Genomic DNA, 576,716 nt, shown 5'->3' on the forward strand with positions numbered 1-576,716 from the left:
CACAGAAATAATAATCAGCAGGGGTGAGAAGACCCAACCCTTACAGGCCTTTTAGGTTCCCTTTCATTTTCTAAATCCATAAGATTTTGGGTTATCTACCATTTCTCAAGTTAGTACCCCAAAATAGGAGGAGGTCTACTTTAGCTCACTCGGCTGGTTCCCTGTTGCGTTACTCCGTAGACCTGGGTTCTAGCCCAGGTGCTGCGGTACGAATTGGCGAGGGTACGAGCCCGCGCGGAACCACGACGGTCACATTCACACCCTTGGAAACAACAGACTGTGTTACAATATTCTGTCAGCAGCCATGTACAAGCTAAGCAGGTGAGAGCCTGGTCAGTACCTGAATGGGAGACCTCCTGGGAAAAACTACGGTTACCGCTGGAAAAGATGTGACTGGGGCACCTAGGGGTTGCTCATCCTGAAGACTATGTTGGTCCTAATGCCCCAGTATAGTGACAGGGACATTATACTGTAAAAAGGTGTCATCTTTCGGATTAGATCTAAAACCGAGGTCCTGACTCTCTGTGGTCATTAAAAAAGAGTAGGGGTGTTACCCCAGCGTCCTGGCCAAATTTCCCATTGGCCTTTACCAATCATGGCTTACTAATAATCCCCATCTATGAATTGGCTTCATCACTCTGTTCTCCTCCCCATTGATAGCTGATGTGTGGAGAGCATACTGGCACACCATGGCTCAATGGTCACATCATTGGTGGTGGTGGAGGGGTGTCCACATTACCTGTAAAGTGCTTTGAGTGGAGTGTCCAAAAAATGTAAGAAATTACTATTATTATTATTATTCTGTATTAAAAAGGCTTAGCGTATCTGTGACTATTTCTAGTTATAAATTATTTAAAACAGAATTTCAAACATACAGACCTCAGGCCAGGTTGTTGATTCAATTTGTGTCTTATCGGAGCCTTCATAATCCAGATTTGAATTAAATTTACATGGAGATGTCCTGTAACAATTTAGTTAGTGTGCAATAATCACAGATAATATATATTTAGATAATTATGGTTAATAACAATATGAAAACATTATCAGAGGGTTATGGGTTTTATTAGTTGTCACTTAGTGGATGCAATGGATAATAATTGTATTTCAAGGGTGTTATTTCATACAATAAATTCCAGAAACACAAAAAACTATAAATAGTAAATACTATGTAATTCTTGTGTCTAGGATTTAGAGTTTATGGTATGTGTGGTCCACCTGAAGTACATTTAAATCAAATATAGCACACCTTAGCAAGTTTGACACTCCTGATTTAAATGTGTCCAAATAAGTGATACTCTTTTCACAAATAAGTCACTTGTTCTTTCTGTTTTCATTTCACATAAGACATTATTGTTCTAAATCAATTACTACATGTGAAACCTTCAATGTAATAGGAATTTCTTGCTTTTATTCTACCCACTTTTTAATTGCTTTTTTAAAATTATTATTTAAAAGTTAAACATTGTTTCCAGGTACTAAGTAGGATGGCCTAAAAGGCTTACAAGGCCCTCTGAAGAGGTCTGTGAAGCCCAAAAAATCTCTCCCTCTTCTCCCAAATGCCTTAACAAGATACCTTTTAAAACACTATAATTTCAACTTTGTACTATACATTATTTGAACTCTGTTGAAGCACCAGATGTAATATAGCTATTAATAGTATAAGGTATTTTATATACAGACATTTTATCTGATCTAAATGCAGATATCATTCACACATTTCAATATTTCTGATCCATCAGAAGTTCAAACCTATTTTAAAAACAGGATTATTGTTGGAATAATCAGAGTGCCAGATTCCGCACTCTGCATTCATGACTGATTATTTGTGTGTCAGAAGATGGCCTTTTAACAGAACTTTGTAATGGAAATTCTATACTAAAATGCATTAAAACATAACAGAGGAGTATTAGAACCAATAAAATTTGTCATGTTTTTAATGCCTCTCTATATTTTGCAGCTCAACAAAAAGGACTGAATTGTAGCAATGTAACTATGAATCATTAGAGGTCACTCTATTCTTTTTAGGGTTAAGTGCACTTTATTAGTCTCAAATGAGCATTCCACATACAATAAACTATAACTGAATTAGAAAAAAGGGGCTACAGAAATTTATTTGGCATCCACACAAAGCAATTAAGTGGAACAAAGGATTGCATCTATCACATTGCTTAGGTGTTTTCTCTGAAGTATAAAGCACTTACCTTTAAAGGTCATCACCAAACTCCAATTAATGACCTTAAGCCAATCTCATGCCAAATTAAAGATTACGTTTTTTCAGTCTCTTTATATGCTGGGCCTTGTAGTTCTAGAATTAATAGGGTTGCTCTACTCTGTTCACTTACGAGTGGTTTCACAGACAGTAATTATCACTAATTCAGGAAAACATCATGTTCATTTAAGACAAACACCTGAAGAAAAATCCACAGCTAAAACATGTTTCACTGTTTCTTTTTACTCTTTAGCATAAAATTAAAATAAAAATCATTTATGTTTGATTCTTTGCAGCTTGCAAATGCACACCCACTCTAATTTGTTTAGGTAACCAAGAATAGGAGTTTTACTAATCCGGTCTGCTTATGAATCACTAAGCATTACAATGTATTATGACTTTTGGTTTCCCCTTCCTCTTCAAACTACACTTTGTATACTCCTTACTAAATGGAAGTGTTTCTCTCCCCATGAATGCAATGAATCCATCTCTGAGGTGGTGATTCTTGGATAAATGTAATGCCTGACATCTCTCTCATCAGCTCTTTGGTTTCCTTAATACAACGTTCCTGTCCATTTCTCCCACATAACATTATTATATAAACATGACCTAAGCTTTCTAAGCACTTTATATATTGTAACGCAACGGGGGCTCAGGCGGGCGCCCTTGCCGCATCTGGTCGGCCCCATCCCGACTGGAGGCTCGAACCCGGGACTTCCGCGTCTCACTGCAGCGACCTAGCCCCGTGAGCTAAAGAGAGATCTCTCCACAGCCCAGTAGCTGTGGTCTTGCTATCACAGGGAAGGGCGGTGACGTCACCCGCTCTGGTACGCCGGCTCTTACACAGTGGCTGTCGGCCGTAAGCGTTACACTCTCCCCCGCTTAAATCGCCGTCCCCGGCGAAGGGCTATCCCATCCCACTTCTGACACCAATGTAACGCAACGGGGGCTCAGGCGGGCGCCCTTGCCGCATCTGGTCGGCCCCATCCCGACTGGAGGCTCGAACCCGGGACTTCCGCGTCTCTCTGCAGCGACTTAGCCCTGTGAGCTAAAGAGAGATCTCTCCACAGCCCAGTAGCTGTGGTCCTGCTATCACAGGGAAGGGCGGTGATGTCACCCGCTCTGGTACGCCGGCTCTTACACAGTGCCTGTCGGCCATAAGCATTACAATATTATATTACGGTATTGCAGTGTCATTAAAAATCTAGTACAATGGGTAACACCTGGCTATCGTCAACATTTCCAGCTTCAAAGCAAGGAGATATTTGCTAAGATGTACAGTATGTCTGAGATTCAGTTATGAAAGCAATTGAGAAGTTTACCTTGAATTACCTTAGTTAATTAAGTTCTAAGTAAATGATTAAATGTAAATCAATGGTCTAGGAACAGAGCATAAAGCAGGCAGACAGAAGTGAAAAAATAGGAGGAAGAGAGTAAAGAACGGGACAGGAAAGGCAGAGGACAAAAGCTCCTTGTCTAGATCATCCAGAAAGACCAGATTGGAGCTAAGTGTTTGAAACTTGTTAAGAGAGCCTTCTATTCTGTTGTTAATTTCCAGTTTAATTTCCTGTGTAAAGAATTCCTCAGTTAAAATGTCCTCTCCTGGTTTGTAGGTGTATTTTAGATTCAATTATAGGCCCTATTCTGTTTAGTTTGGAAGACAACTTTATTCCATTTTGTCCTTTGTAATCGTTATATAAGAGTTGAATACCAGGTAGCAGTCTGGGGTTTTTCTGGGTGGTTAGGATGCAGGCATCTTGGATGCCTTGTTTTTAGATTTTTAAATAATGTAGCTTGTTTGTTGTATGTTGTGTGTTGTTTAGTGTGTCATTGTCATTATTAATAAATATTTATCTAAACCCAATGTGAATTATTAATCTTTTCACAAAATCTGTACCACAGAAAAATGAACTCAGGTGCATCCAATTATACTAACCTTGGGTATTTTCTTGGCAAAATAATTTACAATTTGGGGGTTATGATTTTTTTTTAATTTACGTATTGATTAATTCACTTAATATCATTTTCAGATATACACCATTTTTATAAACCCCTATTTTTAATAATCTGAATGATTCAGCATTTTGTTCCTTTTAATAGACTTTAGACTTTTTATAGGTTTTTGGGAATGTACAGATGCAGCCATCTAAAATACGCAATGTGTCCATTGCCATGCTGTGGTACACATCGTACTGTACAGAGGCAATGTGTGACACCTTGTTCTTAATTTTCCCCAATTATCTAATGCAGGACTGTGCCACTCTGTAACACGGCCAGGTGATGTAGTGAAAACTTAACTTTCCCAAACACAGTGCCACTGTACAGTGATGTGCTCTCAGTTGAGGTCAAGTTTAAGTGTAAAAAAATTTCAAACAAAAACAAACAAATAAATAAATTAGTAAAACGAATAAATGCCACTCACAATCTAAATATTCATCAGTAAGTCAAGATCTCTCAATTTAAACCTCAAAAGGGTGTTGAGAATGTTGGCTTTCTTGATCACCAAAATGGGGTGTTTAAAAAGATTTTTTATTTACTTTTGGCTTCTGAGAAAGTGGTGTGTAGTGATATTATCATTTTTAAAAAGTGTGCCATGTGGAAAAAGGTTGAACTGGTCCCTTAAGAGTACACTGTATTCATGTGCAGTGTGTAAACGTGTGTGGTCACCAGACAAATACATACTATGGCAAATCAGAATTTCTGATGAAATGTTTATAACATGTTGTTATGATAAGTGATTTCATCCGCTGATCATATACTAGTGATAAACAAGCAATAGAACAATGTTGTAAATAAACCCCTTTTCAACATTGGAAGCTCTTTGGTTTTTGAAGTCTTAACTTAATAGGTTAATCTAATCTAATTGTTATTGGCAAAAATTTGGCTAAATACAATCAGAAAATTGTATTTCCTTTATGAAGAATTGACTAAAGTAATTCAGATTTACTTTGTATTTCTTTAAAAATGATATTCATTTTCTTGTAAACCATGTAACTGAGAAAAGTAAATGAAAGGCTGGTTCCAAAATAGTTTGAAGCAGAAATGCTACAGATGGCTCATAAGACAAAATTCAGGATTTTGTAAGCTCAAAGAAGGATTTTGAGATATTGTGTAGTGGCAAAAGCAAAACGTCAACCATGATATTCAGCTGCTTGTTCGGAACTGAACAGCTTGCCTGCTCAGTGATAATTCCAGTCATCCTGTGTCCTCACCACTCTAGCCAGGAACCTGGCCATCATCCCTGTGGGAACACCTGCAGATCGATCTGCCCAAAGAGATTCATAGGGCATCTCCACAGAAATGCCACTTGCCAATGTATGATTTGCATTTCAAATGGTTGGTCAGCCTGTGCCAAGGATTAATCACTTCACATAATTCATTGACTAGACTCCCTTTTTGCATGCTGTGACCTGCCATGCATCATTACTGCAGACTGTGTATCACAATGTAAAAGAAAAACATTAAAGTTATTATGTGTATGACTATTTTGTGCATGTTCTTTTTATTTACCCAATTCTTGATCTTGTTTGCAAGCAGCATATTAAAACAAATACCTTGTTTTTAGACTTATTTAGATAAAAAGAGTAATTTCTTTGGAAACATTTCAAGATACAGTGTTTAGTAAGACAATTGGATTAAGAAAATACTTTAAGACAAACACTAGATTTATAGCATAAAAGTCAAACGATTGACCAAAAACTGCAAAATGACTAGCATAGGCAAAATCTGCTTTATGAAGAAATGAAATCAATGAATATAGCAAACATAATTTGGCACTTAATTGTAGTTTCAGATCTTTAAACATAAACAAATATTTATGCTAAAATCTAAAAAATGACCCTGTTTCAGCCCAGAAAAATATTCTGCTTTCTATTTCACATTAAGAATTAAGAAACAAAGAAAGCTGAAGAAAAGGCTGAAATACAAAAATGAATGACTTTCATCTTCTGTATTTTAAAAGGAAATTGCATCTACAGATTTCAACACCTAATAAATCCACCCATGCCACTCATTTTCAATTCTGAGAATAAGACAGAGGCACCATACCTGCAGGCAAAAATACTGGGCGGGGGGTACCCAGCTCTCTATGTCATAGTGACCAAGGATTTTCAGGGAATCTTGCATGGGACAATTTAAAGTAAAACCTCACACCTGAACTTTTCTTAAAAGTATTTGGGAGCTCGGAGGAATCCAGAGCACCCAGAGAAAACCCATGTGAATATTTCCAGGACCCCAGAGCAATGAGGCAGCTTTACCAATCATCACCATCTTCCATCTTCTTGCATCCGTTGCTTGGATCAGCTCTGCAGTCCTGAAGAGGATATAGATGTATAGACATGTTCTTACTGATACCCATAAAGATATATTATGGTAGAATTTTTAAGAGTGTATGCTCATTTATTTAGAGGACATTTAGTATATTTTAGTAATGATTTGTATCTTTTTTAGCCAAGTTTTCAAGTAAATGTTTGTCTTTGAAAGAGTAATTACATATTCAGGTATAGAGAAACCATTAACAGAATTATCTTGTAATCTTGTATGTTCTACTTATTAAAGTATGACAGAACCCATATATTAATTAACTAAATTAATTAATAAAATAACAGCTAGTGGTAAAGCCTTTAGTTACAGGGCCCCTAGCTTATGGAACAGTCTCCCACCCCATATTCAGGATGCTGTCGATCTCAGTATTAAAATCCAGACTGAAGACCTATTACTTCAGCCTAGCCTACTCACACCTTACATTATAGCCTGGTGCAACCATGGCCGCTGGTGCTGCTGTACTGTACATGCCATTTTGTGTCTACGTTGGTCCACCAGGTAGATACATCTGTTCTGACCAAACCACGGGCTGGGCACCATCTGAGTTGGATGCTGCATCACTGCCATGGATCCAAGAGGGACATCGTGGATATACAGTAGCTATCGTTTAGGAGGAATTTACTGGTCTACAGAGATCTACATGGAGTACTAACACACAGAAGACATGATGGATGGATGGATTAATACCCTCATTATTTCCTTTTTTTATTATATAATGTTAGCATGCCCAAAGGGGTTGGGCAACCAGTTGATCTTGGACCCCAAGAGGTTTTTCTCTCGTTACTAAGGAGTTTTTGGTTCCTCTCCTCCTTTGTCTTCTGATCTTCTTTTCTGTATTGACAGAATGTATCATCAATTGCATTGTTAAGCGCCTTGGGGCAACCTTGTTGTGAAAGGCGCTATATAAAAATAAATTGAAATTGAAATATATAGTGATTTATGTATCTGTTAAAAAATTAGATTGTCAAATAAAAATGAATAAAATTTCTCGTTTGTATTTGATCCTTGAAAATTTTTAATTAAGACAATACAAAGTGTTTAGGTGTGAAAGCGAAATATTTTAATTTTTGCAATTCACTACCTGCATTACAATTAAAATCTAGATGTTATTGACTATGCCTAAAACCATATTATTTCAATATAATTCCTATTATAATGGGTTTTAAACAAAACATGAACCATTAAATGTATTATAGAAAAACGGAAAACAATAAATGACTATTAATAAGAAAAAGGTGAACAGAAAATATGTACACATACCTCTATTCAAACAAATTCAATTTATTTGCAGAATGGTCTTAAAACTGGAAAAGTTTTCACAATGTTGAACATCTTAATTGCTCCTTCCAGCCCTAAATCTATCTGTACTGTATGGTTTATGTATTTCACTTTTGTTCTAATAATGTATAATTACTTTTCCAGAAAAGGGATATAAGTGCAATGAAAATGCTAGCTACAGATGATTGCTAGCTACAGTGATAATTTTACAAGATAAACAAAATTTACAAAAATCTCTGTCTATTTTGCTATATAAAATATAGATGACTTAGGCTCCATTCTACTATTAACTACAACATGTGTACCATTACCTTTAATTCTTTAAAGCCCATTTATTGTAAAGGTCTTTGTGTATTTGTTTCAAATTTCATTTTAGAATTTACCTTCTCAATATGGCATATGTCCAATAGAGTTGTTTTTTCTTTTCATTATTAATACATTGTTAATTTGGATGCAAGTTTTAAACACATACTGTATAAGTTAAGTAATGTTGTTTTGTGTTATTTTCCCTTAAATACTAATTGTACCTTAATTTAAACAATTCTGTCAGTACTTAATAAATGTATTCCACAAATGTTGTAAATATGTGTTTTAACACTGCTTCACCTGGTCTAGACAGTTCAGCACAAGCCAAGTAGCCCCTACAGTTTAAAGAAGTAAAGATCAATTGCTGAGGAGATGAGCTGGTTGCTGTGGCAACCAGCAAAGTAGCTCTGTTAGGGCTTGATACATTGTTCCCTGGGACAAAAAAATGACAGCCATTAGCCGTCTAAAGTCACACAGTAGTTCAAATATTTTATGATTTCTTAGACTTTCACTTGATGTGACTGGCAACAGCACTGCATTGCTGTATTGTCTCAGGGTTTTATACTATGACAAATGTGTCTAGTGTGTGTATGAGTAGAAATGTTCTGCCTTAAAATGTAAAGGTGAATCTAGCAAGATTTATGTCCACATCATTGAAAACCTTGTGTTCTATCACTTGGGGGTTTTGAAGATGCTATAGTTATATTTAAAACTGTTTAACATGGAATACATTTAAACAATTTATATACAGTATATAGTGGTATTCAGTAAAACGTATTTCAGTAAAAAGTCAAAAATAAGATTTTCACCCACCAATGTTAAATTATGTGGCTTTATAATCCTAACAGGAGTTTTTCAATGTCATGCTTGATTTTTCAGATTTGAGAATCAGCTCTCTCTAACAAGTTTTATTCTAACATGAGTTCTTTGTCTTCAGGGATGTTTCTCTCCATATATACAGACAGATTATTACAAGACATAAAAGGCAGAAATCCCATTGCTTCTTTTAAACCCAGCCATCTGTAGACAATATTAGTCCCATGACCTCAAACAGAAAAATAATGCCAGAATAACTGGGTAAACAGGTAATTTGGAGATTTTCTGATGCAAATGTCATGTTTTTCTCTCCCTCGCAAACTTCCATTTTCTAGTGCAAAGATGGGTAGGCAGGTCAGAATGTGATGAACCTAAATAATTTATGACACAGCATGTCTAAGTTGTGCAATGCCCCTAAGCAAGCTGTCTGATACAGAACATCTCCACACAACCTGGGAAAGAATGCATATTTTTCTCACGACTGGTCATACTTCCCCATACTCCAATCCAGCTGTGCAAATCATGAACTACAATCTGTTCATAACAATTGTACAAATGATTCCTTATTGTTTCTCCTTATCTGTTTTGCAATATTTTCTGTAAGCCATTGTTGACAACAAATGAAGACAAATTGCTCTAGCTAATGGTATTTCTTGTGTTGTTACAAATTATTTTTGTTCAATATTGACATTCACAAAAGTTTATAAAATCTAAAAGTATATATAATATTTTGAATGTTAAAAGTATACATGAGAGTTATCTCTCTATTTAGCTTATAAAGATTGATATGTGTTTTCTACCGTAAGTCTGTAGCTTTACATTGTTCGTACTGTGAATGATACATGAATTGAGTATAGCTTGTTGTTCATTTTTGTAAAAATGGCATCTAGAAAATGTGGAGTGTGAAAAATGTGTTATATAAATGTTGAACCTAATTGAATAGAATCTATGAGGCCAGGTCATCATTGTAAATAAAAATTCATACTCATTTGACTTATTTTGTGAATTGAAAATAACTTTGACTATATGTACGTACTTACTGGTACCCATGAATTTATTTTAAAGTAGAATTTTAACAGGGGATGCTAATTTAAATAAATAAATTTTAAAAAATCAATTTTGTAAGGTTATATCTGGTTTTAAATGGTAGTAAAATACAAATAAAACTATACTAATATTTTGAAACACACTATTATTATAATTCAAAGTATTGCCATAAATGTTTGAAGAAGTTAAGGTCTTGGAAAAAAAACTTGCTTCCTCTTAGGATTAGATTTAAATTATGTTTTAAGCATTGTGTTTAGGTTTTATGACTGTTGGTGTGTACCTAGAAAAAAAAACATTTATATCACACAAAGTTCATGTTTTACCATTTACAGATAAAAGAAGCCTTAGAGTTAAACCAATAACAGCTCCTATTTAAATGTTAACTACAAGCAGAATAAATATGTGCTATTATTATTTCTGCAGATATTTTTGTTCTTCATGAATACATATTTTGCATAACATTAAATGATTTATTTATCTTTGCCTTTCAGGATTGAAAGGTTCTAGTTGTTGGAATATGTGGTCATGATAATTGAGTCATCTGAGAGCTGAAACAGCAAGATATGGCGAGGCATAATTGGTGCAGTCTTAAACGATTTACAGACTTTAGCCATATTAATTAAACCTAAGTGTCTTGTTTAGCAACTGCAGAGCTTTTCACTTTTGTTTTGGTATTAGCAAATACATGGTCTCCCTTGGGATAAACAAATCCTATTTACATTTTGCCACAGTTATTGGTGTTTTATAAGAATGGGAAATCCTCTTGCAATTTTGCAGAGAGGAAAAAAGGAACAGTGGTCTATCCCAGCCAAATAAATTGATAATAAATTAACAGGCAGGCAGACAAAGCATTGTGTCAATTTTATAAACCCTAACTAAGGATGAAACACAAATAGTATTATACCTTCATCTAAAAAACTACAACAAAAACATTGTGAATGTGGAAAAATGGCAAATTTACATAAAGACTCTAGATATTCAGAAATGGATGCAAAGCTACATAACACAACTCGAGACATTTTCCTTGTAAGTACCTAAGCACAGTCTTCAAAGGTGAGTCAAGCTTGGTAGTCATTTCTGACGTCTGTGTGTTTCTTTAACAAAAAATGCTTTTTTAGTAAATATGGATTCAAGATGCCCAGGGATCTTTAATGACCACTGAGACTCAGGACTTCGGTTTAATGTCTCATCTGAAAGATGGCATGGTTGAGTCTTTCCTTGAAATTCACTACCCGACTGAAGAACTTTCTGAATACTTTGAAAAACACTGTAATCTACAATATAGTATCTCTTATAATATATTTTTGATTATATTTATTATCTATATCTTTGTAGTTCAGGTGGGTAGTGGCATCAGCATGCACAGTCTGCAAAGGAACAAGTCATAGGTTTATTCCATGCTGAAAAGAGAAGAAAGAAAACACAACGTTTCCGCTGTGAAGCCTTCTTCAGGTATGAGAAAGACAGAGCAGACAGCAAAGATTAAAAAGCACAAAAGAACAAAAGATGGGAGAGGGGAGGAGGCAGGAGGGGCAGAGAGGCAGAGAGGCCACTCAGAAAGTGCAAAGTGGAGAAGGGTGAAGAAAGGTGTCAAAAGTCAAAATCAAAACCTGCATGAGAATAGGGAAGATTACACGGAAATAAGTTGGTCATTGAGAGAATGGAGATGGTGTGAACCTAGTTTCAGAATGAGTTTCTTTCTGTTGTTTTTCTGCTGTGGGAGTTGAGAAACCCTTCTTTGAGGACAGAGACGGAGAGATCAGTGTGATCATGGCCATCTGAGGTGAAATGAGAAACTATGGGCTTGGAGAAATCTTTCATCTTCACAGCCCTAACATGTTCTCTGAAGTGGCCTGCTAGTCTCCTTCCAGTTTCCCCAACGTAGATAGCTGGGCATTTTTTGCAGGAGATACAGTAAATGAGGTTGCTGGAGGTGCAGGATTTAATCTGGATGATCCAGAATTAATGAGAGTGATGTTAGATATGTATTTGCAGGTGATGCCGCGAGTTCTGCTGCAGGGGAAGGTGCCTGGTGGGGATGATTGCTGAATGTGGTCAAGGGAGCTGTGAACCAAAAGCTTACGTAGATTGGGTGGTCAGCGGTATGAGATGATTGTGCAGTTAGAAAAAAGGGTACCGATGGAGGGATCGCCCTGTATAACCCAAAGGAATGCAGTTGTGAGACCAGGAGTTCCTGGTCAAGTTGATGATCCCAGGGCTGTTTTTGGCCTGGGTGAGGGCCCTATCGATAACATGGGTGGGGTATCCTCTGTTGATGAAAAAATAATACATTTTGAGTGCTTGGTTCTGGATCCGTGTTGTCAGTGCAGAGTAGAACTAGCCTGAGGAACTGTGAAAAAGGGAGAGAGTTTTTGGTGTGAGTGGGATGAAAAGAGCTGTACAGGAGACAGTGAATTTGTGAATCTGTGGGTTTGTAATAGACGGAGGATGAGAGTCGTGGATGGTTAACAGATAAATTTTTGTCTTGAAATGGAAGTGTGTCTAGAAATATAGACCAAAATCTATATATTTGGTTTGTTTTTGTATGTTTATGATTGAAACAAAAATAATTACCTACTGTACTACCAGGTACTTGGTATGTTGTTACTTAAAACATAAAACAGTAAATGGGGGTTCACCCTCAAAATTACAAAGAGTACAGTGAACAGAGGAGTTTTACCACTGTTAGGTCTTTTCTAATGTCACTACAGCTTTTAGACAATCTTTTTTATTATTACTGTCAACAGCAAAAAAAAAATTAACAAATAATATTTGCAAGTATAGACTTAAACTCTAACTTACTGCAGAGGTAGTTTTATATGCAGACTTATGCTTTAAGTGATTACATTTAATATGCTTTAATTAAGTAATTCATGTCCCACAGTATGACTCCTTATCGTCTATAATAATGCAATGTGACACAAAGAGTCGAAATGCTTCTCTTCTAATGACATTGCATTTCTAAAATCTATAATCATATTTGTATTGATTAAAGATATTGATAAAGATGTTTATTAAAGATTTATTGCATAAAGCCATAATAATAATGTGTGTCATTATGTGATGTAAACAATTGTAAAATTAAATAAAACAGATTGGTAAACCATATTGCAGTTCTTTCGATATTGTTTATAGTTTCCTGTAGAACTTTCAAAAATGTTACTGTCAGTAAAACATTAAAAATAAAAACAATATTTACCTGAAACTTTCCTTATTTCCTAGGAACTCCACAAACCTGGTAGTATTACTAAAAATACAGTACTTTAGTCATAATACACAAGCACAATATTAATTTGAATGTGAGGGGTGTGAAAGTTTATTGTTTTCTGTTGTTTTTTTTTTAAATGAACACTAAGTTAACAGAAGCCTCAAAAGAATTTTACATCTTGGAAAATATAAAAAATGAAAATATAAAATTCCCAGTTCCCTGTCAGTGGATGGAAATTCATTTAAAAGTATCACTTCAGGCACTCTAATTTAGTGAGTGGAATATTAAAAATTTCTTGTAACTCAGAAGTCTGTTTCTTAGGACATGTGTTGTACTGCATACAAAGTGTTTTAAATTAAAGGTTTTAAATTGACACTGGCACAACTATCTCTTTCAAACCTTTTAAGCACAAGTTAATTTTATATTTACTGCATATAAAAGTGAGGAAAATTGTAATGTTAGTCATCTACATCTGTATCATTATCAGATCCTTTTTTTGGAACTGATGGTATCCACCATGCTGTGTTTTCTGTTGCTAATGCTGCTTTCTTCATCTGATAACTTATTCATTTATTCTTTTCATTTTCTCATGAAATTCGTAATGGAATAAAGCACATTTCAGTGCAAGTATGTTGATGCAAATATAGCCGTTATCAGTGATTCATATAGGTCTGATAATATGAATATCTTTTTTCAAACAGCAGTGTTTATGATCTTTCAAACATATGTATGCAACCACATATGCGTGAGAGGATATTTTTCTAATGCCAATTACAGATTTTCAAATAAATCATGTGTTTAACTGCTGATAAGTATCAATGATCATATTGATCTCTTTGAGTATTGTCATATTTCACTTAGAAACAGGGATCTTTGTTGTTCAAAGTTCATAATAGAAGTAATGCAGTAAGAGGGATTTTTATAGTTCTGAGCTTTTTAAATTTCTGACAAATTGCTTATATTTAAATAATAATTGTAAGAAGTATTTTCACAAATAAAGTTTGAGTGGGATTTAAGCATGACTGCTTACTGGGAATTAAAGCTCCAGAGTCCAGCATCTGGGCAAGGAGGGCAGGTCTCCTGGTGCAGGATAATTCAACACTATCCATGTTCCAAAGGAGTGAAAGGAGTGACATCATTTTCTCTAAAAGGCTCAGAGCTAGATGAGACCTGCAACACATTCTGTACATAATGTATATATATATATTTCGTTTTACTGTTGTAACTTTCCATGAGATAATATTATAAGGAACTAATCACAGCATTAAGGGTTAATAAAGCCATTTATTCCAATTCGGTTCAGTCAGTGAACTAAGCAGAAACACTACACTTGAGTCTACTTTACTTGTAGTCAATTTGCCATTTGAGTATAGTGGTGGGTGCTCTCTGGTGAACAGGGTAATCTGAGCTTTTGGTGATAGGGCTGGGAGAACCTTGAAATTACTAAACAAAGTTCCTTAAACTCTCTATTCTATAACGTAAAGATGGATTTTACTTTAACCAACACCATACTACCTCACCAAATATTTATACAGATGCAGCCATTCATTATTTTCCGGTACGCTGTACGCAGTCTACCGCGGGTTACCGGTAAATACCGCGAGTTACCGTAAATTCTCCTATAATACAGCAAGCAAAATAATAGTATCCAGAATTTCCGCAAGGTGGAGCTAATAAAGCTCAACCTCTCATGTTTGAGCTGTCGCCATCAAAGTCTTTAATGAAGATATTACTAATAGTATTAATAATGAATGACCTTGGACAAGCTGTAAGTGTAAACTCTGGTCCACATTCTTTTTTTCATTGACCCTCTTTGTAAAAGTAACACCACAGCATTTCGCAATCACGCATTTGTTTCCAATCATGCAAAGTACAGTAATTTTTGAGAATCGATTCACCATGCCTTTCACATGCTCATAAAAGAGATTGATTTAGGAACATAAACATATTACCGTATGCAAACTGTACTGTATACAGTATGTATATGTATATTTAATATCTTAACTGTGCCCGTTTAAGTATTGAATATTTATATGGAATTTTACCACTGAAGGGAAATCTTAGTGCCTGAGCATAAAAAGAATAGGAGCATACTGCAACGCGTGTGAAGGCCATAAACGATATTAATTTTGGAACTTAAACATACAGTATATGGCTGGTAAGAAAACATACACACCAGTATTCCATTTCTCCCTAAACATTTTAAGCATCGAAGTCTTTAACTAATGTGATACCGGAGTCAACAAGCATACTTTAAGAATTTGATTAAAAGGGAATATAATATGGAATCGCGTATCTCAAGAAATTAATAACGATATGATTATATTCGTGTACTGCGACAGGGCTGTTTAGCCTCTTACTTCATGTGACTTCCCTTGTAGCCCACTGGTCTACGTGCCCGATTACCAACTCACGGGTTGTGTGTTCAAATCCAGCTGGTGCTGGCCTTTTCTTTTAACAAACATTTCTTTGAAAAAATAGAATAGCAATATTATGGACAATCAATTGACTTTTATATTTCAAAATATCACAACATGATCGATTCTAAGTCATTTTTGATAACAATGAATAGTCACCTTCTTCCCTTCTGACAACGGTCCCTGCTTCTGCTTCCTGCTTCTATCGTGTGTGTGTAATAGAGTAAATTTTTATAGAGAAATGGAGGCTGGACAGTATGCGTTACAATATAAACATTTATATTGATTTAAATTGTGTTTTGATTTAAATTGCAAACGCGTGTTTAATTATATGTTTTTTTTAATCATAATCAGACTAATGCAACATAAATTGATACAGTATCTTTGTCTTCTAAGTATCTTAATAAACTTTCAGCATAGCTTTCTACCCATTTAGATTTATTTTTCTTGGGATTTTGGGATCAAACGTGGAAGGATTAGATTGTAATCGTTTTTATTTTTCTAATACGTTTTAGAAAAGTGGAATCTATACCTGCCCAGACTGTACGCCTTCCTAAACCCCGCCCTGACCACTTTCACTCCTGTCCTGCTCTTCCCCGCGCACCCCAGCCGGGCGCTCTTCGGCCTCTGCCCGGGACGAATGTATATTTTGATATTTACACCCGGCACGGCACCGAGGGAGCGTCTGCATTTATAACTTAGTTTTTAAAATTAGTCAAGCAATATGAAGCATCTCCTTTTACTTTTAAGTCCCTTAAATACATTGAGCAAAGCTTTCTCATCACTTAAGATTACTTTTTGATACCATCCTTACACAAAGCAGAAACTTTCCGATGACATACAGTACAAGTGGAAAGATTACAGATTTTAATCATCTTTAATTTTGTTACATTATATGTTTTAGAAACGTTTCATCTAAACAAACACCACAAAACTATTCTCGATTGTATTTCTGAATGTTATGTTACACCTACAGTAGTTCACTGCTTTAAATACATCGAATTAAGAAAGTTAGGTGTAGCACTTTAGATCTTTTTTTCTGAACCAGGGAAAATCTGATCATGTTTCTCTATAACAATAATAAAAAACTTTATTTTACATATCACCTTTAAAAGTGGCATCTCAAAGCAATACAGTAGATGGAAAAATAGTTAAAAGGGACCAAAGTAAATACCAGACAAACGCAAACGCGTTTTTAATAAAATGCTTTTATTCATTCAGCAGAGAGTGAGAGGGACATCCAGCAGAGAGAGACACACACACCGGTTTCCATTGACAAAAGTAATTGTTTTTTTTTCAATTCCTCTTGTCTAACAGGAATGTTTTGTTTGTGGACAGACTGTTAGACTAGAGGAAAAGAGCGCCTCCTTCTATGAAGCATTTCGTTGATCCGATCACGAATTCTTTTCCAGTCGCACGAAGTAAGGGTTGAGAATCTCTAATTCACCATGCTACTAATGGTTCCCCGGAGATTGCAAGGCAAGACACTTTTGCCTCTGGACCCTCTGGATTTATGCTATATTCACATGTACGGCTAGAATGTTCATTGTCTTCCAATGAAAGGCGGGTGCCTTTTGCCGAAGTCGGGAGACATTAGAGGCTTGCCACACCCGGACTGTTAAACCAACGCATTAGCACGTCAAAGCCCATTGAGGACCCGGGCGCAATAGTTGTTTTGTCCCTTGATTTACTGATCTGCATTAATTATGGAAATCGAGTTCCTGCTCTTTGCAGACTACCTGGTCCCGCTGTCGCCCACAGAACAGAGGCTGCGCCAGAACCTGGCACTGCTGGAGCAGCACTGTCAGACCTGGGCGCCGACAGTCAATCTGGACAAGACCAGAGTTATGGTTTTCCAGAAAAAAAGCCAGACCTCAGGGAAACAGGTACAAATTCACACTAAACAACACATTAACACCTAACAACGGGAGCAGGGACGAATTAGGTCAGTACCCACTATTGTTAAACATACAGAAAATAATATTAAAGTATTGAAGTATTGGCTTTAGTATTAGCCATACAGAACATTAAAGTGTCCAATCTTCTGACAGTCGCCGTTGTGAATGTCTGTAGAGTGTATCTTAGTTTTAGTACTATATTTTTGTATTATATTCCCTATTAATCCAACTCTAAGAGTATGTATCGGCTTGTCCCCTCCTCCCGCCCCTCTCTGTGTACAGTAGAGCCTCCTGTCCAGCCAGCACATGTCCACAGACATTCACAACAGCGACATATCATAAAACGTTTGCACATATACAGATGCAGCCATTCAAAGTGAGCGGTACAGACACGTACCGCAGGTAAGATGACACGGGGTACCGCGGTGCGTGATTGGTTGACCGACAGGGGCACTCGTGGTCCGTTGGTCTGTCGTAGAAAGACTTACTGTAAACGTCTTTACTGTGCCCGTTGTAGATATTGAATTTTACCACTGAAGGGAAATCTTAGTAGCTGAGCATAAAAAGAATAGGAGCATACTGTAACGCGTGTGAAGGCCATAAATGATATTAATTTTGGAACGTAAACATACAGTATATGGCTGGTCTCGGTACTTTAAAGAAAAAAATACACACCAGTATTCCATTTCTCCCTAAACATTGTAAGCTTCGAAGTCTTTAACTAACGTGATACCGGAGTCAACAAGCATACTTTTAGAATTTGATTAAAAGGGAATATAATATGGAATCGCGTATCTCAAGAATTTAATAACGGTATGATTATATCCGTGTACTGCGGCAGGGCTGTGTAGGGCTGTTTCGCCTGCCTGTTCATGCAAGCTGTCTTGTAGCCTACTGGTCTAAGTGCGTGACTACCAACTGGCAGGTTGTGTGTTTGAATCCAGCTGGTGCTGGACCTTTCAGTTTTATTTATTTATTTTTTAATCGCGTAACATAAACATATTACCGTATGCAAACTGTACTGTATACAATATGTATATGTATATTTAATGTCTTAACTGTGCCCGTTTAAGTATTGAATATTCATATCTAATTTTACCACTGAAGGGAAATCTTAACATAAACATACAGTATATGGCTGGTCTCGGTACTTTAAAGAAAAAAATACACACCAGTATTCCATTTCTCCCTAAACATTGTAAGCTTCGAAGTCTTTAACTAACGTGATACCGGAGTCAACAAGCATACTTTTAGAATTTGATTAAAAGGGAATATAATATGGAATCGCGTATCTCAAGAAATTAATAACGATATAATTATATTTATGTTGCAAAAGAACTGCAACGGACATAAAAACTCCCTTGCTTTTAACAGAGCGTTCCATAATTTCTAACTACGAAAATGCCAGGTGAAAGGATTTGTAAACATATTTTGTTAAAGCAAGTCAGTTTTTTCCGCAACACATAAAATACATTTTTCCAAGAAAGTTTAGCCTTTGTCACTAATGAAACCACTAAATAAAGACATAAATATAGAAATCTTAAGATTTGTTTTATTTAATGTTGGTAGCAGGATGAACTGTCAGAGTGTATATTTTGTCGCAAAGTTGCTGCAAGATGTTAACAGTGAAAAAGGTATTTAGAAATGAGTTATTTCAAGATGAAAAAGAAAACATACACGAAACATGGTTTCATTACGACCAGAATCGGTCTTGAGATATTTTTAACTTGATTTACAGTATTTGAGAGGTATGTCTTAACACCGATACTACAGTGCTTAAGTACTGCTCACGTATATGTTTCTAGGTTTATATTATGCATTTCATACGGTCAAATTACTTTTGAGCAACTAATAAGAAGCGCGAAACGGTATGCGTTTTAGTTTCGTTTTGTGCTGGAACCCGTGGATTGATTAGAGATATCAAGTACATACAAGTCATTTTTTAAATGTTGTAGTTCGTCTTGAAAAAATGTTACGAGTACATCATCTATCAACAATTACACAGGTTCTGTTTCCATATTGCGGATTTTGGTTAGGTATTATCAAATCCAGTGGCGCTGTGTTTTAGTTTACTGAGTCCCATGTCACATGGTCTGTGATTGAAACCTGTAAAACCGGTTTAATTCGTCACAGCCAGCACTCTTCAGGTGTGAGGGTCTTCTGCTCAGAATGAAACGCTAAAATGTTTGTGTATATTCTAATGGTAGTGGGGGCAGGGTGTGTGGGAACAGGTTTGGTTGAAATTGCATTGGAGATCTATGTTCTTCACACCTGAAACATTTTCTCTGAAAGCATTTTCTTCGCAGTTTAACCGATCTTGTTACAGCATGTTACAGTTTACTATTATTAACCATATTAATTTTAAGTGCTTAATGTAAAATCTTGTAAAAATATATTTTCATTGTTCAAATATACATTAAGTCTGACTATCATATAATAAGTTAAATACAAAACTAAAGAAAAAATAGGGTTAAATATAATTCAAAATATTTTGCTAACAATGTTAACTGTTTATGAATAATAAAATGTATTAACTAAGGAGTAGGATGGCACAGTTGTTAGTATGTTTTTTGTTTTGTTTCTTTTTCATAAATACAACAGTAGTACCTGATGTCTCAGTGGCTTTCAAAATTAAATTATGCATGCAAACCTGTGAACTAGAAAGATAACTAAGATATCCATCCATTTTATTCCATAATATCCATGAAATATATGGCGCTGAAATATGTGTGACGCAGTGGTGGCCTGACACGGTGAGGTGCCCTGGCAGCTGTGTGATGCAGTGGTGGTCGGGTATGTAGAGGTGCACTGGCAGCTGTGTGTTGTGACGCAGTGGTGGCCTGGCACGGTGAGGTGCGCTGGCAGCTGTGTGACGCAGTGGTGGCCTGGTACGGTGAGGTGCGCTGGCAGCTGTGTGGTGTGACGCAGTGGTGGCCTGGTACGGTGAGGTGCGCTGGCAGCTGTGTGGTGTGACGCAGTGGTGGCCTGGCATGGTGAGGTGTGCTGACAGCTGTGTGGTGTGACGCAGTGGTGGCCTGGTATGGTGAGGTGCGCTGGCAGCTGTGTGGTGTGACGCTGTGGTGGCCTGGCACGGTGAGGTGCGCTGGCAGCTGTGTGATGCAGTGGTGGCCTGGCATGGTGAGGTGCGCTGGCAGCTGTGTGGTGTGACGCAGTGGTGGAAATGTTCACCATGTTTCACCATGCTGAAAATGTTTGTACCAGACTTTTTTGAGGCCTGTTTAATTGTGTCTGAAGTCTGATGTTATAAATTTTATTGTTTAAAAGATCCATGAAAATGTCACTACTAAAGTTAGCTGGTACTGTTGGTATTGTAAGTGGCAAGTAGAGCTCATATTTTAGATTTTGTGTAGTTGCTAGCGTTGAACTGTGTGTTGGATGCACATGAATATATTCATTATATGCCAGCGCACCTTACCGTGCCAGGCCACCACTGCGTCACAACACACAGCTGCCAGTGCACCTCTACATACCCGACCACCACTGCATCACACAGCTGCCAGCACACCTCACCGTGCCAGGCCACCACTGCGTCACATAGCTGCAAGCGCACCTCACCATGCCAGGCCACCACTGCATCATACAGCTGCCAGGGCACCTCACCGTGTCAGGCCACCACTGCGTAACACCACATAGCTGCCAGCGCACCTCACAATGCCAGGCCATCACTGCGTCACACCACGCAGCTGCCAGCGCATGTAACCGTGCCAGGCCACCACAGCGTCACACCACACAGCTGCCAGCGCACCTCACCGTACCAGGCCACCACTGCGTCACACCACACAGCTGCCAGCGCACCTCACCGTGCCAGGCCACCACTGCGGCACACCACACAGCTGCCAGCGCACCTCACCGTACCAGGCCACCACTGCGTCACACCACACAGCTGCCAGCGCACCTCACCGTGCCAGGCCACCACTGCGTCACAACACACAGCTGCCAGTGCACCTCTACATACCCGACCACCACTGCATCACACAGCTGCCAGCGCACCTCACCGTGCCAGGCCACCACTGCGTCACATAGCTGCAAGCGCACCTCACCGTGCCAGGCCACCACTGCATCATACAGCTGCCAGGGCACCTCACCGTGTCAGGCCACCACTGCGTAACACCACATAGCTGCCAGCGCACCTCACCATGCCAGGCCATCACTGCGTCACACCACACAGCTGCCAGCGCATGTAACCGTGCCAGGCCACCACAGCATCACACCACACAGCTGCCAGCGCACCTCACCGTACCAGGCCACCACTGCGTCACACCACACAGCTGCCAGCGCACCTCACCGTGCCAGGCCACCACTACGTCACACAGCTGCCAGCGCACCTCACCGTACCAGGCCACCACTGCATCACACAGCTGCCAGCGCACCTCACCGTGCCAGGCCACCACTGCGTCACAACACACAGCTGCCAGTGCACCTCTACATACCCGACCACCACTGCATCACACAGCTGCCAGGGCACCTCACCGTGTCAGGCCACCACTGCGTCACACATATTTCAGCGCCATATATTTCATGGATATTATGGAATATAATGGATGGATATCTTAGTTATCTTTCTAGTTCACAGGTTTGCATGCATAATTTAATTTTGAAAGCCACTGAGACATCAGGTACTACTGTTGTATTTATGAAAAAGAAACAAAACAAAAAACATACTAACAACTGTGCCATCCTACTCCTTAGTTAATACATTTTATTATTCATAAACAGTTAACATTGTTAGCAAAATATTTTGAATTATATTTAACCCTATTTTTTCTTTAGTTTTGTATTTAACTTATTATATGATAGTCAGACTTAATGTATATTTGAACAATGAAAATATATTTTTACAAGATTTTACATTAAGCACTTAAAATTAATATGGTTAATAATAGTAAACTGTAACATGCTGTAACAAGATCGGTTAAACTGCGAAGAAAATGCTTTCAGAGAAAATGTTTCAGGTGTGAAGAACATAGATCTCCAATGCAATTTCAACCAAACCTGTTCCCACACACCCTGCCCCCACTACCATTAGAATATACACAAACATTTTAGCGTTTCATTCTGAGCAGAAGACCCTCACACCTGAAGAGTGCTGGCTGTGACGAATTAAACCGGTTTTACAGGTTTCAATCACAGACCATGTGACATGGGACTCAGTAAACTAAAACACAGCGCCACTGGATTTGATAATACCTAACCAAAATCCGCAATATGGAAACAGAACCTGTGTAATTGTTGATAGATGATGTACTCGTAACATTTTTTCAAGACGAACTACAACATTTAAAAAATGACTTGTATGTACTTGATATCTCTAATCAATCCACGGGTTCCAGCACAAAACGAAACTAAAACGCATACCGTTTCGCGCTTCTTATTAGTTGCTCAAAAGTAATTTGACCGTATGAAATGCATAATATAAACCTAGAAACATATACGTGAGCAGTACTTAAGCACTGTAGTATCGGTGTTAAGACATACCTCTCAAATACTGTAAATCAAGTTAAAAATATCTCAAGACCGATTCTGGTCGTAATGAAACCATGTTTCGTGTATGTTTTCTTTTTCATCTTGAAATAACTCATTTCTAAATACCTTTTTCACTGTTAACATCTTGCAGCAACTTTGCGACAAAATATACACTCTGACAGTTCATCCTGCTACCAACATTAAACAAAACAAATCTTAAGATTTCTATATTTATGTCTTTATTTAGTGGTTTCATTAGTGACAAAGGCTAAACTTTCTTGGAAAAATGTATTTTATGTGTTGCGGAAAAAACTGACTTGCTTTAACAAAATATGTTTACAAATCCTTTCACCTGGCATTTTCGTAGTTAGAAATTATGGAACGCTCTGTTAAAAGCAAGGGAGTTTTTATGTCCGTTGCAGTTCTTTTGCAACATAAATATAATTATATCGTTATTAATTTCTTGAGATACGCGATTCCATATTATATTCCCTTTTAATCAAATTCTAAAAGTATGCTTGTTGACTCCGGTATCACGTTAGTTAAAGACTTCGAAGCTTACAATGTTTAGGGAGAAATGGAATACTGGTGTGTATTTTTTTCTTTAAAGTACCGAGACCAGCCATATACTGTATGTTTATGTTAAGATTTCCCTTCAGTGGTAAAATTAGATATGAATATTCAATACTTAAACGGGCACAGTTAAGACATTAAATATACATATACATATTGTATACAGTACAGTTTGCATACGGTAATATGTTTATGTTACGCGATTAAAAAATAAATAAATAAAACTGAAAGGTCCAGCACCAGCTGGATTCAAACACACAACCTGCCAGTTGGTAGTCACGCACCTAGACCAGTAGGCTACAAGACAGCTCGCATGAACAGGCAGGCGAAACAGCCCTACACAGCCCTGCCGCAGTACATGGATATAATCATACCGTTATTAAATTCTTGAGATATGCGATTCCATATTATATTCCCTTTAAATCAAATTCTAAAAGTATGCTTGTTGACTCCGGTATCACGTTAGTTAAAGACTTCGAAGCTTACAATGTTTAGGGAGAAATGGAATACCGGTGTGTATTTTTCCTTGTGATATTTTAAGCTCTAGTTGAATGATAGGTGTCGCATTTTAAATCATTTTCGTAGCTAGAAATTATGAAACGCCCTGTTAAAAGCAAGGAAATTTTTATGCCCGTTGAAGTAAAACAAAATGCCTGACAAAGTATGGCTTGGACAGATTCCAAGTGCTTGTACAAATGTGCTAAAGAAATTATACTTTGAGGATACAGCTTGTCCAAAGTCATCCATTATTAATACTATTAGTAGTATCTTCAGTAAAGGCTTTGATGCATAAATATTTCTGATAAAGGTAGGTTGTGTACTTTTGTCCAACTGAGCAATCTTGCTTTCATAAAATATACCAACATTTTAATGACTGATGATTAACATGCTGTAATACACAGTTCAAAATTAAAGGCTCAAATGCTGTACATGAGAGGTTAAGCTCCCCCTGGCGGTTTTACAAGGCGACGCCGGATAGTTAGTCACGTGACACACGTGAACTGCGTGATACCCCGGTGGGCGTGTCGCGGTATGCCACGAAATACCTCACCCATTTTGAATGGCTGCATCTGTAGTTAAATTATTAGTTGTTTTTCAGGAAGTTAAAAAAACACTTGAATTACTTATCCAGTCTCTCGAAATAAAGTTATTTTTTAAGCAATGCAACAAACGTCGGGCAATGTGTTTTTTTTTAATCCAACATTGACAGCCACATCTTAAATCTTGTCAGTCAGCTCTTTTTTCTCTATTTGAATTGTGGGTTACACATCGCACGACTTAAAAAGCTAGAAAGACAGGTTTCGATTCACATTAGCTGGCGAGCCTTGTTAACAAAAAAACAGACAATACACAGGGAGGGGGAGGTCAAGCGAGAGAGAGAGTTTTTTACCCTCTGTCTAAAAACCCAAATAACCTGGGGCAGAGACTCTGGGGGGATCATTGCGTGGTACAGAGCGGAGTTCAGTCAATTCTTATGGAATGTGTTTTCTTTCTTCTTTTTTTCAGCATGGAATAAACCTGTTACTTGATTCATATGGATGCCCGGTTCCGCCGGGGATTCAAAACATTTTTTATTTTTTTTTAATCGGGTATCAAAGGGAATAGCAGTATTAATAATGTAACATGCAACTGTTTGTGCATGAACAAAGTTATACTGAGATTTCCTTAGATACGCGATTAAAAAATAAATAAAAAAAATTTTGAATCCCCGGCGGAACACATTCCATAAGAATCAGCGCTTTTACAGTATATATCGCCTTTAAAGGTGGCTTCTCAAAATGCTTTACAGGATAAAAACAACAAGAACAGCAACAACAACAATATTGTATTTCATTGCACTTTGAAAACCAAGTAATAACTTTACTATATGTGCAAACGTTTCATATGACGCTGTTGTGAATGTCTGTGGAGTGTATCTTATATGCCTTACATCCTGGTTATCTCGCTCGCCCTCCCCCCCTCTCTCCCTCAATTCAATTCAATTCAAGTTGTTTTATTAGCATGACAGATGGGTACAATCAGTGTTGGGTATTTACTTTGCTTTGATATTCCACTTTTAAAGGTGATATATAAAATTTTAACTAAAATAAATCAATGAAATCACTTTAACATGCTAATGCGTTGGTGTAAGAGTCCGGGCATGGCAAGCTTCCAATGTCAACTCGACTCGATTGGAAGACAATGAACGTATTCTAGCCCTAAATGAATTAATAGCAAACATGGTTTACATAAAAGACATTTTTCCAAGAAAGTTTATAATAATACGATCTATAGTTGAAATCTGAGCCTAAATATAAAGAAAAAGCATTTTCAGAGAGCAATCACGCTGTGTTTATGTAGAAAAAGCGATTAGGTTTATGAGCAATCTAATTACCTATTCGCTTAAAACGCTATATAAAATAAAGTTTATTTAAAGATGAATGATAAGTGTCGCAGTTTAAATAATTTTCGTAGTAGGGCTCGGACAGATTCCAAGTGCATTTTTGCAATTTACATTGCATTGTCCAATGTGCTGCTGTAATACAGTTTAGAATACAGTAAGTCTAAACTGTATCAGCTTTATTTATGGGTTGCAATTTAGAAAAAGTCAAAAACTGAACTCAAAATGCAATTTTGAGCTTTCTGGCAAGAGGAGACACCCAAATTAATAATGTAACATGCCACTGTTTGTGCATGAACAAAGTTATACTGCAATTTTCCTTAGATACGCGATTAAAAAAAAATGTTTAGAATCCCCGGCGGAACACATTCCATAAGAATCAGCGCTTTTATACAGTATATCGCCTTTAAACACATGTATTTAAACACGCGTTTACAATTTAAATCAAAACCAGATTCAAATCAATATAAATGTTTATTTTGTAACGCATAGGTGACTATTCATTGTTATTAAAAAGACTTAAATTCGATCATGTTGTGATATTTAGAAATATAAATTTGTTTGGTGCGAGTGAGGTTTTATTTAATCTCTGACCAAGGGAAACGTTTCATTTTTTCAAAGAAATGTTTGTTAAAAAATAAAGTCATAGTTACATGGGATTCGATCACAGACCATGTGACATGGGAGTCAGGAACCTAACCCACAGCGCCACCAGCGCAGTCGCATGTGTGCTGAAAAAGCACTACAGAAACATTATCGACAGACAATGTACAGATTTGATAAAGCTATGAAATAATGTAATTAGGCACAAAACAAGTTTACAGCACAGTACAATAATAAATGCTGACCATGACTTTAGAAGCATAAATTACCTTACACTCAATTTAAACACAAGCTGTCTTTAGCCCTCTAAGCTGGTTCATACAGAAATGTAGAGAACCAGGCTCAGAACACAGCTTCATTAGCGAATACACATGCAGGACAACTGGAGAAGACGTTTTACAGTGGATGGATTTTTAGAAACATCCCATCAGTGACATCACTGAAGTCAACTCCTAGGTAACTGTCGTGTGGATAGTTTCACAAGAATCAGACAAAGGTTTAATCATCGCTTGTTCTAGATAAAACTGCAAAAAAAAACAACAACCCATAATGTACTTCTTTGCGGCTCTGTTTGCCCAAATCATATATTCACAACGTGAAATTAGAAAATAATATTACGTAACCAAAATCCGCAATATGGAAACAGAACCTGTGTAATTGTTGACAGATGATGTACTCGTAACATTTTTACAAGACGAACTACAACATTTAAAAAATGACTTGTATGTACATGATATCTCTAATCAATCCACGGCGACATAGTTAAAGCAGAGTCCCAGCACAAAACGAAACTAAAACGCCCGGGGCATACCATTTCGCGCTTCTTATCAGTTGCTCAAAAGTAATTTGACCGTATGAAATGCATAATATAAACCTAGAAACATATACATGAGCAGTATTTACGTAGTATCGGTGTCAAGACATACCTCTCAAATACTTTAAATCAAGTTAAAAATATCTCAAGACCGATTCTGGTCATAATGAAACCATGTTTCGTGTATGTTTTCTTTAAAGTACCGAGACCAGCCATATACTGTATGTTTATGTTCCAAAATTAATATCGTTTATGGCCTTCACACGCGTTGCAGTATCCTCCTATTCTTTTTATGCTCAGGCACTAAGATTTCCCTTCAGTGGTAAAATTCCATATGAATATTCAATACTACAACGGGCACAGTAAAGACGTTTACTGTAAATCTTTCTACGACAGACCAACGGACCACGAGTGCCCCTGTCGGTCAACCAAGCACGTACCGCGGTACCCAGCGTCATCTCGCGTCAAAATGCGCGACGCCGTAGCCAATTACCTCCGGTACGTGTCTGTACCGCGCACTTTGAATGGCTGCATCTGTAGGTGTAGGAATAAGGATCAGCATGTGCACAGACATACCTAGTGAGGCAACTCCTAAATGACAGCATGGGTAGAATTAATCGAGTATAGGACAGCAGGATACGAGAAGCAAGGAACACAATCTCTGGTGTACATGTGAGGATCCTGAGAGCCATACTACTATAACACTAGATCTTCCACAGTACACAAAATGTTAACACGTTCTTTTAAAAACAATTCATTTTAATTACAAATTCAATACAAGTAATAACATAATCCATTAAATCAGGTAGATTATTCCTTTTTACTATGATGAAGAATATACTTAGTAATCAAAATATTAATAGAAGCATTGATTAGATATTTCAAAAATTGTTCATATTATATTATTCCAGGACATTTCGCTAAGCATGAAACCTACTGTAACCATTTTAACTAATGTCCATGGAATTCTGAATTTTCACATTGGACTAAAGAAGAAATGTTAAAGGAATAAAAGGAAAAAACTATGGATTGTACATATGACTATAGAGTTTCTTGTCCTTTCTGTGCACCACTCCCCAGAGATGACAATAAATTCAATAGTATTCCACACTACCTCAGAGGGGATATTCTATAAAATATTAAGCAGTGTACTTGGAAACAGATTGACAAAGACAGTCCACAAAACTTATAATTAAGTAATAAGGATTAGGGCACAAGGAATAAAGATTAATGAGCAGCTGGGAGAGTTGATGGGCCAAACCAAGGGACAAAAATCATTAACCCCTTCTGGTCACTGCTTCTCAGGAATCACGGATGGATGATTGTGTCACAGATAAGTGCTATTAAATGTGATTATAGTGTTTTCTGTCTGCATATTAACATATTCAGTAAGAGACAAAACACTGTGTTTAGCAGGAAAAAAAAAACTTTATTTTGTTGATATGTTCATACAGCACATAAAGATAGAACATAGTAGTGGTCAAGCAACCAAATAAATTAGTAATTTGTATTTTTAACTAATGTTTGGAATTTTGTTGCATATAATAATGAGGATTAATGGCTATGTTCGGCAAAAGACCAGTATTGCAAATAAAAATACTGAAGTGATGCAGCCAGAGGGAAGCTATTTAATATAAAAATATATTAGGTTGTCAAAGCTGAGGTGGTATTTTTTGTTGTTGTAAAATTGACTGTCTGCTCATGATTAATATGTTGGCTTTGATTAACAGAATATGCCTCAAATTCAGTTTGACTCACTTCACCATAATGAAGCTATTTGTAGATATTTAATATTTTTAGCAATATCTTACATTGTTGCATTTTGACATCTAAGCATTATACATGTTTGTGGATAACACTGTCTAACAGTTCAACTAGGGCTTAAAATGATATAAAATGGTTTGTTAAAAGTAGGTTTATGAAAATTAATAAATTGGGTTTAATTGCATTTGAGTCATGTATAATTAATAAACATCTTGAAAAAATGAAAGATGTTTCAGTCACATTTCCAATCAAAAGTCAAAAAGGTTTGAACTGAAGGAAAAAAATAAACTGTTATTGGAATGGCACATATTATGGAAAAATGCCGTACGGAGCCTTTCTAAACAATTTACATATTTCATAAAAAAATTAGAGGTTCAGAAGAATTCATTTCCTCTCATTCTCTACCTAGGTGTATAGAGACTACAGAGGTCTTACGTCTGAGGTATCATTTTTTTACTGATAATGCTTGATTTGCATAGTTTTAATTAATAGATTAATACCATATTTAATTAATTTTGGAACTTGTTCTACATTTGTTCTTTATAAAGGAAATCATCACAGGGAACATAGTAAATTGGATTTTAGCTCCAAAACCGATAGTTTAACAAGGGGAAAAGGAGTCTTATTTAGGGCAGTTAAACCTGATTATTAAGCATTCATTCTCTGAAAATTGTGCCTTTAGTGGCCAAGTGTTCCTCAGCTTGTTAAAAAATAAATAAATTGTCCACAAGCATTAAGTATTGTGTTGGCTGCTTAAAAAAGTACTAGCCTGCAGAGACTTCAACACTCACACTAGGATTTATGATGTGGTTAGTGAAAATCTGTCACTTTCATCAAGGTAAACATAACTGTCAGTGTGTGGTTATATTAAACACTGAAGCCATCTTCTCAAGAGATGTTAAAGGTGGGGGTAGATGTTGGAGCAGGATATTGTTTTCAAGCTCAAGGGGAGTTTGTATGTAAAGTTATGACCTATCTGAAGCATTGACCTTAATCCTGTTGGGAGTCATAAGCTGTGCAAGAGAAAAGGAAATGAAAGGCTGTATGCACCAAAGAATAAAAGCACTGAGACAGCACTACCCATTTAATCTATTATGTGTCATATGCAAGGGTCAGAAACCATGTGCATTTTAAGCTAAAGAGGATTCATTTTTCAGGAGAAAGCTTAGTTTTGATGTCTCACACTCAAAGATGAGTGATACAGCTTAATACCATTCTATTTGTTTCTGAATTACATGTACAAAACATGATTTTGCTATTATTTTAATTCAGATTTACACAATATGTGAGAATCTTCCTGTTAGTCTGTATTCAGAAAATGCTCATTTTGAATTCAGCTGGATGGATTTTGTCTATACATCTAAATTAAGTTGAATTTGCAAAGTTTAGTGAAAACCTGCTAGAAAAAGTCATTTTCAAGGAAACATTTCTGTTATAGCAGATAATAAAAACATATTTCCACATTCTTTCCACTTCTTTTCATCAGTGTTGCAATAATATTGTTTAAATTTAATTATTGTTTTTTATGTGTTTTTTTCACTGTTTCACTGTTGTTTTTGCTGATACTTTTATATTTTATATACTCACATTGGACCACTGTACTGTATATTACAATCTTTGAAGTTCTCTCTCTATAGAGTACAAAAAAGAAAACTTAAAACAAACAGTTGCACAGTGTTCTGGAAACATTGCATTTTTCAAGCACTTCACATCAATTTTGAAAATACAATGTTAGATTTCCAGCTGTATTAAATGCAGCATTCTTAACATAGATGTTGTAAACAAGTTTATTTCACCATGTAAGTTTGCCATCTAGTGTTGAAAAAGAGCAGTACCAGTCGCTTGGCTCTTGATAAGAAACACAAAATTAAGAATTACAGATTAGATATATTTAGTTTGATGTAAAAATACCTTGATAATCCATTTAGATTAATTTTTGTTTGTTTAGCATATTTACTTTTAACTCCTTCCACATATGTCATTTAGACAAATTAGAAATGTTCTGAGCTATTAAATAAAGACACCACTTCTGGTTTCTCACAGCTTGTGGAATGATGTAGGAGTGTCAGCAATCAAGGCCTCTGTCAGCACTCTCCTGGTGTCTGTCTCAGAGCTGTAAGTGGCCATGATGTATTACTAATTGTCCCATTAAGGAAGCAACTAAGTACAATCTCCTGAAGGTAGCAGTAAGTAGACATCCTGAGGTGTGAACTGAAGAACTGATATGTACCTGACACACAGAGGATATAGAATTTCATGTATGAAGATGATGAAGGCTCCCAGGCACTCTCACCTGCACTCTCAAAAATACTGTCAGCAAACCTTAGCAACTGATTCCATAAAAGAGAGCAGAAACCAGAAACCAAAACACTAAAGAATCCCAAAAGATCAATTCTAGTTTTCATTTAAGACTTGAATGTTTATATGTTTTGTTGTCTATGTACTTTTGTTTATCAAGCATTATTTTCAGATCTTACAAGAATTCTAGCTGCTTAATTTCTCTGCATATTAAAATATGTTTTAACACTGAAAGGTTTAGGATAGGGAAGGTGTGGCAATTCAATCTCAGAAATTCTACAAAATAATTGTTGAAAGAACCAGGCTTTGATTGTTTTTCTTTTTGTTTGAGTACGATGTGAGTTTGAATGTATTTGGCATGGAGAAAAAAACAGAAGAGTGGGCTGCTTGCCCACATGCTTTACCATATACCCCACTGCTGACTCATCTGAAATCAATCATGAAGATATTAGAAATGGAGAAATTATCTGTGTGTTTTGGTTTGTCAGAAAAAGAAGTCAATATCTGTAATAGATGCATATGCATTATTCATATTCAGCATAACACTAACTTTTTTACAGGCATTTAATAAATAAACATTTTCTTCTGCAATAGAGTATCATTCTAATATTCTTTTCTCCCCCTTAGGAAACAGTTAGAACAATAAAATTTTAATTTCATGCTAGTGTCTTGCTGTGCATTCTTCCCCCATTTTGAACTTTTGAATATGACTGTGTTTATTATTCAGAGAGGGCTGAATTCTGAATTTTGGATTTCATTTTCTGTGCAAGTATAATTAACTGTAGAGAGCATCACTTATGTTCATAACATTATTTCATTTTTTAATCTGCATTTTTAGCAAGATTAAACCAGTATTAAAGATAATAAATACCAAATCAGGGTAAGAATTAAACCTGATGCTTATATGTTTGGAATAAATATATACAGTATACATTCTGTTTCCAGTGGGAGCATTGTTTGTTTTTCAATGCATCTCCAGTTTTAGGTAAAGCATGGTGTGTCAGTTTTCCACATACCAATTCAGAATGTTAACATGCTTTCACATTGTGGTGTCCCTGAAGCACTTGGTATTGTGGGCTGTTGAGTGGAATGTTAAATGCACTGCTCCTGAAGCATTGCTAAATGCCATGTAAGGCTCCAGGGGAAGCTATAAATATTGCTGCTTTTCCCACATCATAATATTATTGATGATGAACTGAAAGAATTACTAAAACTCTGTGAAACAGTGATACTTTTCCTTGATGGAAGTACATATACAGAAGATATGCAGCATCTGCAGCATCTTTATTTCAAGAAGCAATAAGAAGCCATCTACTCTTCTCCTAAGCTTAAGAATTGCATGAAGTCGGCTATATGAGGTGCAGTAAATGGCCTCATATAGCAAGCTGTATATTATTTTATCTCATGACTGACAGGAAAACTAAAAAAAATAATGTAATGACTTATGTACTATATTTACTATATATAAATAATGTATTGTATTTGTTAGCTTTTGTCATAATCATATTTTTGCTCCAGGATGTATGTTGGTTTTTGGTACTCAGGTCATTCTCTTTGTTTTCCTTGGTATCTGTAGCATATCATCAGCCTGCTCCTGGGAAAATATTCTTTATTTTCTTCCGGTGACTTATTACAAGATCAATTCTAAACAGCATGTAAATATGCAAAGGAACAAATAATAGTTTTATTCAATGCTGAAAAGAGAAGAGAGAAAACACAACACAACGTTTTGGGTGTAGAGCCTGTGGAGTCTCCATTACCTGTAATTACACTTTGAGTGGAGTGTCCAGAAAAGTGAAGTATTATTTGTACTGTATAAGAGTAAAGAGTAATTATTATTAAATTTCACATTCTTTGAAGATATACATAACTGACAGCTTAATGTGCTAAAACTATTTGTTTGAAACATTAAATTTCTAAGATTATTCAGATGCAGTAAATAATAGAGATCATGTTTAGATCAGCCAGCAGCCATATCACCCCTGCAGTTCTCAACTGGCTACCCACTGAAGCTAAGCAGGGTTGAGCCTGGAGAGTACCTGGATGCGAGACCTCCTGGGAAGCCATGGTTGATAAGAGTAGGGAGTTATCCCGTTATCCAGGCCAAATTTCCCCTCTAGGCCTTTACTGTGGCCTCCAAATTGTCTATACATTATATTGTCTATACAATTGTATAATTGGCTTGCACTTGCCCTGTGATGGACTGGCGCCCTGTCCAGGGTGTACCCTGCCTTGCGCTCATTGCTTGCTAGGCTTCGGATTCTCACAACACCATATGGTATAAAGCTGTTTGGCAAATGACATGACCTGACATGTTTAGATCAGGGTCAGCTGGCTGAGAGACCCATGGATCATCACTGTGCCTGCTCTTGCATTGGTGGCAAGATACATGAAATCAAATTGAAATCAAGAGGATACTTGTCAGATCTTCTACTGATACTAAAGTACTTTTTATTTATTTCAGTGGACATTGTAATCTGTCAGGTTCTTATAGTGAATGTCTATTTTGGTCTACATTTTGCCAGCATCCTCTGGAAATCGTGATAGGTGAGAATGAGTGACTGACAGATATCAAGGACGAGTGTGAAAATGACTAATTATCCCAAAAAACTGAATAAACAAATTCAATGAGTAGCCATTAATAATTCCATTAGAAAATGTGCATATTATGGGTGGCATAGTGGTGTGGTGATTAGTGCTACTACATTAAAGTTCCATGGTCCTTGATTTCATTTTGTCTGGCCAGAGTTTGAATGTTCCCTGCATTTCTGTGGGTATTCTCCCATGTTCTGCTTTTAAGACATGTATTTAATGCAATATTTTAAATTGCCCAGTTTTCCATGGACCTCTAATGGACTGGCATCCATCCATAGCAGAGCAGTTATGATGTCCTCTCAGTTCCATCTTGCATTCTGTGCTTCTGGATAGGCTCCAGGTTTCTGTAACCAACAGCAGGAAAAACAGCTTTCTGATAATGGTTGGCTGGAGACAATATTAATATCATCCATTCATTTTCTAACTTCTTCTTCCAGTTCAGAATCGCAAGGAAACTGGAGCCTATCCTGGCAAGCAATGGGCACAAGGCAGGATAAACTCTGGACAGGATTTCAAATCTATCACTGGGCAGACAAACACAAACTAAAAAATACACACTCACACCAGGATCAGTTTTCCCAAAACCCATTTAACCTACCAATACCTGTATGTCTTTGGATTGTGGGAGAAAACCGAAGCACCCATTGGAAACCCACATGAGCAAAGGGAGAACTTACAGACTCTGTGCAGATACAATTAGTCTACAATTGAACCTAGTGCCCCAGTGCCTCAGCTATTCCACTGTGCCACCCCAGTATTAATATTAGTTAAATAGGTATTGGCATGCAATAAACTATGTAAGAATGTGTGTATTTTTTATAAAGAAAACCAAACCTTGTAAGTATAACATATTTAATTTTTTTAGATATAAATATTATGTTTATATGTAGGCCATATGACTCCCATAAAATTTAGTAGATGTAGGTGGTTTTTAGGCTTGAAGCAAACCATGGCCCAAAACCGTTATAGGGTGCCCTTTGAAAACTATTTAAAACTTACCATAATCAGATTCTGTTTCCCAGTTAAAAACAGTTAAACTCAGCTAATTACAAAACAAGTTAAGTAGCTATTTAATTAAAAATCTGATTATTGCCATATTAATCCCTGAAGAAAAGTTTACAGGTGATCACTAATCAGTAATCCCAGAGCCTTTTTAATGTATTATGTCACTCTGGAGAGTTTTTTAAGGCTGCAGGTTTCATTTTGCACTTATCATTGCTGAATTTATTTTGCAACGTGTTGTCTCAATCCATATTTTTTCTAAATTTGTTTGTTCTTCCTTTGTTTGCCACTACTCATATTTTAGCCTCATCAGAAAAGTAACCAGTTTGCTAACTATACCAAAATGTAGACAATTAATGTACAAAAGCATTGGGCTTGAAACAAATTTCTGTGGCATACCACTGCTCACATCTGCCCTTTTAAAGGTTATGCCCCTTAAAATAGCACGCTGTTTTCTGCTTGTTTAACAGTTCTTGATCCATGTACATACATTACCTTTTAGTCCTGTGGCTTTTAATTTGAGAATCATCCTTTTATGGCAGATGACAAATGCTTTCAGGAATTCTAAATATACCGATGGAAAAAAGAAACAAAACATTTTCTGGAATGAGAATACTACAGTTCTAGCTTATGCACTTTTACAAAAAGTTGTCAATTTGTTTTAAGCCCTCTGTCCAGCAATACAGCTTGGGCAGTGAGGCATTGCAACTTGCCAATCACATGAAAACTCGTTAGGTGTGCTTTTACCCAACAAGGTCCAAGTGGAACAATTCCTGATCTTGTCACCTTTAAAAGGGTCTTAATTCAAAGCTTAGGTCACTGCAAGAAAAAGGTCATATTTAGTCAGCTTTCTGTGCATTACATAATGCCTCGAAAGTCACCAGAAGCAAGGGAGATAGCCATTGGCATACTGCAGGCAGGCATGTCATGTGCCAGTGTAGTATCCTCTCACGAGGCACCAGTAATGTAGGGGTTTGTGCATTTACTGGGACAATTCTCAATTGTAGCAATAAGTCACAAAATGATTCTTTTCATAGTATTAGAATCCAGCCTTGCGGGATAACTCAAACAACGCACACACACAAGTACTAATACACAAGATACATTTATTAATACATAAAATGTGCATATAAACATAACAGATCTAATCATGAGGGTTAGCAGAATACAAAAGGCAGAATACAGAATACAGAGGGACATACATTCAGTATATCATTCATTTAGACCGTTTCGTAAATGAACTTGGTTACAACTTCTACACTAGATACTCAAAACAAGTACATAACTCTTAGGAATTAACTTGATATCAACTGGGGTTGAGGTAACAATTGAATTCTCGAGCGGTAATGCAGAATGTTGAATACTCATCCAACCTGTGGGGATTCAGATCTCCTGCTCGACACAAAGAAGTGTAGCGGCGAGGCTTATTAATAAGAAAGAATTAAGTGTTTCTGAGCTTTCCCAAATTAGGCCTCATTTCTCTGTTAATCTCTGTGGTGCAGCCACAGAGAAACTATTCATGCAGGCTGATTTAAGGTTCCTTTGATAAAAGACAGCTCCCAAAGGGGGATGCACTTAGCTAAGCCTGGCTATCATGATCAATGGTCATCCATTGGCGCCTATCTGTCTAGGGAGTGCCAGATGGACATCTGGACTGCATTCCTAAGTGTCAGGAGTAAGTGACTCATATCTCACCTTGATCAACCAATCAGAGACTGGTAGGGCCTTTGTTCTAAGAGTCTAGAGCGGAGGTTGCCAGAGAGTAACCAGAGGATCCACCCGAGGTTAGCACCAGCAGCAGGCCTCGTGAACAGGTCAGAACTGTGGACAGCTGAATCACTATTCAGAACTAGCTCTTCATCAGGAACGAACCGGTCCTCTTCCTGACTTGCTGGGACCCACAGTCATCTTTTCTCCTGTGCACAAAATTTGCTAGTTAAAGCCAACACTAACTAGCCGGTCAGTGAGCATCTGCAGCGCACCGTCGCAAGCCGCACAGCACAGCCTGGCACGGAGCCAGAGAGCGCGGATTGGACAGCAACAGCCTGCAACTGTTTCTTTGTGCCCGCAGGAGATCTGAATCCCCAGAGATTGGATGAGTATTCAACTTCAATGCATTACTGCTCGAGAATTCAATTGTTATCCCAACCAGTTGATATCAATTTAATTCCTAAGAGTTATGTACTTGTTTTGAGTATCTAATGTAGAAGTTATAACCAAGTTTATTTACGAAACGGTCTAAATGAATGATATACTGAACGTATGTCCTCTTGATATGTGTAACACTTTGTAACTGATTGAATATATATCTTTTGTATTCTGATAACCCTCTCGATAAGATCTGTTAGGTTTACATGCATATTCTATGTATTAATAAATGTATCCTCGTGTATTAGTACCTGTGTGTGTGCGTTGTTTGAGTTATGTCGCATGGTTGGATTCTAAAGCCATCAAAAGAATCAACTTTGTGATTTACTGCTACAATTAATAATTGTCTCAGTAAATGCCCAAACCCTACAGAACTGGTGCCTTCAGAGAGCCACTACAGTTACATTTTGGCTATGGCTACGTTACAGAAGCAAAGGCAGGCTTGTTGTTGTCCAATCCGCGCTCTCTGGCTCGGTGCCAAGCAGTGCTGTTGCGGCTGGAGAGAAGTGGCTGCGATGCTCACTGAAGACTGGCTAGTTAGTGTTGGCTGAAACTAGCAAGAGTTTGTGCACAGGAGAAAAATGACTGCGGGTCCCAGCAGGTCAGGAAGAAGACCGGTTCGTTCCTGATGAAGCGCTAGTTCTGAATAGTGATTCAGCTGTCCACAGTTCTGACCTGTTCACGAGGCTTGCTGCTGGTGCTAACCTTGGGTGGATCCTTTGGTTATGCGCTGGCAACCTCTGTCCTCGACTCTTAGAACAAAGGAAAGTCCTGCACTCGGACACAGTGGCCGTTACGTGGTGGTCTGGGCTGAGTCTGAGGATGTTCAGGTAGAGACCTGAGGCTGAATGTCCAGGAGACGCGCGGCGAGAATGTCCTAAGCTTGGGAACTGTGTTCTCTTGGGAACTGTTCTGCTCTTCGGAACTGTCCTGCCCTGCGCACCGTACTGTGTTGCTTGTTTTTACCTAGAGGAACTGCAGGTTGTTTATTGGTTGATAGTTTCATGGGCATCAGAGACCCACGTGGGGTTAACCTGCCCTACCAATTCCTGATTGACTGGTGATGAGTAACCATGCCCTCTGATCTTAGGGTCATAAACCAACTTTGAATCAGACTCTCCCTTGGAATCTCAGACTTTAAGGCGTTAGATAACCATTTGTTAAGGTTGCTGGAGAATCTCATGAATTGGGAGTTGCTCCTTATCAGGACACTCTATCAGCTAGAAAAACATTAATTGTGAGCCAAATGGAATGGCTTCTCTGACAAGCACCAATGAGATGAAGGAGAGAGGGACTGGCAAGAGAACAGAAAGCTTAATTCCTGTATTTTAATAAGCCTCGCCGCTGCACCAGCATTACAAGACACTATGGAGTAAGCCTCTCCACTGTGTCCCGACTGTTTCAGCAGACTGATAGGACAGATGACTGTCCAAGACCCGGTCGCCCTCGAGTGACCACACCAGAGCAGGACTGACACATTAGACTGGTCCATCTGAGAGATCGATTCAGTTCTGCCACCCGTACTCAATGTCCGCATCAGTTACAGGACAGTGAGGAAACATGCTCCTGGCCTTAGAGCAAGGTGACCTGTCAGAGGCCCTCTGCTCACACTTCCTAGATATCACTCCTGGCTTGGGCCAGACAGAGGCCCAGACAGACAGAGGCTGCGATGGACTCGTCAGCAGTGGCATCAGGTCCTCTTCACGAATTAGTCACTCTTCAGCCTGTTCCGTGCAGACAGGAGGTGGAGGTGTTGTGTTTCTTTTTTCTATCAGTATATGTATACATGTAATGTCATATGCCTATCTAGATACTGTAAGATAAGATCATTTTATTGGCCACATACAATTTCTTGTATTAGGAATTTGTTTTTTCGCATACCCCAACTTGCTCTCCATGAGACACACAGACAGGAAGAGAAGCTTGGGGTCAGGGTTCAGGGTCAGCCATTTATACTGTCCCCCTGGAGCAGTTGGGGTTAAGGGCTTTGCTCAGGGGCTCAACGGAGTAGGATTCCTTTGCCATTTGTGGGATATGAATCATTTGCTCCATTCAAAGTGAGAGTTGAAATATTCTCTAAAAGAACTATTAAGAAATATATAACATTCCTTATTTCCTTAGATATGTCTGGGAAAATACCATCATACCTGTCATGATTTTAATCCCTCCCCCTTAAGGGCGCTCCGTCTCTTTTGTATTTTACCTGATCTCCTGCACCTGCCTCTTATTCCAGTCTCCCCTTTAAAAGCCAGATGCTCCCTCTATTCCGGGCTCAGCTTTGGAAGATGGATGCCATAAGGCTTGCCTACTTTCCGAGTTGTCTGAAGGCAAGCCTTTTCCGCGGCATCCTGACCATCTGGGTTTGGGGCTTGGAACCCCTGGCCCCATTACCTTTTTTTATTCCCCCAACCCTTCGCCAGATCCCGCTCTGGCTTTTAACTTTGTTTGTCTTTGTCATGGATGGACCACATGGCTCAGGACATTTTCCTCCCTACAGATTTCTCTTTGATCACTTTTTTGTCTGGACCACGCCCCACCGAGTACTGAGCACCTTCGTCTAGCCCCACTGTTTGTCTACCAGCCCAGTTCCTTGTCTCCTCCCCTTGTCTGTTCACTCCCTTCTGGATTGTGCTGTCTGCATAGGGTCCTGAAAGATGCATTATGACAATACCCCAGTGATTCATTTGTTTTTAACCATTCTTTTCCCTTAAAATTATCCAATACTGCTGTAATGTGATCTATACCATGTGTGTTATTGATGTCTTCTGTTGCAAACATTTCATATATTAACTATTTCTATATAGTCTTTTATTCTAAATATTCAATTATCTTGCAACACATTTACTCCCACTAAGTAAGAATGGTAAACAGTTCTAAAATAAAAACTTAAAGACCCTTATATTTTACCTGTTAATTTCAATTAAAATACTTTTTGTTTCTAATATTAAAAGTGCATATGCCCTTTTCTTAGCTTTTTTAAAGAAAATGCATTTTGTCATCTGTTTTAATAACACATGTGAATCCAGAGATTTGAGTGTGGGTTAAGTCATTAGCTGACTGTGACAAGGATTCTCTGTAGGGCAGCTACCAATTTGAGTGCCACCTGTGTTGGCTGGGCTTATGCCATCCAGGGTGTCTTTACCTCTTCATGTACAAATGACCCCTGTGTAATGCCAAACATTCAGGAATCTGTACAGATATTGCTGTGAGCAGCATCCACCTGCCCTTTGAAGCCTTAAGTCTGCTGTGCTATTACTAACAGTACACTTATTGGTGTATGTTATTTTCATCTCACCTGTACACAAGTACAGAGGCAAAACAAGAAGTGGTGATTCAATAGCAGGATGAGAGAGACTTAAAATAATAAAAAAGATGATTGGTGATTCTAAAAAACTAAAAACAACACAGAATGTGGAATTATTTGAAGATAATTTGGTGTGGTAAACAGTAAAAGCAAAGTAATGACCCAATAAAAAAAAAATTAATAAAGTGAACTTATGGCAGCAAGTTTTTTATTGGATGTGTATGAAGTGTTGGGAAAATACAGCCTTGATCAAAATGCCTGTGGAAATTCTTTTCAGACTTGTAAAAGCCTCATTTAATTTAGTCGAGGATTAGTTGGAAGGATGAAGGAATCAAAAGTATTAAAATGCAAATTAGAAATACAGAGCAGTAGTGCTTTTTCAAAGTGTGTGCCATTTCTTCCCTCTTAATTGGGACCATTCTCGCCTTTCTTATTTAGAGTGCTGAATATAAGATGTGTTGATCTGCAAAAACAAATTCATAGGAATGACTCTCTCAATTTACTTGCAACACATGTTGTAAATTGGTTTTTTATAAATGCCTTATAGGCCCACCATCCCCTTGGCAAACGGTGAAGGTTTTGGTGCAATGCCAGTATGCCAATGAGAAGGACAGATTATGACAGACTGAACCTTGGCAATGGAGAGAGGCTCTCAGCATCTGGAGTGTAACTTGTCCAGCAGGGAAGGAGACAGCACTGGTAGAAAGGTCCTGGCTGGATATACAGTATTCTGTATCTCTTCCACATACAGTAGAGCTGGCTCTGGATCCACACTTCTAATTAAGGATGGTCTCTGTCTTACTTTAGAGTAGCTCTGGACAGATGTAGGGTTGCTCATAAATCTCTGACTCGGTACTGTACAGCTGAGGTTTGTCCTAGTGGATTCCTTTGAATTGAGGGTAATCAGCTGGGATGATTCAGGCACATAGTAAGGAACCTGAAAGGACACCTTGAGGCTGTCCCAGGAAAGCTGCATCTCTTGGTTGGCAGGGGAATGCTTGGGACTCACCTAGGGGGAGCGATAATCTGTGACATGCTACTGCTGCAACCCTCATCGAGAAAGGCAGAATGAATTAAATATTAATTACATCATAAATTCTAATATCCTCTTAAGGAACTGAGGAAGTGTTTTGTGAAAATATCTTGGTGTTTTGCTGTCAGATAAACAAGATAAAGTCTTCATAAATTCACCATTGTTTACCTGGTGTCACGACCACCAGCCAGCGGGATCATCTCGCAAAAGAACTAACCAGTACCAGCAGCAGGTTAATAATAACAAGCGCCGCCACACGTGTTAATCCATCAGCACACGCTCTACTGTGCGGCAAGCAGCACTATTTAAATCATCCTAACCCGCTTCCCGCTGCTCCGTATTGAGTTTACTCCCTGAGAGCTCTACCTGGCGATTACTAAACCTTGTCACTCTGGATTTTGGACTACACCTTTTTTGCCCTTTGACTTCATACCTCGCCTCTCGACTCGGATTGTTTGCCACCTGTGTTTGTCCTGGATTGTAACCTACCTTACTCCCTTTGACCACGATCTCACCTCTTGACTTGGATTGTTTGCCACCGGTGTCTGTCCTGGATTTTGACCTTCCTTACTCCCATTGACCATGATCTCGCCTCTCGATTTGGATTGTTTGTTGCCATGTCTACCGGCTACTCCAGTGGCTGCACAGGATCCATATCTCCTCATTAGGGTATCCTTACACCTGGATGTCCCCTGAAATGTTGTTTCAGGGTTAAAAACTACATGGACGCAAATCATTTACAAACTAGCTCTTTTTAAGGAAATTTAAAAAAGAGTTGACCATTCACCTGCCAATCCTACTGTTTGTTTCATTTAAATTAATAGGCTTGGGTATCAAAAAGGATGTGAATTCACTTCCCAATTTCATTGCTGTAAGTGATGGGATATAGCCACTGAAAAGTGCTTTGAATGCAATCATTCATTTGTAATGATTCCAAGCAAAAATTATGATTTATTATATGGATTTAATTGTTCTTCAATGAACCAGACTGTTACCTCATTTGTCAGCAGGAAGCCACCAATGAGTGTATCATTAACCTAGTTACAGTGACATAGCAATAAATCTTTTATTACCCGTACAATTTATATCCCTCTTAGTTTTATGACACAAAAGAAAATGCAATTAATGCGTGGAATAAACATGTAAAAGCATATTATGAAATAAGAGAATAATTTATATAACGAGGATAAATTGGGTATAGAGAATTAGGTCTTCATATTGCTCAAAATGGAAAGCAGGTGCTTGGTTGTCATCTGTTACTCAAACAGCTGTAAGAATCAACACCACAGCTGTTCATTATTCATTAATAACAAAACATTCTTAACTAGAATCTGCAAAATTGTGCAAACATTGTTTTCTAGGAATGTATTCTTGATATTTTGACAGGTTTAGTGTCTATATTTGCTTATGAGCTCAGGCTTATGAGATGGTTTTTTCTAGAACAAGTGTGGTACTCCATAAAAACTAAGTGTTTCACGTGTGAGCTTTCTTCTGTAAAAGAATATTATAGGTGTAATGTAAGAAAACAGATGGATTCTCTTAGGTTTAAAAAAATGCTCAATCTTGATAATTTTAGAAAGAAACAACACGAAATGCTTACTTAGATCTTCATAGTCATGATACAGTAGGTTTATAAATAACTACAAGCAATGTGATTCTTTCCATCACCACACATGAAAAATCCACATAATTTTATTATGGGTTTCTTATTTTATTCACAAAGTAAAACATGCAATACATAAAAGTGAGTCAGTTTTGACTGTAGTCTTTGGAGATTGTTGTGCCAACAAAGTAATTATCAGATATTTAACTTTCATTTTAACTGAAAGTAACTAAGTAACTTTCATTTTCTTTTGCTTTGATTTGTAACCTCTTAAATGGAAGCAAGAATCTCTTAAAAAACTTGACCTTTACTACTTTTTGAATCTCATACAATAAGATAAAAAAGGAGTTGTCCTCATTAACTGAGCACAGACTACCATGGACATAAAGTATCCTTGTCATTTTTGTTGTATCTCATCTCCTTTATAAACCAAAGCCTGATGGCTCAAAGGTGTACTAAAAACAGCTCAGTTCATTTAAAAGCACTGTGTTGAAAATATAGAATAGTCTTAATAAATTATCAATTGCAATTCCAAAACAGAATCTGCATCAATTCTATATTTTACAATCATGGCCAGATAAACCTGACAGCACAAATAATGGAAACAATTACTGATAGTTAATTCTCCAGCAAATGACCTTTGTTATTATTATAATTATTTCATCTGCCAACTGTTTTCTTCTTCAATTGCTGGCATGGCATCTGGAAATAAAGCCTGGACTGCAGTTATAGATAACACCCCAAGGGCATTTTACCAATTATGTTAGAAAAAACAGAAAAAAACTGATGTGGGAACATAAATTAAGCTACATTTCATAAACACTGCTCATTTTTAAGTAGACTTAAAATCAAATCAAAACACTGCCATGGAAGCTGTGAAATCAAACATATTTCTACAACATTTCAACAAACTCATTTTCATAGTTCTTGTTCTCTTGTTTTGTTGTTCCTGTGGTTGAAAAATAAAAAAAACTGGTTTTATTTTTTTGTGTTAATATGAATTGTCAGCATCAATTTATGTCTGGAAGCAACTATCACTTGAATATAGCACACAGATTGACTCTGAATATGGTGTTATTATCTACTTTTTTCATCATTTCAATATTTTTTTTCATGACATATTAATTGACAAGTGACTGCTTTTTATAACATAGCATAGTACTTCATTGTATTTGTTATGCCATGGTTACAACACTTTTCAGACATTTAGAGTGTGTTGGTCATGCACTATTACAGGCAGTAATTACCAATAGATAATTGTCCAAAGGGATCATTTTGTGAACACAACTAAATTTGTAGGCATCTTACAGGTGACAAGATGAATAATCACGTTTTAAAAAACTGCTGGGAAGAAGAAAATACATTTATATACATGTTATATGTTAATTTTATCACAAGTACAATGAAAAACTTTGATAGAATTTTTAGATGACATTTAAAGTTAGCAATTTACTGTAGCTAGTGAGGAGACTAAAATTTATTCTACTGTTGTGTTTATCATAAATTATGTTATTTTGTACAGTTAAAGACAATAGTACTCACAGTTGGAGTGACTGTCAAGAACACAGTTGTAGATCAAAACATACTGTGTTGCAATTGAGTTGAAAAATTGAATTTAGCTTGGGTTTAAACATTTTAGACATAATTTTGATCATGTGACAGCTGTAATTTTCTTCAACTTTGCTGCAAGTTTCAAAAGCACACTTGTTGTAATTCTTGATATCATATTAAGCCAGATCAGTTAATAAGTTTGAACCACTTTTCTTTTCATTGAGTAACTCTGTAAATTGTTGGTTTCTATATTTTGTATCTTGTGCAACAACTTATGTTGCAGTTTACAAAATGTGGAAAAATCCTCTGTGGTTAATTTTCCACTACTTAAACAACACTTAAGTAGATAGTGATCTGTATCAAAACACTATAAAAGAAATTAGCTCCAAGAGAAGGGTGTCTAATCAGACAGTTGAGCTAGACCAATAAAGTCACATGGTACAACCTTAAATTGTGAGTGACATCAATCATTCTTGTTTATTATTGTTCTCTACTCAGCTCAGACATACAGTGGGTATAGAAAGTCACCACCCCCTTTCAAAATTTGTACCTTTTGTTGTATGACACTCAGAAAATAAAAACAAATTAAATTAGGCTAGCTCCATTTTTATTTACACAGAGTAACCCACATTAGCCAAGTGAAAATAAAATTCCAAAACATTCTAAAAATTAATTAATGTAACCAATCACCTTACAGATCACACAACAAACTAATTGGCTCCCACCTGTGACCAAATGTGGTGATTTTTATTAGTTCAGAATAAAAACAGCTGTTTCTGGAGGATTCCACTGCTTGGAAGTGCATTTCAAAGCAAAGAATCCACCATGGGCTGAAAGGTTTCAAAAGAACTTCGAGATAAAGTTGTGGAAAGGCACAAGTCGGGAGATGGGTATAGAAAGATTTCAAAGGCTTTAAGTATCCCATGGAGCACAGTCAAGACCATCATTAAGAAGTAGACACCACCCAGATCTTGCCTGTATCAGGCTGTCCCACCAAACTGGATAACCAAGCTGTTTCGCATTCCACTCGCGTATCTGCCCCTTCTTGCATTCCTACGTGCACACCCTTTAACAAACGCTCATGCCACAAGTAATATGCCAATCACCGTTCACTCCCGTCCCTATTTTAGTTCTCCTTTTTCCTCATTTCCCTGCTAACTATTGCAGATTCTCATCGAGCTCCCAAGTGCGCATTATTCTCTTGCTTTACTTCGGTATTTGATCTCCTTGCCAGCTTCTCGTTTTCGACTTCGCCTTGTGATTTGGATTGTTGCTTCCTCATTGTCTCTCCGTGTTCTGACCTACTCGCCTGCTTCCTGGATTCATTCTTTGCCTTGTGATTTGGATTGTTGCTTCCTTGTTGTCTCTCCATGTTCTGACCTACTCATCTGCTTCCTGGTTTTCGTTTTTGCTTGGCGATTCGTCTTCGTGTTTTTCTCTGTCTCCTGAGTCCTGCACAGGATCCATTCACCCTATCAGCCCCATTCTGACATAAGCAAGAAGGAGACTGATCAGAGAGGCTACCAAGAGGCCGATTGCAACATTGAATGAGCTTCAGGCCCTTATTGCTTCATTGCCTTTATTTATGTGCATGTGACTACAGTATCACAAGCGCTCTAGAAATCTGGCCTGTATGGGAGGGTGGCAAGAAAAAAGCCACTCCTTAAAAAAAGCCATATCAAGTCTCATTTATGTTTTGCTAAAAAGCACCTTAAGGATTCTGTGGCCAAGTGGCAAAAGGTGCTATGGACAGATGAGACCAAAATCAAACTTTTTGGTTGGAATGCAAAACAGTACATCTGACAAAAACCCAATACATCTTACCATCCAAAGAACATCATTGCTACAGTAAAGTACAATGGTGGCAGCATCCTGTTGTGGGGGTGTTTCTCTTCAGCTTGGACTGGGGCACTTGTCATGATATAATGGAAGATGAATGGTGAAAAATACAGGCAAAGTCTTGAGGATAACCTGCAGCCCTCACCCAGGAAGTTGAAAATGGAAGATGGTTCACCTTTCAACATAACAATGACCCAAAGCCATCACCTAAGCAACCGTACAGTGGCTGAAGGACAGGAAGGTGAATGTCCCTGAGTGGCCTAGTCAGAGCCCCGACCTAAATCCCATCGTGACTTGAAGAGGGCAGTCCATCAATGGTCACCACGCAGTTTGACTGAGCCTGACCAGTTCTGTAAGGAGGAATGGGCAAATATTCCTCCCTCTGGGTGTGCAAAGTTGTTAGAGATGTATCCAGGTGGATGCTGCACATTGGTGGTGGTGGAGGGGATTCCCATTACCTGTAAAGCGCTTTGAGTGGAGTGTCCAGAAAATCGTTATATAAGTGTAAGCAATTATTATTATTATTATTATCCAAACAGACTCAAGGCTGTAATTCAAGCAAAAGGTTCTTCCACTCAGTATCAGGGGGGTGTTCTCTTATCCAACCCAGTTATTCTACTTTTTTATTTATTTATTTTCAGATTTTTTTTTCTTTCTTTTTTCACTTGGATGTCTCAGGGTACAATAAGGTACAATTAAAAGAAATGGAAAAGTCTGATTTTATTTGTCTTCTTTTTGGGCTTTTGGGCAACAAAAGGTGAACATTTTGAAAGGGGGTGGTGACTTTCTATACCCACTTTAAGAAAAAGATTACCTTCATCTTTTGTTTACGATATATATGTAACAATAAATAGTGTGTGCAAAAAATGACTACTTAGTAACACATTACGGAAGAAGTGGTGTGCCCTGATTACAATCATTTCAAAACACAGAGGCAGAGGTACTTTTTGTAATACTATTGCAAAATTGTTGCAAAAAAATCAGAAATTTAAACAAAAATTCAACAGGAGGCCAAACCCTAAGCTTGAATACTTTACCCTACCAACATACTGTATAAATATTTTTTTTCTTACTCGTGTTTCTCATTTTCTCTTTCTAAAGAGATAAAAACAAATGGAAGGTTACAAAGAAGAGGTCATTTGGCACATCTACTCTATTTGGTAGTAGTTAATTGATCCAAGAATCTCTTCAGGCCATTCTGAAGATCATCAGGTTTCTTCATTTACAAATTTCCTCTCACCTTTTATTTCTGGAATGTCTTTCTCTAATTGATGTTCTCTCACCTCCCATTCACTATAGCTCTACCAATGTTGACAAAGTTTTTTATTCTAGAAATCGTCTGTGTCTGTTTGTCATACAATAACTTTTAAATATAGTAATAACAGTTGGTGATTGGCTGTGATGTCACCCCCCCCCCCTCCCTGTTGGATCATTCAATGAGGTTCCCTATTGGTTGGTCACCTTTGGATGATTATAGCTGACCTCCAGCTAGCGCTCCTTCTAGATGGGCTAGAAGATGGGAAGATGTTGCAGACAAAGAGACACAGCGTGCTGGGCATGCCATTACTAGAGATCTCACAGTGGCTCCAGTTTACAATTTCCTGGTTTGTATTGGAGTCAGGAATTGTTGCTTATGACAGAGATGTCATAAGAGAGGCTTTAATCAGCAGACCTAAGATAAGCCAGGTTTTTGGTCCATTCGAATTAATAGTAAGATTTTTACCAAATTGTCTTACCATCTAATTCTTAGTAATAAACTTTGATGTGATGCTTCTGTGCAGTTATGGAGTTTATAATAAATATTAACCCCATCCTTCTTTGGTTTTTTTTTTGTCTTGTTCTAACAAAGCTTATTTTATTGGGCATTAACAGAATGGCTGTGAAACATTATAAAACAGGATGTTTTTTTTTTTTTCCGTGGAATAATGCACCAGGCATGCATTATGTGAAAGACAAAGCAAACAATACAGCTATTCAAAAACAGAGAGTAGAGTTTCCCTTTAAGACAGAGTAAAAGGGAATACCATGTCCTTTCATAACTTAAATTAGGGATGGTTAAATTGCATTTGTATATTTGTATACTGTCACACAGACATAGAAAGGAGAATATTTGACCATTGAATCAGGCTGACAGAGATATGAAAGTCATACCATTCTTCCAAAAAAAATGCAAATCCAATTAAGCTGCAGATACAGTGGTCCACCAGCCTATCCATCTGCTAGAGGAAAAAAATACTCCATATTAAGAGATCCCCGAGAAGATCAGTGGATTAGTTCCACTGATGTGCAAATGTATTTATGAAACATTTCTTTTGAAACTGGCCATAAAAGAAATTTGCATTCATGAGATGACATCTTGAAGAGCAAAAGCATTTATCCAACATCACTGTGAGAGGGATAAAAAACAAGGAAAGACAAAATGCTACTAGCAGCCACAGTGTCTGTAAGTAGTGCATGTCTAATCACCAGCACTTTAAGTATTTAGCTTAAAATATTCTAATGAAAGACAAGCTACAGATTTTACATTTTAAAATTGATTATGCTTATTGAGTACTTAAAAGCTTATAGGTTAATAACTGCATTCTAAGATTCTACTCCATCCAGAAAAGCACCAACTTGTAAATGTTGTAAACCATTATTTTCCCAGAATTTAGAATTATTAAAACTTATAGATGAACCAGACTAAAGACACTATGCATAATTAACACACTTTTGGCTTTTTAAAATTATTCTCTTTCTTCATTAGAAAGCAGTGATATGTATGCATCAATCCAATAAAGTAATGTAATGTGATTTTTCTGTTCAAGATTTGTTCAATTCACATAAGTATAAATAAAAAAACTGCTACATCTTCCATATGATGGATCAAATATTCAATAGTAGAAATTGTTATAGTACAAAAGCTTTATACTGCAGTTATATGGTAGAATAGTTGTATTTAACTCAAGTATTAGAGATTTAGTATTAGTATCAAGGAACTTTGAAAAAACAAAATTAAAATTAAAAATTAAAATGTTATGCTCCAAGCAATTTTCAGTAAAAGTAATCTACCAATGATCATTCCTGTAGTAGCTGGTAAAGTCAGTTTTGCATTACCTTTTTATTAAGAATCTCAGAACCTTTTTCATAAACCTGGAGCCAAGGATTGTTAACTGAGCATTACATCAATCTAACCTGAATAGGATAAAAGCATAAGCCATTCTGTCAGCTTAAGGCAAAGTGACCAAAGACCTTAACTGAAGTATGTTTTGCAGCAAGAAAAAAAATGGCCAGGCATATTTTCTTGTATTTCAGGTCCAGCAGGAAGGCCGACTATGACAGTTTGCACTCCACAATTGAGACAGAGGAATAACTCCTGCTTCTTTGCAAAGATACTTTACATTGGAGAGTGGAGGGAATTAAAGAAATAACTCCAAAATTACAAGAATAAACACACTCCCTAAAAATGGCTGTTAAGACAGAATGAGGTAGACTTTGGAAAGCAAATGATATACTTGTCTGTTATGCAAATCTATTAAGTATTGTGCTGAAAAAAATAAATCAGAAAATTTGTATTGAAGTGTTTATTTTTCAGATCTATTAGTTTTAGCATCCTCACTTTAGAAATCCTCACTTGGAGGTATATTATAGTGTGCAATTTTTAGTTAACAGCAAAAAAATATTGGTAACATCCAATGTTAATTTTAGAGGTGTGCTGTGTAACATTTTCAAAACACTTTTGACTTGAGACAGTTTGACTTGTCTCCAGTGTTTTGCTAGGATTTGTTGGTATTATGAACCTTTTTGATGTAAGGTGAAATGTATGCCATTTTGAAGGTCATTTTACCAAGGAACTTCTGTTTTTTTTATGTGAGTGAACATATGCCCAAAGAATAATTATATGAAAGATACTGACCCAATTCATAACTCCTGTGTACAGTAAAGATAAACAGAGAATTGGGGCACCATAATACTTCAGAACAATAACTGAATATGAAGTCTATTAAGAATGTCTAAATTATCCATGCAAAATCGCCCCCAATAAACCAAAATCACAAGAATCCTTCATGATTATTCTGTGCATTATTCTGTGTTTGAAAACCAGAAAAGAATGTTATCTCTATTTTACAATAGATATCCTTTGATGCTTAAACTAGTCAGCACTTCAAGTCAGCACTTTGCTTTCCACATTCCTGTATTGACAGTGAGGAGCAGGGGGTTGTTACAGGTAATGTGGATTAATTGCATTTCAAATTAAAATTATTCAAAATGTAGCAAACCAAAAAATATAGACTGTAAATTTGTAGAATATTTATTGCTTTAATCTTAAATTCCTTTTCAAAGTCAGTTCTAGGATCTGAAACTTCTGTGTATACAGCCTGAATTTAAGGAAAAATATATTTGTTTAACCCTTATTTATTAACATTTAGATTGACAGAAAACAAAATATTAGCAACTGATGCAAACAACATAATCAACACAGGACACTTTCAGGGGAAAAAAAAGTATTTGTTTACCTTCATCTGGTCTGAGCCATTGTGTTAAACTCTGTATTTACTGTATGTTTAATAAAAAAGCAGAAGATGGGTCAGCTAAATCATTGCACTTTTTTATAAAGACAAGTAATAATGTAGAAAGTTTACATGTTGAATAATCATGTAGAGAGCTCTTTGAAATCTATTATAGAAAGGCTCCAAGGAGTGTGTCTGCCTTAAAGTGGCATGTTAAGAGCTTTGATTTGTTTTCTGACAGGAAAAAAAACATTGGTATTTCATTACAAAGTCAAAAGCAATGAAGCACTGTAATTGAGAGGAGGAGGTAATCACAGCATATAGTATAATAGCCCTTGTGCAGCATGAGTTTCAAATCTGTAGGTGAATAATATACCATTGAAGTCAAGTTATAGGATTTACTTTTCAATTTGCTGTTTTTTTAACTTGCCAACAAACAGGTGGGTTGTTTTTAATTTAACACAAAGGGATATATCTGTTAACAACAAATATTATTCAGAAACAGGAAATCATTTACTGTAAGAGAGAAGTGTAATTGGAAAGTTGCTAAAAATTGAATTGAGTCAAAATACAGTGATCATATTTCTGAAATGATTATTATCAAAATCCCTTTGTTTGTTCAACATTCTAAAAATGTGGCTTCTAAAGTGTTAACTTGTAATGTGTTGATTTTTTAATTTGAAGGACTAATTATTGTCAAAATAGAAGTATTTTTATCAGCTAAATAAATTAGCATTTGATATCTAAAAGATTAATTTTGCTTAAATTTGCTGTTGGTATTAGGTGTCTCTTGGGATGCCTTAGATGGAACATTTAAATAATTATACAGTTCAGTCTCCAGATAAATATGCCCTCCAGGCAAACCTATTTTCTAGCAGTTCACTGCAGATTCATTTTATTGTAACATTTGAAAGTCAATCAATTGCTTGGGAATGGAAAAGTTACAGCATAGACAGAATCACTGATATTTTCTCTGAATCATTTTACATGACTCCATCTCATTTAGAAGGTCAAAAGAGAATAATCAGAGTTTCCTTAGGTTTAACATAAACATGATTTGTTTTGTACCTTTACAAAGGTTGAATTTCTTTAAGACCTACCATTACTATATAAGTGCTTAACAATATTTAACAACTAAAGACAAGACATACAAAATACATACTAGATGCTGAACTTTGTGAACAAATGAATGATAGAAATGAAAAAAATAACATTTCAATAACATTGTGTTTTTACAATATTTTTAAATAACAATTGTAAAATTTGTAATTGTAAATTGTCAATGAGATTCAGGCCCTTGGACAGTTCAGCATTGCGAACGGTCATGTGTACTTGCATAAAAAAGAGAATTTGTTCCTTTTGTTCCTAAGTGTCACTTCTGTCAGCTCTACAGTTGTGCTCAATTGCTGCGCTCTCACAGAAACATAGACTTCTGAAATGTATATCATATCATGGATAACAAAATCTAGGAGGTGAAATGTGTAGACTCTCCAAGACAGTCCAAAGTGCATAACATAATGATCAAATTGTGTTTAAACGACAGAAGCTCTTAGAATAAAGATCACCTCGCACTGCATATAAGTGTGTCTTGAAAGCTTTTAAAACAGTGCTTTTACCTATTCATGAGTTATAAAATCATACAAATGGCCTTAAAAGTCAATTCTAGATGGGAAAATTATTAAAATTACTAAAGCAAATCCTAGAGTGAATACAATAGGAATGTGAAAAGGGAATGTGTTGTTTTCAAAGGGGAAAAATAACAATTTGATAAAACTGTTGTAGCGGCGAGGCTTATTAATAAGAAAGAATTCAGTGTTCTGAGCCTTCCCAAATGAGGCCCCATTTCTCTGTTCATCTCTGTGGTGCAGCCACAGAGAAACTATTCATGCAGGCTGATTTAAGGTTCCTTTGATAAGGACAGCTCCCAAAGGGGGATGCACTTAGTTAAGCCTGGCTATCATGATCAATGGTCATCCATTGACGCCTATCTGTCTAGGGAGTGCCAGATGGACATCTGGACTGCATTCCTAAGTGTCAGGAGTAAGTGACTCATATCTCACCTTGATCAACCAATCAGGGACTGGTAGGGCCGAGTAACCCACGTGGGACTCTGATGCCCATGGAACTTTCAGCCAATCAAGGAGCTGAAGTTCCTCCAGGTAAAAACAGGCAACACAGAGAGCCTGTGAGATTCAGTAAGATTCAGAAGGGAAGATTCAGAGATTCTGTGGACTTTTCTAAAGGGAATTCAAAGGAGAATTCCAGGGCAGGACGGCCCAGGAGCAGAAGGCTCCCAAGGGCAGGACATTCTCGCAGCGCGCCTCCTGACCATCCTGAGACTCAGCCCGGACAACCACGGAACGGCCAGTGTGTCCGAGTGCCAGAACTTTCCTTTGTTCTAAGAGTCTAGAGCGGAGGTTGCCAGAGAGTAACCAGAGGATCCACCCGAGGTTAGCACCAGCAGCAAGCCTCGTGAACAGGTCGGGACTGTGGACAGCTGAATCACTATTCAGAACTAGCGCTTCATCAGGAACGAACCGGTCCTCTTCCTGACTTGCTGGGACCCACAGTCATCTTTTCTCCTGTGCAAACTTTGCTAGTTAAAGCCAACACTAACTAGCCGGTCAGTGAGCATCTGCAGCGCACCGGCGCAAGCCGCACAGCACAGCCTGGCACACAGCCAGAGAGTGCGGATTGGACAGCAACAGCCTGCAACTGTTTCTTTGAGCCCGCAGGAGATCTGAATCCCCAGAGATTGGATGAGTATTCAACTTCACTGCATTACAGCTCGAGAATTCAATTGTTATCCCAATCAATTTAATTCCTAAGAGTTATGTACTTGTTTTGAGTATCTAATGTAGAAGTTGTAATCAAGTTCATTTATGAAACGGTCTTAATGAATGATATACTGAACGTATGTCCTCTTGATATGTGTAACACTTTGTAACTGACTGAATATACCTTTTGTATTCTGATAACCCTCTCGATAAGATCTGTTAGGTTTACATGCATATTCTATGTAGTAATAAATGTATCCTCGTGTATTAGTACCTGTGTGTGTGCGTTGTTTGAGTTATGTCGCATGGTTGGATTCTAAAGCCATCAAAAGAATCAATTTTGTGATTTACTGCTACAATTAATAATTGTCTCAGTAAATGCCCAAACCCTACAGAACTGGTGCCTTCAGAGAGCCACTACGTTACATTTTGGCTATGGCAACATTACACTGTCATGCAAACTCTTGTAAAACATACCAGTAAGATAAAACCAAAAGGTTGCCATAGGTGCACAGAAACATGCAAACATATTTTAATATTTTTTTCAGACTTGCTGAGATATATGGAATGGTTACAAAGAAGGGTCATAAAGCAGACAGCAAGGCATACAGTATATGAGGGGTAACTGAGAAAGAGGGTTGGCAAGACATATCTGAAATGGATTTTTAAGGGCAACATGGCAACAAACTCAGCTTCCCTCATACAGTAGCTGGATTAATATGGGTCACCCTGACTGAGAAGCCAGGGGTTGTAAACTCAAACTTTGTTCCCACCTACATAGACAGTCTCCCAGTAGTGCAAGTGCACTGACATCATCACTGGTGAGGGGGGATGCAACCTGGATGGGATGCTAGTCCATTGCATGCACACACAGACACACACACACTCACACCAGGGCCAATTTCACAGAAGCCAGTTAGTCTACTAGTATGTCTTTGGACTGTGGGAGGAAACCAGAGCATGCTGCAAAAACCCATGCAAACACAGGGATCACATACAAACCCCATGCAGATAGCACACCAGGTCTGGAACTGAACCAAGGGTCCCAGTGCTGCAATACTAACCACTGTGACACTTTAACACCCAAATAAAAACATATTTTCCATTAAATTAACTGGATGTTATTAAAATGTTTTTAAAATGATCTATTGTGATGTAAAGAAGAATTAATCTAAAAAACATGGTATCTGAAATTTTTCAAAGTTACATGCAGTTGGAGGTAAGCTCCACTGTAAATTTTAATGGCACTAATGCAGACTTAGAGCAATTACTTTTACATCCTAAAGAGAACACAAAAATAAAAAAGCTAGCCGATAAGGCAGTTGAGTTGAGAGACATAATATATAAAAACAGACATAAAATATCATTATTTCAGCTATATAGAGAACCATACAATATTGAGTATTATCAGTAATAGGGATAGAAGCAACTGATTGATGAACAGCTTGAGCTAGAGGATCCTTAATATACATCCCTAGATGCAGCAATCTTGGAAAACCACTTGTTTTCTGACATAATCATTACTAAAGGGTTACTATAAAAAATGAAACCATAATACAGGAAATTGATCCTAAGCCTTATAAGAAAACAAAAAGAATTAAAGATATGTTCACTCACACTAATTAAAATGATAGAATGGTAGGGGGAGACAGTGTCTATGGTAACTTGTATAATGTATAGAAGTTTAAAATCTAAACTGGTAGTTTAGATTTTAACAAAATGTAATTATAGGATATGATGCAGTTCTTTATTATGATGCTGTATTGATGCAGTATATTATGATATGATGCAGTAAGTTTATTTATATAGAGCCTTTAAAGGTGGCTTCTCAAAGCACCTTGCAGAATGACAACAACAATAAAAAATGTAGTAGTTCAGTTGGGTAGCTGCGTCAGCATGCGTAGGCTGCAATGGAACAAGTAATAGGTTTTTTCCATGCTAAAAAGAGAAGAAAGAAAGCACAATGTTTCGGCCGTGGAGCCTTCTTCATTCGTGAGGATCCACGGCTGAAACATTGTGTTTTCTTTCTTCTCTTTTTAGCATGGAATAAACCTATTACTTGTTCCTTTGCAACAATAAAAAATTCACAGGTTGTGCACAATAAAAATGCACAATGATAGGAGACAATACATGAGTGTACTGAACATGATAGGAACAGACGGGTAAATAACAGAACCAGTTAGGTATAGGCCCTTCTAAAGAAGAAGGCTTTGAGGCTAGATTTGAAGGAGTTTAGAGAAGGTAACTCTCTGATATCCTTGGGGAGAGAGTTTCAGAGCTTTGGGGAATAACAGGAGAAGGCCCTGTCACCCATAGAGTATAAATGGAGTCAAAATGAAACCTGACAGGAAGCCAGTGCAAGGACTCCGGGAGTAATGTGTTCACTTGCACTAGATTTGGTCAAGATTCTGGTTGCCAAATTTTGGACATACTGGAGTTTGTTCAATGTGGATTTAGAAACCCCAGCGAGTAAAGCGTTACAGTAGTTAATTCAGGAGGAGACAAATGTGTTAATATGCTTTTCAACAATAGTTAACAATGACAAAGACATAGTCTGGCAATATTTCAATTTGGACTGAAGCTCAAGTACAGTTCCATCCACAGATCAGGTTACAGCACTGGCTCTACAAAGTTGATGGGCGGTGCCAATAATCATGACTTCAGTTTTGTTACAGTGAAGGAAATTTTGAGTCATCCATGTTATTATGTTGGAACTGCAATTAGAGACAGCCACATCAGTGTTTAGTTTGGTATGAAGGTAGATTTGAGTATCATTAGCCTAGAAGTGATAGATAAGGCCATGTGATCATGAAAGCTAATCAGGTGGAAACATGTAAAGTGACAGAGATCAGTGAGATAAGACTTGAACCATTTAAGAGCAGTGTCAAAAACTCCAAACACAGTCTCAAGATGAGAAAGTAAGATATCTTGGTTGACAGTGTCGAAAGCAGCACTGACATCAAGAAGAATGAGGATGTAAAGAGAATCAAAATCAGAAGCTAATTAGAAGATCAATTAGTGACTTTGACCAGGGCAGTTTCTGTGCTGGACATACTGGAGTTTGTTTGGACATACTGGAGTTTGTTCAATGTGGATTTAGAAACCCTAGTGAGTAGAGCATTACAGTAGTCAATTTGGGAGAAGACAAATTGAGAGCTACATTTTCACTTGGGTTTAATTTAGAATGTTTGGCATATAATATGACTCATGGCAGTTGCTGGTGTTGCGTTGGTGTACAGCAAGTTATGGTTTGGTATACAAACAATTAGGCTTAATTAGGCTCTGGTGCACAATATTTTTCTCATCCTTTGTGGTTTTCACGTGGTGGGCCTCACATGGGACACATGGCAGAGAAATGTTCTGAATGTATTTGTTTTTTAATTTAAAATAGATATACTGTATAGTGTCCAGTTAATTGTAAAGGTTCATTGGTTCAGTATTGCATCACTGGGCTGAGTTAAAAAATTTAAGGACTATTTGGGATGATTGTAACTATAACTATGTTTGTTAATATATTCTAAATCTAGTTGCCTGTGATGAATTTGTGTATCACTCTCTCCCTTCTGTTAGTGAATCTTGACAGCTCTGTGAGGTTAATGCTGGCTGGGATTCTGCTTTGTATGTTTTTTGCCTCTAGATGATGTATCTGCCACAATAACTGCTTTGTGGTACATGGAATAGCCACATGACACATACAACTACATAGGTAACTAAAATGGGCTGAATGCCCCTCTGCCCTCTCATTTGGAACACACAGATCTTTACAGAAGGTTATTTCAGTAATATTCAGATCTTACACTGCTAATAGTCTATGTCACAGACCTGTTGCTCCCTTCATTGTCTGAGTTACCTTACACTTAGACACACATCAGATACTGCTGAGTCAGTTGTATGACATAATAGAATCTGCTAGTCTTTTCTAATTGTAGCTAAGTACTGTTCCAAGAAAATACCTAAACTTAAACCAAAATACAATGATTAAGAACTGTCAACTTCCATAGTAACGCTGTGTTTTGCTATTCAGACCTTGATCCGGTCTCAAATATTCCTAACCAAGGTTATTACAATAAGCTACTAACTAAAAGCTATCTGTTGTTTCAGACTGTTATGGCTCTAACATCACCCCATTTTTTTCTACTAACATTTAACTTGTGTGCTATGTGAGCATTTTGAATTTTTTTTTGAATGACATACAAATAATTAAACAAGTATCTTTTCAAATATCTCTTGGACCATCTCTTAAAACTGAATTTCTGTTATAATGAGGTTCTCCTGCTTTCACTTTAGATTTATGCTGTCAGAGAGGAAAAGAAACCCAAGATGTGTTTTCTTCTGAAGACCTGATTGTAACTCAATAAAGATGTCCATGAAAATTATAGCAAAGCAAATGAGGAAAACAAATAATTTAACTGAAATAAAAATAATATTATTAATTTGCTTATTTACTGTATATGAGGGGATGGCCTTAAATTCTTATTTGCCACTAAACTAAAATATTAAGATGATACACAAAAATGTGGTGCCCAAAACCTGTTCTGTGAATTAAGGTCATTTTATATTATCTCTCTATTTTAGTGAGACAATGGGGCTTTTCTGATGTTCACAAATGGTAAATATTGCTTGGACATGTAAGAGCTTCTGTGTAATATAAAAATGCATGAAACATTTCTGACTGCTGCATAAGGCTTTGATGCCATTTTACATTTCTCTTTTTTTAGCTTCACAACCATCTAAGGCTCTTCTGAATGTTCGTCTTGTACACTGCTTCAAGTATTAACAACTGAATGTAAGCCTTCGTATAGATTCTCCTGAATACTGTAAATGCTTGAGCAAGTATTTGTTATCTGTGTGGGAACATGTATCTTCTGCGCCATGGCTGGAGCAGTAAACAATAGGACCCATTTTCCATACTCTCTTTATTGGCTTCCTAAGAAGTGAAGAAATGTGAAATGTGAGGATTGCTTTAAATTTCCCTTAATGAATGTTTTCTCCAAAAGCCAGATGTGGTGTTATGATATCTGTTTGCCACAGAGTGTTTTCTCTCTAGGCACTATAATTTTTGCACTGCATGGATACAGCTCCCTGGTGTTCAGTGACTTTAAAATGCCTTCTTGCTCTGTGATAATCTGTGTTTGTATGACAAATCAAAGACGTTCTGAATGATTAATATAAATAGAAATACAGAATATTATTTTTTTGTACTTATGTATCATCCTGTGTATGCAAATACATAATGGAGCCAAAGTAAAAATGACTAACAAATAGGATGGAAATCAAACGTCCTTCAAAGTATAAATCATAAAGCCACTGTATATTATGTAGTATTTTCAAATAAAATGATTTATGAACACATGGATGTTAATGCTCAATTCACCCATAGGAATTAATTCAGTGCAGTATAGTATTACCTTTATTTAAAGATTTTAGTTATCCTGGATTTTTCCATCAAGGAACTAACAGGTCTTACACGTAGGGTTTAATCAAATTGTAGAACTGCAGTTGCTGTTCAATAAGAAAACTGAACAGCATTTTCATTTGTATCCAATATAAGCATGATTATGTAAAAAGGTAATATAAAAGCTGATTAAAAATAAATATAAAATATAAAAGCATTTTTACGTTTTTCTCCTTTTGGAAGTATTTTAAAAATACATTAGGAATTACATTCCTACTTGACATTTGACTGATTGCACAGCTTATTGCTCTTCATTTCTGAGCAAAACAGACCACAAAAACCTTTTTGACATAATGCATAAAATATTCCAGAAGCTTTGAGTGTTCTACAAAATCTATGTCTTTCATGGTATAGAATAAAATCAGTTTTAGCAATGCATGAACTATTTTTTTCTCTTTTTTTGTTTACTAACCACAAAAACATATAAATTGTACCTGCCTGATATAACATTGCTTCCTATTGATTTAATTGTAATTTACTGTAGTCAGTGAGTCAAATGTCTTACAGGACAGAAACTAATAGTGTTATCTTTTATCTTTTTTTTAATGGACCTAATCTCCTCTTATTGTTTGTACATTTTCTTATGTTCTTATACTAGTAAAAGCTGGATTTTTAGCTTATTTGTAAAATGTAATAGTTACCTTGATTTTTTTGCTGTTTTGCTGAAAGTAACGAAAGAGCACAGCTGAAACGAAAACAAGAAGGCAGTGGGCTAAAAGGACTAGGACTGAGAAATCGTATATCATATACTGTATAAAAAGGCGTGCATCTTAGTAATAGTCCTGTATGTTCATTACATACAGTAAGTAATATTAAGGGCACCATTGTGGCACAGTGGTTTGCATTGCTCCCTTGTTGTGCTGGGTCTCTGGGTGTTATCTGTGTGGAGTGTGCATTTTCTCTCCAGGTTTGCGTGCGTTTCTTTTGGGTGCTCCAGTTTTCTCCCACAGTCCAAAGGCATACAAATAGGTTAATGGGCTTCTGTAAAAATTGGTCCTGGTGTGAGTGTGTGCATGTTTGTGTCTGTGTGTGTACTGTGATGGGCTGGCTTCCATTCCAGGGTATATCTGACATTGTTTCCTGGGAAAAACTCTGGGCCAATGTGACCCTGAATTGCACTGGTTATCGCAAGTGGTTATTGAAAGTGATGTGATGATGTGAAATTATAAAAATGGTTCCTTGCATTTGTGCTTTTCATCTGAAAGGATTGCAAAGCACTTTACATATAGGAGGGTACCCACTTGATCTAATGCTGAAGTGCAGCACCTACTTGGTGATATGTACAGTACAGTAGAAGCATTCATGTGTCAACACCCCCTATCACTATCTTTGAATAATGAAAGCAAAGACAAACACACGAAAATTAAATATTTTGGATAAAAACAAAAAGTGCATAGCTTTATGTAATGTCCAACAATTATTTATTTATATCTGTAGCTTATCAGTATGCTAAGGAACAAGTAATAGGTTTATGCTGAAAAGGTGACACCTGGAGAAGGCTCCACAGCAGAAATGTGTTTTCTCTCTTCTCTTTTCAGCATGGAAAAAACCTATTACCTGTTCCTTTGTAGACTACGCATACTGATGCAGCTGCCCACCTTATCAGTATGGTGTTGCTCTTTGCTATTCAAATACTTTGTTGTTTGACTCATGCAGCTCAAATTAGTTTGTTTCTTGTTGGACTATTTCAATTGATTTTCTATGAGTACTGTGTTTGAACTTTCATTTTTATATGAATTTCCATCTAAACATTCCATGAAAAAAACAGCAAATAGGACTACTACAGTTTAACAGATATAAGTCACACGTCTTTTAGAAAAAGTAAGAAAATAAGACACTCCTTTAAATCACAAGTATACTGCTTTACTTTGAAATCTTTCAATTTAGTTGTTATAAACTACACCCAAAAAAACGTCTATCAATCAATGTTTAAGACAACATGTAACAGTATTTTCAGATTATATCTAGTTCTTTCATACCATTTTATATAGTTTTAATTTTATTTCACAGAGGCTCACATATCATAAGAGCTTTGTTGGAGACCATTGCTAAATATCATTTACAGTAGCTACTGCTGCTTGGCTTTTAACTGATAGCTACTGCAAAGGTTTCTCTAAGGTAATATATAAGCTACTAGAGAATTCATTGAATTTGTAATACAATTGATCCCAAAGAAGCACAAGGGTTTTAATGTGAAAGACAATGGCCCTGTCAAGGGACACAGATTGAAAATAATGGCAAAAAGTCTCAGCTTGAATAGATTAAACAAGGCTGTTTCCTTTTAAATGAATGCCAGCTATGTAAAAAATCTTATAGGGGTATCTTAAAATAAAAATGTTAGGAAGTCTCAAAATGGGAAATGTCAAATTAGTAGACATTTCACTTCTCTTTAATCCATTTCAGGGTAACACAGGAATAGTATGGATACAAGCAAAATGTGATGCATGAAAACCCAATTGTTAATGAAAATCTTTGTTATAATTGGTAGGTATTATTATGCAGTAACTCACTTTTCCAGTTTTATAAATTTAACTCAAGAACATAATGATCATGTCTCCCTTTCAAGATTTGTAATGCATTCATAATGAAGGTAATGATTTTATTAAATGTTGGATGTAATGAACATTTTCACATTTTCACAAGTTATGCTGATTGGCTCTGTTTATTAACTCTGTAAACCTTACTACTGATGACTATTGATGGGCCTTACACTAGAGTACCTATCTATAGATTGCAGAATAGCAAATTATTATGCTAATCTTTAAGATTTTGAATGGCTTGGTTACTGACTAGATTGGTGAACTGTTAATTTTCTATACACCTGCATGTCATTTGCCGTCATTGGCTTCTTAATTTATTTAACTTCCAGGAACTGTGTTCTGAAAACTAGGAGACTATGCTTTTTGTTCTGTAACTTCAAAACAATACAATGATTTACCAGCCCATCGTAGATCTTGCAAGCCAGTCTGTCTTTTCAATTCCTTAATGCTAAAATCTTAAAACTAGATTATATTATTATAAAGCACCTTGGCCATTTCTTGAGCCAGGCTTAAACCATATATTGTAGCTTGGTAGTTTGTTCCATACTTCCAGAACCCTTTGCATAAAATGTGCATCCCTTTCTTAGTTTAAATATTCACTATTGATTTTGAGGAAATCCACTGATTTGACTTTGTCAATGCCTTTGAAGATTTTAAGTACTTGAACTAGGTCTGTTTATAGTCTTCTCTGTTCGAGACTAAGACTCACTACTTTTACCTTGTAAGTGTTGGATATATATTCCGGCACTCTATTTCCCCTTTTCAGTGCTAGTCTACAGTGTCTGGAGGTTAAAAATAATGTGTTTACATAAAACTAAACATTTTTATAAATACTTTCTTCAAGGTCAGTGTCCATATTAAATGGCATCTGTAGGTGTTTATCCAGTCTTGTATATGGTCTGTGTCTCATTGGATTTCTTTTGCAGCTTCTTCAGTGTTTGTTGATCATCCTAGTTTTGGCATCATCTGTGAACTTCACTAATTTGCTAGATATACCACAACTGCAATCATTGATATTTATAAGGAAGAGCAGTAATCCTAACCCACATTTAACAATATTACTAATATTATTATCCATTTTAACTTAAAACAAAATTATTATATATATTTGAAGTTAAGGCTGCAATTAATAGGTAGTTTAAAAAACAATTAATTATCCTTATACATAATTGCGTAATTAGTCTGATGACAGGATATTATATTGAGAAACAATAATTCTTTCTTTTCAAACACTTTTTTTTCTCAGATAGGCTATTGAATTCCTTCCTGTAATGTGTGTAAAACATTGTATTTTACAAAGAGATGTTTTTTGTTGTCATTAAGCCAAAACATACAGTACTTGTTGTAAAGTTTGACATTCTTTGTTTTTATGTTAATCATTACTTTATTTTTCCAGTATCTACTCGAACACATTTAGAATGTGGTTAAGATATACTGTGTTTCAATGTCCTCTAAAATATATGAAGGTGTATTTCAGGGATATATCAAAATGGTACATCCTAGATAAGCTTTAAATTTACATAGACCTTCTGAAAATTAATTTAATAAAACTCTGACATTCACATTTCATCAGCATACTCTTGAATTTTTTTCAGAATAATAACGTATAACGCATAACACTTCAACATGAAATAGCAGACTAGCTGTCAGTAATTTCTTGCAGTGAGCACTTATAGTGAAGATTTACTTTCTTATTTTTATGTACCTACGTCCCCCTCTGCTGGTCAATTCTGAAATTCATATTTTCTAAAGATTAAGTCCTACCATTCTAGGCATTTAAATATATCTTAGTTTATGTACAGTATATCAGAATTCCAAGATTGAAATTTATTGCATTTATTAAATTTGTAATCTTCCCCAAAAGATGTATATTTTCTCATGTGCTTACCTGGGCATCAAATCTTTTTACAAGATAAAAGAGATTCTACCATCAATTGTCCATGCCACAGTAATAAATCTTCATGGACAACTTGGAAAATCTTACCCATCAATTATCTGAATTAATATCTCTGGATCTCATAAACAGTATATCCTGATTGGATGTTTTTGTGGATGAACACAGGATCTCCATTCTTGGAATTGTTGATGACAGCACACTGTGTTATAGTTTAAAATGACAAAACATTGTATTGTTTCTGAATTGTATTGTTTCTCTATTTTAAACTTTTCAATTGCATTTTAGGTGCAAAGGTGGTTCTCAAAGCATGTGAAATGTGAACCTTGAATTTTAGCAGAAGTATTTCAAAATCAGCTCAAAACCTAAATGGAAACCAGTGCATGGACTACAAGACAGAAGTAATGTAATCTCTTTACAAGATGTAGTAAATATTCTAGTTGATGAATTCTGAACAATTTGTAAACTTTACATTTAGTTTTAAAAATTACACATTTCTTTGTACTGTAACTTTTTTTTACTTGACTGTCTGCAGAACATGTGATGTAGAACATCACAATAATCAATTATTGAAAAAAAAAATCAGTATTCCAGTGAAGGTACAGTATGTACTGTAGCCTGTTGACATTTATAAAGCAGAATCACTGAATAACAGTGGTGTAGTGGTTAGCATTGCTGCCTTGCAGTGATAGAGCCCTGGGTTCAATTCCTCAGGTGCAATCTATGTGGTGGATGGTTGGGTTTCAATATGGGTTTAATGTAATAGGTGGGAGAAATACAATAACATTACTTAACATTTTTCACAGGTAAGTTTAAAAAATCTAGCATCTAAGCTTTATATCAGAAATGCAAGCTTTAAACCACTTAAGGGGCAGTAACAGAGGTGTCAAACTCTAACAAAGTACAACATCATGATTTACAGTATTGAATGCAGCAGTGAGATCTAAGAGAAATAAGATGGTGCACCTGAACCAGCTGCCATGACTCGATCTTTAGCAGCTTTATTAAGCGTAGTTTCAGCCTTATTGATTTAGAAAGTTAGAAAAGTTTATTTGTAGTAAGATGACTGCCGTATTTAGTTGAATTGCAGCAGCACATTTTACTATTTTCAAATATATAGTAAGTAGAATATAATAGATAGCCATATCATATCTTATATTATATTATTATATTATATATTATTATTATTATATTATTACAATATACATAGATCCAAAGTCATATAGGTTCTTTTAATGTTTTGCATGGGTAACAACAGCAGTTTTAAAGGTTGTTGGTAACTTTTACAGACTACCAAGATATACACATTCACATTCATGCAAGTCTGCATGTTTGAAGAATCCTGTTTACCTGTTTACCTTATTTACTTTAAATTTGAAATTGTTAAAAATAACTGCTTATTTTATTCTGGTAAAGTACATTAGTTCCATTAATCACTATCCTTTAACAAAAAATATACATATAAAAATGTAATATGTAAATAAACAAGTAATAGATTTATTCCATAATGGAAAGAGAAGAAAGAAAACACAACGTTTTGGCTGTGGAACCTTCTTCGGGTGTGAAGAAGCTTCTTCAAGCCTACTTCTTCTTCTTCTTCTTCAACCCAAAGAAGTCTCTTTTCTTCTCTTTTCAGCATGAAATAAACCTATTACTTGTTCCTTTGCAGCCTATGCATACAGACGCAGGTACCCACATTAACAAATATGTAAATATAGTATTTATAATCACATTTAGATACACAAAATTCACATAAATACTCATGATGAAAAGGAAAACATTTTCTATTGTTAGTATTATAAGCCTTTTTTATCCAAGGCAACTTACACTTTTAAACTAAAACAATACACGATTATTTTGTCAATCATACAATGAGCATGTAATAAACTAATGTTCAGCTTTAAGGAACTTTGAATATGGTCACAGGCAAGAATGTAAAATAGCAGATATAGTTTTAGACCAGAGGGTCATGTGTTTAAAGCTCAGGCGGGACTTTGCTGTTGTACCCTTGAGCAAGTACTTCACTTACATTACTCCAGTAATTGTTCTATAAAAGGTTCATTAGGTTCTCATTGCAGATGAAAAATTGCACTCAATTGACTTAACCTGTTAAAAATGGTGGCACTTAACATAATGCAAAAAAATTAAATAAAACAGGAACAACTAATTATCTTGTGTAGCTCCTCCATGTTAAGATCACATGCATAAGGGATAAGGTTAAGGAAAGGGTTAGAACTCTCACAATTACCCATCATTTCTTTTCATACTAAAAGTGCTATTCAACTTACATGTTTTATGCACTGCCATCCTGCCTCTTTCCAGCTTCAACAAAAGGTGACAGCTTTAATTTAATTGAATTTTTTACTGTTGTTACCAAAATGTTTAGAATCACTTAGAGTATCTTTTTAGTAATACTAATGGAGTCCTCTTGAATTGTAGGTAAAAAAAAATTAAGTAGTTCAGGTGGGTAGCTGCGTCAGCATGCAAAGGCTGCAAAGGAACAAGTTATAGGTTTATTCCATGCTGAAAAAAAGAAGAAAGAGAACACAACGTTCCGGCCGTGGAGCCTTCTTCAGGTGTGAGAGAGGGAAGGCAGTAGGCAAAGGTAATGTAGCAGGAAAACAAAGGCTGGGAGAGAGGAAGAGTGAGAGGCGGGAGCAGGGGACAGAAAGAGACCCCAATCAAGAGGTGTGAAGTCAGAATAGGTGTAGAGAGGTGTAAAATGAAACTTCCAATGAATGGGGAAAATTTAGAAGAAGAGTAGTCTATCGTTAAGAGAAGGGGGAAGGTGTCATCCTAGCTGCAGGATAAGTTTGGTTTTCGGTAGTCTTTCTGATGTATGAGTTCAGAAAACCGTCTTTGAGAACACAGACAGAGAGATTAGAGTGGTCGTGGCTGTCAGAGGTGAAATGAGAAACAATGGGCTTGGAGAGATCTTTAATCTTCACAGCCCTGACATGTTCTCTGAAGTCTCCTTCCTGTTTCTCCAATGTAAATGGCTGGGCATTTACAGTACTGCAAGAGATACAGTAAATAAGGTTGCTGGAGGTACAAGATGTCATCTGGGTGAGCCGGAATTGTCCTGAGGGGCCTTGAATGAGTATGGTGTTAGATGTGTACTTGCAGGTGATACAGCGAGCTCTGTTGCAAGGGAAGGTGCCTGGTGTGGATGGTTGCCGAGGGCGGTCAAGGGAGCTGTGGACAAGAAGGTTGCGCAGATTAGGTGATCGGCAATATGAGATGATGGGGAGGTCAGAAAAGAGGGCCCCAATGGAGGGATCATCCTGTAGGATGGAAAAGTTGTCGTTAATAGTCCTGGGGATAGGAAGTGTGTTGGGGTGGTAGGGAAGCACCAAAGGAATCCGGTTGTTGTGGTGGGAGTTCCTGATTGGGTTGATGGTCTGAGGGGTGTTTTTGGCTCGGGCAAGGGCCCTGTCAATAACACTGCTGGGGTATCCTCTGTTGATCAAAAAGGAGTACATTTTGAGGGCTTGGTTCTTGAAGTCGATGTCTTCGCTGCATAGTCGTCATAGCTGAAGGAACCGTGAAAAAAGGAGAGAGTTTTTAGTGTGTTTGGGGTGAAATGAGCTATACAGGAGACACCTGTGTGAATCCGTGGGTTTGTAATAAACTGAAGTGGAGAGTCGGGGGTAGTTGTTGGAGAAGTTGATGTCTAGAAACGGAAGAGTAGTGGAAGATATGTTAACCATATATTTGAGGGACGGGTGGAAGTTGGTGAAATGGTGCAGGAAGCACTCAAGATGGTCGTTGGAGCATGTGGCTGCACCGACGCAGTCATCAATATATCGCTTATAGAGGTCAGGGACATAGCCAGTGTAGGAAGCGAAGAAGCATTCTTCTACACAGCTGACAAAAATATTGGCATAATAATAATAATTGCTTACACTTATATAGCGCTTTTCTGGACACTCCACTCAAAGCGCTTTACAGGTAATGGGGACTCCCCTTCACCACCACCAATGTGCAGCATCCACCTGGATGATGCGACGGCAGCTATAGTGCGCCAGAACGCTCACCACACATCAGCGATCAGTGGGGAGGAGAGCAGAGTAATGAAGCCATTACTTGGGGTTGTTAGGAGGCCATGATTGATAAAGAGCGATGGGAAATTTGGCCAGGATGCCGGGGTACACCCCTACTCTTTTCGAGAAACACCCTGGGATTTTTAATGACCACAGAGAGTCAGGACCTCGGTTTTACGTCTCATCCGAAGGACGGCGCCTGTTTACAGTATAGTGTCCCCGTCACTACACTGGGGCATTAGGACCCACAGGAGCCGCAGGGTGAGCGCCCCCTGCTGGCCCCACTAACACCTCTTCCAGCAGCAACCTTAGTTTTTCCCAGGAGGTCTCCCATCCAGGTACTGACCAGGCTCACACCTGTTTAGCGTCAGTGGGTTGCCAGTTGTGAGTTGCAGGGTGATATGGCTGCTGATTCTGGTGCCCATGGCAACTCCACTCACCTGTTGGTAAAAAAGGTTATTGAAAGAGAATGCGTTCAGTGTGAGGACCAATTCTGCAAGGCATACCAGGGTGTGGGTGGGTGGATCAAGCACTGTGCATTTGTCCAGCGTGTGCTCGAGGGCTGTAAGGCTGTCATTATGGGGAATGAGGGTGTAAAGAGATGTGATGTCCATGGTAAAAATGTAGCATTCGGTGCCCTGAAATTGGAAATCATTAAAAAGTTGGAGCACGTGGTTGGTGTCTTTGATGTATGAGGGAAGACCTTCAACCAGCGGTCTCATGAGGCTGTCAAGAAAGGCTGAGATGTAAGTAGTCGGACAGTTACATGCAGATACGATGGAGTGTCCAGGGGTGTACGGTTTGTGGATTTTGGAGAGGAGGTAAAATTTTAATGCAAGGTAGAATGGAGTCTGAAGAACATAAGCATTTTCCCTGAAGAATGTTTATCATCTGTTGATCAAATGGTTGCCAAGGTTCTAAAAAAATCCATAATCTCTTTATGCTCAACAAATAAAATGTAGATATACTGTATATTATTTAATATGAAAAACACTGTGGTAGATATCTCTTGGTTAGCTCAAAAGTAAGCCTTAAGAAAGAAAAGGCTGTTAATTAATTGCACTGAATTAAACAAAGATGAATTAATCAAGAATGTATATCTGTGTTAAAACAATTTAGAATATAATAACAATAGTTTGTGAGACAACTATTTTTACAGTATTGTTATTTGTTTACCTTATTTTTTTGTTACCTGTTTTGACCAAGACATATAAATAAACAAACGTGAAATAAAACTGCCTTAAAAACAAGCTGGTTGGAATAACTAAATGGTTAAATGATTAAGGATGATGACAACCCTAATAATAAACATTCCAAACATTCTAGTGTTTAGGTTCTATATCTCCACCTCTATAATATAGTATCATGTGGTGTGGTGTAAATCAGATCACAAAGTCAATATGTTGTGTGGTCACCATTATCCATGAAGACTACAAAGCATCTGTGACTCATAGTGGCTGTCGCACTAGTGTGTTCTGGCTGCTGCAGCTGCCGTCTGAAAGTAGTTATGGAGGTGCATGACCCTGATCCATCTGTCTTGTGCTGGTTTTGTTACACATAAATGTACTGCACATGCCCCATCATTGACATTATGATTGGTATTGTAACATCCCAGAAGTACACTAATGGTGTTTCTGTGACATCTGAAGCAGTTTGCAACAGCCTGTTGGGTCATTCCAGCTTGAAGGAAATCCAGTGCTTGATTACACCCATCATTGGATAATTGTAGCATTACTGTGTATGGAATACAGACTTACATGTAATGAATTTTTGATTGCTCAGACAATGATATGAAATGTTGTGCTGTTGCACATGTGTTCCAATGAATACACTTTCCATGTACAAGTCAAATAATTTGTTACTTTTTATGCTTTTAATGTTTGGGTAAAATACATGTAATGTGTGAATCACATAAATTAACTGGATGTTATGTTTATTAATTCACAATATTTGCTGTGACACCAAATAGTACATTTACTATAATGAATCCAGAACAAGTCATAAATCATGTATCTTGTCCTGGGATGTCAAATTGTATAAATGTAATACCAGCTTACTGTATTTTCAAGTGTTAAACCTTATACATAATTAAATAAATCACCAGTTCACTACATCTGTTGCAATGACATCAGTATCAGTATACCCAGAAGAAAAATATACAGTATGTTTGGGGTTTTCAAGCATTTCTTGAACAATATGATTTGTATGCTCATAGGAAAAAAGCATAGATATTGTCAAATACTGTATCATTTGCATGTCTTAAAATATACATAAATGTGGTGTCTGTATTAGTTTTACAAATAATTACTTTTTCCCAAGTTTTTTCCAAGTTTTGAAAAAAATATGAAGAACATCTGAATACCTATTAACTATTTTATCACTCTTTAAAGAACTTTTGTCCTTTTTACTTTAAAGTGCAAATTTATGAAAACTAGAAATTATCACTTAATTAGATTCTGCTGCAATATTAGAAAAACGTGTTAGTTTTAGTTTATTTCTAAAGATTTTATGATTGAGTGTCCAAAGTTAATTGGATTTTGTTCTGACTGTCTGGATTGAATTGCTCAGTAAAAACATTTTTAAAGAAAAACTTTTCAGTCTTTTCTGCAGTAAAATAATTATTGCATTATTTAAGGAGCCAATGAAACTTACTTTCATACAGAATTCACAGGTTACCTATAGTACTTAAAACATAAGTACAAAGAAGCAATCACATTTATAATATCTGAGGTATATTATACAAAAAAAAAGTTTAAATATAGTGGCGACAATTTATACTAGCAAAATCCCCAAATCCTGTAAGCATATTGTCTATTATGTATGTCTAACACCAAGTTAGAAGCCCTGTCCGTAATTTTACTAAGGCAGAAATATACATTGCATTTTATTTTGTTTCTCCTGTATTACACTAAAAAAGCAAGGAATATAATTCAGGAATATAATTAAATAGTGCTGTATTACCAATGGTATTAAGCTCTGCAAAAAAAAGGTACTTAGATGATCTATAGAGATTCTGAAACAGTGTGAATTACAACATCTCAGTACACCAAAAGGTCTATGGCCACAAAAGTGTTAATAAATGGCATTTTACCTGATGTTGTCTATTGTCTAAAAGTCTATTGTATGTGAGAATACCACCAATGATCCTGTTAAAGGAGAAGTCCTCAATCCAAACCTAAATGCTTTATGTGTCAGGCTAGACATCCAAGAGACACTATATATTTAGAAATTTATGGAAAAACCAGAAACTAAGTGAAATTATTTGACCTTCAGAGAATCATCCACTGATTGATTCCACACTATGTGGTTAAGCAAACTAATATGTCAGGAAAATGGATAACCTGCAAAATTATTTAAAATGGACTGCATTAAGCAACCTCTGAGCACTGGGTTGTGGTTTTAAATGAGGCCATGGGATTGGAAAGAAGATTAGTACATTAACTTACTTCATCAGACAACTAAGCAGAGATAGCAAATGGTCCATAAGCACTTAAAGTAAAAATAAAGGAAGAAACTGTTGTAAGAAAAAAAAAACTTGCAACTCACTCTTTAGGAGCCAGCTCAATTGAAGCTGAGAAGCATTTTCCCTGTTGCACTACAGTGCAGCAAATTCCCAGCTGAACACATCATTCAGGTTTACACAATCATCAGTCAATAATTACAGTAACAAAGTATTGTGTAGTCAACCTTTAAAAAAAATAAGTGTATATAATTAATCATTGCTATATCACAGCAAACTTAACATTAACAATAAGGGCTCGATTGCATATAACCACCTAAATGCTGCTTGTCTTTTCACAAGTGTGTTGGTCTTTCAAAATGCAAAAAGAAAAAATAATTAATAATTAATTAACAGATAATTAATATGAAATCAAAATGGAATAGTCATATGTATTTGGACTTTTTCTGTGACAAGACTAAATAGATTTAGATGCAACAAATTACTTTAAAAAGCCACATAATTAGTTGAGGTCTCTGTTTGTGTGTGAAGGCTCGAGTTTAGGTCAGCCCACACAAAGACACCAGAGGCAGCAGAGTGGAGTGGATCAGCTTTATTGCAGTACTGAAAGACCACCCTCTCACTGTATGTCAACAAAGAGTTACAAGGCTTTATAAGGACACCCTTGCAGGGGTGTGTACAGTTATTTAGTTAGTTATGATCGGCAAATTGTAGATGAATATATACAGTAGCTTCTTGCTTCATACATAATTCTAATTTAATGAGTTGAATTAGAATAATCAACATACAGTAAATATATTTTTCAACTCTTTGAGGGTTACACTTGTATTTTGTTCAATTTGGCACTGGTTTGTCTTATAATCTTCTGACTTTTTAATTCAAAATAAGTAAAATAATGATCATTTGGGAACAGCATTCTAGTGGATAATCAACAAGTATTTAGAAAGATTTAAATATTCTGTGAACAAGCAACACTAACTGAGCATATACAGTAATATTGTACATTTTCAAGAACTATTGATAAGGAAGGCCCTTTTTAAAGACTAATTCCCAAAACACTGAAGACAAGCATTCAGGGTAATTTATTACTTGGATTAAAAACTGGTAAATGTACAGAACACAGAAGTACATATAAGAAATTAATACTCAAATTGAGGTGATTATATTTGCAGAATTGAACATGGATTTGTTTAAAGAACACTGCATATCCTCATTTATATCAGTTACCTAGTTTCTGGTATGCTGAATTAATCACTTGCATTTGCAGATGATACCAAAGTAAGAGGTTTAGAAAAAAATCACCGAACCTCACAAATATTTAGTTAGACTTCAAGACTGAGCAAACATCTGGCAAGTGGAGAGTGTTGAATTCAGGTAGTCAAAATCCATCAATCCATCAATCCATCTTCTAACTTATTTATCCAATCAAGGTGGTAGGGGAGCTGGAACTCAGCAAGTGAGTTACAAATATAGAATCTGAAAAGCTGAACTTGAAGAAGCAACATGTGAAAATGACTTAGATGTTTATCGTCACACATGATTTTTATCTTCTGTACAATGTGGCAAAGCAATAAAAATGACAAAAAATGTTAGAATATACAGTTAAAAGTATATAATTTAATTAATTGAAATTAAATTTAAACTTGTACAATGTACTAGTAAAAGCTCCTTTATAATACTGTATATATTTTTGGTCACCATGTAAAAAAAAGATATTTCTGCTCTCAAATCTTTTTTAACACAAAACATTTAAGTATATTTCTAGGTGTAAAGAAATATCCTGATGGAACAGAAGAACTAAACCTTGAATGGAGAACACTTTGAGGACATCTAATTCAAGTAACACATTGACAACGTCTCGACAGTGAACATCTTCAGAATCAATAGTGAAACCGAAACCAAAACAAACGTGGAAACTATGTGGAAGTTCTCGTTTAAAACAGAAAATAGTATATACTTCTTCATGCAGGGGGGTGGGGATTATGAAATAAGATACCCAGTCATGTTATTGAAGTCAATACTCTGACTTCTTTCAAGAAACAGCGAACTAAGCTCCTCAACTCAATTAACTACTAGTAATGAAACAGAATGTCCCCCAGCCTTTGCAAACCTTCTTATGTTCTTGAAGCATACTGAATTTTAAAAAGCTCAACTGAATGGGTGTTCCTGGTGTAAAACATCCTTTTAACACTGTATGACCAACCTTGCAGTGGTTATTGTACATCCTTAAAAAGGAAGAAGAGACCACAATATGACAGCTACATTCAGCTAGGCAAAGAAAATTAATTTCTGTGGCTTTTCAGGGGATATGTGTGGTAATCTTGCAAAATATGTAAAAAATTGCTTCAGGCCTGCAAAAAGCATATCATAAAAAGAGAAGGAAATACAAAGCATGCCAGAAAATTAAAAGATACTTACATCTGTTTTCTGCTCAAGATTCATTTGACTCTCAATTTAAAAAGAGGCTTTCTCACTAGTGGCAGTAAGTACAAAGCAGTGTGGAGAGACTGACAGAAACTAGATTTTGCCCTATTTAATTTTCTCACATATCTGTAATGTGTCTCGTGGTTTAATTTGATGGCACTGTAGTTTCAAAGTCTAGAAGCACAACAATATGAATTTAATTGATACAGTAACTAATTTTAAATCTCCCAACATATGGAAATGTAGAATTTATCAAATTAAATGCTTTAGCTTTGATCTACAAAGGTACAAAACAGTCAGGAAACAAATACATGCCACTCTAAAACATATGTCTATATTTATTGACAGCTCTTAGATAACAAGTTATCTTGTTGTACTAAAGAAGGCTACAGCAATTACTTTTGAATTCATCTAGGATTTAAAGGGTTGGTCATTAGCTTGGGAACAGTAACCAATACAAGTAAAAAAAAGTTATAAATATCAAACAAATCACTGACAATTTAAATAATAAAAGTCTAATACTTAGAGAATCTACAAGCCAGGTGAAGAAGACCTTTTTCTGTGGTAAGAAATTGTCAGATAGCAATTACTATAGTCAGTTCTATAGTCCTACTGTATATAGTCTATAGTCATTTTTCCATCCATCCATTTTCTAACTGCTTTATCCAATACAGAGTCACAGGGAAGCCTATCAAGGCAAGCAACCGGGTGCAAGGATGGGACGCCAGCTCATTGTAGGGTACACACAGGCACAAACGCGCACACACTCACACTAGAGTCAATTTTTTCAGAAGCCAGATACCTTAAAAGTACAGTATATATTTGGACTGTGGGAGGAAACTGTACCCAAAGGAAACCCACACATCTACCTTTTTCAATATTTAATTAGCATTTTCCAGAACTAAAAGAAAATTTCCATGTTGAGATGTAAAAACACATTTTCAACCGTGGAGCCTTCTCTAGGTGTGACATAACTCCAACCAACTGTGACACTTTTGAACATTTTCAGAGTGGAATTAATTTAACATCTCTCTACTTTTAATGTTGTAGCATCTTTATGAACAAGCAAGACAGTTGACTGTTAGCGACTAGTTTGCAGGCCAAAGTGTCACAGGTAAAGTTATGTTCTAACTAGATTTGTTATGATGATGACCACAAGGAGTGTAATTATATTATTAATAAGTGTTTGGACACAGCTTACACAGCTTATCTTCATAACTGATCCTCCCATTAGAGATGGAACTAAACTGTGTTGTTAAAGAATTATCGTTTACTTTTCTTGTATCTTTTTCTTATGTGGAATAATCATGCTGTGATAAATAACGGTCTAAACAGATAAAGGTCCCAGAATTAGCTTAGCTTAGGGTATTGAATTTAGTGGGTCACGGTTCTTAAAAAATGTTCCATGTTAGGGTATGATATACTTTTCTGTCTCCTTTAGGGATTTTATCAAATTACCAAATACCAATTCTTTTGTACATTCTAAGAATGTTTTCACCCTCTGGTATGACAAAATTATGCTTAGTGGGAATCAGAGCCCACTTTATACGATCATTACAGAAATCTGAAGAACCCTATTATATATAGTACACTCATTCATCATGTTTAACTGAAAAATTACTTTTTTATTTCTGGCCAGTTTGTGGTGAACTGTATGAATCCCTGTATGAATTTCAAATTAGAAATTAATAAGATTAATTAGTGACCAGCAGTTATTATATGGTGCTTGTAATATATGTGTCACGGACGTCCAAAGGGACTAACCGTGGAGAGGCAGGAGAGCGGAAAAAGACCCATATGCGTAGCGGCGAGACGTGAAAAAGGCCCGGGCTCGTTAGTGCAAAGAGTTCAGGAGTGCCGTATAGAAACCTATGCCCTCAGGTAGCGGACGTGGGGCGACCTGATGCTAGGCGGGTCTCAGGACATCCGAACGTCAATGCTGAGCGAGGGCAGAGTGCAAGACCCAGAAATATATAGCCCAAGGGAAAGAGAGGGACCGGAAGGACGGCAGGCAGGAAACTAGGGACAGGACAGAGAAGGAGCGCCCTCTGGCTGCAGAGGGTGTGACAATATGGTGCTAGTCATATGTTTCCATTAATTATCAAAAATGAAAAAAATGTTTTGCATACACATGAAAATGCTTCACATAGCAAGAATATAAAATTCAAATATTAATTTACACATTTTTAACATCAAAACATTTTACATATACTTTAATGGAAAGGACCTAGTTCATCTATCACTCAATGCAGTATCCACCCTATTAAAAGCAGATCAGGCAAGTGAGAATGAATGCACCCATTGATTGAATTAAGGGGGAATTTTAAAGATGCCATATTTGTGCAAGCCCAGGCGTAATTTAATTAGTACACTGGACTTAACATACCTGCTCTTATGGACAAAGTAGTCAGGATCATGGTTTAAAATTTGTACATCGCACAGTGTTGTTTTTGACCATGGAAGTACATTTAGCATCGAATTGGTTTAAACATTTTGATGCAGAAATGACTCCCCTTTGTGAAATTTAGAGTAGACATTAAGGTTCTTCATACAGTGTCTTATTCATCTCATCATTCCTAAAAAGAAGTTATGTTATCACGTCTAGGTAGCTTGTTTCCTACTAACCCTTCTGGTACCTCTCGTTCTCAGTACCAAATGCATTTCCACATGAACTTGTGTTCATTCTGAAGAATTCTTTTGAGGATTTTGAATGCTTTAAAGTACCCTTGCTTTTGTGATATCAGTCATTATACAATTTTTACCATTACATTCTGTGATTTAAAGTCTTTGTTTTAACTATATTTGTTGTTTGCCTTTTTAATCGCTTTCCCCTGTTCCCCTGTATGTGATTTCCAAATATATGATTTCTCTATTTAATTGGAATAGATGTATCTACTGTAAATTACAAGGTTCAGTTTTGTTACCCCTCTTATGGATGGACACCACATTAGCATTTTTTAAGTCCACAGGTAATACCCCTGTCTTGAGCAATTGTTGGAAGAGTTGCCAATGGCATCTGGATAATATCTCTTGTTTTCTTGAGTGCAATAGGTAAGATAACATCTGGCCTTTGGGATTTATTAATCTTAATAAATCTCTTTTATGCTAATACTTTTTAATACAGACATTTTTCCTTCTGCTTGACATGACTTTTTAGAGAACACTTTAATGAAAATTTTAATTTCGATAAGATAAGACTTTATTGATCCTGAAGGGAAATTGAGGTGTTACAGCAGTCCAGCCCAAGACAAGCAAAAACAGACATCAGAATAGACAAAAAATTAAAATACATACAGCAATGCAAAATAAATATAAAATAAATACATAGTTAAGTGTGTGCAAAACATGCTCATAGTCACTGTAAAACAATAAAATATGTGCAAAATGTGCATAGGTATATACAGATTGAGTGTCCAAAAAGTACAATAGTGCAACATGCTGTCCATAGATGAGCCGATGAAGGGCTAGCAGTCTTAGCCAGTGTTATACACCCTGACAGCCACCGTGAGGAAGGACCTGCAGAAATGTTCCCTTGAACACCGTAGCTGGAGCAGTCTGATGCTAAAAGTGCTCCGTTGTCTAATAACAGTCCCATGTAGCGGATGAGAGGCGTTGTTCATGATGCCCGTGAACTTGGCCAGCATTCTCCTCTCTGCCACCACCTCCAGGGGGTCAAGGCTCAGCCCCAACGCAGAGCCAGCCTTCTTGATGAGTTACATTCAATCATTCTGATGAGTTACATTCTGATTTACAATAAGTCATTTCATTGTCTAGAAATCTCCAATTATTGTTCACAGACATTTCTATTATTACCTTTTTGCATGAGCATAGTCATACATACTATGACATCCATCCATCCATCCATCCATATAACCATTTTCTAACTGCTTTATCCAATACAAGGCTGCAGGGGAGCCTATCTATCTATACCTATCTACCTATCTATCTCAGTACGCCACAGGCACAAGGGGGGATATACCCTGTATGGGATGCCAGACTATCACAGGGCATACACAGGCACGAATACAGAGACAGACATGCACACACTCACACCAGAGCAAATTTTTGTAGAAGCCAATTAACCTACCAGTATGTCTTTGGACTGTGGGAGGAAACTGAAGTGCCCGGAGGAAACCCAAGCGAACATGGAGAGAACACACAAACTCCATGTAGATAGTGTAATGGGAACCGGCCTAGGATCCCACGAAGCGTAGTTCAGGACCCTATGCAGACGGTATAATCCGGAAGTACAGTAAGTGGAGAAGGACATCAGGGGAAGGTACAGCAGGATAGGATGGGCTGACAGACCGGGGGGCGTGATGATGGTGATCCTGTGCTTGGTGGGCGTGGCAAGGGCAAACAAATCCAGACAGTCCAAAAGGGGGAATCCGGGGCGCAGTCCAAAGTCCAAAACCAGGGGATCCATCCAAGACGAGACAAACAAGGTTAAAAACTGGAATGGGATCCAGAATAGGGACAGGGAATAAAACAAAGGTAATAAGGCCAGGCACTTCGAGCCCGGACTCAGATGGTCAGGAGGCCGTGATGAAGCCTATGTCGTCGGGTCTCTCCTGGACCCGCTGGTAGGCGGGCTTCCGGGCGTCCATCTCCCAATGCTGACCCAGGCATAGCGGCAGCGCCCGCCTTACTGTAAATAAAGACGGACAAACAGGGGGCAGGTGCATGTAATCAATTAAAATATGAAAGGGCCGGAGCGCCCTTAAGAGGAGGGATTACGATCATGACAGATAGTGCCCCAAGTCTGGAAATGACCCAGGGTCCCAGCACTCAAGACAGCAATGTTAACTTCTGCACCACCATGACGGCCATATAGTATGACATATATTCATATACTGTATCTCCTAATCGTCGAACCTTCTCCCATTGCCAAAAATTATGCACCAAATAATGAGCAGTAGAGCTGTCTTGTGTCCATGTCTGTGGTTTTAATCCTTTACATACTCTAACCTGCCTGATGTGTTTTTTCACCACAACTTTAGTATAATTTAGATGTTACATGTGTGTACAGCACTTTGAGTTTCTCCATAAATGCTCATAACTAAATTTTATTATCACAGAGAAAACACAAGGTAAAATTAAAGAAAAATGATAATAAAAGGTTGTATTATTCTTATAAAGTTTATAAATGATTCCATTTGAGATACATGTCTTTATATAATCTCTATATAAAGAGTGAGATGGATGCAGTTTTTAGATGAGAGTAAGAGATTTTCAATACCACTCTAATACATTTCAGAACTGCAGATGTATTTTTTGTCTCTGACCACCAGGTGGCACTTAAAGCTCAGCTAAAATAAGGATGAAAAGTTATGCAATCTAGTTTTTGACGTTATTTTGTTATAATATCACAAGTTACAGACTTGTGTATTTGTGTGTATCATATTAGTATTTCCATGATATTAATAGTATTTACAACTTAATCCAGTTATAATCCAGTTATTCTTTTACAAATCCCTGCAATTCAGATTATGCATTGTTTGTATGCATCGCTCCTAATTTATCTGCAGTAATCACGTTGTTGAGTTCCAACTATTCCGTTGTAATGTTCCACGTATTGATTTTGATTATGCTTTTCTGAATTTTGATTAATCATATCTTAGATAATAGTTCAAAACAAATTAAATTAACAATTCATTTTTGATTACCTATATGTATGGTATATTTTTGAGAACAGAAGTTATACAGTTACTCCTTCTTAGTTATGAATTGCATAGCTTATATCTCTTGACTTAAATTATACAGTTTTCTGTATATAATTGAATATTTCAATATTTTATGACTTCTCTGCATTACATACTGTAGCTAAGCATGATTACAACTCAATTAAATACCTTAATCCTATTCATAGTTTCAATGACATCTGTGGTGTTAAGCTCAAATGTGTGTGTTCCCTTAAGGTTGAACAGTTGTTGGTGATAGTGGGTCAGAGGTTAAGGTGCTGTGGTGGGGTTTGAGAGTAGTGGACAGCTCCTGTAGACAAATTAAACAAAAGGAAATTAAGCCACACCAATTTGAATCAGTAGTGTGTGACAGTTCATTTAATCTGTATGAACCAATAATGTTACATGGTGTCTGCTTTAGCCTTTGCCTGCATTAACAGAGACAAGTTTGTGGACTTCATATAATACTAGTTTGGAGAAAAAAATAGAATGGACAGGACCATGGCAGCCAGTAGGTGCCAAACCGAACTGAGAGCAGCAGCTGTGTGTGTGACGTTCATTATCCTGAAATTTTTTAATCTCCAAACCACAAGAGTGGATGAAATGAATTTGAAGATTGAACATTTTAGTCAGGCATGCAACTTGATTTTGTCCTGAGAGGAAAACCAGGTGAATACATTAACCTATTGTATGGGGATGAAGCAGACAATATTATTTGTGGGCTGCCCTAAAATGAGCAGGGGCAGAAAGTTTATAGTGCTGTGAAAGACGGCTTTGATGGAAATTTTATTGTGAAATTATTATTTCAAAAGAGTAGTATACATGTTTGTCACTGCACTGTATGTGCTGACCGAACATTGTAATTATGGGCTGCTTCATGACACGCTCATTTGAGACAGATTAGTTGTTGAACTGTAAGATGTCCATTGGTCTGAGAAAATGTGTCTGGACAAAAAAATAATTTTCAAGAAAGCAGTACATATGCTTTTATTGCTTTTTCCAATTTCTGAAGAAATTAAAAAGAAACAACAAACTGATCTCAGGGAAGATTCCTGACACCGCCCAGGAATTGTGTTTGGTAGATGGTGTTACTTTCAGACAAAAGATTTGTAAACCTGAACGCCAGAACAGTAAGCTCAAGCACCAAAGCAGGTTTACTCAACATGCAGCACAGCACAAGCATGACGGAAAACTACAGTATGTCAGCAATGCAGCAAAATGCCTGCACATCCCAGGTGGCAGTGCCCAGATAATGACATGATATGCTGCATATGTGGGAAAAAAGGTCCCTTTGGGAAGGTCTATAGGTCCCAGAAAGCAGTACACATGGTACAAGAGGATGACATTTTCATAGGTGCAATTGAAAGTGGAGATGACCCATGCACACTACAATAAAAATTTATGTTAAGAGCATGCAGTTCAAAATTGACACAAGAGCTGATGTTACAGTAATATTGGAAGACACTACCTAGTTTGATACGAGCCAAGAAACATTTGCTAGGACCAGGCTACAGTGCCTTGCGAAAGTATTCGGCCCCCTTGAACTTTTCAACCTTTTGCCACATTTCAGGCTTCAAACATAAAGATATAAATGTTTTATTTTATGTGAAGAATCACCAACAAGTGGGACACGATTGTGAAGTGGAACGAAATCTATTGGATTTTTGAAACTTTTTTAACTAATAAAAAAAATGAAAAGTGGGGCGTGCAAAATTATTCGGCCCCCTTGCGTTAATACTTTGTAGAGCCACCTTTTGCTGCGATTACAGCTGCAAGTCGCTTGGGGTATGTCTCTATCAGTTTTGCACATCGAGAGACTGAAATTCTTGCCCATTCTTCCTTGCAAAACAGCTCGAGCTCAGTGAGGTTGGATGGAGAGCGTTTGTGAACAGCAGTTTTCAGCTCTTTCCACAGATTCTCGATTGGATTCAGGTCTGGACTTTGACTTGGCCATTCAAACACCTGGATACGTTTATTTGTGAACCATTCCTTTGTAGATTTTGCTGTATGTTTGGGATCATTGTCTTGTTGGAAGATAAATCTCCGTCCCAGTTTCAGGTCTTTTGCAGACTCCAACAGGTTTTCATCCAGAATGGTCCTGTATTTGGCTGCATCCATCTTCCCCTCAATTTTAACCATCTTCCCTGTCCCTGCTGAAGAAAAGCAGGCCCAAACCATGATGCTGCCACCACCATGTTTGACAGTGGGGATGGTGTGTTGAGGGTGATGAGCTGTGTTGCTTTTACGCCAAACATATCGTTTTGCATTGTGGCCAAAAAGTTCGATTTTGGTTTCATCTGACCAGAGCACCTTCTTCCACATGTTTGGGGTGTCTCCCAGGTGGCTTGTGGCAAACTTTAGACGAGACTTTTTATGGATATCTTTGAGAAATGGCTTTCTTCTTGCCACTCTTCCATAAAGGCCAGATTTGTGCAGTGTAAGACTGATTGTTGTCCTATGGACAGACTCTCCCACCTCAGCTGTAGTTCTCTGCAGTTCATCCAGAGTGATCATGGGCCTCTTGGCTGCATCTCTGATCAGTCTTCTCCTTGTCTGAGCTGAAAGTTTAGAGGGACGGCCAGGTCTTGGTAGATTTTCAGTGGTCTGATACTCCTTCCATTTCAAGATGATCGCTTGCACAGTGCTCCTTGGGATGTTTGAAGCTTGGGAAATCTTTTTGTATCCAAATCCGGCTTTAAACTTCTCCACAACAGTATTACGGACCTGCCTGGTGTGTTCCTTGGTCTTCATGATGCTCTCTGCGCTTTCAACAGAACCTTGAGACTATCACAGAGCAGGTGCATTTATACAGAGACTTGATTACACACAGGTGGATTCTATTTATCACCATCAGTCATTTAGGACAACATTGGATCATTCAGAGATCCTCGCTGAACTTCTGGAGTGAGTTTGCTGCACTGAAAGTAAAGGGGCCGAATAATTTTGCACGCCCCACTTTTCATTTTTTTATTAGTTAAAAAAGTTTCAAAAATCCAATAGATTTCGTTCCACTTCACAATTGTGTCCCACTTGTTGGTGATTCTTCACATAAAATAAAAAATTTATATCTTTATGTTTGAAGCCTGAAATGTGGCAAAAGGTTGAAAAGTTCAAGGGGGCCGAATACTTTCGCAAGGCACTGTATATGCCACTGGATGTGCTGGGAATGTTTAGTGACACACTAAAGAGTTTGCTACAAGATTGCTACAAAGAATCCATATGTTCGAAAAATCTGCACACAACATTTATTTGGCAGACCAGCTACTGTATAATAAGCCTGGTCGCGTGGTGTGATAGTATCCTAAGCTGTTCAGTGGACTAGAGAACAACCTATATGAAATAAGCCTCAAACCAGACACCATATCTTTCTCGCTTAAGACTCCCTGACACATTCTACTTCTACTGCCCAAGAACTCAAGAAATGTTCACATTTGCCTGGATCTCAAAAGGCAAAATTCTTCAGTGTGTTAGGAAAGATACTTTCTGCCATCAGTTCAACATACTCTAGGCATGCTTGTAGAAGCAACGTTTTTTTAGCTAGTTGAATGCAAACAAAGGGTTTTGGCAGATCTCATGAATGAAAGAGTCTGCCAAATATACAACTTTCATCTCACCATTTGGAAGATAGATGGATACCATTTGGCATAGCATCTGCAGTGGAACACTTCGAGAATATATGAAGTAGAACACTTCATCTACATGCTGCAAAGGGCCTACTCACACCTGGACAGGGCTGGCAACACTGTAAGGATCATGTTTTTCGACTTCTCCAGTGCCTTCAATACCATCCAGCCCTTACTTCTAAGGAGGAAGCTGGAGGAGATGCAAGTCGATGCCTCCATGACCTCGTGGATCACTGACTACCTGACGGGCAGACCACAGTCTGTGAGACTTCAGAACTGCGTGTCTGAACTGGTAGTGAGTAACACAGGGGCACCTCAAGGGACAGTTCTTTCTCCATTCCTCTTCACCCTCTATACTTCGGACTTTAAGTACAACTCAAAGTCATGCCACCTGCAAAAGTTCTCAGATGACTCTGCAATTGTGGGATGTATCAAGGGTGAGCAGGAGGAGGAGTACAGAGGACTGGTCAGCAGCTTTGTGGAGTGGTGTGGGGTGAACCACTTGGAACTGAATGTTACAAAGACAAAGGAACTGGTGGTAGATTTCAGGAGGAAAAAGGTCAAAAACCTACTCCTGTCTACATCCATGGGAGTGGCGTGGAGATGGTGGACTCGTACAAGTACCTGGGAGTGCACATCGACGATAGACTGGAATGGTCTAAGAACATCGAGGCCATCTATAAGAACGGACAGAGCCGACTTTACTTCTTGAGGAGGCTCAGGTCCTTCAATGTGTGTAGTAAGATGCTACACATGTTTTATCAGTCGGTGGTAGCGAGTGCCATTTTCTACGCAGTGGTGTGCTGGGGCTCTGGGATTAGAGCAGTAGATTCCAAAAGGCTGAACAAGCTCATCAGGAGAGCGAGCTCTGTCATTGGGTCTGACCTGGACCCCTTGGAGGTAGTGGCTGAGAGGAGAATGATGTCCAAACTGGAGGCCATCATGGACAACTTCTCCCATCCCCTCTATGACAGGCTTGCAGGAATGAAGAGCACGTTCAGCAATAGACTGATTCACCCACGGTGCGACAGGGAGCGCTACAGGAGGTCATTCTTGCCGTCTGCCATAAGACTGTACAACGCATCCACCTTGCGTCTTGGCAGAGGCAACAGCGACAGTGACCTGTTTCTGGACTAAACGCATATACACATATACTGCTACATTTGTTCTCTTTCTTTTTCTTTTTCTTTTTCCCGTTTACAACCACTTTTGTGCAATATATGCCAGGGACCTGTGCAATACATTTATATTTATATTTATATCTATGGTTACATCTATATTTATATTCATACGTGTGATACGATTTTCTGTGTACTGTTCTGTTCTAGTTTCCTCTTGTGTGTCCGGACTGTGAGTAACTCTTGTATTGTATTGTATGTATTGTACTATTAGTATATAATTCGTTACACTGTGGCTGTGTTGTGTGTGTTAAGCTGCTGTTGCACTGCAATTTCCCTCACGGGATCAATAAAGTATCTATCTATCTAATAGGATGATGGAAGTAACAGAAGGACTCAATGAGGTAGTGTTTCACATGGATGGTGTAATTGTATGGGGCAAAACACAGGGGGAACATGATTCTCATGTTTATACAGTGCTCAGGAAGATGCAAGATGCCAGTTTTACTCTCAACCTTGAGAGGTATAAATTTAGAAATACCTAAGTTAAGTTCATAGGCCAATTTCTTTCAGGTGCAAGCATTCAGCCAGACAGAGAAGACAGCAGCAACTGTTGGAATGCAAGAACCATCAAATGTCAGTGAGCCTAGAAGTGTTTTAGGTATGGTCAACCAACTTGGAAAATTTATTCCATTGCATGATTTGCGTTACAAAAAAGAACCACTGGTGCTGGGGAGCTGACCAAATAAAACCCTTTGAAATGCTGAAACAGAAGCTTTCATCTGCATCATTGTAAACCCAGTATAATCCAAAAAAGGAAATAAAATGTTAGAGGATGTTTCATTCTTTGTATTTTAGCTGTGTTGCTTTAAAGACAGTGTGACCATTGTGTTTGTGTAGCATACATATCTTGATCTCTTACACCTACTGAACTTAATTTGGAACTTAAGAATTAGATTTGCTTCCACCAAGGATATAGCGATTTAGAATAATAATAATAATAATAATTGCTTACACTTATATAGCGCTTATCTGTACACTCCACTCAAAGCGCTTTACAGGTAATGGGGACTCCCCTCCACCACCACCACCAATGTGCAGCATCCACCTGGATGATGCGACGGCAGCCATAGTGCGCCAGAACGCTCACCACACACCAGCTATCAGTGGGGAGGAGAGCAGAGTAATGAAGCCAATTCATAGATGGGGATTATTAGGAGGCCATGATTGGTAAGGGCCAATGGGAATTTTGGCCAGGACGTCGGGGTTACACCCCTACTCTTTCCGAGAAACGCCCAGGGATTTTTAATGACCACAGAGAGTCAGGACCTCGGTTTTACGTCTCATCTGAAGTACAGCGCCTGTTTACAGTATAGTGTCCCTGTCGCTATACTGGGGCATTAGGACCCACATAGACCGCAGGGTGAGCACCCCCCGCTGGCCCCACTAAAACCTCTTCCAGCAGCAACCTTAGTTTTTCCCAGGAGGTCCCCCATCCAGGTACTGACCAGGCTCACACCTGCTTAGCTGCAGTGGGTTGTCAGTTGTGAGTTGCAGGGTGATATGACTATGTCATACTCATATTCAATGCCAGGAAAGACTCTGCTCTCTGCAAATGCACACGTACCCCTCAAAATCCAAGCATCTCATCTCACAAAGAGCTTTTGGAGGACACCAATGTGTAAGTATGGTTAGATATTGTTATGGGACACCTTCCTGTGACCAAAACGAACTTCAAAGAACTCAGAGAACACCTGAAAATGGACTGGGTGTGTTTAGAAGTAAAGATATTTTGCACACAGGAAAAGCCAAACCAACAAAGACTTGCAGTAGTATTAAAGTTGTGTTGGACAGAGCATGCTTGTCTCTGTGCTGAAAGGCACTCAACTTGTCAATTCTGCAGCACGGAGAAGCGATGTCCTTGCCAAAATACACAAGGAACACCAAGATGTTACTAAATTCAGAGCATATGCGCAGCAAACCATATGGTGACCAAGTCTTAGTCAGCAGCTTAACAAACTACTTCTAAAGAGCAAAACTTGCATTAAAGAATGCTCTAATCCAGCGGAACATCTAATTCCATCAAACTTGCCTGCACGGTCTTGGCAGAAAATAGGAGCAGACCTATTCATGCTCCACTATTAATCCTACCTCCTGGCAGTAGATTATTTCTCTGTATATACTTTATAGAGATAGCACAACTCTCTCCATCAAAGTCATCTAAAGTACATTTTTGCATGTCAGGTTGTTGCAGAGATGTCTGTGACATATAATGGGCCACAGTTCTCTGGCCAAAGCTTCATGACATTCATGTTGGAGTATGGATTTTGAAATGTGACCAGCAGCCCAAAATTTCCACAGAGCAAAGGGGAAGCTGAAAGAGCTGTATAAACAATCAGAAGGCAACACACTTATCGGGCACTATTGGCCTACCATTCCACACTACTGCATAATGGCTACAACCCTGCTCAATTCTTGATGTGTCATCATATTCATACCACGTTACCAATTTTTCCTTCTTTGCTTAAATCTCGCTTACCTGTGGACTCTGCCATTCAGTGTAAGGAAAGGAAGAAAAGGGCAGCAGATGGATATCATTCTAAGAGGTGTCACTGAATTCAGAGTCTGGGGCAGACTAATCCCTGAAGGCATTGTTGAGGCAGAGGTAGTCTACACTTTCTTCTCAAGAAAGGGAGATATGGTGTTAGATTAAAATGTGTGTGTGTTCCTTTGAGGTTTTACTGTTGTTGTTGACATGGGGTCAGAGGTTAAGGCACTGTGGCAGGGTTTGAGAGTAGTGAAGAGAACATTCCTGTAAACAGATTAAACAAAAGGAAATAAAGACACCCACATTTGAGTCGGTATGTGACAGTTATTAAATCCATACAAAATGATAATGTGACACTATCTAAATGTCTGTAGTTTTCACTACTTGCATAAAACACTTCATGTTTGTTTGTTTTACATTTCTCTTCCTACAAGCCTTCACAGTATTGAATATTTGCATAAGTCTTTTGCGCTTTTGGCTGCTTTTGTACTGTCTATAGCCTTCCCTTTTTATATAATATGTAAATTGAATCAATGTAATAAGTATGCTAGTGTCTAGTTCACTGACAGAAATTAAGAAGTGTAGTATATCTAATCTGGAGCCTTGTGACATTACTAATTATGCCACCTTGAGTTGGCTCCTTTTATTATTTTTTTCTGCAAACAAATTATTTCTCAATCCTCCTGCTTTGCTAGAATTTTGTGGGTAAAAACATTCAATGTGCTATATAACCTGCTTTTGTGCATTTTTCCAATATTGTATTACTCATTGAGATTTAACCCAGTAAAACTATAATGTCAGACATCTATAGCTATAAACCATCATGATAATTAGTTAATAAGAAAGAAATGTACCTTACCTTGCCACGCTATATTAATAAGCTTCTGTTACCTTCCAAGCAATGATCAGTTTGTAGCTTTAACTATAAACAAACGTTTAAACTACAATTGATAGCTAGATGAATGTAGCAACCAATCAAAAAATGATTAGGCTCTATTCACAATACAAGCATTTGTGACACACCATCATAACTAAAGAGTAGGTGTTCTCAGGGTTGTCTTATTTCTCCTTGAAATGAGCACCATACAATCTATGGCTTATGGAGCATACACTTACCCTTATTGCATGTGATTTGTTTCTTATAATATATAGTGAAGATATTGCAATGTATTCATTACAATAGCCAGAGATTACTAGGTAAGTGATATATAAAGATGTTACATTGAAAGCAGTTCATTTTTTGATTGCATATTTCCTTCTGAAGTGTGTTTTGAATTTTTCAAGAGAAGACAGAAATCAAGGTTTACAAATTGAGGCATTTTGTCTACATGCTACCATAAAATGGATCACAAAACTAGAATATCTTTTTCACATGAAGTGAATTTGTTGACGTAATATTTCTTCTGAAAATGATGCTTCAGAAGTAAACTGAAGCTCATTTGTGCTATTAAAATTATTCAGAACAGTACAGGTGCCAAAATTAAATATTTACATTTGATATTGAATATTTTTAATATTTGTTATGAGTAAGAAAAAGAAGATGATATAGTGGTATTCATCTAAAAGACAATCCATAGCCTTAGTTATTTTGGTGTCTTGTTCATTTTCAATTAAATGTTGAAATTGCAAAATCGCAACTGTAAATCTTAAAAGATAACAATCAGGCTTAAAGGTAACAGCTAATAGCAGGAAGAAGAAAAATATATAATCAAAATGTAGTGCTGTTAAGCCATTTAAGACCTACTGGGATGATGAAGTATTTACTTCCTGCTGTTTAAAATTTGAGGATTTGAATGAATATTCCAAGAACAAAATGCTACTATATATATTCTGTTGTGAAATGGTGGGGTTATTTATCCGTGCTGGGAACAAAATTCCCAATGATAGGGATATAACCAGCATGGGCATACACAAGAAAAATAACTTTGGAGAAGATCACAAATATATATTTTTTTATTTATGTGTAGTATATCTGAAATGATCTCATATAATTGTAATTATAACAAATATATGAGCATTTTATTAATCAAAAAACCTAAACAAAGCAAAATATCAGGAAATGAAAAATATTGCAAATGGAATGTTATTTTTTTCAGGTGGCATCATAGCATTAGGGCTTGAAATGTTAAGATATTGTAACAAGCATTTTTCTGATGTATTGAAAACAAAAATAATCACTTGGGAGCTGTCCCCAACTATTGAGGATACTTATGTGGTATTCTGTATGTATTACACCAAACATTGTGGATACAGTAGTTCTGGTGGGTAGCTGTGTCAGCATGCGTAGGCTGCAAAGGAACAAGTAATAGGTTTATTCCATGCTGAAAAGAGAATAAAGAAAACACAACGTTTCGGCCATGGATCCTTCTTCAGAGAAGGCTCCACGGCCGAAACATTGTGTTTTCTTTCATTGTGGATGTATGGTATATAGTATATAGTACTACACCTTACTCCAGTGATTTTATGTGTATGACTTAATGTGGACAAAAAGGTAAGATATGTGAGACATTTGGTGATACAAACACCCCCCCCCCCTAGACCCCATGCAGAGAGGTACAGTAGTAACAACCAGCCTGCTTAACACTAATGATGTCACAAAATAACAAAGTCATCACAATAGTATATAAAACCATTATGTACATTATTGTCCAGTGCATTTGTCAGTAATGATCTTTTGGGCTTTGCATCAACAATTTAGAAAATATAAAATCTATATAGGGCAGAACTGTGGTGCCAAGTTTAGCATTGCTGCCTCGCAACGCTGGAGCCCTGGTTCAGTTCCTGGGGTTCTATCTGCATGGAGTTTGTATGTTCCCATGATGAGAACATGTGGGTTTCCTCCCACAGTCCAAAGATATACTAGTAGGTTAATTGGCTTCTGTAAAATGTGCCCTGGTGTGAGTGAGTGCATGTCTGTGTGTGCCCTGCAATGGACTGGCATCCTGTCCAGGGTGTATTCTGCCTTCTGGCCTTTGCTTGGCAGTATAGGCTCCAGCTGCCCCCCCACCCCCGCTACCTTGTTGTGGATAAAGAAGTTTAGAAAATGAAAATGATGAAAAACTATCTATATTCATCATGATTGTAACAATAGACATAATAAAAAATATCAAAATCCTAAAAATCTAAAAACAAGTATTTACATGGCAAAGATTACTGTAAGTGCTTAGTATTTTATGTTAGTTTGTCTTTGATTAATTTTAAGTTTCAGATGTAATGGAGTGGAGTGTAAGTTATTTTAAAGCATCAAAAGAAATGTATTATTATATGTATATTTTTATAAAAATAAAATATATACAGATGATTCTCCCAAAAGGCACAATGAGCCAACCCTGGATATAGAAGATGCTGTACAGATTTCTAATTCCAACAACTTATAAAGTTCTAGATAGACTCAAATTACTATCAGATGTAATGGAATGGAGTGTCATTATTTTTTAAGTATCAAAAGAAACTTAATACTTTAATAATATTAAAATATACACAGATTATTCTCATTAAGGGCACTTTTTTGGATATTAAATGTGGCATTCAGGATTCACTATGATACAATGCAGTTACTTTGAGTGGTTCATAAGCATTAAATCACCTTACTTACTAGAGTTTATTTGGCACATGTGATGAGGTGATTTAATTTGCTGAATGTCAAGCAACATTTAACACTCAAATGATCACCTTCGTGGCGTTTTTATGTGGAAGGCTGGGTATCAGTTAAGTCAGCACAATGTCATTTACCATCAAAGCAGGCTATTCATAGCCTGGCAAGATGTTATAGCCACAGATTCTGTCAATGACAGGCCACGATTGGGGAGACCACAAGCTGTGACACCTTTTCAAGCTAGACACATCATCGTGCTCCATTTTAATGATTATGTTTGTACTGTTCCACAAGTTCCAATACACCGTAAACAGCTGGTCAAAACAATTTGCACATCAGTATACAGATTGATTGCAGGCCAGGTGACTACACAGGTCCCAGTGCTCATCAATGTTCAGCAATGGAACATAATGAGGCAATAAGAGGGACACCTAGGGCATACATGCCTCTCCAGTTACCAGCACTGGAGTCATGTCCTCTCTAGTGATGAGTCAAGGTCTTGTGCAGACCACTGTGATGGATGCCAGTGAGTGTGGCACAGATCTGCAGAACTGTTGTGCTAATTATTGTGTACAACAGACCTATCAATTTCTTAGTCCAAGTGTCTAGCCCAGAGTGACTAGTCACTTCAGAGATCCACTTGTAGTAACTGATGACAGCCCAATAGCATTATTAGTGAGGGTGCAACTTGGTTCATCCCTGCAAACCTGTGCCTGCTCAGAGATTCAGCAGACCATGACTAGTCCGGACTTGTGATGTCTTGTTTGTGTTGAGAGACCCAAAAACCTGATAATTTGAATTAATTTAATTAGACTTCCTGAAAAGTAACTAGAAGCCTGCTTGGAAAGATTGTTCACCCACTTTTGAAACTTCTGATGTTTGGAGACAGGGGTGCTTGGGAACTTCATACTAGACTAAATTCATACTGACGTGGCCAGTCATATAGGCAAACTTGAAAGCCAAGCTAAACAGGGCACAAAGTTTGAAGTGAAAAAAATAAGCTTTAAACTAATGTAAAAAATATAAATAAAATAATGAAGATATAATTGTTTTAATTAATGTATGCACATGGAAAGAATATGAATTATAATTAAATTCTATATATTTCTGAAAATGTACTAATACATTAAATACAGGAGCAAGACACAGTAACATTTCAATCTTGTGCTGTTTGTTATATTGTTATTGCATTGCCATCTGTTATTGCCATAGAGCAAAGATATCACCAGTTAATAACTGTCAATGACTGATAAACAGTCATTTTGACACCAGGTTACACGTAGATGGTTAAAAATCAAGCAAATATTGTGAAAAACTATGATTCTTTGTACCGAAGAATAAAGAATAATATCTTTCAGCATTATAAATCCTGTACTATAAATCCCAATTTGAATATTTTTAAGCATTATTAAACCTACTGTATATAGAATTTTACAAGTATGAACTTTTATTTCCAGTTAGTTATGAACTAACTGGTTTACATCGTAAGAAATATGATACTAATAAAGTAATATTACTAATAAAGTTACTAATAAAAAGTAATTAAAAAGTTCTTTTTTGTTTTTAAGCCATTCCAATGTGGCTTTGGTTGTTTGTTTTGGATCATTGTCCTGATGGAAAACTAATCTTGTCCCATGTTTCAGGTCTCTTACATTTTGCAGCAAGTTCTCCGGAATCCTCCAGGATTTCTCTGTACTCTCTGTACTTTGCTGCATCCATTTTTCCTTCTGCCTTCACGTGTCTTCCAGGCCCTGACACAGTAAAACATCCCCATAGCATAATGCTACCACTACAGTATGTAGTACAGTAGGGATGGTGTTCTCAGGGTTATGTGCTGTTATGTTTGCAGCAAACATAGCACTTACTGTAGAGGCCAAAGAGGTTAATTTAGGCCTCACCAACACTTTTGGTCTCAGAGTCTCCCACATACCTTCTGTTGTTGGGATTTTATCTAAGTTTTCAACAATGGCATTCAATTTTACACTTTTCCATGTAGCCCAGATTTGTGAATCACCCAGTTATGCTGACATCACACTACATGACTTTTCCTATGATTTTCAGTCGTAGCTTTCATTTACATAATCATAAGAAAATCACAGCGAGTTGTAGAGAGTTGCAGCGCACGCACGCCCGTTACCGTCAGTTGTGTAGTGTAGTGACACCCCCAGTGACTCAGTCATAGCGCTCTTAATAGCCCCTACGACTCTCTGCAACTCGCTATGATAAAATCAAACTGGTTTGGTTTTCTCGTAGAGAATCGCAATTTGTAGGGGTGGGCAGTGAGCCAGATGTGTACCTGTGAGATAATGGGCCCATTATATTACACATTATAGTGCAATACTAATTTGTTTACAATATTTATTTTGAAGTTGTTTTATATTTTTAACTGTGTTTTATTTAGTAAATTTGTTCTATATTTACAAAAAAAAGAATTATATTTTTGAAAATGTTTATTTGTGGAAAACAATGCCTGTGTTACATTTTTCAAGATGTTGATGTGCTTGATCTCCATGTTGTTTGTTTACTTTCGTGTGGTGCTCCTCCTCTTATTCCGGTATGCTCCATGTTGATTGGCTGCCAAAATGAGGCAACCTCGCGGTACTTTCGCGGCACAATACGAGATTTGGAACTGTGATAAAAAGTTGTGAGGAAATCATGTATTTACTCACCCCCTGCGATTCCTAGTCGTATAATTTGACACCCTCTAGGAAATAAAAGGCAGCAGGATTCAGCAACTGCAGTTGTTAAATTTGATATGCTCTCTGACTAGAAGTCGTGTCGACTCCGGTAGTGTGATGCCGGCTTTAATTATGTATGCACAGTTTCTCCCATGATCTCAGCTGCAGAAGACAGGTATTCTTTTAACATTGTCATAAGCATCTTGGTGGCCGTTCTACACAGATTTACAGTTCTTCATGTTGGACTTTACTGTGCTTTGGTGGATAGTCAATGCCTTGAAATTCCCTTATATACTTCCCCTGATCGGTGCTTTTCAATAACTCTGTTTGCTTTGTATGTTCCTTTGTCTTAATGATGTAGTTTTCATTGGGAGCTGTACTAATTCAACTGTGGGACCTACAAGAAATAGATGTATTTAACCTGACCTTATGTGAAACACCTTATTTGCACACAGATGCACTCCATTCAATTGTTAGCGGCAGAGCCTACTTAGGTTTGTCATACCAAAGTGGATGAATACCTATGCAATCAGCTTTTTATGTCTTATATTTATAATTAATTTATGAGAATCTGTAGAATTTAGTTTTCACTTTCAGCTTGCAGAGTGTTTTCTGTCAATTAATGACAAAAAATCCTTTATGCTTCCATATTGTAACACTTTAGTACAAAATATCAAAAAAGTCCAAGGGGGGCGAATATTTCTGATAGTCAAGGTATTGCAGGGTCATCCCTCACTACACATGTACTGTATACTGGCACAGACAAGCCATTAGATTTGTGGCAAAATCTAGTCATTACAGAGCTGCACTTGTAGCAGTTGATTGCAATCTCTTTACATTGTATTAAATTAATCAGGTCCTGGGACCACACTAGCTGCTATTGTATCCAGGGCTCATCCTGAAATGATAACAGTCCAGAAGGACAAGGCACATCCACATCCATATGCTGCTTGAAATACAGCAAGCCAATACTCTGGTTTCTTTGAAAAAATGGCTAAATGAGATCCTTGAATCAATTAGAGACTGAAATTTTGACTACCATTGCTGTACTGGATAAAAATATAAGTCTCTTTCCTCCATTTTCATAGTCATGCCTTTGCCTATCTTCATTTTTGGCATCTCTTGCATTTTAAGATAAAAAATGCATATTTTATATTTCTTCAAAGAATTTTGTTTTTGTGAAAAAAAGACTACAGTGTTACTAAATATGTTACAATACTTCTTCTATGTGTCAGTGTAAATTATTCAGCTATAAAGAATATATAGTATATATCAGTTACGACTATCACTTAAGTGGCATGCATTAATCTCAGCATGCTAGTTTTTTTCTTTCTAATGTACTGTGTGAAATTAATCTTGTGGCATACGTTTGACAAGCCCACAATGACACAACACCACAGACCTCCGTTACTGCCTGTTTTTCATGTCTTACATTATTACACAATAACAGACTGTTCTAGAAGTGTACTGGGTTTTCAGCTCCTACCTAAGATCTACGCTGGATAATTCTGGTGATCTCTTATCTATCGTCTCATAAATCAAGGCTCATGGAACCTTCATCTGCCAGTCATGACTCATGTCAACTAAGTGTTCACCTGCAACAGATCTGTGGAAACAACTTGGAGAACAGAATGGTTCCTATTTCTTTTTCCAATGTTGGTATGTTTTCTCATGTCCTAGTTAAAACAGGAGCTATATATTATAAAGAAATCTATTAACAAATATCCATTGGCATTACTAATCACTTTCCTGGAGTCACAAAGCTTTTGTCTGTGTCTGTGAATTGATTAGGAAACCATACTGAGTTCAGAAAGACATGCAAAATTGACTTTACTGCAATATTTGTCAGTTAATTACTTGTGGTGGCAAGACTATGTAAATGTTTATTTCAATGCTTTATTTGCGAATGGGTTACTGTGAAGGTAACAGTGGTGTCATTGTCCATAATAATTATGGTTAATTATTTGAATTAATATCAATTTAGACCTCATCCAGAGCAATGTACAGTACAGCTGCTTACAATTAGCACAATAAGGGCTATAAATTCAAAGTAGAAACATAAATTAAAAGTAGAAATAGAAAGCTCAGATGTAGCAATAGGGTAGTTACAATGCATGTCTAGAAGAATACAAATAAGTACATACTGTATACAGGGTGATTATAACTTAGAAATGCTGAACACCATATACTGCATTTGGAAAAGAAATTGAATACTAATAACTTGCCTATGAAATATACTGTTGAACTGCCCTGTAAATTACATTAATTAAACCCCTTATAAATTATTTTTAGCATTTTAATCCAAACTTTAGACCAATATCATCTACGATTGCAATGTTAAAAAGTCTAATTCTTTTATCAAAGAATGTTTCCAAATAGTAGATTTTATATTTGAATAATCTAAATCAAAATTACACCAGTTATTTATCAATACGCAAAACTGAGAAGAATATTTACATGTACACACAATAAAAAAAAACTATTCTGAAATATAGTTTCACTATAGGAAAGAGTTAGAGAACAGAACAATTTTGAGTAGTTATCCAATAAACTAGAATTAGACAAGAGACAAGAATTAGACAATTAGACCTATTTTAAACAGCAAAAGCCACAAAATTGTACTTAGAGTACACAACTACGATTAATGTAATTCAATTTAGTAACTGAATTAAAACAACTTAGTTTCATATACATTTTGTAACAATTCATGTAAGGATGGAGACTGGCAAGTAGTATAAACATCAAAAACTTGAATTCTTAATTTAAACATTGTGATTGTAAAATATACTATATATAAAATATACCTTACATTATAAACCAGTTTTGATAAGGTGCAAGCCAAATTACACCAAGGTCAAAGCATTTTAGTTCTCATGCACTTCATGTTCTTAAAGTAATATCACTGATATACAAATAGCTATTTCACAATATGTCTTGATTCATTGATTAGTAATTGAGTTAAGAAACTTGTAAAATGTTTGCTTTCATTTTCGAAGAAACTTCAAGAGAAACAGTATAACGCTATCTACAGTATGTGATAGAGCTCCTCATATTTTGTGCATTTTAGCAGTTATTTCCAGTGCTCGATGTCTTGTGGGTGGCACAGTGATGGAGTGGTTAGCACTGAAGCCTCACATCGCTGGGGCCCTGGGTTTAATTCCTGGGGTGCTATTGTATATGCATGGAGTTTATATATTCTCCCTGTGTTTATGTAGGTTTCATCTGGGTGCTCTAATTTTCTCCCATGTCCAGAGACATGGGAATTCATTGCAAACAGTTCTTAATAATATGTGTTACCTGAAACACTCTATAAATGACAGCAGAGAGTGTGCTTGGTGATTTAGTTACATGTCTATTAAAAGCTGCCTTTCATTTTTATTTTTTCATTGCAGCATCATTAATCTACATAGGTATTATTTGTCAGTCATACTCAAATACAAACTTGTCCTGAAGATTTTCACAAAATTTGCTCATTAAATGTTTGGTTAATTTTCTGGTAGGGCTATATTTTTATATATTGGTGGTACAATTTTTTATATATGATCGCAATCCTTTTATATACAGTACAGTAATATGCAAAGAAATCTGTGTATACACTCATGCAGATTCATTGTGTTGGTGTTCTAACATTTTTCAAAAAACAAAGTACTGATAAGGGAGACAAATGCTCAAATTGTGGGGATACAATTAGTGAAGTACCACATGAATCTGTATTTTTTACTGTACTCTTCACCTCCTACTTTACGTAGATGATATACTGTAGATTTTGATCAAATCAGTATATTTGTCAAATGTGCGATAATATCAAAATAGAATATTCAGCAAATTCTGTACAAACAGCATAAAGAAAGCACAAATAATTAATATTAAAAAAACATCCAAAACAAGGCAAATATTGCAAGATGATGACTTTTAACGCAGGCTAGTAAAGTGTGTACATGCAGGTAACAAGGACATAAACTACAGATAAAAGATGCTAAAACTAATATTTTGTACAATGTTGGTCACCATATCACAAAAACAAATTGCTGCTCTTGAATTAGTTTAGAGAAATACAGCCACGTGTAATCTTGGTTTTGAATGAATGTCCTACACTGAAATGCTAAAAGAGCTGAATATTTTTAGTCTTTAGAACTTTTAGAAAGAACATTTTCAGGTACTCTTGAAATCTTTTGTAATGTTGCCTGTTAAAATATATTCTGTTATAAAGATGTATTGTGGTTTTAAACACACTGTTGATACTTTATATTTGTAAAACATAATATTTCAACAGCAACATTTCATTTTCTTTAAAACAAGTTTAACATTTCAATATGAGATAAAGTTATTTTATACAGTCTTATTCAATAATAAACAATAAAAATGTAATATATTACACTGTACAGTCCAAAGTAGATGTGTGTATTTTAGATAAGAAACAATCAAGTTAATTTTTCTTTATACAGTACTTTTAAAGGTTTATCTTCAGGCTGTTCCCAGAGTTCATAGAGTCTTCCATCTAATGTTACTCTTCCCATACGCAATTTCACAGATGGATGGACTGTGGCAGAAAGAGGTGGACAGTTCTGACCTTAGGTCACATAGCAAGACAATTGTCCTCCCTTTAAAAAAATACAAAAATTCTATTGGCCCCACAGTGGGAGGAGTCTAAGTAACTGCTGTTTGCAAAGCATTGCAATGAAGACAGTTTCACCTCCAATGATCAAAACCTGATGAAGATCTGAAATATTTTTTCACTCTAATTTGTGATACAATTTTCAAAGATTCTGATTTATACTAAATCAATCTTATTAAGCATTTCCGAGTTTTATAAATCAAATGCATTCTCTAAGCTTTGTTTTTTTTTCAAAAAGTCTTGATTATTCCTGCTGCCTATTTATTGGTGCTGTAGCTGTTAAATACAGTACATTTATCTTAGCTGATGAATGCTAAGAATGGCTATGCACCACAAAATGCACCAATATATTTTGTATTGATAAGACTAATTGTATTTCTGAAACACCTAAATCAAGAGTCCATCCCACTACCCACATTTGACCCCTCACAATGTGTGAGGCGCACTATGACATTCAAATAGCAAGGGCCCTGTAAGCAGCAGAGCAAACTGATTTATTGAAGCTGCATTTACTAATTTAATTTGTAATCATTGTCTAGCTTTTAGTGGGCTTTTAGTTCACAGGTTTTAAGTTATGTGTGTAATTCATATTTTTGTGACAAAAATATATTTTTTCAGCTTGAAGTGGGAATTTATATATTTTATTAATTTATTTTGCAATTATTAAAGAATTTGAAGGTAATAAATATAACCCTGTACTTCAAACATTGCATTAATGTAATATAATCTAAATATAAATAAATCCAATTAATTTGATTTCATTTTGCTATAAGGGCATTCAGTTAATTCTTTAAGTATAGTGCATCTCTAAATTGCCATTTATTTTGACCAAGAAAATCCTTGAAGTATTAATGTAACTCTAACGACAGTTATGGATAAAGCTTTTCTATAATAAAGACACTTTGCTTTTAACAATTATATTGGTAAAGAAAACTTTGATTCACACCTGTACAAAAATGCCACAATTGCATTATATTGTATATTGCAAAATAAGAATTATACAATAAATTTGAATAAAACACATAATGTAATTATTGAATAAAAACACACATACCAATAGAAACTACATGATAACTGAAAACATATAAGAAATGATGCTGTGTCACCTATTGGTATGCACAAATGACTCAGAAATCTGCCAATTGTGTTCGGTTTTTGAGTTTATTTCCAAGGAGATGAAGGACATGTCTGATAATGTCTCAATAATAAGTTTCTTTAATTGTAAAGGCTATATTGATTGATGTACATCAACAACCAAATGCATGTGTACACAACAAAAAGTAATTTACATGCTTACATGTATGTACATTTATTTTATGGCTGTATATAATTACAGCCATATAATAATAAATTAAAATTATAAAACTAAGAAATTAAAAGGTAAGCTGTGTGAATTAATCTTTAATGTAATATACTTTGAAAAAAGTAATACTGTATTTCAACATTCTGAATTTCTGTATTTCATAAATACATTCCATTTTTAAAGTGTATTTAGTGATTATGAAAGAAAAATATAAACACCAATTATAAACAACGGTAAAAAAGAGTTCAGAGGATATAAGACAGTCATTTTCACTTTAAGTGTATCAATGTCCATTTTAAACTGATTTTAATCACTTTATACCACTTCCATTATAACATGCATTTGTCAATGGTGTAATGAACTAAATCTGTTTAGTATTTTCAGTGTTATGTTTTAGGTTTTCATGTTTTGAATATGGTTTTGATTACCGTATCTATAATTCAGATTTATATTTAAATGTCTCCAAAACATAATTATCTCATGCACTCAGTGTTAAATTTGTTTTGTCATTGAAAACAAAAACAGCAACTTTGTAACCAATTGAAAGGAAATTTAGCTTAAAGTTAAAAATTCATTGTAACACACACCTGAAGAAAGTACCCTACCTGAAATATGTTTTTCTTTTTACTTTTGAGAATGGAATTAATTTTTACTTGTTCTTCTACATGAGTATCATCTAGCCCTACTTCAGAAAAGATGACAGAAATTATTTAACTTTTTCACATGTAAATTACAAAAAACTGCAGTTTTAAATTTTTTAACCTTTGATGCAACTTTTCAAAACACAATAAGTCTTGAATAATGTATTAGCTAGCAGTATCTGATATTGCTTAATTCTTATTTTATCAAACGTTGTATATTTAAAATAGAGAAAAGACTTATGAGAAATATTTTAAATTACATTCAATAAAGCAGTTAAAGTGTAAGTTTTAAAAACTTATTTTTTACAGCATTTCAAACTTTCAAAAAACTGTCCATCTTATTTTGAGTCTTCAGCCCCTCCTCCATCCCTCCACCACACATACAAGATGTAAATTGGTGTGCAGCCTGAGAAATAAGGTCCAGTATTTTCCTTGAATACTTATATATAATGATTCCTGTAGAAGGTTAAAAATATATACCTTATAATCTTATTATTCTAATTGTAACACCAGAATTAAATTAAGCAAAGTTCATTTTTATTAATATTATATAAGCTACATGTATACCTAAAATTGATGTTTTAAATTCCAATTACTATTATCTATACAAATAAATAGCACATTCAAATAACATACATTACAATGAATTCTTGCTTTGTTTTTCCAATGATAATAAGTATTACTGTGACTGAGAACTGGCTTTGCTGCTTTATACCGATATTATAATTTTTGGTTCAAGTTGTGATAAGGAATCGTTAAATATTACCATAAAAAATGCATCGTTACATTTACAACACAGAAAAACGACTCGTTGTATTTTGTGCGTTTTTATTCGTTTCCAAACTTTTAGAACTACTAAAACCATTTACTATTATATTTTAAATCTGATACTAGATTAGCAGACATGTGGTGGATACATGTGGGAAGGGTATCGATTTTAACACTTCTTGTAATTCACGCAAACTACGGTTTAATGCGAATTAGAATTTACAGCGTTTCAAAAGAAATGATGTACTTTTACTGTTTAGTAATTACAAACCATTCGGATGCTTTAAAGAAAATAAAAGATAACCTTGATCCCCAAGTGAGGACGACAGAATGGGCCGTGAAATGGGGCTTTTTACATTCTATCAACTCTTTTTTTGGATTGGTGGACTGGGGTTAAGATCGGAAGTAGTTTATTTATGCTAATGAAGGAGTTGAGGTTGTAGATATTTACGTTCAACGGGAGCCGCCCTTCATTCACCCACATGGTTACAACTGGGGTGCATTCGCGCCACTTTCACGGTTTTTTTTAACTCTAAACTGATACTAAAGCAAAAGACTTAAGATTGTGCGAGAAAGCTTAGTGATCCAGTTAAGCTATAAAGCGAGTTAAAGTTTAGGGTTTAGTTTCTTAAATCTGCCTGGAGCAGTGACAGTAAACGGTAAGTCTGTGTGCAAGTGAGTGAAGATGGTGGATTTCACTGGTGAGTGTCTTACTACGCGCATGTTATTGACAAGGGACCTGTTGTTAGCTGTTCCCTGAAATGGGAGAGTGCATAATGAACGTTTTTATTTGAAAAAGTTTGATAAGGCTCTTTTTAGACGTTTATTTTTAGGCGATCGTTTTTAAATAAACAGTTTAGCAATAAAAACAATGTAGTACAGAGGCGCATGGCAGCCCTATCCTCCATAGTTATTAGAATGAGGGAGATTTGAAAAGCGTGCTGCTGCTGCCGTTTCTCTGCAGTGTCCCTCTGAACTCTGCCGGTCTAAACGTGAGCTCTAATTTTTCGTACAAATAAATTGGGAATGAGATGATATCGGGAAAGCAGCGGGAATTTTCGTAACTTGGCTGAAAAAAGTTAGTTTTCTTCGGTCTGCTCTATGTGCAGTGGTGTGTGAGTTAAAGTGCCTCCAGAACAAAGCAGCAGCACATGGGGCAGCTGCAGGCCGCGCTATACAACAAACTGGATCACAGGGAAATTATTTCGTAGAACATTCCCAATCGTCCTGGTATTCTACACACAGTGGAACAATTAAGATAACTTTTATTTTTCATTTTTTGATTAAATCTGATGTTGCTTAAATTGGGGGGGGGGGGGGGGGGAAATACGGACAATGCGCAATAGAAGGCCGGTAGTTTAGTATGGGTTTTGAGTGATATTTAGCTGAAATGCATGTTTCTTTTTCATGTATTGTAACTTATTGTATTAAACAAAAAATGTAATACGCCGTGGAAATGTGTTTAATATTTAATCGGTAGTAAGAGCTTGCTTTATACGACTGAAATGGGGATACAGAATGCGCGTGGATAATCTTTGGTTTAAATGTATGCATTCCATCTTGTACTTCAAAGTTGGGAGAAGCAGTAATCACACACGTATTTATTTATTTGAGAGCTACTGCTTTATAAAACTGCTTTTTGGTACGAAATGCTCAGGTTTACGGACTAAGCGGCGCCATGTTAGTGCAGAGTGGGGGAGGGGTGAATTATAGGGAATGTTTCATGGCAGTGCGCATGCGTGTTGGGTCGTACTGACAACGCGGGCCGCAAGCTGCGCATTTCATTCAAAATTTAAACCTAAACCACTTCGACTGCGTGCGCGAACCGCATCTATTTTATCGTTGAAGACTAAAATGTTTAATTAATGTTATTTATATAAATTTGACTAGAAAGCTCAATTAATGCGTCACGTTTTGACCGGGCAGTGACCCGCTGAGTTAGGCGAGTTCGAGCGCCCCTTAGCGTTTGAAAGAATTAGAACGTGATCCCCACGTAGCATGTGGTGCACCATGAGGCTCTGTTACTACTGTTTACTGGTGGATTCAGCAAAATACTGTATATAACCACGTTTGTTATTAATACTGGAATGAGATGGAGAAGTACGGCACACGATAGGTCAAATGCAGTGAGCACTTTTCAGAAACATGAGCGGAGAGTCATTCTTGTATGTTTAATACATATGACTATGGCATTTCTTTTTTCTTCTTTAAGGCAAGAAAATTAAGAAGATCACATAAGGTAAGTTCAGCAGATCTGAGATTAGAATAAAGTTTACATACCCCATAGTGCGTTTGATGATTTCTTACACTTTCATTAAAATGTTGGGCAATTATTAAACTCTAAACACGCATTCTTAATGTGTATACTGAAGCAGAAATGCATAAATACACCAAATTGTCAAGTTATTGATTTATTTTGTTAATCTTTTTAAATTTTACAAGTTAAAAGTATAGAATGTGTATGTATAACCTATGTGGCTTTCTGAGGATTTACCCAAGAAAAAAGGTTTCTGTTGATTGCATTTTTCTAAAGGTGTCAATAATAATGATCATTGCTGACTACAACATTAATACTAAAATGTGGGGTTTAACAACTTTTTTTTAAAGCAGTTTCAGTGTTAAGGAGAGTCCTTCTGTTTCTTGCCCTTTGTGTGGGATATGATGTAAGATTGACCATGTGCAGCTTCCTTTCTTTTTATCCAGTGAGAAGACGGAAAAAGAAGAATGTTGCTTAAGTCACGGTAATGTCAAAGTGCTTACAGTGCAGGTAGTACTATGGGATATCTACTGCAGTGGAGGCACTTCTAGCATTACAGTGACCAAAGCATCAAGCTATCACTTAGCACTGTGTGAGTGCTGGCTTGTCCTACTGCTTGTGCTAAGGTGCATCTAGTGCAGATAGTGAAGTAGATTAGCACCTACTGCCCTAAGTGCTCCTTCTGGCATAAGGGGCTGTGATCTGCATCTGGCATGAGGAAAACTTAGTTTTATGGGGTTTTTTTTGCAGATCTCTGCTAGTTTTGCATAGTTGCACTACAAGAAAAATTGAGTTGTGCAAAACTATGCAAAACTGATGGTGGCCTGCTTTATCTCCACCTGTTACATGTTGAACCAGGGGGATTCCTTTGTTTGAGAATGTTGCTGCTACAGATTTAACGGAAGTCATTAAATTTCAACTGAATGGACACTCGGTTTGCCCCATGGATGATATGTGATGCGACGAGTTTCAGCAGTATTAAAGTGCTTATAGTGCAGGTAGTTTTTAGTGACCTACTGCAGTATGAGCACTTGAAGTACTTCTAGCTAAGTGCGTCGGACTTAAATTTGTTGCTTTAATTTCCACTGGTCTCTGGTTAGTTTTGCTGGTTTGCATTCAGCTGTAACACCACTGTTGCTGTGCAAATCCATGCAAAACTGACTATAGCAGTGAATATCGTGAAAGTATTGCAGTGGTTCAGGGGTCCCTTTCTGTGCAGGTTGGGATCAGTTGCAGTGCTGTTTATTTGTAAGGTATTGCACTTGTCCCGGCCTGTTGAGGACTAAGGGAATTAAGCCACAATTTTTTTTGCTGTTCCATAAACTGCTGTTAAAAATGGTAAAAACCAATTGAATAGACGTCCTGGAATCTTTTAGAGGTTCATACATAGGAGCCATGCATTTTACTTATTTTCTCTGAATTTTGTTTACATGTTGTAAAATTGAGATTCATTAAAGTGTAAGATTTTAAAACTTTGTGCAATGACATTTTTTCCTTTACTTGTTTTTATAGATTCAGAATTCTTTTTTTACAAACCCTCAGATTCAAGACAACCTCTAAATAAAAATCAGGTTGGGGAGTTTGGCAGTCTGCTGGAAAAGTGGGCCTGATTGGTAAATGCCTTATGGAAGTTAATGTAGCACTAAAGCCACTTTGTGATGGTGGGTGGTTTGACTAATTTTCACTTTTTGTTTTTCTGAGGACGGTGAAAAGGAATATATTTGTCTGCTGGTGTAGTTAGTTTCAGTTAGAAAAAGCCACTGAATTTCATCCTGCGCCCCATTTTTTACATGGTGTTTTGGGAGTGTCACTCAAAATGTCAACCTTGTTCATCTAGTCATGCCAGTATTTTAGTTTTAGCTATTAATTGTATTTAATGAAATACCACTTCCATTTTGTCATGTCATTGGTGTTTACTTGTAATTTCAGATTTTGAGCGTAATAGTAAATGCTTATATCAGTGCCTGGATCATACAGGTGTGTGTTTTTTTTGGAGAAACCAAGAATTAGTGTTTTGAATCCAGTCGTGTGCAGTCTGTCTGTTTGGAAGTTGCATTCTATGTTAGATTGCTGCTTTTTAAATTACTAGTCTGCTTAAGCATTGATAAATTTAGACGTAGGCACAATTATATGACAACCTTCATGAGTAAATGCCAGTAATTTCAGTATATAGATAGCAGGATTTAGGGTAATGAGAACCATATAAAATATTTCCCATTTTATGAGTTGATCACTTTCTTATGACACTTGTCTTAATTATAAATTAATAATACAATTATTCAGCTACAGAGTGGGAAAATTGAATGAAGTTAGGTTAAATTATGACTTGCAGACAGTGAAACCACCCTATCTGAATAATGGATAGGTCAGAAATATTGTACATCTTCATAAAGCATTATCCTGTTCAGACCATCTTAGTGATAAACTAGTGTTCATATTTTGAAAATGGTATCTGAAACTTAAGCTTTCTAGATAAATGTGGGTATTGTGTGTGTGTGAGAGAGAGAGACTGTTTACCTCTACATTTTAAGAGGTGCTTTCACAGATCCTGTTTAATATGAATTCTATAATTTCCCAAATTTGCTTTTGAGAAATAATGCCATGTGACTATTGGGTTACCCAATGTTACTGTTGGATTGGTGATGCAGAATGACTAGTATGAAGTGAAATTTTAAATACGTTTTTAATGTGAGGTAGTTTTGGTTTTAAGTAGCAATGTAATATTCTGATCAGTTTTTTTTTAATCTAAAAGGGGAAAATGTTATTGCTGAGTGCATTGTTTTTCATTTTATGAACTGGTGCAAGTCTGCTCAAAATAAAAACATTGATTGTATTTAGAGTTTATAGTAGAAAATATATTTAGTTAAGTGAAGCACTTAGTTAATGAAATCAAAAGGTATGTGTTGAGCAAAAAGTTTAAGGACTTGATAAAAGGGTGCTTGGTAAAATCTTTTTTTCCTATGTTTACTCAAAGTAAGTGAAGAAATTTACACTTCACCGCGAAACTAAAATTGATGAGGTATCTTGGTTTGTCAAGTCAGATGCAGCACTAAGCAAATAAAATCAAATATAATCCGATATTGAACATTTTAATTTTTTTATTAAAGAGTACTTGATTAAAAAAAAATGGAATTAAGGTGCTTTTTCTGGCAGGGACAGACTTAGATGCACCCAATCAGATTTGTTTTTAATCCTAGTGTGAATTCTCTGGTTTAAGGTATTCAGTCTTAAATACCTGCAGTTTTATCCCTGCATTGAAAGTTTTGGGGGAATTTTTGAGGCCTTTTCTCAGAAATTCTGATGCAGACGATTTAGTTAGTAAGTTCCATGATGGAATTTATTAATATGTGATAATATAAAGGGGATATTGCATGCAGTTGGGAAAGTGCACTATATAAAAAAAAATCCAGCTTATGTCCATAATGTAAATGTGAAGAATGACATGACAGCTGCTTTCAAAATATTTTAAGCACATCTCGACATTAATTTATTATATACTTTTCATGCTTGAAACATTTTTAAGATTTAAATTGCCTTTATGATTAAATATTGTATTTCTCAATGTGTTTGTCTTAATTTTAAAACGTACCTGCAGTACCATATGGTGGTGGTGGGGGGGGGTATTTAACCTAATGTATGTATAGGAAGATCACTTAATTGTGTGTATGCATTTTGATCATATCTGTCCATTAACTGGATACTGAAATTCTGCAGAGCCATGGAAGTATTTCCTGCGCACATTAATATCAGGTATATGTTCGTTTTCAAATAATTGTGTGTAGCAGTTATGCTTTTGTCTCCACCATCTTTGAAGAAAAGATGACCATGGTTTTCTGCGTGGTTGTGCCCTATATTTTGGTGCTAGGGTGGCTACAACTGTTTCTAAGAGGTTACAAACTATGAGCTACAATTCCCAGAAAAGCTGAAAAGTTCAGGGTAAAAATAAAATTCTGGGATTGCTGAATTTCTGCTGTTGCTGAAACAAATGCAGAATTCTTAGGCTACTGCTAGTTACTTAATAAATTCATTAGTATTAGGACCTTTTTTTCTTTACTGTTTTTCTTGCATGTTCTATGTTAAATATAACCATTAGTTTAATACTAAAATTAAGTACTTTTATAATCAAAATTTAATTTGGAACACAAGACAAAGATGTGTAGTAGATGCAGTGAACAGACATCACACACTAAAAACAGATGTGGCCAAATTTTGTAGTTTTAAAAGGTACAGTTGGATTTAGCCTTTTATTTCATTCAAATCCTATGCTCCTCATGCACAGCCCAGTGTTTCCAGTAGTTTGTGTACTGAGTTGCAGTCACCAACTCTGAATAAAGTTTTTTTTTTTTAGTTATTCTTTCAGAGTATGTTGCTATGAATGAGAAAAATTAGTTGTGTTATGTAAGGTTTAAATAATTTAAAAATAATTTGTTTCTGGACCTTTTTGGACAAAAGTTCAGCTGGTTCCAAAAAATGTTGCCACAGTGCAATAAACATTTTAAACAATGCATTAAACTTGTTTACTGTACTGTGGTTCCATATCTTTCTAACCAGCTAAAAAAATGTATTTCCCCTGAAAGGCCCTGAAACAATTTTTTAAAATAATTTAAACTTCATATATATAACAGCTTTTTTCTGTCTTACAATTTATACTGTATATGTATACCGGTTATTTTGTAAAATGACTACAGTTGTCTCATTTATTCAGAAAAGCAATGAGTGAGAGGCCATTTGTTCCATAAAGCTTATCTGGTCCTATTTTCTTTAGTCCCTGGTTAATGGGGAACAAATCTCCCAAGTATGAAATTCTATTGACAATCTCCCTAACCCTCCAGAAAAGGAATCCTTTAGAGTACACAACTCAAATCTGTCTTTGGGAAGTGGATGGAAAGCACCGCAACTGGAGACAACCCACAAAATGGTGCACAAGCCTGGAATTTGATCCACTACTGTGGAGTTGAGACAGATCTGCACAGCACTGCCAGCAGTTAAAATCTCATAAATGTAATTTTTGCAAAATGATTGCTTCTATGCCCAGTCTATGTATTTTATTATCGGTTAATTTAAAGTATGATAACCTGTACTTTTTTTGTGCTGAGGCCGATTACATGAATTTGTAAAATGTTTGATTATTTTTTTACATTACATTTGGTAAATAAGACAAGTAAAGGTGGATTATGCATTAAAATGTGAGATGTTTCTTTCATTATGAGGTTGAATAGCCAGACATTTATAATCCCAAACAGATTGGGGTAGATGTTCAAATATTCAAGATTTTGTACTGAGGAACATAAATTCCTAAAGTATTTTCTATTTTATATACAGAAGCACACTTGCATTTGACATATCAATTCCAAATGTTCCTGTTAATTGCAAGGAGTAATGAGTCTTAAATGCAGTTATGGGACTTAATTTTAATAGATCAGTTTAAAAAAAATGGTAATCTGTTCTTGTGTATGAGTGAGGTAACGGGAGAAAATAATCTGCTGCGAATTAACACGCAAAAGTACTTGTGTACTAAAAGCATCTACAGATATTCAGTGTTTAAAAAAGTATTTGGGTGTATTTCAACTTCTTTGGAAAGGTATTAGACCCAGGACTGATCCCAGTTTAAACTAACCACTTCTTACACCATTTGTAATTTTAAAAAGTAGTTTGTAAATGAGCATGTTCCTGCACATAACACATTTTCTGAAATATTTCATTTTATATAATGTACTGAGAAGACTGATAGTATTGTGTTCTTTAACTTTGTGAATACTTAAGTGTAAGATATAGTTATTGTATGTCATGTAGAATTCATTTAAACTGCAGAGGCATCCCCTCAAAAAGCTTTATTAACAATGCGAAGATATTTTATGATTTAAACATTTTAATTTTCAAATGGATTTCATGCCTTTATAAACTGTGTAATACAATTATCCTGTTTGTGTGCGACACCTGTTATCATTGACATTGCAATTAATGCTTTCCTTATAACACTTTCCTTAGAACGTGCAAAAACGCTTCAATACCTAAAGATCCAGCTAACGTATGAATCATATAATGGTTGTCCCCACCCCACCCCACAGCTTTTTAGAACAAATAGGTTAAAATATCCTTAATGAGCATGGAAAAGGAGAAACTGCAGTTTTGCCTTGAAAAGTCACACTAAGGTAAGAAACCATCTCTCCATGGCTTGAATGTGGTCTTTAAGGTTACTTGGGGAAAACATTGATTCTCTGTTCTTTTTTTAGTGATAAGTCAGTTTTTTTTTAACTGTCTTATTAACTGGTTTTAGGCTTCAGTTTGAATGTTTTTTAAAGGTGCCCAAAAAGCATGACTTGGTCAGTATTTTGAAATATGATTTAGAGAGGATGTTTATAAAGGTACCATGGATTAGATAGACATTTCATGTAATATCAATTTCTGTGACTATTAACCCACTATTTTAAAATATTCATCTCAATGTTGTTTGCCTGTTTTAGTGTTATTGGAACAGTCACAGAACAGAAGTAGGTATTGGGCCCATGGACCTGGAGTTTAAAACTGAATAACCCTATTTCAAAAACCCTGAAACATTTTGGTGCTTCACAATGAGTGCACAACCTTGCTTATAACATGCACATGCATATGATCTTTTGATCCCTATGAAATACTTATGTGAATTTAAAGTTGTTTCTTTACCACAGTTCATAGGATCATATTGTCAGATGGGTATCAAAAGAATCCTCATTTGTTTTGATGCACTTTGATGGAAATATTTCAGAGTGCTCATGCTTAAGAGCAGAAGGAATAACTTCAGAAATATTATTTTGGAGTAAGTTGTATTTGGGGAAACATCTTGTTGCAATACTAAACTAATTTCTGTTGATTGTTTTGTTAGTCCTTGTATAAATCTACAAGATACACCAGCTTGGAGCATTGTAAGAGGGGAAAATGTTATTGAAAATTAAGTTTTAAATTTAAAAGAACTCATTTATGGAAGGAAGTTAACGAGAAGTTCTAATATCTGAAACCCCTACTTTATGGAAAAAATGTAACAATTTAAACATTCCATAAGTGAAGTGATACCAAAAGCTATTCTTATTCAGAAAAAAAGGCTAAGCCAGTCACACTTTAAGGTACCATTCATAGAATCAAAATTAGGTGAAATAAGACTACCATGTCGGTATTGGTTATATTTCCTTTTCTCCAATTGTAGTGGTTTATAACTTTAATCTGTTTCAGAATTGATAAGGAGTTTGCAATCTAGACAAACTCTTTGGCTTTGTTTATATAATGTAGCCAACAGTCGAGACATCCGTCTGTAGTAAATCATAATGGTGTAAAACGGTCATGTGTGTAAGCTGGCAGAGGATGGTGATGTAAGGATTTTCCTGCATTATCACTACCCAAACCTTTAGCTATTTCTTGCTATTACTGGGCGATTGTGAGTAAAGTTATCTTTAGTATATGACTATGGCTGACAACAATGAAGTGCAATGTTGATTTTAATACTGTTTTCAGTTTAGGCATAGTAAATTAGATACTGATTATATGGATTCAGTTTTTTAAATGCTTAAAGGGTTATACCTTCATGGGATTGTTGTGCATTGGCATTTGATTATAAGCATATTCTCTTGTTTGTTTAAAACAAACCCTTGATGAAAATTTGAAACTGGTTCCCTTGCACTTTTCTGTAAACTTTTTCTGAACTGTATGTTGTTCAGCGTTCTTTAATGAAGCTCTGGGAAAGTCTTAAGCTTTTGTTAGACAAAACTGAAGCTGTGCATTTGTTTTTCAACCATTGTTGGTGCTAAATACAGTATAAAAGATTTTATGATTACCTTAAGACAAATCATTCAGTCTTATCTAGAATCTAGAAATATTTTTAGTCTTCAAAATAAGGCCTGGAAAGGTATGAAATTCAGAATACAAATTATCTGTGCCAGTGTGCAAAGTTAAATGTTCTCTTTATGGTCGTGCATCATTAAGAAATTGTCTCAATTTATATATTGCGTAGTTGTTACTATTGTTAAAAAATAAAGCAGGAAATTAGGTGAGAGCTATTTTAATGTTACATTATTTTTGAAGTTCTGTGTGGATGCCAGGCACTGGTTGAGTTGTATGCTTTGGATAATGTTTGGTGCTCATTCGCATGAATCATCTAGATAATGAGAAGTAACAAGCCCAAATATATACGAAAACCTTGTCATATAATAAATGACTTTATGTAATCCCACATAATTGCTTTTGAACATCATTAAATCGCAGGCAACATTTTTTAATATGCCATCAGACTAAAAATAATTGAAAATACAATTAGTAACATAGATACCCTATTTAATAAAGAACAAGAAAAGTTTTTTATGCACGTTGTTTTCCATCATGAATTTATGAATGTATCTGAAATTATTTAGAAAATTGTGGTTGCAACCGCCATCACTCTAATCTGCTGACGGAAAAACATAAAACATGTATATCCTGAGTGATGCAGCACAATTTTCAGGTTGACTTTGGTGGGTTTTTCCAAAAATAGGCATGCATGTAGAATAAATGCATGTATGGTTTAAACCTCTTTTTTGCAAAAAACAAAAAGGTCTGTTAGTTGTATTACTTAATCAAAAACTCATTAAGGTGGTTTGCAAAGTTTTTTTTCTCATTTATTCATCTTATGTTGTTTGTTATTTAGATCAATGACAGAATAGCTGAACATAAATATAAACACATTTACAGTAGTTAAATTTGGTTTATGTGCCATTATTTTTTTCTTAGAAGATAAAAACATACAGTTGGATGTTTTCAGTTTGTAGATGCTTCTCACATGTTTAAGTTTCTGAACTAACACCTAATAAATAATACCTTTAGTTGCCACAATATTGATTAAATTCTATTGCAAGATAAATTTAACATTTGGTTAATTTTCTTTAGATTTTTGCAATTCCTATTTCAAAATTGAGAATAACAATTTAGATTCCAGTTAAAGATGTGAGAATGTTTTCCTAATTTTCTAGTTTGGCATATTATTTACCAATGGTTCTCCAAACTAAGTATAGATTACCTAGCAGATATTACTGTTGCATATGGAATGTTTACATTGTTTTCTTCAGGGCGTCCAATGATCCAAAACTTGTAGCTTTGTCTTTTTCCGGAACTGTTTCTATATTTCAGATGGAATTAAAGAAGTTGTTATTGTTTATTAGTTACCATTATAAGACTATGAAGATATATATTTTTAAATCACTAGAACAAATAGCAATATCAGTTGACCTAAAACATCTATTGCCTACTCTCCTAATTCAGGATTGTGGGGAACTAGAACCTTTCCTGGCAAACTGACCTAAAACACTGGTACTTCAATACAAATTGATAGATCTTTCCTGTGAATTTTAGCATTTTTCCTCAGAATCTAAGAATAAGAATGTACTATAAGGTAGACAAGTGGCACAGTGCTTAGTTACAGGTTAGGCTAACTCTAGGTACCCCTGAAACCCTGTACTGGATATGCAGTTTAGAAATTGGGAGGGTAGATATGAGGTAGGCATGCTATTATTTTTGAGAGTTTGATGTATATTTGATTAGAGAAAGTATGCATGTACAAATATTTAAATATTTTTTTTACTTTTAAAATCGATCTTACTGTATATCCATAGCATTTTAGATTTTCATTTGGTCTTTGGGCTCTGTACACCATATAACATGCTTTCATCTTACCCTTTGATCTCCAGGATGAGGCATATTCTGATAATGACTTTTCCAGGGGTACTATTAATAACTGTTCAGTGGCACATCTGAAAATATGAAGGTCCATTATGAAAAATCAACTCATTAAATTCAAATATTTCAATTTTAAGACATGCCAGTGAGGCTAGACTTACTAAATGCTGAACCTTTTTTGTCACCTTTTAAGTCAATCTACAGGCATGTTGTTTTATAGAAGATCAGACGTGTGGTTTGTTAACAGATTTTAAAATGACTTTTTCAATTGGAGAAAACTTCAGTCTGAAATAGAAATGTTCATTATATGCACATACAGTAAGTACAAAATAGATGTGATACAGGAAGTGTTCTGGAGAGCACCACAAAACTGACGATTGCTAATGTGGCCTTCAGAGCATAAAATCATAGTTCCTCAGTAAACCTATATGGTCTAATACTATGTTCAGTTTCTTATATGGTACATCTGCATAAAAATTAACCATTAAACCATCATTTCTAAAATATTAAGATGCTGTGTTCTGAGTGCAATTGAGTGTAAAAACAATGTTATACACTATTATGCAGTGTAACAATGCTATAAACATTGAAAAGTACATGCAAACCTAATTTTGTCACCAATATTTGTTTATAGCTGTTTAGTACTGATATTGCGGTGGTGGTCATAATAGCACTACTCACACGCTCAGTAAGACCGCCTTTAACCAATAGATGGCGCTATCATACCACTTTGAAATTATTTTTCTTAATCGGGCACGTGATCTTGAGACTTCAGAGATTAAAACATGATTTTGAGCACGTTTTCCGCTCCTTGATATCATTTTCTGATTTTCTATTGTTAATCATTTATTTGCAGACGACTTCAACAATAAAATCTTGGTACAAAATAAAATAGTTTCTCTAAATGTATAAATGTAGATTACGCATTAACTAGTGAATACATAGTTGTAAAAAATGTTACAATTAGACATTTCGATATTCTTACCCGAAATAATACTAGTGTTTTGCGCGCTCCGTATTAAAACATGCATGCTAATTATTATTGTTTTATAGGTTTTGGGTGCGTTTTTACAAACCAGCAAAACCGGGGATTTGAATACATCGTTTAAGTCTTTCCATATATAATATAGTATAATTCTGTTTAAAATACATTCATTGTTTGACCAGTAAAATTCATGTCCAACTACGTATTCGAAACAACAACATCGAAGGCTATTTTCACAACCAATTTTATAGTGAGACAAACGTAATAAAACACAAACGCCGGTCATTCGTCAAATGAAAAGGGACTATCTAGTGAATATACGAAATGTTAATCCTGAAAATGTGTCCGCCTGGTGGCTCTGATCTCCAAAATCGGAAAAGCGAGTAGAGGTACATAGTAAAGATTCCGCCCTTTCTTCACTGACGCCAACTCTTCTGTATAGCAACGAAAGAGAGCACGCCGTCTTTGAAAGAACTGTTTGACTCGGGCCCTTCTCAAACAAATCTGAACTCAGTGCAAGAATATACATCAACGCAGTGACGCTAGAGACTAGTGGGAACCTTTAGGCGATCTCTTTTTCTTTTCAATTCCAGATGCTGACAAGAATAAAGAAATAACACCTTGTTAATGAAATATTGAAAAGAAGACAGGAAAGCTGAAGGGTTACCTGCCGAAACTTTTGGTTTTATGATACTCATGCGTTAATGTAGGACTTGATCCTTCTATAGTAACAAAATGGGACCGAGAAGGTTGTTTTGCTGTCTGGTGCTGGCTGTTTTTTTTGGACTCAGTCTGGAAAGTCCAACCAGCTGCGATGAAGTTCGAAAAGTTTTTGAACTTAGACAGATAGGACCCGTGAAATCGCTGCCAGAATTCCCAATTACAGGTAAATGTTTAAAATAATAATGCAGTGAAATCTATTGTCCTACTAATAATCTTACCTTTTATATTATTGACGTTAAAATAGTTATTTAAACAGGTTTATTTTTTTAAAAAAAGTATGTTAAGCACTTCAGCACTGGTTTCTCTGCATACCAAAAGAATTTCATAGAATTTTGCAGCATGCGTATATTTGTAGGCGTAGATTTGTCACTAGATTTTTAAACTAGTTTCTGATTTATTAAGGGTATTTTTGTCAATTGACCAACATGAGCCTAATGTAGTTCTTTTACTTATGACTTTAAATTGCTTGATGTGCTTGGTGAAATGTCAGTGATTGTAGACAGATAGAAATGCATTACAGAGAAACTAAAATATACATTAGTGTCATTTGGTGGTACTGATTAGTCTGCTCATGACCGCAGCGCGCGTAACACAATTAAAGGCTGCCGGGTACTTTAATCTTGTTGGTTAGGATTACTGCACTAAAAATTGTATTTAGCAGTTCATAAACCCATATAATTCCGGTTGTCCTAAGAGCATTTAAAGAAACTGGTGATTTCGTTTATAAATGCTTGACGTTGAATAAAGGTTTACAATGGTGTTTGCACAAATGTACTTTTAATACTTTACAATACGCATAATCAGAAGAATCCAGAGTAGTTCTTAAGGCTCTTAAGAATTTCAGTTAAATTACCCTAAATAGCTCTAAATACGTGGGCGATGAAGACATTTCTCTTGAAACGATCTGATCACTGTTGCGGTTTGTAGATATAGAATTTCGAGGGGCACCTTTAGTCGGCTGAACGCAAGTTGTGTAAACAGAATTAAGAAGTTCTCGAAGCAAAGTTGATGATTTCAGGTCAGAAGGTTGTGACAAGCACAGGTGCTCAGCTACTTTTCCAGGTTGACCAGGTGTTTATTTAATTTTATGGCAACCGTTGAACGCAGTAAATTCAGATTATAAAAGACCAGTTGCTGTGACGATGGAAAAAAAAAATCAGTTTTGAAAATTTCCGTACATTAATAAAGTGCTATAGTGATGTCCGACTATACGAGGAAAGTAGCGCCCTTCCAAATGGAGAGACTGGTGATTTAATTGATTTCAGAAATTATACTTTTTCTTACAGTGAATGCCCAGATTATTTATTCTTTTGTGAAGTGGGGTAGCCCATCACGATTTCTCTGTTCCTTGGGAATGCACAGTGTCGTTTTTTCCCTTTGTGATTAAACCTACAGTACAGAATATTGCTTATATTTGCTAAAATAAAAACAAGAAGCAAACGTTAAAATGTTTCACATTGTTTTGCTTAAATCTGGGGAAACATTTTAATAAACAACAAACGTGGTTTCTCTTTTCTCAGCACAGATATGTACATCCAGTCGTGTTTCTAAGAACAATCACATTGGTGCTGTTGAAGCATAAGGCTTTGTTTTACTGAACATTACATTGTTGGATATAGAGAGAAAAGTAGCTATAAAGTTTTCTCATTTATGAATGCTTGTTCTTGATAATATTGATGTCCAGAAGAGTGGTACTTTAAATATCTTGGGAGTCATGGGGATCCTAAAAGTCAGACTTCAGAAACACAGTAGATAATACTGTAGCTATAAACCTTTTCATCCATGGTTTGTGTGACAGTATATTCATAAAACACATATTGACAGGAGTTTGTGCTATTTCTGATCTCATTAGCTGAAACGTTATGTATGTGACCTACTAGAAGCATACATACAGTATCACACCTGAAGAAGGCTCCACGGCCGAAATGTTGTGTTCTCTTTCTTCTTTTTTTCAGCATGGAATAAACCTATTACTTGTTCCTTTGCAGCCTACGCATGCTGACGCAGCTACCCACCTGAACTAATACAGTACGGGATGTTGGTCACTAACATGAGTGCAAAAGTTGGGGAGCCCAACTATGAAGTTCACAGTTCAGCAGTTCAGGCAAAGCTAGAGTCCTGCAGTTGCATTTTAAAATCCATCCCTGGGAGGCTCTTTTGCAGTCTAAATTGTGGGTATTGATAGCTGTAACAGAACCCCTTTCAGAATTTAGACAAAACTAAATATTAAACATACAGTATAACATATTTACAGTGTATGTGTACAGTTATGGCCCAGTAGCCTACATATGTTTAGGTGTCATAAATAGATATTTGGCAGTTGTTTCATTCTTAGTTTGTAGAGAAAATATGAAAGGAGGTATTTAATGGAGAAAAAGAGGCGATAATTTGTTTAAGGGTGTCAACCAATGTTTCTTTTTATAATTGTTTTGAGAGGAAACATACATTAGTAGGACATACTGTATAAGTGAGCTTCCCACAGAAAGGAATACTAAAACTAGATGTGACAATTAAGATACACAACAACCTGTGAATGAGTCGGACAGTGAGGGTGGGGGAAGAACTGAACTGTACAAACAGCACCACATCAAAGTAGAGAATCTTTAATGTATGACCCATTTTAAAAATGTTTTTATTTGTTTAAAGTACAATGCATTTCTGTGTAGCAAATTACTGTACATTGCAATAAGAGGAATTCAGTGGAGTAAGTGCATCTGTGCTGTGCTCCGACTAAATCAGCACTGTAATTAAATATAATGATTTATACCAATGGGCTGTTTTGTCTAACAGTATATAATTTTAGTTAGCTGTGGAAATAAAGACACTCTGTCCAATATGGACAAGCTGAGAGTTATTACATTTCAATAGCAGTCGCAGACTTTTGAAAATTCCATTATTATATTTATTTTCCCTGTTCAAAGGAAGAGAAACAACACATCTTTTAAAAATGAAACACAGCGTTATAGAATTCAGCAGATGAAAACTTCACTTAAGCAACATAATAACTTAGGCATTCCAGGCTCATTCATTAAAAATATAGTAGACAACATATTTGACTTGAATATGTATTACCTGTATTTAGCTGTACAATAATAGTAATGTTAGCACAGCTGCTGCAGAACAGTGAAAAGTTTTTTTTTTGCTCTGCTTAGATTGTGGCCACTACACGTCATTTACCACTGCTTAGAGTATTCTATTGATGGTTAAAAGCTTCCATAAGAGTATTATTTCCATCTTTATGAAAGAAGCTTGATGCTACAGCTTGAAAGAAATGTTTTGGTTAAACAACATGCTACAGTGGCTGAATAAAGGCAAATAGCATTAAAATGGCCTTTTAGACAAGGCAATTCTAATTGATAGCCAAAGACAGAAGAAGCTTAATTATATAATTAAAATAATGCATCCAATATTCCATCATAAGCTGTATATTGCAATTATATTTTTAACTGTTGTCTTGGAAAGGTCTCTGTCAATGAATAAATAATTATAACTTCCATGTACAGTATATTTTTGTATGTAAGAGAAAAACAAAGCCATTTACCTTAATTATAAGTCATTAAATGGACTATTTCATAGAGAACAAAAATTATCAGTTTTAATTAAAATAAATGGATAATGTCCATCTTTAAGTGATGTTAGTAGGTGGACCTGTTCTGTAAGAAGTGTATTTGTTTGGATAAGATGATGAATTGAGGATTTGACTGCTTGGTCCCATGGCACTTGTTCATAAAATTAGGGTACTGGCGAAATGTCGCTTTCTCTCTGGACTAGCTAAATTTTAAATTTCCCCCTTAATTCAATTGGTAGAGTAATTTCTCATTTCTCTACCTGATCTGCTATGTAGTGGGATTGCTGGTGCATAGTGGCTTCTATGAGTCGTGTAGGTATGTATTGTACTACACTTCAGTGGGAGATAAACTAGGACTCTTCCTACAGTATACTGTATGTAAAGTACTTTTGGCTTCTTATATATATAAAACATTATATAGATTATTTTATTCAATATAATGTATCAGCGTTGGCACAATGGTGCAGTGTTTAGCATTGCTGCCTTGTACTGGGGCCCAAGGCTCAATTCCTGGCATACTATCTGCATGGAGTCTGTATGTACTCCCTTTGTTCATGTACTTTCCCCCTGGGGGCTCCGGTTTCCTCCTACAGTCCTAAGACATACTGGTAAGTTAATTGGCTTCTCAGAAAATTAGCCCTGGTGTGAGTGTGTGCGTGTTTGTGTCTGTGTGTGCCCTCCAATGGACTGACATCCCATCCATAGTGTATCTCGCCTTGTGTCGGATGGAGTTAGGTTTTGGCTGCCTCCTTAACCCTGTATAGGATAAAGGGGTTAGAAAGTTGATGGATGGATAATTTATTCCTTATTAACATTATTATTATTTTGTTTAATTAATTTATTTTCTTCTTCTTATTTAATAATAATAAAATCGCCAGCAGCCGTTTCACCCTGCAACTCACAACTGGCAACCCACTGAAGCTAAGCAGGTGTGAGACCTCCTGGGAAAAACTAAGGTTGCTGCTGGAATAGGTGTTAGTGGGGCCAGCAGGGGGCGCTCACCCTGCGGTCCATGTGAGTCCTAATGCCCCAGTATAGTGACGGGGACACTATACTGTAAACAGGCGCCGTCCTTCGGATGAGACGTAAAACCGAGGTCCTGACTCTCTGTGGTCATTAAAAATCCCAGGGCGTTTCTCGAAAAGAGTAGGGGTGTAACCCCGGCATCCTGGCCAAATTTCCCCATTGGCCTTTACCAATCATGGCCTCCTAATAATCCCCATCTATGAATTGGCTACATTACTCTGCTCTCCTCCCCACTGATAGCTGATGTTTGGTGTGCGTTCTGGCGCACTATGGCTGCTGTCGCATCATCCAGGTGGATGCTGCACATTGGTAGTGGTGGAGGGGAGTCCCCATTACCTGTAAAGCGGTTTGAGTGGAGTGTCCAGAAAAGCGCTATATAAGTGTAAGCAATTATTAATTATTATTAAATTAATGTCTTTAAGAATTCTAGTTGATTAAATACATTAAATAGTGGGACAGGACCTGGTATTTATACACAGCCAGTTCACAGTTCTCTAGCTCACGATATTGCTGAAGTTGTTTCTGTTTTAACTGTTCAAATCTCATTTATAAAGTGGCAGATTAAACAGGCTTTAAAAGGAGTTTTCTGTTTATATCAAACTGCTTTTGTGGTAAGCTGTGCTTAATACGGTAATAGTTTTGCTTTAAAGAGTTATGATGCTATTGAGAAGGACTAAATTATTAGCAAAAGTCCAGTTCAGTCAGTGTTTTGCTGAATGGGAACTCTGTTATAAGTGTTATAATATGGCAGTGACCCCACAGGCCCTGGAAAGTGTCTTGAGGAATCGTAATCTTCTAGTTTAATAATATATGGTTTTGTTTTAGTTGAGGAAGCAGAGGATAACAGTGATGAATGTGCTGTTCAGATTTCTGTCAAAGAGCAGCTATATAGCTTTTAAGATTGCTGTCCAAGAAGGTGATGATCTCTAATACTTTACATTGCTAATGCACATGTTTGACCTGTATTCAGTGTCATGCTACCTGTGAATGCTGTTAGATTTGTTTATCTTTTCCCAGCAGACCAATCTTTCCCAGTGATCGTGCTTGGGATATATTACATGTTCAAGTTATTTTCCATCTTAGCTCCTGATTACTTATTTTGAAGTATTTATTTTTTATAAAAGCTGTTAGTTTCAAGCTACATATAAACTATTTTAAAAACAACATTTTGAAGCTAATTTTGACATCAGGTATTTGTAGGTATTGATCACTGACTTGACCAAGTTTTACAGAATAGCATGAAAAGATTTATTTTATCTTGATTGGAAAAGCTGTATCAATTAAATGCAGAACCAAAACAGCATGTTATTTTATTTTCCAGCAATATCACTACCAAAAATGAGAACATTTCTGTGACATTTTCTAAGTAGTTTGAAAAGTGATGTTTTCTTAAAAGGTGAGATGAAATATACTTTAGTAAAAGAAAAACAATACGATTGTTTGCCATGATTCTTAATGCTGTAGCATGAATAGATTTGTTCTCAACAGACTGAGAAAACTTGTTTTACTACTAAATATTTAAGAAATTGAATGGCAAAAAAGATTGCATAACACCCTTCATGGAACCTTGTAGGGACCTTCGTGTTAATTAATGGTTATTAAACAGACACGTTTAAAGTTCAAAGCTATAATTGGACGATTCTCCACAGACACAGATGAGTTGTGTATGTTTTGGAGATCTTTTTGAGTAGATATTTGTATAGAATGTCTCAAGTATAGGAAAACTTTCCTTTTCTATTGTTCTTATAAATTCTTATTTATATTCTTATTTATAAATTGTTGTAAATTAATATTGCTGCCTTCCAACTCCTAGGCTTCTTTAACATTAATTACTGTGAGCTGACTCCAGATATTCTCATCATGGGATCAACTGACCCATTTCTCAAATGTCACTATAAATATTTTCTATGTGAGTGATGTTACAGTATTTTGAGTAAATTTACAAACCACAATACATAGCAATTAAAAATCTAGTTGTTAATGTTTTAGCTCACACATTTTGCACTTTATGCTACAGTAGGTGATGAAAATCTCTGTTAGTGCATTATATGGCAATACCAGATAGGACTGCTTATTTTGGGATGTTATCCTTTAACATCATTGCACCCACGGTAACACTACATACAAGAGAGTATTTATTTTTAGGTACTGGAGAGTTTTATGGTGATTTATACGCACTGAATTGAGAAATAGTGCTTATTTATAATCAGAATATGACTTAAAGGATCAATAATCTCAAAATCATTTATCGTCGATTTCTGTTTTAGAGAATGATTAATTTGAAATTAATTCTGACCTTGTCTACATCTTTTTAATGTAAAATAAATTAAAATACTGTATATGTCAGAGGATTCTTTTAAGTGCTCAGCATTCTCCAACATTCCTAAATACTTAAACAATGTGCTGCTAAAATGCCTCCTCATTAAAAGGACAAATATATCAACAAGTATATCACAGTATGGGTTATATCTGACATGTTTATTGTGTAAGTTGGTGTTTTAGGATATGTTATCCAGCTCTGTTTAGTTTTTTTAAAGGTATGTAAAATGGAAAAAGCAAACATCTGTGACTTAATTAAAACCTTATATGTAATTATGTGTTTATTACAGCTGGATTGAGACTAGACCACTCTATAAATATAGCTGAAATATGGGCTCTGCTTGACCGCTCTTCCTGCAAGCAAATGCCATGTGAACCACACAGCTCAGGAGTCTGACACAGCTGTGGCTCAATGCTTTATTTTCCTCACAACATTGTCTTGTCTGTCTAAATTTGGCAGTTTACGAGTAGGCTTTTTTTAAGCCTAATATTTTGTGTAAAAAAGTTATGATTCTACACATATGATTATTTTTCTGCTTGAAGTTCCAGTGGCAGTGTTACAGATGATTCTTTAGCCAGGTACAAGTCTTTATAGGTCCAAATATTCTAGGATTTTCATCAGTAAATCAATAAATAAATCAATAAATTTTCCAGTGTGTTCATAAATATGGAAATACCAATGTAAAGTTACTTAATAGATTATTGGACCCAATAGGCTGCCAGTATAACCTATAGTATGTGCGCTATGGCATACAGTAGTTTACTAGCATCTGTAATTCTGCTGAGGCGATCTGGTACTGTTATTCCATGAGAAAGTCAATCAACTTAGGTCCCAGGCATTATTCCTTAATATCCCATAAATGCTTAATTAGGTTCAGATCTAGTAACTGATAAGTCTGGAAGACACCTTTCATTGCAGGAAAGAAAAGATTTTCTAACTCTTCTTCTGGTCTTCTAAGAGAACCACCAGAGCCCTTTATTATTGGAACTGAGAGTGGCCTATAGAGTTCTTTAGGTTGGCATCACATGCTGTATGCAGTATTCCATTGGCTGAGAACATGGTGAAGGATGATTCATCTGACCATTTCATGTTCTTCAATGCTTGGTAGTTCCTTGTCTATGCTGTTTGTACCACTTGGACTCGCAAATGTAGTTTGCCAGTTGTGGTGAGTGGTTTTGGCACTGCAGCACAGCTATGATATCCTGCTCTGTAGCGGTCTTGGCAAATTTTTTTTGATGAAACTGGTTAGTTTCCTAACAGGTTGAAATTTCTAATCAGTTGAGCTGCAGCTGTTTGCCAGTTTTGCCGTGCACTTCCAATTAATGCATGGGTATCAAGATTTTGGAGTCGGACGTCCATGCACTTTTGCCCTTTGCTGATGGTGTCTTTCCCTCACAGTTCTGTGTGGACATCACCTTAGGTACAGTTGCTTGTGAAACATTGGCAAGCTGAGCTGTCTTGGTCACTGAAGATTCTGCCCTCTTTCAGACTCACTGAGATCTCTTCCTGGAGACTTGCTAGCCGTAATTTCAGGAAACCAGGCCTGTCCAACATTTTTTAACATAACCCTAAGCATGCTTGAATGTTATTTGTCATCAATTTCCCTACGGGATTAATAAAGTATTATCTATCTATTTGTTGAAAACGTGAGCCACGCAATTTGATTAGAACACCATTTTTTTAAAAAAACAACGACAATTGTTTGCTTTTTTAGTATTAGGCTTGTGCACACTGCCAACAGAATTTGGGCTAATCCTCATGTTTGGTCTTCTGTCATTGTTAAGCCTCAGTTCTAAGTAATTCTACGGTATGTAACTTACAGTATGTACAGTGCCTTGCGAAAGTATTCGGCCCCCTTGAACTTTTCAACCTTTTGCCACATTTCAGGCTTCAAACATAAAGATATAAATTTTTTATTTTATGTGAAGAATCACCAACAAGTGGGACACAATTGTGAAGTGGAACGAAATCTATTGGATTTTTGAAACTTTTTTAACTAATAAAAAAATGAAAAGTGGGGCGTGCAAAATTATTCGGCCCCTTTACTTTCAGTGCAGCAAACTCACTCCAGAAGTTCAGCGAGGATCTCTGAATGATCCAATGTTGTCCTAAATGACTGATGGTGATAAATAGAATCCACCTGTGTGTAATCAAGTCTCTGTATAAATGCACCTGCTCTGTGATAGTCTCAAGGTTCTGTTGAAAGCGCAGAGAGCATCATGAAGACCAAGGAACACACCAGGCAGGTCCGTAATACTGTTGTGGAGAAGTTTAAAGCCGGATTTGGATACAAAAAGATTTCCCAAGCTTCAAACATCCCAAGGAGCACTGTGCAAGCGATCATCTTGAAATGGAAGGAGTATCAGACCACTGCAAATCTACCAAGACCTGGCCGTCCCTCTAAACTTTCAGCTCAGACAAGGAGAAGACTGATCAGAGATGCAGCCAAGAGGCCCATGATCACTCTGGATGAACTGCAGAGAACTACAGCTGAGGTGGGAGAGTCTGTCCATAGGACAACAATCAGTCTTACACTGCACAAATCTGGCCTTTATGGAAGAGTGGCAAGAAGAAAGCCATTTCTCAAAGATATCCATAAAAAGTCTCGTCTAAAGTTTGCCACAAGCCACCTGGGAGACACCCCAAACATGTGGAAGAAGGTGCTCTGGTCAGATGAAACCAAAATCGAACTTTTTGGCCACAATGCAAAACGATATGTTTGGCGTAAAAGCAACACAGCTCATCACCCTCAACACACCATCCCCACTGTCAAACATGGTGGTGGCAGCATCATGGTTTGGGCCTGCTTTTCTTCAGCAGGGACAGGGAAGATGGTTAAAATTGTGGGGAAGATGGATGCAGCCAAATACAGGACCATTCTGGATGAAAACCTGTTGGAGTCTGCAAAAGACCTGAAACTGGGACGGAGATTTATCTTCCAACAAGACAATGATCCCAAACATACAGCAAAATCTACAAAGGAATGGTTCACAAATAAACGTATCCAGGTGTTTGAATGGCCAAGTCAAAGTCCAGACCTGAATCCAATCGAGAATCTGTGGAAAGAGCTGAAAACTGCTGTTCACAAACGCTCTCCATCCAACCTCACTGAGCTCAAGCTGTTTTGCAAGGAAGAATGGGCAAGAATTTCAGTCTCTCGATGTGCAAAACTGATAGAGACATACCCCAAGCGACTTGCAGCTGTAATCGCAGCAAAAGGTGGCTCTACAAAGTATTAACGCAAGGGGGCCGAATAATTTTGCACGCCCCACTTTTCATTTTTTTATTAGTTAAAAAAGTTTCAAAAATCCAATAGATTTCGTTCCACTTCACAATTGTGTCCCACTTGTTGGTGATTCTTCACATAAAATAAAAAATTTATATCTTTATGTTTGAAGCCTGAAATGTGGCAAAAGGTTGAAAAGTTCAAGGGGGCCGAATACTTTCGCAAGGCACTGTACTGTAGCATTTTACCACTAGTGACTATATTTTAACTTACAGTATAGACTACCTCTACAGATTTCTTTACCAATTATTGCGAACTCTGACTTAAGAAATATCTGACTTAAAGTTATAATGGAGTAATCTGGAAAGTTTTAACTTCTTTTAAAATGAACACAAAATATTACAGGTGGGTAATGCGCCAGCATGCGTCGGCTGCAAAGGAACAAGTAAGAACAGATTAGGTATGATTAGGTATTATATAATATCCAAAAAGACAAATAAAAACAGACTAATCAATAGGTTAATAATGAATTAATCAATGTTAAATAAATATTGTGTTTGTGACCATTTAATGTAAAGATGACTACTTATGCAATAATGTATTTTCCATTTTTCTTTCACATTATTTTCTTTTTCCTTTTTGCTTTGAATGTGTAGTGTAGATTTTGTATATAGCAGATTCTAATTGCTACTTCAAAGTGTCATGACTGCAAGCTTTAATGCAGCAAAATGTGAAAATTGTGCTAGGGTCTGAAATGTTTTGCCAGGCACTGCAAGCGCAAATGTTGGACAGATCGTTACTACTGTTGGTTGTGAAGGACTTAATAGGACTTTAGATTTAATGAATCGGTCTTTCAGTGTGGTCCTTCATGGTTTAGATTAAATCAATTTAGTGAGGAATTTTGAGAGAAGATCACATTTAATTCTGCCCACTCTGTACTTCAAGTTGCTAGTTGAGTGTCGGCCATGCATAACCATCCAAAAATCTAGTACTTTAAACAGTAAAATAGGGATTTTGATAATGTATTAGGCAACACTTCATAATCACCTTTGCCTTAGCTTGTCTGTAAGTTTTTAGTGTCCATTGCATAGTACTCTTGTCTGGTAGGTGTTTTTGAATGGTTGAAAGGTTTGAGTAGGAAATCTAGTGTATCTTTGCAGAAGTGAAAAGAATGCTGATTAACAGAACAATATAAAGAGACATACATGTTGGTACATGACAGCCAGTGTACAAATAGACAAAACAAGCAGTATAAACAGAATTAGAGTTTTCCCAAAAAACAGTTTATCTGCAGTACTTTCTGATAAATAATGGACTTTTACCTTTCCTTTTTGTTTAGTTCTCTGTGCATAACTGAAGCAGTGTAATTCAGTAATTTATGGACAATATAGATAAAAACATACATTTAGTTACTAATGCTTTTGCTTAAAGCATGATGACCTTTATTTCTATTCATCATTGTTAGAATTCAGAATTAGGTTAGAATTTAGGGACAAATCATGGCTGTGTTATATCAATATGCACATAAATACACAGCTGTACTGCACAATTTGTGATTTTGTTACTTATTGTGTATTTCTGACAGGATAATTTCCTTTTTTTCTGTAGGCTCAGATCTTCAGGTATGTACTTCAAGGAACGTAACATGCTGTACCAAAAAGATGGAAGAGAAATACCAGGTAGCAGCCAGACATGATATCCAGCATTTGTTGCAGACATCCAGCTCAAGTTTAAAGTTTTTAATTTCACGGAATGTAGCTGCATTTCAAGGTAGGTTTTATGGTAAAAATTCCATATTGAAAGTGGGTTGCCTGATGTAAAAACAATGGTTTGCCAAAAAAGTGCTCTTTTCATATCTTCTTCACTAATCTTAAATTTGGTTCAAACTGACAGTGAATATTTTAAGGAATATAAATTTGTAGTTATGAATTAATTTTTATTTGAGGAACCTGTTAATTAGAGATGTAAATTGATAATAAAATAAAGTGGTGTTAATCATGGTATTTTTGTTTTGTTTTTGCCATTTCATTTTTAATTATATGCCTGTGTCAATATATCTTTTTTCTCTTTTTTGTATTAACTGAAAAATTGTTATATACTTAGAAGAAACTAGCTTGCTTTGGAATATTTGTATATTATGGAAATTACAAATTTATGTGATTAACCTTCTGTAGGTGATGATAGATAAAATAGAGAGATAAAATGTATTTTTTTCTGTGAATCAGTCATCACATAGATCAGTTGAAATTTAGGGTAAGTTTCCAGTCCATTAATTCATAAATTGTATTAAAAGTGATTGAGGAGCCTTCTGAGTGGCTTAACCAGTAAATGCTTTTGTTCGCACAAAGATTAAGGTCTGTGATTATGGGTACGAGTTAGGGATGGGCGGTATAACTTGTAAAGACGGTATACCAGTAGAAATATGTGCCACGATATGGATTTGGATATATCCTTTATACCGCTGGAGAATTAATTTTGATGTTTACATAGATTGCGCCGCCAGCATCGTTGCAAAACAAGGTTTGGAAATTTTTGCTATTGATCTTGTCATAGTTCTGCCATATTTTAGCTCCAATATCTCCTCCAGCATGAGCCTGTGTTGTGTTAAAAGACAAGTGGCTTGAAGTTTGTGGAATTGTGCCTACACTTCACTTCCTCATTCTCTCCCATAACAGGTCGCAGAGACTGTAGCACTGATCCAAGACAAGAAAAACGCAATTGGCTATTTCAAAAGAGCTTTTTATAACAAGAAAGGGATTCATATTAAAATAGAAGCCATCAATATTGCCTTTATTTAGACAAACATTAACTTACAAAGACATATATAAAATTATAAAATATAACCTCTGTTTTATAGGATTTGCAATGCTCATGTTAAATGATAACTGTGAAAATAAGGTATTCTTTATATAAATCATTCTCGCCCATGCCCTTTGAACATTGAACCTAGTATACAGGTTGGAGACACAGATCACCACTCTGCAGGTTATGTGTTTTTTGGATGTCATGGAGGTAGTTTTATGCATAAATGAAGATTTTACAGGCATTAAATTTTTCTAGCAGGTTAGTGTTTGTTCTTTTGAGTCCTTTCTTTTACTTCATGATATGTGGTTGGTATAGCATGATAACATTATTAAATTACTAAAGTTAATTGAAACCATGCCTTTGCTAATATCATTAAACTGATTTTTTCCCAATGATCACTCTTGGTTTGATGTATTCCAGTTTGGTCATTTTTAGAAATGGCATACATAACCTTTCGAAAGTTTATTGGGAAATTCATTTGGTATTATGTTTATTTCCTGCATTTATTTTTTGCTTTTATACTGCACTACTTAAGTACACTGGAACAGGGGAGTGTGAAGGGGCACTGCAGCATTTCTTTGAAACATTACAGAAGTGATGTCACCACTCTCTGAAATGTCTTCTGTGGCAGAAGTCCGGTCTGTTGGCGAGGCGAAGGTACCCACTGTCAAGTGAATGGCATAGTGTAATCTTGGAGCCCGCAGGTTATCGGGATCAGACCTTGACAGCTGTAGTTTTCTTACATCTTTATAAAATGTATTTAAAAAATATTCTATTCTTAGAGCACAAACTTGTAATGTTAATGGTAAGATAGATTTATCTTTCAGTACTGTTTATATTATTAAAGCTAAAGGATGATTTACGTTCTTTGTGCTTTTTGTGCAGGGAAGCTGTAGAACTGTAAATAATTGTAATTATTGTAGACATGAACAAACATTTGCTTTGCAGATCATTTCTTTTTGGTATTTGCCTCAATTGAACTTGAAAGCTCAATGCAAACATTTGTAAGGGTAAGACAAGTTATAGTAAATATCAGCAAAAACTAAAGAGAGAAAAACTGAAATATGTTAACTGCATAACTCTTCAGGCTTGTGAAATTAATATTTGGTGGAAGTTGTTTAGCAGCAATTATAGTGGCAAGTCTTTTTGGGCAAGTCCCACCCACATTTTCATACCAGCATTTCAGACCAGTCTTCTTGAAAGGCTTACTCAAGCTCTCTCAAGTTGCTTTATGATTACTTATGCACAGCAGTTTTTAGTCTTCTGAACAGGATTCAATTCGGGACTTCAAATAGGTACTGTGCCATTCAAGAACAGCTTCTTATTTTAAGCCTTTCCAGTGCAGCTTTGGACTCCTATTTTGGATAATTGTCATACTATAAGGTTCAGTTTTTGGTCAATTTTCCCAGTTTTACGTCTAAAGAAGATTTTCTTGTATGGTTTGCCAGTACTTTGTTCTGTCGATGTTTCGGACAGCCTTGACAAGCTTCCAACTACTACTCCATGGGAGAGGCAGGATAGTAGAGATGATGTTGACTGAATGATGCATTATGTTGGGTCTGTATCAGATGTAACACAAAGAGTTCCAACTTTATCTTCTCTGACCACAAAACTTTTGGCCATGTGTTTGAAGTGTCGATTTGTAGAATCTGAGATGTGTTTTTTTCAGTTCCATACAAGCCCTCTTTGCGGAGTTACTATGATATTGTTGATCTATTGACATTTTCTCTCATCTCAGTCACTTGACTTTCAAACTCACCATTGGACCTTCAGTGGTATCCCTCAACAGTTTTGGCTTGGCTCAGCTGCTCAGTTTGGAGAGAAACTTGATTTGGGTATTGTCTGTGTGCCTCTAAATAGTTTTGGAAGCTTCTTTGTCTTCATAGTTGAATCTTTGTTTCACTGCCTTTCTTCGCACCTTACGGTATTGTCAGATTATCTAAACCACTTTTGCTAGACACAGACAGAGGCCACTGAACAAATTTTGGTACTTGTAATATAGTTTTGGGCACCTAAATAAATTAGTTGTGCCACAGCAAAGGGTTTAAATACTTATGCAATTGTGACTTGTCCATATTTCATATTACTTATCTATTTACTTCTTTCTTTTTGTTTTTTGAGTAAGTTTTGTATATGACAAATATTACTACTTCAAAACGTCATGGCTACAAGCTTTAAAGCAACAAAATGTGAATACATTTGTAAAGCACTTTGTGTGTGTTAACTTGCCTGCCAAAGTTATGGGAACAGATGTAGCACAGAAAATATCTACTAAATGATATTCTCTTAATCTGTTCTTAATTTATAATGTATTGTACAAAAGGTAGTTCATTTAAATTCCAGCCGTTTAAGACAGATCAATCAGCTCTAAAAGAAAAAAAAAGAAAATAGCTACTTTTGTTTAAAATGCACTATTAAATTTACCTCTTCAAAAAACTAATTGTAGAAAATGCTCTTCAGTAACAGGTATAATTGACAAAAAAGAGTAAACTAGAACTAGCCTCAAGAATACTACACTAATATTCTTGTCAAAGCATTTTACTTTGAGATTACTATAAACAGGATTTTAGAATACAACATTTTGAATGCAACCACACTTCAGTTCTTTTTTCGTAACCTGGCAGTCCCTTTCAATAAAATTAGTATGAGAGGTATGATAAAGTAGTTTTGGATCCTTTGGGATCTAAACGATTTTATAGATTCTTTCATTCAAAGCAATTTACTCAGAGGTGCTGCAGTCACACAACGGCTAGCACTGCTGACTTGCAGCTCTGGGGCTCCTTGTTGAGTTCTGGGCCAGAGGTGCTATCTGCATGGAGTTTATATGTTTCCTCCCACAGTCCAAAGACATACTGGTAGGTTAATTGGCTCCTTAGAAATTAGCTTTAGGTGTGAGTGTGGGTGTGTTTGCCCTGTGATTTCAGAAATTCAGATGAATCCAAAATCATCTGTCATGCAATTCACTGCTTATCAGACCAGGGTTAAAAGGTTGCAGGATTCTATATTCTTTCATTTCATTGCATTGAACAGAAAGGCTCAAGGGATTCTGCTCTATATTCTTTTACGGCACTGAATTTGTAAACAGCAGGCAGAAATGTTATGCTTTATTATATAACAAATTCCATCGCAAAATTACTTTCAAAAGGTTCTGGATTAGTATAGTTTGTATATGGCTTTACTCAAATGCAGTCAAATCTTCACCCAGGTACATATAATATATAGGTACATATAATATTGATTATATATAATATTGATTGACTACCATCTTTCTTTTGTAGGTAATGATGTAAAAAAATTAAATCAAAAGTACTGAATTATAGACAACTATGAGAAAATGTATAATTTCTCATGGATATAAATATATTTTACTTGTGCATAAATTTACAACAGAGAATGATTTAAAAGTAATAAATACAATAAAAAATAATTTTAATATATTATTTTTAAGGCATTTTGATTGTAAGTGATAAATCTCACATTTGGTATGTATGCAGCAAATTACAGTACATTACAAAGAGAAAAGATATGAAGGCACAGCATAATGATGACAAGTGATGATGTATATGTCCTGTGCAGCATTTTAAAATGCAATTTGCCTGATAACATGGAGAGGGATACTGCTGATGACTGGGGATGAGGGGAATCATGATGCCTGAGGTCCAATGTGTGATTTTGATAGTTTAAAATTAATAAAAACTTGTTTACAAAAAATGCTTAACTTCTAAAAATGCTGCACTTGCATTCTATAACAAAATATATGACATTTTATGGACATGGTATGTTTTTGGCAAACACAGGGAACAATAGATAACAGATTTAAACTGTAGTGTAAAATCTCATTTTCATTTTAGAGTCGATGCACTCATCTAGGGAGGATAAAGTAAATTTAATTTAAGTTCTAGAGCGAACACATGCAATATAAAAAATAAAGACCTTTTCAATTTCTCATTCAAATGAGTCAAGATGTTTGCATAACAGTTTTCTCTTCTGTCTTAAATTATAGTCACCACAATGAATTGTCTAATGGTTTATCTTTTTCTCTCCTATAGTGAACACGGATAGCAAATTAATAAGCAGTATGAATGTAAGAGTGTGTATGTCGGAAAGTTGTGGTAGCCTCCGGGTTCCCATTATTATGTCTAGAACCTTCTTGTGTTAGTCAGGAGATCTTTTTCATCAGCATTTCTTTATATCACTGTCATGCCTGTATTACTTTCAGTATGTTTTATATGCCTCCTGCTAATTTATACTACATCTTGGGCTGAGGATCAGGCTCAAACCCAGTGGGATACCGAACTGTCTCAGGCTGGTTGCCATGGGTTATGGATAAACCTTAAATAAAACAACTGAGAACTTTTAATCAGTAGGGTACCTATTTGGGTATTCCCAATGGATCATCAGCAACATCTTTACAACAACTAATGAAACAAATACTTTGAAAGGGTGAGAGCCTCAGCAGAGAACATAAATATTGAGTTTTGCAGTTTGTGAAAGCCTTTGCTTAGGTTGAAACTCTTGAAGTAAGTACTGTTTATGTTGCTGGACCTATGGTCATAACACTTCTGGAGTTCATTGCATTTACATGTTTGTGTAGGCTTTAATGTTTCCTTAAAGAGCTCTTCACTGAGCAGAGTCAGTGAGCAATCTGTTTATCACAGTTGCAGAAATAGTGCTGTATGGAGTTTGTGACCATCTGTATTAAATAAAGAAAAGTAATTTTAGACCTTGTGCATTACAAATGGGTATATTAGGATTCTCTTTTAAGTCTTGTGAACATAGTCTTAATCCATAATGTCCTGCAGCTGGCTCTTTTCAAATTAATCCAGTACTCATCAATTTTAACAGATTCTAATTTACCAACACTACACTGACCTTAAAACTGCAGTTCACCCATCTTCAGTTTCCTATTTATATTATATATGTATCTATTGGGTCCTGATGAAACCATCAACTTTCATAATGTCTGGAAAGGATAGGTTGACAATGAAACACCTTAGAGATTGTAATGATGACAGACTGAGAGTGTGAATGGATATCTTTGTTTCTAGGCAACAAACTGGTAGAAGATTACACAGTATGAGAATTTTTGTTTTTGATAAGTGTTGTCAAACAAATGAGGATAATCTATAGGGTGGAACAGGTGTGCATGTTTTTAATGTTTTAAAGTGTTACAATACATTTTAATTAAGCTTGAGGGAATGTTTCTCTGAATAATATTGTGTGAGGGTGTTAGCATACCACATTTCCAGACAGCCAGTACCCTTTTTTAGGTTCAGCTATACACTGGCCTGCATTATTGGCTAATCATCAGTTGTGATCATTAGCCCTAATTATTCCTCCCATATATACATACTATACATATTTACAGCGCCCTATCATTAGAATAGGAATATCTCAAATTAAACATTGCAAGTTTTCATACATTTTAATAAATAGTAGCACTTACTCTAAAACTGCCTAAAACTAGTGCTAGCATTTGCTATATTGAGTTGAATGTACTATATACAGAATACATAATATCTTTGTCTTATCATACAATATATAGGCTTTATAGCGACCTGACAAGAGGCATGGCAGGTAGACCACATGCTTCTGCTGCACTGAAGACAACAGTCCTGAGTAATGTGATAATTCAGGCAGTCTTAATAGTTTACAGACAGAGGTTGACAGATAGAGAAATCCCCCACAGGAAGTAATGTTCAGGCCACAAGATGCTTCTGAACACACTGTCCACAATTAACGAAGTGAGTGTTCAGCTACTGTTGGCTAAATGGAGTCATAGACCTCCGTGAAATGCGTTTTTGAGATGCGACTTTCTCAAAGCCTTCACAAAACTGACCTGTATGGATGTGTGGCAAGACGAAAACTTTAAACCTTTAAAGAAACCCTTATAGGAAAAGCTGCATATACAGTACATATAATTGAATATAAGTGACGTCTGCTTATTGAGTGCGCTACAGTTAAGAAAAACAATATAACTTTCAAGTATTATATTTAAAAGGAGCAAACATTTTAAAGCAACTATTTGTGAGGCAGTTAGCATTATAGCAGAATTTTTGGCATGTTGACATTTTGGTGGTAGTTCTTAATTCCAAGTTTTAGCTGTCTGATAAATGTTTGTGTCTGGAAAGTTATCCTTTAAGGAGAACTGGAAATTAAAAAGAAAACAAGCTAAAAAAACACTACTGGGGAAAGGAATGCACAGCTACAGACGTGGGCAGTGGAAAAAAGCAGTGTCATCAAATTAATTCATCATCATCAAGCACTGAAGAATGATGATAAGCATGTTTTATACATGATTTGTGTTTTTATTTCACAGACTGATGCCGTTACAGTATATTGTTTTTGGATTTAAGAAACATAAGCATTTTCCATATATGTATTATATCAAATTATGCTTTTATCAAAAAATAATGGGATTATTTTTAATAAACGTACTGCAGTACACAAAATCCCTTTTTCCTCAATGCTGGAAAGGCTTTTTGACAAAATTCTTGGCACAACCATAGAGATGGAATGGCATAACCATGTAACATTTTTAATCTGAAGACAGAACATGTCATCTTCAGATATATTTCTCTTTCCTAAAAAGACCAAAAAAAATCAGAAGCTAAGTTTAAATATAGATTTTAAATTTAACTGGAATGGTAAGGTATTATTCATTGGTAAGAAAATGTCTCCATTCTTAATAGCCTTTTTACTGGAATATGTGAAGGTAGTTAAATTAACTGTTAGCTGGATTTTTCATCATTATCCCAATGAAACAGTATATGAGGTGGATCTCCAGAATACTTTCAGAATACGTTCATGGTTCCTCACCAGAGTCCTTGCTTGAGGTGTTGATACCTCATATAATTAATCTTCTCATTGACCCCAGTCCTGCAGATCTTGAAGTCCTGCACTATAGAGACACTGATACTGACCTGCACAAAATGCACAAAAATACATGCATGTCTGTGGGGAAGGTGTGGGATTTGCAGGCAGGCAAAGAGGTTGGGTGAAAAATATCGGCACTAACTAAAAAAAACTATCAAGGTCACAACACTCATTTTAACGGCAATGCCATCAACTACGTTTTGAGTTCTGGCTATGAATGTATAATGCACGTCAGTGAGATATGAAGATGGCACATTTGTATGTTATGTTGCATTGTGTGGCTATATTTAAGGCCTTTACATAAACATTTAAGACTTTCATCTATACACTTTCAGTACTGCACACTATACACACTAGTCTGATGTACAATGAACTGATGCTTGCTAACAAATGTTATCTGACAGAAATTAAGTTCTTTGATTAAAAATAGTGTGCAGTTTTGTTTTGTAAGCGGCACTTTGCTTAAAGTTCTTTTTAACTGGGAGTTCCCTTTGATTTTTCACATAAGTATAAACATTGACATTAGAGCATTCCGTAAGACACACCACATTTCAGCTTCTGTTAGCACATGGTAATTAAGATTTCTTTATGTTAGCATAGTTGGAGAAAAGACCGTCTTTCAAAGTACACTGCTGGCGTTACTGTAGTTTTTGGAGGAAGGAAACATATAATTCCACATTTTATTTGCCTCTCCTGATTGGATGCTGCTATTTGATGGGGAAAAAAAAATATCATAATGGGAATATCATGTTGATACTTGCCATGGATGAACTAAGGCTAGATAGATTAACAGCTGTATTTTGCTGTGGTAGTATTTCACCATTCTTCATTTTCTTAGATGTATCTTAGATAATTCACCATTCTTGGATTTTCTTATTCCAGTCCTTTTGGTGCTGAACACAGAAAGAGCACAGTTGTGTCAGCTGTTACTAGTGTTTTATACTTCTGAATCAAAAGTTAATGTTACTGTATATTGTTCAAAACGTCTTTCTGTAGCTACTTCAATCTTAATCAGAGAATTAGCCAATTTGGTCTGATGTATAAATACAAATCAGTTCTGGAAATATTCCAAATAACAAATGCACTGTTTTCTCAAAATGCTATTTAATAGGCTTATTTGGCTAGGGTTGAAAATGCTAAACAACATATCTTGACATACTTTACAAATTCTTAATGAATATCAGCAAATGTTTGATGAAAAAAAAAAACTCCATAATTAAAATCATTGCATTTCATTATAAATTAAATCAAGTTTAAATATTGACACCACTTCATCAGTGGTCATCAGTTATAAACAGTGTTATACGTTATTTTGAAAGTAGTAAAAAATGCACAAATACTTATCAAATTATGCATTATTTTTCAATGAAAACTTTTAATCCATTGATCATTATTTTTTTTTCTTTTTCACTCACACTTACATGTAATCCCAAAAACATATTTTTTCACTTTTACTGTGAATGTTTGTCACATACTGTATTTGTCATGTAAGATTTTTAGGATACACACCTGTTTCAATGTAAAACTTGACTGGTGAAATCATTCTTTGATTTATGTTTTATAAAAATGTGGAAATTAATTTATTATCAGAGTGCACTGATTGTTGAAAATGCATGACATATTTGACATGGGCAGAAACTGGTTTTGAATAGGCTATTGATAGTAGATTTTTGGATTAGCTTGATTGTACTCCTGCTACAATGTAAACATGGTCTGTTGTTGATTCTTATCATCCTTTGAATATTCTACTCTTTGATTTTTAAACAATATTTTGTCTCTGTACCGTCTTGTTTCTCCAGTAAAACACCTTTCTGATTTCTGTCATGCCATTTCAACATGAGTTGGCATATAAATATGCTGGCCAGAGTAGTAACTATTTTCTCACTTTTAGTTCACAATGTTAGTAAATACATTTAGATGTATCAAATGTCTGCTACTGTACTTAGCATTCTGTATGCATAGTTGTAAAGCATTGTCTTTAATAACAGTATCATGGATCAAACACATTCAGATGTGGTCATCTTGTGTTGCTATATTTTAAGGGAAAATCTGTAATGTAAAAAGTAGATATGATTGTGGTTTTATAAATTGTTTAAAACACTATGGCAAGGAAATTTTACTACTATTATAGTCTGATAGACTATTACTCTTAATATGTTTTATCACTGATACTAATATAAGGAATTAACATATTCAAACAAATTCATTAAGTAATCTGTTTAAACTGTAATTTATTTTTTTCACATATTTTTCTTGAATTCTGACTCCATATATGAAAGTTGGGTAAAAAAGTTAATATCAAAGCCTCTTTCAAGTGTTTGTCAGACACTCTTTTGCTGTCTGAATTTGCATTCAACAAAATCTAGAACTCTTTGATTTTATAAGCAAATAAGCTGATTTTAAGAATTAAGTAATGCTTATTTTTGTAATGTTCATGGGAAACTCTAGAAAACTCTCTGTGGTCATTAAAAATCCCAGGCCGTTTCTCGAAAAGAGTAGGGGTGTAACCCCGGCATCCTGGCCAAAATTCCCATTGGCCTTTACAAATCATGGCCTCCTAATAATCCCCGTCTATGTATTGGCTTCATTACTCTGCTCTCCTCCCCACTGATAGCTGATGTGTGGTGAGCGTTCTGGCGCACTATGGCTGCCGTCGCATCATCCAGGTGGATGCTGCATATTGATGGTGGTAGAGGGAAGTCCCCATTACCTGTAAAGTGCTTTGAGTAGAGTGTCCAGAAAAGCGCTATATAAGTGTAAGCAATTATTATTATTATTAAACATGTTAGTGTCTAAAAAACTTACTTTAGGGTTTCAGAGGGGGATTTAAATAATTCACTTGACAGTATTCAACATCCCTTTCACCAGTTCACAATTTCAAACATTTTTTGTTTGAACTCTCAATGATTTTGGCTGTTCCATGGAATAACTGTAATTACTATGTGTTTCAGGATGATGAACAGGGTCTTGCAAATTCTTATGTGTTAGTAATGTTTAGTAACTTATGTTTAGTTCTAATTTTTATTCATTTGCTGATAAGGACAGTTTCTACTGCTTTTGTGAGACTAATCCTCTTTTATGTTGCAAAAGAGTATATTGTTTGGTTGATGGCTGACAGCCACATGAGTCCATGTAAACTGTATGTAATATACCCATAGGTATAATGTTCTATATTTGAAAGATTTTCAGTGTTACATGGTAACAGTTATACCTTATTAACAGATCAGCAACAAATATGTAAAAATATGATAAAGGAGCACAAATATATATGTATACAAATTGCAGTTATTAACTTTTTTTAAAATCCGTGAGCTTAAAGACAGTGCATTTTCTTAATTTACACTACTTTTTTAATCTAGTATCTTACAGTAAAAGTGTACATAACTCAAAATGAAGGAAATTACTTTTGTTTGGTTGCTAAAAGTGGAAACGTTAATTATTTTGGAGCTAAACATTTCAATGAGAGAAAACTGCAACTTTCCTGCAATTTGGTGTACCTCAGTGATCCTTTTGCAAAGCAGACTTTAGTAAATGAGACAATTAATTCCAAGTAATATATTGTTAAAAAACTTGCTAGAGCTTTCATTTTTAGTAAAGATTAGATGTGGTCATGACTCAGTTACTCAAAGTGCATTAAAATTGGCAGTATGCTGCATATTGGCTTTTTTAGTTTTGTCTGATTTTTGTATTAGAAAATTTCCACATGTAAGTCCAGAGACTTATGAAAATTTATTAGAAAACCCTGTCCTTTTTATCGTATTTCTGAAAATAATTGAATTTGCCTTGAAAGTATATCTGTAATTCCAGAGACAGTCCAATGCTGTCAGACACATACTGTAAGACATACAGTAGCATCTGTGCTTACAAAAGATACAGTATAGTGGATTATTATGCCTTGTGCAAGTGAAAAATAAATAAAGTGTAAAAAAATCCACATTATTATAGTTTAGTAATAGTTGAAGCTGAAAAATAAGCAATTGTCAAATAGTGGTTAGGTTTAGTCTGTAGGTGCATAGGTTTAGCATCATGAGATAGGTGCTTCACATTAGATTAAATTAAATAAACTTCTGAACTGTATAAATAGGTAAAAATGCTTATGAAACTTACTTGATACTTTGTTTTTTTAACAGCAGTAATGGCTTCAAGTAGAGCATTTGATGTGATATAAATATATATGGATTTTCAGAAGGCTTTTCTAAGTTTTTGGATAAAGTTCATCATTTAAGGTAATCCACATACTTGGATTAAGAACTGGGTGATGGATTGGAAACAGAAAGTACAAATTTCTGGAGAATTTTATTATATTATAAGTGTTATTAATGTTTACCACAGAGATCTGTATTAAGACCATGTTTCATAATTTATATTAATGATCTCGCTCCAGGATCCTCAACCTGAGGTTCCTCCAATGCACTACATTACAGAATTTTACTACAACCAGATTCTTAATTATTTAGAATCAGAATCACTTTTATTCGCCAGTATAATTTGGAACCTTTGGAACCATTTGGAAAATCACACATTTACAAGGAACATTTACATTGCTCACATAATTACATTGGACAATTTGCAAAAGATGGGGAGACACAAAAACACAGTCACAATATGTGCTCACAGAATTATACACCTTTATGTTCTTTAATATAAGTCACATTGAATAAATGTGTCTGCCAAATAAATTATTTGAATTTAACCGGTATATTAGGATAAATTAATAGCAAAATATGAATGAACAATTTATAATAGAAAGACAATGCACATAAAAGATGTGCTCAATATTTAACACTAATAATTGACTCTAGTGTTTTACTATAGATATTACATTTACAATAGTAATAATGGAACTTCCAAACACATTTTAATATCTTATTTTAATTTTCTATGCTGCTTATTTTTTATAATGCACATATGCCTCTTGGAAGTATTTTGTTGTGTAGGACAAATTAAATATATTCAAAACAAACAAGGATGAAGTAATGAAAAAAATATAAGATGTTTCCATACCAAATTCTTTCACTATAAATCACTGCTGTATATTTCTCTAACTAGAAACAAACCATGTTGTTCATTTTACATCTTAGTCACTTAAATCCAGCAATTCAGCCTGTCTCTTATTAAGTATGCAAGGTTATCTTCATGAATATTCTTTGTAACTCTTACACAAAAGATGCATAGTTTTATTTTTATCACATGCTGAAATTAGAAATAATTATCTAATACTTAACCCACATTTCATTATGAGATGTTTCTTCTTTCATACATATTCACCCGACTTGTGGCTGCTAGATTCCTTTTTCAAAAGTATTTCTCCCATTTCCTGTGACATTCAAGACCTACACAGTAACAATACACATGATTATAAAGTAATGTGCTGTGGAGCATAAAAATGATTGAAATGTTTTGTAGTATAAAGGTTTCTGCTGATTGTTGGTTAAATACAGATTCATATATTAAGTAAAATAACAAAGGTATTTGCGAATCCATCTTTCTTTGGGACAAAAAAAGCATAGAATGGAATTGGAGCATAAGAAAGATGCTATGAAAATGTTCAACACTTGGTTTCAGGATTTACCTGTATGTTTTAACTTAGAGATTACAGCTCATGCTACTTAAAAATCACAGTAAACTGAAGCAGTTTACCATGCTTAGTTGATGTCACTTAGTAATTCAGAAAGAATATCATAGAATTACAGTCTTGATCTAGGAAATTAGTAAAATTATAATTTTTCTCCAGTCATACATTGGTGATGCTTCATGTGATTCATTACGTTACTTGTTTCCTTTGCATTCGAATTCTTGTTTTTTTTTAATTTCTTGAATAATTTCCAGATTTTTTAAAGCAAGAAAAAAAATCTGACAAGAAACTCAGAAATGTTTAAATGTTTTATTTCGGAGAATTAGCATATCCTGTTTTGTGTTCTTTGCATTTGCTGTTTATGTTTTCTGAAGATGCTGGAACACGATAATCTTTCCACTTACAGATTCTGCTACTCAGATGCTGCTCAAAATTTACTTTCTCAAAACTGAGAAACAAGTTGTGTATGGTGGATAAAAAAAAGGCTCTTGCATGTCTAATTTCTGAAACAACCAACTTTCAGCAAATACAAAATTAAACAAACAGAATGGGATAGTAATGTGACCTTACTGTTTATAGATAAAGGTATTGTTTTGTGCTTAACTATGTTTTCTTTTAAAAATATAATGGGCACCAGCCTCTACTGCATTTATTTACCTGGATTCCTTTGAACGTTATCAAAGAGTAATCTGAAGTGCAAAAATGTAAAAAGAAAGATGTATAGAGTTGAGTTATATATAATATAAAGAAGACAAAAATTAAGTAGAAACTAAAGAAAAGTTCATTTAAGCACTTCTTTATTAATAAGGGTGATGAAGCCAGTCATGTTAATGAAGGTGATAACCCTGTTATCTTTCAAGAAATAACTGTTCCTCAGATCAGTTAGCTCCATAGCAACCAAAGCCAGAAATAGATTGGACAAATGACTTTCCTTTATTTGTAATTTTCCAGATTTTAAGGGTGTATTGTGCAATTGGATAGTTCAATAGTATCACTCATTTGTTTATCTACCAAATATCCCAGAATTTGCATTTGCTAATTTTTTCCAGGTTTTGTCATCAAGCTGAAATCTAAATGTTTATTCAGTATTCCTGAACCCTTATATTAAAGTCACATTATCTGTATTTTAGAACTTCGTGCAGTATTGTTTTCATTAAAATCTTTGTAAATTTCAGATATTCTGCATGAAGACATCTCTTACTGAAGAGTTTCAGTTTAGAATGAAAAGAAGCAGAGTACAATAATTTTAAAGAATAAACTTACCTTGTCTTATGAAATTTGATTTTTTTCTTTTAGTAATTCCAACATATTAGTACCAATTATGTTTTTCTTTTATTGTTATTTGGAAGGTAAACTTAGATTTTGCTTTACTAACATAGCTAAACATACAGTTTTTACATATAAAATATTTTTTCCAAATTAAAAGTTGTATTTTGTATGATACTTTTTGTAAGAATACAGTATATTAAAATCTTATCTGAATCTGTATTCTAGATTAAATAGATTATGCAGTAGTGTATTCAATACTTTAATACTTCAATGTATTGTTTAAGAACTTGAGAACAATTCTTATCTGAGACAGCAATATGTATATGAAGAGAAGGGTGATGTTGAATAATTTGAATAATTAAAATTTCTGATTGTATTCAACCTTTTAAAAGTGAAACAATGAGATTTCTTTCATAACATTTGATCTTCAGAGTAATTTTAAAAAGCTTGTAAATTTCTTACAGGTTTAATCATTTGCAAGTTTATATTAATTTGTATTTTTCATGGATTTAAGTTACACAAACTCATTTAAATGCCACACCTTCTTTTTTCATTCCAATTTTACCATTTTGAAATAGCTGAATGCTTCTATGTAAAGTGGATTTTTTGTCCCAGTTTTAGGTGTGAAGCAGACTAAATCAGTGCCTATAGAAAGTGCACACACCCTTTCAGATAATATGTGGTAAAATAAATCAGAATTTATTTTATCTTTATTTACATATTGTTGTACTCACAACCTCCAAGTGAGTAATTACAAATTTAACAAGAAAAATTGATTGGATAAGTGTATACACCCATGAGTTAGTACTTGATAGAAGCACCTTTTGCTTGAATTACTGTACAACCATAATTCTGTTTGGATAGGTCTGTATCAACTTAGCATGCCTAGATTTGGCAATGTCTCCCCATTTCTCCTTACAAAACTGTTCAAGCTCAGTCAGATTGTATGGCGACCATTGATAGACTGCAATCTTCAAGTCATTCCAGAGATTTTCAATTACATTGAAATCAGGGCTCAGACTGGGCCACTCAAGGACATTTACCATTTTGTTCTTTCGCAGCTCCACTGTTGCATTGGCGGTGTGCTTAGGGTCATTGTCATGTTGAAAGGTAAACTTCTCCTTCTTCTCAATTGAAACTTTCTTGCAGAGGGCAGCAGGTTTTTTTTCAAGGATCCATCTGTATTTTTCTCCTTCTAGTTTCCCTTCTATCCTGGCCAGAGCCCCAGTGTGAAGAAACACCCCCATAACAGAATGCTGCCTCCGCCATGCTTTACAGTAGGGATGGTGTTCTGTGTGTGATGTGCTGTATTGGATTTTCATTAAATGTAATGTTTTGCATTTAGCCCAAAAGAAATATATCTTGGTTTTATCAGACCACAAAACTTCCAGAACTTTTTCCACATGGCTTCAAAATCTCCACACTGTTGTTTTGCATACCTCAAATGACAGTCACTGTGGGCTTTTTTGAATAGTAGTTTTCTTTTTGCCAACCTCTCATATAGCCTGCCTGTGGAGGGCTTGGAGTATTGTTGTGACATGAACCCACTGACCCGTCTTTTACATAAAGGCCTGCAAGTCTTTCAAAGTTGTCATTGGATTCTTGGTGGGCCTTCAGATCAATCTCCTCCTTGCTTGGACATCTATTTTGGAGGGATGACCTGATTTACGAAAGCACTTAGTAATGATATACACCTTCCATTTCTTAACGATGGTCTTGTCTGTGTTCCAAGGGACTTTTCAGGTTTTTGAAATCTTTTTATATCCATCTCCTGCTCTGACTCATTACACTACCCAGCAGAGAAAACCTACAGGAACATCTGATTTAAGAGGTTGTGTGTTACAATGTGTAAATAAAATAAATTCTGATTTAATGTGTCTTGATTTCAGACCCCAAAATGTATTGCTTTGGAAAGGTGAGTAGACTTTCTATAGATGCTGTATGTTCCTGTCAGTCTTGACAATGAAGTCAGTAACTCCCTGCTGATGAAAAGCAGAACTATAATATACAGTAATGCTGTCACCACCATCTTTGAAAGTAGGGATGGTGTTGGGTTTGCATCAGATGTAACACTTTACACTTAGACTAAAAATTTACCAATTTTATCTAACCACAAAACACACATTACACACACAGACACGTTACCACACATTTGCATTATCATTTTTTTAAAACAGAGATTTTAGATTTTTTTTTACATTTCTATGTAAGCCTTCAAGATCAAGATCAAAAGTGATCATTATATACTGTAATTGGCCCTTGGGTATTTGCTTTCCTCTCAGTCACTGAACTCACAGTGGTATCTCTAACCATTTTTTCCTGGGGGTTTGGAATACAGTTGGGAAGCAAAGGGGCAGACAAAGAACAAGTTAAATAAAAGCCCTTCTAAGAAAGAAAAAGTTTTTAGTAGGGACAGACTGATCAATCTGTTTTGCTAAGTTCAAAGAGATATTCTTTGAGTGTTTGAAATGTTTTTTTTATATCCTTCTTTCTCCTGACATGTGCCTTTACACAACTTTATCCCAGAGCAGTTTTGAAAGCTCCTTGGCTGAACCTTTGTTACAACTATTATTACACACAAACAGAGGACATCAAACTAATTGTGTAGCTCATTATGGTAATTTAAACATAAATTAATTTAGGTTTGCCAACAGCAAGGAGTTTGAATACTTATGCAGTCATGACTTTGACATTTGTCTGTCATTTTATCTATTAACTTCTTTTTTATTTTTCTTGTGTGGACTAGGTTATGTATGTAACAAATATTAATTGCTACTTCTAAGTGTCAGACTGCAAACTGTAAAGCAACAAAAGTGAGAACTGTGCAAGGGTCTAAACACTTTGAAAGGCACTCCAGCCTTGATGACAGAAAGGGGATGTTGGAGTCTTAGAGTCCTACAGGTTTTGCAAGCAAAGCCTCATCGCAAGGGGCTTCTGTTTTGTTTGTGGGGCCTTGATTTGAAGTGAGACAGAGAGTGTTTTTGATTTTCCACTGTGTTTGTCACAAAGTAAAATCAGTCAGTTTCATAAAAGATTGGGAAAAATATTAAAAATGACATCACCAAAAAAAGCAATCCAGGCTAACATATTCCACAATAATATTATCCCCCAAAATATTGCATTTATTGTCTATGTGGAAATTGAAGCCTTTTTGTGGACATTGTTACCATACAGTAGTCATGAATTAAAATAAGTCATTCATAATACTATTGTTAAACATTATTCAATGCTTTAGAATGTTACAGAAACCTTTGTGTTAAGAACTTCAAAAATGAACGTATTTCTTGCTTACTTAGGACTTCTCTGTTTCTTTAGAATTCTTTTAGTATAAAATAGAATTGACTACAGTATATACAAACCTTAGTTATGTATAGCTAAGATGTGGATGTGTGGCTGGATTTTAATGTATTATGAAAGAAATAATGGAAGTTTCTTTTTTTACTTTCGAGAGACAATAATCACATTGCAACATACAGATATTTTCTTTATTAGTTCTAAGATGTTGGTGGCATGGTAACACAATGGTTAGCATTGCTGTCTTGCAGTGCTGGTGCCCTGGGTTCATTTCTGGACATGGAATGCTAGCTGTGTAGAGTTTGTATGTTCTTCCTATATTCCCATGGGTTCCCACTGGGTCCTCCCATTTCCTCTGACAGTCCAAAAACATACTAGTAGGTTAATTGGCTTCTGAGGAAAATGGGCCCTAAGGAGTAAGTCTGTGCGTGCCTGTGTGTCTGCTCTGGGGTGGACTTATGTGCTCTCCAGGGTGTTCCTTGCCTTGTGCCCATTGTTTGCTGTGACCCTGAATGGGAAGAAGAGATTAGAAAATGTATAAAGGATAATTTTAATATGTTTATGAATAAAGTAGTGGCTTGGAAATAGTTGCAGAAAGATAGTAAACCACTTCATTCACAGAATAGTAAGATATTGTCACCCAGGTAAATTTGTATTCCTAAAAGGCTGTAATATCTGAAGCTCTAATTTGGTAAAAATGTCTACATTAGAACATAAAGCGTCTTTTCCATTTGTTTACTGTTTTAGTAAATGCATGACTGGGCAATGTTTTACCTTGCAAGTGGTATTTCAAGTTTGAATAAAAATTAGGCATGGACATTTTTATTTTTTTATATTGTTACTCTAGAAAATCTTGGGTCTTGTCAAGATATAACAAAAAAATGTATGATTTTCTGCTTTGTTTGGACTGTTTCATGCTGCTTAGTTAAAATGCTTTTAGTTAAAATAAGTTCAGTTAAAATACACAACTGTAAACTACTCTCGTAGTACACCTTATCATAAGGGTCATAATCACAAAGGTGTATTTTTCAGTTAACAACATTTTTCATTAATATAAAACGTTTAATGGATATGTATGCAAATATATAATATATAAGTAGACAAAAGTATTGGCACCTTATATATTGAAACTGTTATTCACTAATTTGTTTAGTGTACTGTATACTGCTTTAAATATATATATATACTTTTAAATGTATACTTTTTAATATACTGTTTTTAAGCTATACTATTTTTTGATTATATTTTCTCAATTATGATCCAAGTTGTAAGCTTGCAGGTTAATGATGAATTTATGCGGGGGGTATATCTCTGTACACATTCTTTTTTTTAGAAGTGCCAGCTGTTTTTGTCATGCTCATCAGATTTGGAATAGCCAGTTGTGTGTTTTTCCCCCCTCATCTCACAGCCATGAACCCTGCAACCTAAAAAATAAGAGAATGAAGAAGAATAGACAGAATCCTCAAACCTGCCCAATTTTTATCCACTCTGCTCTGGCAACTAAGCCCCAGAGGTGAAGCTCAACACCAATTGGAGACGAGGTGCATCTTTCACCAACAGCATGTTGCAATGCCTGCAAACACCTGGGTATCAGCAGGTATCAGCAGGAAGTGCTGTATAGCCGAGAGCTATGAAAGGCTTGGCTGACCAGTCCCACCCTGTCAGCCAATGGTACATTGCTGTTGCTTGGCAATTCCAAGTCATAGTCAGCTTAATGGTATGACTTAAGCTTTGACTCTTGACCTTGTTCCTGGAGCTTAGCCTGCACCTGCACTAGTGAACTTGTTGAGCCACTTAGAAAGCAGCTCAACAAGTTAATGTTCAAGTAGAGAGCTATGTCAGCATGCATTGACTGCAAACTGCAAACAAGTAAAAGTTAATTCCTCTCTGAAAAATAAACAGAAACTTTTCCTTTTCCTTTCTGTTTTTTCAGCTCACCATCACAAACCCCACAGTCTCACACAAAAGACAATGAGGAGGAGTAGCCACACTCTTCTCTTCCTTATTTCTCTTTACTAGAGATCCTTTACCTGTCTCCATAGTGAAGGTTCTCTGTAAACTAGGATGCAGTTTTTCCCCATCAGCAACTAAAGTTTATTTAAATGTATTGTTTTCTAAATTATTCTCTTTATTTGAAGTATCTTATTGGTTGTGCTGATATTTTTTGTAAGAACAGTATCACTTATATAAGTACTGTACTTGATGTACTAATAAATTCAGCATTGTGATATTTTGACTCAACTTAGTTTGCTATACCAACTAAATCACCTTAAACACTCAGAATTTTGAATACTGGGCTACTTATGTTTTTTTATTGTGCATTGGCCTTTAAACTTTAAAAAACTTTTAATTATCATCTTTTACTTCCAAATTGTAAAATGCATGGGGAAAAAGTTAAATAAATTGGGAATCCAAATTAGAAAAATAATTCCTCTAAGTTCTTGAATTAGCCTCCCATTGCATCTTGACAATGTCTGACACCATGACAAGTCAGTAAATACAGGAGTTAAACCAACAAAATACTTCTGATTTGTCTCTATTTGGAAGTTATCTCAGTGAATGAAAAAAAGGCCAAAAGCATAATGTAGAATCTTTAATACAGAGCAGAGGGGAATGGAATAAAGAACCAACCCTATTGATTGTGTTTCAGTGTCTATCAGTCAGTTTCATAAAAGTAAATAATTAAATATACTTTGCTGTGGAATTTTAAAACAAGTATCATTGCTGGACCCATTTTATGTCTCATCAGTATTCAGTAAACGTATTGCCTCTGTAAAGTACTTTTCTGAATATAGTTGAGTGATATTAAAAGAAAATGTCCGCATTTTGTTCTGCAATGTTAATTAACCTCTCAGATTGCTGCTCATATATGAAAACTTTGTATATAATTAACTTTAATAGAACCAATGAAGTATTTTATAACATTTTACTTTTACATTAATAAAATCAATACATACAGTAACACTAGCAGACTAGTCCCGAGAAGCCAGAAAACTACTCTGTAAGAGATTGAGCACATTCTGTACAGCATAGAGCCACCAAACTGGCCTAGGAGCAGGACCAGGACCTCTCTAATCCAGCTCTATGATTATTTTCACACTGAAATGGGTACAGCACAAGAAATCTTAGGCAAAATTAACACATCTCCAGTAACTGTCCCTGATTATCAGCACAAAAATAAGTTGCATGCTTTGGAAATCATTTAGGAGGAACGTTGATAATTGAGAGAACATCTGTGGTCAAGTTTTCCAATGCTATTAAACAGGTACAACTATGACCAGCTACCTTTTCCAAGTAGCTGCAGATACAGAGGAATAGTGACAACATCCCACAGTGGTCTATCCACTAATCAGGTCAATGTGTCAAAACTGTAAAGGGTTGTAGTAAAGCTGGGGAAGTCCATACTGATGTCAGGCTTAATACTACAAATATTTTATAGATTTGTCATCTTACTTTTATTAATGTTTTCTTATATTTTGTCTAGATATTTATGTTTGAAATTATGTTAAAATTTAAATAAAACACTATGAGTTCAAGTTCAGACTTTTTGATTTTACAATGCGGTGTGTGGTTGCTCCTATTTCTCTTGATCAGTTTACAAGAAGTGAATTGCAGGTAGAGTAGATCAAGAAGCCCATTCTATTTTCCTTATTTTTCAAGTAAAAGGTACAGTTTTAACATAAAAGTTAGATGTACTCAATCCAAGTTTCTGTTTTAAAATTTGGAAGAATGTTGTTTTTATTGCTATGGATATTATTGTTGTTCTACTTGGTATTCCATTATTTAACACTCTTTAAAAACTGAAAACTAAAAAGCTTTGTTTCTATCTTATCTGTGCACTGCATACCATATGAGGAGCAACATTCTGAAATCCTTAGGGCATTTAAGTTTTGTTGTGGTGTTTAGGAGGTGTAAAACAACCAGTGAAAGAAATCCTTGGGAAACTGCCAGTTTCTGCTTTCAAAGTCATCACTGTCCCACTGTTTGAAGTGTTGGAGGATGCATATGGAATATATGGTGGCACTGCCAGCTGCTTTCTAGTTGACATTTGCAAATTATACATCCTGTAACATATATTTTTTGTACTTTAAAGTAGTAATCTTTTAAGTTGTCAATAAAAAAAAAAACAATAGAATAGAAGTCCAGTTGGATTGTTAACTTGTTATAAGTACAAACACTGAAAGCTACAAATAATAATCCCTGTCCCATCCATGAATTATCAAAAAGCTGCTTATTTATGAGATGGGCTGCAGGATGGATGCCAGTACAGGGCACACACAGAGAGGGACAATTTAGAGACACCAGTTAATCTAGCCAGCATCTTTTTGGAAGGTGGAAAGAGAAAACCCAAGCAGGAAAATTTCTGATGCCACATAGAAGTCATTCCCACCCAGAACTGAAAGCAGGACCCAGGAGGTATGGGGACCAGTGCTAAACACCACGCTGCCCTAAATCCTGTCCATTTAACCTAGATCTTTAGTAAGGTTCAGAGGTGAATCCTATAAATACAGCATCTTTCATTTATTTAAATTGCTAAGTATGCTTTTTGATATTTGAGGAGCACTTCTTTTTTGTTTTCTCAATGTGTGCTTTAGACAATAAATCAAGAATTTAAGGCACAGCTTAATTTGTACAATTTCAGTTATATTGTAGGGTAAGAAATCTGCAAACACTAAAATAAATAATAAAAATACTAAACAAATGGTTGGTACGATAGCTCAGTGGTTAGCATTGGTGCTTCTTAGTGTAGGGGCTCTGTGTTCAGTTCTGGACCTGGGGTTCTACTGTACCTCTGTATTTTGTATGTTCTGAGTTTGTGTTGGTTTCCTCTGGGTGCTCTGGTTTCCTCCCACACTCCAAATACATACTTGTACAGTATATTAATTGGCTTCTGGCATTGTTGTGTGTGTGTAATTCAGATAAAGTAGTTAGAAAATTGATTATTATATTAAACAAAAAAAAATAGTGACTAACAACAGCAAACAACGTTGGATGTTTAGTATGAAAATATAACAGTATTCTAGTGGAGAACTGTTTTTTTTAAATTATTTTTAATAAATGGAGTGTGATTTTCTTACAGGTATCCATTTACTGATAAAATCTATTTTAATAAACTCCCTAGATACATTGGCATTGTCTGTACAGATCACGTACTGTACCATTCAGCTTCCTTTGTGGTCTTCTCAATTTGAAGGACCTCTTATCACAACAGTATGTTCCTGTAATTTCAAAAGTTTTTTAGTAGCACTTAAAAAAAGAATTAATTGCATATAGCAATCATCGTTGATTTTACTTGTGAACTCAATTATCAACACCCACCTCTTTTTCTTTGTCATAAATCATAATGGCCTTATCTAAAAGTAGGGTTTCTGTGCATAGTTTGTCAGTCTTGGGGCAGTAATAAATTACTGCAGAATTGTCAAATAGACAAAAAAGATCTGGTTGGTGGTAAATTGCTTTTGCTTGAAAATGAAAATGTTCATTTCCAAAGTGAGTTGTCTTTTGAGATTTTTCTCTTGTCTGTGTTGTGCAAATAATGTGTTTTAAACACACTGAAAGCCCCTTCTTCTTGCAAGTCTTTCGTATTTTAGTCTCTGCAGTCATATCACAGTCTTAGGTTTTGTCATATAACATTAGCTGATGGTCAAACAGATTATTAAATAACCAAAGGAAGGATTCAAGTTTCAAGAACCTTTTATAGTAATGTATAATACACCATGTAAAATGAACAACTTTATTAAAGCCCTTTATTTTCTTTTTCAAAACAATGCTTGTTATTTTTCAGAGGGCATAGACTTATATCTGATGTTTGTGATCAAAACAAATAATAGATGTTCTTTCTGTTGCAGTACCCAATTGAATAGATAAAATACTGTACTTTGAGTATTGAAATTGATGTAACTTATGCAGTAATTATACTTGTTAAACTCGGTTGTTTGATACTGGGTAATTAAACATCTCTTGGATATTTTTTAGGGCAGTATTGAATCATTCGTTGCAGCTAAAATGAATAATCTTAATTAATGTTTATTTAGAATGTTGATATATTGCTTTAGATTTATATAATACTTTCAACTCAGTATTTCTGTATCAACTTGAATCATAATGAATTCCATATATAAATGGTGGGAATTCCTCTGCTTTATGTTTCGCTGAATTGTGATTTCAGATCAGCTGAATATTGTAATCAATTAGTGTCTTCACTTGAGTGGAGTGTTTAAGAAACTTTAATATAAATGTTGATTTTGTCACGATTGCTACTCCTCCTCTTAAGGGCGCTCCAGCTCTTCCTCGTTTGCCTTATTCCCCGCACCTGTCCTTTGTTCCAGCCTCCTTCCTGTCCCCCTTTAAAAGCCAGACCCAGTCACCAATCGAGGCTCTGCATCTGATTTCCGCATCGTGTGAGCCCGGGAGCTGGATTCATCTGGCTCGTTATGCTTTTAACTTTCTGCTCCTGTTCCTGTTCCCCCCGCCGGTCCCGACCCAGTACCTGTTTTTAATCTCTTGTTTTGGATGGATCACCCAGCCATGGACTTTTGCTCAGTTTTGGATTCTCCTTTGGACTTCTTCTTGGATTGTTTGCCTCGGCTACACCTCCCCTGATCAACAGCACTCTATGAAAACCCCCCCCCCATCTTTATTCCCGTCTCCTGCATGACTTTTCCCCCCGTGTTTTCTCACTATTCCGGATTGTGTCGTCCGCATAGGGTCCAAAAAGAATGTTTTTGTGACAAATTTCTTGTACATTCTGTACTTATATAATACAGGGACATTAAACATGACTTACAGATGGTAAAAGTACCGATCAGGAGTATCTAGTGCTGTCAAGGATTGCCAATGTGTCTGTAGGTTTTCATTCCAGCTCAACCTTTAACATCCTAAATCAGCTTCTACTGTCTTCATAGAACCAATTTACCAAGCCTTTCAAGTGAAGATACTTTAAAGAGACCTAGAAAACCTGCATGCCAGCCCTTCATGAGCAATTCTGGACACCTCTTTTACAGATGGGCTGGAGCCTAGATCTTGAACTATGGCATTTAAAAGGATTAGGATTCAAATACAAAACATTAAGCATCAAATGAACAGGAAAAAATACTAAAGGTAACATATGCATCTCTGTTTCCAAATGAGAGCTTTACATGCTGTAGAAATTTTGTAGAAACATTAGCAGGTTTACAGTTGGTCTTCTCTTAAAGAGTTCTCCAGCTGAGCGGGACTCCAGCTGGATTAAATGCTGCACAGAGAGTCAGATTTGCCGCAGCTAGAGGCTAATACAGTGGCTATACAATACATACTTTATCAAAATGTTTCCCCTTGCTGAGGAAGAAAACAGAAGATTCCCTTGTCAAAGGAAACACATTTCACACAGTCATTAAAGGTGTGACTTGATACAACCAACAGTAAGGCACCAAAAATCTGATCTGTAATTTACTTATACTTCCTGTCTGAGCACTACAGGGTAACCATGGAAATGTATGTCTGCCTTCACCATTAGGTGGTTGACTGTAGGCTGATTCTTCAGATGTGTCTTATATTCTATTGTGTTTGATGTAAGCAGTAGGCACTTTTTTCTGTTTTGGATGTACTGTTTAATTTGCTATGTGTTTGTTCCTCATGTAAATTCATGCATTAGGGAAATTTGATTTAATGGAATGGTAAGCATGGAGAATTAACCATAAATCAGCTCTTAATTCTTGTGCACCATCCAGTATAATTTATTTTTAGAGCATGTTTTGAGTTAATTTTAATGATATCCAGTTCTTTGTATCTAGAATTAATTAAAATTAACGCAGATGAAGAAGTTATGAATTGGACAGAATTGGAAAAAAAGTTTAGGTGAAGGTATAGGACTTTTTTGTTCTTATATAGAGGATCTACAGAATCTTACAAATATTGGCAAATGGCAAGACACTTGCAGATTTGTTGTGGTATTTTGGACATGGCAGAAGAATAAAAAAAAGTGCAGAAAGTCTATTGCGGCTAACTGAGTTTTCTTCTTTTGTTTTAAATTGTGAGACATGGTGTGTTCATGTTTTCCTTATCACAGAGGTTCCTGTCTGGATTTTGTAGTCAATGAATTCATTCATGCTTGGTAATAGGGTTTGTAATACAACAAGTACTGTCAGCTGACTATTAAACTAGAGGGGCCGTATGTCCTCCTCTCATTTCTGGCCTTTCTGACGTTATGAGTAAATTATAGGAAATGCCCATGAGCATATGTTTACTTGTCAGCTGCATGTAAGCTTAAAAAAGATTTTTTATTTGTAAAAAAATAACAGGTTTACTAGTAGTTTATTCTAAGGTTTCCTTAAGCAGTACTTTTGTATTAAGGAATTATAGATTGTGTATTACTATATATTAAAAAGATTTGACTGCTTCATACTTTGGTCCTCTTAATCTAATATTATTTTTATTTCACACATTTGTTAATAAATCAACGACATGTAAATTGCCGGGTCATATGAATAGATTTCCATTATATTTTTCAAACAATATTAAAACAACACAAAGTTCACCAGTGAATTGGAATGACCTGACTAGTAGTTCTGGCTAGTCTTAATCCTGTCTTAATGGATTTGCCATATGCACTTAAATTAAACTGATCTAAAGAACTGTTACATTATTAATGCATCAGCTAATTAGAAAATATTATTTAATGCTGAAGAACAGTTTGTCCATTCTACAGGTGCTTTGTTTAGAAACAAATCTTATTTTAAACAGACCATTATTTGGTATAAAAAGAGTAAAGGCAAGCATTATTTTCTTTCTCTTAAAATACAAATAACACAGAAAAGCTGACAATAGATGAGGAATACATTTTTTTTTCAACAGCAGTAATTTTCTGTGGCAAAATCCCATTAAAAATCATAACATGAAAGACTCATTACTCATATACATGTAGAAAAAAGTGGAAGTCATTGGGTGGAGAATTAATGTGCCTGTTACATGAAAGGAATATCACAGAATGCACCTGTGCACCAGTTATAGCAAAGCCACAGAGTAACCCTTCTGGTTTTAGTTAACCGTAAGGATGAATAAATACAAACTGCAGCTGTGCCTTTCAAAAGCAAAAGCATACAGGTCTTCATAAATAGTAAAGTATTTACCTGACAAGTAAAACAAATGGGCAAAATAACAGCATATTCTTAGTTTATATTTGTTTTAAAACAATTCTGAGGTAATAGAATGCTGGCATAGCAACTCCTGTGTGAAAAATTATGTGGTACGGAGATTAATTTGCATTATAACTGCGTCCGTTTTCTGCTCCAGGTTTGCCAAGAAGTTAGTATTGTACTGGCTTCCTGTTCTTGGAAGGCTGACATGCATTGCTGTTAAAGAATTTGGCTACATCTCAGTTAATTAGCAAACTTGCTATTGTGTAGCAAACACAGAAGTCCAAGGGGGTGGGAAGGGCTCAAGAACAGTTTTTATTTTTGTACTGTTTAGCTTATACTGTACCCTGTGCCCCACTTATGCCATCTCCAATCTTTGAAAAACTCACTATACAGACATAAATGGAGGAAATGTAATGGTGGTCACTAATGGTGCCTAAACCATTCTGACCCTGAGGTTTTTTTAGGACAGTTTGTTCAGGAACAAATACAATTTTAGAAAACCATTCCTAGATCATGCTGAAAACAGCAGATGAAGCTACTTCCACCTTAATAAACAAAGTTCAGTATCCCATCCTTTGAATTTACGTCTATACTTGAATTAGAGGTGATAAAATGCAATTATTATTTGGTGATGTTCACAATTAAATTAATTTGTATTATGGAAATTTATTTTTAGTGGCTGTGTACATAAAGCTCATTTTTTATTGGTTTGTGGTGGGCAGTCCTACAAATCCAGTACCATTCTTTTAATTTGTTCATATCTGCAGCTGTGAACTTTATGCTATGACAGGATATCTGTGCTGTTACTGGAACAGTAAAGGGGAGAGGACATGGAATTGCTCTATGATCACCTGGATAACTTTTGTTTTGGTTTAATTTGAGATGAGAAAAGAGTTGGTAACTTATTTGTGGTGCTTAATCTCTACAAATGACTTTTTTGTGGTCATTATGGTGGTTTGTTGACTATACAGTGTCACAAAAATGTGTTGAGTTTATGTCAGTTTCATTAGAAAGCTAGAATAGCACCAGTATTAGATTATTTTAAAAACATTCCTTTACTTTGTGAATGATATATTGTTAATGATTTGAGTATTAGAAATACACACATTAATTTCTGTTACTCACTATGCGCTCAGAATAAGTGGTAAAAATGACTGAGAATTAAATTGTTCTTTTATAGTACCCACCTGCCACATACTTTACGGTGATCCCTAAGGCTTTCTGTAAGGGTGGAAAAGTTTGCTTTTGGAGACCTGGTCTGAGATTTATTGAAGGTTTATTTTAATTTGTAAACAGTTGTTTATTTGAGTTTTTGGTTTGCAATAACAGTGTGTGTGTATTTGTCCGTCCTGAATAGTTAACATTCAGTATTAATTGATGGAAGTTTTAAGTATATTTTATACATTTTTTTTATTCAGGTCATAAGCAGCATCTGAGAATTTGTTCTTTCTGTACTCTGAGGATCAGAGCACTTCGAAGTGCAACATTGAGGCCATACAAAATTCTAAAATATTGATCTAAAATCTCTAGAACATGAGGGAAAATGTAACATGCATTATTTTTCCCTCATGTTCTAGTGTAACTAGTTCTAGTTAGGTCAGCTTCATCCCATTGAATTAAATGCATATAATTTGTAATTCCATCTCAGTCTTGTGTACATGTCCCCCCCATTTGGAGCACACTCTTTAACAGCTTAATCAGTAAATTCACAGTTAACAACTCAATACTTTTAAAATGGAAAAGAACAAGAAACAGACTGCTCCTAACATGTTCCTTCTTGCACTAGTGATGTTTTTCTGTTTCAGCTTATCTATTTACTCATATCCTAAGTTGTGCTTTAGAAAGGTTTAGAGTACTTTACTTTCCAATTCTGAAAATATATGTGAGAGAAGTATTTGACAAAAGTGAAATTAATCTTTACCACAAAAACATTTTTTAATACTGTCTGTACATTAACAACAAAACATTGGCTTTTGGCTTACCTTTTCCCTGCAATGTTACTTGGATTTGCTGTACAAAAACCTGATTATTAACATTAAAACAAGGATATAAATTATGTGACCACAAATAACATGAATTCAGAGGTTCCAGAATAGCCTTTTGTTAAATTGCTGAATACGGTAATCACATACTGTAGTAAATATACCATGTGGAGAATTAATGATGCAGTCATTTTGCTTAAAATGGCATTAGAAGAAGTTTCTATTTATTAACATACTACCTTCTTTTCTATGTATAAACATACACATACCTCCTTCTTTCAGTATATTGTAAATATTTTCAATATATTGTACAGTGCCATGAGAAATCAGATCTAATTTCATGTCGGGGAGGGATAAAAATATCCATTTTAACAGTTTAATTAAAGAGACTCTGGCACAAAAGATATTTGAAAGAGTGAGACTACAAATGAAAGTGAGTAAGGGCTAAATAAAAGTTTGTAATATAGAAACAAGAAGACCTTGTACGTTAGTCTGTATGCAATTACACTATAATGCAGTTTTGCTTTATAGAACAATTAGGCATGAGTTTTTATATCAGGCCTTTTCAACTTTGTTGTGTTGATGTACTTGAATGATGCCAGGGAGCAACAAAAAAGAAAATAAATGTAACATTATCTGTATGAAAATTCAAGATGCTCTGTTCTGCTTCCAACTTCCTTCATGTTTATACAAAAATAGTGTTTTATTAAATTGAAAAATGTGACCATGAAATAATACCATTCAAATCTCTTTTAAAAACTCTTTCAAATTGATCGGAAGGTCTTGGTTTTCCAGTGTTTATTGATATTTTTGGCAATTGAAGAGGAAAAGCTGGCAAATTTCATTGATGTTATGAAAATATTGATGATATGTGATATGGAACTAAAGTGCCTCTGTTTCAGGCTTCATATTCATCCTCATCCTCTACCACAATACTGTTAGTTTAGTTTTTGGCTTACAGAGGCCACAATAAGGCCTTTCACTTACATTAGGCAGTCATTCTCTTGAGCAGTTTTGACAGTGTTTCTGTTGAAGGTTCATTCATTCCATGTGTTGCTCTGTGTTAACTGAAAGCTGTCACTGAACAAGGTATGCTTTTACAACTTTGTTACTTTCAGTGGCTCCCAAAATGTTGGTATTATTTTTTTTATTTGAAATAATCCCAGTTCTTTTAAAAGCTTTTTTTAACTGATGTAATATTTAGATTCACACATTTATTATAACAGACATTGAAAACTACAGACTGCTTGGAATGAATGTAGTGGCAGCAGACAAATGAAGGACATATTTTTTCAAACAGATCTTGTTGCAGTAAGAAAATGCCAGTATGTTACAGTGCAGCAGAGCATTACTCTTTTTGTTATTGTCCCCTTTTTCTGCCTTTTTTCTTCATCAGGTTGCTTTTTTCATTCACCATTTATTTAGAATTGTACCACAAAAGATCCATGGCTATCACTAATTTTGTTTATGAATGAAAAAAAGCCTCTAAACTGTGAAATAAAGAGATGTTAGTGAGGAAGTGCATAAAAATATTCTTTTAAGTATTGCCTTTAAAACCCAATATTTTAATTACATTTAAACAACTGACTTTCATATATTTAAAATGCGGTTTGTACTTGCTTAATTTAATAAATAATCGCTGAGTCTTTCTACCTAAAACTAAAATTTACATAAAATGGATTGCGTTGTTTTCCCTTAATAAAAATATTTTAATATACATATATTGTATACAGTATCCGCATACAGTAGGCTTTCACATAGGTGTGGTTCATGTCCTAATGCATTTAATACATAGCATTCCAACATATATATTCTTAGTCAATCACTTCAAAGACAGCTTGAGAATGATCTAAAATTACTTTTATAACCACACAATTATATTTCTCACTAAAAATCTGTCTTCAAATATATTCTTTTTACTTTCCATTGTAGTTGTTTGTAACTATTTTTATCATAAAAGGACCAAAGGAAGACCCAAACCTGCTAATATATTTGTTTGCCACTCAGAAACTTTGCCAAAGCTAATGAAAAAAGCTATAAAAAGAAAGCTAATTATTGTAATTTATAGTTACAGAAAGAGCAGTATCATTTATGTACGATAATGCTATTGCTCATTTTGTAAGATTGTGGAAAGGAAATAATTTTGCATGTAGATGCATACAGGAAATCTTTTGTTTGCAACTCAGAAGGATACTGGAAGCCAATATTGTTTAACTATTCCAAAAAGTATAGCAGTCGAAAAGTTGTTTTTGGAATTTAAAAAACAATTTTTATATTGATTTTTTCAGTATTCATTTTTTTCTGTATTCTGTATTTTTGTTCCTCAGGAATAACTACTATTTTTGACTATATAAATGCATATTACATATATATTTGACTATAATGGAACACTCGATGATTCAGAATCTTGCTATTCAGATTCTAAATTCTAAATGTCTTAACATTGGATTTCTTAGAATTCACAAAATATGTTCAGTATAATCACCATTTGCTCATGTTAGAAAGTTGAACCACGTCCTTAGCACAAATGTCATCTATCATATACTGTATATACTGTAATATTCTATATGTATCGTATTTATATGACTAATGAGTTAAATTACGGGGATGTCTGAATTTTTTAGGTTTACGGGCTTTACAATGGTTTTATTATCCTAAATGTCAGACTGTTGTAAAGCAGTAAACAGATTTTAGGATGACTCATGTGTGACTTGATTCTTGTTGATTGAATCATACTGTACAGTATATTGTAAGGGTTGTGGGAATCTGGAAGAAGTTACTTTGCCAAAGCTGATACCCTGGTTTCTTTTAGAAAATGGCTGTATAATGTATGTTATTTATCCAGATTCTTACATAGTGCATTAGTGACGTTTGTAGACAATGCCAAAATTGGTGGATTAGTGAACACTGAAAGAGCAGTAAATGTAACTCAGAAAGACTGAATAGAATTCAGGACTCTGCAAACCTGGCTGACTTGTAATGTAGATAAGTATATAGGATTACATGCAGGCAGCAGAAACATAAACTATAGATACAAAATGGGAAATGAAGAAGCTAGTTATGAAAAATACTTTTACGTCTGCTACAGAATGTGGGGAAGCAATAAAAAGTTAAATAGAATGTTAAACAGGATGTTAAAGATATATACTGTAGTTAGAAGCATAGAATTTAACTCAAGGGAAGTTATGCTAAAATTGAACAATGGAGTTTGTTTAAAAGATTGTGTACAATTGTGGTCACAATGTTACAAAAATATATTGCTCTGGAATCAGTTCAGAGAAGATCAGCAAGATACAGTAAATTCTGGGGCTTAAATGAATGTCCTACTTTTACAGGCTAACAGAACTAAATCTTAATAGTCTAAAACAAGAAGGACTCATAAGGACTTATTTAAACATAACTTTTCTCTATGAACTTTTTCATAATCAGTTGTGAAACTCAAACTAGAGGGCACAAGTAGAAATTACATAGACGCACATTCAAAACTCAGATCAGGAAGCAATATTCATACAGAAGTCTGGGGGTTTGTGGAACAAGCTACCCAGATGCCTTTGTTGAAGCTGATACCCTGGCTTCTTCCAGGAAACTGATGGATGAGAATTTTGGATCAAAAACCAAATGTTCCTCTTGTTATAGTTATATAACACAATATAACACATATATTTTAAGCTCAGAACCTCTCTTATATTTTTATGTTTATTAAGGATAAACTCCTTGCTTGAATCAATCACCTACTAGCAACCAATTGAGCTAGATGAGCCAAGTAGCCCCCTGCTACTTTTAAACTTTTGAATATTTTCTGTATGTCTTGTGTGACATTCCTCAATTTAAATATACTACAAATAATCTTAAATATTTGTTATTGTAAAAGATTAATAAAGCATATTTGTAATTTTCAGATTAAAAAAATATTTAATTTATTTTAAAGTATTTTACCCATTTAGGATGTATGTGAAAAGAAATTAGAACATTTGTGGTATGAAATAAAAGGACACTTAGAGTCATTATCTGTTAGAACTTTTTCTCACTAGTTTGGATATCCAGTTTGCACTCTAAGTACCTCAAGGATTTCAAAACTACTTCCTAAACTGCAAAAATACTGTATGTCTTCCACATGGTTTTAAAGAGATAAAATGGAGGTGTCAATCTTGTAGTTGTTTGGTGTGTGTTTTTTGGGTATTCCCATTTTTAAGCAATGTTTAGTTAGTTCAGTTCGCAATGCTGGCAAAAAATCCTCTTTTTATTTTGAAGAAGTAGAACCAACTACAAATATCTGGGCTTGATGCCAAGCTGCTTCTAAAGCAGCTTGTACTTAACAAGGAAAACTGTTTGCTAACAGTAACCCTTGACCGCACTGAAAGCACTCATCTAGGGGTTTATAGTCAGAAAACTTGATGTCTGTCTGTATTTCACTATTTATTTCTCTATTTGTGTATTTTAGGAGCCAATTTCATAGGAAGACCAGCATTTCACTTGAAGAGTAAAAAAATACTTGTTGTTACCATATGAGACTGTAATTCATTGCTATGATTTATATCTGTTCTCATTTAAATATGGTTCCTATGTTTTATAAGTTTACATTTTCATTCTTTTCATGTCAACTTTAGAACACAGTGTCATTAAAAACTCAACCCTGTGTGATGACTCATTAAAGCATTTTATCAGAATTTGCGGGGGGGGGGGGGGGGGTTGTCTTGTTCTGTTGTTCATGTAGAAGAGTAGTTTATGTGAAAACACAATCTCAGTACAATTATGAACATATGAATGTGTTCAAAATATTTATGTTTCTAATTTATAAAACACAATGAACAGAGAAAAATATGGTATCTCATTTTCAGTGTATTAGGTAATGGCATAATTGCACTTAGAGGGAAGGTTTAACTGCAACCCTGGAAATAGTGTTTCAGGAAATATTTATTGATATGTTGGAGCTTATTTTAATTAACATCAATGTGGAAAATTAAATCATTCATTTTCATTCTCCCCGATACATTGTTGAGCTAAGAGAATGTAATACAGAAGTTAAGTGGCCCCCTCTAGTGGTCTAAATAGTAAACAAGCAAAGTTTTCTGAATCCCTTATTCTTGAATTAAAAATAATTTTGATATAATAATATTGATATTATTACAGTATGTAATGTTTAATGAATGTGACTACATTCATTACAATATTTTAAACTAGAAATAGAATTATGTAGCTCTATTTAAATATTTGCAGGGTATACCTTTGTAATATTTGAGTTTAAGATCTCAGAAACAATTACTTCTTCATTTTAAGGATCAAGGGATTCAGATATACCTTCCCTGAAGTGGCCAAGAAGTGCAGTTAAGATTTCATATTTTGTCAATCTCTTGACAAAAAATTCACCCGATATAAAAATATGTGAAGCATTAAATTGTTGTACTCTCTAGTGGTGTTTAAGCAGTGGTATGTATATTTAAGTATCTTGGATAATGTACTGTATTTCAGCCTTTGTTATCATGTATTGCACTGAAATGCACTTCTAGTGACATTTTGCCACACATCTTAAAACTGAATTCGGGACCCATTCAGTATTGCTCTATCATTGTACTATAATGCCTTCAGCATAAAATACATTTTATATTTTAGACTGAAAGTTATAGAACCATCCTGATGATCTTATTGAGAAGAAATTCTTATTTGTAATGATCGCCTGGCCAGGAGACTCACATCACTGCACAGAAGTTGTGTAGAAAACAAATTGTAAAAGAATAAACAAAACATACAGTATATAAAACATGGCTTAGAAAATAATTATTTATGTAACACATTCTATTACTGTCTGATTTCTACTGAAATAATTAATGACTCTGGGCAACAGAAGTAAAAAAACATTTAATTAGTTTAACAGGTATTAAAATAACATAGTAAATACAATAGTTGTAAAATGGTTGGCAAATTAAAAGGTGGTCTCTAATGATCTGCAATAATCTGCTTTGCATTTTCATAACCCAAAAGCAAAGGTGATGTTTGACCTCCAATCCTAACATAATCTGTTTCAAAAGAAGAAAATTCTGAGTCATATGAAGAAAAGACTGAATTGTATAGTTATATTCTGTAAGTATGATATACTGATCATACTTTAAAGCATACTTCTTTACTTCTTTACATACCATCTAGACTGCTACAGAGGACGGTATCAGAGATATAAAGAACAGGGGAACAAATTACAAAGTAGATGCAAAAGAGTGTCCAAACAAAGGGAGATCTGGGGGTGAGGTGTGAAAAGCTGAAATCTGTAAATGAATGGAGAGGTTTTTAAAAGAAATTAGTCAATTAACATTGAGAGAAGGGGGAAGGTGAGATCCAAGTTTTGTTATAATCTTCCAGTGTCTTTCTGGAGTAGGAGTCCTGAAATTCCTTTAAAGGGACGTAAACAGAAAGGTCTGTGAAATTATGGCTGGGAGAGGTGAAAGGCGAAGGTACTGGCTTGAAGAGATCTTTGATCCTCACTCCTCTGGAGTGTTGTTTGAAATGGTCAGCCAGTCTTCTTCCCATCTTGCCAATTTAAAAGTAAATACGTGCTTCATTATCTTGAAATTATATCACAATTTCCTGGCATAAAAAAACTTTATTTCTTTGATATTCCTATGATTTGGATTAATGTGAAAATGTTTATATCAGATGTCTCATCACTCTGATAATGTAGTTTTGAATGCTTTTTTGTTTGTTTTAGGTTAGTGTGGAATATATTTTTACATTTACTGCAGTTTTAAAGTAAAGTACAATATTTACTTCCCAACATCTTATCCCTTATACTGAAGTATTTTTCTTTGTATTTTACAGAAAATGATAATTAGATAAAAGGAATGGAAAATGCTAAAATCATAAGCTACATCTGGTTTAACTACATCTATTACAATTTGTTTGTAGGGTTATGACATGGTGTTTTGCAAGGAAATCATTTTAAGGCAAAAATGGATGACCAGAATAGAACATCTAGACTCATATTACTTATTAACTTAGTTCTGATTTACTGTACATCTGTTTAACTAAAACTAATTTATCATTTGTATTCTACATTTCAGTTTTATCTCTTTGACTTTTCACTAACAAAGCCCTGTGATGCAACATTATTATTTGTTTATGAAAGGCAAATGGTGACTCTTAACATGGTCAGATAAAAAAGGACAGGACAACATAACTTTCATCACTAACCATTGTACAGACACATATAATAGCATTGAACAATTGCTGAATACTCATGTTGTTTACCATGACATCTGTTGCTTTTCATCTTGGTAAACCTTGAATCTTGTGGAAATATTGACAGATGAGTTAGGTAATACTTATGGCTCTGCAGATTAACTTTCTTTTTACTGAACAGTGTTATAATATTAGAACAATGTATACTGTTCAACTGTTTTGCATATTTAAGAATCTTAAATTCTTAAATCTTGAGCATGCAAGGTGCATGTGAGGCCTGTTTATGTCAATCATTACATTTTCCTTCTGTACCTAGGTATTGTCTGCACACTTGAATCTTGGCATCTACTTGAAGAAAGCTTGGTCCATATAAGTGGTCAATTCTGAACAGGGCTAATTCTAAACTTTATCCTGAAGTACTTCTTGGACATTGTAGAGTAGATTTTAGTAGAAAGATGCATAAATTCACTGAAGGAACAAGTAAAGGTTTATTCCATGCTAAAAAGAAAAGAGATACAACATTTCGGCTGTGGAGCCTTCTTCAGGTGTGTTCCTTTCCAGCCTATGCATGCTGACGCAGCTGCCTACTTGAACTAAATTCACTGAAGACATGGAATGCATATTTTGCCACTTTCCATAATCAGAAACACCTAACACGTAATTGCCCTTACTGTTTTTACATTGAAGTCACAAAAGTATTCATATTCTAAAAGATAGTTACATCCAGGACTTGCAATTGCAATATGAGCTTCCAGGCTTCTTTTTCTTTTTGTATATATGGCTTCATCTTGCAATATAAGCCTAAAGCATCACCTGGGAGTCAAGGTTGTATAAGCACCTAGTGCATAATATGTTTAACCTCATGGGCAAAAATGATGTTTCATTTCAAGTCAAAGAGCCATTTCTTGGAAAAATCTTTAAAATATTTGCATTGATACAAATTCTACTTACAAAAATCCTAAACACTGAACAGTTCACTTAAATTTCCTTCATAAAGAGATCCCTTGTAGAGATTAACATGTAAAGTTATTTCCCTGTCCTCTGTGTGTGTTCTTTCCAGGGTGGGAGTTGGTGGTTTTTACACATTTTGGGAGTGTTTGGAAGTGGTACATTCTTAACAGGTCTCTTTCTTTTTGTTCTTTATTTGTAATAATTTCCAGTCCAAACTTTGTACTATTGCTAGTTGATGGTCCTAAGCTGGGCCTGTCACAACAGAATTGGATCTTGCTGGCTGCATTGTTGGGACTGTGTTGTCAGCCTCCCCAGTCCCTCTCCTGGCATCACTGGATCCTGGCCTTTCTTGATTTTTGGTGCCAATCCATGGCTTGTAGTGTTTCTGCTGATGCAATCGAAGCCAATTAAATTTCTGATCTATTGTAGCTGTTTCATCATATTTTGGGGGTCATTAGTCAAGTGAGTGCTACTGAGGTGGGTGGAGATGGATTAAGAAAAAAAAATTCTGTTCTTCTTGTTATATTCTGAAAAATTTATAAATCAAACAAATCTAGATCATCAATCTCCTAACAAACTACACAGATACATGTACTGTATACACAGTCGTCAACAAAAGTTTATAGAACCCAAATGAGATCTATAATTTTAAGAAAATTCTATAAAAATAGGAAAAGTTTTTTTTATTTTTTATTTATTCTAAGATTATTCACATCAAAGCTAGATATTTTTTGGATTTTTTCTACAGTTAACATCTAAAGATATTGCCATGACACCAAAAGGCATTGCCTTTTGTGATTTCTGGGGTTTATTGAGCTTTACAAAATAAATTACTATGAATAACTGTGGAAATGTATTTCTCCATAGCTGAAAAATTTATTTAACTCTTTCTATTTACTTTTCAGAGGGGAATTAATCACTGCTTGGTGCTCATTATACCACTACAGGCATCTTACATTTAGTATAATTTCAGTAGGATTTTTAGTAGCCAGCAAGAATGAAGGCTCTTTTCATCCAATTTAAAGGCTTGGTGGCCAAACTGGATACCTGACACTGGCTTTTTTTACTTCCTTTACTCACCCTTTGTGCCCTTAACATTAATTTGTGCCAAAGCCTGCTACTGTTTGACTCCAAAGAAAGCTAATGATGAAAGACCTGTGTTCCTTTGGGATTACTTGTTTAATGTTTAAGTGTTTTGTTTTGCAATGAGTGCCTTATTTCTCCTCTGCAAACAGAAACATTCTTCTTCATTTTTGTGAGCCGTGTTAAAGCATAAGCTCAACAATTCCAAAAAATGTACGAGAAACTAAATGATGAAAATAAATGTCTCATTTGAAGTTTAAGGGGAGATTAAGTACTATAACTACTGTTTTTTTTACTACTTTGCAAGTAATAATAAGGGTTAAACTTCCAAGTACTGTATATACCTATTTGGTAGATACTTTCAACAGGACAGGAGTACCTTATATCATGTTCAAAGGAACTACAGATCATTTTCACATATATTCATGTGCAGGACTCTTAAATCCTAGGAAGGTGACATTGAATTTTATTTCAAAATGCAGATACAGTAGTTGTGCAATCTTGGATTTTCAGGTTAAAATTAGTTTAGTTGTTGAATAAAATGTCAAATGCAAGATTACACTTTGTGTTGTTGGAAGTGAAAAGATCAAATTTATCTTGGAATGTAAATTACTTATGGAAAATATCACTTTTTAAGACCAACTGCACAGTGATAGGCAATAAACAATCCATGAAAGGAAACAGCTGGCATACTCTAACTGCTCACTAACATAATCTTTGGAATAAATCAGATTGACACAAGTATAATATGGTGCTTTTCTGGAAACATTTCCCATTACCAGAGCACTCATGTCCTGCCTCAATTATTCCTACCCTAGCAAATGTTCCATAAATCAATTTGTTTTATTCTTTATTCCCTAGATAAATGTAAAATTTTCTTAAGTTTAGGAAATATTTCAGAACAAATATATCAAACATGAGGAGATATTTAAACATCTTAAACTATACCTCTCATCGTACTGCTACAGTAAATTCATTGTTGCTTGACTAGTTAACTCTCATATGCCCATTCATAACCACTTTATATTTCAAATAATTATGTTCATTTTCTCTATTATTGTTTCATATTGGATCATTGCTCAAAGCAATTTTGAGGTGTTGATGATATCCTGTACATACATTATCTAAATATTGCGGTGATTATTTTAAATATTTTTTCTTTTTGAATGAGACTTAGAGACTTCAATTTTTTCTTTGTTATTACTTAAGTGCTTAATACATTTTAAGAAGAAATTTATTTTTGAAAATTTCTTTATATGCAATAAGAAGAGAAGAAAGAGAAGAAAACTAAAATTAGAACTGTAAATCAAAGAGTAGCTTTCTGTAAAATAATAAAAAACAATACAGACTGCTACCTAAGCTACCTAATACTTCATTTAATGAAGTGCTCACGGTAACCTGATTTTGTCTGTCAAGACATTCAAGACATACATAAATCCCATGAAATTATAGAATGCTAGCATGAGTTAATTTATTGCATATTGATTAACGTCTCACACAAACTGTGGTTTCACAAACGACAATTTATACTGAACTACTGCTTCAGTTTCAAAAGGCATACACTATCATGATTGCAGCTGATGAAAGAATTAAGCATTTTGTCTGAAAATGACAATCTATTGCAATTGAGCATTTTAATCATTGGGAAATGATACTGATTTTAATAATGGACGGTCTAGAGTTTGTACTATTAAAATAATACAGGGTCTCAGGGGAGCTTGACCCTAACCCAGCAAGCACTGGTAGGATACACCAGGGCAGTACGCCAATCCATTGCAGGGCTCACACAGACACAAACATGCAGACACTTGCACCAGGGACAATTTTCCCAGAAGCCAATTAACCTACCTGTATGTCTTTAGACTGTGGGAAGAAACCATAGCACCCATTTTAAACCCACATGAACATACATGTAGGGAGAACATGCAAACTCCATGAAGAAATTATCTTAAGTCAAGAATTGAATCCAGGGTCCCAAGGCCACAAGGCATCAATGTTTACTACTGTGCCACCGTGCTGCTTGATATAGCTGAGAAATACAAAAATATTTTAGAAGTTGTCTACTTTTCAAAGGTCACTGAGAATTGAAATCAGTTGTTAGTTTTATATGTGATATCATAGATGTCAAAATGTCCTAGCTAAGTGGGTTTAAAGTATGATCTGTGAATATGACATACAGTACTATCACCAGGTATTTTATATTTATTTGATTTTGTCTTTGATATTTACCATAAAACAAAAAGAGACATTTTTATTTAAAAAAAAAACAACACAACAAAGCAGCAACAATAAGTCTTTAAACCTATTTTCTAGTTGTCTGAGGTAACATAAAGACAAAGTTTAATACCAGGATTGTACAATAATGTCATCTTGTACTTTGATAGGACTGGAAGGAATTCACATTCACTCCGTGAGTAATTGTGATTCTCACTGTCCTGCTTTTTTCACTGTAGGTTAAACTGTTTCTTGGTATTTCAGATTCACATTAATGATTCTTAAGAATATATTTATAGTAAATTATAAGATGTCTCATTTAATTGAGAATAAATTAAAGTAAAAAAAAAGTAAAATTCTCAAAATCGTCACCTGCTAGGCCTTGGTTTCTGTCAGAATTATTATCTTTTAAATACAAATATATTCCCACTTTAATTAAATCCTAGTAGCTCTGTTCTAATCTTGAAATTTTCAGGCCAAACTGAATAATAGAAGGTGTAGCTGGTAAAGGAAATAAATCAGTTTTCCACTTACACCTTTTGTGTACTAGCAACAAAAGTTTGGAATTGTTTTGAGGCAGAATATAAGAAGCAGTGATATTGCAGTGCTTTTTAAATGTCCAGTATCTGCATTTCAAACATAGCATCTTATTTGAGATGGCTATTGTTCATTTAATTTCCTTTCATATCCATAGGAAGACATTTGCTTCGTTATTTTGGCTGAAGATCAATCAGAGCAGTTCCCAGAGATGTAGAGGATCTTTTGCATTCATTTCCTGTATGCATTTCTTACATAAAACAATATTATACAACTTTCTATGTCAAGCACTCTAAATCATACCAAATTTGTTTTGCTCTTTTATTATTTGTGCCTATCCTGAAGCAAAATGTTAAAAAGCTTTTGGAAAAGATTCTGAAAGCATATTTGTGTATGTTAGTTTTGCAAGAGGTGCAAAGAAGAGAACGCTTTTTTAAGTTGGACCCTTTAAAATATAAGCCACTTTTCTATTCTTTCTGCATACAGAAATACAAAATCTTAAGTCTGAATTCTCAGACATACAGTACAGTACTTGAACAGTGTGACATAGCTGTCAGGAAGTGTAGAAGGTTAATGATTTTCTGGTGGACTCGAACAAGTTACAAAAAAGTTACAGAAAACCTGCTTTGAACTTCCAGCACTGTACAACCGCACCTCCGAAAATATCCACAGAACATTTGATTCTGGCAAGAGAAGTAACAAAGAAATAAAGCAGAAATGGTGGATTGGAGTTCCTGTGATCAGGAAAAAAACAAATAATATAACAAATGATGTTTATCCAAACTTCACTGAAATCAATGAAAAAAATGAAATAATGTTCATTTAATTTAAAAAAACATAGTGTAATATTTTATTAATGTCTTTGATTAGGATATGATTTAAAATAAATGCAACCTTTCCCTTCCCACACAGCTCTTTCAGATCCAATATTCCTTGACAGTTTTCTGGTTTAATCTTAATCTAAAAAGTGTGAATATGTAAATCTATTTGAGTACAAATGAGCCCAATCAATAGCACTAAGTAAAATAAAGAATTCCATGGAACTAGCAGAGAACTTATTATTTACTATTTATTTTTCTCACAAAAAATTGTAGTTTGAGGAGAAATTAACGATACTTTAGATACCAGGCAAAAACAGTTTTAATGAATTTAACGGCGGCAAAGGAAAAATAGCTAGTATTTAAAAGTGTTATTACAAATGTGTTTCAAGTGACCCTGGATTCAGGAAAGAAAAATAAACACATAGACTCTCACACTCATATGCCATACCAAGTGAAGCTTTGATGAATTCCTGCTCTGTTTCTGAGTAGATCATTGCTTTCAAAGCCAAATGTAAACAGTGGCTCTGAAAAGCAGTGCAACTAGCACTTATATTAGACACTCCTTTGATAAAAAGTCTGTAGCATGACAATTTCAAGAATTCCTTGCTGTCTGAATTAAAAAAATACTGATGCCACCTGGAAAAAATAACACCACCACTCAAAGCCTGGTTATAGTACTTGTTTTGCACAGCTCAGATTTAAAACTAACAGACTAAGAGGGCTAATCACAAGTTTTGGATTAGTCAGTCAGGAGTGCTGCTGTCCTTGTATTTTCATGTCCACGTGGCAAGACCAACACTGTCTGATTGGCATACTTGAAACTGTTATAACCCGTCTAACACCAAAACCATATAACACCAAAAGCTTGCATTGGTTAAATAGAAAATATAATCCAAACATTATTAACTAAAAACGTTTGCTTATATATCATGTCATTACAATGTAGACTGGGAAAAGTAGTATAAGAGTAACCCACCATGGCTTATGTAATTATGATCACTACCTTGCAAATGTAAAATTGTGCTAACTCTGCTGTACCTGTGATGGACTGGATTCCTGTTGTTTGTTGAGATAGGCTTCAGCTCCCCTGTGACCCTGAGTTGGTTAGAAAATGGGTGGATGGATATGTTGTACTTCAGTTTGAGACATATAAATAAGAGATGTGTGTGAATTTCACATTAACTGTGCATTTCATACTACCCAAACTAAGCTTATTTGGGCTAATTCTGATTGAATGATTCCATTGCTCCTGATAATAACTAGTAGTCAGCTGAAAATGACCATGTCGCCACATGATGTACCATTTGTTTGCCTCAAAAAAGAAGCTGTAGCTTCTATGTATGTTCTGTGCTATCAGCATTTTTGGGATGCATGAGGATATTGTAAAAAGGCTGATGGGCATTATAGCTCGGCACTTCCAACAGACAATATTTACTAATGTGATATATTTATTACCCAGACAGGCTATTCCTGAAATGGCCTGTGGTGCAGTTCCAGAGCTCAGTATTAAAGCTGGATATACAGTGTCTTGCAAAAGTGCTCACCTCCTTCAAATGCTGTCCCGTTTTGTTGAATTAGAAATGATGTACTGTATATGTTTAAAGTGAATATTTTAATCAAAATCTGAATGACTGAATTTTTATTGATTAATTTTTATGACTGAAAGAAATTAAATCTGCCAAGAAAAATAAAAAAAGAAAATCTCCCTGCATACTGAAATTAGTCCAAGAGCATAAAATTACTTTAACAAAGATTTTGTCATGCTATGTTTTTTGAGAAAACTAGTATTCAAGCCTTTTCTTTTGACTAGGGACAAAGAAATAACTGTTTATTTGATGTTTTTATGTGCTGAGATTTATGGAGCTTTTTAGCCAGTCATTTTGTTGGAAGACGTTTTTAATTGGTAAGATTAATTACATGGAACAGTTACCGCCCAAACATAGATGAAACGTAGATGAAAGTGATGCAGTGCATTATTTTATCATATTATCTTAATGCTGCTCGAGTAATTAATAGAGTATTATGTGTGAAAGGCATGACTCCTTGACAGCAGTCGACAGAGAATGACAAATACACAGCCAGTGAATATATAGTAGTGCAAGTATATAGTATATATTTAAGAAGGAATCTGAAACTGAGTGGGTACTTTGCTTTTTAGCCAAGGTGTCAAGACTGAGGTCTACTCATAGTTCACAGCTGCTCAACATCAAATGTATAAAGTTGTCGAGTTTGGTGTTGTTGATGTTAGTGAAATCAAACTTCTGGTGGACTTAACAAAATTGTGAAACGTTTCACCCAGTGTTGTCATTTGTAGTTAATGTAAGAATATAACAAGGATATCTTACACCTGCATAACAAGGTGTAAGATACACCTTAATCCTTTTTCTCTGGCTTATGTTGAAATATTCATAGACAGTAATTCACTTAAATACTTTAGTACCAAGTACTAAGGTTATAAATAGACTTCTGCAGCTCTTGTGCTAATTCTGTAGGTCTTGTGCTAAGTAAAGCTACACTGCATCGGCAATGTTGGAATACTTGTTCTATGTACAGTAAATTATACTGACTCCCTGTGAAATATAGAGGTTCTTCTACTCACAGGTGATGGTAAAGATTTATTTTATGGATTGATTGTATAAGCATACTGGAGAATACTGTATGATTCAAGCCCTCAGTTTCCCTTTGCAGATTAGGTGTTTCCCTCTAGATTCCATGCTTACATCATCTTAGAAACCATTGCTTCTAAAACATCAGCAAGGTCACTGAAGTTTCTACCAAATTCGTCATAACAGGCACCCTTTTTTCAATGCCACTGTGGTTTCTTTCTAGTCATAGGCACCAGGCCTGTCCAACATTTTTTTTTATTCCTAAACATGCTGGGTTGATATTTGCTTAAATAATATGAGGAAAACTTGTGTGGAAGCCCTTCCTTTCAAAATATTTGTTGTCCATCATTTATTCAGGTAGTTCCATTTTTTTTACCATTACAGGTACATATTAGACGTTTGTAGACCCCAGATCATGTGCTTTGAGACTGGTGAAGTGATATAGTTTTTTTTTCATCTCCACTAATTGGCAGATACATAACTCATTACAGGAGGATCTTTATCCAAGGTCATGAAAAGTCTGAGAGGATTAACTTCAGTTCATGACTATCTGAATTACTCTCACTGGGAACAGTCACTGAGACTATTTTGCCATCTGAAATGTTGCACAGCTGAAACTGATTAAAAGTCAGCCAAGAGTGTACATTGTTCCAGTTCTCTTTGGCCAGTTTCTGTTGTAATTAATGCTTTGTATTTTAATTGACCCTATAGTAATTAACAGTTACACCTGACTGCAAGATGAATTAATATTTTCAGTATTTTGTGAGGTACAGTACAAACATGCAAAGTCATATTCTAATCTGGAGTTGTAAATAGTACAAATTAAACTTGGTACATTTTTTTCAAAGAAGGATTTTTATACAGTATTAACATTAGGCTATACGTGTTGATTGAAAATAAAATAAAATCTACTGAACAAGTGTCTTATGAATGACATACTATATGTTAGTTTGCAGATAGTACAGATAAGCTAACTGGGCATTTTAACATCTGAAATTATTCATGAACCAACATTAAATTACATTTCTATTACATATTCCTTTCTATATATTCTATATTTTTGTATCTGGATTTTGCAACATTTTTCTATTGAGCCAGTTCTATAAAGTAATTATTTTCATTAAAATGTGTTTAAAAAGTCTTGTTACTTCCCAGATTGGCTGCACCCAGTAGCAGTTGGCATGGTGATATCTTTACATTTTTTTAAAGATGGTGTTCAGACTTAAGCAATTGCAACTGGTGTAGTTATAGTAAACGTTTCTGTAAATGTAAATATCTTTTTTTTCTAGCAAGTTAAATCAAACCTCAAAACTCATATTAACTTCAAAGGGAGAGTGCTCTTTACAACAAGGAAAACAAAGATTGCTTCTGAAATCTTTTTCTGACTTAATATTTTATTCTTTCAGCTTTATCTCTTGAGACAACTATCTGTTTAGATGTAAACAATTTCATCGAATATAAGTATTTTAACTGGAAAGGATGTGTATTTTTCATTCATCATTCATTTATATAATTAATTTGTTGTATATGTCTTTGCATGCTAAAATTAAAATCCGAAAATTTTCAGTTTGTGTACATGAAGTGTGGCCTTCAAGTGTTCAGAATTGTTTAAAATGTTGAATTAAAGATAAACTTGGAGCTTTATAAAGTACAAGCTTGAACTCTTAATTGTTTTATTTATTAAAAGCTGTATATTGTCAGATTCATATGACAAATTAGAAGTCATTGTTAGTACATGAAGTTAAAATATATATATTTTTTAGAAAACCTATTTTACATGTTTGTACACTTGCTAATAAAAAGTAATTAAATAATTTGCATGCTTGATATGAGATCTATTTAAAATCATTCCTTCTTTTCTGCTGTTTGTAGAGGATATAAAATGGGAGTCAGAGATCATTATGTGGGAATGCTAATCAGATATACTTGGATACAACAAAGATAAAAATTAGATAAAGCATTTTAAGGGAGAGTTAGTTTTGCAATTTATTTAGGATCTTGAATCACTAGAATTAACTTCCAGACTGTTGTAACATGTCTGATTACAAAAAGTAAAAACAATTCATATGTACAGTACATACAGTACATGTTATATATAGAGGTGGAAATCAACACTACATCACGAGTTACTAAGTAGTATATATATTGTACATAATATAAGAATAATATGTAGTAATATGAAGTATCTTCTTTACCATATCACTGGCTGGAGACTACATTATTTTAAACGGTTCTCACATTCTTAACAGGCCTTCACATTAAGGTAATGCTTATAAGTACTCACATGCTCAGAGAGACAAATTATGCAATTCAGTTTCACTGGGCTTGATGCAACTTGATGCCCTAGAATATATTGAATGCCAAAATTTAAATCATTCTGTTTAAGGACATCTGTTTCAGAAGGTGATTTAACATGTTTTGCATTTTAAGAATAATACTTGGGTTTTTCTTTAGCTTGTTTTTCAATGCAAAACTGAAAATATATTGTGGGCAGACATTTTTTCATAAGGTGCAAAAAAAGTTAAGAAATCGCACAAGAAGTACAACAAGTTCTTACTTTGAGAAACTCCACATTTCTTTGGAATATATCTACTTAAAAGAAAAGTAATTTCACAAAGTGAAATGCACTTCCACAAGTTTTGCATAGTTTCTTGACTGTTGAGCTTTAGAATACTCAAGTTGTGTAATGAATATTGTTTTAAAAACATGTGCTCTCACTTTTCAAAACACCTAATAGAAGTCTTCTTTTTTTCAGAAACATTTGAAACACTCATCCGGCATGCTGAGAACCACACAAATACATTGTTTCGCACAACATACAGAAACATGGCTGCGGATGCTGCTGGATCTGTTAAGGAACTCTTTACAGATGTAGGACTTTTTGTGTTGGGCTCTGAGGTCAGCGTTGAGGATTTTGTCAACAGATTTTTCGATAGCCTGTTCCCTTTGGTTTACAACCACCTCATAAACCCTGGCTTGACAGATATAACGATTAACTATGCTGAATGCATACGGATGACAAGAAGGGACCTGAATCCCTTTGGAACCTTTCCCAAGTTGGCAGTTGGACAAATAGGAAGATCTATGCTACCAGGACGTGTTTTCTTACAGGCCTTGAACTTGGGAATTGAAGTTATTAACACCACAGACCACTTGCAATACACAAAGGAGTGCAAAAGAGCACTACTCAAGATGCAGTACTGCCCCCATTGCCAAGGGCTGACACAAAGCAAACCTTGTATGGGATACTGTCTAAATGTGATCAGAGGATGCCTGGCCAACATGGCAGAGATTGACAGTCACTGGAGGGAGTATGTAAGGTCTTTGGAGGAAGTGTCAAATAGCATGCATGGAAGTTATGACGTTGAACAAGTACTGCTTAACTTGCATTCACTTGTGAATGATGCTATAATCCATGCTCAAATAAATGGACCAAAGCTGTCAGTTCAGGTAAGAACATAAGCTCTAAATACAAAACCACCCATTCATACAGTATATTAAAAACACAATGGTGTAGGATATCACTTTAATATTAATTATTTATGATAGAAATATCATAGAGGTATGATATTAATTAATGATTATGATAGAAAATGATTATTTTCTTCAATTGCATTATTATATATTTATATATTATACTGTGACTTCATTGGGCATTATTGTAACATGTTGTATATTATATATTGAAAAGGATAAAGTGGCTTATTCATTTTTTTGGGTGAATAAACATCACATAGGTGCAGAACCTCCAAATTATTTGCTAACCCAAACACATCAAATATAAAAAATATAAAGGAATAATCTAGTTTAATGTTTATAGCCATTTTAATTTTTTTTTTTTGGTGAGGTTAGACTAGATATATTGCATTTTCTGGCTTCTTAATAAAAATACACGATAAAACAACCATTTAATAAAATACAAGTCAAGGTTAATTCAATGCTAAAAAGCAGATCAGAAGAGTAAAAACCAACAACATTGTAGAGTCTCTGGAGCCTTCATTAACTGTGTAATCGGCAATGTATACGCCTGAAGAAGTCTTCAAAACCAAAACATGACATTACCTCCACCATGCCTCACAGATGAGGTGTTGTTCTTGAGAGTATCTGCAATTCCTCTCTCCACCCTATACCCTTTTCCATCACTTTTGTAAAGTTGTATCATGCTCATCTGTCTATAAAACTTTATCATAACTCTCCTGGTTCACTTTTGTGCATCTGAGCAAATTCTAATCTGTTTTTTCTGTTCTCAGGGATGATGAGAGGTTTACATCTTGCAGTGTAATATTTGTAATTCTGCTCTTCAATTCTGTGAATTGTGGATTTTGATACCTTCACCCTGCACATTGGAGGTTGTCAGTAGATTCACTGGCAGTTGTTTTAAGATTTTCCCCTAAAATGTTGCTTTTAGGGGAAAATCCTAAACCTTTGATTTTTCTGTCATCAACTGATGTCAGTCAGACACACATGCCACCATTATAAAAACTATATATACGACAACAATAACTAGACAAAGTGATTCCTAATTGTTTTGCAAGCCTCTGTTCATTAATGCATTGAACACAAATATTCAGATTAGAGGAAAACTTGAAAATGCACATAGAGCAATGCAATGAAAGATAAGAAATACTAGAATGTCATTATTGACTGCAAAAGAAGCATGGACCAATCTCCATGCTTCTACTGGCAAAATCAAAAGATCACAAAAATGGCAAAAACATGAATGAGCTTGGAACAACTCTGGTACAATCTGAAATACCTGGGAATGACAGAAAATCAAGTTATTATTTAGAAGCTGTGAAAAAAAAAGTATCTGGTGGAAGCTGAACTCCACTCATTTTAAATTACTTGGATATCTAGCACTTTTAAGCATTCTAAAATTCCAAAACACATTACATTCATAAATTATACACATGTACTGTAGGTACCTGCTGCTGAACTCGACGAGAAATGCTTTTTTAAATGAAAACATCTTAATTAGAATAGCATCCCAAAGTCCAAAGCAACTGTTAAACCAAGGTTTGGGATTTTCCTAGGGTTGTACTACAAATTTCAGAAGAGCACTGTAAGACTTCACATTCACCACAGATCTCAATTACAACAAATCTGGTAACAGGTAGTTTTGAAACAAATTCTGATTGTTTTCCCAAGTTAGAATTAAAGAAGTTTCCCCCAGGGAATGCATGCAGTAAATTATCTCCAAGTTCTCCATAAAATCAACAGAATTTACCTGGGTCTTAAATAAGTCAGAAGAACTCAGGAAGAATGTGGATGCCCAATGTAGTACCATGCACACAAAGTCTTTAAAAGACAGTGCTTGTCAGATATCCCAATTGGGATATCTACTGAGAAGGTTGAGGAATAAATATTTTTCAGTGTAATTTTCAACAGTTGCAACAGAAAATTTGCTTAATATTTTCTGGAATAAAGTTGAAAGGTGCAGATCTCACAAGAATGTTAGACTAGTAAAAAGGATTGAGGGATTTGCTATACAAATGTTATTACCTATGTCTAAAAGAGAGTACTATATACAGTGCTATAAAAGGTCAGAAACTGACTGTTCTGGAGCACAATATCTCCATCTGCTGGACCACTTTGGCTAACACAGGACTTACTGCTGACTCAACTGAATTATTGTGTATTGGATTTTGTCAAGAGAGGTGGCTCAAGGAATAAACAAGCAGATTTAAACTGAAGTATATTTCATTTGAACTAAACAAGGAAATTTGCTTGCAAAAGCATGAAAGCAATTTTTTTGGTCAATATATCGATTTCTATTTTTTTAAATTACTGTATATAGGATGCACATATAACCCACTATCTTGTATGAAATTAATCATTTCTAACCATGAATCGCAGGTGTGCTGTTGCCTGTTAATACATAATAACAGTTTTATAATTATTTTTTGCTAATATATAATACATTGTTGCGGTTACCTTCTTGTATTTTTCCATAATTTGCATAGTTTAGCCAGGAAGCTGAATTCCCTTCTGCATATACAGTATCTATATTTTCTGGTACATTCTGGTGTCTAGGAGGTACCTTAAAATGAAAAAAATATTAACCGAAGATGAGAATGGATTGTGAAAACTCACAAGTATGCTATGCTATGTTCTGTGTCTCTTACTATACAGAAAATCACGAGAAAGAGACATAATAAATACCAGCACAGTATCTCCATTTATTTGGAGTCTCCATAAGATGCATTTGCAATATTCTGTAAATTTCAGATATTCAGCTTGACGTAAGAACATTTACAGATTATATCAATTTATTTTTCTTGCTTGGTCTTTTTTAGAGAAGATTAAAAGGGAATTTTAGTGAGCTTTAGTGTAGATAGTATATGGATCATTTCAATACATGAAACATTTATAATGTGTGATACTTCTTTCTTATGTAGGTACACAAGATGTGCGGACATCCGAACAGAAAATCAGCACAGTCATCAGGCTCTCCACTTGAGAATGCCAAAGATTTGGTCTCTCTGAAGGTTCCTCCTAGAAATACAGAAGAATCTCTTGCCAGCAGACGAAAGTAAGATTGTTTTGTTTTAAGCAAATCATAATACAGCATATGGATACCTAGCATACATTTGAATGTGTATTGAAAAACAGTTTCTAAGATTTACTAAAACATTATTAAAGGCTTATTTTTACCTCCTTTTCCATATTCCAGTAATTCTAACCTGTTGGACCACTTACACCGGATTTACGTACTATAATCAAATCCTATCAAAACATTTTTTTGTTAGAGTTTTTTTTTATCCAAGATGGTGGGTAAAGTTCCTTTTACTTTTTGGGTATACCGTAGAGTAGAAAAAATAGAATATAAAATGAGCTTTTTGTTTATTTGTATATTTAATTTCAGAGAGTTCATTAATAGTCTGCGGCTGTACCAGACATTTTATGCTGGACTTGCAGATCATCTGTGTGTGAGTGATCTGGCTTCATCTGATGGGCTCTCATGCTGGAATGGAGCAGATGTGGTAAAAAGGTAGGCATGCAACCATGTTTTGTTAAAGTAATTACTGTCTTGCCTATGAAAACCTGCATTTTTCTAATTATATTCAGAAATTATCAAGGATTTTGGACAGATTTTATGTTTTGATTGTATTTACAAAAGCAATTAGAGCATATGTATCTCTCTCTATATATATTGTTCTTTAAATGTACTTTTGAGGAAGTGATATTTTAAATTGCTTACATTGTTATTTTATTCACATTTACTTTCTGGAAAAGTAAGCACTACTGGAAATGCATGCCATTCAGTAAGCAGTTTTTATCATTTTTTGACAGTCCTCTAGTTTGGATGGCAGTCAAAGATTCTTGTGTTTTACATTTCATCAAATACAGTAGACATACGCTGATGGCACACTTCATGTTTTGAGAAACATCCTTTACTTTATCTGTATGCACTTGCCAGGATGTCACTATATAGGCTTGTATTTTACATGACAGCCTGCCAGTTCCTGATTCAATACTGTATCCTTACATGGGATATACCATTTATATAGACGAGTTTCCATTACTTTATTGCTTCTTTTGCCCCATTTCACTTATTCTGTTATCTTCTAAGACCTTGCATAAATTGTCTTGCATTCGTACTGTGCTGTTATTTTATTTCTTTGCTGTCATTATTTAAAACAGTAATAAATAATACAGAGGAGTGTGTTTAAACTGTGTCTGCTTCTTGTAAAATCTCAGAGAAGTGAGTTAATTTCTGGGAGTTAATCTTTTTCTGGGTTCTGAGCTGACTCAGTGACAATAATTGAAGTGGTATATCAGCCAAGCCCACCTAGTGAACATGTTTGAAACTAACATTTAAAGAACTTTTACATTTTATACTCTTGCTCAGCCAGAAGGGAAGAAGGATTAAGAGATAAATCAGCATCAGTAGAAGCATAATAATGACTTCTGATGCAAAAAGCAGAGAAAAAAGTACAATGACTCTGTGTTCAGTTCCTGAGCTGGGGTGTTATCTGCGTGGAGCTTGTATATTTTTCCCATATTTGCTTCGGCTTCCCCTGGGTATTCAGATTTCCTTCCACAGTCCAAAGACATACTGGTAGGTTAATTGGCTTCTGTTGTGAGTGTGAATATACTGTAAATGTCAAGGGCAAAAGCTGATGTCTAGCAAATCTAGTTTCTACTAGACAAATCTAGTTTAGTCAAGGTCTTCTGGTCATAATGCAAAGTTACTACTATTTCTAAAGTTGCTGATAGGGTGAGAGTTCCTGTACCATTGCTCCTTTGGACTCCAGTGAGTGCAGATAAAAATGGTAACATTATGATTCTTCCAAACAATTTTTGGAAAAATTACACGTCTGAATAATTTAGATTGGTCAGACAACTGGAATTCTCCAATAACATAAACACTCTTTAGAATATAAAAGTTGTAAATTACTTTTTTTATGGATTATACATTGCACAATGTTGCACAAATATCTACCCCCCTTTATCTAAATCATGCTTCTTTTATAAAAGGAAAGATAGGAAAGGTAAATGATAAAATGTGAATCACTGAAGTTAAAACACCATTCATTCAAGTCTTTGTTACTGTCATGAGAAAAGTGTTTAAGTAAAATTATGAACCAACATTACCAGTCTTGCTTTGTATTGACAAGAACGTAATTATCTGGAGATCTTAGGCACTACATTTACTGTACATTCTGCAGGGAAAAGAACTAGTGATGAATTGCTAAATTGTGTTGTTGCTGGACTTCAGGGAAAATAAACAGCTTTCCTAGATAATAAAGCCTAATTTACAATGGACTTGTTGACCTGAAGTGCACAGATGTTTAGCTTATATTTTCTTTCTGTTGTTTTCTGGAAAGTAGTTGTAGAATTTGTAGTATCCCCCTGACTTCATTAAACTGCATTCCATTTTTCATACAGTACATGCTTCACTGAAAATATCGAACGAATGATTAAACCTTAACTTCATGTCGACTGCATATATAAAAAATTGTAAAAAGGTCATACATTATATTGTATATGCCTTGCACTGGAATGTATTAAACTGTGACTGTTAAGGGTAATCCTGTCTGTACTCTCTTGCATTTGTCACAGTTTTGAGAATGTTCTATAGTATGGATGTAACATAATCAAAGATTATGTGTTGGAGATGGAGTTCCATATAATTATTTACTCCTGTGTATGTTATTTTGCACTTTGCACATGTTCCTGTTTCCTCTGCTTACTTTGAGAGCTTGTTCTTCAAGAATTTTTCCCATCCCTGCAGATCTGGAAGGCTGCTCACCAGTGATAAAAGGGTATGCATTCCTTCAGCAACCAAGACATGGGAGCAAAAACAAATATGCACAGGCACAATAAACACGATCTAAACAATGTAATTGCAAAATAAGAAAAAACAACAGAGTTTTTGGAGGGTCTACAGGGTCTACAATCTTTCATTTAATCCATGGTTAAATGTCACATTATTCTTGACTAATCCTAGCAATTAACTCATTCAATTAAGCATTAGATCACTTTGACAGAATACAAAATGTATCTTGGTTTAGAGTTTGAGACTTTCAGACTGAACAGTGATTCAAATGTTTTGGTTGATTCAAATCAAGATCAGCGTAGTAAATTACACTGTCACTTTAACCAGATCAACTTTAATACCCCTTAAAGGATTTGTACTGTATGTGTGGTTATGTGATCGTCACGGTTCCGCGAGGTGTCGTGCCCCCCGCCACCCGTTCCGTCCCGCATACGTGGGGCGCGAACCCGGGTCTCCGGCGTAACGCAATAGGGAACCAACCGCGTGTGCTAAAGGAGACCTCCCCCAGCCCAGGCAGCTGAGGTCCCTGCTACGTGCAGTGAGGGCGCTGACGTCACCGCACTACCTCCGCTACAGTTACTTACACATCATTGAACAAAAAAGAAAATGAAGTATGATATACACAAAACAACAACTTTCAATTTTATGAGCCTTGTTTGTATTGTTTTGGCAACTAGCAGCATACTATATATACTTGTTTGGGTCATACAGTGCTGCACTACATGATAATGGGCAGTGTAGAATATTCAGTCTCTGGACTCATAACTGGTGGGTTGTGGGTCCTCACTGCAGACACTCTTTGTTGTTCTTTGTTCATGTGTTCTCTGCTTGCTTCATGTTCAGAAACCAGTATAAGCTCTGCCCCAATGAACCATACCTAGCACTTGTTAATCATCTACCATTTGTAAATGTACTACTTAATTATATAAATATTAACAGTGGCACAGAATCTGTCTGATCTTCTTCATGAGAAGAACCATGCTGCTACCATTTTATGGCCAGTTTCAACTGGAATCAAATTTAACCACTGGGTTTGATTCTGATTAGTAGAGACATTGTAATTCCATCCAATTATACTTATTGTACATATCATTTTTAAGTAATGCAGAGGTGCACAAACATAATCTACTGATTTTAAAGGTCTCATTATTCCAGTGCTTGGCAAAGATCAGGCAAAGGTGATGATAATGACCTTTTCTTGTAAATAATTAGATAAATTAAGAACTCAGCCAATTGAAGCACTGTGACCCTCTGATGTCTGTATTGTGTGCAGTCAGTAGTTACTAAACACACACTCACATGTATGCATACTGTACATATATAACTTATATGGTTGATAAGGGTACAGTATTTTCCCTAGGACAGGGTACAGTGTCAGAGCATGACATGGACAATGTGCTTGACAAAGGCTGGAGCTATTGTATCCTCTCAATGAGCAGAAGGAATCATTTTAAAAATACTTCTGAAATAATTGGTAAATACTTCATTTTTTATTAAATTTAATTTTGTGTTTACAATGTGCAGGTAAATGCTTGAAATGATTAGCACAATTCTGGTTTACTTACATACTCTACTGTATGAAACTAATTGCTTAAGCTAATTAACTAATTTAACTAATACATAAGCCATGTTTTCTAATTCATAGTAATTTATACTCAGTCCTGGACATACCTGTTTTGTTAAATATAAAAAAATCTAAATCATTTACAAACACATCAATAGCTGAGGCAAGCATTCAACTAAAATGTGATTGGTTCACTGGAGGGATTTTGTTATTACAAAGAAGTCCTTTCAAAATGATTTTATTGTTTATATTGACTTTTGTGCTATGTGCTTAATTTTGAATCTTGCTAATAACTGTGTTGATAACAAATTTGAAACTGTGACATCTAAGAATTAGCTAAGAGAGGTACTGGGGGAGAACACAATTCCTTGTATCCATAGAGACAGCTTAACAAGTGAATACCTTTCCTGCATTTCAATGGTAACTATTTCTAAACAGGCTCTTCAAGACTGCATTGTATAATACAGGCCCTCTATGTACTTGTGTATGCATTTATCATATTTTCATATTCTTTAATATTATCTTTTTAGAATATTTTTTAAATGTAAGTATTAATGTGATGGCATTCAAATGAGTCCTCTTTTGAGTAGGGAAGCTGCACAGCTGGGGTGAGTGTGTTAATTCCCTGATAAATCATTTTTCGGTAAATATTTTATCTTGTCTATAAATATTTATTTTGTGTAATTATAGAAATATTCTTATAAAAGGTATATGTTTGTACTACACAACTTACGGGAAGTTCTAATGTAAGCTTTCAGAAAGACCGATAGCATGCAATTTAAGCTAGGGTATACCTGTATCTGGGTGACATGCAATGTAATCAATCAGACCTACCTCCCTGGTACTTGTAATTTTAAATTTGATTTTGGCTTGAACTGGGTTTAAATGTGTATTATTATGTATTCAGCCAGCAAACATCTTCTTAACTGGGTAAACCTCATTTATATTTAAAGTTATTGTTGAAAATATTGTCCTCTATAAAAAACATCAGAAACTAAATATATTTTTATATATTTTAATTGAAGCATAATATACATTGTTCTGGCATTATTCCTGTGGGGCAGATAAACCTGAATTATGCACTATCCTTTGAGTATCATTGATTAGTTGAAAAAGTCTTGATCCATTACTGGGTGATAAGAGACCTTAAATTACACAGTAGTACATTATGATGTAATTCAAGATCCATTATCACAACAATTGCTACCTTATGAGATCTGTTTCCAATGTATAATAAACAAAGGAACTGTCTTCACATGTTGACTTTCTGCTATTCCCTGTACATACGTTTTTCCCACGTGCTCTTTGGAAGGTTCAAAATGTAAGCTGTCCAAAAGATTGGTAAATTAGTCAACAGAAGACATGCTTTTGCAAGCATGCTATTGATGATGTTTCAGCATGTTAAGGAGTTTTTTGTATTCTTTGAATTGATTATAATATTTTAATTAGTTCACGTGCCAAGGCTTTCTGGTGGAAGATATACCAGCTTATATCTACATGCTGTTATTTAAAACACAAATCATTTGCTGTTCATGGTGTTTTATTTTTATCAGGTTCTCTTTAGAAAATCAAATAAGTGCACCTCTGTGATTCCTTGGTGTATTTATATTGCTGACAGAAATAGGGAATCAACTAATATTGGAGAACCCAACATACCATAAATATTTATGTGATGAACTTGAATCCTCTGACTTTGAGTGAAATGCTTGGACATTTTCATTTAATATTGGACAATATTATTTTCTAACAATTAGCATTCAACAGTGAAGGTACATTTCTGGTACTGGTAAAGTGTTGATATTTTTCTCTGGAGGTGGTTATAAATTATATGTTCACAGTGAGATCAAGCATTTGTTATTTTAGACAACTGAACGAGCAGCATGACAGCAAGCAAAAACATAGTATAAAACTTGATGGTGTAGTAGACGTATGTACAGTAGGAAGGATACAACACTGAAAATATTTTTTGGGTCATTGTGATATCACCTGATATTGAACCATTACAGGAGGTGATAACTTTCTCACAGTGGATGATCAATGTAATCCCAGATTTGCAGAATTCAGGTGATTTCTCTTTGTGTTGAAACATAGATTTCTTTTTTCTGCAGCATTTGTTGTTGTCATTACTGTGTTGGATTTTACAATGTTGTCTTGCCGTATCCTAGTGATTGACATCCAGTCCAGGTGCCATGTGTTGTACCTCAGATACACAGTAAAGGGTTAATCAGCAATATGTTTTTTAGAATTAGGACAGTAAGCTACTAATGTTTGAATGAAACATTTACTTCTGGATTCTGTCATTAACTTTGATCTGAAGACATCCCTAAATTCACATCTATTTTCATCCTATAATCACATCTCGTAAATTTGGCTTTGTATTTCATTTACGCATCAACACATCAGCACATGAGGGTCCTCTGAATTCTAGTAAAAGGTAGGATCAAAATGATTTTCTGATAAAGCCTAATTTTGTGTTTCATTTGATACTCAAAGAACACAAATATACAAAACTGTCCTTGGAGGGTTTATTTTTTGAGGCAGTTTTGGCAGTGTTGGAATTGTGTGGTGTGTTATTTATGCAATTCAGGAGTTTGTTGTTGTTCTGTATGTGATAATCTCTGTCCATAGAATTACAGTGATCACGGTATTGAGACTTGGTCTTCTCTAGTTACCACAGTAACACCAAAATTAATGTAATCCCTTAACCCAGTGGTTCTCAAACTTTTTGGACCAAGTACCACCCCTAATCCAACCAAAGCATCCAAGTACCACCTACAAGTCATCATCTCATAGGAACCCCAGAAAGTCTCAATGACCAACATGAGCGCATGTGCACACACACTCACACATACATATATAAATATTATACTAATAAGCTTTGTTTGATATATTAAAATGTGGCTTCTCAAAGTGTTTTACAGAAAAAAAACAACAACAAATAAAAATAAAAAAGCACCATTTCAGTGAGAGGGGTGAGCCTGTTTAGTCGAGCAAAGCAGATGTGAATTAATTTTTCGAGCCTTGATACAATTCACAACAGTCTTAACAGATTTTAAATCGTCAGGCATTTTCTTGACGGCAAAGGTCTCACGCTGGATGTTGCAATGAAACCATTAATTTCTGGGGCAACCTCTCTAATTCGTGCAACTACACCGCTGTGTCGGCTTGTCATTGCTCTAGCACATTTCTGATCAGGTTCTGTGTCAGTCTTGATTATCAAGGCTGTCACTGGAAAGCTTTGCTGTAAAATAAAGAATCTTCTTTAATGATGGGGACATTTTATCATCTAAAATACATGTGGCGATGTCTTTCCTGATTAATAGCTTTGGTTTTGATCTCACATTTATTAGTTATAATTAAAGTTCAGTGTGGGAAAAAATGGAAAAGGGAAAATGTATATTTCATATATATCATTTAATTACTATATACTAAGACTTAAGTGAGGTGACAGCTATTAAATGGTGGTAATAGAAATCTTTGAAAAAACAATAAAATCTTAATTTTCTCCTTGTGGTCAGTTTTGCCTGTATGAAATAATTTCTAATTAAATGACTGATTCTTTGTGGTATTGATATTCCCCTGTGGTGAATACATTTCTGTAAAATAAAGGTAGACAAGGTTGTATGTGAGCATGGGAGTACATCATAAGCATTTACCATATTTTGAGTGAAATATTCTAGATATTAAAGAGATTTGTTTCCAATCGGAGACTTTGGCTAAAGCCTTGCCTCATATATACAGTAGTATGTTATTTTAAATATTCCTCAATGTGTTAACACATTTAGGGTTATTGAGAGGCTAGTCCTGTTGTTTGTATTCAGTACATAAACCCCTGCGGATGTGCAAAAAAGACAATTTCATGTTAACAACAGGGAGATTAATCCCCTTTCCAGAAATTTTCTGAGCTTAACTATCGGTTAATTTGTGTTTACATATCTGTTGCATATTTAGAACAGCTTGGCTTGTACCACCATCATAGATTTAGCAGTAGAAGGTTTGTGTTTGTCTGCATAATCTTGGGCATGTGAAGAAACTAACATTCAGTGGCGATTATGTTCTAATTTCTTTACCGTTGTAACAAATAAATACGGTTTCATTGATCTGCATTATGTTATTTTTTTTCCTTCCAACTCCCAGTTCAGAATTTAGAAGTCTTTTTTTACAGAGGGCGGTTTACACTCAGCAGTTCACTGACTGGTTAATTGTAAATTTTCTCCAAAAGGGAGCAATTTAAAAGACTTTTGAGAGGCAACACTTTATTTATCGCTGAGAATTGCATGTAGGGCATCAGATATCCTGTTTTGATATGAAAACCCTCCTTTTTATGAGTTTTAACCTCTGGTTCATCAATTGTTGTGCACAGCAATTGTGGAGCTGCTATGTTATTTTTTTTCCTTACACAAATGGGCTTTCCAGGTAAACTGTCTATGTGACATTCTGTAAATTGCATTCTTATCAAATTGGTAAAAGTACTTCACCTTTCTAAATATTCTTTTAAAAACGATATATATATAGTATGTCCTTACACTAATTTAATTGAAAATAAATGTTAAATACAAGTCCATACAATTTTTTTAACCAAAATTAGCTGACATTTGTGTTTTCAAATATGTGCACTTAATGTTATGCTTATCATGGAAATTCCGTGGATTTTGTGTATTGAGCATCATGGTTCAAAGTAAATTTAACTGGAATTGCTCTAATAATGTTTTGTGCGCATTTACATCCAGATTGGGGATCTAGTGCTTTCGAACATGAAAATATTGTGTATATTACAGTAATCATAGTTTTCCAATATCTTCAACTACCGTAACAAAATAATGTATTGTTGTAATAGATGAGTAGTTCATCTGAATTTTAATATGTTGATACATTTACTCAGAATTATATTAGGATAGTGGAACCTATAGATCCCTCTTGTTGAATTTTTGGCTAGATATTAAACATTGCCTATTATCATCATCATTAGTCTGAAGTTTTTCTGTCATAATATCGATCTTTAAACAGCAGAGGGGGCTAAATGCATCTTGTATGAAATAAGTTTGACATTTGGAAGAGTGACATACCACAAGCCATCTGTATAAATTTTATTAGTGTGTTGATTGTCAACATTAAAAAGTCTTTCATCGCCAGATTGAAGACTCTTTTTTTCTTTATTGATTTATTTATTTAAAAATAAATATGAATGCATTAATTACTTATACTCTTAGTACTCAACTAATATATATTCTAATTAAAATGAGAGGAACAGGAATCAAATTGAACATTAAAAAGATCTTTTTAACCTATATGATTGATTTTTTTACAGTGCTTCTTAACTCAATACCTGTACACTAGACATGTTAACATTAAGAAGAGTTGACATCAAGCAGTACAATTCCATTGATTTTAAATGATAAATTATACTGAAACAACATAAGAAATCTATTAAAATACATTCCTGACAGCTAGGCTGAAAGGAACAGAAATATGTGGTCAGAATCTGAAAAGATAAATTAAATGTTTATTTAGACTGATTAAAGTGCACTTTTTAAATTTGTGCGTTAATTTGTGCTCAGAGGTCTTTCTAACATAATCTTTGTATGAATATGGATGTTTGTTTTAATTGCATCATTTTTTGGTGTGCAGATTTCTATGAGATCTTCACAGTATGCCTGCTATGGTCTACCTTTTTTACTATGCTCTGTTTTATTTTTTTGCCCACTCAAGCCTATGTTTTCAAGAAAAAGAAACCATAGCTAATTCCTGAGAATATTTTTTTTTCCATAGATTTAAAAAGTGATTGAGGTTAGGCAGGATTTATCCCTTCAGATTTAGCATGGAAACTTAAAAATTAAATTAAACATTTTTTTTTTTTGCTCCAGAGTTAATTTGTATACAATTTCCAACCTCAGCAGTATATATGGATAGGGCAGAGTGGTGGCACTGCGGCTAAGGATCTGTGGCTGTGAGTGGAAGGTTGCCTGTTCAAATCCTGTGACCAGCAGAGCAATTCTACTCTGAGCAAGGCCCTTAACCCCAACTGCTACAAGGGTGCTGTATAAATGGCTGACCCTGTGCTCTGACCCCAAGCTTCTCTCTCCCCACCTGTGTGTCTCATGGAGAGCAGGTTGGGGTATGTGAAAAGTCAAATTCCTAATGCAAGAAATTGTATATAGCTAAAAACGTGATCTTATACTGTACATCAGTTTTATTATTTCATATATTGAATTGTGTTAATGTTTATTAAGAGAGGACACATCATTGACAGTAACTTTAGTTTTTGTTTTTGCTTTTCTCTTATCTCCAGTACACATGTTCCATAATTTATCTACACATTTATTTTTAGTGCCTCTATTTACCTCATACTAAACACAAAACAGGCACCTTTTTGAATGCTTCATATGAACTTGCAAGTGAATTAATTTAAGTGAAAGCCTTGTTTTCCAGATGGTGACGTTCGTGCTTTTAGTCTGGAGTGTGACATGGGCAAAGTCATTCCAATGCATGATGTACATTTAAGAATAAAAATGAATTAAAAGGAAAATTAGGGTAAAATATTGATTATGGAGCATCATAGAATGGCAATAAAAACTTGCTTTGAGTGACGTACTGTAGATAATGCTCTTAGATATTCTTAGAAAATCTGAGAAAGATTTTTTTAATATTCATGATTTTCACATCTACATAACTGTTTACAATGCATAATCTATTATATCCTTTATGTCACATGTGGGTCTGAGACTGTCCACTTCATGGTGCAGTACACAAATCCAGTGCATTGAATGCCAAATCTGTTTTGAGGCATTGCCGTATTAGAAATAAAATAATATTTCTAATTTCTAAAGTATTATAATCTTGTGTACGATAAACTTTACAGTTTATTGTACACAAGATTATAATACTTTATATAGCTTTGTACAGCTTTTCTTTTTACATCACAAGGATCTTCTTTGATCTTTATTTCATATTACTGTCTTTAAGACCTTAATATGTTAAAACCTAGATCTATTTTCTTATGGATCTTTATTTATTTGTAATTGCTGTCCACATAAAACTAAAATTTAATATCTAAATTTAAATAATACAAGATCAGGGGAACAAACTCCATGCAGATAGCACCCCATGTCTGGAATTGAGCCTAGGGCCCCAGTGCTTCGAGACAGCAATGCTAACTACTGCACCAGGCCCCACTGTGCCACCCTTAAACTAAGAGTACTATGTTATTATGTAGATGGCAAATCACTGTAAAATGTAGATTGATTATTACAGTTTCAAGTGTTTTCCTGAATTAAGGGGTCATCTATGAAATCTCTACCTGGATATTAAAAATACTGACATTATAACAGTATACATTCCCATAATGATATCACCATTCATTATTCAGTAGAAACTTTTCTAAGAAATTTTAATGAACAGATTCATCAAATGATACAAGTGGAATGGCACTAGAATAGCAGCATAGAGCACATTGTTCATTGCTGTGCCTGTAGTACTGTTCCCTGTTTTCATCAGCAGTTATGTTTTTCATAACAATCCATCTCTGCCTCGCATTGTCTTACTTAATTTGAATATGAAGTTCATTTTGTAATGTACACTTAAAAAAGTTAATTTACTGTGTAATTTAAGATGGTACAAATAGCTACTTGGATCCATTTTCATTTTCAGTCCATTCAGCACTATTTTGTCAATTGTGTAAAACTGAATTCAATTAGCAGAGAAATGTAAAATTCAGTCAGTTAAGCAACTGCCATAGTTGCGGTTTTGAAAGTGCTGAAGTGATTTAGGCACAGTCAGAAGATCTTAGATTGGAAAAATAAAACTGCACCTATGAATGCTGCAAATATGTTTGAAAAATCGTGAACTCTGATTTTGTTAAATGGTTAAGGATGTTCTGAGTTCAAGACTTTCATCACTATTTGAATGCATTGTTGGCTGTTACCATGGTGACATGGCTGACCTATTTAGAAACGTTTCACCTTCTACAGCTCTGCCCTTTACCTGACAGCCAAGATAAATGACTGTGATCCAGAAAGGACATGAACACAAACATGCATTTCTGGTTGTCAAGTTCTGCTGATTGCTTACGGCAACTCTTATTTACTTTAACGTGAAATAAATATAATGCAGACTTCCACTGGCTCAGTAAGAAAGAGAGGCCTTCTAATGAAAATTCTGCAACAGGTTTTAGAAATCAGTTAGATAAACAATGAATGTAACAATGGATGCTGAATGTAATAACTTTCAGCTATAAGAAAGGTAAGTCTGAAAGGTTAAAAATACAGTGCCTATAGAAAGTTTACACTCCCCTTGGACTTTTTCACATTTTCTTGTGTTACAGAATTGAATCATGATGTATTTAACTGAGATGGTTTGCCACTCATCAACACAAAGTACTTTATGATGCTCAAGTAAAAAAAAACACATTTTACAACAAAAAAAAAACAGAAAATAATTGAATGAATAAATATTCACCCTCCAGAGTTAATACTTGGTAAGACCACCTTTGGCAGCAGTTACAGCTGTGAATCTCTTTGGGTAAGTCTCTATCGGTGTTGCACATGACACTTGACACTGGACTTTTTGCCAATTCTTCTTGGCAAAATTGCTCAAGATCTTCAACTTGGATGGGGACCGTTTGAGAACAGCAATTTTTAAGTCATTCCACAGATGCTCAATTGGATTTAGCTCTGGGCTTTGACTGGGCCACTCCAGGACATTAACCTTTATGGTTTTAAGCCATTCCAGTGTGGCTTTTGCTTTATGTTTCAGGTCATTGTCCTGTTGGAAGATGAGTCGTCCTCCAAGTCCCAGTGCTCTTGCGGATTGCAGCATGACTGTACTTAGCTCCATCCATTTTTCCTTCTATCTTTATGAGTTTTCCAATCCCTGCCGAGAGAAGCACCCCCAAAGCATGATACTACCACCACCTTGCTTCACTGTAGGGATGGTTTTCTCAGTGTGATGTGCTGTGTTAGGTTTGCGCCAAACAAAGTTCAATTTTGGACTCATCAGACCATAAATCTTCCTCCAAATTATTGAGTCTCTCACATGCCTTTGGGCAAACTCCAGTCAAGATGTGATATTAGTTTTTTCCAACAAAGGCTTTCTTCTTGCCACCTTTCCGTACAAGCCAGATTTCTGAAGTGTGCGTGCTATTGTTGTCTCATGCACAGTTTCTCCCATGTCTGTCATGGAGGACTGTAACTCCTTTAAAGTTGCCACAGGCCTCTTGGTGGCCTCCCTTACTATGGCTCTTCTTGCCCGGACACTCAGTTTTGGGGGGCGGCTAGTTCTGGGCAGATTCACAGTTGTTCAATATTTTCTCACCTTTTTATTATGATGGACTTCACTGTGCTTCGAGGTATATTCAGTGCCTTGGAAATTTTCTTCTATCCTTGCACTGGCTGGTATTTTTCTTGTCTTGGATCTGCTTTAAATGTTCCTTGGTCTTCATGGTGTAGTGTTTCCTTGGAAATACACTAAGTGGGAAAGCTCCCAGACACAGGTGTATTTATTCTGAAATCATCTGAAACACCTCAACTGCACACAGGTGGACTCCAGTCAGGTAATTATGTGACTTGGAGAAGAGAGTTGGTTACTTCAGAGGTAATTTAGGTGTGTCAAAACAAGGGGGTGAATACTTATGCATTCAATTATTTTCTGTTTTTTTATTTTTAATTAATTTAGTAAAATGTCTGGATTTGTTTTTTACTTTGACATTATAGAGTACTTTGTGTTGATGAGTGACAAAAATTCTTAGTTAAATACATCATGGTTCCATAAAATGTGAAAAGGTCCAAGGGGGGTGTAGACTTTCTATAGGCACTGTATGAGCCAATTCCATGCATTTAAAAAATGACAATACCATTATTTCCAATGAACAGTTTTATGCAAGTCAGTCTTCCTTTGTAGCAAGTCAGCTTTCTGAAGATAATTTATTTAAAACAATGATCCTAATTATTTTGTTGTAATACACTGCATCCCACAGTTCTTTTTCAAAACAAATTACATTTTATTTGCAATTAAAACACTTTTTTTTATTTCAACAAATATTAGTCATGTCTAGTTAATTTGGAAAATATCAATTTATCCAGCTCTTTTGTAAATTGGTCCTTCAACATTTAAGACATACTGTATATCAACCAAAGTATAATGAGAATAGAAGAAAAAGACAAAAACACTTAACAAGTAAAATTCTCATGAATACATTCTCTTCATCAAGCCAATAGGATTTGTACATTTTTCATGAAGAACTGAGTTTGAGAATCATGAAAAATTAAAACCCGTTGGACTGGTTTCATGTCCTGCAGGCCTGTTTCCAGTAAGCTGTTTTTAAAAGGAAGCAAATATATAATGGCACATTTGTTTATTGCTGTTTTAAATAGATAGATAGTTGCATTAATTTACAGGTAAATAAGAAGCCTTTCTGAATGTACTCCTAGGGCTTTATGGGGACATGATTTCACAATAATGTGAAGAAATTAATAAATATAATTAAAATGAGTAACTTTTTTGCTTTAAGAATGAGCATGCATTGCAGAATGACTGTAGTTTTAATAACTTTATTAACGGCTCAAATATTTTATTGGAAGAGTTTTCTATTGAAATTATCTTTTGATTTTGAGTACATGAAAATGAATAATTCCACTGACTTCTGGTTCAGAATGAAACTTCCTTCAAAGTGTACCTAAAAGGTAGTTTTACAAAACCTCTGACTTCAGTTTCACTTTAATATACTGTACAGTAGATAAAGTGACAAATACCCATCAAACAGATATCTATGTGGCAAAGATACAGTGAAATTCAAGCCTTGGGCCATCAAGAATAAGGCAAGTGTCTTGAACAAGTTACCAAACCCAGTTAAACCACATGTCAAGACCATATTTCTACAAAAAACTTAATGAAGATAAATACTTCACAATACATTTACAGATGTCATATTATTAAACTACTGTATATGAATCTAATTTCATTTAATTAAATAATTAAAAACAAACCAAAAAAAACATTTCACTAAATACAGAAGATATTTAGGTGTCATATCAGGTTTTATCAAGTCTTGCTTGCTGGCAACTTACAACCAAATGTTTTAATGTAATGTCTGAACATTTTGACCTTTCATTTCTGAACTAAAAAGTTTTGCATCTACATCAAAGTGACTAAAATCACTCTGATCTTGATTTCAACCTACTTAATTTAGAATGTTTTTTTCCTGCCCAGAGTCACACATTTTCAGACATGCAACAATTACAGTTGCAGTAATTAGCTCTCACCATGCACTTGCTGGAAGAAAAGCATCTATATTAACACATGAAGATTGTTAAGGAATTCGTTGTTTTTACCATTTTCTGCACCACAATGCTATGTTGAATTTTAATCAGCACATTATTGCCACGAAGACGGACTGAAATCCGTGTCAGATCTTGTAAAAGACCCTATGCGATGCGGTAAGAGCAGGAGGCGTGGTAAAAGGGAACACACAGGTGTTTAATAGTGCACAAAATAATAGTGACAGTCCGTGAGACAGTGTACGGGGAAGACAAAACGGCATCCAAATCCAAATGGGTCCAAGGGCAGGTCAAAGCACAGTCAGAGAGTCCATAAACTAGAAATCCATCCTGGGACGCGACAAAGTTAAAGTCCCTGGGAGGGGGGAGCACACGGACAAACGAAACATGGAGGTCCAAGGGTGACCCCGGGCTCAGGAAGTGGGAGGTGTCGGGGATGAGGCCTATGCCCTCAGGAGACGGACGTAGGGTTTCCTGCTGCTAGGTGGGCCTCGCGACATCTTACCCTAATGATGAGCCCCGAGGACTGGAGGAGCTGGTCTTTAAATAATAACACTAAAAGGGTACACCTGGAGAGCTTAATCACACGAACAATAATGGGAGCAGTGGAGTGCCCTCTAGGGAGGGATGTCGGGCATGACAATTATTGCCAATATTTGTACACTTTAGTGTGCATTAAGATTAGTAAAGTAGATATTAAATGAAAGTAGTACAATAGTGCTAAAAGCAATTTTTTCAAGGTTATGTTTATTGAAATATTTATTTTATCAACTTAATAGTATATTATTTATTGTATAGGCTGTACTGTACCAACAGAAAAAAAATCTAGAATCCAGAATCTAGAATCAAATTTCATAGGCAGTTATTGCTCATTTTTGGATACTATTTTTATGTTTCTGATATTTTCTCATATATCCTTTTCACAAGGTTTAGGAAAGACTTATTAAAGAACCTCATCTAGTGCTTAAATGTTTCTGCATCACATCCCAGCTACCACAACTGCTACCACAGTTAGCACTGCATTTAACAGAAGGATTAGATCACCTAAAGGCATGAAAGTAAGTCGACCTTTTGTTATATAATTGATAATAATACCTCAAGTAGAACTTTAAATACATTAATAATGCACAACTAACAGCTTTATGTAGAGATGGTACTATATTACTAGTGCTTATTTCTAAAACATGAGACTGCTATTTAAATCCTCATAAAGCTCTTAAGTTTGATGCATTCTTAAACAATTTTATCCCAAGATCATATGATTAAATAATCAAGAGTAACGTAATCCTTCAATGGAAAAAAGGTGGCTTATCCATGTATATGGCTTTAGATTTCTTAAGATCTCAAGCTTAGCCTTAAGTATCATAGCCACAGGAATTCTGCTGGGAACTGTCATCTCTGCAGACAGAAGAAAGGGGATGTCTGTTTGACAGGGTCATCACTATATGTCTTCTTAGAAAAATGGATTTCTGCTTCAGGGCGAAAGAAATATTAAAAAATCCTAAATCAAGATGCAGCACCCTATGAATCATGTCATAGATTGAATGGAAAAATAATCTAGCCATCTGTAAGAGCGTATGAATAGGGAATTGTACCACACCACAGTAGATACACTAGATAGAAAAAATCCCAAAATTTGAAAAGATGTGATTTCTCCTTAAGTTCTGTCCAGCTATTGTTATTATAAATGTAACAATCTGTAGAATCCTCACTGTAAAAACAAAATATATTGATCTTCCTGTTATGGCATTCATTCAAGTAAGGTCAGATGACTCTGAAATAATAAAAGTTCAGCTCTCATCAAGTCTATAATGGACTAGATGGGTATGCTAGTTAAAGAAAGATGGAAGACCACATTACAAAGTTGGGTCATCTGTTTTGCTTCCTGCATAACCCAAAAGATTTTCACACTATCTGAGTTTAAGATCTCTATCACAAGAAGTGTTTAAAATCAATTTAGATTGAAGTTAGATTTGAAGAGTAAAGAGGATTTGTGATCCCTGCAACTACCATGGTTGACAAGACCAATTCTGAACATTTCTGTTTCTCAGTGTTACTTCATAAAAATGTTATTAAAGCACAAGTAAAAAACAACCTAGTTAGATTTGATTGGCCTGCATTATTTTACTGTGGCAAGGACTCACTTTATATACTGTATGAGATATATAGGTACAAGTAGTTTGTACCTATGTACTACTCCATCCATCTATTTTATAACCGCTTTCTCTAATACAGGGTCATGGGAAAATTGCAGCCTGTCTAGCCAAGCAATGTCCTGCAAGGGACGGTACACTCTGGACAGGACATCAGTCCAATGCAGGGCACACACAGACACAAACACACTCATACCAGGGCCAGTTTTTCCCAAAAGCTAATTATCCTAAGTATGTTTTTGGACCATGGGGGGAAACTGGAGCAACTGGAGGAAGCCAATGTGAACAATGGGAGAACATACAAACTCCATGCAGATAGCACCCAAGTCCTAGATTAAACCCGGGATCCTAGTGCTGCAAGGCAGCAAAGCTAATCACAGCTAATCCATGCTTCCCCTGGTAGTAATTTATATCAAACAAAAAACACCAGATCTTCTGTCTTTAAATTATTGACTGCTGAGTGCTATGCAAATATCTGTACAAATCTGTGGTTAAACCTTTGTATGAAGCTTCTGAAATAATATAGATTGGATTCAAAAATCATACAGGAATTTCAGTCTTTGGCTGAGAGTTGTCTTATGCTTAGACGCTAAGGTTAATTTTTACATCTTCTATTTCCACATACAGTATCTTTTCATTACTGTGTTTGCAAAGGTGTTGTGCCCTTCTTTGTAACATTCCTTATTTAGTTTTTTTGTTTTGTGTTGCCACTTGTTCTTTTGAGTGACATTTATTAGCGAGCACTTCCCCTTTCATCTTTCATAAAAAAATACATGAAGGAGGCAATTTTAATTTATTCCACCTTTGTATAATAACTTTGTCACTCTCAGTCATCAGTGTGAAACTTTCATGAATTACCCTTTTACTGAATGACAAACTTCACAGAATTCCATCTATATCATAGTGACAGATCTTCACAGGTCATTTCACCCTCTGTGCGTCCACATCCACAGGGATCATAATTAAGATTTTCCCTTGAATGAATAAATGTGTCTGATAGTTAATTCATTTTCTGTGGACTTGATTTTAAACTACAGATATATTAATTTTCCTTTTTGTCTCTGATCTGTGTTTTGTCAAACCAGTTACCTTTGGAATTTTTGCAACTTGTTTGTGTCTCAATCCTAAACCACAACACTTAATATTTAAAACAAAATTTAAAAACAATTTTGATGCTGCCTGCAAGATGGTTGCAGTTTGCATATTACTGTCAGGTCACAATCCGCCAGGACACCAAATTCTTGGCTATTGTCATTCCTAGTGCACGTCATTTAAAATTATACACTGTACCCAAGTTATTAAACTCTTACAGCCAAATATTTGAACAGTTTAACTTTCACACTTACATAAACTGTTATATAAGTAATTCCAATAATGCTGCTCTCTAAATTGTCTATGTTGTTTGATTGACGTGCTTTTTTCTTGTTTGGAAGAATTTAGCTGAACTCTTGGAGTATTTGCAGCATTCCTTTAGTTTTTTTTTCAGACACCCTTGTTTGCTAATTGAGGATTGACAGTCATTTCTGATGGAGAACACTTGTATTACTTTGTTACTGTGGTAATGTGATGTCCCTGAAATCACTCATGTTCAATTGGCTGCTTGAAATCATATAGTGGAGATGTAATGCAAGAAACACTCATACATATAAACTGTATGTCTGTGGGTAACTGTGATTTGAAATTCACGGGACATACTGTACAGAAGGGATTGTGGGCAAGTTAAAATCTTTGGGGAAATGATGGTAATATATTCATTAATGTAAGCTGTATAAGTAATACATTTGCATATTGGTTATCATGCTTACTGCTTTGAGTCTACAGAATGAAGCATTTCACTCAAGCAGAAAACTTCTTTCAGCCTAGTAGGACTGTTGCCTCAGTACTGAGAAACTTCTGCTGCCAAAGAATCCTATTCTGCGTTCTTATAATCTGTTGGCTGTTTGCTGTCTCTCCAAGAAATTTGAGGAGAAGGGAAGCAATCCACAGGAGCTGATAGTAATATGAAATGTGGCATGCATTATACACTGCAAAAGAACAAGTAATAGGTTTATTCCATGCATGTTTTATCTTGGCAACTTATTAACATTCACAAAGTCATTAAGCAGTAAAGATTCAAAAAGAAAAATGTGGACCCTTTCAAATCTGGAATTGCTAATACTAACACTGTTAGAAGATAGATTGAAAGAAGAGCCATAACAAATCAACTATGCTTAATTATTATTCTGAAGAATAACAGCATTTAAAAAATCCTGTTTTGTACCATGTACAGTGCCTTGCAAAAATATTTACCACCTTCCCATGAAGTTTCATTTTGTTGAATTACAAATGATGAAAGCAGATTATTTTTTTTTATTTTTAATAGCTTCTTAATTCCAGTTACACTTTAATTCTTAATGTAATGGGTAGAAACACTATATTTAATTTGAGATTTTCACAAAGTATTTATTTTTTTACTGGTGCGGAATGGCAATAAGAACATAATAAAGGTTATAAACAAGAGGAGAGCATTTGGCGATTAGTAGTTAATCAAGCTAAGGATCTTTCCAGTTGTTTCTTGAAATTGCATACTCCCACAACCCTTTGGGTAAAGAAGTGCAAATCGTTCTCATTTTAAGTGCACTACAATGTAGTTTCCACTTGTATCGTGATCTGTGATCTATGATGTGGTTCATGATTCACTGTTCATTCTGAAGAAGTCTGCTTGGTTGTTTTTGTCACTGCCTTTGAGGATTTTGAATACTCATAGTCTTTTCTGTTCAAGACTAAAAAGGTTCAGTTCTTTTTGCCTGTCATTGTAGGTGACATGTATCTGGTTGCTTTTCTCTGGACTGATTCCAGAGCAGCACTTTATTTGATTAATTATTAACATAATGACCAAAAATGCATGTCATATTCCAAATAAGACCTTACAATTTGAACATGACATCCCTTAATTTAAATTTAAAATTAAAACTTCAATTTGTTTTTTTACTGCTAAACAAAATGTTAGGATTAACCTTAACTTGTTCAAAGTGATTAATTTAGGCATTGGATTGTTAAAGTAATGCAAATAACATTAGCAAATATTAAGCAGCCACAGCACAGAACTGCAATAGCTTAACAATTTTAGTGCGTTGGCACACTGGTTTGATGAACATTTTGGAGTCAATGTCTGGTCAGGTTCTCCAACTGGCTAACCAGTATTTGAGTCCAGGAAAAATAACCCACAGCAGTGGCCACAGGCAAAATAATCATAGTTCCCTCTGTGACTATTTTCAGCATGGTACCAATAAAGATCTTATTTTGAAGTTGAAAAGATTTTTTCTGGGTTGTCCGAAGGCAGGCCTTTTCCCGGCGCCCTGACCACCTGGGTCCGGGATTCAGAGTGCCTGATCCCGTTATGTTTTTAGTTCCTGTTCCTCTGCCTGGTCCAACCCAGTTCCCGTTTTTAACTGTTTGTCTTGGATGAATCTCCCGGCTCTTAGATTACGGACTGCGCCCCGACTTTCCTTTTTGGATTTCCTTGGACTTGGTTGCTTCCTCATTTTCCCCGTGCACCTGTTCAATACAGTCAACCCATCCTAACTCTGTTGTACCTTTCACCGTTGTCTCTTACAGATTTTACCATCTGCATAGGGTCTTTATTAACGCACTCCACGGAAGTCAGAACAGGCCCCCGTGACAGTAGTGCTAGATAAAAAAAACTAATACAGGACACATTTTTCCTTACAAATTATTTATAGCAGTCAGTATTACCATGTAAAGTTTTGGCTTTTCTAAGACAAGCTTTTTTGTTTTTGTTCTTTATAAGGTATTGTAACATTTCAAGAAAATACAAAATAAAGTTAAAATAGTAGGATACTAAATGAAAACATACAGCACAATTAAATCATTTTCAGAGACCAGTGATTAGTAATGTCATGTCTAGTGTGATTGATACATGTTAAGTGGTGTTTCACAGATACTGTAAAACCTAAGATCTCAGATTATCTCAAGTACAGTAGCTAACATTACAGAAATACTGTATGTCATGTACCCTTCATCACTTAGCTGAGCCCATTTACTGAATTTTAATCAAGCTTTGATTTTTTCTGGCATGTCTCTTAGCTTTTTAGTGATCTAATGTGGTTTTTTGTCCACCAAGCCAGTATCACTTAACAAGTGGACATCACAACTGACTCAACACAGTCTTTCTCTTATCTGATAGTTAGGCAATCTGTCTCTCAGGATACATTTACCTGACAGAGTATTGTTTTTTTTAAAAACATGATTGCGAACCTAACAACAATATATATATATATTAACAGGGAACATTATAGTTCTCATAATAACTTTTTTTTGCTGTGTAAAACCAAGTGTAACCAAGCAGTTTTAGGTCTGTATTGAAATTATTTCTCAGCTTGTGTGGTTGCTTAGAGAAATAATATGTAACAGATTTATTCTCGTATACAGTACATGTGGATAGTAGTATTATTGAATAATACAACTGCTTTGGAATGGTTTGACTATTCATTCAGACTAGTAACTAATATGGTTTGGGTTACAGAATAAGCCCATCACAGACTTGAATGAATTAGCACAAATCTTACATGCTGTTGATAGGGATTTATAATAATGTTATTTCATTCTGTTGCTGATGTTTTTTGCCAGGAAAGTAGCCTGAGACTGGCAAGAAGAATGTACTGTGCAGAGATGCTTGACAGATGCTGGCATTGCTGAATCACCACAGACTAATTTTTATTTGATTCAACCAGCTTACCAGCATGTGTTTCATTGCTTTTATGTCACCTTTTATGTATCATTTTACCCACTGTCAAATCTTCATTTACATACAAATGTGTATGTGGAGATAACGTTTACAAACAAGCAGATGTCATGATAGCAGTGGTCAGGATGTCAGATACTCATTATTGTCAATAGTATCAGTATGAAGAACAACCATTATAGTCTCACATAAAGCACTGAGTAAAACAAGCTGGCCTGCAATCTGTCAACAAGTGGAAGGTCTTAACTAACATTAAGGCAGAGAAGGATAACAACAAAAGCCAGTTTCACCAAACTGTTCTAAATCACAATCATTACAGACTTTTGCTATATGTATATCTCTTGCACACAGCTCTCCTCATATTTTTGTCCTGCCTCCACCCCATCTCTATCCTCATCTTGGACCCCACTGCTTCTGATGCCATCTCTTGGCCCCAGGTCTGTCTGGCATCCTACCTCCAGTTCAGTCAGCAGGCATCCTAGAGCTTTTAATGCCTACCTTTTCTTTTTAAACTAATGTCCACACGTCCATACTGTGCCTGTCTGTTCATTTTTTGGGGTTCTGAACCTTCTCCTCCTATGGCCAGGAGGCTACCTCAAAACCGAGCAGGTTAAGCCAAATGCATACCTATATACTCAGTAAACATTCTGAAAACATCTGATTCCTCTATTGTGTTATTCCTTATGAATTGGAGTTATTTATCTTATGTTTGGAAAGGATAATGGCAGATAACATCAATTTCACTCAGATGTTTAAAATCACAATCATTACCAGCTTTTACTATATACTGTACATCTTGTATACAACTTTTCTTACTTTTTTTGTTGCATTTGTGTCAAGATATTAGTTCCCCCTCCTTAAGGGTGTTCCAGCCCTATCACTCAAGACTTTATTCCATGCACCTGCTCCCTATTCCCTGCCCACCTTAAAAGCCAGGCGCTGACGCTCTTCCGGGCTCTGCATCTGATTTCCATATTGTGCGAGTCCGGGACCTGGAAGCGCCTGGTCCCGTTAAGGTTTAAACCCCTGTTCCTGTTCCTTGTCTGCCGGTTCCGACCCGGCCTTCGTGGTTTTAATTCCTTCCTCTGATGGATCTCCTGGTTTTGGACTTACCCTTGCGTTTTGGATTTTCCCTAAGGATTACTCTTGGATTGTTCGCCTCGGCCACACCTCCCCCGTGCACCAGCGCACCTTGGACACGCCCCCTTGTCTTCAGCCCCGTTTTCCTGCATGACGTTTCCCTAGTGTTTCCCCACTCCGTCGGACTGTGTCGTCTGCATAGGGTCCGGAAAGAACTGTTCGTTACAATTTGCCCCATCTCAATAAACATTCACAAAGCATCTGGTTCTTGAATGTCATTACTACTTGTGAACCTATAATTATATAAGCCTTTAGGTCGTCTGGCATATTCTGATGAGTTGCCTCACAATTAATGTTGTTGCAGCATGTAAATATCATATGAGGCAACGTCATTATTTACAGAAAAACTGTTAATTTATAATATGGCATTTTAATTATTTATCCACCTCTTCTATTGTTTCTATAATTTTCCCAAGAATGTAGAAATGCTAAATAGAGAATTTCAATTAAAAGTAAATATTATTTTTAAGTGGTTATCTTGTAGCAATATTAAACAAAATTCAGTATTACATTTTGCAACTTGAATGACTGAAATTGTTATACACATAGCTCTCACTCCCAAGGCTCTAATTTCAACACAACTCATAGAGGCTTTGTAAAAATTTGTTTGGAACGTGTTCTGAAATCAACTATGAAAAAGAAAAGCAAATAGTAAAATAAAACAATGTACAGATCTGTATATTAAGAATTGCTACTTGAAATAATTATCAGTCTTTCTCAAGCATTGAACTCATAAAGACTCAAAATGACTAAGGATATCAGAATCAATCCACAGAAACACATTAATCTAACTCTAAATGTATAAAGTAATAAAACATTGGGTAGTACAACATAAAAGTAAAGTAATGAATCATATCTTATTCATTTGTGTTTATTTGTCTAATCCTTTTGTAATATCTCAATTGTATTAACGACTTTCTTTTCTATTCACTATAATTTGTACATATCTTAGACAGGAATTGTTTTGTGGAAATAATAACATAACATAACATCAATTTATTAACCCTATGCAATTTCTTGCATTAGGAATTTGTCTTTTCGCATACCCCAGCTTGCTCTTCATGAGACACACAGACACACAGATAGGGAGAGAGCCTGGGGTCAGAACGCAGGGTCAGCCATTGTACAGCGCCCCTGGAGCAGTTGGGGTTAAGGGCCTTGCTCAGGGGCCCAACGGAGTAGGATGTGTGTCTGAGTTTTAGATACCAGACAGAAAATTCTAAAATTCTTGTTGTAAGAAATATAGAACCCATTTGGACCACAATAATTCATTTTATTAACACTTAAAAGGAACAAAATATTGGCTGTCTGCCATGTTCAGAGAATACAGAGGCATCTTTGACATTATTCTGATAGAAGTGTTGTTTTTTTACGTACTTTTATCACCATTGAAGGACAGACCAGGACAACTGGTGAGTGACCTTAACACCCCTAACATATCTGTGATGAAAGTCAGTGATCTGCAGATTTATTAACCTTTTTCTTTTGTACAATATGTCACAGTCTCCTCCTTGCAAAGTTTGAGAGGCGTATATAGAAGATAACAAAAACGATGGCACAGCCACAATTGCAAAGATGTGCAATGGTGTTTATTGTGAGGAACTATGTTCCCAAAGTCCACACCCAAAAAAACAACAAAGTGAAGACTACAAACTAACCAGAAAAAAAAAGAAAAACAAAACAAAGCTATTGTACAAAAATATATACATTACTTACTATACAAAAAAAATACTAGATTGTTGTAGGCAGCTCCAATTCTACCCCACAATCCACCTTCTCCTAACTCAAAGAGCTCCTTTTCTAGGTTAAACAATGTTTACACTTTCATTCTCATGAGACTGATAAAACAATATCACCCATTTTAAACCTTGAATGAAACTGCTTTATTCATTTTATTTCTGGTCAATTATAGTGCTTCTTTAAAAAAATCAATTTTAAGCAAAGTAAAGTAATTATTGGTATTTTGGCATATGCTAAAAATGTATATTTGTGTACAATATAGAGTATCGGCTCATAAAAAATATTTTGGAAAGTATTTAAATGCACTTCTAAATTACATGCAATGTATGTGATTTTAATAGAATTTTCAGATGAATCTAGCTAGTTAGTAAGCCTCTCTCTGCACCCTACCCAAGTACATGGCACATCTCTACATGCTCTCGTTTTTGTAGTGTAACAAAGAGCTCCTGATTCTGTGTTGGCAACAGGGGAATGATAGGCTGAGCTCACTAGAGCCATGTGACGATTAGATGTGTTCTTCTGCTTCTCATGCATAAGTTTATTACAGTGTTGACCTACTGGAGATTATTCCCTTTATTAATTTCTTCTCTGACAGCCCTCTACCACCTCGACCCGCTACCTCCCTACCCTCACTCCTGACAGTCCTCACACAGTTTTGGTAGTCTTTCCCTCTGATTGTCAGCCTGCCTGCCTGCTCATCTCGTCACCAACCATCTTCTGGAAAGTAGAAAGTCCTGCATTTGGGTTTCAGCCTGTCAGCTTGCTACACTGCTGCTCAGCAGCACCTGCTGTATAACATTTGAATGTACAGTAGGTGGCTACATTCAAGCATTAAAAAAAAGAGCAGACACAATGACTGCTTTAGTTGTTCTTGTGTGAAAGTGCATGCTGTGACTATAACAAAGCAAATGATTGCTGTGGTATTCACTTTTAAACAAAGATTTCATCCGGGTGAACTGGGTTTCTTTCATACTTAAGGCCAAAAAAAAACATTCTCTTTATTGAATCCAGATCTCTGCTATTAGTGAGCTATTTAAGTTTAGCTTTTTTTTTAAATGTCTGACTTGGTTTACTTGTACTTATTTTTTTTAAAGAGACTGCAGTAAGTATTGTCATGATCTTTACCTTTTTTCCAGTTTGCATTTCCCATGAAATGTGTCATTTTATAAGACCTGTAGTTCAGTTTTGTTGCCAGTCTTTCTCTAGATTCTTTCTCTGTAAAACGTTATTCCTTCTGTGTTTTATACTGTGGCAAGTTCCTTTTAATTTGAGCTCATCAAGCAGAACAAATTAGACAAAATTTCCTCTTTTCCCATGGTGGTACCACTCTTGAAATTACAAGTCAATGGATCCCAAAGCTAAAATTTGGCTGCTGTGATAGAAGCACCATTAAATCTGATTTTAGCTGTGTCAGCAGTAGCACTCAAGTTATTATTGTTGTTACTAGTACTTTGCTGATTTGCATTACAGAGAATCTTATCTAGAGTAAATTACAATGGATACAAGAAGAGGTACTATACAGGAAATGCAGAAACCATGATACTTGTGTGGTGGTGTTGTGTCATAAAGTTCTCCAGTATTTATTCAACTGTTCAGTTAGGTGTAAATAAAAAGAATGACCTTCTTTAATAATTAAAAGTGACCTCAGACTCAAAAAGTACAGAATATGAGTAGACTCAAAAAGTACACTTAGTGCCATTACTGTTTTATTTTTAATTTAGAGCAAATGCACAGAGTGATGTTCTGTTACTGGCTATAGACTTGTTTGTTAAGTAGAGCCACCTTCCTCCAAGTGTACATTTACTTTTGAAGTTTGATGTTAATTAGCACTTTTTTAGGAAGAAATCACACACAATCACAAGTCCCAATTATTGATTGCTAATCATAAGTCCTTCTTCAATTCTGTAGTTTGGTCCAAATCAAATTACTGTGAGTCAGGGTGATGAGTACTGTATAAAGGGATAGTGTACTTAATATTTTAGTCATGTCATGTGATTTACCAAACTGCTTTATACCCTACAGTGTCGCGAGAAGTTGGTGCCTACCTGGCAAGCAACAAGTGCAAGGCAGGGTACATGGGTTGCCAGTCCATAGCAGGGCAAATGCAAGCCAGTCACACATGGGGACAATTTGGAGGCCGCTGTAAAGGCAGAGTAGGGAAATTTGGCTCGGACACTGGGCTAACTCCCTACTCTTTGAGAAATGCCAGGGGGATCTTTAATGATGACTGAGAGTCAGGACCTCGGTTTAACGTCTCATCCCAAAGACAGCACCCACTACAGTATAGTGTCCCTGCTGCTATACTGGGACATTAGGACCTACACAGACCGCAGGGTGCGTGTCCCCTACTGGTCCCACTAATACTACTTCCAGCACCAACCATAGCTTCCCAGGAAGTCTCTCATCCAGGAACTGAAAAGGCTCAACCATGCTTAGCTTCAGTGGGTAGCCAGTTGAGAGCTGGAGGGTGATATAGCTGCTGGCTAATATTTTAGTATTTGGAACTAATATGCATGGGTGAGGAAATGACAGCCTTGGCATCAAAATTGGACTGCAAGTATCTCCAAAAACGATTAAAGGAACCCTGAAAACACACAGATTACTTCAGTGATGGAGCTATTAGTACTTCAACTTTGTTTGCAAGGTTTCAGAGGAACACTTATTGAATATTGAAGCATGAAAACTCTTTGTGGTTCAAAGTGAATGAGCACCATGTACAGTATTATACTGATAATGGAATGCAAGTGAACAAAGACCCAACAAACCAAATATTGGAATTCTGTGGTGAGCAACATAATGTGGAGACACTGCAGCGATCAGCTCAATTAGAGTTACTATCTTCTGAAGTTTGCTACAACTGAATTAATTAGAACAGAACTTCCAAAAGAAAAACAAATAAAACTGAAGTGATGGGCTTGAGAACAATTGTACTTGACAGGCCATGGTTAGAAGCTCCTGAGGGGTGGAAGTGAGGGCAGACATAGCAAAAACTAGATACCAGCAGAGGGAGATAAAGGGGAATGGAACGTGCTGCCATCATTCCAGGCTGTGAGTGGGGCATAGGCACCAGGGATGGTGAGGATTTTTTAAGAAAGTGGGAGCCCGGATCTATTGCAGATGTTTGCATTATATCAGTACCCTTTATGCCTTTATGTTTCCATTGCATTCTATCTAAATATATTAAATTTTTTGTTGTGTAAAAGCAGCATGAATTAAACAAATAGTTTTTATGTCATGACTGCCATTACTTTTGTTACTTTTATGACTGCCATGGAAAATTAATTTAAATAAGTAAGAAAGAAAACACCGCAGTCATTTACTTGATTGAAAAGGGATATTTACCCCTAAATAAATACATACAAGCACAAGCACACATAAGTTCCTCTGGGGAAGTATCAAAGCGTTTGGTTCACTGCAGACTGTGTTTCCCCGAAAGGCATGCTGAAGTCTTTTAATCTGTATGCATGGAAGCATCATCTGCTCCTGTGGTAAATAGCTTTATCATACTTGAGGAGACTGTTGTAGCATACAACATAACTCACAAATTAGACTATTTCAATTATTCGTTGGTCTGCACGTCAGACCTGTTGGATAATACTACAAGTCCAACCTGACACAAATCAATAAGTGTTCATGCCTGAAAGGTTCTCATTGATTGGAACATACTGGTAGCAGCTTAATTTGTAGTTAACCTAGCACAAGGTTTACAATCCAGACAGGTTACTTGAATTGTATAGAACAGGATTTTGCAATCTCTAGTGTTTGCTTAATTACATTCATGCCTTTTTTATTTTACCATTTATTTATTTTTATAACTGACTCTACAGAATTGTTTCTTAAGATGAAAAGTGTATATTTTGAGTGATGTGTATGTGGCCCTAGACAGTCACTGGCAAAATAATTACGGCATGTTCTGAATTTTTGCATACTAGATAAAATGTCAAGGAAGTTTTTAATCGAAAATAAAAACTTCATTTATTTTTATAGGTCTTTATTTTGCTAATTATATTTTGTTATTATGTGAATTTTCTGTGATATTTTTTATAATATTTTTCACAAAAAGAATCAGGAAAGAGAATTTGAGAAGCAATAGACAATAACAATACTACTAAAACAAGAACCATGGAATTTACAGTTCTTGGTCTGAATATGTAATGACAGATGTTTTAGATATATTTCTGTAAGATAAAAAAAAACAAAATTTCTGCTTATTGAGCATAGGTTGAAAACAAGAAGAATGATTATTAATGTTATAATTGATATATCTCTTAAGCAACAGAAGGGAGCGGAAAGGTATTTTTTAGAATATTTGAAACCTGAAAAATATGAGCTTCCTGACATCTTTAAAGAGTACCGTAGTTTTAAGTGTGCACGTCTTATTCTCCTATAGGGAATGGGAAAAAATCCTTCTAAAGAGAAAATATTTACTACATATGCACCTGTTTCTTCTATTGGTGTACAATACCATCACTTCATTTAGAAAAATGTTAACTGAAACACTGGAGAACGGAGAGGATGTTGTACTATACTATGAGAATGGCATCTTCTGTTTGGCTGTGGGAATATGTGCCTTTGTATTATCTGTGAAAAAAAGGTATGAAAATCATGCTTCATTATAGTGAGTGTTGAATGTACAAATGTCAATAAAGTAAAATTTGCATCGTCCAGGTGGGTGCTACACAATGGTGGTGATAGTGAATAGTCCTCATTGCCTGTAATGGGCTTTGAATGGAGTGTCCAGAAAAGTGTAATATAAGTATTAAAATTATTAATTATTGTTATTAAACTTTAATGGTTTTATAGACCTGTAAATCAAAGACAAAATTGGAAGACAGAAACACAAGATGCTTTAACTCATATTGCCTTAATTGGAATTAAGAATATCTTCTGCATAAGAAGTGTTGATTAAAGAATTTAGTCTGCCATAGAGACCATGTTTTACTCATGATATTTTGGCAGCTGCTGCCCACACTGCCTATTATGACGGGAATCCTAGCATTTGGGAAGAGTTTGGAGGGGCCACGGAGAATGGCTGTCAGACAGCAAGATAATCTGGCAAACCATTTGACACCCAGTCTGTTCTCAGCAAGGGGAAATGTTCACATTCCTATGCTGTTTACTTTTCACATTACTTCAGCAATATTCATTTTTGTCATGCCTAAAGGTACAGCATTGTCAACTAAATTGTTATAGATTAGTATGATTTGGGGAAAACATAGTTTGCGGTACAGCTTTTCTCTGTTATTGCATATTCAGTAAGCACATCAAAAACCATGAAAATACTTTTTTTCCTTATTTATTTTAATATTAACCTTTGCTGTTTCCACTGCTGGCAGAGGTCCCCCACGTGTATTTTTTTATTGGCAATCTGTTATGATGCCCAGACTTCCCCTCTGTATTGCGTGGTTTGAACCATGGAGTTGCTGTTGTTGTGGCGCGAGAGGTACAAGAGAGATGCACCAGGGGAAGTCCTTGTAGGCGAGTGGAAGTATGGATCTATCCTTATTGATGAATTTGTAGTATAACTTTCTTACAATTCCATTTCAGTAGGTGCTGTTTTCTTGTTTTTCTTCCAGTTTCCAGCTGTGCCGTATGAGCCAGCTCCGACAATGTAATCATTGTGTTTGTACTGATTGCCTTGGTATCTAGTCAAGTTTGGAGGGTGACAGGGAGAGAGCCACCATTAAGCAGGTAGCCATACTAGCTAGTTGGAGACTAGAAGAGTTGCTGGCTTGGAAGACTAGCCATATCCAGAGTTCAGAAGAGAGCTGCTGCTTGCAGAATTTAGCGAGATAGGAGTGACTTTCTAGCTGAATTCTCCAGAAATGGAGGAATATTAGCAACATATGCATAGGAGAAGGAAGACTTGAAGGCCTAGCAAACATGGATACCAGCAAAGGAGGGGTGAATGGTGGAGAGAACACATCGCTGTAGATGCCTAGGCCCAAGTGCTAGAGCAGGTATGAAGGTTGTTCAGTGGGAGGGAGTGGGAGGAGCTATGGCGAGCACCGGTTAAAAGTCAATGACCCACCTGTGGGAAGAAAGCACCAGTGTGAGGTACAGTAAGTGAAAAATGAAAATAACACAAAAAGGGGGGAAAACAAGGAAACTGAAAAACAAAATGTGCCATTGTGCACCACAGCAACCACGCTGGACATTCCCTATCTAACAGGGTCCAGCCTGGAAGAGGAGGGAGTGAGAGGCCAAAATAAAATAAAAACTCAACCTGTGTAAAAAGGGTCATCCTGACCCGGTGGAGATGAATGGCAGGACAGGCAACAAGAAAAATACAATGAAGGGAAAACGATGGCCTTACGCTTGGTCACAGTCCCCTCTGGGACTATTGGTGGAATGCTCCTCCCCTTGCGGGGGTCTGCTTGTCCCTCCAGGAGGATTTCAATGTGTTCTTAAAGAGCCCTCCACAGCTGTGGCTTGTCATTAATTAGCCAAAACAGCTGTGGTTGCAAAGGCATTGTGTTGCCTTTAATCCAGGGCTCTGCGTCCACACTGAACATGCACCTGCATAATGCCACAGGATGAACGAGGAAATCCGGGTCTGATGCATAATGCATATGTCCACAGCTACAAGTCAGAGTGGGAGGCAGTGACCATGGACTCCTGTGGTGGACAGAGAAAAGAAAGATGGAGGAGAGACTAGAGACAAAACAACATATGGGGGCATAGGTGCAGTAGGTTTGAGGTTTCACAACATATGGGGTCATAGGTGCAGTAGGTTTCACTAGAAATGGACAGAGAGGAGGGGAATGAAGAGAATGGTTTGGGAGCAGCTTCTGGGAGATTCTGGAGACCTGTTGACATCAGGAGACCTGGAAGAAAAATGCAGACGGTATGGAAGGCTCAAAGCTGCTGTCTTTTGAGTGAAGCATTGAGGCTGAAGACACAAGGGGGACTCCAGTTCTGGATGAATGCAATGGTCTTTGAAACGCTGAATGCGAGACAGATCTGTATGCAACAAAGCAAGAAGCAGAATGCTCATACAAGAGAGATGCGATACATGAGTTCCCGGTGGAAAGACTTTTATATGCAGGCCAGTGGAAGTGGGTGAGATAAGGATTTACCTTTCCTCCTGGATTTCTGACATAACCTTGTTATAATTCCATTCAACTTGTGGAATAAAGCAGACTTCAGTTGCCTTTTGTAGGTGTTTGACAATTACAATGAGGCTGTGATGCAGCATAACATTAATTATTGTGAGTGACTAATATAAACTGATTTTCTGTTTTTTGTGAGTGGAAAATGAATAAAGGAATGCTTAAAATGTATCCTCTAGGTCCAGGAGGCACATATGTAAAGGGTGTAATTATGATTATGTGTTAATAATTAGATAGATAGATACTTTATCGATCCCATGAAGGAAATTGGAGTGCAACAGCAGCTTAACACAGACAACACAGACACAGTGTAACTAATGATACAATAATAATAATACAATACAATCAGTACAGTGAGAAGTGCACTAAGAAGAGTTACTGACAGTCCAGAACACACAAAGAACAAACCAGAACAGAGCAGTACACAAAAAGTCGTATGTTTTGTGGTATATTCAGTTCATTTTGTGATTGTAACAAACAGTTCTTTCCGGACCCTATGCGGACGACACAATCCAAAGAAGTGGGGAAACACTGGGGAAACGTCATGCAGGAATACGGGGCTGAAGAGAGGGGGGCGTGTCCAAGGTGCGCTGGTGCACGGGGGAGGTGTGGCCGAGGCGAACAATCCAAAAGAGTAGTCCTTAGAGAGAATCCAAACAAATGGGTAAGTCCAAAACCAGGAGATCCATCAGAACAAGGAATTAAAACACGAAGGCCGGGTCGGAACTGGCAGACAGGGAACAGGAACGGGAACCGAGATTAAAACCTTAACGGGACCAGGCGCTTCCAGGTCCCGGACTCGCACGGTACGGAAACCAGATGCAGAGCCCGGATGAGCGTCAGCGCCTGGCTTTTAAGGTGGGCTGGGAATAGGAATCAGGTGCACAGAATAAGGTCTCAAGTGAAAGGGCTGGAGCACCCTTAAGGAGTGGGGACTATAATCGTGACAGTGATACTTCGTTCAGGTTTTAGTTTTTAGTAAACCTTGAGCAAGGTTATGTACAAAAATGTTAATTACAGCATTGTTTGCCAATATTATTTAAATTGTAGGATTATGAGACAGGTACAAATCAAGTATCTGAAGTTTGGATCAAGAGTAAAGTTGTCATATATGATCAAATGATCCAAAACGTATACTGCTATACCTTCATGTGAATTCTTGGCTTCCTAATTTGGGATGCTGTTCTTCAGTTGTGCCATTATATGGTCTTGACAGATAATGATTGATGGAATACATTTTTATTATTTAAAGTGCATATGTGAACCTGTGGGTCATCTCCGTTATGATCCATGTTTGCATTGATGTATTAACAAATAGCTAAAAAATATTTTTATTGAATTAAAACAAGTTTAATTTAATCCTTATAAATAAGGTAGCAAAAACTACAGATACAGTAACACTTACAACCTACACTGTTCAACTTCAGTTTATTCAATGTGCATAAGTACTAGCTTTATACAGGTAGAGTCTGTTGATTTACTTTCAATGTGGTGTACTCTGTTATTTAACATTTTTTACTGTAAAGAGGCCAATGAGATGTTGGGTTATGTGTTAATATTCTATCCCTTAGGGGCTTTTTAATGCCAATAACAGACAAGAAAAGGTTGCCTCTGTCAGTGTATGTGCTGAGATTGCAGTTTGTACTTGGCATAACACATTGTATAAGGTCAATTCCTTTATTTGACCTTTGTGTGCAGAACGACCTTTTTGTCCATGACTTGCAGTGCTTTGCAAGTTTATTATGTTATTTCAATGCAAACCACATAATGGAGCTGTCAATTTCTGCTAATTTTCCATAAATTAACCATGAAACAATTCGTCAGATGATAAAGAATTGATTTAGAGGAGGCACCAGAAGGACACACATTGCATTTAGCCCTTGGACAAGCAGTGTTACACTGTGTGAAATATGTATAGTCAAATTATAAGGTAATCTCATATTTTCACAGACCACCTTCATGTGTGGATGAGTTACATCTTTGGAATGAATATGAAATGCCAGGAAAATGCCTCTGAGGAATTGTGAATTAAATAGCATTCTAGCATATAACCACTTTTTTCCCCTTCATGTTATGTTATTTTTATAAAGGTAGGTATTTAGTGATCTGACAATAGCTGTTTATTTGTGAGTGGTACTGAGATATTGCTGTTTGATTCAGATTGGTTTTGGCAGTTTCAAATTATCTAAGGCTCTGTTTGTTTCCCATTGGGTATCTGTGTTATGCTTTTTTATGATAAATAGCAGCAGAAAATTTCCTTTTCACTGTTTCAATGTAGTGCAGTAATTACAGAAAGCTTTTTTTTTTAAATGTATCTAACTTTGGAATGAAGCATGATGTGTGTTTGGTATTACAATACAATATTCAATAAATCAAGAAGCTCTGAAGCAAACCATTCAGTCCTTGACAATGGCTGTGCTGAAGCTGAACTTTTCATGTTGCTCTTTTAAGCATGAAACACATAATTATAAAGAAATAATTTGTGAATAAACTAACTCCACAGTGTGGTCCTTTATTCTTTAGAGATAGGAACATTGGCACTAATGCGTGGGAGCTATTGGGCCCTGGCTTAGCTTTGGCTCTGAGTCCCAAAAATAACACTTTGACTATTTTACATAGTTTTTTTTGGTGAAGTTTCACACCTTTTGTGTAAAAAATATTTTTTTATAAAAAAACACCATTTTGTTAAGGTGGTGAAAAATTGTGCACAATAGTATGGCCAGTGACCATTTCTATGGTTACCCCTGAAAGCACATATAACATTATTTTTTTACATGTTTTGTATAAGGAGGAGAGCATTTGTAATTAAAAAAATTATACTGTCAATACATGATTAAAGTGGTGTTGGAGGAAAAGCACATGGTTTTTGTTTTACTTTGATGGACATGTAGCCCTCATTTTACATAACAAATTATGGTGATGTATTTTTTTTCTTGCACAGAAAAAAGTAAATACAGTATTACAGAGGCACAAACTACACCTCCACCAAGCAGATCAGGTAATTGGAATTCTCAAAGAAAGAATAATATTGCTTTATTAAGGTTTCCCAAAACATGGGATATTTACAATTTGAGCTGAAAGGCGCATTTGGAAAATTCCAGTGTTTTGATGCTGAGAAAAGGTTAATGTTGCCTCGATAATAGAGCATCAATAGAGTATTCATGTTTTTACAGATAGAGATCATCCTGATTTTCAACATCAAGTGTACAGTCTGAGATATTATGAATAGTAGATTGTGTTTCTAACTCTCAGTGCAATGGATTTAGTTCTTCATTGGTCTCACATGGGAGAAATTGAGCAATTTGTAATCGGAAAGGGTGAATGTGAGAATATTTCCCAAATTTACTGAAGTAATATGAACAGGAACAGACTGCATTTACACCGCAATATTATATTTCTCGATATTACACAACACTATAGTGTTCACCTTTGCTTACAGCGGGGGTTCCCAATCTTTGTCCTGGAGGCCCAGACACCTGCTGTTTTTCATTCCATCCCACCTAAATTAGATAATTGAAGGCTTAATTGATCTAATTTCTTCATTGGAATATTGGCATTTTGTTTCTAGCCTTGAGTTTTATTTTAAATTATTTTATATTTGAAATGTTATTCCATTTACAAAATATAACGGTTAAAGCTCCAACATGTTTAAGGGCCAGGAACAAACAGTTCAAATTAATTATATTATGATTCAGTCAATTAACAGTTTAATTATGTAACCAAGGGTTTGACTGGAACAAAAACCAACAGGTATATTGGTCACCAGAACCAGGATTGGGAACCTCTGCCTTACAGGATGCTGTGAATATCTTAAGTAATGAGAAAAAAGACTACCTCAGAAAACAGCTATCAGAACTGACAAAGTTTAGCAATTTGCAATCCAATTAGCAATTAGAGTATTTGTCACATCAGATCTTTTTCAACTTTTTAAAAAGACATGCATGTATTAAAAAAGTTGAAACACTTGTATAAATTGTATAAATGGGGGAAACAAAGTACTGTATTTTGGAAGCACAGGTTTCCACACAGGTGTTGCTCATGCCTTAATTAAGCAAATAGCATCTCAGCATGCTTGGAGTCTTGAATAAAAAACATGGACATGCCTAGCTGCCTATAATTATGACTAGTATGGCTGCAAAAGGAAATGTCATTTTTTGAAAGGGAGGTGATTGTTGGGGCACCTTTGGCATGTTTCATGAACAATGGAGTCTAAGGTGAATTCAGCATGGAACACATCTCATCAGCAAAGGCAAGAGTGGGCTTGAAGCACATATTTTTTTGTTAAAAACTCTCTGTCTAAGTATTTGGTGACAAATTTAATGCATTCATTAATTAAAAGTGCAAGGCAAAACAGAAAAGCAACTACAGATCATTTGACTGCACATTTACAACTGCTCAAACCTGGGGTGCAAGCAGCCAGATTAATCAAGAATGGTCTGCCGATAATTCTGTTGAGTGTGATACCATAAATTGGGTTGCAGTGCACAAACTGCTTATTTCACCTGGCAACACTTGTTTTTGAGTCCAGTGATTCAAAGAGAACAGGAAATGGACTATTGAGCAGAGTAGAAATGTGACATGATCCTTCACCATGTTTTGAACAAACAAATTTACACACTTTATTTATGGCACATTTATTGCCAACTTAAAGACCTCTACAGCCCTTAGTACTTGGTTCCAGTAGTGAATAGTTCTGGTGAATTTGTAATGTTGTGGGGCACATTGTATTGGCAAGGTTTTGGTGCATTCATTCAATTAGAAGGTAAGTCAATGCGAATTACTTTTTATGGGATATCATGGCACAATGCCTGAGACGGCCCTATGCGCTATTACCCTATGCGCTTTACCTCGGTGTTTCCATTTTTTTGTCCACTACCTGAAATTGTAATCAACAGGACAAGACTGAACTGTGTATCTGTATTGCATGGCACCTTGCAAAAAGGACTAATCTTAATATTGCGGCTAAAGTGTTCATGAAGCAGACAGCTTCAAGGTACAGTATGGAACCTTCCATGATAACAAAGATTAAGACCGGTGAGGATTTTTTAAATTTTGGTTAAAATCAGTGCAACTGGATCTTACACATTGATGCAGAAATTTAGTCCTTATTTTTTGGTTTTAGTTTATTAAGGAAATGCAACAATCTAGTTTAGCTTTTCTTTTAACTTAAAAGGAGAGTGTGCATGGACACTAAGCATACCAGCTCCCTGTTCAAAATTACTATAGATGAAATATTTATCCATTTGATTCCTAGAAAAACAAGTTCTTACAAAATTCCTTTATTGTTGTTTGGAATTTGTCAAACTGATCATCTCTTCCTGTAATTTATAAATGAAGTATTAAAAATGAACCAGAGTATCAAGAACACCAGCCTGTGGGAAACTGAACACTACCAATGCTTGTCAGATCATTATCTGTCTGACTACTTTTTTTGTTAAAAACGAAAAGCTATTAAGATTTTCTGTTTAAAAAAAATCAAACTCCAAAATACAAGCCAATGTATATTTACCACTTCATTTGTCCTGTTTCTGGATAAGTATAATATATGTCATGATTCATTTCAGAAATGACAACTTTCTTATATGATTTAATGGCTCTCTGTCTAAGACTTTGGTGACAAATTTGAAGCTGACAATGACACAACCAACAGAGAGTGATGGTGACTAATACAAAATTATGCAGGATTCCAAAGAGGCAGGAAAGAAGAGGTAGAGTTGTAACACTATATACCAGAAAGATAATTTAGTCATAGAATCTGTAGATGAATGAAGTGTCAAAGAATCTACACTGCATCAGACATAATAAAGTCAAAGGACAGTGTTAGGGTTATACTACAGACCTCCAAATTCAGTTATCAATTATAATACTTATTTTTGAAATCCGGGATTTATGTGTAAAATAAGAAATTATTATCATATGAGATTTTAACCTTGGGAAATATTGGGAAAAACTTCCAAGGATATCAGACACAAAACTAAACGGTAGGCTTGGATAGTCATTGCTTCCCTACTCAGTTTGTTGGAAGACCTAGGAAAGAGCCTGTAGATATTTTTTTTTCAATTCAGATCAAGATAAAATGAGGAGTTACAGGGGTGAGAAGAATATTTGGAAGCAAGGGTTCACAATGTTATAAAATCGAACTATGAAGGAATGATACATACAGTACAGTGACTACAAAAAATAGAAAGGCATAGAATTAATGTAGATTCAGTAGAGAATAGATGTAAACAGTTTAAACAGATTCTGTTTAACTCACATATCATATTTGAGCAAGCAAATCAAATGGTAGAAAACTAATTCAGAAGGGTTTATAAATTAATTATTAAATTTTAAGGACAAAGAACACTCTATGTAAACAAAGAAAGACCAGGAAGTAGTTTATCAGTATAATAAGCCACAAGCACAAGTTAATAAGGGAGAGTAGAAGGATTTTTTATTACAGAATTGTAATAAATACAAAAAAATTTTTCCAGTATTACATAAGTAAAAGAATAGTAAAGCTTGAACTACACTGTATCAGAGATAACATGGGAATGTTTAGTGAAATAATAGTTAAAAAATTAAAATGTCTGCTTAGAAACACAAGCAAGTAAATCACACAGCCTAGAGCTATAATATGAGTAAGTTCTGAAAGAACAGCTTTACAGACAGTCCAGCCTTTTCTTCAAAAACCTACCAACATCCCACCTGAATGTACTGGGAAGTAGACATAAATCTTTTAAAGGCAAAATAGCGGTGTTTACAATTAATAACTGCCTGGGGGAGAACCTGTCTTCTAAATTGATGCTGAAAGAAAACAACTTTTGGTCCCTAGCAAAAATGTATCTAAATAACACTGAGGGACAAACTTTGTTATACAATAGATTTATAAAAGGAAACTTAAGTATTTCTGCAAATATGTGTCTTCAGGCACATCAAATTGTCATGTTGCTTACTAGTCATCTCTTGAATGTTCTAAAAATTTCCAGTCTGATTTTGTTAAACACACAGGTGATAGAAAATAATTGATGTGTAATGTGAGGTGTTGTTAAGTGCCAATTGGCTAATTAGGATACTGCCATAGTTATGACATATCAACACAACTATGAGACCAATAAAACATTAGGAAGATTATTCTTGACATTTGCATAATGTGTTTACAGCAAGAACACATGTCCCTAATTAATTTAATTGTTTTGTGTATTTTTTATTTTTGTTATTAATTTACTTTAATGTCATGTTTGTAATTGCCTTTAATCATCAAAATTGATTCATGACTTCTGTCCTATTACTGAACAAAGAGATAGAGACAGTAGACCCACAGTGAAGTGCATCAACAAATCATCTTTTTTGCACTTTAATATTAGAATATGAATAATAGAATCATGTTGCTTGACTGGAGATTTTGTTGATTTATTATTTCAGACATATGGGGAAATGAATGATGTGGTGCAGAATAAATCTGGAAATTAATAATTGAATAAAATGGTTCAGACTAATGGTTAGTACTTTGCTATTTTATGTTTAATTTCAAAATGTTATTATCTGGATGAAATATTCACTAGACTAAAGTCAGTAAATTATTACATTGTAATTACAGTATGCATTCCTACAGGTTCACTTCAGAATTGTAAAACATAAACCTGTGTGCAAAAACCATTAAGAATATCTTTTACAATATTACCACTTTAGTCCTAATAGATGCGTTACAGTATACTTCCATATTTGGAGTATGTATTCAAAGTTTAAATAACAGACACATAATATATATATTTTTTTTAAAGTAGGAACTGGAAAATATTAATGTACTTAATTAATGTTTTTCAAAGACAAAAATGTCATATTTATGTTATTAAAGTGGAAGGAAAGTACGTCTCGCTAGAGAAAATAAAAAGTGCAATCGTGATGTTGTTTTGTATATTTCAAATATGAATAAAAATGCATTATTAATGTGTGCATTCTGCTTTTACTGGGTATTGCTTCTTGTGATGTCACTTGTTGAAACACTTGCATTGCAATAGATATCAATATGAACAATATAGGCTGTAATAGAATTGGATAACTTAAGCAATGATAATTCCGTAACTGACACTGATAACTCATAAAACACCAGGTTCCAAATTTTCCTTGCACAAAAAGGGTAAACTGATAATTAGCTAGTTTGTATATCCCAAGAACATTTTTTTTAAATATATATATATACTGTATATAGAGTGATTTTTGTTCATTTGTAGTGATTAATATAATTCATTTTGTGTTTGGGTGTGACCTGCTTTACAAATTACCTAGTGTTTACACTCATGCTCAACTAGACCATCTATGAATCAGTAATGAATAATTTGCAGATTAGTTTTGATAAAACTCAGTAGGCTTTCTGGTAGCTGCATTTTCTGATAAAGTATGATAAAATTACATTTATGCTATTCAATGTAAAAACAATCTGAACTGCTCTCAGACTAATGGTCACAAAATATTAAAGACATATTTGGTGCAAACCATATCAATGCATCTGAAAGGATAATGTTTAATTTCCTAAACTTGTATTAATAAATTACAGACTATTATGTTATTAAAAAAATACATGACATGTATATATGTCAGCTCTATGCTTTGCATTCCTTATCACAATATACAGTATATTGGTTTATACCAGTTCCAAAGTCTATAATCTCGTTCATTGATACTGTGTATGGTGGTGTTGTTTACAGAATGCCTTATAAAATTGTTCTTGTAAACTTAATGCTTTATACCATTCCACACAATTGATCACTGGTGTCCCCATGGTCACTCATCATTGTGATCATTATACTTTGATTGATCCTTTGCATCCCAGATGACCACTTCACTGGCTTAATCTAAATTATAACTCTTTAACTGGCAAAACACCTTTGTATCTTCATAATTCTTTGCAGTTACCTGCATCCATTTTTCTCAACTAGAATCGCCAAAGCTGTTGTTTTTTTCAGTACTTTGTGTGATTGAATGTAGTTGTACCAAGTAAATGTTTTTGTTTTTTTTTTAAACTGGAGAATAAGCCAATCACAAAGTATAGAAATGGCAGATGACTACTGTGTATCAACAGTATTATTGATTTTAAAAAGTAACTTAGAATGCTAACATTCACCAGTATAAAAAAGAGCAACAGAGTTTTTAAGTCTTTTGTGTCTCTGATATGCTGATTATTTTTAATGATCTTTAGTAATGATAATTATGCTGCATTGTGGTATACTTGCACCTGTTGAAAGACCCAGGGACTTTGTCTATCCCTGGGTTAAGCCCAAGTAAAAAGAAAATAAATAAAACTGAGTGGATATTTCACTGCAACCTTTTTCTTTGGACATGATGATGTTCATGTTGTGTTGTTATGAGCCATGTGATACTGTGAAGAACATAAGATACTGTACTTTTGTGGGTATTAATAGCATCTCCATAAGCATGCAGATTAGAACCAATGGCATAGAGTAGGACAATTATTAAATCCTGAAATACCGTATTCCCATTGGTTGCTATTGTGGTTACAGCAAGTCTATGTGTCTTCTGATTTCAGTCTTGTCTAAACAATATTAATATTTCAGCACTCCTTTATTGTATACAGCAAATAGATCCTTTAAAAAGTGTACAGTAGATGACATTGGAGCGTATGTCTGGGGCACACACAATGTAACCATAGTAGCCCATACTTAGAAATATCATGAAATGTTAAGAGTTGCAAACTGTTCTAAAGGAAAATTATAAACCATCTTATGAATGTAAAATCTATCAATTTTATGTATTTTATCACTATATTATATCATAATTATTTTGTAGAATAGCACTGATTATATTTATGATGGGACACCAGTACATCACAGGGCATACACAGACGCATAAACGCACATAATCACACTAGGGACTATTTCCCAGAAGCCAATTAACCTGCCGGTATATCTTTCTACAGTGGAGGGGAAACTGGAGCAAAGGAGGAAACACACTCAAACATGGGGAGAAGATAAGAAGTCCACAGAAATAGTACCCCAGATTCAGAATTTAACCCATGGCCCAAGTCCTGCAAGGCAGCAACACTAAACACTGTGCAACCACATTCCAGACCACTAAAGCTACATGTATTTTCCAAAAGCTCACTAGACTAGATGTTCTGTTTCCCAAATAATTGATTTACCAGTAAGAGAGTAGAGACTTTATAATTAATTTAACAATAGAACTATTTTAATATGTGGATATTTGCTTGTTATGCCTTCCGGCATGTAGGGGCAGCAACATCCTGGTTTTTTGGGGCAGTAATTACCATTACATTAGTTTTTTACGGGACAAAGTTGTTAGCGTTGTGCCCAACCTCCAACATGGAGGACCTACCGCCTGACATGGGACACAAACCCACTACCCTGAGATTATGAGCCTCATGCTCTACCAACAGAACTAGTCGGGGCCCTTTTTAAATATGTACAATATTTAATATGTTGATGTTAAAATGGTATTAATAGTAAAATTATTAAGACACTATTTTTATCAGGTGTGTGTATTAATAAATCACTAAAAGTAAAGCAACCTTTCATTCTAAGGACAAAATGTTAAAAATGTTAAAGAATTAAATGATCTGTAATTTCTCTATTTAAAGCTGAAGCCCTGCTTCAAAAGCGCTCCATCCTTGTCCTTTTCACCTCCTTTTAGTTCTCACGTCGGCCCTTTTTTCTCCAGTTCCATTTTTATTTTTACTCCGTTCTGTCTATTCCTGATCTCCGGTTCCCTAGGCAGATGCCTCAGCAGGCTCTCCAGGTGGTCATCTCACCCTGGATCCTGAAGCCCATTTGCACCCCAGGCTGTGATTCTTGGTGCCAGGATTCCGTTCTGAAGTCAAATTCCTGTTCTCCCACGGGTCTGGGCATCAGGATTCCATTCCAAGACTGAGATACCCGAGCATCCTCCTTTTTTTCTGGTAGCTCGGCACAGGATTCTGCTCCGTAGCCAAGGCTGCCCAATTCTGTTCATGGGCTGTTTCGAGATCCCTGGACTGGACGCTGACCACCCTGTGGGTAGGCGCTGCGGCAGTCTGCTCAGATTCCAATCCAGAGCACTCCAGTTCCAGGATTGCACTGTGCACCGCATTTGAACTGGACTGCATGGAGACATCAGGTCTCTGCTGGGAATCCTGGACTTTCCTCAGCTGGTCTGCCTTCTCCATGGTTCCTTCCACATCCACATGGCAGCTTCTGTCATCCAGGACCCCAGGGCTCTCTCTGTGCAGTTCTCAACTCTGTTCAAGTTCCTGATGGCATTCTCAGACCTTTGTCCTGGACTGTCTGGATTTTTTCTGAGCTTGCATCTTTTCCAGGAGGCACCTCCCGCCGTCCGGGACCCCAGGGCTCTCCTCATGCAGCCCTGTACCGCTGCTCTAGCTCTGACTGTTCGGTGTCTCCGGGCCTCCACATTGGGATCCCTGGACTCTTCCCCACTGGTCTCCCATCCCTGCAGTTCTGTCACCCCGGGGCTTTGTCCATGCATCCCGTCACATCACCAACAGCCCAGTTTTGGGTCCTGTTCCCTGTCCCTTGCACTTTTTCTTTTCTCTGCCTCCTCTTTGGGGTGGTGTCCTCTCTTAGTCAAGGGCTCTTTTCCTTCCCTCACTCTCCTGTCTCTTGGGCTGTCTGGTTTCTATTTTTTTTTCTCATTTTTTCCCTAGTCTCCTTTCAGTGACCCAGCAGAGGTTTCTATTCCATCCTCGGGAGCCAGTCATCCTGTATCCGCTCTATCTGTTTCTAACAGAAACAGCATTTCTGTAAAATCTTAGGACAGATCCAATGTCTGGGTATCCAATTCTGATCACACCCAGGAGCTTCAGTCAGAGAGTGGACTTGGGAGACTTGGGAGTACGAGCCTGGCCTTGTCTTGAAGGAGACTTCTGGGCCTTCTGACTGGACCACTGTGTGGGGGTTTCTTGCCTTGCCAGCTTGGCGAGACCCCTCCTCTCAGTAAAGCCCCTGGGGACAATTACAGCTATGACTTGAGGAGACTTCTATTTTTCTGTCCCAAGCGTCAGCCTGTGGGCTTGCCGTCCTGCACCCCTAGCCAATTGGAGGGCTGCCTTCCAGATCTTTCTGGCCCCTTTCCTTCTGGGGGTTGGTAGCAGATTCTGTCCCGGAGCCAAGGGTCTCAGATTCCGGTCGGTGGGCTGGGATGAGCAGTCTTTTGCGGCTTGCACTTGGACATCTCAACATCTCTCTTTAGTCGCCAGGAATGCAGACAGCTGGCATCTCCCAGGCTGTTGTGTTTCTCTCTTTGCTGACCAGCTGCGGCTATCCCTGCTCTGCCTGTCAGCTCTGTTTTTTTCTTTTTCTTTTCCATTACTGTCCGGCATGGGCTGATTAAGCCCCGCCTGCCAGTAATTAATTATTCTATGTTTGCTTTTCCCATTTTCCCAGAGCATTCCAGCCCTCAACCAATCGGGTCTCCTTGAGTATTCCACCACTTTCTGGTAACTTGGGCTCTGATGCATCCCCACATTAATGGCAGTAACTGGCCATTGTCACGGATGTCAGAAAGGACGACCCATAGAATGGCAGGAGAGCGAAAAGACCCTATGCATAGCGGCGAGACGGGGGTTTAGCCCAGGCTCAGCTGTTCAGGAAATGCCGAATAGAAACCTATGCCCTCAGGTAGCGGACGTGGTGCGACCTGGTGCTAGGCGGGTCTCGGGACATCCAAACGTCAATGCTGAGCATCGGCAGAATGAAAGACCAAGAAATATATAACCCCAGAGAGAGAGAAACACCGGAAGGACAGCAAAGAACTGGAAATGAGAGACAGGACAGAGAAGGAGCGCCCTCTGGCTGCAGAGGGCGTGACAGCCATAGCGTTACAATGTCACAGTATGAGGTTATTTTTATTAATTATTAAGAAGATAGTGTGTTTTTTGGGTTGCTAAAGTATGTTTTATCTCATCAATATAATTCTTGAAGTATGGATAAAATTCATTCATACACTGTATGTGGAATAATGAAATTTAAATCTCGCCTTAAATCTTATAATTGAAATATACTGTATAACAAGCTCAATTATGTTAACATACCCATTTTACATGATGGGATTAATTGTGCTGAATTAATAAAAAGTTTATTTGCATTGATCATATTGTAGTGATTCATAGCCGTTCAGGGACGCCAAATATGTAACGTTGCCATAGCCAAAATGTAATGTAGTGGCTCTCTGAAGGCACCAGTTCTGTAGGGTTTGGGCATTTACTGAGACAATTATTAATTGTAGCAGTAAATCACAAAGTTGATTCTTTTGATGGCTTTAGAGTCCACCATGCGACATAACTCAAACAACGCACACACACAGGTACTAATACACGAGGATACATTAATACATAGAATATGCATATAAACCTAACAGATCTTATCGAGAGGGTTATCAGAATACAAAAGGTATATATTCAGTCAGTTACAAAGTGTTACACATATCAAGAGGACATACGTTCAGTATATCATTCATTTAGACCGTTTCATAAATGAACTTGGTTATAACTTCTACATTAGATACTCAAAACAAGTACATAACTCTTAGGAATTAAATTGATATCAACTGGTTGGGATAACAATTGAATTCTCGAGCTGTAATGCATTGAAGTTGAATACTCATCCAATCTTTGGGGATTCAGATCTCCTGCGGGCACAAAGAAACAGTTGCAGGCTGTTGCTGTCCAATCCGCGCTCTCTGGCTCGGTGCCAGGCTGTGTGTGCGGCTTGCGACGGTGCGCTGCTGATGCTCACTGTCAGTTAGTGTTGGCTTTAACTAGCAAAGTTTGTGCACAGGAGAAAAGATGACTGTGGGTCCCAGCAAGTCAGGAAGAGGACCAGTTCGTTTATGATGAAGAGCTAGTTCTGAATAGTGATTCAGCTGTCCACAGTTCCGACCTGTTCACGAGGCCTGCTGCTGGTGCTAACCTCGGGTGGATCCTCTGGTTATTCTCTGGCAACCTCCGCTCTAGACTCTTAGAACAAAGGAAAGTTCTGGCACTCGGACACACTGGCCGTTCCGTGGTTGTCCGGGCTGAGTCTCAGGATGGTCAGAAGGCGCTGCGAGAATGTCCTGCCCTTGGGAGCCTTCTGCTCCTGGGCCGTCCTGCCCTGGAATTCTCCTTTGAATTCCCTTTAGAACAGTCCACAGAATCCTCTCCAGAATCTTACTGAATCTCGTTGAATCTCCCTTTCTTGTTGAATCTGAATCTCTCAGGCCCTCTGTGTTGCCTGTTTTTACCTGGAGGAACTTCAGCTCATTGATTGGCTGAAAGTTCCATGGTCATCAGAGTCCCACGTGGGTTACTCGGCCCTACCAGTCCCTGATTGGTTGATCAAGGTGAGATATGAGTCACTTACTCCTGACACTTAGGAATGCAGTCCAGATGTCCATCTGGCACTCCCTAGACAGATAGGCGCCAATGGATGACCATTGATCATGATAGCCAGGCTAAGCTAAGTGCATCCCCCTTTGGGAGCTGTCCTAGGACCTTAAATCACCCTGCACTAATGGTCTCTCTGTGGCTGCACCACAGAGATGAACAGAGGAATGGGGCCTCATTTGGGAAGCTCAGAAACACTTAATTCTGCCTTGTTATTAAGCCTCGCCGCTACAATATTAATCCAGCTTTTTGATTTAAAAATCATTCATTTCTTGTATTGGCTCCTGTGGTAATCATACTAATTGTTATAGACTCAGGCTGCACAAATACCCCAGAGTATTACCACAGTCTGTTATGAAGAGCAACACATCTCTTCGCTTGTTCCTTAGAATCAGTGGCAGACATTAGAGTTTAAAGTAAGCATAGGCAGTTGAGTTGATTAAATGAGTATAAAAAGACTGTACATAGGAACCAAGGAATCTTTCTGAAGATACCAAAATGGTATCATATCATCTTTTATGTTATTTTACTTCTGTTTCTCTATTGCCTTTTGTGATATATTGGCTTGACAATAGGCATTAAAACAAAATGCGTAAAGCTTAATTGTAGATGGGTTTTGATAAAAAGCTCGGTACATGTAGAAGGAGGGAAGATTATTGGGCTGACAGGTGCCTCTTTTACATTTGAAAGATAACTAAAAATATTGAGAAGAACAACATTTGTTGCTCCTCTAGTCAAGATAACACTGATTACCTTGGTGACTTGGTGAATTGTTAGAGAATCTCTTGGTTTCACTGCCTCGTATACACTGTCTATCATTTATTTGTTTAAAAGCACTTTAGCTTCAGTGTTTTTTTTTAGTAGGGCAGCATGGTGGCACAGTGCTAAATCATTGGTGATCATTGCAATTGCTAAATCACAGTGCTGGATTCAATTCCAAGACCCGAGGTGCTATCTGTGTGTAGTTTGTATGTTCGCTAAATGTTTTCATGGGTTTTCTTCAGGGGCTCCGGTTTCTTAGCACAGTTCAAACACACACTAGTAGGTCAATTGGCTTCTGGAAAAACTGGATTTGGTTATGAGTGTTTGAATGTCTGTGTGTCTGCTCTGTGATGTACTGGTGTCCCACCCAGGGTGTAATCTGCCACATTTTTTTTGCTATGATAGGCTCTGTCTCACCTGCGCCCCTGAATTTGACAAAACAGTTAGAAGATGAATGGATGGATATTGCATTAGTATTCCAAATGTCTTGGAGATCATTCAATATCTAATCCATTATGTTGTCTTTCTCTGAGTCCATGTAATCTCTGATTGATTGGAATTACATCCAGGCATCAATTTCAAATTTCCACCTTGCTGTTTCTTAGAGGCATAATTCCTTACTAGTAGTATAGTTTGGATTGTTTCAAGCTGAAAAGTAAATCTTCAACAAATAAATCATTTTCTACATGGTACAGCTGGATGTTAGTATATTGTTATTATTTTTTTATGTTTTGTGGAGACCTTCAGTTTTTATTATTTTCTAAAGCAATTGGAATAATGAATAATGTCCACCTCAACATTTATTGACCCTTCATTTCATAACAGTGTTAGAAGTATGCAAGTTAATTTATATCTCTGCTTTTCTTTTTCAAATACATCGTTTTGTGTTATTGCTAAAAATCTTGATGTTTAGACTAATTTTCTGTGACTTAATTCTACTCAGACATGTCTAATGTGTATCTCTTTTTCAATTTTAAAATACTTTTATCTTTTCCAAGACCTCAGTTCTACTACATAAGTCTCTGTTAGCCCATAACAAACTGGAATTACAGGTGCTATGATTAAAAGTTTAACTTAGGTAATTTAATAAAACCCTGCTTTTTTCATATTTAATTATACTACTTTTTAGACATAATGTTTTCTCAGGGTTCTTGGTTATTTCTCAGTGTTGACTTCATCACATACTGTAGATCTTTTTTGTACTATTACTTTGAATCCTTAGTCCTTGACGTAACATTCTAAATTTCCCTCACTTTATGTTTTTGTGATGTACATTTTAGAATTTTTCATTATGCATCAGATATAACATATTTAATTACATTTTCAATTTCCTGAAGAATTAGTTGGTATTACCAAAAGTTTGAATAGTACTGTATACACCTCTGTATATATGTATATTCATAATTATAGTGGAGGCTGAAGATGTTAATTGTTATCATTTCTTGAGTTTTGTGCACATGAAACAAATAATTAATTGCTTAATCAATATACAGTATTTGTTAATTGTATGTGTGTATACTTTGATTTAAATTAATAGGGCTTCACAAGAGGGTTTACATGAAGAGACATGATGCATTACTGGGTTTCTCAGGGAAAAAAAATAAGAGCAGATGGTTGTTCTTTTTTTACATCGAGATCATATTCATCATGCCGCACTTAACTTAGGACAGTTATTTTTTTAAGAGCTGTAGGCTTGACTTTGAGAAACTCCTAGTTAAAGACTGAGAGACAGAAGATATGATCAAAACATAAAATACAAACTAAAACACAAAATACTGAAGTACAATGCATAGACTTAGTCTCCACATTTGAATACCATCACAATGTTTTGAATTGACTTGATGGCTGCTGCTGCTGGACAAAAATACCTGGCACCTCCCAAATACAGAAAAAAAAACATCTGTAAGCCAGAGAAACCCCAAAGCATGGAAACACTGTATATTGTCCTAAAATAAGGTACTGCACATTTCAAAAGCAGAAAAATCAGATTTTTTTTTGGGGGGGGGGGGGGGTTAACCGTGCAGTAGCTTTTATATGAGGCATGATAGTTGATTGCATGAACTTGATAAACTCATCCTCTGGTGTTTATTTTGTTTGATAGGATTAAGTTATGTCATTGAGGGTAGACAGCAGATTATGGGAGCCTGATACCTGTCAGATACGATAGACCTGAGTGATAATAGGAAGGATAGAAGCAGTGATGATGTTGAATAATTTTGGTGTTAGACCCACAACAAAAATACCATATTTAAAAAAACAGGTACATTCAAACAGAGTAGATCAGGAGTTTCCCACCTTTTTTGTTGAGAGCTACAGGAGATTAATAAAATAAATCCTGAACTACATGTAGTCAAAATGTATTGATTGATGATTGGAAAGTAAACATTTAACAATTATAAAATAATTTAATAATCTGTCTTAAAAATGATGGAGTCCACTGAAGTGTGGAATTCAGCCTGTATGTTGAGAGGGCAAACTATGTGGAATTATTAAGATGCGCATCAGTCAGATGGGTTTGGTATTTTGATTTGTTTGAATTCATGTCAGAAAAGGTCATCAAGGACTCATCAAGATATGTGGGGCAAAATTATACTGCTGTTGTGAGGATGTTACTTGTCTGTATCCACAAGAGTCCAAAATCAGTAACAGTTGTAGATGTACTCTAGATGGATGTCACTTTCCACAAATATGACAAAAAGTGGATATCCATTTCCAATACTACCCAATCCAGGTTACATAGTGATCTTGTTCATAAATAACACTAACATCAATTTCCAAGGTGTTTGAAGTAAACATCATGCACGATTCCAATGCTTAAAATCAAGAAAAACATTAAACATTAAATCTTATCCTGAATATCAGGCCAAGCCTAGTCAGTAGGGTACTGTACAGTAGAGTCTCAACATTCGCAAAAGGTTCGTTGCCGAGCCAAATTTGCCTACCGTATAACTAAGTCCACCCATATTCTGTCACATAGTTATACTACAGTATATATAGTATATATGAGATAACAGTAATCTCAAACTTATTGATCAGCTAAAATAAACAGCACATATCCCTCCACTGCTTCCAGCCTGCACTTTTTCTCTCTGCCTCTGTGAGAAGAACGCCACACTCCAATGAAACTGTCAGTGAGCCTGTAAAATTGTCTCCAGTCTGTCATTCCCCACCATGCTGACACACCCGGGAGCTCATTACAATAAAAAAACTTCATGTTGCGAAGCAGATGCTCTGTAGTACGTACTTTGGCAGGTGGCAGTGAGTGGCTCACCAGCTAGATTCATCTTGCAATCCTAGTCTGTTGCGCAGCTTACGTGGAAGTTCAGCTTGGTTTCTTCCTGTTCTACTCTTCCCATATAGGACCTCATCAGCTAGAACGAAATGCAAATAAGCAAATTTGCAAATGTTAAATCTGCAGATGTTGAGACCCTACTGTCCTTGCATTTTGCCCAGGAGACCTGCCTTGGCTTTGTTTACTACCAGCATTTGAAGCACTGAAGGAAAATGTTGCATTTGTCTTGCATTTGTAATCTAAAGGTTATGATTTTAACTGCATTATGTTTGTAATTGCCATTTATTTCCCTTTTTATTCACAGCTTCGGCTGTTCACTTCTTATGTCACATCTTTCAGACAGTCATTCATTGTCTGTTATTTGTGTGGTACTTTCATTTCTCAGCTGCATGAAAACTTTGTTTTTAGAGACAATGGAAATAAAAACAACACTTAGCCACTGGTCCTCAGTGCGTAGAAAACCATTGTTAAACATGGATTAACATCTCACTGAAAACATATGTATATTGATGATTTTGGAAGACTTTTGCACAATCAAAGCTAATTTTAATAACCAAGAAATGAGGGTAATCAGAGTCTGCTTTGTAATTTTACAATGAAACTTATCATGATGCCTACCCATTACTGGTACCCCATTTGTTGTTTTTGATATAAGCTGCCCAGTTGGCACATTCCTTTTGATAAAATAATTGTTAAGCACATTAAACATTTCTGTTCCCCCACTTATGACTTTCAAAGCAACAGTGTCAAGATTTCCACTTAAACGGTGAAGACTTCAACAATATTTGAAGTAAATAGAAATAACTTGCACATATTCAAAACTCTTTTTAACTGTTCTATTGCATTGGATACCATTCTTGCTGTGCACTCTGTCTCTAACTGTACTTTAGAACATAGAAAAATAATTTCAAACCTGTTGGTGAAGTCTTTAAATTCTTCTAGATTATTGGAAATAAATATCACAGTGTTCTTAACATCTGTAAAATCTGCTTTGTTTTCGGTCTAACAAATAACAGCTTTATTACTACAATAACTTTCTTCACTGGTTTAGTAAATATACAACTGCTGTACTTGTCATGCTGGATTCAGTTCACTTTTTTAACACAGGCTGCATTTATCCCGTAGGAAAGTCTTTTTTTCAGAATTATTGCATTGTGTTGAAAAATGCTTGCGGACAATTCTCTTTGTTCAATGACAGCTTTCACAATGAAGATGAGATAGAAACACTTGTTTTTAACACATAAAAACCCTCCTTAATTAAAATAGAACATATTTTGCTTATTTATTGACAAACCGCCTCTCCATCCATGATACCAATGGTAGCAAATTATGCTCCTTAATATTGATTTGCATTGTTACTGTACATCCCAAAATCCATGGTTAGGTTACTTCTATATTTTTTAAGTGGGGGAATTTTCAAAGCTTAAGGCAAGCTGCTCATTGGAAGAGAGAGCTAGCGGTTGACTGTGACTGAAGTGTTAGTGACCCCTGATCCACACCGTTCACCGTTGATTCATTTGATTATTTATGAGACAGATGTCAATTTAAATCTAGACATGCCCTTCTAAACAATGAAAGATTCAAGGAACATTATTGGTAAATGGTCTGAGATTTCTCTTGCATTGTTTCCTTCAAGGGTTAAGTAAATATTTAATTAAAAACATTAAAAACAATAACAGATTGGTGAATATATTGTACACTGAACATAATGTTTTTGAATGTTAAACTTAATTGAACTGTGTGTCTGTATATTTTCAATCTGACACTGGATCTTTTCTAGCCCCTGGGGAATTTCATATCATATAGCTGATTCTGTCACTCAAGTGACAGAGAACATAAAATAAAGATTATTACTTAAAATGTTTGTTTTTGAAGCAGTACAGTAGTACAGTGGAACGTGTCAAGGAAATGTTTTCAATAAAGGTAGCTGTCATTCTCATTTTTAAAGGTCTGTAGGGTTATGATTTCAGTATCTGAAAACTTGCTGTGCATTAAACATACATTGCCCATCCTGGATTTGTTATTCAAATCAAAAGTGGTTTGGAATCTAGCTTTGAAATAAGTTCTAATACATACAGTTCATGAAGCCTAGTTTTGCAATTAAAATAATAGAATATGGCAAACTTGAAAAGGATAGCCTCAAAACCTTCAATGCATAACACACTCCTACTCTGTATTGTGCTTGATGGAGTTAAAGGATGACACAGGAACTGAATCATTTTATTCACTGGCACGTCGGAATAGAAAAGATAGAACTTACATCATAGGAATTCTGCATTCAAATCCACCTGCTGTCATTGCTTATGCAGAAACATTAAACATAAATCAATGTACAAATGTACATTAAAGATAAACCACAAATTATATTATATATTCAGTTAAAATATGTAACTCACATACTGTACATACTGCATCAAGTTCTCTAATTCACTATGTACTTTTAAAGTAAGACCCCCACTTATATTTCACATCAATATGGAATAAACAACGCTTGCCTATAGTGAAAAATGAAATAATATCAGAGAAATTGCATTATCATCATCATAAATAATAATTAAGATCTAGAAATGACTTTCCTCTATGAGGTCTTCAAGAGAGATATCAAAATGCAAAACCACCATTCATACTACAGTCAGTTTTGCTCTGTACCCAGAGCACAGTATCCTCAGCTTTTATGCAATTCAAATTCATGAACCACATGCATGCCTCACACTCATGTAACCGGATTGCACATATTTTGAGAATAAAATACTCAATGCATAATCCTATTACTTTAAATGCTTTTGTAATATATAGCTTCACATGCATTATTTAACATGTATGATTTGTTATTTAAACAATATTGTTAAAAAAGGGGATGATAAAATTGTAAAGTAAGAAATTATCAAATAAATGCAAACATACGGTCCTGACACCAGTTTGCAAACAAATTACAAAGATTTATGATATGTTTACCCACTAAAATCGGGGAATACTACAGTAGGCATATCAAAGCACAAGACTTCTTTATTCTCTAGCACAGTTATGGGGTAATGACCGGATGGCTTAATAACATTTTTTATTATTTTTAATTACCCCGGCGTCCTGGCCAAATTTCCCATTGGCCCTTACCAGTCGTGGCCTCCTAATAGTCCACATCTATGAATTGGCTTCATTACTCTGCTCTCCTCCCCACTAATAGCTGATGTGTGGTGAGCGTTCTGGCACACTATGGCTTCCGTCGCATCATCCAGGTGGATGCTGCACATTGGTGGTGGAGGGGAGTCCCCATTACCTGTAAAGAACTTTGAGTGGAGTGTCCAGAAAAGTGCTATATAAGTGTAAGCAATTATTATTATTATTATTATTATTATTATTATTATTATTATTATTATAATCACAGAATGTTTCACATTTATTATTTACAGACATTTACAGGTCCTGCCTTCTACAGATATAGAACATTTCTGTGATAAACACCTTAAATAGCAGGGGGAACCTGCTTCATATTAAGCAAAATTATGCAGTTCAAGACTAAATCTCTCTAATTAAACTGATGTTAACAAATTAATGGGAACCAATTTTTCTATTTTAAACAATGCATCATTAACCAAAATGAAATTCTAGCCAGTGAATTTCAAAATATAAGAAACCAGAATTCCCTCTAATAAACAAAATAGCTAAAGAGTATATAAAGAGTACTGTTATCCTATTGTGTTCGGATTACCTAGACATAATCTGCAGAATGTGTTGTTATTATTGCTTTCCTGCAGCGTCTCTCGGCCTCAGGTTACCCTGGGAAACTGGGGCATTCTCATGAGGATTCACTGTTTTCCAGGGCTTGCCACTCAGACCTTTCATCCGATCCATTCTAAATATTATTATCCCAATTATTCAATTCCCCCTTTTCCTTTATAATGCCAAGGCACCTCTGTTGCGGGGCTTCATCATTATTCTATTTTTCCTCTTACCTCCTCCCTGGCAGTATGCCTTCCCACAGCCCATGCTCTTCTGTTCCTTCAGGCTGATCTTTCAATGACTTTCTCGGACTGCTCCTCTGCCTTGGTACTTGGACCATACTCAGTTGGCTCCCACATTCCATTGATTGCCTGATCTCATTTAGGGGGCAGCATCTGCTGTCCCGTAATGAGGATTCCTCAGCAATTGCCCTCACTGAAAAAACCTAACCCGGATTGTGGCCCCTTTCTCCAAATGCCCTCATCGCTCCTGCCTTCTCAGCTTCACTTTGGGGCAGCCTTTTTCTTCCAGCACTTCAGGGCTCTTTTTTTCTCTATCACTTTTCTTTTTTGGGCTGCCTTGGTCACTTTTTCTATTCCCTTCCTAGCTACCAACCAGCGCCCCAGTGAAGTCTTCACCTCTCTTTCCTAGGGAGCCAGGCATTAGGAATCTGCTCCAAAACCGAATAAGCGACACCTCATTAGCCTGAGGTCTCTGAGGATTCGTTTGTTCCCGGGCTCTGACTAGAAGCCTCCCCAGTGGCTATACTGAGATGGGGCTCTGGAAGATGAGAGGGGACTACAGGATGGGACACTTTTGTCCCCTGTTCCTAGCGGATGTCTCCCCTGATTGGTTCAAAGGGCACCTGAGTATCCGATGCTGATTGCACCTGAGAGCTTCTGTCGGAGTAATGATCCTGGGAGACTAAGCTGATAGCGTACACCTAGCCTGGTCTCAAGGAGACCCCCTATTAGCACTTCACTTTCCCTCTCTCCTGGAGTGCTCGATTCCCAACCAATCTGGTCTCTTTGAGTGTTTCCACCACTCTCCGGTTTCTTGCACTTGGGTCAAGTCTAATCACCACTCCTGCGGCTGCAGTCAGCTGAGTTGTGACGTTTCTGGTCTGTTTAAAAGAGGTAAACTCTCCCATGAGTCAATATTCTCTTTCTATGATGATGATTCCTCTCTTTCTCCTTTTTGCTTTTACTGTCTTGCTGCATTCGATCCTCTTTTTAGGCCCATTTCCTATGTATGTGCCATCCCCATGAAGGTTGGTTTAATGGATTTATTAAAAATGCTGTTTTTTGTAAGTTAAAACATACAGGGCTGTTATAATTAGCATATGAGTGACCTAAGAATTAAGAGCATGTGCAACTTTTATAGCTATACTGTAAATCTAGTCCTCTATGTGTGCCATTCAAGGAAACTGTGTATTAGCTAGGATATGTCAAGGATTGTCTGTGTAAATTGACAAAATTGTAGTGTATATGGTGTCAGACATTAAAGGTGACTCCTTTCTGGGTAACCCTCTCACATTTGTCTCTAGGTGGGAATGGAAAATTGCAGTTTTTACACCATCATACCTCACATATCTGTTTTTTGCTTCTGTTTTTATTTGCTTTCTTCATAGTAATTTTACAATACTGGTCTATTTTTATAGTAATAGCAAGTTATATTTGCAGATTATACCTCTTTTTTTGTAGCTCAGTAACAACTTCACATCTTTAGGTGTTTATTTAGATATTTTAGTTGTTTCTTAAATCACTCCAGTTCATGATAGACCACTGCTCTAAAACTGAGTGGACATCTGGCAGTGAAAAATACATCCAAGGAGGGTATAACAACATGTGATACATTAAAAAAATAATTTATTTTTATATAACAGTGAAATAAAAATACTTGTATTATTGTCTGCGCATATTTGTATTAGAAGGAATAAAGTAAACAAAAATGTATTATGCTTATAATTTTGTTTAGCATCCACCAAAACATAGGTTACTAAACTTGTTTTTATTGTTCCTTGTCATACTGGAATCTATAACAAATAAGTAGTACTAGTTTTTCTGTTTTCTTTTCCAGTTACACCCTCCGAGTAGTTGGCAATGGCATTAAAGCTCAGATGGCCAACCCAGAAGTAAAAGTGAAAGGAACCGATCCTTTAATAAACCAGATCATTGATAAACTGAAGCACATCAATCAGGTGAGTGTCATGAACACGGACTGAAATCCGTGTCAGATCTTGTAGAAGACCCTATGCGATGCGGTAAGAGCTGGAGAAAACAGGAGGCGTGGTAAAAGGGAACACACAGGGGTTTAATAGTGCACAAAATAATAGTGACAATCCGTGAGACAGTGTACGGGGAAGACAAACCGGCATCCAAATCCAAACGGGTTCAAGGGCAGGTCAAAGTACAGTCCGAGAGTCCATCAACAAGGAATCCATCCTGGGACGCGACAAAGTTCAAATCCCCGGGAGGGGGGAGTACACGGACAAACAACACATGGAGGTCCAAGGGTGACGGGGCGAGATCCTCCAGACCCTGGGCTCAGGAAGTTGGAGGTGTCGGGGATGAGGCCTATGCCCTCAGGAGACGGACGTAGGGTTTCCTGCTGCTAGTCGGGCCTCGCGACATCTTACCCTAATGATGAGCCCCGAGGATGGGAGGAGCTGGTCTTAAGTAATAACGCTAAAAGGGTACACCTGGAGAGCTTAATCACATGGACAATAATGGGAGCAGTGGAGTGCCCTCTAGGGAGGGATGTCGGGCGTGACAGTGAGGCATTTTATCCACAATATATTAATACCAGAGCAATTCTTTTGACAATGGGAGGTACTGTAAGTAAGGGATAAAATAAGGATGCTCCCTTGTAGTTTGCTTTAAATAGTTGACAGTATATAACCTTATACTGTATAATTCCCCAATCTACTAATCAGACAATGCCTGTTTAAACATCACTTATTCAAATTATTACAATGTTGCCATTAGTTTAGTTTAAAAAAAATATGATTTTTCAGAACTCTATGGAAGCCCGTTTCTGCCAGGAAGTTAAAAAAAAACACGCTATGGTACGTATCTCGCAATTGTGACTCCGTATTTTAGCATTGCGACTTAAAAACTCAGAATTATGACTTAAAAACTCAGAATTTGTGCATAAATTTATGCACAAAAGGATTTTTTATATTTGATGAAAGACTGAGATGCTTTATCTGGTGTAGAGAAATGGTTCTCATAGTTGTGAATCCTTATTAGAGAGATGGTGGAGCAGTGGCACTGTGGCTAAGGATCTCTGCCTGTGGAAGGTTGTTGGTTCAAATCCTGTGCCTGGCAGATGATTCCTACTCTGTTGGCCCCCTGAGCAAGCTGGGGTATGCGAAAAGACAAATTCCTAATTCAAGAAATTACAGTATATTACATACATATTACAGTATATGAAGGGTCTTTTGTTGCATTATTTTCCTATGCTACTATGTCACTTTTGGTTACTGTAAAGTTGGTCCATGAAGGTTTGAAGGAGCAAGTGAGAGTATCTTTGGATACTCTCTAGGTTAAGAGACTCACTGTCTTTATAAATAATTTGTAAATACTAGTTTATGTGTTAATTTATAAGTATGCTTTGTAAGTATTCTTTTTTCTTTTAACTTTGTGCCTCTCAGTATATCAGCGAAACAAAAAAAAGTTATGTGACTCACTTGGTCATTTTTTTTCTGACAATGGGAGGGTTGTCCGATATGTATCAGAGGAATATTTTTACCGTTACACTTATTCAACTATGCCTTTATTTTGTAATACAAATTATTACATCTAATGAATGAAATGAGCCCAAAGGTGACTGATCAGACCAATAAGGAATCAACACACTCTTTGGCAGGTTGAGCAGGTAATTCTCAGGACCACAATATACAGACTTGGTGAGCTATCTTAAAGGTTCCCACATTGCTTTCTCATATTGACACCTTGGAATCACAAAGTGGTGGAATTTTTAGTCAGTACTTTTCCGTTTGTTTTTTTTATTCAAGGGCTATAATCTTCAATGAGTTGATTTTGATGGTGCACATGTTCATGTTTGCCTTTCTCATACAGTATCTTTGAAACCCCCTTTTCTGTGTTCCTCTGGTGTGTCTGCCTTGTAAAGTATAAGCCAGGATAAAAGACCCTTCTTTTCAACCTGGATTCTGACATCCACACAGTATGACCAGCCCTGTGGAACATATGATAGATGATCATGGAATGCTCCAGCTTTGGAGAGAACACTTACAGGGGCGGAACGGTGGATCTGTGGCTGGAAGGTTGCCGGTTCAAATCCTGCAGTCGGCAGAGGAATCCTACTCCATTGGGCTCCTGAGCAAGGCCCTTAACCCCAACTGCTCCAGGGGTGCCGTACAATGGAAGACCCTGTGCTCTGATCCCAGGCTCTATCCCTGTCTGTGTTTCTCATGGAGAGCAAGCTGGGGTATGTGAAAAGATAATTCCTAATGCAAGAAATACCTACTGTATGTATCAATCCCCTACAGTAAGGTAGGGATGATGATTGCACAATAGACCATCAATCTGGTTGCACTTTTGATTTTGTGATTCTGAAACTCTTGCTTTTTCAAGTGACCAATATCTGCATCTGTAGATCTCAGGTGATGCTGGATTTTTTCAGGTATATCAGCCTTCTGTGAAATTTAACTTACAAGATATAGGAAGTGCACTCTTCAGACACTCAAGATCTCCAATTTGCTGACATCTGGGTGTACTATCAAGGCACATACAGAAGCGTTATAAACATACTGAGGTAATTTTAATTTTGGAACAGAGTTGATAGAGATTAAAAATTTTACTCTCCATTTGGTAATTCAGCTCCTCCGGGAAACATATGTGTGAACCAGTGGAGCATGACACTCAGAAATATTGAAAATAGAATTGTGGCAATGACTCTTGTTTTACTCCTATATGAACTTTAAATGACTCCATTACTGCAGATTACTGCATGACTCATCTTGTTTGTCCATTATGCTGAACATGGCTATTTCCTGTTGCTATTACATTGAATGTAATCTGGACCTCTTTAAGGAGCAGAAATGTACAGTATATAGTTGGCCGGTTTAACTGCAATAAAAAAAGTTTTGACACTGTGTTTGAAACGTATACATTCCCTTTGCTAAGATCACTGGAAGTGGTTGTGATATTTTTTAGATTGAGCTTTTGATGTTTAAGATCCATATTGCCAGTGGGTGACTGTGGAGTCTTGGAATGCTGCTACTGACACAGGGGCTTCCATCATAGCTGTTTGTCCATATTTTTGGAGTCCTTAGCTAGAAACATGAAGGTGAGTAAGATTGATCGGGATGGGTGACATTGAGTTTTGTGGGGGTTTTGTGGAACAAATGGACACCCGAACAATAGGTAATAATATTTTATATACGCTCTCGAAGTTTATATGTTTATCCTTCTCATAATAAATACATTTAATTTCAAAGCAGGTCACTCTTTTAACGTCACCTTTGCTAATAACTGCTGGGGTATCTATTATCTCTTCACAATTATTAATTCAAATAAGGTTAAAAGTTAACAATATCAAATAATAATTTGTTTTGCTTCAGATTCATATTTAACTTTGAAATTACTAATAGAAAATTATTTAAACTGAGATATTTATCTCACTATTCTCTTTAATATTAGTAAAATAATAGATTGTATTAGTTTTACATTCTAGTTTACATCCAAGGCTAGTGTTAAACTCCTTTTTTAGTTATTTTATAATTTTGCATGAAGGAAGTTCAAAGGGAAACACACCATTGCTGTTATCAGTTTAAAAATCTTGATCCTTCCCAGGTTTTGGAAAATGATAGTCACACCAGTATCTGTCTATACAATATAAAAGTATAGCTGCCTTTACATTTGGATTTAGAGTAAGAAAACTATTTGGGACCAACTTTGTTTATCATAACCCTATACCAAAGCCTTTCACAAATCAGATAAATAAGGTAAAAGTATTATACAATATTTTAAAAGTAAATAATCTGGCTTTGGTGTTTTTGTTAGAATAATGCCATTGCAAGGGCTTTTTTGTCACTTTAGTTCAATGTAATGTTACAGTAGGTACTAAAACGATCAGCCCAATGTTCTTACGCTTCAATCAATTGCATAATTTGTGTATACATACAGTATATATAGATTTTTTGTCATTATGTTCCTTTGTTCAGTGTTCAATAATTCATTAAGCTTTCAAAGGTAGAAATTCACAATATTGTGTGGTGCATGACCCCAGACAAAATATGTATTTTACCTGGTCACTTTTTTAAATCTGCTGCTATATGTTTATAATTAAAAGGCATATTTAATTTATTTTCTTTAACATAAATCATGCTGTATGTTTGAATATTATTTTTAAAAATACTTTGTTCTTATTATTTCCTTATGTAAATCCCTCTGCAAATAAGTTCTTGTTGCTTCCTATTACATATAAAATTCTCATTCACTTTTTATGTAAGAATAATATTCAATAAGAATATAAAGTATTCTCCAACAATTTTATCTAGGCACAGAATGCTAGCAGTAGAATTCTTGTGATTTGTCCTTGATTGCAGAATAAAAGGAGATAGGGAGACAGGGAGACTGTACTCTCATTTCCAGAAAATTGAGAGGTCAGGCTTGAATATATACATTTTGAATGAGACGAATACCCATCTTTCTGTTGTGGCAGTGTCCATGTATATTTATATAATTAAATATCACTTCCTTGAGTAATAATGCATTGCTGCCATCTACATTCTTGTGGAGTTTTTAACACTTAAAATTCTATCACTGAGAATAATAGTAATAGTCATATAAATAATTATAGTAAGGTATTCAGTAAAAACATTAGAATATCATTCTAATGTTTTTCATCAATGATACATGAAATATACTGTATATATTCTCTTGCAGGTAACTAAATATTCAAATTTACAGTATGGATTTTGTTCTTAATTCATTTTTAAAGCCCCTCGTGGACTCCTGGCTCATAAATTGAATGGAATGCAATGGACTAAATTGGTACAATATCCTACCACAGTAAACTCTTTTGGGGTGGGGGTGGACTATTAACCACATCTGACAAAAATGTTAAATATTCACAGTTTTCTGGAGTCTCAAGATTTACACTTAGTTGTTGAGCACAATAAAGTGTACATACAGTAAAATATTTTTGGAAGAAAGTTAGCCCACACAAATAAACTGCAGGTTTGGTTTCCTCCTTAATGGAATTAAAACTTTTGCATTTGGCTTTGCTGAGACCTTACTTTCATCTCATTCATCCAGTACTGGAGTCCTCAGCCTAAATATTTTCCTCAAAAGAGACTTGCCTTTTTTGTTCCAGATTTTCTGTTGTCAAAGACTGTTGTCCTCCCCTCTCTTTTTCTTTCTTCTTTCTTCTGCTCCATTCTCCTACCCTTCCTCTTCTCTCTCCATTTCTGGTCGAACGTCCAACCTATCACACCTACTGTATGGGTCCAGCTTATTTATGTTGTTTTGTCTCTTCCCTTCTCCAACATTCTTCTTTTCTCTGTCTACCTCAGCATCCCCTGGTCACTGACTTCCACTCTGCCCCATAGGCATGAGTACATGGAATCAGTAACACTGGACCCAGTTTTCCTTGTTCTCCCCCACACTGTCCATAGCACTGGTGCCTAGACTGCTACAGTACATTGATGGGTTCCCTCCACCACCTTTCTTTGGGGGTTTCAGCTTGAAATTCACTACTCTCCAGATAAATTCTGCAAGTGACAGCTTTGTTCTGCGTTCCACATCAGGCTTTCCTTGTGGGACAGCAGCTCCTCTGGTTGACAGCAACATCCGTGGCAACCACAGAATTCCAGTCTCAAACTAGTGTCCTCTTTCTTCCTGTCAAGCTACTCTCCCAGTCACCCAGCACCTTCTGCTGCCCACTGCTTCTGCATAACCTGCTTCCCCACAGGTAGCTCTATGTCAACACGGCAACTGGTAAAAATCATAATGATGCAGTGTTGTATCTCACTGATATGTTATAACTTGAAACTAAAAACCCAAGAAGATAACATCCTGCTCATCTGCAAGTGGACCCTACTGTATTTCACCTGTTCGCTGACCCGCATGCTAGCACCTGCAGCATACATGTTTCTGAAGTATCGCATCTGTATGCACTTACACATACAAGTGGAAGTATGTGTCTTTCCTGTTGTGGCATTTGTTATAGGCACGCATTTGGCTAAAACTCCACTTTGTTCCAGCAAAACTGCAGTAGAACTGACTTGCTCTTTGATCAGTGGTTTAAATTTTGCATCAGTGCTTCTGAGGATTCTCTCTAGGTAACCTTATATTTTCAGGGTGCTTGGCTGAGGCTGCCAAATTTCCTCAGCCAGGCAAGCTATGCCTTATATACTCTGTATATTTGTCTCTCTTTTGGTTTTATTAGTAACTACTTAACAAATTGTTTTATTTACACTATACTTTTTACACTTTGTACTGTAGCTTCTACATTAAATACAGAAAAAGCAAAATACCTGTAATGTAATATACATTTTATAAACATGCATGGTACTGACAAGAAGGCTGTTAACCACTGTCTCTTTATTGTAGAGAGACAGCAATGTAACACAAGTGAGTTTTGAAAAATGCACACTTTAGCATGCACCAGCAAACAAAATGTAGAACACTAAAATTTAAATCTAACACTTATGTTTTACAATATTTATACATGTAACAAGTTGTTCTATTTTCAGTTTATATAAATTACTCCTTTTTTTCCAATCAGTTTGCTGCATACTTCAACTGTTCTTCTTGCACCTCTCACCTCTTTCTTATTTTCAGGTTTTGAGCTGGAGTGTGAATATCTTCTCTTTATCCCTTACTTACTTATTCTCTTTATCCCTTACTTACCTTCTTAAGTTTAACTCACCATAACTGAAGGATGGTTTAAAAATTTAGTGATTAGCTAGCACAAATAAAATAAAAACTTCAGCAAATGCCATGACAATTGTATACATCCAACAGCATCTGGTAGAGGTAGAATTATAAATCTCTCAAGAATGGATACTATCAAAGATTCATCCATCCATTTTCTAGACACTATCCAATACAGGGTCATGGGGAAACCGGAGCCGTTCCCAGCAAGATACAAAAGGCAACGGGCGCAAGACACAATATCCTGGTTGGGATGCCAGTACATCACAGGGCATACACAAACATGCACACGCTCACACCAGCACCAAGCCAGTTAACCAACAGTATCTCTTTGGACTATTGGAGAACACCAGAGGACCCAGAGGAAACCCATGCAAACACAAGGAGAACATATGAACTCCACATACTGTAGATAGCACTCAGCAGTTGAACTGCTGCAATATTAACCTCTGCTTCACCATGCTGCCCTTGCCATCAGAAATGTGCACTGGTTTCTAAATCATCATTTTATTGTGAAAAGTGCAAAAAGGTTTTCCACAGTTTAAACATTTAAACAGTTTGTTTGTAAACACTTAATGTGCTTTTCTGCATAGACTTATGTACAGGCATACACAAGCTGACAAAATGTCAATATTATTATGCCAATATTGTAACAATAATAACAACAACAACAATAACAATAATAATAATAATACAATTCCTTACACTCATATAGCACTTTTCTGGACACACCACTCAAAGCGCTTTACAGATAATGGGGACTCCCCTCCAACACCACCAATGTGCTGCCCCACCTACAGTAGATAATGGCCATAGCAGGCCGGTATGCTCACCACACATCAGCTATCAGTGGTTAGGGGATCTATTCATAGATGGGGATAATTAGAAGGCCATGATTTGGTAAAAGCCAATGGGAAATTTGGCCAGGGACGCCGAGGTAACACCCCTACTCTTTTCGAGAAACCCCCTGTGATTTTTAATGACCACAGAGAGTCAGGACCTCGGTTTTACCTCTCATCCGAAGGACGGCACCTTTTTTACAGTATTAGGCCCTTATCACTATACTGTGGCATATGGACCCACACTGACTGCGGGGTGTGCACTCCCAACTACAGTAACAACACTTCCAGCAGCAACCTTAGTTTTTCCCAGGAGATCTTCCATTCAGGTACTGACCAACCTCACACCTGCTTAGTTTCAGTGGGTTGCCAGCTGTGAGTTGCAGGGTGATAATAATATTATTTATGCAATATAAGTGCTTGAATATGTAATAAAACATACATATGAAACACATTAAACATAGTTTTATGCTTTCCTGAGAGGTTTGAATTATTATGTGATGGTGGAATACAACTGTAGTTCTGGGAGAATGCTTGCCTTTACATGTGATATTGAGCAATTCAGTACAAAGAGTTGGCTTTAATTTACATGTGAAAACATTTGTTGAAGTAGAGTATTATGTTAAAATGCAACAATTATAGGAAAGAGAGAAACGAGACAAGTGAAAATTGTTGCAGCAATCTATATATGATCTGCTGTATCTTTTTTTTGCATTTCAGTAATTACAGATGGCACCTGGCCCCATAATCCCCAGACACTTTGAAGAAGAACAGGATTTTAAAGTTGCCCTGAAACCAAACTAAATTAATGTGTAAATTGAGCTCTAAATCTCCACTAAATTGATATTTCTTAATTACCACATGGAACCTTACATTACCACAGACTTTAATGTTAAAAATACAAAATTTATATGGAGTATATGTAGTATTTATTTTCAGTTTTACAGTAATCTGTTTTTTTAAAAGTTGTGACTTGTCTTGAATAAGGACATAAGTAGTACAAAGAAAAAATACAACAACAATACAATTGTATAACAAAAGAAAGACAGAGACAACAGGCAGTGTGCAAAAACAACAACAGGCGATGTGCAAAACAACAAAAAGGTAACATCAGATGTGCAAAAACATGCATCAACAGAATGAAATAAAGGGATAGAAATTATGGGGAGTGAGCTTTTGACATGTATGGTAGAAGTAGATTTTCAATGTGTGTTTAGGTTTTTGGTAAGAAAGAAGGCACTGTGAGGTTCAGATCATAGGTGAGAGGTGAGGTGAGAGTGAGAGAGGCTGGGAGTTTAATAGTTTGATAGTGCGGGGGTAAAAACTGTTTCTGAGTCTGGTAGTCCGGACCCGAATGCTCCGGTACAGTTTTCCAGATGGTAGCGGAACATACAGTCTGTAGCTGGGGTGTGTGGGGTCTTTGATGATACTTAGAGCTTTCCTCAAGCACTGCCTATCATAAATGTCCTGTATAGATGGGAGGGCATCACTGTAGTGATGGACTGGGCAGTTTTCACCACCCGCTGTAGGGCTTTGCGGTCAGCAGGACTGCAGTTGCCATACCACAACTGGTATGCAGCCTGTCAGTGTGCTTTCTGTAGTGCATCTGTAAAAGTTAGTGAGGATATGGGGACATATCTTAGCCTTCTTCAACCGTCTTAGGAAGTACAGGCGCTGTTGCGCTTTCTTGATCAGACAGGTGGTGATGAGAGACCATGTGAGGTCCTCGGTGATATGGACGCCAAGGAATTTAAAGTTATTGACCCTTTCCACTTCAGTCCCGTTGATGTGGATAGGGGCATGTCCGGTTTGCAGTTTCCTAAAATCAACGATCAGCTCCTTGGTTTTGCTGATGTTGAGGGTGAGGTTTAGACTACCAATTTAACGTATTCATCTGTAAAAAAAACAGTGAACATCTGATTACTTATTTAAACGGCAGCCTGTGCAAATTAGGACAGCAGTAAGAAGAACATGTAAATTTCATAATTTAAGTAAGAATGGCTGCAATGTGTAGATTCAGATAAAACTCAAATATTTTTTAGATTTTTTTTAACATTGATGTACAATTTTGTATTGTCAATATTACAGCATAGTCATTAAGTGCTGTAGTAGTAATGATTTAGTAAAGATTACTGCTCAATTTACATTTTTATTTCACTTTCAGGCAACATTAAAATCATGTTCAGTCTACAAGACGTCAAATGTAAAAAAGCATTTGGAGGAGGAAACAGAGGTGTAGCCTCTTTCCACTTACATCTAGCCACCTGACAATCATTGTTGGTGGACTGGTCAGGTGACAGCAAATAGCAGATCATCCTATACTGTAAGTCTTCGGGGGGATATAGTGGGAACAAGATAATCTTTTCTCTTGTACTATGCATCTGCTGTGCCACAATACTGCAGCTGATCCATAGGATTGCAAAGATGTTTTTTTTTTATTTCATCCACATTATATGCAATTGTTTCTTATTAAAGGACAAGCAATTACTGACATCTGTCAAGAGTGGCTTTGAGACTTACTTGTGGCATTCTGCATTGATGCAGAATTGGGGTTCGGCCAGAGTTTTAGAGCATATAAAAATGTTTGTTTTTTTTATTTGCGCAGGTTGCAGTTTTCAAATTAAGGAAAGTGCAGTAAAAAGTGAGAATAGTAGGCTATTTTACATAAAGGGTTATGAGAGACACAGTAAGGTACCCAAACACATTGGTAAAGCTGAATATCTCTTGTTTTCAATAAATTGGTAGTTGTGATACTCAGCTCAGTTAGCTACTACCAACAATATGGGCTAGATGATCTGAATGGCTGAATTTAATTTGTAATCTTTCTTTTGTTCTTAATGTAATAATGAAAGCACTAAAGCATTACAAAGGATGATATACCCGTACAATTATTTAGAACAGTTACAGTTTGAGTAGGTACAGTAGCTGCGTCAGCATGTGTAGGCTGTAAAGGAACATTGCCTCTTTTCAGCATGGAATAAACCTTTACTTGTTCCTTTAGAACAGTTATTCTTTCCTGTGACTTCTGTCATGTTCCATTTCTAATGCCCTTCTAAAATAAGAATTTTCATTTTAATTTATTGTTGGGAATACCTGTATGTGTGTGGATGAACAGTATATATAAACAAAGTAGATAAGTGGGAACTGTATCAACAAACCAAACGTGCAGTTAACACAAAATATAAATAAACATTTGTCTAAAATAATTTCATATTTTTTGTAGAAATGTTTGGTTTTAATTTGAAAAATAATATAGATAATAAAACATGCAAATTCTCGAAGTTTAGATACGCTGAGATAACAGGCTTTTGATTCAGTCGTGATGTGATGATTTGAAGGAGTGGATGGGGAGGAGTACTGCAAGTGTTGATTCAGAACTTTTGTTAGGGTATGGATTTCCATTTTTTGCCATTGTTCACTTGTTAAAGTAGAAATGGTCCTGTTAGAACCAAGATTAAAGGAGCTTTGAATTATACCAGCTACATTGCATCACTGTGAAGTGATAGAAATGCCAGTACTCATCTTGCATAGCAAATCAATGGCACAGCTGAAGTGCTTCCAGGTCTTTATTGAAATGAGAAGAATTGATTTGTCAGTTCTTTGGATTTACATATAAATGAAGACTGAGGATATTCATTTTGAGCTCGTTTTTTCTCCCCTTGCCTACCTGTTTTGCACTTCATTTCGAGGTCTTTTCAAAAGGAATGTTTTTTGTGTGTTTTTTTCTTAGTTTTCATTGATCTATAACTTGTGAATGATTTCATTAGTGATTTTTTTTCCATGATCTTTTTTCTTTATTTTATACTGGCATAATTAACACAATAAATAATTTTGATGATGGAACAAGACGATAACATAGATAATATCTGTATGGAATCTACCAATACGAGTTAGGGGTATGTCTACACAAATATTTCCAATAAAAAAGTAATATCTATTCCTAAAAATGCAACAAAATGATAATCAGTTCTACTGATGTAAATGTAAAGACATAATTTGTTACAGTCTCTCTCTCATATACTGTATATATTCATGAACACATGACATTTTGGGAACAGTTCTGTGTTGCTACTACCCTGAACAAATCCTAGAATGTCGTTCAGCAACACGAACACCATATCATTGGTTATATCCACAGATAACATAACTGAGGTTGTGTAAGTTCAACATCAATACATCAAGGTCATTTTATGAAGGTGCAGACATTATGTCATCCCTCCCCCACTGCTACGTGACTGAAAGATGAATTTTTAAATGCCATGTGTCCTTGGGTGTATATACTCTATGAGAGAGAGACTGGAACAAATTATTTCTTTACATTTAGAAATCAAAAGGTGTAGATGGATTATTTCTTAATGTTTAGAACCGAAAAGGCAAACAAACACCTTTTATTCAAGTGTTAATCTGTTTAAGCGTGAAGTTCAAGTTTCCCTGTTCATTATTTGCCAGCTGTAAAATAATTCATGCACCACTGTGAACAGCATCAGTTTTACAGTGGTTCATTGAGTCTAACAGTCAATGTTTGGAGTCTATTGGCCCTAAGAGGTTCAAGGATTTCTGTCTGAGGCTGAAGTTAAAAGTCAGCTAAAAAGGCTTGGTATTATCGAAGCTTGCCAGAAACATAAGATCTTATTTTTGTTTTGAATAGTTGCATTGAAGCAATTATTTTCAAGTCTCTAGTGGCCGTAGTTCTGTAATGACAGTAATGCTATCAGATTCCAGATTAATCCATTGCCAAAACAGGAGATAAGAATTTATTTTTTAATTGATAGCCTTTAAATGGGTTGATTATTGGTTACCATAAAATTACAAATATATGAACACATATAACTACAAGCATTTGGATTAAAGAACATTATTAAGATTGCAAAACAGGAAATAGAAGTGTTGGTGTCTTATGTGGACTATTTTATTAAGTTCACTGTTCATATTTAAAATCATATATGGTGTTCTAATAATTACATTTGAAAGGTGCTTTTAATACTACCCCCACAATAAAAAGAAAATCATTCTCAGCACACATGCTGTTGTAAAGTCTATATGCTTAATCAGACCCAGCTTGGTTCTGACCTAAATTGTCTGCCAATTGTTTTAGATGATTGTCCTCAATGGTTCAATTTTTGTCAGATGCTTCCTAAGTAAGCTACTGGGTATGTCATCTGGGAATAAGGAGTGATTTAACGTAGGCCTGTTTGTTATCTGCTGACTAGCAAAGAGGTTTGGCAGGCCTTGGTCAATGAGGTTCTACTGCCAAACACCTGCTGTTCCCACCAGAGGTCACTGTGGACTGAGATAACAACTGTGCCGCTGCTGTCATTTACAATTCATTTTACCCAGGTTGAGAAAATCAGTGAAATTCTTGGGCTTAATGTAAACAATGAGCATGAGGAACCACTTTCTTGTTCCCACTTCTATTAAAGACAAAATAGACTGCCAGAAAAAGCTGGATTGCACTGGCAAACACAGCAGTGCGGCCGATGTTAATGGACTGAAAGTTTGACAGATACTTGACTTATTAGACACAGGAAGACAATTCCATGGATACTATGGGGATCATAATCTCAATTGTAGCATGAAGAGCATGATTCCTGTTTAGACAGAACTCAGTGGGTATTGGACATTTTACAAACATCAATGGCACTGGAATCTTTGTTTGACATAAAGGGATTTTACAGACAAAAAGCAATCTTCTGGATAATACAAAAGCAGGGTTCCTAATGGAGTGACCTCTACCATCAGAAACACACTACATGCAAACACAGACATCCTCACAAATGTTTCAAACTAACACACTGTGCTTACAATACTCATTTGGGTCATTTCACATGACAGCTTTGATGATGGAGGTTAGCTCGTCAAGGGTAAACTGGCACCTAATCTAACCTTTTCCCTGAAGGATGAATACTGATCACAGTGCCTAAAGGTAAATGATGGAGAAGGTCTGTCTCATCAGCAGAGTGGCCCTTTACAAATTTGGTGAAGTCAAAATGCCCTTTATGGTTACACAAGTGTAGAGACACACCTATAGAGTTATTGTGAGAATATGCATATATGAAAAAAATATTATTAAATGCAGGTATTAAAAATGGGTAAATGAAGGACTCCAAGTATATTGAAAACAAAGGGATTCCACAAAGAAGTGGAGCTTGAGTAAATCTGGACAAGTGTGGTTGCCTATAATAATGGCTATCTTGGCTGCAAGAGTAGACCCCCATGACTTTGAAAGAGGGGTGATTGTTGGGGTGCAATTGACAGGAGCTTCAGTCACAAAGACAGCTCAACATGCTGATGGTTCACATTTCATAGTGAAGACAAGTGCAGAGTATCACTGCAGATAGCAACAACATCAACTACAGATATCAAATAGAAAACACTGAGCTACAGTACTTATAAAAAGTCATAATGAAGCCGATAAAGTTTGCATAATTGTGACTGTTAATGTTCATTGTACTGTTTTTGAGTTCTTTGCGCAGTCCAGTTTTGTTCCCTACTGTTTTTTGGATTTATGTTATACACTGTCGACTGTATCCATCTTCCGGAGTTCTTTTGTCTTCATATTTTCTGGATTGCATTCCATCTTAATTTTTTTTTCCCTGTTGACTGAAATTTGGGAGACACAGTGGTGCTATCTGTGTGAAGTTTGTATGTTCTCCCTGTGTTAACGTGGGTTTCCCCCAGGTGTTCTAGTTTCTTCCCACTGTCCAAAGACATACAGGTAGACTAATTGGCTTCTGGGAAATCTGGCTCTGGTGTGAGTGTGTTTTTGTCTGTGTGTGTCCTGGGATAGGCTGGCATCTTGCCCAGGGAGTATCCTGCCTTGCACCTGTTGTTTTCTGAGATAAGCTCCAGCTCCCCCACAACCTTGAACTGGATAAAGCAGATAGAAAATAAATAGATAATTGAAATTTTAAAGTAAAAATTCAATTAGTTCTTGTTATTTGTTTTCATCTGTTTTTGTTCCATGTTAGGTCTTCAGTTAATGCATGTTTTTTTTTTAAATGAAGCATGCTGAAAGTGAATTTAAATGTGTTGCTGTTGCACTTTCCTGTAATTAATGATACAGGTTTCAGGGATGTCATGTTATCATACCTGTGTTTTTTTCTGTTCTTTGATTATTTCACCCAGCAGCCATATCACCCAACAACTCACAAATGGCAACCCACTGAAGCTAAGCAATTATATTATTATTAATATTATTATTATTATTTCCAATATTGCTTAAATAAATATTTTTACTTGTGACCACACAATCTCACTTTTCCTATTCTCTGAGAAAATCACATCAAGATGAAATATCAATTGTTAAATTAGATAATAAGAACCTAATCCAAGCTGAATCTTTATTATAAAAGTGTTAAGGATTATCATTACTGTAATTGAATTATATTTTTATATTTCCCACACGGCCCAACTGTTGGGAATGTATATCTAATTTGTTTTCTTGCCCATAGGGAAACCTGTGGTCTTTGTTTTGTGTTGAATCAAATTTGAGACGTAATAATACCCATGCAGTTTTCACATTTTCTTGCTTTAAAGCTTGCAGTCATGACAGTTCAAAAAGCAGTATTCATTATATACACTACCTAATCAACAAAGAAAAAGATGTAAATAGTAAATTAAATTCAAAGAAAAATGTAAAAGTCATGATTGAATAAATACTCATATCCTTTACTGTGGCCAACGTTAATTGATTTAGGTCCACAAAATTACCCAAACAAGCCACGCAATTAGTTCAGTGCCCTCTGTGTGCAATAATAATAATAATTAATAATAATTGCTTACACTTATATAGCGCTTTTGTGGACACTCCACTCAAAGCACTTTACAGGTAATGGGGACTCCCTTCCACCACCACCAATGTGCAGCATCCACCTGGATGATGCGACGGCACCCATAGTGCGCCAGAACGCTCACTACACATCAGCTATCAGTGGGGAGGAGAGCAGAGTAATGAAGCCAATTCATAGATGTGGATTATTAGGAGGCCATGATTGGTAAGGGCCAATGGGAAATTTGGCCAGGACGCCGGGGTTACACCTCTACTCTTTTCGAGAAACACCCTGGGATTTTTAATGACCACAGAGAGTCAGGACCACGGTTTTACGTCTCATCTGAAGGACAGCGCCTGTTTACAGTATAGCGTCCCCGTCACTATACTGGGGCATTAGGACCCACATGGACCGCAGGGTGAGCGCCCCCTGCTGGCCCCACTAACACCTCTTAGTGGTTCACATTATTTCTCCTTACCCTTATCTTACCCTTAGAAATCTTCAATCTGAGCATACAAGTTTTGAATAAGATATTGTCACAAATATCGGAGTATGAAAATGGCAAGTATCAGGAACTGACCAATCGGATAAATCAATAAGTAAAAAATAATTATAATTCCCAACTTGTAAAGATTTTACTAAAATATACCTGAGCAATTGGAATAGTTCGAGGCATTTGAGTTAATGGTTCTCTCGTGCAGCTTTGATGAAAAGAGTAATAATTCAGCCACATTTAGTTAAATAAATACTTATTAGCAGTGACAATACACAGACTAAACTACACACAACATAACCATAGAATACAAACTCTTATATAAAATGCCCACAAAGCCCAAAAATGAGATAAAATGCCTTCTAAACTAGATAGAATACAACCTGGAGTTAAATCTCTCTCTCTGCAAACCCAAATGCCACCAAATGAATGTGAACCTATCTCCCTATTCTAATAATGTACCCACAAACCAGGAGAGGCTGTTTTTTTTAACCAAGGGATTCTCTACGCAGGAAATCAGAGTTCCTTAAAAAACACAGAATATCTAGCCCTCTTAACAAGGTTCAAATACTTAGCTCCAATGTGGTCTTCGCAGGTGAACTGGAACAAGGAGCTTTCCCCTCCGATATCTTTCTTGTGGTCTTGTCCATTGTCTCCATTTGCTTCTTGTATACTGTAGTGTCATTGTGGACTGTTGACTGACACTTAATCATTTACATGGAACTTAATTAGCTAAGGTAAACCAAGGTATACTTTACGATTACTTTGATCACTGAATCTGAAACCCCTACATCTCAGCCAAAGATCTCTTTCCTTTGAAACTGACAATGTTGACATTAGCCAGATGTAAACCATTGTACAGTATCTAGATTCTTAGTGACACTTCCATAGTCACCTATAGTTGGAACAATATTAAGTTGAAAAATGTGTATGCCTCATGTTTTAATTTCTCAGAATTGGACACTGTAGGAAATTATTGAATACTTTTGCAAGCAATTCAGGGATACACACAACAAATATTTATTTTTCCTAAAAATGATTTTTGTAATTTTTACCATGTTCACCCACTCTGTGGGACTAACTGTAGAAACCATTTAAACTGGAAGTAAAAATCATACAGCAATAGCAGTTTTAAATAATTAAGATATAAGTAGGCTTATTTGCCCATGAAATCCAGATATTAGAAATATAGTCATTAAGAAGTAATGTATATTGAGATTGGTAGCAAAACTACAATGAACTGAAGTTAGGAAATAACTTCATGGTTATATAAATGTCATGTTAAATACAGAAGCACAAGTGAATGTCTGCACTGTGTTGTAGTTTGTCATTTTACATATATACAGCAAATAATACCCAAATAGTAAAATTCAAATAGTAAAATTTTAGTCACTTTATAAAAGATATAATTTAAAGTTTAAATTAAACTTTAATTAAAAATGAAGGAGCAATAATAAACAGATGTTTGCCTTTGGCAGGTAAATAACTTTTGACTTGTGTTCCTTTATACTCTACATACTGCATAGTTAGTTCTTCATTGTAGAGTTATTCTTCATTATAGACTAAATTCTTTCATGAAGTACTGGTTTAATTATGTTCAGTGATGAGTGAGCACTGTCTTTAATAAGGGTTAAAAACACAGCTGGCAATGTTCAGTTAAGCCCTTGATGCACAAATGTGTTTCTTTATAAAAAGAGAACTGAGGAAAACAGACCTCTTGGCAATTAACTCTTAGTTCCATTTGATTTTTTACAATTTCATACCATAGAAATAGTTGAAAATGGCAAATATGAGGAACTGACTATTGATGGTTGATGGTTTTTGTTTTGTACGTTTCATTGAGAACCTGTTATTTACTAAGGAATATTGGAAGTTATTTGCATTTTTTCCTAAACAATCTGAATTCCCCAGGTGCCAGTCCAGACCTGTCAATAAAACTCATGTAAAGATTAAGTATTGTAAGTAAAGCAGAGACATACTATTGCCTGTTTTATTAGTTACTGCTGTTTGCTTCTGTTAGAGTTGTATTTGTGTGTGCATGTTTGATGTGTCTCAGTCAGATATATTTGAATCAAGTTTGACAGGCCCAATACAAGTCTCATCCCAGCATCCAAATCTCAAGTCAAATCTTGAGTCAGTGTAGTAACATGTCAACCCTGAAGCCTACAATATATCATACACAGGTTGATTACAGGAAAGCACAACAGAGATTTAAAATCATTTTCTGCATGCTTTACTTTATGAACAAACATGCAGTGATCGAAGACCTGGCATTGTAACTGACAAGAACCGATTTAAAAAAGTCTCCAAATTAATATCTTAAAATTAAAAACAAAATAAAAAATTCAGCTGGAAACAAAACAAAAAATAATGAGGCCAAAAGGACCCTGAGATGGCTACATTATCCAGGCCATGACATAAATCAAGAAACCACAGGGAACAAAACTGGATTGCTCAAAGAAGTCCAAAACAGTACAAAAGAACATAAGCAGTAAGTTCTGCAAAATATATCAGCTTCATTTCTTCCTTTACGTTTTCTTTATGCAAAATATGCTGTATCAGCTTCATTTCTATTCTTTACATGACTCTTTGTTTTGATTTCTGTTATATTTAAAACAAACATTTCCTGAAATCATTGATTTCAGGAAACTGCAAACCGGACATGCCCCTATCCACATCAACGGGACTGAAGTGGAAAGGGTCAGTAACTTTAAAATCCTTGGTGTCCATATCACCGAGGATTTCACATGGTCTCTCAACACCACCTGTTTGATCAAGAAAGCCCAACAGCGCCTGTACTTCCTAAGACGGTTGAAGAAGGCTAAGATATGTCCCCAGATCCTCACTAACTTTTACAGATGCACTACAGAAAGCACACTGACAGGCTGCATACCAGTTGTGGTATGGCAACTGCAGTCCTGCTGACCGCAAAGCCCTACAGCGGGTGGTGAAAACTGCCCAGTACATCACTACAGTGATGCCCTCCCATCTATACAGGACATTTATGATAGGCAGTGCTTGAGGAAAGCTCTAAGCATAATCAAAGACCCCACACACCCCAGCTACAGGCTTTATGATCTGCTACCATCTGGAAAACGGTACCTGAGCATTCGGGCCCGTCTACCAGACTCAGAAACAGTTTTTACCCCCGCACTATCAAACTGTTAAATTCCCAGCCTCTCTCACTCTCACTCTCACGTCACCTCTCACCTATGATCTGAACCTCACAGTGCCTTCTTCCTTTCTTTCTTACCAAAAACCCAAACACACATTGAAAATCTACCTGTACCATACATGTCAAAAGCTCACTCCCCATAATTTCTATCCCTTTGTTTTATTCTGTTGATGCATATTTTTGCACATAACCTGTTACCTTTTTGTTGTTTTGCACATTGCCTGTTGTTGTTTTTTTGCACATTGCCTGTTGTTTTTTTGCACATCGTCTGTTGTTGTTTTTTGCACACTGCCTGTTGTCTCTGTCTTTCTTTTGCTACACAATTGTATTTTGTTGTTGTTTTCTCTTTGTACTACTTATGTCCGAGAGCTAGCTAAATAGCATTTCGTTATACCATATACCATGTATATGAGTGTAATGACAATAAACTTGAAACTTGAAACTTGGAACTTGAAAAACTGCAACAATATGAGTAACTATTTGAAATACATTATTGTGAGTTTTACATTCTTTTTAATTATTATGTTATTACAGTTCAATAACTCTATAATATGTGCTTTCTATGATAAAAATCTGTCTTCAATAGAGGGTTATTACAGTGCAAGTATCTGCCTCTGACAGCCCAACTTGATTGAGGAGGGTTAAGGAAAAACTTGCTAACTGTCAGTATCTGTCAGTGTTTGAACATATTTTTCCTTTCACTTTTATATTTGTGTTTATACTTGGATTTATGTGTCTGAATGTGTAGAGGTTAAAATGAATAGAAATTGCTTTTAACACCTTTCAAGTCTAAAACCAAATGGCCAAGAGAAAAAACAGGAAGTCAGTAAAGACAGAAAACTAGAAATGCGTTTATATAAGAGTATTTTTATTGAATCCAATGTGTTGTTTACATTTACACATTGCCGAAAACAAATGTTAGTAATTCATGACACATAATAAATGTAGTAAAAGTATAAGCAAACAATAAACACTTTAATATAGTTTCAGTAGAATGCTGGGGTAAACAAACAAGCCAGATACAGGAGAAAACAAGTTCTAATAGAATCACGCTACTGTCTTCCATCTATGCTGTAATAACAGCGTATTGTACCAGCATCAGTATGCAAGCTGTCATCTTCTACTGAGTTTGATGGGCACTACATCTACCAAAAGCCCCTGGGAAGCTTTTACATTTAGTAGTGAGATGAATAGCAGTGGAACAGTGACTGGTCAAGTAACCATGTGCTTCCTGGTAACAAGGGAGAATGATACCATCAACACTAAGGCTGAAAGCTCTAGAATTTAACGTTTTGAAGTAATCTTTATCAATTCCCAAGTCAGGTTTCAAATTAACAAAATAGAGAATGGAATCACAAGTCAACAATTCTTATCTTAATTATGGTGGGTAGCTGCATCAGCATGGGTAGGTTGCAAAGGAACAAGTAATAGGTTTATTCCATGCCGAAAAGAGAAGAAAGAAAACAACATTTTGGCTGTGGAGCCTTCTTTGGGTGTAGGGGAATAGAAATGAAGCCCTTACACCCGAAGAAGGCTCCACAGCTGGAATGTTGTGTTTTCTTTCTTCTCTTTTCAGCATGGAATAAACCTGTTACTTATCTTAAGTATGTTGGTATTTAAATATTAGTCATTTTAATACACAGTTCAAAAATACGTCTTGTAAATGTGTGCAGAATACTAGGTTCTGTCGTTTTAACATTTTTTTATATCATGCAGCCATTCACTATACTGTAATTGAAAGCAATGTACACTAAAACCACATGAGAAAAAATGTAACATGTTTCTAAAGACCAGTAAGTACTTACTTGTAGTAATTAAAGGTCTCATCTTAAAACAAAATGTTAAATACGCCAATTTAACATTAGGCTCCCCATTTATTTTTTTCTGTCTTTTGGCTTAAATATACAGTAATATAATATTCTTAGACACAGTAACACTCCTGTCATAGCTTCTATGTTTTAAAGCTGCACATCAGAATTAACCTCATTACATCTTGTACTTTGATTATCAGCATTAACTCAAATGAAATTTAGATTTCTTATATAAAATAAAGCATGTGTACTGTAGGAAGAAAACAGATTACAACATGTAATCACTAAAGATAATAACCAATAAAAAACAGTGAGTTATGTGAAGGTGAAAGTTGTTTCATTTTTTATGTAATTCATGCTAATCATTGGCAAATTAAATCAAGCTGGTTTTCACTTACAGTACCTATTTATATTAAAAAACATGCTAGGATGTTTATGCATTAAAAGCAATTTTGTGAATTTGATAAACATGTTCTACATGATTAAGTTATGATTTGTGGATTCTCACTTTGGTAGATAAAAATGTAAAACGTAAATTAGTTTTAGTATTTGACTAGATCACCATCTAGTATTTGACTAGATCACCATGAAACAAAACCATGTTTAAAATTTTCAAAGAACATTTTCATTTATAATCAAAGCACAGACCCTTGGATGTAAAATGTAATGGTCATCCTTTCTGTGACTGCAGTGGAAGTTCATTGGTGTGAATGTTTTCTCAAAAACACAGCTGATATTTATTCTCACTAGCTGCTGACATTAACATCAGCAAAATACAATTTTTAATCATGCATCACTATTGAAATGATGGGAAACAGAATGAACCATGAATACTGGAGAATGTTTCCCATCTGTAGCTTATCAGTTTATGCTATGCAGAACAATCCTGAGTAATTTATGGTATTTTTGTCAAGAGTCTCTGAAAAGACCAGTGTTACCTTGCAAGTATTTCTCACAAATACCTGAGACCAGCTAAATGATAGACTTAGAGTACAAGTAGGAATCTTTAGTCTAGGTTGATCAAATATATGCTTTGATTTTTTATCTTTTGCGTGGGGATAGCTCTGCTGAAGACATTACTGGTAATTAGTGGTGTCTTACAATTGATTCGGTTACAATTAAAAGGTGGGTAGCTGCGTCAGCATGTGTAGGCTGCAAAGGAACAAGTAAAAGGTTTATTCCATGCTGGAAAAAAAGGAGAATGAAAACACAACGTTTCAGCCGTGGGGCCTTCTTCGGGTCTTCAGGTTTACAATTAAAAGGTATTGTCAAAGATTTTAATCTAGTTATCTGTGAAGACACTCACTTGTGACATAGTGCATATACTGTACAGTACCCAGTAGAAAGTCTATAATATATTTCTTTGAAGAAATTGGAGGTCTTATTTTTTTTTTACATTCTAGATAACTAGTTGTTTTATATTATCTTTGTGTATGCCAACATGAAAGACACAAAAATATGTTTTTTTCTATATAAACTATATTGAGATAACACATGAAATGGCTAAAACATTTATATCTCAGCCAGACCAAGATTTATAAAAGCAGATGGCTGAAGCTTTTTTGAAAACTTGCAAAAGCAATTATTTTAACTTATTCTGTATTTTACCTTTTGCATCAAAAGTAGTTATTTTCTCTGACCAGTATATTCTGGTTCACTAATTCCTTATTGTTATTTCAATTACTGTACTGTATATTATGATATTGTGCATTTTCCCACAGCACAAAAATGTGTTAACTTTTGGCATGTGGAAACGTGTAAAAAACTTGAATTTTAAGCCATATGAGCACAGCATATGAATAAGCCCTTTTAGATGGAAATACACAATAATGTAAAAATATCAAATTGTAGTTTTTATTTTAATAAATTCTGAGGGACATGCTGCTTGGTTCCTGTGAAACCGTAATCAAACTGACTTGCTCTTAGCTCAGTGTTCAAATCTACTGTATCTCAGCGTTTTGGGGTTTCTTTTGGGGGGATGTGATTACACTGATCTCTGACTTGTACTGTACTGTACTTGTACTGTCATTTCCTTAGCCAGGTGAACTAAAGCCAAAATACTAAATACCTATTTATACTCATCAGGTTGTGACCAAATGTTATGACCCCAAGTGTCTAGGTGTAAAGGGGTGTAACATTTAGGATCATTTTTGGATACAGGTGGGTTCTGGTGAGGGACTTAGGAAGTGTGATAAGTGTTGATACAAAAGAGATTATTTTAAGGTGAATAAGTGACTGGTATGTAATAGGACACAATAACACACAGGGAGAGGGAACTAGAGCGGTGCCTAAGAAAGTGAGGGAAAGCTGACCTAACTACAAAAGAAAACCCGAAACACTCGGTCTTCGGCATCTTCAAACACCCTAGCTAACTTTCACTGACTACCCAAAACCATACAAGACAAAAGGCACTAACTAGTGTGACTAATACAAAAATCAACTATGTGTGCAGAATGTACCCAACAACAAGGATAAACACACAAACAAATGAAAGTACAAGGAGATGAACAGAAATCAACAAAACAACAAAGCCAAAGCTACTGTATCCGAAAACACACAAACAAAGCGAAACAAAGCGAAACGAAAGGTCCCTTCATTCAGGAAACCTCCAACTTATACTGTATACTAAATAAGCTGCACTCTGATTGGCTGAGAAGCTGATTGATGATGACATCACAGGGAAACAATGATGTAATGATGGACCAATGGGGGAGGAAGAACAATCAAGGTCAGGAAGTGTGGAACATAGCAACAAAACACACATGGACCATACACTAGGACGTAACACCGAGTCAAATAGCATTACTGAATAGAAGCTTGGGTGTACTGAAGGTCAAATTCTAATATCACACTTCCGCTTCCCTGCACTTAAATACTCTCTGGCTGAAAACACCTCCCTGGCTTAGCACTGCACTGCTCATATCCTCTCTAGCACCCCTCCCTTCACCCCAATATCACTGTTGTAGCACTCCTGTTTCCCCAATTTCCTGTGTTTTTAATGATAAATTTCTTTATATTGCTTTCCAGTGCAGTATACTTTTCTATGTGCTTACTGTCTTTCTATATGTGATTCTATACTAATACAAAGATTTTCCATAATAATACTTACATGAATTGACTTATACGAATAGAAAACTTAACTTTAAACATTTGTTTTCTAATAAAACATTTCAGAACAGAAAGTATTAGCATAACAGTGTGTGGTACTTTTTATTTCCTGACTTTTATCATTGACATCAATCACTTCTAATACTTGTTCTCAGTTAAAATGTTTGACTGCCCCGAGGCTAGACTCAAAAATCATTGCCTTTAGCTGTGGAATTTGTATTGCTGCTTTGCTTTGAATGCCATTTCTACTGAGGAAAAACTGAAAAGGTAATTTCATTAGGATTTGTATGAGTGCTGGTCAAGAAAGGGGATTTCATTTCTGTTCTTAGAGGCTGTATAGCAGAGGAGATTGAAAGAGTGTAATTTAATAAACTCCACCATGCTAATTGGTGAACAGTCCCTACCTTTTGCCCTTATAATTCTGTTTTAATATATTTTGCCCACTTTCTGGGCTCTGGCATCAGGTAATGAAAGACCACTTAGTTCATATTCTACATGTGACACTTAAGCTCAGCTGTTTCCATCCCATTTCACAGTGTAGCAATATGTTTCTGGTTTTGGTTCCCCACAGTGGTTGTGGGATTGTTATGATGAAACAGATTTCATTCTGTGGTTCTCATCCTTGGTATAAAGATCTTGGGTGAAGCCCACAAGGTTCCAGAAAAAAAGGAAATGTGCCTTTTAATGCATGTGTTTGGCTACAGTATCTCCAGTAAAGGTGTCTCGAAGCTAACACTGATAGTTCTTTGAGGATGAGCAATGAAAACATGTTTTTAACTTTTGTTTTATAAACTAGGTTGCAGTGATATTACAGAAGGTTTTTTTTTTACTCTGCATATATGCACAGATGGATCCCTTCCAGCAATACTAAATTGTGAGGGCTTGACAGGAAAAAAAAATATGTTTGCCTGCAGGAAAATAGAAAATGGAGCCAATGCAAGCATACATAGCAGTGTTTGGCAGCTTGTATGTAGAGTATATACAGTAGAATATGGAATTCCATTTTTATTGGTAAAAAATCAAATGTGGGTGTATTATTGGTGTTTAGTATAAAAATGCTGAAACCAGTATATTCAAGTATTCAGATTTTTATACAAAGTCACTTTTTCTACCCTGGATCATGCAATGTGATGTTGCATTTGAGGAGAGTGTGGGATTTTGAGCTGTAGCATTCCAGCTATTCCCACAAGGATAGAATTATGGATTAATTTCAATTGATAGAATAATCAGATATATTTGAATAAAGATTGATAACCCTAGTGATTACTGGCAATGATTTAGTTGAGTTTTTTAAGTACAGTAATACATCATCTGCATAGAGGCAGATTTTATGTGTAATACTGGTGATATTTTCAGTTTGGCATATTACAGCAACCAAGGGATCAATAAATAATGCAAATAATAATGGAGAAAGTGGGCAGCCTTGTCTGCTCTCTCTGTATAGTGTGAATCTTTGTGATACTATACAACTAGTAGAGACCATAACCTTAGATTAACTATATAATATTTTAATCCAATCCTTTATTGATTCCCCAAAACCAGTTTGTTTCAATATATTGAATAGAAATTTCCAAATCACTTTGACATTTTTAACATTGTTTTTTTAACACTAAACATACAATAATTGTATTAGTATCTTTTTCTCTTTGAGATGTTTATTAAATTAAAGAGACATTGCATGTAATTTGATAAACCTAGTATAGATGATTAAGGTGTGAGATGATAAATTAAATTTGAGTTGATAGTGCTTTGCTACTTATTTTAAGATCTCTGTTGATTAAAGATGGTAGCTTGAGCATTGTGCTGGGTCTTTGGCATTAGTAATTCAGAAATTGAGGCTGTATTCATGTGTGGTGGTATAGATGAAGATTTTATTCCAGATGTCATTCTGAAGAGCAAAGGTCAAATGCTTTGTCAGAAATGTTTGAAGAAATCAGTGGGATATCCATCTGGTCCTGGAGTTTTATTATTTTGCCTTTTTTAAAGTCTTGTATTGCTATTGCTTTATCCATGGTTTCAGCTTGTTCTTTGTTTAATTTATAGAAGTTTACGCCCCCCCAAAAAACAACAACAACAACAACAACAACAACAACAAACAAACAACTTCTTATGGGTTGGTTCTTTGTAAGTTATATACAATTGTGTATAGTAGTTTCCAAAACTACTAAATTCCACCTTTGATTCCTGGTATGATTTTTCTTTATTTCTTTTTTACTAATTTGTTTTGTGATGTTTAATTATATCTAAGCCTTTGCAACAAAAACAGTTTTTTTATTTATAATACTGTTAAGTCAAAACTTGGTTTCCATTAATTTGGATTGAATTTCATCTGTGGGTTTTTCAACATACAGTACGTGCGTTAAAATTGTTTAATTCTTAATTTCAAGTCATTTTCTGTTTTTTTTCTTTTTATCTCAATGGAAGAGTATGAATATTAAGAGTGTTTCGCTCTTAACACTACTTTCGCAGAGTATTGTTGGTGAGATTTCTGGGGATTTCATTTAGTCCCATAAAGCACGTACATTCTCTTTTAAAGTAAATGTCAAAATCACTGTCTTTAAGTAGGGATGTATTGAAATACCATCCAGTATACAGTATGCTTCTGCGAGATGTTTGCCAATAAGATTAAAACTGATTGGTGCATGGTCAGAGGTGATAATTGGATGAATTTTTAGATGACTTACTATGTTTGCCATCATTGAATTATTTGTTAGTTCTAAAGGTGAGAAATAGGTACCTGTATATTCATTTGGTAGAGGATTTTATAGCTTCAAAATATCAGTCCTGATTCATTCATATTCTGTTTTTTTATACTTTTATCATTATTAGTAGCATTAATGATAATATAATACCCTTTGGGGTAAGCTAAGGTAGATTTATTAATCAGTGGCACATTTTCCTCAATAAGTATTGCAACAGTTCTTTGACTTGTATGAGTGTGAAAAAAATCTAAATAAAGAAATGTGTTTATAATTTGTTTAAATCCTGAAATACAGTACAGTATGTGTTTCTGTAACAGATCTATATTTGCTTTTCATTTATTAAATTCTTTCTTCTTTTTGTTGGTGAATTTATGGCAAGCATTTTCCAGCTAAAAAATTTAAGAGATGACAACATTAGGTTTTTAATTCAGTAGGAAGAATTTAATACTAGTAGGCAATTTGTGTGTCAATGTGTATGTCTGTGTGTATATACTGTAAATGACTTTGATTGAAACTAATATAAATGCTTATAATTGTATGACATTATATATGCTTACAATAGTTATATTCCAATAGATCATAATCTTGTGTAGTTTCCATGTAGAATGCTCCTATTAATCTGTAACAGGCTTTTTCCTCTTTGCTTTTGGGATACATCTTGCACATAACCCAGCATACATACAAATGGAAGAAGATTTACACAAACATGCAGAGATACATAGTGAAAGTTGTATATATAAATACGGAGACAGACATATAACATAAAACACATACCACATGAAACACAGAGGAAGCACAGGGGTACTTGCTACAACGGGGGGGCATGCTAGTTTGGGTAAGGAGACTAATCAGGTGTTTTGAATGCTATAAAGTGAGACCTCTGTTTTTATTTTACATGTTTCATGAGCAAAAGGTTCATAAAACCATGGGGTGATATTCCTGTCATGGGAATATTGACCATGAATACAGTATATAATTTATTCACAGTCAGTACAGTTCATCTCATCGGTAGCATCTGTTTTTCTTCTTTCTTGTATCTCTTTTGAGAATTGACCTTTGCTGTAGTTCATTCCTTTCAACTCCCTCCCCTCACTTTTGACCAATTGCTTCTGCTTGTAGTATTCAAACTTTGCAGTGATGGGCCGTGGAGCTTTTCAGTTTGTAATATGTTTGGCTCCAAGTTGGTAGATACGGTCAAAACCTATTTGGTTTATAGTATCAAGAGGAAGTTTCAAAGAAGACTGAATGAACTCTTTGAACTTGTTTTCTGTATCATCAATACCATGTTTTGGAGAGGATAAGATTGTCACTCATGCTGCAACACTGTTTATCCAAAATAATTTCTTTCATTATTTTATTTTCAATAGTGATAAATTCAACCCAATCAGTCAGTGTTTTAACTGTTGCTTGTAGCTTGATATTGACTTACTAGAGTGTCTTAATCTGTGATTGAATCAATTTGAGGCTGGCTTTCTTTTTTTGGGATATTGGTGTAGAAGTTCAAGAATAGAGAGTTTATTGTCAATGGATTTGAGGACACTAACCTCCACAATTGTGGTCTCGTAAGGGTCCTCGGTTTCTGTAGAGCGGTCTCCGGTTGGCCTCTTCATTTGTGGCTTCCTCATTACATTCAATCTATAGAAATACTCACCCACAAATTTATCCAAGCCTTCCACTACTACTAGACTTTACTAGAAGGTGTTCTTGGTTCCATTACCACTTCTGCACCAAGCTAAGTAAAGCTGACCGCAGTGCCACAGTTGCAGGTAACTCAGCATAGCATCTTCCAAAGAAGTGTGGAATCTCATTCTCTACCAATCAAACTCAAGATTGTGTTCTTCCAAAACCTTGCATATCTAATATCCCAAAGCTCACATAGCTACATGCTCTTTAAATTCAGTCTGCATTATGTTATGGGCTCTATTGATCTCTTTGGGGGTCTTCTGGGCCTTGATTTTACGGCGAGGCTACAATTTATCAGCCAGGCGAATTATGCCAAATGTTAATATGCTTTTTGACATCAATATATCCATCCTTCAGATGAGACATTAAACAGAGGTCCTGACTCTTTGTGGTCATTAAAAATCCTGGGGCGTTTCTCGAAAAGAGTAGGGGTGTTGCCATGGTGTTCTGGCCAAATTTACCATTGGTCTTTAGTAATCACACCATTCTTATAATCCCTGACTATGAATTGTCTTAAAAGTGCTATACACTGTAATTTTAAGGAATTAATTATTATTAATATGCTGTCATCTCATTGCAGTAATTTGAATCTGACTGGACTGCTGAAATAATGATGGCCATTTAGTCATTTGTATACTAGTGTATAAATCTTGCATCTGTCTCTAATAAAAATAATAGTAGCTGGAGGGTGTGTGTAATGGGCAATGGACTGGCATCTCAACCAGAGTATAATCCTGCCTTGGACCCTTGGACATCAGATAATGTAACATACTGTATATGTAAAGGCAAAAAAATCCAGCTACAGTATGTGGATTTCACACACTAGAGAAGTTAATGTGAAAACAAAAACCTTTTACATGGCAGCAGCAAATCTTTGGATGGGAATTTTCAAAACAACACCTTTTTATGCATCAAGCATGAAGGATTCAATTTGATGTGATCAAAAGATTATACTGGAAATGCCACACAGGGTTTCCCTTGGGCTTTCACTCTTATCGGGTTATGGAGGAAATTGGCTTATATAGGAAAGATAATTTTTTAACAGTTCTGTGTCCAAGTCATTGAAGGAAATGATGAATATGTATTGAATTGAAATGTCCCAAATGTCCTAAAATCAGCTAGAAAAGACAGCAATTGAATGTTATAAAAATACAGTACACTGTTTTGTAGTATAAATATTTTAAGTGGTAAAAATTGATTTATTTTTTAAGGAGTAATACAAAGGAATATTCCAATGTCAAGTATATTTTGAAGCTTTTTGAGGTCCAAAAATTATATATTTTCATTTTTTCATTTTTATCCTTTACAATTTACTATGAAAATTATTACTCAAACATGAATACACATTGATCTATAGATCTGACATTTTCATATAAAAGTCAAAAATGTATTTATTATGATTCATACAATTGTTTAAATTTTGTTTTAATTTACATCATAAACCTCATACAGTATTAGAAAATGGACACTATAGTTTGAAACTATAGGATATGAGCTTCTCCAGCATTAATAATTTCAATGATTTTGGGAATAATAAATCATCTGTTGCTTTTCGCAATATATTACAGTGCATTACATATGCTTGTGGAACTTTTTAATAATGAGCTGTTTGTAACTGTGTTCTAGTAATTGTTGTTAGCAGATATCTAGAAGAACTAAGTTTAAACTGAACTGATGAATTATTTACCAGTGAAGCTTCAGTACTAAATGGTACTAAATTGCAACCCACAGTCAAATTCACATTTCAGTAATCTGATTAGATCCTAATAAATAAGAGAAATATGCAGAGTAAATTTGATGTTGCTCACCTGGCTAAGGGAATTATACAGCTTCACAGAAAAGGAGGATGCTACTCAGACCCCCTAAAACACAGAGCTCAAAACTCTGAGTTTGCCTGCGGCTTTGCTGGAACTGAGTGGATTATTAGCCAAATGCATGCATATAACAAACGACAGAGCCGGTAAGACGCTGGTTTGCACTTGTATGAGTAAGTGGATTTGGTTGCAGAAATTGAGAAACACAAATGCTACGAGTGCCAGAAAGCAGGTTGGTGAACACATGGAATTGGTACCACTTGCTGATGTGTGCAGGTGATCAAGAAGTTACTGTATTTTCCTGGTGTTTTGTGGTGACTTGGAGCTTCCTGTGTAGAAGCAGGTGATGTGGAAGCGGTGGGTTGCAGAAGGTTTGGGTGACCAGAAGAGTAGTTTGATGGGAAGTAGGATTCAGGTTACTGGTTAGTAGGTAGCACTGCTAGCTAGTTTGAGATTGGAATTCTGTGGCTGTGGCAGAAGGTGCTGTGGACGAGAAGAGCTGCTGGCCCAGAAGAGTAGGATCATACAGAACACAGGTGAGAGCTGCCACATGCAGAATTTAGCTAGCTTCACTGGAGCCAATTGTGAGCTAAAATACAAAAAAACAAAAGCAGTATTAATCTATTTTTTAGTTTTCAAATAATTTGCATGTTATAATCCACCATTGTTTGTTGAAGTGTTACTTTTATAAGGTAATGCTGTAGCAAACTGCATTATGCATTGTTTAGGTCTTAAAAGTAAGTTCAGCTTATCACAGTCTAGTGTCATATAGTTCTAATAGGGCTTTATAAGTACTTTGTCTGAATGCAACATTTACCTGTCGCAAATCCAAAGCTCACCATATATCATTTAATGCTATAACTCAGTATATTCATATTATAGCCTTTAAATGTATTTATAAAAAAAAGACACAGCAAAAGTATCCCAAGATTAAAATTTGATCCATTCCTTGGATACTATTGTATTTTAATTAAGAAATATCAATAACTATCTTTTTGTCTTCCTGAATTATTAATCAGTTTGTGTATTTTGCATGTTAGATAATCCATTTCTTCACATGTCATTCCCACAAATGTGGAAGACCAACTTGGAGAAGATACAGTATGAGCAGGATTCATTGATAGCACTGCAAGCTTGTAGATACCAGGCCAGGCACAAGTCACACCAGTTCATTTCCCATTCATTAATTTTTACCAAATATTTTTTTATAACATTCATCACCATCATCTTTATTTTATATTGTGCCTTTCAACCAAAAAAAAAGGAGGCAAAAAAACAAAAAACAAAAAAATAGATTAATTAAAAGATTCAATATAAAAGTGAGTTTTAAGACAGTAAAACTGTCAGATTATGTGATCTAATATGGGTTTGGGAGTTCATTCCAAGCCTTTAAGCTACCTTGTTTTAGAACAACTTGCACTCTGATGAGTACAAATGACCTGTAACTATTTAGGAGATATGCAGATCCAGTTTTCAGGATCCAGACTGGTTAAGCTCTTAAAGGTGAGCAGTAGTAACTTCAACCATATTCTGAAATACAGAGAGCCAGTGCAAGAAAGGTAAAAGAGATTATAGTTCAAACTATACATGATGGAACTAGTTCAAAATACACTTAGATACTGTAGAAAGTGATGCATTACAATAATCAAGCCAGGAGAAGACAAAAGCAACTTTATAATACTGTCAATATGAGCTTCAAATGTAAAGTTCTAGACACAAATTCAATCAAGAATTCTTATCTAAGTACTTGTACAAATTACAGGAGACCAAACTAAGGTTGACGATTGCGTGAAGTTGGTTAGGATATGCAATCTACATAACTTCGGTTGCGTTATTGTTCAGATCTCTGTTTTGTTACATACTGTACATTCTGTGACATTATCTAAACAGTACAATCAAGCAATTAGAACCTGATTAGCATTAGAAAATGTAAATAAAAGTGACATCAGCATAGAAATGAAAGCTAATGCTATTCCTACATAGAATCCGATGCAATGGTAATTTATAGAACCTAAAAAGAAGTGGACCAAAAACAGAGCCCTGTGCAAACCTAAAATGATTTGACCTAAAATATTTAGCAAGATGGTATGATCAACAGTGTCAAACAGAGTCAGTGTTCAAAAGAAGATCATTAGTAACTCGTACAAGAGCTGTTTCTGCATTGATCTAAACTCACACTGATAAGGCTCTTACAGCTCATTCTAGAATCTTTTTCAAAAACTGTAAGATAGATATTGTCCGATGTCTAAATAAGCCAGAGTCTACGTTTTTTTATGAGTATAGTAATAACTGCAATGTTAAATTCTGAAAGAACAATTCAAGACCTTAGTAATGAATGCAAAACATTAATTATGACAAAGAATTGGGAAATTTGAAAATTGTAGGCAGTGGGAAAAAGACCTAATGAACCTATGGTGTATTACATTTTTATGATCATCTAAGATACTGTAGCTGCTAAGAAAAGACTCCATGTAACTCTGCTAGGAGACATCCACTACGCTTGAGAGAATATTAATTATTTTCAGAAAGTGGAATCACAAGATATAGTCTGATTGTGAATGTTATTTATATTAGTTTAAAGAGAAACAATTGCATAGGACTATAGGTTTTTGTAAAGTATTCCTCTTAACTGGAATTAAGACATGGTGAATTGTGGAGAAAGGGTTCAAGTATTACACTTCCTTTTTACAGTTGTTTAAAAAACGCTGAACTTGTGACGGTGCATTACTTTGGATTACGGGTGTTGCTGGAAGGCAAGTAAATGAACATACAGGACAATAATGTTATAGAACAATAAGACCTAATCCACTCTCTGAGATGGAGAACCATCACATGATGTACAGATCAAAGGCATGCCTAGGAAAGGGACTTGAAATTAGTTTTGCACTTGTTTTTATTTTAATCTTGTTCTGCGGCTAGCTGCACAAACACCAACATTAGACAGCAATACTGTAATCATGTTTTAACCAGAAGTAGTTACAGTGCATGAAGAAGAAACTAGTTGGCTGCTGGTTAGTCCATTTATTCTTCAATTCAACGTGAAAGTACGATTTCTTATTTTGAGAGTAGTATGCTAATTACTTTTTGAAAATAATATATGACAAAATGATACATTAAGCACAAGAGATGATGTTTGTGGTGCTTTTGTCTTGTTTCTAGTAATAAAAATGTAAAAGGACAATTAGGCTTTAATATGTGCTACTTGAGGCAAAAAGGTTGCTGCGGGGGCTGTGCATCAGGTATAAAAAGCAGACTGCAAATGTTGTGCCCTCAGTTCTCTAGCAGAGCATGTGGAAAGAGTCTATAGTTATTGTCTTTCAGAGAAAGCAAAGTGTCTTTACTGTTGCTAAACATTGTATTTGTTTTAGTTACTCTGCAGCCTTTTTGTGAATAAACCACCACTTATTTTGGTAATATATTTCAAGCTAGCAAACAGCTCTGTAACACCTTTTCTGCTCTACACTTCTCAGGAGCTGAAGACCATTTGGATACTTTAGTTGTCTGGCATTTCCTTATATTTAATTAAGTTAATAATAAGCTATCTTTTGAAATATTCAGCTAGCTGCTGTGTGTTTTCTTGTATCTATACCTTTAAACTTTTACAGTTCCTTTCAAGAAGCAAAAGCAAAAGCAAACACTATGTTAGTATTTTCAGTAATGTACAATGTTTCTTACCATTTTCCCTTTGAGAAAATTGATTTAATTTTAAAGTAAAAGAAAAATTGTGTCGAAATATTTAGGGTATGTTGCAATACAAAATGCTTTAACTTTAAGCTTTAAATGCACCTTTTGAAATATTTTGCTGGTTATTAAAACCAAATAACTTATTTGATGTACTAAGATTTGCTTTAGGCAGAAAACAGGAATAGCAGATAATAGGATAATTTAACTATTAATGTTTGTATTGATTTAGTTTATATTTCGTTTTGTATAATCTTCATAACTATATGCATATTGTTTAGTTTCAGTTCCTAGTTTTGTTTCATTGTGAATGTAAAAATAATATTACAGCAAACCGGGTTGTGGTTTTCTTTAGTCCTTTTAATAGGGTTATTGATCATTCTGACATCTGCAGCATTACTGTAAACTAAACAGAGCCCTGCTTGAAACTGTGCTGTGTCAGAAGTGAAATGCATTTAGATTACTTCATTCCCCCAGAGAAGCGTGTGTCTCTTATAAGATAGTAATCTGAAATATGTGTTACCTGAAGAGTTCATAATATTTTCTCCTTGTCAATACTTGCTATCTGGTGGGATTTCTTGATAAGGTGGGCATTACCAGTTACTGTTCTAGAAGGAAACTAATGAAGTCATACATTGGGGTTGTGAACTGTAGATTGTAATTTACTATAAACTTTATATTGGCTTATGCTTGGATTGTTTGCTTGCATTTTAAAAAATTAATATAATGATTCAAAAGTTTATTTTTCTAAAATTTACCTGTTTAACAAACAGTATTTTGCCTTCTAACTAGCAACAAGAAACAAATGTAAGCCTATTGCTGTCATGAAGTACAGTATTTTATATTATTTTATATTTTATATAAAAATATCAGTGATTCAGTTTAATTACTTTTAATGTAAACAGAAATAAACACATTTTTTCTAACTTGTAAAATATGTTCTTTGCTTTAAGAAAACAAAAATAAATAGCTATTTAAAGGTTAAAAAGGATTTACATCAGCAACTGTTTTTATCTATTAAAATGATAATTATTTTCTCATACTATTTAGGTGTTTTTGTATCTTTAAATTATGTAGATATTCCTTTAATGTACTATTTTCATCCTTAGTTGTACTTGGGTAAAGCCTATAGTTTCACTTGTGTTTTCCTGCCTGTTGAAGCTTTATTATCATTAAATATTTTTCAAAACACAATTGCTTTAATGCTCCTTTGTAGGTTACTGAAAAATATAATATTTAAAAATAAATGAGCAGGAACATTTTTTTCCTGATCCATTAGTTTGATTGAATAATTTCAGTCAAACTTACTGCATCATTATTCAGCATTGTAGAAATCCGTGATACTTACTGTATAGTACTTGTTAAGATAAGAAGGGCACCTATAATTGTATTTAAAAAACAACGCTGGCCTTACCTAAGTCAGCTTTACTGAGGATTGGCATTAAGGAAGGGATGTCACATATCATCCCATATTAGTATGGGCTCCATGGCATTTCTGACAAAGGAAACAGTTAAGCTTTGCACTTAAGCTTCTACAAAAAAATATAAAGAATGTTCTTCTATAAAGAACAAAATGAAATAGGTCTTTATAAAGAATACACTATAATATTGTAGAATGACACTACTGATTGATCACATATTTTTTGAATAGCTGTATTGTATTATTATTACTCCTTTAAATCGGTTCTATGAATTTCAGCTTCTGCTACAGATGCAGCCATTCAAAATGCGCGGTAAAAACCCGCGGTACAGTAACCTACCCACAAGCCACCGCGGGGCACCGGAGGGTACCGCAGGGCAAGTGATTGGCTGGCCAAAATGACCGACAGGGGCACTCGTGGTGCATTGGTTGGTAGTGCAAAGATTTAATCATTTAATGTCTTTACTGTGCACATTTTAATCCGCTTAGTTTTGAATATTTATATGGATTTTACCACTAAAGGGAAATTTTAGTAGCTGAGCATAAAAAGAAGAGGAGCATAACGCATCTGAAGTTCATAAACGATATTAATTTAGGAACATAAACATTACTGTATGTATGTAAACTGTACTGTGTATGGCTGGTCTTGGTAGTTTAAAGAAAAAATACACACCAGTCTTCCATTTCTCCCTAAACATTTTAAGCATGAAAGTTTTATGAAACGGTACCCAAATATGCGATTGCTGTATAGAATGAATTTTAATTTAAAAAAATTATTTAACACGAACATTAAGATGTTTACATCTTCCGCCTGAGAACAGTCACCCGTTGCTACCCAACGCAGAATGGTGATTGGCTGACACCATCTGACACCCCTCTGATTGGAGAAAAAAGACGTGCTGGTTTGCTATACATACAGTACTGTACCAGGAAGAGGATTTCTTTCTATTCAAAACGTGTATTTTAAAAGTTTAAGAAGTAAAAACCTTACAGCGTACACAGATTTCTAAACTGATCAGGATCGTTATCTTTGTCTAATGCATAATAATGTTCACCGCTCTGTCCAGCAAATTAATAATAAACTTTATTTTATATAGCTTTTTAAACGAATAAGTAATTAGATTGCTCATAAACCTAATCACTTGCTTTTTCTTTTTATTTAGGCTCAGATTTCAACTATAGATCGTATTATTAATAACCATAATAACAACCAACCAACAAAAACAACCATATAAACATAATACCAACCAAAAACATAGATAACAACCACAATACAAAATCAAATAATCAAACCATTTTACTCTCGCAAAGTCCTCCAATTATCATAATCCCGCCCCTTATGCAAAACCAAACCTTCCTCCCATCCCAGTTTATCCTGTTTATCATAAACAAAATCCACCTCAATTTTCAACATAAAGCATTACACAAAATCAATACCTCAACACTCCATACTCAACAACGATAATTCACAAACAGCCAGAACATGTAACTACACATTCCCAAACAGACCTAATTTCCATAGCCCCGCCCCTTATGCAAAACCAACATCCCTCCCCTGTTCTCTCTCTCCCCTGGCGGTTGTAATTGTTTTTATTTTCAAATAAATTTTAGCAAAGTCATGTATTTTAAAAATCTTAAGATTTTTATATTTATGTCTTTATTTAGTGGTTTCATTAGTGACAAAGGCTAAACTTTCTTGGAAAAATGTCTTTTATGTAAACCATGTTTGCTATTAATTCATTCAGGGCTAAAATATGTTCATTGTCTTCTAATGAAAGAAGGGTTCCTTTCGCCGTAGTCGGGAGCCTAGCCTTTAACTAGTAAGTACTGTATTTACTGGGTTTTTGAGGGGGGGGGGGTGTCTTTCGCTGGAAATCTCGCCTCCTACATTGAAAATACCCGTGAAACCGGTTCAATTCGTCACAGCCAGCACTCCTGCAGAGAGGGGGGTTGTACTTGCAGTGTATACAGTACATGCGTTATGCTCTTCGTTAATGTCTGTGAAGTTTTATTTAATCTCTGAGCCATACTGATTCTTCTGGAAGCCAGTTTCCGCCAGGGAGTAAAAAAAAAAACACACCATGGTATTCTCTCCAATGCAGTGCAGTTAAAAACATACCTCTGATGCTGCTCCTAAATGAATATCGTTTATGACCATCAGAAGCTTTATGCTCCTTTTCTTTTTTCCAGTGGATTGAACAGGGAGAGGCATTTCATGATGTACTTTTCACTGATGAAACAACAGTGGCTCTGGAACAGTTTTCAACCAAGTCGTTTTATAAAAAGGGGAGATATGTACACGTTACTGAAGCAAAAAGTTTAGCCTTTGTCACTAATGTAACCACTAAATAAAGACATATAGAAATCCCTACGTTACAGACTGTATATGGCTGGTATTGGTAGTTTAAAGAAAAAATATACACCAGTATTCCACTTTCTCCCTAAACATTTTAAGCATCAGAGTCTTACATGTGGTTATTTCGAAAACGTTTGTACGTGCTCCTTCTGACCATGTTACTGTTTACTGTTACTGACCATATTAAGTTTAAGTGCCTGTGGGCACTTTTCCTGTCCGTGGGGGGTGGACCGTCTTTCATTAGAAGGTTAGCCTGTTCTACTCTGAGAATGTAGAGGGGGTGGAAAGTGCCCGCGGTCATTTAATTAGTATTAAAATCTTAGTTATCTTTCTAGTTCACAGGTTTGCATGCATAATTTAATTTTGAAAGCCACTGAGACATCAGCTACTACTGTTGTATTTATGAAAAAGAAACAAAACAAAAAACATACTAACAACTGTGCCATCCTACTCCTTAGTTAATACATTTTATTATTCATAAACAGTTAACATTGTTAGCAAAATATTTTGAATTATATTTAACCCTATTTTTTCTTTAGTTTTGTATTTAACTTATTATATGATAGTCAGACTTAATGTATATTAATGTATATTTGAACAATGAAAATATATTTTTACAAGATTTTACATTAAGCACTTAAAATTAATATGGTTAATAATAGTAAACTGTAACATGCTGTAACAAGATCGGTTAAACTGCGAAGAAAATCCTTTCAGAGAAAATGTTTCAGGTGTGAAGAACATAGATCTCCAATGCAATTTCAACCAAACCTGTTCCCACACACCCTGCCCCCACTACCATTAGAATATACACAAACATTTTAGCGTTTCATTCTGAGCAGAAGACCCTCACACCTGAAGAGTGCTGGCTGTGACGAATTAAACCGGTTTTACAGGTTTCAATCACAGACCATGTGACATGGGACTCAGTAAAGTAACACACAGCGCCACTGGATTTGATAATACCTAACCAAAATCCGCAATATGGAAACAGAACCTGTGTAATTGTTGATAGATGATGTACTCGTAACATTTTTTCAAGACGAACTACAACATTTAAAAAATGACTTGTATGTACTTGATATCTCTAATCAATCCACGGGTTCCAGCACAAAACGAAACTAAAACGCATACCGTTTCGCGCTTCTTATTAGTTGCTCAAAAGTAATTTGACCGTATGAAATGCATAATATAAACCTAGAAACATATACGTGAGCAGTACTTAAGCACTGTAGTATCGGTGTTAAGACATACCTCTCAAATACTGTAAATCAAGTTAAAAATATCTCAAGACCGATTCTGGTTGTAATGAAACCATGTTTCGTGTATGTTTTCTTTTTCATCTTGAAATAACTCATTTCTAAATACCCTTTTCACTGTTAACATCTTGCAGCAACTTTGCGACAAAATATACACTCTGACAGTTCATCCTGCTACCAACATTAAATAAAACAAATCTTAAGATTTCTATATTTATGTCTTTATTTAGTGGTTTCATTCGAAGCTTACAATGTTTAGGGAGAAATGGAATACTGGTGTGTATTTTTTTCTTTAAAGTACCGAGACCAGCCATATACTGTATGTTTATGTTAAGATTTCCCTTCAGTGGTAAAATTAGATATGAATATTCAATACTTGGCACAGTTAAGACATTAAATATACATATACATATTGTATACAGTACAGTTTGCATACGGTAATATGTTTATGTTACGCGATTAAAAAATAAATAAATAAAACTGAAAGGTCCAGCACCAGCTGGATTCGAACACACAACCTGCCAGTTGGTAGTCACGCACCTAGACCAGTAGGCTACAAGACAGCTCGCATAAACAGGCAGGCGAAACAGCCCTACACAGCCCTGCCGCAGTACACGGATATAATCATACCGTTATTAAATTCTTGAGATACGCGATTCCATATTATATTCCCTTTTAATCAAATTCTAAAAGTATGCTTGTTGACTCCGGTATCACGTTAGTTAAAGACTTCGAAGCTTACAATGTTTAGGGAGAAATGGAATACTGGTGTGTATTTTTTTCTTTTCATGATAGGTGTCGCATTTTAAATCATTTTCGTAGTTAGAAATTATGAAACGCCCTGTTAAAAGCAAGGAAGGTTTTATGCCCGTTGAAGTAAAACAAAATGCCTGACAAAGTATGGCTTGGACAGATTCCAAGTGCTTGTACAAATGTGCTAAAGAAATTATACTTTGAGTATACAGCTTGTCCAATGTCATCCATTATTAATACTATTAGTAATATCTTCAGTAAAGGCTTTGATGCATAAATATTTCTGATAAAGGTAGGTTGTGTACTTTTGTCCAACTGAGCAATCTTGCTTTCATAAAATATACCAACATTTTAATGACTGATGATTAACATGCTGTAATACACAGTTCAAAATTAAAGGCTCAAATGCTGTACATGAGAGGTTAAGCTCCCCCTGGCGGTTTTACAAGGCGACGCCGGATAGTTAGTCACGTGACACACGTGAACCGCGTGATACCCCGGTGGGCGTGTCGCGGTATGCCGCGAAATACCTCACCCATTTTGAATGGCTACATCTGTACATCACAGCAAAGCACCTATTTTAGATCTTACCTACAGATCGAATGAGCAAAGCCATATTTCTCTCTTTTTATTTTATTAATGATAAAATATTAATAAAAAATATTAATGATATGAATCTCAAATTAGAGAATATGTCCAATTAATGGGAAATCTACTGCAAATAAAAAATGTGAAGTTACAGTAGGAGTCAAACTGAAAATAACATAGATCATCTGCAGTATTTTTCCTTTTCCCAGATCGAGGAGGTATAAATTGCCAATTTCCTAAAGATGGCACATTAAAAAATAAGGATATAATTATAGGGAAGTAAACACATACATGACGTTACAGTAGAATCAGTCTAATGACCCAGAATTGTAAATGCAATTCAACTGAAAAAGTGTCTATTAAGAACAAAGAAGAGGAGGCCATTTGTGCCATCTCGCCCACTTGGTTGTTAGTTGGTAATTGGAACAGGGATCTCATCTTGCTGTTACTTGAAAGTCACCAGATATCAGTTTCAAAAACATTGTTCGTTCCAGATTCTCACCATTCTTTATATAAGGAGGTCCCTCCTGTACTTAGTTTTAAATGCATTTCCACATAGTTTCCAATGGGGTCCTTTGAGATAATTGGTTCCCACACAGCAGGTCTCACAACATCACTACAAATTTGTAAAAGGAAGATAACATTACAAGAACAGCTTAGCCTTTACATAACTGTAACTGTGTAACTGTAGTATGATCCCATGTCATGTTTCCCTCTTCATACATATTTCTCCATCTTCAATGGAGACTTTCCTGTTTTGTCCTTGTTGTCTCTGTCTGTCTACTGTCCTGCTAAAAGCCTTGCTTAAATTTTTCGATATTGTGAACAGATCATCTGAACTTCATGACCCCTTATAATAGCTTTCAGATTATGAGCACATTAGGAAGTGCTCTTATCTCTTGGCTATCAATCGACTATGATGCCTGCAGTACACATTTTAAGGCATCATGTGAACTTTGTGACCAGTCCATATTTTTATACTTTTATCTCTTGAAATATTTACCCTTTTGTGACTGTGTGCATATTTTTGTCTGTGTGTATCCTGTGATGGATTGGCATTCAATCCAGAGTGTATCCTGCCTTGTGCCTGTTGCCTGCCAGGATAGACTCTTGATCCCCTGAAATCCTGTATTAGATAAAATAGTTATAAAATGGATATATGTCATATATTTCAAAATGTGTAATGCAAAAAAGCCTTTTAATTTTATTTTAAAATTAATTTTATATTCATATAATTCTACTTGTTGGTTTATGTTACGTCCCAGTGTGTGTTCTGTGTGTGTTTTTTCTGTTATGTCCACACTGCTGACCCTTGATTGTTCTCTCTTCCCCATTGGCCCACCATTACACTACACTTTCTGTATGATGTCATCATCAATTAGCTCTCAGCCAATCAGAACACATTTTATTCACTATATAACATGGAGGTTTTCAGCAAGAAAAGGCTTTTCGTTTGACTTCGGTCCCGTTTGGTTTTGGTTTTCGCTTCGCTTCGCTTCGCTTCGCTTATGGTTATTGCTTCGGCTTCGTTTGTTGGTTTGGTTTGTTTTGCTTTGTGTGTGTGTATTTTCGTATAGCTTCGGCTTTGTTGTTTTGTTGGTTTTCTGTTAGTTTCTTTGTACTTTCATTTGTTTGTGTGTTCATCCTTGTTTTTCCATTACCTTGCCCCAGTGTTACATGTTCAACTTGTGTGTTCTTTTGTACCCTGCTCCTGTTGATTACTCTTGTTTTCCCTTATTTGTATCCCTGATTCACTTGTGTTTTTGTGTGAACTTTTGTATATAAGGTTAGTTTAGGTTGTTGGGTACACTTTACACACTTAGTTGATTTTGTATTAGTACACTAGTTTAGTACGGGTGAGTGCCATTTGTCTTGTATGGTTTTTTGTAGTCAGTGCAGGTTAGCTAGGGTGTTGAAGACGCCGAAGACCGTGTGTTTCGGGTTTTCTTTTGTAGTCAGATTAGCTTTCCCTCACTGTCCTAGCCAGCTCCATTTTGTTTGTTATTTTCTTTCCTTTGGCACTGTAGTTCCTTACCCTTGTTATCACGCTTCCTAGTCCCTCACCAAAACCCACCTGCTTCCAAAAGAATTATCCTAAATGTTACACCCCTTTACCCCTAGACACTTAGGGTCGTAACATTATTGGGGGCTCGTCCGGGATATCAAATTCCCGTCCTAAGGATTTTTTTTTTGTTGTTGTTGCAGAATTTTGGTGTTGGTACTTTTGTTCGTTTTAGGACTGGTACAGGATTTTTGGATTGTGTTTTGGCAAGGTACTGTAGTTATGGCTACTTTTGATTTGCGAAAGTTTGTGGCGGAACCTTCCTTTGAGCAGCTGGATAAGTGTAGGAAGGATGAATTGCACCAAATTGCTGATCACTTCCTGATCACTTTGAGGTCCTGACTCTCTGTGGTCATTAAAAATCCCAGGGTGTTTCTCGAAAAGAGTAGGGGTGTACCCCGGCGTCCTGGCCAAATTTCCCATTGGCCTTTATCAATCATGGCCTCCTAATAATCCCCCTCTATAAATTGGCTTCATTACTCTGCTCTCCTCCCCACTGATCGCTGATGTGTGGTGAGCGTTCTGGCGCACTATGGCTGCCGTCGCATCATCCAGGTGGATGCTGCACACCAGGTGGTGGTGGAGGGGAGTCCCCATTACCTGTAAAGCGCTTTGAGTGGGCTGTCCAGAAAAGCGCTATATAAGTGTAAGCTATTATTATTATTATTATTATTATTATTATTATTATTATTATTATTACTTCCCTGGTTCAGGTTTCGACGCAAGCTCTTAAAAGGGACGTCAAGAGAGCTGTGATGGATAGGTTGGTGGAGTTAGAGGTCATTGCATTAGTGAGCAAGGACGCCGGTTCTCCTGGGACTGGTGCTAAACCTGCTATGATTGTAGAAGAACAGGACGAGGTGCAGGGGGTGGCTGAAGACTTAGCGGAGGCTGAGGTCAAGGCCACCTTGCCTCCCTTTGAACCGTTCTCTCCAGTCTCCACTGGGTCAAAAAGCGATACTCATCTGAAAGTTCATTTGGCCCGCTTGCACATGGAGGCGCAGGAAAAAGCCCAAGTACGCCAGGCAGAATTTGAATTGCGCCGTGCAATTCACAAGATGGAGATCGAGGCGGAGAAAGAGGTTAAGCTCCGTCAGCTTGAACTAGAATCAAAAAGGAATGCTCCTGCTGCGCAGCTGACCCACTCCAAGGCCTCTAGTGTGTCTCCTTTGCAAGATCCACTCTCTACCACCTTTGATGTAAGTAAGCACATTGCTTTGGTTCCTCTGTTTAGGGACACGGAAGTTGATTCGTACTTTGGTGCATTAGAGCGAATTGACACATTACTCCATTGGCCTAAGGAGGTTTGGTCACTGCTTTTGCAGTGTAGATTAGTGGGCAAAGCTCAGGATGTTTGTTCTACACTTTCTTTAGAAAAGGGTACATTTATTATATCCTTCTTTTTCTCACAGTAAGGTCTAATTTTGGCCAGTTTTCTTTGAGAACACATTTATTTTCTTTCTAAGCAGAATTTGATTTGATTTGCTCACTTACTTAAAGATACTTATTGCTATGCAAATATACTGTATTTGCATAAATATTTTTTTAATGAGTGACAAGGGGCAATTAACTCAAATGTTCATATTCTTGGGCCCTGCCATTGGGTTCAGCTGTTACTGTTGCTGACTGGAATGCAGGCACTGCGATTGTGGGTTAATACAGTTTTTAAATCAAATATTAAAAACACTTGAAATGAAATAAGGGAAATGTTTATAATATACAAAGGTCACGGAAACTTGGATGTCTTTCATTTGGAGCTCCCACATGAGATTGTTATACTGCCATGGCTTACGGAGTACTGTCATCACGTACAGAATTTATCTGGTCTTTTAATATACCCTTAGGAAATCTTATCGACTCATAGAGATTTTCACTGAAAATTGCTTTCCAGTATGTTGTATTGATTAGACCAATTACCACTAAGGAAGCAGACACTCAGTAACAATGTACTCACATAAAGACACAGGAAATATAAGATTTACATAAGTTTAAAATTATGATATTTCATAAAAATATGTAATTAAACCTAGAATGGTCTACAGAAAACATCCTTTTAAATGTTAAAACAACTACTGTAAGCTGAGCCAATTTTTTTATGTCTAAATCCTTGAATTTAAGCTCATTGATGGCTGACCTCCCCATTACATCCAGACATGCTTGCTGTTGCCTGGATTTTCTGAAGAGGCCTGCTATTTTATTTAACATCTGCTGTATGCATTAGGTAAACCTTTTTTTTTCTTTTTGAGGCTTGCAGTTGATGATATGACAAAGCCCTTGAGGCTCCATATGAAAACGAGTGTCAGGCATTGCAGAGTAAGAGATAAGGTAGGAGAATCTCTTGAAGGCACTCATGAGAGCCCTTGTACCCAACATGCTTAAAGGATGGGGAGTATGAGCCCAGCATAATGCCTGAGCATCATGCTGTGCTCGCAGAGATCTGCAATAGATTGAAACTGCAAAAAGGAAGTGAACAGAATAAGTGTGTCTGTGAAAGATCACAAGGTGGTTATTATAAAAGAGATCATAAAATTCTGAAGTAGAATTATAAGAAAAAAAAACAACTGCTCAAAAATCTGCTAATTATTTACATGCTTCATAAATAGCTGCACCAATTAATATGATTATGTTTTGAAAATCCATTGTCTGTATCGAATAAACATTTTGATTTTGATTTAAGGAACAAGAATAAAAGCAGAAAATGGCATTTTATTGTTAGCAATTAACATGTTATCATGAGCATAAGTACTGCAAACCAAAGGAGGCTATTTGGCCAGTTTTTCTCAACCACTTGACTGTGAAGTCTAATCCAGATACCAGCAGTTTTTAGCGTAAAGACACATTTCCTGTTCTTCATTCTAAATTAATTACCTTTTTGTTTTCAGCTTCAACCCCTCATTCTTGTTTCAGTGCATGTGAAATAATCCCAGAGGTTGGCTATAACTACTGTATACCCCTTAGGATTTTAAATACCAAATCATATATCCATTCAGTAAACCTTGTTTTATATTGGAGACATTTAACTACCTTAATTTGTCCCAAAATTCCCCAAGACCAAAATCAGTTTTGCTGCTTGTTTGAAGTCTTTCTAAGGGTATTTTTGTTGCATGTTGACCATGACAAACTGCACTGTAAACCTAATAATATACTGTATACTGTCCCTGCATATAATATAATGTCCCTGAATTTAAATTTCACATTTTTTGCTATATATCCAAACATTCTTCTTGTATTTATATTGTTTGCCCTCATTTTCTTAAAGAGGACAAAAAAAAACTGCATAAACACTCAGATCCCTTTCGTACTGTATGTAGCCTCATGCAGCTCAGAAATACCCACATGATATGAATAGTACCTGTCCCTCATACAGTGTAAAAGGCCATTTGTTATTTGCAGTTGCCACAGTACATTTTCATTTTTTGTAAGTTAATTTTATTCTTAAAATACATTTTCTGACAAATTATGAAGTCCTGTATCAAGTGCTGCTTATTGTACGATCCATATTCTATAATTCAGTTAATTTCTGACTGGTGCTGGTGATTCAGTGGTTAAAAATATAAAAATCCAATAATTTTAGGAGTTTTGAGTGGAAATAATACTTTAGCACATGGAACATAATATTAATTATTGCAGAATGGAATTTCTGAAAGAGTATGCAATGGTCTTTTTGTAAATTCAGTATATTTCCATTATCACTGTAAGACAAAATATGTAGCATAATTTTCCAATTGTTAGTTCTATCTAGCATTGTATTGAAAACTGTATATGAGTTTTAGAAGAAACTTTCAATTTTAGTAATTAGTTTCCCTAACAAACATAGTAATAATAATTCCTTACACTTATATAGTGCTTTTCTGGACACTCCACTCCACCTGGATGATGTGACAGCAGCCATAGTGCGCCAGAACACTCACCACACATCAGCTATTAATTGGGAGGCGAACACAGTGATTAAGCCAATTCATAAATGGGGATTATTAGGAAGCCGTGATTGGTAAAGGCCAATGGGAAATTTGGCTAGGACGACGGGGTAATACCCCTACTCTTTTTGAGAAACACCCTGGGATTTTTCAATGACCGCAGGGAGTCAGGACCTCAGTCTTCCGTCTCATCCGAAGGACAGCGGCTTTTTACAGTATAGTGTCCTGGTCACTATACTGGGGTATAAGGACCCACATACACCGCAGGGTGAGCACCCCCTGCTGGCCCCACTAATACCACCTCTAGCAGCAACCTAAGTTTTTCCCAGGAAGTCTTCAATCCTGGTACTGACCAGGCTCATACTTGCTTAGATTCAGTGGGTTGCCAGTTATGAGTTGCATGGATATACAGATGCAGCCATTCAAAGTGATCGGTACAGACACGTACCGGAGGTAATTGGCTACGGCGTCGCGCATCGTGACGCAAGATGACGCGGGGTACCGCGGTACGTGATTGGTTGACCGACAGGGGCACTCGTGGTCCGTTGGTCTGTCGTAGAAAGACTTACAGTAAACGTCTTTACTGTGCCCGTTGTAGATATTGAATTTTACCACTGAAGGGAAATCTTAGTAGCTGAGCATAAAAAGAATAGGAGCATACTGTAACGTGTGTGAAGGCCATAAACGATATTAATTTTGGAACATAAACATACAGTATATGGCTGGTCTTGGTACTTTAAAGAAAAAATACACACCAGTATTCCATTTCTCCCTAAACATTTTAAGCATCGAAGTCTTTAACTAAAGAGATACCGTAGTCAACAAGCATACTTTTAGAATTTGATTAAAAGGGAATATAATATCTAACGGAATTAATAACGATATAATTATATTCATGTACCGCAACACAAGAATAGTACACGCTGTACATTGTCTGTCGATAATGTTTCTGTAGTGCTTTTTCAGCAGTCTGCATGTGACCTTGCCGGTGGCGCTGTGTGTTAGGTTCCTGACTCCCATGTCACACGGTCTGTGATCAAAGCCCACTAAAACTATGACTCTTTTTTTAACAAACATTTCTTTGAAAAAATGAAACGTTTCCCTTGGTCAGAGATATAAATATATAATATATAAATAAATTAAATTTAACTAGCATGTGAAATAGCGTGTGAAAAAGTGGTAGTTTTAAGCTTTTCTGCTAATATAATATGGAATCGCGTATCTAAAGAATTTAATAACGATATGATTATATTCGTGGACTGCGACAGGGCTGTGTAGGGCTGTTTCACCTCTCTCTTCATGCGACTGTACCAGGAAGAGGATTTCTTTCTATTTGAAATGTGTATTTTAAAAGTTTAAGAAGTAAAAACCTTACAGCGTACACAGATTTCTAAACTGATCAGGATCGTTATCTTTGTCTCATGCATAATAATGTTCACCGATCTGTCCAGCAAATTAATAATAAACTTTATTTTATATAGCGTTTTAAACAAATAAGTAATTAGATTGCTCATAAACCTAATCACTTGCTTTTTCTTTTTATTTAGGCTCAGATTTCAACTATAGATCGTATTATTAATAACCATAATAACAACCAACCAACAAAAACAACCATATAAACATAATACCAACCAAAAACATAGATAACGACCACAATACAAAATCAAATATATCAAACCATTATACTCTCGCAAATTCCTCCAATTATCATAATCCCACCCCTTATGCAAAACCAAACCCTCCTCCCATCCCAGTTTATCCTCTTTATCATAAACAAAATCAACCTCAATTTTCAACATAAAGCATTACACAAAATCAATACCTCAACACTCCATACTCAACAACGATAATTCACAAACAGACCTCATTTCCATAGCCCCACCCCTTATGCAAAACCAACACCCCTCCCCTGTTCTCTCTCTCACCTGGCGTTTGTAATCGTTTTTATTTTCAAATAAATTTTAGCAAAGTCATGTATTTTAAAAATCTTAAGATTTTTATATTTATGTCTTTATTTAGTGGTTTCATTAGTGACAAAGGCTAGTGACCTTTGTTTCATTAGTGACAAAGGCTAAAAGGGCTTTTATGTAAACCATGTTTGCTATTCATTCATTCAGGGCTAAAGTATGTTCATTGTCTTCAAATGAAAGAAGGGTTTCTTTCGCCGTGGTCGGGTTGAAATTAGAAGCTTGCCACGCCCGGACTGTTACACCAATGTATTAGCATGTTAAAGCGATTTAATTGAGGAGCCTCGCCTTTCTTAACTAGTACTGTACTTACTGGGTTTTTGAGGGGGGGAGGAGGTGTCTTTCGCTGGAAATCTCGCCTGCTTCTACTTAACGAGTACAACCCCCTCTCTGCCGGAGTGCTGGCTGTGACGAATTAAACCGGTTTCACAGGTATTTTCAAAGTAGGAAGTACAGTGTTAACTGGTAGCTAGGCTCCTCAATGAAATCGCTTTAACATGCTAATGCGTTGGTGTAACAGTCCGGGAGTGGCAAACTTCCAATGTCAACTCGACTCAATTGGAAGACAATGAACGTATTTTAGCCCTAAATGAATTAATAGCAAACATGGTTTACATAAAATACATTTTTCCAAGAAAGTTTATAATAATATGATCTATAGTTGAAATCTGAGCCTAAATATAAAGGAAAAGCATTTTCAGAGAGCAATCACGCTGTGTTTATGTAGAAAAAGCGATTAGGTTTATGAGCAATCTAATTACCTATTCGCTTAAAAACGCTATATAAAATAAAGTTTATTTAGAGATGAATGATAAGTGTCGCAGTTTAAATAATTTTCGTAGGAGGGCTTGGACAGATTCCAAGTGCATTTTTGCAATTTACGTTGCATTGTCCAATGTGCTGTTGTAATACAGTTTAGAATACAGTTAGTCTAAACTTTATCAGCTTTATTTATGGGTTGCAATTTAGAAAAAGTCAAAAACCACACTCAAAATGCAATGTTGAGCTTTCTGGCAAGAGGAGACACCCAAATTATAATGTAACATGCCACTGTTTGTGCATGAACAAAGTTATACTGCAATTTTCCTTAGATACGTGATTAAAAAAAAATTTTTTTTTGAATCCCCGGCGGAACACATTCCATAAGAATCAGCGCTTTTATACAGTATATCGCCTTTAAACACATATATTTAAACACGCGTTTACGATTTAAATCAAAACGCGATTCAAATCAATATAAATGTTTATTTTGTAACGCCTAGGTGACTATTCATTGTTATTAAAAATACTTAAATTCGATCATGTTGTGATATTTAGAAATATAAATTTGTTTGGTGCGAGTGAGGTTTTATTTAATCTCTGACCAAGGGAAACGTTTCATTTTTTCAAAGAAATTTTTGTTAAAAAATAAAGTCATAGTTCCATGGGATTCAATCACAGACCGTGTGACATGGAAGTCAGGAACCTAACACACAGCGCCACCAGCGCAGTCACATGCTGAGGGCTGAAAAAGCACTACAGAAACATTATCGACAGACAATGTACAGATTTGAAAAAGCTATCAAATAATGTAACTAGGCACAGAACAAGTTTACAGCACAGTACAATAATAAATGCTGACCATGACTTTAGAAGCATAAATTACCTTACACTCAATTTAAACACAAGCTGTCTTTAGCCCTCTAAGCTGGTTCATACAGAAATGTAGAGATCCAGGCTCAGAACATACAGCTTCATTAGCGAATACATATGCAGGACAACTAGAGAAGACGTTTTACAGAGGATGGATTTTTAGAAACATCCCATCAGTGACATCACTGAAGTCAACTCCTAGGTACTGTAACTGTCGTGTGGATAGTTTCACAAGAATCAGACAAGGTTTAAGCATCGCTTGTTCTAGATAAAACTGCAAAAAAAAAACAACAACCCATAATGTACTTCTTTGCGGCTGTTTGCCCAAATCATATATTCACAACGTGAAATTAGAAAATAATATTACGTAACCAAAATCCGCAATATGGAAACAGAACCTGTGTAATTGTTGACAGATGATGTACTCGTAACATTTTTACAAGACGAACTACAACATTTAAAAAATGATTTGTATTTACTTGATATCTCTAATCAATCCACTGCACTGCATTAAAACAAAACGAAAACTAGAACGCCCTGGGCATACCGTTTCGCGCTTCTTATCAGTTGCTCAAAAGTAATTTGGCCGTATGAAATGCATAATATAAACCTAGAAACATATACACGAGCAGTATTTACGTAGTATCGGTGTCAAGACATACCTCTCAAATACTGTAAATCAAGTTAAAAATATCTCAAGACCGATTCTGGTCATAATGAAACCATGTTTCGTGTATGTTTTCTTTAAAGTACCGAGACCAGCCATATACTGTATGTTTATGTTCCAAAATTAATATCGTTTATGGCCTTCACACGCGTTGCAGTATGCTCCTATTCTTTTTATGCTCAGCTACTAAGATTTCCCTTCAGTGGTAAAATTCCATATGGATATTCAATACTTAAACGGGCACAGTTAAGACGTTTACTGTAAATCTTTCTACGACAGACCAACGGACCACGAGTGCCCCTGTCGGTCAACCAATCACGTACCGCGATACCCCGCGTCATCTTGCGTCACGATGCGCGACGCCGTAGCCAATTACCTCCGGTAGGTGTCTGTACCGCGCACTTTGAATGGCTGCATCTGTATGGTTGCTGGCAAAAATGTTATAAGGCTTTCAAACAAACCAAGCAAGGAAATAGAAAAGTGCCTCTGACCAAAGATAATTAAAATTTATCAGTGTTGCAAATCAACCTAACTTTGGTATGAGCATTTGTACAGTGGAAGAAGGATTTGCAAAAATAACTAAAATGTATTAAGTAGTACTATATAATAAAAGGTGTAAAACATTTTATATATTGTAACACAACACGTTATAGTGTTCTGTTGCTTTTAAATGCATTCATTTAAAGATATTTGTATACAGTTGTTTAATATACATTATATTTCTACTATCCTTTGAGCAATATTAACAAACACTTCCTGATTGCTCAAAAAGGTGACATTACTTCTAAGATCTTTTTTTCTTTTCTTTTTTTTTAATATACATTTTTTTGTCCACCATGTCAATTGTAATATAATTTTAGTGACAGATTGTAAGGTAAGGTCCACACTAATTTCTGTAAGTTTCCAATTATTCTCTCCATTAAACATGTTTTAACATGACAGATAATAACAAAACAATGCAGAAATCATTAAAATACTTTAATTCCTAAGTCACATGCTTTGTCTTTTCCCAATATTTTCAATTTGCATGTTTCAGTACCTGATTGGTGAGAAGAAAAGCATCTTCAAACATGCCTGAATCAGATAACTTGGCAGCACATTTTTACAGGTTGCTTATTTTTTTTCTATTTTTTTTTGCAAGTGGTATTTAATTCAATATATGTTGCTATGGAGTAAATTAATTACTTGTCTGTTTTTAATAAATAAAGATTCAATTCCTACAGCCAAAGTAACAGCCTTTCAAGGTATGAATTAAGCTGCTGATTGTAAGGCTTGTCTCCATCAGTAACCATTATTTAAAACATCGCATATTCTGCAAATTAATGTAAAGGAGCAAACCTAATCTTGTAATTAACAAGATGTTAACATGTTTTTTTTCCCTTTCATTTTTATCTGAAAAGCTAGTCAACACATATGTCTTCTTTAGAATTGATTACTACAATGCCCTACTCACTGGGGTATCTAAATCAATACTGAACAAAGTTCAGTTTGTGCACAATTTGGCAGCCAGACTCCTGACCAGGGCACATACAAGTGATTACATTACTTCTGTCCTGGAATCCTTGTACTGGCTTCCTTTAGGTTTTGTGTCAACTTAAAAATCCTTGCGCTCATCTATAAGGCTGTACATGGACTGACACTTCAGTTCCTGTCTGATTTTTTATCTTCCTGCTCCCCACCTCGCAACTCATTTTTCACTCATTTGACTTTGGTCTCCTCCCAAGCTCGTCTACATACTGTGGGTGATAGGGCCTTCTTTTACTGTGCTCCTGAGCTCTGGAATTCTTCTTCAAGGATATCAGGGAGTCACCTTCCTTGAGCACTTTCAAATCCAGACTCAAAACCTTCTTCTTCAGAAAGTCTTTTACTTTATTGATGTCTGTATCTGCCCCTTTGCATCTTCTACCACACTGAAAACCCTTATTTTATAGTAATCTTTTATCTCATATCATTGTTTATTTTCTTACTATAAAGTGCTTTGAGAAGGTACTTTTATAGTTGCTATATACAATAAAGATTCTTCTTATTATTATTTGATAACGGATGAAAAATGACTAAAGCAAGAATTATTCAAAATTGCCTTTAAAGTGACATACTGTATTCTATCCTACCACTGAGTTAAATCATACAATAAAGAATGAAAACTTTTATTTTGTAATGGACACAATACTAATGATCTATTTGCATATGATATGCATTCAGTACTTACTCCTTTATTTTCTCATTCTAGATAATGTTTTCAAAAAGGTCTGAAATAAAAAACAACATTGACAGTTATCTTTATTTCCCTGTACATTTCAGCGTGGAGTGATATTTCTTATGTCCCCCTCTGTGCTGTCTACTCTGCAAATTTTTGTCAAGTACAAAATGTAAGCAAAAATAAAGTATTATCTCAAAACACCTGTTACTATGTATACTAAATTATATGGTGAAAACATTGATTGAATCAAAGAAATAAATATTGCATTAAAACTTCCTGTAAATGCCTTTGGCCAATATTTTTAATATTAATTCATGGTTCAAACTCTTATTAGAGGCAGGCATCTATTTGAGGCTTGCTATTAACATTGTAAAGTAACATGTATCATGTAACAGTTTTGCTTTAATCACAAAGTACCCCTTTTCATGTATTAAATACCTCTGGTTTAAAATAGAAGTGGTAGCATTGTTTTTCAATTGTACACTTTGATAAGCAAGGTGATTCAAGGATTGTCATTATTAATTTCACACATTTTGTGTTTCTAATCTGTTACTTATTTGTTTGCTTTTACCATTCCTTTTAATGATTTTATTTCCTACATCTCCACTTTGTCTGCACTTTAGCTCCTCTCTCACTTTCTTGCCCGTTTCAAAGTCATGTGTCTAACATGGCATTTTCTTTGTCATTCAGCTGCTGTTTTAACTTTAACAGGATATAAAAAGATTACTTTTTTTCAATTTGTTGTGATAATGTTAAATTAAGAATTAAACATTTTATTTTTCAAATATAAACTCTCAATTTGTTAATTTATAAAATGAAATAATTTTATTTTTTAACACTCTCAATTATCACTATGAATTGAGCTCAGAGTCTTGGTATTTAAAATCAGTAATGTTATAAAAAGTTTCAATGCTCATACTGTAACTGTGTGACATGGCAGCGTATAGTAAAAAAAATGCTATCATGAACAATTGTCTGAAATAGGATTAGGCATAAGAGGTCATGTAATTATTATTCTGATATATAATGGGATGACACAATAGCAGTGAAACACTGAGAGAGACGTACGAGGGCCAAGTCAGCTGGCACATTGCCCAGTACAGAGCTGTTGAAATGACACAAACTGGATTAAAGAAGATTTGTACTGTGTTGCCAATTGCAGTGATACAGACTCTCAGTAACTGCCATTAAATTTTACGTTAGTTTAAATGCAGTATACAGTACATGGTTACATTTTCTAAAGATTGTGAACTAAGGGACAGATTATTATTACAGAATTTCTCATCTAATTACAGTCAGTTTGACAAATAAAACCTGAGCTTCTGGAAGTACAAATCAGTGCTTGAAGTGACACTGACACATCTCTGAATTCATCTAACATTGATATAAAGGCTGTGATTCTTTTCAAATTATAGATTTAAAATAGATTTCATACTGAGTATATTTGATTGCGTTCTGGTGTTTGTTTTTATATCTGTGCATGGGAAGATGTACATGAGAATAGTAAGGACAGAAAGAGGAGCAATATTTCTCAGTTGTATGATTGGGCCAATGGAAACTGACACATCCCAAGGCTTGAGGGGTGTTATTTTTCAAGGCTACAGTAAATTACAATTACACAAATTTTAAAACAACATAATGCACCTGTAGACTGTGTAGTGATAATCAATTTAGCAAAGTCTTATTGCATTTACAGAATTGAAGCCAATTGTTTTGCAGGAAATGCAATAAATCACTCTTTGAACATGCTAGGCCTGGCCAAGTGAGCTTTGCCCAAAAGAGTTTATTTTATTATGTATAAAATATCAGCTTATTACTGTGTTTTACCTTATAGTACTAAAGATAAAGGTCCCAATGAATATCTTTTTCTAAACCTAGTGCTTCATTTGCAAATAAATAATTGATTTCACAGTTATCAAAAGCATTTTTAAAAGTACATTAAGAAATGAGATCACACTTACAAAAGGAATAACTATTTGGGATAATTGCCTTTAAAGATGTAACGAAACAGAATGCTATGATAACTGAATAGTAAGAAGCATAGAATTTAAATTGTGATGTTATCATAAAATTGTAATAGTAAGAGCTCCTTTAGAATATTGTGTAGAATTTTGGTCACCGTGTTAAAAAGAAATATATATATATATTTATTTGGGATTCAGAAGAACATGACCATATATATATATTCCCAACTCAAAAGATTACCCAGCACTGACAAACTAGAAGACTACAAGGGTATCTGATTCAAGTATTCATATCCTGAAAAGCATTGACAGTAATCCCATTGGACTCCTCCAGAACCAAAAGTGAAACACAAGGATCCAAGACCATACCAGGGGGAAATGTATTTATAAGTGAGATCAGGTGGCACTTTTGTTTGGGTTTTGGGAATCTTTGATAAGCTATACAACTGTGTTGTCAAATTGGATACCCTGACTTCTTTCAAAAAGTGTCTGGATTAGATTATCATCTGACATTGCTACTAGCATTTATAATATTTCTAGTCTACTTATTTTCTACTTATATTTTCTTAATGTAATTGAGAAAATATAGGGTCTTCTTAATCTGAATACAAATACTATCTCCAAGTGAAGGGGATGTACTATGCTTGTTATTCTAACAAATTATGCCTTACTTACTCAAATACTCACATACCTCTCAAACTTTGGTTTAAGTATTTGGGTTCTATTTTTCTTGGCATTCATGACTTTTATTAAATAAGTACCAACCTAAAAAACAGAAATCAGACAGGGATAAATTGCTTTGTTGCTGAGAGGAAGAACATTGTGTAACTGGATCAACTCACTGCTTGCAAATAACAACACTGTGTAAACATTAAAAAAGCTGGTTAAGTATTGGAAATGATTTTTTGGCACGATGGTTTAAAAGGAACAAGCTCCCCTAACAGGTTTTTAATTGATTTTTTCCTGAACACAGTTAATCTTGTTATTCTGTCCCAAATGCTTACATGGTTAGCAGCTGTCCTCTAGTTTCCAGCTGCATAATGTTTTGATTTGTTTATGAAAAATATAAATTTTACGTCATTTGCACTGGCCTTGCCCATTCATAATTTTAAACAATTGCAAATCATCAAGACATAAAACAAAATAGAAGCATTATTTTGACAATTGCAATATACCAGGGAAAGAAAAAAACCCTTATGCATGTTAAAAAGGAATTTTCACTGTCTTCCTCATTCCATTTGCCAAAACTGCTTGGCACTTCATCTTCATGTCTACAGGACAGGTTAATGCACAGTTTCACTGTAACATAAAGTAAGCATTTTGAAATAGAATGATTGCGTACTAATGGGAAAAAATAATTCATGGGAAAATCAGTCCAGATAAGAATCATGTTTTGTGCCATGGGCGGATTAGAAGATTAAGGTGTTAGATAAGATCTCAGTGTAAGTGTACCAAAAATTCATTGCAATCAAGTTTTTGTTCATCATTTCGTTATTATATTAAAGCGTGTGTAATTTATTTTCTGATTGTTTTGTGTGAAGAAATGATTAATTTGTGTGGACTACATCTAATATCAATGGGAAATACTTTCAGTACAAACAAGTGGGAAATATTTTGCAAAACAGTACCTGGATTATAGTTTAAATTTCAACTTTCTGAGTTGCAATGTAGATTTTAATTATTTTTATTATTAGTTTTATTTTTAACACATTAAAGCCTCATGTTGTAACACTGTATCATTAATCTAGTTTTGTCCATCAGTGGGGAAAACATACTGAAATGGATGAATGGATCTTTCATGCTTGTAACAATAAATTATTTTCTTCTATTTGTCCGTCATCAATAGAATAACTGTTAAAGGTTTTTTTTTTACGTTTGGGAGGAGGTCAAAATCTAATCTTTCCCACTTCTATGCTTCCATGTTTAAATATCATGCCTCCTTAGCATGCATTTTTTCTCACACCCCTTCCTTTACCAGATCTTCTTGCAGCATGAAGCTCACTGGTTTGTTCTTTGCAAAGCTAGGGAGGTCTTGTCACTCTTGGACCTTACAGTCAGGAGGCCATTTCTTCATCAATGCACGTTATGCTACATTTAAGATAAGATAACTTTTCTGGCCATACTGTATGCAATTTCTTGTATTAGGAATTTGTCTTTTCACATACTCCAACACAGACAGGGAGAGAAGCTTGGGGTCAGAGCGCAGGGTCAGCCATTTTTACAGTGCCCCTGGAGCAGTTGGGGTTAAGGGCCTTGCTCAGGGGCCCAGCGGAGTAGGATTCCTCTGCCGTCAGCTGGATACAAACCGGCAACCTTCCAGCCACAGGCAGATCATTACCCACAGAGCCACCACATTGCCCCAATCAATTTAATATGATTTTAAGATTTTAATATGCTGTCCCTATGATTCCTTTGGCTAGTCATTTGAATTAGAGTTTAACCAAACTGATTAATTACAATAAGCAACAAAAAAGGCTAAATACTGCAAGTCTAAGAATGGAACAATATGCTATGTTTTATATTGAGCCATTGAAGGTGAAAATATTTTTTTAGCTTTAATCACTCGATTTAGTGTAATATCATAACTGCTTTTTTGAATCAGAAGCCTCAATGCGAAACCTGAAATCTGACTCGAACTCGGGACATATGTGTAAACTAATAAGAAGTTATTTTTGACATAACTGCAGGTTTTTTGAAGTTGTGGTAATAGCCTGACTTGTATTTGGAATGACGTTGTCACACCCTCTGTAGCCAGAGGGTGCTCCTACTCTGTCCTGTCCCTTGTTTCCTGTGCTTTGCTCTCCTTCCGGTGTCTCTCTCTCTGGGGCTATATATTTCCGGGTCACTTATTCTGCTTTGCTCAGCATTGAGGTTCGGATGTCCTGAAACCCGCCTAGCACCAGGTCACCCCACGTCCGCTACCTGAGGGCATAGGTTTCTGTACAGCATTTCCTGAACAGCTGAACCCGGACTAACCCCCGTCTTGCCGCTATGCATAGGGTCTTTTAAGTCTCCTGCCATTCCACGGTTTGTCCATTCCAATATCTGAGACAGACGCATCATCTAAATATCACTTACTTCTTATGCTCCAAATCATGTGCTGTTTGGGGTATTGATTCTAGTCCAGTTTGAAAGAGAAACAAGAAAGGTTAATGCACTTCAAATCTCCAAGCAGTTTATGTTCCTTTGGTATTTTGTAAACACTGTTTGGTATGGTATAGTTTTGTGTGAATTCAAATGTTATTCTGCTGATATAAACAAAACAGAAAGACAGTGGCTTTTATTTATTTTTTAGTTGGAGCTCCTAGTGGTTGCAATGAGTGATTAAACATCACTTTCATTACAATCAGCTTTATATATTGTATTTTAAGTATAGTCACCCTATAATGCAGTGTTACCGTCTTTATAACACAAAATGTGACGGGCATACATGGGCAAATGTGTTATATGTTATACAGCATGTGCTTTGGTATTTTTGTTCCTGAAATGATTTACAATTATCACTAGTCAAATTAATAACTCTGTTTAAGCTTAAAGTTTATCTTCTAACATTTGATTAAGATTTTGTTAACACATACAAATTATAATGAATATGGAATCTTAAATCATTTATGCACAATTGTAATGATTTATATATGTTTTGTACCATTTGATGACTGTTTTTCCATATTGAAAGAAAATGCAACATAGTTATTACTTTTAGGATAGTTAATCTAATTAAAATATATTAGCAGAAATCCTTTGTATTGGTTTATTGCAATATGTTATATGCTGCAAAAATAAGTATCATAAAATAATATTGATGTCAAAACTCATGATAATAATAAACTGCAAAAGTAACTTTGCAAAAGAACAATTTTCTGTGTCTGGGTTTCATATTGTTTATCTGGGACATTCGAATCATATCACTTTATGTGGGAAATGGGAGCCATGACCCTGTCATGTTATCTCACTATAACGGCTTGTGTTATAACAGCATTGCACTGTAATAATACTAAGTGTTTTCAATGAGTTTTATAACATATGGTTTTTCCTTCTTTGTAACAATCAAAGGTCTGTATAGAACCATTATTGTACCTGTTTATTAATATGGCATATTTACCTGTACCCTCCAGGCTATCTCACTAAGTATCTGGTATAGTTTGAAACATAGTTGCTTCCTTTTTTAGTCTGCCATGGAATATTTAATATCCAACCACACATATCACACTTGCACCAGCAGCATAAATGTACGACAGATTTTATATCTTAATGACATAAAGGTTGTTTTATTCTACTAGGCGTGAGAGCGCAGCTGTGTCTGGACCACATTCCCCAGAAACCTTTTAGGGAATGAGCTACCACTCTCAGTCGATTGTTTAGTTGCTTGAAGATAATTAGTCAGGTGACTTTTAAAAGGAGGAATCAGAAGGTCCTCAGTCAATATCTTCCTCCTGTGAATGGTGCAGAGAGGATCTGGCTTCTACTCTTCAGACATTAGACATCACTCCAATAGACACAGGAGGCCTCTGCTTTCTGCTTTGTAAACAGTCACCTGACCAATTGACTTCAAGCAAATACTCATGCAAGGGAGAGCAACAGCCCATTTCTCCCAAGGTTACTAAAGAATGTGGTTCAGACACAGCTGAGCTCTCACATAGGGCACTATAACTGATAGTGATACAGTATGTACTGAATATGTACAGTAGAAGTTGAGATGTGAGAAACAGATCCAAAATTACAAAATAAATTGTGGTAAACATTTATTTTAATATTAGAAGCAAAGTTAGCCACATTTATTCCAATTGTTTCTTTCCATTTTGATAAACACCCTGGAACAAAACAATACATTGGATATTTGACATGTAAATGTGCATTTTAAAATATAAATATTTTAATGCATATCATACACTTTTAAAGTCAGTATATATTTTATATTGTTATGTTTTGCAGTTATCAGACACATGGTTGGATTGTCTATTGTTTAAGGATTTTCAAATGACAGCAAGAAAAGGCCATAAGAAAAATGTAGAACAAAAGGAGATTCGCAAAATTCCCTTACTTTGGTGACTGTTTAAGATGTGTTATTCATCTGTAGTTAAAGTTAGAAAGTTTGAAATTCCATTTTAAAGTGGAATGGTGTTTGTGGGCTAGTCTCCCCATTGCAATACCATTAAGTGCATAAGTTTATCTTTTGTGTATAGTGATTGCAATTACAATTGGCTTTGTGTTTTATGCAATATTAAAATTCAGTCATTAAATCATTAAAGAAAGAAAATCTATTTCTACTAATGTATTTTTTCTTTGATACGATTTGAGTCTATTAATGTTGGAGTTTTCTTACTCCTCTGTCTTTGATGTGGCATTACATAATCACTTCCATGGTATCTCGTTTACGTTTAATTTTTTATTTTGCTGCCATTATCCAGCTAGAACTTACTCACAACTAATTTCTGGAAAAACCTGAGGGTTCACAGTATGAATACTGATCATTAGCCTTTAGGTTTTTATTCATCTCTTATGTCAAATTATTAATGGTTCAATTTTTACTATCATTAGCTTGAACTGTAAGTTAAGGTTTTATTACTTGTGACTCCAGAAACTTTATGAAATGTGCTGTGAATATTGGCTGAGGTTCTGACCTTGAAGTAGGCTCAAATCTTCTTTTCTCATTTGTGATGTGTTCCCTTCACTTGGTACCACTGATGTGAGATTATACCTCCTGGGATAAGCCTATCTGCAGCATTCTGCCCCACTGTTTTCATTGCTTTACCACAATTCTTTAAACGAAAGCCACACTTCTTTTTTCATACTGTTTCTGACTGGGCTTCTGTTGATGATCAAGTAAAAAATGATGTTGGCAACAGGACTCTAATTTTCTTGTTGTGGTCTCATGGTGTTTCTGCTGTGTAATGAAAAGAAGGAAAGTTTAAGTCTACTTCCATAGCAATGAAAATAATAAACTCAGTATCAGCATAATTCATTTTTAAAGCAAATAATGATTGAATGGTCTCCTAGTGGAGTTATTTTGATTCCACACTGCTGTTCCTTTCTGAAATAATATTTTCCTAAATGTTTGACTGTATTCATTTTTATTAGTTTGCAAAATGTTTGCTTATTTAATACTGATTGTATTTTAGATTTAACATCTGTTAAAGTATAAGAAAATGGCCATATCAAGCAAACAATATCCATGTTTGTGGTTTTGTGTGCTGAGGGTGGGGTAATTTTGATTGATATTGGACTAGATAATGTACACTTCCCAAAATATTAAAAAAACTGAGATTATTTGATGTGACATACTGTATATTGTTAGTTTTCATACAAATATATTATGGAAAAGATTATCAATCACATGCATTTAATAATACCGAGAAGCATAATACATAAGAAAATATCAGGCTTAAGGACAAAAATGTCTACCTTGCACCTTGTCACTGTTTATAAATGATAATCATGAAGAAGCTATTGCAGCATTTACAAGTTCATTTTGATAAGTGTAAACAGCAAACACCCTATTGTACATTCAAGATTGCTATGTTTCTTATGCTTTTTGCTGCTTTTCCTTTATGCCTAACCTTTTGTATATAGATCATAGTGGATGATGAATTTCTAAAAAATCAAGCATTGAGCCCTCATCTGATTTTCAGCAATGGAAACAACAATTGAAAATGCTCTCTAGAGAAAAAAAAATGATTGCAGTACAGTGCTTGTTTTTTTGCATTTTATTTTTCTGCAAGATGCATGTGGAGGAGAACCATAGGGACAAGGGACCAAAAAATCTAAGATATTGTGTCTGAGCTGAGTGCAGATCCTACAACAACAAGCTCTTGTGTTTCCTTTTGTATTAGGCATATAAGTTTTTGAACAAATACTTTAACTGTTACCATGTTACCTCCTTGTGTTATCTGCCTACTTTCCCATGCTTTTAATTCCATTTTCCTCATGACAATAAATTCTAAGAATTTTTGTATGACAAATCCAAGCCATAAGCCTTTCATCTCTGGAAGCACTGTCAAGAAAAATTAAGTGTGAGTTGTTTATATAACAGAATTTTAAGCAAATTCATTTTTGAGTCACAACCAAACATTTGTTTCTCTTTAAACAACATTTTCATTTTATTTCCCTTTGAGGAAAGCATTAGCATTTATTTTAACATTGTTTTAATATTTCTGAAATGACTATGAAATATAAGTCCTATAACTTTTGGCAGCTTTATGCTGGGAAAATATTTTAAGAATTATTTAATGTGATATACTGTAGAGCACAGTCATATATAGAAGTTGGAACAACTATTTTATGATTCATATTTTTTCTGTCGCTGTCATTTGTATTTTGTTTGGATGAACATATAATTCTCAATAAATGATTTGCCCTTTTGGTTTGGGGAAGATGAGCATTTTTAATACACTTGAAGAAATAGCTTGACTACAGGAGATCACTGTTATAAATAAGAATGTACTGTATTATTGTATCAAGTGTTGTGAGAAAACAAGATACAGAAAACTCTTAATAGTTATCACAATTTTTGTGAAAAGTCATTTATGTTTATATTTTAAGCTTTTAAGTTTTTAATTTGTCTCAATGATGTTTTTAAAGTAGTTTGTTGTGACTGTTGTTTTAGAAATGAAGTTCTACCAGGAATATTGGAAGCAAAAAGGAAATCTTGCATCTTTTATGTTGAAAAAAAGTTTGTGAGTATTGGAGACAATATTTATTGGAGCTGAGAACTACACTCTGACCTGTCTCTGCCTCAGTTATTTAGTTAACATCAATAAATTGAACTTTATAAGTTTCTGTCAGATCAATGATGATGCTATGCTGTGATTTGTCATATAATGGAAGGTTTGTTGTTTTCCTGCTACAATAATAGACACATTCTTTTTTAAAGAGTTTACTCTAAATAGATATATCAGTCTGATATAGAGGTTAAGTTGTGTGGAAAATGATGACGCCATTATTTCCTAGGAACAATCGTCAGCTCAACTCATCTTTAGTATACAGCAGACTTCAAAAATCTTAGGGCAGCAAAGTCAAGACTGTTATTTTTGCTGTACAGCCCCTTACTTGTAAACCTTTCTTTCCTGGTTTTATACGATCACCTTACCAATCACATACTGTAGTAGAGTAACTCCAATGTCTTAGTTTTGTACTCTGGGATTGCACTAAAATCATATGGGGAAGCAGATTCTAATTCCTGCTGATCTATTGTGTAGTGGGGCTGCTGGCACAGAATGGCTATAACACATGCAGGTGCTTGCTGTTCTTTAGTAGTGGCTGCATTGCATCCCTTTGAGAAAGATATTTTAATAATTTTTTAACAAATATTTTTGAGCTTTTTCTTTCATACAGAACACCATAGCCTTATTTTTATAATCAGTTAAATTACAACAACATATGAAAATGTTTAATACATGAAATGTCACACATAAAAGTTCTTGCCCACATGGTTTTTAATATAACTTTTAAAATGTTCATTATTATATTGCAAATAAAAGAAAGTACAAATGTAAAATGAAAAGATTGGTGCTTTGAAAGGTTTGATTGATTATTTAATAAGCCACTACTTCTGTAACTAAAAGACGACATGCATTACAAATGGCCTTGTGGTAGATTCTTATTTTATTTTCTGTTTGGCAATACATCATGCTTGGACAATAGTGTTCCTTTTGCTTCAGATAGTTATAAAATGTGAGTGTGCTTTGGTAGGCTTGGAATTAAATCACTTGGATAAATTGCAGTAACAGTTCAATTTTCAAGAGGTGGAAATTCTTGGTGTTACCATAGATCAATGTTCTGTCTTTGGTCTTAAGTTGTCTGTGTTCCCATTTACCAAGGGCAAAGTAAATGACAATCATTCTTAATGGAAAGATGCCTGATTCCTAACACAAATGAGTTCTGCGTTTCACATAAGTGTATACAACAAAGGTAGAAAATAACACTCCCCCAAGTGTCATTCCATGCAACTTAAATAAGTTTTTATGTGAATGTTTTAAACATGGAATACTGGTGTAATTATCAAACAATTATGTCTATATGAATTTCAGATAAATTCATAAGTACGTTTTCCTACAAATGTCATTCTCGTGTATTTTATGTATTTTACTTATTATGTTATTTGATATACTTAATGAGACAGATGCAAACAACACGCCAGGTATTTCTCTTGATGTTGCACTAGCTGTTAATAAGCATGTTTTACATTGCACTACTCATTTACTACATTTCAGGCATTTTACAAGCAGTACCATGACTACTAATAAACTGTACAGCAAAAGCTAAGAATTACATTTTTTTTTCTATACAATATATAATTATTTTTTCATGATCTGTCAAAGTTGTCCCTTCTGCATTGCCAAAAATAATTAAGTAGTTAATATCACCTTTAGTTATTTTACACAAAAGGGCTTCACTAACAGATAATCATACCGTGAAATTATTTCACATTGTTCCTTTCTTTGCAGTCAGTGCAAATTAAGTATATCAATCCACCTCTGTTGTTCTAATGTTAAGATAAAGAGTGACAGTGCTTATGCAAGCTCAGGGTCTGAATTTTACCTTATCTCACAATTGTGAAGTTATTTTTACTTATTTTGTATATAGAATTCTGGTCACAAATTAATAGGTGGAACCAGGTACTGTATAACATACTACAATTCTATGATCTAAGAATATTGTATATACTGTACATCTTTCTGAAAACAAATCAAATGTGATTCTTGCGTTATTGTCCATTTTGATTACTTTATTTAGTTGGACTGCAGATTAGATTGAACATATGTAAGAAATGTAATCACCAGTAGCTTAGTAACATGTTTTGGCACACATTTCACTACATTCCTCGCACATTCCAACACTGTAAGTGGGGTGCTTTAGTTTTTCTCATTTATAGAGGTCTTTTCTGTTTTTTCTAACCCCTCCGGGAGCCTAATATTTATATGTTGTTCCCCTCTCCTCTCTTAGGGAAGTCAGCACTAGCAATGGAGTATTCAATACTTAAACCGAGGTCCTGACTCTGTGGTCAATAAAAATCCAAGGGCATTTCTCTCAAAGGGTCAGGGTGTAACCCCAACATCCTGGCCAAATTTCCCAATGGCCGTTACCAATCATGCCCTCTTAATAATCCCCATCTTTGAATTGGCTTCAATAGTCTGTTCTCCTCCCCACTGATAGCTGATGTGTAGTGAGCATTCTGGTGCTCTATGGCTGCTGTTGCATCATCCAGGATGCTGCACATTGGTGGTGGAGGGACGTCCCCATTATCTGTAAATTCCTAATAAAATAAATTGTCCAGAAAAGCACTATATAAGTGTAAGGGAATATTATTATTCAGTCTTCATCAAGCACCAGATCTTTATTATTAATATCAAAATAATAACCACTAACTTTTTCACCTGACCCTCTTGTGCCAATGACACCACTTGGCAAGTGACACCTGTATACCTGACACAGGGACACAGATTGACCTGCCGATGGTAAGGCACAGGAAGTATGTAGAACTCAACTTAACATCTAGATGCCTCTCCCACAGCTTTGGCTACATTACCTTGGCCAACCTTGGCCAGTAATGCCCTGCAACAGGTCCTGTTCATCAGTTAGTCCTGTTCATCAATGCACTTTATCCTCACTGGGCCTAGCAAAAAAATGCAGCCTGCCTATTCAACACCTGTGATCCCCCTCGGTACAGCCTAAATTTTTTTTTTCTAACCTCACCTGCTAAGTCCCAGAGGTCGGTAATAAATGTCAATAGGACAATAGATGTAATATAGGTACATATAGATACAAATGAAAAAAAAATCACCTTACTGCTGATATGTTATAATATTAAAGTATAAGGTGCATCTCAATTTGGTTAAATTTTATTTATTTTTGTCATTTTTTTAATACAGGGGTAACTGTAAAGGAAGACATGGGATGAAGAAACAATTCAGATTACTGATTCAGACAATGATTCAGACATATGAACGTGAGCAAGTGAAAGAGTTTGCTGTCATACTTTCTAAACTTCCATTTATTTAATTACATACCATATATGTAAAAAGGACAAAAGGGAGCTCTGAAAACATAGTCAAACATTTGCAACAGATATTTATTCTACCTCAAACTGTAAATCAGGATGAGTGAAGGAATTGGGCAACTGGAAGGAAACTCAGATTGTGATTCAGAGGACAATATGGTCATTACATTGATAAGGGAAAATACACATTCACATCTAGTAGGGTTAAAGATAAAAGTGTATATGTGCTGATATTTATGCAGCTTGTTTGACAAGAACCAGATTTTCACTAGAGAGAAATAGATTTACTCAAGTGGAAATAGGAGAATTCTGAATAGGAGGATAGAATTCTGATGGAATGCAGAAAATAATATTATCTCATAAAACATAACACGCAAATTGACTTTTCCCTTTTCTATAAACAGTTTTAATTAATTGCATTTTGTGAACTTACTTTGATTTTCAAATGAGTAACTAAATCCAAATTATAAACAATTCAAAAGAAAATCACTCCTGTCTGGAAAGATGTTCATCAACCTTAGAAGGGTATTGTCTTCTTAACTTAATATGCTAAACTTAGATTTAAACTAATAGTTTTCCCTTAGTTATTTGAAATCCACTGCAGTTGATTTTGGGTTAATTGGTCTAAAAATTAATTTCCATGTTTATGTGGAATATTTAGCCCAGTCTTTACTTCTGCTGACAACAGGATTGTCAGTCACACAGTGTTAAATTTATTATATTTACTGAAGTTCTAGAATTTCTTCTGTGGCCCTCTTCATGTTACATTCTTTTGCAGAGAAAGGTGATACTAGGTTACCAATTCAAAGACCCAAAACTCATTACCTAGCATAGCCTTTGTGTACCAAGAAATGCTTTACTATAAATAATCTACCTTAATTTTCTATTTCGATGCTGCTTTACAACAAATCTTAAAATTAAGAAGGAAATCTGAGCAAGCTTCAGTTTGTTCATAATGTGAGAAAAATCCTAATCCTTACACAAATAATACTATTCTGTAGGTTCCTGTTGTGGCTTACTTATTCAAAAATGTAATAAGCTATATGAAACACACCTGTAGGTATAGGATTTCTGTGATTTTGGGAAGTCCCAAAGCCTACCTCAACCACTCAACTACCCTGGTCAGCCAGCTCTAAAAGTTTAATACAGGCCATATACAGTACCTCGTCAGACCTACAACTATGGCCAAAGACCCTACCATCATGGAAGACAGACAGGAATTCAAATCTGCAATCGTGGGCAATGAGAAACAAATAAAAGCTATAAGCGAAAAACTACAGTCGTGGAACTTCTTTTCTGTAGTGTAATGCTGTTGGGTCCAGGGGGTGGGACTTCCTGTGACGTTTTTATAGATGGGGTACCTGTCATAATTTGACGAGATACATATCCTCCTACTGTTCCCTACTTACCATACTTGTACATTTGTGGGACGAATTGGAACAACATTTGGCATCTAGGGATCACACACATGAACACAAGCTTCTCCAGCCTGTATGAGAGGAAGAAAGCATAATCCAATAAGGCAGCATCTGCAAGATGGTGCAATGCAGGTGTTGCACATGTACAGTTTGTATTGCTTCCAAAGCTGGCTATTAGCCTTTGATCACTATCAGAATAATGAATTTACATATCTAATGATTGTTTAATAAAGAGTTAGTTTTCCATGCTACAAAATGATCATTTCTTTCCTAATAAATACCCTTATGAACTTGTTGCAGTTATAAATTCCTTAGTATATATGACATGACCTTAATCCTTTTTTTCTTATATAATATTGTGCTTTAATTTGCTCTCTTATACTCGCATATAAAGAATACAAATGAATAAAAACAAATATGTGAAAAAGATATATCCCTCGGGAGGGGGATCAGAATACCTCCTGGGTATCCCTGCCTGTCGTAAGAGGTGACTAAAAGGGTTGTGTCAGGAAGGGCATCCGACGTAAAACCATCTTGCCAAAACCATGGTTGCAAAGAACACAAAGCACATACCGGATCGGCCGGGGCCCGGGTTAACAACGTCCGCCATTAGTGCTGTGTCCCAACAGGGTACTAATGGAAATTATGCTACTGTGGGGAAAACTGTAGAGTGGGGGCTACAGAAAAGAAACAAGGTGAAGGGGCCTGGAAAGAATGTTATGTCAATGAGAGTGGGGAGTTGGAATGTTGGCACCATGACAGGGAGAGGGAGAGAATTGGTTGAAACTATGGCAAGGAGAAAAGTGGAGATCTTGTGTGTGCAAGAAACCAAGTGGAAAGGAAACAGCTCAAGACACCTAGGAGAGGGATACAAGATTCTATATGCTGGAAAGAGTACCAAAATGAATGGAGTGGGTGTGATAGTGTGCAAAGACCTAGCAGACAAGATAGTGAGGGTGGTTAGACACTCAGACAGGATTATCAATGTACAGGTGGCTTTTGAGAGTGGGTTATGGAATATCATCTCTGTATATGCACCACAGGTAGGAAGACCACAGGAGGAAAAGGATAGCTTTTTGGAAGATCTCGAAGAAGTGATTAGCAGAATCCCAGGAAATGAAATGGTGGTAATTGGAGGAGACTTCAATGCACATTTAGGAGAGAAATGCCCAGATTATCCAGATGAACATGGTCAGAGAGGGCTAGGAGAGAGAAATGAAGAAGGAGGAAGGCTACTAGAAACACTCCAAGCTCTTGAATTGTTTGCAGTGAACACAGGGTTCACGAAGAATTATGAGCAAAAGGTGACATACAGGAGTGGAGGCCATGATACCCAAATAGATTACATATTAGTGAGAAGAATTGATAGAGCGAAAGTCCAAGATGCTAAAGTCCTGCCCTATGAGGCTGTTACCAGACAACACAGGCTACTGGTGATGGACATCACAATATTGAAGGAGCGAAGAATAAGGCAGAGGAAACACCCAGCACGAACAAAAGTGTGGAAACTGAGAGAAAACAAAGTAGATTTCAACAGGGTGGTGAAAGAAATTAAAAACAACACAGAGGAAACAGAGGAGCCTTCAGTTGAAGAAGAGTGGACTGAGATGAGCCACATCCTAGAAGAGGCTGCTACCAGGGTTTGTGGAAAGACAAGAGGAGGCAGACCGAGGGAAAATGAAGAGTGGTGGTGGGGTATGGAAGTTCAGGAAACACTGAAGGAAAAGAAAAAAGCATACAAGGCACTGAAAGATGGCACTGGAGAATTACAAGAATATAAGAGACTAAAGAAGGTAGCAAAAAGAAGTGTAGCAAGAGCAAAGGAAAGAGCCTGGAAAGAATGGTATGAGAAACTTGAAACAAAGGAAGGAGAGGACCAAATCTACAAGATTGCTAAACATAGAGCGAGACAGAAAAAAGATATTATCCGGGTGGCGGTACTCAAGGATGGAGAAGGCAGAGTCTTGATTAAAGAAGAACAGATCAAGCAAAGATGGCTGGAGTACTTCAAAAATCTGTTAAATGTAGAAAATGAGAGGGAGAACCTAGTGGAGGCAGACGTAGTGTGTGGACCAATCCAAGAAATTTCAGTAAAGGAAGTGACAGAAGCTATCAAAGAGATGAAAGTGGGCAAAGCAACTGGACCATCAGGAATAGCAGCAGAACACTTTAAGAACCTCGATGAAGAGGGGATTCAGTGGCTGACGAGATTGCTAAACAATATTGCAAAGGAAGAGAGAATTCCAGAAGAATGGACTAAAAGCAGTATGGTTACCATCTACAAGGAGAAAGGAGACCCAATGGAGTGTAAAAACTATAGAGGAATAAAACTTCTGGAACATGGATTGAAAATCCTGGAAAAAATTCTGGACAAGAGACTCAGGAAGATAATCAGGATCCACAACTCACAATTTGGATTCTCAGTGGGGAAAAGCACAACAGATGCCATTTTTGTGATGAGACAGTTACAGGAGAAGACACTAGAGAAAGGGAAAAAGCTGTATGTGGCCTTTCTGGACTTGGGGAAGGCATATGACCGTGTGCCCAGAGAGGTGGTGTATTGGTGCTTGAGGAAGAAAGGAGTACCAGAAAGCATGGTGAAGTTAGTTCAAGCAACCTATAGAGATGCAACTACGAAGATTATAACACAACAGGGAGAGACAAAAGAGTTTGAAATCACAGTTGGAGTACACCAAGGATCAGCACTAAGTCATTTCCTTTTCATAAACATTATTGACACACTGACAGAGGAGGTAAGAACAGAAGTGCCTTGGGAACTCATCTTTGCTGATGATGTGGCACTGATGGCAGACTCAGAAGTAGAACTACAGGAGAAAGTGTTCAAATGGCAGAGGAGTCTGGAAAAGGGTGGACTGAAAATGAATGCAGAAAAATCTGAAATAATGGTAATGGAGAGAAGAGGAGATACTATGACCAATGTTGAGGAGACAAATGGAGGAAAACTGAAACAAGTTGATGACTTTAAATACCTTGGATCAAAACTGGTAAAGGGAGGAGAATCACTGGAGGCAGTAAAACAAAGAGTGAAAGCTGGATGGAACAAGTGGAGAGAGATAACTGGAATAATCTGTGACAGGAAAATTCCCAGAAAGTTAAAGTGCAAAATGTACAAGACTGTGATTAGACCTGTACTACTATATGGAGCTGAATGCTTGGCAGTTGGAAAGAGGGAAGAGAACTTGATGAGAAGAACTGAAATGAGGATGTTGAGATGGATTCTGCAGATTTCAATGAAGGATAAGATCAGAAATGAAGAAATCCGTAGACGATGTAGGGTGGTGGATGTGGTTGAGAAGATGCGAGAGGCGAGGTTACGGTGGTATGGACATATCATGAGGAGGGACGTTGAGGAAGTAACAAAGAGGGTAATGGAATTTGAGGTGGAAGGTAACAGAGGAAGAGGCAGGCCTAGAAAGAGATGGATAGATTGTGTGAGAAAAGATATGGAGGTATGTGAAGTGAGTGAGGAAGATGTGCTCAACAGAGACAAATGGAGAAGAGCAACCAAAGCAGCTGACCCCAGGACAGTCTGGGACTAAGGCTGTGAAAAAGAAGAAGAAGAAGAAGATGTGAAAAAGATATATTTCAAAAGACCAAAATATATTTTCATATATTCTGACTGATTTAATTCCCCTCATTTAGCTGAAACGGATACAAAAAATCATGCAGTAGTTAATTTGTATTGGAAGGCTCTCTGTTTTATTAACAGACACTCCGACTCCAACCTGTGTTATATAGTGATATAGACGTGGGTAATGTCATCCCCATTAAACAATGTGCTTATCGCGCAAATCCTGCTAAATTAGAAGAATTGCAGAAAGTGATAAACTGTACATTATTTACTGGAGTGCAGTTAAGTTCAAAGAAGGAAGTCTGTGAAGCCCCCCTGTTTATTGATACCAAACATTGATGAGACTTCACAGTTCTGTACAGATTATAGAAAAGTGAACGCTGAAACTCCACCAGACATCATATGTATTGTTTAACCATAGTCAAGGACCGATGCGCTGTTCCTTCTTGTAACAGGGTTACTCCCTGGAAATAAGACACAAGAAGAGTATTATTAGACAATGTTGTGTGGCTCTGGCAGAATTTCTCTGTAAACTAAAGAGTTATAGAGGAGACACGTTGTGTATCGCCTCTTTTTACACTTTTAAGAATATTCCAATGTTAATGTGACATGGAATATATTATTAATAACCTTTTAAATCTGAAGCTGTTAACTCTACTTCACACCTGCATGTGAAGATCACAGTTTCAAAATTTAAAAAAACATCAAACCTTTGATTGGATGAGAACGTCATGATTGTTTCGCAAGGATGTGAAAGTTTTTTTTTTTAATTTGTGGCTGCTGCAGTTGAAGCCTTTGCAAAGGTTGGATAGTTACCACTTCCAAATTGCTTTATCAGTCTGTCTGTGAGGGGAAGGGGGGGGGGAGCTCTCCTTGACAGCTGACACTCCTCCATACGCTTAAGTGAAAAATTAATACAAACGCCAATGTAAATATCATATTTACAATTTGTTGAAAATAAAAATGGTTGTAAAGTTCTCTAAAGCTTTCTCAGTCAAGAACGAGAATTCACATAGGGAGCTATGTAAACATGCATACAGTAGGCTGCAAAATATCAGCTAAAGAGGGAAGAAAATGATTTCAGAAGAAACAATGTTTCAGGTGTGAAGAATACAGAGCCCCAATTCAAATGCAGCCTAAACGTTTCCCCACACACCCTGCTCCCGCTGCGATTGGAATATACACAAACAAAGCACTGAAAGCTTTACAGTAGATGGCTTTTTTCCTTCCCTCTGGTGCAAGATGATAATGTTCCTCCCATTTTTAATCATTCTGTGTCCAAATCAAAGCGGGTAAGAGAGAGTAAGAAGAGACACAGAAAAAAGTGTATCCTGTCTTAATTTTAAATTGCATTTTACCTTTATTTTTTTACTTATAACTTTGTATTTTACGTATTTTCTGATAGTCAGATTCAACATACTGTATATTTGAACAAATTATTTTAAATTCGAGTTTTTACAAGATGTGGAAGAAGTGCAACAAATTATTACATTGCGAATTTTAATATTATTGATTACTAATAGTTTATGCTAACACCTGACTTTCTTATTTAGGTGTAAATTAAATATTGAACTCAGTGTGACATTCAGAAAAAAACAATTGAGACTAGTCTGTGGCATTTGTATACAGATGCAGCCATTCAAAGTGCGCGGTACAGACACGTACCGCAGGTAATTGGCTGCGGTGTCGCGTATCATGACGCAAGATGACGTTGGGTACCGCGGTTCGTGATTGGTTGACCGACAGGGGCACTCGTGGTCCGTTGGTCTGTCGTAGAAAGACTTACTGTAAACGTCTTTACTGTGCCCGTTGTAGATATTGAATTTTACCACTGAAGGGAAATCTTAGTAGCTGAGCATAAAAAGAATAGGAGCATACTGTAACGCGTGTGAAGGCCATAAACGATATTAATTTTGGAACATAAACATACAGTATATAGCTGGTCTTGGTACTTTAAAGAAAAAAATACACACCAGTATTCCATTTCTCCCTAAACATTTTAAGCTTCGAAGTCTTTAACTAACGTGATACCGGAGTCAACAAGCATACTTTTAGAATTTGATTAATAGGGAATATAATATGGAATCGCGTATCTAAAGAATTTAATAACGGTATGATTATATTCGTGTACTGCGACAGGGCTGTGTAAGGCTGTTTCGCCTCCCTGTTCATGCGAGTTGTCTTGTAGCCTACTGGTCTAGGTGCGTGACTAACAACGCACAGGTTGTGTGTTCGAATCCAGCTGGTGCTGGACTTTTCTTTTAACAAACATTTCTTCGACAAAATAGAATAGTGATATTATGGACAATCAATTGACTTTTATATTTCAAAATATCGCAACATGATCGATTCTAAGTCATTTTTGATAACAATGAATAGTCACCTTCTTCCCTTCTGACAGCGGTTCCTGCTTCTATTGTGTGTGTGTGTGTGCAACAGAGTAAATTTTTATAGAGAAATGGAGGCTGGACAGTATGCGTTACAATATAAACATTTATATTGATTTAAATCGTGTTCTGATTTAAATCGCAAATGCGTGTTTAATTATATGTGTTTTTTAATCATAATCAGGCTAATGCAACATAAATTGATACAGTATCTTTGTCTTCTAAGTATCTTAATAAACTTTCAGCATAGCTTTCTACCCGTCAAGATTTATATTTCTTGGGATTTTGGGATCAAACGTGGTAGGATTAGATTGTAATCGTTTTTATTTGTCAAATACGTGATTGTATTTCTGAATGTTATGTGACACCTACAGTAGTTCACTGCTTTAAATACATCGAATTAAGAAAGTTATGTGTAGCACTTTAGATCTTTTTTCTGAACCAGGGAAAATCTGATCATGTTTCTCTATAACAATAATAAAAAACTTTATTTTACATATCGCCTTTAAAAGTGGCATCTCAAAGCAATACAGTAGATCGAAAAACAGTTAAAAGGGACCAAATAAAATACCAGACAATCGCAAACGCGTTTTCAATAAAATTATTTTATTCATTCAGCAGTTTGTGAGAGGGACATCCAGCAGAGAGAGACACACACACCGGTTTTCATTGACAAAATTGTTTTTTTTCAATTCTTCTTGTCTAACAGGAATGTTTTGTTTGTGGACAGACTGTTAGACTAGAGGAAAAGACCGCCTCCTCCTACGAAGCATTAATCGCGTATCTAAGGAAAATTGCAGTATACCTTTGTTCGTGCACATCATTATACAGTATCTCATTTTGTATTTCGATAAAAAAAATCGTTTGCCCAGCCACTATTGTTGTTATTGTTTTTATCCTGTAAAGCGCTTTGAGGAGCGCCACACCATCCTTACACAAAGCAGAAACTGTATTTTCCGATAACATACAAGTGCAAAGATTACAGATTTTAATCGTCTTTTTTCTGAACCAGGGAAAATCTGATCATGTTTCTCTATAACAATAATAAAAAACTTTATTTTGCATATCAACTTTAAAAGTGGCGTCCCAAAGCAATACTGTAGACCGTAAAAACAGTTAAAAGGGACCAAGGTAAATACCAGACAATCGCAAACGCGTTTTCAATTAAATTATTTTATTCATTCAGCAGTTTGTGAGAGGGACATCCAGCAGAGAGAGACACACACACCGGTTTTCATTGACAAAATTGTTTTTTTTTCAATTCCTCTTGTCTAACAGGAATGTTTTGTTTGTGGACAGACTGTTAGACTAGAGGAAAAGACCGCCTCCTCCTACGAAGCATTTCGTTGATCCGATCACAAATTCTTTTCCAGTCGCACACAGCAAGGGTTGAGAATTTCCGATTCACCATCGTACTAATGGTTTCCAGGAGATTGCAAGGCAAGGCACTTTTGCCTCTGGACCTATCGAAATTTACAGACGTGGTCCACCCCCAGTAAATTTCAAAAGTCACAAGATTTCGAAACACGAGGGCGGCGTAGCGGTCGGCTCTTGCTTTCCCGTCTATGCCGATGCACTGCAAGTACAACCCCCCCTCCATCTCCTGGGTGATGGGTAGCAGTTGGACATCTGGGAGAATTATTCGTCCCACTGGCGTCTGTGAATTCCGCTGTGCTTCCTGGGGGGAGATAGACAGCGGGGACAGCATCAACAGATTCCTGCGCGGTGGTGAACTGAGAGGCCGGGATGGAGTGTCCTGAGGCGGTGTGTGCTCTGCGGGGGGCAGAGCTTCCGCCAGGCATTGCAACCTGCGCGGCGGGGAGAGGCACTTTTCGGGAGACAGCTGCTCAACTGTTTGACTGCTGGAACATACTGTCTCCTTCCTCTGCATTTTCAGGAGTGTCTCTAGCCTCCCAATCCTCCCCAGTAATGCATCGTACTGCTCCCGCTGCTGCCGAAATGTCTCCATACAGGTGCTGCTTCTACAGGTTGGCACCCTGGCCAGTGGCCGAGAGCAGAGACCCACGGCCTGTGGCAAAATAACATAATTCATGTAGTAGTATTCACAGTAGTATTCATCAGTCGCGGAACAGAAGTCAAAATAAACTTTTCTTTTTTTCCGTCTTACCGCTTTCTTTTTTACTGTCCTGGTGGTAGATCGTTTCGCCCGTGCGGTGTTTTCTTGAAGAACAGGCTACGAAGAAATAATTATAATTGAATTTAAAATTCAAAACGGCAATAATACCTTGTAATATGCGCTGTAATCGCGTATTTCAGATGAAGTCTGCTGTATTTGCTTACCCTTCGCTCTTTGGAAGCTGGGGCGGCAGAAGCACCCCGTCTCTTCCCGTAAAAGGTCTTGGTCTCCATACTGTACTATGGTCGCTGTAGTGCAGGTTCGCAGTTTTTTTTTGTGATGGGAGCTCACCCAATCCCTTGGTGTCTTTATGCTATATTCACATATACGTACGGCTAGAGTGTGTTCATTGTCTTCCAATGAAAGGCGGGTGCCTTTTGCCGAAGTCGGGAGACATTAGAGGCTTGCCTCACCCGGACTGTTAAACCAATGCATTAGCACGTCAAAGCCCATTGAGGACCCGGGCGCAATAGTTGTTTTGTCCCTTGATTTACTGATCTGCATTAATTAAATCTTGTCAGTCAGGTCTTTTTTTCTCTATTTCAATTGTCGTTTACACATGCACGACTTTAAAAGCTAGCAAGACAGGTTTCGATTCACATTAGCTGGCGAGCCTTGTTAAAAAAACTAATGATAATGTAACATGCCACTGTTTGTTCATGAACAAAGTTATACTGCGATTTCCTTAGATACGCGATTAAAAAATAAATAAATAAAAATTTGAATCTCCTGCTGAACACATTCCATAAGAATCGGCGGTTTTACAGTATATATCGCCTTTAAAGGTGGCTTCTCAAAACGCTTTACAGGATAAAAACAACCAGAACAGCAGCAACAACAATATTGTATTTCATTGCACTTTGAAAACCAAGTAATAACTTAACTCAGTACGTGCAAACGTTTTGTATGTTGCTGTCTTGAATGCCTGCGTACCCATAAGTATCTTATTTGCCTTGAGGCCTGTCTACAGTATATTTGTCCCCCTATCTCCCTCAATTCAATTCAATTCAAGGTGTTTTATTTGCATGACAGATGGGTACAATTCTTGTTGGGAATGTATACTTTGATATTTACACCCGGCGCGGCACCGAGGGAGCGTCTGCATTTATAACTTAGTTTTTAAAATTAGTCAAGCAATATGAAGCATCTCCTTTTACTTTTAAGTCCCTTAAATACATTGAGCACAGCTTTCTCACCATCCTTACACAAAGCAGAAACTTTCCGATGACTCACAGTACAAGTGGAAAGATTACAGATTTTAATCGTCTTTAATTTTGTCTTTAATTTTGCCTGTGGAGTGTATCTTATTAAGCTCTAAATTGCATTTTGAGCGCGGTTTTTGACTTTTTTTAAATTGCATTTTGGGCGCGGACAGCACATACAAGGGTTGATGAACTGTGCCAAGAAATTTAAAATAGTATTCTTTAGGTGTGAGGGTAGGAGTGGACCGCAGCAGGCATAATCAGCAAACCAGGAAAACAAAGAACAGGACAGGTGAGATGTGTATCCAGAAAGCGAGTGATCAGAAAAAGGAAATGGTGTTACGCCCAGGTTTTCGACCCAATTGTTTTAACTTGCTAATGCATCAGACACATTTCCTGGCGTATTGTGTTTTAAATAAAATAGGAGTGTCTTTCCCTGGCATTAGCTCATCAGTATGGTGTAAGTTTTATCTGTACCATACCATACAGTATATAGGTACAGAATTCAAGCTGCACCACTGTATCGCTTTGGTAAGGGGACGGACAATGACCAAAATCACGAAGACTCTCTCACACCAAATAATGAAGATGAAAAGAAACGGGAAGTCAACACGGGACATTGTACAGCAGTTGGCTTCGATGGACATCTTCGTTTCTGAAAGCACAGTGAGACGGCATTATAAAGGGGAGAGGAGGCAAAGAGAATCTAAACCGAGGACGATTCAAAGGTAAATAAATTTCTAAAAATACCTTTCTTGCATGTAAATACAACTACGCACATTATTTTTAAAACTAACTGCTGATCTCTATCGACAAACTGACCGATTAAAATGATGAGCTACCGGCGATGCAAGTCCAAAGACGGCTATGGGCTGACCTCGGTGCGAATATAAGCCCGACATCGATAAGAAGAGTACGCAGGAGGCTAGGATGGAGATACAGAAAAACCAACACATGCCCCATGATAAGGCTAAAAAACAAAGAGGAAAGACTCAAGCAAGCGCTCCAATGGATTGAACAGGGGGAGGCATTTCAGGATGTACTTTTTACCGACGAAACAACAGTGGCTCTGGAACAGTTTTCAACAATAGCATTTTGCAAAAAGGGGAGACATGTGGACAAGCCAAAGCCCAAACATCCACTGAAGGTTCACGTCTGGGGGGGTATATCTAGAAGAGGCCCGGGACCACTTCTTATTTTCGAAGAAATTATGGACCGTGTATTCTTCGAGGAAGTCGTGGTCACACAGCATGCTGCCCCATATATCAGGGAGCAGTTTGGATCAAGGCACCGTCTCTTTCAAGACAATGATCCGAAACACACAGCAGCAAGGGCGAGGCTTATAGCAGAAGGAGTGAACTGGGTGAAAACTCGAATCCCCAGATCTAAATCCGATTGAAATGGTTTGGCATTCGTTGAAAGACTACGTTCGGAAAACCGCTAAGCCCGTCACAAAGCAGGAACTGATCGATGCGATCTATAAATTCTGGGAGGAAGAACTGACCGAACAAAATTGTAACAATTTTATTAACAGGCTGTTTCGTGTTCTTCCTAGGATTGTTGACCGGGGCGGGGGACATTCGGGAATGTAAGTCTGAGAAAGACAGTCTCACGTTTGTGGACAGTCTGTCCACAAACAAAACATGTAAAAAAAAATGTAAAAAAAAAACAATTACTTTTTGTCAATGAAAGACGTTTCGTGTTCTTCCTAGGATTGTTGACCGGGGCGGGGGACATTCGGGAATGTAAGTCTGAGAAAGACAGTCTCACGTTTGTGGACAGTCTGTCCACAAACAAAACATGTAAAAAAAAATGTAAAAAAAAAACAATTACTTTTTGTCAATGAAAACCGGTGTGTGTGTCTCTCTCTGCTGGATGTCCCTCTCACAAACTGCTGAATGAATAAAATAATTTTATTGAAAACGCGTTTGCGATTGTCTGGTATTTACCTTGGTCCCTTTTAACTGTTTTTATGGTCTACAGTATTGCTTTGAGACGCCACTTTTAAAGTTGATATGCAAAATAAAGTTTTTTATTATTGTTATAGAGAAACATGATCAGATTTTCCCTGGTTCAGAAAAAAGACGATTAAAATCTGTAATCTTTGCACTTGTATGTTATCGGAAAATACAATCAGTTTCTGCTTTGTGTAAGGATGGTGTGGCGCTCCTCAAAGCGCTTTACAGGATAAAAACAATAACAACAATAGTGGCTGGGCAAACGATTTTTTTTATCGAAATACAAAATGAGATACTGTATAATGATGTGCACGAACAAAGGTATACTGCAATTTTCCTTAGATACGCGATTAATGCTTCGTAGGAGGAGGCGGTCTTTTCCTCTAGTCTAACAGTCTGTCCACAAACAAAACATTCCTGTTAGACAAGAAGAATTGAAAAAAAACAATTTTGTCAATGAAAACCGGTGTGTGTGTCTCTCTCTGCTGGATGTCCCTCTCACAAACTGCTGAATGAATAAAATAATTTTATTGAAAACGCGTTTGCGATTGTCTGGTATTTAATTTGGTCCCTTTTAACTGTTTTTCGATCTACTGTATTGCTTTGAGATGCCACTTTTAAAGGCGATATGTAAAATAAAGTTTTTTATTATTGTTATAGAGAAACATGATCAGATTTTCCCTGGTTCAGAAAAAAGATCTAAAGTGCTACACATAACTTTCTTAATTCGATGTATTTAAAGCAGTGAACTACTGTAGGTGTCACATAACATTCAGAAATACAATCACATATTTGACAAATAAAAACGATTACAATCTAATCCTTCCACGTTTGATCCCAAAATCCCAAGAAATATAAATCTTGACGGGTAGAAAGCTATGCTGAAAGTTTATTAAGATACTTAGAAGACAAAGATACTGTATCGATTTATGTTGCATTAGCCTGATTATGATTAAAAAACACATATAATTAAACATGCGTTTGCGATTTAAATCAGAACACGATTTAAATCAATATAAATGTTTATATTGTAACGCATACTGTCCAGCCTCCATTTCTCTATAAAAATTTACTCTGTTGCACACACACACACACACAATAGAAGCAGGAACCGCTGTCAGAAGGGAAGAAGGTGACTATTCATTGTTATCAAAAATGACTTAGAATCGATCATGTTGCGATATTTTGAAATATAAAAGTCAATTGATTGTCCATAATATCGCTATTCTATTTTTTCGAAGAATTGTTTGTTAAAAGAAAAGTCCAGCACCAGCTGGATTCGAACACACAACCTGTGCGTTGTTAGTCACGCACCTAGACCAGTAGGCTACAAGGCAACTCGCATGAACAGGGAGGCGAAACAGCCTTACACAGCCCTGTCGCAGTACACGAATATAATCATACCGTTATTAAATTCTTTAGATACGCGATTCCATATTATATTAGCAGAAAAGCTTAAAACTACCACTTTTTCACACGCTATTTCACATGCTAGTTAAATACTTCGATGCTTAAAATCGTTAGGGAGAAATGGAATACCGGTGTGTATTTTTCCTTTAAAGTGCCGATTCCTGGAATCTGACTGGCTGACACCCCTCTGAAGTGGTTCCATGAAATCTGGTATACGGAAAAGAAAGCGTTGATAAATACAAGTGTCTTTTAATACACTCTTTGCTGTGCTCTTGAGGATCCTTGTGATATTTTAAGCTCTAGTTGAATGATAAGTGTCGCATTTTAAATCATTTTCGTAGTTAGAAATTATGAAACGCCCTGTTAAAAGCAAAGAAGTTTTTATGCCCGTTGAAGTAAAACAAAATGCCTGACAAAGTATGGCTTGGACAGATTCCAAGTGCTTGTACAAATGTGCTAAAGAAATTATACTTTGAGTATACAGCTTGTCCAAAGTCATCCATTATTAATACTATTAGTAATATCTTCAGTAAAGGCTTTGATGCATAAATATTTCTGATAAAGGTAGGTTGTGTACTTTTGTCCAACTGAGCAATCTTGCTTTCATAAAATATACCAACATTTTAATGACTGATGATTAACATGCTGTAATACACAGTTCAAAATTAAAGGCTCAAATGCTGTACATGAGAGGTTAAGCTCCCCTTGGCGGTTTTACAAGGCGACGCCGGATAGTTTCCGGCAGAGCGTCAAATGACGCGTGATTAACCACGTGACACCACGCGACACTGCGTGATACCGCGTGATACCGCGACACGCCCACCGGGGTATGCCGCGAAATACCTCACCCATTTTGAATGGCTGCATCTGTAGATGAAACTTTTCTTAATGTTATAATTTCATGTAGTACAGGGTTTTACCGCGCATTTTGAATGGCTGCATCTGTAATTACATAATATGGATATTATATACAGTATTCAACAAATAAGCATGTTGTCTTAGTTGTTGCAGGGGAAATCCATTCCAAAGTATGGCAGCTTGGACTTGATAGAGACTGGCAGTGGGAATCATGAAGGCCAGATCAGTGGAGACTGTGATGACGAAGATGGTTGTTCGGGATCAGGAAGTGGCGAAATGAACAAAGTGCTGCAAGTCACCAAGCGTGAGTGTGCATGCTATCTACTGTATGTTATAATTGATTTGACAAAAAATCACAAAAGGACTGTACATTATTAACATTGTATAGCATTTGTGCAGTAATCAAATCTGTCCCAGATGTTTTCAAGAAGAGCCATATAGGTCCACAATACTTTTTTTCTGATACCTAATTGAAACTTACACTCTGTCCTTTCCTCCAAGCATTTGCAACCATTTTAAGACCAAAAATACCTTTTAAAAATACCTATTTTTATGACCTCCTACCCTTAAAAAGAAAAATGAAAAGTTTATTTGCCTTACAATATTTTTTTTAAATGAATTCTTTTCACAATACTATTTTACAATAATTTTGCTGTTTCTTTAATCTATAGTTTTTCATTGTATAAAAAACAATTCTTAACTGGCATTAAGCCTGTCTTGAATTATCTCTAACTGTCTTTTTCTTATACAGTATATTTTTATCTTACTGCTTCCAGTTTATTTTGGTGGGTCAAAGGAACTTGTCTTCTTATTTGTCTTGGTGAAAACAAATTTACATGCTTCGTTGTTTTCATTGTTAAATTCTTGAAACCTAAGTGTTTGAAGTGTATCTTATATATACAACAAACAATTAAAATTACTGATGTTATAATTGCTAACAGAGGAAATGAAACCCAACAGACCAAAAGTCTGTTTCATTTTGAAGTGTTTCAAAATAACTAAGATACACATTAAAACAGCATATCGTAAATCAAAAACATTTTGTCGTAATTATTGTAGCGTTGTTGTGGCGAAAGTGTGATTTTCTTATAGTAAAACCCTTTACATACTGCAGACTTTTATCAGTTCTAATACAACTTGCAGTACGCATTCGTAAGCCATTCTTTGAAAGTCATTCAAGTCACTATTAGCCTCTTTTTTATTTTACCTCATTTGCTTTAAAATATGTTTTTAAAGTCACTCTGCATAATAGATTTTTAAAAATCAAAAGCTTTAATAAATAATGATCTGTTTTCTAATAACTATTTCTACACAATTACTAATTATTCTGTATACTGCATGTAATTAAAGATATGGTAAACATTTATAGTTAAATGATTAGCACAGAAAAGCACTAATGGGTTAATAAACATTTAATGATTTTATGATTAAATGATTTTAAATGATTTAATTATTTTAGGATTAAAATAAGATTTTTGTGAGTCACTTGCAGCTGGATTCACTGCACCACCTGTAGTGCAGTCCTGCCTCAGATTATTTGAAAAAATAAAAGCTGTAATACACATTGCTTTTCGTTATGCCACGCCACTTGTGGTATGCCGCATGGCACCTCGCACATTTTCAAAGGCTGCATATGTAACTGGAATCCAAAGTGAGCTTAACCATCAGCTGTTTATTTTAAATCCAGTAGAAGCCACAATGCATTTTATCCGATGTCTAAGTGTGTTAAGGGTTTTCATTTCATTTATGACTAGGTTACCAGTGAAACAGTTTTATGTACAGTACATCCCTAGTGAACAGAGCCATTAAAAGTATTTACAGCTTTATTATCACTCAAGGGTAAAACCTTTAGTAATAACTGTATTCATTATAGAAAATATTTTTTCTCCTACAAAATGATTGAACATCTTAGTATCATCACTGCAGCCAACCTTTGCTTCTAAGCCAGAAAAGAGTGTTGGACTGCTTAGCTAATCACTCTTTTGAATTAAAAAAATTAATAAAATCCTTCATTTCATAATTGTTTTATTATCTAGATTAATTTGAACTGTTCCTCATATTTAATAACTCCATGTTCCTGGTTGAGTTATCCAAGCAAATCTTGCTTGAGCATGCAAATTAGTTGATTAATCCCTCAAGTCTGGCAAAGGTCATCAAAACATATAATCATTTTACAATAAGCATTTCCATTTACACTTGTCAGTCTCTTTCCTTTCCTATGTACAGTATGCTTACACAATATTTTATGGATGTCTAGGGACTTTTACATCTATCATGCTGCCAGCTTTTACCAAATACTCAATTACTCTAGAAGTGTCTAGTTTCTGATCAGGGCTGACAGGTCAAACCATATACGATATTTACTGCATGACAGAGGGCATTAACAAGTGTTATCATGCTTTCTGTTTTGACTCTCAACATAGCTGTAATAAAAAATGACAGCCATTCTTAGGTGAGCAGCTCCTTTATTTTAAATCTGTCTTAAAGAGAAAATTCTTGTTTCATAATAGCCCTTACAATTTTTGGTGTCACTGCTATTTTTATACTGAAAAAGTATAGGGAAGCAGAATTCTGAGATTAGAATTTAAGATCCACCCAGACTTCTGTGCAATAACACCATTTTGTTTAAAAATGGTGGAACTTTTTTTCTGAAAGTGAAGAGCGTAAATAAGAATGAGGTTTGGCAATCTTAATATGAAAACAGACTTTTTATTTGTTCTTGCTGTTATAATTCCTAGGAGAGTCTATTTAATAAAGAAGCTTAGCCATAAAGAGAGGCAAGGAAAAGAAATTAAGCTTTTTATACATCTATCTTTGGATATGTTTCCTCTTGTTTGCTGATAAGTCTCAATTGATCCACCTGCAGTCCAGATATGCAGCAGTTTCTGTTACATCCCCCCAAAAAACAGAGACAACATTTAAATTAAACATAATATGTACATTTAATATAATGTCTAAAATTAAAAAATCCACAAGCAGATTTTTGGGGTTCAGATTGATAATTTATGGAAGTTAATATACTTTTTCCATGTCATAATTTTTAGATTTTGCAAGCTAAATGATATGGTACTGTATGTTATAAGTATATAAGTGTATAAATATTGACTTATAATAAATAAAACAAAGTAAACAATAAAAGGAAGGTTTGAAAGAGTTATGTCTTAATATCAGTCTATGCTGCAGGGGGAAGAAAAGACCCTTTGTGAAGCAGTCCCTTCTGTGTTGTCAGAGGGGAAGATGTTAAAATAACATATTTCTTTCTCAGTATGGTGTTCTTAAACCAAACATTTCCCACATGACATTTAATGTATTACACATGATAATATTTTTGTTAATATGTGATGTTTAATATTATTATTATTATTTGAGACAATTATAACATTTGTGTCCAAAAATGTTTTTTTTTTTTACTTTCTTATTATGACAAGGCATTTATCTTTTTAGTCATCATTTTTAGTTTTACTATCCTCTTTGGACTGCATGTATAATTCATTAAAAAAACTTTTTTGTATCTATAGCATAAAGTCATAATGGTGTATACTGTATCATTTCTACATTTGTTTACTGAGGTCCTTGAGGTTTAAAAGGCCATTAAAAGGTCAGGCTTCAGATTATATTCACTTAAATTGTGGCCAGTGCAGTCTGTATACTTACAGTAAATTGCTGGTTGTATGGGTCTCCATTAGCAAGTTTTTATCTATTTTCCCTGTTGTTTGAAGTGAAAATTTCATATCAGAAAATTCAATATTATGTGCTGGAAGATTTTAATCTGCAATCCATAACTACTAAGCAAACATTACATATATACATTAGATGTGTAGATAACTTCTAAAGTTCTGTCTAGATATTTTTAACCTTTGTTATTTTATTAAATGAGTGAGGAGCTTGATTACACATATTGCTGTTTCTGATCTCAATTTCTATAGGTCTTACCCAGTCTACAATATGTGAGGAAGGCTGAAAGTATGTACTTGTACTTTTGTACATACATTCTTCATTTTATTATGGAGTGTTTAATTATAACTAACATCTGTATTTTGGTGGTTTATAACATACTCCTAATATTATATCTTAATAATGTTTTTATATACATTTTAAACTTATAAATTATGATAATTTTAATTCCTCTGGGTTAAGTTCCTTAGCTAAAATGTTGTTTTTGATATAAAGTCATACACCTCCCCCTCTTCTACTGTTTCTGTCTCTCTATAACATTGTTGTACAGTATATTCAGTAATGTTGCATTAATCTCCATCATTACACTGGCGAGCTGTGTTTCTGAGGTTCCAACAATATCATAATTGCCTCTAATGTGTTTAATTCATGCATTTTGTTTCAGTTACATTGTACTTTAAATGTTTCTGGATGTTATATACTGTATATATATTTGTAGACATATATGGTATACAGTAGAATGTTTATAATCAGACAACAGAAGTCTTTTATTGTTAATGTGTATAGTGATTTTCCATGAGAGGTTTACAGTAGTTGTCTGCTCATTGTGCCCATTTTGTGCCATTGCGGGTTTTGACACACTGTGACCTTCTATTGGACTAAGTGGTTATTGAGAATTCATAATTGGATTGATGGCCTATACTAGTCTTATTTTCCCAAAGTATCATGTCTGAAGTTATCTCCCAAGACACAACAACAAGCTTATTTTCCAATTTTATTTAGTTAGAATAATCAATTTAAAGGAACTTTTCTGCTACTTTTATTTTAACTTTTAACTAATGGTCATGAGAAAGTGGTAGTAGTGGCTTGGAAAGAATGGTGTGTTAGTAGGTGACATCAAATATAAAAGGGATTATAAGATTATTTTAAAAATTCTCTTAGACATCAATTACTTCATTGCAGTTGTTGAACAGAGGATATACTGAAATACCATATGATATTTAATTAAATTAGTTTTTTTCATCTATGTTTATCTTCAAATACTAGTTATTTTTTACTTGTAACTGAAATACAAATTTGAATACTACATCTTTAGAAATTTAAGGCTAGTGAATGTTTATTCATCAGGATGAAGTACAGTATATGCTGTTTTTCCGGTTCCCTTTTGTTTTCCTCATCCTCCTGTTGATTAATTTAATCTTTCTCCTGTGATTCCTTCTGCTTCTGTTCCTGGCATCCAACATGGCCCCATCACAATGTCTTTGTTTGCCTTCAGCCCTGGCTTCCTCTCCCTTGGCCCTTGCTGCTCCTGACTCCACCTCCTTAGTCCTGTGTCTGTCTGGCATCCTACAGTATGTGTAGCTCAGTCAGGAGGTGTCCTAAAGCTTTTAATGTGTGCCTTCTCTTTTCTAATTCATTGTTTGCCTTTCCTTCTGTTTCAATCCCTGGTGGCCAACATGGTTCCAGAACTTTGGTGCCGCCAGCCCCAGGATCTTCCCTTTCAGCTCATGCCCTGCTACTCTTGATGCTACCTTCTCTGCCTCAGGTACTGTATGTCAGGTGTACTACCTCTGGCTCAGTCAGCAGGTAACCTACCAACAACATGCCTTTTTAAATTACACCCAATTATGGTCCCTGCCTTTCTTTGAGGTCACATTTGAAAAAATAAAGGATTTTTAATAGAATTGCTTGAAAAGCTGCATTCCCCAAGTGCCTCCACATTCTTCACATTTCTGTTTCTGTGCTGGTGCTTTTGAGGTCCGCTTGTTTCTTTTGGGGGTGCAAGCTTCCTCATCATATGACCAGGAGGCTGCCCCTTAACCAAGCAAGATAAGCCAAAACTCAATATTCTTAAAATCCACAGTATGCATTCATAAAACATTTGAATCTTAGATGTCATTATTCATCATGAAATGAAAAATCTTCAGCTACAGTAAGAGGGATCAGCTGATGTTCAGCGAAGAGAGATCATGATAGGCAAAGCAAATTATACCCAGTTGTCTTAAATCATAATTAGTAGTGACCTTCACATACTGTATCACACAAACACCTCTTTTCATATTATTGTTACATGCCTCCCATCCCCACCCCATCTGCAATACTGCAGCTACCTCTGTTAACTCCTCTCTCTGAATTGAAGTCTGTGTCTTCAGAGTCTGAGCAGGAGGCTGCTCTTTAACCAAGCGAGTTAATGCAAAATGTGTAATAATTAAAATACTCAATAAACATTCACAGGGCATTTGATTCTGATTTTAATTTGTCATTATTCCTGGTGAAGTATTTAGAATATAGCTGAACGTTTTGAAGCTCACACAGTGTTCTGTAAGTTGCTGGCTTTAACAACAGTAGAATGGTTGGTAGAAAATGGCCCTTGCAAGTAAATATGCTACTGCATAATGAGGAGTATGGTCTATTTACATACACTGTAGGTCTTCTTAAAAATAAAAAATAACATAGAGAATTATTTTACTAAGTCATAAACTTTTATAAAAGGGCAAAAATGGCTGTGATTTCCTTGCAGTGATCTTGAACATAAATCATTTTCTAGCTTAGAGATTTAAACCCTCTTGAGATAAGCTTTTCATTTTCATTAAATCTTCTCCCACAGCTGTAGAATATTATCGGTCTGCCACATTGTCACTGGAGAGAACAGATTTGAAAAAGAAATGAGTAAGAAAGCCAGGGACACATCACTGTTTTAACCTAGCTTCATAAAAAATAATAAAATGAATACAAAATTCCACTCAAATAATGGGATATCAAAAAAAAAAAATATGGTTAGCAATGAAAAAACTATATAATTAAAATCTACAATGTTTTTCACAAATTAAAGCCAAGGAAAAAAAAGGTAATTTTATGTCTTGGTCCTGAAAGTGACAGTTTATTTGTCATATGCACAAGTGCAATGAAATGCTTATTTGCATGTATGTTCCAATACCAAGACATTAAGGAAGCAAAATACACCTTTCTTATAGAAAAAAAAACAAATGAAACAACAAAAGTAGAAAATAACACACTGATTAGTCATCCACACCTCTTATACTTATAGAATGCAAGATTGGTTTTATTAGAAGTTCAGGTATCTTGTGATATACAGTACAGTACTTCATTGTAGTGGCTAGTGAAAAGTCATAAGCTAGTCTAGAATTTCCAAATACATGGCATTCCAAAGGTGAAACACTACAATCAACTGTCAAATGTAACAGAACTTCAGGAGGATGGTTAGAACCTAATCTCACACACGTCTACTCACCTACATACAGTAAGTTTCACAACCAGCACTTCCCTTCATCTATCTCTCTCACATGTCCTTTCCTTTTTCTATACTGCACCTGAGTGACTAATGAGAAACACTTTTCGTTATACTATGCACCTGTGTAAGTTTAATGACAATAAAGTTGAATTGAATTAAATTGAATTGAATTCTGATATACACCCTTGCAGCAACTCCCCAAGTCACTGGTCACAGTAATGAGGGGGTTTTGGCAGCCTGTCCTCTTGGTTGAGCTGCCATTCCCTTAGTTAGGCAAGTTACACCAAATACTTTACATGTCTCATTTCTCTATTCCATCGATTAGGAACTAACTGAACTACTTAATTACAAAGTGAGTTACAATCATAAGAGATGTTACAATTATCAAAGACTTGTACAAATTTATGAGGGTCAGCCAGATAGTAATGCCCTGCATTAAAAAAAACACAGGAAAAGATTAAACTTTCCAACTTTTTTGCAGAATTATTCAATATTCGGAGTTACACAACAAGTCGTCAGATGCATTTTGACCAAGTTAAAAAAAGGTTTGTGGGTGACCCTTGTAAATTAAAATGTGCAATTCAATTCAATATTTTAAAGTTTAGATAGCAATTTTAAATGACTATCAAATGAATTACCACTTAATGTAAAAATCAATCTAAACCTTTTTTTTAAATAAACTAAATCATGGCAATTATAAATTGAATTATGTATATACATTACATATATGCCATGATTAACAATGTAATTAATAAATTATATTGTAATAATTTTCTGTATTTAGAGATTTAGGAATAAGTGTTTAATTGATAAATCCAATATGTCCCTAGATTTTCTGATTTCATTATCATCCCCTCTTCTTTGGGGGTAATGTTTTTCAGTTTCAACATAAAACACCGATAATATTGTGCTTTGTTTGAATAACATGATTACTGACTGGACTGCTAGAGTCTTGATGTCTTAATTGAACTACAGTGCTTACAAATTCTAGTTTTATGTTCCCTCAAGATTCCTGTCTTATAAAGCAGATCACAAGGACTTTGAATAGCACAAATAACATTCATAGCATTACAAGTCATGCCATTCATAGTTTAAATATTTCTCCAAGACCTAGAATGTGGATAAACCTTTGACTATACTGTGTTGACATTGAACACAATTGCCACTTTTGTAATTACCTGGTTTAACAGAAGTGTCAGCTTTTACCTATCTGTTCTTTAAATGTTTGTCTTCCTTATACAGTATACCACAAGAATGTGGGAGTGTGAATTATCTGCCACCAGGATGTATTGATGATTTATATTATTAAAGATTTCTGGGCTGGCAGGTGTGCAATTGTACAAAACTGACTAGATGACGTGTAATCCAATAAATCTTATTTTCTGTTTGTCTAAGCCCCTTGAAACCATTTGATACTATGTACTACGTATCTATATTTATACAGTATATACAGTATCTATATTTATATTATTCTTTTTTACATTCATCTTATGGTCAGTTTCAGTTGAACAGATGTATTTCATTCTTTCAAACTGTTTATTCAAATATGAAGGATGGCACTTTGTGCATATTAGGGAAAATGTTCGGGCTTGCTGTATAAAATCAGTGACTAGTTGTAAGAAAACAATTCTGGTAGTATCAAATTTCTTCCATTTTGCAATACACTTAAGTAAGAAATTCTTAATTTCATTGGAAAAAACAGTTTATGTTAAAAAAACTTGACTTTTGAAAACCTATTAATTATTATTTTAAAAGACTTACTGTCTATTAGTAAACAGCAGAATGGTGTATTACAGTATGTCAATGGGGGGATTAATAGAAATAGAACTAACATTTAGATCAATGGCTACATTTACACCTTTAGTAATGCTATTACAGTATATGTACATAATTCAGTCTCAAATTCCTTGTGACTGAAGATAACTGCTGGATTTCACAGTTTTCCAAAATAATAAAATATCATGGCTATACTCTAAACTAAAATGCTAATTAAGTAAAGAATAACATTTTTTTATGTTGAATGATTGAATAAGATCTAAAAATACTTATTTAATACTGTACATCACTATCTTCCAATAAACTCAAAATACATTCTTTCTGTATCTCACTGTCATTTTCTAGGATTGGCCTCATATGCATTGTGGAGTTTATACACCAAAACATTTCTTTTCAGTTTTTGTCATAATTTCACTTTCCACTCTTACCACTGTTACTTACAGTATCACTGTTAGTGGGCCTCATACAACTATTCAAAATCCTCAAAGACACAAAGTCAGCCAAGGGGAATTAATCAGAATAAACAGCGAAACACAAACCAGTGGGCATGAGTAGAACCTACAGTATGTGAAAATGTAAAATCTAGAATAGGAGGCATTTATGAAAAACATAAAGAAACAAGCTACTGTACCTAGCCATGTGGTTGAGATTCTTGGGTCAGTCAACTAGAAACTAGATGAGCTACAGTAAATAGTCTCCTCTAATTTGTAACCTTTCCTATGGTCTTATATTCTTATGTATCCCATGAGTGCTTCTGTAGTTTCCTTTGACATTTTGTCAAGTGCTGCACAATTGCAGTGCAGTACGTCACAGTAGAATAACTCATTTGGCTTCTCTTAGGATGGCTGAGTTATGTAGGAAATAATGATTTTGTCCAAAGTTGATAAATGGCTGATGCCTTTATGTAAGGTGATTTACAACATTTATTCTACATAACGCAATGATCTTAATATACAGGTATCAACATTATTAACAATATTATGCGTATAGGATGATACCTGAATTCCTGTACACACTGAAAACTAGAAGAATCACTTCAACTGTGAGAGAGAGAGAGGAAGATAGCAAAGATAAAGCACAGGGGAAAGGACAGAGCACGTGAGAAAGATTATACATATAAATCCATCCATTTTCTAATCATTTACTCAAAATTAAAGATCATAGGGAGCCGGAGTTTATCCCAGCAAGCATGGGTGCAAGATGGGGTACACCCTGAGTGGGATGCCAGTCCATCACAGGGCACTCACAGACACAGTTACGCGCACACACTCAGACCAGGGCCAGTTTTACCTGAAGCCAGTTATCTTACAGGTACAGTATGTCTTTGGACTATGGGAGGAAACTGGAGCACAAAGAGGAAACCCATGTTAACATGTGGGAAAACATACAAACTTCACACAGATAACATCCCAGAAATCCAGGGCCCCTGTGTTGCAAGGCAGCAATTCTAATCACTGCACCACCACAATGCCCCATGCATATACTGTACATAATACTGTACCTAAAAATATACTTATAATACAAAAAAATCTGGGCTACTGTTTACCTTATTTGAACTGAAAAGTTTGAATTCTGGACAATTCCAAAGTTTGATGAGCTGAATTTGAGATCCTGAACCCTTAATAGTCATGGCCTTTCATCTTAATTTCATATAATTTTACTCCCCTCCTCTACTTACACTCACAGGTTTGTGACCATACTGAGTTATTTTCTAATCAGACCACAACATAAACACTAGATGTTCAATAACAGCTCTTATTACAAATTACAGAATTCCATGTAAAAGATTCTTGTGTTAACTAAAATATCAGAAGACAGCTCCACATTGTGATTAGCTGGTATACAGAAAAAAACCCTCTTTCTTCACAAAGTAGAGCCATTTTAAAATCAGAGTCTAGTGATCCAGTTCTCCTTTACACAGGGAATTCAGTCATTGAAAAGGATTCTTGTGCTTCCTCTTTCTCCCTTCTTCCATTTGAACAAGGACTCAGCAGGTACAACTGACCACAGAGAGTCAACTCATTCGTTCCTTTCTATTCTCCTTTTTATAGACAATTACATGTCAGTCTCTAAAGCAATAATTTTATGAACCTGAGTGTAATTTAGCAATTGAAAGGTCAGGAAGGAAGAACAATCAATGAAAAAGAAAACAAACCAGCACACTTTAAAAATCAATCTAACATAGATTTACAATAGTAAGTAAGTCCAACTCCACATATTGTTACAGGAGACGATTATTAGGATTATTAGGAATGAAATTTGCTTTTCAGGTGAAATTTAAGGTGATGTTTGAATGGTTGATTGCTTTTTTTGGAAAAATCCGCAAAGCTTAATTTTTGTAAACAAATTTATGGGAAACATCAAATCCATTGACAGAATATGCTGGCATTAAAGACAACACTTTAGAAGACATTTTTACAACTTTCCAAGTTTGGTATGGTAACTGCTCTACATATAGAACCCCTTATTGCTGCAACTTCTGGCATTCCTTGAGCTGTTTTCCCTACAGTGTGTTTTGTGATTGAAAGGTGGCTTATTTGGGTCCACCAGAAAAGACAAATAAGGATTTGTCAATCTCCCTTACCTGTATTGCTACTTTCTAAATCTTATGGACCAATAATTCTGATGATTGGAGGATCATGATTTTATTTGTTATGAAACGATATAATGTGGGATTAAATCCTCAAGAGGAACATTCATTGCTCGTGACGGCGAGCATTTCTCAAATGCCGATGATATACAGAACCTTGTCTGTAATTTTGCTGATCCCTTAGGAATATAGATTTCTTACCCTGTTTTTCTATATGGTATGTAGCATCTGGAATTAAATCTTTCCTTGTGTCTGTAAAGCATTCTGTATACGGCAAGGTTTCTGTTAGTTTTACTTTGGTTGCCTCAAGGTTTTCTTTCATCTTTATTCGATTTTTTTTAAAAGAGAAATGGATGTTGCCAGTCCCAGAAAACACTTAATACAGTTAGTACATCAGTCCACAATTTAATAAAATCATCGGGTCACAGAGTAAATGCCAAATGTTCAAATTTGCAGTCTCTGTGTGATCATTATTGTGTTTTATACTTTATATTCTAAAAGTGTAATATTGTATATTATTCTCATCAATTTGTCTTCTATAATTATATAGACATTGTTAGGAATTATTAGGATTTTTATTTTAATGATACTTTTTCATACAACTGATATGAAAAACTGTTGGGGCTAGAGGGAAACTGTTATACATATAAAACATACAACTGTCAAACATTAAAAAAAAATCTTTGGATAATGTTGTTGCTTTGCTGGATTATTAATAGCTATTAGTTGATGGCTTGATAAAGATATCTGTGAGACATTATTGGCAGCTTAAAGGACTCAAATCGATTTCCTGCAAGGAAATACAATTAAAGGAAGTAGGCTAAGCCCTTTTAGTAAGTTCTTATTAATTAATAGCTTGTCACTAGAGCAGATGAAATTATATGAATACCTACTGTAGTAATTCATTTCAGATGCACAGTGTAATGAAGGCTGAAGGTGAGATATCACAAGTTGAACACTAATGATGCTGAGCAATGTTATGGATATGGCTACACTACCCTAAAATGTTTTTCCCCAGATACGTCTGGGAGTAAAAGACTACTGACTTTCTATAAAACATAACTATGAGATATGGCAGTTATTATGGCATAAGATTAAACAAAGATTAAACAAAACTATTTTTTGAAAAGATAATATTATAAAATAACAAAAATGCAAAACAAAAATTATTTTTTTCAATGATACTCCGCAAAGTCTCATGATAGGGGTTACCCTTAATTTCTTCAGAGAGACTAATTGAAACATGGACTACTGTATCAAACCTTTTCAATGGTGTTATGCAAGGTACAATAATGTTTTACACTTAGACTGGCATTTTATTAAGGGGACTAACCCATTTTTAAGCAAATCCAGCAAGTCATTAATTTTAGCTCCTAAACATAATGAATATCCCACTGTAATTATTCAATTATGTTATGTTGGCAGAGGAAAGTCAATATGAAATAATAAAACTCACATTGTGTAAATGTTTTTATAAATATTCCTCTCAAGCAATCTCACGCTTTAGTATTTCCAGATTTAGAAGAAAAGTCATTCATACGGTACAGTGAACTGCGGCAATAAAAATGCAGTACAGATAAAAGATCATCCTGATGCTTATTTACCGAACAGCTTGGCATCAGATGCTCAGACATTGCAAAAACCTTGGTAAAATATTCTCCACGGATCGCAAAATGATGGGAATTAATGATAATGATAACCATTAAACTGTTTAGTGAGTTAAGGCATGGGAAAGCTGTGACAGTTAATTGTGGCTGTGTCAGTGATATGTAGGCTTGAACCTGTCTGAAATTACCCATTAAGACCAATACCATTTCTTATGCTGGTGCTTAAAATGATGTGAGTTTTTACCTTGATTTTAGTACCACATTTTGACTTTGCAGTACATTTTGTGAAGGTTCAAAAGCTGTCTAGAGAAAATGACCAAACAATAAAATTGAAAAATCTCTGGAAAAGCTAGGCCAAGTCTTAGTAGATTTAGTAGTACTTAGTAGTATTTAGTCTCAATTAAAAAAACAACAACATCCAAAACAATAAAGAAAAACAAACAAAAATGAGTGAAACATTTAAAAAAATAAACACATTTAAAAGTTGAATATTTCAGGACATGGATTAATCTTAAATAAAGAAAAAAAAACTAATTTAAACTTTCTACATGGAAAATCATACCTGTTTGCTTAAAGCAAAAAACAAAAGATTCAGAATACAATGTGGAAACTAATTCATAATTGGGATGTTACGTGAATAGCAATAGAAATAGATTGATGCATGCCACGTTTAGAGGCCATTATTCTTTCCCTTAATCTGTTTTCAATGTTATTGTTTTATTTATCTTTTTATCTTGCATGTTGCAAATAGTTATGCTATTAAGCAGAGATCTTACTATTTTCCAGGGTGTGTAGTATAGTATACAATTGGCAAAAACATTGCTAACATTGCTAACAACTGACCTGCAAGGTAAGTTGTAACTTAGACAGCTGCATATTCAAAATTATTCAATGTACCACATACTGTATGAACAAACTTGACAGTTTTTCTCCTCTGAAATTCCAGAATTTCAATTATGTTAAGGATTTCACTCATATAATTAATTTTTGTTTCAGAGCATGTTATGCTTAGATGAAAAAAGTCAGAAGAATGATTTCTGTTCTTATTTCATACTTAATTTCAATCATCTTTGAACCCAACAAAACACAGCATCTACAAAATGTCAGGTTTATGTTCTGTGCACAACTTAGAGTAATTACAATCAATAATTTATCTAGTGTTATTTCTAGTTTTGGTATCAAAGCAATCATAGATTTTCTTTCTACAAAGGTATGTGTGTATACTGTATGTGTGCACAGAAAGAAGAAAGTATACCATGTATGTGCTATCTTGCATGGAGTTTGCTCTAAATATACTTACAGCATCATTAAATGTCTGGAGAGAAAGATATTGCATTTGAATTTCAATAACATTTCATGTAATGTCTCATTCAGATAGACAAACCTGTTTATTTTCTTGTTATAAGCAAATGTAACACATATTTCTGTCAAAGGTAAAGGATTTCCCCCACAGCTCATAATATGGAGATTATAATCAGGCACTTGATATCCCTAATTATGGAGTATTAATTATAATATCAAAGTTAAGCCTTGGCCTTTGAAAGTTTGCAAAGTAAAGCTGCAAGCAATAATCTGTCATCATCAGAACAGTGATGAATTAATGTTTTAACCTTATTAGTTAATAGACCAGTACAGTATGTCATTTTTATTCCAGAAACCAATGTCATACATGACAGGTATGATAAACCCCATTTAAACTGATAGTTGTCTGTTGCATTTTTATATAAATATACCAAAATACTTTATAATACAATATAATACAATTTTGCACCTCTAGGGTCAGAGTTCCCCATCTGCCTGCTTAAGAATTATACTGTAAGGTGTTATATTACACCTGTAGGCAATAGTAGAGCCTATTAAATCAAATAACACATATTTAAGCATTTCACATGGGACTGTATATATTTTGTAAGAAAGAGTGTGTATTTACTTATACCTGTCGGTATTCAATTAATGTCCTGGCTGGAAAAGACCAATTTAAATTTGCTAGGGAAATCAGGTTTTAAATAATTGGATCATCAACATCAATAACAACTGCTATTATGTCTAGCATAACTTGGTCTCATGGAACCTACAGATTCCATAAAAGTTATCATATTACTAATGGATTCTACTATCTAGTGCAGGTGTCCCTACAATAATGTTAATGTGACTCACCACCATTAGACTGTTCAGTATGTGATAACCCAGATCCTTATTGTTATAGATTAATTTTACTTAGATATACATGACAAGATGTGTACTGCCATTTTTGTGGATAATTACAAACAGTGCTTCTATTTAAAGAAGGAGAAGTATATATACTATAATTATTTAAAAATGGCTCTTCCTATAATTTAAAAATGTATAATCATGTAATTATGACACTTCATGTAAATATAGGAATAATTTGGACTAATTTTCACTGGAGTATCTTTTCCTTTCTTCAATACAGATGTTTTTTAACTAACAGGACTTCAGTAAAATTCCTTGTTCATCATGAAGCTATAATACTGTAAACATATGTGATAGTTTTTCTGTTTTTAGATGTTATTAATTTGAATATAAGTATCTTGACAAGATTGATCTATAATAAACTGTATTTGGGAGTAAACTACCTGTAGGTCATTTGTTAAATGTCAGGAAGAATTTGACTGATCATAAATGGCATTGCAGTTTCATTTCCTATTGAGAGTTAAAATCGAATGCCATTAGTTTTCGACTTTTTAGCTCGTTAGTTTTTTTTCCTTGTTTGCTTCCAGGAAAACATTAGATTTGTCTACATTTTAAGGGACAAATTGTTTTATTATTTTTTTCTAATGCTACTATTCAGTTATTTATGATGAAGGAAGTCTAACTGAATTTTCATACATTTCGAAAGAAACAGCATTTTCTTATTACAGAGGTATTTTATCTTCTAATAACTCTTCTAATAACCATGTTTTGTAGTCCAGCAGTTCTAAAGTCAAGGAAATATATATATACCATATTGTCTACCAAAATATAACATCTGGCTTCAAAGAGTATTACTCAAAAGATACTTTAGGAATCAGTTGAAGCATATCCTAATAGGCAGAACACTTAATGTATGTGGATATCGTGGGCACTCCATTTAACAAAACCCAGAGGAAGTGCCCTCTTGCCCCTGCCTGTGTAATCTCTCTGAACACAGTCATTTAGAACAGTATATTAAGGGAATTTCCCATTGCCTAATCAGCTAAAATGTCAAGCACAAACTTATGATCTGCTGAAATCAAGATAAGTGGTTCAGTGTAGAACTTCTCTTTGAACTTGAGCTTTGATTTTGTATGTGAAATAAAAAAGGACTTGTCTAACTTGATTAGACTACAGTTTTATATCATATGGGTTTTGTATGATTGTATGATCACATGGGTCTGAAAATTATTCTTTAAGCTATAAGTATAATGTAATTATGTTGAAAATGTGACTGTTTTATGTGAAAAATCTCATAAAACAAAAAAAAAGTCTCTTTCAGCTTTGCATAATGGTGTGGTGCAATATTCCCCCGTTCTTCTTTGCCAACTTGCTAAAGCTCTGTGAAGTTGTTTGGGGATTGTTCATAGACACCTATTTTCAAATCTTATGTCATATATTTCCTATCAGATGCAAGTCAGGGCTGGGCCACTCAAGGGCATTGACTTTCGTCTTGCTACTGTATGCCACTCCAGCATAACTCGGGCCTTTTGCTTTGTATCATTGTTCTGCTGAAAGGTGACTTTTCGACCCACCTAGGTCTTTAGTAACTAAGTAGATTTTCCTCTAAAATGTTCCTGTTCTTTGCTCCATTCATCTTCTGCTTAATTTTGACTAACTTCCTACTCACTGCTGATTAGAAATACCCTCATATCTTAATGCTGCCACCACTAATCTTGTCAGTAAGGATGGTATTGAGAGGGTTGTGCTCTGTATTAGGTTTGCACTTAAGGTATTATTCAATAAAATATGCTGGCTTGGGTTTATTGGCTGTTCTAAATGTTCCTTTGTTCATGGCCCTGAGATGGACTAACATCTATCCATGGGCGCAGATTCAGGTGTTCTCATGCTTAGTGCTCCGGCCTTCTGGGACCTTAGCTTTTAGCTCTCACCAAGAGTAGGACCTTAATGATAATGGATGGGTAATATGTGCCCAACAGAAAGACTCAATACATCAAATAAACGTCAATGTTTTTCTTGATAAAGAGCTTTTAAAATTGGCTATATACTGTTTCCAGAAAAGCTTTGAATTGGATTAGTATCTAATGGCTAATGGCAACACTGTAGATGTTTTTCTCAGTGTTCAACGAATTATGTTACGATTGATAACAATAAAATGGAGTTTTATAATGTCACAATTTTCAATATAAAGATAGTTCTAGACTGATGATGAGCAAATAATGAGAAAATAGAAAACTCATTTAATTTGCGAGTTCATCTTAATGAGTACAAAAACATCACTGTTGATGTATGTGGTCATAAAGAAAATTCAACAATTCCTTACTAGTACTGAGCCTGATTTGTTATGTGAGGCCTTTCTTATAATAAATCAATTGTTTTACAGTTACCCTGTGTCTTTCCTTTGGAAAAATGGCAAATAATTTTCTACTGGATATGCTCTCCGAGATAGAGATTTGGAAGGGATTTATAGCTTGCAGTAATTGTTTCAGGCTCTAATCCATTCCAGATTTAGTGGATCACACTGCCAAGCATATTCTCTACCTTGGAGAAATCAATAGATGCTTTCTGAAATGCTAAAAGAGCCATGGGCCAGGGCAGCATAACACTCAAGTTATTAACTTCTCCCCTGGAAAACCATACCCTTTCAACAGAAAAACAGTTACCTCATAGGAGTCAACGTACTTAAGGAAGTTGTGAAGAGTTTTATTCCTAGGCTTCAAGTTGTTTCAATGGTAAAGATATTTGTTTTCACCTCAGGTGGACATTAGGGATACACAAAGCCTTTCAAGTGGTATCTGCTGTTCATCTATTGTACAGAAAAAATACAGTTTGCTAAGTAAACTACAGTATGTGATTTCTCCTTTATTAACATAACGACATCATCATTTGCATTATAGGCAAATGTAAAACAGAATGTTTGTGGTCTTCATGCTGAACCTACAGTTGTTTCAGAGGGCAAACTTGGTGAAATTCAAATAGATTTTCTCACACCAAATGCTAGACACAAATCAAATATTCCCTGGATTATTTTCTCCTTTCCTGTTAACATACTGCTTTTTTTCCTCATTCTTTTCGCAGACACTATGACAACAGTTAGGGCTATCTGCAAAGCTACTGGTATATTATCTGTATTAATTTCTAAAAGTACTGTATATACAGTAGGTCTCGCAAAGAGACCAGTATTTTATATTATGCAGCAAACAGTAGTATTGTAAGTGCCAAATGGAGACCATAAAAAGGGATTTTTCTCACATTACAGGACCTTAATTCTTTTGGAAAAAAGTCAGTGGTATGAATATTAATTAGATCTTTCATATCAAATGTATACCCTTTGGAGATATAATGGTCTTATGATTTCTAATTCCATTTCTTGTGTAGAGTGACCAGACGTTCTCTTTTTCCCGGACATATCCTCTTTTTGAGACCTAAAATATCGGTCTGACTGGGATTTATAAATATCCAAAAAATTGTCAGAGATTTTCTTTTACTCGTTACTTAGACTGTGTAAACAAACATACTGTAGGCCTACATATTTTCGTTTGTTCCATGCATTACGGGTAGATGGTTTGAACTTACACGTAGCATATGCAGTGTAGCTTGAAAAGGGTTTTTTTGTGTGTGTGTGGCTATTTTTATGGCCATTAGAAATAACAATGTTTAACTTGTTTCATTATATTTCAAAATGTTTCATTTAAGTTGATTATTTTTGCAACCACTGAGGACTTCTTCTAAGTTATGATGTCTTCATTTTTTCCTCAGATGTTAAGACATTTGTTGTGTTAAATTGAAAAAAAACTTTGTTTAAAATAGGGCTGTATTTTTTCCTTGTTTGCCATTATGGAAGAGAAATAGCGACCATGCAAATATTTAAAAGTTTACTAAGAAGTTTAATAAAAACTAGAGAGTTTAAAATGGATTTTTTATTAGAAAAAGTAATAAAGATTCATTACTTTGGAGGCATGTGTCGAGTGTCGATTATCCCCCCTGTCCTCTTTTTTGAAAACCAAAATGTGGTCACCCTATTCTTGTGTACCATGTCAAACTTAATAGGCGCAGATGGGAGTTTTGCGTTTAGTAGGATTCATCTAGATAAGACCAATATTCCCCAAATAATGGCACATTACTGGACAAGGGATATGAAATTTAGTTAATTTTGATTTCACAAACATACAGTATCCTGTTTTTAATGTTAAAAAAATTGTCCCCGTGATTTACTAAGCGCCTGAAATCTTGCAGTACTATAGGTGAGAGTACTGCGTCTGTCTCCAGCTCAATGGAAACTGTATACATTTATCTTCTTCAGTAATCCCTTGCTGGAAAGAAATTTGTAATAGTGAGCCTGGAATCCACCATATAAAAAGACATACAGTATTTGGTCAATCAAAATATAGAAACACCATTGTGAGTTTATAAAATGATAATCATGAAGCTATGTTCTATAATATCATGAAGTGTACAGTATATCACTCTAATCAACAAAACATTCCTGGTTGAATATTGTGTCATTAATGAATGATTAAAAATTGGATGCTTCATTTTCCACCTTAATTTTTTTTTGTGTGGTTGTTCAAGAATCTTAAATGAACATGGCTTTAAAATATTATTACTACTCTCTGCTAAGCTTCTTGCTAGAAACATTTGTGAAAGTTAAATTTAGCACTGTTAGATTAACGATTGAGAGGAAATGATAGGTAACAATATGTTAGAAAAAATGTATGAAATCTTAGAAAAATAAGGCCCTTAAATGCTTATAATATCGTGTAAGCACATGGAGCTAATTTAACAGGACTTGCTTTTTATATCTGAGGATGACTAATACAAATATCATTCCTAAAACTATTCTCTCATTAGATTTCAGCCTTTTTGGTCATTAGTGTGGGGCACTGGCATTTCATTTTTTGGGGGGAGGAGGTTGAACGCTTTCAAGTGTTCTCTGACTGCTTATCTCATGGGAGCTTTCTGAGTTGTGGAGAGGTTTATAACAGGTGTGAAACCTGGCTTGCTTTTATCAGTCCTTTTGGAAAATGAACTAAGAATTGCTGTCAAATTGATTGTAAAAAGGAGTGGAGGAATGGTTCCATTGGGGAGACATCCGTCAGTGTGGATAGAGGCAGTCTGTGTGAAGGTTATTTACAAGGTTACCTGCTCTAATGCATAGGACAGGAGGCAGTATCGCAGTTAGTTTGCCTTCATATTCCCTGCTTGTGTTCATGAAAAACACAATACTTTGATTTTCATATTAAAATGATTATATCAAGATACAATAGCATCCCCATTTCATCAAGGCAGATACTAGATATTATTCTTATATTTAATTATATGACTAAATGTTAAAATTATTTTAGAACAATTTAAGTCTGAATCTTTCATACTTGTGTGTTGTTCATTTTTATACACCCAGGAATAGATAATAGGAATAGATAGAAATGTCCTAACTGGGTTAAAACATTATTTAATACAGACACATAACCATAACCAGGTACATTCTGCTATTTATTATGCACAACAGCTGCAGAGCTGGTTTAGTCACATTTGCCAGTCAGCAGGAAATGACACCCTTTGATATTGGCTTTAATCATCCAGGCAGCTTGCACACTAGCAGGTAAATTAGTACAGTAGCTGATTGTAACTTCTTTCACAGTCTACAGAAGGAAGGTTAATACAACAGATGCTGGAGGCCTAGTGTCCAGCTCTTTCCCTTGTGGTGAATTCAATAGGGACGTTTTATTTGCCTTTGCAATGCAGCACCTACTGTACATGTACCTGGTGATGTGTATTGGCAGTTCTGTGCCAGCAGAAAAAGTTAAGAAATGAACTAGTGTTAAGAAATGAACTAAGCTAGTACTAGTTCTAGTCCTACTACTTGTAGTACAAGTATTGCTGTTGTTAAACTGACCCGCAGCTTAGAAAAAAAAGAAAGGACTCTCTGCGGGCGGGTTTCGAGATCACACATATCTTAATCCAGGTAGTAAGGGAAATCCAAGGCCGGGATTTCAAGAGGCCGGGGTCAAGAGTCAAGCGGAACTCCAGAACCAAAAGTCAGATTAGAAATCAAGTGCCAGATATACAAACCAAGAATCAAGATCAGGAAACAGGCCAAAAACCAGAAGTCAGGCAAGGAATCCAGGGAGTATCCAGCACAGGTAGGATCCAGAACTCTAAGTGTAGTAACAATACTGAGCACTGCCTGAGAGCAGGGTTTAAATAGATTTGGGGAGGGAAGACGTGGTGATGACAGGACACTAGGCGAGCAGGGATTGGCTATTGCCATTTGGCTTATCTGCACCTCTGCTGTACAGAACAAGTAAGCCCTAGAGGTTGAGGTGCCCTCTGCTGGTGGGATGCTGGGACTGTAACAGCTGTCCCCTTTATCTGATGGACTGCAGCTCTAACAGCACATGGTCTCTATATTGTGGTCTGAAAGGAAGAGTGTAGTGCAGTGCCACGACCCACAAATACCGATTCAAACAGAAACCTGATTTCCTTTAGAGATATTCCCTTGAATACTTTGAATACTAAGCAGAAACAATCTTGCTTACCTGCAGATAGGGTCTCCAAGACCGGTTCTAGTCCTGTTTTATATTAAACCTCTAAAACTGTGATTTAAAGCCTTAAAGATTCATTTAACTGGGATCAACTAGATCAACCAATACAGGGTTGTGGGGGAGCCACGGCCTTTCCTGGCAAGATGTACCCAGGATGTAACACCAGTCCATCGCAGGGCACACATAGACACAGACACGCATACTCACACCAGGAACAATTTTCCCAGAAGCCAATTAACCTACCAGTATGTCTTCGGAATGTGGGAGGAAACCGGAGCACCCAGAGGAAAGCCTAACATGGGAAAAACATTCAAATTCCACAGATAACATCCAAGGTTCAAAACTGACCCAGTACCTAAGTGCAATAACATATTTATTAAAATAATCTGAAGCCAGATAATTTATCGCCTTATACAAAAGCAGAAGTAGAATAAATTCCACTTAAATTTTCACTTGGAGGCAGTCCAATGTATACAGTAGATAACAAGAGCTGTGTGCTGATGCAGAGTATGATTATACAGTGCACAATCCACATACTTCTGGACAAAGAGAAGTCAATTTAATACCTACAGTAAGAAGATCTAGCAAGTGAGGTATTATAATCTTGGTGAAAAAGGGCATGTATCAGTAGTTCTGCATCAGATAGGCAGAGTAAGGGTCTTAACTGAGCAGTTACACAGGTGGAAAGTGATACCCTTGTGACATTCCAAGCATGCACTTCAAATGATAATACACTCAAAAGTAAAGCCAAGGTTTTCATCTTCCATCAAAAATTTGATTTCAGGAGGTTCAACAACAAAACAGAAGTTACTGATTTCGTGAAGTTAATGTTGGGAGAATATTTAATCTGCAAATCAATGTAAATTTCATCAACATAGCAGTGAAACACAAGAACATAACGATCTGACCAAGAGGCAATATGAAAATCTAAATCATATAAACATCCTAACACAGAATCCTGTGGAACACCCTTCGTATCTGTGACAACATCAGATACAGTATAAAACAGCCAGCTTTATGAATTGACTCGTGGGTGTGAAATACAGTAGGAGCCATGGTGAAGATAAGAGCAAGTGATGCCTATAAGGTTTTCTAAGCAATACAGATACAGTAGATGCTGTAATTTATTGGATCTAAAGCTGTACTTAAATCCAAAAGGAGAAGAGTATTAAGTACCCAGAGTCTAACACCATCAGCAAATCATTAACTTTGCAAGGACATTTTTAAAATGGTTTGAAGAACTCATTAGATGTAAAATGAGATAGTAATTGTTTTGCCACCCCCTGTTCCTGAACTTCTGTTAGAAAAACAAAATAGAAGCAGGATAGTAATCGTACTTGGTGGTTCTTACCAATTTTTATTTTTGACACAAATGTAATAGTGCAGTTTATACCTACAGGAATAAAACCAGGTTTCAGTGTCTTGATGGAAAAAGAACCAATTGGACAAAGAACTGACAAAGTAGCTTTGAGTAAGGGTTAAATGTATGTAGATAACATACAAGATTAGTAGTTATGTATAATATCATGAAATTACTTGTTTTCTCATGACAGTTCATGCATATCTTTTGCTGTAGTCATTGCTCACCTGTCTGTTGCAGTGACTGAGTAAAAACAGCTCCTTGTTGTGTGTTGTCTACTTTTTATCATCTTGTTCATTATTTCCATCATTCCCCTTAATATTTGTATTAGAACACTTATGTTTTATTTTATTTCTTCAACAATGACAGTAAGGTATCCACATGGCAATATGCTTATGGTTAATATAACTCAATCCACACAGTGTTGACATGAAGATCACAGGCACAGTTTCAATCTGTTCACTGTCAGTAGCAAGATAAAGATGGAGGCCAAGACTATCTAGTATAGTTTTAAATGAGTTTTCCATTAAGATTTATGATAGAATGTACAGTATTTTGGGCTTACCTGGCAGATATATAATAATAATAATAATAATAATAATAATTGCTTACACTTATATAGTGCTTTTCTGGACACTCCACTCAAAGCACTTTACAGGTAATGGGGACTCCCCTCCACCACCACCAATGTGCAGCATCCACCTGGATGATGCGACGGCAGCCATAGTGCTCCAGAACGCTCACCACACATCAGCTATCAGTGGGGAGGAGAACAGAGTAATGTAGCCAATTCACGGAGGGGGATGTTTAGGAGGCCATGATTGGTAAGGGCCAATTGGAAATTTGGCCAGGACACCGGGGTTACACCCCTACTCTTTTCGAGAAGCGCCCTAGGATTTTTAATGACCACAGAGAGTCAGGACCTCGGTTTTACGTCTCATCCGAAGGACGGCGCCTGTTTACAGTATAGTATCCCCGTCACTACACGGGGGCATTAGGACCCACATGAGCCGCAGGGTGAGCGCCCCCTGCTGGCCCCACTAACACCTCTTCCAGCAGCAACCTTAGTTTTTACCAGGAGGTCTCCCATCCAGGTACTGACCAGGTACTGACCAGGCTCACACCTGCTTAGCTTCAGTGGGTTGCCAGTTGTGAGTTGCAGGGTGATATGGCTGCTGGCCAAATTAATTTTAGTTTTTTACTTCCATATGACTAACTGGTCTTCTTTTCTCAGGTGTAATCTAGTAATGCTTGATCTTCATCACTCATGGTTATTAGTCAAAAACACAAGCAAGGTGAGAGTGAATAATTTGTTAAATAAGGTTTTTCAGACCTGCCAAGCTGCATATCAATATCATTTCCTTGACAAGAAGTGTTCATAAGTGAGGATTACGTCTTAATCAAAGGCATAAATAACTGATACTCTAAATGAATGGGTGACTTTGAATTGTGGAACTAATTATTCTCAGCTCTTGTAAATATCTTTAAGATGCAACAGCTTCAGACCCCTTTTTCAAGTTATTGTCCAGGTTTCTTTTCTAAATTTAATTCTAATACATGAACCATTATGCTGCATTTTCCTAGTCAATTCTGATTATATTTATGGAACTTAAACTAATGCTAAAATGTTCATTATATACTAAAAACCAGTTACTTTTGAGTTATTAAGTGACATGATACTTTTTTATCCTTAATAAACCCTTTGCAGTTTTCAGATTTTGAAGTAAAATTCTTCAAAGTGAAACATTTCAGTTCCATTTAAATTAGCAGTCCACATTGCTGCCCAAGAACTATACAGTACAGTATATCTGCTTTATACGTCATTAAAGTATGTCTGTTCCAGCCACATTCATTGTTATTTTTGTTATTAAAATGTATATGTGTGTGATCTGAAGCATTATTTTATTTTTCATTAGTATTTTATGAATCTGTTAATGAGCTCCAGCTTGTGTGCTGTGGGATGCCTTATTTTGGTAATGAACCATGAAAAGGGCAAGTACACATCATCCTGAAACTCATTTTAAGTCAGCCAATGGCATCCACATCTCTGCCTTCTGCCAAGATGTATGCAATCAATAGCTTGAGGTGCTCAAAGTCGTTTGCTCAAAGCAAATGACTGAATTTGCTCGAAGCAAAACCAGATACCTTCTCAGTGAGTAGACATTTTAACTCTTTAACCTTTAAGGTTTTCAAGATTCTTCTTCTGCTAATTGGAAAATGCACCTTACCTTAGACATTGGTCAGCTGTAGAGGGAGTACAGAAAGGTCATCTTCATTCACGGTATTGTAAATAAACCCTTTTAATTTGTGTACAATGCAGCATTATTCTGGGTTTATTGTTATTTTTTATTACTTATAATTATTAATTTAGTGCACATTATATACTTTGAACATCTTCTTTTCATACTTTTGTGGTGTGAGGTTCCCAAGAAAAGTACCTCATTCTTAAAGAATGTCCTTGAGACAGTAAATACAGTATGTCCAAAGATACAAATGATCAAAATGCTCATGCTAATTGTTAACTCAAGCTAAAATAATTCTCTGTTAAATCGTTAAATCAACCATATTAGCGCATTAATATTTAACAGTGACCATCAATAACAGTGACCGAATCATTCTGAATGAGATCATTAACCCCTTCATGGGGTCATGACTTAGGAAAATATAGGCCTCAAGTCAGGACAATAGGATACAGAATAAACAGGGTAAGGATATAAATCATCTCAGATGAAAAAGGATCATCTCTGAGGAGAAAGGAAGACTGGAGAAGTAACAGGGTAATGAGAGAGACACCTTCTTCATATAGAATTAGAAACTAGAATCTTTCTAGGTAATCTTAGTCTTAGTAAAAGACTGAGAAAGGGACTTTCTGCCTTATATTGTTTTAATTATGGATTTCTTAATTGTGTCCAGTGGTTAGTGAAGCATTATTTTGACATTAAGAATAAGAGCGTTATTTAGTGCTGGGCTGCATTCTTGTTTAATAAAAGACAGGTTATGACTTTGATATTTTAAAGGGTTTTATTCCTCAGTTTCAGGTAGAGATCTGTATTTGCAGCGTTTGCAGAAGGAAATGTTCTGGTACTCACGGAAATATCTATATATTATAGTGTAAACATAAAAGGTGGTGTACATGTGTAACTTATTGTAATGAATATTTGTCTGTTTGACACTTGTTATTGCATTACCAAGCCATGTCAGAAAAACAAAAACCAAGAACAGATGCTGTGTAACACCCGTTATACACTATACTGGGTTTAATTATTGTTAATGTTGTAATGTGCTATAATATCAAGCTGGTGACAGGACCTAATTGATTTTATATTGATTTGATATTTCTTGATGATCCCCTATCCCATTACATTATTCCTTAATTGCAGGTATATGTGTATTACTTTTGGACATTTTGTAACTGACAGCCTTGACTTGTTCTTGATCTCAAACTGCAGTTAAAAATACTTTTCTCACAAAAGCACTAAATGCAGCCTTCAGTGGTGTCTTTAAGAAGAAAAACATCAGAGAGAAGGTGTTATATATTTTAAAGTGCTTGGATTATTTTGAAATATTTATATAACATATTATGTAAATAATACAATATTAAAAATTGTACCATTCCTTATTTAATATTCATATAATATTCTCTTTGATTATGGGTTTGACATACTGTAAGAGTGTGAAGGCTTCTCTTTGGAGATTTCATGTTTTCCTTGGGAATATATGATTTGGCAGGCTGTAATAATAGCCAACCTGCCAATAGAAGCCATCAAAGAGTGAGCACTCTAAAAATAAAAAGTGTACAACTAAAATTGTGATATTTATAGAGTGGTAGGTAGAAGATAATGAGATCAGGGTTCAACTTCCTCCCAAACGTGAATTTCAAACATTTTACAATAGAACTGTATGAACAAAGCAAACAAGCACAAAAAACAACTTTTGTTGTGTTATATCTGTTATCTGTTATATCACTGTGTGATGTATTATTTATCTTTACCTGAAGGTGCAGTAATGTCACAGATTTAGTGCTTCTGGAAACAGACTGATTAGAGTGGGATCATATGACCAAGCTCAGGAAAACTGTATCAAATGTGCAGGGTTTGACATTTAAACAATAATCCAGGAGTCTGTCAGTCCTTACAGCTTTTGTTATTCAACCGTGGTTCATTATACAGTACATAAGTCATTACTTCGTCATTTCCTTTGTTAGATTGAGAATGGATTTCTCAAAATAATTTTGTATATCTAGGATGATTTCATAATGGAAAATAAAGCAGCCACAATATCCAAGGACCCACAAAATATCAGAGGATATATTCATGATCTTCATGATTCAAGACAGAAGTTTGATTTTAAACAAAGATCTAGAATTCAACCTACAAGGCCCATTAAACCAGTTTCCCGAGTGATTTCCCTTTAAAATATAATTTTTCTTTGCTGTTGTGCATGCTGTGATGATATAGGTTTATTAAAAATGTTACTGTTTTCTTAACTGTAAGGTTTTTCTACAGTTGCATTTATGAAATTAGATAAATGCTTGCTGAATAATTACAAGCCACTACAAGCCAAGCAGTATACAGCACACCAGTATATGCCATAAAAATGTAAAAGCCATAAAAAGCTGTGAAATCCATAAAAAAATCAATCCATACAAATAGATAGTTAGCTTATTTGTACTCAAATACCTTAAATGACTGTAAAAACCATCTGATATACATTTGTGAATATCTGCTTACTTTCATACTTTCCATTTATTAAGATGGGATTTAATACATTGTGCTTCAATCGTCATCCTGTAAATGACTTAGTCAGTCTAACATTTTTATTTTTTGCTGCATTCATGTTGTCTTTCCAACTGTACTAAGCATCAGAATAAATGTATAGTATCAGCAACTACAGTAATTCTTAAAATAGTAATACTATTTCTGCATGTTTATTTTGAGAAAAAATAGTATTTAAGTATTTGAACATTTTAAATATTTAATGTTTTCTTAACATTTTGATCAATTGATAATCTACGACAGACCATGATATAACCAAGTAACCTTGTTGAAAAAGCACTAACTCAACTTGGTACTGACAGAGTTGACTAGGTACATGTGATGAGGTGATTTAACCTGTTACGTGTCACACTTGATGAAAATAAAGCACGTTAAGCATAAAAAGGAACCAATATACCACCTATATTGGAGGTTGGACTAAGACAGAGTTGCTTGCTCTCAGGATAATTGATAAGTTGACAGTCAAGCACTTTCTAATCTGGAAAGACATTACAGTCAAACACAGCCTGTCAGTCATAGGCCACAGTCTGGGAGAACACGAGTCGTGACATCATGCCAAAATCGATGGGGTAGTCCAAGGGTGATGGTCTGGGCTGGACTCTCTAACCACTACAGAGCTCCACATATAGTGATTGATGGCAGTCTGACTACAGGGGCTACATTGATCAGGACCTCACTTTCTCCCTGTATTCCTGCAGGACAACACATATTCTCAGTCTGATCATTTAGTAGTATTCTTTCTAGATGAGTATGTGACATGCTGTAACTTGAGCCCTGTTAATATTTAGTGGGATGATTTGTATTGTCATATGGCATTTGGGGTACAGGGAAAGCTGAACAATTTCATGCTTGTCCAGGTTTCTTGAGAGCACATTCACAGCCATGCACAATGTTATAGCACACCTGATGAGGTGTCATAATGGTAAAAGCAAATCTGTGATTGGTTGGATCTGAACAAGTGGGAGGGTCGTTGTGTGGAATTGTATGTATACGTTCTGTTTTAATTTGTGGCACAGTAGGAGTTGCTGGCAGAAGAAGAAGTTATTTGGAGAAGTTGATTGAAGACTTATTGTAGAGGAAGGGTTGGAGTTAATGGTAAGTAGCAGTACAGTGTGGAGCATGTTTGGTTTTGACATGCTACTATAGATTAAACCTGCTTACAGTTATTGTTCACCTTTTTTTTAAAAATTGTGATGATGGATTTGAATAACCTACAAAGTCATAAGCATCAAAATTGAAATCTTCAGCAGTTTGCTTTTTAGAGAATTTGGTTTCTGATTGTTATCAGTTTTAACTTAAAACCAAATCTGTAGCAAATGTGACTACCGTATTTCCTGCAGTTGCATGGTTTTACGAAATATCGTGCTAAAGAAAGACTTAAAAAAATAGCTGCAAAAAACGTGAAGTTTTCTGTGTGAAAGTAGTCTCAGGGGATAGTAGGAAAGTTGTGATCTTTCAATATTTCATAGTAAAATAGAGTGGTACAGCTTTACATGAGTTGTTAAATACATTAACATGCTCTTATCTTACACAGCCCTTAATAAGTTACAACAAATGCAAAAATATAAAAGCATGTAACTTAATTTTGCATCGTAGTCCATTGATTGTTTTTAATTCTTACATCAAATTATGTGTGACTTTATTGTAAAGTTTCTGAAACTGAACTGGTTTGGAGATACCGATTATGTACTGTATATACTATATCTGTTCACTCAGATGGAGCACAGGGATTGACAGTACTTCAGCAGTTGTCAAGTATATACAAGGGTTTTCTTCTTGTTTTTTAAGGTATTTTAGGGTTCCATTTTTATGTTCCAGCTCTGTTCCAGTGGTCTGTTTGAGATGTGTAGGCACTCTTGATAGAGTAGACTGGGAATTGCAGGACTGTCAGATCAGTATTATTATCTGTCTTTTGGTCTGAAGCAAATTAGACTTTGGGTCTCAGAGGTGATGGGGCACTGCTTTCAGGAATAGCATTAATAAACTGTGTCACTTACTTTCTTGTCAAAAATGTGTTTTAATCATAAGAAGTTTCAACTTTCCTCCTGATCAGTTCACATCTGTTTTGATTTCATGGTCATATAACAGGAAACGTAACAGACTGCTGTGTAAATGGCAACGCTGCACATTTTTAAGCCTCAGAGAATATCACTATCAGTTATGTTCAAAACACAATATTTATTGAAAATCAGAGAATTAAAATCTTGGAAGAGTTGCTTTGTCTCTTAGTGTTTTGATATTATATAATACTCTCTTTATATTATATACTTATTATTATATTAAACCATTACGTAGAGAAAATGTGTTTACCTCAAACAGGTATCAGAAACTACCTAAAAACATTCAGCATATTTTTTTTAATAATAAAACTTAATTTTAATAAAAGGTGAATAAAAACTGTCTCATAAATAGAGTACATTACATATGTATATAACTCCACCTTGTGCCTTTTGCTTGCTCTGGTTCCACTACTAGACTGAATTGGATGAAGTGTTAAGAAAATGGGTGGATGGGCTTAGCTGTAAGAAATACATAGCTGTTTCTGTTTATGGAGATCCATCTATCAGTTATGGTACCCTGCACATTTAATTAATACAGATGCAGATTCCAGCTTGTTTTATTTGCTATGATTTAACACAAAAACATATTAAATTGTGCAACAATGAAGGACATTATTTTAACTTTTGCCTGTGAACTAAATTTAATAATATTTCTTTCTTACAAAATTCAATTAAACAAATAGTAAATAAAAATATGTTTAAATTCAGAAGAAAAATAGTAAGTAAATACTAAAAAAGGAAAAGGTAGACAGATGTTAGAATTGCAGTGCTCATGGCAGCACATGCAGCAGAGAGAGTGAAAGTAATGCCCATTGAGCCCTAAATAATGTGTAGCTAAGGGATTATTGATTGCAGTAAAGAAGGAATACCTTCTTGTTTAGGCAGGGATTGAGCAAAGGACGGTATTGGGTGGGGATAAAAGTTCTAATGTATTTAAAAACTAATATCCTGCCTGGCAGAAAAGAAAAAAAAAAGAAATAAAAATAGTTTTTTCAAAAGTTATTACAGGATTCCTGTATCCCATCATCTCAAATGGTGGTTAGTTTGTCTTATGCAATACATGTTTGAACTATTCTGTTCAGTCCAAAACTTGGAAAACATTTGTGGCTCTATCATAAAATGAAACCTCATTTTGAAAGACTCCTTTTTCCTGAATGTCTTTGTACAACATCACATGCCTAGGGAAATAAAACACAAACATTTTCATTCCTTTCCTGTATTACCTTTCAAATGAGTTAGATCAGAATGATTTGTCAGATTATTACGCATTAGACATGGATACACACTCACCAGGCTTAACTTTTTACAAGTTTGGAAATGTTTGTTATCTTCATGTTTTTAATGTTCCTTCTTGTAACTCAAAATTAGAAGACACTATGATTTACCTGGGGTTATGAAAAGGGACTGGATAGGCAACACAAAAATAAAACACTGACATAAAAGACAGAAAGAGAGGATATATAAAAGCTGTTACAAAATAAAAAATAAAACTCCATTTTGGAGCCTAAACAACTGATTATTGTTATTGAGTGCATATCTACACTTGATTACAGTAGCCTGGAAATTGTTGTGCATGATGCCTTGCTGTGATTTTATTTGAAACATGCTTTTCCAATCAGTATTATGGATATATTTTCTGTTTAATCAACAATTCAGTACAATCAACTTGGAAGGAGTACATGTAGTGTGCATGTGTTGAACTATTCTGATATTTTTTTGTTTTTGAGGATGGGTGTTGATGACAGGAAACACTTTACTTTTTTTTGTAAAATCTTTGTCTTCTGATTTTGTTTTTATTTTATTCTGTGGATTATCTGTGGCCTTCCACCATTTTTGTCAAAATTCGATTTGCACAGATTCCATCTGGTCCTAATAAAAGGTGATCCATTTATTATAAGCACACGCAGAAGGAAATTATAATATAATATTGTTGCATTTCAGCTAACATTACTTAAATGAGCAGAGCTCTGATACTGTAGTTAATTTGCTTCTTATTAAGAACTTGTGGTCATTAAAAACTTACTAAGTCATTGTGGTCTCCCAGGTCCAGTGTTTAGAACTACTGGTCTGTAACATTCTTTAAATATACTGATAAGTCCTTACGATTTCTGTTTTTTTAGTTTATTTTATATACAGTAGATAATGAAGTATAGTACCTGTACCCCTTGCTTCCGTTATATAGATTGCAAGTTTTACTTCACTCCCACACCATCTCTCTTTTTATACTGCCATAGTCAAGCCAAAGAAATGTGTACCCATCATTTTTTATCCCCATCATTCTCTCCTTGCCAATTATTCCTATACTGGCATAGTTTACTGATGTTGCAGAAGCCTCAAATTCTTGTGCTGTACTCCTTGTAAATCTAGTATTGAGTTAAGTCATTTAAGAATTTGTGTTTTATGTTTTGTATTAGTGTTGTCCAGGTTTGCTTCTGAACCAATTAGAATTGGCCTTTTACACTATACTATGAAATCTACATATACATGCAATCTATTTGATCCCAAAGGACCCCAAAATCCCATTAACCTATACTACACTATTTATGCCTCTAATATTTGATTCCTCTAGGATCACTACCACCCTTTGAGGTGGGGGGAGGTATATGTCCCCCCCGGGTTCCATCATTCTTATCTCGGACAATAGCAACATTTTACATTCGTAATTTGTGTGTGATCAGTTGCTCATTGTTGGAGTCTCATATTATAGAGTGGAAAAGTCTTGAGAGCTACAGTAATTGTTTGATTTCACCTCATTTGTCTGTGGTCTACTTTAGTTTTGAGTTAGTCAAGGATCCAGAATAATTAAAGGATCAGTCTGGATATAGTCCTACTACTTTATTACTTTTATCTGCTCCTTTAAGATACAGGGTGGCCCTTTCATGTATTGGACTGATCCATCCGGCATTTGAAGGATAGCAGAAATTAGGGAAGTACTGTAATACATGTTATGTCATGTCATTTGCCAAACCTCTTTATACCATACGGTGTCGCGGGAAGCCAGAGCCTACCCAGTCATCAACAAACACAAGGCAGGGCACACCCTGGATGGGGAGCCAGTCCATCGCAGGGCAAGTGCAAGCCAATCATACATGAGGACAATTTGGAGGCCACAGTAACGGCCGAGGGGGAAAATTTAGCCCGGACACCGAGATAACTCCCTATTCTTATCGAGAAATGCCCGGGGATCTTTAATGACTACTGAGAGTCAGGACCTTGGTTTAACGTCTCATCCGAAAGAGTGCCCAATACAGTACAGTGTCCCCGCCATTATACTGGGGCATTATTACCCACACTGACCGCTGGGTGGGTGCCCCCTGCTGGTCCCACTAACACCACTTCCAGAAGCAACCATAGCTTCCCAGGAGGTCTCACATCCGGGTACTGACCAGGCTCAACCCAGCTTAGCTTCAGTGAGTAACTAGTTGAGAGCTGCTCATATTGCTGATGTAGCTGCTGGCTACTGTAATATAGAAATCATTAGGTGATAAAAAAAGATACCTTATGGTAAACCAACGGTATCATTATTTTATTCTGTAAGTTTAATGTAGCTTACAATACATTTATGAAAAACTTATTATATTTTTTGCACATCCTCACACTCTAATTTGAGATTTCCTGCGTAGCTCTAATAATATCCAAATAACCAAAACAAGACTTTATAAAATAACTTATTGTTAGTTTCTTTTCAGAATGGAAAGGCATTGATATTATGTCATGCTGCTCTCATAATTCTGGAAATAAAGAGTGAGTGCCTGTTAAGCTCTTTTTCTTGGCGTACTCTTCCTGTTTCTTCATTTACTGCATATGGTAGCTGAGCAAGCCAAACAATAAGATTTCTCAGTTACTGCTACACAGATTCTGACATCTAAGCTGAAGAATGTTTTGTTTTAGTTGAAAGGTGTCCCTAGTTTCAAAAATGTTGTAATGGAATTTTTTTAAATTAGAGGCTTTCATTTGATTTCCCCAAAAATATTAATTGGTGAACTGTGAATCCTATCATTGTGGGTTGCTTAAGTGTATCTAGTACATTGTAAAATGTCGTAACATTCAAAGATGGTAAATAACTGTTATGGGATTTCCCAAAGAGCACTCATTTTAATGGTGTGTAGCCAGCTTGTAACTGTTTATTTATCCATTGGTCTTTTATCAAAATAAAGTATTATGCTCATCCAACAAACCCAATTCAACACTTGATCAAATAGGTCATATCACCAAGTGAGGAGTTGTATGTATACCTTAGCTGTTTCTAATTCAGGAGTATGGCAGATTAGATTATGCTGTCCCAGTAAATTACTGTATGTAATGTTACAGCACAGTTTGCATTTTATCATAAAATAATTAAAACCTTTATTCACATCCCTCTGTATTATGGCACCTTCAAATGGATAAAGCCTCAGTATACAGCATACAGTAGGTTAGTCTGGTTAAAATGTTCTGGTTAATTATTTTCAAATAATATATTGTATTTACTGTAGATACTCCTTGAAATGTTTAAAGATGTATTTAAACAACTGCAAACTTTCTGACATGTTGGGTCAGCTGAGACAATTTCATATTTCGGTTAGAAATATTGTATCTTAACAATAAAATGTTCTTTAGCCGTGCTTCATTGAAGCAGATAACAAAGTGTAGAAAATGCAGAAATATGAAGTGTGTAATAGAGTGTGAAAGTTGCGTGATGCATAATAATATAATTTGAAAAAAAATAAAGTTCATTTTGAACTCAGTAAAAAAAATGGGAGGGGGTAATTTACAAAACACCAGCCATGTAAGATACTTCATATTTATTTATGTTTTTTTATACAGCAATTTATTTTCATTTTTAAAACTGTGGGAGAGGTACTGTACATTTCTTCTAAAGTTTTCAAAATTTGACACTTAAAAAGAAGGTACAGAAGGTAAATGTCAGAGAAGAAATATGAAAATGAAATATTAGAATGATGCATAATTTGTTCAAAAACAGCTCTAAGATAGGGTTGTACAAAAATTCTACATTATTGGTGGGATTCATTATTGATTTTTGTGTCATTTAGATCAACACATGTAGCTTTTGTAAAACTAACTCAACCACTATTTAAATATTTGGTTGAAATGAATGCTGAATATGTACAGTATGAATTTTATCACCCTTAATTATATGAATAAATATTTATTCCCCAGATGCTCTGTGACAGCACCAAGGGTGGAATAAATATTAACAGGCTGCTCCCTATATTAAACAAAGGGGATACTTTACAATTTGATTTAAACAGAAGACAATGCTTATGGCTACACAGTTTCCTTGCTGATACTTAATGACATGAGAAGAGTTAATACAACTGCTGTTCCACAAACTAAAAGTTCAAATACAGCTGGCTGTTCAACAATGCAGATATTGAACATTTTCCTTGCTCAATAGTATATCTTGGGTGTAGTGGAAAAAGTTTTCTTCACAATTGATGGTCATAAAGGTAAAATCACATTTTATTAGGCCTGAAATAGAGAAATAAATTGCTGTCCAAATTCCTAAATTCCAGATAGTACTGTAACTGTTTTAAACTCAAGGGAGGCATTATTCTTTAATGGATTTTAATTTTCTTCCTGTTAAATATGAAGGCTATAAAGCCTTTTGGACTATTCAACATTCTTATATGCAGAGCGTGTATCAAAAACACAAATGTTTAACACAACCAGATGTTTGTTTTCCCAAGGACCCATTTTATGGATAAAGAATATTATGGAGTTTGTCCTCAGAATGGGGTTTTTAACTAATCTGATAGCTAAGAGCCAGTCCCAAAAAAATCCAGAGGCTTTAATTTGTAAACTTAAATTATTGTCAGTTATTCTTGTATTTAAAATATAATATTGATATATCACCACATATTGTATTTTATGTCAATACAATCATCCTTCTTTGATTATTAAAATCCACATAACATTGTTTTAGAAAAAGAATAGTTCAGAGTTTTGGAAACCAGTAGTGTAGGTACGCTACTGCTTACAATAGCAAAGCTACCATATAATTAAATTAGAGTACTACTACAGTATAAAAGAAAATCTAGTTTATAAGTGTTTAGTTACAGAAAATGGTCTTATGGTTTCATAAAAACATTGCTGATACTGAATCAAATGTTTCATTCTTTCTTAAATTACCAATTAATTAAATTTTGATCTATGAGAAGATGAAAGCTGAGCACTTGTAACAATCCTAATACTAATATGCACCATTTGTCCAGTATTTTGTCTACCCAAATCCTCGAATTGTATAATAAAATTCATTTAAAAGCCTAAATTACAATTATATAATTGGGTTTTACATTTGAACTAAAAAGAAGCTGTCATGCCAAACATCTCCTTGCTGAATATGTCATGTCATGAAATGGTAGGTTCTCTTTTTATAGTTTTATTTGCTGGGAGAGCATTACAGATTCTGAAGAACATAAATAAATAAAACTTCACACTTCAGCTTTTTTTGTGTTGAAAGTATTCTTTAGCATAAAAAAATTCAATAACAACATAAGATTAATTTCCTTTTTATTTACAATATCCATTGTAATCTATCTGCAGGAAAAAATATCCACTTCTTTGATTTCACTCAACTTCTAGGATCTTAAGCTTATTTCTGTATCAGAAGCATATTATTTTGTGATGGACTGGCAACCTGTCTAAAGTGTATCCTGTCTTGTGCCTGTTGCTTCCTAAGGTAGGCTCAAACCCCCCCCCACCACCACCACCAAACCTGTACTGGATATAGCATATGGTTCCGATCCATCATTGTACCTAGAAATTAAAGCTTCAAATAACACTTATAAACAGAAGATTTCCTAAATTTGTAATACTAAGCTATGATACTGTATGATGAGTGATGTGTGAAAATTTCCTAAAATAAAAATGCTAAAAATGTGTTACGGGGATATGGCTATTGTAAATTTAATAGCTCTCAAATTAATATAATTTATAAATAATGTCTTCATATTTTTAAAAATTTCCAGTTTCCTATAGATGTGATGTATTTCCATATCCTTTAACTAATTATGTTGCAACATTTCCAAAAAAGATAATTAATCTCTCTCAAAATTTAATGATGCTGCCTTAACATATTCCTACTCCTTAATGAATTAGGGTCGTTATCACTGAACTGTTCTAATTAAGCATTACTTTAAATATCATCTATTAATGCCATCTATTAATTTTCCAGGTTTATTTTCATAAAATAGCTGTTAACCCTTTGACTTCCTATACTCACAGTGAAGCACAAGTGTGGACTTTGCCAAACACAGCAGACACTTATTAAGAAATTGTTTCTTGTTTGGTGGCTATTACTAATGACACTGGGAAAATGGGACATTCCTGTTCTGATAAATGTATATTTCTAAAGTTGAAAAACACAAAGCACTTAATCATCTAGTTGACAGAGTAATGGAAGAATCCGACTTTTTAAGAAATCACTCTGGATGGGTTTTGATTGAGAATCTCAGATTTTATTTATATATTTGAACACTGTACATACAGTAAGATAATATAAAAATCACAGATTTCTTAAATCACTCAAAGCTTAAAATTCAAAGTGTACAGTACTTTAAAATCATAAGTGCAAGAGGTTTTTTCTAACTAATCTTTTAATAGATTTGTGTTGGAATATGGTTTTATTCTACTTCTTTATATCAACCCTTTAAACAAAAGCAGATTTCATAGTATAAATGTATCAAAAGTATGCATTTGATCATATTAGAATAAAAATGTAGATTGTGTTGTACAGTACCCAGTGATTTCAAGTGATCATAAGTATTGGGAACATTCATTTTAAATGGAAGCTGTTTTAAATGATGATCATTACCAAATTTTGCTACATATTTTGCAACATAATTTTGCTACTTGTACACACCTGTCTTGTATTTTTGTTGCATTCATTCTAACATGGACTGTTCTCCAAACAGCAAAGACAAAACAAGATAGAATGAAAGAGAAAAATATGCTACATGTCTCACATTTGCTTCATGCATTATTCTCCTACACGTAGACTGCCCCAGAGTACAAAAAGAAGGAAAGAGAAAACAAAACGGAAAGAAAGAAATATTCTACGTCCTGCAGTTTGCTTCACACATTATTAATTTCACATTGATCTAAAGTACAAAAACAGTAAGAAATATATTCTGCTCGTCTCTCATTTTGTCTCGTGCACAATTCAAAATGTGGACTGTGCTCCTTACGACTGTATAAAATCAAAACATTTAAACAACCAAAAAGAGAGAGGAAAAAAAACTTATATTCTTGTTTCTGGATAACTTTTCAAACTGAACAAGGAAACAACCTAAGATAGAGGGAAATAAACTAATTTCCATACTTTAAAAAAACATATTCCTCTTCAGTGTGGATTTGAAGATCTGCTTGAAAAATGTTCCGAAATCTCTGGTTTCTCATAATCACTCTGCTGTTTTGTCTTCCTTTGTCCCCATATCTTTCCCACTGCATTTTAGAATACTGCAATTCCTGACTTCAAAGACTGGACTTAAGATAGTTTGCAAAGTTCTACAATAGGAATGCATAATTTTTTTCTAATTCTATGAGGGCCTTAACAAACAAGCTCTGCCATCCAGCATATTTCTGCCTCCCGCAATGATGTCATTCATCAGACATCTAGATCTAGACATCCTGATTTATCAAAACGTTGCTGCTACTGCCATTCCCAGGTCCTTCCATTCAACCTTGCCCCCTTTTTCTGTTTTTCTCTTAAAATTCCCTCTTAATACTCTGGTTTTATTTGCCTATTGTTTGTTTACTATCTCTGATGCTTCTGTTGATCTTTCTGCCTCTTGTTTTCTTTATCCTCCTGTTCATTTATTTAACCTCTACTTCTGCACTCTTTTCTGCTTCAATGATTGGCATTCAAAGTGGTCCAATCACACCATATTTGGTGCCTTCAGCCTCAGGATCCTCTTTCTCTGATACTGCTGCTCCTGGTGCCACCTCTTTGCCTTCAGGTCAGTCCAGCATCCTATCTCTGGCTCTGTCAGCAGGTGTCCTACAGCTTTTAATGTCTGCCTTCTGTTTTTAACATAATGTCTGCATTTCCTCCTGCCAATATCCATGGTGTCCAACAGGGCCCAACTCCTTTGGTACCTTTGGTGCTACAGTACTGTAGGTTCCTTTCTCTTGGCCTCTTTTTCTCCTGATGTTACTTCTCAGCTCGAATCTGTCTGACTGGCTGGGTTACTCAGCATTTGTCCTATATCTTTTAATGTTTACCTTCTCTTTTTAATGTAATATCTGCTTTTATATACTGTGCCAGTACATTTCGTCTGTATACGGTTTTGCATTGGTGGTTTTGGGGTTTCACTTTTTACTTTTTGGGGTTTCAGGGCCTCCATGTCCAGTGACCAAGAAAAATTTCACAAAGAAGCTGAATCTTGAATGTCATTATTCTTGTGAAACAGTTTAAGCCAGTATGTTTTTCATTGTATGGATATCAGGAATCTGTGTGGCAGCAACTGCATGAATCCTGTTACCCACTGACTTCACCAAACATTCCTTTTGTGAAACATGAATGTGGATCCAATCTGTCCTACTATGCCTGTTTCAGCTTAGACATGATTAGGCTCCAGAGTTTACCAGGATATTTTGGCCCCAATCCTGGTGCCTGATGTTGTCTTTTGTTGAGACTTGTTGGTCAAGCTACTTGACTACGACTACTTGATGGAGCATTTGAGACAATATGGGCTGCAGTTGTGTTCAGGGATGAATGGAATTAAACTCGTATTGTCTCTTGTTTACTAAATAAATTAATAAAATGTATTTACTGTCTTAGTCTGTATCTTATGTTTACATTATATAAAATACAAAAAACTGTAAAGATAAACTATGAGTAAATATTTTAAAATTCAATGGAAAGAATTTGGGAATAAACATTGTTAAAAAGTAACATAAGAAAAAAATGGAAAATGTAATAGTCAACCTTAAATTTAATAAACAAAAGTCTGTTTTCTTGTAATGATACAAGACCTTAATATAAATAGTATTTAAAAAGCTCACTGAGAGTAAAATGACTGAAAATAAGTGCAGTTCAGATGGGCAAACAACTAATGCATTTTCTAGACCATTGACTACCCATCCCCTTGCAATAGTTTTCTCTTCATATTTTAAATGAAATTGATAAGCATTCCCCATCATTTAGTTTAAAAATAACTACTATTATAACTATATAAAAGTCTTACACTAAAAAATGTATTTATTTTTATTTAAATGTTTAACTCTCTGGTTGGGAGCAGAACCAGAATGCACCCCTCCTTATTTCCATGCATTCTTATGGGAAATTACTTTTTAATTTGTGTGTATTTGACTAATGTGGCATATTTCAGGATCACATCTGCCATGCAAATTGAGAATGACCTATACTTGGATTAAGAATCTTTTAAGCCAAGTGTGAATAAATTAACACATAGTGTACTAATGGAAAAAAAATGAACCCATGTTCAGTTTCCAAAATTCAACCACACATTTTATTGTTTTAAAAATATGATTTGTTTCATTAACAGTATAATGTTTTGTTTTAAACAGAAGCTAGAAAGATTGATTGGAATAAATAAAATATTCACATTTATGTTTATATGTAGCACTTGAGATTATGGTGACTTGTATGACTACAATATGAAGAAAATATCAGAATTGGGCAAATTTCAGTGAGTGGCCATATGATGGTTCAGGCAGAGCCTGGATTTACAGTGCTTCTTAAGCCTACAGTAAGACAGATGTAAATTGTATTAAGAGTTATGCCATAGACATAACACATCGACTGTACCATCATATATCAGGATACACTATTTAGTGCAGATGCTAGTTGCCCTCTCAAACTTTCAAATTTATAGACAAAGTTTTTTTGTTAGTTAACAAGAAACTAGCAGTATGAATATTGTATTTGTACTGTCACAATTCAGTTATAAAACATTAGTTTCTAAGACCTTGAGTGATATGTCATGAAAGAAATATTGTGTATATGTATGTTTAGCAATCAATTAAAAACAATGTACAGTATCTTGTAAAATAAACATTATCAGTGCATACTTTTGATACCTTGACAATACTATTAAGCAGGATTAAGATGATCCTAAAACAGGAATTGTAACTTTTTCTGTGCAACCAGTTTCATGGATTTTGAGACAAGGTGTTATCAGTTAAGTAAGCATTTGAAACTTGTGATCATTAAGATTTGTAATAAGCTCGAATACTTCATCCTATTATATGGAACCTTCTTTATCTGTTTTATAAGGATGTAGCAAAATTAAGGCAATGAAAATCAGTTTGCATGTTTGAATAAATAATATTTAATGATCCTGTAATCTACATACTGTATCAATAAATAAAATATAAAATAAAATATAATCTGTAATCATACTACAGGATATGCATTTCCCGTGTACTGTATGTTTGCAATCATTTGGTTTGTGTTTAAAATGCACTTATCTATATTCCTATAGGCCTGAAGGCTGCAAAAAAATAAGTGACTACTACAAGGAAAGAGTTGTACACCAAATAATTAATTTTCATATTAAGTTACTGTGTTTTTAAAGGATATAGGTAAACTTCCATAGTATGAAAATAGTCCATGTGTAGGTAAGGTAATGCATAAACACAGCTTTAAATTAAAGATTGTAACTCAATAGTCTTCATTACTGCTTTCCATATGGTAAACAACTTTTCTGAACTTCTGAAAGCTTATTATTGATTTGAAACCATGGCAACTAGAGCATTTCAGCAGGATAATTCTATTTTGAAATAGGTAATGTCATAAAAATGCTTTTTTGGCATGTCTGTTTAGAAGATTATTGATTGAAAGAAATGAAATACCATCTTGAGCAATGAACAACTTGGTTGTAATTTCACGATGGTTTAGAAGAAAACTAAGTTATACTCTTTATGCACAAGGGTGATTTCTTTTTTACAGCTTTCCGATTTCCGAGCTTGATTATTAAGAGATCTTTTGGAATATATTGGAAATGTATTCATTTTTAGCAAGTGAGAAAGGTAAAATGTCGAACAATACAGCCCTGTAATCAAAATATTACTATTTTCATTTATTTTTACAATATTTATAATTTTATTTTAATAATATATTCATATCTTCACAAATGCAATGCATGTAAAGTAATCAATACTGGAATATATTGTTTCATGGACTCTTATGAAGTAATTCAAGGTGGCTGCTGTGTGTGAATAAACAAAAGCATCCTCACTAGAGCATAATCCTTCAGAATTCTTTCATGCATGACTGATAGTGTTTTCTAAAAAAGGCTTTGCACATACTCATTGTTGTAAGTGGCTCCTAGGATTTTCTGACAAAAGAAGGCATTGTTTGGTTTGTACAGTTTCTGCTTTTGAATCTTAGTCTGTAGGTATTGATGAAAAGCTCAGTTAGGAGCAGTCTCTCCATTACTGACTGAAGGCTGCTCCCTTGTTCATCTACAGAGCTATGTGATCTGTCACTTAATTGGGAATGGTAATTATCCGATATAACAATATAAAGTGTCTCATTTGAGGAAATGTGTTGCTTCAAAATTAATAGCTATCGATCAGGAGTGCATTCCTATTCTACTCCATCCGCTTCTCAGATTAGCTTGGCATTGATCCTGGCAACAAATCTGGTTTCAGATTTTTTTATTGACCAGAGCTTAATGAGTGACCCCAGCTTCTCTCTGCTAATACTCAGATTATAATATATCCATCCATCTGAGTGTCATTGAAGTAGTCCCAGTAGATCAACTCTGACCTGCTAAATTGAGTTCAAAACAGTTTCTTCTTAAGCTATCTGTTTATTAACTGGTTTTATATAATATTACAAATGTATGGTTAACTTTCACAATTTAGGTGTGAAAACTATTACAATAATTCATAAATCATTAAAAGCTAGAATGTTCTGAGTAATATGATTACTACATGGATCAAAGTTTGCATTTTGATCAGTTTTGCATTTTGATGTCAGTAACATCTTGTCCCTTACTGGTGAAAATCCTGTACAGAAGAACTGAAATCAAATTAATTGGAGGTTGCCTTTTGAGTGCTTTCATATGTGCTTCTCTTGGAAAAATCTGATTGGTGAAGTGTTCTTGTGCTGGTTCATTGTGTTCAGTGATTGAGCACCTGTTGGATTCGTATACAGTATCTTAAGTGTTGTGGTATGCATTTTTCCATAATCATTGACGATAGATACTTGTTCATATTGATAGTATCCTTTGGTGTTTTGAAGATGTCGGTCCTTAATACACTTTAAGTTGTGCATTGAATGCTATCATAATACAATTAATTTTAATGTTTTTAAATATATGTCACAGCGATTTTATTGCAAGAGCATCATGAATGAAGAAATGATTGGTCCACAAACTCATTAAGACAAAGAATATATGAAAAGGTTCATCATCACCGTATGTATAATAATATTTAATTATCATTGCTTTCATTTTCATCTCAAAGGATACCAAAGTACTTCACAAACAGGATAAGACACACTTCATCTGCAAATGAAATGCAGCACCTGTGTAATGCTTTACAGACATTGTGCACCAGAAGCCCTAGCTACACATCTACAAAGCAGATCAGGTGAAAAACTGATCCACCTGCTGAATAAAGGGGGATATTTAGGGAGGCAGCATTCTGTAAGCCAAGAGTGGAATTTAGCCAGGATACTGGGTTAGGCCTTTAATGACTAAGTAGTCAGGACCTCAGTTTAACATCCAAAGGATGAAACCTTGAGGCAGCACACTGGTGCAGTGGTTAGCATTGCTTCCTCACCATGCTGGGGCTCTTGGTTCAATATTGTGCTGAATTTTTATGTTCATCCTGTGTTTGTGTACGTTCTCGCTGAGTGCTTCCGGTTTCCACTCACAGTTCAGAGACACACTGGTAGGTTAATTATCTTCTGGGAAATTGGGCCCTGGTGTGAGTTTGTGTGTCTCTGTCTGTACAGTATGTGCCCTGTGATGGACAGACATTCTATCAGGGTGTTTCCTGCCTTGTGTCCATTTCTTGCCAGGATAGGTTCCAGCTCTTTCATGACCGTGAATTGAACTAAGCAGTTAGAAAATGGATGGATATAATCTGATGCAGGACACTCATACTGGGAGGCTAGTTTGGAAGTTTTGGGCCAAAGGTAAGAGAGTTATCTACTGGTCAAACAACAGTACTTACAGCAGCAATCTGGTTTTCCTTGGAGGATATCTATCTCCATATTGACATGCTCCAGCCTTGCTTCTTAGCTCTGATGATCAGGCATGGCATGAACACTGCTGGGGATGAAAGAAACACTGAGGAAGTCTTTTGTATTACGTTTGTGTTTGAGTGATAATTCTCAGCATGTGCTTGGTTTAGAATAACTTACAGTAATAGTTGTAAAGTCCCTAGAAGAGTGCAGGACTAGAATAAAGCTGCTTTATTTTTTTTTTAATTTGCTAATAGGTGAAGCTAGTGCAAATAAATATTTCCAGTAAAATAAATATATATACATTAAATAAATATATAAGTGATGTTTAACACTCCATGGAAGGAATAATAAGAGATTGTAGATATTAATTTAAGTCCAGCCCTACAATTTGAAACATTTCATGGCATTGTAAACTAAATCATTTTAAAAGGTTTTTATTTAGTATGTAATATTATCTATCATACAGATTGTATGTTTGGTTTGGAGATGTTTTTCACTTCATTATGTATAATTAAGATCTTGATACAATCCGGAACCTCTAAAAATAGACTTTTCGTGGTAAATTCACAATAAAAAATTTGTGAAAGCTGCAGTCCTTGAGGCCTGAGATTATTTTATCACACAACACCTGGTAAATATATGTGTTTAGTTGATACACTGTACCATTTTAGCTACAAGATTATTCACTGTATTCAGTGTGTCTTTAATCTTCCTGATTGTGGAAGGATATAGTTTCATGACTGTTTAAGTAAAGAATTAATAGTAAATGTGCTTTAATTTTAAAACTGCTTTTTTGACATTTCTTACCTTAAAGATAATGATGTGTAATAGGGCTGATGGCGCATATTGCTGGCCAAAGGTGGGTGTTGCAAAGTGGTGAATGAAGTGGGTTTCCTACATGTAAAAAAAATTGAGATTCTTTGGAAATCACAATCAATATATACAATAATTATTAACATCAAATTAACTATCAGATCATTGCTTTAGATCAAGGTATTATGTGAATAAATCTAAACTGCATTTAACGTTAACACAAGGTTGAGAACAGTATATTTGATTTATGGTTGGTGACTAGCTTGAAAAGATGTTGAATTATATCAGAATTAGAGTGTATTTCATCAATAGTTGTTGGAATTCTTAGAATAGTTAAAGTCATTTTACTGGTTAAATCATTTTATACTGGGGTTCAATCATTTTTGACTTACTCTTCCAATATAGATCTTTTAGTTTAATGGTCCTAGTGGTGCTATTTGTTACCAAGAAACATCTGATGACAACAGGCATGCTACATAAATCATTTTTTTATCTGCAAAATTTTCCCTGAATGAAAAAAGCAATTCAAGTTTAAAATTGTCTGCAGATGAGCTTTTTTCTTAACTTGACGTTTCTTGCTTAACTGCGTGTTATGCAACAAGAACAAAAAAAGCACTCTATCACAGTCCTCTTAGAATTGTTGCTTTTAATAACTGAAGATTATAGATTACATGACAAGCAAAGATAAAAAGAAGATAATATTTCAGTAGTGAGAATGACAAATAAATCTGCAAAACTATGAATAACTGTGAATGATCCATGAAAAACATTTTTATTGATAGTACTCAAGCATTTGTGTAGTGATTCCTGAAAGAAAAAAAATGCTTTCTAAGGGCCTTGGTGGCTGATGTGGCAAAGTACTGTGGAAATGAAATACTCTGTAAGCAGAGAACATAAAGTGATAATTAATTTCACAAGTAAAATTGGTTATATGATACATGGCAAGAGTAACATTCTCCACTGGTTTTAGGGTTATTATCAGTGACCATTCTGCTTCAGTCAGCTTTGAACTAATCACTTTCAGAACAGTCAGTAAATTTCTTCAATAAAACTAAAACTGGCTTTTAAATAAAGATAACTCTGATGTTTGTGCTGTACAAGTTATCATTCTAGTCCTTAATAATAAGATCAGTAGCTGTGTTTCTTCTCTCCTTGGATTCTGTTTTTTTTATAAAGTCTCTGCATGAAGTGTAATCAGTGTTGATCATGTTGACAGCCTCATGGTTGGAGAAGCAAACAAATCATCTTCACCATGGCGGCTTGGTAAATCTTTAGTTTAAATTGAAAAGTATTTTTATCATTTTAATATATCAACATAAAAGCAAACACCACTGCCTGCCTTTCATTGTTAAAAATGATCAGTTTTACATGATATCAGAGATTTTTACAAGCTTTTACTGTGTCCTTGCACTAACATAAACACTAATATCTGTATTAAAGTGGGATTTTTATTGGCATTGACAAGGTCATGGTGAGACTTATGATGTATAACATCAGATGATGGGGGAAATGATTGAAAGAAATCTCTTTTATTACTCACTTCTTAAAATTATTAATCCATCGTTCCATGATAATCACCCATTTTCTTCTGTGCTATAAAATGATTTTAAGGCTACAAATAAAATCTGAGACACATGACAATACTATACAGAACAGCACATAGTTTCTACTTTTATACTGTTCATGCTAATAATTCACTGTTATATTGATTCCCATTCTGTGAAAATAGATAATCTTCTTGTTGTATACCTTCCATAAGATCAGATAATAATGACCAACATGTACATCACTTCATATGTATCCATTTTAGATGCATACATTTCTTCTTTCAACATTAATCATCTAATTAATGCAGGACAACAAGTAAAGTTATCCTATGCATTACCAAGACATTTCCAAAATATTATCTTTCTACCCACCTGCGGTGAAGTGGTTTGATGGGTTTACTGAGACAATTATTAATTGTAGCAGTAATCACGAGGTTGTTCGTTGGGACTTTTAGAAAATCAATCATCAGAACAACTAACAACGCACACACACGGGTTCAATACACGAGATACATTTATTAATATAAACTGTGCACCAAACATATACTAGTCTGCCTGGATACGAGCGGCAGACCTTACTGTGAGGGTTATCAATATACAAGGTATATAATCTCGAAGAGATGCAAACACAAAGAGATACACAACAGAGAATATATGTCAATATATATCGTTCGGTTACCAAATTGCTAGTCAGTGTTATTACCCACTGTTACTCTAAACTCGGAAGTAAATACATTACTCATGAATTAAATTGATAACAACTTGTGTTGAGGTACAATTGAATTCTCGAGACGCAATGTAGAACATGGGGTTTACTTATCCACTGTGTTTGGATTTGGAATTCCCAGCACGAACACCAAACCAGCTGACAGGCTCTGTTGCAGCCTCTGTTCCAGCGGTTGTCCAATGGGCGTTGTGTCGGCGTCCTCTGGCTACCGGCCAACCAGTCAAGGTGCAGCTCGGAGTAGGACGGGCGGAGGAATCTAACTGCGGCGCGCAGGGCAGTCGTTGCTCCGAGGGGATCTACCAGCAGTCCGGCTGGCTAGTAGAAAGTCTCTATGCACAGAGTGTGACCGCGAGTCCTCACAAGTCACTCTTTTGCCTGGGAAGAAACTGGTTCGTTCCCGGTCCAGCGCTGCTTCTGAATAAGCTATTCAGGTTGTCGACGAGGGTCCAACTGTAGGCTGCCGTTGATCAAGCGGAGCATTCACGTTGGTAGAATTCTGAGTACGTACGGGATCCTCGGCCTCGCGCTTAGAACAAAGTCCAAGTCCTTTTGCAGACAACAGCAGTTGTCACGTGATTGTCTCTGAGGATGCGCGAAAATGGCCAAGGAGAGCCCAGAACTGAGCTTGCGCTCCCTTTTTGATCAAGACCCAGATGTGTGCTGATTGGTTGAGAGTTTGGCGGGCATTGGAGACCCACGTGGTATTACCACGCCCTGCCAGTCCCTGATTGGTTGGTCAAGGTGAGATATAAGTCACTTACTCTTGACACTTAGGAATGCAGTCCAGATGTCCATCCCTAGACTGATAGGCGCCAATGGATGACCATTGATCATGATAGCCAGGCTTAGCTAATTGCTTCCCCGTCTGGGAGCAGGTTTCTTATCACAAGAAAACATCTTAAATCAGCTTGCATGAATTCTTTCTCTGTGGCTGACCATAGAGATGGAGGGTGAGATGGGGCCTCTTTTAGGAGCATACCAACGCTTAATTCTGTCTTATTAACAAGCATTGCCGCTACAGCGGTGTGATGCTCATATGCTTAATTTTGACCAAAAAATAGAAAATACATGTGTAGTACTTCCATAGACTAATGTTGTACTACAGACATGTTTATGGCATTGAAAATGTTTTTAATTTAATTTTAATTTTTGTGATATGCAAAATCTTTGGGTGTAGCTGTTTGATTTAAAAGTTAGAGGCCCTTTACATTTCATTTGTTTTTGGATTCTAGGCAGTTCCTGTTAATGAACATGGCATTTGAGAACTGACATAAAATTTTTAAAAAGCAATCTTAGACTACAGCTGCTCTGTAGACTTAAAATTATAATACTCTGAATTTATATGTTTAATTCTTCAGTAGCCCTATAATCAAAAGTAGGTAGTACGGTGCAGTGCATTCAGTTTTTCCAGCATAAGATTGGATTCTTAAAGGGTATAAACCCCTCATCACCTGGAAGATCAGAGTAAAATAAAATACAATCTTCTCATACTTATAAAGCTACTACATCCCATTATTTCTGCAAATAATCATTCAAGAAGAAAATTCATCCAGTCAACAAATAGAAGAACAATGTTTACTTCAGGGCACATGTTTAATGAGCATTTTCAGTATCAATTTACAGGGCAGTGGGCTTACATAATAGAAAATATTTATTTTTACAAGGCCTTTACTTACAATTACTCTAAACAATAGAGTATATCTCTGTTGGAAAAATGCACTATGAATCATAAAAAAGAAGTCATGCTTTCCAAAACTGTTTTCATTCTTTGAATTTGAAGCAGAAAGGTTAAAATAATAATAATATAAAAACATTGTAAAAAAGCAAACACAGTAACAAAGAGGAGGAAGCAAAATATCCATTTCAAATGGGAATTGGTTAGTTGTTTGGTGACACTTGGTGTGGATTTACATGTAATTTTGAAGCTGTATGGTTTTGTGATTGTACGTAATTTAAAATATTGATCTAAAGATTGTTGCTCTTACCAGCAGAAGGCTTGTTATCATTTTATTTCTGAGATACAGAGTTGTAATATTTTCGTGACAAAGGTCTTAAACACAGCATTAGAAGAGGTACCTGTAGAATGGTAATTGCAATAGTGACTGTTCTAGATGTCAATTATAAGGAAACCATGGTTTTGGAATTTGTCATCTGCTTCATTTCTGGAGAGTCCTATTTACAAAGCTTATCTCATAATGTGACAGTAGCCAGCACAAATGACTTTCTGGGAGGAGACAGCATAATTGTAAGTCTAGCAAACAGCAAAAATGAAATGTAAATGCAATGATAGGACATACAGTACTAATTGCAAGAAACTTATCATATGTGCATACTTGTTCACAGAGCAATTTGCATTTAACATCCAATCAATATTCAAGGAAGATCAGGTTATGCAAACAATTTGTAGACTAAACAGTGTTTGTTTCCTGTACTTGCTTGACTAAAACTGAACCCCCTTTCTGTTTCATGCTTTCATTTTACCCTTAAAGATTAGTTTGGCAGGAGTTACTGGTAATTTTGGAACCAAGCCAGTGATTTTTTTTGCCCTAGTTTGAATGTCAAGAGGTGTTCTGCAAGCTGTTGCTAAAATCCACATTTTAATTTTTTATAAATGTCTAGTGGGCAACAGATCAATTAAAGTAACAGTATGGCATTTATATGAGAACTTACATCCCCAAAGTGGCATTGCTGAGATGAATAAAATAAATAAATAAATCTTTAGTGTTATTTCAACTTCAAAAACATTCTTGCTAAAAAAAGAAGCTGCTAAGTGAAAATGGCTTGATGGAAAGCATGAGAAATGGAAATAAACAAAATGCTCTATGTATTATAAACCAGATGTTCAGACTACGTATAAACTGAACAGTCTGCTGTTAGACTGAGAAACAAATTCATGAATAGAGAAATTTGTGATTAAATACTTCAGCGATACGGTAATAAAATGAATGTAAGCAAGGTGCAAGATGATGTTTGTTAAAAAAACAATACACAGATGAAAGGAATTTGAGTTTTCCATACTTTAAGAAGGTGGATAATTTTGTTAACTAAACTGAAAAGTCAGCTTTTTACCAAGAAAACAATCATACTCTATAGGAACAAGTAATAGGTTTATTCCATGCTGAAAGAAAGCTCCACGGCCGAAACGTTGTGTTTTCTTTCTTCTTTTTTCAGCATGGAATAAACTTATTACTTGTTCCTTTGCAGCCTATGCATGCTGACGCATACTGTATGTTTGGCAGGATAGAAGAAAAGAATTTCAAGAAAGGATTTTCATTCCTAAGATTAAACTAAACAACAGCAAAAGATCTCAGAAGGAAAATAAAGCTGGGATTGGTCTGAACTGAGATGGAAGACCTCCAAGGAAAAGTAGGGTGCTATAGAAAGTGGTGTAAGTGGACCAGTAGGTAGAATATCTGGTCCAAATTTCAAATTCCTGTATGGTGACAGGAGATACTATGCTGATACTATCCTTCAGATCAGATGTTGATGTTAAGATGTTAAACCAAAGCCTGACTAGTCATTAAAAATAACATGTCATAGTGTTTGAAGGGCAAGGGTGTTAACAGAGTGCTAAGCTAAAAATCCATGGATTTGCTCAATCTGATCTAACTAAAGTTCCTCCTTCATACAACTGGTGAAATAATTTCTCACTTCTGTCTTATCAACCTGATCCACTGTGTTGTGTTATTGTTGGCATACAATGTCTGTCATCAGTTTTTACACTTCAATGTTGTCTGAACTGCATCTCCTCATGTAATAATAATAATAATAATAATTGCTTACACTTATATAGCGCTTTTCTGGACACTCCACTCAAAGCGCTTTACAGGTAATGGGGACTCCCCTCCACCACCACCAATGTGTAGCATCCACCTGGATGATGCGACGGCAGCCATAGTGCGCCAGAACGCTCACCACACATCAGCTATCAGTGGGGAGGAGAGCAGAGTGATGTAGCCAATTCATAGAGGGGGATTATTAGGAGGCCATGATTGGTAAGGGCCAATTGGAAATTTGGCCAGGACACCGGGGTTACACCCCTACTCTTTTCGAGAAGCGCCCTGGGATTTTTAATGACCACAGAGAGTCAGGACCTCGGTTTTACGTCTCATCCGAAAGACGGCGCCTGTTTACAGTATAGTGTCCCCATCACTATACTGGGGCATTAGGACCCACATGGACCACAGGGTGAGCGCCCCCTGCTGGCCCCACTAACACCTCTTCCAGCAGCAACCTTAGTTTTTTCCCAGGAGGTCTCCCATCCAGGTACTGACCAGGCTCACACCTGCTTAGCTTAGATGTATGCCAATCACTTTGATTTCCTTAGGGATAAACACTGAATCAAGTAATTTTACAGTATTTTCATCTATTAAATAGGTTTGTGGAAATGATAATTAGAACCATAGGATCATCTATATGGTGACAGGATTCTGGGTGTAGTCAACATGGAATTACAAAAAGATCTTTAATTATAAGAAGTCATAGTCTATTAAACAAATAAGAGTAGTAATTATGAATACATGAATACAAATATACAGGTTCAGGTGGGTAGCTGCGTCAGCATGCGTAGGCTGCAAAGGAACAAGTAATCGGTTTATTCCATGCTGAAAAAAGAAGAAAGAAAACACAACGTTTCGCTGGGATTATTATCAAAATTATCCTGCAGCTAGGATCACACCTTCCCCCTTCTCTTAACGACAGACTACTCTTCTTCTAAATTTTCTCCATTTATTGGAAGTTTCATTTCACACCTCTCTACACCTATTCTGACTTCACACCTCTTGATTTGCCTCTCTTTCTGTCCCCTGCTCCCGCCTCTCACTCCTCCTCTATCCCAGCCTTTGTTCTCCCGCTACATTACCTTTGCTTACTGCCTTGTCTTTCTCACACCTGAAGAAGGTCTATGGCCGAAACGCTTAGTTTTCTTTCTTCTTTTTCTCAGCATGGAATAAACCTATTACTTGTTCCTTTACAAATATAAAGTATGGCTTGACTTTTTACAAACTTCCTCATAAAAGATGTATTCATGAATTGCAGTCAGTAGGCAATAACAGTAATTAAATTTTATATTGAAACTGGTTAACCTTCAGATAGTATACTGAAAGTAAACATAAGAGCTGAATGCTCACACTGGATTGTGTCATTAGTGCAGTACTACAAGTATCTGTATTAAAATGATTAATTTACTGTATATTACAGACTCTAGCTAGTCTGGGCAGTACAATGCACATTCTCCTTTTTAATGATTAGTTTCACCATACTCAATATATTCAGTGAAATTCAGCGTCTTTGGCATTTTTTTATACAACTCTCCTGTTCTGTGGCTTTTTACACTGCCTTTCTTTCTTGGTTTAAAATAAACTGTTATGGTTGCATCTTTTTCAAAATAGTTTTGTGCATCTGAACTAATTTACATTTGCCATAACAAAGGGGGTGAACATTTATTCAATTAAGCTATTAAATAAGTCCTGACTTGAATCCTATAGAACATTTGTGGCGAGACTTGCACATTGCTGCTCATTAATGATCCCCAACCCCAAACCTAAGCAAGTTAGCAAAGAGGAATGGCTGAAAATTGTCCATCCTAGTATGCAAAGTTGATAGAGATTTATTCAGAAAGACTCAAAGCCTTAATTTCTACCATAGTTTTTACTCAGGGGGCAGATTTGTCTTTGCTTTTTTTGCTGACATGTAACTTATTTCACCCATAAAAATGAGCATTTAATTTGTGATTAAATAAATATTCACTTTAAAAAATGTGTACTGTATATATCATTTGTAATTCAACAGAATGGGACACCTTTGAGTGTTTGTGAAAAAAAATTGCTGGGTACATTAATTAAAACGGTAAAATCAAGGGTTGTGATGTTAAAATTGCTTCATGTTTGCATGATGATGAATATCAATGAATACTGCTAAGTATAAAGCCATTGTTAGAAGGTGTATTAGATGAACGTTTGTATACCAATACTTTTCATCACAGTCATAAGGATTGGTCAACTTAATCCCCTGATTTTAATTCTGATTAAACCTGGAAAGATGAAAACAGGATGCCAGTTTCGGAACTTAAAGCTGTTGAAGTTTGAAAATGGGCAAAATATATCAGGAAAGATAGTAGAAAATAAAATTTTAAAAAAATACAGTTCATCCTGTAAAGGAGCCATAGGGAAGGGACATAATACTAAAGTAAGGGTCTGTCAATGAAATCCACAATAGAATATACAGGAATAACGTTCATTGTATTTTTCTCACTTGTATTAACTGCACAAATATGTATGCCTACAACTTTACATACAGGAGATACATACACAGGATATATACATAGAAAGCTTTTTTCTTAAATTAGTATTCAGGGGAGATAATAATAAACATTTATTAATATTGACATTTAAAATTGATTTATTTGGCTTGTAAAGAGTCAATCTTTGTGTGAGATTGCTGTTCTGTTTGAAATTGCAATCCACCCGTGTTTTCTGGTTACGGTTTGTAGCAAATCCCAAACTATCGTGGAAGCTTAAGGATCTATTGCAGATCACACACAGGTACAAAGTAGAGTCACAATTACAGACAGGGACCATTTAGAGGGAACAATTAACATAGTCACCATATTTTGGAAAGGGGGTAGAAACTAAAGTATCTGGAGAAAACCCGTACAAACACAAAGACAGCAGGCAGAGTCCACATGGAAGATCCCTTTGTCTAGAATTAAACCTAGGGAGCCAAGTGCCTGTGAGGCAGCAAACATTGCTAAATGTGACATTACTTGTTTAAATGTTAAGAATTCTGTTTTACTTTTGAAAAACAATTCACTCTACAAGGCATGAGACCTTTTACTCCTAACCAAACATCTTCACTTTGATACTTATCCGAAGTCTTATATGCAAAGCATTCCATAAGTCTCTTAACTCATAACTCTCCCTCTTATTTAGAAACCCCCAGCTGATAACAAGTTATTCTTTGTATCAAGTGCTGTGCTAGTAGTGATATAACACTGTGATTAAACTGAATTTTCTTCCCATTTTTTCTCATAATAATGACCTATGTACTGTACATGCAGAGTAGTAAAATTTGGGAATACTCTTCATAATTTTAAGGTAGGCAGTTTTGTAAGAGCACCTTTAGCTCTTTGAATAACCAAACTATTTGTAATAGAATGTTTTGTATCATTATCAATCACAGAGGTTTTGTAGTGGATATCTTTCTATATCTTTGCACACCCAAAACAAATACAGTTTATGGCTAAGCTTGAAAGTATCTATGGTACTAGACTATTGTTGTAGTTAATGTGATTTTGTTAAACACTAATAGAAGTTGTGGATATTGATATTGAAAAAATTATGTGTGAATATATTTGAAGAGATTGTTCATAAACATTTGAAGAAAGTGCATGTAGTCAGACCCAAAAATCTGACTCCTTTTGATGACTTAATCAGCACACTACAGTATATGTTCCCTGACCATCATTGGTTACGGTTTCAAACAATCTGAAGCTTGGAATAGAGGCATAGGAAGGGTGGTTTTAGGGAAAATCTATTACTAATTGATCGTGTAGAAAAGGAATTAACATCTTGGTTTAGAGCCGAGTGTGGCAAAAATTCTAAATTAATGTTTTAGTTAGTTGTCCCAACTCATTCTACCTGGGAAGTTAATAAGATAATCAAAGATGGCATGACATAGATGCAATAAGAGAGTTTATATAAGATTTTGTCAACATATTTGACAAGGTTAATGTTAATGACAAGGGCATCAAGCTGTATTGCAAAGCATAGCACTGTAACAATAAAATATTTATATATTTTTAAATGGTGTTTTTAAATATATTCAGAAAGAGAACTTTTTAAGATTTAGATCTTACTTTAGAGTTTAACCTTTGTTTGATCTTCCTCAGGTGAAGATAATCAGGAGATGTCTTCTATGTAAGAATGTTTTCACAATTTATTATTTTTGAATTTCTAAGCACTCTGAGCCATAGTGATCAAAAATGTTTTTCTTTTTTTTATTAATTTGTTTTTATGCACATTTTTACATGAATATTAAGAAAATTGTTGATTTTACTAGATTTATAATCCTCTCTAAAAAATAAGAACAGCCATGAAAAAGTTGTTCTAAAGCCAATTATACAAGGTGAAGGAAAGCACACAGGCTAAAAATACTCTCATTGCCTTTGTGTGGTTTTACATGCATGTCTTCATCAGGCAGAACACGTGGCCAGAATATGCTATGTATTGTGAATATGGTGTGACTCAGTCTTAATGATTATGCTACACTAGCAGCCATATCACTCTGCAACTCAGAGCTAGCTAAGCAGGTGTGAGCCTGGTCAGTATCTGGATGGGAGACCTCCTGGGAAAAACTAAGGTTACTGCTGGAAGAGGTGTTAGTGGGGCCAGCAGGGGGCACTCACCCTGCGGTCCATGTGGGTCCTAATCCCCAGTATAGTGATGGGGACACTATACTGTAAACAGGTGCTGTCCTTCGGATGAGACGTAAAAGTGAGGTCCTGACTCTCTGTGGTCATTAAAAATCCCAGGGTGTTTCTCGAAAAGAGTAGGGGTGTAACCCCGGTGTCCTGGCCAGATTTCCCATTGGCCCTTACCAGTCATGGCCTCCTAATAATCCCCATCTATGAATTGGCTTCATTACTCTGCTGTTCTCCCCACTGATAGCTGATGTGTGGTGAGCGTTCTGGTGCACTATGTCTGCCGTTGCATCATCCAGGTGGATGCTGCACATTGGTGGTGGTGGAGGGGAGTCCCCATTACCTGTAAAGCGCTTTGACTGGAGTGTCCAGAAAAGCGCTATATAAGTGTAAGCAATTATTATTATTATTATTATTATTAATAATAAATGGTGTATAATTTTGCAGAAATCTTGCATCTGAACACAGTACTGAATTACACCTATTGTATTAAGGTATCATTATACAGTATATTTAAAGGAATTAGCTCTTCATAATGAAATTCAATCCTATTTTGTCTGATTACATTTTTTCTACTGTAACTATAATTTCTTTATGTTTATGCCATTCTTTAAATGAATATTCCCAATAATACTATAGCTTACATATTACAATATTATATTATCTATATTGAGATTCCAAAGAAAGATCTCTTTTTACCACAACAAATTCACAAAGATATTATTAGCAAAATGACAAAATATTTTTAGCAGCTGCACTGATATTTAATTGAACAGAGATGACACAGGTAAATTAATTATACTGATTAATATTTGTCATCAACAGGGTTAATCAATAGGGGGTCTACATTGAAAGTCACAGGCTAGTAGCATGTTTGGTCACTGTTGGAGGCAATATAGGCTGCACCATATGCTTGAGACACATGCCTTTTGCCAGGTTGCAGGTGCTTGTGGGATTCTGTCCCATTCTAATCATAGAGCTTGGACAACTGCGAGCCTGTTCACTGCTCTCTGAACCCTAAATGCCACACATGTTCTTAACTGCAGCTGATCAGTCTGATTCCTTTAAGTGAATCAATTAAAAGATTCAGTTAACTTGAGTGAATCAATTCAAAAGATTTGTCCATTTGATTCTTTAATTCACTTAAATGACACCACAAATCAAGTATGTGGATAAAACAAGGCTGCTGAATTGAGTCTGAGAGGATGAATGACTCAAACTGAAACAAAAGCCTACACATACAAACTGACATGTTAGCTGTTTGCTTGTTCATAGAACATACTGTATGTACCTCAATGACAAAAAGTCCCAGAAGGTCATGAAACCATCATTTATTGCATCCTGTTTAGCAAAGTGGACAGTCTATTCAAGGACTTACCCTGGAGTTGGAATTAAAATCAAAAGCTTTTTCTATTTTTACTAACCTATATTAGTCATATTATTTTTATGTGTAACCAAAGCTCTTATATTTTCTTGAAAAATCCATATACAGTATAATGCAAACATTTGGATGGTTTTCAATGTTAAACTGTACATTTGCCTGTAATGACATCAGCATAACCACTTTCTGGCCTGATTTAGTCAGATTTCAGATCAAGAAGGGATTGTTCTGGTTAGTACTGGGATGGGAGAGCACTAAAGGAAATCAAGTTGCTGCAGTAAGTAGTAGTAGTGCACCTATAGCTGATACTCTCTCCTCTAAAACTCCCTCTGGTCCAGAATTTCCAAACCAGTGATCAGGTATTGTGATAGGAGACACATATGGACCTGTAGGAGGTGCATTCCTTTGGATGAAATGTTAAACCAAGTTATTATCCTATGGCACTATTGCCTCTGTTCCAAACCCCAACATGACTTTAGTATAACTAAACTCTAGAAAGAGCAGTTTTTTAAATAAGATGTCAAACTGCTATTCTGTCTGTTTGGTCAGTAAAGTGCCCATAATATTGTAATGTTGATGCTGTCATTTCATGATTAAATTCCACTCTGGATTTACACAATCTGGTCTACCTAAAAATCTCCCTTAATTGAAAATGGTGAAACACTCTCCCTTCCCTACTTAATCTGTATTTTTGATGCATAATGGCCTCTGCACATCCATGGGTGCTATGCTTCAGAGGTAATGTAAAAGGATTCCCTTATATACTTTTGGAACCTTCATGGTAAAAAAGACCATATAAATGCATGACATTATAATACACAAAAAGTGAGCCTTAGGCCTTTTTCAGTATCCAAGGAATAGATCTTCAAAATAGCTCAATAAACGCTGCAATTATTAAGCTTGGCATATTGCAGGTGAAAAAGATAATATACTGCACACTTTTAAATGCTAATATGCTAATATACAACACAAATCAAGAATTATTATTATTAGTCACAAAGTTTTTCCTGCAGTTTTTTTCAGATGTTAATGAAATCCAAACCCCTGAACAATTCTCATGATTATGAAGACCTTTAATACCGAAATACTGGTAACAGTATTTGGCTGCCATGTTGGACACTAAATTAATAGATTTGAACTATTGTCCTCTGAAATATTTTCAGAGCTCTGAAAATATTTTTCCAAAGACTAATGACTTCTCTGAAGAAACCGTGATTCAGAATAACATGAGATGTGGTATGCCTGAAGTAGGCCACAGTTACTTTTCATGGCAAGCCGCTACCTTAAAAACATAGCTGTTACAAGCCAATCAATTTGAAGATCTAGTTAATGTGCATATTTCTTGGTGTTTACAGTATGAGAGTACCTGAAGCTTTACTTGATGATGTACAAAACAAGTGGAAGGAAAGGGAGGTATCAAGACTAACACAGAGCTTCTTGGTAGAGAATAATAGGGAGAATGTGGTGCTGAACACACACACAAAAAATCATTTATAGAGGCAGATGATGTGCTGGGGCAATAGGAGGTCAGACTTTAAGTGGATGAGTTTAAGGTGATACGAGTATGTCTAAGATAAGATCACTATGGCACAAGTAGAAATACAACAGGAGACGGGTATTTCTAGGATGAAAAAAAGAGGAAAATTTGAGTGCCATCAGCATAAAAAATATTCAAAAAAGCTGTTTGAAGACATGAGCGGTCCCAGAAATTGGATATAAAAAGAGAACAGATAGGGATCCAGATCAAAGCCTTGGGTGAACTAGTTGAGATAGAATAAGAGCAGAGAGAGAAAGCCTCGCCAAGAGACCTGACATGTGTGATCTGTCAGATAGGAGGTGTGAGCAATGGAAGGATTACGAGATTTGTTAGGGTGACCTCTGTCACTGTTACATGTTTTCTCCCTTATTTCTGTACTCTGTCTAGATCCAAGGAAGTTGTGCTAGTCATCTAAAACATCCCAAGAACAACCTGTTTCTCCACAACTAAGCATTTGCAAATTTCAATCTTCATTGAAAAGGGATGGGTAATATTATTATGGGATCACTACTAATACAATTCACCAATTAATAAAGTACATTATTATGCAGAAAATGAATTAAATTAAATACAGTATCCCCAAGTAAATGAACTCTCCGAAGTGATCAGTTTTAAAAAGCATGATGTTGATTCCTTTTTAAGTTTAATTAGTCCACTTTGAATCAGAGATTATATTTATTTTCTACCTACACTAAATATTTTTAACTACTATAGAAATAAAATTAAAAAAAAACTTCTTTCCACCACTGTTAAACTTGAAAGGGGCTTTTCTCAATGCTTCATCTAAGGCTTTAATATTTCATCTCCCTAACAATAGATACAGTATATTTTTAGAAGAAATTAATACAATTATTGCAGGAAAACATTCCCTTCACATTTTTTAAGAGGCCAACCAAGTCTATTCGAGATGTAAATACTGCAACAAGAAGTTTAATATCTCCAGAAAGACCGAACAGATACAAAATCGGAGGAAAATACAAATGAGTTAAACAGTCTGTTAATTTTTACATTAATTGTATGAAATATTAAAGAATCCCACAAACACCTGCAACCTGGCACAAAGCATGTGTCTCAAACATATGGTGCAGCCTATATTGCCTCCAACAGTGACCAAACATGCTACTAGCCTGTGTCTTTCAACTTTCAATGTGGCTTTGGAAGCTGTATGTTTGAACATGGCAAGAACTTTTCAGTGTTTGCTACCTTTGCCTACTGCCCTGTCTCACTCACACCTGAAGAAGGCTCCATGGCCGAAACGTTGTGTTCTCTTTCTTCTTTTTTTTTTCAGCATGGAATAAACCTATTACTTGTTCCTTTGCAGCCTACGCATGCTGACGCAGCTACCCACCAGAACTACTGTGTCTTTCAATGTAGACCCCCTACTGATCAACCCTGTTGATGACAAATGTTAATCAGTGTAATTAATTTACCTGTGTTCATTGAAATATCAGTGCAACTGCTACAAATATTTTGTTATTTTGGTAATAAACCAGTAGCTGGTTTGGTTACTGAAAGAATTTGTAAATATTTAGTAATATTGTTTTTACTGTTTGCATTACAGTATTTTATTTGTAAAACATGAGAGAAATAATGTCACGGTACATTTGTCTTTGATTGTAAATATCCTGGTTCAGATAATTACAACTAGAAAAACTGCCAAGTTTGAATTCAGTATGTCTTACTGTACAATGTTACAATAGTCAATAGTTTGAATTTTGCAAACAAAATGCCAACCATTCATTTGTTAATCAGCCATTATGGTTTACAAAGGAGCCCCTAACAGGTACTTTGATACCTATCGTACCAAGTTAATTGGCCAAGCAGTTCTTGAACATACTGTAGCAGACTGCATAAGAGACCACATCTTACCAGGCAGATGATGACCGGCTGTAGGCCGTAAAAATCATCATTGCTTTGGATATGTCAGAAGCTGTTTTGGGATTTTATGAAACTCTTCCCAGTGTCAATTCAATTGGTATAATGTATAAAATGACTGACAACCTGATGTGTGAAAACAAAATGGAAAACCACGTTGGCATGTTTTTACAGTATATGCAGGAACAGCAGCATGTCAGATTTTAATGATATGCTCCCCAGAGAGTAGCTGTTTGGAGTTAACTGGACAAATGATTATTAAACTGCAGGAAGTTAAAATTTAGTTTTATAGGTCTCATGTCAATAACAGAGTAAAAAGAAATGGCAATTTGACTGCCCTATTTATTCAGGTACACCATTTTCATATACAGGTATGCTCATCCTAGAGGTACTGATATTATAACTATAAAGTCTGGATTTAATCAGACAAACATTTTTTGTGGGGGAGTATTTTGCATTTTCATGGTTTCAAATGTGTTGTGGGTGCCAAAATAATGTAGCAACTATTCATTTGCAAATTTTCCAAAACTTTGTTAGCTGATGAGTCCATAAGAAAAATATTTAGAAAAGGTTTTAGAACACATCAGAATACATGGTTGACTCAGGACATGAATTATTGTCAATAATTGAATTTTAATCACATTTTGTCTGTCCCAGTATACATGTCCAATCTGAAATACTCAAACTGGCCAATCTACTAAATAATGCTAAGGAAAATGTAGACTAAATGCCAAAGAATAATTAATTCCACTTTCAATGAAGATTCCAGTCAGTGCCAACCATATCTACAGTAATTGTTTCAAAACAAAATCTGCCCCCTCTACTCCCAGAAATTATAACATGCATGGTATTGTTACTATTACAGACACAAAACATCGACTAAAGTATGTATATTACAGTATGTCGTATTTGGCAATGGTAGCTTATTTGTTAAAAGAAAAAACATTTAAAGAGGTGAGTGTAAATAATTCACATTATTTTGGTGGCAGTGGCATTGTACTTTTGGGAACTTTAAAGGTCAGTTTTATCATTTCACTAATCTGGCTTTATGGATTGAATGATGAAGATTTTCATGGGTGGCATCTCTACCATTCCTTGACTTGCTGTTTGTATTCTTGCTCAAGCTTATGGTTCTACGAGGTATTCCTTAGCTTGAATGCATTGTGTAGATAATACCACATATGACTTTTGATCTGTCTTTCAGATTTGTGTTTACAAATGAGAAGATGATGTCACATCAGCATAAACTTAATTTGATCCTAACCATGCTTTTGGATCTAAGTTTGGTTCTAAAGTATTTAGGTGTGGTGTATTTGTGCATTTTTATACTTAATTAGTATTTTATACCTACTGTCAGATACCAAGCAAGTTCTATTTAATTGGAAACACCTAATTATTAGACATTTAATACTTATCAAAATACAAATACACAATATGTGATAGTATTTGCTACTTATAAAATATGATTGGCTAGTAATGGTGTAGAGCCTCAGATACTATTATGTATTGATGCTTTCTGTATTTTTGGAAGGGTTTCATTAAAGAAAGTAATGGATACAGTATATGCTCTTCTTGCTGGCTTTCCAAAAAGCAAATAAGTATGTAATAGGGTCAAAAACTAGACTACTTAAAGCAGTGTTTATTCTTAGCCCACAGTCTTCGTAGCCCTTATAGAGAATTGCACTTTCTGGATGGTGGTTTGTGGGCCACAAATCAGTAACAAAGGGTAAGCAATTTCCTTTGACTCTGTTAATGGGACATTACTTCTGTTACCTGGATTTAAAGATTTACTGAGACCAGACTACTGAAATTGCTGTATTGAATGTCTTGTACAAAGTGTCAACAGATTTAGCTTCTTTGCCTGAAACAGTTTCTATTACTGCTACAAGGTCCAAGTTAAAAAGTCCCTAACCTTCCTAACTCTGACATGCCCTACAATGGTTTTTATTTCTAAAATCAAGGGATATGTTAGAATTGTGCAATGCACCAGTAAGATCATGTTTAAAATAATGTGTACAACAATGGAAAAAGTCACTGCTGCTCTGGAATCTTTCCAAAGAAGAACATCCATGTATATTCCTAGGATTAAGAGATGTCCTACACTGACAATCTAAAAAAAAACTGAATGTTTTTCATCTTGAAGCAGTAAGTCCACAATGAAACCTGATACAACTACTGTATTTACTAGTAAACACAAACCCGAGAACACAAGTGGACACCAACCATGTGAAAGTCTATTTCTAATTTAAAGTTACTGTACTGTATATTATTGAAACCAATAGTCTGGATGAGAATGGTTGGATAAGCTCTTTGACTCAATTTACTTTTTCATAATCACAAGCCAATTTTTCAGAGCATCTGCTGCACTAAGGTATTTTATTAATCTTAAAATATACTTCAAAATTTAATTTCAAGACAGAAACTCTAAAACAGTAATTTAAATCAAAGTTTCTTGAAAATGTCTCAAATTGAATTTTTAGCTTAAGGATTTTAAAATTTAATAATAGCCTTTGAAGGATTCTTTAATCATTCAGCTGCTAAAATGGATGGTTAGGGAAAATAATGTCCTCTCATCTGTAACCTTTTAATCTTCAGTGTGTTTATTTAAAAAATTAGTTCATAGTTTTAACTAAACATTGCATACACAAAATACAACACATCTCTGTGCTTTATATTTAGCCTAGAAAATCAATTTCAGCAGCATTTATATTAAAAGAGCTGCACATAAAATGAGCTCAGTTCCTGTTCAATCAGCTTTATAAATTAATTATCACTCATACGATTTATAAGCTGATTTTAAAGCACACATTTTCATTTTTATTACATTCCTTTGCATTGCATCTGTAATCTGTATTTTCTTTCAAGTTTCTGATTTCACTTTTACCCATCTTTTTTGTTCATTACTACTGTCAGTTATTCTTATTCCAAATTGCCTGTGACAGCAGGAACGGTGCCTTCATGCATTTCAGGTCTCAAGTGTGTGAAACATACACAGCATGTTTTGCGATCCCTATGGCAATCATCTACAATTCCCAAAGAATACAGAACTACTGCTGATGGCCAGAAGAGCTATCCAGCCTTTTATTATACTGGTGGATACGTGGGTTGTGACTGCCAAGTCACTTCATATTAAGTTCAAGAAGCATGTTTTCAGAGTATTTTCAAGTGTTTCTATCAAGAAGAGTTCCTTGTGTATAATGATAAGGGTTTTGTTGCTGGTGGAGAAGACTGAATGCTCACAACTAAAGTAATCAGCTATGACCAAAGTGGATGTTGAATTTCAATTTGGGAGTTTTCCCAGCATAATTATACATTATTGCATGCTATCTGAGAATACTTCTGTTCCACTCTATTTACTGTTCTTAAAGTGTTTTTATAGCACTAATGTATCTCCTTCCACGCCATAATTGTAGTAAAATACAATGAATGAACTTGTGTTATAGAAGAGTATCAAAGCATACATTGCCCTTGGATCACTAAAACAAAACTAATTTCTCATAAAATAGTCATTTGAGAAGCAATTCATTGCTTTGGGCTTTTGTTGTGCAGTCTACAGCAATGCATTTTGTTTTTAAGAGGTCAGGATATTCCTGTTCATTAACTGCTGAATTGATTTTGATTAGTATTGTGGTGTTTTATGGTAATTATTTTTTAAAAGACTGGTTGGAGTCTGTTTCTGACCCTAGATCCCCCAGACCCACTGCGTCCTGAAGACAGGACTTCCTTTTCTATCAGCATCAGCCACTGAAAGCCTCTGGCCAGCAACAGCCCTCTCCCTCTATGGGGTAGGATGGGTCTAAGATCCTCATTCCTCATGAGTAGGATGGGATAATTTTCCTCGGCAGATTATCCTGGCACAATGCCAATCAACATTCAGGTTCTTAGTTTCTATAATCTTGTGGCCATTGTAGCAGCCCTCTGCACAGTGCCTATCCAAGGGCAGGTACACATGAAGTAGATCTCAATGTCCAGGTGTTTTTGGGAGGTGCAGTCCAATAACTGGAAAGTCTGATTGTGAAAGTGGTGGTAGTACTTGGGCTTGTCATGGATGTACTGAGTGGAAGTGTGGATTTAGTACAGCAGATTAGGGCAGAACTCAAAGTCAACTCTAGATAGCTGTTTGGTATATTCTGGTGATGACTCCAGAGTTGAGGCTGCTATGTCTAACCTGCTGGTATACAGCAAAGTAATATATATATATACTGTATATATGGCATAGTGTTTTTCTGCAGTGCACTGCTCCAGGGAATAATATCAGAAGACATAGGGTCCATACAACAGCCCTTAGCCAGAAACTAGGCAGGAGAGAGGTTCTCTGGACAACAGGGAACATGCTGACTTTGGGAATCATGCAGTCCTCTTTTGGGTTAAAGTGGCGATATGGATAAGGCATGTTAATTTCATCTTTGTCCACATACACCACCTTCAATGTGTAGGACTTCCTCACGAGCCAAAAGTACTGTAAGAAGCAGTGTGCCAATAATTAGAGTATTCAGCTGCCTGACTTCTTCCATAGTCATAGGACTGGATACTTTCCTCCACAGAATAGTGACTTTCAGAGCATCCCTGACCTTGGTTTCCTCCAGGCTGCTAGCAGGGAGTGTCACAGTCATGCACACATCACTGCAGGAGATGGACAGGCCCTTGGGGGGGGAGCACACAGTTAGGGATTGCCATTGATTCTTCACAGATGTTGCAGCCCCAGTAGGGAGCAACGTGGATTACTTGTGCCCACAACTCTTCAGGAGGTTAGTGACAATGAGAGGTCTCATTGTCCCTCTCAGCAGATAACGCGCTGTACCTCCTCACATGCAACTGAATCATCAGGCTCTTCTTGCCACAGGTGACTAGGAAGTGGATGCTGGAGCTCTACTTCTGCTACTGTGGTTCTCTATCCTACCTACTAGTCCTTGTGAAACTTCACTTGGGATCATTCTAATCTGGATCCCAGAGCCATCCAATAAGGCATTTCCAGCACCCTGTGCTGCCTCCACTTTCTCCCTTCATCCTTGTGGCCAGTGACAGAAGAAAAAATAATTACTGGGCAGTTCTCGAGGTACAGCTCAGCCCACCTCCTCTCTGAGTCAGATAGCTTCTACTGTATGTCCTAGACAGAATCCACTTCTCCAACCAGGCCCCTCTTCTCCTCCTTATATCCACTCTCAAAGTCCTCAGCCCTGAACTGATTTTTATAGAATTATCCCATGGGGCAACCACCCAGGTCAGACTCAGACCCCTCAGCATAATCTCTTTCTATTTCAAAAATAGCTTTGCTATCCTATCTGTGGGCAGACATTGATCCAATGCGGAAGCAGTTAAGAAGCCTAATATCAACTTATTTTGACAATGCAAATTTGACAAGAATAGGATAAAAAGAAAAAAAAACATAACAGACAGACAAATATGATAAAACACAGTAGATAGATATGACAGGACAGGACGAGACAGGAGAGAATGTAAATGTGAGGAAAAGAAGGGAGTATTCTGTTTTTTTTGTCTGAATTGTGACCTACAGTTTGCAGTAAATATCATTCTCCTGTTGTTTTGTAAACTCCCCCCAAACACTGTATGCATCATACTAGCTGTGCGATAGTTTCATTTTCATAGGCAGCCTAATATTGGATGCATATATAATATAGTCTTCTGATAGGATTTTGAGGTCCATTGAGATCTGCACAAGAAAATGAAAACTGATAGTGCATTGCCTGTTGCTGAGAATTGCATAATTTTCTCAGGAAGTGAGGGGACATTATGTGCACAAAGAGGTCTCTAATCTTGTTCTGTTTCAAAATGTACGGCTTTGTCCTTCACACCACTGAACAGGCCTTGACCGAAATCTTGTGTTCTCTTAGTTTTCATGTGTCTGCAATACAAATACAGAACTCCAGAGATGAGAAACAATGACAAAAATATTATCTGTTAGAGGGTTATTATCTGCTTGAGGTTCCTTTTCCTTTTGTGGGAATTCTTTTTTTCTTTCCATACATAAAGTAAGAAGACATCTGTCCATATTATGTAATTAAATACAGCTAGTTGCACTTACAACAAGTGTATTATATTACATTGACATAATTGTAAATTATGAAAAACTATATTACAGTCCTTCATACTACTTATATTAACCTGTAAAATCACATATAGCAGTATGTTATGCTAACTGCTATTTTACATTTTTATAGGCTGATTTTATTGTATAAAACTCAGTTAAAAATGTTTGAGGCCCATTGAATTTAGAAAGTATTACTAACAAGAAATGTAATTTACAGTATATAATTTAATGAGTAGAAGACACAACAAAAATTTAAAATGGCTTTCAATGACATGCTATACAGTACCTTAAGGTGAGAGTTGCTTCCATTTTAATTATAAGCATTTTTAAGATCACAGTGTTAACATACTATAAAGTAATCATCATGTGTATCTGGAAATCAAATTAAACTATTTGAACTATATGTCTCCATTACAGTAGTTGCAAGTGTCAATAAATTTTTGATGAAAGTTTGCTAGTATTTTGAATAATTGATATTCACATTAAATCACATGGGTTGTACATGGAATGAGCCCTTGAAGGTAGACAGGAAACATCTTACAACATCACATCTGAGGAGAATTATTTAAGAATGTACAGTATTACCTTTCTGGCAAGTGAATAAAAATGTTGATCTATAGTAAATCACATGGGCTGTACATTATATATAATTAAAGCTATAATATGTAACAATCATGAATTATTAAGCAAAGTACTACAAGGTCATATTTAGGACTGTAACCTGGATGCTATGTAGAAGACAAAAAACACCTTCCAGTTAAGGTATTGAAAGTGTTTTTTTTTTATATTCAAGTGTCACATCAATTACTTTAAGCCCCACCAGTGCAACATGATGTCCTTCCCAGAAATATGCCACTAGATCCCAAAAGCAGATGCTTCTTTTCTGTTGTTTTTGTGTTATCAGCATGGTTATTGCTAAGTGTCACCTTCCCTTGACATTGGACCTTGACTGACCTGATGAGAAGACTAAAATAAAAAAAACAAATGTTGTTTTCATTACACTGGTGACTTGTACTAAATCAATGTTTGTTCTGTATTAATATTATTATTATATTCTACATTGCTGATAATCAAAAATGATTAATTCCATATGTAGAATTATTTAAAAGCATTACTGATTATCATTTTGGTATTTCTCATTGTAGTTGCACTGCCAAAAAATATTGAAGTTCTTAAAGTAACATATGTTTGCTTTACCTAATAAGGATTGAAATGAATAAATAAATAAAATAATATTTAAATTATATGTGTTAAAATGTGCTAAATTTAATTATTGAGGTTTGAAATTGAATAGAATATTCTCATGTGCACCAAATAGTTTTGTTGAAAGCCATCATTTTCCTTTTCCCTAACACCTGTGAAACTAAAACAATCTGTAGGGTAGAATGTATTTTGAACCGATTCTTCAAGAATGTTGTGGTTGGCTACTTTTCAGTGTATCATATAACATTAACAGTGACATTTTAAAATGGAAGGTAATTTTGAGAAGTGACCAGTATAAATTTTAAGGTAATAGATGCAATAAGGTCACACAGGCTTAAGAAAAATAATTCAACTACTTGTCCTGTTTATTGGCTGGGAAGTAATATGTTATACTATATGACTGCAATTTTAACAGGGTCTGAAATTGTTGCCATTCATTTTTAAATGACATTCACAGCACTGAAACCTGGACTCATGGTAATGCATTGCATTATGAAATAATCAATTAATCAGGCACTATAGCAATGGAAGACGTTTAGTGTCTTCTTAGTGTAAACATACCTTTAGTACCACATACTGTACATATTCACTCACTCACAAAAAGTTATGGGAAATGTATTTGTGCTTATCGATTGAAATGTATTAATGAACTCAGACAGTATGAAGAGATGTCAGCGACTGTCCAATGCTAACTTATGTTTAGTTTGAGTAGAAAAACATTTTCATTTGAGTGCATCTATGCTATATACTTTGCCTTGCAAAAGTATTCAGTTCCTTCAAATGATGTTTTGTTTTCACAAGTGACATACACAGATTTTTAAAGTGAATATAGAATAAACATGAATGTTAAAACTGAACACTTTTTATGAGTTAAAACAAAATGTTACTAAAATCTTTTGATTGCCTAAGTATTCATCCATTGAGTTGATACTTACAATTACAGCCAGAAGTACTTTTGGATGAATCTCTACCACCTTTCCACAATAGGATAATCCCTTTTTCACACATCCTCTTTGCAAGCGTGCTCAAACTCTATTGGGTTTTTAGGGGTTTGTCGATGTCACTTTTGGAGTAACACCATGGAATCTGTATTAGGACCACTGCTCTTCCTACTGTATTCGAATGATCTAAATTGTGGTATAGTTAGTAGAACTTTCACATTAACAGTTCAAATAATATATATTATTATATATAATATATTGCAGTAGAGTTGTAAAAGAAAAATAAATAAACTTTCCCTCATCAAGATAATTTGCAGTGTGACTTTGGTCATGGTGAATGCTCTCACTGGGGTAATGTCATTAATGTAGTACCACAAAGATCTGTATTAGGACTAAAAATGTAAATCAATGACCTAAGTTCTGGCATAATAAGATAATTTGCTGATGATAGCAAGGTATAAGGATCCCTAACTATTTTCTTTCTTTGTTTGACTAATCACTTTGGAGGGACAGCATGATCTACACAAAATCTGGGTAGTACAATACACCTTCTTCTTAATGATCAAGTTCACCATTTTCAAAGATATTCTGTGTCTTTTTCTTTGCAGGTTTTTGTTCACATTTTACTTCTGTTACCCTTAAATGTGTTCAGTTTGGGCAACACAGTTTTGATCAAAACATTTTGTATACATTATTTTGCATAACAAAATGGGACATCATTGGAAGGGGGAGATTCACCTTGCACGACACTATATACTATGTATAATAAGTATATTTAAAATATATATATACAGTAGGGGTGACAATACTGTATATTGGAGTTAATGTCATTTTAGTTTTCTGTAATGGTGGTAATTTTGGATATGGTCCCAGAAGTTTCCATGCAGATGGTGTAAAACAGAATGCCATACTGAAACACTCACTTGGGATTAGCACTCAGACAGATTAAGGGCAATTGTACTTGATATGTATCATGTCACTTAGTGTTCAAATCACTGTCCTCACCCTGAGGCACTGACCTTAAATTAACAATAATTTCTCAAGAGGTATTTATGGAAAACATCACATGCAGTCAGACATTTAGCCATCACATTACATATGTGACAGGCTTCCTCATGTTTTCTGTGGTGGTGTTAGGGTGATAATAGAGATATCTGATGGAAAATTGCAATGGTTCCTTTATAAATCATGATACTAGTTATTAGTCCATTCTAGGAGCACCATATCTGTCAGTGTGACCCCACGCATGAAATGCAGTGTGATGTCTAGTATTGTATTAGTTGGTGTCTGATTGATAGCAATTAATAATGTAAGATTACTAAGAGAAATAATACTTTGTAGACAGTGTATCAAACTGTCTGTGGACAGTAGAATTTACAGATAAGGGGAAAAAAATCAATATAAAAGCCCATTATACTGCAAGGACTGCTCTGCTTGGATTGATTATAAAGAAGTACAAAGTTACTTTCATCACAATTAACCAAAGGAAATGCATATTTAAGAGAAGCCAAGTTCTCCAACAAGCCTAAATGTTGTACAGGTATTCTATAGATAGATAGATCACTTTATTGGCCATATACAATTTCTTGTGTTAGGAATTTGTCTTTTTGCATACCCCAACTTGCTCTCCATGAGACACACAGACAGGGAGAGAAGCTTGGGGTCAGAGCACAGAGTTAGCCATTTATACAGCACCCTTGTGGGTAGAAGCTATTGGAAAATCTGTTGGTAAGTGTCTGTATGTTCTGGTATCTCTTGTCTGAGGGCAGTGGGGTGAAGAGCTCATGCCTGGGGTGGTGATTGTCCTCTGTAATGGCCAGAATTCTACTATGACAGTGGTCCTCATAGAACCGTTTACTCTCTGTGAGACTACAACCAATGATCTTCTGGGCTACATTCACCATTCTCTGCAGTGCCTTTCTCTCTTGAGAAGAGGTGTTGCCGTACCACACGGTGATCCCATTGGTAAGGACGCTCTCGATGGTGCGGTAGAAGTACACCAACACAGGTACTGGCATCTCCCATCGCTTGAGGCACCTCAGGAAATAGAAGCGCTGCTGAGTCTTCTTCAAGATAATGTACATGTTCACAGTCCAGGTTAGGTCATTAAAAATGTGAATTTCAAAAAACTTAAAGCTGGTGACAGTTTCCACTTCCTTTCCATCAATACTGAGTGGGCTGTGAGTGTGCGGTCTGTGTCTTCGAAAGTCCACTATAAGTTATTTTGCTTTACTCACGTTCAAGTCCAAGTTATTGCTATGACACCACCTCAGCAGCTGTACGACTTCATCCCTGTAAGTGGACTCGTCATCATAGCTGATCTGGCCTATTTTAGTGGTGTAATCCGCACATTTAATGATGTGGTTGTTGCTATGTCTTGCTGTACAGTCATGAGTGAATAGGGAGTACAACCTTGGACTCAGACAGCAGTCTTGTGGGGTGCCAGTGCTCAGGGTGAGTGGTGTTCATGTTTTATTACCTATTCACACCACCTGTGGTCTCTCAATTAGGAAGTCCAGCAGCCAATTGCAGGCAGAGTTTCACAGTCCTAGTCCCTTGAGCTTTGTCAGCAGTTGGCTAGGTATGATTGAATTGAATGCTGAATTGTACTCCAAAAACAGCATTCTCACATATGAGTTCTTAATATCCAGGTGTTCCAAGGCTGTATGTAGAGCTAGGGACAGCATCATCCATTGATTTGTTGTTCTACTAGGCGAACTGCAAGGGGTCCAGGGACTCTGTGATGGAGGAATTGATGTGCGACAACACCAGTTTCTCCAGGTATTTCATCATCACTGATGTTAATGCTACTGGGCAGTAATTGTTCAGGCATGTTACTTTTGCCTTTTAGGGGAGTGGAACAATGGTATTTTTTTAAGCAGATGAGGACAATGGACTGTGACAGGGGGGAGTTAAAGATGTCTGTTAACACGGTGGTCAGCTGGGCTGCACATATCCTGGGGACATGAGGTAGTATCCCATCAGGCCCTGCAGCCTTACGGATCTTCACCGTAGCTCCATTTAGGGCGTTTTATGGCTTTCTCTAATGCATACTATGATTCTTTGTACAGCTCTTTGTCCCCAGATTTGAACACGGCAGATCTACCTTTTATTTTATTGCGAATGTTGTTGTTGAACCACAGTTTCTGATTGGGAAATGTTCAAATGTTCTTTTCTGGTACACAATTGTCCATGCTTATACTCATTTAAATCTGTGTCAGGAGCTCTGAATGTGTCCCAGTCTGTACAATCAAAGCAGTCTATTAACCTGCTATCCCCCTCCTCAGACCAACAGCACACTGACCTCTTCGCAATGGGGGAGGTCTTCAGCTTCTGTTTGTAGTCCAGAAGCAACAGCAGAGTGATGTGGTCGGACTTGCTTTGGTTTGGGAAGTGCTTTGTATGCTCCTTTTATTGTTGTGTAGCAGTGGTCCAAGATATTGCCTCCTCTTGTCAGTGACGTGCTGAATGTATTTTTGCAGTACTTTCCTCAGATTGCAGTGGTTGAAGTACCCCACTACAATTGAGACAGCTTCTGGGTGGGAGTTTTCATGTTTGCTGATAATGTCGTGGAGTTTGCTGTGTTCTGCTTCCACGCAGGCTTGAGCTTGAATGTAAATGGCCATAATAATGATGGCAGAAAACTCACTCGGCAAATAAAAGGGTAGACATTTTATGGGTCAGGTGTTCTAGATGCAGTGAGAAGGAATAACAGATTACCTCCACGTCGGTGCACCATTTGCTGTTGACCAGGAAGCAAATGCCTCCACCTTGGAGTTTGTTGGTTGCTTGGTGGTTTCTGTCCATGCGGTAAACAGTCGACCGGTTTGGCTGGATTGTCCGGGATGCATGCATTCAGCCAGGTTTCAGTGAAGGCGTACACCCAGCATTCCCTCAGGTCCTTTTCTGCGTTGATCCAACAGTGTAGCTCGTCTATCTTATTGTCCAGTGACTGAACATTAGCTAACAAAATAGACGGCAGTGGTGGTCTGTGCAGACACCTCCATAAATGCATTAGTACGCCACCATGACTCCCCCGGTTTCTGCCCACCTGTTGTTGTTCGCCACATCTCTGTCTGGTTCGGCAGATGCGGTCCGTATGTGAAAAAAGTTGTTTGATGACCCTAAGGACTCTGTCCTCAGGTTTAAAAGTGTTGTCTGTCATACTGTAAGTAATGACAGCCTTTAAGCGTCCAACACAAAACAAGAGCATTAACCTATAAATAAACATTAAAACAGTCACACAACAAGAGAGCTTTCTGTAAACAGTCGCCATCTTGCTGGTGCCGTTCTTTTTAAGAAAACCTTTTCTTTTAATCTCTTTTCCTTCAGAAGTGGTTCTAATTTTCGTTGATTGCAATGTTATATTTACAATATTTACTGTTACAGCTGTAGCGGCGAGGCTTAATAATAAGGCAGAATTAAGTGTTTCTGAGCTTCCCAAATGAGGCCCCATTTCTCTGTTCATCTCTGTGGTGCAGCCACAGAGAAACTATTCATGCAAGATGTTTTCTTTTGATAAGGACAGCTCCCACAGGGGGATGCACTTAGCTAAGCCTGGCTATCATGATCAATGGTCATCCATTGGCGCCTATCTGTCTAGGGAGTGCCAGTTGGACATCTGGACTGCATTACTAAGTGTCAGGACTAAGTGACTCATATCTCACCTTGATCAACCAATCAGGGACTGGTAGGGCCGAGTAACCCACGTGGGACTCTGATGCCCATGGAACTTTCAGCCAATCAATGAGCTGAAGTTCCTCCAGGTAAAACAGGCAACACAGAGAGCCTGGGAGATTCAGATTCAACAAGATTCAGAAGGGATTCTGGAGAGGATTCTGTGGACTGTTCTAAAGGGAATTCAAAGGAGAATTCCAGGGCAGGACGGCCCAGGAGCAGAAGGCTCCCAAGGGCAGGACATTCTCGCAGCGCGCCTCCTGACCATCCTGAGACTCAGCCCGGACAACCACGGAACGGCCAGTGTGTCCGAGTGCCAGAACTTTCCTTTGTTCTAAGAGTCTAGAGTGGAGGTTGCCAGAGAGTAACCAGCAGCAGGCCTCATGAACAGGTCGGAACTGTGGACAGCTGAATCACTATTCAGAACTAGCTCTTCATCATAAACGAACTGGTCCTCTTCCTGACTTGCTGGGACCCACAGTCATCTTTTCTCCTGTGCACAAACTGTGCTAGTTAAACAACACCAACTAGCCGGTCAGTGAGCATCAGCAGCGCACCGTCGCAAGCCGCACAGCACAGCCTGGCACGGAGCCAGAGAGCGCGGATTGGACAGCAACAGCCTGCAACTGTTTCTTTGTGCCCGCAGGAGATCTGAATCCCCAGAGATTGGATGAGTATTCAACTTCAATGCATTACAGCTCGAGAATTCAATTGTTATCCAAACCAGTTGATATCAATTTAATTCCTAAGAGTTATGTACTTGTTTGAGTATCTAATGTAGAGGTTGTAACCAAGTTCACTTTACGAAACGGTCTTAATGAATGATATACTGAACGTATGTCCTCTTGATATATGTAACACTTCGTAACTGATTGAATATATATCTTTTGTATTCTGATAACCCTCTCGATAAGATCTGTTAGTTTAAGGCATATTCTATGTATTAATAAATGTATCCTCGTGTATTAGTACCTGTGTGTGTGCGTTGTTTGAGTTATGTCGCATGGTTGGACTCTAAAGCCATCATAAGAATCAACTTTGTGATTTACTGCTACAATTAATAATTGTCTCAGTAAATGCCCAAACCCTACAGAACTGGTGCCTTCAGAGAGCCACTAACATTACATATTTGGCGTCCCTGAAACGAATATGAATCACTACACAGCTTTAGGTGATTAGGAAGTGTCTCTAGGAGTTTAGATAACATTTGTGACACCTGGCACTTCTAGCTTCAAGGCAGAGAGGATGTTTGCTGTGGGATGTGGGGGATCTGTTCAGCAAAATCAGTTGTAAAGTTTACCTTGGTATACCTAGGTAGGTTGTGGGTTCATGATTGTCAATGAGCAATGAGAGTACAGAAACTCATTATGTAAGATCATATTCAGAACACAGAGGGGAGAACAAGAAAGGAAAAAACAGGAAGGAGAGAGAGAAAAGAAAGGAGAATAGAGGAGTTGGAATTTGAAGCTTGCACCTGGCAAGACCCTCTACTTCATGATTATCCAAACAAAATCCGACTGGAGCTAAATATTTGAACCTTGTTAGAGAGAGCTTGCTATTCTGTTTTTTATGGAACTTGGGTTTCCAGGGTTAAAGATACCTCGGTTAGAAACGTCATTCATGCTTATGGGTGCATTTCCAAAATAGGGAGATATTCCTATTAGGCTTTCTTTTATTTTGTGGCACTGGGGGTACAGAGAGAGAGATTTAAGTGCAGGTTGCATTGCATTTAGTTAGAAGGCAACTTATCTCTTATGTGGCCTCTGTAGGCAGTAAGAAGTTTAATGCTTAGTACAAGTCTGGGGTTTTCTGGGTGATTAGAATGTTAGACCTCTGAAATACCTTGTCTGTAATAAATGTTTTTTTAACCAAGTGTGCCTGGATTATTGCTCTTTTCACCAGAGCTGGGAGAGAGAACAAAGAATCCACGTGCTTCTAACTATACCAACAGCTCATTTATATTCTGAAGAAATCACTTACAAGTTGGGGGTTATGAATATTTATTTTACTAATTGACTTACTGCTCGGTCGATTCCTGATTTTTACCATTTTCAGAACCCCCCATTTGTAACATTACATATTGGCAATTTTTAAATAGGAACTCTGTGGATTAATTGGAAATATGAATAAACAGGTAAAAAAATTTAGCAACACGGTAAGTGTCACAATCAGATTTAACTTAAAATTCCAAAAGCTTCAAGTACTGGGTTGAAAAGATTGAAAGATACATTTCTGTGCACTAATTATTTTAAAATTGAATGCAACTGGAGAAGTCACATTCAGTTAACATTAGCCCTGAACAATATCATCAGGTAACTCCTCACAGAACCGAACACGGGCAGTGCAGTGGCTCTGTGGCTAAGGATCTGTGCCTGTGGCTGGAAGGTTGCCGGTACGTATCCTGTGGCTGGCAGAGGAATCCTACTCTGTTGGGGCCCTGAACCCCAACTGCTACAGGGGTGCTGTATAAATGGTTAACTCTCCGCTCTAACCCCAAGCTTCTCTTGATGTCTGTTTGTCTCATAGAGAGCAAGTTGGGGTATACAAAAAGATAAATTCCTAATACAAGAAAGGCCACATAGCGACAAATAGCTTTTCTCCTGAGACAAGCTTTCCTAGAAACTGCTTTGATGATTGTTTACTCCCATATGTCATTCTCATCTACTCTGACTGCAAAGGTAAGACATGGGGTACATTTTATACATGGCACATAGTTATTGGATCTCAGAAGTAATCATCCCAAAAGAAAAAGGTATTGTAGACTAATTAACTTCAGTAACCCATTGGACTGGAGTCCTTCAGGATTACAGAATGAAAGCCAGGTAATCATAGGTACAAAAATAAATTACAGATGACTACAAAAAATGTAAACTTTTTTAAAAAATAATTACAGATTTTGTCTACTTCTTTAAGAACTGTAATTGATAATTAGTAATTTAATCACTAAATGAATTTAATTGATGACATTTTGTATTAGATTCCATTAAGTACAATATCAATGGTGTTGGTTTGTAGACTATGAACATACAGTTAGTTTACTGTAAAGAAACCTTTTATATTACATTTGAACAGCTGTGACCTTCGTCAAACAATTCATGAGCTGGCTCTTTAGAAGCAGCCTTAGAAGGAAAATATTCAGTAATAGAAAAATACCATATTATCACAATACAACTTTTTTTCAGTGAAGCTATGCTGTATAGAAGTGTTGTAATGTTAGTTGTTTTGCTCTTATAAAGGGCATGGCTGTTAATATGTGAATTTAATTTAATGTATTTTACAAGAAATAATAGTGATTTGTAGCCAGTTGGGTTTAAGTGAGTATTACTGTTTTCATATTGGACTGTGATTGTGGTCTAATTAATTTAAAAAAGTTTAAGAACTGCAGGTTAGTGGCATATTCTTTATACTTTGTAATTGAACAAATCACCTGATTCAGTTCTTGAAATGAATATGAGTAATTCATGATTTATGGTTGATCCTTAATATTGTATCTGCTGAATTGGGACTCTCCAGAATCAAGATGGTAAAACCTCTACACTTGTGCAAGCTGTTTTCACAAGATTCACAAAGTATATACAGTATACTGTACACACATATATATACTGTATGTTTTGAGCCATTTTTTTTACAAATTAATAAAAAAACATATTATTGGCCAGTATAGCATTAAACATGAGTTATATCAAATTAATATATATTCCAAGGAGTTTAATGAACAAAGATATTGATAAAAGTTAACTTTTATCACCATTTTCCATGTCCATATTTGTCCCATGTGGATCTTGAACATCTTTCACATTTCTCTCTCCCACAATGTGGGTCAATCAGCTACAAAAGCTGTTTCCTCTAGTTATTATTCTGTTATCATAAAATTAACATTAAAAGAATGTCATGACCTTTAATGCAGGCATTATGTCATTTTCATATACCTATTAAGTATTATGCACATGATTATAACATCTTGAGTAGCAGTTAGGAAGGGATTATGAAGTCATTATGCAGTAACATTCACATAAAGCATTACCTCACCATTTGGACTTCATGCACATCAAGTATAATGTCAAATTTATATTAAACATAATATAGCAGTCACATTTTTCATACCAAATCATCTGTGACCATGGCTTTCTTTGATGTATGATTTCACATATTTCACTAATGTTGTGTAGGTACTGTATCTATAAAAATAGTTAATATTAATTTTGCTCACTGAGATAACTTTTACTCTTAAATACTTAGACCTTTACCTCTTTAACTTTTAAAAAGTTTTGATAATATCTATCAATGCAAATTTGAATACCAAAACCTCATATACATTTTATTTTTTATTAAATTCCATGAGCAGTTTTTTATTGTTTCTTGCATTCAGAAAGCATTTTCTCACGTATTTTCCCAGTGATATTTCTCAATTCATTTACAGCTGTAGGTTGATGAGTTGCAGATCCCGTGTGGGACGTTTTTTTTCTTCAGTTATTTACAAGCACTGTTATAGAGTGACCAAAATATTGTTGAGTCATGGACATTGTCTCCTTTCTCAGCCACTGAACTCTTTCATAATTTTCTTTGGCCTCACAGTGGTATCCCTTTCTAGCTACCTTTTTGCTGCATTTGGAGGGGAGGCTGTTTTTGCTGTCCAGGTGCCTTCCACTACTTAATGATCAACTTAACCTTTCTTAAGGGGATATTAAGGATCGTTGAAGGACTTCATATATGAACTACATATATATGTATATATGAATACAACTTTATGCTTAAGTAGTGTTGAAAGCTCCTTAGTCTTCATAGTTGAATCTTCACATAGTTGAAATTCACTTCCTGACCAAGGAAACACAGAGACAGGAGTTTTTATTCTGAATTCATGATATCATGATAACTTTCTGAAATCATGATGCATCATGATAAGTCACTCAACTAAGTGTGTGACTCATTAACATAATTCTGTGCACCTAAATTCATTTGTTTCGCCACAGCAAGGGATTTAAATCCTAATCAAATCACATACCTGTCTTCTAAATGTCATGATCGTAAACCCCTCCTCTTAAGGACGCTCCAGCCCTTCCTTGTTTTTCACTCATCTCCCGCTCCTGCTCCCTGTTCCAGCCCCCCTTTATAAGCCTACTCTGTTCCAGGCTCTGCATTGGTTCCCGTACCAAGCAAGTCCGGGACCTTGAAGAGCCCGGCCCCGTCAAGGTTTTAGTTTCTGTTCCTGTTCCCATGCCGGTCCTGACCCGGTTCTTGTTTTTATCTTGTCTGAGTTGGATGGATGCCTGGCTTTGGACTTTTGCCCTGTTTTGGATTCTCCTTTTGGATTCAGTTCTGGATGGTTTGCCTTGGCCACACCTCCCCCATACACCAGCGCACAATGGACATGCCCCCTGTTTTTCATTCCCAACTCCAGCATGCTTTTTCCCCCTTGTTTTCCTCACTCATCCTCGGATTGTGTCGTCTGCATAGGGTCCAGAAAGAACGCCTTCGTTAAACTAAACTTCTAATTCAAGGTAGTGGGGGAGCGGGAGCTTATAACAGCCAGCAACAGGCGCAAAACATGAAACACTTTGGATGGGACATGAGTCCATGGCAGGATGCACACAGACACAAACACACATACAGTATGCTCACACTGGGACCAATTTTCCCAGAAGCCTATAAAACTACCACTATGTATTTTGGACATGGGAGGAAACCAGAGTACCCTGAGAAAACACATGCCAAAATGGAAACAACATACAGATATAGCCATTCAAAATGGGTGAGGTATTTCGCGGCATACCGCGACACGCCCACCGGGGTATCATGCAGTTCACGTGTGTCACGTGACTAACTATCCGGCGTCGCCTTGTAAAACCGCCAGGGGGAGCTTAACCTCTCATGTACAGCATTTGAGCCTTTAATTTTGAACTGTGTATTACAGCATGTTAATCATCAGTCATTAAAATGTTGGTATATTTTATGAAAGCAAGATTGCTCAGTTGGACAAAAGTACACAACCTACCTTTATCAGAAATATTTATGCATCAAAGCCTTTACTGAAGATATTACTAATAGTATTAATAATGGATGACTTTGGACAAGCTGTATACTCAAAGTATAATTTCTTTAGCACATTTGTACAAGCACTTGGAATCTGTCCAAGCCATACTTTGTCAGGCATTTTGTTTTACTTCAACGGGCATAAAAACTTCCTTGCTTTTAACAGGGCGTTTCATAATTTCTAACTACGAAAATGATTTAAAATGCGACACCTATCATTCAACTAGAGCTTAAAATATCACAAGGATCCTCAAGAGCACAGCAAAGAGTGTATTAAAAGACACTTGTATTTATCAACGTTTTCTTTTCCGTATACCAGATTTTATGGAACCACTTCAGAGGGGTGTTCCAGGAATCGGCACTTTAAAGAAAAAAATACACACCAGTATTCCATTTCTCCCTAAACATTGTAAGCTTGGAAGTCTTTAACTAACGTGATACTGGAGTCAACAAGCATACTTTTAGAATTTGATTAAAAGGGAATATAATATGGAATCGCGTATCTCAAGAAATTAATAACGATATAATTATATTCATGTTGCAAAAGAACTGCAACGGACATAAAAACTCCCTTGCTTTTAACAGAGCGTTCCATAATTTCTAACTACGAAAATGCCAGGTGAAAGGATTTGTAAACATATTTTTTTAAAGCAAGTCAGTTTTTTCCGCAGCACATAAAATACATTTTTCCAAGAAAGTTTAGCCTTTGTCACTAATGAAACCACTAAATAAAGACATAAATATAGAAATCTTAAGATTTGTTTTATTTAATGTTGGTAGCAGGATGAACTGTCAGAGTGTATATTTTGTGGCAGAGTTGCTGCAAGATGTTAACAGTGAAAAAGGTATTTAGAAATGAGTTATTTCAAGATGAAAAAGAAAACATACGCGAAACATGGTTTCATTATGACCAGAATCGGTCTTGAGATATTTTTAACTTGATTTACAGTATTTGAGAGGTATGTCTTAACACCGATACTACAGTGCTTAAGTACTGCTCACGTATATGTTTCTAGGTTTATATTATGCATTTCATACGGTCAAATTACATTTGAGCAACTAATAAGAAGCGCGAAACGGTATGCGTTTTACTTTCGTTTTGTGCTGGGACCCGTGGATTGATTAGAGATATCAAGTACATACAAGTCATTTTTTAAATGTTGTAGTTCGTCTTGAAAAAATGTTACGAGTACATCATCTATCAACAATTACACAGGTTCTGTTTCCATATTGCGGATTTTGGTTAGGTATTATCAAATCCGGTGGTGCTGTGTGTTAGTTTACTGAGTCCCATGTCACATGGTCTGTGATTGAAACCTGTAAAACCGGTTTAATTCGTCACAGCCAGCACTCTTCAGGTGTGAGGGTCTTCTGCTCAGAATGAAACGCTAAAATGTTTGTGTATATTCTAATGGTAGTGGGGGCAGGGTGTGTGGGAACAGGTTTGGTTGAAATTGCATTGGAGATCTATGTCCTTCACACCTGAAACATTTTCTCTGAAAGCATTTTCTTCGCAGTTTTAACCGATCTTGTTACAGCATGTTACAGTTTACTATTATTAACCATATTAATTTTAAGTGCTTAATGTAAAATCTTGTAAAAATATATTTTCATTGTTCAAATATACATTAAGTCTGACTATCATATAATAAGTTAAATAAAAAACTAAAGAAAAAATAGGGTTAAATATAATTCAAAATATTTTGCTAACAATGTTCACTGTTTATGAATAATAAAATGTATTAACTAAGGAGTAGGATGGCACAGTTGTTAGTATGTTTTTTGTTTTGTTTCTTTTTCATAAATACAACAGTAGTACCTGATGTCTCAGTGGCTTTCAAAATTAAATTATGCATGCAAACCTGTGAACTAGAAAGATAACTAAGATATCCATCCATTATATTCCATAATATCCATGAAATATATGGCGCTGAAATATGTGTGACGCAGTGGTGGCCTGACACGGTGAGGTGCCCTGGCAGCTGTATGATGCAGTGGTGGCCTGGCACGGTGAGGTGCGCTTGCAGCTATGTGACGCAGTGGTGGCCTGGCACGGTGAGTTGCGCTGGCAGCTGTGTGATGCAGTGGTGGTCGGGTATGTAGAGGTGCACTGGCAGCTGTGTGTTGTGACGCAGTGGTGGCCTGGCACGGTGAGGTGCGCTGGCAGGTGGGTGATGCAGTGGTGGCCTGGCACGGTGAGGTGCGCTGACAGCTGTGTGGTGTGGCGCAGTTGTGGCCTGGCACGGTGAAGTGCGCTGGCAGCTGTGTGATGCAGTGGTGGCCGGGCACGGTGAGGTGCGCTGGCAGGTGGGTGATGCAGTGGTGGCCTGGCACCGTGAGGTGCGCTGGCAGCTGTGTGGTGTGACGCAGTGGTGGCCTGGTACGGTGAGGTGCGCTGGCAGCTGTGTGGTGTGACGCAGTGGTGGCCTGACATGGTGAGGTGCCCTGGCAGCTGTATGATGCAGTGGTGGCCTGGCACGGTGAGGTGCGCTTGCAGCTATGTGACGCAGTGGTGGCCGGGCACGGTGAGGTGCGCTGACAGCTGTGTAGTGTGGCGCAGTTGTGGCCTGGCACGGTGAAGTGCGTGGTCGGTACCCGACCACCACTGCATCACACAGCTGCCAGCGCACCTCACCGTGCCAGGCCACCACTGCGTCACATAGCTGCAAGCACACCTCACCATGCCAGGCCACCACTGCGTCACATAGCTGCAAGCGCACCTCACAGTGCCAGGCCACCACTGCATCATACAGCTGCCAGGGCACCTCACCGTGTCAGGCCACCACTGCGTCACACCACACAGCTGCCAGCGCACCTCACCGTACCAGGCCACCACTGCGTCACACCACACAGCTGCCAGCGCACCTCACCGTGCCAGGCCACCACTGCGTCACACCACACAGCTGCCAGCGCACCTCACCGTACCAGGCCACCACTGCGTCACACCACACAGCTGCCAGTGCACCTCTACATACCCGACCACCACTGCATCACACAGCTGCCAGCGCACCTCACTGTGTCAGGCCACCACTGCGTCACACCACACAGCTGCCAGCGCACCTCACCGTACCAGGCCACCCCTGCGTCACACCACACAGCTGCCAGCGCACCTCACCGTGCCAGGCCACCACTGCGTCATACCACACAGCTGCCAGCGCACCTCACCGTGCCAGGCCACCACTGCGTCACAATACACAGCTGCCAGTGCACCTCTACATACCCGACCACCACTGCATCACACAGCTGCCAGCGCACCTCACCGTGCCAGGCCACCACTGCGTCACATAGCTGCAAGCGCACCTCACCGTGCCAGGCCACCACTGCATCATACAGCTGCCAGGGCACCTCACCATGTCAGGCCACCACTGCGTCACACATATTTCAGCGCCATATATTTCATGGATATTATGGAATATAATGGATGGATATCTTAGTTATCTTTCTAGTTCACAGGTTTGCATGCATAATTTAATTTTGAAAGCCACTGAGACATCAGGTACTACTGTTGTATTTATGAAAAAGAAACAAAACAAAAAACATAATAACAACTGTGCCATCCTACTCCTTAGTTAATACATTTTATTATTCATAAACAGTAAACATTGTTAGCAAAATATTTTGAATTATATTTAACCCTATTTTTTCTTTAGTTTTGTATTTAACTTATTATATGATAGTCAGACTTAATGTATATTTGAACAATGAAAATATATTTTTACAAGATTTTACATTAAGCACTTAAAATTAATATGGTTAATAATAGTAAACTGTAACATGCTGTAACAAGATCGGTTAAACTGCGAAGAAAATGCTTTCAGAGAAAATGTTTCAGGTGTGAAGAACATAGATCTCCAATGCAATTTCAACCAAACCTGTTCCCACACACCCTGCCCCCACTACCATTAGAATATACACAAAGATTTTAGCGTTTCATTCTGAGCAGAAGACCCTCACACCTGAAGAGTGCTGGCTGTGACGAATTAAACCAGTTTTACAGGTTTCAATCACAGACCATGTGACATGGGACTCAGTAAACTAACACACAGCACCACCGGATTTGATAATACCTAACCAAAATCCGCAATATGGAAACAGAACCTGTGTAATTGTTGATAGATGATGTACTCGTAACATTTTTTCAAGATGAACTACAACATTTAAAAAATGTCCCAGCACAAAACGAAACTAAAACGCATACCGTTTCGTGCTTCTTATTAGTTGCTCAAAAGTAATTTGACCGTATGAAATGCATAATATAAACCTAGAAACATATACGTGAGGAGACATACCTCTCAAATACTGTAAATCGAGTTAAAAATATCTCAAGACCGATTCTGGTCATAATGAAACCATGTTTCTTGTATGTTTTCTTTAAAGTACCGAGACCAGCCATATACTGTATGTTTATGTTCCAAAATTAATATCGTTTATGGCCTTCACACGCGTTACAGTATGCTCCTATTTTTTTATGCTCAGCTACTAAGATTTCCCTTCAGTGGTAAAATTAGATATGAATATTCAATAATTAAACGGGCCCAGTTAAGACATTAAATATACATATACATACTGTATACAGTACAGTTTGCATACGGTAATATGTTTATGTTACGCGATTAAAAAATAAATAAATAAAAATGAAACATCCAGCACCAGCTGGATTCGAACACACAACCTGCCAGTTGGTAGTCACGCACCTAGACCAGTAGGCTACAAGACAGCTCGCATGAACAGGCAGGCGAAACAGCCCTACACAGCCCTGCCGCAGTACACGGATATAATCATACCGTTATTAAATTCTTGAGATACGCGATTCCATATTATATTCCCTTTTAATCAAATTCTAAAAGTATGCTTGTTGACTCCGGTATCACGTTAGTTAAAGACTTCGAACCTTACAATGTTTAGGGAGAAATGGAATACTGGTGTGTATTTTTTTCTTTAAAGTACCAAGACCAGCTACAGTATATACTGTATGTTTACGTTCCAAAATTAATAGCGTTTATGGCCTTCACACGCGTTACAGTATAATCCTATTCTTTTTATGCTCAGCTACTAAGATTTCCCTTCAGTGGTAAAATTCAATATCTACAACGGGCACAGTAAAGACATTTACAGTAAGTCTTTCTACGACAGACCAACGGACCACGAGTGCCCCTGTCGGTCAACCAATCACGCACCGCGGTACCCCGTGTCATCTTACCTGCGGTACGTGTCTGTACCGCTCACTTTGAATGGCTGCATCTGTACTGTACATGCTTTATGAAGATGACACCCCAGGTCCAGCATTGAACCCAGGACCTCAGAGCTATGAGGCAGAAATAGCTCCACCATTTCCTTTCTTACGTTGAATGTGTAGGTTAGATTGTATACAGTATATTACAAATATTAATTGTTACTTCGAAGTGTCATGACTCCATTCTCCAAACAAAATGAAAACTGTTCAAGGGTCTGAATACTTTTTCAAGTCACTGTACAGTATATGACCACTATGGTCTCAGGAGACTAATAACATATTGCCAGCATACATTATTTTCTTGGTTATCTTCCTTTTCTTATTTCTTTCTTGATTTTCATTATTTCATTACCAACAAACTATACTTATTGGATCACTGCCAGATGTACGATTTTGAAAGGTTGTCTTATACACCCCCTATAAGTCTGACTTTTTATCCTCTCTCAGTAATTCACACATCCTAGGTTGTTGCACAAGGTTCAGCAGAAGGCCTAAATTCAAACCAATCTCATGCACATTCCAGCTAACACTTGTTGTTTTCCTCTTGAAGTTGCCCCAGCAACCAGTGACCCATTTGCAATATCACAGCATCATAAAACCACAGGCATCCAGCATTTTTGCTGCACGACAATACATTCAGAAGATTAGAGAACTCAATTTAAAGTTTATAGTAGCAAATAGATTTCTGTGGCTTGGTGGAATACATAAGGTTGAGGCAAGTACAAGGAAACATGAGGATCCTTTTCCTGTGTGGGGTTGAAATTAAATTTTGATCCCAAGAGGAGCCAATCTGTAAACAATAATTTTGATTTAGTACTCTGTTAACATTATCATGTGTTGAAATAAATATACAATTAATTGCTTGATGGGTATATTTTGACAGCCTTTTATGATATTGTTGCTAACTACAATAGGTGTGAAGTAATGAGGTTAATAAGAAAAGGAACTGCATAACCTAGAAGACAAGTGTATGAAGCACTATAGCTTTTTTGTAGGTGTCATTGTTTACTGCCAATTGCCAAATGGGTATTTTTCAGTGACCAAGAAACTTTAGACTATCCAAATGTTAGGCTGAAATGTTGCATCTTAGCAGAACCAATCTAATTTAATTCTGTTCATTTTAAAAATATTTTTTATTAAAACACCTTTTCATTGTGAGTGGTTTTATAATGAGTGGCATTACAATGGAGCACAGTAAATGCACAAACTAAGAGTAAAAAGCTTTATAGGAACCTGAATTTAATAATCAACCAATTAAAAAAAATAAATTACATGAAAAAATAAAAATGAACTGAAGAGAAAGTACTTCAAATATCAAGCTAAAGCTTATGAATTTTAAACAAAGTATTTTTTTTAGCATGACTGCAGTAAAATAATATTAAAGTCCTGCAAAAAAAAAATCAGCAGTGAAATGTCAGATGTAAACTATTGAACATCCTTAAATGCTTATCAGAATCCCCAAATGATTTAATCAGATTTGAGTGTCTTCCAAAAATGTGCATTCTGGGAGAGCATTTTAAAATGATTTAGAAACATAAAAATGCAGCTTAATCCATATGACCACAGGTCATGACCTTGTTATGTAGCCAGTTTAGGAAAAATACTACAACATACCTAAATAAAGGAAACATCAATGTTAACAATTAAAGATTGACTCTAAGAAAGATATTTGTTTCTCTCCTTCTCTAATCTTTGCTTGACCGCTTAATGGCCTGTTATGTTGAGGTAATGTTCTATGACACTTTTAATCTTTTCAGGAAGAGTGAGTGCCTATAGGCTCCAACAGGTGAATGTTTACGTTTATATATTTTCTAAATTACCTGTCAGGAAGCAAATCTGTGGAAAACAATCTAATCAGATTAAACAATTTGGAAACCTGACAGAAAGAGAAAATTTGTTTTCATCTTAGATCAGAAGAGCAAAAGTGTAGGGATCTCTCTCACATTAAATGGTTTCTGCAGATATAAATATTTTAGGTTAAGGAGATACAAGAAATCTATAACACCTGTGTCTGACAAACCTTGGCTCAGACAGGTATGTACAGTAACAAACTACTGTCCTATTCCAAATTGGCCTTTTCTTAGAAAAATAAGGAATGGGTAAAAGCAGCGATTTTATTATTTTACTTTGCATCTAATGAGCTCTTTTCAACAGGCAGATACAGTGCTAAAATAGCCCATTTTAAGATAGTTTATGATATCCAGATGGCTTCTGACTGTTATAACTCAATCCTCCTTTAGTTCTCGAGTTCAGCTTTTGATATTCTAAATCATGGCATCCAGCTAGAGCACAAGAAAAGTTATCCAGTAATCACTAGTATGTCATTTCATTGGTTGGTCTAAAAAGTTAGACAACCAGATGCCAATCTGGGTGTTTCACTGGGACCTAGGACATACAGTACATTATACTATTTAATATTTACAAGTTGTCTCTTGGACAGATTTTGCCTCATTTTCAGTGTGATGCTGATGACACTCCGATTTACCTGGAGACCAACTGTGGATTTTGTACTTTACAGGTATTTATGTAGTATTGCGATGTGGACGCAAAATAACTTTCTTTAGCTAAACTGTGACAGTATTGAGGTTATGCTTGTAGGTTTCTAACATCAGCTTTGCAAATTAGGTGTCTTTGTTGTTGTTGACTGTGATGAATTCAAACCTTGGATCAAAAAAAGATACTGCTTGTTGCTTTTAACCCTGATACAGATGCAGCCATGCAAAATGCACGGTACAAACCCGCGGTATGGTAAACTACCCACAAGCCACCGCAGAGCACCTCGGTAAGTGATTGGCTGGCCAAAATGACCGACAGGGGCACTCATGGTGCATTGGTTGGTAGTGAAAAGATTTAATCATTTAATCTCTATACTGTGCACATTTTAATCCGCTTAGTTTTGAATATTTATATGGAATTTTACCACTAAAGGGACATTTTAGTAGCTGAGCATAAAAAGAAGAGGAGCATAACGCATCTGAAGGTCATAAACTATATTAATTTAGGAACATAAACATTACTGTATGTACATAAACTGTACTGTGTATGGCTGGTCTTGGTAGTTTAAAGAAAAAGTTCCCACCAGTCTTCCATTTCTCCCTAAACATTTTAAGCTTGAAAGTTTTATGAAACAGTACCCAAATATGCGATTGCTGTATAGAATGAATTTTAATTTTAAAAAATTATTTAACACGAAAATTAAGCTGTTTACATCTTCCGCCTGAGAACAGTCACCCGTTGCTACCCAACGCGGAAACACAGCCACTAACTAGCAAAGAGAGGACATTAGCTAGCCAGTATGATAAAGAAATAAATTATTATTTTGTTTATTTCTTTTGCACATTTATTTGAACATTTCCATCGATTGTAAAAGCACTTGGAAACTGTCCAATCCCTAGTTCATCAGGCATTTTCTTTTACGCTGCGGGCATTCTCCCGGTCTGGCGCTGGTCTGTGTCTTCTAGGATATAATGCCAGCGAACTCTTGTTTTTATGTCCACTATAACAGACAATCTCCTTTGCTTTTAACCGAGCGTTTAATAATTTCCTAAAATGAAAATGATTTACTTTATTTCCCTCACGGGATCAATAAAAGTATCTATCATCTATCTACAGATGCAGCCATTCAAAGTGCGCAGTACAGACACGTACCGCAGGTAATTGGCTGCGGTATCGCGTATCATGACGCAAGATGACACGGTACGTGATTGGTTGACCGACAGGGGCACTCGTGGTCCGTTGGTCTGTCGTAGAAAGACTTACTGTAAACGTCTTTACTGTGCCCGTTGTAGATATTGAATTTTACCACTGAAGGGAAATCTTAGTAGCTGAGCATAAAAAGAATAGGAGCATACTGTAACGCGTGTGAAGGCCATAAACGATATTAATTTTTGAACATAAACATACAGTATATAGCTGGTCTTGGTACTTTAAAGAAAAAAATACACACCAGTATTCCATTTCTCCCTAAATATTTTAAGCTTCGAAGTCTTTAACTAACGTGATACCGGAGTCAACAAGCATACTTTTAGAATTTTATTAAAAGGGAATATAATATGGAATCGCGTATCTAAAGAATTTAATAACGGTATGATTATATTAGTGTACTGCGACAGAACTGTGTAAGGCTGTTTCGCCTCCCTGTTCATGCGAGTTGTCTTCTAGCCTACTGGTCTAGGTGCGTGACTACCAACTGGCAGGCTGTGTGTTCGAATCCAGCTGGTGCTGGACTTTTCTTTTAACAAACATTTCTTCGAAAAAATAGAATAGCGATATTATGGACAATCAATTGACTTTTATATTTCAAAATATCGCAACATGATCGATTCTAAGTCATTTTTGATAACAATGAATAGTCACCTTCTTCCCTTCTGACAGCGGTTCCTGCTTATATTGTGTGTGTGTGTGCAACAGAGTAAATTTTTATAGAGAAATGGAGGCTGGACAGTATGCGTTACAATATAAACATTTATATTGATTTAAATCGTGTTCTGATTTAAATCGCAAATGCGTGTTTAATTATGTGTTTTTTAATCATAATCAGGCTAATGCATTTCTACATTTTCTGTATGAACCAGCTTAGAGGTTCATACAGAAAGACAGCTTGTGTTTAAATTGAGTGTAAGGTAATTTTACTTACACTCAATTCCCTTACACAAAGCAGAAGGGAAATCTTCTGCCCCTTATGCAAAACCCTTATGCAAAACCAAACCCTCCTCCCATCCCAGTTTACCCTCTTTATCATCCTCAAAATCTACCTCAATTTTCAACTTAAAGCATTACTGCTTTCTGGGTTTTTGAGGGGGAGGTGTCTTTCGCTGGAAATCTCGCCTGCTTCCACTACTCAACCCTCTCTCTCCCGGAGTGCTGGCTGTGACGAATAAAACCGGTTTCACAAGTATTCAAAGTAGGAAGTACAGTGTTAAGTGGTAGCTGGGCTACTCCCTCAATAGAATCGCTTTAACATGCCAATGCGTTGGTTTTACAGTACGCTGGGCAAACGTTCCGAGGTCAAATTCTTCCAGCACGGGGGTACCTTTAAAGCGGCGACGACGGCACCAAAATTTTTTGCCGCGCCTTCTCTTTAAAGCCCTGGCCAAATATGAAGACAGTACGTACAGTTATAATTAAAATGGAATTAAAAACTACACATCCCAGTTACCATGGTGGTGCTTGTGATCATTGCGTTTAACCAACGAAACAGGGCGAAAAATCAGTCACATGACTTTGGGGCAGAGTATCGAAAGTCCCTTAAATACATTGAGCACAGCTTTCTCACCACTTAAGATTGCTTTTGATACCATCCTTACACAAAGCAGAAGGGAAATCTTAGTGCCTGAGCATAAAAAGAATAGGAGCATACTGCAACGCGTGTGAAGTCCATAAACGATATTAATTTTGGAACTTAAACATACAGTTTACAGAAAACATACACACCAGTATTCCATTTCTCCCTAAACATTTTAAGCATCGAAGTCTTTAACTAACGCGATACCGGAGTATTTCCTTAAGGATTTCCTTAAGCCAGCACTATAAAATATTTTATTCTCAGTGAGATGCTGCCATTTCATAGTGGGTGTCTAACACTGTGTATAGTTCCATCCACACAGTGCCTTTACTTCCATCCATTTCTAATTTCTTTATCCAGTACAGAGGATTTGGAGCCTATCCCAGTAAGCGACGGACACAAGGCAGAATACACCCTGGACATAGCGCCAGTCCATCACAGGACAGACAGACACAAACACGCACACACCAGGGCCAGTTTAAATCTAACCTCAGAACCTTTCTTTTCAGAAGACTTAGTGTCTGTATCTGCTTCATTTTCTAATTTTGGTATCAACTCTAACTGCTTGTCTTTCTTATATGTATTTACTTTGTAATCTGTGGTCCTTTTATCTGTTTTTATATCTACTGTATTGCTTTGAGATGCCACTTTTAAAGGTGATATATAAAATAAAGTTTTTTATTATTGTTATAGAGAAACATGATCAGTTTTCCCTGGTTCAGATAAAAAGATCTAAAGCATACTAGTTTGTCACTCTTCTCATTCCCTTTGCTAAATAACTTTTCATACTAATCTGATCAATCTAACTGCCAGTTTTCTGTGCTTTCTCTATCCTGCTAGATTTGCAATTATTCTGAAAATTTTCATCTTGAAATAACTCATTTCTAAATACCTTTTTCACTGTTAACTCTGCGACAAAATATACACTTAGCACAGTTCATCCTGCTACCAACATTGAATAAAACAAATCTTAAGATTTCTATATTTATGTCTTTATTTAGTGGTTTCATTAGTGACAAAGGCTAAACTTTCTTGGAAAAATGTCTTTTATGTGTTGCGGAAAAAACTGACTTGCTTTAACAAAATATGTTTACAAATCCTTTCACCTGGCAGTTTACCTGAATGCCCAACTATCTGAGAAGCCCTCCATGAAACCATAGTTGCTATTAATTCATTTAGGGCTCACTGACAGAATTGCTGTTTTGTATGCATGCTAATTTCTGATTCCTCACTCTGTTCCATGTTTATAGATAAGACTATTGATCGCGAAGGGAAATTGAAGTACATGTTTGCATGTTCTTTTGTAACATACACCTTTTTGTGATTTTTTTGTGTATCTAAGAAAGTGTTCCTGCATCCCTCTTCTGCACTATAGGCATGGCTTTTTTTCTGTTTGCTCAATTTCTAAAACTTTTTGCTCATGTGCATTTTTGTATTTTTTACACCTCTAGCACTTTAACGTCCTGAATTTTCATTTGCCTTAATTTGTAGAATGAATTTGAGTTTTAGCCTTAAAAATCTTAAGTTTTCACTATCTTTTGTTTCTTGTCCTACAACTGTTATTATTGATCACCGAATTATTGTACTTGACATGACTTCATTCAGCCTTTCCTGAACGTCTATGACAGGCAGAGAGAGTGCTGTTTCTGGTGCGATCTTTTGCAGCTGACATTTCACTGTTTTAAACAAACAAGAAATTAGATTGCTCATAAATCACTTATTTTATATAAATACAGCATAATTGCCCTCCGAAAATCCTCTTTTTCTTGTTCGTTTTAGAGACCTTGATCGAAACTGATTATATAATTATACGAATTACACGAATATAATTATATCTTATTAATTTCTTGAGATACGCGATTCTTTTAATACAGTCTTTGCTGTGCTCTAGAGGATCCTTGTGATATTTCGAGCTCTGGTTGAATGATAAGTGTCGCAGTTTAAATCATTTTCGTAGTTAGAAATTATAGAACGCTCTGTTAAAAGCAAGGGAGTTTTTATGTCCGTTGCAGTTCTTTTGCAACATGAATATAATTATATCGTTATTAATTTCTTGAGATACGCGATTCCATATTATATTCCCTTTTAATCAAATTCTAAAAGTATGCTTGTTGACTCCGGTATCACGTTAGTTAAAGACTTCGATGCTTAAAATGTTTAGGGAGAAATGGAATACTGGTGTGTATGTTTTCTTTAAAGTACAGAGACCAGCCATATACTGTATGTTTAAGTTCCAAAATTAATATCGTTTATGGACTTCACACGCGTTGCAGTATGCTCCTATTCTTTTTATGCTCAGGCACAAAGATTTCCCTTCTGCTTTGTGTAAGGATGGTATCAAAAGCAATCTTAAGTGGTGAGAAAGCTGTGCTCAATGTATTTAAGGGACTTTTGATACTCTGCCCCAAAGTCATGTGACTGATTTTTCGCCCTGTTTCGTTGGTTAAACGCAATGATCACAAGCACCACCATGGTAACTGGGATGTGTAGTTTTTAATTCCATTTTAATTATAACTGTACGTACTGTCTTCATATTTGGCCAGGGCTTTAAAGAGAAGGCGCGGCAAAAAATTTCAGTTCCGTCATCTCCGCTTTAAAGGTACCCCCGTGCTGGAAGAATTTGACCTCGGAACGTTTGCCCAGCGTACTGTAAAACCAACGCATTGGCATGTTAAAGCGATTCTATTGAGGGAGTAGCCCAGCTACCACTTAACACTGTACTTCCTACTTTGAATACCTGTGAAACCGGTTTAATTCGTCACAGCCAGCACTCCGGGAGAGAGAGGGTTGAGTAGTGGAAGCAGGCGAGATTTCCAGCGAAAGACACCTCCCCCTCAAAAACCCAGAAAGCAGTAATGCTTTAAGTTGAAAATCGAGGTAGATTTTGAGGATGATAAAGAGGGTAAACTGGGATGGGAGGAGGGTTCGGTTTTGCATAAGGGTTTTGCATAAGGGGCAGAAGATTTCCCTTCTGCTTTGTGTAAGGGAATTGAGTGTAAGTAAAATTACCTTACACTCAATTTAAACACAAGCTGTCTTTCTGTATGAACCTCTAAGCTGGTTCATACAGAAAATGTAGAAATGCATTAGCCTGATTATGATTAAAAAACACATAATTAAACACGCGTTTGCGATTTAAATCAGAACACGATTTAAATCAATATAAATGTTTATATTGTAACGCATACTGTCCAGCCTCCATTTCTCTATAAAAATTTACTCTGTTGCACACACACACACACAATATAAGCAGGAACCGCTGTCAGAAGGGAAGAAGGTGACTATTCATTGTTATCAAAAATGACTTAGAATCGATCATGTTGCGATATTTTGAAATATAAAAGTCAATTGATTGTCCATAATATCGCTATTCTATTTTTTCAAAGAAATGTTTGTTAAAAGAAAAGTCCAGCACCAGCTGGATTCGAACACACAACCTGTGCATTGTTAGTCACGCACCTAGACCAGTAGGCTAGAAGACAACTCGCATGAACAGGGAGGCGAAACAGCCTTACACAGCCTTGTCGCAGTACACGAATATAATCATACCGTTATTAAATTCTTTATATACGCGATTCCATATTATATTCCCTTTTAATAAAATTCTAAAAGTATGCTTGTTGACTCCGGTATCACGTTAGTTAAAGACTTCGAAGCTTAAAATGTTTAGGGAGAAATGGAATACTGGTGTGTATTTTTTTCTTTAAAGTACCAAGACCAGCTATATACTGTATGTTTATGTTCCAAAATTAATATCGTTTATGGCCTTCACACGCATTGCAGTATGCTCCTATTCTTTTTATGCTCAGCTACTAAGATTTCCCTTCAGTGGTAAAATTAGATATGAATATTCAATACTTAAACGGGCACAGTTAAGACATTAAATATACATATACATACTGTATACAGTACAGTTTGCATACGGTAATATGTTTATGTTACTAAATCAATCTCTTTCATGAGCATGTGAAAGGCATGGTGAATCACTGTACTTTGCATGATTGGAAACAAATGCGTGATTGCGAAATGCTGTGGTGTTACTTTTACAAAGACGGTCAATGAAAAAAAGAATGTTGACCAGGGCAATACTTTGAGTTTACACTTACAGCTTGTCCAAGGTCATTCATTATTAATACTATTAGTAATATCTTCGTTAAAGACTGATGGCCACAGCTCAAACATGAGAGGTTGAGCTTTATTAGCTCCACCTTGCGGAAATTCCGGATACTATTATTTTGCTTGTCGTATTATAGGAGAATTTACGGTAACTAGCGGTATTTACCGGTAACTCGCGGTATTTACTGGTAGCTTGCGGTAGACTGCGTACAGCGTACCGGAAAATAATGCGGTATCGCCCGCGCATTTTGAATGGCTGCATCTGTACATAAACTATCGGACAGAATTCTGGGTCTCCCCATAACAGAGATTATGGTAGGGCTTCAGAATGGTGATTGGCTGACACCATCTGACACCCCTCTGATTGGAGAAAAAAGACGTGCTGGTTTGCTATACATACTGTACCAGGAAGAGGATTTCTTTCTATTCGAAATGTGTATTTTAAAAGTTTAATTAAGAAGTAAAAACCTTACAGCGTACACAGATTTCTAAACTGATCAGGATCTTTATCTTTGTCTTATGCATAATAATGTTCACCACTCTGTCCAGCAAATTAATAATAAACTTTATTTTATATAGCGTTTTAAACGGATAAGTAATTAGATTGCTCATAAACCTAATCACTTATTCTACATAAACACAGCGTAATTGCTCTCTGAAAATGCTTTTTCTTTTTATTTAGGCTCAGATTTCAACTATAGATCGTATTATTAATAACCATAAAAACGACCAACCAACAAAAACAACCATATAAACATAATACCAACCAAAAACATAGATAACAACCACAATACAAAATCAAATAAACTATCGCAAAGTCCTCCAATTACCATAACCCCGCCCCTTATGCAAAACCAAACCTTCCTCCCATCCCAGTTTATCCTGTTTATCATAAACAAAATCCACCTCAATTTTCAACATAAAGCGTTACACAAAATCAATACCTTAACACTCCATACTCAACAACGATAATTCACAAACAGCCAGAACATGTAACTCCACATTTCCAAATAGACCTCATTTCAATAGCCCCGCCCCTTATGCAAAACCAACATCCCTCCCCTGTTCTCTCTCTCCGCTGCCGTTTGTAATCGTTTTTATTTTTAAATAAATTTTAGCAAAGTCATGTATTTTAAAAATCTTAAGATTTCTATATTTATGTCTTTATTTAGTGGTTTCATTAGTGACAAAGGCTAAACTTTCTTGGAAAAATGTATTTTATGTAAACCATGTTTGCTATTAATTCATTTAGGGCTAGAATGTGTTCATTGTCTTCCAATGAAAGAAGGGTTCCTTTCGCCGTAGTCGAGTTGACATTAGAAGCTTGCCACGCCCGGACTGTTACACCAACGCATTAGCATGTTAAAGCGATTTCATTGAGGAGCCTAGCTTTCTTAACTAGTAAGTACTGTACTTACTGGGTTTTTGAGGGGGGGAGGTGTCTTTCACTGGAAATCTCGCCCCCTTCTACTTTGAAAATACCTGTGAAACCGGTTTAATTCATCACAGCCAGCACTCCCACAGAGAGGGGGGTTGTATTTGCAGTGCATCGGTATACAGTAGCCAGAGCCGACCACTACGCCGTCCACGTGTTATGCTCTTCGTTAATGTCTAAGCCGGAACATATCATTATATCTCATTTTGTATTTCTTAAAAAAAAATAATTTGCCCAGCCTAACAGTATTGTTGTTATTGTTTTTAACCTGTAAAGCGCTTTGAGGAGCCACCTTTAAAGGCACCATATACAATAAAGTTAATTATTATTACTATTGTTAATTTGCTGGACAGAGAGGTGAACATTATTACACAGAAGACAAAGATAGCGATTTACGTTGCATTGTGCATTGTGCTGTTGTAATACAGTTTTAAATAATTAAAAGTCTAAACAGTATCAGCTTTATTTATGGGTTTTATATAAAGGCGATTTAAACGCGATTTAAATCAATATAAATGTTTATATTGTAACGCATAGGTGACTATTCATTGTTATTAAAATGACTTAAATTCGATCATGTTGTGATATTTAGAAATATACATTTGTTTGGTGCGAGTGAAGTTTTATTTAATCTCTGAGCCATACCGATTCTTATGGAAGCTAGTTTACGCCAGGGAGTAAAAAAAAAACACACTATGGTATTCTCTCCGATGCAGTGCAGTTAAAAACATATCTCTGATGCTTTTCCTAAATGAATATCGTTTATGACCATCAGGCGCTTTATGCTCCTTTTCTTTTTTCCAGTGGATTGAACAGGTAAAGGCATTTCATGATGCACTTTTCACTGATGAAACAACAGTGGCTCTGGAACAGTTTTCAACCATGTCGTTTTATAAAAAGGGGAGATATGTGAACAGGCAGAACCCAAAAAAAAACATGTATGCCATATGGCGTACGCGTTACTGAAGCTAAAAGTTTAGCCTTTGTCACTATTGTAACCACTAAATAAAGACATATAGAAATCCCTACGTTACAGACTGTATATGGCTGGTATTGGTAGTTTAAATAAAAAATACACACCAGTATTCCACTTTCTCCCTAAACATTTTAAGCTTCAGAGTCTTACATGTGGTTATTTCAGAAACGTTTGTACGTGCTCCTTCTGACCATGTTACTGTTTACTGTTACTGACCATATTAAGTTTAAGTGCCTGTGGGCACTTTTCCTGTCCGTGGGGGGAGGGGTGGACAGTCTTTCATTAGAAGGTTAGTCTGTTCTACTCTGAGAATGTAGAGGGGGGGGGGGAAGTGCCCGCGGTCATTTAATTAGTATTAAAATTCGCACTGATTCCCTTGCAAAGATACGGACATAGGAATATTCGTGCATGGTCAAAAAATGGCATAAAAACGACAAAGTGAAGGCTGTGAAAACATTCACAATGTACTTTATACACAAAGCAAGTGTTCTCACAACTCTAGGAGGTTTCGTGAAAATGCTACAGGCGTGCCAAAAGAGTTTTTTTTTAATTCAAGGTGACTTTACCGCGGTTTTCATTTTCAGATTGTGAATCAAAAAAGGCATTTAATTAAACACGCGATTGCGATTTTAATCAATTACTGTATTGATTGAAACACACATTCTGTACAGATACAGTACAGTCACATTCTCCTGTCATCCAGTGGTGTAAAATTAGCAGGTGATTGAGATAACAATGCACCGCCCACTGAGTGGAATGTTCTCATTTGTTCTCAAGTGTAAAAAGAGGTGATAATTCTTAATAATTCCGTGTCGCATTAACTAACCTCTTCAGTTTATTCCGCCAGACAGTACATGAATATAATTATATCGTTATTAATTTGTTTAGATACGGAATTCCATATTATATTCCCTGTTAATCAAATTCTAAAAGTATGCATTTGTTAGATAACAAGCTAATTCACAGAAAAGGTTAAAAGACTATCACTTTTCACAAAGTATATAATCCTAATATGGTCAGAAGGAGCACGTAAAAACGTAAAAACGTTTCCCAAATAACAAACTTGTAAGACTTTGATGCTTAAAATGTTTAGGAAGAAATGGAATACTGGTGTGTATTTTTTCTTTAAACTACCAAGTCCAGCAATATACAGTACAGTTTACATACAGTAATATGTTTATGTTCCTAAATTAATATAGTTTATGAGCATGTGAAAGGCATGGTGAATCGGAGATTCTCAAGAATTACTTTGTATGATTGGAAACAAATGCGTGATCAGATCAACTAAATGCTGTGGTGTTACTTTTTGTCAATGAAAAAATAAACTCTTTTCGTTTACAAAGACGGTTACAAAGAATGTGGACCAGGGTAATACTTTGAGCTTGCAGCTTGTCCAAGGTCATTCATTATTAATACTATTAGTAATATCTTCAGTAAAGACTTTAATATTCCTGCATAATTAAAATATTTATGATAAAGGTGATAGGTTGTGTACTTTTGTCCAACAGAACAATCTTGCTTTTATAAAATATACCGCCTTTTTAATGTTTAATGATTAACATGCTGTAATACACTGTTTAAATTTAAAAGTCTAAAGAGTATACAACTTAAATTCTTAATTGAATAAAGATTGTCCCTCAGCAGTGATCGGGATTCAAAACCGACGTTTTCTGGTGACAGCTCAAATGCTGTACAGGAGAGGTTAACCTTTATTAGCTCCATATGGTGGTTTTACAAGGTGATTCCGGATACTATTAACATTATCTAATTTGCATACGGTATGATGCGGTATACTGCGACACGCCCACCGTGTTATACTGCAGCATACCCCGCTTGTTTTGAATGGCTGCATCTGTATGTCATTTGAAGCACATTTGAAATTTCACAAGGGTGTCTTCCGTCTGTATAAATTTGCTGAATTGAGACACTTGCTCTGCCTTTTTGATGCTGAAATATTGATATATGTCTTCCTGTTATCAATTGTAGACTGCTATAGCACATTAAGTAGCAGGATATTTTCTAAGGTACTTAACAGGCTCCTGTATAATAAGAAAGTAATGTTTTTTTACTGACTTTTATTCAGTCCGTTTATAATATTTATAGTTGTCCTTACATAGGTCATGCCCTTTGGTCTTTCAGAACTGAACAAGGGAAACAATGGATCACAGACAACTGCATAATTGATCACAGTATAGCGGTTCCAAGGAACCATATTCTGAATCTTTTCCTGAATCTAAAGCCATTCATGCTTTTTTATTCTCACTGAATTCTTAGAAAAAATAAAATAATTCATTCTTTTTATTCCAGGGATTGCTCTGATGAGCAAAATGAATAGAACTATTCTATAAATTAGTAAAAAATGCAGCTTTTGAGCTCTGTTATTAGACTAAATCATTCATTTGGAAAACCAGTAGGCAGAGAACTAGAATGGCCCTTTTGATAATTCCTTTATTAAGGTATTTGCTACTTAATAATAAGAAACAGGGAGTTTTTAAAAATATATTAAGATATATGCATCACAAGAATAACATATGCAAGGTGTTGTTTTTTGTTTTCAGGTGCCTTAACAAAGCCAATAAGAATGCACAATGATATAGCTGATTCCATATTGTTATAATCTCACGATCAAAATTTATTTGACAATGAATGGGCACAACATGCCAAACCTAAAAGATATCAATGCATTTTAAAGTATACAGGTTACCTTATAGTAATTGCCTTACTAAACAATGTCAGCTATCATTCAAATACATTCTATGCAACAACTATGCAATAGTAAATTAAAAAATGAAAATATAAAATCCATGTTCATTGTACAACATTACAATAAACAATGTCGATTGCTAGTCAACCATTCACTGCTGCATCTTTAATGAATTTGAAAAGTATAACAGTATTAGATTATATTTTTCTCATTTTGCTTTTTCCGTTTTTCTTTTTTTTTTTTCTTCAAATGTGTGTTAGTAAAGGACTTTCTTTAAGTACAGTATAGGTTACGTTGAGATTTGAAAAGTAGGAGCGTTTGTATTTGTTGAGAACACCTTCTGTGATTTTTCCTCCATTAGTAAAGAAGAAGTTCTTACTGAACTATTATAAGTTTGTGTTTCAAAACCAAATCTCCTGCTGTATTTTTACATAATACTTAAAGAAAACTAACCTGAAAGACTTGGTCCCTGGTTAAATTAAAACATTCATCCACAAGCAAATCACAGGTGCCAGATCCTGTGATGCTTTCCAGCTTCACATCTGATAAGTCACTGGGAAATTGATAGCCTCCCTCACATGAAATTTGAATTTGATATTAGCATTTGGCTTGAAGTGATGTCAGTATATGGGCTTCATTAACAAAAGGTTCTAACATGATAAACATCTTAACTGAAGATAAAGGATGTACTGAAGGAAATGCTACAGTATATTCACAAACCACAATAAGACAATCCTGAAAGCATGCAAAAGATGCACGTGAAAATGCATACAAAATTAGACAATCTGTTCATTTGCATCTGCAGAATATGCTTAATGTGTGCTGATGTACAGTATGGGAATGATTTGGAAAACAGCACAAATGAGGCTAGTGATATGCACATGGTTTTCTCAAAAACTTCTTAGCCATAAAGAATGCCTTAACACAATTGCGACTGATGGAAAGCAAGTGTAATGAGATGAGAACTATCCTAGCAAAAGCTGCCTTGCAGCATGAGCATTTTATCTCATCACAGAGGCACTTGATGCCTAATGAGAAAAGTACCTTTATTATAGGAGAAGAGAAGCTGAAAGGTCCCTAGACCCAAAAGGACAGTGGTACCCAGAAATTATAGGTCAAGGCAAACCTTCCTATTTATCAGAGGAAGGAATCCTCATCAGTTACAGATAGGTATATATACACTATTGGCTTTATTCTGAATCTTTCACTTAGATGTCTGTCTTTGCTTTTACCCTGTGAAGACTTGTTACAGATCCAGCCATTCAGAATACATGCCTGATACTGCAGCACTTTGTAGTGTGTGTGACATAACACACCCAATTTTTTAAAGCTGTTTCTAGACTGCACTGTTTTGTAAAACCGTCAGATGGAGCATTGAATGCTTAACGTTGTTTCGGTATACTGTACAGTTTCTTCAAGTGCTGTATGATTTCTTTTCTCATTGCAGTATACAGTATAACCTAACAGTGAGATTTAACAATATGTAATAGAAAGTATTCCACAAATAAATAAAAATATGTGTTCAACTTATTTTATACCCTAAAACCACATCACACATCACACGTATATAATAATTTCAATATTAGGCAATAAACAGTACAGTATAACCACAATTATATTTGCTATTATTAACAGTATTAACAGTTTCAACGTACAAATCTCAACACAAATCCAAAACCTTTTAAAACAGAAGCTATCAACCCTACTTCACACCTGCCTGTCAAAATCACGGTGTGCCCAGCGGGTGTTTGAATGAGTCCCTGAGGCATACCATCCAAGATTTCGAAATTCTAAAAAAATCAAACCTTTGTTTGGATGAGAGTAATGTGTACCTTTTGAGAAGTTGTGTACTGCTTGCAAAGTAGCTGATTTTGACAAACTTTAAAGAGCTAATTTTGCTTGAAGAAAATCTGTCCGCCTGACTGTATTGCAGCTTAATTCATTGAGCTGTTCGGACACTTTTGGAGATACTCAATCTAAACATAAGGTCACGGTTTTATTAACTAGATTATAATTATAATGTACTGTATACACGATTTTGTTTTAAGGCTTGTTTTTACCCATGTTATTGACAGTATCCACATTTCAAAGTCTTTCATGTTCATTATTAATTTTATTAATAATATCTTCCATATTGCAATTAAACTGGAACATTTTTACAAGTATAAATCCACCAGTCCATCTTCATTCTAACCACTTTATCCAGGACAGGTAGGGGTGCGACATACAGTTTTATGTTACATTTTTAGGTTTGTGAGAGACTTCAGAGCAATGCGTAAACTATGTAACATAATGTGTGCTGTGGTGAAAAAGCTATTGAACACAGAACATCTTTCCTCCTGTAAAAATAATTCCATAAGTAGTTTACTACATGAGTAAAAACAGAAAATACAGAAAGAGTTTCTCAAATTAAAGAGAGGTTGAACCCAATGAGCTTGTGTTATTCTGCTTTATACAGTATGATCAGGTGTTTTGTATACAGACAGGAGCTTTTGAATAGTAATTCTTGCATTATGAACTCGCTTACACCTTAGATCCACTTTATTCAAAATAATGCTTCTAAAAATGTAACCAGCTACTAGATGTTGCTTGTATAAAAGTTGTGAAAATTTTGAAATGCCGGTGGTTTGAAGGCTCTGTATCACTGTCTCAAAAATAGGCATTTTAATAAGAAAGTGGGGTTGTGAAAACAGTGACAAATGACCCTGAACAAAACACAAGCAGTTTGAAATTATGTATTATTAATAAATGAATATTGTTCATAATATGATCAGATATGTTATTATAGTTCAGTTTCAGTGGTCTTTTTAGTACCACTCTTTTATTCTCAGCTGTAATTATAATATACAGTAAAAGATCTAGTCTTCAGGCTTGTTGTAAAAGCTTGTCTTGAATTTCCCCATTGGGATGTAATATTTTGTACTGAATTAAATTAAACCGGTTGAACTGCTTTTTACACCCACTGTTGACAGTATTCACATTTGCTAATTCATATTTTTAATTTATTGATATAATTTATCATTGAACATGCTGTGATATATAAAAATGTCAAAATGTCAACATAGTGTACATAATACAGTATTTACTATTTTATTTTTTTTTAAATAGTCTTTATTTGTTAAAATAAATACTTGTGCCCTGACCGGGAATCAAACACAGACCTCCAGGTTGATAGGCATGCACTAAATCACTCTACCAAGGTGCTGCTTAGAAACTGTTGAAAATGTTTCCAGTGTAATCATGAGTGAATGAGTCAAAGAAATTGATGCAGATGTTAACAAAGAAAGAGGAATACGGTAATATTTCAAGCTATATAAGTATATTACATTTAATTTAATCCTTAAATTAATATAATTATTTATTTCTTTAGATATGCAATTCCATATTATATTCCTTATTAAGCGGATTCTAAAACGTACACATTTACTCCAATTATGACAGCAAGTATTCATAGAAAAAGTTAAAACATTAAAGTGCAGCCCCTGTAATGCATTACGAGGTTTAAACATAGCATTTCATAACACATTTTGCTGAGTTTAAAAACCCAATATTAGCAACATGTTCTTGCCTGTAAGACATCCACAGAAGAATTATAGTACTTTCAGACCCTGTCTCTCTTACACTTGCTCAGTCTCTGCACCTTACTTTTAAAGCAGTTGTCCCTGTGTGTTGCGTCGTTTCCCTAACATGTACCGAATCTTCAGATACACCTTCTGTTTAGAGAATCCTTTTCATAAGAACTCGCTGCATTTTGATGCACAGCCTTCAAATTAAGTGCACTTGTTATGCTAATGAAATGCTTAAGACTTTCATAGCACACATTTTAATAAGGTTTGGTCACTTTTGTGAATACAACCTCATTTTAATCTACTATGGGTGTACTACTTCCTGCACATGGGCCTGGGTTCAAGATGTTATTCTCCCTTTATATACTGTTTGTGTCTTCTTTTTTTTTGGAGTGAGGCAGCATTATTACCATCTTATAGTCTGATCTTATCATATCTCACAAGCTAAGACAGGATGGAACTAATCATTTGCTCAATGGGAAACACCTAAGGAAAACCAAGTTACTGCCGTAAGTGGTTTTGAAGGCCAATATGTGGTATGTTCTCACTATACCTCCAGCCCAGAATTTCCGATGCCCATTAAAATCTATGTGTCCTTCTGTCTTAATGTTACACTTGTTGTTTTTGCTTTTTTAACCTTTCTATGGTATGAAGGAGTAATATGGGTTAGGACCCTGAATGTGCATTTTCAATGCCTATTTCCAATACTCTAAAGTATGGCAAAATGGGGCAGTGCAATATATGAGATGCCATCTTTTGTTTGTTAAAATTCACTTGTGCCAACTTGGTAATTGAAGATCACAGTGGACATCTTCATCACAGCTGAATTTCACTGTAACAGAATCTGGTCTACCTAATTTTCTCTCTAAATTGTGAAACTATTTCTCACTTTTTCCACCCAATCTGTTGTACAGTGTTATACTATATTATGCTGTATTATAGTGAACATTACCCTGGTGGGTAGTGACTCCAATCATGGTACTTACCCCTCTAGGTATTTGCTAACGTGAAAATTGCTATGTCAATTTTCCAAGCAAATGGTAACGAAACTAAACCAAATTATAATACACAAATAAGTCTTATTTATGTTTCATAAAATGAGTATGGAAATGATAAATAGAGATAAACTAGAGGATTTTCTGTACGACAACAGGATTATAGGACATAGTTAACACGGATTTGACCATGTAGGTTTTGTTTTACTACCTTTTTAGAGTTCTTTGAACAAGCAGGTATGTTTACATTTTCATTATTTTGATAAAGTTCATCATAAAAGATGAGTTTTTAAATTTCAGGAAGTACCCATTCAAAGTAATAAATGTTTAATTTAAAAGTAGGATCCAAAGGAAACAAATAGTACAGTTAAGTGGTGAATGTTCAAATCAGGGTGATTCTATTAGTGGAATACTACAGGGATCTGTATTAGTGGCACTACTCTTCCTGATTTATATCAATGATCTAAATTCTAGTATTGTTAGTAAACTTTTTAGTTTCACAGCTGGTACAGAATATGAGGATTATCAATCACTGTAGAAGCTGCAAAGGAAATGCAAAAATACATATTCAAAATTCAAGTCTGCCAAGTAGCTGAAGCCCTGCTAGATTAATAGTCAAAATCCCACTTCAGAAGTACCAGAACCTTCTAGCACATTATGGGAAGCATCTTGTGTGGATAATCTCTTTCAGAGGTGGATTTACAAAATGCTAACTATGGGGGTATGAATAAACATGATACTCACATTTTCTAGACTAGTTTTCCATGACAAATAAGACTTTGCTCTTTGAGATGTGATTGACAGTGCAATTTGACATTTTTATTTTTTTTTAATATAAATGTTCAATTAAAAACATTATCCTTAAATATTTTTGTCATACAATGTACAGTATTTTGTACCTATTTTATCCTAGGTGAGAGTAAGTCTGTAGGGCACTGTACTGTATTTAATCATAAATTTAAGTTACACACAGACTGCTTCTATTGAACCATTTGCTGTGTTTGCAAATAATTGTAAATAATTCATTTTACTATTGATTATTTCTACATTAACTGCTTTTTTAAGTCAGACACACTATTGTTCTGCTAAAAAGGGCCTGTGTAAATGCAGGTGTACATATTCATTCAGTGTTAAGAATCAGCAGTTCTCAGATGAAAGATGTTTTATAAACACCTTTTGCTTTTGCACAAAGGAGAGTATATTATTTGATTTTTGTGTACAGAATAAATATTTTAATCAACTTTTAAACCAGTCGAGAAACTCAATTCTAGGAGGACCCCAGTATCTTCTTGTTTGGTCCTACTTGAGTTGAAAGCTAAGCTTGTTTTATCAGATGAACAAGATTATCACAGCAGAAGTTTTACAGGTATTGTACCTTAACAAGTGTATCATTGAACAGCTGTGAAAGACCTTGACAAATGCTAAACATGTGTAACTGAGGAAGTAATTAATTAGTTAACAAAGAGTATAACATGGCACATTTAGGGTCCTAACCCATGTTACCCCTTCATATCATAGAAAGTTTAAAAAAGCAAAAACAACAAGCGTAACATTAAAATGGAAGAACACGTAGATGGTAAGAAACTGAAGTGTTTTGTGTCTTCTAGATTTTTTAATGCAACTCTTTCTAAAACTAAGCTATGTCATTTCTGGGTCAAACCTTATACAAAAAACAAAAAATGTATTGTTTATTTTATAGATTATCACTTAATTTTTATTAAGGATGCATAAAGCTGTGTGTGGGATAGAGGCAAAATTTGATTGATTTGTATCTCTTGTCAGTTGCCTTCTTCTTGAACTTGAAGTTAGAATTTCTTCATAGGCATGTGGCTTTTATTTGAGTTGGAACACTGTAATTACCTTGCTGTGTGTGCATGTTGCACAGTTAGTTTCTTGTAAATTGTTTGACCATCTAGCTGGCGGAAAGACTAGATTAAACCCATATGGTTTAAATCGTATGTGAAATTAAAGAGAGGAAAGAATTGTGCCAGTTTCTTGATCAGCTGGAATTCTTCCCCTGACCTGAATTTCGACTGTATGAATACATCGTTTGAATTTCAGCACCAAATGGAACATTTCTCATCATCTGCCAGTTATTCTCTGATCTTTTATCAAAGTAGGGCTACTTAGCCTTTGAAGCAGACGCTTCTGTGAAAAAAAACAGAAATCTTTTTTCCCCAATTTATGATATCCAACAACAATGCTAGTTGTTTTAGTATCTTCCACACAGGCAGCAATATCTATGAGTGTTGCTGCAGGACAGTGACCACATCAATACAATATTTACCTGCAATGGCATTTGTGCCTTAAAGAAGAGATAACATTATCTACCATTTCACCTTTGGCAACATTTCTAGGTACATTCTGTACATGTATGCAACATATATTTATATATACTAGATTGCAAAGATATTGACTTTTCACATACTGAATAACAATACCCACTGGCTAATACATCTTACAATGCTGATTTTAGATAGACAGATAAGACTTTATTGATCCCGAAGGGACATTGAGGTGTTTCAGCAGCCCAGCCCAAGACAAACAAAAACAGACATCAGAATAGACTAAAAATTAAAATAAGTACAGCAATAAAAAAGTAAAATAAATAGTTCGTTGTGTGAAAAATACATTAAAGCCACTGTAAAACAATAAAAAAGGTACAGTATATATAGATTAAGTGTCTAGAAAGTACAATAGTGCAACATGCTGTCCATAGATGAGCAGATAACAGTCCTAGCCTAGGGCAGTGTTATACACCCTGACAGCCACCGGGAGGAAGGACCTGTGGAAACGTTCCCTTGAACACCGTAGCTGGAGCAATCTGTTACTAAAAGTGCTCTGCTTCCCAATAGCAGTCCCATGTAGCGGATGAGAGGCGTTGTTCATGATGACTGTGAGCTTGGTCAGCATTCTACTCTCTGCCACCACCTCCAGGGGGTCAGGGCTCAGCCCCAATGCAGAGCCAGCATTCTTGATAAGTTTATTGAGCCTATTTCCATCTCTTGCCATGATGCTGCTGCTCCAGCAAACAAGAGCGTAGAAGATGGTCGCTGCCACCACTGATTCATAAAAAATGTGTAGCAGTGTTCCGCATACACAAAGGACCTGAGCCTCCTAAGAAAATAGAGTCAGCTCTAACCTTTCTTGTAGAGGTCGTCAGTGTTAACAGTCCACACCAGCTTATCATCCAGGTGTGCCCCTAAGTACTTGTAGGACTGCACCCCCTCTATGTCCTCACCCTGGATGGAAACAGGTTTCTGCAGAAACTTACAGTAGTCCTCCGAAAGTCCATGACCATTTCTTTAGTCTTGCTGATGTTTAGCTGGAGATGGTTAAGATGGTTTTATAGGAGGTTATTATACCAAGGAACAGATTTCAAAGGAATAGCATAAAACAAAAGTTTTAAAAAAATCCAAAGAAATCAGACTGTTAGTTTTCATACGAATGCTGTATGAAGTTAGTTACAGAATAAATCCCTGTCTTGGAATTACAATGGCTACTAGAGTAATTATTCAGGAAAGTCAGTCCTGTTGCAAAACATACCAATACATTAGGCTTAAGTATAGAATTCTTCTGAATTTCACAAACATTAGTACTATCAAAAAGAGTAGGATTGTTAATGTCATGGTAGATAAATATAAGAATGGAAGGGCTGTGTTGCACAGAACTGCTTACATTTCCAAGATTTTTGTGTATTCCCTTCAGCTCAAGATTTTACAGACATTTGTTCTATCCTGCCAATAATTTATTTTTTTACCACTTTTTGTATCATCTGCCTGCTCTGTTAATTATTTATTAGTCACATCAGGAATTTCAGTCCCAAACAACCCGTAAGTTTAGTTAAGCAGATGCTTGAAAATATAACATTTGGCAGTTTCTGAGCTCAAAAAAAGATTGTTATTCTTATAGTCAGGAATCCAGAGATAGATTAAGGAGGAGTTCATTTCAAACTTGGACTGTGTGTATCCTTTTGTGCTATTTAGTGATCTTCTCTATTTACCCTTTAGCTTATTAATCATGGGCTTTAACAATACTTTCCAAATTAAACCAGTCTAATGAGAATGGGTTGCAGTGCCTGGCCATATTGTGAATTCAGTACATATGAGGTAATCTGGGAGCTATACTGTCCCCTGTCGTATGTGACTGACTACCATTTATAGATTATTATTGATTATGTTTTAAATGTAATAGAAGAGCAGTTGTTAGCATTCATGTGAAGCATACCCCAGTCACACTGTGGCTTTTCACTGACAACAGGACAACTGGATCTGACAGTGCCTTACATTGTCTTTGGCTCAGTACTGAAAAATATATGGTATATCCCTCTGTTTAAAATGATGCAGCTGGTTTTAATTAGGTAGCATTGATCTGGTTCCTTCTTTGCTCGAAAATAAGGATGGATGAGGCACATTCAGTGGAGCAGCAATTAGTTTATTGGGATTTGGAGAAGCAGACTAGCTCTACATTCACTAGGTATCACAAAAATTCCTGTCTTTGAATACCAAAATTTTGATGTGCATTTATTTAAGGTAAAGGAACTGCACTCTAATTTAAGAAAAGGTAGTTGGGTAAATTTGTTTAATGGCATTAAAGTCTACAAAAAGACACATTAGAAAATACTGAAATCTCAAAGTGATAAACAGCAGTGTAACATGTATAATATCCAGAAAAAATAGGTTATTTGAGTGAATTGTGATGTTAACATAAACTACAGAAGAAATATTCCATACTAAAAACATTTTTATCATACCTTCAGTAGTCTTTACATGTTCTACCAATACCAATGTAGCAACAAAAGAAACATTATAAATGAGAGGAGTAAAATATGCCTTTATTACTAATCAAAATTGCTAAAATATTATCAAAATAAATATAAGTAAAATAAATAATAAGTAAAAAAGACTTTCAAATTATTATTTAAAAAAATTAAATGTGTAATTTTTAAATTATTTTTAAAAATAATTAAAACATTTATATATATATATGTATGTATTGATAGCTAAATGAAGCTTTTCATCATCACCCTTGTTTGTATCTTTTTGCTGGAAAGGGCTGGGTTTGTATGGCGTCAACCTTACAGACAAGCTATCATTTTCTAGCTATTTATTTGCCTGGAAAAAAATACATTTTCCAGTACACTTAGAATTACACTAGGTTTTTATCTCCTTTGTTGCATCATGAGGGGCACTTTGACTAGTCTGGTATTACTTCAATGCCAGTATTTGAAAAATATCATAAAAAAGGTTCTAAACTATGTGACCAACTAACTCATTTGCTTGCTGGTAACTTAATGTTCTAATATATATATATATTAAGGATTTCACAAACCTGGCTTTAAATACATATCCTTGAAGTTGAATCCAGCCTCCTGCTATTCTCTATGGAAATGTATCCTGTTTTCAGTCCTTAAATTTCAGTCCCAAAAAGATCCTAAACCTAATTTCTACTTCTGTTCTTTTAGGATTTTAAACACCTAAATCCCATTCCTACATAACACTCTTTCTACCAGGCTACAAGAAAGTAGTTTTATTAGTCTGCCAAAGAAAACAAGATATTCCCTTTCATGCTAATTAATATAATTCATTTACTTTAAATTTATGCACAGCATTGATAAAGGAATAATCTTCCTGACAACCTTTTTAACAGGTCTTGAGCAGAGCACAGTGTTAAATATATGAATAGCAGGGGTTTCTGCCTGAAGTGATAATATCCTCTATGTAAATGACATGACATTGGACAATGAATGTCTAGGACAAGTCTCCTTATTTGAAAATGTATTTCCATGAGAAATTCAATATACTTTTCACTTTTCTGGAATATAACCTGGAAGGGTACTGGGAAACAGTGGTACACTGAAATTCATTGTGAATTTGACAATTCAGATTAAAGTGAGGTCTAAATGATCAGTTTTTGTTTACAAAAAAAGCATAAAAATGTGGGGGGATTGCAGCAGACCACGTATGCAACTGTTTACTAAATAAATATGCACATAACTCATATTTTTAATAACCACAGCCTCTAGTCAGTTTTTGCCTCGGGTTAGGTTCAGTACTTATTCTGCTCCTATATTTAGATTTAAATACAAACTGAAATGTAGAAAGCAGGATGAACAGTCTTGTTTCAAAGATGTACATAGTTGCAAATGGCATTAGAAAATACTCTAGTTTGCATGCTCTGGGTACACTCCAGAACTTTTATGGCAACTTTTGAAACTCTAACTATAATGTTTCATTGCAAGTATGCTCACTGGTACCTGGGCTGTGAATCCAGTTGTTTCTTTTGGCTTTAACTGGAAAGTAATCTTTAAACTGGATATTGAGAGAAAAAACATATTTTGCTACTAAGAACTAGTGCATTCTCTCACATAAAACTTTCCAAAGTTTGGAAGTGCATTGATGTCATTCATCTTTTCTAGGCAGAATAAGTTTTTCCCAATAGTGCATGACTTGTCTTCTTTAGTCAATCAAACACCACACACATTGTGGCCTTAGTTCATCTTGTTCACCTGTTCATGTGAAGCCCACATTCATTTAACTTCAGTCATATTTTAACCATCTTTTGCTATTTTACAGTATATTATTGCTTCCACTATTACAAGTAACTACTGTAGCACAGTCCTACACTCAAATCCTCTGCAGATTTATCGCACCTGCATCAGTGGTTTAAATAATTGTTTCCTCTTTCCAGCATACTATTTTCAACCATAGAATGCATGTATTTAAATCAGTAAATATTACTGCATACCCAATTATACTGTATGTGTAACAGTTGGTGGTACTGTAACCTCTAGACCATTATTTTCAAAGAAAGACCCAGTATAATGGACACTGTTGCATACAGATGCAGCCATTCAAAATGGGTGAGGTATTTCGCGGCATACCGCGACACGCCCACCGGGGTATCACGCGGTTCACGTGTGTCACGTGACTAACTATCCGGCGTCGCCTTGTAAAACCGCCAGGGGGAGCTTAACCTCTCATGTACAGCATTTGAGCCTTTAATTTTGAACTGTGTATTACAGCATGTTAATCATCAGTCATTAAAATGTTGGTATATTTTATGAAAGCAAGATTGCTCAGTTGGACAAAAGTACACAACCTACCTTTATCAGAAATATTTATGCATCAAAGCCTTTACTGAAGATATTACTAATAGTATTAATAATGGATGACTTTGGACAAGCTGTATACTCAAAGTATAATTTCTTTAGCACATTCGTACAAGCACTTGGAATCTGTCCAAGCCATACTATGTCAGGCATTTTGTTTTACTTCAACGGGCATAAAAACTTCCTTGCTTTTAACAGGGCGTTTCATAATTTCTAACTACGAAAATGATTTAAAATGCGACACCTATCATGAAAAGAAAAAAATACACACCAGTATTCCATTTCTCCCTAAACATTGTAAGCTTCGAAGTCTTTAACTAACGTGATACCGGCGTCAACAAGCATACTTTTAGAATTTGATTAAAAGGGAATATAAAATGGAATCGCGTATCTCAAGAATTTAATAACGGTATGATTATATCCGTGTACTGCGGCAGGGCTGTGTAGGGCTGTTTCGCCTGCCTGTTCATGCGAGCTGTCCTGTAGCCTACTGGTTTAGGTGCATGACTACCAACTGGCAGGTTGTGTGTTCGAATCCAGCTGGTGCTGGACCTTCCGGTTTTATTTATTTATTTTTTAATCGCGTAACATAAACATATTACCGTATGCAAACTGTACTGTATACAATATGTATATGTATATTTAATGTCTTAACTGTGCCCGTTTAAGTATTGAATATTCATATCTAATTTTACCACTGAAGGGAAATCTTAACATAAACATACAGTATATGGCTGGTCTCGGTACTTTAAAGAAAAAAATACACACCAGTATTCCATTTCTCCCTAAACATTGTAAGCTTGGAAGTCTTTAACTAACGTGATACCAGAGTCAACAAGCATACTTTTAGAATTTGATTAAAAGGGAATATAATATGGAATCGCGTATCTCAAGAAATTAATAACGATATAATTATATTCATGTTGCAAAAGAACTGCAACGGACATAAAAACTCCCTTGCTTTTAACAGAGCGTTCCATAATTTCTAACTACGAAAATGCCAGGTGAAAGGATTTGTAAACATATTTTGTTAAAGCAAGTCAGTTTTTTCTGCAACACATAAAATACATTTTTCCAAGAAAGTTTAGCCTTTGTCACTAATGAAACCACTAAATAAAGACATAAATATAGAAATCTTAAGATTTGTTTTATTTAATGTTGGTAGCAGAATGAACTGTCAGAGTGTATATTTTGTCGCAAAGTTGCTGCAAGATGTTAACACTGAAAAAGGTATTTAGAAATGAGTTATTTCAAGATGAAAAAGAAAACATACACGAAACATGTTTCATTACGACCAGAATCGGTCTTGAGATATTTTTAACTTGATTTACAGTATTTGAGAGGTATGTCTTAACACCGATACTACAGTGCTTAAGTACTGCTCACGTATATGTTTCTAGGTTTATATTATGCATTTCATACGGTCAGATTACATTTGAGCAACTAATAAGAAGCGCGGAACGGTATGCGTTTTACTTTCGTTTTGTGCTGGGACCCGTGGATTGATTAGAGATATCAAGTACATACAAGTCATTTTTTAAATGTTGTAGTTCGTCTTGAAAAAATGTTACGAGTACATCATCTATCAACAATCACACAGGTTCTGTTTCCATATTGCGGATTTTGGTTAGGTATTATCAAATCCAGTGGCGCTGTTAGTTTACTGAGTCCCATGTCACATGGTCTGTGATTGAAACCTGTAAAACCGGTTTAATTCGTCACAGCCAGCACTCTTCAGGTGTGAGGGTCTTCTGCTCAGAATGAAACGCTAAAATCTTTGTGTATATTCTAATGGTAGTGGGGGCAGGGTGTGTGGAACAGGTTTGGTTGAAATTGCATTGGAGATCTATGTTCTTCACACCTGAAACATTTTCTCTGAAAGCATTTTCTTCGCAGTTTAACCGATCTTGTTACAGCATGTTACAGTTTACTATTATTAACCATATTAATTTTAAGTGCTTAATGTAAAATCTTGTAAAAATATATTTTCATTGTTCAAATATACGGTACATTAAGTCTGACTATCATATAATAAGTTAAATACAAAACTAAAGAAAAAATAGGGTTTAATATAATTTAAATTATTTTGCTAACAATGTTAACTGTTTATGAATAATAAAATGTAATAACTAAGGAGTAGGATGGCACAGTTGTTAGTATGTTTTTTGTTTTGTTTCTTTTTCATAAATACAACAGTAGTACCTGATGTCTCAGTGGCTTTCAAAATTAAATTATGCAATAAATAACCACATGTAAGACTCTGATGCTTAAAATGTTTAGGGAGAAAGTGGAATACTGGTGTGTATTTTTTCTTTAAACTACCAATACCAGCCATATACAGTCTGTAACGTAGGGATTTCTATATGTCTTTATTTAGTGGTTACATTAGTGACAAAGGCTAAACTTTTAGCTTCAGTAACGTGTACATATCTCCCCTTTTTATAAAACGACATGGTTGAAAACTGTTCCAGAGCCACTGTTGTTTCATCAGTGAAAAGTACATCATGAAATGCCTCTCCCTGTTCAATCCACTGGAAAAAAGAAAAGGAGCATAAAGCTCCTGATGGTCATAAACGATATTCATTTAGGAGCAGCATCAGAGGTATGTTTTTAACTGCACTGCATTGGAGAGAATACCATAGTGTGTTTTTTTTTTTTACTCCCTGGCGGAAACTGGCTTCCAGAAGAATCAGTATGGCTCAGAGATTAAATAAAACTTCACTCGCACCAAACAAATGTATATTTCTAAATATCACAACATGATCGAATTTAAGTCATTTTAATAACAATGAATAGTCACCTATGCGTTACAATATAAACATTTATATTGATTTAAATCGCGTTTAAATCACCTTTATTTAAAACCCATAAATAAAGCTGATACTGTTTAGACTTTCAATTATTTAAAACTGTATTAAAGCAGCACGATACACAATGCAACGTAAATCGCTATCTTTGTCTTCTGTGTAATAATGTTCACCTCTCTGTCCAGCAAATTTACAATAGTAATAATAATGAACTTTATTGTATATGGCGCCTTTAAAGGTGGCTCCTCAAAGCGCTTTACAGGTTAAAAACAATACTGTTAGGCTGGGAAAACGATTTTTTTTTAAGAAATACAAAATAAGATATAATGATATGTTCCGGCTTAGACATTAACGAAGAGCATAACGCGTGTACTGTATACACTGCAAGTACAACCCCCCTCTTTGCAGGAGTGCTGGCTGTGACGAATTGAACCGGTTTCACGGGTATTTTCAAAGTAGGAGGCGAGATTTCCAGCGAAAGACACCTCCCCCCCCTCAAAAACAGTACAGTACTTAATAGTTAAAGGCTAGGCTCCCGACTACGGCGAAAGGAACCCTTCTTTCATTAGAAGACAATGAACATATTTTAGCCCTGAATGAATTAATAGCAAACATGGTTTACATAAAAGACATTTTTCCAAGAAAGTTTAGCCTTTGTCACTAATGAAACCACTAAATAAAGACATAAATAGAAAAATCTTAAGATTTTTAAAATACATGACTTTGCTAAAATTTATTTGAAAATAAAAACAATTACAACCGCCAGGGGAGAGAGAGAACAGGGGAGGGATGTTGGTTTTGCATAAGGGGCGGGGCTATGGAAATTAGGTCTGTTTGGGAATGTGTAGTTACATGTTCTGGCTGTTTGTGAATTATCGTTGTTGAGTATGGAGTGTTGAGGTATTGATTTTGTGTAATGCTTTATGTTGAAAATTGAGGTGGATTTTGTTTATGATAAACAGGATAAACTGGGATGGGAGGAAGGTTTGGTTTTGCATAAGGGGCGGGATTATGGTAATTGGAGGACTTTGCGAGAGTAAAATGGTTTGATATATTTGATTTTGAATTGTGGTTGTTATCTATGTTTTTGGTTGGTATTATGTTTATATGGTTGTTTTTGTTGGTTGGTTGTTATTATGGTTATTAATAATACGATCTATAGTTGAAATCTGATCCTAAATAAAAAGAAAAAGCAAGTGATTAGGTTTATGAGCAATCTAATTACTTATTCGTTTAAAACGCTATATAAAATAAAGTTTATTATTAATTTGCTGGACAGAGCGGTGAACATTATTATGCATAAGACAAAGATAACGATCCTGATCAGTTTAGAAATCTGTGTACGTTGTAAGGTTTTTACTTCTTAAACTTTTAAAATACACGTTTTGAATAGAAAGAAATCCTCTTCCTGGTACAGTATGTATAGCAAACCAGCACGTCTTTTTTCTCCAATCAGAGGGGTGTCAGATGGTGTCAGCCAATCACCATTCTGCTTTGGGAAGCAACGGGTGACTGTTCTCAGGCGGAAGATGTAAACAGCTTAATGTTCGTGTTAAATATTTTTTTTAAATTCAATTAAACGGGCACAGTTAAGACATTAAATATACATATACATACTGTATACAGTACAGTTTGCATACGGTAATATGTTTATGTTACGCGATTAAAAAATAAATAAATCAAAATGAAAAGTCCAGCACCAGCTGGATTTGAACACACAACCTGCCAGTTGGTAGTCACGCACCTAGACCAGTAGGCTACAAGACAGCTCGCATGAGCAAGCAGGCGAAACAGCGCTACACAGCCCTGTCGCAGCACACGGATGTAATCATACCGTTATTAAATTCTTGAGATACGCGATTCCATATTATATTCCCTTTTAATCAAATTCTAAAAGTATGCTTGTTGACTCCGGTATCACGTTAGTTAAAGACTTCGAAGCTTACAATGTTTAGGGAGAAATGGAATACTGGTGTGTATTTTTTTCTTTAAAGTACCAAGACCAGCTATATACTGTATGTTTATGTTCCAAAATTAATATCGTTTATGGCTTTCACACGCGTTACAGTATGCTCCTATTCTTTTTATGCTCAGCTACTAAGATTTCCCTTCAGTGGTAAAATTCAATATCTACAACGGGCACAGTAAAGACGTTTACAGTAAGTCTTTCTACAACAGACCAACGGACCACGAGTGCCCCTGTCGGTCAACCAATCACGTACCGCAGTATTTTGCGTCATCGCGCGTCACGATGCACGACGCCGTAGCCAATTACCTCCGGTACATGTCTGTACCGCGCACTTTGAATGGCTGCATCTGTATGTCTTGAATAAATCCCAGTCTGGGTTGAACAATCAGTCTTAATTAAATTCCATCCAATTCAATTGGTTGAGTAATTTCACACTTTTGGCACATGATGGCTGATGCAATTCAGTGGTGGATCTCCTACAGCATGTATAAAAGCTTTCTTTTGGAATTAAAAGCATTACGTAAATGTAATAATTCACTAACTGCTTTTGAAGGTACTGGGGCTATGTTACTACCTATGCCCTGTGAAATAAAAATAATAAAATACCAGCACAATAAGTGCTAGGAATATCAGACAATAATTTTTATATTAAAATGCGTTTTGTTGAATACTGAGTAAGTAATACATTTTAAAAAGCCACTTTTATTCAAAAGTCATATAAAGGAGAGTTTTCAACTTTTCCACTTAAAAATATATGTTAAGTTCACACTTATTTAAGCAAACTCAGCTATATTCTTCTATGGCTCAGGTTTTGAGGGTCTTTGTTTTTTGTTTAGGTATATTATCTGTAAACGTGCCGTTGCTGCCTTTTTATAATTATGCCACCCTTTTTCAGACCACCTAAATTGAGCTTTTAGGCCCATTGTAGACATTAGTAATCAATTAAAAGTTTTAAATGTGTTTAAAAGTGGTAATTTTGTCTATGTTTATTTAATATAGACCACAAAATTAATTTTCTCTGCTAAAATAAAACCTTTTTTTACTAAGAAAATTGGTACATCGATGTGTCCTTTACACTTTGTGGTATAATGCATTGATATAGCTTGCTTGGCATTTAGCGATTTCTGTAGATGCATATACAGTATAATATAAATGCCTTGCTATGGTCATATGGCTTACTGAATTCACCACATTAGTGTTTAAACAATGTGCAGCAATGTTATTTTACAATGAAGCAATTTAATTGACTTGCTTGAAGTTTAATGATCTTTTCTATGTGTCTTGGAAAATTAATTGAACAGGGAGTGTGATTCATACTCAGGGGGGTAAGTTCAATTGTTATAACTCTGAACTCGCGCAGCAAGTCTATTCTAAATAAGGTCTCTGGTGGCACATCTCTGCATGGTGTCTTTGATACTTTGATACACAGCCAGGCAAGGCAGAACTTGCAGACAAGTGACCATGAAATGTAAGAATTGTGTACATTGTATTTTTACCAATCCTATCATGTTGGTGTGTTAATGAGCAACTCCACAAATGAGAAACATTTATTTATATTTTGCCACCCCCTTTGTGATACAGATCCAATTGCTGATTACTTTGTCTCTGCTTGGTAGTGGTTATTATAAGTTTTTCTGAGTTCTGAGTAAGAATAGGTACTGGTTTTACTGAACCAATCTACCTTTAGCCTTCATATTCTTGTGTCCTTAATTGAAAGGCCAGATTATGTTTTCCACTTTTTTTCTTTTAAAATAAGAAAGAAGCAAACATACATTTATATGTATATACAGTATAAGACCTACAACACATGGTCGCTTATTCTGTAATCCATTTAGAGACCTCTATAAATTAAACTGGTCTGTGAGGAAACAACAGTTTAGGATGTCTAATAATTTGCTATATAGTTGATATTTTATGTTCTGTTTTTTTTAAATGATTAAATCTCTTTGCTAAGAACTTACTGTATCTATTATAACTTGACTACTACCTTTCTTCCACATAAGCAGAAGGAATTAAGGGATCCTATTTGCAAGATGATTCTTTGTTAAAAGTTATTTACCGGTTCTTACAGAAATTCAGTTGTTTTTGTACAATGTAAGGTTTGCAAGTCCAAGTTATTTAATTGTTTTCCTTTTTTGAAGTACCAAATGTTCCCTTTAACTAAAACAAGTCTTTGAGAACACTTTAAATGACAGTTTATTTTGTTTGTACCATAGTCTGAGAGCACAGAATAAATGTCTACCTTTAATAGCTGGAATTCTCTTAGAGGTCTAGATGCCATTGACCTGTGCAACCAACTTTGATGACTATTGCAGTAAAGTAAATGGAAAATGGGGAAATGTCTTTACATTGGTGTGATCCAAATTGTCTTACATTACAGCAGTGACAGGTTACTGTGGCAGCAAACAAAGGTTAAAATATTTTCTTTCATCATCTGGACCTGTGCTAATGGAGTCTAGTTCAGAAACAAATTATAGAATATATTTCTTTAAAAAAAGATAATTCAATACAGTTTAATATAACGATGCAAATGTTAAACAATAACAATGTTTTAATGTATTTGTGCTGTGGAATAGCATGAAGAATAAGAAAGATTGGAGATCTTTGCCTGAACTACTGTACATTACCCATTGTGGATGCCAGAGCTGTGGATGATCCTATAAATGGATTAGTTGACAGCATAAAAACAAGAAGAAGAAGCTATGTCTACACATCTGCTCTTTAGTACTTAGAGTAGATCTCTTGCACATACAAAACGCTGCTCTGAAGAAATTTTAAGAGAGTACATTTACTGTTCCACTGCATGAAAGAGAGGCTAGTAGTTTGCATAATGCTGAGCATAGAAAAACAGAACATGCAGCAGAAGAATAAATAAATTGGTGTGTAAGAAAGACAGGTAATTGGCATGTACTTTGTCGGACAAAAGCTGGGGGTAGGCAGATCTTGAAGGAAGCCCATTGAGAATAAGCCCCATCTTGGAACAACCTGAGAAGTTTTTATAAGAGGAGAAAATAAGGGATAGAGAGAGTCAACCTTGCAAACAGAAAACAAAGTCAGGTTGTCATGGAAGGGCCATTTAAAATACCACACAAACTGGAGTAGTCAAAAACCCATGAATCAATGGCAATGGGTAAATTTATTCCTTATTTGTTCCCACAAACACTCCTGGTAAGACTGTTAAAGAGTTAACATGTATATAGCGGTGCATCACGGGTTATGCTTTAATTATTTATTTTCTGTCAGGAGGACATTACGTGTATAGTGTAGACCTGTTATCAGAAACATTCCTGTAATGTCTAGTATGTTACTCAACACTGCAAAATAAAATAAATGTTAAATAACAAAAAAACCTTCAAATTAAGCTCCTTTGTGTCTTGTGGAAAACCAAATGGAAAACTAAAATGGAGAGCTGCTTGAGAGGGAAGGCAGTGAGTATACTTAATTTGCTGTCTTTGTACTGTATTAGATGTATATCTGTATTTATGTATAATGTATTCGCAAATTCACCATTTGCAGAGACTTCAGGGTACCCAACTCTCCCAAATAATGTGATTTGACTATACTTATTTTCTATCAAACATAATATCATGCTATAGTCAAAAAACTAACACAATATGAATTGTAACATAAAACTATGAAATGATTACAGCATAACAATAATACTGCAACAGAAAGAATTCTGTCTTTTAGCTACTGAGCTGCCTGACGATTTCAAAGCTACTGAACCCACCTACCATTTTTCAAACTATATGTTGATGACACTGAAATGGGTGAGGTAAGGGTAACAAGTAAATGGACACAGAGAAGTCAGAACATTCATAATTGGACAAGATAAAATGAATGATATCAGACCTTACATAGACAGAAGGCAAAATGCTTTCTGTAAGACTTAGAATAAGTGAGATTTTTCACCTCGGAGAAGTGTGTTGTACATTTTTTATCTCTGCCTCCTTTTCAGTATAGAATATACCTGTATACCAATGAAGCTTGTCCTTGTTTGTCTTTGTAAATGTCCTTGTTTTTCTTGTTCTCATTATTATTGTAAGTAGAATTATTTTTTACAGATTTTATAGATACAGTAGCCCTTCTTTGATGCTCAACCATATTTTACATTTCTGCATGAATCCCCTTTGTTTTTATAATTAATTATGTAATACAGTTAATTAATATATTTGATATTTGGGATTGAAGGAAAGCAGGCATAATATGCTGAATGAGATCAACTTTTCCTTGTAGATGTCTTTAGTCAAAATATAGAATGCATTCATGTCAGCACAGTCCCCTATGAAACAAGATAAATTGTAATTAATTTAATGCCATTTTAACAAATGGGACAGTAATACTTTGATTTTGTTGTATTTGGAATAAGAAATATGCATTTCATTTATCATCAATGTGTAACATATTTATCAGAATCTTAAAATTTGCTTTTTATTTTTTAATGAAACCCATTTTCTATTCTTAAAGGAGCACATTTTTTAAAGGTTTTAGTTGAACATGCAAATCAGTTAAACTTAGTTCTATATCCTGAAGAGCATTTTATGATGTAGCCTAAGGTTACACATAGTTCCATTACTTTAAGGTGCTTTTTGTAACTCTGAGGGAAGGTTTAAGCAAAGTGACAAAGGTTGGAAAGTTGAAATGAAGCTCATCTTATTATCCTAAGGCTTCTTCTTTTCGAATTATATTCAAATATGCCTTTATTGTCCTGACTCTTGAACAGGAAAAAATAGTATATATATTTTTTTAAATATACACAACTGAGTCTGAACAAGACATAGCTGGTAATTTGTCATTAGTTGTTTAGGTCCATGTTTCTCCTAAATAATTAATGGCAAATTATTTTTTGATTTGGTTTTCAATTTACTGTAACAGTTATAAATTTGAACAGTAAATTGCAAGAGTGTTTTGATGACTTTTAGTAATAAAACTTAATAATTTACAGTATAACACATGGATTTTAAATATACAATTTATTGATACAACACTAAAACATGAATAACTAACCAACAAGAGTAATAGAATATATTTGAGAATTGATCTGCTGTGTTATGAAAAGTTGTTTTTTTCACTCAGGGATTATAAAGATAAGAGTTAATAACTTTGGAGTTAAAACCTATCAACTTGTTATGGTCTACCTCATAGGATATATCAGTTTTATATAGTTAAATCACATTTATATTTTTACATACGGGTAAGTAATGATTTACTTTTTTTTTTACTTAACTTGCAGTCACGTAGTTGGGAATGTCAGAGTGCCAGGTTAGCTGGAGAGAGACTTGTTATATTATATATTGATCGTTATGTGTTGTACTGAAAAGGTTAAGAGAAACCTGGATTTATATTGTTATGAAGGGTCTTTAAGAGTCTAGATACAATAGGTAACACCTGCCAAGTGTCAACAGCTTCCAAGCAAGGGGATGTTTTTTTAGATATATGGGGTACAAGATACACTGATCAAACCAATCATTAAGTTTACTTTGGTTTACCTCAATTAAGTTCTGGGTAAATGATTTGGTATCAATCATGAGCCTAAGAACACAGCATAAAAAAAAACTTTTACAGACAGGAAGAGGAAACAAGAAGGTAGAGACAAAAGAAGACAGAAGGTGAGAACTTCTTGTCCTCATCCAAAAAGACCACATTGAAGCTTAGTATTTAGACCTTGTTAAGAGAGCTTGCTGTTCTGTTTTTGTAGGATTGATTTCATGTGCAAAGAATCCCCTGGTTAAAAACAACCTCTCTTGGTAAGTGGGTGCATTTTTAGAATAAGGAGATAGGGTCCCATTCATTTTGTTGCATCCATGTGTGCAGAGAGAGATTTAACTCCAGGTCATTTTCTGTTTAGTTTAGAAGGCAGCTTGTGTCTTCTTTTGTCCTTTGAAGGTGGTATATAACAGTCAAATACTTGGTAGAAGTCAGGATTTTTTCTGGGTGGTTAGGACATGAGGTCTCTGGGAGACCTTATTTGTAAATTTGTACAGTGTAACTTGTTTGCTTTATGTTTATGTTGTGTGCAATTTTATGCATTGTCAATAAATGTTTGTTTAGTCAAGTGAACCAGAATTATTACTCTTTTCTTCAAAGCTGTCCCAGAGAACAAAGAACTTACAGTAGGTGCCTCTAATTATACCACCACAGGTATATTCTTGGCAAAATAATTTACAAGTTGGGGGTTATTATTATTTAAGTTATTAATAAAATTAATACATTCAGTCATTTTCTGTTATCTACCATTTTTATAACCCCCAATATATAAGAAGGCTCCACGGCCGAAACGTTGTGTTCTCTTCTTTTTTTCAGCATGGAATAAACCTATTACTTGTTCCTATAATAATATGTATGCTTATATACAGATGCAGCCATTCAAAATGAGCGGTAAAAACCCGCGGTACAGTAACCAACCCGCAGGGCACCGTAGGGCACCGCAGGGCAAGTGATTGGCTGGCCAAAATGACCGACAGGGGCACTCGTGGTGCATTGGTTGGTAGTGAAAAGATTTAATCATTTAATGTCTTTACTGTGCACATTTCAATCCGCTTAGTTTTGAATATTTATATGGAATTTTACCACTAAAGGGAAATTTTAGTAGCTGAGCATAAAAAGAAGAGGAGCATAACGCATCTGAAGGTCATAAACGATATTAATTTAGGAACATAAACATTACTGTATGTACATAAACTGTACTGTGCATGGCTGGTCTTGATAGTTTAAAGAAAAAATACACACCAGTCTTCCATTTCTCCCTAAACATTTTAAGCATGAAAGTTTTATGAAACGGTACCCAAATATGTGATTGCTGTATAGAATGAATTTTAATTTTTAAAAATTATTTAACACGAAAATTAAGCTGTTTACATCTTCCGCCTGAGAACAGTCACCCGTTGCTACCCAACGCAGAAACACAGCCACTAACTAGCAAATAGAGGACATTAGCTAGCCAATATGATAAAGAAATAAATGATTATTTTGTTTATTTCTTTTGCACATTTATTTGAACATTTCCATCGATTGTACAAGCACTTGGAAACTGTCCAATCCCTAGTTCATCAAGCATTTACCGGTCTGGCGCGGTTTGTGTCTTCTAGGATATAATGCCAGCGAACTCTTGTTTTTATGTCCACTATAACTACGCTGGGCAAACGTTCTGAGGTCAAATTCTTCCAGCACGGGGGTACCTTTAAAGCGGAGACGACGGCACCGACATTTTTTGGCCCGCCTTCTCTTTAAAGCCCTGGCCAAATATGAAGACAGTACGTACAGTTATAATTCAAACGGAATTAAAAACTACACATCCCAGTTACCATGGTGGTGCTTGTGATCATTGCGTTTAACCAACGAAACAGGGCGAAAAATCAGTCACATGACTTTGGAGTTTCGAAAGCTTAACCTATCAGCAACAAAGCGAAATTTACACGATAGGCTACCTCAAACTGTCAGTTACACGACTGTGTATGTCGCTTAAGCCACTCCTATTTGGCATTTTAGTTATGGAGGCGAGAAGACGCCCCCCCCCCTCTGGGTGTCTGATTTGCCGCCATCTTTAACTGTTCTGTGTCCGAATCGGAGTAGCTACGCATACAAAGTAAAGTTAATCCCAACTACAAAACATATATTTTTGTGGTAGGAGGGCGCAAAACATCAGTATTTACTGCTATTAATTACTGTACGATTTATAGTTGAAATCTCGACAAAGCAATGTAGGAAATACAGAGAAAATAAATCCTTTCTGACATCTAAAATCAGTTTCGATCAAGGTCTCTAAAACGAACAAGAAAAAGAGGATTTTCGGAGGGCAATTACGCTGTGTTTATATAGAATAAGTGATTTATGAGCAATCTAATTTCTTGTTCGTTTAAAACAGTGAAATGTCAGCTGCAAAAGATCGCACCAGAAACAGCACTCTCTCTGCCTGTCATAGACGTTCAGGAAAGGCTGAATGAAGTCATGTTAAGTACAATAATTCGGTGATCAATAATAACAGTTGTAGGACAGTACAGATGCAGCCATTCAAAATGGGTGAGGTATTTCGCGGCAGACCGCGACACGCCCACCGGGGTATCACGCGGTTCACGTGTGTCACGTGACTAACTATCCGGCGTCGCCTTGTAAAACCGCCAGGGGGAGCTTAACCTCTCATGTACAGCATTTGAGCCTTTAATTTTGAACTGTGTATTACAGCATGTTAATCATCAGTCATTAAAATGTTGGTATATTTTATGAAAGCAAGATTGCTCAGTTGGACAAAAGTACACAACCTACCTTTATCAGAAATATTTATGCATCAAAGCCTTTACTGAAGATATTACTAATAGTATTAATAATGGATGACTTTGGACAAGCTGTATACTCAAAGTATAATTTCTTTAGCACATTTGTACAAGCACTTGGAATCTGTCCAAGCCATACTTTGTCAGGCATTTTGTTTTACTTCAACGGGCATAAAAACTTCCTTGCTTTTAACAGGGCGTTTCATAATTTCTAACTACGAAAATGATTTAAAATGCGACACCTATCATGAAAAGAAAAAAATACACACCAGTATTCCATTTCTCCCTAAACATTGTAAGCTTCGAAGTCTTTAACTAACGTGATACCGGAGTCAACAAGCATACTTTTAGAATTTGATTAAAAGGGAATATAATATGGAATCGCGTATCTCAAGAAATTAATAACGATATAATTATATTCATGTTGCAAAAGAACTGCAAACTCCCTTGCATGGTTTCATTACGACCAGAATCGGTCTTGAGATATTTTTAACTTGATTTACAGTATTTGAGAGGTATGTCTTAACACCGATACTACAGTGCTTAAGTACTGCTCACGTATGTGTTTCTAGGTTTATATTATGCATTTCATACGGTCAAATTACTTTTGAGCAACTAATAAGAAGCGCGAAACGGTATGCGTTTTACTTTCGTTTTGTGCTGGAACCCGTGGATTGATTAGAGATATCAAGTACATACAAGTCATTTTTTAAATGTTGTAGTTCATCTTGAAAAAATGTTACGAGTACATCATCTATCAACAATCACACAGGTTCTGTTTCCATATTGCGGATTTTGGTTAGGTATTATCAAATCCAGTGGCGCTGTTAGTTTACTGAGTCCCATGTCACATGGTCTGTGATTGAAACCTGTAAAACCGGTTTAATTCGTCACAGCCAGCACTCTTCAGGTGTGAGGGTCTTCTGCTCAGAATGAAACGCTAAAATGTTTGTGTATATTCTAATGGTAGTGGGGGCAGGGTGTGTGGGAACAGGTTTGGTTGAAATTGCATTGGAGATCTATGTTCTTCACACCTGAAACATTTTCTCTGAAAGCATTTTCTTCGCAGTTTAACCGATCTTGTTACAGCATGTTACAGTTTACTATTATTAACCATATTAATTTTAAGTGCTTAATGTAAAATCTTGTAAAAATATATTTTCATTGTTCAAATATACATTAAGTCTGACTATCATATAATAAGTTAAATACAAAACTAAAGAAAAAATAGGGTTAAATATAATTCAAAATATTTTGCTAACAATGTTAACTGTTTATGAATAATAAAATGTATTAACTAAGGAGTAGGATGGCACAGTTGTTAGTATGTTTTTTGTTTTGTTTCTTTTTCATAAATACAACAGTAGTACCTGATGTCTCAGTGGCTTTCAAAATTAAATTATGCATGCAAACCTGTGAACTAGAAAGATAACTAAGATATCCATCCATTATATTCCATAATATCCATGAAATATATGGCGCTGGATATTGGATATTATGGAATATAATGGATGGATATCTTAGTTATCTTTCTAGAACTTTAACTTATTATATGATAGTCAGACTTAATGTATATTTACATGGAAAACGGGCGATCTCCCCAGACTGTCCGCCCATTTCACTGTTACCTGGATACCTCTTTATTTAGAACTCACTAACACTGATTTTTAGTTTAGAAGGATTCAAGTAGGGTTTTAGATGAAAGGCAGCGACCTTAATCAAGCCCAAATCATAATTGAACCCATTCAGAGCCTACATTACATTTTAGCGTTTCATTCTGAGCAGAAGACCCTCACACCTGAAGAATGGGGAGGTGTCTTTCGCTGGAAATCTCGCCTGCTTCTACTTTACGAGTACAACCCCCTCTCTGCTGGAGTGCTGGCTGTGATGAATTAAACCGGTTTCACAGGTTTCAATCACAGACCATGTGACATGGGAGTCAGGAAACTAACACACAGCGCCACCGGATTTGATAACGCTATAAAAACGCTATAAAATAATGTGACTAGGCACAGAACACGTTTACAGCACAGTACAATAATAAATGCTGACCATGACCTTAGAAGCATAAATTGCCTTACACTCAATTTAAACACAAGCTGTCTTTAGCCCTCGAAGCTGGTTCATACAGAAATGTAGAGATCCAGGCTCAGAACACACAGCTTCATTAGTGAATACATATGCAGGACAACTAGAGAAGACGTTTTACAGAGGATGGATTTTTAGAAACATCCCATCAGTGACATCACTGAAGTCAACTCCTAGGTACTGTAACTGTCGTGTGGATAGTTTCACAAGAATCAGACAAAGGTTTAAGCATCGCTTGTTCTAGATAAAACTGCAAAAAAAAAACAACAACCCATAATGTACTTCTTTGCGGCTCTGTTTGCCCAAATCATATATTCACAACGTGAAATCTAGAAAATAATATTACGTAACCAAAATCCGCAATATGGAAACAGAACCTGTGTAATTGTTGATAGATGATGTACTCGTAACATTTTTTCAAGACGAACTACAACATTTAAAAAATGACTTGTATGTACTTGATATCTCTAATCAATCCACGGGTCCCAGCACAAAACGAAACTAAAACGCATACGTTTCGCGCTTCTTATTAGTTGCTCAAAAGTAATTTGACCGTATGAAATGCATAATATAAACCTAGAAACATACACGTGAGCAGTACTTAAGCACTGTAGTATCGGTGTTAAGACATACCTCTCAAATACTGTAAATCAAGTTAAAAATATCTCAAGACCGATTCTGGTCATAATGAAACCATGTTTCGTGTATGTTTTCTTTAAAGTACCGAGACCAGCCATATACTGTATGTTTATGTTCCAAAATTAATATCGTTTATGGCCTTCACACGCGTTGCAGTATGCTCCTATTCTTTTTATGCTCAGCTACTAAGATTTCCCTTCAGTGGTAAAATTAGATATGAATATTCAATACTTAAACGGGCACAGTTAAGACATTAAATATACATATACATACTGTATACAGTACAGTTTTCATACGGTAATATGTTTATGTTCCTAAATCAATCTCTTTTATGAGCATGTGAAAGGCATGGTGAATCGATTCTCAAAAATGACTTTACTTTGCATGATTGGAAACAAATGCGTGATTGCGAAATGCTGTGGTGTTACTTTTACAAAGACGGTCAATGAAAAAAAGAATGTTGACCAGGGCAATACTTTGAGTTTACACTTACAGCTTGTCCAAGGTCATTCATTATTAATACTATTAGTAATATCTTCGTTAAAGACTTTGATGGCCACAGCTCAAACATGAGAGGTTGAGCTTTATTAGCTCCACCTTGTGGAAATTCCGGATACTATTATTTTGCTTGTGGTATTATAGGAGAATTTACGGTAACTCGCGGTATTTACCGGTAGCTTGCGGTAGACTGCGTAGAGCGTACCGCAAAATAATGCGGTATCGCCCACGCATTTTGAATGGCTGCATCTGTACTATCACTGCAAGCTAATTAATTTTTATTAACATATCCTGAAAGGCCATGGTATATAGTATAATTATATGTGTTCTTTTGGAGACAGCTAGGTTGACAATAATTTAGATTTAGTGATGGTTTGTGGTGGACTTCTACAGTAGATTTTGCTGACCATCTCTGTAACTGTACATTCTAGTGTAAGGAATGTAAAACTGCTTCAGTTGTGTAGTTTTCCAAATCGCTCATTCTCACCCTGACTCAGTTTTTAACATCCTATTGGTTTACAGAACAGACAATGCTCTTGTGCAAAACAAATTTTCAAACAAAAGACCTACAGCTGTCTTTGTCATGATAATGTTATACACTAAGACACAATCTAATTGATAACAGCTGTGCTTCATAACCCAGGAAATCAGTCAATCATCCATTACTAAAACCCCCTGGGAAATGTAGTTTTTCTTACCCTCCTGTTATGGAAAGACAAACTTTGGAAAGATTTTTGGAGTGGATCTTAAAGGCCTCACATTCAGTAATCCTGCTATACTGTGTAGAGGGCTCTTAATACTCTTGGTAGATTACTATGCGGTTTTACTATTAAATCATTACCTTTTGAATTTTAAATAACTATACAGTATATGCTTACTTTAGACCATTATCAAAGCATTGTTATTAATCTCTACATTAATTTCTACATATTACCTGTTTGAAAAATTATTGGCCATATTTTCCTCTATTATTTTCCATATTATCTCTGAGTTTACAGGATTGATGGTTGATTTTCTCTTACAGAAATTTTTTTTGCTGAAGTTTGTTGTGAACAACTTACACAGTTATTTAATTTAATTTTATTAGCAGTTTTCTGTATGCACCAAAGTTAATCACATGGACTTTTCAAAGGGACTAAAAACAACATTTGTAGCAAAGAAACAGATGGATACTGCTAATGAGCTACCGTGCAATGAAGACAAATTCTATATCAAATTCCAAATAATACATTATATGTCATATTTTATAATGACATACTTTATAATGTAAAGTATTGCATCAAATCATAACCTTAATTTCCCTCATTCAGGAGAAATGTATTATATAGCATATGTGAAAATGTTTTATCATTGTTAAAAATTACATTCTCAGAGTCTTCCAAATTCAGTAAATAAGACCAATAATTCAACCAAATAATCTTTGAGAAAACTGAAGTAGTTTGCACAAGCCTTCGTTTTAGCATAATCTAATCATTCTGACATATTCAATTCTTATATTGGGATACAGCTTTATGCTATTTAAAGTGTGGTGAAAATTTGACTTCAACAGTCACATTGCTGCTGAAAGCCTGGATAAACAACTAAATACAGCTTCATTACATTTCTGTATATACCATCTTTATTCATTTTTAGTTAAGATGATAAAATGCATATGGGTTATACCAAACTAGTGTAAATGCATGACATATTTCATTGAAAATTTCAATATTACAATTGTTAGGAAAAGCAGAAAATGCATTTGGATGAAAACTTCTTTTGGAAATTAACCTCTTGCCACAACAGCAAAAATTTATACAGCTTACTGGCCTGGGCAAATATGTCCTTGATGAAGGACATACTACTCTTTCCATTAAAAGAGGAGTATCAAAGGTTGTGTGAGTTTATGATGTATTAATTAGGAAATTAAAAGTCCCTATCAAGAGAAAAAGTCCTACACATGAGTTTTATTTTATTTAGTTAAAGCATGTTTATGTTGTTATTGTAAAAAAAAACAGAGTTGACAAACTTTTGTGCTATGATGAACCTCAATAGTGTAGGCTCACAGTCCAGAAAAAAACCCTCCTCTTAGCCTGTGTCCTTGATGCATTAAAAAGTACAATCTGAAAGAGCAATAATTAATTTACTACCAGATCCCAGTGGTTCAACCATTTGTAGCTATTCCTGTTCTTTAGATTTACACTTTGTACTGTATGTCTGTAAATGTACTGTATATATGCTTAAGGACATGTTAAATTACAGATGCAGCCATTCAAACAAGCGGGGTACGCTGCGCTACAACGCGGTGGGCATGTCGCATCAAAACATCATTTCACGTCATACGGTACCACGCTTTACCGTATGCAAATTAGATTATGTTAATAGTATCTGGAATCACCTTGTAAATACGCCAGGTGGAGGTTATAAAGCTTAACCTCTCATGTACAGCATTTGAGCTGTCACCATAAAACATCTGGTTTCGAATCCCGATCACTGCTGAGGGACAATCTTTATTCAATTAAGAATTTAAGTTGTATACTCTTTAGACTTTTAAATTTAAACTGTGTATTACAGCAAGGCTGTAAAGCACCTATTGGGTCTGCGTTCATAACTTAATGTTTAAAATTAAACAACGTAAATCATTTTCTTTGACTTCTAAGTCCCTTAATTATCATTAAGCACAGGTTTCTTTTTTGATACCATTGTTATACAAAGCAGGAACTTATTGTACTTTCTAATGACATTACATGTGGAAAGATTACAGATTACAGATTTTAATCATCTTTAATTTTGTTATACATTTTAGAAAAGTTTCATGTATGCATACACCACGAAACTATTCTTGATTGTATTTCTGAATGCTATGTATAAAAAAAACTTGCAGCTTACTCAACGATTCTAAGATGATCACGAGGAAGTGTATTGCATGTCTAACCCCATTTTCCCCATTTTGATTAAAATCGCAAACGCTTGTTTAATTAAATGCCTTTATTGATTCACAATCTGGCAATGTAAATCGTTATCTTTGCATTTAAGTCACTTAATTCACTTTAAGTGTGGGTTTCTCACTATTTAGATTTATTTTTCATACCATCGTTAAACAAAGCAGGAGCATATTCTACTTCCTCATGGGATCAAACATGGAAAGATTAGATTGTAATCTTTTTTTAATACATTTTAGAAAAGTTTCATTTATAAAAAAAAGTTGCATTTAATATCACTTGTTAGTTATATTAATAGAGATAAGCTCTCTATTTAAGCTCAAAGATCAAACAGCAATATCTCATACACTGGGACTGATCTATGATCTGTGATGTGGTTGAGTGTGAATTGTGGCGCTCTAGCAGGCTAGCTGGTGTCTGTGGTTTGGGTCAGCTGGCTGTGCCGAAAAATAAAAACTGGTTTAACAACTCTTAAGCATACTGTGGTTTTTGTTAGACCATTAGACATGCAATACACTTCCTCGTGATCATCTTAGAATCTTTAAGTAAGCTGCAAGTTTTTTTTTATTTTTAATTATACATTTTAAACACTTGAATTTTGAAAACGCAACACACATTCCATAAAGATACAGTACAATCACATTCTCATGTCTTCCCATGGTGTAAAACAAATTAGCAGGTGATTGAGATAACAATGTGGTGCCCACACCGGGGTAAAGTTAGCTTGAAGTTTGAAAATGATTTTGGCATGCCTGTAGCTTTTTCACGAAACCTCCTAGAGTTACGAAAAACACTTGCTGTGTGTACAAAGTACATTGTGACTGTTTTCACAGCCTTCACTATGTTGTTTTTAAGCCATTTTTTTTACCACGCTCGAATATTCTTTTGTTCATATCTTCGCAAGGGAAACACAAAAAGCCTTCAAACCAAATGTATTTTAAAGACCACGACTTGTGAAAATGTTCACAGCCTCCATCAGTGAGCTAATTCTCTTTTTTTAAACCTCCGGTTTTTCATCGATGCGTAATTACGCACTAACTGGAACCTGGGGGACCGCTGTGTACACACGTTCACAACACGAGAGATACTGCTCAATAAGGATTCGTGCGAAAACCCATATATCACCATAGGAAGCATAACAGCTCAGCCTCCAATCACCCAGACTGTAAGCACAGGAATAAAGCTTTGTTTGATTTCTGAAACCCTTTCTTTATGTTCTGTTTTCATTCAGGTAAGGGTCAACTATATACACAATACTGCTGACAGCAGGAAAATTCCTATACTTTACTCAGCAGCTTATTAAAAACAGCACCCATGGTGTTCAAACCGATTTTTTTTACACAGAAGACTGACACAGCTTCGCGTTGTGAATCTGTTTTTCGAAGAAATGTGTTCATGGGGGGAAGGTGGACTGTCTTTCATTGGAAGACTTGCCCTATTCTACTTTGAAAATACCTGTGAAACCGGTTTGTTTACAAACAATGTAGACACAGAGACTCAGACTTTGTGGAGTGAAATTTGGCACAGCCAGCACTCCGACAGAGAGAGAGAGATGTGAAAAGCACGCAGTGCCAGGCGAATGCACAATATTAATGTAGGGCTTTCGGGCTCGCGTGGATTTGCGCCCTACACCCTGCGGTACCGCTGTGTACATACAGTACGAAGATGTTGTGATATTTAGAAATATGAAAAATGTCAATATAATACCAATAATATTTGCTATTTCAGTTTTTCAAATGTTTATTTGTTAAAAGAAAACTCATGGCGACAGCTGGGTTTGAACATCCGACCTGAAGGTTATAAGTCAGTCACTTAAGCTATCATGCCACCAATGCAGTCATGTGACAAGCATTGAAACGGCAATAAACATATCAATGGAAAGTCTTATACTACTGTTTGTTCAACAGTACATGAATAAAGTTATACCGATATTAATTTATTAGATATGCAAATCCATATTATATTCCCTATTAATCCAATTCTAAAAGTATGCTTTTGTTTAATCCGATAACGAGCGTATTCGCAGAAAAGGTTAAAACGATCAATTTTCACAAAGTATATAAACATACAGTAATATGGTCAGAAGGAGCACGTAAAAACATTTCTGAAATAACCACATGTAAGACTTCGATGCTTAAAATGTTTAGGGAAAAATTGAATACTGGTGTGTTTTTTCTTTAAACTACCGAGACCAACAATATACAGTTTACATAATATGTTTATGTTCCTAAATTAATATTGTTTATGACCTTCAGATGCGTTATGCTGCTCCTCTTTTTATGCTCAGCTACTAAAATTTCCCTTTAGTTGTAAAATTCCATATAAATATTCAATACTAAGCGGATTAAAACATGCACAGTAAAGAGATTAAATGATTAAATCTTTGCACTACCAACCAATGCACCACGAGTGCCCCTGTCGGTCATTTTGGCCAGCCAATCACGTACGGCGGTACGCAGCAGTGGCTTGTGTGTAGATGCGTGTGGTACGGGTCAGTACCGCAAAGTTTGAATGGCTGCATCTGTATAACTCAGTGAAGTCAGGTAAAGTATAACTTATATTTCAGCATGACACGACTCACTGAATTTCTCATGATATCAAATCCCTCTTTTTTCACATCACATCTGCAGCATCTCTCCTCCACCCCATTTCCACTTTTGTAGCCAATCCTTGGTCACTTCTCACTCTGAAGAGTGCCCAAGCCTCCTCATCCTCAAAAGGGGGATGGCAGGTGGAATCAATGGAGATGAGAAAACATTTTTGGTTTGGTTTTATAACATCATTAGTCTTAATTTTTGTTGTTTATTGTCTTTAAATTATTATTGTCTTTTTGGTTGTAATGGAAAATGAAATCATTTGTCAATAAAACAAACTGCAAGGTCAGCTGGAGAGAAAGGTACCAAAAGCTCTTTTCAAACATTAAGGTTTCACTGGGTGTCTGTGAAGTTTATTACATACTTTATGTTCCCCCTCACACCTACTTTCTTCTTTGGTATGAGTATGTGTGCTCTGCTTCACATCAGGATATTCTGCTGGCTTTTTAAAAACAGTTCATTCCAAACAGCGCATCATAGATATCTGATGAATTTTACTAAAATATATGTTCTGAGTGTGATATCTGATACAGTACTAAGTTAAGTGTCTGAAGTTCTTTTGCTCTACTTTTTACTTTAAAAATGTTTTGATGGATAGTCTACAGTTTAAAATGTAACTTAAAAATATGTAGGTCAAATGTAATGAATAAATAAAAATGAATATTCGATTAATTATAAAACCTTGGACATCATTATCCAATCTTATCATTTTCTTGGCTGAACCCCTCTGCTCAGATAAACATGTCTTTACCATGTAAATAGACCCAGAAACTGGTTATTCTAATGGCATATTGTTTTTATGACTTAAGACTTTATTCCTGATATCTAGATTCTGATACTGAATATCATTACTAGTATCACTGTTTTGCAAGCAGTTGTTAAAAATATATTGCATAGATGTTTTGAAATAAAGAACACTGTACAGTACCTCAAAAGCAAATCCTGATGTCAACAATTTTAATCCGGCCTCTGTTTTGATTTTACTGCACGTTTTTAAAAACATTATCATAATGTATGGTTTTAAAGCCACTACATCATCTCTGGAACAAAAGCACCACAAACACTAGATGTGACATCATTAAGAAAACAAGAAGAAAAAGGGCATCAGAAACAAATATATATATATACAAATATTGTAGACTAAATAGACATCTTATAAATATATATTATGCATAGTGGATTTAGAAATTAGTTATTTACAAGAAAATATGCATGTTAAAACCTTAGTTGTGATTTCTCATTAAGGACATCTTTAAATTATCTTACTCTCTCTGAGCATCGTAAAGATTGTTGGTGTGGTGGGCAAAATGACCGGTAGAACTGGTTTTGTTTACTATCCCTACTGTATGGAAGTATTCACACATTTGCTAATTCTAGGTTAATTCATGTTATTACTTCATTTATAATTCATATTATTTTAGTATTCAACATATTGTTATAAAATTAAATATAATAAATATCAATATAGATTACATCTATTTATTTTATTATTACAGACAGAGCCTAGATACAACTTTGGCATTGGCTGGGAATTAAACCCGGGCTTCCTGCATGGCAGGCAAGAATTCTACAACTGAACCACCAATGTGTCACTCTGCTTGGATGAGCTAAAATGAAAACTACAAGCATTTCAATTACTGTTACAACAATAACGACAGTAAGTGTTCATGGGAAATGTCATTAAAATGAGCACATTAAATATTTTCCATAATAACCACAGCAAGTAACGGAGTTAAAGAATTCAATGAAGAAAATGTTTTTGCAGAAGAATATTGTTGTGTTCCTCATTTTATGTTGTCACCTGTTGCTACCTTTATAAATATATTTAAATTAAAAAATTCATATCCTTAATGCTGTTCAGAAATATTATTATTCTTTGGTTATTGTTATGTTCTGCTACCAACATTTTCCTTTAATAATATAGTTAACTTTATTTTATATAGCGCCTTTAAAGGTGGCTTCTCAAAGCTCTTTACAGGATGACAACAAAAATAAATAAGAAGAATACACAAGATAAAACACAATTACTATATATAGGGGAGACCGTGGATGGTGGTACTAAGAAAAGCAGAGGGGTGAAGAATGGAACCATTTAAGTAAAGGCTTTTCTGAAGAAGAGGGTTTTGAGTCTGGATTTGAAGGAGTTTAGAGAAGGTGACTCTCTGATATCCTTGGGGAGAGAGTTCCAGAGCTTGGGGGCATAACAGGAGAAGGCCCTGTCACCCGTACAATGTAGACAGGCTTGGGGGACAGTAAGGAGAGCAGAATTAGAAGAGCGAAGGTTGCGAGGTGGGGAGTAGGGCGATAATATTTCAGACAGGTACTGAGGTGCCAAGCCATGCAGAGCCTTATAGGTGAGCATGAAGATTTTAAAGTCTACACGGAATTTGACCGGAAGCCAGAGCAAGGACTCCAGGATTGGAATAATGTGAACACTTGCACTAGACCTGGTCGGGATTCTGGCTGCTGAATTTTGGACATACTGCAGTTTGTTCAGAGTAGATTTAGATACCCCAGCGAGTAGAGCATTACAGTAGTCAATTCGAGAGAACACAAATGTGTTGATCAGCTTTTCAGCCACAGTTAGTGATAGCATAGGACATAGTCTAGCGATATTTCTGAGGTGAAAAAAAGATGTTTTGACAGAATGGTGCACATGTGGGTCAAATGATAAACCAGAATCGAATATAACCCCAAGGTTTTTCAATTTTGATTGAAGCTCAAGTAAAGAACCATCTACAGATAGGGTTACAGGACTGGCTTTATGAAGTTGATGGGGGGTGCCAATAAGCATGACTTCAGTCCACATCAGTGTCAGGTTTGGTATGGATGTATATTTGAGTATCGTCAGCGTAAAAATGAAAGCTGAGGCCATGTGATCTTAAAAGCTGACCAAATGGAAACATGTAAATGCTGAAGAGCAAGGGGCCCAGTATTGAGCCCTGAGGAACACCAGACTTAACAAGACCAATTTCAGACCTGTACCCATTAAGAGAGACAAAATGACAGCAATTAGTGAGGTTAAATTTGAACCATTTGAGAGCAGTGTCAGAAAGTCCAAACACAGTCTCAAGACGAGAAAGTAAGATGTTATGGTCAACAGTGTCAAAAGCAGCACTGAGATCAAGAAGGATGAGTAGAAAGAGAACCAGAATCAGAAGCTATTAGAAGATCGTTAGTGACTTTGAACAGGGCAGTTTCTGTGCTGTGAAGTTGACGGAAGCCAGATTGGAGGGGTTCGAAAAGGTTGTTTGTCATGAGGTGGTTATGTAACTGAAGTGTGACAGCACATTCTAGAATGTTTGCAAAAAAGGGTAAGTTGGAGATGGGGCAAAAATTGTTAAGATTGTCTAGAGCCATGTTAGGCTTTTTTGGCATGGGGGTAATGGCAGCAGTTTTGAGGACCGTTGGTACAATGCCAGTGCTCATGGATTCATGTATAATATTGAGGACAATGGGACAGAGAGAAGAGAAACAGGACTGAAATAAAGTGGTGGGAATGGGATCTAAAATAGATGTGGTGGGTTTCATGCGTGTAACTAGTTTATTGAGGGATGCTGAGTCAAGAAGAGAGAAGCTGGAGAGAAGGGAACCAGAAAAGTTGGATGAGGAGGGAGGAGGTATGAAAATGATATGCGTAGTGGAGAGAATGTGATGCCGGATGTTGTCAATCTTAGAACTAAAGAAATCTAAGAATGTGTTGCAAAGTTGCGATGAGGCAGGTAATGTGGTGGGGTTTGGCTTGAGCAGTCTGTTGATGGTAGAGAAAAGATGTCTGGGGTTGTTTTGGTGATTTTCAATGATGTGAGAGAAGTAGGTGGATCTAGCAGACTCTATAGTAACCTTATATTCAGGTAAGTAATCTCTCCAAGCCTGATAATGTACATTTAGGCCAGAAAGACGCCACCTACGCTCAAGTTTGCGAGAGGCTGCCTTCATGGATCGCAGATAGTCGTTGTACCAGGGGGTAGGGCGAGAGAAGGAGATTGTTCAAGTTTTTAAAGGAGCAAAGGTGTAGATAAAAGAGCACTGTCAAGTAACTGTATTTTGTCCTCTAGAGCAGTGGTTCTCAAAATTTTTGGACCAAGTACAACCCCTAATCCAACCAAAGCATCCAAGTACCACCTACAAGTCATCATCCCATAGGAACCCCAGAAATTCTCAATGACCAACATGAGCACGCGTGCACACACACTCACACATACATATAATAAATATTATAATAATAAACTTTATTTGATATAGCGCCTTTAAAGGTGGCTTCTCAAAGTGTTTTACAGAAAAAAAAACATTAACAACAACTAATAAAAAAACACCATTTCAGTGAGAGGGGTGAGCCTGTTTAGTTGAGCAAAGCAGATGTGAATTAATTTTTTGAGCCTTGATACAATTCACAACAGAGTCTAACAGATATTAAATCGTCAGGCATTTTCTTGACGGCAAAGGTCTCGCGGTGGATGTTGTAATGCGTACATTAATTTCTGGAGCAACCTCTCTAATTTGTGCAACTACACCGTTATGTCGGCTTGTCATTGCTCTAGCACCGTCTGTACAAACTCAGACGCATTTTATCCAGTCGAGGCCATTCTCTTCGATAAATTCATTCAGAAGCTGAAAAATGTGCTCTCCTGTAGTTCCTGTTGGTAGCGATTTACAGAACAGAAAGTCTTCATGGGACATGCCCTCAAACTCGTATCTAACGTAAACGAACAAATTGGCCAAATCGACTACAGACTCATCTAATTGCAGTGAAAAACATCTGCTCATCTTAACGCGCTCTATCAGTGTACTTTTGATATAATCCTTCATTTAAACAATTCTATGAATGACTGTGTCTTTCAGGGGGAGGGGGGCAGCAGGTCGAGCTGTTTAGCATTTTTTTCTCTACACATAATACGTGTCAGCTCTTTTGCCAACGGTAAATATGGTTCTTCAAAAATAGTGTACCTTACCTGCTTTAGCAATACGCAAGCTTGCATTTTTCCGCGTTTCCGTTTTTATTTCCATATTTATTTAAAGTTTTTATTTCATGCGCATGGGAGCGAAACACAGAGACGCTCGGTATATTTTTCTCAAATTAGAACAGTTCTTAAATATCTTTCTGTTATCATGCTTTTGTGTGCTCACAAGATAACCTGCGTTCGTAGCACGTATTTCTATGCATTCCTGTGTTTAGAACGTTGGCATTGTTCCAAAATCACGCACATTCTCCTTTCTCCCTATTTGCTGGAGATACAGTAGCTTTTTTTAAATACAATTGATCACTTGCATCCGTAGCACGCATTCCTATAGAGTGGTATAGAATTACAGAGTATCTCTTGTGTCCACTGAAGTATTAGCGCGCACTGTATCTTAGTACGTAGGCTGCGTATTCGACACGTATTAAAATACAAAATATGAAAACCCGTCCCGATTTTTCAGCACAGACAACTCAGTTCCAGGGTCATTTGGCGTACCACTTGGCGGCACTCCACGTACCACTGCCGGTACGCGTACCACAGTTTAAGAACCACTGCTCTAGAGGGTCAGAGGAAGAGAAACAAGATAAGGAGGACAGAACAGAATTTGCAAACCTTGGGTAATCAATTGATCGCCAGTTGCGGAAATTTACAGAGCGTGGGGGGGAAGTGTTAGAAACAGGTAATTCCAGATTGAAAAGAATGGCTAAACTAAGCGGTCAGAGAGGCCTAAATCAAGGGGAGAGCAGTGGGAGACAAAAGAGTCATTTGCAATAATTAAATCTAAGTTGTGTCCTTTGTTATGTGTAGGGGTACAAACAAACTGAGTAAGATCAAAGCATCCCAATAGAGAAAGGAAGTCTTTAGCCAGACTGGAAGACCTTTAGTTACATAAATCCATATTAATATGTCATATTAAGTGGTGTTAAAGAAGTAGTATAACTGATTAAATTCTGCTACATTTTCGATAACATCTAACACATGACAAGTGCCAACTATTGATCTTCTTTAGGCAATGAAAACTTAAGCATACCTACTGTAGTTTACTGCAGACACAAAGTTTTAATGCACATGTTATTTCTCATATACTTTTTTCCCAGCTTTTTCCACTCCAGTTTATTGATCTCTGTTAAGTATTGTTTCCTAAAGGCACACAGAATTTAACTCCCATTGATTTCACATTACCCATAAACTTAATCTTTTGACTAATACCTCTGCAATCACACTTTTTATGTGCTGTTTTCTTCTGATTTCTTATTTCACCTCAAACAGACAGATCAATTTTTTTGTTTACTGAAACAACCAAGTGGAAAAAATGCTTATTTGCAGCATCCTTTAAAATTGCCAAGTAAATGTCTCCAGAACACTTGTGTTATACAATTATTGAAATACTATCCAAAGGCACTTTGTCATTTGGGACTGTTAACTGCTTTATTTGTTATTGATCTGTGTCTTTTAATATGAGTTTAGCCATATGATGTGAAATATAAACCAAACTGTTACAATTATAGATAAATTGAAATAGAAGGTCAAATTATATTTGGTAATTAACCCCCTAAAATAATATAAAAAGTAAAGTGACATGTGTACACTAGATAAAAGAGTTAAAAGCAACAATGGTATATCAATATACAAGCATTTGTGGTAATTCCGAGATATAGCACCTTCAGAGGTGATGTGGCTAAATGAAGCACTCTAAACAAGATTCCTTCTAAAAGATGTGGTGCCTTCCTGTCTGTACATAATGTACTGAGAGGACCCAGCACACTGCAGAAAAGCAATCAGTAGTCCGTTAGGGATTCATAGATGCAGATCATTTGTATTCACTAAACTGTCTGTTTAGCATTGTTCAGAGAGATGGAAAAGTTAGAAAAATACAAAACATACCCTCAACAGATAAACACTGTAAATACCATATATCTTTCCTCAAGTTCTTTTCCAAATGAAAGTGACTACTACCATCCCTAAAATTGAGTTACTTTTGTCAATAACAGTTATCCCTGCACAATGATGAATAATAATTTATCTAGATTTTATTTTGTACACAAAAAAAATCATATCAGCCTGGCAAAGGGGTGTCTTATTAGGGGAGATGAGAGTCTCTGCTCTCTTAGAATAGCATAATTGAATTTGATTTGTTCAATTATACTATGTGCAGCTTTGGACAAGCTCCACATCACCCAAAGTAGCCTCATAATCAGGAACTGGTGCTTTTTGAAACACGGTGCTATACGAGGATGCAGGCCCTGTCATCCTTTAGAATGTTCTTTACAAATTGCATTGTTTCACTTTGTAAGGTGTTAAGGTCCAGAAGTATACATTTGTCCTACCAATGCTGTTGGATTTAAACTCTTAATATTTCCAGATTTTATCGTAGAAAATGTAGATGTTGATAAGTAGCAAGTTTTTAAAATCACTTGCCTTAGCTTTTGTTGTTTTTTTTAAGAAAGAAAGACTTTGGTCAATGAAGCTGTGAACATGAAATGTAAGCTAATGAAATAAAACCAACTTAAACTTATTTTAAACATAAACCAACTGCAAGGTTGCACTCAATTGAGTATATAGCATATAATCATTTATAGTCTGCATCCCAATTGAACTGCAACATCTTGCTTTTTTCTGACAGCTCAAGGTGTTTGCCTCTGTATGTGATTACTTTTATGCAGTTCTTAGAGCAGTAAATGGTGCAACATCTCTTTCATAATACAGTTCTGTATTTATAAGAACATTAGAATGTTTACAGATGAGAGGGGACATATGTTTTAAGTAGCTCATCCAAAGATTTAATTGAGCCATTTCTTGAAAGAAACCAGGGTATCTTCTTTTTATATAAGCAATTGGTTTGCCAGATTGTCTTCAAACTCCCCCAGGTACTGTACTTTAAATATCAGTTTTGTATGAGGCCTGTAATGTGTAACATTGAGATAATTCAAAAATAATTTGTTCCATGATTTTCGTAATGTCTGTCCTGTCATAGTTTTAGGTAAATTTTAAATCTCATAAACAGCAACTAACTGTAAACTACATGGAACCTGTTCTAAATAAAAATGTGTTGAATTAAGTAATTGATAATATATTAAAATCTAGAGACACAGCTTAGCACCACATTCGCCAACAGAACAAGTGATCAAAAATGAATACCTCGCAAAAATCAAGTATTATGTCATGGCTGAAAGGAATAGACACCAAGAGTACTGACCCCAGCTCCGATAGATCACGCACACCTGTTGAGAGCGAGGAGGATTATACATCGGCCACTAGGATTACCATACAGTATTTGAACATCAAAAAATAGAGGACACCCTGAGAAACTATCCTATTTCCTTATTTGGAAAGGGGGTCGGGATGGAGAGGGTATTCAAAATATCCCATGTTTTATGTTCATTGGTAAAGTAATTGTGATGTTTATCTGTGAAATGCATAAGTCCCCTCTGCTGCAATAACAGCATCCTCTGTTTTGCTGTCAGATTTTACGAAAGAATCTGTTAATTTGGTTGACGAACTCAAATTGCCTTTTTGTGTTTGTCTGAGTCAACATGAGCTTGCAAGTCTAGTACACCTTTATTTGTCACAGAGACAAAAGTACCAGGCTTAAACACCAAACATTTAGCTTCCCAGTCTTCTCTGCCACTTCGAAAATACCAACATTTATTTTCTAGTTCTGCTGAGAATTTACACTTTCGCTTTGGCATTTTGTTTGAGGGTAGGAAATCGAGAAACAAAATACTGTAGGGAGCCCTTCGGGGGAATGCTTCTGCACTACACAGACTGAGTAAAGACACTGATATTGATGGCCGATATGACTCTCATGACATAATCATACACATACACGACGAAAACTAAATGACAATGTAGGTCGCAAAGCAAACTATAGAAGTTAAGAAATTCTCTCTCTTTCTAATATCTTATTATATTATTCTTCATGGTGAAAATAATGAGATCGAAATCTCAGACATTTGAAAATTCTCCCCAGAAGGTGATATCAGGATCAAAACGGAGGACAGAGCCAGGAAAAACTGGATTTATGGTAACCCTTGCGGCCACCTGACACAGACAGCTTTTAGTGTTAGCAAGTGTCGGAAAATGACTGCAAGGCAGTACGATCCAAATTAACTAAGTGCTCAGTGCTATTTTTATTATATGTGTGTGTGAGTGTGTCTGTGCGCTCATGAATGTGTGCGCTTTAGTGTGTTTCTGTAGTCAATCAATTATTTTACTAGAAATATTAACAAATATAAACCTTTCCAGTTTAGATATCTTTTCAAAGTAATTCTAAACCCCTTCTCAGTCATCCCCAGTAAACAATTCTATTGGGGTCATATAATCTCCAAACTTTAATATATTAATAGTAGTTCCCTGCATTTTCATTTCATTTACATAGATGGAAAATAATAAATGTGACAGACATGACAAAACACAGCTCTGGGGAACACCAGTATTTTTAAAACAATTTCTTCTGAATATCTATTGTTCATAACACTCTGTGGCCAATCTGTTAGAAAATCCTTAATCCATCGTATAAGGCTCTCATTACCATTTAAACCCAGAAACAATTCCAGTAGTACATGGGTCTGAATTGTATTAAATGCTGAACTAAAGTCAAATAAATAAAATATGCACGTGACTTTGTTGCAGATGACTAGCTACAAAATTCACTAAAGTCAAAGCTGCATCTTCAGTCCCCTATGTTCTTTATAATAAAATTTTAAGGGATCCAGGTGACCTGAAATCAAGAGGGTAAGATTTACAAATAACCTCGCCGTGCTCTTAGACAACTGGGGGTTGAGTCCCACTGTTCAAAAGTCAGTGCTTTGTTTTTAGGTACAGGTACTATATAATAACTGAAACTTTCCTGGCCAAATTTCCGATTGGCCTTTACCAATCATGGCCTCCTAGTAATCCCCATCTATGAATTGGTTTAATCACTCTGTTCTCCTCCCCACTGATAGCTGATGTGTGGTAAGCATACTGTGTGCTGAGGTGGATGATAAGGTGGATGCTGCACATTGGTGGTGGTGGAAGGGAGTTCTCATTACCTGTAAAGTGCTTTGAGTGGAGTGTCCAGAAAAGTGCTATATAAATGTAAGAAATTATTAACTATTATTAATTAACCTGGGAGAGACATTTAACAACTTCTGTCTCAATCAGCTGTATAGATGAAGTAATGGGAATCCACTCAATTATCATTGCTCTTATCTCTAAAACCAATCAATGTCAAATCTTCCAGAAAGATAATTAAGGTCATTCTGCTACAGCAATAGGTGCAACATTTGTAGAGCAATACAGCTCTAAGAATCTAAATACAATGGGTAACACCTGGCCTGTGTCAACATTTCCAGCTTCAAAAGATGTTTGGTTGAGATGTACTGTAGGTGGTCCAGATTCAGTGTAAGGTTTATGTAGGTTTACAGTAAGTGTTGATCAACAGACCAGGAGCACAATATGTAACTAACAGGTACAAGTACAGAAGGGGGGTGGACAACAGAGGATACAGGAGGAGGAAAATATTGAAGGTAGGGGGTTCTTGTTCCAGATCACCTGAAAAGACCAGATTGGAGCTAAACATTTAAACCTTGTTAAGAGAACTAGCTATTCTGTGTTATTAGGGAGGTCTGATTTTCTGTGTAAACAATCCCTCAGTTAAAAACTGCCTCTCCTGGGTTGTGGGTGTATTTTTAGAAAAGGGAGACATAACCCCATTTGTAACAATTCACAAAGGAGCTAACAGCACAGTTCCCATTCTGTGTTTTGCTACCTCTACCCATCATTACATTAAGCCCCTTCCATGCTTGCTTAGGGTTGCCTACACAGAATCTATTCTCAACTCTGTCTTTGAAATCCTTTTTTTGCCTTCCTCCTTTTTAACCTAAACTCCTTATCTTTCTCTCTAACAACAGCAGTTTCCCCATTTAAAAAGTGACTGTTCAGTCATTCAAACACATTTTCAGTCCTTAGACATCCAAGGTTTGTTATTAGCAAATATTTTCACTAGAAGTAATGACAGTACTTTGACAGAACTGGATGCTATTACATAGTCAACTTTTGCAGGTCTCCCCACAAGTCAAAAAACACTTGACAGTTTGTGGTATGTAAGCTCTTCCTTACTCTCCACTGTTCATATTTGCACAGATTTAAGTACAGGTTTCTCAGGTTTCACATGCTGCATGTATGTAGGGTGCAAGTGAGAAATATTATGGTCCGATTTCAGAAAAGATGGTCTGCACACTGCCTTCCATGCATCTTCAATATTTCGATAACACTAATCCAAGACACGTCTCATACGAGTAGGGGAGGTCACATACTGCTGCAAGTTAGGAAGATATACTAAAATTGAAAGAGTATTCAAATCCCCAAGCAGTTAGTGATAGTGAAAGTGCATCATTAAAGCTGGTAGTAATCTTTTCAGTAGTAGGGTAAATAAAATGGCCTCAGTGACACAGTAAGAATCTCATTTTCTTTAGTACATACAGTACCTGCTCTAACACATTAAAATGGGTAACCCAGGTGTTGTAGACATAGATGCACAGGCCCCCGCTGATGAATTTCCACTATGCTGTTTTGTCACAATGTTTACATCGCTGTTGTTGTGATACAGTAGATCCATGTTTCAAATTATTGAAACATTCAGATTTCAGTGAAGCAATCAAGATTACTTTGTTTTGAAGTCTTCCTCATTGCAATAAACAAATTTTAAGGGATCCAAACTTGACTGATTTCACTCAATGTATTTTTAAGAGACTGGAGAGTTGAAAAAGTAATATCTGGAAGTGGAAGTTGACTTTTTCCTCTTTTGCAGTCTATTCATAGCTTCACATCTACAGTAGTCCCAAGATTCTTGAACTTATAGTATTTTTTCTTCTGACATTTGTTTAAAAAAAAAACATGAACATAGCAAATAGTCAAGGACCGAAAGCAGGAGTTCTTGGAAGTAGAATGGGAGTAGTGGTAGTAGGAATATCTTATACTCTCCAACGCCATTGCTTTTGATAATGATTGCAAAGTTTTGAAATATACAGGTTCATATCACAACAGTCAAAATGGACAAAATCAAAAATATCATGAAATGCTCTACCTTCATACTTGAAACACACTTAAATCCAAACCAAAAACAAAACTGAGCAATTTTAATTAAAAAACAAACAGCTTACACAAGTGAGAGTACACAAGAGTACAATATGTAGCACTTATATTATTAGATATAATCATCACTTTTATATTTTGGTAGGGTCCTGGTTGTACAACTTGGGTGTCTTAATAATTGAATTTGCAGTAACTCTAGGATGGGCAAATGTTTCTACCACTTATATGTAAGCTCTACTATCTCCTCTAATGTTTATATGTTTAAATTTTAAATAAACATTCATGTCTATTGTGAAAGTAATTAGGCATTTTCTTCCAAGAATGGTTTTGGCTTGAAGATGATCTGTAGGATAGTTTGCCAGAATGTTTATTACAACAGTTGGGATAATGAGAGGGTCTGTGATTACCTACCAATTCTCTATCAATTTGTGTTGAAGTAAACTGTATAAATGTTATGGATATACTGTACGTATTTTTATCTATTCTTGCAATGATGGTTAATTAAAAGGTATACTTTTGCCTTGTTATAGTATCGCAGGCTTTAAAATGAATGTACTTGTCTGTTTCCTGTTTTGAAAAACTTATGCTGAAGGCGACATATTTTTGTTTGTTTACAGAAACACAACAGTTTTCCAAAGGGGGCATTTTTTCAGCCTCTTCCATTCTAAAACACAAAAATGTGTATGGAAAGAAATTAGTTGTACTGTCAGCTTCAGTCCTGTAACCTTAGTTTCTTTTACTTGGGAACATGTGTTAAATTATTTATTTAGCAAATACCTTGGCAGAAAAAAATGAATAATTTAAAAATGTTGTACAAATATTTCTCTAAGACTTCCAAAATATTTGGTATTTTTAAGAAAAATCACTTTCACAGCAGATGAAAATTCCAGCTTGCTGGATGACTTTTAACTTCAAAGTACTGTACATGCAAGCTAAAAATGACAAGGTTAAAGAAATAATCAAACATCTCCAGGAAAGAATATACTGGTTCTATTCAACAGGCTTAAGGTGTGTATGTTTGTTGTTATAGTGAGGGTCATTTTTTAATGAACTCACTCATATGAACTAGTCTCAGGATGAGTAATATGAATGAAAATAGTTTTTAATGGTTTATATCAAATTGTCAGGTCATTTATTGAGCAAAAGAAATAGTTGTGCTTGCCTTTTGCATTTTTACCTGGCCCATTAGAATTATAAAGTACTGTAGTGTTAATAGTGGGTTAGTGACTAACCAAATATCCTGATTATGAGATTGCAAATGATTGAACTAATATTTTTGTGTATTTCTGCAAAAACAATTTTGGAGGACCCTTTCCTATGGGAATAAACTCAAATTGTAAGCAGAACAGTTCAAAGCATTATTTTCCCATGCAGTTTCCCGAGGTTCATACATTGCAATCATCTTAATGGTTATGATTATTAGTCCCCTTATTATGTATAGAATGGAAAGTAAATACAACAGTGCACGTAATAATAGTAATAGAAACCACAGCTGTTTGAGATATGCCTAATATACAGTATAAGCAAGTTCTCATTATTGTATGTTGTGTTTAATCTAGTCTTCATCTTTTCCCTTCAGCAAACATTAGTTATCATATTATTTAGAAAATTAGAGCACTGTACAGTGCAACATTGTAATATACATTTACAGCATAAAATGTAAACTGTGTGATAAGTGTTCTTAGAACCCCACATGATTATGAGAATATATAAGCAATATATTCTTACTCATTTAACTACTATTAAATCCTGATTCTCTCAGTAAACTGTCATTGATTTTACAGCAATAAGCAAAATACATGCAAAAAATAAATATATACGCAAAAAAAAAATATTTTGCTTTTTCAAATTATTAAAGTTACAATAATTGTGTAATATTGTCCCCTAGGTTGTTTTGCATAAAACATTATTGCATCCTTTCCTCAAGTATTTCACATGATGCAATATAATGGCAAGGGATCTTTTGGTTGATACAAAAATGCTAATTCCTGGTGGAGGATGAGATACTTTACCAATATGTTGTTCTAGCATACAATTTAAAATTTGCTTCCAAAAGGTTAAGTTCTACCATAGGCAAATAGGCATGTAACTGTAAGGATTCCAGAGTTTTTTGGCTAATCTCCAGATTACAGTATTTATTTGATTACCGTGAGTTTGATCTAAAACTCAATATGTATTGAGCTCTTGGTAACAGCAATTCACAAGCTCTGTGTACATAATTGCTTTGTCAGTGCCTGAATATAATTTAATAATTGTATCCCATTTACAGCTGCTAAGAGACAGACATTGTGGCATAGTGATAGAATTGTTTTGCTGAATAGAAATGAGGGTTTGTCAGTTAGATTTTTCTCTACCTAACATAACAGAGCATTCCTTATCATTTTGTTGGACCCAGATTAGTTTCTGAAAAAACAAAAACAAACAGGCATTCGGATTTCATGGTCTGGTTTAAATAAGTATGGGCACACTAAAGGCTACATTATCAGATAAGAGTCAGCATTCAAGGACATTTTGTTGCTGTAAATTATCAGATTGTGCAATATTTAGGCAAACCATTCCCTTTATATTTCACAGAGTGTTAAACTTACACTCAATGTAGTGAGTCCTAGGCACATTTTTCAAATGTCTTCCATTGGTCCGTCAAATATACATTTCCATATTCTCCCCCTGAGGGCAATGAGATTGCTGCTAAGAAGTAAAGACACAACTAGCAATTTGTAATTTGTACGTGGCAATTCAACATTTAAAAAAATCAAACACAAGTCATAGGAAATGTCTGATCAAATAAAATCTCCGTCATATATGAACAATTTAGTACAAAATGTGTAGAATTCTAGGTACAACTAAGGCAAAAGTGTTCCAGAGTGTGACAAATATTCGGCCTCTTTGCAATTATTAATAAGGTTGGGAGAATGACTTGTGATGGTTTGTGTGGTCTGTATACTAGATCAAGTTCCTGCTGTGGTTTTGCAAAAATTAAGTGTGCGTCATCCTAATTTTTCTTTCTTCTGCTCCTGCAGGGATACCAGAGAAGGTGAATGACAACAGAAGGCGTACCCAGCAGACAGAAAATGTTGAAATTATGGACAGATCTGGCACACACAGTAGAAAGGAAGCCAACATTTTTACTTTTAATTTGATTTGTGTGATCAGTTTCCTTTTAAATGTCTGGTAACATAACTGACATACAGTGTATAGTGCTGATTACTAAGCCTGCAAAAGAAAGGCTTGTTTTAACAAGTAGTGCCAAGATGGCATGACAGCATGCCTCTTCTATCAAAGATAACAGGAAAACTTAGGAATAACATTATGAAACTATAATTTATTTGAAAAAAGTCTGGAATAAATGTTTTCTGTCTTGAAGGAAATATACAAATAACCAGCATGTTGTTCTCTTCACAGTGTAAGAATAAATTCTTCAATAACACTAAAATATCCTGTGCCATTGACTGTATCAAGCACTCACTAAACTAGTTATCTCACTAGTGGCAGACACTTATTTCCACTTATTTTTAATATCCATGTAACAGGTGCATTATCTTTGAAAATTTATTTTTTTAACTTTTTATGTAATTTATTTAGGAACCAAGCTTTCAGTTCAATGTTATTAAGTAGCATATTTCATTTAGACCTCACAGAAAGTTTTTCACAAAAAAAAAAGTTTTTTAGCCAGATATTAAAAGCCATCTGTTTCTGCTGCTGTGAGATAATGAGGAACCAAATTCAAAAGTAAGAGCTATTATATTTTTTTAGAAATTATTTTGGAGTTTTTTAAAAAAGATTTAAAAATGCATCACAATTACCACTGAAATGCAAGATTGCATATAAAGTAAATAAAAAGAAGAAACTCCTAACAGCCATTTATTTGGCTTTTGTCTCAGTGTCAATCCTCCCTGACACACCTAATCACATTCTTGTTTAAAACCCAAGACTGATTTTTTCTAACACAGAAGGTTAGCACATGGATCTACCTGTAACTATTCCAAAAAGAAACAGTAAAGTTATTTTTTATTTTTTATTGTTATTTTGAATTCAGTTAATTTCTTTCAAGTTTTCTCTTTCATAGGGTTTCATATTTTGTAAGTGCTGTTACTAATCCATGACATTTTATTTTCTGTTCTGTATATATAAAAAAAAATATAGATGCCTATTTCTACGGTGACAAGCTACTCATATTTTGGATTTAAAGAAACATTTCAATTCTGATGTTGCATTCAGTGTATTTACTGAAAGAAAGGTTTTCCTTGCTCCATTTGTTTTGAAATTTTTGGATCCAGCATTGTAAGAGCTTCTCTCAAACAATCCTTTAGCTAATGGCAGTCGTGGATCATAGTATGCAAACAAAGAGATAATTGTGGCATGTAATCATATATTATATTAACAACTATATAATGAGCCTAACAAAATTAAAAAAAATCATGCTTTAATTTCTGTCCACAATTCTCTTATTCTGCTCTAAAAATGAGAAGAGCAAATTAAAAATATAAAGTAGATCAGGCTGGTCCAGACAAGGGAGTTAACTGAGTTGCCGATGGGGCCAGGAAAGTCCCTGTGGAGTATTGCAACTGATGCAGTGCTGTTAAGACTGTGTGGAGAATAGTTGATACAGTAGAAGCTTTTTTATATATACTGTTTGGCAGTTTACTAACTGAAATCCTCTAAAAACCACCAATTTCTCCATAAGCTTAATTTTCTTACTATCCAGGAAAAGCTGTGGTTCTATCCAGCTTGAATCCTCTGCCGTCTTTCAGTAGTTCTGGATGCTGCTGAGATCGCAAACTCAGTTATTGTGCAACTTCTGCAATAGTTCAGACAAATTATATCATCTTTGTTCATTTTTTTACTTGTTCTTTGTAAGCTTTAGTGGTATTGATTATGTGATAACATATGTAAATCTTGACTAACCAGCATATTTGATTATCCTGTATCTCTCATTCTGTGGATATCAGGTGGCAATTTTTTATTGTAGTTGGATTGATGGTTTCATACACAGCAGTACCTCCCGCTGGTGGACCACACTTAAACAGCAGGTGTGCCTGTTGTCAGGTAGCCATTCATGTTCCCTACACATGTTTCTGAGCCTGGTGTTAAAGTATGAATCAGCTATGTCACCTGATCTTAGTGGAAGCTTGCATTTGTGTACAGTTGTCTGTCAGTGCAAGTTGTCAATCAACACAATGGTTTGACAAGCAATTGTAGATTTCAAACTGAAGCATACAAAAGGAAAATTGAGATTCTGTTTTAACAATGATAATCATCAGTGGTTGAAGATTGCCAGAAAGGGTCTGTTACACTTCTCCTTATGTTGCATTTGCATCTAGTTTGGAACAGAATGTCTTCCATTTAATCTGCAATGCAATGATGGTCAATAAGACAGTGTTGGGAAAGAACAGCCACCAGTAGAAAGTTGTATCTTTGTTGATTTGTCTATTTATATGGCTGTCAATTCATTCTGTTAGATCTCCAATAAATACTGTAATAACTTGAAATTATTTTAAATGATTTTATTATATAAAATAAAGAGTAGTAAAATCACATCTAATTGAGAGTTGGTTGATGTTCTTCATACTTCTTTTTATTTATGGTAAGTGCTATATTGTCTCAGAACAAAATTTGCATTTTGTTAATAATGTAAATTTATAATTTATAAATTTGTAATGTACAAATCTGTTAATATTTTTGTCATTGTTCAAAAACTGCTGATGTGCACTGGTCTGGTGCATTTACATGTACAGGTTATTTATGAAAAGCTTAGGTCAGAACAGCAGCAAGTGAAATAAACTTCAGCAAACAAGTAGTTGAATATACAATATTAGTTTTGAATGGTTATTGCAATGTATTTAGTGACACTCTTCAATCACAAAATAATATGCATTAACCATATCTGCAAACAAAATGCAATATAAATTACAATGTATTTAATTGAGATGGATCTCACTGATTGACATAAAACACTGTATAATGTTAAGGTGAACATAAAATTATCATTAAATTAATTAACTGCTTGCATGTATTTATAACCCTCAAGAGAATATATCTTCAGAAATTGCTTGCGTCTAAGAGACTTCGTGGATAAACCTCTACCAGGTTTGCAAATCTGGACACTGTAATTTTTACCCATTCTTTGAAAAATTGCTCAAGATCCCTCCCTATTGGTGTAAAGCAATTTTTAACTCTGCCACTCCAAAACATTGTCTTGTTTTGTTTTTGGTGCACTCCAGTGTGGCTTTGGCTGTATGTTGTATGTCTTGGGTCGTTGTTCTGTTAGAAGATTAATCTTCTTTCAGGTCCCAGGTCTCTTGCAGACTGCAGTAGGTTGTCCTCCAGGATTTTAATGCAATTTGCTGAGTCATTTTTGCCTCCCATTTTCATAAGACTTCCAGGACCTAATGCAGCAAGTAGCCCCATAACATGATGCCGCCATCATCATGCTTCACAGAAAAAAATGTCCTTAGGATGATGTGCTGTGTTACCAAACGCCAAACATAGCAATAAGTGTTGATGTCAAAAAGGTAAATTTTGTTCTCATCAGACAAGAGAAACACCTCCCACTTGACCACTCTCAGCTCCCACATGCCTTCTGGCAAACTATAGTTGGGATTTGATGCAAGTTTTCTGTTTCCATTCTCCCATGAAGCCCAAATTTGTAAAGCAGCTGTGCAATTGTTATATCCACAGTTTCTCCCAACCCAGCCATAGAAGACTGGAAATCCTTTAGAATTGTATTAGATACAGTTTGTTTTTGAGGATGCCCAGTTCACAGCTGTGCCAGATTTTCTCCATTTCTTTACAATGTTCAGGGGTATATTCAATGCCTTGGGAATTTTCTGATATCTGTCCTCTGATAGGTGCTTTTTAATAACCCTATCCTGGAGTTGCTTTGAATATTCCTTTGTCTACATGATGTAGTTTTTGTCGGGAGCTTTAATAATCAACTGTGGGACCTTCCAGAAATAGATGCATTTAACCTGAACTCATGTGAAGCACCTTAATTGCGCAGAGATGGACTCCATTCAAACAATTCTGTGACTTCGGAACACAATTGTTCTTTCACCATACCTTGGTGGAAGACATTTATGTTTGAGGGTCATAGCAATGAGATACACAATATGGGGGCGGGGTGGGGCAATAAAGAAATATATTGTAATATCAAATGGAAAAAATACACTTTCAAACAAGGATACCATACTCCTGCAACAATATATATATCACAAATGATTTGTGTACCCAAAGAGTTCATAGGAACAAGTAATAGGTTAATTCCGTGCTGAAAAAAGAAGAGAGAAAACAACGTTTCGGCCGTGGAGCCTTCTTCAGGTGTGAGAGAGACAGTAGGCAAAGGTAATGTAGCGGGAGAACAAAGGCTGGGAGGGAGGAGTGAGAGGCGGGAGCAGGGGACAGAAAGAGAGGCCAATCAAGAGGTGTGAAGTCAGAATAGGTGTAGAGAGGTGTGAAATGAAACTTCCAATGAATGATTCCAATAATTAAATAATTCATTAACCAATAAAACAGGAAGGAGACTCGGAGACCGCTTCAGAGAACATGTCAGGGCTGTGAAGATTAAAGATCTCTCCAAGCCTCTTGTTTCTCATTTCACCTCTGACGGCCACGACCACTCTTATCTCCCCGTCTCTGTTCTCAAAGACGGTTTTCTGAACTCATACATCAGAAAGACTACAGAAACCAAACTTATCCTGCAGCTAGGATCACACATTCCCCCCTTCTCTTAACGACAGACTACTCTTCTTTTATATTTTCTCCATTCATTGGAAGTTTCATTTCACACCTCTCTACACCTATTCTGACTTCACACCTATTGATTGGCCTCTCTTTCTGTCCCCTGCTCCCGCCTCTCACTCCTCCTCCCTCCCAGGCTTTGTTCTCCCACTACATTACCTTTGGCTACTGCCTTGTCTCTCTCACACCTGAAGAAGGCTCCATGTCCGAAAACGTTGTGTTTTCTCTCTTCTTTTTTTCAGCATGTAATAAACCTATTACTTGTTCCTTTGCAGCCTACGCAAGCTGACGCAGCTACCCACCTGAACTACTAAAGAGTTCATATATACATTTAATCAATTAAAAGTTGAAATACCTCTTCTGAAATTTCAGTTAAATAGTTAAAATAGACTTGAACCTTTCTCTGAAGCTTACGTGCTGGGAGGACAATTGAAAAATTTTAAGATTTACATTTAAAAAATGTTTAAATGTACATTTAAACATTCTCCTGTCTTTTTTCAAGGTGAAATACAATTGACTTATTCTGAGAGCACATAATAGAATATACTCTTTGACCTGTTTCAACTGACCTTCTAGTCTAGGATAGACGCAGCTTATCTAATTAGACAGACATTTTAGAAAGAGGCAAAAAGCAACAAAGATAGATGGACAGCAATAAATATATTTTTTGCTCTCTGTCTGTAATGTTTGCATGATTGTTGAAAGGGTGGTCATACAGATGCAGCCATTCAAAATGCGCGGTAAAAACCCGCGGTACAGTTACCTACCCACAAGCCACCGCGGGGCACCGGAGGGTACCGCAGGGCAAGTGATTGGCTGGCCAAAATGACCGACAGGGGCACTCGTGGTGCATTGGTTGGTAGTGCAAAGATTTAATCATTTAATGTCTTTACTGTGCACATTTTAATCCGCTTAGTTTTGAATATTTATATGGATTTTACCACTAAAGGGAAATTTTAGTAGCTGAGCATAAAAAGAAGAGGAGCATAACGCATCTGAAGGTCATAAACGATATTAATTTAGGAACATAAACATTACTGTATGTATGTAAACTGTACTGTGTATGGCTGGTCTTGGTAGTTTAAAGAAAAAATACACACCAGTCTTCCATTTCTCCCTAAACATTTTAAGCATGAAAGTTTTATGAAACGGTACCCAAATATGCGATTGCTGTATAGAATGAATTTTAATTTAAAAAAATTATTTAACACGAACATTAAGCTGTTTACATCTTCCGCCTGAGAACAGTCACCCGTTGCTACCCAATGCAGAATGGTGATTGGCTGACACCATCTGACACCCCTCTGATTGGAGAAAAAAGACGTGCTGGTTTGCTATACATACAGTACTGTACCAGGAAGAGGATTTCTTTCTATTCAAAACGTGTATTTTAAAAGTTTAAGAAGTAAAAACCTTACAGCGTACACAGATTTCTAAACTGATCAGGATCGTTATCTTTGTCTCATGCATAATAATGTTCACCGCTCTGTCCAGCAAATTAATAATAAACTTTATTTTATATAGCTTTTTAAACGAATAAGTAATTAGATTGCTCATAAACCTAATCACTTGCTTTTTCTTTTTATTTAGGCTCAGATTTCAACTATAGATCGTATTATTAATAACCATAATAACAACCAACCAACAAAAACAACCATATAAACATAATGGTGGTGCTGGACCTTCCAGTTTTATTTATTTATTTTTTAATCGCGTAACATAAACATATTACCGTATGCAAACTGTACTGTATACAATATGTATATGTATATTTAATGTCTTAACTGTGCCCGTTTAAGTATTGAATATTCATATCTAATTTTACCACTGAAGGGAAATCTTAACATAAACATACAGTATATGGCTGGTCTCGGTACATTAAAGAAAAAAATACACACCGGTATTCCATTTCTCCCTAAACATTGTAAGCTTCGAAGTCTTTAACTAACGTGATACCAGAGTCAACAAGCATACTTTTAGAATTTGATTAAAAGGGAATATAATATGGAATCGCGTATCTCAAGAATTTAATAACGGTATGATTATATCCGTGTACTGCGGCAGGGCTGTGTAGGGCTGTTTCGCCTGCCTGATCATGCGAGCTCTCTTGTAGCCTACTGGTCTAGGTGCGTGACTACCGAGGGGCAGGGTGTGTGTTCGAATCCAGCTGGTGCTGGACTTTTATTTTAACAAACATTTCTTCGAAAAAATAGGTAAGCGATATTATGGACAATCAATTGACTTTTATATTTCAAAATATCGCAACATGATCGATATTTGCGATATTTTGAACATATCTTCCCTTCTGACAGCGGTTCCTGCTTCTATTGTGTGTGTGTGTGCAACAGTAAATTTTTATAGAGAAATGGAGGCTGGACAGTATGCGTTACAATATAAACATTTATATTGATTTAAATCGTGTTCTGATTTAAATCGCAAACGCGTGTTTAATTATGTGTTTTTAATCATAATCAGGCTAATGCATTTCTACATTTTCTGTATGAACCAGCTTAGAGGTTCATACAGAAAGACAGCTTGTGTTTAAATTGAGTGTAAGGTAATTTATGCTTCTAAAGTCATGGTCAGTATTATTGTACTGTGCTGTACTGTGTCACATTATGTTATAGCGTTTTTATTGCGTTATTAAATCCGGTGGCGCTGTGTTAGTTTCCTGACTCACATTATTTAAACTGCGACACTGATTATTCATCTCTAAATAAACTTTATTTTATATAGCGTTTTAAGCGAATAGGTAATTAGATTGCTCATAAACCTAATCACTTTTTCTACATAAACACAGCGTGATTGCTCTCTGAAAATGCTTTTCCTTTATTTTTAAAGTAGGCTCAGATTTCAACTATAGATCGTATTATTATAAACTTTCTTGGAAAAATGTATTTTATGTAAACCATGTTTGCTATTAATTCATTTAGGGCTAAAATACGTTCATTGTCTTCCAATCGAGTCGAGTTGACATTGGAAGCCTGCCACACCCGGACTGGTAAACCAACGCATTAGCACGTCAAAGCCCATTGAGCCAGTATTGGCTTTAGTATTTAGTATTTAGTATATTGTAACGCTTACGGCAGACAGGCACTGTGTAGGAGCCGACGCACCAGAGCAGCGCCTGCATTTCTAACTTAGTTTTTAAAATTAGTCAAGCAATACGAAGCATCTCCTTTTACTTAGTGCCTGAGCATACTGCAACGCGTGTGAAGCCCATAAACGATATTAATTTTGGAACTTAAACATACAGTATATGGCTGGTCTCGGTACTTTAAAGAAAACATACACACCAGTATTCCATTTCTCCCTAAACATTTTAAGCATCGAAGTCTTTAACTAACGTGATACCGGAGTCAACAAGCATACTTTTAGAATTTGATTAAAAGGGAATATAATATGGAATCGCGTATCTCCAGAATTTAAAGACCAGACAATCGCAAACTCGTTTTCAATAAAATTATTTTATTCATTCAGCAGTTTGTGAGAGGGACATCCAGCAGGGAGAGACACACACACCGGTTTTCATTGACAACATTGTTTTTTTTTCAATTCCTCTTGTCTAACAGGAATGTTTTGTTTGTGGACAGACTGTTAGACAAGAGGAAAAGACCGCCTCCTCCTACGAAGCATTTCGTTGATCCGATCACGAATTCTTTTCCAGTCGTACGCAGCAAGGGTTGAGAATCTCCGATTCACCATCGTACTAATGGTTTCCCGGAGATTGCAAGGCAAGGCACTTTTGCCTCTGGACCCATCGAAATTTACAGACGTGGTCCACCCCCAGTAAATTTCAAAAGTCACAAGATTTCGAAACACGAGGGCGGCGTAGGGGTCGGCTCTTGCTTTCCCGTCTATGCCGATGCACTGCAAGTACAACCCCTCCTCCATCTCCTGGGTGATGGGTAGCAGTTGGACATCTGGGAGAATTATTCGTCCCACTGGCATCTGTGAATTCCGCTGTGCTTCCTGGGGGGAGATAGCCGGCGGGGACAGCATCAACAGATTCCTGCGCGGTGGTGAACTGAGAGGCCGGGATGGAGTGTCCTGAGGTGGTGTGTGCTCTGCAGGCTACGAAGAAATAATGAAAGAAAGAAAAGAAAGAAAATATAATTATCGAACGTGAGACTGTCTTTCTCTGACTTACATTCCCGAATGTCCCCCGCCCCGTTCAACAATCCTAGGAAGAACACGAAACAGCCTGTTAATAAAATTGTTACAATTTTGTTCGGTCAGTTCTTCCTCCCAGAATTTATAGATCGCATCGATCAGTTCCTGCTTTGTGACGGGCTTAGCGGTTTTCCGAATGTAGTCTTTCAACGAATGCCAAACCATTTCTATCAGATTTAGATCTGGGGATTTGGCTGGAGTTTTCACCCAGTTCACTCCTTCTGCTATAAGCCTCGCCCTTGCTGCTGTGTGTTTCGGATCGTTGTCTTGAAAGAGACGGTGCCTTGATCCAAACTGCTCCCTGATATATGGGGCAGCATGCTGTGTGACCACGACTTCCTCGAAGAATACACGGTCCATAATTCCTTCGAAAATAAGAAGTGGTCCCGGGCCTCTTCTAGATATACCCCCCCAGACGTGAACCTTCAGTGGATGCTTGGGCTTTGGCTTGTCCACATGTCTCCCCTTTTTGCAAAATGCCATTGTTGAAAACTGTTCCAGAGCCACTGTTGTTTCGTCGGTAAAAAGTACATCCTGAAATGCCTCCCCCTGTTCAATCCATTGGAGCGCTTGCTTGAGTCTTTCCTCTTTGTTTTTTAGCCTTATCATGGGGCATGTGTTGGTTTTTCTGTATCTCCATCCAAGGCTCCTGCGTACTCTTCTTATCGATGTCGGGCTTATATTCGCACCGAGGTCAGCCCATAGCCGTCTTTGGACTTGCATCGCCGGTAGCTCATCATTTTCATCGGTCAGTTTGTCGATAGCTCGCACAATAGGACTTGAAAAAAAAAAGAGATCAGCAGTTAGTTTTAAAAATAATGTGCGTAGTTGTATTTACATGCAAGAAAGGTATTTTTAGAAATTTATTTACCTTTGAATCGTCCTCGGTTTAGATTCTCTTTGCCTCCTCTCCCCTTTATAATGCCGTCTCACTGTGCTTTCAGAAACGAAGATGTCTATCGAAGCCAACTGCTGTACAATGTCCCATGTTGACTTCCCATTTCTTTTCATCTTCATTATTTGGTGTGAGAGAGTCTTCGTGATTTTGGTCATTGTCCGTCCCCTTACCAAAGCGATACAGTGGTGCAGCTTGAATTCTGTACCTATATACTGTATGGTATGGTACAGATAAAACTTACACCATACCGATGAGCTAATGCCAGGGAAAGACACTCCTATTTTATTTAAAACACAATACGCCAGGAAATGTGTCTGATGCATTAGCAAGTTAAAACAATTGGGTCGAAAACCTGGGCGTTACACCATTTCCTTTTTCTGATCACTCGCTTTCTGGATACACATCTCACCTGTCCTGTTCTTTGTTTTCCTGGTTTGCTGATTATGCCTGCTGCGGTCCATTCCTACCCTCACACCTAAAGAAAACTATTTTAAATTTCTTGGCGCAGTTCATTAACCCTTGTATGTGCTGTCCGCGCCCAAAATGCAATTTTAAAAAAGTCAAAAACCGTGCTCAAATGCAATTTTCAAAGTGCAATGAAATACAATATTGTTGTTGCTGCTGTTCTGGTTGTTTTTATCCCGTAAAGCATTTTGAGAAGCCACCTTTAAAGGCGATATATGTTGTAGAACCGCTGATTCTTATGGAATGTGTTCCACAGGAGATTCAAATTTTTATTTATTTTTTAATCGCGTATCTAAGGAAATCTCAGTATAACTTTGTTCATGAACAAACAGTGGCATGTTACATTGTCATTGTTTTTTTTAACAAGGCTCGCCAGCTAATGTGAATCGAAACCTGTCTTGCCAGCTTTTAAAGTCGTGCATGTGTAAACGACAATTGAAAAAGAGAAAAAAAGACCTGACTGACAAGCCGATACATACTCTTAGAGTTTGATTAATAGGGAATATAATACGAAAAAACCGTAAGGGACTTAAAAGCTAAAGGAGATGCTTCATATTGCTTGACTAATTTTAAAAACTAAGTTATAAATGCAGACGCTCCCTCGGTGACGCGCCGGGTGTAAATATCAAAGTATACATTCCCAACAAGAATTGTACCCATCTGTCATGCAAATAAAACACCTTGAATTGAATTGAATTGAGGGAGATAGGGGGACAAATATACTGTAGACAGGCCTCAAGGCAAATAAGATACTTATGGGTACGCAGGCATTCAAGACAGCAACATACAAAACGTTTGCACGTACTGAGTTAAGTTATTACTTGGTTTTCAAAGTGCAATGAAATACAATATTGTTGTTGCTGCTGTTCTGGTTGTTTTTATCCCGTAAAGCGTTTTGAGAAGCCACCTTTAAAGGCGATATATGTTGTAGAACCGCTGATTCTTATGGAATGTGTTCCGCAGGAGATTCAAATTTTTATTTATTTTTTAATCGCGTATCTAAGGAAATCTCAGTATAACTTTGTTCATGAACAAACAGTGGCATGTTACATTGTCATTGTTTTTTTTAACAAGGCTCGCCAGCTAATGTGAATCGAAACCTGTCTTGCTAGCTTTTAAAGTCGTGCATTTGTAAACGACAATTGAAATAGAGAAAAAAAGACCTGACTGACAAGATTTAATTAATGCAGATCAGTAAATCAAGGGACAAAACAACTATTGCGCCCGGGTCCTCAATGCATTTTGACGTGCTAATGCGTTGGTTTAACAGTCCAGGTGTGGCAAGCCCCCAATGTCTCCCGACTTCGGCAAAAGGCACCCGCCTTTCATTGGAAGACAATGAACACACTCTAGCCGTACATGTGAATATAGCATAAAAGACACCAAGGGATTGAGTGAGCTCCCATCACAAAAAAAAAACTGCGAACCTGCACTACAGCGACCATAGTACAGTATGGAGACCAAGGCCTTTTACGGGAAGAGACGGGGTGCTTCTGCCGCCCCAGCTTCCAAAGAGCGAAGGGTAAGCAAATACAGCAGACTTCATCTGAAATACGCGATTACAGCGCATATTACAAGGTATTATTGCCGTTTTGAATTTTAAATTCAATTAAAATTATTTATTCGTAGCCTGTTCTTCAAGAAAACACCGCACGGGCGAAACGATCTACCACCAGGACAGTAAAAAAGAAAGCGGTAAGACGGAAAAAAAGAAAAGTTTATTTTGACTTCTGTTCCGCGACTGATGAATACTACTGTGTGACTTTATTTCTTACATGAATTATGTTATTTTGCCACAGGCCGTGGGTCTCTGCTCTCGGCCACTGGCCAGGGTGCCAACCTGTAGAAGCAGCACCTGTATGGAGACATTTCGGCAGCAGCGGGAGCAGTACGATGCATTACTGGGGAGGATTGGGAGGCTAGAGACACTCCTGAAAATGCAGAGGAAGGAGACAGTATGTTCCAGCTGTCAAACAGTTGAGCAGCTGTCTCCCGAAAAGTGCCTCTCCCCGCCGCGCAGGTTGCAATGCCTGGCGGAAGCTCTGCCCCCCGCAGAGCACACACCGCCTCAGGACACTCCATCCCGGCCTCTCAGTTCACCACCGCGCAGGAATCTGTTGATGCTGTCCCCGCCGGCTATCTACCCCCAGGAAGCACAGCGGAATTCACAGATGCCAGTGGGACGAATAATTCTCCCAGATGTCCAACTGCTACCCATCACCCAGGAGATGGAGGGGGGGTTGTACTTGCAGTGCATCGGCATAGACGGGAAAGCAAGAGCCGACCGCTACGCCGCCCTCGTGTTTCGAAATCTTGTGACTTTTGAAATTTACTGGGGCTGGACCACGTCTGTAAATTTCGATGGGTCCAGATGCAAAAGTGCCTTGCCTTGCAATCTCCGGGAAACCATTAGTACGATGGTGAATCGGAGATTCTCAACCCTTGCTGCGTACGACTGGAAAAGAATTTGTGATCGGATCAACGAAATGCTTCTTAGGAGGAGGCGGTCTTTTCCTCTTGTCTAACAGTCTGTCCACAAACAAAACATTCCTGTTAGACAAGAGGAATTGAAAAAAAAACAATGTTGTCAATGAAAACCGGTGTGTGTGTCTCTCCCTGCTGGATGTCCCTCTCACAAACTGCTGAATGAATAAAATAATTTTATTGAAAACGAGTTTGCGATTGTCTGATCTTTAAATTCTGGAGATACGCGATTCCATATTATATTCCCTTTTAATCAAATTCTAAAAGTATGCTTGTTGACTCCGGTATCACGTTAGTTAAAGACTTCGAAGCTTACAATGTTTAGGGAGAAATGGAATACCGGTGTGTATTTTTCCTTGTGATATTTTAAGCTCTAGTTGAATGATAGGTGTCGCATTTTAAATCATTTTCGTAGCTAGAAATTATGAAACGCCCTGTTAAAAGCAAGGAAGTTTTTATGCCCGTTGAAGTAAAACAAAATGCCTGACAAAGTATGGCTTGGACAGATTCCAAGTGCTTGTACAAATGTGCTAAAGAAATTATACTTTGAGTATACAGCTTGTCCAAAGTCATCCATTATTAATACTATTAGTAATATCTTCAGTAAAGGCTTTGATGCATAAATATTTCTGATAAAGGTAGGTTGTGTACTTTTGTCCAACTGAGCAATCTTGCTTTCATAAAATATACCAACATTTTAATGACTGATGATTAACATGCTGTAATACACAGTTCAAAATTAAAGGCTCAAATGCTGTACATGAGAGGTTAAGCTCCCCCTGGCGGTTTTACAAGGCGACGCCGGATAGTTAGTCACGTGACACACGTGAAACGCGTGATACCGTGTGATACCGCGACACGCCCACCGGGGTATGCCGCGAAATACCTCACCCATTTTGAATGGCTGCATCTGTATAAAGGTCACGTTTCTATGGCTTGGTTTGGCCTTAGGAGCTTGTGAATCTTATGTGGGAGTAGTCAGGCCCCATCCCAAAGGCCTGGAGCACCTACTGCTCCCTTGGTTGGTATGGTCCCTGCCTAGAAATATGGGTTATTAGATTAACTGCTACACTGGCTGCTGGCTCTCCAGTTGAATGTTTCCTAGCACCACCACCTGACAAACTGTGTTGCAAACAAATCCTGAAGGTTTCTGCCTGACCTTTTTGTGGGCTTTGATGATGGGTAAGATGCTCGGCTCTGCAAACACAATATGATTTCAGCAAACACCCGTGTTAATTCTGACTTAACCACTTAAATGGAGGTTCTCTTAAGCCAAGTGCAGCAAATTAGTTTGCCTACCAGCATCCCAAAGCCATCTTTGGGTCTATAAGAACTCTGAAATCTATGTGTTGGGCCTTGCTTCATTACCTTGGCCTTGCCTTACATAATTGTTGTGCCTCTCATCCACCACCACTGCCATATCTGTTTGTCTGCTGTGACACAAGCCTAATCTCTGGCAGCAGGCTTCCCCTGGGTAATACCCACAATAGAATACTGTGCATAAATAGATAAAATACCATAAACTGTTTTGTCGCTGAGGTTAAACACATTATGCAATAGGTATGAAGATGATCTTGCCTCCTGGGGAACACCATAGACAAACATTGCTGAACAGAAATGTAATTGCTAAAAGAAAGTGGAGCCTGGAAGCCTGTACTGTGATTACAAGTTCAGAAAAAAAAACAAAAACCATTCTCATTAAAAATGGCTGCTAGAAGTTAAATCTTTGTGTCACTTCAATGTTAAGATAAGAAAAAAGAATTGTCTGTAACGAAAACGAGAAATTATGTGACTTGGCATGTTATCTATATTCTGCTATGATTTTACTGAATATCAAATCTTAATTATCAGACCAAATATGGGATCAAAATGCAATCTACACAGAGACCAGACTTGATTGAAGCTAACATAAAAATATTAAAGTGTCTGGGTTAAAAGAGATTGTAGTACAAAGCTGTAAAATAAAATTTAAAGCTTGGGAAGGCCAGGCCTAGCACAGAGATGTCATTCTATATAATGCATATTCTAATTTCCTTTCCATACAGAATTCTAGAATGCAATCTAACTGTTTACCCTAAGTAAGAGATAGAATTGTACAATTAAAAATTGCAACTGAGCAAGCACGTGCATTTTATAATGGAGACAAGGGCTTGAAGAGAAATGGGAAAGTAAAGCCAGGAGTTCAGGTTATCAACTGCCTATTTAAAAATGGTATTAAAGTTGTTTACCATTTTATTATATAGTAAAATAATATGTAAAAAAGTGTGCAAAGAACGATATACAATATTAATGGCAACAGTGGTAGAAATTTCAAAGACAAGGCAAACAAAATATACTGATGGAAAAAAGAAACAACACTTCCTCCTCCACACTCTGGCCCTCCCGTCTGCGTGGAACAGGCTGAAGAGTGACATCTGTGAAGAGTGACGCATGGAGCCTCACTGTCCTTTCACTGATGTGGGCATTGTCTGCTGGCAGTTTCAGCAGCAGTACGGTTGGCAGATTGGAAACAATCTCTCAGATGGACCAGTCTGATGTGTCGGTCCTGCTCTGATGTGGTCACTCGAGGGCAACCGGATCTTGGATGGTCATCTGTCCTGCCAGTCTGCTGAAACCTTCTCTGCAGTCAGGACACAGTGGAGTGGCTTACTCCATAGAGTCTGGCAACGCTGGCACATGACATGCCTGGTTGCAGCATGCCAATGGCTCTCTCCCTTGCTTCTAGTGACATTCGAGGCATTATGGAATGCACATAAAACTGACTAAGTGTGGCCTTTTTCTTGCAGTGACCTAAGCTTTGAATTTTAAAGGTGATCAGATCTGGCATTGTTCCACCTGGACCTTGTTGGGTAAATGTGAACCTAATGAGCTTTTGTGTGATTCGCAGGTTGTAATGCCTCACTGCACAAGCTGTATTGCTGGTCAGAGGGCTTTAAACAAATTAACAACTTTGTGTGAAAGTATATAAGCTATTACTATAGTATTCTCATTCCAGAAAATGTTGCTTTTCTTTTTTTCCCCATCAGTATATATTAATATAGGCACCTCTGATAAAAAATAATAAATAGCAAAAGGGTTAACATATAAAATATTTAACATTTTTTAATAAATTCTACCTGATTCTGGTGAATAAATCGTGATATATGCCTTCTGTCAACGTGAAAGCAAAAGCACTTTAATATATAGCTACTCAACCAAACAAATCATTGAATTTCTTTTCAATACTATGGATATAATGGCTTTTTTAACATCCATCAAAAAGAATTTCCTCAATGGCCATATGCATTATTTAAAGCAAACAATAATCAAACTGGGGATAAAAGGTCAAATAAACATCAAGAAGGATGCCATCAATGCCAGGAAATTTACAGTTTATCATGTCTTGAACACAGAATAATTTAACTCAGGGATATATACTGTAGGTGGTTTCAATTTCAGCATTTTTCCTGTGATGAGATTTCTTCATTTGTGAGGCAAATATGGTAGAATTATCATTAATCACACCTTTGACTGCATCCATAGAATCTTGCCATTGTTGAAAACAACTAGTGGGGCACTGGGGTATACTAATGTAGGATAGAAATACATTTAAAAAAGAATGTCGTTGGTTCAGATTAAAGGCAACCTTACTTCTCAGTTATACATTGATAAAGTCCTTGAGTCAACTGTTATTGTGTTTCAGCAATTAACAAGAAGTATTGATTTTCCAGTAGGACAATGCAAGACCAATCAAACAATCAATCTTTTATTTCCTCTAGCATTCTTTGCAACACTCAACCCAATAGCCCTTTGCAGGTTTGTATTGAAGTTGACAGCAACAGTTGACTATGTGGGCTCAGAGAAGAGGTAAACCAAAACACCCAGTGTGCGAAAATAAACCTCTGGGGATCCCTAGACCCAGTAGGTTTCTCCCTTCCGGTCAATGGAATTGTAGAACACTAGTCATGATAGATCAATGGCTTTAAAGTCTATAAATGTCTACCTTCCTCCATCTTTCTTCATGGGTATCCACCTGAGATAGGTAAGGTTTCACGGTCTGCTAACCTGGGACTAGTATTCTAGGTTCTGGACCTGCATGCTCAGTGTTTCCCAGTGACAGGATCCATTCAACAGGAAAATAAAAAGGTGCAAAAGTTTGTTACAGGAACTGGATGGAAGATCAGAATTTAAGAGGGCTTACATTATATCACACCTTCTGCACATGGTAGCTCTATTATATTATAGGTTAAGGAAATCAGAGACTTGATAGTACCTTGCAAAAATGTTTAATTAATACAGTATATTTTTACAAACACAACCTGCTCCACACATTCAAAGCAAAAAAACAAAGAAATAGATAATTAATATGAAGAAAATGGAAAAGTAAGGATTGCAAAATATTCAAACTTTTTGCTTTGGCAAACCTAAATTAATTTACAGGTAGATGGACAAAATTATCTTAAGAAGCTGCACAACTAGTTGAGTCTCTAGTTGAGTAGTTGACTAGTTGAGTGTGCAATGATAGTCGTTCACATGTTTTCAGGATAGAATAAATACAAATATCTCTGTCAGGTCCCTCTGTCATACACTGAAGTTCAACCAAATGTAAGAGGGCTTAGTGTCCTGAACAACCCAGGGTCAAATCTGTGATCATATACATCAAGCTGTGCTTAAGCAATATCCTGGAGGCCTCTACAAGCAGTTCTAATGTAACTTTTTTGGAGTGTCAGTAAGCACACTTTTACAATAAACCTGACTCTGTGTGGTCCAAAGTAACATTCCAGAATGAGACTAGTGGTGAGTCACTGTTCAAGACATAAACATGTTTAAATGTCCAAAGCATGGTCTACCATGCAGTGTATTTAATAGTTTTAAGTTTAGTTTTGAACTGCTTCCACGCCCAGTCCAGATATCATAACACTAGATATTTATTTGTCTGGCCTGAAGAAAGAAGCTATCTGAACTTGAAACTTCCCTTTACTAATGTCTCAGGTACCAGTCATTTTATTATGAGGGTATCCATAACCTTGACAAATAGTGGCAGATGTGTGTGAATGAACAAGAGACCATGTTGAAAAAAGTTATGATTTTTTGCCCAGTTAATTTCCTCTCAAGTGTATTTAATGGATAATTCACAAATTCTCCTTATTGTTATATCATGTTATACAGAAATGAAGGAATTACAAGTACTTTTTTTGCATTTTACTTACGGGTGGTGCTTTAGAGATTTTGGATAATTAAATACTGAGAAAGGAGGACTTAAAAATATTAATATTAACACTGCAGGAAACTTAAGGACATTCATACTGGAGTGCCTTTGGGAAATGTCATGTAAGTTATATACTATAAAAGTAACAGGTTTTATAATGTGCATAACATTTTGCTTTTTCTCCAGTATTGAGAGGCTCAGAGATTTCATTTTTCAATGACTTGTCTACTTTGATTTATCTGAGCTTTCCTTAAGTGCTGTTTCAGTTATGGCATTATCTTCTGGTCCTTTAATACATGTTTTATTTAAATAGTGAGGAGAAAAATTTGGATTTTTATTTTTCACAGCAGTAAAGTATATTTTAAATATTTGCATATGGCCTTGACAAAAAATATAATAAATGATTATATTGTGTGAATTCAACTATATGGTATATTATAAATATGTATTATATTATTAATATATGTTATACCATTTATAATATATAAGCTTTAAGTATTAGTGTATTTTCATTTTATTAAAGTATTTTAAAATTATTTATTTAAAGGTGCTGTGTCTTTCCAGGACAAGCAAACTGAAAATGGAAGTATGGAGCAATTTTCCTGTGGAGTAAGTTTTTAGTAAATTCCTCAATCTAAAATCTGTTTGCAATAAATGAGAGAATACTTTGCACAATTTTTAAAGAACTCTAAGCACTTAGTGGCTTCTTAAACACACAAAAGAAAAAAAAAGATAAGGAAGTAGAATAATAAGATGCTTCACATCATGAGTAAGGAAGGATATACTGCTCTTATCTGTTGATAAAGGTGGAATGTTTAACAGAAAGATTCAAATAATAATTTTCATTTTTCTCTTACATTTTTTATTATTAATATAAGGCCAAAAATTAAGACTCAAATTATCCAACCAACCTGTAGTGTTAACAGATTAAAGAGGGCTAGAATATCTTTGGTAATCTTGGATAGTTTTGAAAGAAAATAATTACAGTCAGCTTCTTTTAAACTACTCCCTGAAGGCTTGAGACAAGATTAAGGTTCTTAAATCACTTAGTATTTATAATAAAGAAGGATATCACAACATAAATTAATCTCGTATAGTTTTTTATGAGTCTGCTGTTTAATTTTTTTGTTGAAGTCTTGAAGTGATCTATATATATATTTTCAATTTCCTTAAAACCCCACAGAGATTCCTTCCTTGTTCAATTCCATTTCATTGCTTTTCTTTAGGCAAGAAGTGCTTTGTATCTGTATTTGTGCTTTTTATTTGTAACAGCTATATAAAATTATATGTTAAATAGGCATATTCTTCAGAATATGTATCCATATTTCTGTCTGTACATATGTTTATATGAAGAATTGAATGCAGATTAACATAATGCATAAAGGTATGCATATATCAACAATACATTTTTTCAGCAAAATAGATTTTCTATAGTATCTGAATTCTGTTTCATGGACAAGCATCGATCATAATGCCAGAAGACAAGAAAAGCTAACAATACAAATTGTCCTATAGTATATAAAAGTAAAGTGATTTCCAGGGAATTACTTCTGGGGAGTTAAAAGTGGCAAATGTTAAAAAAAACGTTTGTCAGACCTGGGGAATTTTGAAGCAGTTGCTTTTTTAAATTTGTCTGGATCTTATCTAGGGGAGCAAGTTGAAATCCTCTGCTGTTGTTTACAACAGTGCTGGGGCATGTGATTAATAAGCACAGAGCAGAATTGGTTTAAAGTTAAAAATTGCATTAAAGCACAAGACTTTCCAGAATTAGTTTGATGTTCAATACTACTGTTGTGGTATTTAGGATTAAGAATGGAATGCCTGTACACTGCAAATACAAAATGTTTATACAAATATAGAAAAGGAATAAGAATCTTCCTAAAACAGGGATATGAACACATTATATTATTGGAATTTTAAATTCACCATTTTGGTAATAAACATTTATACCAATTCTAAAGATAAGAAACTCAATTTTCATGCTGTTCAAGCAAGCAACAGGCAAATCATCCATGTAATTCATTTACTACAAAGTGGGCAATTTTCCCAAAATTTGTCCACAGGGGAAATAAGGCCAAGGATTTCTGTAATACAGAGTCTGTCATCAAAAAGATGTTTGTTTAACCAATTATAAAGCAGGAAGATATCTTCCAGTAAAATGTGAAAAAATATACACTTTAAAAGTCCTGGTTCTGGTAAACAAAAAGCTTAAAAATAAATATTACTGTTCTTTGAGTAATTATACATTAGATTAACTGAAAAATATTGCAAAATAAATTTAAAATGCTTATTAAAATCAATTTTGCTTGTAGTAAGCAGCGTAATCACTTACTGTAAATATGCAATGCTGCATATATTATGCAATACTGTATATAACAATGTCATATTGCACAATAATAGAAATCTCTGATAAACATAAATAATGTGACAGTCATTAATATTATCATAACTTTAAAGCACACTCGACCAAGCACAGTTAATGCGGTGTTACATTAGCACGATTTATTAAAATAATAAGAAAATGTGGTGTTTTTTTTTTAAAAAAAAAAACAGTTGTCAGCACCATTACCCTGCTTCTCCTTTTAACTGAGCCTTTCCCTTTTAGCTCTCAGAGTGTTCATTTTCCTTCAAGGTGTGAGATTTTAAAATTGAGAGCTTTCAAAGAGTTTACCTGCTGACTTCCCTGCTGTGTAAAGTGGCTCAAATTACCCACAATTTAGTTTTCAGTTCTATGGTTCTCTTCTAACTCATGTTTTCCAATAAACCAGCTTCATTTTCCTTGGATGACCTACTCACTGAGATGCAAGTAGCATTACCTCCTATGAAGGTCATCAACTTTAATGTACATGTAGAACTGTTAACTGAGTGTGTCAACTAAGATCCATGCCAAGCTCTATTTGTTGTTATCCCTTACATGTTTATGATGTTAGACATTTGAAAATGTCAGGCGTGCAGGACAATCACTTTTTACTTTCACTGGGTGATTCCAAATCTGGCACATAGCACACAGAAATTCAGTTCAAACTGTTTAACTCTATAGTGCCTTACAAAAGTATTGAAACTCCTTCTATGTTATTCTATTTTGTGAAATTACAAAATGATGCATATACATTTTTTTAAACTTCATATTTTATTTAAAACCTGAATGGTCAGACTGAAGACTTCTAAGGGTAAAATAAGTTACTGTAAATATCAGCAAAAACTAAAGAGAAAATACTTAATATTTTGATTAAGATTTCAGACCCATAAACTCAATATTTGGTTTAAGCATCTTTGGCAGTAATTGCAGTTGCAAATCTAATGGGGTATCTAGCAACTTTGCCAACCAGTGTACTGTCATTTTTGCCCATTCTACTTGGCAGGTTTGCTCAGGCTTTCTCAAGACGCTAAGGAACTGTTGATGAACAGCAGTTATATATTTTTTCCCACATATTCACAATATGATTCACTATTGGTCACTCGAGGACATTCACTTTCTTATTCTTAAGCCACTACTGTCATGACCACGCTCCTGTAGCACCTCTTGGCTAGTGGTTGCCCTAGAAAACCATCACATTTTCATGAGGGCTCACTGTTTTTCAGGGCTGGCTGCACAAATCAGATCTCCCTCTGGTGATCCACCTTAATTAACTATTATGTAATTCATTATTTAATTTATCTTTCTCTATGTAATGTCGAGGAGCCGCTTCAACAATGCTTCATCATTATTCCTTTCATCCTGTCCTGTCTGCACTGCCACTTCCTTATCTCCTGTTTGTCTGGTAGATACCACAGTGGATTTCCTAGGTGGTTATCTCACCCTGGATTGCTAAACCAGTGTGCACCTCTGTCCTTTGTTCTCAACACCTGTCATTCACTTCAAAGTAAAATACCTGAAGTACCTTGGGGCTCAGCAACAGGATTCCACTCCAAGACAGAGATACTCGAGCACGCTTTTTTCTGGGATCTCGGCACAGGATTCCACTCCAAAGCCAAGACTGCTCTATATCTGTCGACGGGCTGATTCACCAGGGTTGAGATCTTTGGGCTTTACACTGACCACTTTCGTTTCTCGCCGCTGAAGCAGTCTGTTACGACTCCAGTCCAGGACTTCATGTCACCCTGAACTGCAGCGCTCTGTTCCAGTCTTCGGGGACTTCACTCTGCACTGCAGCTCCGGTACCTAACTTCCAAGAGGTTCCTGACCTCTGTCCTGGAACCTGGACTGGCCTCCTTCTTCTGTGGTTCCATTCTACTTCCAGACGTTTTCCTTCCATCATCCAGGACCTCAGGGCTCTTCCTGTGTAGCTTTTTTTCCCTTTACCTAGAAGTCCCTTTCTAGTTCTGTAGAGTCCTGCCCTAGCAGTTTAGTTTTTCTCTGACTGTCCTCTTTTCTGCTCCCTTTCCAGTTTCTCTTTTAGGGGACTTCTTCTCCAGATTCAGGGCTCTTTTCTTTTCCTCAATCCTTTCTCTTGTGCTGTCTGGTTACTTTTTTTCCCCTGTCTCCTTCCAGTGTGCCAGCAGAGACTTCTGTTTCTGTCCTGATGCCTGGCAATCATCACTCTGTTAGCCTGAGCTCCCTGAGGATTCCTAGTTCTCAGGCTCTGACTGGGGCCACACCATGCAGCTGTGCTGACCTGAGGCTCTGAGAATTGAGAAAGGACTGAGGAAGGGTCCATTGCCTCCTGTCCATTACAGAGGTCTCCCCCAGTTGATCCACAGGGGGAGACTGGGTATCCAATTCCTTTCACACCCAGGTGCCTCTGTCAGAGAGTTGAAGCGGGGAGTCCAAGTTGACAGCACACACCTGTCCTGGTCTCGGAGGAGACTGCCATAAAGCCATGCACCTTGAATCACTGGCTCCTGGACCCACAAAATGGACCACTGTGTGTGACTTACTTACCTCACCAGGTTTAATGAGACCTCTCCTCTCAGTTAAGCCTACAGGAAAAAGCACAGCTGTGCTTGAAGAAACTTTTTTCTTTACCTGTCAAGTGCGTCTGCCTGAGGGCTTACCGGCCCGCATCCCTGTGTACTTGGAGGGATGTCTTCCAGAACCGCAGGCTCCCCTTCCTTCTGGGGGCTCAGCAGCTGGTTTCGTCCTGGAGCCAAAGGTCCCAGATTCTGGTCATCAGGCTAGGATGAATAGTTTTATTTGGAACTTGCCATGCCAGCCTGTCTCTTTAGTTACCAGGGATGCAGAGAACTGTCATCTTTCAGACCATCACACCTCACTTGTTTTCTTTCCTTACTGACAGGCTAAGGCAATTCTTATTTACCTGGCTAGCTCTGGTTCATTTTTGAGTTTTTTTCATTTTTACCATCTCATTACTGACTGGCCTAGTCTAATTAAGGCCTGCTGGCCAGTATTCAATTATTCTGTTAGCACCTCCTGTTCCCAGTTCACTTTCACTTTACCTCCATCCTGAAGCACCTCAATCAATAGGGTCTCTCAGGGTGATCCGCCACTCTTCTGTCTTTTGCACTTGGGTTTTGACAAATCACCACCTGTGCTGCTATAACTGGCCATGTTATTATAATTATTGGTTAGATTTGGCCTTTGTGCTTTGGGTCATTATTAGGATAAAATTTGGATTTGTGTTCTACGTTTAGCTCTGAATCATATAATATAATAATATAATATGTCTAAGATGTATACTTTGCTCCATCTACGTTCTCATGTATTGACAAGCTTTTCAGTTACTAAACAGGCCAGATGGGCTCAATTGCCTCATCTTTTTGTAACCTTTCTTATATTTTTATGTTCCTTGCAGAAGACAAGCAGAACTGTCACATAATTCCTCAGTTTTGGAGGCACAGCCTGATCTAAGCAGTGTCAGGATGCCTTCCACTTCTTAATGATTGACTTCACCACCCCTTACAGAATAGGTGTATTTATGCTGAGATCATTTCAAGGCATTTAACTTCTATCTCACAGACATCAGTTGATGTTAGAGAAAAACTGCCAAAATAAACAAAAAAGACATGAGAACTGGTAACTTATAGACATGTCATAGAAGAAAAAGACGCCAATGTATTTTCTCAAGTTTGATTGTTTTTGTCCCACATTTCAAATAAAAAGGGGAGGTTAAAAAACTGAGCTACGTAGGCGGCTCCAGAACTGTCTGACCATGGAGCTAAAGGGATTAGAACACTCCTTAAATAAACACAGCTGAGCTCTTCTCCCTGACCTGGAGTTGAAGAATGAATTATCTTCCCACTCATTGAGCAAGTGCAGTACAGAGGAAATAAAAATGAATGATGAAAGAACTATTCCCATATTTATTTTCCAATTTTATTTAGCCTCTTTTTGTATCAGTGCTTTAGTTAGTGAAGGTGAATAGTGCCATCTAATCATCAAGAACAAAACTGACTCAAGAGCTATTGTTATTAAAACTTTGTCAAAATACTTTTATAATGCATTTATTTTATATATTGAGAATGTGCTGCTGTGAATAGTTTTACTACATCATGGGATATTTGAAATCTTCTAGATCCCTGCATACTAAATTATATATGAATAAAATACATGTAAATGGTAGCCGTTTAAATCTTAGTTGTACTTTAATTTTAATATACACTGTTGTACACTACCAGCATTCTTTGACAATTAATAAACTTAGTTTGGATGAGAAACCAAACTTGTTGCTTTAATCGAAGTTACATTAATCATTATTTTCAAAAATGTGATCTTAACAACTGAAGGTGAACTATAATACAGTACACACAAATAGCTAACATGGCATATTGTAGTAGCTAATCCATCACATTTACTAATCAGATCTATTTTATTCATTGTCAGGGGTTCTTCATCATTAATGAATTAATGAGAGGATTTATTCCTCTCTAGGTACTGTATCCACAAACTAAAAAGTTAACTCTTTGAACTACAAAATACAGTACAAATCTATCAGAATTACTAATATCCAGAAACCAAATGGTTACAATTTCAGTAGAAGATGACCATAGAATTGTGTTTCTATGAAAAAATTACAAGAGCAGAACAAGGGTTACAAGAGCAGAACAAGCTAATGTGTAAGAATTATGCATAACAGTGTAGTATACATGCAGTATACTTTTGCATATTTGTGGCACTTACATTAGTTATATTATTGTACTTTATTTTTTTCAAGTATATTCTACCACTTTCTCTCCAACGTATGGCATACATTATTCAGGATTTAACCTCTGCTACAGCAAAATTGTGGAATGCTTATTACCCATGCAGTGCTGCTAGATGAGATGCACTCTTTTTCATTTTAAGTTATAGTTCTTTAGTGTAAATTGTTCTCTGAATAAAAACTGTAATATTATGTAAGAGGGTAGTTTTAACATCTTCATAATTCCTAGCGCGGCACTTTACGCGTCAGTTTCTGACAGGCTTGATTTTTACATAATATTTATATATGACTGTGCCTGTACACAGTTCAAGGTTGATAGAAATGATGCATTATGGGATAAGGGCCTTGAAGTTTTTGTACTCTCACTGACCTTGCCCCTCAAAAATATATATACAGTATATACTGTATTTGTTTTAGTTGCAGGATAGGCTGCCAGAAATGCTCTACCCAAATGGTTGGATATTCAAACTGACTGACTTTGCAAGACATATCTCTTTTACATTGAATGCATCTTCTAAAATATAGATGTGTAACGCAGGTTTCTGAGACCGTTACCTTTAAACTTTTTTTATTATTTTTATTTTACTCAGTGGAAAGAGATTGAAAGAATATGACTTTTGAAGGAATAGAAAATAACAGACATTTAGGGACATATTGTCTGTTTTTGGAAAATTATCACTTTTTACAGAACAGTGTTAAGGTTTAATTGAAATAGAGCTAAATGTTTTCTTTTTTTTTTGTGTGAAATTTTATAGACTTTGCAAATATAAAACAGTACGTGTTCAGAAACAAAAACATCACTTCTACAAAGATAGAACTTTGGTTGTCACCTGCATTAAAACGTCTCTAGATTTGACCACTCCACCTTTTCTTATGCCCACATGTAATGACCAGTAGCCCCAGCTATTGCATTGTTATGGAAACAAATTCTTAGATTGTCAAGAAGACTTACATTATCTAACATTTATGTATATTTAAAAATGAAAATAAGTAATTTATTTTTAATTTAACATACTGTACTTCCATTTCATTTGTTCCATAGATAATACCTTATGCATACCATAAACATTAATGTAGAAATTGCAAACTTGAAAAGCTGCGAAATAATAATGGTGTTGGTGAATTAGATTTTTTAATATGCATTCAGCTGCCTGACTTCTCTTAAAGAAGGGAGACCTAAGGTTTTCTCTGTTGAGCTTCTGATTGTTTCCTATCCTCCATATGACACTTTTGATTCTATTTGAGGTAACGAATGTGTGAAAAAAGGATTTATGATTCCTGTCTAGAACTGATGCTCTATTTATATTGAGTTTTGTCTCAGTTTATTTTACTCAATTTCTATTACATTATCTATTATGTAACCTTATTTTGTAAACATAATTTTGTGATTTTTACCCCCCACCAGGTTAGCTCGTAGAAAAGAAATTTAATTGCCAGCAACTACTGTTGCATGCTGTATTATTGTGCATCGATAAATAAACTTTGATTGATTGATACTGTATGTAAATTATATGATGGTCTATAGCCTTTTGTTTAACAGTAAATAAATGAAACTGTGAATGAAGCAACTCAATAGCGAATTTTCCATTCATTCAAGCTAAAGCCATGAATAAAAGTCAGATAATGATTATAATTTTCTTTAAGATTGGTAGTTAACATTTCTTCTGTTTTGAATTTACAGTGCTTTGCAAATCTACTCAGAGTAAAGTCAAAACAGTTTGTTTTACATGGAATTAATTTGTATTTGTGATAACTAATACAATCTCTAGTATGAAAGATAAATTCAAAAAAGAATATAGATGTGTATACTAGAAAAAAAAGTGTCACATTTACTTTGTCAGTTTCAGAATGTGAAATATATTATTTGGGTGCAAAATGACTGCATGGAGTCTGTGACTCACTGAGTTCAAGCTTTTGTTGCAGCCACTTTGAGTTAATGCATGTTCCTGGTACTGAGTGACTTCATTTGTTTATTTAGAATGTGAAATAGACATTATTTTGGATTTAAAACTGGAGATTGACTTAGTGTAAGATTTTCCACTTTTTCTTGTGATGAATTCCTTGGTTACATTGGCTGTATGGTCTAGGTTATCAACATGCTGCATGGTAATAAGTATGGCAACATTTTTCTACACATGCAAACAAAATGCTCCTAGAGGTTTCAGAATTCATTCTGCTGCCATTATTAGTTACAAAGCTTATAAAGATGAATGAGCTAGTTCCAGAGAAAGCCATGCATTTGCAGGCCATGACATTTCCTCCCTTAAGATTCTAATCAATGAGAATTTGCTGTGAGGTACAAAAATGAGCCAAAGTGTGGAGAAAGAAAGGACCTACTTATGCACCAAATAATACTGCCTCATCTGTAATGTTTTTTTATGGACTCCAGTTACTGTTTTATGATACCAGGTGAATGAATTGAACATGGATAAGGAAGGAACAACTTGAGGGATACAGTAAAGCTAAAATAATCACGAAATAATCTATTTCAAGTAGGTAGCTGTGTCAGCATGCGTAGGGTGCAAAGGAACAAGTAAAGGTTATTTCATGCTGAAAAGAGAAGAAAAGAAACAACGTTTCATTTGTGGAGCCTTCTTTGGTGTGAGAAAGACAGGAAAGACAAAGCTAATATAATAAAAGGGAGATCGAACACCTAGAGTGGAGAGGAGGCTGGAGCAGGAGAGAAGCAGAGTAGGCACTCAGGTGGTGTGAAAGAGAGAGGTGAAGGAGGTATGAAGTCAACACCTGCAAAAGAATAGAGAGGAGTAGAAGGAAACGAGTTTGTTGTTGACAAAACCGGGAAGGTGTGATCCTAGTTTCAGGATAATTTTGATTTTGGATGTCATTCTGCAATAGGAGTTGAGTAACCCCTCTATGAAAACACAGATGGAGCGATCAGTATGATCATGGATGTAAGAGGTGAAATAAGAAACTATGGGCTTGAAGAGATCTTAGATCCTCACAGCCCTAACATGTTCTCTGTCTCCCAGTCTCATTCCTGTTACCCCAATGTAGATAGCTGGGCATTTTCTGCAAGAGATGCAGTAGATGCGTTTGTCAAAGAAGTCATCTGAGTGATCCAGAATTGTCCAGAGGGGCCCTGAATGAGCCTGATATTGGATATATTTTTACAGGTGATGCAGCAAGTTCTGCTGCAGGTGAAAGTGCCTGGTGAGGATGACTGCTGAAGGCAGTCAAGGGAGCTGTGAACAACAAGTTTATACAGATTAGGTTGTCGGCGATATGAAATAATGGGGCGGTCGGAAAAAAGGGCACCAGTGGAGGGTTCATCCTCTAAGATAAGGAAGTTATCCTCATTTTGGCTTGGGTGAGGGCTCTGTCAATAATATGGGTGGGATATAATCTCTTGATGAAAAAAGACTGCATTTTGAGGGTTTAGCTTTGGAAACCAATGTCGTCACTGAAGAGTCCTCAGAGCCTGAGGAACTGGGAAAAGGGAGTGTCACAGTTACATTGATGACTAACATAATGGTTGAAACTGGAATGAGCATCATCTTACAGACTTTTATGGCCAACAGCATAACTGTGGAGGTCAATGATCTCTTGTCTGAGACATCCAGACAATTTTTGAACGTCCTCTGTGATGACAAATTGTATTTGCTGCATTGATTCTGGGTTCAGCATCATTTAATGCCCATTTCTTTATAATCAAACTAATATCCACCATCTTCTACAGAGTATTGTATCTGCAGCATTTTATTTTCATATCAGTTACAGTGTGTGTAAATTTTGAAGTGCTATATGGAGAAATACATCTACAGTAATTATTTGGAAGGATCTAGGATCTACTACTGATATTTACAATACTCACATGCATTTAATTGACAGAAAATATTTTATTTTTAGGACTCTTAATGTACACCTGCTTTATCTGTGGTAATTCCATTTTAACTATGCATTATCAAGGAGGTAATCACATAAAGCAGTACAGTACACAAACACTACATAATGATTACGAAGAAAGAAGAGTAATAAAAGTAAATTTATATACTGTATGTTTTATGCTTAAAAATTAATTCGTTTTTAAATTTAGTGTGACATAAAGTTCAGTATCTTAGGTTTTGTTATTTTAACTACAAGTTCAGCAATGTTTTGAAAACACTAACAATTTGATGCTATAAGTACGACAATTCCTAAAAAAAGCTATGTAGTTAAATGAACCAACAATCCAGTTGTAAGCAATTCATTAACATTCAATGGATTAACATAAGTACTACAGAAAGGATTTATCATCATTTTATGTCCTAGTATCCAAACTTGATTTAAGATTGTCATCCACCCTTGATGAAGTCTCTGCTGACTGTGATGCTGAAAGTATAGGACTCTTAAGTAAATATAATCTTTCCACCGATACTTTGACAGCTTGACTTTAAAGAAGGTCCTTTGCATTCCATTTTTTGTCATTGTCACACATCCTTTATTCATACATTATTCATCTTCTAGTCTATACATAGCATTCCATAGATTTTATATATTGTTACAAATGGGAGGTTATGGAAATGGTGAAAATCAGGAATTGACCCAGTGGTTTAGTTAATAAGTGAAATAAATATTCATAACCCCCAACTTGTAAGTAATTTCTCCAGAATATACCTGAGTGGTGGGTATAATTAAAGGAACGTGAGGTTTTTTGTTCTCTGGCACAGCTTTGGTGAAAAGAGTAATAATCCAAGCACACATGGTTAAACTAATGCTTATTAACACGAACAAGACAAATACTATGCTACAGACAACAACAACACACAAGTTATTCTACGTATACAGTATTTACAAACAAGGCGTTTCTGAAATCTAACATTCTAATCACCCAGAAACCCCCCCAGACTTTTATTAAGTTTGAAACTCTTAAATAATGCCTACAGAGGCCAAATGAGATATGAGCTGCCTTCTAAATAAATGCAATACAACCTGCAGTTAAATCTCTGTCCCTGCATCCCAGATGCCACAAAATAAATGGGAGCCTTTCCTTCCTGTTCTAATGCACTCACATGTAGGAAAGACGTCTATAACCAAGATATCTTTTACTTAGCTCAAATCAGGTTTGTTTGGATGATCAAGAGGTTTGGGATCTCATCTAGTGTAAGCTTCAAGTTCCAACTCCTCTCTTCTCACTATTCTTGTTCTCTTCTTTGTTAAGGATTCGGTAAGAGAAACCGAAACCAGTGAATGAACCCACTTGCAGGAGCTGATAAAGCCTAGCCGTGATCCAAAGAAAGCCGTAGTCGAAGAAACGAGCCAAGAGTCCAGGGGAAGCCAGAGATCCAAACAGGGAACGAGTTACCGAAGCCAAAGCGTGATCCGAAACCGTAGACAATAGAGCAATCCGAGAGTCCAGGGGAAGCCAGAGATCCAAAACAGAGCGTGAGTACCGAAGCCAAGCCGTGATCCGAAAAACCGTCGTCAAAGGGGGAAAAAACGTAATCCGAAAACCAAGAATGACTCAAAACAGAAGAAGGAGTAGCGCAACTAGGAAGCTCGAAAGGAAAACCAATACTGAGCGAGGAGGTAGGAAAAGACAGGTGTTTAAGTACAGGATGAGACGGGGGTGTGGTGGTGAATAAGAAAACTGATAGGTAGACTGATGAAGTAAGGCTATGCCTTCTTCTGCCTCTTCCGTTGCCGAGAGGCAGGGATCGTAACATTCTTCTTCATTACTTTCTTCTCTCCCGCTTGGCTTCTTGTTGTTTTTCTCTCCCTGTCTCCTTCTTTTCGTTCTGTGGTCTTAATGTAATCTTGTATGATGAGTTTTTGGACTGATCCTTGACAATCGTTTACCTACAACTTAATTATCTTGGTATACCAAGGTAAACTTTACAATTTTTTTTGATAAGGGAAACCCCTACATCTCGGCAAACATCCCCTCTGCTTTGAAACTGGAAGTGTTTACTCTGTCAGGTGTCAAAAAGCTTATCTAATCTCTGAGAGACTGGTGCTGGTACTGCACAGAACATACTCCAGGCACTGTAGTGAAGATCCAAGAATTATAGTTGCACAAAGTAGCAAAGCTCAAAGCCAGAGAGACACAGGAAAATCTATTCAGGGAAGCATAGCAGAGGTCAGTGCGCAGCAAACGCAGCATGAGAGAAGCATGGCTGAGGCAGCGGAAAACCCAATGACAAAGCACTGAGCAAGGGCTCTGTCAGGACTCAAATACAGGAACAAGGGAACCCAGTTAATCAAATGATTACCTTGTTTATGAATAGCAGGGGAGACAGATAAGCGGCCATATCAGGTATGGACTGCCTCAGTGGAATGTTTCAGACCACATGGAGACGGTCAGCATTTGCACAGATATTACATGTTCACATGATTTCTTGTTTTCAGTGATTCAGCATATGGAGATGTGCAATTGTTTTGATGTGCAAAAGTGCCTGATGTCAGTAGGTAGCATTCAGCAATGAAACCTGAAAACTAGCATAACAATCACTTCTAAGAAAGTAACATTCAAAACCTTTTTAAGGAATTAAAAACTTTTCCATATGTTTCAATGATTTTATTGTAGGTTCTGATAAATTTGACCCATGGACCTGTGAGATATATCAATTATCAGATTTATAGTCTGAAATAAGATTGAAATCCTCACTATTCTAATTTATTTCAGAAAGGAAACCAGGTTTGAAAATTTCACTGAATGATATTGGGAATAGGACACAGATTTTTTGTAAATCCAAACAAGTAAAAATCCACTCTTATTAGTCAACAAGATAGGAAAGCTTACAAACAAGAGGATGCCATTTAATCCATCTAGCCTGGTTGGGAGTTAGTAGCTAATTAATCAAAAGATCTCATCTATCCATGTCTTGAAGGAAGCCAGGGTGTTTGACTATAATATTCTTACATTTAGTCATAAGTGGTCCATGATATCAGGTTTAAAGGTGCCCGCTGGTTTGGCTATCAGGATTAAGTTTGAAGAAGATCACTGGATTTAGTTTGTCAATGTCATTAATGTCAGTAATGCTTATAGTCTTCTCTTTTCACTTTCTTTTCACTGAAAATATCTGTTTTCTTTAGCTACTCTGTGTAGGAGATTCCCTTATACTCCATCACTAACCCTGCAAAAAGCCTAAAGGACATCAAAAAGGGTGGCCTAGAATAAAGTAGGGCATAATACTTACTTCAGGTGGGTAGCTGTGTCAGCATGCGTAGGCTGCAAAGGAACAAGTAATAGGTTTATTCCATGCTGAAAAAAAGAAGAAAGAGAACAGAACGTTTTGGCTGTGGAGCCTTCTTCAGGTGTGTCATAATACTTACTTATTGTAATTACTCTTTTTTCAAAAAGAATCAGAGTCTAATACTTTTTTAAACCTGACAGAAAGACACAAATTGAGCAAGGAAAATTATAAAATCATTTGACCTAAATAGAAAATGAATCCTCTAAATATTCTATTCTTATTCTCATGAATGTGTCCTTTATTTGGAATTTACTTCAAATACAGTAGCTTTCATGGACTGCTTTGAAATCACAAACTCTGAGAAGCTTTTTCTTCTTAAGTGATTCATTGTATTTGTTATGCTGCACAACAGAAAATTATTAATACTTTTTTCTTTTCATGACCAGTCATTTGAGTCCCAAAGTAAGAAAACAAGACAATTCAAAAATACGTTTTTTTCCCATTTATGGGTTACTCGGCTTATTGATGGTATTTTATCAAATTAATAAAGGTATTGGTGTTTGTGTTTTTCCTGTGGGAAAACTACCCACAGGTCTAAAGTAAATTAGCCACAGAAATATTAAATTAATGAATAATTGATTCATCTGTTCACCCCTGCAGTAAAGTTTTAGCAGGTACCCAAATTCAATGGTGCACATGTTAAGAGTGAATGTCAATAGAGAATGGTGGAATAAAGTTACAGAAGCTTTTTGGTATAAATAGGTTAATTAAGTACTTTGGTTAAAATATGCTAATTAATATTTAATTATATTTAATCTACAGATGCCTGTAAATCTACAGATCAACAGAAGTTTACATATTTTTTTTTCTCAATTTCATTATTGGCTTTTAAAAATAAAATTTCTGACAAGTATTTGTTTATCCAGGAAGACTTCACAAGTTTTACTCAGGACTCAATGTAACCTACCTAAGGTTCCATTTTAATTTAACTGGTAAAGCAATTTATCACAAATCTATGTAACATGTTATGTAGAGTGCTTTCTAATGTATGAAGACAGCAGTGCGTAAACCAGGTGGGTGCTGCACATAAATGTTGGAAAAAGTGTGTCATGTACTTCTACTATACATCTAAATCACTTTGGGATCCTTTGGAAGGCAATGCAAATTATTTAAATGCAACTTTTTTTCATTATACATATACTAAACACCACAATAGTTTTTATACAATGTCAAATACTTTCAGTACTTCCAAATTCAATTCAAACCAGTTTTATGTGCCCTTATCTTATTTGTATCTATTAATTACTTGTAATACAACTACAGAGCTTGCTATTGCTGTTTATCTACTATCAAAACATGATATACTTTCAAAACCCCATGGACAGATCACCTACTGTATGTAGATAGAAACAAAATTGAAAAAGGCAAAAAAAAACAATAAAAACCTCTATCATAAAAAAATAAAAATATTTAATAAAGAAATTAAGATTTGAAAGTTTTCTAAACTCTGTTATTTTTCTATTAACCTAATAATAAACACTGAGCATTATTACAGGAACCATGAAAATCAAGCTGAAGGCTGGGGATGGAAGAATCCGTATTGGTAGCAGCCTTAAAGAATAAGATTAACATCAATAGAAGACTCTTGAATTTATTTAAATATCATCAGCATCCAGCAAAGGAAATCAATACGCCCTGTGCATGCAATTCACAAAACTCCAGGTCACCTCACTTTTAGGACAGCATGATCTAAGGACCTGCCTTTAACCAAACCTTTTACTATGAAAGTATTCTATCCAGTCCTTTTGTTAAGAATTTCTTTGGCTAATAAGAACAGAAAGTAACAAAAGGAGCACACCATTCTTAAAATTCAGACCTAAAAAAGAAATGTTCAACATTACTTCATCAACAAAGCAATGATATACAGTATGATTTATATAACATAGATAATACCATTAATGCCATAATGCCATTAATTACTTACAGGCAGAAATCTGTTTTTTTTTTTAATAAAATAACTTTGAATCAATCAATCCATCCATCAATAATGTACACAATGCAAATAGATAATATTAGATGTAGATCTGACAAGAAAATATACAGTCCACTGGGAATGGGTACTTCACACAAACACGTATAATTTTTTTTTTGATTTAAAACATGAAAGACAAGCATTTTCCAGTGTTAGTACAGAAATGGAAGAGAAGCTTGAGAGTGTTCGTTTTTTTTTTTTCAGGAGTGTATATGTAATATACACTGTAGGTTGAAAACATGAATGAGGCTCCATTGCAATTGTGCTTTTTCACATTTTTTCTTCTTTTCACCCCATATAATGTTAAGATAATTATTTCAGAACTAAGTTAAATATAATATCTAAAACTGAAAATAGTTTTGATATCTTGATCGTACCACGGATAGTGAAAAACGCTGAGCATCAAAAGAAACCTGAGCTGCAAATATTTACATGAAAGTCAACAATAAAATGATCTTTTTGTAGCAGGTTTACTGATATTTTGTTGAACAGACAAGGCTTAGGTAAATTTATTATTCTGATTAACATTTATCATCTACGGCACAGGTCGGCAAACGTTTTAGAGCAAGGGCCACTAAAGTTTTTTTACTAACCTTGCTAGGCCACCTGAGTGAAATCCTCTATCTAGCCAATAAACTCAGCAACTGAATAGGTCACGTTTCCCTGGGCACATCTCCTCCGCGACCCCTTGCATACATTGCTTAATAAACTCACCATTTGTGAATGGTTTGCCAGCTGCTGCTAGAATCTGTGATACTCGATAGCTACATGTAACTCTGTAGCCAGAACATTTTCTTCTAATTTTCTCTTGAACAGTTTTTACTGCCCCTGAAGCGACTTTTTCAACTGTTCTAATTTTTTCCCCTCCATCTATCTCCTGTGTATTCCGAAAACTTAGTCTGATGTTTTGTCTCGTAATCCCCTTTTATGTTGTATTCTTTAATCACGCAGATTGTTTCCTGACAGATAAGACACATTACCTTTTCTTTCCAAGGAACACAAAAGTACTGTTCTGAGGATTTATAGTCAGTTACAGTCAGATATAACTTTTAGAGCTGTCTGTAATCATTACCTTATTTAAAAAAAGATAGCATACACTAGACGTCAATTTGAGTGACTGAGCCAATCACAATAGGCAACAAAAATCCAAATGAATTTACGGTAAGAATCAGTTGTAGCACAGGCATATGTAACCTAGACTAAAGCTGGCGTCTGAAAGGCTAAAGTAAAATGCATCGTGCAATAGGTGTTGCTCTGCAATTGACCGTTAGTGCTGAAAGAAAGCAGCTGAGCTAACAAGTGGAGGCCACCGAGGAAGATTTTCAATTTCTGATGCAAAAAGTAACCCTCACGATTCAAACAGTAGTGAGCTACGGACCACTTTGAAAAGTTCAGCGTGCCAGATTTGGCCCGCGGGCCGTAGTTTGCTGACCCCTAATCTACGGAGTTGATTAATAGGAGGTCTATTGAGAAGCTTCCAGGCTAGAAGAATGGAAGGCCACTGTTCAAAGCAGTACAACCTGTATGTTTATTAACAAACTCTGGATTTCATTGGCCAAAATATATTGGAATTTGTAGTATGGGTCATGTATTAACGATAAATTGGTGACCTATTGTGGATAGACAAATTATTGCAGAAACCCGTAATAATGCTTGAAGTATGCAAAGCAGGTTTGGGTATAGATGGTGATACCATGTTTCAATTGAATTGATGCAGTAGTTCCCAAAACACAATTTTAATAGGATTTTCAAAGCTGCATGTCAGGTAGCCACTGTGATTGATACAGAAGTACTTTTTTGTTTTAAAATCAATTGTTTTATCCATGTTACTATAATTGCCATATCTGTGTTTGACTTGCTGTTGAATTTTAGTTTACTTGGAAATGTGTTATTAAAAAATAACTAAAGACTTAGAAGTCTTAAATTACAATATACCAAATTATTGCTGGCTTTACACCATGTTTCCACTGTCTGCAGAAGCTAGGGGAGCTGGGTAAGGATTCTTATTTTATTTTTTTTTGGTGAAAATAAAAAAAACCCAAAGCAAACAATGAATTATTTGATTACCTGCACTTTGAGATTAATGCTAGTAAACTCTTGAGATTCTTTAGAAAAATGCTCTTAGGTTTTCTAAAGAAGTACAGAAATTAGGTTTTAATTAATTATTTTTGTGTACCTGAAATACATCTTCAAGGTCAGGGCATCACTTTGTTCTATAATTGCACTGGAAATGTAAGGGACGAATTCTCATTGGTTTAGTAGATAAGAAAGATTATTTTTTCTTCTGACATATGTTATTGTTTTTCTAAGCTGATGATTTTATCCATAGCAACTCTATTTGCACTATTTTGTATAGCTGGGTATTGTTTTATTGCAGCCATGAGAGCAGTATAATACACAACAAGGGTATTTGCCTCCCAATACCTACTGTGCAACACAAACTGATAATTTTTGATTCACGTAGAAAGTCCTTTGACAACCGGGGGCCTTCCAATATGTTAAGACTGCCCAAAGCTGTCAGCATACGACATCTGATGTCCAAAACCTTTCACTTACAGTATGAGACCAGAGTCCTAAACATTACGCCATACGGCTGCTGGAACTGTATATATTCAAGCTATTATGAGAGCAATAAGAATATGCAAAAAAAAACAATCTGAGGAACGTTGCAATTCAATGACAATGCTTGGGGTAAGTAGAGTGAATACACCATAAAGCCATAAAGATACATATGAAACAATGGTAGAATAATTTAGAGACTAAATATGTCATACAGTATATAGCATTATTTGTGTTTTTAACCTGAGTGAACAGAGAGGTTCTAGACCAATTCTCATCTTACGCAATTTTTGAATATTCCCCTCAATGACATTTAAATGACCAAGAACTGAGGTCAAAAGGTAGGAGAATGACAACAACTCAACATTTTAACTATTTTCATTTCAGAATTTGTCTTATTTACTTTTTTGTTGTTGCACATACTAATATAATAAACTGTAGCTCCTGGATGTATGGCACTGTCTGGTCTTATTAATATGAATGGAGATAGAGATTAACTACTATTACAAACAGAAATTACTGTGGGAGGATTTTCCCCTTGGTTGAGTTTAAAGAGGACTATCAAGCTTTGAAACAAATGTTGACTTCTGGCACAATTCTGAAGTTAGAAAACAGCACATTGAAGGCATTTTTTGGTATGCTATTTTAGTAGATAAAGAGAGTTCAAATTAACTCAGCTCCTGCAAAAGGTGTTTACACAGATAGTATCTGAGGTCTAAGGGAAACTTGTTTATTTTGTTCAAATGGCTTGATGCTTAGTTATCAAACTCATTTTCTAGAGAACTGTGAGATCTCATAGTTTTGTTCAATCTAAGCCCTCACCTTCTTACTTGGTCTAAGTAAAAAAATAAAGAAATTTTTAAAGCTTCCATAACAGAAATAAATTGTGTCTTTTTAGACACTTTTTAAAGATTTAATATACACAGACTAAGAGTAGTTGGGCCTATAGTATAACTACTGTATATAAATTGGGAGACTGAGTGCTTGCTGGGATAGAGTTTGGCTCCTCCTACTACCCTAAATTGGAAGAAGCAGGTAGAAATTTGATGGACGGGAGCTTGAGTTTGAAATGAAAATGAGAATAATTAACCCTAAAAAAAATTAAAAAGTGAGTTCCTTTCTCAAAACTGATAATAGACTACAGATGTTGGGGGTGGAGTGGTGGCACTGTGGCTAAGGATCTGCACCTGTGGCTGGAAGGTTGCCGGTTCAAATCCCACAGCCAGCAGAGGAATCCTACTCCATTGAGCCCCTGAGCAAGGAAGGCCCTTAACCCCAGCTGCACCAGGGGTGCTATACAATGGCTGAGCCTGTGTTCTGACCCCAAGCTTCTCTCCCTGTATGTGTCTCATGGAGAGCAAGCTGGGGTATGCCAAAAAAGACAAATTCCTAATGCAAGAAATTGTATATGGCTAATAAAGTGATCTTATCTTATACCTATCCATCTTAAACCCCAACCCATTGACTTAAAAGCATGGACCATGCTATAAAATATTGTTGAATATTGGAGTAATGTAAGCTTGGATATGAAAAACAATTTGTATTCACTTATCAAATAGTATTTTTAATGTTAATTAATTTTAAAAATGAAGGTCATTTTGGGGTGAAACAAATTATATTTGTCTTTAATAGATTATGGTGAGCAAACAACTTTTACTAAAAATATCAGGTAAACATGCTGCTTTCTATTTGATATTTAATTAGGGTTGTGTTTGATATGGCTGTTTGTACATCAACAGCTGACAATGATAGATAAGATATGAAATAATTTTTTCCATAGTGCTTTACTTCCTGAAAAAGCCTAAATCTGTTTTAAATTCACTGCTTCTAAAAAAGAGGGAAAAGCATAATTATGGTCTGACCCATGCTGAAACTTGAGCAGATTTCTGAATTAGGCTCTTTGTTGTGACAGATCTCATTTAAATAAGGTCTTTGTTATATAGAACATTGCATCCCAAAGGAAAACCAGATAGTTTTAATTCCCTTTCCTACTTATTTATGTCTTTCATTAGCCAATTTATGGGATTGCTGACCTAATAAAGTTAATAAACTCTAATGGGAATGCAAATTGAAAACACAATTCAGATTTAATCTTGCTGTACAGTACATCAAATATTTTCAAGGGACAGTAATTGTCTCCTGTGTACTTATGATCTAAGTTGCAGAGAAATTACAATTAGCCCTCGAAATGAACAATGGCAATTGAATTCCTTCATTTACATTATTATTTGACTTTATTTTGATGAACTTTTTTTTCCTTTAAACTTTATATTTATAACTGTAATATTGACACTAGTTGTACTGTAAGTGTGCGCATGTCTGGGTGTGGCCTGTGTTGGTATGGCATCCATCTCCAGAGTGTACCCTGCCTTGTGCCCATTGCTTTCAGAGATATGCTCTGGCTCTCCTGTGAGCCTGAATTGGAAAAAGCAATTAGAAAATGTATTGATGGATGCATGTGATAAAATGCCTGCTGAAAATAATGATCAAAACACATCTTCAGAAATCTACTCTGTATTTGCTCCTGCATAAATCCCCTCCCATGTAGCTTTACATGATTTAGCTCCTCTTCCTATCATACAGTTGTTACCTGCTTCTTTTTTAACAAATCTTGTTTTCTGTAAACTTTCCAGATAAATATTTGGTGTTCTATTACACTTAAAATACAGTTCACAAGGGGCAACCACATCCCTAGAATTAGATGCTTTGTGAATATTTGGATTCATTTGTAGGGTAGGTTTGGCTTAACATGCTCAGTTAAAGAGGAACTGCAATGTTATTTTCATATTTCAGAATTAGAAAGAATCGGCATTTCAAACCGCAATAAAAATTACTGTGTACATAGTAACTTGTAAAACCCCCAATGTACATCACAAAATAGATTACATTTCCAGATATGCACAGCACCATGTTCTGTGATTCAGAACGAGGCATCAAAACTTCCGTGTGCAGCCCTATGACATTGTAAATAAGAAGGCTTTAAATACATCACTTTCAATACAACAGAAATATTGCTTTAGATATGGTTTTGCTGCCAAATACTACTTACTTATTAACTCTGCATGCAGATCACATTTCTGCGGTGAAATGATAGCTGTATTTATTCGCTCGTACATCACATTACATTAATCATTATGCAGACTAGTGAACATGAAGGGCTGCATCTTGTCAAAAATTGTGGGAACTTAAATTTGAGCTTCCGACAACATGGTGACTTACAGATCTTTCACAAAGTTTGTGCTTCTGTGCTTGATTGCAAATTTGTAATGAATTTATTTTGTTACTGAGATTTAATAACCTGTCTGAGAAATTGGGATTGCACTTCCACTTGAATGGGCAGCCTCCTGGCCATAGGACGTGGAGGCTTAAATCCCATTCAGAGAGAGGACTTAACCAAGAGTTAGCTGCAAGATGGACGTCGTGGGGATGGGGAGGGATGCTTAAGACACATACAAATTGAGGTCTGTTTGATAAATAGCTAATTTCAGTGATGGATGTGATTAGAAACATCTGTTTGAGATTTACTTGTTATTGTTATCCATTATGAACCTCAATTATTATCTTCCATTAAATAATTTTTCTTTTTACAAACCTTCTTTCCTTGTAGGCTTAAACAGTTTTGTAGTAAAACATGTTTATTCTTGCTTTCACCAGACTTTCCAGGAGTACATTGTGAGTTGCATTCCTTTTCTTGGTAAACAACCTATTAAAAACAAACTGCATTGTGACTGTTTTAATTTTTATATTACGATTAAGCAATAGAAGTGTTGGCAAAGTCTGACTTGAGATAAGAAACAATTGTTCAATGTCAATATAATATTACTGTACATCCACTCTCTTCATAGTCTAAACTGATAAGTGTTTTCACCTTTTTCATGATTTTTCCATGTGCACCAAACTGAATATACCTGTTGTGGATGTGGTATACCACTATTCAATAAAGAGTAAAATGAATTTGGGTGTGAAAGAGCACAAAGTAATATAGTGTTTGCTGTTGAGAATTTTTCTGTGGGCTTTTAATTTGTTGTCCCTCACTTCTCCTAGAGAACTGCTATGGTACCAGTTTTACTTGAATTACTTGATAGAGGGAGATAAGATCTATTGACAGTGCTTTCACAGCACTGTGTAGTGTAATCAGATAAACACCACTAAAATGAATGGAAACACCAGATATTTTGACAGCTTATGAGGCTGGAATTTCCTGGATCTGACCAACTATACTCATGTGACCACCACTGTAAAAAGATAGACAGAAAAAGTAGGATAACACAGTAGATAGCCAGAACCAAAGAGAGAGAGAGAGAGAATTCTAGGGCTGCACACAATCTTCACATACAGTACATACTGTATCAAGAATTTGACACTTATGAGCTTCTGCTGAAATGTTTTCATTTTTGTGTAAATATTTAATTTTCTAAATCTGGCAGGAAAACTGTGTCATTCTTGTTTGTATTTGAATGGATTTTCGCGAGGGATCAAAGGTCATCTCCTTTTAAAATCAATGTAGTACATACTGTAGGATAGACCACCAGTGAAGGATTTTTTCAATCAAATAAACAAATAAACACACAAGATATATGGTATGCTAGTACTTAACCTTATATTTAACTTTGTTATAAAACAATATATCCAATTACATACAATTAAAAAAACATTTAATGCTAGTTATTAACTGAAGTTGAGGAGAGATAACAACAAGTGAGTCTTACTCAGCTGTTCTCAATCATTACTGAAATTAGCTATGCATGTTTAGCAAACACTTCTCTTCTGTGTTTGTCTCATGCATAACTCAATTATTTCTTTCAAACAGCTAAAAAGCCTGAAGCAAACAAAATGTTCTTCTATTTCAAAAGAAGTAAAATAGTATAATTATGTCATTTCAAAATGAATGCTATACATTCATAAACTGTACATTCTTCTTCATCAAGAATCTCCAGATTTCCTGTTCCAATGAAGAAGTTTTTGGACTTCTCACAAACAACTTCCTGGTTCCTTTCTAATCGCTGTTTTGCCATTTTGAGATTTTCAAACAGCTGCTACTGACCTACTACCAACCCCAGGGCCTTCCATTCTACCTTTCTCCTCAGTTTCTGTTTTTTTATTTTAACCTTCCTTCTTCCTTCCACTTTCTATTTGTTTGTCCTACTAACTTTTGTTTTTTCTACTCTTCCTTCTTCCTCTTGTATTTTTTCCCATCATCCTGTTTAAACCGCCCAGTCCTCTGAATTTTAAGCCTCACACGTTTTCCCTCTTTCATGCTCTTTAATCTAAACTTGCTTCTGTGCTCTCTTCTGCTTCAGTCCCCAGCAACCAAAAGGTTTCCTCTCTCTTGGCCCCTGCTGCTCCTGATGCCATCTCCTGTTGTCCAGCAGGTGTCCCACAATATTTAAATCTTTCCCACATCACTTTCCCTCCTGCCTCTATTCCCAATGTCCAACATGATCTAACACCTTTGTTGCCTTCAGCTCTGGTTTCCTCCCTCTTGGCCCCTACCGGTATTGATGCAATCTCCTCAGCCTTTTGTTTGTCCTTCAGCTTAGCCAGCAGGCATCCTTCTGCCTTCTGTCTCAACTGTAATGCCTGTCTTTTTTATGTTTCTTTCACCAGCATCCAATATAGCCCAGCTCCTACATTGTCTTCATCCCTGCATCCCTCCTTCACCCCTGCTGCTCCTGATGCCAACTCCTTGTAACACAGGACTGTTCAGTGTCATATCTCAGACTCAGTACATTGCCTTCCTACCATTAAAATGTCCCACCTCTCAACATACAACACAAACCACTGATCACTTCCCAGTAATCTTTGTGAAATCTCATTACACCAAGCTTCTGTCCCCAGGTCTTTCTGATACTCTTTCTCTATTTAGTCACCTTATTTCTGCTCTTTCTTCTAGCTGCCCCTCTGCTTCTATCCTTAGTATCCAACATGGCCCAAAACCTAAACCTTTGGTGCCTTTGGCCCCAGTATTGTAGAAGCAGTTGAACAGCAAGTTTGGACTAAATGGCATCCTTGTCTGGACACAATTCCTCAGAAAGCTTTGGGAGTGAACTGCTGCTATCAGTCACCCGAGCAGTTGCTGAAAGACAATTAGTCAGGTAGACAATTAGTTTCAGTGTTGGTTTTGATTTGCTGACTGAGAAAGAGAGCAGATTGTTAGTGTGCAGCCTCACCAGAGGACATTTGAAGCTGTGAGTGTGTGAGTAATTTTGAAGACTTTGTTCATAGTCTCAGAGAGGGACTGAAGAGATTTTTTGAAAAAAAGACAGTTAACTACTTTTGGGCATAACAGGGGGATACACACAACATCAATGTCATGTGTCAACATGGGACAAGTCTGGATTTTCCAAAGAAAAAAAGGTATGTAATTTTAGAATTCAGGTGCCAACTATAATAAAATTAATAGGATTAAAGTGTAGTGTCTGCTATCAATATTTAAGTCTGGAGGAGTGGAACACTGAAAAAGAAAGAAAAAGAAAAAAAGTACATTTTTACCCATAATGGACCTTAAAATATTATCAGACTCATGGGTAACAATGGTGAATCTTCAACAAACTCTGGCTTTATCATGATAGAACATTTTCAAAGCTACAATTAAGCACGTAAAAAACATGGTGATCATGGCAGGACTCCAAATCATCATAAAACATTGTCCAAATAATGTCAAATGTTGATTTGTGGTTTGATGAAATAGAAATTACTTTTTTTGCAGTATGTTTTAAGAAGACTCTGTGTGAAGTTATTTCTGTATTAGAGTTGTTTTGCATCACCTAAACTTGATTTCCTCATTAGAACTCGGGGAGAAGGTCTAAAGAATACCAGGATATTTTAACTTATGTCATGTGTTAAGCATGAAAGCTTTTGTAAGTCTATCATTGGAGAAGGTGGATTCCTCAGCTAGGGGGTAGAATGTCATGTTCCCGGAGTTTCCAAATCTCTGTGCTTATTAGCTTTTTTTTACACCTATCCATGTAGGTTCCATAATTTGGGGTACATAATATACAATGCTGTTTGAAAGTATGTGAACCCTTCCATGCCTTAGACAAATTGTATTTAAAATGTTATCTATCCAAACACTAATATTTAATGAAGATAACATGAATAATGGACACACATACAAATATATATATATATTATTGCATTATTTATTAAATAAAACATGTTCACTTAGCAGAAACGCAATAATCCCTGTGCAAAAGTACTGTAGGTAAATCCAATAAGTGGTAGCATCTATAACAGCAACCAAATGTTTTCCATAGTTATTAATCAGTCTCTCACATCTGCTTTGTGAATTTTTTTAATATATGTTACAAAACTGCTTTAATGCTCCAGATATCTTGCAGGAACAGCTTTCAGGTCTTGCCACAGCATTTCTACTGAGTTGAGATCTGGACTTTTTCCTCTTAATCCATTCATGTTTAGGGTCATTGTCATGCTGGAGAACCCTTTTTATGGCTCAACTTCAAGTTGAGTTCACCTGCTTGACAGTAGGGATAAAATTAGTTTGGTGGTCTGTTTTTGGCAAAAATTACAGGCCAGGAGGTCTTTTGAAAACTTAAGATGAGCAGCAATGTTCTTTTTCAAGAGAAAAGGTTTTCTCCTGGCTACCCTCCCACAAATGTCATTGCTTGTCAGCTTGTGTTGTATTGTTGAGGTATGAAGGGCATTGGTTTTCTTGTCAATCTTTGGGATAATTTTGAAGGACATCCACATCTAGGTAGTCACCATGGCCTTATATTTTCTCCATTTGTAAACTGTTTGCCTTACAGTAAACTGATAAATTCCAAAATCTTTTGCTATGGTTTTATAGTCAGACTTTGTCCCGGTGATTGACTCTTTGATTGGTTAACTTGGTATCCAATTATTTTAGCACCTGGTTATACTTTTTATGGACCAATGGTTATGGTTCACTTATCAATTCCTCTAAACAATATGTAGAATTTGTGGATATTAACCCTTTCTTTAAAAAAATAAGGACTAGTTTGGATTAAACAAAGATTTCATAGTAAAACTGTTACATTTAAGAACTAGAGAAGGGGTTCTCAAACTTTCAAGCAGCACTGTAGGTCTATCTTGTAAAATGCAGATCATCTGAACTGACTGCCTCTCTAGCAGATAGACCATCTAGCAAGACAACAACTGAAAATAACCTATCAAAGTATAAAACTAAGTGGGTAATGAAAACAATATTTATAACTGACCATCAACATTTATAAAAATCTAAATATAGTTAAAAATAGATTAAGATTTTGGGAATGAACTGAATATAGCCTAAAATTAGTAAATTTTTGCTCATGTTTAGAAAGAACATTCATTTACTGCACAATACCTGAAAATTATTGATTTACCTTAGTTGACTTAGTAGCATGCACACTGTGAATGGTTTTTGCAGCCCTGGACTTTTAGAATGCAATTTTATTTCCCACTTACTTGCACAAGAGATCTCAGTGAATGGTTTACTTCTTCATGGGGTTCATATCCCATAAATTAATCTGTCTATATGAGAGCAGGAATGCCTTAACTCTATCTAGTATATCCATACAATCCAGGAGTGACTTTTGCTCGTCTATCACATACAGTAGCTGAAGTGTTGAATTACTGTGTTAGGAGTGTTTCACCTTTTCACATGTGTCATTGTTACAGTACTGATGTACAGTAACTAAGCAATCAACACCAGCAGATTAGAAGCCATGTCACTGACATGTACTGTAGCTTCAACTTCTTGCTTTGGGCTTCCTTGAAACTATGTTTAGAAATACAAACCATTTCATATTTTTTATGTTTTAATGATTAAATTAATTTTACTGGATTCATATCTAATAAGTATTATTTATTTTTATCACTTAATTGGCACTATACTGATATAAAAATCATTCGCCTATAAAGTTAATAATTTGTGCATGATACCTCCAGAATGATTTAAAAGCATTAAAAAACCGACATGGACTTCTTTAAAAATAAAAGTAAAAGCAAATTTTGCATTTTTTAAAAGTGTTAGACTGTTGCTGATATCTCCAATCTGTTATTCACATTTCTTTAAGGGGACCTTTTTTACTATCTGAAAAAGTTAAAACTGCAGACTGTACCCTGCAGCTGTGATAAGCCTAATCTTTGTGTTTATCTTCGCTGTCTCTCTCTTCATATGTATATATACTATATATAAAGAAAGATAGAAATTATATATAAAAACACATGACGTCTCTGCGATAAATACAGTACAGTAGATAAAGCTGACTCTGCCATAGGGCACTATGTGTTAAGGAAGACAACATCCAGTCCTTAGAGAGTCCTTTTGGGTAACCATTTTCTATTTAGACAAAGAAGGTCCATTAGTTTTCTCATTTTCATTTTACAAATCATCAGTTAATATCAAATTTTGCTACTTGGAGAGCAGACCGGCATACTGCTGATTCTTTGTGGGAGAGATTGCACATAGTTAAACTTACTTCCAGATTGCCAATCAGAAGGATGCCCTCTAAATTGCAGTGAAGCAATACACTTGTAAGAATAATGTGGGTTCCCTATGTACTGTAGTATTATACTACAGTTTATGCCTTTTATTAATCTATGCCTGGTTAAAGTTAGTTAAACTTTGGCCATGGCAGAACCTACAGTACATATTATTTCAAAGCACAAGAGAAGTGATTTCTGTCCAAATGATTTAAATAGATGGGTTTCTAGACATAGTGAATGAGTGGACCTGATATTAATTTAATTTTGGAGTTACCAGGGAAAAAAGTATTAGTCTCTTTTTTATATGTATTATTTAGTTAATTTAGGTAAAATAATAACACTATCATCTGGAAGATTCACTTTGATGTTATAAATTTGCTGCCATGTACAATAATAACAATATGTACATACTGTAGTTTATAAAGGTACTAGCCACACTTCCATCATCAGTCCATCCATTCAATTCAATTTCAATAACTTAATCCAATCGAGGCTCATGGTAATAAAGGGTCTAACTAGACAGACAATGTGTGCAAAGTAGGATACACCAGAACAGGAGTCCAGAAAGACAGAACATCACAAACACACGCAGACATTGGGGACAAATAAATGAAATTAACAGAGGTTTGCATTAACACAGACAGCAAATCTTGGGACTGTCTGAGGAAACTGAAGAACTAATAAAAACTAACATCGCCAATGTAGAGAACAGAATACACACCATTTTTAAATAAAACCCAGAACCCAAGATCTTTGAAGCAGAACAATTAACCATCATGGCAATAAAGGTGACATGCTTATCCTTGAAATTAAGGATTGAGTGCAACAAGAGGAACACTGCAAATCTGAGCACAGAAAAAAAACATAGGAACAAATAAAAGTTTATTCCATGCTGAAAAGAGAAGGAACAAAACATAATGTTTCGGCTGTGGGGCCTTCTTCAGATGTGAGAAAGACAGGGGAGTCAGCAGAAATTATATACTGTAGCACAGGAGAACAAAAGCCAGGAGTGTAGAGGAGAAGGAAGCGGGGGGAGGCAGAGTGGGCACACAGGAAGTGCGAAGACAAGAGAGGTCTGAAGTCGAAACCTGCAAATAAATAGCAGGTGTGAGAAGCTACTAGACAGGGCGATGTTAGAAGAGTGTGCTGCCGGGTATGAGTTAACAAAGACTTGATCAGCCAATTCAGAAAAACCCTGTGAGGGGGTGGAGAAGAGCAACAATCCCGGAGGGGCTTGTGAGAGGAAAAACCTGCAAGGACAAGAGTAAGAACGTCAGTCTTGGAGCAGACTGGCAGAAGAAACTAAGCTTAATGAGATCAACCAAAGATTTAAAGGGTGTGAGAGCCAGGCTGTCAGTGTCCACTGTATGAGTGGGTTGCGATTTGATTAGTGAGTTAGTGTGTATAGACCAGAGTGGGTCATGTGATAGAGGGACCTTCCACCTGGCAATACAAGGTATTGGGGAAGTGAGTGAGGTCTATCTAGCTTCAACACTCTTTGAGGTATTGCAGTGGTGGCTGGGTGCACCGAAGAGAAAGTTATTACATTTCCAGTTAATTTATATGTTTGTGTTAGTTGCTTGATTCTATACACCATACATAAAAGTTCTCTACATTTACATTTCCATAACAGTAAATGATGGGACTACAGACCAAATAGATTTATTTTTTTGCTATCATAGAAAATAAGTATTGCAGATTAAATACAAGCATAACAAAGTGTTCAGAAACAAGTTGAGCACTGCCTTCTCCATAGAGAGATGTCTTAAACTGCATTTTGCATATAATGCAGTGCAAAAGAATAAGACATCATAGATATTATTAGGGTTACAATGCATATATGTTATGAACATAATCAACTTAATCAAAGCCACTGCTATTTTTCTACTATAATAATAAAAGGGTGTTATTAATATATGTTAGATCATGTTTAAGTTGGTAGCTATGTCAGCATGCGTAGGCTGCAAAGGAACAAGTAATAGGTTTATTCCATGCTGAAAAAAAGAAAAAAGAGAAAACAACGTTTTGGCCGTGGATGTGGAAGAAGGCTCCATGGCCGAAACGTTGTGTATTCTTTCTTCTTTTTTTTCAGCATGGAATAAACCTATTACTATGTTATATCATGGTTGATAAGAAGCCAAGCTAATCATTTTGCTTTATTCTCTTTTTTCTTTTTTTGAAGAAAATGTATTCTTCAAAAACCTGATCACAACAAGAATATGAATTTCTGTGGTAGATTATTTACCAATTAAATCAAATCTGACTTATTGTTAGTTGCTCCTTTTCAATAACATTATTTGTTCCTCCCTACACATCCATAACATTTAATGGAAACTACTTTCAGGATTAACAATCAGGATTAAATGTTTTTGCTTTACTTCTAAAGTGTGCAAAGAAGGTTAATCTTAAATGATCATTTATGCTGTTTATAGAGGTACACAAGATCACTCATGGCTTTTTGAAAATGATTTTTGCAAATGTAATAATATTATACAAATGACATTAATGTGCTACAATGCAAATACAAGCTTTTTACATGCAACATTTCATTTTTTTTTGCAGAAAACACTTTGAGAAAGCAAAAAATAATTGTACTGACAGAGAAGCAGATGTATGATAAATAATTCCAGTTTAGCACTGGGTGAACCTATAATATTCATGTTGTAAAAGAATACATCATCATAGTTTCACCATTGATGTTGTCAAGTTCGAATGAATAAATTAAATTTTAATGCTTGAATCCTGGGAATTACTGCATTTTTTTTTCAAATTCTGTGATGTCGACCTACTTTATCAAAAATGTACCATTACATCAACTATTTGCAACCAACTGGAAAACACCCTGAATGTGTAAATCACACAGAAAAGTAGTCATCCATCACATTTCAGGTACCTGCTACAGTATATCTAGTAGTCATTTTCAGCAAAGCCATTATAGTTCTTCTCCTTTACTTACTCCCTCTTCACAAAAAATCTTTTCTTTCAGTTTTATGCACATTTTATCTGGGAAGTTCATTCTCTTCTGTCAGTAAACATTGTGCCACTGCAATACTTTACTAGATTAAAATTAAGATACATTTAAAAATGCAACAAATGAGTACACTAGCATTTATTACTTTTTATACCCCTCAGTGTATATTAATACCTGTATATTCATAAATTACAGAATTCTTTAAGAAATGTATTCATCCTTAAAAAATGTGTTGATTTAATGTATTAGATCCTTTTTTTGTCAGGGAATTTACCTGAGAAACTAAAGGTTTTGTTGTATAATTACTTTGTGTAAATAGCTTCACAATGAAACTGTCATGTTGAATTATTAGACAAGAAACAATATTCCAATCTTTTTCCAGTCTTTCATTATGTGCATTTGGTTAATATAGTACAAATTATTAAACACCTGTTTTGAAGAATGTTATCTTGTATTGTAAAAAAAAAGGTTATACAATGTGCTGTCATCCAATACCAGAAAATAGATTTCAGTATCTGGGATAACAATAATACATTCAAATATGTAAATTATTGCTTGTGTATTGCAATTTTTAATACATCATTAATACATACCTATTTTGCAGATATTTTACAAATGACTAAAATTATTTCATAAAAGCAATGGAAGTTACACAGGCAAATTATATTTTAAGTAATTTAAAACAACATATTTTTACTCCTTTTTAATTAGTGATTTCACTCTTCTTTTCCTAAGGCCTGTTGCATATAAGTGAAGACAGAGTGTAGTAAGTGAAAATACAGTAGAGAGAGCTGAGAGACTCAGTGTAAATTGAGAATGAACACTCTAGTGCCTGGTGACTTGAGTAATGATAATGATAGAGTTAAAAGAATATGAGTCAAGAATAATGTGTGAGAAGACACCTGGGAAGACCTGCAGACAGTAGGAGGTCATTGAGTCTTGGCCCAAAGGAGACCAACATATGGTATCTAGGATCCTGGGGTTCTGAAAGGACGTACAGTTCTGGACACGACATTCTTGTATTTTATGTTTGCAGAATGACATTCTAAAAAAACAATTACAAGTATTATGAATTATGAATCCCAAATGAAAAAGAAGTTCATCTTGCCAGTGTAGTAATAACAGTAACGGGCTGTAAACATTCCATGTAGCTCTGTACCCCTTTGCTCTTAAGCATATTTTATTTAAGCAAATATGTATACATATGTGTATATAGTGTACATAAAATTCAAGTGTATATTTAAGATGGATGCAAGGTTATAATTGCATCTTAAGCCATGCAATCAAAGAAGATTTACTGATTATAATGTTTAGATGTTCTAATGAATATGTAAAACATTATATTCATTTTGAACACTACTCTCCAACTCTGTTCCTATAGAACATCAGTCCATCAAAGTTTTCAACTATCTTCAATCAGTGGCTGAAGTTGTAAAGTTCACATTAATCCCAACTAAGTATATTCGGCATACAGAAGTATTTGTTCAGTTCACAGAAGTATTTCCAGCAGAATGTGAATCAGGGGACTCCTCAAGGCCATGATTGGTAGTGCTCCGAAAGAGCTTGTGTGACCTCCTACCCCCCTCTCAGTTAGAGAGGACATCTGGATTTGATGATGTGGACAAATTTCAATAATGGAAATGCTAAGGGTTTAGAGAAATAAAATGCCTTAAATCAATTGTAAAGTCTTACTTCAGATGAAAAAAAAAAGATTTATAAAACATTTCATTTAAAATAGAAAAAAAGGCTGTAAGTGACCATACAAACACATTTTTTCTATAGGTGTTATAAGTCGCCCCCCACACATTTTAAATTTTAGACACTTTTAAAGTTTTTTGGGTCAAGTCCAACACAATAATAATGTTGCTTGCTGAGGCTGTTAAATGCCTTAATAATTAGTGTATCTTATCTTAGACAGGCAATTCCACTACACCAGGTACTGTTATGAAACTGAATCAGTTAGATATACAGTAGATGATGTTGAGCTGATTGCTCAGCTGCAATGATCTATGGAGATAAATTGAGTAGAGAGAAGATTACTCAACTATTTACCAAGCTGGAAATTTTAGGTAGGCTAAAAGCTCTTGAGACAATATGATATCCAAAACAGGTAGCAAGGGATAGTAAAGCAGTACAGTATGTGGAGAATATACAATTTCAAGATAAAAGAAACAACAAGACAGGTGAGGATTATAGCCTGATGGACTGTCTTCACCAGGTGAATGCTCTTTCGTGGACTAAAATCAATCAGGTATTGAAGGAACTGATGGAATTATAAACAAGATTTTAGGGACAGGAATTATATTTGCAGAACTAATTGATCTACCAGTTTGAGTTTGTATGCATCTATTCATTTTAGGAACCATGATTTCCTTTTCAGCATTAGTTTAGAGGACAGACTTATTTGAGCAGAATTATTTAACTTATGTAAGGAGTCATACAAGTCATACAAGGAGTCAAGCAAGGAGACTGTCTGTCCCCATTGCTATTCAATTTAGTGTTAGAAAGAGCCATAAGGAAAGTCACAGAAATGGAAACAGGAATTAAGTTAGGCAGAAAGATCAATATTTTAGCCTACACAGATGATGTGGTGCTTATAGATCAAAGTGAACAAGAATTGAGACATGACAGGGGTTTTAGTGAAAGAGGCCAAAGGAGTGGGTCTAGATATCAATATTGATAAAACGAAATACCTCCCTGTAAGTAGACGAGGAAATATAAATGGCTCTCTGGAAGTAGAGGGAATCTCCTTCGGGAAAGTGGATGATTTAAAATATTTGGGAGGAGTGGTTCAAGAGGAAAATAGTATATGGGGAAAATGATTAAGTCAAAACTGCTGTCACGAATAACAAAACATTGTGTTAAGACATATTTTTGGACCAGTGAAAGAAAATGGAGAATGGAGAAGAAGGAAAAACAGAATTAAGAAAGCTTTATAAGGACCCTGATATTGTTGTCAAAGGAAGAAGACTACAGTGGTATGGCCATGTAATGAGACGAGATCAAGACCTGATAAAATAAGTAGTAGAAGAGAATATTAAAGGAAAGAGGAGACAAGGAAGACCTAGAACAAGATGGCTTGATTTAGTGAAAGAAGATGCTGACAAGGTGGGAATTGATGTATTTGTCTTAAGAGATAGGGTGTGATGGAGGAGGCTTGTGGGCGAGGCAATGAACTGGCTTCAGTTTGAGATGCCACCTCAGTAAGTAAGGAGTCATACTTATCTTTAAAAAGATCTATAGGGGATTGGTCAGTGTCAGGAATCAAATGGATATATACTGTAGGAGCCTGAACTCTAAGCACTCTCTGTTGCTGTAAATACTGGTGTGTAAGTACAGTATTATTATGTGTTTTATGCCTTGTGTATATGTTAGTTTAATAACTCTTGTCTTATATGATAGTGCTTGGGTTAGCACAGTGGAATGCATTGCTGCCTCACACCGCTGGTGTCCTGGATTTAATTCAAAACCTGGGGTGCTATCTGCATGGAGTTTGTATATTTGCTAAGTGTTCAAGTGGGTTTCTTTTGGGTGCTCCGGTTTTCTCTCGCAGTCCCAAAAACATACTGATAGATCAATTGGCTCCTGGGAAAACTGACCCTAGATTGGAGTGTTGGTGTGTCTGCGATGGACTGGTGTCCTGTCCATCTCTGCCTTGCTAACCCTTGCTTGCCGGGAGAAGAACTTGTTCCCCCACGACACTATCGGATAAAGGGGTTAGAAAATGGATGCATGGATGACAGGCAATTGCAAATAATGAAAATAATAATAATGACAATAACAGTAATTAAATTAATTCATGCCTTCTTTTTCAAATCATGTGAATCAACATTAATCTGACTACAGTCAATTACTAACATATAAGACAGTTAATTGAACTCCTGTGATAAATTTATTTTACTTGCAAAGCATGCACAACATGTGCAAGATAACCATTGACAACCCTGAATTGGCTGAAGCGGTTTGAGAATGGATGGTTGACAGTTCCTGTTTATTTTTTTACCATCAAATTGTTAAATGAATATTAAAGACACCAAGTGACCTTATTTAGCATTTCCTGACTAGAGTGAGTACAGTATGTAATTAAGTTTTATAAGTTGTATTCAGGCTGTGTATCAAGGCCATTATACTTGATGTTCTGTGATATGTGACTATTATCTTATAACCTCTTTAGTCAAAAATACTCTCTCCACTAGCAACAATATGTGCCAAATCTTATTTAAAATGAATGATAAAATAAGTTTAAATTTATTTTAATAGAGGTATTGAGAGAACAACTTTATTTTCAATTAAGCATCATATTTGTTTTCAGATCTGTTGAGTTTCACAGTAATTGAAATGAAAAGGAGACAATAAAAACATGAACTGAAAATATCTAAAAGCTGACATGGTCATGAAAGGTCCTTTGAAATTCCTATGAAGGCTTCTGAATAATTCAATCGGTAACTTTTTAAGCCTACAACATTCAGTAAATTCAATGTTAATGAAGTCAGTTTTTCTCAAACTCTTTTTCATGGTGAACAATTGTGCATCCAAACTTTCATTGTCCTTTTGAAATGCTGAATTCAAATGTCACTAAATTCCACTCACAAATGACACATTTATTGTGTTTATCTTTCATAACCATGTCTTCAAGGAGAATTTAATCCCGCAGGACTACAAACTTTGGTTTGGCTTGCTTTGTCCTTTCTGTAGTTTGTCATACTTCAGCTGTGATGTACAATAGCACTGGTACTTTTATTATTCATGCTGTATGATAAACTATTATGTATTAGTTTACTGCTGTTACTGAATGTTTGCACCACCACAGCCAAAACTCTTCATGTTGGAATAAATTTTTTACCACCTGCAGTTTATGCTTTGAAGGGATCTGTATAATTAACATCTATTGTATAAAATGAAATATAAACATAACAGTTCTCAATTAGTTAATGATTAGAACTTAAGTATGTGAAATACAAGGTAAACTGTATAAGAAATTAACATTATATTTTTCAAACACTGTCACAGAATCATGTTAAATGGCTAATCATATTTTAATTCATTTAGCTCTTTCTACATTTGTCATTTAAATATGTACACTAAACACACATTAATATTATTACATTAATCAAGACATAGTGTGATTGCATACTGTAGTGTACATTCTAGAAAAAATCTCACATTATATAGTAAAAAATAAGTATATTGTGTTATGTGTAACTGTAAAATGAAAAGAACACTACGTATGAACGATGTAAATACTGAGGATACTGAAAGGCTCAGGTCACTTGGGAAATGTTTTTAATCCAAGAAATCCAAATGTTTTAAAAGCACCTTGAATCATGTATCCATCAACCAGGGACTCAGACATTTTCTGAGAATCAGAGAATTTCAAAATATGTCAATCTGAAATGCACCATTTTTTTAACATTAAGAAAATCTTCAGAGGTTAACTGGTAAAGGTAGCTAGACATTGCAGGGCATTATGCTTTCATCTTGAGTCTCCTTAAACAGAAGAAGTAAAACAAGCTATGAAAAAAAACACAATGCAAATTTACTGTAGGTGATGAGGTGTGGGGAACAGGAGTTGGGAATAGCGCCTTGCGCAGGCTGGTAGTTAGACCCTTGCCACCAGTCTGCTGTACGCCTGACTTTTGCATTTTTAGAAAATAAACTTTTAAAAAAGGAATCCTATGTGAGTTCCTCCTGTGCAAGCCAATAACTATACTGAGATACTGTACTGTATCTCAACTTACTCTACGGTATCATACTGTACTGTATGGTATCTCAATGTCCAGTTCTGGCTGAGAGGGAACGCTGGTGCATTTGGTTGCCTCTCCTCTCACTGGTTTTCATTTTTTCTGTTTTCTTTCTCTGCCACCCTGGTTTCTTATTTATTTTTATCCGTTCCACGTTGCAATTTACAAACCCAACTTCCACTTCCACTGTGACTGCTGCTTCTACTGCCAACTGCTCCCCAATGGAAATGTTCAACTGAGGACTTTTAACCACCTGCTACTGTTTTGATTCAGGATTTCCTTCCCATTTTTTTGTCACATCGTCGCAGATTCCACGAACATGCTTCTAAGGTACACCTCACTGCAACTACTGCAATTGAAACCAAATTATTTCCTGGTAAAAACCACATTTGATTATGGTCGTAATATTGGGATCATACAACCGATGTGTTACATTAATCACAGCACAGGACGCCCTTTCTTTCTTTTGTCTAACTGCAGAATCTGTCAGTGTGTCTGTATTAACCCCCCTCTCTCTCTCAGTGCAGTGTTAATGTACTGGAGTGTCCAGTCAGTGTGTGTGTATGAACCCCTCTCTCTCTCAGTGCAGTGTTCATGTACTGGAGTGTCCAGTCAGTGTGTGTGTATGAACCCCTCTTTTTATTGAGGTGAATGTGTCTGTTTGGTAGTGGGGTTCTTTGAGAGTGTTGTGGGTGTTTTAAAGGGGAGGAGCATCAGTAATAAAAGGCAGGGGTTAAGCTCTGTGGGGGAGTCTTTAGTTGGGAGCTGAATGAGGAAGGTGGCTCTATTAAGAGTCAGTCGCCTGCTCTTTGTTGTTATTTGTGTTTCTAGTACTGTTATTTAAATAAACTGAGGCCTTTTTGGACTTTCTGATGGTGAACTGCTTCATTTTGGGAAACTGCTTGAAAGTGTTCTCAACAGATTGTACTGTGGGAGGAAGTGTGTGGTCACACAACCCCAGACATCTTATCTCCACCATCAACAGACTGCTAAAGCCAGCCTGCTGTCACGGACGTCCAAAGGGACTAACCGTGGGGAGCAGGAGAGCGGAAAAAGACCCATATGCATAGCGGCGAGACGGGAAAAAGGCCCGGGCTCGTTAGTGCAAAGAGTTCAGGAATGCCGTATAGAAACCTATGCCCTCAGGGAGCGGACGTGGGGCGCCCTGGTGCTAGGCGGGTCTCAGGACATCCGAACGTCAATGCTGAGCCCTGGCAGAGCGCAAGACCCGGAAATATATAGCCCAAGGGAAAGAGAGGGACCGGAAGGACACCAGACCAGAAACTAGAGACAGGACAGAGAAGGAGCGCCCTCTGGCTACAGAGGGCATGACACCTGCCCCACCACATTATCTGCCTCATCACAACTTTGCAACACATTCTTAGATTTCTTTAGCTCCAAGATCAACAACATCCAGCATCACATTCTCTCCACAAAGCATATCATTTCCACACATCCTCCCTGCTTGTCCAACTTACTGGTTCCCCTCTCTCCAACTTCTCTCTTCTTAACTGGTTTCACATATGAAATCCACCACCTGTATATTAGATCCCATCCCCACCACTTTGTTTCAGTCCTGTTTCACTTCTCTCTGCCCCGTTGTCATCAATATAATAAGTGAATCCTTGAGCACTGGTGTTGTACCAATGGTCCTCAAAACTCCTGCCTTTACCCCATGCAAAAAAGCCTAACATGGCTCTGGACAATCTAAACAATTTTAGTCTCATCTCTAAATTCTAGAACGTGCTATCACAATTCAGTTACATAACCACCTCATTGCAAATAACCTTTTCGAAACCCTCTAATCTGGCTCCTGACAACTTCACAGCACAGAATCTGCCCTGATCAAAGTCACTAATGATCTTCTAATACCTTCTAATTCTGGTTCTCTTACTATCCTCATTCTTCTTGATCTCAGTGCTGCTTTCGACACTGTAAAACATAATATCTTAGTTTCTCATCTTGAGTGTTTGGAGTTTTTGACGGCCTCAACTATCATATCTATGCTGATGATACTCAAATATACATCAATACCAAACCTGACACTGATGTGGCCGTCTCTATTCTATCTAATTGCATCTCCAACAAAAAAACATGGATGACTCAAAATTTCATCTAAACTGTGACAAAACTGAAGTCATGCTTATTGGCATCCCCCATCAACTTTGTAAAGCCAATGCTGTAACCCTATCTGTGGATGGTACTGTACTTGAGCTTCAGCCTAAATTGAAAAACCTGGGGGTGATATTTTATTCAGCCTTGACATTCAACCCACATGTGCAGCATATTGTCAAAACATCTTTCTTTCACCTTGGAAATATTACTAGACTACACTCTATGTTATCACTAACTGTGGCTGAAAAACTGATCAACATATTTGTCTTCTCCTGAAACGATTACTGTAACACTCTACTCTCTGGGGTTTCTAAATCCACATTGAACAAACTCGAGTTTGTCCAAAATTCAGCAGCCAGGTCTAGTGCAAGTGATCACATTACTCCTATCCTGGAGTCCTTGCAATGGCTTCCTGCCAAGTTTCGTGCCGACTTCAAAATCCTCATGCTCACCTATAAGGCTCTGCATGGGTTGGCACCTCAGTACCTGTCTGAGCTATTATTGTCCTATTCTCCACCTCACAACCTTCGCTCTTCTAATTCTGGTCTCCTAACTGTCCCCCAAGCCTGTCTACACTTTATGGGTGACTTCTCCTGTTAAGCCCCAAATCTCTGGAACTTTCTCCCCAGGGACATCAGAGAGTCACCTCCTCTGAACTCCTTCAAATCCAGACTCAAAACCTTCTTCTTTAGAAGAGTCTTTACTTAACTGGTTCTGTTCTTTTCCCCCTCTGCTGCTACTGTATTTAGTACCACCATCTACTGTCTGTTTAACTGTGTATTCTCATCATGCATATCTTTTTGATATGTATTTTTTTATTGTTGTTGTTGTCATTCTGTAAAGTGCTTTGAGAAGCCACCCTTAAAGGAGCTACGTAAAATAAAGTTTATTATTATTAATGATCAACTATGAAGCTGCCAGACTTGGAAAGAACCTGCGACAGAATAGGGACTGTGACGCAGACGTAATCAGGAAGTAGAGCAATACATTATATGAGTTGTAGTTCATAAGACAACACTACATCTGTGAGCAACTACAGCCAGTTTTAATACCCCCTTTAAGTCGGGGTTACATTTTATTTACTTGGTTGCCTGACTGAGAATTGAACCCGGGTCGCGACAGTGAGAATTGAAAATATTTGACTTTGTCCAAAATGGTTAAAGCCCTATTGCTTATTTTTGCATAGATTATGCTAATGTAATCAATAAAAATAAAAACTCTTCACATTAATTATTAGTGCTCCTCCCCCAACATGTTTGTAGAAAATTATTACAGAAAAAAGTTGCCATTTCAATAAGATTAGTATTCAGTCTATAAACATAATAGGAGTAAAACATGCATCCTTGTCTTGTTATACCATGCATGATCAACTTTGGAATACATTGAGGAATATAGTATCTGTGTGCATAATGTATTTCCCAGCTGGTTCTGAGCATTAGAGTCAAAGAACTGTAACAGCCTCTCCGTTTTCAACAAATTACTTTCATTCACATTTGTCAGACAAGCCTTTCTTGCAACAATGGCATCCGTCAAAAAGTCTCAGAACAGATTGCAAAAAGAAGGGTTATTTCAAAGATGAAAATGTTAAAACACTTTGAACTGTTAGTTAATAATTAATATTGAATTCTGCTTTTGCACAAATCATTCTAATCTCTTGGAATTTTTAGGACAATAAATCCATAAATTATGTAATATATAACATATAAAATCAAGGAACTTTATATTTAAAGTATGCAATACACTAATAAGTTCTCAGCTTGGATGTTGTATGTTGGAGAAGAGATACAGTTGGTAGACTGAATGGACTCTCATTTGTATCCTTCATTATACTTTTAATTCTATTGATCTATAGCAAAATAATTCAGTAAAATATATTTTGATATCTGGACGTCAGCATTTTTATTTGAAGAAATTAATACTATTAACTGTACAAATATGCTGTATAAAGCTTGTGTGTGAAATACACATACAGTAATATACATACTGTATGATGATTCAACATTTAGACAAGGTTCTCATAGATTTCTTTGAAGGCTTTTTTTATGGCATCATGTAATAGAATGTAATCCTAGGCTAGTCCATTCAGTATTATATGTCAGATATAACCTCATCTCTAAAGTCTAAATTTATTCTAAATGTATTTCAGCACACACGGACTAAATACTTTGACATTTATTTGGAAATATTAAGGAATACATATTGAAGATATTGTGTATTTACATATGTCATGACACACACTATTACTTGAATATAGAGGCATGCTGATTGTGGTAGACATTTCACTTTAACCCTTCATGTTGCTACTTTCTGTTTTATGATTCTCATATGTACAAAAAAGATGTCAATTGACATTTTGTTTTTTTCTACTCTTTTGTAGTTCCAATTTATAAAAAGAGTAACAAATCTACAGAATTGTAGACCAATAGGTGAAACTGTATTATATTAAAGATTATGGAAAAATATTAGAACTAAAGTAGAGGGTCACTTATATAGAAAAATAGATTTTCCTAACAAACATTTAAGTGTTTGAACAAGCAAAATCAGTAATGGATACACAAAGAGAATATGATAAGGTGTATTTAGATTTACAGAAGGCTTTTGATAACATACCTCATAAAAGATTAATTCTCAAATTACAGTGAATAAGCATGCAGGACGTTGTGTGTTTGGAGTGAGAACTGGTTAATAAATAGAAAACATTGAGTGCAGATAAGTTTGAATTCTCAGTTTAGAGTGATTTCATTTGTGTACTATAAGGATCTGTACTAGGACCACTGCTTTCCAATTTATGTTAATGGTCTGGTATACAATACAAAACTGTACAATATGTATAGTAAGTAAAATAGTCTTGTTTTCAGCTGCTAAATACCAAACAGGCTAGAATAGTCCAAATGGCCTCCATCTGATTGTAATTATACTAATATTCAGCAAAGTACTTTGATCAAGGGTACAATAGTACTGTCCGACGCGGGATTTAAACCTGCAATCCTCCGGCCCAGATTCCAGAACTCCAACCACAAATGCACACTATTACTCCAAATTAAGATTTATTAATAACAGTCAGAGTTTTCATTATAATAGAAAACACAAGTGTTGCCTTTGAGTTTTTTATGCTACAGTACATAAACTGTACTGTTACTCTAGATAGAGTCTACAATGTCTAACACTTTCACATAATAGTACATACTGTATGTAGAATTGTGGTTAAAATATAAGCAATGTAAATAATTTTTAATTGATCCTTACTTGGAAATGTAGTAAATGGATTTTATTTTGAACCACAAATGTGAACATAGCTTGTTTTATATGTGTAAGGTAGTTTTGTTTGAATTATTGAAAATAACTTTATTTGCTATCTGTAAATACGATCAGTTTGCAATTATGTTAGAGGTTTTTATCATTATTAGTGAAAACGTAAAGTACCTTCTTGGAACTTTGCAAATTATATCTTATTACCACAGTTCATAGAGAGCTCTGCAATATTACAATTACACCATATGGCTGCTCATTATTTAATGATTAATTAGTGCAATTTATTCATATCGATAAGGACATTGGATTTATTTTTGCTCATGTTGCTCATGAAGAATAATGCTAATGGCACACACAATTTAAGCAATTAATCCTCATTGCAATTTACTTCTAGTATCTTAATTTTAGTGTAGCTTGCAGTACAGAAGACAATTAATTAACTTTAAGTTTAACTGGAAGATGTACTAGAGTCTAGGTGTAAAGAATGCAAACACAAAATCTTGCAAATCAATTATAAAGTAGTCAGTGTCCATTTTTAGGAAAATTCCCAAACCCAAGATTACCACTATGTGTTAATCACACATATCCTATTGCACAAGCTTCTTATTCCTTTTTTGTAAGCAATAATAAATTAGAAGCAGGATGCACACTATCAAAAGCTAACAAGGAACATGTTGACTCCATCACTCAGAGATAAGAAGTAAACAGAACACTCAGTTTCAGTTTCACAGTTTATTTATATCTTTTCTGCTTTCCAAAACCCCAAACTGTTAATTTCTTTTCCAAAAAGCAAAGCATATACAATGAAGTATTTCCATCAGTGTCTTCATACTGAATATGTACTTATTTAAAAAAATAAAAATAAAACTGTTATATGTTTGTCTAAACAGCAAAAAGAAACTAATTTCCCACAAGAGAGTTCAAGTATTTGTTAGATAATTTCAGATAACTTAACATCTGAATGAATGAATAATGATTCCTTGAGTTGGATCTGGGTTGTTAAAAGACAGTTTTTACATAAAAAATACTTTAAGGCAAGTATTGTGCAGAGACTAATGGAATGATAAATCTTCCAGTTACTCATTGAACTTTGGAGCAAGCACAGATGGCTGTTGTAGTTTCGTGTTTGTTGTTTGTTTACTTTTGTGCGGTGCTCCTCTTCTTATTCCAGTGTGCTATTACGTTGCTACGTTGATTAGCTGCCAAAATGAGGCGACCTCACGGCGCAATATGAGATTTGGAATCGTGATGCAAAGTCATGAGGGAATCGTGTAATTAGTCACCCCCTGTGATTCTTAGTCATATAATTTGACGCCCTCTAGGACAGAAAAAGCAGCAAGATTCAGCAACTGCAGTCGTTAAATTTGACATGCTCTCCGATTAGAAGTCGTGTCGAGTCATGTAGTGTGACACCGGCTTAAACTGATGTAAAGCAGTGTGTGGCAGCTCTCAAAAGTGGCACAGGTTCTAAGCAGGACACCAATTAAAGTTGTACCCCAAGACACAAGTTAAATTATTCTTTATTTAAAGAACAAGAAATGTACAACACTGGCTCTATGCCTGCCTCAGAAATGGAGGGAGTTGATAATCCATCCAATCCAGCCAACAATTGAGGTGCTTGCATGCAGGGCAGCCAAGTGGCTGGATTCTTCATTGCTGTGGTTTTAAAAGCAGCGTATGCAATGAAAGGGGGGTTGATGCAGTCACCGGCTTGTGGTATAGCCTTGAAATTTGAGTCTTTAGCCCTGAGGCTGACTGAATGGTGTCTCAGACTGTGAGCTAGCAAAGGCTGGTCTGGAGAACCAGGATTGCCTGTCTTCCAACTTCTTCTCCCATATGATTCACTTTTCCCATCTCTGTCTGATTTATATCAGCTACCACTTTGCAGTCTTCCTAATAGGGGTAGGGGAAAAATCCTCCATAAATGATTTGATATTTTAGGGACCCCCTAAAGGCATCAGACCCTCTTGGCATCACACTGAGTAAATGTGATGGTGTGTGCGCTATGGATGGATCATCAAGGAAAAATGCATTTAACTGAGCTGTTTACTATAAATGCCTTGTGCTACAGGTGTGAAAAATTATCATAAAACAACATAAGAATTATTAATTACTCTCCATTAATTACTTTGTTTTTATCAAACTCCTGTTTTACTCAAAGACAATTCTGTGTAAGACTTACATTAAATGACAAAAGCTGCAAATAGATATCTCTCCTGACATCCATTTGAAGCTGTAAGACAGCCTTGAGGAAACATCTCCCCTTTTATGCATCTAGATGATGAATGGCATCCATTATATATTTAGAGACTTTAAAAAAGAAACAAATGTGCATTTGAACCAACAATATTAATTGTGTTTTTAAAGCCACTCAGTATCAATTTTACCCTTATCATTAATAATAATACAGGAATATGTACAAAGAAAATTTATAAAGCCTTTTGGCCTGTGGTGATAAATAAAACATCTAGCTTTACCAAGCATGGAAAGAATTTGGAAATTATTTGACTTCCAGTTACTAGAACAATTATTGTTGCCTCATTTCACACAGAACGTGATTTATCAAAATAGACATTTCTCTCCCTTGCCTCTTGTTTGTGTGTGAACATTGAAACCTCATGTGTTTTTCCAAACAGAAATTGGTCCATGGAGGCCACTGTTTGGATTTGTTCTCACCATAAATTTGTATCTTTCTCAAAGTCGGAACTAAAACACTACCAGGGGATCCCTTCTTATTTTCATAACCTTTATTAAAATAATCAGTTGTATTACAGGCAGTCCAAAGATGAAAAAATAATTCAATTTATGTTAGATCTTTTTTTTTTAACTAATAGTTTGTTGCGACAACATGACTGTGTCACACCAACTGCTGAAATTCCATTTTTATTTCTTTTTAGTGTGGTAAAGTAACAAAGTTAGATTTTTTTTCCTAATTAAAGACTGTAACATAATGCTGGGATACAATCCATATGTTTGATTTTTACTTCAAGATAAGCATGTCAGGTTAGAAATGATTAATGTTTTGTTACACAATTAATGAAAAAATAAATGTCATTCTTAAAATAACATTTTTAATTATTACAGATTCACATTTTAGCATTAATTCTGTCCCTTCTTAAATGTTTATATAAATTAATATAATACATATTCCTATATACAGTAAATATTTACAATTAAACATTGATTGACTTGGTATACTTAAAAATCACTTGCATCTGCACAGCATAATTTACACAACTACTCCTTCCACTATGGGTTTTCATAACCATAAATAGTGGAAAATTGTACAAACAAATGAAAATATAGCCAGAAAATAATCAATTTTGAATTTTATACAATAGGGTTGGTAATTACAGTACATAACTCTTTCCAGTTTATAAAATAGAAATACTCTGAAAGTACGAGTATCTACTATGAATCACTTCAAACACATAGAGGTCACACTGACACACCATTGATGTGATGTACATGCTAAATGCTAAAAACAATTATTTTGGCATCCTTTCGAGGATTTATTTAAATATTTTATGTACAAAGCATTTGGCAGAAAGATGAAATGGTGAATAAATTATGATTTTTCAGAATGTATGCATTGTGCTCTTCCTTTTGTGCAAAGTAAAGAAATTTAGCCTAAATGTCTACAAACATTCTAGTGTATTAGATGTGGTAAAATACTGTGACAAATAGGGGTGTTATGAAAATGGTGAAAATTAGTATTTGACTGAGTGGTTTAGTTAATAATTTAAGTGCAATTATTATTCATAACCCCCAAATTGTAAGTGATTTCTCTCGAATATACCCGAGCATCTGGTATAATTAGTGGCATGTGAATTCTTTGTCCTCTGGCACAGCTTTGGTGAGAGGAGTAATAATCCAGGCACACTTGGTTAAACAAATATTAATTACAATGACAAGACACAAACTACACTACACACAAGTAATACAAGTTACTGTATTATAGAGTAATACAAGTTACTCTATGTACAGTATATTCAAACAAGGCATTCCAGAAGCCTAACATTCTGGTCATCCAGAAAATTCCAGACTGCTACTCAGCATTAAATCCGTAATAGTACAGGTGGGTACCTGTGTCAGCATGCAAAGGAACAAGTAATAGGTTTATTCCATGATGAAAAGAGAAGAAAGAAAATACAAAGTTTCGGCCGTGGAGCCTTCTTTTCAGGCTTTTCCTCTCACAAGCCCCTCCGGGATTGCTGTTCTTCTCCACCCCTTCACAGGGTTTACTGTAGTGGCTAATCAAGTCTTTGTTAACTCATACACGGCAGCACACTCTTCTAACATCACCCTGTCTAGTAGAGTCTCACACCTGCTATTTATTTGCAGGTTTCGACTTCACACCTCTTTTCGCGTCTCTCGACTTTGCACCTCCTGAGTGCCCACTCTGCCTCCCCCCTGCTTCCTCCTCCTCTACACTCCTGGCTTTTGTTCTCTTATGCCACAGTATATAATTTCTGCTGACTCCCCTGTCTTTCTCACATCCGAAGAAGGCTCCATGGCCAAAACATTGTGTTTTCTTTTTTCTCTTTTCAGCGTGGAATAAACCTATTACTTGTTCCATTAAATCTGTAATGCCTACAGAGACTACATAAGAGGTAAGCTGCCTTCCAACTAAATACAATACAACCTTCAGTTAAATCTGTCTTTCTGCACCCGGATGCCACAAAATAAATGGGGGCCTATCTCCCTAATCTAAAAATGCACCCTAAGCAGGAAAAACGTTTCTAACTGACATATGTTTTACTCAGAAAAAGGTTCAGATACCTAGTTCCAGATTTGCCTGACACAAGCTTCGAGTCCCTACTCTTTCTGACTCTTCTCTCCTCTCCTTCCTCCCTCATTCTCCTCTTCTTGTTTCGTCTTCCTTCATCTTCCTTCATATTAATTTATGGAAAAAATACAGTAGGTTTGAGTTGGTTACATGACTTTGATTCTACATACTGAATGTAAGCAAACAGATCATGTAATTTACACCAAATCACTTTTTAATGCATTCAAAACAATATTTAATTGCTAATTTCATAGCTTTTGCATGTATATTTATTTTATTTTTCCTTACAGTTTTACAAGGTCTTCCCTCTGTTTTAGTAATGTATTTATCATCCAATTTTGGATCAAGGAAAAATAATTTTCTGTAACTTACAGTTACCAATAATTTCGCAAATGAGTCCAATGCTAAGTATTTTCTATGACCAGCTTATGCTTAGAACATTTAAGGCCAATTATAATATAGGTTGTTATTTCATCAATCACATATGGCCTTATATTCCTCCAGATTGAATCTCTTTACATAATACATTCCAAATAGCAGAGGTAAAAGAGAAATACTTAAGCACATGCTAAACATAGAATTATACAGTTTGAAGTGGCTCCAATTATATTTTAAAAAACATTCCAAAATATTTTATGTTTGCTAAAATATATTCCATGTACATATATTGGCACAGTGGTTAGCCTTGCTGCTTCACGGGTGCCCTGGATTCATGGGTTCCAAACCCGTGTTCCTTTCTGCATGGACTTTGAATCTTCTCTGTTCATGTAGATTTTTGCTAGTTGCTGTGTTTTCCATCTACAGTCCAAAATCATACTGGTTGTTTAATTGGCTTAATTGGCAAAAGCCCTGCTGTGAGTGTGTGTCTATGTATGTCCTGTGATGGACTGGCATTCCAGGGCCCTATCCAAGCAAGCAACCTTGAATAAGTGAATAAGTGAATGAATAAGTATGCTTAGACTGATGATGGTAGACTTAGACCTCTCAAATTATAATGCCCATTTCTCAAAATAATTCACAAAATATCTGGCAAACAAAAGCGACTTGTGTTTTTTCTTTCTGTGAATATCTGTGAATATCCACTGATTCAGGCACATAAGATTTATAACCTAAGTGGTGTTAACCATAAACTAAATTACCTTAGTTAATTTAAGTGTAATTGTAATTGTAATACATAATGGAAAGGAGAAAAAAATTAAATCAAACATTGTTTTAATAATTTGCTACTCAGCAAAAAATGTAACTTATTGAGGAGAAATATTTAATTTAACTTTCTTTTCCCTTTTAAGTTGTTTTCTGGAATTTCCATGAAAAGTTTAATTATTATTTGTAAAAGAGAGCTTTAAAACTCTTTATAAATTCCTTTTAAAAAATTGCCGCTTAAAACATCCAAATCCATTCAAAACAGTTATTTCTCAAGGAATGACAATATCCAAGAATCAGGATGTTTATTGAGTATTTAGGTATAGCAAAATTTGGCTTCACCAACTAGGCTGAAACAGGCCTCCTGGACTTAGTATGAGGAGGCTTGTACAGATGCAGCCATTCAAAATGGGTGAGGTATTTCGCGGCATACCGCGGTGGGGGTGTCACAGTATCACGCGGTATCACGTGTGTCACCTGTGTCACGTGACTAACTATCCGGCGTCGCCTTGTAAAACCGCCAGGGGGAGCTTAACCTCTCATGTACAGCATTTGAGCCTTTAATTTTGAACTGTGTATTACAGCATGTTAATCATCAGTCATTAAAATGTTGGTATATATTATGAAAGCAAGATTGCTCAGTTGGACAAAAGTACACAACCTACCTTCATCAGAAATATTTATGCATCAAAGCCTTTACTGAAGATATTACTAATAGTATTAATAATGGATGACTTTGGACAAGCTGTATACTCAAAGTATAATTTCTTTAGCACATTTGTACAAGCACTTGGAATCTGTCCAAGCCATACTTTGTCAGGCATTTTGTTTTACTTCAACGGGGCATAAAAACTTCCTTGCTTTTAACAGGGCGTTTCATAATTTCTAGCTACGAAAATGATTTAAAATGCGACACCTATCATTCAACTAGAGCTTAAAATATCACAAGGAAAAATACACACCGGTATTCCATTTCTCCCTAAACATTGTAAGCTTCGAAGTCTTTAACTAACGTGATACCGGAGTCAACCAGCATACTTTTAGAATTTGATTAAAAGGGAATATAATATGGAATCGCGTATCTAAAGAATTTAATAACGGTATGATTATATCCGTGTACTGTGGCAGGGCTGTGTAGGGCTGTTTCGCCTGCCTGATCATGCGAGCTGTCTTGTAGCCTACTGGTCTAGGTGCGTGACTACCAGCTGGCAGGTTGTGTGTTCGAATCCAGCTGGTGCTGGACTTTTCATTTTTATTTATTTATTTTTTAATCGCGTAACATAAACATATTACCGTATGCAAACTGTACTGTATACAGTATGTATATGTATATTTAATGTCTTAACTGTGCCCGTTTAATTAAATTTAAAAAAAATATTTAACACGAACATTAAGCTGTTTACATGTTCCGCCTGAGAACAGTCACCCGTTGCTACCCAACACAGAATGGTGATTGGCTGACACCATCTGACACCCCTCTGATTGGAGAAAAAAGACGTGCTGGTGTGCTATACCAGGAAGAGGATTTCTTTCAATTCTAAACGTGTATTTTAAAAGTTTAAGAAGTAAAAACCTTACAGCGTACACAGATTTCTAAACTGATCAGGATCGTTATCTTTGTCTCATGCATAATAATGTTCACCGCTCTGTCCAGCAAATTAATAATAAACTTTATTTTATATAGCTTTTTAAATGAATAAGTAATTAGATTGCTCATAAACCTAATCACTTGCTTTTTCTTTTTATTTATGCTCAGATTTCAACTATAGATCGTATTATTAATAACCATAATAACAACCAACCAACAAAAACAACCATATAAACATAATGGTGGTGCTGGACCTTCCAGTTTTATTTATTTATTTTTTAATCGCGTAACATAAACATATTACCGTATGCAAACTGTACTGTATACAATATGTATATGTATATTTAATGTCTTAACTGTGCCCGTTTAAGTATTGAATATTCATATCTAATTTTACCACTGAAGGGAAATCTTAACATAAACATACAGTATATGGCTGGTCTCGGTACTTTAAAGAAAAAAATACGCACCAGTATTCCATTTCTCCCTAAACATTGTAAGCTTCGAATGAAACCACTAAATAAAGACATAAATATAGAAATCTTAAGATTTGTTTTATTTAATGTTGGTAGCAGGATGAACTGTCAGAGTGTATATTTTGTCGCAAAGTTGCTACAAGATGTTAACAGTGAAAAAGGTATTTAGAAATGAGTTATTTCAAGATGAAAAAGAAAACATACACGAAACATGGTTTCATTACGACCAGAATCGGTCTTGAGATATTTTTAACTTGATTTACAGTATTTGAGAGGTATGTCTTAACACCGATACTACAGTGCTTAAGTACTGCTCACGTATATGTTTCTAGGTTTATATTATGCATTTCATACGGTCAAATTACTTTTGAGCAACTAATAAGAAGCGCTAAACGGTATGCGTTTTAGTTTCGTTTTGTGCTGGAACCCGTGGATTGATTAGAGATATCAAGTACATACAAGTCATTTTTTAAATGTAGTTCGTCTTGAAAAAATGTTACGAGTACATCATCTATCAACAATTACACAGGTTCTGTTTCCATATTGCGGATTTTGGTTAGGTACAGTATTATCAAATCCAGTGGCGCTGTGTGTTACTTTACTGAGTCCCAATCTGTGATTGAAACCTGTAAAACCGGTTTAATTCGTCACAGCCAGCACTCTTCAGGTGTGAGGGTCTTCTGCTCAGAATGAAACGCTAAAATGTTTGTGTATATTCTAATGGTAGTGGGGGCAGGATGTGTGGGAACAGGTTTGTTCTTCACACCTGAAACATTTTCTCTGAAAGGATTTTCTTCGAAGTTTAACCGATCTTGTTACAGCATGTTACAGTTTACTATTATTAACCATATTAATTTTAAGTGCTTAATGTAAAATCTTGTAAAAATATATTTTCATTGTTCAAATATACATTAATATACATTAAGTCTGACTATCATATAATAAGTTAAATACAAAACTAAAGAAAAAATAGGGTTAAATATAATTCAAAATATTTTGCTAACAATGTTAACTGTTTATGAATAATAAAATGTATTAACTAAGGAGTAGGATGGCACAGTTGTTAGTATGTTTTTTGTTTTGTTTCTTTTTCATAAATACAACAGTAGTACCTGATGTCTCAGTGGCTTTCAAAATTAAATTATGCATGCAAACCTGTGAACTAGAAAGATAACTAAGATTTTAATACTAATTAAATGACCGCGGGCACTTCCCACCCCCTCTACATTCTCAGAGTAGAACAGACTAACCTTCTAATGAAAGACGGTCCACCCCCCACGGACAGGAAAAGTGCCCACAGGCACTTAAACTTAATATGGTCAGTAACGGTAAACAGTAACATGGTAAGAAGGAGCACGTACAAACGTTTTCGAAATAACCACATGTAAGACTCTGATCCTAAAAATGTTTAGGGAGAAAGTGGAATACTGGTGTGCTTCCAGAAGAATCAGTATGGCTCAGAGATTAAATAAAACTTCACAGACATTAACGAAGAGCATAACGCGTGTACTGTATACACTGCAAGTACAACACAACTCTCTGCAGGAGTGCTGGCTGTGACTAATTGAACCGGTTTCACGGGTATTTTCAAAGTAGGAGGCGAGATTTCCAGCGAAAGACACCCCCCCTCAAAAACCCAGTAAATACAGTACTTACTAGTTAAAGGCTAGGCTCCCGACTACGGCGAAAGGAACCCTTCTTTCATTAGAAGACAATGAACATATTTTAGCCCTGAATGAATTAATAGCAAACATGGTTTACATAAAAGACATTTTTCCAAGAAAGTTTAGCCTTTGTCACTAATGAAACCACTAAATAAAGACATAAATAGAAAAATCTTAAGATTTTTAAAATACATGACTTTGCTAAAATTTATTTGAAAATAAAAACAATTACAACCGCCAGGGGAGAGAGAGAACAGGGGAGGGATGTTGGTTTTGCATAAGGGGCGGGGCTATGGAAATTAGGTATGTTTGGGAATGTGTAGTTACATGTTCTGGCTGTTTGTGAATTATCGTTGTTGAGTATGGAGTGTTGAGGTATTGATTTTGTATAATGCTTTATGTTGAAAATTGAGGTGGATTTTGTTTATGATAAACAGGATAAACTGGGATGGGAGGAAGGTTTGGTTTTGCATAAGGGGCGGGATTATGATAATTGGAGGACTTTGCGAGTGTAAAATGGTTTGATTATTTGATTTTGTATTGTGGTTGTTATCTATGTTTTTGGTTGGTATTATGTTTATATGGTTGTTTTTGTTGGTTGGTTGTTATTATGGTTATTAATAATACGATCTATAGTTGAAATCTGAGCCTAAATAAAAAGAAAAAACAAGTGATTAGGTTTATGAGCAATCTAATTACTTATTCGTTTAAAAAGCTATATAAAATAAAGTTTATTATTAATTTGCTGGACAGAGCGGTGAACATTATTATGCATGAGACAAAGATAACGATCCTGATCAGTTTAGAAATCTGTGTACGCTGTAAGGTTTTTACTTCTTAAACTTTTAAAATACACGTTTAGAATTGAAAGAAATCCTCTTCCTGGTATAGCACACCAGCACGTCTTTTTTCTCCAATCAGAGGGGTGTCAGATGGTGTCAGCCAATCACCATTCTGCGTTGGGTAGCAACGGGTGACTGTTCTCAGGCGGAACATGTAAACAGCTTAATGTTCGTGTTAAATATTTTTTTTAAATTCAATTAAACGGGCACAGTTAAAACATTAAATATACATATACATACTGTATACAGTACAGTTTGCATACGGTAATATGTTTATGTTACGCGATTAAAAAATAAATAAATAAAAATGAAAAGTCCAACACCAGCTGGACTCGAACACACAACCTGCCAGCTGGTAGTCACGCACCTAGACCAGTAGGCTACAAGAGAGCTCGCATGATCTGGCAGGCGAAACAGCCTTACACAGTCCTGCCGCAGTACACGGATATAATCATACCGTTATTAAATTCTTTAGATACGCGATTCCATATTATATTCCCTTTTAATCAAATTCTAAAAGTATGCTTGTTGACTCCGGTATCACGTTAGTTAAAGACTTCGAAGCTTACAATGTTTAGGGAGAAATGGAATACTGGTGCGTATTTTTTTCTTTAAAGTACCAAGACCAGCCATATACTGTATGTTTACGTTCCAAAATTAATATCGTTTATGGCCTTCACACGCGTTACAGTATGCTCCTATTCTTTTTATGCTCAGCTACTAAGATTTCCCTTCAGTGGTAAAATTCAATATCTACAACGGGCACAGTAAAGACGTTTACAGTACAGTAAGTCTTTCTACGACAGACCAACGGACCACGAGTGCCCCTGTCGGTCAACCAATCACGCACTGCGGTATCGCGTGTCATCTTACCTGCGGTATCTGTACTGCGGTGTCTGTACCGCGCACTTTGAATGGCTGCATCTGTATATCCAGAAACAAAACAAATGGGACCCCAACACCACTAATGCACAAATGAATGATGAGAGGTATTTGCGAGCATTAGGATAATAACTGGCTGAGAATGAGTGATATACCTCTGAAGATCAGTGAGCAAGTTGTGATTGCCTTGAGCTGATGAGATGGCACCTATCCAGTGAGTGGCCCAAAAATTGTTCTAGGGAGAAACCAAACATTTGTTAAAATTATAATAAAGGAATTAAAGAGACATGGCTATGGCCACTGGGTAAAACCTGAATATGGAATAAGGCCAGTGTGCTGCAAATGACCTCAGTAAGAGCCACCAAACTCCAAAAGAGCGGACCTAGCCCTTAAAAGCAGATGCAATAAAAGGAAGACTGTTGTCCAAAAAACTAAAAGGGAAAATTGCTGAAGAAAGGGCAATTTCTAATCTTAAAAGAGGATCCAACAGAATAAGATCCAACATTAACTACAGATATAGAAGAAAAAGGAAGAAGATCCCACGGAATTCTTGATATTGATTAAGATAAACTGAAGATGCTGAAAGTATAACAATTCTGGAATTGTAAGGACAGAAAAGGAATAAAGCCTGGTACATTTGAGCATAATCAAGAGATGGTCACATTCAGGGGTTCTAGATTTAAGGATCTGATAGAGTGTGTCAGACGCTGGGCAAGGTTAATTTCTGCACTTCTTGAAGTAATTGAAACAAGAAAGGACTGTGAAATAGGAACTTCCACTGAACCGTGCTGTACACCAGGGGACAGAAAAGAAAGAAGATGGGAAAGCGAGAAGATATTGTAGGACACCAGCTGACTGAGCCAGATGTAGAATGCTGGAGAGACTTTGGGCCAAGGCATTGGTATCAGGAGTAAACTAGGGCAGCAGGTACCCAAATGTTGGTTTTAGGGCCTTGGTTGATCCTAGGACAAGAGGAAGAACATTGTGAATTGAATTGAAGAAGAAACGCAACCTAAGTTGAAAGCACAGGAGCGTTTTTGTGGATCTTGAGCGTTGGGAGCATAGAAATGCATAGGGCATGTGTCACGTCCTCTGCAGCCAGAGGGCGCTCCTTCTCTGTCCTGTCCCTAGTTTCCGGTCTACTGTCCTTCCTGTCCCTCTCTTTCCCTTGGGCTATATATTTCCGGGTCTTGCACTCTGTCCTGGCTCAGCACTGACGTTCGGATGTCCTGAGACCCGCCTAGCACCAAGGCGCCCCACGTCCGCTCCCTGAGGGCATAGGTTTCTATACGGCATTCCTGAACTCTTTGCATTAATGAGCCCGGGCCTTTTCCCGTCTCGCCGCTATGCATATGGGTCTTTTTCCGCTCTCCTGCTCCCCACGGTTAGTCCCTTTGGACGTCCGTGACAGCATGCTGACTGCCAGCTCATATTAAGTGCTTCGAGGCCAAGAAATGTTTGATGGTAGTAGGATACCTGTTGTCTGGACTGTATCTAAGACACCAGACAGAACAGGGGGGTAGGTGGCAGTAGGGCCCAGGAAAGAGAAAAATGAGGGCTGAAGGTACCAAGGGTATTGGGCCATTTTAGCCAGGTGGTACAGAGGCACATGAAATAGAGAAGGCAGTGAAAGGCCTCCTAAACCTAAAATAGGAGTCTCCATGAAACTGAAATTTATTATCCGTATAGAAGCAGTATGCAAAGTCCTCAGATTTGTTTAAATTATTTCATTGCTCCTCCTCCAAAATTATTTCAAAGCATCAAAAGAGATACTTTTATGAAAAATAAATTCAAATTTTCAATTTGAGGCATGCACAACATTATCTGTGATCAAATTGCACGAATCCACACTTTAAAATTCATATCTCATTGAAGAAATATGCAGATCGAATCTATATATTTTACTATCACATATGTCATATGCACTACTTAAATTGCTAACAGTGTGTTTCAGAAAAATATATTTATTAAAAAGGCTTCAGAAAAGTGATACATTAGAATAATGCAAAAATGCAAAGATTTATAAGTTAATTGTTTTTTTCTAACCACACACGATGGGACTTCACCCTTAACTGTGACTCAAAAAAGGATTCAAAAATAATTGCAAACTCTGCAATATATATATGACACTTCTGTCAAACGTTGATTTTTTTTTCACACACTAAATGATGGCTTCCTGTGGTGAACATGTTTTAACTGCCCAGTTGAGCAGTACAAAGAGTTAATATTACATGCTTAAGAGAATTATTATTTTACAGTGTTTCACTTATCAAATTTATTGTAATACCAAACAACATTTTATTAAATAAGGTACAAGAAGGCAATATATTGGCATAAAAGTAAATGAAAACTGAAGCAATCATTAGAGTAATATTGTTTTGTAAATGAAATAGATATCATAGTCTAATTTGTTAATTGAGCTCATTGAACTAAATATTTTATCCAAAACAACAGTGTTGATAAACAATAAAACTGAACTTTTTTTGTAACTATTAAAAATTTAAAATATTATAAAAGTAATAAAATAAATATGGCATTACCAATATATACAGTGGTGTGAAAAAGTGTTTGCCCCCTTCCTGATTTCTTATTTTTTTGCATGTTTGTCACACTGAAATGTTTCAGATCATCAAACAAATTGAAATATTAGACAAAGATAACACAAGTAACCACAAAATGTAGTTTTTAAATGAAGGTTTTTATTATTAAGGGAAAAACAAATCCAAACCTACATGGCCCTGTGGAAAAAGTGATTGCCCCCTAAACCTAATAACTGGTTGGGCCACCCTTAGCAGCAACAACTGCAATCAAGCGTTAACTGGCAATGAGTCTTTTCCAGCGCTTTGGAGGAATTTTGGCCTACTCGTCTTTGCAGAATTGTTGTAATTCAGCCACATTGGAGGGTTTTCGAGCCTTAACTGCTTTTTTAAGGTCATGCCACAACATCTCAATCAGATTCAGGTCAGGACTTTGACTAGGCCACTCCAAAGTCTTCATTTTGTTTTTCTTAAGCCATTCAGAGGTGGACTTGCTGGTGTGTTTTGGATCATTGTCCTGCTGCAGAACCCAAGTGCGCTTCCGCTTGAGGTCACGAACAGATGGCCGGACATTCTCCTTCAGGATTTTTTGGTAGACAGCAGAATTCATGGTCCCATTTACCACAGCAAGTCTTCCAGGTCCTGAAGCAGCAAAACAGCCCCAGACCATTACACTACCACCACCATATTTTACTGTTGGTATGATGTTCCTTTTCTGAAATGCTGTGTTACTTTTACGCCAGATGTAATGGGACACACGCCTTCCAAAAAGTTCAACTTTTGTCTCGTCAGTCCACAGAGTATTTTCCCCAAAAGTCTTGGGGATCATCAAGATGTTTTCTGGCAAAACTGAGACGAGCCTTTATGTTATTTTTGCTCAGCAGTGGTTTTTGTCTTGGAACTCTGCCATGTAGGCCATTTTTGCCCAGTCTCTTTCTTATGGTGGAGTCATGAACATTGACCTTAACTGAGGCAAGTAAAGCCTGCAGTTCTTTGGATGTTGTTGTGGGTTTTTTTGTGACCTCTTGGATGAGTCATCGCTGCGCTCTTGGGGTAATTTTGGTCGGCCGGCCACTCCTGGGAAGGTTCACCACTGTTCCATGTTTTCGCCATTTGTGGATAATGGCTCTCACTGTGGTTCGCTGGAGTCCCAAAGCTTTAGAAATGGCTTTATAACCTTTTCCAGACTGATAAATCTCAATTACTCTGTTTCTCATTTGTTCCTGAATTTCTTTGGATCGCAGCATGATGTCAAGCTTTGGAGGATCTTTTGGTCTACTTCACTTTGTCAGGCAAGTCCTATTTAAGTGATTTCATGATTGAGAACAGGGCTGGCAGTAATCTGGCCTGGGTGTGGCTAGAGAAATTGAACTCAGCTTTCCAAAGATGTGATAAACCACGGTTGATTTATGTTTTAACAGGGGGGGCAATCACTTTTTCACACAGGGCCATGTAGGTTTGGATTTTTGTTTTTCCCTTAATAATAAAAACCTTCATTTAAAAACTGCATTTTGTGTTTACTTGTGTTACCTTTGTCTAATATTTCAATTTGTTTGATGATCTGAAACATTTCAGTGTGACAAACATGCAAAAAAATAAGAAATCAGGAAGGGGGCAAACACTTTTTCACACCACTGTATATACATACCTGTGTATGTATACTGATGGAAAAAAGAAATGTAACATTTTCTGGAGTGTGAATACTACAATTATAGCTTATGTACTTTCACAAAAAACTTTGTTTTAAGCCCTCTGACCAGCAATACAGCTTGTGCAGTGAAGCTTTGCAATATGCCAATCACACGAAAGCTTGTTGGGTGCACTTTTACCCAACGAGGTCCAGGTGAAACAATGCCTGATCAGGTCACCTTTAAAAATGCCTTAATTCAAAGTTTAGGTCACTGCAAGAAAAAGGCTATACTTAGTCATTTTTATGTGCATTCCATAATGCCTCAAATATCACCAGAAGCCAGGGAGAGGGCCATTGGCATGCTGCAAGCAGGCATGTCATGTGCCAGCGTTGCCAGACACTATGGAGTAAGCCACTTCACTGTGTCCCAGCTGCAGAGAAGGCTTCTGCAGACAGGCAGGACAGATGACCGTCCAAGATCTGGTCGCCCTCAAGTGACCACTCCAGAGCAGGACCGACACATCAGACTGGTCCATCTGAGAGCTTGTTTCAGATCTGCCACCCATACTGCTGCTGAAACTGTCGGCAGAAACAATGCCCTCATCAGTGAAAAGACAGTGTGGTTCCATGCTACTGGCCTTAGAGCAAGGCAATCTGTCAGAGGCCCTCTACTCACACCTCCTAGACGAAACACCCTACTGGCGTGGGTCAGACAGAGGTTACAATGGACTCGTCAGCAGTGGCATCAGGTCCTCTTCATGGATGAGTCACTCTTCAGCCTGTTCCACACAGACAGGAGGGCCAGAGTATGGAGGAGGAGGTGTTGTGTTTCTTTTTTCCATCACTATATATACTAACTGCTCTCATCCTAGATAGAGATGCCACTCCATGCAAGGCTATCTTACTTTCAGGCGCACAAAAAATGTTTTCAGATTTGTTGTACAGAAAAAAATGGAAGATGAAATTAGATTTTATTTCTTTTAGGCCTGACATTTCCTAAAATAATATGATTTCCCTCACTTTCCCAGTTAATGTTAGAATGAGCAAAAGCAACTAATGCAGAAATTGTGGGTTATGTGATTTTTTTACATACAAGTTTTTTTTAAATGTGGATACAATTAGGAATGTGTGCCATTCATGTCAATGATTACAGATGTTTTAGCTTTCATAACTGAATTCTAGTAAAAGTATACTGAACTCAGAAGAAAGTGAAAATATTTACAGAGTACTGCATAGTTTTATTGCTTCTTAAAATTCTAGAAGACATTTATGGTTCCAAACTTCTGGGCATGTTAGAATGTAAAATATTTAACTGTACTGAACTGAACTGTACCTAATGGTCTGAGTATGTAGCATACTAATGTATTCATTTCCACTGCAAAACAAAGCTACAATTTTGAGTTCTCTCATGAATGGTGAGGCTGTGATATGAAGATATCAATACAGAGAAGGAAAAAATCTTAGCGAATTAATAATTCAGGTTATGTTTAGTCCCTGTCAATTTCATACATTTAGGAAAATGAATACTTAAATATACCTTACTGAAGTTAAAAACACAATTTACAAACAATGACAAAATTTGAACGGATGACAACAATTTGAGTTGTCGTTTAAATGTAGACACCATTATAACTCTGTGATGAACCTCCTTTAGTGTCATTTAAGTTAGTGCAACAAATAATATAAATCTGACATTTCATATATTCATAGACCATATTGTAAATATAAAATGTTTGTTTTGTACAGCATATCAGAAGTATAATTTGTTTTGCTATATTCAATTTTAATGTGTTTTTAAACTTAAAATTTATCTGCATCTTTCTTATATTTTACTTTGAATGTAAAATATCCTGAACTTGTGTTTGGGACATATACCTTTGCCTGAAAGAATGAGGTTTTGTTTGTGAGAGCTCAATATCATCGGTTAGAAAAGGTCTAATAGTTCAACTTCTCCTTCTGACAAAATAAACCAACACAATAAAAAATCAATTTGAATAATAATGAGGAACACAAAGAAAAAGGTCACTGGCCTTATTTGCAGGAGGCCTATTAAGTGTTCTCCAAAAAGCACAATATGCTGAATACTCTATTTTTTGTCTTCTAACTGTTAAACATAATTCATTTTGCCTAGGATTTCCTGAAGCTTTTGTCCTCACTGTAAAATGCTAATTAATTGCAATGGATCTTCATTACACCATCTGTCACAGCAGAGTATACCTGTTACATTCAATATTATACATAAAGTTTAAGTCTTAGCTTAATTGGCATTGAAATGATACTGTATGACAAACATATCTATGTTTTATAATGAAACCAAAACACTAAAATATCCTTCTTTTCAGTTTGATTAAGTAGCATATTGGAGCAATTTACATATATACTTTTGCATTCCCAATTTGCATGTTTACCTTTATCTTGGAATCATCCTGCCTTGCTCATGTTTTTAACTCAGTCGTTTCTAATGTCACTACATAATGAGTTAAAGTGTTAAACAATTTTATCTTTTTAGTGTTGTATTTGTAGGTGCTCTTGAAACCATTTTCCAACCCATGTCCCCACTGGGTCTGTGCCATAACAGGAATCTACTATTATCAAAATGTTTTCGGCTATGTTGAGGATTAACCATGGCTCTAACCATGGTCCACTCAGAATCAATGTCCAGCACCTCACCAGTAATACTATAGAAGTTGTATTGATTATGTAAAAAGATTGGATAAGAATTTCTGAGTGATATTGAAAGCACTGGACTGCTTTCAGGAGTTGTGGTGAACATTTCTCTTTAATATTGTGTGAAAGGAGTGTAGATTACCTCTGGACAGATAAACTGGGATGGTGGTCCCCATCACTATAGAAAAGGATTTAGAGGGTATGTTACATTTATTAAGGGATTACACTCACCAGTCCCTCCTTCAAAGCTTATGTCAGACTACTCAAAAGGAAACTCCACTGTTAGTTGAATCACAGATTCAGGAGAAACAATGTGAATTCCTTCCTGTCCATGGAACAATGAGACAAGCATAATGTCACAGAATCGGGCTGTCATAACCAGAGACACACTTCCACTTCAATCCATCAGAAAAGGCATTTACCCTAGGGATTGTTATCCAATCCGCTCCCCGTCTTCCACCACACTCACAGTGTTAGAATACTTTAGGGCAGCCCGCAGAAGAGTCACTGCTCAGTATTGGGACTTTCCTGGCAAATCTTATTTCCGCATTCCTCGAAAACTTTGCTTCTCTGTAAGAATTATTGGTTACTGGACTTGTTTTACGCTCGACCTAGTCTGCTGGATTTCGTGCTTGGCCTTTCGTTGTGAGTACTTCCTGGATACCGATCTTTTGGACTGTTTAACTACCTAGACTTCTGGATCTTCATTTGGGTTATGTACAGTTTAATCTCACTTTTGGATCTTGACCTTGTTTGTTGTTCACTCTGTCACAAGCTTGGATATCCCTATTTTCAGCCTAACAACTTCTAAATTACCCTGACATCTGCATAGGGTCATCTTTTGGATACTCGCAGCCGTAACATAATACTGAGCCATTAACATGGAACCCACGGAGTGTGATGAAATCAGAGCAGTTTTGGCTCAGTACTATGTTACAGATGCGAGTATTCAAAATATGAACCCTATGCGGAAGTCGGGTTAATTTAGGAGACAGCAGCCATAGTGCGCCAGAACACTCACCACACACCAGCTATCAGTAGGGAGGAGAACAGAGTGATGAAGCCAATTCATAGATGGGGATTATTAGGAGGCAATGATTGGTAAGGGCCAATGGGAAATTTGGCCAGGATGCCAGGGTTACACCCCTAGTCTTTTCGAGAAACACCCTGGAATTTTTAATGACCACAGAGAGTCAGGACCTCGGTTTTACGTCTCATCCGAAGGACGGCGCCTTTTTACCGTATAGTGACCCCATCACTATACTAGGGTAATAGGACCCACATAGACCACAGGGTGAGCACCTCCTGCTGGCCCCACTAACATCTCTTCTAGCAGAAACCTCAGTTTTTCCCAGGAGGTCTGCCATCCAGGTACTGACCAGGCTCACACCTGCTTAGCTTCGGTGGGTTTCCAGTTATAAGCTGCAGGGTGATATGGCTGGTTGCTAATTTTTGATAACTGTGCATTTGCTCCATGGTCACAAAATGTTTTGCTGCTGTAAATAAGGTAAACACTATTGTGGGTTACACTATACTAGATTAAGTGCATGACATATTTAATTAAAAATGCTGATATTATAATAGTTAGGAACAGTAGTAATTGTGTTTTTATGTGAAACACTTTTGGGAAGTAACTTCTTGCCACAACATTAAAGGTTTATGTTAGTTACTGGGCTGGGCAAATATATCCTTGATGAAGTCTGCCATAGACAAGAGGAAAATGAAAAGTCACATACTGTACTCTAGTGGCTTTAAAACCATACAGTATCAGACTGCATTTACTGTTTTATTATTTTGAAATATACAGTGACTGTTAGGCTGTGGTCCTGAGGTTTTAGGACCGACCATGTCGAAGGGCAAGCTGAGCTAAAGGTGTAAGTTCACAGAGAAGCCTCCCTTGGGAGTCTCAGAAATGCTATTGAGACATGATGAAGTAATGATGCAGGCTGAATAAAAATGGAGCTGAATGAATAATACAAGCCCGAAACAGGCTTTGGAGAGATTGGGTTGAATATTGCAGCTATATCACACTGCTACTCGCAACTGGCAACCCAATGAAGCTCAGCAGGTGTGAGCCTGGTCAGTACCTAGATGGGAGACCTCTTGGGAAAAGGTTAGTCTGCTGCTGGGAGAGGTTTTAGTGGAGGAGCGTATAGTCTTAATATATACATAAAAATGTATATTTGATTTATTATAAATCAACTAACCTCAACACAGCACATTTTTTAATGTGAAAATGCTAAGACTGAACCTGTGAGTAATAATGTACACCAAACCAACAACACACATGTACAGTATGACTCTCAATATTAGACAATAAACAGTAGAATTGTTGGTTTAAAACAAATGTGAAATCGTCTTAAACATAAGTTATTAAACTTATTTGGAAACAGTGTGGCCAGTGGGTTTTTAACAAGGGTGAAAACATTCAATGAGGATCAGGGGACAAAGTGAGATTACTCAAGTGGATGACTTTAATAAAAGTTAATTATAACTTAAGTAAGTTTTGTGTATATTTTTGTGAACAGTAAAATAAATAACAACAAGAGTTGCCATTTTAGCCTTAAAGGGGGAACATTAGTAAAACAATTACATTTTATTAGTGTTTAACTAGCATGACATAATACTTTGGAGCTGTGCCAATATTTTTTTTTAAACTGAAAACTTAGTTTCTCATCGAATCCCTTTTAACTAGGGAGTTCAAAGAATGTTTAAAGTTTCAACCAGTATATTGAGCCAAGCATTTAATAAAGGCACTTTGTACTGAGTTAATAACAATTTAATAAAGGCACTGTGTACTTAGTTAATAACAAATCAGAAAAAGAACTTTGGAAACACTACCATATCATACACAGAGATTTCAGTAATATTCAGAAATGTCTGTATGTGTTACGAAACAAATTCTGAAGATAATATCTAGTTTACTGCATTTAAATTGGAACATTTTTACAATTATAAATACACCAGTCCATCTGTTTTCTAACCTCTTTATCCAGTACTGAGTCACTGAGGCAAGCAGTGGGCGCAGGCCAGGCTACACCCTTGATAGTGTTTAAGGATTCGGCCAATGAAACCGAAACCAAGTACTTAACTCACTTGCGGGAGCTGAACAAATAACCCCGAAGGAGATCTATATCGAGAAACAAAGCCAAGTCCAAAGGGGAAACCACTAATCCAAAACCAGGGAGAGAGTTACTGAAGCCAAGCCGTAATCCAAAAGCCGTAGTCGAAGGAGTGATCCAAGAGTCCAGGGGAAGCCAGTAATACAAAACCAGGGAGAAAGTTACCGAAACCAAGCTGTAATCCAAAAGCCATAGTCGGAGGAGGAAACCAAGAGTCCGTAACCAAAAAGTAGCAATGAGGAATAAGGAGAAGCGCAACAAAGTAGCTTGAACTGAAAACCAATACTGAGCGAGGAGGTTGGGAAAAACTGTGCTTAAATACAAGATGAGACGGAGGTGTGGTGGTGAATACGTGCCCTTATAGGTTGTCTAATTGAACTTGGGCTACGCCTTCTTCTGGCTCTTCTATTGCCGGGAAGCAGGGATCGTAACAATAGCATACCAGTCACACCAGACGAATACCAACACAGACTAAGCACACACTCACACCAGGTCCAGTTTTTCCAGAACCCAATTAGCCTACTGGAATGTTTTGAATTGTGGGAAGAAGCCATGCAAATACAGAGAGAACATGCAGTCTTCACACAGATAACACCCCAGTAATTGAATTCATGGACAGCTATATGTTTATATTATGAATATTATTATTATTCTGACACAACTATTTGATCTTTAAATTACTTAATCACTATTAAGAAAAATACTTTAATGAGACAGCAAAATACTTTAAAAATAAGAAGAGTGTTTTTTGGAAACATCATGACTGTTACAAAAGAGAGTAAAACTTGACATAATTTGTTGCAGTTATAATTTTAATAAGAATAATTAATTCTGTTTCCTAATTAGGAGAACCTTTTTTTTCTTGTTGCTTCCTTCCACTGAGATGCCAATCCATTATTCTGATTCCCATTTCATTTTCCATTATAATAGATGTACAGTAGTTAAAGGAGCACATCAACACTTTCAAAATAACCACAACAAGTGACCACATTAAAGACGGTGATGCAGAAAATACTTAAGAAGATGGTGGAATACTGTTGTGTACCCTATTTTTTTATTTTAGCTACCACTATCTGGTACTTATTTTTCATTATTTCTTATGTATACATTTATTTTTAATGATGCTACTTGTTACTTTATTTCAGTTATTTTTAAATACAATTTCCTTTTATTTACATGATTCTATATAATATTTACAAGTTAGACAAGTTTACAATTAAAAGGAGGCAATTAACACATCTAGTCTGTTGGGTAGAATTATTCCCAATGCACACATAAAAGTGCATGCAAATTTTATATTGCATTAACAGATTTCACATTTATCTCTTTCTGTGAAATGTTGTGTCTTTCAGTCCCCTTCTCTCTCTCTCTCTTTTAAAATCAGATACAAAATTTGAGATTTATATAGTAATGTCCAGCTACAGTATCTCATGGGTTAAAAATGCTACAGGAATCAAGATATATTGTATTCTGAACGGAACAGGATTATGAAAGCACTTTCATAAACTTTGAGAGACTTTTATAAGAAACTTTTATGTAAACGTTTCTCATGGATGGAACTGTAATAGTGAGAAACACAAATTAATAAAGCAGAGTATATTACTCATCTCCAGAGATTCTTTGAATTCTTCCCTTTAAAGTGATGTGCCCAATCAATAAAATAATAGATGTTAAAATTATGAAGAACATGAGTGTAATTAATCTTCTTAGTATATTATGATATACACAGTGGGAATAATCTTCCTGGGCATCATTTTGATGCATTGGCTGAGGTTAGGAAAATGACAGCTCTAGCTACTTTCTTTGAATTTCACAGGAATATGTGTTATTATTTTCTTCTTTACTATTCAAAGAGAGATTTCTAAAATATCATATAGCATGGACCCTTTAAACTAATATAATTGATGTGTAACTAGAGTATATACACATTACATCTTCCTCATTTTGAATTTCTAGCATGTTTTAGTAAAACATGCAATTAAGTTATATTAATAATAACTAATTTTATTATTTGATTAATCAATAATAATCATATTTAAATAATAATTAATAGTATAACCCGTATATAGTGCTTTTCTGGATATTCCACGCAAAGACTCCCCTCCCCACCACCTGTGCATGTGCAGCATCCATATGGATGATGCAACGACAGCCATAATGCACCAGTACGCTAATCACACACCAGCTATCAGTGGGGAGAAGAACAGAGTGGTGAAGTCAATTCATAGATGGGGATTATAAGGAGGCCATGATTGGTAAGGGCCAATGGGAAATTTGGCCAGGACGCCGGGGTTACACCCCTACTCTTTCCAAGAGACGCCCTGGGATTTTAAATGACCACAGGACCTCAGTTTTACGTCCGAAGGATAGCACCTTTTTACAGTATAGTGTTCCCATCACTATACTAGGGCATTATGACCCACACAGACCACAGGGTGAGCACTCCCTGCTGGCCCCACTAACACCTCTTCCAGCAGCAATCTTAACTTTTCCCAGGAGGTACCATCCAGGTACTGACCAGTCTCACACCTGGTTAGCTTAAGTGGGTTGCCAGTTGTCATTTGCAGGGGGATATGGCTGCTGGCAAACATTTTGACAGTTGCATCTGTCTTTTCCCATTATAAATACTTCTTTTTTATGCTTCTTAAAAATGTTAAAAATGAAAATATTGGAAATTCCAAAATATAGTGCTAGTCATAATGCATCATAGTTTTAATATAGTCCTGTGGACCACAGTTCACACTCTCATTTTGAAGCAATGTTATTACCTTTATAAAAATTCACTACTTTACTAATCATAAATGTTTGATTCTCTGAAGCAAAGGACCCAAAAGTAACAAAAGACTGCCAATAGAACTCTGGGGACAATTGAACAATTGTCAAACTTGACACTGAACTAAGAGCTGAAAAATAATTTACTGGAAGCAACAGAATCCTAATATTAAAGGCAACTTAAAAATGACAGACACTAAACTATTTTGTTCATGTCTGAAAGTATTTGAAAAAATGTCACTTTGGAAATTCAAGTATTTAAAATTCTGTTTCAAATCTGCAATGGAGACAGTTTGATATATTGTTCAAAAACAGTACTTTAAACCATGATTTTCCATATTAGAAGTCCTTATTAAACACAGACATGCACATGTTCAAGTGATTTTGTTTTTATTTTTCTAAAATTCTAATTATACTGTGGCCTGCAACTGCACTAGTACTGCTACTGCCAACCCAGAGGTAGGTTTTTACTAAGTAGTTTCACCTATATAGCTGCTTTAGACCTGTTATCTGCTGGGTTACACTCCAGCTCTTTGGGTCACTGCATTGAAATAAGCAGTTATTGAAACTGGAAGCAAGGATTCACACATAGTTACTAAATGCATTAAAGGTGACTGAAGAGAATGAGGCATGTGTACATTTCAGATTTGAATATAAGGTCTTGTTACAGGAAAAGTAGGCAGAAAGAGAGGGACAAAAGAAAAAATCACTGCTGTATGCTTGTAGTGAAAATTGTAATTAAATTGTCAGTATGAGAAAATCATGCTGTTAACAGTAATAATTCAGGACAGGCCACATGTCTTTGCTTATGTGTGGATTAAATTAATTAATGCATCTGTCTTTAATTGAAACATTCCTAATTGTAAAGTCCATGTACATGTGATATGGCTAGGCACATGTACAAAAAGGCCACAGCAAACCACAGAAGGCTTATTTTTCAGGAACACCTGCAAGTGCTATTATAAAAACATTCTACCTGACTACAGATGTGTTTGGGATAATTGAGCCTGAAACAGCAGGAAGCTTTGATGTGTAGCTGACTTAATTGATAGAGGTTAAAACTCATAATGTAAAATAACTGTACATTTATAAAAATATGTTCCTATTCTTTCTGGGAGCTACTGCTTGTCTAAAGTAAGATATATTTAGAATATCCAGCATGATTAATTATAACATTATATTTGAGCTGCTTTTAAGATGTCATTCATTTTACCTACTCTTTTTGTTTTAATGCTCCCATTTCTGGTATATTGAAGCAGTTTGTATTAAGACAATACATTGTTTTTAATATTACAAATACTGGATAACATACATAATCTAAGTAAAAGATTAACTACTTTTTTAGATGCATGTGATGTATGTTTTGCACCACATTTGTGCAAGTCTGATCCATAACCCTCATAGATCCTGGACAAACATGTATCTGTTCACTGGTCTCCAAACTCTAAATACCACATATCATCCCAGCTCATAGGAGAGTTGGGAAACCAAGACTTATCACATTCTCATCGCACTAGTTGCGTGTTACAGTACTGTACATGAGCAACGTAAGAACATTTGCTAGTGTTCCCTTCACCTGGAAGAAACCTGTCCCATTCCTACTCTGGCACACTCAGCTGGGCTCTCCCATCCATGCTCAGTCTTCCCTTTACTGGAAGATGTTCATCCTTTGTCTCCTTGGAGACCTACTGTTGTACTGCAACCACTGGCACCCGGTTTCAAACTATAAATACTAATCTGCTAGAAATCACTAGAAAGACAAATGCTAAATTCTCTCTGGACCTATCTGTCTTTTCTAAATCCAATCTGTTACAAAATTCTTGCAAGTCTTCATTAACTCTTAATCTAACTTTTCAAGTCTGAAATAGGTTAGGACTGCTGGCTGGCTAACTGCTGATGTTAAAGTACAGGAGGTGAATAAACACTCCTGTGCTGTCTAAACTCTCTACAATTCAGGATGCCACTAACACACTCTCTCCCTGGACAGGAGGAGCTTAGACACCCGCCTGACTGCTGATATACTGCCTTCTGCTCCTCCTGAGAGATGTCTAATTATACACAGGGCCAATCAAAAGAACTGTTTTCCGTCTGTGGAATTTCATTCCAGAAGAGATCAATCAGTCAGTCAAGGCAGGTGTGTTCAATTTAATCCATAGAAGGAGGAGGCTTTAACTAAGCCTTAGCTTGCTCCATCATATGCTAAGAAGTTTAAAAATCAGTGTTGCTGGTATTAAATCTGTCTGTTAAATACAAAAAGTAAATTATGGGCTTAAACTTAGGAAATCCTGAAATCTGATAGAAAAATTCTGATGTTCTGGCATGTAAACTCCAAACTCAACAACACAGATTTACAAACTTTTGAAAGTTCTTTAATATGCTGAAAAAAGTGGAAAGCTGAGGTGTCAGTGTCCAAAGATAAAAATACAAGTTTTGCAAGAATGCCTTCCCTGTTTTAAAAAGACCCATAACTGTTCGATTTGCACCCTGCTGATAGAGGTTAATTCCTATGCATGGTGATATTGGCAAAAAACAGTAGTTTTGCAACCCATTTTTCATTATGCATTTTTGGGTAGTTTTGACCTTTTTGAGACAAAAAAATTATCTCAATTGCATAAAGGAAGTCTCCAAAGTATGCCAAAACCTTCTCACATCTTAGCCAATGAATATTGCTGTGATGCAGAATGTCATTATATTGTCCTGTCATTCTCCTCAAGAAGAGCTTGAAACTGACTGTGCATCACTACAGATCGAGCAACAAGAAATTTCACTATTTTCACCACTGTAGTCATCACAATATTAAGATCATATTGTAATTCAAAATTTTGTCACCAAGAATTTCCTGCTGAATAATTCTATGAAAATGTATAGCTGTGGGTCTGTGGGGTGGCCATTGTGATCCGCAATTATTTTTATGAATCCCTTCAGTCTTCCAACTCTGGCAGGGGCACATCAGTCATCACAGAAAATATTTTCTTGATGTTTATTTATCTTTCCTCAAAATGATTAATAAACTTCTGGACTATATCTTTTGTGTAGTCGTCTTGCATGGGTTTCAGGTATCACAGATCTTCTTGAATTACATCTGAGTCACAGATGCTAATCATGGTATTTCATTTCCTTGCACACTGCTTTTACATCTTTTAATGCCAATGTCTGTTCTTTGTTCATGTTTATGACTATTTCACTTATACTTCTCTCCATCAGTCTAGGAGATGCTAAAGGTGCTCATGTCTTTGTTTAGACAAGCTATTAAACACTTGATGTGTGACAAACGACACTCCTCCAACAAAGAGTATTAACAGCATGGTCTTTATGGTGAACAAATCCATATTGAGGTGTATTCCCAATCTTACATTTGATGTAAATATTTTTAATGTCATTTGTTGTTTCTGCAGTGTTTGCCAATTATCTTATTGTAACGATACGGGGTTCACGTGGGCGCCCTCGCCGTTGCCGCATCAGGTCGGCCCCCCACCGTCAGGGACTCGAACCCGGGCCTCTGGCGTCACTCAACAGGGACCCAGCCTTTTGAGCTAAATGGAAATATCCCGTCAGCCTAGCACCTGCGGTCCCTGCTATCCACAGGGAAGGGCGGTGGTAAGCCAGCTCTCGCAAGCAATGGAGGCCGTATATGTTACACTCTCCCCCACTTAACTCACCGTCCTCAGCGAAGGGCTATCCCATCCCGCTTCTGACACCAATATAACGCTAAGGGGTTCACATGGGTGCCCTCGCCACTGCCGCATCAGGTCGGCCCCCCACCGTCAGGGACTCGAACAGGGGCCTCTGGCATCACTCAACAGAGACCCAGCCTCTTGAGCCAAAGGGAAATCTCCCGTCAGCCCGGCGGCTGCTGTCCCTGCTATCCAAAGGGAAGGGGGTGACGTCACCACTCTGGTAAGCCAGCTCTCGCAAGCAATGGAGGCCGTATGCTTTACATTATTTTTGTATCTTCTGCAAACCTGACTTGCTTATTATCTATATCAGAATTTAGATTAATCATCCAGTCAGTCGCTAATCAAAATTACATCAAAATGGATTTCAATCAAAATCCAAAATCAGTGCAAATTATTTTTCTGAAAATGTACTGCAGATATAAAAATAGAGCATAGTGATCTCTAATTATGCAAGCTTAATTCATTTCTCAAAAATTGCTTGTGAAGTTAAATCTCATATAACAGAAATTACATTTCCATTACTTTCCACATTATAATCTTTTATAGGTTCCAAAATTAAACCAAAAAATTCCTCAAACACCCAAATTGTGTTTTAATACAGTACAGAATGGTACCTAAGTATTAAAAATACTTTACCTGGATAATTATTTGAGTAACATGCTAAAAGGCATTAGCTATATCATAAACAATAGGTAGAAAAAAATGCAATCTGTTTATTTACATTACAGTAGTTAGATCAATAAAGGCATTAGAAAATGCTTTAACATTAGGTACTATTCTGTACTAATGTTACAGAATAGTGCAGTACCTGCAGCTAGGATCACACATTCCCCTATCTCTTAACGACAGACTACTCTTATTTTAAATTTTCTCCATTCATTGGAAGTTTCATTTCACACCTCCCTACACCTAACTTCTGACTTCACACCTCTTGATTGGCCTCTCTTTCTGTCCCCTGCTCCTGCCTCTCACTCATCCTCCTTCCCAGCCTTTGTTCTCCTGCTACATTACCTTTGCCTACTGCCCTGTCTCTCTCACACCTGAAGAAGGCTCCACGGCCGAAACGTTGTGTAATCTCTCTTCTTTTTTTCAGCATGGAATAAACCTATTACTTGTTCCTTTGCAGCCTACGCATGCTGACGCAGTTACCCACCTGACCTATCCTGTACTAAATGCACTTAAAAGACACAACCCTTTATTATAAAAAAGTTCAAATGTAACAAAAAATAAAAAGTTAAGTCTTCATTCGAGAAGATGCACGAGAAGAATCTTGGCAATTCTTTACAAGAGCCCCAGCACATACAGTAATAGTGAAAATCTGCTTCTTAAATTTAAAAACATGTAGGAATTACTACATCCCATATACTGTAGGTGAAAACTCAAGGGATTAAAATTAGTATGTTTCCTTTGATACTTAAACATTTAGGGATTAAAATTACTCTTTTTTTGTCTATCCACAAAATTCAGTAGTCCCTGCACACTCCATAACACACATTTTGACTAATAAAATGAAAGAATAGCATTTCATAGTCAGCTAAGAAGCACTTTGATTATAATGCATATTGTACAACTTTATCTCAAAGCAGTATACCAGTGTTTTTAAGCAGTTTTACTTTACTAAATAAAAGTAAAGCTCTTGCTTTGCTTTTTTCTGTCTCTTTATGAAGCAGAGGGAACTTCATGTAGCAAAGAGATGGAGAAACAATATTATGGGTTTATAAAAAGGGCTTTAAAATGCCACAGCATTTGTGTCAGCATACATTTCCCAAATTCCAAGTTGCAAGACAACAAATTTCAGTGATACTTCATTGATGACTGTAAAATATCCAGCATGAAAAGTGATTTGGTCAAAGTGAATGTATGGGATGGAAATGTACCCTTCTCACCAAGTTTCCTTAATTTTAAGATTTCCAAGATCTAGCCTGTTGCATTCATTTCCGTTCAAGTGGTTTAGCATTGAATGTTGATCAGTAATGTGTATCCTGCTACACAATGATAACATACTGTACATTATTACAAGAATGTTTTTTTTACTGAACTGCCAAACAATAGCACTCACACTTACTAAACATAACCAAAAGTAAAACCTTTTCTCTTCTCAATTTAACCCTTCACGAATAAGTAATGTTCATAGGCACCCAACATCATTTTAAAAAATGGTGACTTTACTGATTTTGTTTATGTTTAGGGTTTGTAAAATGGCCTGTTTCCTCACACTTAGTTCTGTGCTTTTCATTTGCCTCTTCCAAACAATCTTACTAGCATGAAGAGCTCCTTTTGTTGTCTTTGAAACCAGTATACTATCCAGTCACTAAGCAGTTGTCACGACCACCAGCCAGCAGAGATCAACGCGTAAGCGAGCTAATCAGCACCAGCAGCGGGTTACTATTAACAAGCGTTGCCGCACGAGTTAACGCACCTGCAATTGCTCTACCGTGCGGCATGCCGGGTTATTTATACTATTCTAACCTACTTCCCGTTGCTCGGTATTGAGTTCACTTCTTGTTGCTCTGCCTAGCGTTTCTTACCCTTTTGCCTTCCTGGAATTCTGTCTACACCTTTTGCCTTCGGACTTCGAATCTCGTCTCGCCCCTTGGATCGTTTGCTATCTGTGTCTATTTCGGATTTGACCCTGCAGCTCTCATTTTGACCACGATTCTGTCTCACATTTTGGATTGTTCGCCACCAGTGCCTTTACCGGATCTCGACCTACCTTACGCCTTCGGACTACAACTCAGCTCCCGGGTTTGCTCTGTTCGCTTACTTACCTCCCAATGACTCCTGCATCTGCATCGGATCCTTTTCACCTCTACAGAGCAGCGTTACAGAATACCAAGCCTGATTATGGATCCCGCAGACACACAGACCCTTCGTTCCCTTCTCCCGCAGCATTCCCAAACTATCACCCAGCTTCATTCTTCACTCCAACTGCTCACTAACCAGGTTGCCTGGCTTTTTTCTTCCCCTGTTTCGCCGGCTCCCGCACCAATTCCTATAACGCCTTTTGTGCAAACACCTGCTCCAACCCCCGCGGCCCCGCCTTCCACTCCCTCAACCTTACCCTTTGTCCTCCCGGAGAAGTATGATGGCAGTCCTGCAGGCTGCAGGGGCTTTATTGCTCAGTGCTCCCTGGCTTTTCAGCTGCAGCCTGAGTTTTTCTACTTCTCTGGAGCAGATAGGATTCGCCCTTTCCTTGCTCACGGGCAAAGCATTGGATTGGGCAGCAGTATTGCTTGCTAGAGGAGATCAGCTGTTCTCTGACTTTCAGCTTTTTGCTGACCGTCTCCAGGCGCGTTTTTCTCAAAGCATCCCGGATTTGACTTACCTTCGGCTTTCCTCTCTTCGCCAGGGCGACGTTTTTTCCGCCGACCCTCAGGAACATGTCCATCGCGTCCAGGAGGTCTTGTCCAGACTCATCGACAACCAGCTCTACATCAAGCTCGAGAAATGCATTTATCATGCTTCTAAGATTCAATTTCTGGGCTACATTATTTCTCCCCTTGGAGTCGAGATGGACTCAGCTAAGGTCGCTGCTATCAATGATTGGCCTGTGCCTCGCAATTTAAAGCAAATCCAACGCTTTCTAGGTTTTGCCAACTTCTACAGATGATTCATCTGGAACTTTAGCTCCGTTGTGGCGCCCATCACGGCTCTGACCCGCAACCAACCTAGCCAGGGTAAAGGGAATCCGGAGGCTAACCAGGCATTCCTGCGCTTGAAACAACTCTTCAGTTCCGCTCCTCTCCTACGGCATCCGGATCCCTCCCGGCCTTTCATTGTTGAAGTTGACGCCTCTGCCCATGGGGTTGGTGCAGTCCTCTCCCAGCGCCTCGAAGAGGATCGCCTTCCTCATCCATGTGCCTTCTTTTCCAAGAAGCTCTCTCCCCCCAAGGTTAACTACGATGTGGGCAATCGTGAACTCCTAGCTATCAAGCTGGCCCTCGAGGAATGGAGACACTGGCTGGAGGGGGCTCATCACCCCTTTGGCATTATCACGGACCATAAGAACCTGTCCTATATTCAATCTGCCAAGCGCCTCAACTCGCGTCAGGCCCGTTGGTCACTTTTCTTCTCTAGTTTCAATTTTGTTATCACCTACACTCCTGGCTCCAAGAATGGGAGGGCTGATGCACTCTCTCGGCTCCATGACCCCCCAGACCTGGACTACACGCCTGAACCAATCATCTCTTCCAACAGAATTGTGAAGTGATTCATTGCTCCATTGAAGATCAGGTCAGGCGTGCCCTCAACGGAACTACAGTTCCTCTGTGCTGTCCCCCGGATAAGCTTTTTGTCCCGGACTGGGACTGTCTTGCAGTGGGCGCATGATTCCCAGTTCGCCGGCCACCCTGGATGCAGACGCACTCTGGACCTCCTCACCAGGGACTTTTGGTGGCCTTCCATGCGATCTGATGCAGCAGAGTACGTCTGGGCTTGCCCGGTCTGTGCCAGAAGCAAGACTCCGCGCTCTAGGAAGGCTGGCCTCCTTCACCCCCTTCCGATCCCACACTGCCCTTGGTCCCACATAGCTGTTGACTTCATTACGGACCTTCCTAACAGTCAGGGTCATATGGTAATCATGGTGGTCTCCAATCGTTTTTCCAAAGCAGCCCATTTTGTCCCCCTCCCAGCATTGCCTACAGCCCAGGAAATGGCGTCTTTGTTTGTGCAACAGGTCTTTAGGATACATGGTTTGCCCGACGATGTTGTCTCGGACAGGGGACCTCAATTTGTCTCGGCCTTTTGGAAGGCTTTCTGTCACGCTTTAGGGACCCATGTATCTTTGACTTCTGGTTATCATCCTGAGGCCAATGGTCAGGTTGAAAGGACCAACCAAAGCCTCCTGACCTTTTTGAGAGCCTTCACCTCCAGCTCACAGGATGATTGGTCATCACTGCTTCCCTGGGCAGAATATGCCCACAATTCTCTTACCTCCTCCTCCACAGGTCTCTTTCCCTTCCTCTGTTCATTAGGTTATCAGCCCACTCTCATCCCTGTCACACCTCCGGACACGGCAGTGCCGTCAGTGCAACAATATATTTCCAAACTGCGAAGGACCTGGGGAATGGCGAGGACAGCACTCATTAAGTCGACCCAGTGCCACGCCAAATTTGCCAACCGACACCGCAGACCAGCTCCTCGTTTTCGGAGAGGACAGTTTGTTTGGTTATCTACATGGAACCTACCTCTACATCAGCCTTCCAAAAAGCTTGGGCCTAGGTATATCGGCCCCTTCTGGATTCTCTCCCGGATCACCCCGGTTACCTTCCGCCTTGCTCTCCCCCCTACCCTCAGAATCCACCCCTCATTCCATGTCTCCCTCCTGAAACCCTTTTACCGCTCGCCCCTTGCGGCTTCCCAACGTAGCCCGCCACCTCCTCGTCGCATTCAGGGGCACCCGGCATATACGGTCCACAAGATCATCGACTCCAGAAGGAACCGAGGTACCCTTCAGTATCTAGTCGACTGGGAGGGTTTTGGCCCCGAGGAGAGATCTTGGGTTCCGGAGAAGGATATTTTGGACCCTACACTTATCAGCGACTTTCACAGGGACTATCCTGATTGGCCGTCTCAGGCGTCGGGAGCCGCCCATGAAGGGGGGGGTACTGTCACAACCACCAGCCAGCAGAGATCAACGCATAAGCGAGCTAATCAGCACCAGCAGCGGGTTACTATTAACAAGCACCACCGCACGAGTTAACACACCTGCAATTGCTCTACCGTGCGGCACGCCGGGTTATTTATACTATTCTAACCTACTTCCCGTTGCTCGGTATTGAGTTCACTTCTTGTTGCTCTGCCTAGCGTTTCTTACCCTTTTGCCTTCCTGGAATTCTGTCTACACCTTTTGCCTTCGGATTTCGGATCTTGTCTCGCCCCTTGGATCGTTTGCTATCTGTGTCTATTTCGGATTTGACCCTGCAGCTCTCATTTTGACCACGATTCTGTCTCACATTTTGGATTGTTCGCCACCAGTGCCTTTACCGGATCTCGACCTACCTTATGCCTTCGGACTATGACTCAGCTCCCGGTTTTGCTCTGTTCGCTTACTTACCTCCCAACGACTCCTGCATCTGCATCGGATCCTTTTCACCTCTACAGAGCAGCGTTACAGCAGTGTTACTGATATGATGACTGATGTGTACCTTAACTGACTTCCTGTCTGCTATCATCTGCTAGTTATTTGCAGTTGTAAAAAGACTTGTAGCTGATCTTGAAGTTTGCCACAATTGTTCTCCAGCTCTTACAGAAATGATGGCTTGTGTAGCAGGACATACATTTTCACTGTCACTGATCACTGGGTCACTGATCCCTTTGTAATATTAGGTAAATTGGTATCAAGATGCCATCAATATTGCCCTTCTCCCAGTGGTTTTGGGCACTAGCTAAAGAACATGTTTCAGCATGTTTCTCATAGTTAAGTTGGAGACCACCTGATCAGGGTTTCAGTATGGCAACCCAACACCAAAGCACCTGTGGAATCAGTGGACTTAACAAACAACCTCCTAGCTTTCACCTCAACAGAAAAGAGTGGTCCACTCTAAATCGCTTTAGGACTGGTCATGGTTCATGTTTTCCTTGGCTAAAAAAATAAAACTGACTGCTTTATCCAGTAAAGGGTTGCAGGTGAGTTGGAGCCTATAATGGAAAGCGATGAGTGAAGGACACGATATGCTCTAAACGAAATGGCAGTCCATTGCAGGGCACACACAGGCACAAACACACACACACCAGGGCCAAGTTTCTCAGAAGTCAATGAACCTGCCAGTATGTCTTTGGACTGTGGGAGGAACCCAGAGGATGCAGAGGAACTACACAAATGCAGGGAGGACATTCAAACACCATTTTATTGCTTACAAAAGAGAAAATAAAAAAAACACTGCGGGCTAAAATAACCGATTTGCCACAGCAGTATTTTCAGAACCATGTGCAACTTGCAACAGTCCACGTGTTAGCAGTGATACCTCATATTGCAGCAATGTAGAGAACCTGAACCTCAACAATTATACTGTAACTTGGTTCTAAATTGAAAGATATCTCATGGGAGAAATCATTACCAAAAAAAAAAATCATATCTTCACATCACATGCACCAAGTTTTGCTTTCATGGGTTTGAACCTTGGTCCATGTTACTTTCCACATGTGACTGGGACTCCCCAAGCAATGGAACAGCTGTGCACAGCCAAGTGTAGAGTGGGATGAGATTGCCAGGGCTGTCTTGAATGTCAAGAACACAACAATCCCTGCAGCCTCCTAAGCACTTAGAGATATGGCTCTCTGGTCCGGTTCTGTGTTGTAGTAAGAGAACAATCCTGAGGAGAATGTGGGTGGGTAGGAAGGTTCGCAGATGCAAGCTGAGTAATGAAAAAACAGATAATTGGTAGTTTTAATGAAATATAATATTTGTGATTCTAAATGAAAATACACAATAAAATAGCAAATCTGGGTTGTAAAATAAGCTTCAGGATAGACCAAAACAACATTTGAGTTGTGGGCTTAACAGGGGTAGTATAAACATACTGTAATATCCCCTTTATATTCCTGAATAAGAGAATCTCTGGATTTTGTTAAATTCTGCACATTGAGAGGGCATGCAGGAACATGTACTGTATTTGAAGGTCACTCTTCTCAAGGATTTTTCTAAAGAAAAAAAGATTTCTATAGTATATGGGCAGACAGCTTTTTTGAACGAAACAAGGTAGTCCAGCCCTGGTCATTCAATTGAAAGAGTCTATGATGTGTTTGTACCCAGGGTAGAGTCCATCTACAGCCCTATAGACACACCTTTAAAGGAGTAAGGAGAATCTGAATGAGGCAGGGTTCCAATTCTTTCTAATGTATCCCACAATGCTCAAAAGTCTCTTTACAGACAGACAGCATCTCTTTACCTCAGTGCAGTAGCCAGGGGATTTAATCAGATCTGAAGGGATAATCCTGCCAATTTGCTCAAAGTAAACACTAAAGAATCATCTTCTCTTTTTTTCTTATTTTTTCTCATTTTAAGAAATGTTCAGGACAAACCAAAATGTGGTTGCATGTGGGCATAGAAGAATGTTTTCTTCTTAAATTTGTTATTTATTATTTATTTATTAGTAAACCCAGACAGTATTGTAAAGGGTTAGGGGTACTGGTGTTGAGATTTCAGGTCATGACAAAGGGAGGGGCAGGAAAGAGCAAAACCTCAGACCAGAACTTCTTCTTCTCACAAGGTACTTTTCTTGGGGAGAGGCTTGTCTTCATGTTCATTTGGTATGAAGAGTAGCAGTACTCTATGAGACCTGAATGTTGCAAATGAAGCCATTTCCAATATTTGGGTAAATCTAATGTAAATGTAAATCTGGCAAAAACATCCAGTCCATGAAAAAAATAAATATTGCAATATGTTTTACACATATAACAATTCTGGTATAATCTGACAAGAAATAAAATGATTCATGCATAAAAAGCCATTGAATAAACTGATTAAAGACATACTTGTAAATCATGAATTTAGTTTTAATGGAAAACAGCATGTTGTTGACAGTCTGATGAAAAAATACATGAATGTTGAAGAAAAATAATTAACAAAATAAAGACCTTAGGGGAAACATTACTAAAAGGGCAAGTACCAAGCAGTGTTGTACATATTTTAAAGTATTGTAATTATTTGTATCAAGCTTTGCTGCGCCTGCTTCAAGCAAAGGTCAAGGGCAAAACAAGATCTATTAAATTAGGTGTTTTTAAAAACAACACCTAAAATGATTTAATAAAACATAGCAAACATAGAGAACACAGACATGATTTATTTCACTCTGTTGGCTTCCAGAGCAATGCAGGAGCTTCTTGCTTGACTATTCATACAATACAAAATTATTCTATGGCACAGTATGGGCATTAAAGTTGAATTAGTATTTACTGAATGATATTGTATTTCTTTCTCATTATGCATTGAACATTGTTTGTTTCACATGAATAGATTCAAAGAGCTTCTGTATCTCAGGCTGAAATTAGTTTAATCCAATGATTCGAAGATTTAAAGTATTGGTGCAATACTGTTTAGAGGTGTAATGTTAAAACAATAGGCAAACTATTGTTTCTCAGTAGTGCTCTAGAATTGTTCTTTCAGCCCAGTATCAGTAATAGCTAAATGATGTACATTGAAGTAATTATCAACAGATCTTTAAAAGGAATAAACATGACAGAAAGTGAAATTGTTACTATTAACCGTTCCCTTAACAAAAAAAAACTGGGATTTAAGAATGATTAATTGCTACTCAGCAACTGGAATTAACAATTGTTTTCTTTGTTCTGACAAAACTTACCTGACATAACCGTAAATGGTAAAGAACTTTTCTATTTCCATTTCCATTTTTTTTGTTTACTTTCGGTTTTTCATTTGTTTCATCCTTTAATTTTGAATCTGTAAACATCAGCATTTTTTTAAGACAACAATAGTTTCAGGACAACCATGTTGAAGTTCTGCATCACTGACCTTTACTACTTTAAAGTCTCGTATAGCATATTTATAGATTGTTCCTTATTAGCTCATATGTTTGTAGTGAAGAACAAGTTCTAAATTTTAGAGCCAACTAACAATGATAGGTGAATAAACTGGTGTGCTTCCTTACAAACTGAATTAATGACCGAAATTGTATCTCTCAGATACCAGTTTATTGGGTTTTACTGTAATATTGAAATAATATTATTTGTAAAAAGTAAGAGGAAGTAAAGTAAAAGTAAAGGTTTACACCATGCTGATGTAATGTTGCCATAGCCAAAATGTAATGTAGTGGCTCTCTGAAGGCACCAGTTCTGTAGGGTTTGGGCATTTACTGAGACAATTATTAATTGTAGCAGTAAATCACAAAGTTGATTCTTTTGATGGCTTTAGAATCCAACCATGCGACATAACTCAAACAACGCACACACACAGGTACTAATACACGAGGATACATTTATTAATACATAGAATATGCATATAAAACTAACAGATCTTATCGAGAGGGTTATCAGAATACAAAAGGTATATTCAGTCAGTTACAAAGTGTTACACACACCAAGAGGACATACGTTCAGTATATCATTCATTAAGACCGTTTCGTAAATGCACTTGGTTATAACTTCTACATTAGATACTCAAAACAAGTATATAACTCTTAGGAATTAAATTGATATCAACTGGTTGGGATAACAATTGAATTCTCGAGCTGTAATGCATTGAAGTTGAATACTCATCCAATCTTTGGGGTTTCAGATCTCCTGCGGGCACAAAAAAACAGTTGCAGGCTGTTGCTGTCCAATCCGCGCTCTCTGGCTGTGTGCCAGGCTGTGCTGTGCAGCTTGCGACGGTGCGCTGCTGATGTTCACTGACCGGCTAGTTAGTGTTGGCTTTAACTAGCAAAGTTTGTGCACAGGAGAAAAGATGACTGTGGATCCCAGCAAGTCAGGAAGAGGACCGGTTCGTTCCTGATGAAGAGCTAGTTCTGAATAGTGATTCAGCTGTTCACAGTTCTGACCTGTTCACGAGGCCTGCTGCTGGTGCTAACCTCGGGTGGATCCTCTGGTTACTCTCTGGCAACCTCCGCTCTAGACTCTTAGAACAAAGGAAAGTTCTGGCACTCGGACACACTGGCCGTTCCGTGGTTGTCCGGGCTGAGTCTTAGGATGGTCAGGAGGCGCGCTGCGAGAATGTCCTGCCCTTGGGAGCCTTCTGCTCCTGGGCCGTCCTGCCCTGGAGTTCTCCTTTGAATTCCCTTTAGAATAGTCCACAGAATCCTCCCCAGAATCTTACTGAATCTCACTTCTGAATCTTACTGAATCTTTCAGGCTCTCTGTGTTGCCTGTTTTTACCTGGAGGAACTTCAGCTCGTTCATTGGCTGAAAGTTCCATGGGCATCAGAGTCCCACATGGGTTACTCGGCCCTACCAGTCCCGGATTGGTTGATCAAGGTGAGATATGAATCACTTACTCCTGACACTTAGGAATGCAGTCCAGATGTCCATCTGGCACTCCCTAGACAGATAGGCGCCAATGGATGACCATTGATCATGATAGCCAGGCTTAGCTAAGTGCATCCCCCTTTGGGAGCTGTCCTTATCAAACCTTAAATCAGCCTGCATGAATAGTTTCTCTGTGGCTGCACCACAGAGATGAACAGAGAAATGGGGCCTCATTTGGGAAAGCTCAGAAACACTTAATTCTGCCTTATTAATAAGCCTCGCCGCTACACTGAAAATAAAAGAAAAGAAACACAAAGTTTCAGCTGTGGAGCCACCTTTGAAGCCTACGAATGCTGATGCAGCTATCGACTTCAATTATTTGTAAAAAAAATATTTTGGTGCCATGAAGAAGAAACTTCCGAATTGAACAAAGCAATTACAAAATGGATGGATAGAAAAAAAAATTTCAATGTAGTTTAATTGATTTTGTTACTTTTTGCAGGCTGGATTGAGTTTATTGCCAGGCCAGACTTGTAACCCAGACTGTGCACCTCTAGGCTAGAGAGATATGCAGTTTGCAGTTTGTGTGTTCTCTGCAACTATATGTTAGAATGGGGCTGATCTGGTCAGTGGATCCTGTGTAGGACTCAGGAGAGTGAAAAAGACACAAAGCCAAATCGCTAGGCAAACGAAAACCAGGAAGCCGGAAAGAAGGTCTGAACACGGAGAGTCAGAGACGACGCAACAATCCAAAACAGTAGGCGAAATCGGAAACGAGAAGCAAGCAAGGAGATCAGAACCAGTGAAAATCAAGAGAAAAACGGGCACTAGGGAGCCCGAGGAGAATCCGCAATAGTGAGCGGGGAAATGAGGAAAAAGGAGAACTAAAATAGGGACGGGAGAGAAAGGTGATTGGCCTGTTACTTGCAGCGTGAGCATTTGTTACAGGGTGTGCGCATGGGAATGCAAGAAGGAACAGAGAAGCGAGTGGAATGCATAACAGTACCCCCCCCCCCCCAGGGTCGGCTCCTGACGGCCCGGTAGCCGGATTGGGATGGGTGCAAAGGAAGTCTCGAATGAGGTTTTGGTCCAGGATGTTCGCTTCAGAAACCCAGGAACGTTCCTCTGGATCATAACCCTCCCAGTCAATCAAAAAGTGGCGGATACCTCTATGCCATCGGGTGTCCAAGATCTAATTCACAGTATAGGTGGGAGATCCGTCCATTAGTCGGGGGGGAGGAGGGCGAGGTTGACGTGCAGAAAGTAGGGATCTGTGGTAAGGCTTCAGGAGGGATACATGGAAGGTGGGGTGAATCCTGAGGGTGGGGGGGAGGGCGAGGCGGTAAGAAACATGGGTAACACGGGATAGTACTCTGAAAGGCCCAATAAAGCGAGGGCCCAACTTGCGGGAAGGTTGCTGGAGTGGAATGTTCTTGGATGACAACCAGACGAATTGGCCTCGACGTAGACGGGGAAAGGGGCATCGGAGTCTATCAGCACAAGTCTTCTGTCTCCGAGAGGTCTTAAGCAGAGCAGTCCTGGCCTTCTTCCAGAGTTCCGGGAGGGGAGAAAAATATGCCCGAACAGCAGGGACATCGGAGTCGGGAATAGTGTCGGGGAAGAGTGAGGGTTGATAGCCCAGTGAACAGAGGAACGGAGACATGTCAGTGGAGGAGGTATATAGAGAATTGTGGGCATATTCAGCCCAGGGGAGAACGGAAGCCCAGTTATCATGGGCAGCGGAGACATAGGACCTGAGGTAAGTCAGCTGGTCCTGGTTAATCCTCTCCGCCTGACCATTGGCTTCGGGGTGGTAACCAGAAGTGAGGGAGGAGGATGCTCCTAAGGTCTGGCAGAAAGCCTTCCAAAATCTAGATATGAACTGCGGACCCTGTCAGAAACAATATCCTTCGGAATGCCATGTAGGCGGAAAACATGCTGGACAAAAAGGTCTGCCATCTCTCGGGCTGATGGGAGGGCTGGAAGAGGAACAAAATGCACAGCATTAGAGAAACGGTCGATGACCACCATGATCGTTGTTTTACCGAGGCTTTTTGGGACATCCATCAGGAAGTCGACCGAGAGATGAGACCAAGGCCGTGAAGTGATGGGAAAAGGTTGTAAGAGACCAGCCCTCTTCTGCCGAGGGGTCTTGCTCCTAGCACAGGTGGGACACGCTTGCACGTATTCTGTTACATCAGACTTTAGGGAAGGCCACCAGAAGTCCCTGGAGATGAATTCCATGGAATGACGGGTGCCAGAGTGAGCGGCGAAGCGGGAGTCATGGCCCCATTGAAGAACTGCAGCGCGCACTGAATCAAGAGTTGGTCTGGGGGGCACTGGGGAGGAACTGTGAGGTTTCTGAGAGCCTGTCTCACCTGGTCTTCAATGTCCCAATGCACAGCTGCGAGTAACCTGTCAGGAGGCACGATGGGTACTGGAGGGTCTTCGGAGTCCGTGGGGTCGTGAAGGCGGGAAAGGGCATCAGCTTTGACATTCTTGGAGCCTGGAGTATAGGTAATGAAAAAACGGAACCTGGAGAACAGGGACCACCTAGCCTGGCGGGAGTTGAGGCGTTTAGCAGATTGCAGGTAGGCCAAGTTCTTGTGGTCAGTGAGAATAGTAAGGGATGGAGGGCCTCCTCCAGCCAGTGTCTCCACTCCTCCAGGGCAAGCTTGATGGCCAAGAGTTCCCTGTTCCCAACATCATAATTCATCTTGGCAGGGGATAGGCGTCTTGAAAAGAAGGCGCATGGATGGAGCGTGCCATTCTGACCATGGCGTTGAGATAAAATGGCACCAACTCCAAGAGCGGAGGCATCGACCTCGAGCACAAAAGGAAGAGAGGGATCAGGATGACGGAGAACGGGGGCCGAGGAGAAGTTCTGCTTGAGACGAAGAAAGGCCTATCAGCCTCTGGGGTCCACCTTCCCTGTCCAGGGCCTTTACGAGTAAGGGAGGTGATGGGTGCTACAACAGAACTGAAGTTTCGGATGAAACGGCGGTAAAAGTTGGCAAAGCCTAGGAAACGCTGCACTTGTTTCAGGTTCTTGGGTGTGGGCCTGTCCAGGACAGCAGAGACCTTAGTAGGGTCCATCTCAACACCCAGAGAGGAGGTTATATATCCTAGAAAGTGGATCCTGGAAGTATGGAAAGTACAGTTCTCCAACTTGGCATAGAGGTGGTTATTGATGAGTCGGGTGAGAACTTTGCGGACGTGAAGGACATGATCATCCATGTTGCGAGAAAAAATTAAAATATCATCAAGGTAAACCAGAACATACTTCTGAACGATGTCCCTAAAAATTCATAAAGCCCTGGAATACCGCAGGAGCATTAGCCAGGCCAAAGGGCATGACCTGATATTCATAATGACCAAGTGTAGTAATGAAGGCTGTGTTCCACTCATCACCCTCACGGATGTGAATGAGGTTGTAGGTACCCCGTAGGTCAAGTTTGGTGAAGACAGAGGCCCCCTGAAGAGATTCCAATGCAGAGTTAATGAGTGGAAGGGGATACCGGTTCTTGATAGTAATCTCATTAAGGCCTCTATAATCGATGCAGGGCCGCAGGGATCCGTCCTTCTTCTCCACGAAAAAGAAACCTGCACAGGCCGGAGAAGTAGAAGGGCGAATGAAGCCAGATTCCAAGGAATCCCGGATGTAGGACTCCATTTTCATAAATAAATGAAAGAGACAGACACTTTAGATGCATAAGGAAACACATTGGTTATTTTTTTTCTTTATTGCAATGCTATTTACTGTGTACATAATACTATAATGGCAAATCTTGTGCACTTTTACTGTATATGCATTGCATTTAATACAGTATATTACAATAACCAATACAACATAAAATGCTGGTGGTAAGTGGAAGGGGATTTCATTTAGAAGTAAAGTAAAAAATAAGTAAAAAATTATATATACTGCAAAATGGTAGATAAAAGAAAACTTCTGTCACAGAATTTCAATTAAGCACTGTTCCCCTGACATTTTTAGCAGTTGTAATGTTGTGAGGTAATGCAATTCTTCAGTCATGTTTGCTATTGTTTACTTTTCAGAACATTTTTTTCAGATAAAAGATTGTTTCTCTCTCCTCCTGTGCTAGCAATAGTTTTAGAAAGTTCAAACATCTTCATTTCAAAATGAGAAAGACTTCAGTGACATGCAGATTTACCCTGTCATACTGGTTGTGCTGCTGTCTCCCTCATGACCACTCTGCTTCTCTTTCTCTGTTCAGATGTGTTTCCAAGCCAGATGGACTGTCACTCTCAGACTCTTTAGCCTCATGGCTGCAGAGGAGAATGTCCAATCTGCTGCTGTACAGTGTTTGAAGTACTGTGTGTTATGTCAGAAATGTATTCTAGTATTCTACTGTATGTTTTAGGCAGTAGATTATGTTGTAATATATTGTGCAAGTGGGTTTTGTGAACATATAGCGAGGGTATCCAATAATAGTATGGTATCATTCCACCAGCTGAGTCTTATTTTTAATTGTAGGTCAGCTTACAAGAGAAAGGATAATAATAATAATAATAATAATAATAATAATAATAATAATAATAATAATAATAATAATAATTGCTTACACTTATATAGCGCTTTTCTGGACACTCCACTCAAAGCGCTTTACAGGTAATGGGGACTCCCCTCCACCACCACCAATGTGCAGCATCCACCTGGATGATGCGACGGCAGCCATAGTGCACCAGAACGCTCACCACACATCAGCTATCAGTGGGGAGGAGAGCAGAGTAATGTAGCCAATTCATAGAGGGGGATTATTAGGAGGCCATGATTGGTAAGGGCCAATTGGAAATTTGGCCAGGACACCGGGGTTACACCCCTACTCTTTTCGTGAAGCGCCCTGGGATTTTTAATGACCACAGAGAGTCAGGACCTCGGTTTTACGTCTCATCTGAAGGACGGCGTCTGTTTACAGTATAGTGTCCCAGTCACTATACTGGGGCATTAGGACCCACATAGACCGCAGGGTGAGCGCCCCCTGCTGGCCCCACTAACACCTCTTCCAGCAGCAACCTTCGTTTTTCCCAGGATAAGCCTGCTGTTTGAATGGAAGTTTCTGTCAGAGTAGAGGAGAGTGAGTAAAAGTTTCTAGCAGAAACAGACCAGGCACCATCACTGGATTCCTTTCTCCCTTGTGAGAAAGGACAAATGTTAAAATTGTCAAGAATTTGAAAGAATGAAATTTCATATGGTACTGTATGAAATTAAAAAAATACATTTGGTTTTATGGAATTTGTCCCTTCCTTTTCTCTCCCCATGTCTTTTTTAGTACCTGTTAAAAGTACCAACATGCATTAGAGTTATTATATTGTCAAATGTGGACCTCATAGGGTGGTCAATGTGAACCTGGACAGATGTATCCATGACGGTTTTCTAGTTTTCAAAATCAGTCGCCATACACCATGAACACAAGGTAAAGCAGTCCACGGAACTGAATCATCATTAAGACTTATAATAAAAGTAAAAACATGCTATAGCATGCCTCTCCATCACCAACCGTGACCACTGTTGTATTATACATTCCATTAAAATTACACCTTGTGTACTCTCTCATTTTCAATAGCACCTTCCACGTCTGCAAGGAGATTAGGTATTATAGACAGTACCTATACATAACACTGATTCAGAGGTGGTACTGGCCTGGCTGTTGATAGCTAGTTTTAGTCAATTACAATAAATTTTACAGCAACAGAAATATTATCATCACTATGTAACAATCTACCACTGCATTCTGGTACTAATACTTTATATAAATATTTATTCAAGCACAACATATTCAACTGTAACTGATAACTTACATTTATTCTTTCACAACTTCTTGTTAATTTAAATAAAAATCCATTAAATAAGTAATTTGAAACATTTTTGATTTTTATTAAAAAGTAACTATCCCCAACATTGTTAAGTCTTATTGCCATTTAGATGATCCTCTAGTTTATTTGCTATTATGGTTTCCAGAATCTTACTTATAATAGAAATATGGTCTATATTTTCTTTATGCGTCCCTTTTTGTGGATGGATGTTGCATTAACAATTTTCCAGTTAATGGGTATTACCCTTGTCTTGAACGACTGGTCGAAGAGTTTTGTTAATGATTTAAAGTAACATCACCTGTCTTCTTGAATACAACTTGTATAATACCATTAACTCTTGGAGATCTCTTTATCCTAAGTGCTTCTAGTATCTAAAAGCATAGTGTGTAATGTAAAACATTTTCCTTCTTCAGCCTGAGGCATGCTGTGGATGCCTTCCTTTATAAACACCTCAGTGAAATATTCATTTAACGTATCAGGCATTTCCTTTTGTTGTTTAAAAGCTTCCTATCTTTATCACTGATACGTTTTGCTTAATGCTTTACTGTTCCTTTGCTACTGTAATATTGAAAGCATGATTTTACTTTAGCCTTCATTTCATTATTTTTTCTTGGTCCTTCTAATATCACTTTCTACCTGTGGTTATAATTTATTTTTGTGTACATCTAATTTATGATTAGTCATTGACAGAGATCCAGACAAACACGGGAAACAAGAATCCAGGAACATAGAGGGTTAAAACCATAATGGAGCAAGGCGCTCCGAGCATCGGACTCAGATGGTCAGGACTCCTGGGGAAAATGCCTCGCCCTCAGGCTCCTCCTGAGCCCGGTGGATAGGCAATCCTTCAGACAACCATCTTCCAATGCTGAGCACTGAGCTTCAGAGGCACCGGGCTTAACTAATACAGGGGAAACCAGGGACAGGTGTACATAATTAAACTAATATACAAATGGGTCGGAGCCCCTCTAGAGGAGGGATGACGATCATGACAGCTGATCCTTTTTGCATTGAATTTTAAAAGGTGTATCATAGCTTAATTATTAACTGGTGAGAGAGAACCGTTGTTTAAGCTATGAAGTAGGTCACTAAAAAACAACAGTTTCATGAAACCAGCTACTCTTGGATCAGAATCTGCTGTCTTCTGCCTGAGGGACTCATTTTGCACTGTGAGGATAGACTGTAAACGGGTTTAGTTTTCTAAATCAGTCAATTAGTAGACTCTGATAAATTACTTTTTTATTGTATTATCCTTTTGGGCTGCTTTAAAATGTTTCTAAAAGTACATCCTGAGAATTTTCACTAAAGTATCACTCTTCCATATTTTGTTGTCGTAAATAAGGAATTTGTATGGATTTGATTAATTATCATACATAATTACTGCATTTATCCTAACACTGATTTTTTGTGTATTTTCAAAGTTAGAAGACACAGACAATTGTTTCAGTCTCATTATGTAGCTAAAGATGCAACAGGCAGGATCAGAAGAATTCACAATGTGCTATATACAGTACGTTGTAAAATAGCAGGGGTTAATTAATATTTATTCCCATAGTTCATAGCAACAGCTGCTTTTAAAGCACAATACTTGAGATATGGAACCTTCTTACAACTTTTAATTCCACTTTTTATGTAAGCTCAATGTTAATAGCCAAGGTCTGTGGTTTTACTCTTAGTAATAAGGTTTATTACTATGACACAATCAAGTGTTCCCAATTCTCATCCTGGAGGTCCACTCACCAGCTGAACTTTTTAGATTTATGGAATGCTTATCTGAAATAAATACTGGGAACCTGAGCACCCAAGGGGTTTTTAAGAACATACAGCAAACATATGAATTACTGTATGATAGATAACATAACCATTACTCTGGTTTGTGTTTCCCTGAAGCACCCCATTGGATTGGCTTAGTTAATGTCTTTAAGGATTTTTAACACTTCTGTCCTGTCTCCTCTGTTTAAGACTATAAAGATTCAGTCTTCTATGGACTGATTTCACAGCAACAATAACTATCTGTGTCATGTTAATGAAAATTGTACACAATTTACAATACAATATATGTTTTTAATGCATTGCACATTTTAACATACTGTAATATTGATTTCAATTCTTTGGTTCTAACATTATGTTATCCTAACATTTTGTTTGCATCTTTGTTATTTCCCCACAGTGTCTAGAAGAGAAAAAGTCCTGAAAATGATCTAGGACTTTTTCAAAAGTTGTCTTTTTCAGATCAGTGTTTTCCATTTTGTGTCTATAGTTTCTGCTTTTGCTTTTGCTTTTAAATGTCTGTCAGGCATTTGGCCAGTCCTGAATTTGGTCTAAGTCTTTTATCTAACTACAGTAACAGTAATATAATTGAGGGCAATTTACAGCTGAATTAAACTCAAAATCAATTTACAGATAAGGTTTTCTTTTTCTTTTTTATTTAGGTTTTTTTTAGGTATGCTCATGGAAGTGACAGATATCAGTCTTATGGTATCTTCAACATGCAGTGAAATTAACCTTGTGCATATACTTTTTTTCTCCAGTTCTACCTTTTTCTTGTAAACAGACCCCTTTAGAATTGATGGTTTGCCTTTCCAAGGTGATACCAAAATGATTAGAGATGTTTATATAGTAGCTCAGCTCTTAGTGGAAGTCTGGATTATTGATTTGGTGCATCTCTATGGGAACTGCAATTGTGTGAACAACCAATAACGCCTGGTGATATGTGTTGCAGCTTTAATCTATACTTATTTTTATATATATAAATCCTCAAACTACTTTAAGTCTTAAACTTTACAAGGAATATCAAATTAATTCTTCCAATAACCGAAAAACTCTGAAGTGTATAATGTCTTTTTAATAGCCATCTCAACTGCATTTTAATATGAGTTACATATAGAAATCTGTTTAAAATGTTGAATTGGCGTTGTTTTTCACCAATTTAAATACTTAAATAAATGTCCATCTGTTCATGAATCCTACATCTGAAGTACCTAATTCATGCAAATTGCAAAAATTCGTGTTTCTGTACATTGAAAATTCTTCTAATATATCTCATGCTCAAAAACATCTAGTCAAAAGGCATTCTCCAGCAGATATATTTTAGTTTATTATTACTAGTTCTTAAAGTTATCCTCTTTTAAGGTCTATATGAAAAGATAAAGAAAAAACTGTGTATATTTTATTCTACCTCTCATTTCACATGTTGCAGTGTTTTCATATCATTTTAAATATTCCCCAAATGTCTGGATTTGAATCATCTAATTGCAACATTGCACTGGAAGATTTTGAAATAACTCAAAATATCATATGTATCACATATTCATAGACTCTAAATAATGCAAGTTAGTACTTCTGGTTCTGCATTCTGCATTCTGTTCTGATATATTCTTTAAAAAGTTAATATTATTCGTAACTTTTTATAACATATGGTACTGTATGTAAACTAAACATTCAGTTGTAAATACGTGTATTAGGCTTTCAACCACTGATTTCCATAGACAAAATCTGTTGTTTTTATATTTCCCCTGAACTAAAAAATTCTGAATATTTGATGCTTTGAAGGCATACAGAGCCAGTCACATTTTAGATGTCACTGTGTATTTTATCTAACCTGAATATATCAAATGGACTGTCTCAATGAAGAATGACCCTGGAAAGGTAGCTCTTTAATCACATTCTGAATAGCACACAATGTAATGTCAAACCCATTGCTCTGATTGTTGAGTTTATTTATTTATGTCCCATCTGCAAGTGTGATGTAATTTGCACACACTGTAGCATTTTTTAAATCAATTTTATGTTCAAGACAGATCTGCCTCCACATATGAAGTATTTCCAAGACAGTTCTGTCATTGGTATACAGTTGATCCATCTCTAGAGGACATAAGGACAATGTACTATACACTCACAAATACCCCCAAGAAAGCATCATTATCTATCCGGCAAGAAACTTAAAAGTTATTTTCTAAGTTTTTATATATTTTAAAATTCTAATTTTGGAGCAGCACAGTGGTTAGTACTGCTGGCTTGGAGTGCTGGAATGCTGTTTGGGGTTTTATGTTGTTCCTGTGTGTTTCCTCCTGGTGCTCCAGTTTCCTCCCAGAGTCCAGAAACATACTGTTTCATTAAATGGCTGCTGGGGAAACTGTGCCTAGGTATACTTACTGTATATACCTGTCTCTGTTTGTGTCTGTATCTGCCCTGCAATGGCAGCCCAGCCTTGTGACCATTGTTTGCTGGGATAAGGCTCCAATGTAACCACCTTGTTTTGGAAAGCAGTGGTTAGAAAATGGATGGATGGATGAATGGATTTGCATTTGACTCATGACTTGGCAGAAAACTGGACTGTTTTCTGTTGATTTCACTTATAGCTGCATGCCCAAGTCAGACTAGGTCAATATAATATGGCGATTATTGCATTTGTTTTCAGAAAGTGAAGAGAGAGGCATCAGACCAAAGATCACAGTTAAAGAATGTGATCACAGTTACAGTAAATTAAGACATTGTTAAGTAAAAATCCTCAGAGCTTCTGGTTCTCTGTGTCCATGAGGTCAGAGATTCCAGAAAGGAAATCCAAGCAAAGGAGACAGTTAGGGAGTAGGGAGTGTACTGTGGTTGGATCTGACTGAATGACTGTAGTATCTTTGGTATCAGTGAGGAGTGGTAACCAGACATTACCTATTGGTAAAGACTGCACCACTTGTAATAAGAAATATATTCTGTTTATTTTTACATGATTTACGGTGACAAACTTAATATATTTCTAATAAGAAAAATTACATTTAATAAATATTATTATTACATGTATTTTTAAAAAATAAAATCCATGTATAGTATAGACCTCAGGGTGCATTTGTGACAGTTAACAAATCACCACCTAGTGTATTCAGCAGCTGAAACATAAACCTCCAAGAGCTGTGTTGGGACAGGTTTCACACATACCTCAGAAATGCACCATTCCTAACGTTGATGTCAACGATTGGTTAATAATAATAATAATAATAATAATAACAATAATAATAATAATAATAATAATAATAATAATAATAATAATAATAATAATAATAATAATAATAATAATTCCATACACTTACAGTATATAGCACTTTTCTGGACAGTCCATTCAAAGCGCTTTACAGGAAATGGGGACTCCTCTCCACTACCACCAATGTGCAGCATACACCACCATACACGTCTACCCAACTGCCAAACTGGGACCTTGCAATAATGAATGGTACATGGTTGTAATATTGAGAAGAAAGTATGATGCTGAGGATAGTGTTAGTGAGACAATTGCCTGAATACAGGTCTGAAAATGTGGTAACAATAATACTGTTGTTTCTTATTTTTTCACCAGTCATAGCTATTGTTCTGTCACTTCTGTCATTGTATATCAAAACCTCTATTTTAAAGATCATTTAGCATTGCAAAATAAACAAAAATGTGGAACAAAAATGGAAGATTAATTTCTGATGTGTTTCAGTGTACAACTAAATTGTAATTTGACTATAACGTAATAGTCTAGTTTTACACTATTAGCATGACAACCAATTTATTCCCAGCATAACATAGTGTACAATGTAAATTAACTGATTTTGTCAATTAATTTAAATGTCAACAGATTTTTTGCCCTATTTTTAAATCACATCTAAACATGCTTGTTTTCAGAGGTGTTTCATCAGAAGCTGCCTATTCCTGTTTTTGACTTATTAAACTTCACAACTTTACTTTTTATACAGTGGGTCACCTCCATTATGTAGGAACAAACAATCTACAGTAGCATAGGTTCCCATTTAAATCAAAAACTGTATTTTAAGAATTTCTTTAAAGATCAGAAAAAGAAAAGGATTGTTTCATTCTCTTTGAAAAAATATATAATTAATAAAATTGGTTCACGAAGAAAATATTACATTTTGTCTTTTCAAGCATTCCTAATGATGTTACTTGTTCTCTTTTCTTCAGTCATTGTTATCAATTTTCCTTTTATTCGTGTTTTTTTGTTCTTGTCTTACTTTGAATGTAAAAGACAATTTAGTTCCATTGCCAGGACTGGCAAAACAACATTCATATAGTATGTTTATTAGGTTGCAGCAGATGTAAGAACACCCTACATCTTAAGCTGTAAAAGTGATTGTTACAACCAAATGTGTACTTGATGTTGTAATGCACTTCAAATAATTGAAGATGTTGAGCAGCATCCTGTGCGTTAAATTAAAATCTGTCTTTGATTCTATCGACTGGATTTTGTTTTCTCTGGGGCACAAGTAGCAACCGCAGGGATAATTGGATTAATGTTGACATACAATCTTTTGTGCAAGTATGTTTATATCACAGTGCTTATCTTAGGCCACCAACAGTTCAGATAAGGAAAGGAGCATGTAATAATAGATATTTTAACACCCCATGCACAATTATGAAGCAAATGTTGTATTTAGCCATTTTTTATTCTAAAAGTAAGGTTGCAATTAACAACTGAAGAAGTATCATTAGTGTAATTCATATTCATGAGTTGAAATTTAAACAAAAATCGATCATCTTTTCAGCCTAACTGATAGTAAGGGTACCTAATGAAGGCTGCCAATGCACTTCTTCCATGAAACATTTCACTTTAATATATTTAAGACTCATAAAATGGTTAATTTACTATAAACTATAAACTATCATTATATTGATAATAATTACTATACATAAAACTGGAACTAATAAATACAATAACAGTTTGGCTTCTGATGTCCTGTCACAAATTATATAATTTTGTGTAATATACAGTATACAAATTTAAAAAATGTCCAACTATCTCTGTGTATGTCAGTGCTTTGCCTGGTACAGAAGTGTTCTTGGGTTCTTATATATTAATTGAATATATCCTATATTGTGAAAGCACTTCAGATTTCAGATTTCAAGAAAAACATCTCCAAATTACAAATACAACCAAGTGAATGAAGATTGTAGGTATCTTTACTTTGATATTGCATGGTATAGCAGTTGTAAACAAAATGGAGCTGTATTATAGTGTTAGTGTTATTGTCTGGAAGTCCAGATTCTGTGGTGAATTATCTGATTAGCACAGGTAACATATAGCACTCATCAGAAGAAAAAACATAGAAGCTGTCAGGCATTTCCATCTTTCTGAATACTTTATGTAACTGTCACGGCTCCATGCGGGCTCGTGCCCTCTGCCACCCGTTCCGTCCCACACCACCTGGGGCGTGAACCCGCGTCTCCAACGAAACGCAACAGGGAACCAGCCGCATGAGCTAAAGGAGAGCTCCCTCAGCCCAGGCAGCTAAGGTCCCTGCTATGTGCAGTGAGGGCAATGACATCACCGTATCCGAACTAGCTCCACTACATTTACATATTTCTAAATATAGAGTCAAATGAGATGTTTCAGCTTTTTTGAAAAATGCATTCTTAGTGTGACTTTGTTGAAGAAAAGTACTGTGAAAAGGTTTTAAAAGCTGGGGATTGTTGGAAGCATGATACATTTAAATACACTGTATCAAAATGTATCAATTTCTGACCTTTGCAATACCTTTTTTGAGAAAGGCTCCTTGAGCCAAAATACAGCATTCCTGCTAAGAAGGCTGTCCTTAGATTAGCTTAAGTCATCCATTTTACACTATATAAGCTATTTTGACTACAATTTACAGTACCTAACTTGTCATAAGTCTATAACTTACCTAAGCACAACTCACATGACTCACAAATATCACTTCACAGCATTATTACAAATCATTCTCTCCTGCATTGTATACGTATGTAATTGGATATCAAACATTATATAGATAAGTATGCATTACTTATTTGATCCATAATTGTTCTAGAATTTTGAAATTTGAACTTTTTATGTTTATGCAAGTTTTCTTCCTTATCAACAAAACATTGATTATGTCTTGCCTGTAATATGTAAAAATTGCATAAAGTATTTTGTCAAGCACCTGTGTTTCATTTTTAATATACATATTACATATTTCTACATTTTTTGCATTTTGTAGCTTTAAAGCTTTTAAGTACTTTAAAGTGGCAATTAATATGTGTTACAAACACAACCTATTCCTTATATTAAAATAAAAAAATGGAAAGATACTGTATGATACACCTTCCACTAAATGACTGATGTCACTGAGCTTAAATGGATAATCAGTGTCTATGACTCATTTATATCACACTCTGGTTTGCCTTAGTATAAGAGATGAATAATTGTTTTTTATTTTTATTCTTTGCAGTTTTTGCTGACATTTATAATCTTTTACACAAAACAGTTCAGTGATAGCTGTCATGTTTTGATTAAAAATATCAACTTTGTGTAAACGTTTTTTAATTGAACAAAATCATACATCACAAGTAGAGAGTGAATACTTTTGAAAGATAATGTGTAAGAGGTTATATTTCATCCATCCATCCATCCATTTTCTAACCATCTTAAGCAATTTAACGTCATGGGGAAGCCAGAGCCTGGGCATGAGGTGGGATACACTCCGGGTGGGACACAAGTCTAGGTTATACTTCATTGTTATGAAATTAATCATTTAGTGTATTTAAAATTCTGTCACCTTGTAAATGGTAAAGGAGAGACACAAATCAGAGATGTCTGCTCAGCTGTGTGTGAATTGGTTTCTAGTCATTTCCTACTTTGCTTTACCTAATATTCCTTGATATAAAATGATGTTGGACTTTGAAAATTAATTTTGTAAGCTGTAGGGAATATATCTGAATAAATTACACAATGATATATTTCTTACACAATCTGAGGCAAGACTCAGAAAATATGAATAATGCTTCTCATATTAAAATATTCCAGTTCTTCTAGTAACTTTGCTTCATACCTTTAAATTATTGCATTATAAAGTATTCCACTAATGTATACATGTTCTATTTATGATGTATATGATGTAATGCAGTATGTACTTTTCATTTATTTTTTCTACTTGAGACTTATAAATAAAAATTCATTTTAAATAATCAGCTTTTCTGTTTTTCACAAACATGTAATGTTGTTTCAAAATAAAAAAAATCTATAAAAACATGGGACAACAAAATGTTAATTATATGTTTTGAAGTATCCACAATTCATGAATAAATTAATAATAATTACTTTTAATGCACTCATATTTAATGTTAAAAATTCTATGTACAGAGATTAGATACAAACTATATCGTTATACGAAATATAACGCTTCTCATCACTCCCCACCCTTAGCAGATCTGACCACAACCTTGTTCATCTCCTATCTCTGTACAAGCCTCTTGTCCTACAGCAACCAGTGACCACCAGGACAGTGAGGAGATGGTCAGCTGAGGCTAATGATGTACTGATGGACTGTTTTGAAACAACGGACTGGGAGATACTCTGTGAGCTTTATGGAGATGACATTGATAGTCTTACCCACTGCATCACTGACTACATAAACTTCTGTGTTGACAGTGCAGTGCCCACCAGGAAAGTGCGCTGTTTCTCCAATGATAAACCCTGGGTCACCAGTGATCTGAAAAAGAGGAAAAAGAGGGCTTTTCGGGTAGGTGACAAGGAGGAGCTGAGGCGAGTGCAGAAAGAGCTGAAGGTGAGAGTTAGGGAGAGCAAGGTGGCTTATGGGAGGAAAATGGAGGACAGGCTGATGGAGAGCAATGTGAGAGAAGTGTGGAATGGCATGAGGAAGATCTCCGGATACAAGTTGTCTGGCGGCCAGCAGAGTGAGGGAGGCCTGGAGAGGGCCAATGAGCTGAATCTTTTCTTTAACAGATTCGATACAGGGTCCACTGTCCCTCTTCATGTCCTCAGTCACCCCATCATGAGATCCTTCCTACTCCTACTCCATCTTCCCCTGCCCTCCTCGGCCTATCTATCACAGCTGAACAGGTCAGAGGGAGTTGAGGAGTCTCCATGCAGGGAAGACAGCGGGTCCTGATGGTGTCAGCTCTAGGGTGCTAAAGATCTGCACGGACCAACTGAGTTCAGTGCTGCAGTACATCTTCAACCTGAGCCTGAGATTAGAAAAGGTTGCTCTGGAAGACATCTTGCCTGGTGCCAAAAAGGGGCACCCTAAAGTCTTGAATGACTACAGACCAGTGGCACTGACATCACACCTAATGAAAACTCTGGAAAGGCTTGTACTGGACCACTTCAGAACCCTGGTGAGTACAGCACTGGGCCCCCTGCAGTTCG

The 576,716-nt window shown here is 36.1% G+C and overlaps 1 protein-coding gene and 1 long non-coding RNA gene across 6 annotated transcripts; both read left to right on the forward strand.

Moving 5' to 3' along the window:
* The first annotated feature begins 100,521 nt into the window (after nucleotides 1-100,521).
* On the forward strand, nucleotides 100,522-103,875 carry LOC148676150 (uncharacterized). Its single transcript, XR_015926015.1, has 2 exons — nucleotides 100,522-100,805; nucleotides 102,359-103,875. It is a non-coding gene; the product is annotated as an uncharacterized LOC148676150 (long non-coding RNA).
* Nucleotides 103,876-113,474: 9,599 nt separating this feature from the next.
* Nucleotides 113,475-464,260, forward strand: gpc5a (glypican 5a). 5 transcript variants are annotated; one of them, XM_088603535.1, is made up of 9 exons: nucleotides 113,477-113,949; nucleotides 125,535-125,696; nucleotides 172,978-173,672; nucleotides 176,621-176,754; nucleotides 177,088-177,213; nucleotides 233,453-233,573; nucleotides 314,242-314,401; nucleotides 319,459-319,537; nucleotides 461,739-461,815. In XM_088603535.1, exons 1-8 carry the CDS (start codon nucleotides 113,799-113,801, stop codon nucleotides 319,515-319,517), a joined length of 1,608 nt encoding a protein of 535 aa, XP_088459661.1. In that variant the 5' UTR covers nucleotides 113,477-113,798; the 3' UTR covers nucleotides 319,518-319,537; nucleotides 461,739-461,815. The 5 variants fall into 5 exon arrangements, with proteins under 5 accessions (XP_088459672.1, XP_088459661.1, XP_088459682.1 ...); XM_088603527.1 differs by lacking the exon at nucleotides 319,459-319,537 and adding an exon at nucleotides 461,982-464,260 and having other exon boundaries at nucleotides 113,479-113,949; nucleotides 461,739-461,915; XM_088603520.1 differs by lacking the exon at nucleotides 319,459-319,537 and having other exon boundaries at nucleotides 113,479-113,949; nucleotides 461,739-464,260.
* The last annotated feature ends 112,456 nt before the right edge of the window (nucleotides 464,261-576,716 follow it).

The sequence above is a fragment of the Lepisosteus platostomus genome, chromosome 2 (genome assembly GCF_059453375.1).
Source record: "Lepisosteus platostomus isolate fLepPlt1 chromosome 2, fLepPlt1.hap1, whole genome shotgun sequence".
Lineage (NCBI taxonomy): Eukaryota > Metazoa > Chordata > Actinopteri > Semionotiformes > Lepisosteidae > Lepisosteus > Lepisosteus platostomus.

Coding starts and splice junctions, on each gene's coding strand:
- gpc5a (XM_088603520.1), top strand. CDS start 113,799: ATGGGACCGAGAAGGTTGTTTTGCTGTCTGGTGCTGGCTGTTTTTTTT. Junction 173,673..176,620: donor GACCAAAGCTGTCAGTTCAG/GTAAGAACATAA, acceptor TTTCTTATGTAG/GTACACAAGATGTGCGGACA. Junction 314,402..461,738: donor AGTGCTGCAAGTCACCAAGC/GTGAGTGTGCAT, acceptor CTGCTCCTGCAG/GGATACCAGAGAAGGTGAAT.